The sequence below is a fragment of the Pholis gunnellus genome (genome assembly GCF_910591455.1).
Source record: "Pholis gunnellus genome assembly, chromosome: 6".
Lineage (NCBI taxonomy): Eukaryota > Metazoa > Chordata > Actinopteri > Perciformes > Pholidae > Pholis > Pholis gunnellus.
In genome coordinates this window covers 10,867,904-11,344,245 of record NC_136532.1, presented here as the reverse complement: position 1 = coordinate 11,344,245, position 476,342 = coordinate 10,867,904, and the positions used below count along the sequence as shown (strand labels likewise).

The window sequence follows — 476,342 nt, the reverse complement described above, 5'->3', positions numbered from 1 at the left end:
GTTTTTATAAGCTCGTCATACACTCAAGCAAACAAAATCAGAAAGGCCACGTGCCTGAACAAAAAGTCACGTCGGCCTAAGCCCCTGCAGAGCAAGGAAATTACTTTTACGTTATTATTGAATGATATGACTGAACTTAAGCTTCATTTGAGTTACATAGACAGTACATACAGGTTGTTGCTTAGTCACAGGTGTTTGGCACACTGATAAGGAAGTGGAAATATAAACAGCAAAACAATGGGAGACTATGGCACGCAATGTTTGAGGTGGGGCGTTAAAAGGGTAGATGCTAGAATGTACCAATTAACAGGGTTCACGATGTCTAGGTGGAAACTTTGTTTCATTAAATGGTAGAAATCCCCTCATGAGTTGTCCCAGCTGAGGCCTATGAGCTGTTCTTTTCTGTTGAATACCTCAGTAACAAGAAGACTGAGCTGACAGGCTCATATGTATATTTAGTTTGGCCAGTGTACAACATAGCGCCTTTTCACTTTGCATTAAATAATCTTTACGGGTCTGGTGTTTGTATCCAAATATTATAACTGCAGTGACCAATCTGCATCAATTGCAGAATGCAGCAGAAAGGTGTCTGGAAAACTCTAAACACAGATAGTGTTGGTCCCGGCTGGATTACTTTGGTTTCCTATTTGTTGTAGAATTCAGTTTAGAAATCTTTTAATTCCTTGTAAATATCTCAGATCATTTTACACCTCATTCCTCAACCAAATGTTGTCCCACGTCAGGACACGGCCATATCTGGTTTATTTTTAGATTTTAGCTCCAACGCAATATCATGTCAGCTCAATGGAAGATTCCTTTAAGCAGACAACATTTTAATTAACCTAATCTACAAAGATGATTAATATAGGGCAGTTTGGGAGGAGTGCAGTTCAATTGTGTTTGAATAGTGTTTTAATACATTAGGCAATAACAACTTCCTGGCTTACTTCCCGTCATAACAATTCTAAATCAAAACAGATTTTTTGTCAGCTGCTGGTAATAATACTGGCTGGACAAAGTAAACATATCTCCTGTGACAGAACAACTCCCATTTAATTAAAACAACAAGTAACATAACTTAGTTTCTTTAGTATCTAACCTCTAACTATCTCAAGGAAGTACAGTAACAGTGAGGGATAGACTGTCTGTCGCCGGTCAGACAGCTGATGGGTCTTTTTTAGTAAATAGATTATTTGATTGAGAGTCATAGAGCGAAACAAAGAACGCATGAGGAAATCAAAGATGCCAAACCAGAAAAGCCATAGTAGTTCCCCAGTATTGCCTGGTATTCATCTGCGCTGTTTGGAGCAGATCAATTCAACAAACACTGTCCAATGAGGGTATCATATGACAGAATGTGAAAAATAATTTATTCTACTCCATGTTTTTGGGGAAGAGGGAGAAAAATGGTGCCATGATAATAGTTAATATAAACACTGACTATCCAATTTCAGTGCACTCCAGGATAAAACGCCTGCTTGCAGTCAAGTACATTTAGAGGAGGAGATGAGGCTTTATATGGGGGCCTTACTCCAAACTGTCGTGAAGCACACTGATTTAGTATTTAAGTATAAAAGTTTATTATTGTGATTATAAATCTGGTTTTATGGATAATACATGGAGATGGGTATGGCATTTTATGTTGACGTATTTCATCCTTGTAGGCTGGTATATGATAACATACTTTCTGACCATGACTAGTGTGTGCTGGAATTTTGTTTGCATGTGTGTGTTTGCACACCTGTGGACTCTGTCAGTCAGCAGGTTTGTCACACCTTTGTCATTGTTTTGGCCTCTTTTGTCTGAGGTGTTTTTCTTTCAGGTCCACTAGATGTAACAACAAGACAAGTAATCTAGTTGGTAGTGTTGTTTCCTCATATTCAGTTCTATCTGCCTTCATCTGCAGTAAATACCTGTATCTACAAAGACGTGACAAATAACTGATAACTGACTGTTTGCTTTCTCAAGATTTAAGAATAAGCACGTTCGTAGAATTCATTCACTTAAATGTAGTTTGGTTTGTACATTTGGGACAGCATGGAGCAAATTGTGTGATCAGTGCAGGCAGAGATGGGCAGTATTTCTATTACTTGTATTTGAAATACGTATTTCAATTACTTTTGAGTATTTTGTAATTCGTATTTGTTAGGGCCGATTCAAAATCTAACGTAATTTGTAACAAAATACTTTAGAGTGGAGTAATTTTGTATTTAAAATACTCAAAATACTTTCTCCACAAATCAAAAAACAGTTCACGAGTTCAGTCTTCAGATCTTCAAGTTCAACGGATTGTCTGTCAAGTTAAATATTGTATCTGAGTGTGACAGATGTCAACTAGCTTGATGTATAACTTATGTCTGGGTCTGGCTACATAGCCTATTGTATATACATGGTGATGGTTATAATATCAAGCTAGCGATCGATGCTAACATGCTAATGACGCTAGCATGCTGTCTAGGCTAGTGCATAGCCAGTGTTTAGCAAGTTAGCTTATCAGTCGAGTAGCTAGCTATAGGAAGAGGGAGATTGGGAGCTTGTATGTAATATGTGATGAATATTTTCTTGTTGATACAAAACAAAGTTTATGGGCTGTTAAGTCCCATTAATACAAACATATATATATACATAATCAATCAAGTTGTTGTCTTTTAAGAGCTTTGCTTAGTTACACTGACATTCTGTGACTGTTCTTCCTTTTTGTGGGGTTCACCAGAGCTTTGTGTAGATTATATAAACCTGAATTCTCTGCTATACCACATTGTGAGAAAACGGAAAATCCAGTAAAAAGTATTTCCTATATTTTAAATACAAAATACATGTATTTTGTTACATTTTCTGGCACCAGTATTTTGTATTTTGTATTTTGTTGTAATACATTTATTTGGGGGTATTTTGTATTTTGTATCAGAATACATTTTGATGTATTTTTGCCCATCTCTGAGTGCAGGTTGGTTCTGTTAAAATCCTTCATGTATTATGTAAGTCTGCTAGTGTTTCCTCACGAATTCATGTTTTTCAATATCTTTCAAAACCATTTTTATGTAAGTTCATAATAAAAATGTGCATATGATGTCCTACTGCAAAATACGTACATACATTTGATTAGAAGTAAACATTTGAGGAATTCATTAATTTCAGCTCTGTTTGGTTTGCTCATTTGGTACAGCGTGGATCAGTGCTAAACAGCTTTTCCAGTGCAGGTTGATTCTTTGTATGTAATGGAGATTTTGCATTATCATTAAAATAATTACCTGAAATGACGCAAATAAATTGTCTGTAGCTTGTCGTCATATCGACCTACAGCTCAAACATGAATGATGCAACCATTAGTGATTCTTGAAGAAATGTCACCAGAAGGATGAGAAGAGACTGGAGGCAAAAGTAAAAGAAGCAGAATGAGAGGAGCTGTTTCACAGTGCACGCAGAGGAAGCTCTCACCTCTGGCTCACCGAGAAGGATGTGTATTTATACATAATGGAAACATATATAATAATATATGTATATATATATATATATATATATATATAGCAAAAAGTACAATATGTACCTCTGAGATGTAGTGGAATAAAAAGTACATTATTTACAGATTTTGACATTGATTTGCCTTCATAATAGTGAAGGAAAGGGGGAGAGAGAGTGGAGGACATGCAGCAGAGGGCCACAGACTGGACTCAAACTTTGTACACCCTCTCCACCATTTTAAACAACATTTCTTTGCGGCCTCTTATTAATCCCTTTGGCCACCAGTAAACGGACAGGGGACACAAACAGATGGTGCTGATTGAAACTGATCATTTAAATATCATTGTTGTTTCTTACTTCTATGAGGACAGGTTTTCAGGTTTTTATGCAGAGGAGTCAACTGCAGTATGTCCCAATTGCATACTGCATGCAACAGTACGTACTTTGTACGGGCAGCAGGAGGCAGTATGTACTAACCGGTCCAGTGGATCAGGAAGCTCCGAAGCAGAAGTTGGCGCTGATGCACCCATAGGTTGCGCCTAATACGCTGTTTGCCCACCGCCGAGAAGAAGAACAGCAGCGCGGATGTTATTACCAATGGTTATAATAAAACAGTAGACACAATAATTTGTGCGTCACATCGCTTTGGGCACCTTCGCACCATGTCAGCATCTGGCTTTATCCTGGTGGTCCTCGCGGTGTCTCTGTGGCCCGGTAAGACGGACATGTACTGGTAACGACTTTAATGTCTGCATCACTGTCACCTGACATGTTATTAATTATGATGTCAAAGATCGGGTTGTTATCGTGGGATTTATGCCAACTTACATTTAAAAAGGGCGTTAACTGTATACAGACCAGAGCAAAAGCATTGAACACAATTGTACGTTTTCTGTTTTAAAGGAGACTGCAGGTTCATCATAGACCAGTCTTCACTCATCAAACAGAAATCACTGGTAAGCCTGACTTTAATTCTCTATATTTTCACCATTTTGTTTCAAAGGCCACCATACCAACACTAGATTCATTCTATAAATAATACAACACAAATAGACTTACTGCCCACACTAAAAAAAGATTATTGCAAAGAAATGTTTGTTTCTGAAGGCGAGTCGATAACATCACCTTTAATGAATAACTGTTTTACACACAGATGCTTTTGAGTGAGACGCTCACATTCAAAGTGTGAACCGTCTTTGACAGTTGCTTTATGTTTGAACGAAATGTTCACGGCTAAATAAATAATCTCACTGTGGCTTCTCCTTATTAGACATTAGATGTGTGTTCAGAGTGCAGCCAGGTCATCCAGCTGTCCGCCAACATGATTTCCAGCAGAGATACAAAGGTGAGGATGTTGATGGCTTACTCAGTGTAGTTTCACTTTACTTTCACTTCCTTTTACTGGCCACTCCTGCTGGGTTTCGGGAATTGGTTAATCAGGAAACTGGTAGAAACACCCTGTAATCCCTGAAATGTCTTTAAAAGTTAAACCTTAAAATGAAAGTTTATATTGAGGTAGTCGCCCGTTTTCAGAAAATATTCAATGAAAGAAATGCCGACCTTTTGAATGCCAGGGCGTTGGACTGTGCCATCACTAATGTTTACGTTTGTCAAGCAATTTTGTACATGTTTCCTTGTACTGTTACGTTACACTTTGCCAAGTCGACACTCTGTACTTGTCGACACTTGCCACAACATAGACAATGCACTAACTACTCTGCCTTTGCAGGAGTCTGTATATGAAACCTTGCATGCTCTGTGCCAACGCCTCCCAAGAGAACAGGCCTCAGAGTGTGATTCACAGGTGAAGGTGTATTTGCCAAAAGTCCTGCAGCAGACACCTGGTCACCTGGTAAGTTTATCCGCTATTTAGGCTTCTTCATAGACACATGGAAAAATAATTAACACTTCACCTTTTAAACAAGATAATGTGTTTCTGTAGAAACCAGGAGAAACCTGTATGGTTTTTGGACTTTGTGCTGCCCACAAGGAGGAACTGCTGAAACTCTCCCACCATACCACCAATACAGACGTGTCCGGCTCTAAACTCGGCTCAGCCACCACAACCCACATTAGTGTGAGAAAGCAGAAGTCGATGTTAAAATGAAAGTTGAAATTAAAACTTTTTATTTTCATAATTCAAATATCCCTCTTATCAGAGTATTCTCTCTCTCTAGGGTCAGTTCAACCCAGCTTGCAGCCTGTGTTTGTTTATTATCAACAAACTGGAGACCCTGTTGCCCAAGAATATGACTGAGGTGACTCTTTTATTTCTATCACTTTGTTTTAAATCAGGCACATATCCCTCACCGTACACAACATCATGTAAATATCTTCTCTTCCCTGCAGGATGCTTTGATGAAGATCATGGAAGAGGTCTGTGATCTCCTACCAAAGAGCTATAAGGACGAATGTGATGATTTCGTCGACAAATATGGGACGCAGATAGTCGAATTCCTCTTATCGTCTGCAGCACCTCACACAATATGTGTTCTTTTGCACGTCTGTTTGTTCAAGGAGCAGCCTGTTCCAGGTCAGTCAAATGTTTATAATTAGTACATTAGGCCAGCATTTGCTCATAGGTTTGACGTGAAAATCAACCCTCCACCAACAAGTGTAACGCTCTGCTGATTCCCCAGAGTTGTCCCTCCCCTCGGATTGTGAGTTTTGCCGCACGCTAGCTGTGCTGAGCCGCCTACACCTCGGTCTCAACGCCACCGAACCTCAGACTTCCTCTTTCCTCCAGTCTGTGTGTGTCCTTCACCCAAATGCTATCCCCAAGGTCTGACCCTCAGCTCCCACTTACTCGAAATATCCCTCAGCACTCAAAAAACATTCAAAAATCACTATAACTAAAGAATGTATTGCCATTCCTTGTTTATTCCTTAAATTCAAGTGATTTAGGCAGTTTTAATCAGGTAGACTAAGCAAACATTTCTTTGTCACATAGCATAAAAGTAAGCAACTCTCGTGCTCTTTTCAGTGTGAGGCTTTCATCAAAATCTACGGCTCCAGACTGCAGAAGGTTTTGGGAAACCAGATGGATGCCCAACATGCTTGTGAAGTAAGATTAAACACTTTTAACATGACCTTTCTCACTGGCGGGACAAAGAGGAAACTCTTATATCCACATGTCTTCACACGGTCCTACAGATCCACCAGAGGATTAGTCTGCAGTAAATGGTGGAGCAGTCATGGTCAGCAGGTCTCCACACCTTCACCGGGGCTGAAATTAGCTCACTGACTTGACGGGAATTTTATGAATATTTATCACTTGCAGCAGCGCACTTCTTATGGTGGCTTAAAAAATACACAAATGTTTGTTGATTTACAACTGTATGATACCTCTGGTCCACGCAACACCAATCACACTTGAATACTCATGAACACACATTCTTTTGGCCCATCCGTCCCGCAGAGAGCTGATCTGTGTGTTGCCGTGAAGAAGTTGGAGCCGCTGGGAAAGAATCGTTGCACTTGGGGGCCGAGCTACTGGTGCAAAGACATTCAAACTGCTCAGAAGTGTGGCGTAAGTTAAATTCAAGAAAATTGCAGTGTACAACATGCGTAATGTATTTGCCATTTGTAGCAGTGGCCAACCAAATCATCACACATTGAGAAGGATATTTCCCAACCATCAAACCTGCTTTTCTCACCTGCAGGACTTGAAAATGTAGTTCCATGATGAATAACTAAGTCATACTGTATTTATAGTGATCAGGCAATAAAACTACTCGGGTCTAAAGAGACACCATATAAGCAAACATGGGTCTCTTCCTCCCACTACGCTGACCAGCTGACTACTTGAAACAGTTTAAAGTATTAATTCAATTTGTTTCACATCCTATTTCTGTTTTTATCTGCAGAACCAGGTCTTCTGTGAGAAGTACATGTGGAAGGAGTGAACCAAACTGCCAGCCTGAGAGCACAAAAATAACTACTTTCTTTTTACAAATGTATTGCACTGATCAACTCTTCTTTTTTTCTTTTTGGGGAAATTCATGTAATTTGCTATTTTGTTCAATAAGCGTAAATATTGATCATGAAATGATTTGGTTTGTATGATGTGACTGGGATTCATTCTGAAACATCAGTTTGTAAAGTGATTAACGGTTTCGTGAGCAGTATTAATCTGTAGATTGCTAAATATGTCATTATGAATGTGAAATTGCAAAAACCTTTCATTACATAGGATGAGCCGTCAGTATGTATGAAAGACTATTATTCTATCAGAATATTATCCTATGATCCCTGGCGCAATCAAGCACATACACATGACAAACTCCTGAACCTTCATTAAAAGTCCACAGACAGACACACGTGTCCTGGAGTTTGTTTATTTGGAAACATCCACATGGTAAAAACATAGAACAGTGAAAAAAAATCATTGGAGTCATTTACATTTATTTGCTTTTTCTGGTGCTAAAGAATACTTCTTGATGCTCTTTTACCACTCACTCTATATTCGGTTGTTATCTTTAAATCACTTAAATAGCCAGTTCATTTCCACTTCTGGCCATTCACACTGAGGAAAATGCTGCCTCACTTACACCCCTGTGTGGTTGTTTGTGTCATCGTCTGTCTCTTGTCTCTTCCAGATCTGAGAGAAAGAAAAAACACTCCTTGTTACGTTCAAAGACAATGTTTTACTTTAATGATTTAAAACTGCAATGTGGTATGAAAAAAGGATTCAACTGATACAGGTTTTGGAACGCTATAGTATATTTTTATCTTTTTACGAAAACTCAATAGTTTTTCCTAATATTCATTATTATTAATAATTCATACATGCAAAGAACAAGAATGATTTGATATATTTGTATGCATCGATGATTGCGAAAGATGCATGAAAGGAGTAATATGATCTATTCATGATTTGTGTTCGTATCACTACAGTCACCCAGGATTACAAGTCCATGCGAGTGCCATCAGATGGAAGGTGATGACATTTGTATGTCACTTCATGTTGCATAGAGACATACGGAGCCAAGCTTCTGCCACAATTACACTTCCGACATGCTCAGGATGAGTTGGAAGACTTGCCTGGATGTAGGCCTCCGACAGTGTAATCATCTGGGGCAGAATGTCAGTCACCTGCAGATCCTGCATCTCGTACCACTTCCCGGTTCCCTGATTAAACACAAAAGGAGATTAGTTGAACGTGTAACACAGCACAACACTCCCTTGGTCAGACCGAATTTGATACATTGTTAGGTTGTTTGATACTAATGCTACCAGAGATCATTTCAGAAATATCTGGCTGCAACTTACATGATGCAGAACATGTATTCTGTACGCTCCCTCGGTGGGTTTCCCATCATGCACTACGTTGGCAACGAGGTCATAAGTTGTGTTTTTCTCTGTCAGTTGAGCTTCTTCTGTCAAGTACTCACGGAGGTCTACATTCCTGTCGACGCAAATACAAAGTGACAACATAAACAAGTGCATATTCATACGGAGGACAAAATACACATGTCCATGGCATCTCACGAGAGCTACATTACACAACAATAAAAACAAACATTCATTACTATTATCAACATGCACTTCATGGTTCTTTTAGGCACTTTGATCGATGCACTTCATTTCATCTTACGGTATATGAACAACACTTACGTGATGGGGAAATTGACAATTGTGGGGTTCTTTTCCACAAAGAAGTTGTTCTTGGTGAATCTTTTGATGCAAAAGACGAGGTACGGAGGCAGTTTGGTCAGCTGGAACCGTTTGAGAAAATTCTCTTTGTAGGTTTTGTACTCCTGAATGTAAATGAGACGGGAGAGCATGCACGGGTGCTCAGTAAAAAAACAAACGAAAATGAGAGCGGATGGCACAGACTTAATGTGTGCCACACTGCAAGTTGATGGTCTTTGTGTAAAGCACTGTTGTAGTTATTTGTGGGTAGTTGTCAGAAGTTAGTATTGTTGTTTTTTAAGAAGATAGCAACTGTGGACACCATGAACGATGTGAATTATCTTCTACAGCACCTGGTCAGAGAGCTCAAGCATCTTTCTGAGAGGATTATCAAACATGAAACCAAAAGGACAACATGGTAGCAGAGGACATATAGCTGACAGCATAATGAGCAGTGTAACAGCAAAGTGAGGAGAGCAGGTGTATATGATTGTGATGTACCCAGTCAGATTATCAGCTGTGCTAAACTGTGTGAAGTGTGAAACAGTGCATTACGTTAATCTGTAATTTTCTGGTGTTGCATTTGTCCAAAGTAGTTGTTTTTTTAGCCTAAAAACGCCACCGGGTGCGACGATGTCAAAATGTATTCATCCAGTTTTGGGCCAAAAATATTCAGAGACACCAAAGCGTTCTGTTTAGGTTACTGCTTTGCAACATTGCTTTAAGTCATTTTTCTATTTTCTATTGCACATTATGTTTAACAAAACCAGTACCTTCTCTGTGTTGCCATTGAACTTGCCCAGGATGTTGAAGAGAGGGACCTGTGGGATAATGAGCTGCTCCTTCTCATCCTTGTACAGTGGAGCCGTTGGGAGGTCAAGGGTTAGAAACAGGAAGGTGGACTCGGACATCTGCTCCTGGTACTCCTCTGTCACGAGCAATGCCTGTTTCTCCTCGGGTGTCTGGGAAATAAAAACAACCAAGGAATTAAAATCATGTTTTCACAGGGACTCAACTGAAATAGTACACACAGTCAACCACTAATTGTCTGTTAGCAAAGTTAGATTTAAGGGCATCTAAAAATACAGAATATTCTTTTGCCCGTTGCCTTGTTTCTGACCATCACATCCGCCATGTTAGGCCATTTCTAATCCTCCTCACGTTGCTTTTCATTTGGGATGCTTCAAAGTTTAGGACCAAGTATTTAACATTGCCTCAGAGAACCTACAAGCTTAATCAGAGAAACCTTTAAGTAAAATATGTTTTTTTTAACCTTCATTTGACAAGAAAATCAATGCAGAAGGAAAAGATGCATTTCAAAAAGTATCATTATTATATAACAAAACTGGTTAAATCATTTAATAAACTGTATCATTCATATTCCAGATGTCAATAAATGATTTCCTAACGAGCAGTAAACTCACTAAATCTGGATGTGGAAGTTTCTTCGAGAAGATCCGCATGGAGCCTTGAAATGCTTTTGCAATGATTGCTTTGAGGGCAGAAAGACAAATGTTTTATCAATCAATAATAAATTAAACATTTGACATGCTAAGTCTAACTAAATTAAATTCAACCCAGGAGAAATTTGAAAAATAAAATACCGTTTACATTTGGTATAAAACTTTATCAGTGTTTTTTCTTCATCTCAGAAACATTTACCATTAACATACCAAATATCACATTAAAAAGACTTGAATTGCGTTTATTATGAGCTAACAATTGGGCATGAAGCCATTTAGATTCTCTTCTGACTCACATGTTTTTTTCTTTGTGCCTCCAAGAGCACCATGCAGAGCATTCAAGAACCACGTCATGAAGTCCACAGCATCTCCTGCACAACAGAAAACAATCAATCAGCAGCACAACCTAGTTTCCAGAGAGCAGAATGTGTTAAAAGCCGATATGAGATCTGCAGAAGCGTCGTACAGTACTGCAGTTTCAGTTTATGGCAACTAAAGCATTACCTTGCTTGGTAATTTGGAAGTTCTTCTTGCTGCACAGCACAACAGCCTGCAGCATCTCATGTGGAGACACGTGAGCCTTGAAGTTTCTTGGATTCCACAGTTTGCGCATCAGCTCACCAAACCTCTGCACCAAGAGGAACATGATGTCCCCCGGTGGCCTGCGGATGTCTTTGTAGTTTTCCTCCTCCAGGAAGTAGTTTCGCAACGGTGGAACATTGGAAAAAGCCTTGGTAGAAGAGGCAAACATGAAAACATTGGGATTGATTAAAACCTTTATGACAAAGTCCAGAGGCGGTCCACTGTGGCAGCCATTCATACCTGTAAGACCACGTTGGCGTAGTCATTGGCTTTGATGTTGTTCAGCCCCACAATGCCTGGCAGGTAGGTCGTACCATCGTAGGCTCGGTACAGTTTACCCTGCTTGTCCAGCCCTGCAATGTGCTGCTTGGTGAAAGTTGGTTTCAGCACATACTGTAGAGAAAGTGAGGAAGTGTCAACAGATTGCAAAAGTACAGTACAGTATTTTTGATGCAGCACCTCAATACTGACAATGTGATACTGAGTACGAACCTCTGTGGTTTTAAAACTAATCTATTTTATGCTGTCAGAGCATGATGCTGTCTCATGTAAAGCAGATATGAATATTGTACGACTTGACTGTGGTGCAATCTTTTAAACCAGGATCAGATGACAATTAAGACCCTAATACAAAATATCAACAACTCCAAAATATAGTGTTATAACACAATATCATTACAATAGTGATTATTTACCTCTCAGCTCTACCACAAACAACATTGAGAGTGCTGAGCATAAAAATGAATTAAATGTAGTATGATAACGACATGCCATCGTCTTGTAACACCACGACTTTACTTACGGTGATGTCTTCTAGTGAAGAGTCAATGATCTCGTAGTTGTCCGGCAGACAGTAAAACTTGAGAGTGTGCAGATTGAGGAACACGTGATGGGTAAACTGCACACTGTGCGTGTAGGCATGGGACTTCAAACCTCTACCTACAAGGACGCATACATGTTTAAATCTGGACTTTAAAAAAGGACAACAAAGTGTTTGACCCCTGGTTGAATGTCAGATCTTTCACCTACCTTGAAAGTATTTCCCACATATAAGGCAGGCATAGACATTGATGTGGGAGAGAGAGATGGAGCAGAGTTTCTCAAAGTCAAAGTCCAGCACACTCCTGGTGGATAGACAGAAAAGCCTGGGAATCAGCTGAAGAGCTATAGAGGAGGGCAGGGCTAACTAGCATTTAGCACTGACATTAGCTATGCACATTCAACTGTATCTTGCCTGTTTATGGTGTCAAGGTATGGACAGTGGCGGCTTCTCCGGTCTTCTAATATACGTCCTCGGCCCATTTTGGCTGCTGCTGCGACATGAAGTGAAACAAAACGAACAGAGTCGAACCAGATTGTGTTCAATCGGTTGAACGTAAACTAGCTAAACAGGCTAGCTAACATACCACTCTGTTTGTTGGCAGATGATGGATTTGATATTTACAGTGATATTAGGACGGTTCATTTATTTTAGCCAGTTACATATGTGTACTGTAGTGGTGCTTGTTGGCCTGTGTGACTGAACAGATCCGTGAATAGAATCCAACTAACTTTTATCTGGCTCCTGGTAGCAGTAGTGGGCTACCTGCTAACCAAACGTAGCACAGACGTTACCAGTAAATACACGCAACGTTACCTCTGGCATCGTCATCATCGTCCTCCTCCTCCTCCTCCACTTCAGCCTCTCTCTCTCGCTTCAGAGAAACCATCATGGCAGTTAGCGAGCGAATTAAATGTCAAAAAAGCGGAAAAGGCACACGTTTATTTGGAAGAGATGAATGGGTCGAGCACCGTGCGCGTTGAAACTCGCGGTGGTTGAGCGGCTTTACGTCGAACTACCAAACAGGAGACTAAAAAGTATCCCGGAGTTTAAGGCTAGCTACATCGATCAATGAGCTGCTCGAATGTGATAACTTGCTGATTTATGTAAGCATAGCCTGGTGTTTTAATATTTAATGTGTTCATGTCCTGTCTGGGTCTGTCCAATAAATGTTTTCTCTATTAAAACAATGTGTGTTTTTTTTAAATCTATTATTAATTTGTAAACTCCGGGAGTGTTACATTTGGACAACCATTTACAATTAGCTAGCATGTAACGTTAGCTTTTTGTCAGTGGTGCCTGTGGGTCTGCTTGTTGCAATCATACGCTCACACATACTGTCACCGTGCTGGAACTGTTTGTTAAAATGGATATTTTAGGAGACGATGATCAGGATGAGCTGAAATACAAACGTAGCGGCCGCTTGGATATGAGCCACGGCTTCCTGCACCATATCCGGAGGAACCAGATTGCTAGGTGATTGCCTAAACCACCGTTAACCAAATCTAGTCACGTTAGCTTGCACGCTAGCCAGCTTATATCACCCAGCCTCTGTCTTCAGAGTTGCAACGACTCAATGATGTGTAGAAGTTGATCTGTTGGTGAAGGAAAGGCCAGTGGTGGTAACTTATCCTCTTACGCTCCAAACGTAAAAAGAAATGTCGCATTGGCCCATTAACCAACGTTATCCTTCATATAGCTGTTAACTGCGTATTGCAAAGAAAGGAATCACAATCCAGTTTGTACACGGGTTGAGCCAGTGCTGCATACTGTTACAGGACCCTCATGATTAATGGATAAATAAATAAAAAGTACAAAGCACCTTTTACCTCACATTCTGGTATTTAACACTTTGCCTGATATCTATTCCTTGTATTTGTTATCTCTACTGGTTGGTGATAGTGTAAGATGTTTAAGGGTATGTAATGCATGACCTTAAGAAAGAATAAAACCTTTGCCTTTGCTGCTAACCATTCACACAGCATAGATGTATGCAAAGAAAAAATTGCAATTGGGGAATGCCAAAAATTCGTTTGTTTCTGAAATGCATTTCACTAAAGAAGAAAATATAGAAGAAATCATGAGACATAAAATTGATTCACATTGACGAAAGAATAGAGCTGGAGTGAAGCAACTTCCTGCATGTACCCTTAGACTTATTGATATATTGAATATTTTTTGTTTTTGTTTTCGGGAGACAGAATTGATACTTATAATCCTTATGCAAACTGCAGTAAAACAATAACAGGACCTTATTTCTGTTTGACTAACTAGGTTAGGAGTTCAGAGATATGTTAAACTGCGTGTCTTTGAAAGGCATATGCTATTTTGTACATTTCAAAGCAATACAATTGATTTCTTTGCTTCTCAAGAGATGACTATGATAGACAGGTGAGGCAAGCCAAAGAAGTGAAGCAAGCCAAAGAGCTTCAGCGGCGGAGGAACACCACAACCCCGAGACGACCCCGGCGGCCTGATATCCAAGTGTACCATCCTCGACGCAGACGTAAGTTTGATGCACTTGGTTATTATGCGTTTGCCAACAGTAAATCCAGTAATGAACATGCATGCGTGTGTTCATTTTCCAGATGGATCAGATCCAGGGGCCGGTGCTGAGGCTGAAGAGTCGAATGAGAGTGGGTCAAGCACAGAGACGGAGACCCATGGTACTGAACTCTTCTGGCTCGACTATCAGGCGGACTCTGGTACCCTTACCTCCTTCCTGGTGCACAAGGTTAATGCGGATCCCTTTGACTGATATTTCTGTCTCTTTGATCTATTTGACTTTTGGTCTTAATTACCTCATGCTCTCTCTCTGTTTCTACAGGAGGATAAGCCCGAGAAGGTGGTGGATCGTGTCGCAGAGAAGAACATCCTGGATTCAGCCATGAGGGCGGCTCTAGAGGCTCGAATTCGGAAGGAAATTGACAAAAGACGAGACAAACGTTGAGTGATATTCTCAAACAGTTGACTATGATGACAGAGGGGCAATCGGCAAAGAGGAGCAATACTCCATTTGCAGTTCTGCACCTCAACATAGCATTATCGCTGTTGACAGTGTCGGGGACATACCGAGGACTCTGGGATCATGTACAGTGACTATCAGCAGAGATCCAACTTGATGACCCACAGTGAATCTCTCTTTTGAAGGAGAAGGAACAGCACTTGTCAAAGACAGTATGGTTGGGAGTTGACTGTCAGGTTCATATTTACTACATTTTTCTCACCGTGTATTGTTACCTCACACCCTCATTCATAAGTTTAAGGACACCTTCAAGTTGGACTGGACCTCTGAAATGATATTGTTGCTTTCTAACAGTTAAATCCAGAAAAGGAATATGTACTCTTTGACAGAGAGCACTGATAACATCCCTCCTCTGTTGAACATGTCCTGTGGTTTTTTGTGTTTACAAAGATCTAGCTTTTATAAATGAGATTAATCCTTTTTTTGGTAAAATGCTGTGAACGGAGCATCAGTCTGTCAGTGATTCTATGTTTAGAAATGTGAGAATATAGATTTGTTTCCAGTGTGGCTGTGGCCATGATAATGTGTTCCATTGTTTTGAGTATTCTAATTTATTTTGGATTTTTTAAATACTTTTATTTTTGATACTGAATATTTTTTGAGGACATGAGTCTTTACGTACAAAACAAATGACACACATATATAAAAGCCCTTTATTACTGTCCAATTGTGTCTGGATGTGCACTTGTGGAATTGAACAGCCATAAAATGTGAATGCTTTTTCTTAGTGTCTTGATGTGTTGTAAAAACTCTCAAATGTGTGGGGGGGGGGAATACTTTCTATCCTGAAATACACATATAGTATTGGGGATACAACAAAATACTCTCAAAGCAGTTGACTGAAGTGTGTCACAGCATGTCCTCAGCAGGTGGCAGTATGAATCAGAGTTTCAAATCTGCAGGCCTGTCTGTGTGTCTCGACTTTTGTCTTAATCCTTCATCAAATTAGATTGTTGTCAATAAGTAGTGCATAGTAACAGTGTGTTATAATTATGAGCAGAAAATAGCCAAACTAGTTTTCTATTCACAAGATATTACCAGTTATCGTCAATCATTCTGAAATGTCACATAGGTTCTTCTGTGGGCAAGGACACTTCAGGCACTACTTGTTGAACTTTTTTTTTCTAAAGGTATAAAGAAACTGGAGAGCTAAATCTTGGAAATCTATTTTGCTATCAGCCAATATTTCATTGCTTTTACCTTCCAACCTGGTGGACTAGTTTTTTTGCTGGTAACTTGTTCTCCCTGCTGGAACAAACCCAGCAAGTTAGAACAATCCAGGGGTATAGCCGCCCTCTACTCAAATTCTGAATATGTGAAATTGATGTAAAGGAGAGGGATGTCTAGTTTGGCAATCACAAACTCTGACAGAATGGCCCGGGGACACAGATAACCAAAAAATAGTTCTTAAAAAGGTCAGCATTCCCCTTTCAGACATAGATACCAGCAGTTGTGTACAAGATAAATGCATCGCTGTTTCATCAGACAGATAAATGGCTGACTAATACTTCCCATCCCCATGATGAAACGTTGAAACACAAAGTTCCACTACCCCCACAGGCTCTGGTAAAAAATACTAAGTTGAGTTGACAATAGGACAGACAAGCTGTTGATCCACACCGTACTAGGGGATTAATTCATTGTTTTTCATGAATGGATAAAAATATGCAAACTTCATCCTGTGACCACATGGCCAAGTCCCCAAAGTGTTATGCAAAGCCTAGTCAAGGAGCGGCCTCTGCTGTCCTATTGGTGAAACAGAGACACTCCCCTCTAGGTTGCCTACACCCTTCTCCAGCTCACTTTTCTTCTTCCTGTCAGCATGTGGCTGAGGTTATTATAGGGGAGACACATTCCCATGATGACAGATTATCTCCAGTTTCACCACTTCTCAATTGGCTGAAAATTATCCAATCACAACTCACACCTTCACACCTTCCCCTCTCAGTGCAGATTCATATACGCAATGTTATATAAGGCACAACTGATTATGCAGTTATACACACCCAGGAAACAATAGTGCAATGTTTTGTAAGCCTGAACATTGCAATTTACTGAACCTGAACATGTGCGGTAGCTGTTGTGCAGGCAGGCTGGCAGTTATGTTTGGCGAAATGTGAGTATTGTGTAATATGTTAGATCTTACATAAACTTTTTTTCCAATTAGACATCATGTGCAACGAAACACACATTTGGGAGTTTTTAATGGGATCAACATGTAAACATAGCACAAAAAGTAAGGAAATTTGTGTTTAGTAGATTATTTCTTTGTTGTAACAATGCATCTTGGCAATAAATCTTATACCGTTGGAAAGCCTGTTTATTATTTTTAAATGCATGTTCCTTACAAATGTGGCACCATTTAAAAGGGAAATAAACAGGCTTTCCAACGGTACAAGATTTATTGCCAAGACGCATTGTTACAACAAAGAAATAATCTACCAAACAAATTTCCTTACTTTTTGTGCCATGTTTATAAACACGTTGATTTGGACCGTATTTGTAAGTGGCTTTTAAACTTACTCAGCCAGGTGAAGTAATCTCCAAGAAGGACGTTACGTAACATTGTGTAGACTTTAGTTTGGGCTGGGTTCAATGACAAATTCAGTCTAATGTCATTTAAAAACAATCTAGATCCAATTTTGGAATCTCTCCAGGACTACACAATTGCATGACTGTAGAGTTGACAATGACGAAGATTGATTCTAAGCGTGTAATCCGATGCACCTTTGTAACAGAAGATTGTTATGATACGGTGTTATTTTTCAACACACCCAAATCACATATACAGTGTTAAGAAACTCAGAATGTAGATGGTTATGGTTCATTTTTTATTGGTTATTTGACATTGTTAAAACATGTAGGCTATGCAATAAGGCAGTATGAATGAAAAAGCTATTGCTATAATTAGGACAAGTTGGAAGGAATTTATTCAATTTTTGCATAGGACTATTGTAACTAAATTTCATCATTAGACTATAAAAATAGTCAAATACAGTAAAAGCGAATGTCTAAACTCTTTAGACCCAATGTAAAAAAAACTCTATGAATTGCAAGACAAGCTGTGAAAAAAAACAGTTCAGAGAACATCGTTTGCCTTCTCTTAAGTCTACATTTGCACCGACGTTAACAACTAGGTGAGAAATGGGGTTGTAGTAAAAAAAACTTAAAGAGCAATGTGTGGCTTTAATTTCACTTTCCTGCAAAAGTACAGTAGAGCAACAGCAAACTCGCACAGATATAGCATCAGCTGTCACCCAATCCTTGAAAGAAACTCCACTGACCTCAACTAAGTGCTGACCTGCTTCGGCCCTTTACACCGTGACCACTCTCTACACTGTTGGGCTCCTTAATGTGTGTAAAATCGCTCAGTCTTGAACAGTGCTTGGTCTCACTGCCATGCTGTGTTCATAGTGCTTTGTTTTGGTTTGTTTTGGTCTCAGATGTGAGCAGAGCACAGGTGGTGTCCTCTCAGCTCTTTGTTGTGGGAAGAATTGTATGTCTGGTTTTCTTAAGGAGAAACAAAGATAAACTAGAAATTTGCATCTAACCTGTATGTGCCACAAAAAGGTATACTTGTCAGCCCAAATGACTTATGGTGCAATTGCAAGTTAAAGTTTGATGCCTTGGCAGCACGTGGTCACCTCAGAGAGTGAGTGTAGTGCAATGCTCTTGAGGAACAGTTTCCCAACGTTGTATTACAACCCCCCACCCACCCACCCCATGCATGTCAGCTGCCTCCGTCAGTGCTGGGATACCGGTGCACTCTTGAATGATCGTGCCCATTCAAGGCTGTGGAAGACTAACGTCCACTGACCATTCAGAGTTAAATATAGACGTTTGACTGAGCAAACGTGGTAGGGAAAAGGCACAGCTGCAGTGGTCAAAGTGCAGACAGGACTTGAGGTCTGAATTTAATGACATTACTTGAGCATGAATATATTTGATATACTGTAACTTTACTGATGTACTTATTTCTGAAGCCAGCTTGCATAGATGTATTTTGAGTTTGTAATACAACTGCCAAACACCGAACACAAAAAGTAAAACGGGCAGGCAGATACAGCTACCAGATACAGGCAAACTAAAAATTCTTCTAACACCAAACATCACACCAACACAGAACAGAGTAAAGCAGGTGGTATGAGTAGTGACTGACTAACGAGGGAATTGAGGACAGGTGAGCAGGAGGCGAGACAGTGCAGGACTAATGAGGGACAGGTGAAGCTGATCAGGGCAGACAATCAAAAGTGTTGGAAAAAAAAAAGACAAAGAAAAGTAAAATCAAACATGACACACGAGGAGTGAACTTCAAATACAACAGGAGACTAAACAATAAACCCAAGACCATGACAGCTTATGTATGAAAATAAAACACACAAAGTAAGCATGTTTCATCTGTGTTGTTGGTGTTGCCATGGGAGCTAAACTTACCTGTAAGTATGCAGGTCTCCAAAACACTCATTGATTTACAAAGCTGCAGGATTTATGTGGCACAGTAACAAAGCTAATTCTAGTGAAAAAGCTCACTGGCTTAACTTCCTTGTATGCAGTGCCTTGCGGACATCGCCTTGTGTTGAGTAACAATTAAATGATCTTGTTTTTTCAGCTGAGTAAGACAACATTTTACTCATGTGCATTACTATTGGCTAATATTTTCCAAAATGCCATCTGTCGTTCTTTAAACTCTGCTTAAGCAAACATGTAGCTTCAAGCCCTGTCGGAACAAACCAGACCCGTTCTAAATTACCTAAGATTAGTAGGATTTAGATTTAAGGCCACACATGCATTTGAGAACTGTATCTCGGAGTTAAGAAGGACAGCAGCATGTTCGTTGTTAAAGTTCAAGTAGCAGTCTTTTGAATTAGCTGCTGGGCTTTAAGGGACAGCTTATGCACACCAGAATACCGTGCAGTACCACCTTGTGTTTATTGTATCTGTCAATTTGTTTTTTTAGGAACCATCTCAACTATTGTTAATATTCAATTTAGTCCAGGAATGTGTTGATTGTATAAAAAAAGCCCACTGGCATCTGACATTGTTCATGCTGCCCAGCTGTATACAAGTGTCTGTCATGAATGGAGTGTACCAACAAGCACCAAATATGTATAAATGTATGTGTCTACACTTCCGATGCCATTTAAGTACCCTGCTATGCTGCTGATGGGTTCATCTGTGTGCAAGATTTTGGAAATGGCAGAGATCTTCTGAAAATGCTTTACCGCTACATGTCTGAGGAGACTCCAGCAGTTTGCTGAATGTGTGATGTCATTTCTGCTTTACACTTTCTCTGCTTGAAACCTTTCACCTCGAGAAACTGCTTAATCACACTTTGCCATTTGCTCTATTTCCTGCATCCACATTTTTTGTATTGTTATGTTACATGACTGTATGCTTACACCTCCGAGAGCCCTTTGTACTCATAGGTTACAATATTAAAGTGGCAATGGGCCAAATGTCCTTGATGAAGAACTGTGAACTGCAAATGGCCACAGAGTCGAAGCACGCATTTCTGTCCTGTTGTGTCACATCTCTGTTATCAATACAAGGTTCACCTTTGACACATTTGAATTCCTCTATTAATCTAGATAAAGGTCACTCAAGAATCATGTCCAGTTGTCCATGTTCCTAATTGTTAGCGGCATTCACCTTTTTGAATAACTATTACCATATCTGCTGGCGTCTGACGGTTGGCTTGGTATGCAACGGGCCAATAAAATCTACATGTACCTTGGATTATATGATTCTTTATTGACCGCATATCATTCTGTGAGATGAGTATCTAACTTGTCAGTTAGAGCTTTTTCTTTTTAAAGCCATTTTAAAAATGTGAGAAATTCAAAAATCAGGCATCTAATTAGGCAGCTGTGAATGCTGAATACACAAACCATGTTACTGAAAAACAGTTTATCACTAATGTCACACAGTGTTTGACTTAAGTACTGGGACAAAAAAAAAGATAGAACATGTTTAATCATGTAATCAATGCGTGTTTTGAAAGCTGGCTATTTGGTGTCACATAAAGAGCATAAATGCTGACTCATTATTGGAAGCAGAGACGAGGCCTCGCCTCAAAAGGGGAATGTTGAATCAGAAAGGGCTGTTGGTAAAGAGTGCAACAATAAATGGACTCCTAACACAACACACTCAAACACTCCTAAAGTCTGTCCCAGTCACAGTCTAAGTAACTAATTGCGGTGCTCAATTCATACTGGGAAAAAACAAAAAAAGACCTGGGAGCCATCCTTGAGAGCAACCTCAACTTTCACAACACAATTTGAGAAAACTAATTCAACGGGAAAAGCCTTCTTTGAACACAAAGCCAACTGGCTGTGCTGTTAATCTCCAGGAGCTCGTATACCTATCACACTAAAAGTATACTGACCTTTACATTATAGGGTCAAGCAGCTGCTCAGGAGGGCAAGAAGCTTCCCCGACCTACAACCCTGAACTATTCCCCTCCGGCAAGACAAGACCACGGCCTCAATAATGGCCCGGCTGATTGCAAAAAAACTGTCACATAAAACCCTTTTTGAGAACTGTCAAGGTTTCACCTAACATACCTGAGTGTAGTGCACGCTTTCTGCAAATCCCTCCACCCTATATACTCACGAAGCAGAAAAGCTTCTCAAGACCATCTAGTGGCTGCATGTCGACACGGACAAACATTTTGTATGAATGCCATCGTGGAGAAAAACTGGGCGCTTCCGGTGATTGATCTTATGCGTAACAGTATCCTGGAGGAAATTACACTTCAAAGTCATTTTGTATGGAAATTAATGTTTTAAAATCATGTTGAATATAAATCATGGGACACACTTGAGATTAGGCAACGTGACTTGGGGCTAAAGCACAGCGATCTGCTGCTGAGCCCCTTTAGAGGGCTTTGCTAATAGTCACTTATTTTCATGAAATCTAAAACCTCATTTCAAAGTGGAGACTAGACTGTAAGCCAGCAGCAGTAATAGGTTTCTCGGTTTGAGTAGTACACCGAGCGGGAAGTAGACATCGAGTTGTCTTATTAAATTCAGAACTGAACATTGTAATGTATGTGATTTAACAGACAAAACATGACAAACTCTTTTATGGTGCAATATAGAAAGCATAATGTCCATGTAAGACCATTTGTTACAGCAGGGACAATTTACCAATCACCTCCATCTTCAATATAGGATCATTGAATTCTTGCCTGGTAAAACAGACACGGCATTGCAAGTTGCATACTTTATCTTGTAAATGGATGCAGTAGGACATCCTGGTATTGCATCATTTAAATCTCTAGGTATTGGGATATACCATTATCTTTTTTTCCTGGCATACTAAATAGTAAGGTAGCCTGGGTATTGGAACACTGCTACTGCCTGATAACACCAACTAGAGGCATCTCAAAGCTTTGATAATTTCACACCTACTGTTATGGCTTTGTCCATTAACTATAACATAAAATATTTAAAAAGTAGAAATTTTTGCCTAAACATAAAGGCGTTATGTGGGGAGCATAGACAGTCTGGTTTGAAGAGATACCACCATATTCACAAAATGTATTTCCAGCAGAGGCAGCTTTTCTTATTACAGGTGGGCTATTCGCCTCATCTGCAGTATGCTCAAAGTACAGTAATAAGGCACTTCTGTCTACTCCGTCTCAGGTGTAAAATGGAGACGGGTAATCTTACCTTTTGCCATTTATAGGGCAGGACATTTGCCATTTATGTAGAGATTAATCCAACATACATGGTATTTAAGCTACCAAACAGCCTTATTACTGATAAATATAAAAAGGGAAACTTAATAAAATGCTAATATTCAAGAAAGTACCGTTTTGAGTAGGGTAAGACAAAGTTGCAACAAAGAGCGTTGCGTTGTTTTTTTCTCTGAAAATTAACATTTTTGACCAAAAAAAAAATCAATGACAGATATTTGAAAGGAGTAGTCGTTTATTACAGAGCATAAAGAAACTACCCAGTCTAGACATTAAGCACAATACAGTATGAGCTACTTGTCCCTCTGGAAGTTGAGCGCAATGTTGGTAGGAAGGGAGAAAAGAAAATGGGGAGTAGAGGAAATAGAAAAGGCACTCCTACACTTACGGTAGCCAACGGGGTGACCTCAGAGTGGTAAAGGGGAACAAAACCAAAACTTGAACCTATCCCACAGATGAGATGGCTGCGTAAACAAGGCTGGTTTCTCTGTACAACACCAACCAAATGTAGCCAGTCCATTGAGGATAGGTAAGAGCTAAAGAATTGCACCTGTCAATTTAATGGGATTTCAAAACCAACCCACTTAAAAATATGATCTGTAGTCCAAAAATAATTAAAAAAAAGGTTGTAAAATAGTCCCGAACAGTAGCCAGTGACACTTTCGGATTGAGGCGGCCCAAAGCTTTTCTGTACAACACTCTGGGGCCTCAAGCCAAACACTGAAACGTGATCAAGTCAAAAGGATTTCAAGACCCATTTGTATGTTTAAAGCTGCCTTCTGAAACATCTGCTTCTCTGTATCCACGCAGAGTTTCAGAGAACAAATAAATAGTGTCGAGCTTGGACTTCAAGCAAATAAGACTCTGTGGCAAAGAACACTCCATTAAGGATAAAGAAGACCAGGTTTCTCTGTAGCTACACCTGCCATCCATATACTTAAAAGGAGTCAAAGGGCCGTCAGTCACGTCAAACCATAAAAGCAAGTGAAACTACATTTAAAAACAGGACTCATTTTAAAATTGAATTTCAATGCTTAACAATCCAATTTTGCCATCATTTTCAAGTATAACAAAAACCTCTGCAGACCAGAGCAGTGACATAGCAGCTTCTGACTTTTCTGTAGGACGTCAGAAAACAGCAAAGGTCTGTAAGTGGCGTCTGAGGATTTATAATCCTTCGAGAGTTCGAATAGTTAGGATTTGGTTCTCCCATTAGTCTGAAATGCATAGCATTTTTTTTTTTTTTGTGAAAACAGCAACAACCCTTCATTTTAAATTGTGCCATTCTAGCATCCCCGCAGGAGTAAAGCTAACAGACAGGACAACAGCGACTGGGTCAGGGAATTATTGTACCAGATTGACAAAAGGAGGAATGTTTAGCAAGACACTAAAACCCCCCCCCCTCCCCCCCCAGACTATCAAATGATGCTTCTAAATGGTTTTGAAAAATGTAGATGTTGCGCAGACTCCTTCCATCAGTAGCACCAGTAAATTAAGAGGGGTATAGCTTATAGCCTAATATGCTATCGCCACGACGCCGAGTAAGACTGATATTGATGGGTGTGGAATGCCAAACGGAGAATAACTCGATGCAGCTATTCAGGGTCTGTCACAGCAAGAATCAGAGGAACCTCGAGACGTGGGAGAACATGAAGTACTGTGGTGCATGAGTTCATGGAACCCATCCAATTCTTTAAACATCAAGTTTCTGAGCCATGCCTGCTACGACCCACTACGATACCGCAACCAGCAGAAAAACAGCAAGAAGACAAGGAGGGAGTTTGAGTGAGAAAGGGAGTCATGTGTTAAAGGATACCATTACTATGAGAGAGATAAGGGCATTTCACCCCCAGAACCTTGGAGGCTTCTCTGTAGTATACACCAACAGGCCTGGGGGGGAAAAGCTTAACAGGTTTAGTATTTGAGTTTTTTGGGCACCTCCCATGGGAAGGAGTCTCGGCCAAAGTGGCCATAGGCTGCGGTCCTCTGATACAAGGGCTTCTTCAGATCCAGCTCCCTGGAATACATAATCAACATACTTAGCAGCAGTCACACGCAGCGACCTCAAATGCACACAATCATGCTCACACAGGCATAGCGCTCACATTAGCCGGTTGAAACAGTCTAGTGCCACCAAAAGAATAAAAAAAATATATATTTAACAATTTTACGTGTTATTTGTTAGAGCAGCTGGTTAAGAGGGATTTGTGAAGCTTTGACACTTACCCTGACAACCAAACTCGTCCCTGAGCAGTGTGGTTAATGCAGCTGGAAACCACACTCTACAATTTACAAAAAGGACGTTTATCTAACTATAATAGGGCTTCAGTGTAATGAAGCCCTATTATAGTTAGATAAGCATCATACACATCTACCCCAATATATTAGACTTTTGCTCTCCAATTCCCCCATGTCTAACTTTCTCCACTACACCACATAGTAGAAAGCAATAAGGTAATATCTAAGCTTTGGATCACAAAGGCCACAAAATGCAAGCTGCAGCAAAAGGAAAAAATATACATTAAAATAACTATATCCTGGGAAAGGCAATAAATAAAAAGACAAATCAAAGGCATCAGTACTGGATGGATCTGTTGTTTTTTGAAAACAGGTGGCTTCAGAGGTTTAACATTACCTGACAATGACTCCAGGGCGGAGATCAAAGTTCTTCTTTACGATGTCAAGCAGCTCCCTCTCACTCTTGTTGGAGGTCCCGTAGTGGAAGATAGAAATGGAAAGGGGATGGGCAACTCCAATGGCATAGGCAACCTAATAAAAACACACACGCGTATTATATCAACAATAAAAACAAACACCCAATACTGCAGGTAGGAACCTCTTGTAGCCCCTCTCACTAAAAATGAAGCGTGGGTTCTACCACTCACCTGGACCAACACTCTCCTGCAAAGCTCCGCCTTCACCAGAGACTTGGCCACCCAGCGTGCAGCGTAAGCAGCAGAGCGGTCCACCTTTGTGTAATCCTTCCCAGAGAAGGCACCGCCGCCGTGGGCTCCCCAGCCGCCGTAAGTGTCAACAATAATTTTACGCCCAGTCAGGCCAGCATCCCCCTTTGATGAAGAGCAGAGGTCACACAGGTGAGCGAGTAACTCGCAGGCTAAATATTTTTCTGAAAGCCACACCCTCCGACATTTACCTGTGGGCCTCCAATAACAAATCGGCCGCTGGGCTGCAGGTGGTAAATTGTGTCATCGTCCAAATAGATGCATGGAACAACAGCCTTGACGACTTTCTCCTTCAGGGTGTCTCTCATCTCCTCCAGGCAAACATCCTCGTCATGCTGAACAGAGACGACAACTGTGTGCACACGCACTGGAAGCATGGCACCTCGGTCCTGGCGGTACTGGACAGTAACCTGTGAAATAAGTGAACATATAAACAATAATCCCAACAAAAAAATTGGGTAATTTATGCTAGTTATTAATAGCAAGTCTAACAACATTTACCTGCGTCTTTGAGTCTGGCCGGAGCCATGGGAGCGTGCCATTGCGACGCAACTCAGCCATCTTAGCATTCAGTTTGTGGGCAAGGACGATTGTGAGAGGCATACACTCCTCAGTCTCATCAGTGGCATATCCAAACATCAAGCCCTGCAGAGCAAGAGACATTCACTCTTTAAAAAGCACTAGTTTCATTTAAAGACCGTAAAACAAAAAAACAGTTATCCAACTACAGTACACACACAGCCAACCAAAATGTTGATCGCCACTACTGACCTGGTCCCCTGCTCCAATGTCCTCCTCGTTGCGGTCAATGTGAACTCCCTGAGCAATGTCCGGAGACTGCTGCTCCAAGGCCACAAGAACATTACAGGTCTTATAGTCAAAGCCTGTGCAAGAGACAAGACAGGAGCACATAAACACACCAGTCTTGGATACCAAACAACAAACAAGTAAACACAAGCACAACTCAGAAATAAGACAACATGCCACACCTTTGGAGGAGTCATCGTATCCAATTTGGCGGATGGTGTCTCGAACAACTTTCTGATAATCCACTGTGGCCCTTGATGTCACCTCACCAGCCAACAGGATCATCCCGGTCTTGGCAACAGTCTCTGCATGAGGCAACAGGGTTGCAAGAAAACAGTCAATACACACATCTCATTTGAGCATAATATGTAAATAAATGTCAAAAGAAACATGTTTTGCATACCACATGCAACTTTGGCATCGGGATCCTGCTTCAGATGGGCATCCAAAACGGCATCACTGATCTGATCACAGATCTTGTCTGAAAAACAAGAACAACAATGAAACTAAACACCGCAACTGCAGCAAAACCGGGGCCGAATGTAAACCTTTGCACGTTAGCGCCACCGGTCATTCTCGTGCTCAGTGGGAGTGGGAGTGGTTCAGAGACTCAACAGTCGCCATTTCAGCATGTGCACATGTGGTGGAGAGACAAGGGCGCGCAAGTCCACCAGGGACCGGAAGAAATGCGTGATACAGTACTTAACATTTAACCAACTTTGATTGCCGCCTATAAAACACCAGAGAGAGAAAAACAACCTAGTACCGTTCGCTGTTAAAGCCAACAGATAATGCTAGCAGTCACTGTGCCATATGAATGGCCCTGGACGTTTAGGCAGGTTCAGGAAAACGCTTACCAAATACAACAAAGAATGATATAGTAATTAACAGAGTATTTAAGTAACAGTTGTCAATAACATTGGTTTGTTTGCAGTCAGTGGACCGGACATGCGATAGCATCGCGTATTCAGAAAGGATTAGCTTGCTAACATTAAAGTTAGCTAGCAGCGCGTGCACTCGACACTGGCTTAGCTAACATCGCGTAGCGGCAAAGGCCGTAACGTTCACATTTCAATTATGTAATTACATTGTTTTCTTTCTAAATAAAAGTGAAGCGTGGGAATTTGACGTTACAGTGCGTCGGGTCACATTTAGCTAATTTCACCAGACACTCAGAACAGCGGAGTGTAGGGTGAGGGTCTTACCGGGGTGTCCTTCTCCCACCGACTCCGAGGTGAACAAGAAGCAGTCCTCGTCAATGAGGGAGTTATGAAAGCCATTGATCTGCCCGTTCATTGTCGTTAACGGCTGGTGTGTAAAAATGTTACGGCGTTAAATTTCAAGCTAACGTGTTATCTTTTCTACAAGCAGTGTCTCGGCGTTTTCCCTCCGCTCCAGAATAACAGTCCCAGTACCTCGGTATGTAGATCCTTTAAGCCTGAGCCTCATGGCGCAGGGCACCACTATTTATGCTATGAAGTCTGACGTCACGAGGAGGTGGACCATACCATTGAGCCTATCGAGGGTGTGTGTGCGCGTGCGTGTCTGTCAGACTGAAGTGAGTGATGAGAATGGTGATGTAATAATAGAGTGAATTGCACCCTGTGTTGATTTGTCATTTTACATGAGTAATATAAACCCTACCAGTGAACCCTACTCGAATCACGAAGTTACTGGATCTGACTTTAAAACATTGCAACATTGCTGCATTGGAATTCTGAACTTCTCCACCACCATGCTTCACACCCCCATACACATCCTTATTGTATTTGCTCCTTCCACAGTTTTGATACATGTGACTGTGATGATTTCCTCCATAGATATAAGGATGTCGAATGATGCTTGACACTTGATGCAGCTCAACACTGTCCTTCTCACTTCATGTCCTGTTGTGTTTTAAGCAGGTGAAAGTGGAGCTGGTCGGCTGTCATTGTGCATACAGGAACATTCAGTTTAAAAGCTTTGTTGCTTATATAGGCCTAACAAAAGTTAAAATGTTAGATGGTGTTTGTTTTTTAAATGGACATCCATAGGATGTGATTTTTCTTTTTCATCATGTGTAATATAAAACTGTGTATCAACAAATACGTGTTTTTAGGAAACCATTATTAGAGTTTGCTCTAAACCCACACTGGTATCTAATCTGATAAAATAATTGTATTTACACGAGAACATCTGAACATGTGCTCCTTTGGATAAACAAGCAGATAAACCTGGAAATAATTGCAACAAAGAGAGAACTGGACAGTGGAGAGCAAGCAGAGGCGGTGTATATCGTATCTCAACATAATTGAATTAGACTTTACTCAGAAAGCTTCCATCTCCCTCTTACCCTTCAGGCACTGTTTTTTAATACAATCAAAAGCTCTGATTGTGAACATGTACCTTTGTATGCAACAGATGGGTTTACTTAATGTTGCTACAAGGACAGGTTTACTATGGTTTTAGCTCCAAAGAAGGAAGGAACATTGTATTCATTTGAGAAGAGGAGTGTGACTATAGTTCAGTTCTGGTCACCAATGTTTCATCCAGAAAAGATGTTGAAATTGGGATATTGTGGTTTCAAAGTTTGTGACTCAGACCGCTGCTCCACCAAGAAAATTCACGTACATATTCTGCTTGTCATGGTGACAAGGCCCAGTGTTGTCATTAAGCAGAGTGACCTGATGTTTTATCTGTTCAAGGTGCTCAATCTGAAGTCAATGCCAGTCACCGTGACAGATAGATAACACAACACAAACAGTGGCTGTTAGGTAATAATGTGAGATATAGAATAAAACATCAATACCCAACAGTACTGATAAGAGTTATTTCAGTGGCTCATATCAAAAGAGGTTATAAATGGTCAAATATCAAAGGTTTCCTTCAGCACAAACATACCGCTCTTACAATAGTGTATACCTGGAAATTAGACCTTTCAATTTTGCAATCTTGATGGAAAATGCAACCCAGAATAAATCCTCACACTTATGACATTACAGGGCCATTAGTATTGTCCGCTTGTACCCTTTTAGTCAGTTAATTCAATGAGGTTATTATGGTATATTTTCACTAAACCAAGTAACTCAATCTCTGACCAGTGTTGCATCAGAGCGGTACAGTCATTTGTCACCATGAATTTGCAGGGTGGACACTTTCTTTTCAGAGGGCAAAAGCATGATGCAAGACGCACCTGCTGTTGCCTTCTGCAGGGTGTTTGTTGTGTCTGTTGCATCTGTTACCCACATTTATATAGAAAGTGTAAAATAGCAAGCAACATCCACTGTATCCAATAATAAATCACAAAGAGCCAAATGGCTGTCCAAAGATGAATAATAGTTGACTGAAGGGCCACTCTAATACTGGTAAACATTGAATGAAGTTCAATTCTTTTACATAATTGAAGATAATGCATTTGCTGTACTGTTGTTGTATTAAATACTTTTACATTCATCATGGAACTGCTACTTGCAATTTTTCGTGCAAAGGTTTTAGCAGCGCAGACTGCATTCTCTCAGGGAATTGCATCAGTATGTGTTTAGGCCCTTCGCCCTTATTTACTTTGTACATCCACATTGTCAAACTCAGTCACTGTTACTGTTTCTTTCGCGCTCGCTCACTCTCTTACACCTTTCAGCAAGAACAAAATAAATACTTAACTCTTCAGTCTGTCACGTTTTCACTTATTCTGATATATAAAAATAGAAGAAACAATAGATTATTACACTGTAATCCACGTTTTTTCAGCCAATGACAATAAATATGAAGCGACTCAGGAAACAAACAGACAGCACAATTTGAAGAGGAGTATATTTTTTTCTTTGGACAGTGTTCCACTAGTTTTGAGGTTTGAGAACAAAGCAAGCAACTCCAAAAAAAACCTTATCACCTCACTGATCAGATGGTTTTACAGAATCTCACAATATCTCACAGGCTTGCTATATTTTTTTTAGTCAATTTCATTCACAATTAATCAAAGACCTGTAGACTGAACAATCTACACTTCAGGCAATTAAAGCAACATTTGATCTGGATTTACTAAAATGGAAACTGGAGAAATCAGACTCTCTCTCTTCATAGTTCCTTATAGAACAAGAAAATAATCATCTATATTCTGTAATATCCATTGACATAATGCTCCCTCACTGGCCAGCAGAATTCAGGCTCATTTAACAATTAAATAAGAAAATAAATACATAATTTAAGTAAAATCCTCTTTGTAGCATAGATTGTCTCCTACTTTGTGTTTTCTACCATACTTAATATTTGGCCTTTACATACTTATTTCTTCTATTTTAGCCACATAATTACAAAACAATAACATTCTGGAGACTTTTTTCATTTACATTTCACAATAGATCTGATCTTATAGAACAATAGAACTGGTCATGACAGCAGAACTGACCATACTTATCTAAACTACCTAAAGCAGGACAAAGTCATACAATCTTAATCTTCTTTTAAACACACTCTAAACAAAGGTCCATTAGGTTTTTCATTTCGAAGACAAGACATACAAGAATGCACTATGAAATGTTTTGAATAATTTCAGATTAATGCAAGCATAACTGTCCTGCATTTTCTTCACTTAACACTAACAGTTATATTTGTATACTGTTCTTACCAAGTTTTTCTAACAATTTTCACATCTACTATTATAACAAAGGGGAGTCAAAAACAGCACTTTACGGCACAAAAACCACAGTACCGGAATGTACAGTATGTCCATGCAAACACATTCACTGCCACAGCTAACTACACACACACACACACACACACACACACACACACACACACACACACACACACACACACACACACACACACACACACACACACACACACACACACACACACACACACACACACACACACACACACACACACACACACACACACACACCTTCCACCATCAAAAACACACACGTCCATAAAAACACATACACACAAAAAGTGATGAAAGACATACACACTTACTTACAGCTACAACAGTATACACTGTCCTACGCTAACAGCCCAAAAGTACAACGTGTCTAAAATGGTGCATCTGAGGTCACACGGTAACAATGCAACATGACTACTGTGACTATTGTCAGGGTCAGCTAACCACTAGGATCAGATGGGAAGGATCTGAGCAAAAGAAAACACAAAACAAGTAACAGGAACAGTGAACTTAAAAAAGAAAAGAAAGCAAAAGTAAAAAAAAATGAAACATTAGATAGGACCATTTCATGTATTTGAAATATCACATTGGCATTGTGATATTTCACGACAGTGGAGCTTTGTATCATACAATGCAAAGCCCCATAGTAGCTCTACATAGTAGAGCTCCTGCTCACATTTGTCGGAGATATCCAGATTGATTATCAGCGTTTTACTTGCTTCGGTGTTGAAATCATCACACACACAATTTTATTTTAATACTTATTGAAAATGGAGTAAAAACAAATAAGATGTGATTTTCCTTGTTTTCTGGCTAAATTATTTAAAAAGCTAACTTAAACCCACTGAACCCGTCTCCACCCACTTTGGTTCTGCTCTGTTTTATCACGCACCCTGGAGGGTCTTTATTCTTATCGGTGGATCATTTGAAATGCTCCCTGCGTGTTATGCATCATGCTGCTGTGTAAAGCATGCTGAATTTCCAAAGCAGGGAATATCCACAATAGTAGACGCATATCGCCAAGTCAAATTGCATGGCTATCTCCATTTACAGATTTGCAGAAGCTAAATAAAATAAGTGATTGTTGACAGAGCTGGTGATGTTTATGTAGAATGATTTGGAATAAAATGCTTTTTCCACTATGTCTTGGTCAGAGCGATACATGTTTCACGACTAAAGCAAACAATTTGTGAGAAATGTTTGTGTCAAGTATGTCATACTCAAAAGCGTTTACCGTCGTTGGTATGCAGTCTGCTGACATGACTGCTACGACAGTGCAGAGTATCAAATCACTGTCGGAATATGGGCAAGATGGTTTCTAAAGAGTATTAAGTAACCACTCTTTTACTCTACATGACCATAGCATCCTTGAGTATTTCCTAATGCAAGGTGTCAGCTCCCTGTACTGTCCACACCTGAGAACGGACAAAGGTAGAAGAAACACAGGACAGAGTGAAAGGTTTACAAATAAAAAATATACAATGTGCACAGCTCAATAGAACAACTCAAGGCAAAGTAAGCCCTCTGGACAAACCAGGTGGCTTTTCCTGAAAAGGATGGCATCAGAAACTGTATATTTTCATCACAGAAAACATACCGTGTAATGGATGTATTTGATAAAAGACACAACAGTTGGCTATGTGACCTGTGACAACAGCAGGACTAGATTGTGTATTACACCCCTGAACCCTCTGTGTCTTTTTCTTTCTCCTCAGGAGCGGACACCTGGCCGCTTCTGTCCTCTGCTGGACGTCCCGTGAACTCACTCTCAGCTGTTGTGGCGGTGACGTCGGGCGCTTTCATTTTGGCCTGTGCGGGGCTGCCAGAGCGGCTGCGGGTGTGGCTGCGATGGCTGCGATGGCTGCGGTGCTTGGCTTTGCGTGGACTGGGACTGCGGGACCTCGTCTTCGTGAGGACAACAGTGCCGTCGTCGTCTGAGCTGAAGTCAGAGCTGTCAGAAGAACTGGCATCAAGACCTGAAGTGGGAAGCTGGATCTGAAGACATGAAAAAGGTGATAAGAGTGGGATTTAGGGGATAGAAAGGTTGGTAAAAGTAATGTCCCCCTCTTAAAGCAAATGCGTTTGATTGTTTTAGCCTCAAGAAAGCAGTGCCAGAGTGCCATGATTACCTGAAATGGCTCCGTTACACCCACAATGGTGCTCATGTTGTTGCTATAGTAACCCAAGATAAAGTCCCCTGAGCCTTTGGGCAATTCCTCCTCAGTAAAGGTTACCTGGAAAACAGTTCGTCAGACATCTATTAAATGTCAAAGAAAATGATCTCTGAGGAGAATTCAGCGCGCAACCAGATTACCTGATGGTCTTGTCGAGTAAAGTCAGCCTCCTCTTGCTTGGCCCACACGTATCCCACATAGTCCTTATGGTGCTTGAAACCCACCTAGGGTGGCAAATTGGTCACGCACAGAAATATTTATTATAATGCACCCGATGAGTTGCTGACGTGTATTCTTCAGACTTTAACATTGTATTTGGCCGGTAGAGGTAAGACCTGTTTACCTTGTACAGTGCGATCCAGTCCCAGGAGCTGCGTGGGTAGTTGGGCATCAGTCGGAATTTTGCTATGGCATCAGCAATACTATTCCACTCATCCTCCACTGTGATTGTGACCAGGGGAACGTCCAATTTGTACGGGAACTGAAAAGAACATTTACCATAGACGTTTGTACGGTGCAAAATCACTGTAACGTCCCTAATATAAACCTAAATGATAAAGAGGGTTGACTATCAAATGTCAGTACTAAGTCACAAAATGTGTCCACAGCATCAATGTTTCCTTGATTTAAAGTTGTACAGCAGTTTGAGTTTAAACAACGTTAAACATTGTTGTTTGATTCTCAAAATAAGGTGCTGAAAGTAGAAAGTAGTATTGTTTTTGATTTTGCTTTGGAAACAAAGTATTTTATTATTGTATTAGCACCAGTATTGAATTAAAAGCACGCCAGCCTTAAGTCACCTTTACAAAGTCTCACCTGCAGGGTAAAGATGGAGGAGACTGGTTTGTGGTCACTGACGGTGTATTCCATGTGACTTCGGTAGTAGTGTTGTGTCACTTTGGTCCCACTGGTCAGCCCCGAGTTGGAGCCCCGCTTCCCTGCGCTGAGAGCAGCGGCGGCAGTAGCAGTGGCTCTCAGGCGCCACAGGATCCGGTCGGTCCAAGCTGGTTTACGCTTCTTCCCACTGGGTGGAGGACAGAATGAGAGCGATGGAGCGCGACAAAAACAACAACTTTAAAATCAGCACTTTCATGCTCCCCCGGGCTAGTGAGGACCTTTCAGAAAAGGGAGTAGAAGTCTTATTGAGCTTGGCTCTGAGGTATCAGTGGCCTAATATTCATAACAGCACCCCTGGCACCACCAACCTTGTGTCATATGTATCTGTCCCAACATCAAACTTGTAGGTTGGAGGATATTTCAGCGGCCCCTCTTGGAAACCCTCCAACACTGTCTCACTGTCTTTGGCCATATTGAGCTGCAACAATGAAGAAGAAGATAGTGTGTTTCTCTAGCGCCCTCTAGTGGCATCATCTACACAGTGCATAGTCCACCAGGCATCTATTTTATGACTTAAAAACCTTGTTTCAGCTTGTAAAATGTCCTCAGAGGAAGTCAGATCTAAATGTAAGATTTTATTGGGGAAAATACTTCAATGTATAGAAAGCTCTTGTTCTTTACTAAATCAAAAACTCAATCAAAAGTTAACCTGATGCTATAAATACGGAGGAGCTAAGGGGCAAGTTGCTTTTCAGAAGGACACATGCAGAGGAGTTATATTTCACAGTCTTCTCTCGGTCTTGTAAACAGTACATTAGAGACCCTTTATTGTTTACCTGATCCTTTTCCCACAACATTGGAAACTTGTTGTTATCGATGGCTGATTTCACCACTTGCATATCAAGGTCATCAATGCGGAAATTGAGATCCCCAAACCAGAACACCACACTGTGACAAAAAAGAAAAAGTACTTTCACTAATTCAAACAAGTGCAAGTACATACGTACTTTTCCAATGCTGATTGCGACACCATTTCCATCAGAAAACATGAATATGGGGAAAACAAGTCTGGGATTGTTTTTCACAGATATATCAGAGTGTAAAGGTTGTGCTGACTTACTCATGGTCAAGAACACCAGTGGCAGTCTGGCCCTCAAACTGCTGCTGCTGCAGGATGCTCTCAAAGTCCTCCATGCGCTGCCCAGAGTTTTCCATGTGAGCCGGCAGGTGGCAGTTGAGGAAGCAGATAGTGTGGCCGAACGCTGACATGCGGGCGCTCACGCCACCTTTATTTCCCTGTAACAACGACAAGCACAAGGGAGAACAAATATGTAAGAGAAGGAAAACAACATCCTTTAATTTCTCAAAATTACATTACTACAGTCAGTGATGGAAAAGCGTCTAAAGTCAGTGATTGGTCTGTGAGTGTTTTCACTGTATTGAGTGGTGTGTGTGTCTGTGCCACAGACACACAGGACGTTTACTCATTAAGGACCAGTGAAGACAGTCATCAATATTTAATGAGGTACAGTGAAGTGCACAGTGGGGGGACAGGATGAGTCTGTGGATATCTTCCCACTGTTCTCCCAACTGCTCTGACCCACTAAAGCACAAAAGATGTTTCAGTGTTCATACAGAGAGGGTTTCACTTCAAACTGAGTGCTACATCATTTTTCAGTGAACAGGATCTTCATTCTGTCGAAACTAAATGAGTCCCGCCCACGGAGATGTCGTCCCATGTGCAGCTGAGCTTCCATGTGTGAAATATCCAGAATACAGTGCTGATCCCAGAATGGTGTCAGTAGCTGTCTCACCCAGTAACCCCCCAGGCCAGTGCGGGTGGTCTCAGTCTGGACTCCGCGGAGGAAGGGCAGATGGAAGTACTTGGCAAAGACCAGCAGCAGCAACCCCTGCATCCGCTGGGAGGTCACCTGAGGGACAGACAAGAGGACAAGTACAGACATGAAGAACGAAATAAGATAACATGAACAGGTGAGATATATTAGGAGGCACTTTGCTTAATCCTGAAAAGAGAGCAGCAATACAGTTCAGGGTAACTGTATCATAATCTTTATAACTCACACTAAAATTTCAATAAACAAATTCTCTGAGCTGCGTCCGGCTTTGCTCTGTGTCCATTTATGCTGCTCCGCTTCACTTTCTCTCCCCCTCCTCTTTCTGCCCCCTTGCATTACCATTTCGCCCTGCAGGAGCCGGAGGCCCAGCGCTCTCCCTCTCCTTTACATGAAGCGCTGCACATTAAGGAGGCCATAGCTTGTGGTCTACCGTCGCTGTGGCAACGATCCACTTTGTGGAGGGAACGTGATGTACACACTGTCGGCACTTGATGGCCAGACCTTTCCTTTCTCCGAGCCCTCCACCATCATCTCAAAAGCACTTGCTGCGTGTTCTGCTACATAATGATGTGCAGATTTTGACATTCATTCAAAGGATATACATACATGTTTTTGTACTGTGCAAGACGGGCAGAAATATGATGCATGCGTTGTGGAACAAGATGAGCTGTCTGCATGCTATGTCAAGCCCCTCAACCGATATTTATGTTCATCTCTCTCTCTCTCTCTCTCCCCAGTGGTCCACACATCCCAACCCCCAACTGCAGGCGGAAGAAGCATGATCACACCCCGCCTGAAATGCCCTGTGGCCAGCAATGGAGGCACACATCTTTGCACGTGACTCAAGACCCGCTCGCTTGTATACTAACCAGCTATTTGAACTACTTTGTTGCGTAATGGATTCTACTGAACCGTAAAGTGGACCAACTTTATGTGTGGTACGTGTGTGGACGCAGGCAATGAGTGTGTGTTTCTGTGGGAAAAGTCTGAAAGAGTACACTTTTGCCTGAATGTATTGTGGGTGAAAAGCATTTCTTATCAACATCAGTGAACATTGGGAGAGCTTCTGAAGGGTGCAGCGAGTGCATGTGTGCAGCGGCGTATGATCGACATTGAACAGCACACACGTGACTTAAGAACTGAGCTGTGAAGTGTGAAGTCTGGGAATTTGGTAGGAGTTTAGTGCAAAGCAATGGCTTACTCATTCCACAGAAACATCACCATCTTCCTCCACTGTTCAATACACAACATGTACATTAGACATCATTTGCTGGCTTTCTGAAGAAATCCATTGATTTATTGAAATTGCTTAGCAAATTAATATTCAAATGACACCGTAATTCCTTAGTTTTTTTTAAAAGGTAGGTCCTTGTTATTCCAGTGCCAACAAATCTATGAAATGTGATTTAACCTAAACAGCAATCATGCATGTAATAAATCTATTTACCACAATATAATACAATAAATCCCCACTGCATACAAAAAGTCGTGCTGCAACATATTCCAATTGCGAGTGCCATGTTGCAATTAGAGATAAGGGCCATAAAAATATGTGCATTTAATTGTAGCTTCCTCAAACATAAATTATGGTGACAATCAGCAACCGTGTGGTGAATAGCCAGAAAAGAATGTCTTGTTGGCTCTGTGATTCTGCAGTGAACGGCAGTCATCTTTCTTGTGCTGGCAGCAGTTACAGTTTGAACCTGACAATGAGTCTTGGTGAGCTGACTATCTCAGAGCAGACAGAACCGATGGGGTGTCTCGTTACAGCGTGTCTGTCCACCATGTCGTGACTAGACAGATTCCTACTGACACCTCCGTCTACCTCTACTTCAAATTCAAACACATCTTCAAACACATCCCCTTAATCTGTTCACAGCATTAATATCCACATGAAGTACACAAAAAGGTCACATGGAAATGATTTTAGCGAGGCTTATGCTAACGTAGCAGACCATGACATAACTGGGGGACAGCGTCAGTCTCCCTGTCAGAGGCCCATCAACACTGACATCAACGTGATCCAAAAATAAAACTGCGTCCTGGGAGACATTTGTATCGCTCTTTCAGCTCGACAGCTGATTCACACTCTCTGGCTCACCATGCCAACAGAGCCAAGTATCGTTTCAGATGCAGCCAGACGAATACCAACCTCAGCTGCGGTATGTACCGACACACCAGACAGTTGGTGAGAAAATAAACGGTTTTGATGGTTTCTGTATCAATGTTTCAACTTCCCCGCCTTCCCAGCTTTTAATGTCTGATCTATGCAGTACATATTGGGAAGTATTTGATACATTCTATTCAATGTGTGCATGACATAGTGCATTTCTTAGTGTGCTACCTTCCCACAGTGGGTGTAGGCCACTGTGACACGGTAAGACAGAGAAAAAGGAGCAGGTATGCAGTCATAAAGGCACACAGGAGGGAGCTGACATTACACGCCTGTTGTAAATGATCACCCCATCCGTTGCTCAGGGAACAAAATGAGCCGAAGCAGCAGAGATCTCGTCAGCGATAACGTAATGCGTATGGATGTAAGCTGTTTAGCATTTTAGTTTGAGAGAGTGCATACGTGTTGATAATAAAAGCCATTACTGACCAGCACATAACCAAAGGGGCTGAGTCTCTCCATGCAGACCTCGCTCCACTGGTCTGTGAAGAGGACATCTTTCAGCCTTTTGTTAATCATAGAGTTCACTTCCTGCAGCCTTGAAGAAAAAGGACACACAACAACACACAAGGGTCAACATCCGACAGAGATGTAAGAGGAGCTGATCAGAGAGAACTTTGTGATAATAGCCATAAGGAGAGAGACATCCCTGTGGTTCAGAACTGAGCCTGACTGCTCATTAGTGACAATGTTTAAAGTGTCGACGTGGGACAAGTGGGCATAAATGGACACGTCAGCTTTCATGTGGAAGACACTGGATGCACCACAAAACACTCACCCGATAATGTACATGTCAGTGTTTCCATCCCCCACATTCAGCCCCAGCAAGGCAGTGATGTCATCAGGTGGCGTGGCCGAACCCACGTTCCAAGTGATGACGTGCAGCCTGTTGGAAAAGGGTGTTAGGATGTCAACTCTCATCCCCGACAGACCTCATGATCACAACCTAAAGACTCTGAATGAGACAGCAGAACCCTTGAATTAACTACTAGAATAACCGCCTCACAGTTGTATGCCTCTGCCAACCAGTCAGGTCGCTTCAATATTTTATCATATTAGACATTTATGTGAAATTGTAATAATTAGCATATGGATTCTTGATTTATGGCCAAAAATGTCTTCTTTGTGAGCTTTGACCCCCCAAATCTAAGTAAAAACAACAAGCCTTACAAAGCTGAGTACAAAGACAGTGTTGATTTCCAGCAGCTACTGTTTCCATTAGATAAATCAACACCATTAATTAGTTACCAGACAGTACTGGTGGAAACTAAAGCTTGTATAAGGAATTGTATAAGCACCTCCTATGTTGTTAATTCATGCAATGTAATGTCACCTAAAAAAAAAAAGACTCTGCCAAGCCAACTCGGAGCCAGTCTGAAGACATGCAAGTAAGTGTTTGTCTGTATTAGTGAGGTATGTTGGCCCTCTGACAGACCTGTCCAGAGTCTATCTTGCCTCTCATCCAGTTTGTACACTGGGACAGGCTCCAGCCAACTACAATCCTGATGAGGGCAAGCACTTTGGAAAATAGATAGACTGAAATTCTCTACATCCCAATCCTCCTACTGTGTATGTTACACGTGTTTAAGGATCTATATTTAATGCAGTGTTTAAGCTATTTAATATTTCCCCAAATGAAACGAGTGAATGATCATGGAGCTCTTCTCTGTTCACTGGCCAATGGTAGTGGCACAGGATATACGGAGGACATTTAGGGGCCAATGTCACAGTTCTTCCAGAGTACCAAAGACAATTTAAAAAATGTTCTATAAAAAGCAGTGAGCTCACTATGCCGGCAGTGTTATCATTGAACTTCCACTTCCAGAAGACCCTTCTCACAGCGCCAGCATGCTGACATAACTGCAAACATTTTATTTAGGTTTGTAAGTTTTCTTGTTGATGAACATTGACATTAAATCATTAATTCATTATCATCTTTGTTTTCTGTGAAAAAATGTTGTCGGTAATTTAGCAACCTAATCCATTCCAGAAATCCAGTTTAGTCTGCAGTGATTCCCACCTGTTAACCAGGGAGTGGTTCGAGATACAGCCATAGAAATGAGAGAACATGCAGTGGGAATGAAAGACCTTACAAAGGCCTTTTAAGTCAAAAATATTCACACTTTTGAAGCTAAACATAGAAATGTTATAGTCCCTAAAAGTTGTCATATTATGTAATTTAGAAATACACTAAATGCATCTCATCTATCCTGAAAAAATGGGATATTGATATTATCAAAAGTGAATTATTCTAGACTTTTTGGATGGTGAATTTGTAAAATAAAATAAAAATAAAAAAGTTGAGGAGGTACATTTTTCCTGACACAGAAACAAATAAGAGTGTTGAATAATTATGGTCGTAGTATTAAGCAAAAATCCCCACAATTTACACGTTCACTGTAATCATGTAGCCTTGGAGTGTCAACTGTCAGTGTACAAATACATTCTATGTGTGCCAGGCTTATTTTTCTCAGCCGTCTGGGATCAAAAGCCAATGTTCAGACATGCTTAGACATGAATGTTAGAACAAACACTGATGAGGGAACTTGCCTGAAGTCTTCCACAATCTGGGCCTGGGTGTCAGCTGTACCTGCTACAGAGAGGGCTCTCTGTGCATGAGGGTTCAGGTGAGGATCCACAGGCCTGCTGGCAGGTGGGTGGGGGACTGACGCAGCCCTAACCGGGTGGTGGCCCGGTCCTTTAGGACCAACCTTAGGGCTGGGCCCGGTGAGCTCTCCTAAAGGTTTGAATGTTGCAGGGCGAGAGGGTTTGGGGCGACTTGCCACAGCGCCATCAGGAGTGCACTCCTCCTGGTTCGCCACTGGAGTGGGTTCAACTTTGGGCTCGGCTTTGGGCTCAGCGATGTCTACGGAGCCCTCTACTCTGGCACTTCTCTGCGGCCGTCGAGGTCTGGCATGAGCTGCAGGCTGGTTGGCAGTGGAATGCGTGTCTGGAGCCGCTGTATCTGATGCTGCAGCTGGAGTTATTGTTAAAGCTTCTGCTGCTCCCTTTGGGTTGTCTTCTTGCGTCTGGCTTTGGATCGCAGTATTTTGGTCCATTTCTTAAGATTTCTGAAGCAAAGAAAACAATGGGAATGTTTCCACTTGCAAGATGCACATTATATTAGCATTTTGGGGATTTAACTTATTGAGAACATCAATACACAACTAACCCTGAAGATAACATTCTTGTTTAGCATCACAATCATATGGACGGATTCATCTCTAAGGAACAGGACGAAAGACTCTGTGACTTTCAGCTGATGAGTGCAGGACTGTCATGAGACCTTTTTGACCCAGCAGGGCGACCGAGTGAGTCATTCAAGCTCCAACCATAGCGGCTTTTCAATTACCTGCCTTCTCATGGCCTTGAAAGCGGATGAATGCAGCCGAATATACTGATAGAAGAAGACATCTGAAAGACCAAAATACAAAAAGACAACTAGAGAGGATTGAGAAGAGACAAGGAAGAGACAAGGAAGAGACGTATTCTCCCACTGTCCTAACCTCTTTGAGCTTTAGGTTGGGAGATTTGGAGAGAAGCAAGCCTGGACACAGTTTATCATCCTCTCTACTTGTGCCTAAGCCGCCTGCCAGACCCCCAGTAACCAGGGAGATGCTCAGTCAGTTCATATCAGCTCAGAGCACCTGCCGCACACTAACATGAGGAGCTGCTGCACGGTCCAGAACCGCAAAAACAAAAACAAAAACAAAACAGCATGAAATAAACAACAATACAGGGAGAGGGAGGTGCAGCGAGATCAGACCGACACAGAGAGCAGAGGGGGGCAGAAATAAAGGAGGAATTTAAACCCATTTATTCAAGTAACAATCCATCCAATTATTGCCGGAATAAATGGCTGCATTGCTTTTCTCTACTGCTGATTGATGGGACATAATAGCAAGTTAAGCTTCTGTACAACCAGTTTTACAAAAGCTTTAAAATGTCTGATTTAAATACAAAACACGTGAAGCATTTTACATCACAGGCAACTGCTTCAATGAATTGACGGAATAAATAATAAATAACTGAGTAATTATGATGATATCCAACATGGCTGAAGACATAAGAGTGTCACTTAAAGAAATTCAAACGTCTATGGGAAATTATTTTTAAAAATCATGGAAAATGGAAGGAATATAGATTACAGGGAGACTGTAATCCATTCATTGTTCATCACCAAAGATGAAACAAAAATGAAAAACAAGCAAGGATTGCTCGGATGTTGAATCCCTAAAACACAAAAACTGCCACGTACAGTGGATGGGGACATGTCCTTGTGCTTGTGGACATGTCTGATCCTTAGAAGAGCTGATTTGGGCACAAAACTGAGGCAGCCCGACCCAGATCCATCAGTCCGTGATAATAGAAGTGAAACACGTGAGAAGGGACCATAAAATGTCTTTCATGAGGGTGAGAGGACACCTAATCTTTCGTTATCGGGTGGCGGACAGCCAAATCATGGCAGACCCATTATATTCTCTGCATGGTTGAAATGATGTGCTCTACATCAGGGAAATATTTTCGGTCAATAGAGAGACAGGGTTTTTCTGTTTGGGGACGGAGAAACAACAGAGCCCGCTCATAATTATTCACATGACCTTGAAGAGACGGAGGCCTCTGTACTCCACATGTGCCCAGAAACACGCTGGTCTTTCAGTCCACCAATAACCGGGTGCCTGGCTGGGCATGATGTATTCCTATGGTCCATGTATGGTATTCAGTGGGGGGAGTGTGGAGGAGGGTGGCAGGGCACACGTGGGAGTGGGTGGGTGCAAAACGAGCCGAGGGAAGCGGGAGGGAGAGCCGAGCGAGACAGCCCATTCAGTGACAACACTGTGTCTCTTTGCACAATGTCTCCAAATTGATCCTCTCACACTTCCCTCTGGCACCGTCTATTTTTCCAAGCTTTAATCCCCCCCCCCCCCCCCCCCTCTCTCTCTTATCGTCCCATTTCTCTAATCCTTTCTCTCTCCCCATCTTCTCCCAGACTCTGTTGTTCTATCTTACCCACCTTCACTGCATGGGCATTGAATCTCTCAACCCACCAATTTGGTTTTTCCCCATCCTATATTTTTCCTTTCACATCAAGCCGAGCGCCTGCACTATTCCTGACCTAAAATCGTTTCACTCCTTTCCTCTTCTACTCCCCCCTGTGCTCTGAGGTGACACTTGTGCTCCTCCAGCAACATTCTCTGCATTGTTTCCTTCAGCCGACCACCTCACAGTCACTACCAATGACGGTAAAGTGCTCGGGAACATGGGAAAACCACTGGAGGCTGAGAACATGTTCAAACCATGTACGAGGAAGGATAGCTGGTCCAGTATGAGATTGTGGAGGTCAAAATTACTAAATCGTGAGATACGAACACTGATTAATGTGGAAATAGCACATTCAGAGACACTTCTTTTCCGCATGCCAAAAACTACAATGCAGCTTTCCTTTCGAACACAACATTTTAAACATGTTCTTCCAAATGTGTCATGGTGTTTACATGCGCCCTCCTGAGAGCTGAGAGAGCCAGGAAGGATGCAGTGTAACCCAGACAGCAGGCTCTAGCCAGCCTTTCTTGATGGGATTATTTAACAACACAAAGTTTTGGTTGAGTGAGTCTGTTGAATGGCCACATTTCTTTCTATTTAGAGGTTAATGTAAAGGGAGTCATCTATAGCCTCTACACTGAATGATCTATTATCTTTAATCCTGTGCTCTGCATGGCTGCACTACAGTGATTCTAACCATAACACTGATCACATTTTGTGTTTATATTACAGCCAGGCAGTGTGTTGGTGTTCAGGGCCTCCAGGGCCATATGCCCCTGTGACAGGGACACTAACGATGACCCGGACAGAAATGACTCCGGCAGCAGCTGCCACAGCTGTAAATGGCTCCTCTGGGTCCTAGTGCCACAAAGATTCACTCCCCTGTATCCAGGGGGCCTCATCTTTCTGATCAGGTCACAGCCAGGGCTGTAAGAAGTCAACACTGTTCTGCTTACAGTCCAACACTGAAGACATGTGCTGACAAAATAGAGTTTCATGTCTGCACTGCAAAATTATATTATAAATTGCCATTTCAGATTCAGTCAATTAACAATTATAGAAACCAGCCAAATGGAAACATTCACTTTGGCTTCATTCTGCTTAAAAAGGGCCTCTGTAGAGAAAAATAATCACTATGTTGTTATCTGCGACGCAAAAGCAGCATCTGGTTCACCAAATAATTGTCATGCATACATTGCACAATGTTGAGTAATTGGGGTAAAGATTTCCATTCAGTCCGACATAATCTGTCTGTGAATGATTCTGGCTATGCAATCAAATGCAACGACAAAAACTCACTAGGGACGATAAAAATAAATCCACCGAGCTTGGACTGGCTATAACATCTGCATGTGCATGAAACCAACAACACTGGAAGTCAGTTCATTGCCTGCATGTTCCTTCCTGCCCGGTTTTTAAATAAGAATAAAATACGTGCAAAATGTTGCAACAGCAGCTTCACAGTGCAGTATGATTGCTGTTCCAGTAACTACTGAGAAAACTTGTTCGGTGAGTTATAATCAATGAATTTGGACTAAAATCTAATGGAGCGTTTAAGGAATCCAATGTGGCATACAGATTATTATGACTGCAGCTGAATCCTCCCTCAGTGCATCAATCGCATAACATCACACTGTTGCATGTAACTGAAATCTGAATACTACCAAGCACTGACATGTATGGCACTGTCAGAGAACACCCGCAGAACATAATGAAAAACATGTACAATGAGATTCAGCTTCTGACATAAATGTGTAAATATTCCTGACAACCAAGAGAACGTTTTTTGACAGGATGTGATATTTAGTATACTCTGTTATGTAAACAATAGAACTCAAGTTCTTCATTGCACACTTTCAGGGAGGCGGACATGGTATTTGGCCAATGGCAGGTAGATATACACATTTACATAATGACACAGAAATGACTGATGTCTCGGCTGAAAGAGGACAGCAGCATACGGATAAAGTATCTGGCCTAATTACACTCCTGCTTCAAGGACAATTTTTGTCTGGCTGAAAAAAAAAAGAGGATGAAGGTCATTTTAATTCAGTGTTTTGCCATCAAATATGAACTCAGACACAAGGGTGCCTGTGTGTGCATGCATCTGTGTGTATATGTGCCAGAGGTAGACTAATGTCAGCCTGATTATGATTCATCAGCATGATCTCTAGCATTGAAAATGGGAGAATTGTGATTGGTTTATTCTTAATTACCGTGGTTTTCCGTTGCAAACAAATGCTGTAACATGTATCAATTACCACAGTGTCAATATCCCCTCTCGTGTCCACAGAACGAGGATCCACTGTCAGAGATTTATTTACAAGTGATGTCAGGATGAAACCATAGTAAACAACAATATTTACTGTATGGGTGTTTCTGCTGTCACCACCACTGGTGACCAATATAAGCACGTCCCGTTACATTATAAACATAATAAACACAAAGCATGCTCGCAGCTGATCAATCATCTCCTTTTACCTGTTTGGTTGCCTCTGTGTTGAGGATTTTAACAGCTGATGGATCTTGAGTAAACCGCTTCTACAGAAGTAACGGTCGGTCGGTCTCGGCAGCCTCGGTGGAGGTTGTGAAATTACAGGAATCACAAGAAGAAGAAGAAGTGAATCGTTAACCGAAAACAGGCTGAACTTTCCCTTCCAGTCGCCTCCCAGATGAAACCATCGGCATCCCAGCGCCTTCCCTCCCTCCTTCGTTCCTTCCTTCCTTCCTTCCTAAGCGGGGAGATGACAGGTGGGTTTGAAAAGCGATGCTGGCTTTAACAGGCAGGCTACATCTCAGAAACACAAATGTCCCTCCTGCGTTTAAAGACACAGGCAGCGACAGCACGCGCACGCCTGTTAGTTCTGTCCCTTCCCCGTGCCCTTCAAATTAAACAAATCGTCCGGGACGGCAAAAGAGAGAGAGAGAGAGAGAGAGAGAGAGGGAGAGAGCGAGAGAGAGAGAGGGAGAGAGGGAGAGAGCGGGAGTGCGCGTTTCCGTAAACGAGCAGCTCGTGCCTGCCAACGATTTTCGGTTGATGATTACCGTGAGCGTCGGCTGTGTGAAGCTCAAAGAACTACAGCATGTAGACAGGAAATATCATGGCAATTACGCAAACATGACTTCCGTTTGCGAGCTGAGCGGACAATCCTCTCTCTCCGTTACACGCTCGTGCACCGACTCGACATTAGTTTACATAACACCGACAGGCCGCTAGCCTATGTTTGGGCGCATGCCACATTGCCTTTTAGCTATATACAGTGTGGATTTGAATAGCCGTTCTATGTAGTCAAAGTCTATGATGAAGCCCCACTGTACCCTAGTGGTATGTATGGAGAAGTGCGTGGCTTAATGCCGAGCAGGAGCTTCTAATTAAATTGAAGCACCTGCTTCTTAGCTTCATCTTTAAATTGTCCCTTTGTTTTGGCACTTTATCAGAAACCCTTCAACTGAGAGTATTTTTGTTGGTGGATGTAATTTGTGATGCCCCCCTTAGATCTAAGAGCCTCAGCATCATGTTGGGTCATGGGTAAAGGATAGTGGCTTGATGTTGTTTTAGTAGAGCTTTATACTGCATTCAGGGGAGCCCAATCATTTGCTTTGGGACTTCACTAAGCCCCCACTGAACCCTGTCCTCATCAAATGAAGACATGATTTAAGCCAACACTTTATTAAAACCATATTTTTAAATAGTTATTTCTCTAAACTTGTTACAGATCAGAGTTGTCCTGTCTGTTAAGGCACTCTGTTTGAGCTCTATAGGCTAATGCACCTTCATCCTCTGTAAACTACATGTCATACATGTTATTATTGCAGGACTCACTTTAGCTGATGATGAACTTTAATGATGCAAATTCCCTTAAAAGTAAATGTAATTAATCAAATTACCAAAGTCAATTGACATGCATAATGTTTTTTTCTGTTATTTTACATTCATATTATGTATTTCCATGCTTTTAATGTAAAACATTTGTAACATTACACATGAAACATTTTGTTAGAGATGCACTGATACCAATACTGATATCGCATGTCGGTGCAATACTGACTCAAATAGATCATTTTAATAACATTTTGATAATTAACAATTCAGGACATTTATATCTTTGGATTTGTATAGTTACATTTGGTTTTACAAACGTAGGAAAGTAATCTTTAAGTCAAGCCTGATGTTGCCTTACACATAAAAGAATGATCCCGGGCATACAGCGTATTAATTAAACAATGGTTTAGGATCGGTACTCGGTATTGGCCGATACACAAAGCCCATACCAGTATCGACACTGAAACAGTTTTACAAAGTAATGGAGTCACTATCAGCTTGTAGTTTGGAGCATTTGTTATACTCTGCACTTTCATTCATACGTTGCACCTTCATTTGCACTTTTCACCACCTTCATTTAATTATAATAAATACAGTAAATCAGCAGCTTAGTTTGTTTCACCCTCCATCAGAAAGGTTTAACAGCTGATTATTTACAACCCAAAATATTAGTATATTTACGACACATTAAAGTGTCTAAATAATGATATAATTGCTACGCCTACTTTCATATATAAAACCTTTGTATTCTGACACCATCTGGGAAGCCAAAACACATCTACACTGAGCGAAATATGAGATGTTGCTGTGGCAACACCTGAGGGAACCTCATCAGTCTCCATGACCTCTTAAATGCCTGTGGCCTTTATAAAATTAATGAGTCAAAAGCTGTACATGTGTGTGTGTGTGTGTGTGTGTGTGTGTGTGTGTGTGTGTGTGTGTGTGTGTGTGTGTGTGTGTGTGCTTTGTGCCCTTTAAGGCCAAAGCGTGTTGAGAAAAGCTGTGCAGTACAGTAAATGTGGTGAAGATGGTCGCCTGAAGCTACTGGAGGTACACAGAAGTATAAATGAAATACTGCATAATGTTTTGAAAGCTTACGGCACATGTACCCATTAACCCATATATGTATCCTCATATGGAAAATAACATCTACTCAACAGTGATTAACATTGACCGTATCTATAGTTTATGTTTTTGCTTTTTATTTTGTAATATCTCAAGGTAGTCAGGGATTTATGGGAGATATGTGAGTATACTACATAATAGAGAAGAACATCTTTTGGCCCAGTAACTAGAAGTAAGCTGAACACTAAAATCTTGAGTTATAGAAATCTTTTTGTTTTCCCTTTCACAGGTCTATTTGTGCTGCTTGTGTGTCTTTCTCTTCTGTAATGAATCACACTAAAAAACATCACGTTTTTGTGCAGTATTTAGGTCAGTGTGTGTGTAATAACCTGTAGTCATGGTTATTCTTTGCTGCTTTCCTCATTATTTCCCTTCAGTTTTGCTCTAATTAATGTTTTTTGCAACTCATCAAACCAAATTCACATCTGTAGTTTCCTGAAATGCTTTTGAAATCTTCGACTTATGACGGCTAACATTCTGTCTCATGGAGTAACATTTGGAAAATCTGAAAAATAATAGTTATACTTGTCCACACTGTTCAATAGAATACAACCCAGAAGCCCATCATTAAACACTGCCTCTGTAAATCCTATAATAATGTCATTAGTTCAATTTTGTGGTGATTCATAAGCTTGTGGTTTTGCATTATGCTAAAATGTTGACATTGGTATTCAGTGTTCAACCACTTTGTGTTTGACATAATATTGACATAATATAAATCTGGATCTGATCATGAATGCCTTACCTGAGCAATAGTCAACAATTGCATTGTTGTTAAAGACACACACACAAACATCATCTTTTTGACAAATGTACTTCAACCCAGCTCAGGCCAAACAAATGTGTTAAATTGATCTGCTTCCATATAGCCTTCTATTGATAAAATCACTTAACACGTAAATATCACATTTCACGACAGGTTGTTTATTATCATCACAGGTAACTCTTCCTAAATGTAACGCATGATTCACTTTTTAAAGAGTTCTCTTGAGTCTCTCATTACCCTCAAGATCAGTTTACAACACAAACCCCTATGTGTCGGGGCTGTTTGTATAATATCTTTACTTCAATTTCAGCCCACCTCCCATCCTCAGCTTGCACGGTCTTAAAATAAAGAAAGAAAATAAATTGACAATATTTCAGCTTGTGTATGTTGTTGTTTTTAAGTAATTTCTTACATTTGTGAGGAGTAATCATAGACTGCATATCAAATCTATGGGATTAACTGTATCCTGATGGGGATCTCGCAGATAACCAATGAGCGGGCTCCTCCCCCCCTCCCTCTCTCTCTCTCTTGACGTGGCAAGAGGTCCGGACGTGACACAGCTGCACATCATCTCTCGTCTGAGTTGCGTTACTTACCCACAGACATCTGCAGGTCCTGGTCCTGTAGCAGAGCGAGTCCTGGTCCGCGACCTGAACCAGGAGAAACAATGTGGCTGATCGCGCTGGCCGGTTTGCTTCACTGCGCCTCCGGTTACGATGTGGATCTGAAGAAACTGGACGGGCTGGCGAAAGCGAGAGTGGAGGTACAGTAACACGGTAGCGTTCATGATACCGCTCTTCATACGAGGGTTAAGGTATGTGATTGTTTTTACAGTGACGGTGGGCCGAAGCTGTGAGTTCATCTTCTGAGTTAGATTTGGTTAAATGTGTGATGAGATGCGTTTTATTCCTCAAATGTCCGTGATGGGCGCATGCGTGAGTGATTCTACCGGGGGAATATGACAAGCGGAGCTGTGTAGGTTACAACCCAATTAAGCACACAGCCTTTGTAGACAACACATTGTTTTATGTAATAACGATTGAAATGATACAAATGACTTAGGGTAGTTGTGAGGACAGACTGAGGGCGTGTAGCTGAAGGTCTGAATCCTGCACACAAGTTAGTGTAACTCAACACCTTAGTGTGGGAAACCATGTTGCCCCAGGGTGTCACCAAATCACACACAGCATCACCGGAGCTATTGTTGGGTTAGTCACACCTGCTGCTACTCAATAGCCTACCTGCTACTCAGATTCTTTCTTACAAAAATGGGTGAGGCAGCCATCCCAGAAGCCCATCTGAATCTGGGCCCCTCAAAGCAACGCTGCAATGACACCAGAACATCAGAGACACTTGAACAAGGAAACTAACTCAGATCCAAAGTATGAGAGCTGCTTCTAAGCATTTCCTAAATCTGATGTTCTTTCTCTTTCCAGTCGTGTGGTGGATGACAGCTGAACAGGCTCAGTGAGGTAAGTGTCCCTCTGGCATGTAATCAACAGGTACAGAACAGACACCACCCTGCCTTTAGAGGGTTTGCTCACTGAGAAACATTTTGCGTTTCACATCTAGAGTTTCACCTAATCTCCCACAGATCTGTCACCGAAACCATCTGAGTGAAAAACATTAATCCCCCACCCTCTGTCTGCAGGTCAAAGCCTTTGTGGTCCAGGACATTCCTCTTTAGTATCCTTTGGCTCACGTGCACTGCTGTTACTTGTTCTTGTAGGTCTGTTTATAAATTGCATACTGGAAAAAGTGCAGTCTGTTCTCTCTGTGCCAATCCTTGACCATGACTCGCTCAGCCATAACCTGGTGATGAAGCACATTCCTGGGGCCGACCCTGAGCTTGTCCTCCTGAACCACTATTATGAAGAGCTGGATGTAAGTCTTTGTGTTGCAGCGTATTTATATTTGCGTTGTACTTGTTTGACAATATATTAAAGCCTGTATATGTACACTTTAAATGTGATTAGCATCTTATAATACAATATAATGTGACAATTATGTCAATCAGTCAATGTGTTAGTTTCAGCCCATTCATTCTCTTTGGAAGTGGGGGGATGGGGTCATTCTGCACCAATTGTTATAGTCCATTCTAATATCCTACACACAGGGGCTTTAAGCATACATTTAAAACAGCTTTTCCCCCCCATAAATGTTGCTTTATTTCCCTTTCCAAAAGTAAAATTAAGAATTAAAGGTATAATTTATAGCTGTATTGATCTTTTATTTTTGGCCACTTGGGGGCAGAATTTAGACCAGCCGTAAACCCACAACTGACCTCACCCTTTAAAGCTGTTATGGCAAATTTCCTATCAAACTGTTGCTAAGTAACACATCCAGCAGACACGAAGCCGCATTAACATAAAGGTGAAGTTGTGTGTTGGGGCACCTGATGTCCAGTTACAGGCCACTGCAGCATCGATAGCTACTGACGGAAAAACTACATTTAAACTGGAGCTATAATTTAACATGTGTGCGTCTTCCCTCCACAGCGGATCGCCCTGTCTGACATGAGTCGCTCTGAGATCAACGAGCTGCTGGGCGAGCTGGGCTTCTACAAGAAGACCGAACCGGAGGCCGAGGTGCCGGAGGAGTTCCGCTTCTCTCCTGCCAAAGACAGCCCGTTTAAAGACGAGCCGCCCTACAAATCCCCAATTGCCTCCCTTGCCACAGACAACGCCTCCTCGGAGCCCAAAGCGGAAGCCAAGCATACTGACCTATAACCCGTCAAGAGTGGTGAAAAAGTAAGAATCTCACGTGCCACTAAGCCTCATAGCTGCTCCACGACCAGCTGGTTAATGTAGTTGATGATATAAATAATAAGACCAGCAGATCATGGATTCGCCTTTGAGGGCTCTATCTCAGAATTGGTGAAAGGTCCACAGTCTGAATTTGCACATATTGTTCTCGCTGTTTGTTCTTAATTTAGCAGCAATGATAATCCAACGGGCTGCTTTGTGAGTGCTTTTCTACTCTCAACACAAAGACTGGAAGTGTGTATGTTTTATTTAGTTCTTTGTCCCGTCGTGTGTCAACTGTCTTCAGAGTCTTTGCCTCACTCGAGTTCCCCTTGTGTGTCCGATTGCTTCCTACCTACTGTGAAACTGAATGAAGCCTCAGGCTGAAAACTGTGTGACTGGCCTGAGGTTGATGCTACATGTTCTGGTGGGTTTGACTGATGCACACAAGAGGGTTCAAGCGGAGGAAAATAATAAAATATAAAAAAAAAAATCATCTCATCGCCTGTCCTTGCTGTGTTGAGATAAAGATTTAGCAGATGGCAGTTCCATAGACATGAATGAAAGCATGTTGAACACTCGATAGGAATAATCTTGTGGTTATGAGACAATTAAGAGCAATTATCAAAACAAACTCATTCATTTCTCAAATTGGTTTAATTTCAATTCACATTTAACTGCGGTGCACAGAAACATGAAATTATAATGTGTTTAAGCTCTTATTTACAGCACTCACTGCTCTGTGGAAGGTATTGTTTTTTTCAGTTGGCAGCGTTGGAATAATCCTCAAATAATTTCTCTAAATCTACTTAAACAGAGCTCAACGAAATAAGTTTCATCCAGCTCATTCAGCCCTGAAACCATCAGATTTTCAACATCTTCTCAGAGGAATCTTAATTTTACAAGTGGAATAAAAATCTTAATTTCAAAAGTTTCATTAGCGTCATGTTGTAAAATATACAATTGGCAGTTATGTTCAGTCATGATTACTCACGTATAAACAGAAAGCCGGCTTTCATCAGGCCCTTTAACTTGTCCAAAAAGTGACCATAATTAGTTTCACAAAACAAGGTGATATCTTGAGCTTATTGACACACTTTAAACAAAACCTTTAAAAGCAAAAGGTACACACTGACAAAATAAAAAATATATTTAAAAAAAATATCTACTGGCATAAATGAAGAGCCCTCTAAAAGAGCTCTGTGTTAGTGTGTTGGGCAGGGCATGTCAGTGGTGCTGCTGGATGATGGCAGCACTGCTGTACACACTTTTCTTTTGCACATATGCCGTCAGTCAAGCACTAAGAAGCATCAAGTAATGATACAAGTCAGCTATATGATGTCAGGCTACAACCCACTCTTGTTTTCTTTCTGCCTGAATGAAGAATGTGTTTGACTGCAAGCATTTTCCCTGTTAGAATAGTGTGACGACACAGATACAGGAGGGCTACAACGTTCAAAAACTAATTTAAACATGTTCTTAGCAGCACTGTAGAGTTCAGAAAGGTGAGCTTATTCAAAACAATGAAGAACATCTCTATGATCATGTATTAAATAGTGATATGAAAATTGTTTACATCAACATGAGAATAGTAATAACTTAATTCAAATACTTCAAGCAGACAAAATTTGGTAAAAGTTCAAAAGTACCGAAATGAAAACCAAATACTGCACCATTTGGTTGGGTATACGTTTCCTCTTCTGTGGAATTACCAACAGCAATGACAGCAAATTACAAAAGTGTAGCAGGGAAAATGCAGGTATAAATAAGTTAAAAGGGGAAATACTATAAAAATATTTCTCTTTTCTCTCTTGCAGTGTTTTTTTGGTGCACTAGCGTAGTGACACGACTACTGCATGTTAAATATGACCTTGTACAAAGCTAAATACAAAAACAAGATGTACAATTAAAAAGGTAGTCTTATAAAAACTTTGGCACTCTCGTGCTGGAGAGAGGTGGACTTTGTGTTAATGAAATAATGAATACACATCACCACTGTCAACAAAGATCATAAGCAAAATGACACACACACACACACACACACACACACAATCCCCATCTTGTCCATCAGAGATGAGCAACTCTGTGACGCAGCCTGTCAGAGTGGAGGCGGTCGTCAGGTAAAGATGGAGCTGGGGGGGGTTCAGGGCCTGTGGAGGAAGGGGGAGGGGCCAGGCGACGCCACGTCTATAGGCATCACACTCACTAAGCACAGGTCAGAAGGTCACAGGGCCGACCCATGGACATCTCATATCTGCGCAGGTGGTTGACCAGAGACTGCACGTAGGTGAAGACGCATTTGGAGTCGGGTTTATTACCCATGATCATCATGTCCTCCACTTCCAGTAAAGGCATGCAGTTGGCGTAGGTCCTGAGGAACAGCATACAACAGACGGTACATGTGAGAAAGAGGATGAACAGAAAAGGACGGTAGAGGACCAAAGATGGAGGATATTTTCTTCTGATGTTAATGATTATTCATATTTAATCATCAATCAGGTGCTTTCGTCAAGATCAATAACCAAACACACACACACACACACACACACACACACACACACACACACCTCAGCACTGACAAACTCAGGTCTTTCCTTGTTGTAGTTATGCTCTACTTTTACATTTTTTTTAATCCTTTTTTGTCTCTATTTTCTATCACGAACTGTGTAGAAATCCCTTTATAAGCTCTCTATATATAAACTCCAGTAATGCAGGGTGTTTCAATAAACAGTTTTAGGAACAAAGACCTCACATGTGAGCGATGCAGGGAGCGACCACAGGGTGGCATCATATCTACACGTACTGTGAACCCTCTGAGACGTTGGACACAAACAAAGTGTGGAGTAACGGGAACCGCACGAGGGTAAATCTCCCAGATGAGGAAATAAATGTCAACAACATGAATTTGGTTTCGTTATTTAAGGAACTGTAGACATGGAATCATCCTGTACTGTATTACACTATCTGTAAAAGGCTTTACAAGCACAAACAACAGTCAATTCACACTTGATAAAACGTCAGTGGGCAACCCGGCCTTTCCGTTCTCTGCTTTGTTTCTTAAGTTCTCTGTTTGAAACATTGTGATACAGGAGTTCCTTTTAAAGTGTGGAGCTGCAGATGGTCCTGGCTCTCTGCCTGGGCCGTAGCCTGACTATGCAGAGATGCACACATGGACACACTGAAACACACACGCATACCATGTTTGGTACTTTGGACCTCGGTAGCTGCAGATTAACATGAAGGATCAAATATCCAAAGTGGCCAATAAAGGAGTTTTCTGAAACATCATGTTTGATTTAAATCAGCTGCGTAAAACATCCAGTTATTCACACACAGTCATACACACTCCCTTCATCCCATCTCTCAGAACCAATGCGAGGTTCCTTCGCAGGTTTGCCCCCTCTCTCACCATGGGTTCAGTTTTAGGTGGGGTGCGACTCTAGGAGGAGTTTTTGGTTTTAACCAGGCCCTTCGTCACCAGACCCCTGTAGAACTCCTGCAGGTACGTATACACACACTTCCAATCCGGCTCGCGCATCTTCACCATGTCGTCCACATCCAACAGCTGGGGACAGTCCACTAGTTTCCTGTGCCCGCACCCAGGGGGGGGGGGGGGGGGGGGGGGAGGACAGGAAGGAAAGGCAGACCCAAACAGATAGAAAGAAAGAAGAGGAGGAGAAGGGGGGAATACAGAGAAGAAAGAGAGAGAACAGGACAGAGACAGAGGACAAAGTGTGGGAAAGAGAGGAAGGAGGAGGGAAGAAAAACAGATAAAGCCGTGAGCAGCCAAACAAAAAAGATTCAGGGTGAAAAGACAGAGGGAGAGAGAAATGACACAAAAAGAAACAATAACATTACATTCTCTGTGTAGACAAATATATCCATGAGTTGACATGCTTCATGAACATCATGACACGTACAGTATGTGGCAAACACACACACACACACACATAAGACAAAACAAAACGTCAAATGAGCGTTAGGTGATGCTCATTTAGCCTTTTTGTTTGTTGTTGTTTTTTTCGGTGCAACTTTTGACCATTTCAATACGACTCAGTTCTGTCAGAAACATAAGACACGATGAAAAAAACAACAAGGATTCTGCAAAAAACAACAACATAACATAACATAACAACAGCAAACAACAAACGACACAACCATATGGTGAATCTAAAAACATACCGGTGCACAGGATAAAGTGTGTGTGACAGTGTGTGTGTTGGGATTCCAGATAACAGCAAACTGCTGGAAGTGCCCGGGGGAAGTGAGAGACAAGTGCAACACAAAAGGTGAAAAGACGGGGGCTGTGGTTGGGTGACAGTCCAGTGTTGAGAGCATGAATAATATCAACATCAGCATGGACATGATCCTAGTGGGAGCATGTGAGCACACACACACACACACACATATACATGTGGGTGGGGGGGCATCACAAGTGAGAATGGTGTGATGGGGATGAGAAAGAGAGAGGGAGCGGAGAGAGATTAGGAGTAAAAAGGGGAGAGCTCGTCCGTTTGTTTTTTTCTTAACCTGGTGTTTGTTTGGGGAGGGTTTGCTCATGGGTCTCTGGTTTAGAGCAGACGGAGGGTGTCACAGCAGTTACTCATAGTAGAGGACAGATGGAGAGTGGAGGTTTAGAGGTGGAGTAATTAAAGTAGAAGCCTTGAGGTGGTTCGATACACCTGGGAGAGACAGGGAATGTTAGCACTGGGACATCAGTCGAGGAGCTTCCACGTGTGTTCGGTCCGTCTCTGCACTTCAGGCTCAAGCTGATGTTGGCAAAGAGCAATACTGAATGAAAACTACGGGTGGATTTTTTTTACAGAGAAACGAGAGAAGGATGTGAAAAATCTGTATGATGCAAAGAAAGGGATGTGTGTTGGTTTGGGAAAAGTTGCTTTGATTGTTTGATTTTATGTCTATATCTCTAAGTTGAAGAGGAAAGGTATGCCTGAAGTAGCTTCTTCTGCTGGTTTCTCATAATATTCTTCGCATTTTCTCCAACAAGCTGAACAAAAATGAAGGTTCACTGCAGTTGATATGGTTCCTCCAACGAAGTCGGTTGACTTGCAGTCAAAACTTACCAACAATAACAGCACTGAAGTGGTTAGTGGCATTGTTACTGGGACAAACAGGGTTTTTTGTGTGTACTCACTCTGCAGTGCTGAAGGCCACCTCAAAGTTTTGCCTGCGGTTGCTGGGGCTCATGGAGTCGTAGTCGAAGGATTCAGGGAAAAAATTGTGCACCAGGGCACAAAATGCCATGCCGTTACTCCAGCTGGATGAAAAATTCTGAATATCCACATGCTGAGGTAGAAGACAAACAGAATAGACATGGAGGCATTGATATGTATACGTGATGGAAACATTCCCAAAGTAGGAAAAAATCATCTCAGCCCATCTTGTTTTAATCCTCAGGTTTAGACACTAAAGATGGGCACTAAACACACGATGGGTGATCCGTGGCTGCTTGGCTCACCTCGTACGAGCGGGTCTTGGCACGGCACCAGTCGAGCAGCATCTGCTTGATGGAGTTTGCGTTGGGTACACCAAAGCTGGTGGAACGCTGGACCTTGTTTACCTTGGCGACCGCCTGATTTCCAGGGCTAAAAGAAAAGTCAGGTTTGTGTTAATATTTACATGCTTTGACCGGCTCCTTTTTCTTTCTTTGGTAGTAACACCACTCCGTTTCTCCTTACCCGCCTCCCTCCTTCTCCAGCTTCTCTATCATGGCTTTGCGGGCCTGCATGGCAGAGGTCTTCGGCAGAGTCTGAGCCCTCATCAGCTCCTTGCGCCTCTCCGCCTGCCTTCGCTCCACTGCGGCCAACCCGCCGCTGCCGCCGCGAGACGACGTGTCGTCCTCGCGATCAAACACACTGAGGCGGGGACACGTACAGCGAAGTTAATCTGTGAACGTGCAGGGATTTTAAACGTAGCGCGTTTACGGCACTCGGCTTTCGTGACCCACCTGCCCACTTTTTTGCTTGTGTTGGAGGAGGACGATGATGTGGAAGAGCTGTAGCTGTACGATTTAGACTGGACTGTCCCTCCTGAGATTAAAAAAAACAAACACACAGACGTACGAATGACATTGGTGATATGACTGTAGTAACTATACAGCATTGTAAGAGATCCAGAGAGCAAAATAAAGGAATGACTCACTGTCTGTTTTCTGCACATAACTGGCCTCGACGACAGTGCTGCGTGTTGATTTGCTCCCATCATCTAAAACCACAAACAAACATATTGGACATATCCGTTTCATGACAGTCAGTTTACTTACAACTAGTTTTTCATCGGCTTTTATTGTTTAATTTCCTAGATGTTTTTTTTGCCTTGCAATGGAAAATAAGAATCACTTCTTTGCTGACTTGAGTGGTTAAAAACAGGTTGAAGTGAGGTTCAAAGAAGGTTCAGAAATGCACAGGAAGAAATAAGAACAGACAAAACTACCTGATGAAGCGAAGCGGTCTGTCTTGGTGACTTGGCTGAGGCTGGAGCCATCCGCCGACTTCTCCACCTTCCGCATCACCACCTCTCCTGCTCCGACCCCAGCGCGGCCTTTCTGCGCTCGCTCTTCTCTCTGCTGCCGGAGCTCCTGCAGACGGGTCTCGCGCTCCTTTTCTCTCTGGTCTGGGTTGGCGGAGAGGACAGGAGAGAGGAGAGAGGAGACGGAGAGGTGGAGAGATGATGTCAGTGGAAAAAAAGGAGGAGGAGGAGGAGGACAAAAGGTCCTTAACAAACTGACAGCACCTCATCTGACTGCCACCAAGATGGATTAAAAACAGGGCTTCCAAATGTGTGGTGATCTTTCCACAGTACCGTCAAATTCCTCTGAACACACAAACACCCACAGGTGGGAGGCGAAAGCCAAGCCAAAGCTGTCAGGGAATATGTACTGCACAAACATCACAGAACAAAGAGAGCAAACACAATCTGTTCGTCCCCTTTGGCCGGCCACGTTCAGCAATGTCCAGAGTATTGGTACCTTACCACCTGCAGTGCTTCCTCCAGCTTTTACCAGAGATTGCTTTTAAACATACTATGCAGTGTATTATACATTTATTCTTAAACTCTAAATTTAGTTTGGACTATTTCGATCTTTTTTTGTGCCTTATGTATGCTCAATGCCACTGATTAAGAAATGGTTAACTGTCAGCTCAATGTAACAAGACGAGTGGTGAAAACCATTTGGTGAGTGCTCACTGCAAAACAGAGAATGCTCTAAATGCGGTAGACGTTTCAGTAACAACATTGCAGCACACTGAGGTGAGCGTGAAACCAGGACTCATGCACGTTAACAGAACTGTCGACATATTCGACCATCATCATCCACCACAGGCGTCTGAGTGATCGACTGTTTGTCTGACAACGACAGGGTGGTGCACACAAAGAGACAAAAGCAGGCAAGATCAATTGTCACTGCACACTGCACACCAACCTGCCCTACCTATTTCCTCTTGAGTGCATCCCAGCATCGCCTCTGAGTGCAGAATAGATAGAAATCATACAGAAATTGTAGGTAAAAAAAAAAAATCACCAGGCTTGTGTATAATGAGGTAGTGTGTCAACCTCTGATGATTTGAAAGAAAGCAGCGGTCACGACAAAATAATTGGAGCAAAAACATTGATGTGCTTGAAGTAACAGATGAGAGATTGTGTTGCTTTGTTCTGTTTACCTCTCTTTCTCTTACGAAGGTCTCTCATGGCTGCACGGATCATCTTCCTCTCCTCAAAGTCTTTTGACTCATCGAGCTGTGGAAGAAGAAAAAAAATAAACGGAAACAATGAGGTCATTCCTCTCAAAAAAACAAAGTGGCATGGCTCTATTTATGCATGCAGTTCTAACATAGCGTCGTGCATACACACAACACCGGGCTGTGACTTTTCCAAATTTACCCTCACATAGCTAGCGTGATTTAGTGTTAATACACAAACCTTCGCCGCTGTATTCGTTACAAAGTGGTGCTTTCAACTCTAAATCATCCAGAATTATTACTTGGGTGTTAAGTACCATTTTGTCAAGGAGCTCTTCGTCCTCAATAGCAGCCAGCTGTTCGTCAGTCAGTTTTCCGGAGCGCTCGTCGGGTTTGGCCTGAGTGCTGGAGCCGTTGGGGATAATCGGGATGTGACACGCCACCTGCGCGGACGGTCCAGCTGAAAACACCAGCTCAGAGGCCACGACGGGCTCCGTCTCGATCTGCACATGACACAGAACGCAAACATACACAGGTGAGCAACAGCACATACATACAGACATGCAAAATGATGCACGGTTACATTCATTAGATTCATTGTCTATATTCATTTTAAAAAAGAAAGAAAAACACATAGCTGGATATGTGTTTTGCTATCCGAGAGCTCCTGCAGGAAAAATCCCCTAACCTGGAGGTCAGGCTTTTATGTTGTACACTTTATGTTTTAAAAAAAAAAACATTAAACTGAAGCTTGCTCACATTCAGGACGTAATAAGCCCAAGAGGATTTTGGTTAAACACACTGCAGCCATAATAGGCCTGAGAGTGTAAAGAAGGCTCCCGCTGATAATCTCTTTTTGTAACAAGACTGCCAGCTCACCACATCTCATCATTTCTTCCATCCCCTCCGCCTTCCAGCCATACCAGAGAGGGCGACAGTAAGCACATGAGAGCGAGCGCAACCCTGCCAAGTTACTGTTAACGTGGTTCATGGAGTGTGACTGACACACTGAGTGTCCAAATGATACTGAACTGCTGTGAAGCAAGAGTTTAATGCGATAGGTACAGAACACCATTATGGCTCGAGGATTTGAATGCATTAGCAGATATAAACTCTGAAGAAATGGTATATACACACCACAGAGGGAGCATGCTGGAGAGGAAGTAGAGCACCAAGAGAACAATCAGAACATGATTGGTTGGTGACGTAAACCTGAGTATCTACCAGAATATTTGAAGTGACCATAAATCCTACAGAAAGAAACTCTTTTATGTTACTCCCATGTGGTGCTGAATGCCTGTGGCAGACTATGAGCTTTAGCTGTGGCTTCAATGCTTTTGTTGTAACCGAGTCCAGGTCCAGATATAGCTCAGACAGCTGGCCCCGTCCCTATCCACGGCCGCACGGCCCTCCTCCCTGCGGGCCCCAGCAGGACCAGCTCTCACCAGCGCAGCCACAGCGCTGTGTGATCACCGGTGGACACTGGTTTAGAAGACCTTTCTGGACATGGGACAGACCGGACTGAGAGGCACTTGACCTTTGTGAACACATCACAAACAAGGCTCTGATTCAGGCAATGGGGGAATGTGAGTGGGGTGAGAAAATCCCAGATAACCTTTGTACTAGTTTAATTCAGTTACAGGATACTTTTCAACATCTGATCACTGTGGCATACAAATGCTCTTTTTGTTTTGTTTTCTCTAACGGGAGAACGGCTAAAATCTTTCTGTAAAAAAAACTACTTTTTGATTCATCGCTAAGACCTGCAATACAGTCTTAGCCAGCTGAATTATGAAAAACTGAACTAGTGGATATCGCTCAAATGCACTAGAACAACAGATAAGTTCACCCCTCACTATCCCAATCATCCCGAGTAACATTTAGGAGTCCATCACCTTCACTGGTTGACTGGCAGGCCCATCTGTCTTTGCAGGATTAGACAGGAATATGAACACTGGTCGGTTGTATAACAGAAGATAATGCTGCAAATACTCAATATCCCTCAAAATGTCACCAGTGCACACAAACACACACAGGGATTGTTAAGGGATTTGTATGGGAGTACGTTACGCAAACAAGGCTAAAAATGAGGGTTATCCAGGCAAACTACAGGGCAGGTCCACTGTTACTGTTGAAACGTGGTCATTTCTTTCCTCCATCACAAAGTGCTTGGATACAAACAGAGATCAGAGACAAATGCTGTTGGAGGATTGGAATAACTCCATGACAGTGAAGTCCTCCATATAAACAATCAGCTGAGATGGTCAAGATTTTTGCAGAAGGAAGTGAGGACCTAACGTACGATTAAAACCAACGGAGAGCTAAGAGAGATGGAACAGCAGGTCAACAAGTGTGTGAGCAGGAACACAGAGTGGCACCTAAAAGTACTCATGGCCTGCTGATCCACATGTACCGTCAACACTGGAACAAAAGACATTCTCATTCTTCTTACGCAGCTTATCTGAATTGAAAAAGGGGGCATGATCAGAACCATTTACAGAGAGCAGTACCGTGCTGTTGTCGCAAGAAATGTTTGCCATCACAGAGGGGGCAGAGAGGGAGCGGCAGGTTGCAAAGGTCGGGGGGTGGGGGACAGGTGAAGGCTCCGAATTCTGAGGTGTGCTTGTCTCAGTAGATACAGAGTCTGAGTCCGGGGGGCATGACAGAGGTTCCTGTGGCACGCTTGATGGAGTATCCAGAAGAGTATTAGCTGGAGGTTCCTGGGGTGCACTGGATGGAGAATCTTGGGGACTCGAGGATGAAGTACTGGCCGGAGGATCACTGCATGATGTTGGAAAATCACCGGATGGTGTTTTGTTTTCGCATGGAGCTGTAAGTGAGCTTTCTTTGCCGGGCAGTACATCAGGCAGCCCCATTACCTGGCACAGGGCCTCCACTTGCCTCATCAGCCTTTCTTGCTGAATCCTCAGCCTCATGTTCTCCTCCTGCAGCCTGGCAACAGCCTCGGCCAGAGGAGCCACCTGAGCTCCGGCCTCCTCCAGACGGGCATCCACTCGCTTCCCAAAGACCTGCAGGTCGCAATGGACCTCCCCCACAGCGCACCGTAATGTTAATTCAAAGTTCCTCTTGCAAAACTGCCCCTCTTCATCCTCTGCATCCTCCTGAGCAAGCAGATCCCCTATCACCTCCTCCAGGCCAGACTCGGCACAAACGCTATCTGGACTGCCCAAAGCCTCTGGAGCCTGTGAGGCTGGGAGGAAGTCCAGGTTCACTCCAGGCATGGCCAGACCGGCTGCACTCAATGTCACACTGGTCAAAGTGTGTTAGTTTAACTCTTCTTGTGTCCCAAAAACGTATGTTGGGGTGTAAAATCAGAGACTTCAAAAGGTAGTGGCCACAGATGTGAGGGTAGAAAGTGTCCGATCTGTCCGTCTGTCTACAGAGACCTTTCAAAACAATGCACGTTCTTTATAGCCCGAGCAAATCTCCCCTCTTTGCCGGCCAACACCCTGACAGCGAATGAGCATGAAAGGAATCCCGTTTCCCAGGCAGCAGAAGCCCCACCCCTTAATTTCAGGTGCCATGGACATGTCTATTTATCTCCAGCCCTGCCGTTATTCCACTGAGCCACTGAGTCCTGGGGGAATGGTAGTGGCAACAATTCAGAAAACTCACCCCTCCCTCTGTCAACTTTCCTGTTATTTAGAGCCGTTGTCCTTCACACCTCGATTGACAGGCGAGGCCTGGGCTGAGTGGAGTTACACGTTAGTGGTTCACTCCTCATAAAATTGCCTTCTGAAAATACGCAACGCGCAAAATGCGTCGTGACTAATCAGGTAAATTGTGTTGCATGACTGTGATCTAAGGCAGACCTCCAGGGGGAAGATCAGTCCATGAAGGACAAAGTCTAGTTTAGGGCCATGACACAGCAGACTGGCTGACCAGTGAGGGTGAGCTGGGGGCCAGTTCTCCACGCCTCTGGGCAAGGATATTGGGAAGGACATTACAGCGCTTACAAGATTCCGAGTTAGTCTTACTGACAAAGCAGCAGGGGCCCAGCTGCTGCTCATGTGGATGCTTCAAGTGCTTTTGTGATAAATTAAGAGCTTTCCAAGAGCGCTGAAAGAAGTCTGTGTGTGTATATTGTTCATAGTGTAAGACGCTTAAGCACATCTTTTAAATGCCTACAGACGTTTTATTGGCATAATGCAGACCATGCAGAGAAATCCATTGGTACTGTACATACTGTACCGCTGCAGGCAGTCTGAGGCAACATGTAATAAACCTGTAATCTTTGAGGACATGCCATTACATCACAAGCATTTAACTGATTTAAAAAAGTGCAACCGAGAACAATGAGTCAAACGGCAACAGCGGTCTCTCCTGGGATTTACAGGTAAGCCAAACAGTTCCCAGGAAGAATCTGGCCTTGAGGGAGAGTGGCGAGAAATGTGACTGCCAGCAGGGAAAATGGGTCAAAACCCAAGAAGGACATGGCTATGGCTCTGGTCTTACCATGCATCAAAGCACCTACCCAAAGCAAAGTGGAGTAGAGAGACACAGAGCATGACCTATACAAAGACGAGAAAGTACATGCACTACAATGTTCTGCATGTATATAGGTTTGTGTTTGCAGTAGAAATGTAACTGCTTCTCTGGCTATTATAAAGTAACTAAAATAATTTAGTGCAGCTTCCAACAGAGCTCAAAAACAAAGCAATGCAGAGATTTCAGTCAGAACCAACATAGCAATGAGGGAAACAAATTTAAATCTAAGCGGGCAATAAAACATCATCCAGACATGTAATTCCATCACGTCTTTTTCTCCCCAGTTTTCACTGCAGAGCCGGCTTAAATCTGTGAACTGGTTGTGTAACCAGCATGTGTCATGGATCAGCAGTATGTTAACAATGGGGTCCTTCTCCCTCTGTGTGACAGTGAGACAATCTTTCATTGACTGTGGACCTGTGTGTCCCTGTTCCCGCAGCAGCACCTGACCGGTGAGACTGGCCTGTCATCACCCTGGGAACAAAGCTTACGGCATTATTTATATTTGTTTTCAAGGCCGAGCACCGTGGTCGGAACGGACGGACAGCCGAGATGAGCAGGAACAGCTGCGTTAACTCGGAGCAGGAAACATCAATAACCGGCTGCAGGCCTCACCTGTCTGTAATGGACTCTCATCACTTCACTGCAACACTACGAGCATCTTGACTTTTCCATTAACTTTATGCTTTCGTAATAAATAACAAGGAGCAGCTCTGTCTCTTTTGCTCACATTTGTATTTCCATTGCTTATTTTACCTAAAATGTTTCTCTCTATTAACTCTCGAATGGATTGAAATTTATAGGCAATTCGCTGTAAGAACTACATGTTTAATTGGATATATAAAAACAGAAAATACCACGAAAGAAATAGGAGAGGTTGTGAGTGCTGAAAGTTGGACCACAGAGGAGAAGTCCAGACCACCCAAACAGATCAGAGTCCCAGACAGGAACCACTAAACCACCCAATAAACAACAATCAGCAACACTAAACAGGAAGAACTTATAAAACTGATGTCTGCACACTCTTCTTCTTATAATGAATATATACACTCATTTGTAAAAGGGTACTTCAATATGAATTCTCCCCTGACCCCTCGCACCACCTTCAACCTCAACTAAACCAGGGAAAGTCAGAGAACAGATGGTCTCCGGATCAGTCGGAGGTAACCAAGCCGCGTTCCCCCTGGTTGATGCTAACCAACAGTGTCGGCTGATGTTTTTACAATCTCATTAGCCAAGTCGCTCAGGCTCAGTGTCTGTATGGGAGAGCAGATCCGGCCAAAGCAGGTGAAAAATCAGCTGAGTGACGACAAGAGAGAAAACGTACTTATTGTTATATCCTCGTGGTTCATCATGATGATGTTGTTTGAATAGCCATGTATGTAAATCACTGCTTAGTGGTGCTAGCATGTAGTCAGCAGGAAAGGAACAATAAAAGACTAAACTAATGATTGGCGATTGTCTATAATCCATACTGTGCTGGTGGGTTGCTGTTGAAAACAATGAGAGCTCCTGAGAGGTACATAAACCGGAAGAAAGGAAGATTTTGTAATGCAAATTCTTCAAATATATATATTTCCTTTTAGCATCATTTAAAACCCATCATGTTTAGTAATATCATACACATGTTAGCACACATGCAAAGACGTTACCTGCATGCCGTTATGGTAAAGTTGTAACAGCACTCAGCTCAGACAAGTTTAAACCTCATCTCCTGCAGAATCTTTGTCCTGTTCCTGTGCTGTGGTATCTTAGTTTGTGCCTGTCCCTGAGTTTCAGGGTCTCAACAAGGGTCTAACTGATGGAGACGGTCTCGTTCTAACACCTTAAATTCACCCCGCAGCCTTGTGGAGCCTCCTCCCAACCCTAATTACCCAGCTCCTTGATCCCATAACCAGATTATAGCTGCGCTGGACACAGGGGGGGTGGGATACACAGCCATTAAAGAGTAAACAGGACACCACTTCTCCTCTCCTCGACCTCTCAATCCCTCACACTCCATTCATGAGGACACTTCCTTTCATGGAGCAGCGACGGAGTTAAGGAATGAGGCAAACAGGAGTTTAGCTGTTCTGACCCCAGAGGTCACTGTGAGACGGGAGGGGATTGGTTAGCGTGTGACCACTTTCAGCCTATTAAGTTGAATCTTTAGGTTTTGGCCCCCTAAGAAAAGACGCGGTGAACAACTTGTGTCAACATGTGTTTCAATGCAGCTGGACAGCAATCATTGTGCATGAAGACAGACAGGTGTGATTTAGGAAACATTTCCCAGATAAATCTCAGTGGGCACGGCCGGCCGAGAGAAAAACAAGGAATGCCCCGGAGCACCTCCCTCTCCCTCTCTCTCCTTCACATACCCTACAAGGACAGATGTGACTGGCTACCCACTCCGTGTTTGATAAACATGGTTCTTCCCTCTCCTCCCTCCTTTTCTCACACTCTGTCTGTCTTTCATTGTCCCGGCTCACTTGCTTTTAAGGCCTTAATGGGTGATTGCTGCGACATGGACGAAGCGAAAACACAGTGGAATTCAATTGAGTCAGTTGGGAATGAAATAGTAGATGAAAACAAAGCGTTAATCTTTAATTGGAAAGGAACTGGGAATGTGGCTTTGATGTATGTTTGACAGGTTCTGTCTCCACATACTGCGTAGCCTCAATGTTGTGATCCTTTCCCAGACAATAAATTGCAAAGGCGGACTGTACCTTGATGGAGGATCCGGAGGAGAGGCTGGATGAGGAAATCTTGAATGGTGTAGCTCTGAGGCCAAGGGTCAACTCTGAAACAGACAAATTTACATGGATTTTAAGCACAAAACATCTAAACTCAAGTACATATAGCCGACAGCTATAGGTTGAGTAGGAACAAAAAGGCAGAGAAAGGTCTTGGCGCCCCTATGCATGTGTACAGTTGAGATGTGTGCATGGTCTTCCACTGTGTTGGTGGTAGCCAATAAGCTGCCAAAGTGTTATAAACAGTACTCTCTCATGTCTAATGAGAGACATGAGAGAAAATGGAGTTGACGCCACCTTTAATATAAACAACTCTCTCCATTTGCCTGCAAGAGTACACACATGTATGTCCTTGTGATCCGTTGTCGAACCCCCCAACCCCCATCTCTTCACTCCCCACACACACACACGCGCACACTACAGGATTGATTGCACACCAGTGCAGCACAGTGTACATTTAAGAAGGTGGATACTTTTGAGAGAAACCGGAGACACAATCGCAGCCTGCCTTTGGTGATGGGAAGACAGGCAGGTTCCCAAAAAAGGAGCCCAAAACCATTAAAGCAAATTGAGCTGAAAAACAAAACTGTGTGACCCTCGTGAAGGAGCCCAGTGGGGCTGCCAGAATGTGTCGGGGGTGTTGGTTGTAAGAGGTGTAATCGCAGAGGTCCAGCTTGAGTCTTAAATAAACTGTTTGGGTTGGAGGTCCCGGTTGCTGCAAAGAGCTGAAACTTAAGACGTCTTGTTTGGACAGACAGTAACAGCGGCTGTAGCAGCTCTGCTTCTGAAAGAGAGATTCAAGCTATTCACGTTCTTGTTTCATGCAATTCATGAAACTCTGCTGTTACCGTTTGCACTATGAGCATGTACCGAGTGCTAAGTACATGTACGGGAACATGTACTTGCATTATTTTCTTTTTATCTATTTCAGGTGAGCGACCATGTTTTGATCTGCTGCACAGTGATATTTATATATTTTCTTCTTCCATCAGCCACCACTACTAAAACAGGGTAAAGTTATGTCCACGCCCGAGTAGCTGCCTAGAGGTTAAGGCGCTGACCAAGAACTGCAAACATCCCTGGTTTGCGTTCAGCCCGGGGACATATGTTGCATGTCCTTTCCCATCTCTCTTCTCTCATTTCCTGTCATCTGCTCTACTGTTGACTCACTAATATAAAATGGCCTAAAATGCAGGAACACCTTTTCTTAGAAAGTTGTCAGTAGAGAGATAGCAAACAAAAGAAGGAGAGAACATGCAACAACGGTCTCCAGCCTCATTCAAACGGAGGATCTTGTGGTGTCTAAAACGGCTGGTTAACTGATGACTGTGGAGTTTTATTTTCTCATCTCTCATCAAAAGAAAGTACTGGAATAAAGTGTTATTTTAGATAAAGGGGTGACAGACAACATGTACAGCATGGAACAAACAGAACACTGTACTGTGTCGGCGAGCAAGCTTACTCAACTGCACTGTAACAGTATTACTATTCAGTCTGGCCTGAGAAAGCCAATTACTGTTTTCTTTGTCTGAATGTACTTGCTTCTGTTGACTACTGACCTCACCCCCTCCACACTGGCCCGCTCTTCAACAAATACCCTTCAGTACAATCACGCGGTTTCATATTCAGCACTAACATCTATCCCCGCTCGTCCACGCGTTTTGCTCGTCATCATCCCACTTGTGACCGAGTCCTTGGTGCCGGTCTCCTCCCACACTGACTGGGATTCCACTGTGATGTAAGTGTTGATATTAGCAAGGAAAGACGAACCGTCGCTAACTTAAGATTCATGCTGCCTGAAACACAGTGGGCTGCAGATCTGTATACGCTACAGACTCCATAAAAAGCTTTAAAAAGGTCAATATAATCAAGTTTCAGCTAGACAGCACGGTGCATTAAGTGGTAGAACAAACATGGGTGGTGTTTCGACGTCATTCCAATCCTGAATTAACAATCGGGAGGTACTGCATCATGTTAACAGAGTTATTTTAGCAGTGACTGAGCTAGAGTATGAGCGCTGTCAGGTTGGTGCTCCTACCTGCTCTCTGTCCCAGAGAATTCGTGGTGATGCGTGGGGTCATGTTGGTGATGGGCACGATGTTGCTCCTAGAGGAGGGCGTGGAGGAAGGGGTGGTGCGCCCATCCTTGATCTCGATTGTGAGGAAGGTCTTCATGTCCGGGTCTGCCTCTCCCTGGGTGACCTGATGTCCAGCTTCTCTCCCTGGGGTCTTGTCTTCCTTTGAGTCACTGGAGGCATGCACATCTTTTTCAGCTGGATGCCTCGTCCCACCCATGGAGCTCTGCCATTGGCTAGCTGAAGACAGAGGTTTGTTGGCCACACCTCTTGGCTGAGGTATGTCCTGACTCTGGGATGCGGCAGAGGTGCGAGACGTGGAGTCCACACGTGGCCTTGCTGGCCTGTCTCCAGATGTGCTGAGGGATGCTGCTGTATGTGTAAACAGCTCGGTGGCTCTGGAGAGATTTGTCTGGCCGCTGCTGCCGGAGGTGGTCCCGTTCCTCAGAGGGGCCTTCTTCAAAGCCGGGACATTTGGGCTCTGGCTGGGCTCAGCAAACTTGCGCATGCGATCACGTACAGAGTTGGTGCGGTTGAACTGTTCCACATCTTTCTTCTCAGATGCTGTAAAGACATAATGCAGGAGGGGAGTTAAAATCACAGAAAAACATTCAATTCGGCACAGAGCCTAGAGCCCGGCCACTATTCAGTGTGAATTTAACACACTTATAGTCTCTTGCTCTCATCATCTCCTACTCTACCTCAAAAGCCCTCTATAAATCCCATTCCTCTTTTCCTGCTCTCTCAAGGTTTTGTTCCGGCCCCTTTATTTTGCTTGACTTAACCTCCTCCGTTTCACCGCCTTTCAGTTTCAATTTTTTGGACTTTTCAGGACATGTTTCTTCCACTCATGGATCTTTTTTTTCATTCTCTGATCCTTAATACTGTCAGATAATGTGAGCAAAGCTCATGATTTGGCACAGACTCTCCAATGGAAAAAACAATGATTAGAAGAGAAGATATTAACTGAGGTCATCCTAACAAAAAAAGATGTGCTGCTCAGGAGGAAAACCACCGTTTATAGTACGGTGGACAAAGTAAAGAGCATCGTCTGGTAGAAAGAGAGAAAATATGTATCTTATAACATGCCCTCTTCCCAGCACTCTCCTGTGAGTGGCTCTATGCGGTAACACTAATGGCTGTCATTGTCCTACAAGCGATGAACCATCTGGTGTGACGTTATTACACACTTTTAAATGCAATGTCCATAAACTAAACCAAATAAATCTGGACCTATAGTGATAACAGTATATACGAATTACAACCATTTCCAGTATCAATAAATCAGTTGAGTCATTTTTAAATTAACAAAATTAAATGATGAGAGCCAAGAATATAACAGTACTGACCCCAAACATATTCAATTAACAATGATTCAAAAGAGAGAGATGCAGCAAATCTTCACATTTCAGAAGCTGGAAATGATGAATGTTTGGATTTTTCCTTGATAACAAAAGATTGTGGACTGATGTTCTATTGATTAATCAGTTCAGGACGACGATTTGGACTGAGATCTAAGAGAGGACTAGTTTCTTACCAAAATCCTTTGCTTTGCCATGAGTGAGGGGCAGATCGCTGTTTGTCATCTATAAAAAGGGGGGAAAAAACAAAATAGCGTGACATCACAATCACGAGAGCAAGTAGAGGAGATAAAGGGTTAAAATGCACTGTGGCTGTATTGACAACCACAGAGCTGTTTAACAGGGCAGCGATGCACATTCATGAGGGACTAGAGTCTATAGATGGCTGTGATGAAAACTACACACACACACACACACACACACACACACACACACACACACAAAATCCTAAATACAGAATCAACCGGTGGTGTTTTCATTATGTAACATTTGTGCTTGGAGTGAAGCAGTTGGCCTCTGTTCTTTTTTTGGCAGCGGGGCCATGATGGGCCCCAGAGTGTTTACATTACTCTCAGGAGACTGAGCGTCAGCGTCTTTTGTCGGGAACAATAAAAGAAGTCCGGGGCCAGCCTTGGGTAAACACATTTAGAGGAGCGTCATGGTGACCCGAGCCCCCCCAACATGGGAAATGTTGCTCAACAGCTAACAGTCAGTGCAGAAACAGCAGCTCTCTGTGCGTTTGTGTGCTCTCTGTACTGTGAGGGGCTGAGGAGAGACAGAACCTCTGGTTCGTAACCCCGTCTATCCCTCTCTGACAGCAGGTGAGGAGGACACGCCGCAGAGGTGAAGCAGAGACACTGTGCAGGTGCACAGTTTGTTTGTGTAGCCAAGTAACGAAAGTTAAACAGCGCCTAAAAAGAGCTTGGCGTGCTGTGTTTATGGATGCCGATGTGACCTGGGTGTCACTGAAGAATGGGGTGTCAGGGTTGCTTGTCAGGGATAATGAAATATAAAAGGAAAAAAGGGAGAGCTTGGACGGTTCTGTATGTGTCTATGTGGCTCAACACCTCACTCTAGTGGTGCAGTTAGGATACAGACTGGGTGTCGTTGCTGCTGGCCCTAATATACAAATTAAAGAAAAAAGTCAAATGAAGCGTCTACCTTCGAAAACAGTTGCAAGGCCCCTTAGCATAGACAAGACTCTGTAACTCTACAGAAGGGATGAACACCATTCTTACAAAATATACAGTACCCCCTCATGTGGTGTTTTGACAGCAGTGGTGGAGATGCATTTACGATGCGTTTCTCCTCTCTTTAATTCAGTTTTCCTTTAACTTGTCACCTTTCTGTACATTTAGGACTCAAAGACAACAGCCGTTCATGAGGCAAGGACTGTCCACTCTACCTTCTGCTTCTGGAAGTCGTTTTTTCCCGTGGCGCTGCCGTTGAGCAGGCCATTTGCAGGATCTCTCCTGGATAGAACAGCCCCATCAGGCTGCTCCTGGTCAATGATGCGGTCCTGGACGGACCGAGCATGGGGGCTGGCTGGACCTTGTCTTCCGCTCTCAGTTTCCGAATCTGTGCTGCAAGTTGAACCACTTGTGGCTACCTCCACCTCCTCCACTGGACCCTTTTCCTCAGAGGACATACTCACACTCTGTTCAGATGTCCCTGAGTCAGTCCGTTTCCGTGGCAAAAGACCAAAGCTGTCTGAAGCCCCAGAGCCCAAACGGGGTCTAGCCCCGGAGTCGGAGACATCTGAGCCCAGTCTCTGTCTGACGTACGACAGGGAGCCGACGCTTCGCTCTGATGCCCCAGAATCTAGGCGACCGCGCTGCAAGGGACTCTGGCTCCTGTCTGAAGCTCCAGAGTCCAGCCGAGCTCTGTAGGCAGAGCCCAGACTCTTCTCTGAGGCCACAGAATCCAGATTGGACCTGGAAAGCACAGAGGTCACATCGTGGTCTGAAGCCCAGGAGTCGGACCGTTGACGATGAGACAGGGCCAGGTCGGGCTCTGTGGTCACAGCTTCTCTCTGAGGCTGGATCAGCAGAGGTCCAGGGCCATCGTCCTTCACCAGGTGATCAAGAACCAACACCATGCCTGAGTTGGAGCCTGCAACAGAAGGAAAAAAAACAGATTCTCATATTACTTCTATTCTTTCTCTCACGCCGATCGCAAACCAAAGCGAAGAGGGTGTTACTGTATGCGAGCAAAGGAAGCAGTAGGTGGTGAAGTTTGAGATTGAAGTGATGGAAATGAAATACTTCTGCGGGCACAGGGGCTCCCATGAGAGGCCCGGCTAGAAAATATCACTCGGGATCGCAGAGGAGGCACGTGGAGACATGAGGGGATGTAGGCATTTCCTCCAGACTGGCCTCAGTTCCTGAGCGAGATTTTTGAGATTGTGTCGGTGGATGTGCGTAAAAGAAGAGGAGGGGTTACAGCTAAAGAGTGGGAGCATGTGGCTTAACCATAGGCGGTAAGCAAGTACAAGGAGTCGAGGAGGAAGTGGGGGTGAAATAGAGACGAGGACAAGTACTTCCCCTCCCCTCTGTCAAAGCTCCTGTACTGTTCCTTCTCTCCTCAGGAAACCACACTCCAAACAACACAGCGCTGCCCACATCCTCCCTCTGTGATTGAAGCACCATGGGGTGTTAGACACTAACGATGGAATATCTGAGGTCACGTACGTACCGCAGATAAGGCAAACAGAGAAAACCAACAGTGTATTAGAATCCCACATCCCATGTACACACCAAGGTTTAACAACACTTCAGCATGACCTGTGTTTGCACCAACTCTGCAACCAAATGGGGTTCACCAAGTATGCACGCCTGTGATTTACAAACCAAATTACAGAGTCTGACCGCCAGCCGCAGAAATCTCTTTCAACTCACTGGCAAGACAGGATTGAGACGGACGTTCACAGCTTCATTTAAATCTTTAATGCGTAACACCTCCCCAAAAAAGAGGCTCTCCAAATTGTGCACAATCAATTTACAAATGGCAGCAAGATGATTATTATTAACCAGATGATTATGTAATACGCTCTGAATAGAAGACGTGATTAAGGGACACAATGAGGACAATAAATGGCTGCCATTCTCACATGGTCCACTAGACAGCAGTGTCTATATCTAATGATGCAGCCAAACGCAATTACTGTTCAACTGAAGAGAAAGACAAAACGCACTGCTACAAACTCGCACGTTATTGTTCCATGTTTTTGCCTGTCATGACCATTGTGTAGTGATTTCTGGGAAAATCCCGCTGCTGCTGCTGCTGCTGCTGGGTAATGAGAGGTCTGCTTTTACTTCTAAAATAGCTACAAAAGCAGCTTGAGCACTCTGCTGCCAGTCAATAAATAGAGCACAAACAAAGGACAATCTACGGCTTTTCTTTATCCTTCCCTCACACTGAAGCAATGACCCGAGGAACGCTTGTGTTGGTCATTGTTGTGAACGGGTCAACACAGGTTATTTGACTCCGACTCGCCTGCTGATGACCTGGGTTGAACATCATCACACCTCTGCCTTGGTGTAACATGTAGAAGAGGTTTCTATAGTAAATATACCGTTACTGCATAAAGTCAAGTGTCTCATTCAAGCAGTTTCATTAGCTTTTCACAATGTTAAAATATAAAGAAAAGAAATATACTCCAAGCTGCAAAGAAACTAATGCAGAAACCATGTAATGCCGTTGGGAAAAGGAGAGTCTGTTCGACCATATTTTTAAGTCATATGCCAGTCATTATTTTTGGCTTGTGACCCTTTTAAGTGAAGCAACGCCTGCTCTTGACACTTTGTTACAGGTTGCATACGTCTCTGAGCTGCGAGCAGTTCAAACAACGTTTCCAGATCAGATTGCTTCATTTGAATCACTTTTTAGAGTCTCAAAGTAAAATCCTCCAGATTTTCCAATGAAAAACGCAGATACTTGAGAAATTGTGAGTGTCGTCTTCTTTTTTCCATTCCATCAATCCTCTCAGGTTTACCTCATGACCACCGTGGTGGCTCTTGACCCCTATGCTGGGAACTCAATGACCTGATATACATGCATTACTAGTGGCTTGGTATTAATGGAAATACACATTCAGTCCTTCAAGTTCTTCGCAGCACTTTTGTGTAAAACTGGCATTAGTGTCAACTTGAAGTTTAACGAAGGAAACTTGAGGCACGCAACACATTCCACTGAGCGTCTCTGCTAACATTTCATTTCCTTAATCACAGCCTATTCTTGTAAACAAGTTACAGTCTGCACTAGAATGCAGTACGACTGGACACACGGTAATTGAGGTGAAGCATGTGAACATAAGCTTTCTTTTGTCTGAGAGGTAGAGGTATGTGTGCTGTGTTCAAAGACCAAAAAGAACCCACCGATTATTTTCCAAGTCAATCTTTTATTTTCCGCCACTTTCCCTCTGCTGAAAAGACAACCGCCTCTTCAAGAACCACCGTCCCACTATGGCTACACTGTCCTTCCCCAACCATAAACGTCAGTGTCTTTGTTGATTGGTGTCCACTTTAAAAGGCGCCTTCCTCCTTTGCGTTTCTATGGTGGTCTCTTTTTTGTTCACCCTAGCTTCACCCTGGTTTAAATTGTAAGGTAGGGATACATCAGGAACAGTGGGGAGTTTCTCCACCATAGTCAACTAAGCCATAGTTCTGTTCTGGTATCAGCTTTATTTAGCAGAGGTGTGGCTGTTGGGCTTCCCTACGTTGCTTCCCATAACCCCACCACCAACACCAGGACCATGAGACGGACACTGGGAGCCAAGTTCAGGGCAGGCCGGGCCACACAGAACGACATTATTATAGCTGTTAGCCTCAGGGCCAAGTTTAGGTCAGCCAGGCCTCAAAAACACTTTCATCTCCAGCAAAGGATGATCAATGTCAAATGTGGTATTCTGTATGAAGGGCATTGTACAATTTATAGTTTGTCCTGATGCATTTATATGGGGCAAGCTATAGGTTTAGGGTTTGTAACAACATTTATGACTTGCCAGTAACGCAGTTTTATTGTTTTACAAGCTATTCATAGTCAGCTCTGTGCCTGCAAAGTTCCAAGGATTCAAGTGAACGAAGCACATTCATCCCCTCCTGAAGGCTTGCATTCATACTACTTTATTAAAGGTTGGACTAACAGAGTGGTTAATGAAATTACTTCACACTTAAGAAGCCATTGTCATTAAGCCTCTGGCGGTGAGTGACTCCAAACGGTTAATAAAGTGAGATGAAGGAGCCTGAACTAATATGACCTCCTGACCGCCACCTCAGGAGAATGGCTCCTTCAGCCGACTATTTTAACAGGCAGTGAAGAGGAAATTGCATCAAGACGGATGTATGCAGCCACGTAAACGCAACAGAGTTGGTCACTGTTGGCTTCCAGTTAGAAGTTCTTACTCAAACTTGAGCTTTGGGTAAAAGTTTACAGCATATAAAAGATTTAGTGTTTCAACGATTCCTGAAGTGTCACAAGTCTGTTTGTTACTGAGCGAGTGTTTCTCACCTTTTCTCTGCAGCTCTCTGCTTTGTTGTGTCTGCTGGCCACGTAACTCCAGGATCTGAGATCTGATACGCTCACTGTGACTCTCCCGCTCTGTCTCCTGTAAAAGAACAAGAACAAAGAAACACTCATGCTATGAGCATCTCAATAAAGCTCCAGATGCATCATGCTCTTTAATGTCATCACGTTTCTATTGGGAACAAACGGCCAACCCACTCCTCTGATCAAAACCAGAGTGTAAACATCATCCCTACGATCATCTGTTTGAGGTCAGCTGGTGATCACAACAGTCTTTTGTTGGAGGTTAAGGTCAAATGCTCCAGCCACGAAGAACAACATGTTTGGCCAGCTGGAAAAGTAAAGATCTGTTTTATTTTCCGTTGTATACGTCTGAGAGAGAGAGAGAGAGAGAGAGAGAGAGAGAGAGAGAGAGAGAGAGAGAGAGAGAGAGAGAGACGCCCCCAGTGCCTAAAGAGCCAACATATACAGACAACGTATATCTCTGCTTCACAGCCCGACTTAACTCGGGTAGCTCCCACTCCTTCATGATTACCTGTAATCTGACTGCAGCACAAAATATAGCTCTTTGCGCAGCACTCTGGCCCTAACCTGCACTGATAGAGGAACGTCACAGCAGGTGGAGATCTCGGAGGAGAAGCAGGAGTATTTTGGCACATGGAGAGGAAACAAGAGAGGTGTAGGAGGGGAGGACGGAGGGTGAAAAGATGAAGATGCCGGCACTACTGTTGGGCCTCTGGTGCCTGACCTTGAACTACTCCACAGGAGAATCAGCTGCACAAATAAGGCTCCTTCGAGCACGTGTGAACACACACACACACACGCTCGCTTTAAATCACCCCCACACATATTTGTAATCCACAACACTCAGAGGACTTGGAAAAAAAAACCTCTTGCATGTGGAGCTTCAGGTGGTATGCGTCATTCTGTAGCTCATTTGAAATGATGAACTATATCACGGCACAACATCTCCTTAAAGGTGTTTTACGAGAGCCATCTGGTTTAAGAATAGTCCCACAAAAGGTTTGGGTGGATCCTGAAAAAACATACAGGATGTGACCTTACATACTGAAAATATAATTCCAGATTTTCAGCCTACAATTACCTCAAAAAAAGCTTCATTCACAAGCTCTCAAGCAAGCAAAGAAAGGCCACACAATCACACGCCAAAATCAGTTGTCCATGTGTAAACTATGTTATCCTGCACAAGAGACTGGCACAGATGTCACCAGCAGCTACAGATTGGATCTTATAAGTCACACCTTTGTGGTTTAAAAAAAAAAAAAAGAAGCTTTTAATCAATGCAGCGTGTGATCGGAGAAAAACCGAACACAAAACAAATTCAAACACAAGCGAGAGGCAGGGGTGAGAAAAGACTCGAGGCGTTCTGCTCTGTCGACTGTGACCTTCCCCACCGTGAGCAGATTACAGGGCGGAGCGGCTCAATCACTGAAGAGAAAACTTAATGAGACACTGCCGAGGAGACGTCAGGACGAACGGGAAAGGTGAATCTGGAATGGCACTGTGCAGGTTAAAAACAAAGACACCACATCATTAAATGTAGTGAGATAAGAGTGAATAAAAACGAGTCCAATGAGTGAAGTTTTGTTGGTAAAATCGATCAGGAGAGCGTTTGTGAAAGAAATCTTCCAAAAAAAGCGAGAGAATTGAAATACTACATGTGACATCACAGCAGTGTAAATCTACATAGAAGGTGCTCCCGTGTTATTGTTTCCATGGCTTTCACTTTTTCCCATATGGAGCAAAAAAGTGGCAGCACAAATTCTGGGGGCATAAAAAAAAAAAACCCCGCTAAATGTTGCTCACAGACTGAGGATTTAGTGGAATGCTGATTTAATGAGTCATTACAGTGTCTGATGAGTTTGGAGGACACAAACAACACAAAAGACTTGGAGGCACTACAGCGTAATAATGCCAGAGGTCCCACACAAAGGGCACTCTCCTTCTGAGTGGAGTCACTCAATCAAAGAGTCACAGGGGGAGATAATTTAGTTCGAGCCATAAACACAATTAGAGAGGACAAGCCTTTCCTCACCAGCCCCTCCTCTCCCTCTCCTGCTTCTGCCCGGAGTCAGACAGACAGCCATCATTTCACAGCTCCCACTAAACCACAGGGAACACATTTCTCACAGACAGCGAGGCAGAGGGGAAAAAAAAGGGGAAGATAAAGTGGAACTGGAGACGCAGACCAGAGCTGCGAACCTGCTGCCAGCCACCATGCTGTCATTAGCGGCTTCCCTCTGGCCCCAACCGTGAAGACCTGACAGAGGGGAACCAACACCGTCCCGTGCACGAACCGCTCGTCCCATGTGGCCTCAGGAGCCTGCTTGCTTTGGACTATAATTGCAAAAAGCGCAAACACGTAGACACAAAAACAACTGTCCTCTATTGTGACCACAGCGAGGCGTCGGCCATCTGGATTCCTCTGAACCCTCAACTCCACACAAAATAAGAACAACGAGGCTGAGCTGAGGCACACACCTCCGTCACCTCCCAACTCCGACCGCTAAGATCGGCTACATGTTAACATGCAGGGGTTCAATGCTCCAACTTTCCATGGATGTTAAATCCATCACAACGCTGGTAGGGTCAGACCTTCAGAGGGTCTTCCATGCCTCCACATGGTCGAGAGGAGAAGCCTGGCGGCTCTTTTTCCATTACTGCAGCCGGAGGAGCCGCACACTCGGCTTACCTCCAATAACTGAAATACAGTAGCTGGAATGAAGTAGCAATCATCTCAATATCTCACACAGACACACACACACACACACACACAGTCTGGAGTGAGGGAAACCACACAAAAGAAACTCAGCCCTTAGCCTCATTCCCATTTCTACTTACTGCACATCATCACATGCCAATCTAAGCTTATTTTCTGGTCTTTTGAAAATGGATCGACTTTCTTCCCTGAAGCACAACTCATCTCCAAAGTCTGCTAAAGCCTCTCTATTGCAAACTGTTACAAACTAGTCTTTCCTCAGGTCTCCTCTTGCAACATGTTTATGATGCGATCAGAGAGCAAACAAAACTGTCTGGAGCTGCAACACCCGCCTACCCGACAGCCTACCTGAGCTCTCCCTACACACCTACAGCATGCAAACCTGTAGCCTCAGAGAAACATCTCACAGGATTCATTTACTAAAGTGTTAAATATTCAAGATTTCTCTTTAACTTGAATTCGTATCAAGTTATTTTGCTGCCTTAAATGAACAATTCTGCATGTGTCAATGACTCAGTTTCACGGCGTGCATCATTAAGGTGTCATCTACATCCTAAGAGTTAAACTGTCAATTTATGTGAACAAAATCGGTCTAATTCAGCAATAAAACGTTATGTAAACAAACCTGAAAGGTAAGCAGAGAGGCAGGTACGTCCCATTCTTCAGTCAGACAGAAACAAGCACAGATTGATGAGGAAAAAAAGTTTAAATGGCCTTTCAGAGCATAAAAAAAGCTAAAGACAGTCAGAGAGGAGAATTTGATCTGTGACAGCAGAAAAGAAAAATCTGAATGACATTTACCTTCTCTTCACTGACCCGCCTGCCTCTGCCTCCCTCTCCCTCTCTCTCTCTCTCTCTCTCTCTCTCTCACACACACAGCAGCAAACCTCTTGGAGTCAGGACGTCCTCTAATCTGTCGCTCTACTCCCTCAGCCACATCACACACACTCTCTCACAGTCTCACAGTCACACACACACACACACACACCACCACCAACACCACACATATACATACACACACACATAAAACCAACAAGCCACTCCCTTGACTTCCCCTCCCTCCCATTCTGTCTCCAAAGGGATCTGACCCCCACCACACACACACACACACACACACACACACACACACACACACACACACACACACACACACACACACACACACACACACACACACACACACACACACACACACACACACACACACACACACACACAGGTTAAAGCGTTGCCTGGTTGACACATTAACTTCTGACACACTCCGTCTTAGTTTTGACCTATAATTCCTCCAACTCCTGCAGTGAGACGAGATGAGATGGAAGTGTACACATATAGTGCGTGTATTGTGTGCGTGTTTGGCTGCCGTTGAGGCCTATCTATGACCTCCAGCTGCCACGGGACAATTGCACGCAGCTCAAAGAGATCCGCTGCTATGATGTGAGTGGAAGGAGCCCTGCTGCTGGTGGTTGATGTTGTTTTTGGCCTCGACCCCATTCCAGCGCAGACTAGGCTGCTGAGGCACAGCTGGTGGGCTAACTGCCTGTCTGTCTGTCTGTCCGAACCACCCCCGCCTGTTCTCCTCGTCATCCAGATCTCCAACCCTAACCCCCCCCCCCCCCCCCCCCCCCCCTTGACCCATTACACCGACTAGCCAAGCCGTACGTACAGCTCAGCTATCTTACAGGAAGTGAGGTAAAAAGGCTTGAATGTCAGAGCATCCTGTGACGCCAGCATGCTGTCATTGTGTCCTGTCCACACACACACACACACACACACACACACACACACACACACACACACACACACACACACACACACACACACACACACACACACACACACACACACACACACACACACACACACACACACACACACACAAGTTACAACAGACAATGGGACAAATACTAACAGCCTTTCATTTTTCTCCCTTTACGTCACTGTGGCGGGAAAAACGGCTGCTTTCACACGAACCGACAGAACTCTGATAATGCAACTGATTGTATCAGGTGTTCCTCAAAAAGCTTGAGTCAAAGCAACGGTGACCACATACAGTAAGAAGTAACTTTGCTTTTCCTCCACAGACATCTGATCCTCTGGAAACAGAGCATTCATCGAAAAACTGTGATCAAACACAGCAGATGAGATAACATCTGGCTCCTGGCAGACTCTCTCAAACAGTTAAGCCTCATGTCTTCTCATCATCTTGGCTTCAGAAAACCACAATGTTGATAACAACAACGCTGAAAATGATAAAAGCTTAGTTCAACTCTGAGGACACAGTCCGTTATCATCCACCAGAGGGCTGAGAGAGACGTCTGGGTTTTAGACCTTTCGTCTCCGTCGCTCTAAAATGTCTATGTCAGTGTGCTTTGTTGTCTCACGGTGTTAAACGCTGTACAGATAGATGTGGGCCAAACGACAGCGTCTGCGAGACCGTCCCTGTCAAAAACTATTCACTGCCTTCTGTAAACACCAGGCTCAAAGTCAATTCTATCTTTCTCCTCATAAAGAAATCTGACTGAGGATGTAGAAAACAATAGCACATTCTTTGCTCCGTGGCAGCCAAAGCATGTGTTTCTTGCGTGTAGTGCAGCCACGTTCATGACAGTGTGTGACTCCAGCCACAACTCTTGTTGTTGTTTGCTGCATTCTTCATTGTGGCAGCAGAGAAACCTCAGTGGTCACTGCTGCCATGCAAACGAACTCAGCAACCACAAATGAGTCTGTGCTCGGTTCATTTTTGCAAATGGAAGCTGACAGGAGTGAGGATTAGATTAGAGACAGTTACCCATCAGCTGTTCATGTGGCGTTCAGACGAGATCAGGGTAATGCAGTGACATGAAATCCATCAACATTGCTCCATGAACTCGTCTGTTCTCACCTCAGTTCCCGCGATGCTCTGGGGCTCCACACTCTCAGGCTCAAGGCAGCGACCCGGAGCTTTACCCCGCTCCACAGTCCCTAAAAACACGGTACGACAGTTAGAATAAAGCAGGTGACTCATTATCCCATCTGATGTCAAACATCTGGTCATTTCTGAAATTAGGAGAAGAGAAAACAGATCAGACAAGATTATCTGAGGTGTCCTGACGTGGCCCCATAGGAGGAGGCGGCTTCATCGTGTTTCAGTGACAGGGGCCTCACACAAGCCAGACAGCGCTAAGGAATGACAGGAATCCACTATCTGATCGAGCATCATAGGTACATCTGCCACAGTAACCATGGCGAACACAGACAGCGCGCTATCTCTGCCACTGTATTCATGCATTTACATCAAGACTGAAGCAGACTATCACATCATCATTGTTTTTTTGATTTTGGCTGACAGTGTTCTAATACAAATACAAATAAATACCCCTTAAGGACTGATGGATTAGACAATTGTGGACCTTTAAATTCCCTTTTACCTTCAACTAGATCTTTACAGCACCACCTTCACACTTTAATCTACTCCGTTAAAAGATGTATCTTTCATGTGGCATTATATTTAACAGACACAGCACGACAACATTTTACCAAACAGCCGGACTCACCTTGCTGCTGTTCATCTCGGACTTGTCGGATGGCGGCTCTGATCATCTTCCTCTCCTCGTACTCGCTGGCGGCACGGAGCTTTACACAAAGGCACAAAATCTCAGTTTCGAACAGGACAAGCATGCAGAGTCACCATCATTTGTTTTCTTGCCCGTTAATATACTCACCATTTTCGTGAGCTCATCGATGTCCTGGATTGATTGCAGTTCTCGTGACAGGACGTCCAAGTTGTCGTTGTATTCAGACCTGAGAGAGAGAGAGAGAGACTTAGAATATACAAATACAAAATTGTGGGCTTCACTGACTCTATTCTGAGGCCTCTCAGAAGACAACGCCATGATAACCCACAGTTTTCTTGGCTGAGAGAAAACCCATCAGAGGAAACGCTCCCAAGTCGAGCGTGGAAAAAGTGATACTCTGGCATAACAGATCGGACAGCAATGACACACAGCGCCTATAAAAAGGCTGCTCGCATCCTCCCCTCATCTCAGCCGCATATTTCTCCATTTCACTGCTCACTTTTATGCTGGTTTCTATTACTCATACCCTCCTCCAGTTCTCCCATTATCTGCGCTTTCCTCCAGTCGGTGGTATTAAAAGGATGTGTGGAATATTTCACATTCCACCACTGAGAGGCGCGGGATAATTGCAACTTTCATATGTGTTTTGTGTGTGTGTGTGTGTGTGTGTCTTAACATGTGCGCTACAGTAGGTAATGCTTTCTCTAGCCGCTTCAGTGAGGCTTTATTATTGTAATCTAAGTCTTCTGAGAGCGGCAGTGAGTGGAAATGATTCGGACCGGCCGCCGGTCTTAATAGGATTCAGTGACAGAGAACGACAGCAGAAGGTTGAGCATCCTCTTCACATCCAATAGTGTTACATCTTTTGTTGTGCTCCAGTCCAGACATCACCAGTCATTCATTAACACCTGTTACAAGACTTAGTGCATCCTGACCTGCAGAGCTCATCTCATCCACACGGAGAAAAACGACGTTCAGACCGTTAAAGCTTCAAATTGATTTTTGTGAAGTTTGTCGGGAAAAAAAACTGCATTGATCACTCAAATGACATAAATCACCACTAAAATATTTTAATATCTTTAACATTTTTAATGAAAGTGAGGTTTGATGAAGACTTATAGGCCACAATGTTTACAGTAACAGCAAGATGATCTTCTTCAATATTTAAGCCTGTTTGTCCCGTTTCTCATTCAGTTTGCAAGCAAAAATAGTATTTATTGACAAGATGGCCAAGGTGTCTTTAGAGCGGAGTTCTCAGTTTGTCCACATTCCTCGGCTGAATGACACGAGCTGGGAATGGTGTGTTACTGAAGTGGAGAAACACTCCAGTAAATTAATAAGGACAAACAAATGAGCTGAGGAGAACTACTTCAATTTGACTCTCATGTGGGGTAATGTGACAGAAGGACACATTTTTTTTATGTGAAAGTACTTTGTGAAATGTGCATACACAATGTAAAATGTAAAATGTATTGTGGTTGCAGTTTCTTCTGTCCCCTATGATTTCCTGAATTGACTTTTCCAGCTGTTTCTCTTTTCCCACAGGAGTTGAGGAACGCTCCATCTGGGTTTTGTGAGTGTTTTCTCAGCATTCCCACACACACACACACACACCTGGACTGGTGTAGTTTGTCATTAGGACAGCTCTCTGTGTGCATGTGTGTGCGTGCGTGTGATCTTACCTGTGCTGGTTCTCCTTGTCCTCCTGCTGTTTGAGGCGTGTGGGCCGAAATCTCTTGCTGGCCAGAGCGGCCTCCATGTCCTCGATCTCTCTGCTCCTCAACTCCCGGATGGCTGAACGGATGAGGCGCCTCTCGTCCAGATCCACGGTTCCATCCAGCTGCATGTGCAACATGCAAAGACAAACACAAAGAGGGCATGAAGACAAGTGTGGAACGTGTGCCAACACAGCAGGACGCCAAATATTTGGGTTTGCAAAGATTAGACACTTGTCGCTCTTACATCGCATCTATGAGCGAGTAGCGTACACACCACAGGAGCATGGTCAGGACACGGCCACACAGTTATACAAGGATCCACTGCTTCAGCAGCACAACGCGGGCTTGTTGTTAGAGTAAGTACAGGGCGGCGAATAAGCAGAACTGTAGGGCTCATAGCGTAGAGTCGTAGCTCCAACTTCTGTCCGTCTCTAGGTCTCTGTAATTAACGCTGTCAAACAAGGACAATAACCTATTTGTTTACAAGAGGGAGCCGACAGTGAGCCAGTGAAGCCCTAACACACAGATGTCCAGTCGGAGTACTGTGGTAGCAGCTTGGCTCTAACGGTAGAAATGTTGGTCTGGTGGTTGACTGAAATATAACAACTACTGGACGGATTGCAATGAAATTGCGAGCATGTCAGTGTGCCGATATGAAATTAAAGCTGCTCAGCATGGCTGCACACTATTCGTCTTCGCTATTGACGGCAGCCTAACCAGAGTCACAGGTGACGGGTAACAAACGCACAGTAAGTATCGGTCAGGTGTGGGACATCCAGACAGCATTAGACTAAACGGCCCTGGCTTGGTTTTAAATGTGTGGTAGGGAGTTACAGGGTCAGCGGGGGCCGATGAACGGCTGATCGATTGGTGATGACAAGTGACCCGACTCCACTAATGTGAAAAGACACGAGCCTCGTGAGCGAGCAGCAGCAGACGATGAGAAACAGGCTCGGCAACAGCTGGCGCTCGGCTATGAGAAAGAAGTGCGTTCGGCTCATTGACCAGGTGTCTTCTTCTCAGGCTGTAATTTATCTCGGTTGAACAGTAGCCCGGGCTGCAGGAGGCCCCAGAGTCTCGGATGTTGAAGTGGCTCACTTAAAAACACTCACTGAGCCGTTTCATCGCTCCGAGCGGCTATTAGTTCGAAAAAGGTTTGTTTTTTCAAGCAAAAGAGGAGTAATTAAGGTGGTAAGACACGCCTGCGGACAGACACACCAGTCAGGGCCATTGATGCTTTCATGTCAGCGACAGCCGTGAGCCTGGGAGGGTAGAGGGAGCCCTCTCCTGTCAAATGAGAGACAGATCTCAACAGCGGGATACCTGTCAACACATGCAGAGATGAGCAGCTCCTGCTCCTCTGGCAGCCTTTTCTGATACACGTCACGCACAAACACACACTTTAAGGCTTCCTGCTGCACCAGTTAAAGCCCGCAGAGTAAAGACACAGACCTTTGGATGCCAACTGGCTTCTACTAGAGGGAGCTGGATGTGGTTGTTAAGCTAAGCCTTGCACCCTGGTGGGTTGAGAAGGGGGTTGATGTGTAAATGTGCCTCCCCCCCGCTGCTGGGCCTGGAGGAGGAAGAGGGGCGGGAGGAGGAGGGGGGGGGGGAGAAGAGGGCTGGTGGTTTTGAGGTCTCACTGTGGTTTGACAAAATATGCAGCCCGAGCTGCACTAGCTCAGAGGGGCTCTCCTATGTACTGTAATTTGTGAGAATGTAAAGTGCTGAGCTGACAGAAAGCGATGAGGAAGGAGGAGAAGAATAAGAGGGGAAAGTAAAGCTGCGAACGGGGAGAAAGGACGACAAAGTGATAAAGAGCAAAAAGGAAAGAGAAGCTGGACTCGGCTATGCCTAAAAAAGGGCAGATGCATGCTGGGTGGGAAAGGTCATTCCTCACATTCCTGCTGACTCACAAGGAAAGAGGTGGTAGCGAAACGTGACGATCAGGAACTGGGTTTGTGTCTGAACCAGCGGAGAGATGATACAACAACTCGGAGAGGAAACGAGAACACACTTGCTCATTTCTATCATTGCCCAGTGTCTCTCTCACATGCCACACACACACACACACACACTAAACAAACACTCGAGGGAGCAGTCTGTTACCACACTGTCAAGCTTAGTGCTGAATGAATTTCGTGATGCGATTATACAGCCAGTGCGCAGCCAAGTTTTCTGACTGACTGATTTATTTATTCATTATTGAGCTATAACCAGAACAGGCTCATGCCTTGGCCTCTACTCTAAAACAATAACTTCTGCTTAGCATTTCAAGACAGGCTGCACTTTTGGACTTTGTTCCGTGCATGTCAGTGTAAACATCAAGCAAAACTCACATAACTCCTGAACTCAGAGCATGTGATAGACTGCAGAACTGCCCACATCAGTTACTGTAATCTTGAATTGAAATACAAGCACAGAGCGGGGAATTATAATCATGATGTGACGAAACGGGTCGATGAAAAACAAACCCTACATGTGCACGTCAGCACTTTGACTTTTACCTTTTAAATGGACCAATCAGAGCACAGACGGCTGCATGTCTAGTCAGTTTGGATTGGTTGCAACATTTGTACACTCAATTCCACTGGCACAGATCCAGCAGCTGTAACTGACTTTTCCTTCATGTGTTTGAAAGGTCGACCAATAACTTCCCCGCACAGGAAGGTGATGACTGGGCGTAACCCGAGCAAATAAAACACACCTTAAACCTGGGAGCCTGCCAAAGAAAACAGAGTGACCGTTAAAGTAACAGAGACGGAAACACACACACACACACACACACTCTCGCGTTTGACAAAACCTCCAGTCAGTGGGAGTGGAGAGGCAACAATAACAACAACAACAGTTACACAGTGAAGGCACCTCACACCACTGACCGTTCCCCAAAGGCATTTTTCAAACCAAACCACAGACCAACTGTCACTGTGGCTCAAAACAACCGCGCTGTGACCCAGGGAGCAGCCGTTACACCGAGACAGAAAGCTTTTCTTCGAGACGTCGCCGAGCTGTCTGCACCAAACGTTACAGTCTGGTCTGCTGTACGAACCGAGGACCCATCACTGTGTCAGAGGAAGCTGCAGTCACACCTGTGGGTTTTGGAGGAGTCATCCGATGTACAATGTGGGAGGACAAACAGGAGGGAGGAGGTGAGGAGAGGAGACAACCCTGGAGAAACTGGGGCCGACCTCTTCAAGGCAACGCTTACGGATGAGTCTTCCCAACTCTTTTTTTTACTCACCGATATAAACCAGAAAATGTATTACCTTATTTGGTAAGATATAAGAAATGTTTCAATGTTTCACAAGCAGGCCTGCTAAGGCTTGTGCTGCACCGTTGGTCACTTTGAGTCACTTCCTGCCGAGCAGCAACTTTCTATGGAGTCAAAACCTCAAACCTCCATCCAAAGACCTCCGAGTGACGCAACTCAATCAATCACATCCAATTACAGAGCTCATGGTTTAGCAGTAATCCCGACCAGCTGGCGACACACTCCCGAGGACAGCAACACCCTCTGAACTCATCTGCTACACATGAAAAAGACTCGGATTCAAATAGGATTTTGAAGTTTGTGCGGTCGGTTTAATTTATTGTGCCACACATGGAAACAGCCTCAGAAGTGGTAAAATATGGCAAGAAGTCAAGGTTCCATAGGTAGTTAAAATATACTGTGCTGCTATTCATGGCTCTGCTGTCCATAGCGGAGCTAAATGCACACGTTGTAACAACTACCTGTGGGTGCAGCACTGAAGCGGGATTACATTAAACCTGTGGAAGTGAAAAGACCACTCGGTTAAATTACAGTGCAAATAGAAAGAAAACGCTGTACAAGTTCAGATTTGCCTTAATTACACCCCCTTTCATTTATGAGAACATGTATCCATAGATACTGAAACATGGGATTGTCTCAGGGCTGAATGGTAGCACGTGTTAATTTAAATACTATTTAGGGATGGGTATACTTTTTGTTGAGAGCCTGGTCAGATTTCCTGTTTATTTACTACATACATTTTTGGATTAAAATCATAATTTTACCTTTATTGCTATAATTTCAGACTGTATTTCTTCTGCATGTTGTAGGAAAACATGCAAATATACCTGAAAGAAAGGTGACGAAAAAAGGTATCATTATGGTATAAATACTAAAATTCACTTGCGACGCGAGAATCGCACATTTCAAATAGCCAGCCCAACATGCTATGCGCGTCTCTCCGGTTGTGTTGTGTTTCCAGAGTCAGGTCAAACATCACAGGCTGGTGTGTGGACAACGTCTACCTTCACCCTCCCACACACAACCAGCCCTGTCTGAGAGCACAACGACCCCTCAGGCCGAGACCCGACCTTTTGACTCCCAGTGGGTGTGCATGCGGCTCAAATGCTGTTTTTGTGCTCAACACTTTCTACTTTGTGAACTATGACGTGTCGAGAAAAACTCCCTGACACAAAGGGGCATGTATACTTTCTGCAGGCGTGTGAGAGATCACGTGCATGTGTATGAGAGAGAGGTTAGGGGTTACTGTGTGTTTGTGCATGAAAAATGAGGGCTACAGTAATAATTTCCAGAGCAGCCAGAAGGTTAGAGTGCAGCCAGGCAGCAGATCGGATCAGTGCTTTAAACGTACTTGTGTCAAGCCCACAAGTGGGTTTGCCCTTATAAGGACACGCGGGACACTCCTGGTAGCTGAAGTGGATTGCCAGCTGCCACGGAGGAAGCCAGACTGGTACAAACACTGAGACACAGATAAACAAATCGAGAAAGACCAAGAGTGTGAGAAAGTTCAAAAATATTTTTATCACCCTGGAATCTCCTCATTGAAGCCCAACACAGACTAGATGTCTCGCACTGGACGGAAACACTGAAAATGAGGTGATTGGATTACAAATAGAGATAAAAGTACAAATTTTGCAGAAACATGTCAGTCAACCCTGCCAGTGTTTTACTATTATAAATGGATATTACATATGGATATTGTTTGGATCATTATTTCTGCTGCAGATGTTTTAGTTGGAGCTTATTTTAACTCCTTTATACTCTGTTGTTCAGTTTGGGTAGTTAGGAAGGGTTTGAAAAATTATAATGTGCAAAGTAACTAAAGCTGCGAGACAAATGAAGTGGAGTAAAAAGTACAATATTTCCCTCTGAGATGTAGTGGAGTGGAAGTACAAAGTTGTGGAAATACTCAAGTAAAGCACCTTGAATTTGTACTTATGTACAGTACTTACTGCTCTGTTACTTTATTGTACTGTATATATTGTGCATTTCCATATGTCATATTTTATTTTACTCTGTAAATTGCTGCTGCTACAAACTAATTCCCCCTGGGGATGAATAAAGTTTATATCCACTTCCACCACTTATCCTAATATTTACTCTTACCACTCACAGCTTATCAAAACCAAACAATTTACTGCTTTTTATAAAGAGGTGGAATCCTATAGAGCAGGATTGAGTTCAGTCTATTGGTCCGGCCCTCCACCACAGTCCCTGATTCTCATGTGGCCCCTTGAGAAAAATAATTGCCCAACCCTGCTATAACCGCCTCGAAAACAATGCACGCATACAGTAGGGCGACACACCACACCCACTCAAAAATGGAAATATAAGAAGGACACATGAGAGCCCTGCAAGGCATGAGACTCCTGGAAGAGAGAGTTTCAGTCACCTCTGCTGAAAAATGAACAAAGAACCGAATCAGATTCAAGGTTGAAACTCGTTGTGCTACAGTGCACACTGAGCCTTCATTGTCTCTCAGAAAAAGAGGGAGTACCTGTGAAATATATACAAGCCCGGGAGGAAGAGAGATGACTGCACATGTGGCAATGTGCTCTTTGTGAGTGCAGCTCCACGTGTGGGAAGGCTCAACCTTCATTAATAACCGGATGGTAGGACAGACCTGGGAAAAGTGTCTCCCCTTTACACATGAGGTAGCAGGCATAAAGAACGGACGCATGGAGGAATGCATGTGGGCCAGAGGGGGGGTCCAGGCATCAACTATGTTCTGTACGACTGTAATGAAGCACCGAAGACAGATCTGGACTCACACGTGTTACGGACTCATGCCCATAGTAGAGTCTTACATTAGTGCAGTGGACCCCACGCGCTGATGGATTAATAAGCACACACGCGATCAACTGCAAAATGTTGACCTCTCAAAGTTCTGAGGACTTCAAAGCAATGTCCAAACTTATAGCATTGCTGCTTATCCAACTACTCGATCTGGTAATCGTCCACAGTAGAAGGCATTTCAAATGGGCTCGATCTCTGGTCTCCCTGTTTTGGCTCATGTCAAGCTGTCTGCTCCACACGTACTGAGAATGCGTCTCGCCTCAGAGCTGCAGGTCCGGTCACAGAGAGGGATCCGGGGCAGGACCGGGTCGGGACAACTGTGTCCCACATTTGGGAGCTGTCCTCAGTGAAAGGGTTTCATATCGGCCAACGTAGGCAAAAAAGATGTCTCATTATTCTGATACAAACTGCCAGAACAGTACAATCTGAAACCCTACGCAGTGACCATTCCTGAGCAAAGTTCGTGGGCAATTCACTCTGATCTTGGGTCAAATGTTGAGTTTGTTGGACAGTGTTATGTACGTTTGTTTTTGCAATTGGTGCATTGCTTCTGGTACCAATTTCTCCCCCAAAGCGGGATGGCTCTTTTCTTCACAGCTTCTTTGTTCAACATACTCATCATACCTTGTCATAGGAAACCCACAGAGAGAGGGAGCTGTCCACGGCTTGTTAGTACCTCGTGGTCATAAGCAGAAGATCTGAGACAGTTTGACAGATTTCAGCAGGAAGGAGCCGTCATAAATAGAGAGATAACAGAGACTGCGTTGGATCCTGCACTTCAGCTGGCCTCGTCCTGTGAGCGGACCCAGGTCGCGGCAGGATCTACAGCATGATGAATCTTCCCCAAACATGGGACATCACCGGCTCTTTTGGTTTAATGAGGAAAGAGCCAGGAGAAGAGAGGGATGTCTTACAAGAGGAAACAGAGCGGGCGGTTAGAGCACTTTGGGAGGCTGCAGAACACAAACAGTTTGTTCTAATAGATCCACGAGAGCCCGCCATGCCGACTCTGCACAGTACCTAAAACAACGGGTGTGTGACAAACAGACAAAACCAAACAAAATTGAACAGATCAGCTGTTATTATCGCAAGTATGCCACAACATTAACAACAGTGGTTTGGAAAGCAAAACATCAACATCCGCTGATTCTAGTAGATCTCAGGAAATGGCTCTTTCCTGAGGGAACCAATTTAGAGAAGACAAACTACAGCGTTTCTACAATTTCTCTCCCTTTTCTCTTTCATGTAACAAGTACCAACCTTTCCTAAGCTTGTGAAATGTGATACATGCATCTCTTTTTACTACTTTAATTCAGGATGTGACTTGGCAAAAAAGACCCAAACATTTCTGATCCTGCAGAGAGCCGCTTGCAGTTTCCTGTATGCGTGTTTTTTTTCTCTCTCTATAAAACAGAGCCACAGCTTTATTCCAATGTAAAGCCAACGAGTGCTGAAACTCTACCGTACTCATGGCCCCTTACAAGTGAGACTCTGTGTTTTGGGCAAAGCAAATGGGTGCTGAACATTAAAGGAGTTTTACTAGCATCTCTGTAACTAATTCATCTAAAGTGGACATTAAGCTAGTTTCAGTTTAAAGAGACAAACATTCTGCACACATCAGACACACATATCGTCAGTTTTGATCTTTAAATCCTCTACAGTTTGATGAGTGAGAACGTCTGCTCGTATCGGGACATTATAGATAAAGCATGGAGACCACCGAAACAGCAGCCATCGAGTAGATTGTACACATCTGAAAAGTGTTTCTTCAGAGTCTAAAACACCTGGAAAACAGTCCAAACAGCAGCTTGTGAGACTATTTATCACAAAAACAAAACTCTGGGAGCCTTAAGCATTTAAACTCTAGCCAGAGACACCTGGTGGTGGTGAAGGAGACCACCTTCAATCCCTTATCCAGACCTTTTCCATTTGGCATAATGATGATCCAGACAGATGGAGCTCAGTGATAGAAACCCTCTCTGCTGGATAACTTACTTCCCACACAGACGAAAACACCAGAGCAGCTCTGACAGCAGAGTCCGTCTCATATCTGATGCTTACAAAAATTGCTCCAATTTGTCGAGCTGCGACTCTTTGGCCTCCGTCAGTAACCACAGGTTGGTTCTGCCGTTTGCTCCCTCCGTCAGGCTCAATAATCTCATCACTGACTGCATTTGGACTACTTTAAAAAGGTGCACTATGGAGCAGTGTTTTTACAGATTCACACGCTGGTTTCACGCTATTCCACGGATCGACAGATTGCAAGCTAGCAAAGGTAATCGCTGCATAATTTTGGAGCACATTAAAATGATAGTGAGCGGCCTGTAGGGGGCGCTACCTTTGTAAGTGGTCCTCTTTTTAATGCACAACATCTTTGATTGCCAGAGATTAATTCCCAGAAAACCTCAGAGAATTGGGCATCTCATTGGCCAGAAGGGGTGTTTGCACATTTGTTCAACCAAAATTGGTTATGATATTTTCAATGTGAACTGGTTAATTCATAGACAAGGAGCACAAGCAGTAGCATGCATGGTTTACACCTCGAAACAGTCACGGTCACAAACCACTCACTGTAAGAATGTAAAGCACATTACAGCGCTGACACAGTCCGTATCGACCACTGTGAGGTGTGTTAACTGCCACGTTATTCTTTTATAAAAAGACAAAGTAGTGCCTGTTCATTAATGAAACACTGCTCCTCATATTCAAACGCCAGCTTATGTTTCCAAAGTATCATTCAAATATGACAAAACAACTCAGTATCCTCCTTCATGAGGAAATACGACAGGCTGAACTGTAAACGTGGAGTAACGTCTGAACGTGTGCTCCACTTACTCAGAATTATTGTTCCAGAGCAACAAAGTACTTTAAAGGCCAAAGACCAAGAATAGACTTTCATTTGCACATCAGCACAAAGTCCCCTGCTTGTCTTTTCTCATCTCTTCAGAGCCAAAGCGGACGGCTATTTATAGCAGTATCCAGAAAACAGAAGTTTCCTGCTTTATCAAACAAACAAGTGACTCCTTATCTCCCTGCAGCCTGGCTGTGTATTTGGATATTGACTGTCAGAGGCTGAAGTCTGAAGGCTGGAAGTCTACTGCACTTGTTGTCGCGATAGACAACAATGCAGCAGTGTAGATAACTTGGACTGTGTCGGTTTAGAAGGAAAAGTTTGTCTGCATGGGGAACTGTTCGCAGCTCAATCTTCATTGCCTCCTCGCTGACACCTTTCAAACTTTCAAACAGGCTCAGCAGAAGAAGAAGAAACAAACAGGTGTGCACCGTGATGGCTGTGCTTGTAGTTTTAAATGCTCAGGAGCATAAAAGTCTTCAGACTCTTTTTATTTTCGTGAGGAGCAAAGAACGGGGGAGCTGTTATCAAAGGAAGATCTGTTGCATGCAACAGCTTGTATCTCGGCAGCCTCTTTGAAGACACAAAAAAACCTTTTCATGATAGTTACCGAGACTCAGGTTAAGTCTTGCCCAATCCTGCTTCTACTATTTACATCTCTCTCTTGAAATGTTACGTATAGCCAAGATAATGTATTAAAATGTTTTGTCTGACATACCGTCCAAAACACAAATCTTACCATTTGACAAGTCAGCAAAGATTTGGAATTTTTGACTTCAAAAAAAAAATTTGATTATCATAATAGTTGCCAGTTAAAAAAATGAAGACAGAAGACATTTTCAAACAAATACGGCCCCTGATAACATTTGCCTCAAGTGTAAGTGACAACTTTAAAAAGCTAATATATATTGGAATGTGTCCCAGACAACAGTTCTATAATGCACCATCATTTTTGCGATTTATTTGTTCATGATGATGAGTCTGACATTTTGGACCATGTCCCCGGGGTCCTGAGGGTCCACAAAACAAACCCATTCTTCCTCTCCGACTGTAACCGCTGAGCCCTTGTCAACGCACAAAGGGTCCAGAGAGCCATAAAACGAAGGCCCAGGGGTCCAATGTATCACAGGGGCCGGGCCACAGAGAGAAGCTGCCCTTTTTTTAAACATGTGTGAAAGCCTCTTGCTCACCAGGGAAATAGGACGCTCACAGCGCTGGCAAGACTAGTTACAAATCATATGCGAGACATCCAGCATGTGAAATCAGCCCAGCAGGCGCCACTGACGGGAAAATCTCCTGCGGTCACGTCAATAAAAAAAAAAAAGAAGAAAAAAAGCAGACTTGAGCATTAGAAGGATCACAAACTGTAAAAGACATTTCATGCATATATTGACATTTGAGAGCTTTTCCTGCATTCTTCCAGTGACACGGTGCAGTTAGAAGCGTTTGAGATAATTAGAGGGAACATCATGGTGTGGCTCACAGATGCTTAAAGTCAAACCTTACTCTTTGCTAAGTGGGCAGGTGCACAGGTGCCACAAACAACAGACACCTGCAGGTCTGTCACATGCACACAGGAAACTATTGCCACACACATACAGGGCTGTAACACCTGATAATCACCGCCTACCGAGCTGGTAATCAGCTGATCACATCTATTTTTAAGAGGCAGCGGTTGGAGTGGTTTGGTTGGAAAGAGCTTTTCCTCCGACCGGCCTCAGCAGCTCTTGTCTTTTTGTGTCCACAGATCTTAAGTAGCATTCAGACAGATGACCCGCAGCAAACATCCTCTCCGAAAGAAACTGGGACACCAACTGATTATTTCTGTTGATATTTAAATAATCGTGGCGGCCGAGAGAAAAGAAAAATGCTTTTCCTGGTTGCCATGGAGGGGATTAAATGAGCAATATAAAAAAGGCAGCCGGGGTTTGAATAGAAGTGTAGAGAAGGGATTACTGGAGTTAGAGAGGCCGCCATATGACCTTCTGACTGTTTAGCTCATTAAGTTCAACACAGGCCTGCAGTTTGTGCGCGTTATCCAACTGTTGTTTCATAGAAGCTCCTCCACCCAGCTTTAATTAAGCCTGGGCATCTCTGAGTGTCCGTCATCTTTTACTGGCGTCATGAAAAAAAGCTATTCTTAAATTACAAACTCCTCAACAATGAATGAATATAAAAACACCACAGAATGGGGTTTTAGATTGAATGAAAAAAAACACAAAAGGCTCTATTTATGTCTCCGTGGTGGAGCTGAATTTAAATTCCATCACATCCCCGTATGAACTTCTCCTCCGAGTAGCAAGTTTAATCAGAGTTTGCTTCCTTTGAGTTCGCTGTGGAAAACTCTGACACTCGAGTCACCGCAACCATCATCAGTGAAAATGTGGGATCTCAGTGACCTTGTAGCTGGAGTGTCAGTCACGTGTGAGGGAGGAGAGACGCTCAGCTCCATGACTCCAGAGCTGAGGAGAGATCCAGCTCAGTTATGGGTCGACTGTCAGCGTCACCTGAAGATGAACCCGTCTGCATGTATGCGCGGTTTCTTTTCTGCTGCTGCAGCTTTCTGAGACAATGCCTGTGTTTTTACAACGAGCTCCCGTAGCGCATAAGGCCACACAAGAAGATTCAGACAAAGCTAGATTTATTTCTGGTTATTTCATCTGAAATACAATATGACTGAGATAAAAAGCCGGTTCAGGGAAACCCTCTGAATCACATACACCTAAAGAAAACCTGAAGCTCTACTCGCTTAAATATAAAACTACAACAAACACATATTAGCCAGCTTGAGATGTCCTCATTCTTTCCACTTCCAAAACGTGTAGAGACCATTTTGAGTCCTTTATATTCATTTCAGCTTTCCTGCTTTGCTCCTCTATGAATAAACTCATAAACGTATGATCAAAGCAACCAATACTCTAGTTGAGAGTAAATCATTCTGCTGAAGGACAATATTATTTCCCTCATATACTCCTGTATGTCACTGGGGATAAAAGTCTGGACTTTAAGTGATTTATGAGAAAGAAGCTCTTGGCCAGACTATTTCCAGACTTTGGGGAAATAATGATTGAATAAAACACGACGTTTATACCCCGCCTTGTTCCAAAGTCAACAGCCTTTTCTTGACAGGTTTACTGAACTATCAGAACAGAAATCAAAATGTTTTTCTGAGATGGTCTGTTCTTAAAGTACACAGTCTTGGGAAGAATAACAAGTTAAAATCAGACAGTTGTAATATAATCTTACATATGGTCAACAACACCACTGTATTTCACTTTAATGTCACAAACTTCCTGGTTATTATATATTTGTAGCAGTCATGAATGAAAAACCATACTAAAAGGACACATGTTTCAGCTGTTGCGTATGTGTAACTGTGATTCAGACCAGTGTAACTATGTCTGAACTGACTCATGCGGCCTTGTAAATGTGTCTGTGTTACAGGTGTCATGATAGATATCAGACAGACTGATGTCTCACCTTCCTCTGCCTCAGGAAATAGTTAGGACACGATGACTAATGCGGCTGTGAAGCAGGAAGTCTTTTGCCTTTCTCTTTACCTCATCAATACTGATTTGCTGCTCACACTTACTTGGCAGACTGTCTAGACTAATGCTCAAGACGTAATATATGGTTGTGAATCACCTGCAAGTGACATGAACATGACTTTCTGACACTATTTTGTCATGGAGATACGTCTGATATGTGTCATCCTAAATCAAGGTTTACTGGAGTCAGTTCCGTCTACCACTACTGTTTTCTTCATGGATCAATCTGTCATTAATTTTTAGATTAATCCATAGTCCAGAAACTAGAGATTTTAAATTTAAAATGATGTAGATAAAGAAAGACCGTTAAGGGATTATCATAATTGTTGGCAATTGAACTCATCGATGAATCAAGTTGTGGTTTCACATCAACAAGCAGTAACACACTGAAACTCACCACTCAACTGACTTCTTACAGTCAGACGCACTCAATTACATCTGCAACTGACAATTGTTCTCATTAATCTGCTTATTATTCTAAATGCCTGTTAGAATACCCTAAACCCAAGGTGACCTCATTAAACCAGTTATCACACAACAAAAAGCCCTTTATGTGTGCACACCACCTGTCAGGATTATCATAACTGAACACAATTAAATCAAAAGGAGGGAGATTGACAAATACTATTATGGTTAAACATGTGGGCTTGCCCTCGTGACAACTATCATTATAATAAATCCATGCTCCTTATAAAGGAATAACCAGCCTGACACCACTTCATATGATCTATGCGAAGTATTAGGGTGGATAATGCTTAACGGCGTTACATCCCTGAGTGCTCTATTAATCTCTTAATCTCAGGTAGCAGTGTCCCCACACTGGTCCACTTCCATGAGCAGCAACTTCCCTGCAGAGCATCTCCGCTCATCGACTCACCAAGGCTCGGAGAGAGGACTCATCCAGCGCCGAGTATCTCTCCACGGACATGTTGATCTTCCTGGTCGCGCGCAGGTGAAACGAGACGGTTCTGGATGGCGAGTCTTGATGTGGTCTGTCAACGTGTGCTCTCTACCACCTGCACGACTCGCTGCTGCTTTCTGTTGTCTGGAATGTGTCTCAAACTTCAGCGCAGATAACGATCAGAAATGTCCTTCAACGAAAGTAGACCCGCGTCCCGCTTACGGAGAGCATTAACTCGGTGCTCTGTTCTCGGCTCTTGAGTCGTCGTGAAAGCAGAAACTGGCCCGCACGCACTCACAGGGGGGACGTTGGCATCTTTTTTTTTTTTGAAAAGAGGATTCCCACTGAAAGGTGTAAGCCCGCCCCTCTCTGTCGCCGGCTTCTCCCGGCGCTCATTCAAAGCGCGCCGCTCTCTGTGGGGAGACGCGAAACAGCGACCGTGTATGGGAGGTGATTAGTGCCACTAAAGTCCAACGGGTGGAAACACATGATTTATAATTCTTAACATTTTAATAAAAGTACACACTGTTTGACATTTTTTCCGCAATAGCCATTCAGTGTATTTACATTCCGTAGTTACCTCTCTATATAGTAGTTTTCACTGTTAGTGGCATGTTTTTGTAATACAGCATTTGTTTCAAGGAAATTCCTCTGGAAATGAACCACTGCTTATAAACTAAACACAACTAAGTAACAGTCTGAAAAGGTCTCTAATTTCCCCGATGATTAATACCAGATTCTTTCCAGGAAACGTCAGAGAAAACATTAAGGAAATGTTGAACCTGGTAAACAACGCAATAGCATTTTACTTCCTTATATGACGGTCTAAATTCTGTTTCAAATCCATGAGGCCAGGAATAAACTGCTGACGGAGGAATACTAAATACTGTTTGTTTTATTGTCCTAAAAGTATTCAAAATGATTCCCAAAGACTTACTAACTCAAAGGCAACTGCATTGATGCATGATGTTAATTGTATTTCTATAGTTCCCTTTCTCAGGTAACACCTACTTATTGGCCACAAAAATCCCTTAATAACAATAAATATGTCGGCTATTTTTCACACGCTACCAGAGCTTTAAGACTCAGCTTTCTTCCAATCTTCTTGCAATTCGGTCATTTTAAGTTGTAATAACACAACACACATATGCTTGATCCTAGCATGACTGAAAAAGTGCCCATTTCTACATCTGAAAACAGCATTGTTGTCAAAGCTCCTCCTGCTCATCCGGGGCACCACAATATGAAGTTTATAAAAGATTTTTCAGCCGTTCTTCTATGCAGAGAGTTGGTATCGTGGCCGGTAAACTGAGGTGAGCTTGATGTATAAAAAAGGTATGACACAACACAGACAGAATACAAGCTGGAGCCATGGATCTCCTCATTAAACATTTAATAGCCACACAAGACAAAGAGCATCAAGACAGTTGTTCTGAAACAGGAATAGTCATCCATGCGGCGTGAGAGCCTCAAGTCAGACCAAACACCACAGCAGGCGATTTCACTGATTATTTGCTCCTCAATAGTTGATTATCAGACGTTAATCAGGAAACCGCTCTGACATTGTCTTCGGTTAAAAGCTCTCAACCATCTGTGGCACAGGGTTGCCTATCGTATATGTATTGCTGAAGTGGACCCTATGTTACACACAACATACATCGTATCAATCTTAAATCCTATACGGAGGTGCAGCACACAACATGTTTCATACTACTTCAAAGAAGATTGGACAGGAGACACAGCTTCAAAAGCCACCTCATCTTAACACCACATATATATAGTTCTACAGGTATGATTAAAAAAAAAATCTAAATATTACTGAAGAGTATTAAAGACAGATGTTCAACAGTATAAAAAGACAAATGTTCAATTATACAGGGTTTTTTTTCTTTCTTCGTGGTCAAAGATGCATAAATTGATCAAATCTGTTCCTCAAAGCCCTTTTTTCACAAAATAATCTATCAAAGTGCTTCAGATTACAGAAAGATTCAGAAAGCAACAGGAACACTGAAAGACCCTGAACAGGGTGAAAACAACACGTTCTTGGTTAGTTAGACAAATGCACAGCGACAAAGTCACGTGTCTGATGTTCTCCATGTTCCTAAATGAGCCATGACACCACGTGTACAGTAAAAGAAAAAGAAAAAAAATCAAATTCAACGTAAACAAAATTAATTTTATAATTTATCTTTTAAGGTTGGATGTTACACATACAAAGATTTGGAAGAAAAAAAAAAAAGACTTGAAATAAAGCAGAATATGCATTAATAAACCAAATGACTTACATAGACTATAATAGTAAAACTCATTAAAATATAAACTGAAGATAACTAACTCACAGGCACTTATCAGATAGGTATACGTTTTGTTTTCAAGAGTGTGCAAGGAGATAAATGAAAGCCGAGTGGGAGATTTGGTTTCTGTATTTCTCCACATGCTCTCACTCTTCCTGCTGCTCTTCATTCTGCTTCTTGGGCAACTGCAAACGGAAAAAATACAAAAAGGTGTTGAGTGGCCTTAAAAAGGGGAAAATGCACAATTAAGCAGACTTTACACTGTGATACTTTAAATATTAAAGTATAAATATAGAAAGTATCAATATATAAAGCCTCTACAATGTTACAGAAATGATAACTTTCTCTAATACAAACCCTTAAATGACCCGGCAGCAGCACGTCCACTTACATTACAGTAATATTGTTCCATTTCTCATGTAAATGTATGAATACATTTTACATACCCTTGTGTTTCTTCCACAGTATAAACTACCGTTACAAACGAGGACAAATTAAAGAAAGCAGGAGTCTAGCCTGTATGATGTGTAGTGAAGGTAGCGTCACCTCTACAGAATGTTTTGTTTTTAAGAAACTTGAGGTTTACCTTTGTCAATGAATTTCTTCTGTTCCCTCTGCCGTCTTTATTTTCTGGTAGATGTACTCTGGTGGACAAACACATTCAAATCTGAATATTAATAACATTCTCCACCATATTTACAAAAAAAAGCACAAATCATAGTGGAGCTAAAGTGGTTGAAATGAAAATTTTAAAAAAACGAGTCTCCATCAGCTTGATGATTGCTTTTACCCCTGTAGAGACGTAGAGGCAGACTTGTCAGAGTCACAGAACGATGAATGAGCTCCCTCTGCCTCCATGCTCTGCTGCTGAGGTCGGTTTTTCACAGAAGCATCGCAGTTGGACGTCTTCCTTTGACTTGGTAGTCCAATGTAACCTCTCTGCCAATCCATTTGGTTTAGTCCTGGTGGGGTCTCTCTGTCGCATCCAAAGTTCACATCCGAGAAGTCGACTATATGTGGAACAGGACACACACACACACACACACACACACAATGTGTGTAATCAAACACAAATGTACAGAGTTTGTTTTAAAGGGGACATATCTTCTTTTTTTGTTTTGTTTTTTAAGTGCTTGTGCATCTATATTTGTGTATCTGGAGTGCCTACCAACCGACAAACTGTGAAAAAACACAACCTAGTTAGTTTTGTGTTGTTGGCTGCCTTGATCAGAAAACATGTGATTCAACAAGCCATTCAGGTTTGGCTCCCCTTCTTTTGTCACACGCAGGCTCATTAGAATATACCGAGTACTGAATATCTTAGGCCAAGCAAAGCCTTTCTCAGCAGCCAATCAAAACTTCTGGAGGAGGGCTTAAAGAGACAGGCGCTAAGATGAAGTGTTTCAGACGTTGAATATATTCAGACAAACAGTATGAGAAAAATAATGTCATTTCTTTATAATGTTTTTTTTAACATTAAAGCATGTAAATATGTTTTCTTAAAAACCCCAAAATATAAACATACATTTGTACAAGTTTTTGTAATATTCAAAATAGATTCCATACAATACCTTGGGGATTAATTCTCATTTGAAAATCTGAAGTCATCTGACCAAAGGCATCTTTGGTTGGGCTCAGTGGTTTTTTGACAGATGCTTTTGTTAGATTATTCAGCGGGTGGGCAGCCTGAGGTCGCATATCACACTTGTCCTAGATATAAAGAACACGCATTAAATTGGCCATTAGGCAATTACAGATCTGTCTATTTGTTTGATGTTCAACATTCATGAGCAAGTTAAGAAGTGATTTCTACTTATTGGTTTTTCAGGTCTTAACCTGGAAATCTCTATTGAAGACATACTTGAATTAAGTTTAATTAAAATAGGAGTGTCACATTTTTAAGCATTTCTACAACAGGTCAGAATAATTTCCTTTCCTCAAGGCAAACTAAATAAAGTACTTAACTTGTGACATTCCAATAGTTTTAGAGGCTGTTTGACTTGATTATTGACATACCTGATGGTGAAAGACCACAGCCTCCTCCAGAGCGACGCCACAGAACTCACATGGAATGACCACGTCGCCCTCTAGAGGACTGGCTGGAGGACTGTAGGAGGCCGGGGACATCGACCGGGGGAAAGTGGGGATGTTTGAAGCGAGCGTGTCAGGGATGTTGTGCATCAGCCCTGAAGCGTTCCTGCCCATCCTGTCCTCTTTGGGTGGAGACAAGGGCTGCTTGCTGTAAGATGCAAAGGCGGAGGCCGGGCTGCATCCAGTCTGACACAAAGAGAATGAAAAGATAAGCTGGTAAAATCTCTGAGAAAACCATCATGAGAGAGAGAGAGAGAGAGAGAGAGAGAGAGAGAGAGAGAGAGAGAGAGAGAGAGAGAGAGAGAGAGAGAGAGAGAGAGAGAGCGAGAGAGCGAGAGAGCGAGAGAGAGCGAGAGAGCGAGAGAGAGAGAGAGAGAGAGAGAGAGAGAGAACTGGGAAAGGCGGTACCTGCCCTGTTAAGCGTCTAAAACAAAGATAAAGAACGGTATAACATTGTTTGCATGACTGGATCTGAGACTCGTACACTGATTAGATTTGTGCATACACCGATGTATTTCTCAATCATTTGACAATGCACGATTCTAATTGGAAGTGAGACAGCCTGTGGACAGGCTTTCAGAAGAAAAACATAATGCACCTCGACAGAGTAAGTCACAGCAGGTCTGTCCAACAGTAAGGTCAAATAAAAACTGACGGTGGTGCTGCAATCACAGTGAAGTATTTCCGGCAGAGTGAGCAGAGTCTGTTAGGCTGGTTGTATCTGACAATCAGGTTCCGGTTGTATTTTACCGCTTTTGCTGTGTCATCATGCATGCAGATATGATGCACTGACCTGGAATTACAACACTCTCTGCCCTCCTTTTCTCCAGCGATGTGTAGCAGAGTGCGTCAGCTGTGCAGGTTTTACCTCGAACATTATGTGTGTGTTTTACTTGAATGTGGACATGAATTTTCAAAAGGAGAACTCGCGTTAGATTACGATGTTAGTGCATCATTGATAACAGGATCTATCGGTTACCGGGCTAAAGGAAAAGATAATGTATTTTTGTCTTTCCTTAGGCATATATTGGTAACAATTAGTCAACTAACAGATTCGCTGATTGACTGAAAAATATTCACCAACTATTTTGATAATTAGTGAATCGTTAAGGTAAGAGATTTCCTGCTCTTCTCTGTTTAATGTTGTATTAAACTGAATATGTTGGGTTTTGGACTCACAAAACAAGACATTTAAAGACATCACCGTGGACTTTGATTCATGGAACAAACGATTAATCAGTTACTCTAAAAAAAAATAATCAGCAGATTTATCAATAATGAAAATAACTGTTAGTTGAAGTTAACAGTTTCTGGACTGCCCTCACTACATGAAAACCTTGTTTTCTGACAGCTGGAAGCACAAAAGCCGGTGAGGACATAAAATATGTTTGATTTTGAATCAAATCTCTTACCTGATGCAAAATGAGGTCCTCTTCAGGAAACAGTTCTTCGCAAAACTCACAAGGAAGCATGGTATCTGTAAAAAAATCATTTTCAATCATTAAACTGACAAAAGAAAACCTCAAAGTGTTCCAATCTTCTGCACTTTACCTGCTTGATCGTGTTCCTGGACTGCACTCGTGCTTGTGCCTGTAGAGAAGTTTGGGAAGTTGTTGTTGGGCGGAGAGAGAGGAGAGTTTACAGAGGTGTTGGAAGTCTTCCCAATCTTGTGGTCCCAGATACCGCTCCACAGGTTTCCCTCTACGCCTCCAGCCACCGATTCTACGTCGCTCTGCAGGCTGAGAGCCAGCATGTAGTCCAGGCCCGATGAGTCCTCATTCAGTGTGAGATCACTCTGTGGCCACGCACTGCTGCTGCTGCTGCTGCTGCTATTCGGAAAATCACTCTGCCCCATCACTACAGGAGAAGAAAGAAATTATAGTTATCCCAGATAACAGTTTGAACTACAAATACAAATACAGAAATGGGAGAAAAAGATATTCACAATCAAGGTTAGCAGCATGCAATGTGTTATTTGGCCCCTAAATGGATATTAATACAAGATAATTCACAATACACTCACATTGGCTAAAGGTATTTCTCGGGGCAGTATTCTTCCAGTCTCCTAGGCCTTGAGGTCCCCTTGAAGTGTAATATTCTCTGGGATCAAACGGCCGTGGGAAGGCCTGTTGTTCTGCTGCACTGATGTTATTATTCTTCGGGCCTCTCTCTTGGGCTCTTAGGAGGTTTCGGATGGAGTGAGCCTCAAACCAGGGCCCTGGAGGCTGTGGTTCTACCGGACTGCGACTCGTCCGACTGTTGTTCCTCTCTTGGGGTGGTGTAAGGCTTCCACATAAGACCGGATGCACAGCTTGTTCCCTCAGCATTATGTTGCACTTGCAGTGCACGCAGGGCTCAGTGCGCGTGCCGCAATAATCCTCGTGTTCTTTGGACTGACTGAAAACAATCTCCAGTTCACAGAATTGGCACGGGACCAGCCGCTGAGAACATTCAGAGCTCTGAAAGAAACAACGATGGTGAGGAAACGCGATTTGATGATTTAATAAAGACGGCGGAATATTAGCGTTACAAACGGGGAACAGAAAGGCGTTTCAGAAATACCTGGTGAACAGCAATATGATTCTTCTCGATCTTCAAACCACACTTGCATGTAATCTGAAATGAAAGGGAAAATGTTTTAAAGTTGCAATCCAGTAACACACGATGTTGTATTCTTGAAAGCCGGTATCATTGGAATGAGGATTTCAGGTGGCAGTATTTTCCATAGACACAGAGGCTGCTTTAGCCCGTTTATAGTTAGCGTGTTACAAACAGCATCAGTAACTGATATTGACAATACATGTAGTTTTAGCAAAAAATAAAAATTGCTTGTTCAATACGCAATAAAGCACAATGAGTTCCCTCCACACAGTTTGGTGTTTTCCTGTCCTGCTCCATTACCGCATGGACACAATAACAGGCAAACCTTTTACTCCAGAAATAACAATCAAAAAGCACTTGTTCACTTAGCAGTTAAGTGCTTTCTTGAGTACTGGGTCCTGGCTATGCAGATAACACACATTGTCCATGTTTTGGTGTTGGGCCTGCTCTTTAAAAACAGCGTACATCTTTTGAAGGAATTGTGTTAAAGGGTCCAGTGTGGCTGTTATCTTACCTGAGTGTGCTCCTGCTGTTTGTGCTCCTGGAGGTCTGACCGGGGTACTGGCTCCTGGCATACGTCACACAATGCGATGTTTCTTCGGCAGTGGATCTCGTGGGTCGTAAAATTAGCCTCTGGAATGCCATGTTTGCTAAAACGTTAAAGAAAATGATTTAAAACCTGTTTTCACCGCAATATCAAGTTGACTCATCACTTGCATGCGCAAAGTACCGTATTCATACTTACCAATTGCCGCAGAACTGTGTATTTTCATCTGCCATGACTTAACCGCAGCCTATGGAAAAAGGTTTACCGTTAGTTATTAATGACATGAAACAGCTTGACTGACATGAAAGGAGAACGTGACACTTAACTTAGCTCTATTTTAGTTATCTTTTTGTATATACCTCGTTAATATGCATGTTTGAGCTATAAAATTTGAGATCAATTAACATTAGTTCAACAAGTTGAATTTAGAGTCCAAGCTACTTAAATGAACCTGCACCAACATCTGTTTACTGGACTCATTTAAACATGTCCCTGTGAATAATCAGGACTAACGTAGAGAGGACAGATAGCTACCACCGTTGTTAGCTTCATGAGAGGGTTGACAGCTCACCCAGTGTTTCCAGGCAGGTAGCTAACGTTAGCTAACAACGATCGCCTGGGTTTATAAGTAGATTCTCCGTCAACGCGAACTGTTAGTCAACGAGCATCTCAAACGACCGCAAAAAGTTGGACTATGTTAGCCGTGTTGCCTTTAGCTAGCTACGTAGCTTAACATTAAATACCTGTTTAGCAACTACCACGTAGCATACATGTAGCTAACCTAACTAACGTTAACTTTATACGCTCTTTACCACGTAGCTACCAAGACAAGAAGATAATGTGCCGCCAAGTCCACGCAAAACGAGGACAGTCGTTGTGATGTTACCATTTGTCAATTAATCACCTCTGTAGGAAATGTTACCAAAAATAAACCCGTAGACGAGAGCTAACTATCCGATGGAATCTTGGAAAGCAGATCGTTATTTCCTTCTTCCTCTGGCTGCAAATTGATAACAATAGCCCTGAGTAATGCCTCTCAGGCTGTCTACGTACACATCTATTCCACCTCCTTTGACACCGGCACAATCAAACCAAATCCTATTAAAACGATTTATAATACTGCACATAGTCTAAACGCAATACGATGGTGATTCACGGCATGTAAGGGGCGTCCATATGATAGAGGTTAAGCTTGAAAGCATAGGGTGAAAGCTAACTGTAAGCCCTAACCCAGGGGGAAAACACACATGATCTCTCCAGGCTCAATTTTGATTGGCTGAATGGGACCGTGCGCCTGTGAAAGCGTCTCGGGTGACACTCCTGCTTTTAATTTATATCCCCCATATCTGATATTACAAACACAATCTTCTACAAGTGTGATAAAGATGTCACTGATATATAGGTCATTGACATTGCAGCAACCGTTTCAGCAAGCATGTGTCTTGACTCCGTAACGTTGTGTTTTATCCTCCTGTCTACACCGGAAGTGAAGACGATGTGTCCGTTAACTTCAGCTCCCTGTGATCGCCCTGCGCATGCTTTGTAGCCAACACGTCACCAGTTCTATTATATAATATACAGCGTGGACGGCTGTCAGGGATGAAAGAAGATCGTAGACTTTATTCTACATCAGTATGATAATCTTCGGCCGCCAATGTACATATCGCTAATAAGATCAACTCCCATGCACAGCTCGTATGTGCGTCAACTGGTCACGTGACCAGAGGATGCTGGCATGTGTTGGTATTTGTGCTTTATACTTGTAGCTGTAACAGAAGTCCGCTGAGCAGTCGTTCAAAACGTGCTAATACAACAAATAATTGTTTTAATAATTATATTTCAAATGAAATAGATACTTATATAGATGTATAGAAAAGCAAATTAAGGAATAAAACATAACATTGAATACAATAAAGTATCATAAAACATGACAGGGGGCATTATAAATAAATAGTAAAAATATTAAATTGGGAGCACAGTCTCAGTTTTAATACTCTTTTTTTATTGTCTGAAAAATGTTGTAGCCTGAAAGCATTTAAACTGCACTGCTGAAAATCCTTTTAGTTGAAATGTTTAACTATGGTGTCTGTAGCTGAAAGTATGAGAAAGAAGAAGGCTTTGAAAGTTGAAGAAGTTTAAGAGGATTTGAAGATTTTCTCCATAGATATCCAATTAAAAAAAGATTGCAAAAAGCTGAATAATTCAAAGTTTAAAGCTTACAAATATGAAAAGTCATATCACTCCTCTCCTGAAAGAGCTGAACATTTTAATATTTGAATGGTTTCTGTGGCTTAAAAAATGTCAGCAGTAGCGATATTTGTTGTAGTAGTAGTTGAAGTTGTAGTTGTAGTAGAAGTATTATAAGTAGTAGAAGTATTAGTAGCGTTAGAATAAGTGTGTGTGTGTGTGTGTGTGTGTGTGGGGGGGGGGGGGGTCCTCTAAAAGTATCCAAGACCTGAATGACTGAATGAGAGAGACGCACACAGAGAGATAGAGAGAGAGAGAAGTGTATGTGCACATGTGTCTGTGAGTCTGTGTGTTTATCAACATTGCTGATTACCTTAATCACGAACACCTGTGTGCCAGCAGCCTGTTCATGGAGAACAGACAGGCAGACAGACAGTTACACGGACTGAGTGAGTGTGAGAGAGAGACAGACAGAGACAGACAGACACTCTTATCTCTCTAATCCTTCTCATTTGGAGATTGTCCCGTTTTAACATTTAAAGCTAAAGTAACTATTGTCCTGCTCTGCCAGGTCTTTCCTCGTCTTGCCCACTTGTGTCATGGTGTGTGTACATCTCACTGGAATCAGGAAACTTGTCAGAATACCCATATTTGATTGGCTGAGCAGCATCACGCATATCTCCAAGTCATGTGTGCGTGTGTCTCAGTGCCTCTGTATGTTTATAAACATCACTAATGAGCTCATAGAAACACCTGTCTGCTTGGGTGCATGGTGATTGCAGCACCTGTGTGAGAGATTAGAGTGAACAGCGATTTTCAACAAAACTACCTGTCGAACATATGCCCTTTATACCAAAACCATGAGACTAATCAATAAAATATGGATACCGTGAGAAAGATAAGACTCTGCCGAATGTTTGTGGTGTTAAAAATGTGAGCTCCAGCGCAATATATGAAACTGGTACCGTCTGCTTTCTTTGAGAAATGAGTGGTCAGATTTAATATTGAGCTCTATGGAGCAGAAAGTGGGTTTTTCCTCAATTAAGTGATTTTCTGCAAATGTGTAAATCTGTGGGATTCCACAGTCACTTGTGTACGACAACGACACGATTAGCTACTTCAAGATCAAAAAAATATATATGAAGAGTGAAAATTGTGGAGTCAAAGGCAAAAGACATATTTTTTTCACAAGAATCTGAAGCTGCTCTTCACTCTAGCGGTGACATCACGCACTCTAAGCTGCGCAATACACACCCATTATAAAAGGCAGAAAAGGACTGAAAAACTCAAAAGTTCAAATGGGACAGTTCAAAAAGACATCAAAAAGATTATAACATACAATAATAGCTTAAGAATTTCTCAGTATTTTAAAGTTGAAATGGTGTCTGTAGCTGAAAGTATGACGAAGTTGAAGGATTTGAAAGTTGAAGAATTATTTGAAGTATTTGAAAATATTCTCCATAGAAACCCATTAAAAAAAAAAGTTGCAAAAAGCTTAATAATTCAAAAAGTTTAAAGATTAGAAATATGAAGAGACATAGCAGACATAAGCTGAACATTTTGATATTTCAAAAGTTTCTGTAGCTTAAAAAATGTTGAAGGAGATAAGTGCCAAAATACGTACGGAAGGAATAGTGGAATAAAGAAAAACAGGATAACAATAGTTGGAATGCTTAACAGCATTCCAACAATTACGTAACTCTGTCTGATGTAACTAGCTTCTCCCCAACACAGACTATTAAACACAGTCCAGTTTATCTATGACACAGGCTTGTTATTGTGTAACAAGCGAATAACTGTAAATATCATAATTTAAACACATAGTTGTCTCTACTGCACAAGCCTGCAGACTCAGACATTCAGTAGACAAACACAATCAACACAACTTTGTCCTTTCAGTGTTTATTGAGGTTTTGATCGACCAATACTGTCATATCAGACATTTTCCTTTCTGTAAGGCACAGTTTTGTTCAGATAAAACACTGATGTTATTTACAGCACATGTTCAGACGCAGTACATACATCCTCGCACCTCCTCCCAGTCTCAATGACTGTGATGATTGGACCGTTATTGTAAATATATAAAACTTTAAAATTCATTTCAAAGCCCTTGTTCCTTTTTTGAAAAAGGTACAGTCAACTGCTAATATCACAATGTCATATGAAATGTAACTCCATGCCAAGAGTTGGAAAACAAAATTGTGAGGAAAAAGCAATACATTTCAAAAAAATATGTGGCTGGATTGAAAGAAAGGACTCGTTATATTTTCAAATAAAATCAATGAAATAACTCAGCCTTGTAAAATATATTGATTTTATATCGATGATTAACTTAAATTGAATTTTTTCCACAAGCAGCTTGAGGGCTAAAAAGTGAATAAATCCCAGTTGAAGTGTAAAAACATGAGTTTTGTCACATTGTTGAAAGGCTTTCAACATCTTACAAAGTAGCACATCATAAAATGAACTCTACTGCACCCACTCACATCGGTTGGTTCCTGGTGATGCATTAAGTTATCTAACGGCTCTTAATTGGTTACATGATTGTCTGATTTTAATTTATGTCCAACATGTAGATGGCTATGGACCAATTCACTTGTTCGAAGTTGGTCAAATGGAACGTCATCAGGAATATTAGCTGCGTTAGTTTGTAAAAAGGACGGCGGTACAAACAGCCCTGCTGTCGTAGCCAGAGTCAGCCCAGGGAAGGACTGTGAAGCATGTGAAGACATCTGTGGGAGAACTACATAAACCTCCGCTCACTCATCAGCAATAGTTATTGCTCTATTTTACAATCCAGGGGGGAAATATTTAGGAAAAAAGAAAAGAAAAAAAAAAAGTTAAAAGTACCAGCGTTGAAAGATCAAATATGCGGAGTTCCACAAATAAATCGGCACCACAAAATGAACTGAAATGACAAAAAAATACACATTAAACTATATTTTGTTGTTGACAGGATCATTTCTACTATACAACTCCTTTATGGGGCCATGATTACAAAAGCTTTACGTGGCTATTAATAATAACTAACAAGCAGTTTAAAAGTATCACTGTAACCACCAATTCTTGCATCGTACTATTTTAATGTAGTAAAATAGCTGAAAAATGTGCAAAACACAATATTGCATGACCAAATTGAAATAATGCATTTGATGGTGGTGTTTTTTTTACAGGGCAAGAAAATCGGCATCTAACAATTGTCTATCGCTGCATCTCTCCACATGTAACTGTGTCAAAGAGCTTGTCAATAGGAAGCATGTTAACAAAAGTCAAAAACCAGATACACAACCAGCTTGTGACAGAGAGCTATATATATATATATATATATAGAGCCAAATCCTGGTGCTTTCTTTGCCCGTCTTCATCTTAGACTGAACATACTTTCCACACACTTGTATCGTCATGAGAGTCCACCAGTGTCATGTCACCTCTTTACTTTCCACTGAACACTAAAAAACATTTAAAAAAAGATGGGCTATTTGGTCAGTCACTGTAATAACAATAGCTAAAAGTTAACAAAAACAAATCTGCCTATCCATAACTAAAAAAAAGTGTTTAGACAATGACAACACTGCACACCAACTTCTGAAGGAACCAAGCTGGTTTTCACTTTAACTTCCCAATGTCCTTGGTCCGATATAAAATTCAGTAGGTTGCTCTTACAAAATCATTGACCACAGTCCTGTGAAAAAAATATTCTTATTACACTATTTTATATGATTTAGAGTGGCAACATGGAAGAAAGGGCTCAAAGACAGCATACAAGACAACAGAAGGAATAAAAGGAAAAGTACAGTACGAACATTCATGAAATGAGAAGAAGAAGAAGAAGGCACAGATTTTAAGAGTTGAGACTAGAAGTCGTAGAGGTAGCGGACGTCACAGACGGGGACAAAGGAGAAAAAGAAACTGTTAAAAAAAAAAAAGGGAGATGTGTGATGAAATGTCTATCTGTCCTTGGATCCAAGCTTCTCGATCAAGTCCTGCAGGGGAGCAAGCTCTCGCCTGTCGATGAGGTTGAACTCCTACAAGAAAAACAGTTGATATGACACATCTCTGCTGCTCATACTCAATATGATAAGAGCTGTATAACAAAATAGGACAGAGGTTGTCGTAGCATTGACACATTTAGGGGTCCAATGCAATGCTTAACCCTGTATGTACTTACAATATGTAGTGTAACTGGGCACTTTTTGGATAACATCCTTTATCACACCACACATGCATAAATCCTCCTGCTATGACAACTTTTCATAAACCTCGTTTAGACATATAATCTGTGAAACTGCTGAGTTAATCCGTTTGTTCAAGTCGTGACTTTTTACACAAAGTTGTTGTTATTAATGTATATAAATGTTACTAGTTCCATCCTTTCATGGGTTATATTGAGTATATATTGATGACAGTGCATGTCAAAATGGGGCATTAGACACACAGCAGGGATTACATCCTACATTGTAACGGGATAATCTCACCTGAACAAAGAAAATGAAGTGCTTGAAGGAGGTGTTGAGGTGGGCCTCCTCCTGCAGCTGCATCACAGAGTCAAAATGCTGGTGGTAAATGTGAGCGTAAACCCTGAACAGCCGCTTCAGGATGGTCTTGGCCACAGACATGAAGTTCTTGGGAAAGGGAACTCCTGCGGGACAGAAGGTGGTGGAATATGCCGACGTCAAAAGGAAGAACATTGATAAGGAGAGCAGAAAAATCTCTGCATCCACACAAAGCTACCTACAAATGTTACACGGCCTGCAGAGGGGAGGTACAGCGCCGTTAAGATGCATTAAACACTGTCCTTCAATGTCAGGGAACCAAATTAAACTCGACAAATTGACAAATTTAAAAAAAAAAAGTCTTACAATTTGTAATAGGCCTGTCACGCTAACACATTTTGGTGGATTAAATATAATAACCCAGAAATAATTGAGATAAAAAAGACATTTAGATTTTAAGAAAATTAATAGTACACTCTTTAAAAGAGCAGCGCACTTATAATGCTTAAAGATATTTAGATTTTGGAATTGGAAAAAAACATCAAATCATCCTTAATAAATAATACATAAATAAATGAAAGCAATAATACCGAAGTAATAAATAAAACAGACTCTCTGGCTCTGTTAACAGAGATGTTTGCACAATGCCCAAGTCTTATAACTCTAGCATCATGTTGCTAACATTTTGATGACATCCATATGTAAACAAACACATATTTAAACACAATTAGCAATATCTAGGTCAGCAAAATGATTGAGGTCATATCCATATATTGTATAATACGTTGATAAAGTAGTATTTTGTAGCTAAGCTCTGTCTGAACTCTACAACACAAAGACTTCTTCACTTCATGTTGTGTGTGTGTGTGTGTGTGTGTGTGTGTGTGTGTGTGTGTGTGTGTGTGTGTGTGTGTGTGTGTGTGAGTGTGTGTGTGCGTGTGTGTGGGGGGGGGGGGCTCTGCCTCTTCAGCACGTGAGGCACATGATCAGCTGGAATGAAGTCAGGTGACGGGCTCGGACAGTCCAGAACACACATTATACTGCTTCTACCTTTGGCTGCCTGTCTGCATGTTTAGGATCATTGTGCTGCTGCATTCAACTATGTATAAAAAGGGCTACGAGACACTGTTCAGGAGGTGAACCCCTTCAAATCAGCTCAATAATCACAAAATTATTTTTGCCAAAGAAAAAAATCACTTTACTAACAACCTCTGACTGTATAGTAGGTGCACCGGTCCAAACCTGAAGCAATACCAGACAGGTCTTTTTTCTCGATGAGCCGAACACACATTTTACACAAATACTCAAAGGAAGAGAAACTGTATATGTTCATTAAATAAGAACATCAAATAAATCAAATGACAAACCTATGAGAGTCCAGACTGTTGGACAGGGGAAAAAATGTGACGACAGCATGTTTGGTGTTGGTTTTATTGTACTGTAAGTGAATCTGGGTGAATCAGAGATGTGTAAAACACTTCTTTTTAAAGGTGAAACTGATTTAAAAATCGTTGAGAAAAAGTTTTAGCTGAAAGTTTATTTACAAACTGCTGAAAATGACAATTACTTATAATCAGAACTCACCAATCTTGGAGGGGAAAAGGGTCTCATCATCCAGCTGATCCTGCACCCAGGTCATCAGGTAGTCAATGTACTTGGGCGCGGAGCATTTGATGGGCTTCTTAATGTTGGTGCCATCAGCCCAGTGATACTCATATCTACAGAGAAACAACACAATCAATCGGCACCTGTTGTATTATTTACTTACATACGAGACACGAAAGCTCTACAATCAGTCTGTCGGTCAGGACGTCACATATCTGGTAGAAGATAAGCTAAAAAAAGAAGCAGGAGGGGGCAATGCAAAAGTATCTACAATCCTATTCTTGATGGCGGCTATGTCAACAGGAAGTGAACGGCGGTCTCTTCCTCCTGATTACAGACTGAACACAGACAGTATTGGCCAGCAAGAGAATAGAGGAAGTGCCAAATCTAAATTTGAACTCAACAGCCCTACAGGCACCACACGCAAAGTGTAATTCCTGTTTTCCTCATGTGACATTCAGATGATGCATTTCAATTTCATTCACTTCGACTGTCATAGCCATTCAACGTCTGACTCCATGTTTGGGTTCTTTTATACGATCAGATCAGATCAGTTCACAAGGCTTCATTTCAGTTGTACACGTTGGTTCGGTCTCAGATGCATTGTGACTTTTTTTTCACCACTTGGTAGCATATTACATCCTGATTCACTCATAATTAAAAACAGACTTGTTAAACTTACTTTAACTCTAGTTCATAAATGTCTGTAATCATAAATTAAGTTTTAACCAGAAATACATCCCAGCTCGGGTTCCTGAGGTACAAACAATGTTTAATATGTCTGGAACACTGACACAGGTAAAGAGTGTGTTTTAGAGCCCAAAAACACAGGAACAATCTCTACTTATGGTTAAATGGTTCTCTTCTGTTGTAAAGTAATGCTTAACTGCCTTTAGCAATGTGCTGTTCATAACAATTGTTTTATAAAATCATATTACTGCAGGAGCATTATGAAGCCCCTTATCATGGTGCTGTAGAGCCACGTATCTGTCAGTATTGATTTGCATTGTTATTCATGTTTTGCAATGTTCCTCAAAGATTACACATCCTGTGTCACGGTCAACTCATGTGAAGTTAACATGTTAACATCAGCCTAAATGTTTTCCTTGTGTCAATGGAACTTGCAAAATCACATTTAGTTTACTTTGAGCTGTTTAATTCATCGCAGTAGGGCAAGTTTTAGCAAAGATTATATGTTACGTGTTAAATAACATGCATATGTTTGGGGTCACTGTCTTTCATTTGACCTTTTGATAAAACACAAGCCTGCTTTGTCTTCATTCTGTGTTTTCTGCCTGAAAACTGACAAACCAGTATTTGGACGTTTACGGATACAAGAGTATTTAAGCTAAAGTAAATTGCTAGGCCCTGGTTACACGCGAAGAACAACATTTTATGCATAACACTCTTTTTACGAACATGTTTCTGCTCAATTTTGCCCAAAACAGCACTGAGAGAACTCAGTGGGAGTTGAAGAGGAGTCCTGGAACGCCTTCCCTTACACCACACCCACTCTAGTCAAGTGTCTCAATAAGCCATGACAGTGAGCCAGTGAGCCAGCATGTACAACACCAGGACCCATAAAACATATCAGTCACTGGTAATATTAATCTTTACACCTGTGCTTTTACTACTGGGTCAAGATGTCTCCCTATGAGAAACCCTGTACTCAAAGAGAGGACACTGTTGGCCGTTACCTTGGTCCGGCAGACATCACAGAGCAGCTGGTCTCAGTGCAGAACTCGGTGATGGTGCCGTATAGCATATTGATCTGGTTGAAGAAATCCACCGCTGGAAGAAAGGGTTAATTATATGTCTGTTATATATATAACAATTAATGATCATGCGCATTACAATAATAAACTAAATAGTAAACAGAGGTTTTATCTGGTCCTTTTACACAACGTAGAGCTGAATGAGCTGAATTTTTAGAATAGATTATCTACAGCCATAAGGAATCTAGTGTTTTTCTTTATGGCCTCCTGTAGAATGAATGATGGGAATACAACAAACAAATATGACCACATCTATGCATGTGTTTTTGCTGCATTTTTAACAAACGTTTCAAATAATTCTGCTGCCATTACCGCTGCTTGCTTTGTGGACAATGTAAATCTAGTGACTAATAATTTACCAATACTTTTGTGTGTTTGTTTGACTGCGCGTCTCTTCATTTACCACTCGGGGGATGATCAACCTCTCTACAAAGGCCATTCGTGTTTAGAAATGGTAGTTTGTGGACGGAGTGATGTTCTCTCTAAATAGGTTAATTGCATTCATGTCAACTCACTGTTGACAGCAATCCACTCGTTGAGATCCTCTCCCTCGGGCAGCATGACAGCCTGCCTCAAGTTCCCACTGCCCAGTGTCGCCTCGGCGTGTTTCAGCAGCTCATACTGGTGGGAGCCCTCTGGGATGTTCTTCTTCGGCTTGAAGGTCTTGGATGAGCGACTGCCACTAGCAAAGAAACAAAACGTGCAGCTGAGCTGAACTTGTCTGTAAGCTAGCAGGACAGTGAGGGAGTAGATGCTCCTCTTGGGCCTCCACATGTGGAGATCCTTCCTGTCTAGTTGATGCAAACAACATATATTCAACTAAGACGTTTGTCAACTTGTTTGGCTCGTTTTTTAGTGTGACAGATGTATGACTGTACAATCTGAGTCATGTCAATGAAGTTAAGGCGACGACAGGAAACGTGACAGGCTGTAAACAACCGGACAGTTGATCACGTTGCTCAATGTTTAGCAATCTCTCCCAACGAGGTCAAGACAGCAACGGTGTGAATGAGGACTACTGTCAACATGGCTCGTCTTAGTTATAGAATTATTACAATTAATAATATAAGTGACCATATCCGCTAAGTAGGCTAACCAACCGTCAGCTAGTAACCATCATGCTAGCCTAGTTAGAACGTAACTAGTGTTAGTTTAAAGTAAATGAACGTTATAATTGGCGAATGCATTGTGACCCTATAAATGCATACAGCTCACTTATAATGCTACGACAATGATAAGCCTACACACACAAAGGCGTTGTACGTGTAACCTTAACTAATGAGGCTTCCTACGCGATTAGCTGACTCGTTATCTGTAACGGTGTCTTTCACTTTGACGACAGTTTACTTCCCTCGATGTTAACTTCGCAGCAGCGTTAGCTTAACCGCAAGCTCCGTCTGTAACTTAGCAAGAGACTGCTAACGTTGACTTTACTTACAACAGGAAGCTCATCTTGAAGAAGCAGTCGTCGGAGAGCCTCGGTTACAACTCGCAGCTCTGGTTTTAATAAACACAACTTTGTTCTGTCGGTCGGACACAAGGAGCCACTTGTCGGCGATGCCTGCTAACAGTAACGTTGACGTTCTCTCGGCTAACATGAACTGCACCCAAAGTGTCTCTTCCTCTATCGGCTCTCTGCGACAGTCCGACAGGCACACTGTCGCCCCCTGCCGGCTGCACGACGCTACTACACCTCTCCACATCGACTTACAGTACAGTGCAGCCAGTCAAACTAAACGAATAACTTTATGTCTACTAATACGTTTACTTAAATCAGTATTTAGGAATTAGCTTAGTGGTAGCCTATATCTAATCTAATATAGGGACATTCAGACACAGAAGCACACATTTTTCATACTGAAACCACTTTTATCTGGTGCCCAACTTTTGTAAACCAATATTTTATTTTGTATTAAAAGGTATTCATTATTTATTTATTCATGAAAGAATATTTTTTAGATAAGTGCACCTGACAAAATGTATATTCATAGACTGTAAGCAACTAAGCAAAAATGAGTTAGTTAATGGTGGATTGGTTGGATTGACATTTGGGAAAAGTGTGTTGGGCCTCAGTCAACCAGGGGCTCCATGAAACCCAGGTTCAATGTGCCAATTAGTTTTTGCTAATTTAAATAACTCATATTTGTTGTGAAATTTGCACAGAGTACATCAACTGATGTAGCTTCTGCACCTACTTTTAAAGAATATACTGTCCTCACACAGCATAGATTCCTAAATAAAGTCTTGTTTAATCAAATTACCAGAAACTAGCTGACAAATATTGAACCAGGGGTTGTGTATAGTCTGCTGTGTGCACTGTACATGATTGACAGGATGCATACACAATAAGGGCTGGAGGCCCAACAGCAATTGTTGTCCTGGGGGCCCTCAACAGGTTAACCCGTCCATGTTGGAAAGTAACAGGAACACATGATTTACTCAATTGCTCAGTTGAAGTACAGTTCTGAGGTAGATGCACTTTACTTGAGTAAATTGAGTATTTCATTTATCACGTCACTTCTACTCCACTACGCCTCAGAGGGAAATATTGTTCTTTTTACTCTACCATATGTATTTGACAGATTGTTGCTACTTACTTTGTAAATATGTGCTGTTTTTTTCAAAACCTATGGAGAGCATAATTAATCCAAAGTATTGTAAAGTACAATAAACTTCTCAACAGTAGCTTATATATAAAGTAGCTAGAATTAGCTCCACCTCAACCAATAAATGCTGTTTCTACATTAATTTATCATTAATAATAATCCAATAACATATAACAATATAACTGTCCTTAAACTTTCAAGTATTAAAGAATAAGTACTTAAATATGGAGCGCTTCTACTTTTGATGCTTCAAGTATATTTTGCTTACAATATTTCAGTAGGTTCTCTTTCATTTTAAATATAATACCTAATGGAGTATTTTTGTATGCATTATTACTACTTTTGCTAAAGTAAATGTGTATGTGAATACTTCTTAGTAAAGTACATACATGCACTCAAGTGAGTACAATTCCGAGTTACTTGTACTTCACTCTACCTAATACTTCCACGAGACTGCAAATTCATTTCAGTTTGAAACATTACACGTTTTGACTCTGGTACACCTCTCTGCAGCTGTGGGGCGGTTCGTGATATTGGAAACGTACAGTGTTATCAATGCATAGGAGGTGTGGCATCAGATAACAGTGACGCATGCACCATCCCTTGTAGGGGGGAAGGGCTATAAAAGCCCTACTGGCCCTCGTCTTCCGCCTCCAACAGACGTCGCTCTGTCAGCCCGGGTGGTGGTGTGTTACGTAACCGGCCGCCGTGTCTCTTCTCCTCTCAGCCGGTCAGAATGGCAACAATCAGGGCTCTCAGGAAACTGTGCCAACACTCCCAGCATCAAGTCTGTACGCTGCACACGACCGCCTCGAGGTGAGTGAGTCCACCAGCTCTGAAATCTGAAGTCCTACTTTAACGGCATGTTCGGCGCCTTCCTCTCCAACATGAGACGATATGTTTATTAATATATATATGTATATATATTGTTATATTTGTGAATGTGCCGGTCTCCTGTGATGTTGTGTTCGAGCGGATGGGATACCTTGCGTTTTATTATGCAGGGTCTGCTTGATTTTATTGTACTAAATGTCCGCAGCTGGTCACATTGTGGTGCGCCCTTAGCGGTATGCCGGTAACATTGCAGCGCTCGTTCGGCTGATGAAATCGGTCTCAGGGCTTGCACCCGGAGCTTCAGGACCCAGGTTTCAGCTGGAGACCGAGGTGTTGGGCTGCACACAAGGAAAACACATGCACATTCGTGCTGGTTGTGAAAGACATGCGATCATTAGAAAAAGCAGAAATAATGCACACATTGGACATGATATCTATATATCTATATATCTATATATATATATATATATATATATATATATATATATATATATATATATATATATATATATATATATATATATATATATATATATATATATATATATATATATATATAGATATATCTATATATTTGCAGTTCAGCATGACTTGGATAAATGTAATGGTATAATGTTGCACACTCGCCTTACAAACCCTGTGTGACCCTTTCACATGACCTGCAGCTCCAAAGGCACAAGGTATATAATTTAAAACCTATGACAAGTCATGCATGAGTCATTACCATGTATCACAACATAGATACAACTTTAAAGCATTGACTCACTTTCATTACACATAAACTCAACAGACTTTGCCTTGAAATACACACAGCAACAGGTAACATGTACAGAAGAATACTAAAAAGATAAAATAACAAAAAAAATGCACAAAACCCCAACTCTCCTCTGAGGTTGGCCTCAATCAACTGTCTGTTTAACGTGGCTATGCATGGCCATACATGTGAATCGAGGCGTTTCCTCTTCATTAAACCGTCTTCGTGTTTGAATTTGTATGAGGCTAGAGAGCAGCCAAGTCATTTCGACACATTTCCTCTGGAACCTGTTCCACTCACTGGCATGGCCTCACCCATTTTACCCAAAGATGCGAGAGGTGTCATTAGTTTTGGCAGAATAAAAGAGTGGTTGCATAACTGTTTGCTCATTACTCTGTAGTTATTAGCCACTGCTTTCTCGTTGTTACGCAACCATTTTGGCGCTTTTGAAATTTGGACAAAGCATGCCGGACAGGTCAACACAGTTTGTATACTCGTACAGTGAACTATAGATCAGTTTGAACCACCGTTGCCTTCTCTTGCTGGGATCTAACAGATGGTAGTGTAACTCTACAGTAAAAGTGCTCGTGAAGCATGTGAGTCTGTCAGGTGGAGACGTGCTGTGTCTAATTTTAGAGGCTAGAGTGTGTTCTTACCCCAGCTGGGTGGTTGAGATTGATTACAGGTATCTGGTGTCTGTGGCAACCAAGTTTGTTTGGATAGAGTAAAACTGATTCAGATATTCAAGTTGAAAGAATGTTAAATGATTAGCGTCGTTGTTTGAACAGTTTAATTACCTCTACAGTACTACGTGTTCTGTGGCTGGTGATCATATTGAGTCAATACAACCTTTAGCTCTGTACACTGGGCTCAGTACAGTGTACTAAACAAGTAAATACATTGAAAAAATAATGAATAGTGAGTATAATAGTTGCAGTATTAGAATGAGCATGACAAATTGAACCCTTATTTCTATGCCTGACTAACGACAGAGACACAACTTGTTAAAAAATTAAGTTACAAACTGTTTGTCCTCTGACTCTAGTCTTTTTTTTTTTCTGCCCAACTCTCAGACAGGAGGCGGTGGTCATCTCAGGAAGGAAACTAGCACGACAGGTTCGAGAGGAGGCCCGGGCCGACGTGGATAAATGGGTTTCAGCCGGCCACAGGAGACCCCATCTGAGTGTGGTTCTGGTGGGAGAAAACCCAGCCAGTCACTCCTACGTCCTGAATAAGACACGAGCTGCAGCCGATGTCGGTGAGAATAAAAACTCCACAGTTCTCATGCGTGTGTGTAAACCCCACTTTTCTACAATATAAGAACAATTGGCTGTGTTTTGAGTTGCTTTCTCACTTCAACCTCCCACAGGAATCTCTAGTGAGACGATTCTCAAGCATTCAGACATCAGTGAGGAGGAGTTATTGGACCTGATCTACAAACTCAACACAGACCATCGTGTGGACGGCCTGCTGGTCCAGCTGCCTCTGCCAGGTACAGAGAAAGTGGAACACTAGGGCAGAGAGATGGAACAATGAGTATTGTTAGTCGTGCATCTGTAGAGTTATATGTGCTGTTGTTGTTGTTATCGGGCAAGACAGACATCGCATTGACTGAAACTGTCAGTGTCTGCAAGTATCAGTCAATATGTGTCGGCAGCACGTGTTAGAGCGCTAAAATCTCAAATCTTTATAGTTGAAGGTAAAACACTTTGCAATTGTGAACTTTTACAAAATCACTCTTCCTGAACTAAACCCTGGAGATCTAGTCGTCCTGAATGTAGCGCGTCTTTGTTTTCTGACAGATCACATTGATGAGCGTGCAATCTGCAATGCAGTTTCCCCAACCAAGGACGTGGACGGCTTCCACGTCGTAAATGTGGGTCGCATGTGCCTGGATCAGTCCACCATGCTCCCTGCCACTCCCTGGGGAGTCTGGGAAATTATCAATCGCACAGGTAACAACAGGAGTGATCGCTTGCTTTGTCTTCAGGTTGAAATGCCGCTGGACGAACTATCTAAACTAATTATTTGGATTCTCGTCCTCCAGGTATTCCTACTATCGGGAAGAATGTTGTAGTTGCAGGACGCTCCAAGAATGTGGGCATGCCCATCGCCATGTTACTGCATACGGACGGCCGTCATGAGAGGCCCGGAGGTTGGTTACTGTTCATATTTGTTTATCTGTACATTTAAAGATGGAGGGTTAAAATACACAGTACTAATCCTAAATGTCGTTCTTGTTGCAGGCGATGCCACGGTCACTATCTCTCACCGTTACACTCCAAAGGAGCAACTTCGCCAACACACTAAAATCGCTGATATCGTTGTGGCAGCTGCAGGTTTGTGTAACTGTTCTGACAATCTCTAAATAGTTTAAAGCGCATTTTTCGGAAGCACATTTGTCGTCCAATTCTAACGTGTGTTTGCTGATCTATCAGGGATTCCAAACCTCATTACCGCGGACATGATCAAAGAGGGAGCAGCGGTGATCGACGTTGGAATAAACAGAGTGCATGACCCGGTTACCGGGAAAAGCCGACTGGTTGGAGATGTGGATTTTGAAAGTGAGGCTGGCCAGCGAACGTGATCGTATTTCTTGCATGGACTTGCTTGGCGTCTCGGGTGTCTGTAACTACATATCTTTTCTGTCTATATTCAGGCGTGAGACAGAAGGCGGGCTTCATCACCCCTGTGCCCGGAGGTGTGGGACCCATGACCGTGGCAATGCTAATGAAAAACACTATCAAAGCAGCTAAGAACGTTCTGTTATTTCCCCAAGAGAGGATCCGCATGGCGGCTGCGTCCTAATGGGCCGAAGAAAATCCAAGCGACTGCGACACATTCCACCCCCTCATTTGTTACTTGGAGCAACCTGACGAGCTCTCCTTGCATATGGACTGGAAAGATGATAGCTTCAAGGCTCTCTTCCTGCTGACATCTTCAACCTGTCCTCAGGTCAAGTCCAGCCATGTTCAGACTGTTACATTCACTCATGCAGCTGCAACTTTTACGTTTCAGTATTTATGATGCAATGTTTTGCTTTGGACTTTTAAGGAATCATGAACTTATTTTATTTATTACTACATTGACATACTATTTAAGCATGGACGGATGCAGCATTTAACACTAAGCTGGTAAACATTTTAAACCGAGCATTTGAGGCCTGTCTGTTGTGCTTTTTTCCGTTAGTTTAGCCTTATGTACCAAGAGTGACAAGGGCTAACACCATCAGGAACACATGTTTGTCAATAAATAAGCTTTAAAGATTCACAATTGCCTTTGTAAAAACTTTGAAATAAATATTGGAAATATGTTTTCACATTGATGCTTTCTGTGTGTACCAATTGCCTCTTCACTTACATTAGCAAACTGTGATGTTGTACTCATACACTCTTTACAGTATCAGATTTAAATTTATGCCCTCATTCCAAATGTAACTCACTTCTCAGGCACTATCATTAAAAGTAAGTGTGTCTTAGTACCAGTATTGAATAACCACACTACTTTTGATCCAACTTTCCATATTTGGCATCATTACATCACAGCTACATGAGTCACTGGTCTCTACTAGATTAGATCACCTTTGATACCAGATGTTTTATTCTACACTAAAGCCCTCTCATTAAATCATATACTGATTTATAAACTGACTCTTTGGGTATCTGTAAAAAAATATTTCCCACAATTATATTCCTTTTACGCATTGACCCATTTTAAAGTAACTGGGACGAAAATACTCACTGATTAGTGTGAGAAAAATATCTGATACACAGAACTATTGTCTCACTTTTTCATCTGTTATAAGATGTGATGGCTTTTTTTTTTTTTTAGGTCATCTCGTTAACCTTGTTAAATCTGATTAGCAGTTGAGCTGACGCCCTTCTCTATTTTTCCTTTTAATTCTCTTTCGGTGCTGTGGGAGGTACCACAGGCATATAGGGAGGACCCATCTGGTGTGGTTTGAGGGGTTCATTGAGGTCGAAGTTTTTTTTTTTTATCTCTGCATGTGAGATTTAGGATGAACCTGTCTAATCTGCTCCACTTGGCCTTTTGTCATTGCATAAATTAAGATATTAAAAGCAGAAGGAAGACTCAGCAGTAGACATATTTATATATATTTGATACTTATTTTGCCTACCAAATGGGCTGGTAAGGGAATATTGCTCTTCCTTTCATAACAAAACTAATTTCCATGCAAGCTAAATTCAAAGTAAGACAATCAGATTTATGTAAAAACTTGTTTCTATCTTGGGAGTCCTTATTACTGCATTAACTTCAGTGTATAAAATGTACGAAATAACAATAACATAGCACTCAGAAAGAGGCCATTCTGCATAATGATTACGTTAACTGTTCATACTTTGACGACACTGATAGCTCTTTTGTTTTACTTTGTATTTCAAATATTGGTAACTAAGTACATACACACAATGTAGTTGAAGTATAGTTGTAGGATAGGTTCTGAGTGGTTACCATAGACTGTATATGGTGGTTCCTCATAACTGAGCATATTTAATCTATGTTCATGTGTTGGGTTAACTGACATAGGAACTAGGAACCTTAAAATTGTATTTCCAGACGCTGACGGAAGACAATTGAAGACGCACAAACTTCCGCAAACTAGAGCCGCTTTCTACTGAGCCAGGCTGCCCGTGTGGATTTATGTTGGGTTAGTTGTCTCGATGATGGATCGCAGCAGATCACCCGACAGAGCTGGCAGAGAGAAGAAACACGAGAAGAAGAAGAAACGAAGACGATCCTCCTCTTCTTCGTCTTCATCATCGTCTTCTTCATCCAGCAGCAGGAGTCGAAGCAGGTCGTCAAAGAAAACATCACACAAAAGTCAAGGTTGGGACTTAAAAAAAGAAATTAAAAAAAGTAGGAAGCGTTGACAGCAACACAAGTGGTATTATCACTTAACTCTGTTAAACTTCCTCCTGTTTCCCTCAGATGTGAAGACACAGAAGAAGAAGCGAAGAAGAAGTTCCTCTTCTTCGTCGTCCACCTCTTCTTCCTCCTCGTCGTCTTCGTCGTCGAGTGACGAAAAGGCAAAGAAGAAGAAAAGTAAAGCCAAGAAAAAGAAGTCGAAGAAGAAAAAGGCGAAGCTGAAGAAACAGAAGAAACGGGAGAAAAGGGAGAGGAAGAAGCTGAAGAAGGAGGAGAAGAAGAAGAAAGCAGAGGTGGTGGTGTTGCCCAGTCCTCCGGAAGAGAAGCCCCCATCTTACCTGGAGGTGTGGCAGAGTGATGAGGGGGCAGTGGAGCTCGGACCTGGTGGGACATCACGTTACTTCACACTGAGCTTTTTGTATAGAAATTGTTGCAGATTTATCCTCAGGTTTTAAGACATAGTGATGGTTTCTTTCACTTTTTCTGTCAGTTTATAGTCTAAATGATAAATGGCAACAGCTGAGACGGCTGACAAATAAATATTGTCTCACACAGTATTTATCATAATATTATCGTCACATGTAGTGTGTTATATTCGGTTTCCTCTGCAGTGATGACTGACGAGCAGAAGGCCCGACTCGCCACCAAGAGGCCCATCACCAAAGAGGAGTACGAGGCCAGGCAGAGTGTGATCCGCAGGGTGGTGGACCCAGAAACTGGACTCACCAGGTCAGCCAGCGAACAAATGTGAACAAATGTTCTTGTAATAAAGTTCTACAGCTCAGCTTTTTTTTTTCTTTCTTCCAGATTGGTTCGAGGAGAAGGAGAGATCATAGAGGAGATGGTCAGCCGAGAAAAACACAAAGACATCAGCAAGGTACGAGAGAGAGTTTCAATTCTAACTTTGTGAAATAAACAGACTTCCCTTTTTATATCTAACGGTGAACGTCCATGCATCCCATAGCCACCAAGGGAGACGGGAAAGAATTCCAGAGGAAAGTGAACCGGTAGAAGACGACGTGATCTCCTTCAGGAGTGCAGCCTCAACAAGCTGAACGTTGAAGCATCATCTCAAACGGTTGCCTGTGATTTTGATAGTGACAGTACACAAGTAAAGGGACATCTTGATGTTTTTAATGCAGATAAAAGACGATATCTCGTACTGATTTGCCTTATTAAATCTATGCTGGAGTTAGTGAGCGACTTCTGTTTTGTGTCGACTGAACTCTGCAGAAGGAAGATGTCCAAAATAGTTTTAATATTCAATGATGAATGTTTTTATTTGTCTATGTTTTTTAAAAGTATTTCAGTGATTTATATTTAAGGTTCAATCCTGAATAGATTGCTTGTGAGGTTGTCTGTTTTCTGTACCTGCTACTCAGATGATGTGACTGAGAACAGACTGACAGTCAAATGTTTTCTTTTTAAATAAACTGATTCGTGTTGAACATTACGAAGCTGGTTTGAGCGTGGACTCTCTTTTGGCTACGTACTCGACGCCCACTCGTAGAGGTCTACTCACCTTCACATCTCACTTATTTTTTTTCCTCTTTGGTTCTCTGAACAAATCTGCATTTGAGTGAACTGATTCTGGTTCACTGCAGTGAATGTTCCTATATTTGAATAATCCGTGCTCTCTGAAGACACTTGCTATGGAGCTGAACCATATTATTCTATTTGATAATTTTGCCGTTTTGAGTGTGAAAAAAGGCCAAAATGACTTAGTAGTTATTTATATGTTCTTTATACACTGTACATAAAAACACAAGGGAATGAATAAAATGAAGTTATCCAAAACCTACAAGATACACACCCTGTACAAGGAAAGTATTTACCAAGGTATGTTGCATATACATATATATATACAGCCAATGAACGCTAACTGTTGATGTAACAGTGGTGGCGTTGCATTAACCTGGGGACAGAGCTTGAGACAGCGACGGGTTGCCTAATGTTGGTGAAATATTTCAAATAGATTTCTCCTTTTATACATTTCCTTTCAAGTGAAAACAAGCCGAAGCAAATATGGCCCTTTCTCTATTCCCACAAAGTAAACGGTCTGTCCTTTTCCATGAAGTGAATTCAGGAGTGAGCAGCGTTCATTCTAGGCCTCGCAACACAGCGGTAATGTAAGGCAGCAAAAGGAAATGTAAGGCCTCTGGAAATATGTGTGTCAGTAGCAGAATCATAGCGACTGTCTGCCCAGAGAATCCAAACTTCACAGATGACCGCACCGCTTCTTCTTTACATTTTTGGGGGATTTTAATATCCAGGCAATCTGGGGGAAGGACATCTGGTTCAGTAGTTGCCAACTTTAGACGAGTGCATGTTTTACGGCATTGCATTTCCCTTTTTTCTAATTACTATTGATTTACAAACAGCCGTTCTTTAATCAGCAGCCTCCGAAAGAGTTTTATTTATATGGCTTCAAGCCAGATTCTCTGAAATGGTCAGGATGCAGAGGGACTGCAGTACAGTTTGTAATGGCGCCTTTCTTCACCGGGGTAGCTATAAACAGCCCTGATTAGGGAAGTCATAGGAACCTTTACATTAGGATGCACACTCAGTTATCTAGCATTAGGTCTCCCCTCATTGATATAAAAGGGCTGGACAAAATATTAGAAACACCTTTCAGTATAGCACAATACAATTCAACAGCGTCACAAACTACAGCCTCCAAAATCACCATTAAGTTGATCCTCTTTTAAAAAAACCCGATAACCTTCAAACCCGTTAACCTTCATGGTACGACTCTCTTTTAGACAGGTGTACCTAATAAACTGACAACTGAGTGTCGGTCAGTTAAGACTGATCGGTTTTCTGTGAGAGATCCCTACTTTTTCTTGTAATGGTCTTTAAAAATGTTGCTCGTGTCCCTGTGCGGTTGTTGAGCAATAAGATGTATTCGGATTCCCTCTGTGATTTGACGTCTGTAGAATTTGTGCCCGTTGAGCTGATTGTCAATGCGCTGTAACATTTCATCAACAGTTTGATCTCGTGGTGCGGTTGAGTAACATTGCACGTTTCCCTTTCATTTGAGCCCATATTGGTCCATTGCAGTCAGCTCTCTAAAGCCTATCAGAGGGCCAAATCATTTGAATGAATAAATCACACATCTGCACCCAGTTGAGTGATAACTGGTGAACAGCATTAAGTAAGTCTGAGCTCTGTGTTCCTACTTCTGACAGCAATTTGTACAGAATTAACAATTAGCAGATTGTTCTTCCTCTAAAGGCGCAGCAGAACAGAGAAACCTTAACCGGAGCAGGATTATCTATGAGCACATTCAACGCCTCATTTACAGCTTAGGGATAACCAGAGAGAAGCCATATCCCAAATTTCCAAAATAGATAATAAACATACAATATATGATACAAGATAGCAGTTCTGTTGATACAATTCTGGAGATCTGTAAGTTAACATAAGAGAAATACAATACTGTGCCAGGCAAAGACCTCTTTGAGTTTTGGCTGCTGCAACTAAAGTTTAAAGAAAAATTAAAACCAACATAGCTTATTAAGTAATCTTAAAACACACTTTGTTCACAAAATCAATACATTTTAAAATATCTATAATCTTAAATAAGAATAGTCATCATCAATCATTAAAGTGTATCCTGAATGAGGTGGTGTTTACCCCCAGAGTAAAGAAGACACTTGAAACTGGTCTTCAGTGGACCAGATACCAGATCTGCACTGTAAAATAACAATTATATACAAGCCTCGTTAAGCCACTCAACTACATACTTACACAATCTATTCCATTTTTACACAGGAGACCGTAATCATTTCCTTTCTGTTCATGTACAGCATATCACTCTGTACTGTTTACTTTGGCACATTAACCGCACAGTAGCAGGAGTTTCCCCAATAGCTGAGTTGTACACGGCTGATTCGGGAAGGTTCAGCAGCGCAGTACGGTGAGATGTGGTCAAATGCTAAAAAATCCCAGGAACAGTTTCAGCTGCAACCGTAGTTAAAGGGTAGTTTCTCTGTTTGCTGCATGTGATATCTGGATGGTTCTTTGTTCTGATTGGCGACTAGAAAACAAGCAAAACTGGAGTGTATGGTTTGGTGACATTAGCCAGTCATATTTAGTCTTATATGAAACAAGTAGGTGATCTTAATCAAATCATTTATTGTTAGCTTACACAAAAAACATTAGTTTTTTTAAAATCCTGATAAATAATGTTTTCCTAAAAAAAATCTTCAGAATATACGTCTCCGCTGTCTGTTGGGTCACACTGGGAAAAGAAACACATCCAATCCAGTTTTACCTGATTTTTAGCTCGAGAACACATCTTATTATCACATAAAAAAGACATAACTTTAAAACTATTATACTCAACGTTGATCTCTATAGTAATTGCTGTGCTTGCAGTGGCAGTAGTCAGTTACAGAGCAGTATCAGAAACTTGGACCTGATACAGGCGGTCTGTAACCACTTTGTGTTGTTTTGCGTAAGTGTACAGCATCGGGGTGCTTGTATGTGTAACCATCACCAATCTAAAAGTCTGCTTTAGGAAAAGAACTGACCTTGTATTCAAGACTGATAAATATGTATTAAACAGTAGAAACAGTCTGGATCCCTACAGGGTAAGCTATGTCTATCTGTGTGCAAGGTTCCTGTTTAAGGAAGATGCTCTTTGAAATGCCTGTTTTGTGTGTGTGTTGTACAATAAATATAGCCATAGCCTCTGTTCATAAATATCTATGTTGAGTGTGACTGGCATTAGTTTATAAAGAGTGGTTTTGTAGCACCTAGTGCAAGCCAGCTGTTTTGAACTCTTTGCACTTCTCTTCGTCATGGGTCTCTTCCTCAGCCCTGTATATTTTTAAGTCACTCTCACATTGTCTCCCTCGTCTCATTTGGGGCTGAGAATGCCCGGTTCCAGCTTGGTGCTGCTGCTGCGGCCCCAGCAGCTGGCTGTGATGCTCATGCTGCGCTGCGCTGCTCCCTGGCTGTAGCTGTGAGCGCAATCCAGCCGCTCCCGCTCCAGCCGCTCCAGCCGCTCGCCGTCTGACTGGCTCTGTGTGCGTTCCGGTCTGTTGTGGATGCTGCCTGTCGGGGAGCTGGGGGTCGGTTGGGAGGAGATGGTGCGCAGCAGGTGGTTCCTCTTCCTTAGGAAGTCACTGTTGGCGCCCAAGCCGAAGCTGCCTTTGCGCAGCACCATGCGTGCACTGCTGGACTTAGCTGGCCGAGAGCGGTGGCTGTACTCCAGCTGGGACAAATGAGCCGCATATCCCTCTGTGATGAACTGTTGAGAGGAGACATGCTGTCAAATATAATGAATCTGAGAAGATTTACTTTCTGGTTAATTGATATGTATTTATTCAGTTTAATATGTTATTAATTGGTTGTAAGAGTGGCAGTATTAGACCTTACCAGGGTCCAATGTTAAATACTTTTCATTGGGGTTTAGGTATTTACTTGAGCATCCTTGAAATAAGTAAATGGAATATTTATTTGAAAAGCAAGATCAATTCCCCAAGTTATGCATAAAATAATCAAATGGTACCTGGCACTGGTGCTGCATCTTCTTGGAGGGTCTACCGACAATGTATATTTGGGAGGGAGGGAGGCCAATGGAGTTGTAGACTGAGATGTCTTTGGTTGATCCGTAGCCGGCGAAAATCTTCAAGTGAAGCTGGAATCAAACAAATGAACGACTGAGTTAATATTTCTCTCATAGTAATACCATGTCAGCATTGTTGTTTTCATCTCTAAAAGTATTAATTCCTCATTCATTCCACAAAAATCAAGACTACACATGCACAAACTAAAGTACTAGTGCACATAGACCCCCCCCGTCCTCCCACAAAAATCAAGACTACACATGCACAAACTAAAGTACTAGTGCACATAGACCCCCCCGTCCTCCCTTCCTCCCAGTCTAACCTCTGTCAGGGACTTGAGGAAGTTGGCCTTGTGTCTGAGTGGGTCATGGACCAAGCCGTCGCAGAAGGAGACGATGCCATGAGGGAAGTTGTGCTGAGATAACCAAGCCACTACCCGCTGCTTCTGCATGTCTGGTCGTCCTGTCGCATAGATGATCAAATAGCCTAAATCCTGCCAGTGCCTGCAATGAGGAGGTTCAGGAGAATAGAATTAAGACGTAAATAGCAAAGAGACTCTTGTGAAAACCCAAGAAAACTGGGGAGGAAAAAGAGCAGCTCGGTACCTGACAACATCCACGGCTCCTGCCCGCACTTTGGGATCACTGCCCATGATTGACACACTGGCAGCAAATGACCCGTCAATGCTGAAAACCACAAACTCTGTGCCACGTGGAATAACTGTCAGGTAGCTGTCTGCAAATGTGTGGTCGCCTCTGAGAAGTGAAAGAACAACAGAGAGTGAGAAAAAGTGCTCAAATTTCCTTTGAGCACACTGAAACACAACAACAAACGGAGCTAAAACCAAAATATAAATTCAGTAAAGTGTGACATGCCATCAGCGTTTGGGAAAGACCCTTTTCAGGTAAAAATAATACAATTAAAGATGTCTGAAACCTCTAATGGTACATTTTTACTTAGTATATATTTCTACTTACTCACTGTTACACTGTGATGGTCAAGCAGAACAGTGACCTGGTTATTGTTATTAGCGCCTGTGTGAAAATGGCTAACTGAAAAGGTCAAAGTAATCTCACCTGACAACCATTTTGATAGGGTAGACCCCGATGCCCAGACGTTTGTCCTCTGGGATGACAAAAGACACACGGCCACTACTGTTGGTCACTTCTGTGTTGAAGAACATCCATTCTCCTGATGGAGGCTTGGTCATGATGTGGAGGTCAACCTGTACAGGATTTTAAAAAAAACATGAGCACAAATTACACAGACATTATTGAAATTACTGAAATGATTCTGTGTGCGCTGTTGTGGTGACAAAAGAGAGATCACCTTCTCCCCGGCCATGGTGACCATGTCCAGAGGGCCGTACATGAAGCGGCCTGTCACGACCTGCTGGGAGTCTTCCGTGAACACTGCGTCATTTAAACGGTGATTAGCGGTCACGTTCTGTGAAAAGAGGGAAAGAAAAGTACGTGCTGAAATGTAATTTTCTCCACGACACTTCACAAAAAACAAGTTATTGATGATGACTCTCAGAACACATTTCTTCCCTTCTTTGATGAGATTTGATGGATGAGAGAAAGGTCAGAGAAAAGGAAGGAATTCAGGATTTTGTGAGGCACTACAGTCCCCTGACACTGCCTTTTGTATATCTGATGCTCACCCTGATCTTCACATGAGTCCTCTTGCGGAGCCACTTCTCTCGAGGTTTTGAGGGGGTGAATTCAGTCACTTCTTTTCCATCGAGCTCCAGGATGCTCGAGTTTTCATGCCTCATGACCTACAGGACACATTTCAATGACTCATCCTCAGCATCTCTTAAGGGGACCTGCTAGGTCACTTATTAACAGGCCATGAAGAGTGGCAGGTATTCTGATGTTGACTCACCTGTCTCAGGAGAAAAGACACCACATCAGTGGACTCCCAGTATGATGCGTGGAAGAGGTGCGGTAAAGCCACCGTGGGGAAAGCGGTCAGAGCGTCGGGGCAGTACAGGGCAAAGTCCAGCCGCTTTGTGCCCCACCAACGAGCCGCAACTGCGATGGGAATGGAGTGAATAGGGTGCAGACACGTAAGGTGAAACTGTAAGATTCAGTGAGAGGTATGCGATGCCACGCAAAGGTGCAAACACCCCTGATTTCAATTATGAACCACAATCATCAAAGATCCCAGCAGTTTTCCAGCTAAAAAGAAGAACATCTGTAATCAACAGGAAAATCAAGCGCAGAAGGAAAAGAAAGATAGTTAGAACTGAAACATGATTATATGAGCAACTGAAGATTGTTATTCATGTTAGTATGGACGTGAAAAAAGATTATGGATTTGGAGAAGTGTGGATTTATTCCTCGGAAATAGAAATGACTCCCTTAAATCCTTATGAGTTACATTTTGAAAGAATACAAGGGGGGAAAAAAAGCGTTGACTTTTTGGCTTGTGACACAGTATAGAACAGTGAACAGAAAAGAACTGCAGCCTCACATTGCTCTTAAATGTCCCCTCCCTTAGAAAAATACCTTGGTCCACTTCAGCCTGGGAGTCCAGTGAGACCAGATCAGATATAGCACAGTCCAGCCCTGCTGACAGGCAGTTGTCGTACTGGCCAATGGGACTTAGACTTCCACTAGCCTCACTGTCCAGCTCTGCCACTACATCTGCATCAGGAGATCCTTCGGCCGGGTCAGCCCCTGCTTTCTTACGGGACTTAGGAGGACTTTTCAGGAAGAATTTGTTTTGTGATGAAAGGGCGAGTTGGGACAAAAGGCTGAACTTTTTGGACTGGTTATTTTCGCATGACTCGACTATGGGGAGAAAACAAAGACAAAGAAATCGAATGAAAAATGGATTCATGTTGGTAAGAGACAGTTTAAACTGTTTGAAGAGCGTCTGGTTTCAGTAAGCTGCCTGAAAAAGAACTGTGGGCGTCAAAGGTAAGAAATGATTGTTAGTACAGTAACAATAAAGGCAGTTGAAAATCTTCTGATGCTCTGGTAACACATGAACAAAAATTGGTTGTAATTAGTTTATATTCATCTACAGAGTTTATCTGTAGGTGCGAAAACAGCAAAGTGCAGAACAGTAATGTGAGGTACAAATAAATGCTCTGGTAACAATGTGAAATAGTGAGGAACGGGAGGACATTGGTGGACAATCTCACATAAAACACAACAGAATAGTGGTCATCTCCGCAAACACTTGACTTGGGAGTGGACAATACAGGAATGGCTGAGGGACCCAGGTGTCCACATTAGATAAATGCAGCACTCATTCATTGCATTAACATTTAGACAGTGGATAAGTAGGACAGACAGTGAAAAGTGGCGCTAAACTTGCTCTTCTTCAGGACTTTGCTTGCTCATAGTGGAACTTTGAAGTTTAACAATGAGGGGAAAACTCTGCTAAGCAGCAGTAGAAAAAAGATTTCTCTGGGCTGACTAGACCGCTCCAGCTGGAGTGCAGGGTGTGTGTAGAGTCAGAGTAACGGGGTTTAGAGAGAGAGAGAGAGAGAGAGAGAGAGAGAGACAGAGAGAGAGACAGAGAGAGAGAGAGAGAGAGAGAGAGAGAGAGAGACAGAGAGAGAGACAGAGACAGAGACAGAGACAGCGAGGGAGAGAGAGAGACAGAGAGAGAGACAGAGAGAGAGACAGAGAGAGGATGAGGGAGGAAAGTCGGAAAGATAAACAAGACAGAGATAGAGAGAAGATTTAGACTGAAAGAAGAGAGAAAGAGGGGGAATAACTAGACAACTGTTTGTGTGAGTGGAAGGAAGAGAGAGAGAGAGACAGGCTCGTTGGCATTGAGAACACTTACTGTTGGCTATGTTGGTGGTAGTGTAACTGTCTGCCATTCCTGAGACCTGGCTGGCCATGCTGACCTCACTGGCCCTCCGCTGGCCCCGGGAAAGGGGGCCCGTTATGGGGGATGAGGGGTACGAACTGTCCATGAAGACACCACCATGAGACTGAACAACATCCGCTATTGAGTCGAAACAAGGAGATCCCATTAGACAGAGACACAGGTAAGGGGAACTCACAGTGATGGGGGGGGGGGTGTTAGGGTGGCAGCAGAGGACATGTGAAACCAAAAGGTCAGATATGTGGAACCGGCCAGAGTAAACACGGGAGCATGAGAACATAAAACACTTAAAATGTGTTACAGTTACACCCATGTGTTAGTATCTCTTATGAAGGTGCTTTTTTTTATCTAATAGCCAAGTACCATCATGTTTAAGTCTTTGTCTTTGTAGACAAAATGGAATAGGTCTGGAGATGTGTATCAATCAGATGACCTCTGACCATTATCACAACAAGAAACACAGGAACCGTATGTTCATGATTTATAGTTAGAGCTCCACGTACAGTACACTAAACAAACACAATATCACAAGCAGCACAATTTTCACATCAAAATGTCTCTGAAATTTGGACGATAGTATAAATACCTTCTGCCGACATCAATAATCACATTTTATAGAAGTGATGCAGACACACTGAAACCCATCTTAAAAACCACAGCACGAACACAAATGCTTGAAAACAACGTGACATGAATATGTGATGGCAACAATTAAATGCAACACCACATGAGATGCTTATTAGATTTTCCAAAGTATTTCCATGATAAGTTGTAAATATTTTGTACTATTTCTATGTCTAACTAGAAAATACTTAAGCCAAGAATTTAACCAGTACTGATTATCTTACACAAAGTAATTTAGATACAAAGCTAGATGTTGCAAGGAAAGGTATAGCAGTATATATAATGGTCGATCAGGGTATTGGATTCATCAGAAACATGACTGCAGCTCTCGACTCTTGAAACAACGTAGATGGAAATACTCAGAAAATACACGATAGGTATAAATCTGAGCATCTTGGACGTGACAGCAAGAAAGGTTGTAACAAATAGACAAAAGAGACACGGTGAATAGGGGTGAGGACAGATGCGGGTGAATGGGAGAGGCTACACACACTCCATAGTGGCGGGTGTGGCTTTGAGGGAGCCCTCCTGCCTGTTTAGCACAGGCACAGGGATGCAGGTCTCGCTGATGGTCTCCTGACAGCGAAGGGACAGAGGAGGCCCGCTGTCAAGTAGCAGCTGAGCGTTGCTCTGGACTGTCTCCACTACAGAGGGAGGTGGAGGGGCAGAAGGGACAGGGGTCGGGCAGGGGTTTGGAGGTAGCGAGCCACGTACGCAGATATGGGGACAGGAGGCCGAGAGAGGAAGAGGGAAAGAAGACAAGGAAGACACAAAGAAAATATGAAGCAAGAAGAACTGAACATGAGACAAGAAAGCAGAGTCAAGCTCTTAGTCGAGCCCATTTCTTTTAAATCGCAACTGCTAGTCGGTCATATAGTGTGATATAACACTGCTGTAATAATGTAAATGCCCTGGAATCTGCTGGTCATAAAACCGCTTGAACACACTGAACTCAAAAAAAAAAAAATTATTACCGTAATCTGTTCTGAAAACATTTTGCACTTTTATACAAGGCAGAGCTGAGGATATTAGGATTAATTAGATATTAACCCTCATGTGGCTCTTTTATAAGCCCTGGTTCTATGATGGAAGGTATGTATTTTAACCTTAAAGGAAAATCCTCTGCTCAGTAGTTACCATAAGAATTTCTGTGGCCTTTCATTAGACATATATTTGATTAAAAAGGGAAGGGGATAGCTGTACGGGTTACTCCACAATAATGAGTGTCCAAACAGAAACCACCAGCAGGACTATGACCACATTTAAATGAATAAACTGCTTCGCAAAAGATGTTGAAGAACAAACAGTAGAAACATGTTTAATTATGTGTGTGAAGGAACTCGTAGTGTGCTATGAAGGTATCTTTAAGGCACATGTTGTCTATGACAAGCAGCCCTGGGAAACGGGACAGTGTCTCACGTGTCAGCTGATCTTAAATCAAAAGGAGAAATTAAACAGCCATTTTATAAAAAGGGAATTTTGCATTTGCTTCTCCGTGTGTGAAGCCTGAACTGCATTAATTAACTGTAAATGCATGACTGGATATTTACTGAATTGATATCACTGAGGCTTTTATTCATCATCGGTGGCTCACCCAGCAGGGCGGAGTTTCCATCTCCCAGTGGGAAGCGTTGGTAGCGGGGAACGTTGAAGGGAGGTAGGAGGTGAAATTTCCTCTCCAGTAGAGGCTCCAGGCGGGAGGCTGAGGGATCAGCTGGGTGGAACAGGTTATAGACCTGTTGACAGGCAGGTCGCAGCAGGGCCACTAGGGGGAGAAATCAAACCAAAGATTATGAGAGGAGAGCGGAGGAATCTCTGGACCCCTTCCCACAGACTTTCTTCAGATATCTTACTAGCTTTTAAATATTGGTAATGACAACTGGACATACAATTAACACTTTGTAGGTATGCCCTCTACAGATCACTATGCCAATTCTTGCATCTGCACCTTGTAGACAGAAAGGCTATTTTTTTTACTCTTGCATACTGTGTCATAAACAATGTTTGCTATCACTGATTAAATCACAACATCTGTCCAAATCAGCTTACCATCCAGCACAGGAATGACAGTCTTTCTCAGGGCGAGTACCAAGCCCAGTGGAGAGCCAAACATGAAAAAGTCAGACACTTCAAAGTCAAACTTCCATCCTCCATCCAGCATAGTGCTGCTGCTGGACCTGCGTGACACTGTGTCGTTCCGCAAAACACTGGAATGTAAGCTGGAAGGACAGCAAAAAGTAATGTCCATAACACAAGAAATGAGAGGTTATTTCCCAGATAAGGATTTGTGTCATCTCACGCTCAACACACCTGGTCAGAAAGGCCTGGTGTTGTTTTATTGTGTCCAGTTCGTAGGTGGAGGAGTCACTTCTCTTGCGTGGCAGTTGTCGCTTGGTGTCGTCAGCTGTGCTCGCGCGAGGGATGTCGATGTTACTGCGACTGAGGTGGCGGCTGCCCTCCAGGGTCGGAGAGGCAGACCCCTGCCCGCTGTTGACAATAATGCCAGGAGAGAGGAGATCCTGGTCCTGCAGAGGTGATTCAGGAAGATTTGTTATGAAATCTTAAAACACAATCCATACATCTTATATGATGGATAAAAAGGCTGTAGAGCATTTTCAGAGGGAACGTCGTATTGAATTTCTGATGCAATCATATTTATGTTTGATGCATTTGTCGCAACAATGTCAAGTCTAAAAAGTAGTAAACCATATGTGGGTTAAAACATATTTTTGACATATGTATGAACTGAATGTTTTGTCTCTTACCTGTCCACTGACAACGCTGCCCCTGCGACTGCTGTTCTGGCTTTCATTAACTGTCTGATTGCTACTGCACAGTGCATCAAACCCCATGATTCCTCCAACACAGTCCCCAATGAGGCACACCTAAAGAGGTCAATGGTCAGACATAAAGTTAATAAAATGTATATTTTTGACATACATCCTTAAGGTTTAGGTTTGCCTAAAATATCTATACAGCTGCTCTAACACAGTTCAATAACACAAACAAAGTGTTAAAATGCTCATAAAAGTAGGAAGTAAAAATAATAGGATGTTAAGGCATTTGTGGTTTTTGGGTGCATACCATGATGTGGTTTTAATAGTTAGATATAAAAGGTTTATAAGAGTTTTATAAACGTTTTCATACAAAAGGCTCAGCTGTGATACTAGGATATTATGTACATATAGCTTTGAAACGGCATATTACACTTCAGTAACTAACCTGGCCAGAGAACGCTTCCCCGTCCAGAGACTTTATGAAGTCTGTGTACACCTGGTTGGCTCTGATGACGACGGTGGCCATGGCATCCTGGTACTGTGGAGCAGAGGTTGCAAGGAGGGGGAGCGCTGCCAGGGGGATGTGGTCCTGGCTGCTAGACAGACAACCCTCATCGTAGCTGTACGGGCTCAGGCTGCCGCAAAAGAACAAAATGAAATTGTGAAGTTATTTTCAGATCGAGGCAGAGGAGTGTGAAGAAACAAACACAGGAGGAGGTAGTGCTTGTCAAGAGCTGCACCTGGATCTTTTCCATAAAAAACAAACAGCAATCAGTCAATAAACAGAAAACGTCAATCAGTATCCACAATACTTGCAGCATGCGGAAAAAATGTTAGCATGTGTGTCCTCTTACTTGGACACCAGGGAGAAGGCCTCGGCACAGATGGCAGGGCAGGGTACCAAGCGGATGGCGATGCGTCCCAGCGCCGCGGGGTAGTGAACACGCATGACTGTGTCGAAAGCCGTACTAATGGTGTTGACGTCGGCCTGCTTGCTGTTCTGGTCCCCTCCGCCTGTATCCAGGATGTTCCCCCCGTGCAGAACCAAGATCAGCACATGGATCTTGGAAGGCTGCAGACACTGCTGGGACGAGTTCTCCTGAGAACAGAAACAAAAAAACAAGGGTGACGGATGGGGATGACGGGGAAAAGAATGTTCAATAAATTATATATTTACTTCTGAAGACATCCCTTTTATCCGCATGACTAAAGACAACATGCTTACAGAGTGGGGAGCATCACAGATAAACAATAATGCCTGAGCTATTGTGTATGGAACTATTTGTGTTTTGTCAGATTTGTGAGTCACATGGACAGCACAATAACAAACAAACTTCTTTCCACAACCAGAGAGGGGTAAGGAACCATGAAGGGAAACAGAACAGAGCCGACCAACACTCCACCTGGACAACTGTTCAACTGACAGCAAACGACGACAAGGCTTCCCGAGGACCAGTCACATTAAAGACAACATAATGTGCAGTTTTGTCTTTTAAGTCTGACACAAAACTTTTCAAAGAAGCACTAAATGTACACTCAACGCCACAGCTGCAAGTACACAGAAGTTGAACAGAGGTTGAGGAGTACACATGGATTTGGGTTTTGGCAACGGTGGGAAAAAAAGAGCAGGGGCAGTAAGTACTGGGTTTGTTCAGGGGGATCGGGGGTCTCTGTGGAGCTACTGTAGCCCACAGTGCACTAGGGCCAAAATGTGTACTTACTGACTGGTGCCTTGTTACCGTGATGGTGGGAATGGGAGAGCTATCGGTTTGGCCGCTAACAGAGCCACGCATCTGAACACAAGAGGACAGAGAGGCTCAGGGACAAACAGCCCTTCTCTTATCCTCCAAACTGTAAAACCTGATGCAAATGATTGTGCTTATTATCATGAAACCATGTTTAACTGAAGCTTTTGGGTCCTGAAGTGCATTTTCCGTGGATGGTTCTTCAGGAATATTTATTTCAGACATGATTCTGCTGGTTAAGGATTGTTTTGTAAATACACATTCACAGTCAAACACACGTACCTCATCTAGTCTTTCCTCACTGGTTGCTCTTTCATAATCCACTGTCATTTCCTTTAACAGCTCACCTGCAAACAAACACATTCTTAACATCAACTAGTAAGGCAGAATGACTTTCCACGATGACGTGCTCGTACTCTTCGTCATACCAGGAGTTTCCTCTGTGTCTGCAGCATCAATCTTGTCTATGAGTTCATTGGAGTTCCACTTAGCGATTTCCTTTTGGAAGACTTCCTCGCCGTCTGAGAGATCCTCTGCAGGGGCGACACAAGATGAACCGTGATCAACTGAAGTATATGTACCACTTAGGGTTCACAAAATTGTCGCAGCACCAACAGTATAAACAATTTATCATGATTGACAGGGTCATAGGAGTAACATTTGCTTCTTCAGTTATATAATGTTGACCAACATGAAGGTACCTTGTCAAGCGTTGCCGAAAGACACTGTCATATAAACCACTAATTAAATATTTATAAGTACTTGATGGTGGCCATTAAATATATTTATGTATTTTCATGTTTAAAGTATAATCTTTGTACCGGTAAGCTGGAGGAGAGTGGCCAATAAGTAGTGTAGTTATATTACCACTGAACAACTATCTAGTGAGAAGAGGCTTGAACTAGTATGTGTCTTTTTAATTTACATAAATAAATTGATGGGCTGTGTTATCCATCCACTGCCATAAATCTGTGCTCTAAGAGAGATATCCATTTTTATCCCATAATTTCTCTCCTGTTAAACTGCCAGTAGCTTATTTTCTAAGAAACGGGCTGCCGCCTCCTGTTCACTTTAGTTTGTTTTAACAAATTTATAGTCAAATCTAAAATTGTATGTACAAACGTCACGTAATGTAATTTTATTTACTTCCACTGCAGTTACAATACAAATAAATAACTGTGCATACAGGAAGTTCCAGCCAGTCTCTCAGAAACACAAGCTCCAGAGTAAGACTTCTGTCATTCATTTGATCGGTTTCAAAGCGATTGTGCGTCCTGTACACAGTTCAGTCATTTTCTTAGTTGCCTCCCTTCATTTATAAACATGTATAACAATCCAGTGTTAACTGGATAAACAATAAGGTGTGAGGGTAAAGAGATATTTATATGATCAATAGGCTTTACCTTAATCAATAAATAACATTTTATTCCAGCGTCAATTGCAGGTTGTATAGTAGTGAGATTATAGAAATGTGTAATTGTAGCAGATATATTCGTTTGATCTGTTTTGAAGAATAAGTATTGCAACACCAGACACACTGAATGTGGCATCTATGAGGAGTTCTCCTCCTACAGCTTTGCTTTATTCGTTGGCACTAAAAACAGCAAAAGGCGAACATGACAGTCAAAAATAAAACTTGCTTCTCAAGAGTTTGTAATGGAGGATTACTGCAAGAGGAACTGGACCACAGACAAACTTTAAAAGGTAAAAAGACAATCTGAGCTAAGTGAGTCTCTTATTGTACCTCCATCATGTGATTCCTCCAGGCACCAAAGCACACACACACTCATGTTCATATACACTGTATCTTCATTCTGATACACCAACCTCATTTATTTACCACAATGAAATAACTGCCAACTTCATAAAGTCGCCTCTGCAGTGTCGGAAGATCTTTTTCTATTTAATTTTCTTGAGGGTGACATATTTAATACGAATGTAGGACAGGCATATATAAGCATTATGCTTCTGCCTATGCCTTTTCAGTAATATTGTATACTAGATGGTGTATAGTTTTATTCATTGTATTGTGTGTGATGGCTGAATAAAACACTACTACTTAATCAAATATAACCTGAGATGGGCACTAGAGTAATATCATAATAATATAGTAATATAATATAGTATAATATAGTAATAATATAGTATAATATAGTAATAGAGTAATATATTTAGTAGAGTAGTATCAGTAATAACTGTATTAACTGTCACTGAGACAAAGTGTTATGTACACTAATTAATGACAGAGTACTCATGCATTTAATCCATTCATTTGATAACATGCAATGTCACGCAATAATTAGTCCATACAATCATGAATATTGCAGCGCAATAAATTACCGGATGTCAACACTATTCAGTGTAATGATATCATACCAGTTTGTCACAATGACACGAGCAGACATTCATTGAACTGGAAACAGGTGGAAACAAACAAATACAGCCAAATCAGTATCAATATAATAATTTCATCATCATGTTTATCACTAAATGAAACTATTTCACCCCATTTATTGCTTGGACGCATCATGAACTGTAAAGGATCGTGTATGTGTGCGTCAACAATGATGGGGACTGATGGACAGAGACAACTGTGAATTCTGTACTGGACGACAGGATGATACACCTGGCCCGTGTCCTCGGCCATTCTCATCCAGCAGAGAGCATGGATGTCGTACCACACCCACCTATTTCAACTGCAGCCCCAAAGCATGCTGGGTATCTGGGAAGCTTAAGAACTGATCTGTGGTTAAAGAGATGCATGCAGAGTCAGGGGAGAGGAGAACAAGCAGGTTCTTGGAAAACTCAACACAAACGCAACAGTATTGATCCAACTATTGACTCCAATTGAAAATCAAAACTGGGGTTACCATAAGCGTCGAAGAACTCCTCGTCAGAGCTGTCTTCAGAGTCTCGAGCTATGCTCTGCATCCTCCACTCTGAGATGCTGTGACGGGATGGGCTCACTGAAAAAACGCACACGAAACAAAAAGATTCACTGTTATTTTGGGACATGTGTTTCAGCCTCTCTCTCTCTCCTTTGTTAACACTCACTCTCTCTCACACACACTCTACGACAAAGAAACATTGCACAATCTCCCCCGGCCCACACACACACACAGTGTTATATAAACATGCAACAGTCTCTGTGGTGCATCACAGATGGACTGCTTGGTGGTCAGGGGGGGGGGTTCTGTGAAAAGTGAGGCCCAATGTTACACAGATAAGCTACAAGCACCCCGACTATCAAATGCCAGACGGGGAAAATGGAAATACTAAAAGCGGGCCATGTCTGTCACATGTCTTTTTGTCTATGCCTCATATATATATTTATAATTGGTGTGGAGGAGAGAGGGGGTGTTGCTCTAAGGGGCAGGCTGGTGAGAGGGGGGCACAGCTGTAGCTGTCAGCACACAGGAGGAAACTGCAGCGGTGGAGAGGAGGGGAGGCTCAATGCGAAGAGCGACAGCCTCCTCTGGTCTGTGACGTCAGCACTGCTGCTAAAAATAGCCCAGGAGAGAACCACAGGGGGGAGTTACAGGGGTGAGACAAGGCACGCTGGATGAGAGCCATGGATCCAACTGGCAGCTACGGGGAGCACTGCCTTGAGGTAGGGGCGACACTGGAGATGGGTGTGTTCGGACATGTGGTTTGTGATGTCAAAGCCGCTGCTAAAAATAACCCAGGTGGGATACACAGAGTTGTAGGGGTGAGCAGAGGTGAGCAGGATAGTACAGCAAATGTGGAGGCGTGAGTGCAATCAAGTAGAGTAAAAACATTCCAAATAATCAGGCGTCTGACAGAAAAGCAATTTGAGCTTGGAGCTCTTCAGTAGACTTTGATTAATTCAGCTTTCAGTGTATACACCTGTGTACAACTGAACCACAACTAATGTTGTCTATTTGCTCTCGTTGGATAGACTTTTCGGTTGGCTTGGCATTTTTGATTTTTTGCTTCTTCACTTTGAAGTGAGCTATTACGATACTTCCTGTTGAGCTACAGAGTTTTGAGGCAATCTTGATTTCTAATAGTTCATTGTAACATCGCCAGGAAACCAGTAACTTTTAACAGCCACCTTTCAAGCTTACGAGGGGGGGGGGGGGGGGGGGGGGGGGGGTTTACTTGTGTTGTTTACAACAAAGAAACAACACACACATAAATCATACAAACAGAAAAAGCATTGAGCTACTTTGGCTATGCACAAGCTTGACGCTTGTTGAATTCTTCACATACAGTATAAGCTTTCATGTGGACAAGTGTCAAATATCACAACTGGCTGTGTTTACATATGGAACAGTTTAATGTTGGTCTACCTCAACCTTTAAGGTGGACAGGATTCTGATGACAGACTGAACAATTCAGGCTTAAAAAGGTGTAAAGAGTGTAATACTAGATGAGATAATATGTGAAGGAAGGAGTACGGCTCAGGACAGTGCAGTTTCTCACCCAAACCATCATCCACAGAGGAGACAGATGAGTAGGTGAAGAAGGCATGCTCCTCACCTCCTCTCTTGGATGAGCGGGAGGATCGGGATGAAGTGGACCACTGCTTGGTGAGTACACCTCGAGGCTGGAGAGTCTCTCCGCCTGAGCTTACAACCACCTCCTCAGCTTCAATGGAGCTGATCGCCTCTTTAACCTCCTGGTCTTTGTCCGGAGACGGAGCCTCTCCGTTAGCCTCTGTGGCCTCCTCTGCCTGACTGAACTGGGCCATCTTCGTGGCCAGAGCCAGCTGGGTTTCCAGTTCCAGCTGCCGGATGTCCTCCATAGTCAGACCGTACCACTCATCCTGCCAGCACCAGGCCTGCCGGTGGGCACGCACCATCACCTTTCTCAGTCCTAGGGAGAAACAATGGAACAATTACACACCTACTTCAATAAATCATAGGGTTTCTACATTTAGATTATTCTTAGAATATTAGATAGAATTATTAGATAACGTTCCTGTTAAAATATGCGTTTAGTAAAACCAACAAACTACTACATTAGATAAAACACTGTAACATCTGTGACAGCCTACTCACCAACATCATGGATGAAGCGCTCAATCTTAGACTGCATGCCCCAGTAACGAAACTCCACCTTGCAGAGTTTATAGGCACACATGATGGGGGTCTTCCCAGGGTCATTATTGTACTCTTCTATCCAGTCTTCCTGCAGAGGACCCCTCTGGGTCTTGGCTGACTTGAAGAGCCGTGTGTCCTCCTCTGCTTTGTACTCGTGCGGGGACATGGGATCTGTCACTATGTCGATTGGATCTGCCAAAGGTAGTTCAAATACAGACAACAATGATTAATGGAGCCAGGTATTCTAAATGTATTGCATGCATGATGCTAATACTCTATGTCTTTAATATCATACATAACTTCAAAAGTACATAAGGGGGCGGGGTAGTAGAATCTTTAAGGCCTTGTGCTCAAAGGTGTGAAATTCTTTTATTAACTGAATTTCAGGGTTACATACACATACAAGAATAAGTCATTCATTAAAATTATTACAATCAATGTTGTAACTGGGTCACTGCATGCCCTAAAACCATTCATTTCTGAGCAGCTTCATATTCAACGGGCTTGCTACCAAACATGCGGTTCCACTATATCGCCACAAGTGGGCCTCGTCTGCTCCTTATGTTTGAGACGCAAGAGGACAGATATAAAGACATCAGAATAAACCTATTACTAGCCTGTTTCCTTGAATAACTATTAAAAGAAATATCATGAATTGTTGGTTCTCTAATATATGTACACAGTGTGTATGTTGTGCTGGCTAAATGTGTTGGACTTTGAAAGTTAAAGCAGCCTGATATCTGACTTTATGTTGTCTTTATGGTTCAGAGTCAAATTGTCTCACCAATAGTCCTCTGCCTCTTCTCTACTGCAGACATGTTGAAGACATCTGCTTGGTTGCCTGAATCGGGTTTGTAGTAGGTCTCAATGTCAATGGAGAACTTCTCAACAAAGGGGCAGGTGTATCTGAAGGAGAAGAGGCAACAAAATCAAGTAAAACAGAACAAATGTCCCAATAAACATTGCACTATGGTTTACATCTGCTTTCAATAAGAGACTTCTCACCCCAATGGCTTAAGATAAGTGCTATATTATAAGGAGTGACAATAGCCTCTCACTGCTGAGGATAGCAAACGTGTGAGCCATGCCCATCTGTTGCATCTGAGGCGTCCGCAGCAAAGCTGTCACTGGTTGAATAGATGTGTCAACAGGCACTTGCAGTCTATCAATATCCTGACGGTATAGTCGAGGGCACCTCTCTGTTCAGCACCTTCACGTCTCTGTGTTCGTCAGGCACCACACAGACGAACACACTGGCACCCTGAGAGTGAGGGCCCGTCTAAATCTAACAGCCTGTAAGCGACGCTGGCCACACGCCGATCTCATGGTCTGCTCGGCAATATTCTGACAACTTGCTCTGAGGTCATTTTGTTTCTCTTGGCTTTTACTGAGGCACAACAGCGAGAGCGGGATTTCAGAATGGGCATCATCAGATTTGTGGCTTTTCATATTGAATATTGAATTTAAATGATTACCAGCTGCAGTAGTTAGACACCTATGCACAGAACATTTATATTACTAAAAATAACACATTTAGAGTTTACTGCAACTCTTGGCAGGGTTTAATAAACTCCCACTCCTGCTCTGAAGGGGTGTGGAGGTGTCCTTCCTGCAAACCTCACCTGGTGCGGGTGTAAGGGTAGGCGTTCCAGGACTCCTCTTCAACCCTCAGTGCTGCTTTGGGCAAGATGGAGCGGAACCAGCTGGGAATGTGCATGCCAATATGGTAAACCTTGTGGGTGTACTGGCCCGTCCCACCTGGTCCATCTGTGTATGGCTTATTCTCTAGAATCTCCACCCCGCTTCCCTCACCACAGCTCTCATCTCTGCTCTTTCTCTGTTGGAAGAATGAATACATGAGGTTGAAGGGAGTTAGTGAGGTGTTCACGTTTGCATACAAGTAGTGTAGTGTAAAGGGAGTGCTACATTTAAAAACAAGAATATAAATGTACCCTTGATTTGAAACAAACAAGTATATCTTGTATTCCTTCTGCATACAAGAATCTGACAAGATTACACATGCACCTAAATGAATAGCTTCCTGAAAGCTCTGCCAGCTCTGAATTGCAAATGAGGAAGCCCAAAACCAGCTCTTGGAGCCACACCTTTCCCATATTTACATTACAGGTGCACACACAGGAAGAGAGGCTGGGTGCAGCCTGCAGGTTCAGTTGAGGAGATTTACAGCTAGGTGACTCAAAGCTTCAAAAACAGGAATGTGTGGCATGGAAAGACTTGGGATTGTTATGAAATCAGTGAAAAGGGGAAACGTGGACCGCAGAGCATAGTCCAAGTGCTGACTATATTAAAAACACGGGGGGAGCAAAGAGCAAGGACCATAAATGTCAGAGATTACTGATGTGTCATATTTCCTATCGCTCTTCTATCTTTTCACATATGCGATGTAACGCACACAAAAAGTATGAACACAGTATTTAGTGCAGCGCTGAGATAGCAGGGAGACAAGATTTTCCCAGTTAGGATGGAGGCGAGGCAGTGAGTCAGCGGAGTAGGGAGGAGGAAGCCATGAGGCGTCCAGTGCTCCGGACCTCATTACCTCTGACAGGTCATTCATTAGCCACCCGCTCTGCTCTCAACAGCCCCGAAGACACAGCACAGACGCCACAACACCATCTACCCGGCCGTACGTCCAGCCAGGACACGAGACATGAACCAAATGTTGAAACATAGTTCATGTAAATGTACGGCGAACTGTACGCATACAAACGCTGTCAAATTATGTCTGGATGTAAAGTCAGCAGTCCAGGTAAAAGGAAAATAATTATTTGTGATCTACTGTGGACTGTCCCTTTAAATTAGATTGCCGACAGGTGACAGCAACCTGCCAAATGTGACGAATGATTTTCTCCAGTTGAACGGGAGAAAGATTACAGAACATAGGCCAGGGCTCAGCTGTTCCCTCAGGGGGAATAGATAACATGCTTTAAGTTAAATGAACACTACATGTCATTTGAGATTCTTAATGAAAACACTGTCCTTTGTTCACTTGTGTACAGGTACAAACTGTACCGGTGGAGGAACATTGATGAAGAAATAGTTTTTAAGAGTCTCTGGAGGCATCTTGACTGTCTCCAAAGGGGGGGGGGGGGGGGCTCTCCTCTACAACGTTCTACTGTAAAATCATTTCTGGCTGAGCACACAAAGACCAAGTGTCCCAGTGTTGCAACTTCCAACCTCTCTTTAAACAACCATCAAACCTTAACAAATGAACCTATCGCCACGAAAGCCTGCCGTACGCGTTTACATCCGACAGGATGGGAGTCACATCCTGGTTTTTTGTTCCTCTTGCCAACAAGTTAGAGAGGACTGTTTCCTGTTTGAGATGCTTCTCTGCACTTCACTCCACAGAAACAGTTGCTGAGTCAGAACACGATGGATGTGTGCGGATGAATGAGACACAGCGAGATCTTCTCCTATTTAATTTCTCACACATTCAGCATTTGCTTCGGGCATTACTGCAAATCCCCGTGTGGTGATAATGAATTTAGAGTTATGTCTCAGATAAGAAGGCGGCGTTGTAAGGGCAAAGGAAAGGAAGTGGGAGGAGAGATTGGGGCGGGGCACTGCCAGATGAGGTGCGGATATGTCCGGGCTGTCCTCAGACCCGACTTCATCTATGAGGAAGAATCTCAGGCAGGAAGGCCGACATGCAGCAGTTTCCCTGGTAACATACAGCGATGAAGCTCAGAATACAGCAACTCTCTCGTTTACTTCAACCCCCTCTGTCATTTCTTCCCCTCCCTCCTTTGCAACCTCTCTTTTTATCCTCCATTTCCTCTCTTCATTCACTCCCTCGCTCGAAACAAAACCTGACCACCGGCACGCTGCTGATGTCATGGTCGCCATAGTGACAGAAGCCTCACAGGCGGTGCAGAGAGGGTGAGGTCACTAAAGAAGAGGTAACTACGGGTCACTTATGCAAGAATTCCTCTTCCTATCATTTGGACATATCAACTACTTCTTTCAAGAGTCTGTGTGAAGCTGCTTGCAGATGTGTGATGTCCTCTTTGCACAATGTCCTGTGTGATAAGATCTGACAGAAGATCTAATGCAGAAGTTCTGAGAATGAAGTTATTCCAGTTATGTGGTTCACACACTTAAATAACTCTCTACAGTACCCTGTTCAATACAGCTAATGTGAGTGTGTGGAAGTGTGGCGCAGTGACTAGTTTGTGCTGTCTTTAGAGAACATGAGTGCTGAGTCATGTTCCCTACCATCTCCAGCTCATCTGGGTTACCTGTCTGTTTGCTGGTTGGGGGGGGGGGGGCTACAACTCGCTAATCTTCCAACGATTTGTAATAAAAAGTTTTCATAGTACGTAGGGAACCGAAGGGAGAGGCCATCTGAGCAAATACTGGTGGACAAAGCCGTCGTTCGTAGTATTGTTATACCAGTGGGTGAATATTTATTTAAGACAACTTTGTCAACATGAACACTAATTAATTTGTGTTTTAAGATTAACAGTTGTAGGCGAGGCCTTGGTCAAAAGCTCAAAAGAAGACACATTCTCGGGTTTCGGGGCTAAATGTTTAACTTCTCCAATGAAGCTGCAGTGCTGTGCAGCTCCCATGTATGATCACCTACCTCACATAAATGAGTATGAACTACGTAACACTTAGATAAAGATATCTCAGGGTCTATATATTGCCTTGTGTTGGCTGTAAAGGGAGGTTCATACACCATAAATGTACCAGATTTAGCTCCTGATTTCATTTGACACTGCACTATGAATATTTCACACACTTCTTATAACTATTATTTCCAGATTAAAGCACTTAATAAAGCACAGTATAAGATCACCGAAGAAGCAATGCACTCTTTACTTTGCAAAAGGCCTCCACCTGATAACTTCAACCTACTCTTCTTGTGATACACATGACAGAACCATGCAGCTCAATTACCAGCACAACTGCTGAATGTTAATTGCCAAGCATTTGCCTGACCATAACAATTTTAATAGAAAAATGCACCTAAATGCCCAAATGTTTTAAAAACATGTCTAAATAATATTACCTAACTAATGCTGTTTTTTTCCCCCACAGTCCAAGTTATCGTGGTTGCTCTCCATGCCTCACGTGGGTAATACAGCTGGTAGGACCACAGGATTAAATAAATTCTCCTTCATGTACACATGTCATATGAAGAGAAAATATGTTGCCACGCAGGATAACCAAAGCTGTATAAAATAAGTCGTAAACCCTAAAGCTCTTACACAGACCCCACGGACTCCAGCTAAGGGCCTGGTTAGACAAATGACACTGTCTGACGAAGACAAAGCAGTATGTCCATCTCCATCGCGTCCGTATGTGTGTGTGCATCACGTTTGCAGTGGCAGCAGGGTGCCCCCACCCTCCTGAAGAAAGCTGGAAACAGCCAGCTTCAGAGAGTTTAAATTGGCTAATCTATCAGCAAACAAGCTCTCTTTGTTCCATGACTCCACTGACGTCAGACCGTGTGACCAATCACTTCATAATTGGGCACGCTGCAATTGCACTCTGTGATATTTTTTCTCCTCTCTTACTGCTTGTTTTTTTTAATCCTGGTTTCTGCACCACTGGCTGTTTTTAGGTGCATGTGAGTGAGAGCTTTGGGGGGGAGGAATATGGCGTTGTGACCTCACCTGGATCATATAGAGCTGGGCGATGCGGTACTCCTCCACACTCATGGGCATGGGGATGCGGTACTCCTTGATAAGCATGGTGAATATTGGCGGAGGGGGGAAAGGGGGATCGGGGAGAAGATTGACAAGGGAAGGGGGGAGGGAGGGAGAGAGGGAAGGGAGGGGGGAGAGGGGACAGGAAACACTCGAGGCTGCTCCTATATGTGACTTGTCAAATCACCAGCTGAAGTCCACATTGACGGTTCCTGTGGGGGGGAAGAACAAAATAAAAAGCATTAGGTATGTAAAGCTGTGAATACAATTAAAAGTAAATACCTACAGGCATCCAGCCAGTGGTGTTTGTGAGAGTCAAGACATGCTGTTAACCCTGATCTGAATTCTGGATCTCCAAAAAATAACTTAATGGTTCTTCAAACAGGTCTTCATCAACACACATCACGCAAAAGCAGAAACCAGCTTCAATCAGCAACAAAGAAAGACTTCACCATGAGCAAATTATTGCAGAACGCAGAGAGATTTCAGAAGCTGCAACATTCCTCTACACATAACCGAGGACAAAGATTCCTTCTCGCTCACACGCAGATGAAGAGGAGAGGAGAGCCGGAGTATCATTCAGGGAATATGCTCAATGTAGTGACTGTAGGTCTAGTCCAAACCCCGGCACCGAGGATGAGCATCAGCGCTGTGTCTCCATCCAGCGTCCCAGTTCCAAGTAAGGAATTTTCCAGGATAAACTTCTCTTCTTATACACAAGCAGCAGCTCAGTGTGAGTGTGCGTGTGTGTGTGCGTGGTGGGGTCAGGTGGCTGGAGTCTACGGATAGCACCCGTGCCTTGCCGACGGTCCAATACATAATATGTGTGAATATGTGGCTATACATAACCAACGTGTGGGTGGCGTAAGTTGCAGAAGTCTACTTTTGACCGCTAAGAGAAGAACAACTCCGGAGCCGAGCAACTACAAAACAAGATCCAGACTGCACACACTGTCAGCTGAGGTGGAACATTCACTGAAGAGGAGGCGATAAGGAGAGATATGAGAGATCTCTTCAGTCACAATGAGAAAAGAAAGACCGGTCACACCATTGAGCAGAAAACGATTAAGAATAAGTTTAAGAAAAGATTTCAAAGTGTAGTTAATAAAGGGATAGCTCAGTCTGTGTTTAGAACGGCTGGTGAAAGCAGTGGACAGGATGTCGGTCTCCACGTGCTGAGACTGAATTGTACTGTGTGTACACCCGCCGCCCTGGCCCGGCCTGCGTTTGGTTGTCCAAATGTGACTACACCGCATTGCATAACCCAAATATGCACTCTTTTCTAACCTACGGCAGCAACCAGACCTTGCTCTGGCACCCGGTTATTCGGTCTAATCACATTAATATTCCCCCTGCGTCACTGATCCCGTGAACAAAGGCCAGCTTTGGTGAGGCTCCTGGTGTCGGCGAAGGCTCTGGTCCACCACCTATTGACTGCCCACTGAAGACACATTCACCAAATGAGCTCGCTGACACACTGACAAATACGCAGCCTGTAGAACGTTTCAACCAGGAGGAGGGAGGTGATCTGATTAAGAGAGCACATCGTCTTCTATACATCTTTCATATGATATTGTTGCTCGACAAAAACAACACATCGACAAAATTGGAGCAGAAAGACACATTTTGCTGAAAATAACTGCACTCTTGGGAAAGACTGGGATAGAACTAGGTTAGCCTGGAGAGGCCCAGAGAAAAGCCTGCAGCTCAGCCGAGGGAGGCCTCGAGGTGTTAGTGCCCGGCTTTAGAGGAGAAGGTCACGGTGCTCACCCTGCGTGACGGTGTAGATGACAAACAAGCTTCACAATCTACTTGGAGCACAGTCCAACAATGTGGCAACAGTTTCAATGTGGGTTGCAACTGATGCTGCAACAAACTTCTGAGAATTGACTCTTGGCAAACGATTCTGTGTGCGACAGCTGTTTCGATTTTGGAAGTCATTCAGTGCGACGCGGGAGGACAGATTCATTTTGCTGTGCGGTTGTCTGTCGAAGAACGACCACTGTGTGAATCAAAGTCCAGCCGGCTGCCACCCGCATTACAAGAAGGTGGCACCAGGTATGTAGAGAGAAACAGAGAGAGAGAGAGAGAGAGAGAGCGAGAGAGAGAGAGGAAGAGGAAGAGCAACAGGCAGCATGACAGAGGGATGCCGTTCATTCACAACATCCCTGAATCCAGCAGGATGAATTAGCAGCCTGGGGTGGTGAGGAGGATCTGCAGTGATGCGTGTGAATTATGTGCCCAATTGCCAAGCAGGATTATGACAGTATGCCTATTTGTTAGAGCTGCAACAAACCATTATCTTCACCATGAATTCATCCGTTGATTTTCCAATAAAAATTAAAAATAAATACAAATCACAGAAATGAGTTAAAAAGGCCAATCACAGCTTCCCAGAGCGCATGTTGACTTTTCCTTTACAACGACTCAGAATAATTGATCCATTGCTCAACCAATTGTTGCAGTAGTACAATTATTAGTTTAGGGAATATTTGTTGTCAAATATTTATTCAAAAATATTGCTTTGCTTAGTTTTCAGACAAAAGTGTTTTATGCTTTTAATGTGTGAGGAATGTTGTGTGTTCTATGTTTTTAGTGTATAGATTTTTATGATGATTTTAATGTTTGTAAAGTGTCTGAGTATCTTGAAAAGCACTCTATGAATAAAATGTATTATTATTATTAAGTCCCTTTTATTTTGTTTCAGGATAAACAGAAATATGTAACATGCAGCTAGCCAGGACAAAAACGCTTCAATATTTATTGTCTTTACATACTCGTTAGGCAGAGAGTCCATGTTCATTTTAGCGTCAGCCTATAACACTCCTCCCCACAATCTGTCGTCTCTGCAGTATTTAAATAAACCGTTTATCATGTTTCAGTGTTGCTTTTAGTAGCTGCGTCTTTCCTATTGTGGCTCATGGGAGCAACAGCCAAAGGCGGACACACCCAAACGTGCTCCCACAAAAATGAGGTTGTTACATATCCTGTTTGTGTTCATTAGTGTCAACTGGTGATATGGATACTTAAACGGCACACACATATGTATGCATGTTGGCTGCAGCAATATCTCCTCCTTTAAATGATAAACTACGGATTAATTAGCTGATTTCTGCTCCACAAAGACAACCAACGTGTCTCCTTTACAGCAGCATTGCAGACACGGACATAAAAATGCCCTGATCGGTTAAAGCCGTCTTTCTGACTCTTCCCTTTGTGAGCGGTGCAGATGTTGTTCACAGCATAGGAGCTGTAACGCATGATCCACCAGCAGCCTCGAGTGTGGCACCATGCTTGACCCAGAAAAAAAAAAAAGCACTCTCTCTCTCTCTCTCCCTCACACACACACAGAGCTTAAAAATAGCCCGGTCATAATAATCCTCGCATACGCAAGCAGAGCGCTTGACGTTGCTTGTTCAGAGAATATGCCCATTCCCTTCTAAAAATACCGTCTCTGCCCCCCTCTAGGCAGTGACGCAATAGCAGCACAAGCCACTGCACTGCGCTCATCACAGAGCAGCCTCCAATGTTCCTGCTCCTGTTTGGACAAAACTGAAGCCAACAATAGCTACAACGCACTTCCAGGAGGACTGTGTTTTGTACCTCTACCCACACCACCGCATTTTTCGGGCCTGTTACACGTGTGGCCACCTGTGGCAGGACCGTGACACCCTGAGATGTAGAATGCTGCTACTGCCTCATCTGCGACGCAGAGGGTGGGATGAACCATCAGAGGCACTGAATCCTCCAGGAGACGGTATTTAATTACATTTTCTATTTGTTCCGTTCATGATAAATAAAACTAAAAAAGTGATTCACGATCAAAACACAACTCTATTTACACGTTCCCTGACCTGAAAGGAGGAAGAAGAAAAATCTTATTTTTCTCTAATCAAAACATAAATAAACAATAGAATAAGATGGTCTGTCACATACAGTTACTTACACAAAACACTTACAGGAAAATGAGAAAAAGAAGAATCAAGACCCATACAGAATAATTCAGCATCAACGAAGGAAGCAGCTTGCCTGACACTTCATATTGTCTTTTGTTTTCTTCACACAAACACAACTCGATGGGGAGGCTGGAGCTCAGTGGATAGAACGGATGGCCCTTTAACCACGCGGTTCGGGGGTTGATCCCCGGCTCCTACTGTCTGCATGTCAAAGGGTTAATATTATATTATATGTTAAAATTATAGTGTCCTGGAGTGAGACACTGAACCCCTAAGTTGCTCCCCGGGGTGCTTTTTTTAGCAACCCACTGCTCCTAATGCTTCGGATCGGTTAAATGCAGAGGTCAAATTTCATCTATGTACCAGTGTGTATATGAGGAATGTAATAAAGTTTTATTTTTTGTTTTCAGATGACGTGATGCTCAACACCAGAGGCAACAGAAGGACAGTGCCTTGTAAACACAGTTACATAGTTGTGACTCCTAAAGCTGAAATAAACAAACAGATGTGCACATCTGTGCACCTCTAAACAGGTATAAGTGTCTGACCCAAACAGATGAAACCGGTCTATACCCCAAAGACTGGATTACATCCACCGCAGAGCAGAGGCTCCCACTTTACCCGAAACAAGATCCATTTTCCTCGCCACCCCAGGCTGACCTGCATCCCAATAATGGACGGTGGCATTGCTAAATCTGTCTGAAGGTGCAAACATGTATTTTAGGATTGAAAGCTATAAGTACAGAAGACAGGTTGACCACAGGAAAGAGAGCAACAGCTGGGCCTTGCTGTGGACACAAAGCACAATACTGGGAGGGAGGTGTCGACTCACAGGAGGTGTTTTGGTCGTGCTCCTTTAAATTTAGCCCCGTGTTAGAGAGCGCCACTTTGAGGCAGAGCAACAGGGGAGGTGGTGGGTCTCAGAGGAGCTGGAGGAGGGGGTTCCTTCATGACTGACCCCGAGGCAAGACCCCTTTGAAACACAAGTGGAAAATGTTAGCCCCTGGACTGCCTAAAATACCGTAGATCAGTTTCGCAGAGACAACTTTAGCTATGACAACCGCTGCAAACACGGCCTCGGGCCTGTGACGAGAACCCTTGATCGAGTTGATGGGCTTATCCACCAATCCAGTTAAAATGTCAAAAGGCTTTAAGACACAGCCGTTTGTTCTGGGCCGTGTACGCTCAGAGGCCGGAGCGATGGGAGTTTACCATCCACCTGCAATAACCAAAGAGCCTCCGAAGCATGTTTCAAACGAGCCCGCTGTACAAAAGATCTCTCTGTCCAAAAGAGTATCTATTAACGGCATAAAATGAAGCATCATTTATCAGGGGTATAACTGGGGTAAACATGTGGCACAGATTACTGAATACACAATCAGTTTACGCCTTACAAAACCTGCCCGCTTCGGGTTTAATGAAGAATGAGATATGCATTCTTCCCCCCAGATGGACTCCTTTTGTCCTCATGTATAAATCTGTCTGTATTACGGTGTTAAATGTTAACTTGGAGAGCTTCAACTTTTATCTTGATCACGTTTGTGAATGTGCAGGGTGTTAATCATACATTTTACCCTTGATACAGATCTCTATAGCCCATAGGACAGCGACTAGGATATTTATATAGTATACAGGTGTTGTTTGGTTGTAGGCTTTCTGCTTTGTTTGTTGTTTGACTTCAATAAACCAACGAGGGGGTGAGCAAACATTTATCCTCTCTCCATATTCAAAAAGTGGTCAGGGTGGTTTGTATGTTATACTACACAGTGCTCAAAGAGGGGAGGAGCAAACGTGGGGAAAACATTTGGAGTGGTCCCTCAATTAGACTCAATTTGAACCGAGGCAGAGCAAAAAAATGATGCAACATAATGTGATCTCCTAAGAGCAGATCTTTTAGTGTCAGAGATGAAGGCACCACAGAAAAACGCTTCAACAAAGCGAGTGACTAGCGTCACTAGCAGTGCCATTAGCCAGCAGAGCGGTACGATCATGTAAATGCAGGGGATGAAAACCAAAGTCACAATAAACAGTGGTGCATCATCTTTTAGCCACAAACTCTACAGTAAGCTTCCATGATGTGCTCTGAGAACGAGGCCATCACTCCTCCCTCAGGCCCACCTCCTGCACAGGCTTTAAGGAGGTAGGATGCACAACCTGTCCTTATACTTTACTCATCATCACCATCCAAGGGGAAGGCTAAAAATACACCCAGTGAGCATCTCATCCATTGTGGTCCTCCTCGTCAAATAAAGCAATACATGATTACATCATAAGGTAACGCATGAGCTGTTGCTGCTGTTTTTTTGTTCTTTCTAAATAACCTCAAACATAACATTGGTTGTATATTGAACTCACTCCAAGGCGGATCAGTGAACCTCACTACATCTTAAGTGTAGATTAGATAAAGCATGTAATTAAAACTCTACATAGATCTGGTGCCCAGCGACTGCTGAGAACTTTAAGCTGTGTTAATACGTGGAGGCATTGTTTTCTCTGGCCTCAGTGGTGCTCATCAGCCCACAGCTTTCCAAAACGGGCCCGTTACATACCAGCTCGAGCTCTAATCAACGCCACGCTTCACTCCAATCCAAAATTAGGTGACCTTATATGCAAATTAAACTTGGATTAATCAGTTATGTTCCAAGGTTAAACGAGGATCCCCCCTTGCTGTCGTTCTCTCCGAGCGTTCAGCCTGAATCCACTGCGCAGAGAGCAGTCTTACGTAACTCAGACAGAAGAGGGAAGCATCGCTACCCGAGAATTTTGTCCATCCCATTAACTAATTCATGTAGATACAGACCACAGGGCACAATATGCTTTTGTGGAATTAGATTATCTCTCTCAAACATCTCCGTCAGCTCCTTTATGAGCATTCGGTAGCAACAAGATGTTGATTCAAATCAAGGCCCTGTGATGTGGAGCCTGTTGTCGAGTACTTGCTCACCACTGACGAATAACAACTAATGGATTTCCAGCATCATTGCCAGCAGCAATCTCTCACAATAGTGCAAAGTGGCTTTGACTACATGAAATAATACAGAGATGTGACTGAAACTACATACATATATATACACATATATACATATATATATATATATATATATATATATATATATGTATATATATATATATATATATATATATATATATATATATATATGTATATATATATATATATATATATATATATATATATGTATATATATATATATATATATATATATATATATATACATATATATATATATATATATATATATACATATATATATATATATATATATACATATATATATATATACATATATATATATATACATATATATATATACATATATATATATATACATATATATATATATATATATATATATATATATACATAGTCTATGGCAGAATGCAACCAGCTTTACATGCATCAGATATTCAGTGTGATCTGAAAATCCAGTTTGTGTGAAAGTTTAGTGAAGGGATTTGAGATGAAAAGCTTAAAAGAACTGATTCCGACATTGTTAAAAAGCTAAAGCCTTACACCAAGAGATAGATAAAGGCATGTGATTTTACGTTTTATAAAATAGTGGCAGTTTTGTGGCCATTGGAGAAATATAGTTGAAGCATATCAAAATACATTTGACGTCATTAGCACATTAGCATTAACTGGCAATGCAACTTTTTTGAATAACTGTGTCTAAGAAGAGAAATGAAATGCATTCCCTCTCCTGCCCCTTTATCCTCTCCATCATTGCTTGAAAGAGGGGGGGGTGTTACCATGGAGACACAGGGCTCTTTCCTTATTGGTTGCCAAGATGAAGTCGAGTGACGAGAAAGGTAGAGAGCAGACGCTGCCGGGGCCGATACTTCTTTCTCCCGTTTCTCCTGTCTCCACTTTCACTTCTGTTCTTCCACGGCTCTCTGGTTTCTTCTGGCTCCAGCATCAGCCGGCTATTCTCATTGATCCCAATGCATCGTCAAACTAAATATATACGTTACTGTGATATACTGTAATGAGGTGAAAACCGTCTATATAACAGAATGCAGAATTAGAAATACAGTGGTGGGTGTGATACACAGGTTGAAATACAGCAGGCTACATGTGGACACGCTGGTTTGACAGGACTCTGTGTTTAACTGCTAATACTGCACTTAAATTAAAAATAATAATGTCAATACAAGTCCGCAACTACCACTTCGAGGGTTAAAAAAGCCCAAAGCAATTATAGTACAAGCTCTGTTAATATAGTTAAAATTAACCCAGTAGACCACTAATGACTCCCCTTTCAACAATCCTCGCACTGAGTGAGAGAAATATGGAGACACACACGAGAACACAAATACTGAATTGATTAAATCCTTGGGATGAAAATTGCCCTAATTTGTCACGCAATCCGGATATGAAAACTTGGTGTGAATTGAGGACCGAGGAACAGAAAAATATGCAAGCATCAGCCAATTAATGTATTAGAGGAACAGGGAGAGGCAAGGACAGGAAAGTTTAAATGGTGCTTAATCCAAATTTGAATGGACTGAATAACTCTTAACTTGTTTTTAAATGTTTTAGCAAATCAGCTTTCATCCAGAAAAGGTACAGTCATATAAAACTGACCAATGAATTCATAAAAGTAAGGACAGAACACAACTCTGACCGTAACACAACAATCTCCGTCTGCCTCTTTATACCTTAGTGGGGCGACTGTGGCTCAGAAGGCAAGACGCTTCACTCCTGATGGGCAGGCGACACCGTGCATGGTAGCCCCCTGTCATCCGTGTATGAGTGGGTGTGAATGGGTGAATGACAGGTAGTGTAGGAGCACTTTGAGTGGTCGGTAGACTAGAAAGGCGCTGTTTACCATTCTATCAGTCTTGGGTTTCTGGTTTAAAGAAATTTGAATCAGAGTCATCAGGTCAGTGTCATCAAGGCAAAGAAAGCTGCTCATGAAAAGCTGAAGTTGGCTGCTGCCCTGTGGTGAAAGACCCTCAAACCCTTTTGTGCAGCACAAATAAAAAACCCTGAGGCCGTCTCTCATACTGACCATAAAAGGCCATTTTCAAAGATACTCACGGTCCTGCGACTTTGTCCAACATTTCAATGGGCTCTGAGGTCAGGTTGCAGCTCTGTGGAGAACCAGGCTTTATCACCTTGGGATTTTCTTATCAGAGCAATAAAAACCAGAAACTCTTTTTTTCAGTCTTTTACCATAAAAGATTCCGACGTCTCTCACGCGGAGACACACCACTCTGGACGGAGACGCGGAAGCTTTGTCTGGCACATGGAGGCAAACAATGGGCATAACGCAGAGAGACTTCCCAAAGGAAGCCTGTACAGCGGGAGGAAAAAAGGGATAGAAGTGAGGGGGCATGGAGGAGGGGGAGGTAAGGTCTGAAGGAGTCTATTTTTAGCCTCAGAGAAAAATCAGGTGTCTGCGGCCCATGAAGAAGAAAAGGAGCGTGTGGGTAAAGTGACATCAAGCAGCGCTGTCGCTTTCAATTTACATGATCCATGTGAGTCAGAGAGCGCTGCGAGGGTTGGGGGGGGGGATGCAATAAAACACAAACAAAATATAAAATGGTATATATGGTCCATACTGACATGAAACACAAGAGACATTAATGCAATGTTAAATATGGACACATGGAAAAAGCCAGCAGGAAGAAGTACACATAGCAGCACTTCATTTCCAATTCACAGCGGACTATAGATTAGATCAGCTAATACATCATCTACTGGGACTTTGCCTCACAGAAGCAGATATTACTGCATCTTTCTGCTTAAGATGTGTCTCCATCTCAGGCCTGATGAATATCACCACCAAACAACACCCCAGGATGCACATAACAAGACTTCATTCCTCTTCCATAACATGAAACTCAAGTAAGGACACAGGAAGGTGGTCCACTGCTATAAAAAGACCTCAGCTCTTCCAATCCGCCCACACCGTTAGCAAAAACGGGTGTCCAAAGGGACGGGGACATGGCACAGCCTGCACAAAGCGTTTCGTCTTTGTCTCATTTCCCAGACAACCACACTGCAGGAGCATTAGCAGTGAAGTGTCATTCATCAGCCGGCTCATCAGGGATTGGTGGGGACAGGTTGTATACCCCCGTTGTCCCGGTTAACGGCTCAACACCGACATTAGCATCGCCAGCTTTGTTTAAGGGAGTCGAGGCGGGAGGGTTGGAGGAGGAGGAGGACAGTCTGTGGAGCTCAAGGTGCAGAGAAAACACAATGTTCCAGTCGGTGCTTGGCCGGCACATAGATGCATGATGGGAGGCTCATCTGAAATACTGTTATGATGCCCGATCATCTACTCAAGACCTTCAGATAACCAGCCAGCTGGAAATGCGTCCCTATACTCCCCGAAGAGTTCACCCTGAATTGTAATAGATGTTATGTCAGATTGCTTCGAACACCTATGGGTGCCCTAACGTTAGAAAAGGCACCCACACTCATCTTTGGGCTCCACAAATATGTTACTGAATAGAGAAATTGTTTCACCTTCCTTTGGGAAGCTCTGAGACATCTTTTTCACATTAAATAGGGCTGTAAAAACCAATCAGCCAATGATCAACATTGGTTAATATTCACTCAAAATACCATTTTATTTAACAGTTCCCAAAAGACTCCTAGAACTGTGTTGTGCAGTATAATCCTTAGCGTGTGTGTGTGCAGTGCAGGAAGTAACGTTCCTCATCTATCCATCATCACAATCCAATTCCAAAGCAGACGTCGAGCTGATCATGACAATGTTTCAGCCGAGTACAGTTCATTGAATGGAAATTTCCAGCCTAAAAGCAGACACGTCTTATCACCATCCCTCATTGTTCAAATCATATTTGTATTTCAGGACAAAACATTGAAGCTTATCTTTAAAACCACCGTCACATGATGTTAACAGTTAAGAGAATTCCTCTTCTGTCACAGCTAACAGAATAAGTTCATCTCATGTCCTCTGGCAGACAAAATTGAAAGACCAATGGATATTTTATAAAGCTCCCTTGTTGATAATTAAACCATTCATTTCACTGCGGTGTTGAAAGTTCTCAACATGAAATGCACTCATAACATGAAATCCCCTGTGGTGCTGTCAGTGCCCATAATTATCAGTCTTTATTGACTGTCAAAGAAATGACACGATGAGCGTTTGTACCCAGGAGTTACCAGCTGTGGGCAAAACAAGTCCCAGATAACATGATAGGCTTGTTGTCAATCCTGTTTAATACCTTCAGTATCCGTTTGAAAGCTCGTCTAACAAACGGACATTATATGCCAAGAGTAGAGATCCGAACAAAGCAATCACAGGAAACTTGCTAATACAACCATATGAACAGTTCACCTATACAGTGAGAAATGAGACCAGGTGAGATTATGAGATACAAACTAATGTGTCTTCTTCTTCTTCACTGTTCAACAGCTGCTCAATCTCTGTCACTATCCACTGCATCATATCACTCCCACCTTGTCTTGGGTGACAGTGGTTGTGGGTGTATGGTGTGTGTATGGTGTGTGTGTGGGTGTATGATGGGTGTATGGTGTGTGTATGTGTGTGTGTGTGTGTATGGTGGGTGGGTACGAGACACAGGAGATCAACGTGCAATAGACTCCCAAAACAGTCCGTAGTCTGGTCTAAGTAAAGAACCAAGACTACAGCTCTCCTTCTGCTTTAACAGCCAAACAAACGTTCAAACACTGTATCAAATGTTTTGTAGGAATTAAAAGGCAGCAGACAGCAGCACCAATATTACACAACCGTTCAACGGGTTTTTACAACATCAATGGAGCTGGCGCAACGTGAAGAAAATGTCAAACCACCACACAAACAGGAAAATGAAGTTATGATTATATCTTATAGTGTTACCGCACCACAACATGTTCGCTCTCCTCAAAAAGCCTCATATAGTTCACTTCACCGTGTTTGTACCTGGCGCTTCTCTGCTCTTCCTGTGACAGCAATCTCATCTGTTAAGCAGCTCAAATAGTACATGCATGGAACTAAAAGATGTGGTGAGCAGCTGCATACGTCATTCAAACCCTCACTGACAGGAAGTGAGTCTTTCTTGTTTCCTTGACTAAAATGGCTGCGTACTCATTTGTCACCTGTATTCTTCATAGACTTATGAATGATGTAATCATAAGAAAACGGAGGGTTGTAGTAGGAGAACAGACGACTTGTAACATGTAAGAATAAATAAAACTCACAAAGATTCCGCTCAGTGCTATGAATACTCAAACACATGCTCACAAGCCACAGGCACCTCGGTACAGCAATGTTCCACTCCACACAGTCACTCAGACATACAGCATTTATTTACATATTCTCACAGGCTTTTCCTCCTGACCATCATGAGGTTGTCAGGCACTCCTGTGACTGTGTAACATTAGTGGAGTGGTGGGTAATATTAGTCTCTGAGTGCAGCTAGAAATTATTATCCTCATTTATCCATAAGGTCATTGCAGGGCCTCCACTTTGCTTTTTGAGGTGGAAAAAAAAAATAAACGGCATAGCAACTGTTTTAATTCAACAAATACAAGCGGTGAACATTGAACAAAATAACCTGCACTCCTTCTCCCTCTGTGATACTGTGTTTGTTTGGTGGGTCAGATTCAAGAGACATTCCTGAGAGTTAAATGTTACATTTCAACCTCTTAACTACAGTCTTCCTGTAAGATTTCTTGGTTTACTGTAGATGCATTAAAACATAAAAATGTTGTTACTACATTATGTCTCCTCAGCTTAGAAATGCTCTGCAGCAGGATAATAAAACTACAATAATACCAGGTTACCAGGTCAAAGATGTAAAAGTCTGTGTATGGTTATCCTTGAAATTAAGTCAGACAACTTCTGGACTGTGTCAAACTTTAATAGGAACAAGGCTGCGATTACATTTGCAATTTGCCCAGGAAAAAACTCGTAGAATATTTATACTGAATCAATATTGGAAATCTGTTGAAATTTTAAAAAAAGTCTTCCAGTGAGCAGTTTTCTGAGGGAGGGATATTAACATACACACCTACTTTTAATTAATTAAAGTTATTAACTGATAATAACAATAATATAGGCAACATATTGCTGTCAAAGACTTACAAATATAACATTATCTACGAGTGTAAAATCAGTGCGGGCTTGTTGTCTCTCAAAGACTTTTTGAGCCCTAAAGAATTACCCACAATTCACTGTGTTCTAATGGTTAGAACAGACAATGGAAAAGGAAATGATTATGTTTTTAAACATTCAAAGTGTATATCGCAGCAAGAAGTCTGTGTTATTCTTTGCTTTGGGAATTCATACCGGTTATGCTGTTTTAATCTGACCAAAAACCATACAGTACGAAATAACACGGTATCAATATAAAGGCCAGTATAGTCAGAAACTGAGCAGTTAACATCGAATACAAATATACGGCTTGCATTTTGTTGGCCGTGTGTGATTAGACGGAACTGTCCGCTGCCTCATTAAACATGCAATTAGGCCGGACATTGGGAATGAGCCTGAATCAGACCGATCTGCAAAACACTGTGAAAGGGACCTCACGTCTTTGCTTTTACTCAGCTGCAATTTTGATTGTAGGAATAAAATCATTCTAAAGCTTTTGCAATTTGCATTGTCAACAAAGCCCTGCCCGTGTACCATGGTGTCTGAGTGTGTTTTGTTAGGTGGAGGGAAGGAAAGCCCCAACCAGAAAACTGGTTCGGCAGATATTTTTCTGGAGCTGCCGTGTTTACAGACACTTCGCACTTATATTAAAGGTCACAACAGGTACAACTGGTAGAGAGGGCCGTGTGCAGACACGAGAGGAGCTCTCAGTGATGCCGATATCAACGGCCTTCCCTTCAAGCTGTCTGCCCTTAATCATCAGACCAGCTCTTCAATGAACAGAAGAACAGCCGGCAACATCAGCACATTGTGCGTAAATACCCTGCTGGTCACTGACAGCTTTAGTGTGTGGTAATCGTTACAACTAAAGCAGCTGTGCATGTTTCAGATCAAAAAGGAGAAACATAAGCAATGAGTCAGTCTAAAAGTCAAAAACAAAAAGTGACTCAGAAGATAACAATCTGTGTAAACATAAAGCACAGATTGCTGATAATTCAGCTCAGGAAAGAGTGCACAACACGTTTTTTCCAAACTGCACTTGCTGTGAACTTCAGTAATCCAATTTCCTCTTTTAGGTTATTCAAAATGACGAAATCAATTTAATCTTAAAGATCCCAGAGCAGCTGATGCAGAGTGCATTACATAACCCTCACAACCGTCATGGTCTCAAGGAGGCAGGTTTTAACATGTTTGCACCCTGTGTACAGAATAGTTAAAACATCTTCAGGCTCCGACACAACACAACCCATCTTGGTATGCGTCTCCTCACTTTGCTTATCTTGCTTTTAAAAAGGCTGAGGCTCAGATCAGCAGCACAGAAAAATCTCAACACTCGTCTCAGATTGCAATCCTAATTCAAAGACATACTGCATGCCATGTTGGAAAAAAACCGGTGGAATGGCCTGGCAGAGGTTCAGACGCCTCAGAGTCAGAGTCAGCACTGCCTCAGTGACTCACACGGGCCTTGCTGAGTCAAGTTGAGTGACTCTTGACGTTGAAACTCATTAAGTCTTATTGAAATAGAAATGGGCATAGAGTATACAAAAACAAGCTTGTGGCATGCAGGTTTGTAGTTCACTGAAAAACAAGTTAAACCTGGGCTCTCTTTCCTTTATTTACAAGTGGACCTTGTGCAGCAGGGGGTCGTGAATACACTCTCACACCCCGGTATCACTGCAAAGTGTATAAAAGAAAAAGGCAAAGAGCATGGAGCCTGAGAGATCCCCCACAATAATTCCAGAAACATATCTGAACATGTCACGATAGAGAGGAACATTTCAGGAGTTTTAACAAGCATGCCTGTGTGACAGCAACAGGGCCGTGGCGCGAGAGCAGACAAATATGCTGCACTTCTTCAGGGCCTAACAGATGTAACGGCGAGCTATGACAGCACATGGTGTCAACAACCTTGTAAAAAGAATAACTTAACATGGCGTTGCGTCTCTGGAAGGGGATGATCAAATGTGAACTGGAGTAAACCCACCAGTCAGTTAGTTACCTAGCAACATGGCAGCACGGTAATGACACATTGATGGCTCGCGATGCTCATCACATACCTGGACCTGATGCTCCTCTGATGCGCCTCCGCACTCCAGCACTCAAGACAATCAAAGTTCACCTGTGTCCTTCTTCTTCTTCTGCGTCCCACTGCTTTCACTGTGTTACACGGCTCGCTTTCAACAAGAAACAGCCGCCGGTGAGGTGAACGCATCGAAACTCAGCAACTGGTTTCCTTTATGTCGCCGTGTGTCTGGCCCTTCAGCGGAGGAAAGGGGTGCGGGTACGACCTGTAGGGACGAAACATCATCAGGCTCCAATGTGGGGTCACGTGACATCAACCGCCGTTTCGACCTGTGTTTACAAAATCTGTCCACATCATTGCGCTCGGAGAAACCACACGCTGGATTTCCTCAAAGGACAGAAAATAGGCCAAAGTAGCTATGGTAACGTCAAAAAATGTCCGTGAAATATCCAAATATCGCACGAGTTTGGTGGTTGAGCTCGTCTTGGCCGGCAGTTAGTTCAGTCCAGCTGCGGTCGCCACCGTGCACAGAACCGGGAAGAACGAACAGCAAACGGGTGAAGACCAACCGCCATCGTTAAGTTGTCACTCCCCAAGTCTGAGCCGCTGCAAGACTTCACAGTCCCCCTTACAGGCACGACACTAAATACTGTCAAGTTAACCCGATTAAACGACGTTTCCGGTACAATTTATAAAATAAAAGTCGACAATGCATCCATTTATCTATCTATGTGTGTATATATAGAGAGCTATAACGTCTTATTCGAAAAGTCATAATAAAGTATCGGATTAAACAAATGTAATCCGATACTTGTTGTTGTTAAGAATCAGCAGCACAAATGCATTTAATATTTTATTCTGAGGGATTAGTCACTTAACTTCCGGTGTTGGTCTTTCCTTCTGCAGCTTTGATGAACTTCAGACTCACAAGTTCAGAAGAACAGTTTCGATCGTGGGGCGCCCCCTGTTGGCACCGGAGTGTATGTTTCTGAACAAGTATCACAAGTGGTTACGTATTCCTGCAGGCAGAGGCATTATTATTGGATGTCAAATTGCAAAGGTACATTTAAAGCAGTCGTCATGCTAACAATCAGTTATAGTCTGATGATAGAGAAACTAGTTGTATTCAGTTCACCCAAAGTACTATTTTTCTTCATTTATTTAGGCACATCTGCTTTGATACTGTACATTTATTGTCGTCATTTCGGTTAGTAAAGTGGGAAAATGAAAGAAAAACCAAAATACAGGTTTAGTAAGGCGGTGAGAGACGCTAAACGACAGTACTCTGAGAAACTGCAACACCAGCTCTCAGCAAGTGACTCTGCTTCTGTCTGGAGAGGCCTCAGACAGATAACAAACTACAAGCCTAAAGCCCCCCACTCCATGAATGACCTCCGCCTGGCAGACAAGCTGAACAAGTACTGTCGCTTTGAAAGACAATGGGACAGTCCTGACCCCACCCCCCACGGCTCCATCAACCAGCCCCAGACCACCAGGTCCCCCTCCCCCAGCTCAGCAGGGGCCCATGCCTCTGTACCACCTATCCCAAATGACACCACACTCATTGGACTCATCCCCACCACTCCTGTAGTGGGAGCTTAACATCAGCTCCATCACCAAGAGTGCTCAGCAGAGGATGTACTTCCTGAGGCAGCTGAAGAAGTTCAACCTGCCAAAGACAATGATGGTGCACTTCTACACAGCCATCAAGTCCATCCTCTGCTCTTCCATCAGCGTCTGGTACACATCACTCGCTTCGCTGAGAGGGTGATTGGCTGCAATCTGCAGTCCATTCAAAACTTGTTCGCTTCCAGGACCTTGAAGTGAGCCAGAAGGATTGTAGCTGACCTCTCACAGCCTGGACATAAACTGTTCAAGCCCCTTCCATCTGGCAGGAGGCTGCGGTCCATCAGGAACAAGACCTCATGCCAAAAGAACAGTTTCTTCCCATCTTCAGTTGGACTCATTAACAAAGCCCGGGACCCCCACTGACTCCTTTCCCTATTAATGTACGCTTGACATTTAACGATATACTTGTTTTAATATTCTTGTTTGTTTACCATCTTTTTATATTTTATTGTAAATTTCAAAATGTTTCTAATTTTAAATCATGTCTTGTATTTTTCACTGTTATGCATCATCCACCATGTCAAATTCCTTGTATGTGCAACTTTGGTAAATAAACGGTTTGATTCTGATTCCTTAACAAACTTAAAGTTTTGCATACACTAGAGATTGGAGTTACTTTTTATTACACAACCATTTTGTGGTGGACCACAGATTGTGAAGATATCTATTTACATTTCTAAAAAAATACTGCAGGTTGCACTGTATTGGAAAGGGGAGTCTTTTGCAAGATCTACAAAAATGACATTCGTTATATTGTACCAAAATGAGAGTCAGTTTTAATGTGAACACTAAAGATAACGTTCAAGTGAATAGAAATGCACCTCGCACCCGCAATATTAAAGCGATGTGATCACAGGTCAGAGAGATTGTCCTTTCCTGGTGACCTACATCCTTTCCTGATTTACTAATTATAGTCATTGTCAAGAGAACTATAGTCATTGTCAAGAGAGAGAGAGCAGGAAGCATTACATCACAGTCCATTTGTTCTGGCCATATTCAACTATTTTGCGATAAATGTATTATATTAAATGTCTATCATTATTACATTAATTGGACCTTTTCAGGAATCCTTCAGAAACTACAAGGCCGTTCTCCTTCCACACGTGTTTGACACTGCTCGCAGTGATGGATGTCAAATAATGGGAATAATAAAGCTTAAATTTAGGCTACAGCATTAGATTCAACATCAATGTCTTGTGCAGTGTAAAACAATACAAAAATAATGTTACATATTGTGTGGGGTGAATGAAAAATTAATTATTAAAAACAGCTAGTGTCAGGTAAAGTGGTAATTAATTAATAACAACTATTGGAATAGAAGGGAGCCGTCATCAATGTTTGACAAGTCAAAATGTCTGCTTTGAAAAAGGCAGATCAACATTTTAGAGATGTACAAACAACCATCATCCATATCTTATATAGGCTGTTGTAAACACTAGTCAGCATCTGTTACGTCCCCTTTTGTAGTCTAGAGAAAACGTTGACCCGATTACACTACAAGCAAAGAATAATAAAGAGTCAAGAGTAGAAGGAACAATTAAAGATTTATTTTAAAATCAGGTATGTGCAAACAAAAGATTTTCAAACAATGTGGGAGAGGATGGGACAAAGTGGCCGTGCCATACAGATAGAATTCAATACAACAAAACTAGGCCTGGCTAACTCCTACCTCTGAAAACAAAACAAACAAAATGTCTTTACATGTTTATCTAAAAATAGCTTCACCAAAACAAATACAGGGGTGGCACTGGCCAATAATCTTTAGGTATTTAGACAAAGTTAAACTATGTGGTGGTACAAATGTAAAGGGTACACAAACTCACCTGTCCTCAACCTCCCACCACAAACCAAACAATTTAACAACAACAGTGTCACAGCTCAAACAGGCAGAGAACAAAAACAGGCTCAGCCTTCCTCCCTTTATTCTGGGACACACTGATTGGCCAGCTTGAAATCTGTGGGAACCAAGGAGCAGCATGACTGGCCTGCACAGGTGGAAACCAAACACCTTGATGACACCTGGAGAGAAAAAAAGGGAGGGAGAGAGACATTTTACACACTTAGGGTTGTATGTGATTAAATAACTTGAGTGAATGTGAATACACAAGTCACATATACTAAAGAAAGAGAGCAAGCATTATGTTAGTTAATTATCCTTCACGCCAATCAGCAATGAACGTACAAACCATTGAACAGGAGGACTTAGTCACTGTAGACATGGCCCTGTTAACTTTCATATCTATCACCCACAAATAACCACCATTCAGTCATGCTTTTCAAATTCGTACCAGAGAGAGCTCAAACCTTAAAACTCGACTGTCAGCATTTAAAACGTTTACAGTTTCCTACCTGCTGGGGGTTTGTTCAGCGGACCGACACACGGTGGCGGTAGAGGGTCAACACGGACCTTATTTAATGGCCACGAAGAAAAAAACGACGACTGCCGATTGGATGACTGTTGACGGAAACGAAGAAGAAGAGAAGCCTGAACAAAATCAGACATGAACACACGTTGACGTGACCGTGAAACAGTCGGGAAAATGTGAAATGTAATAGCCTACAGTAAGTCGTAACTCCTGCGTGGACGGCAGGTTTTGGTGAAATCATAGATATTCAATGCTCGGTAGCACACGTGTTGTGTCTCACTTTGTTTTCTTATTTAAATAGATGTCGCGGTTTTTCCCGTCCATCAGCTGTGTGTACAGTGTGTCCAGTCGGGTCGTATGTGGAGGTTCTCGCAGTGTTCCTCTCCTGTTAAGGCCGCTCCCGCCCGGACTGAGTGTTTTGGCAGCCGGTAAAAAGGACCTGATAGACTTCCCTGTCCTGAACGAGGACGAGCTTGAAGAGCAGTTTGTGAGAGGATCTGGACCCGGAGGACAGGCCACCAACAAAACCAGCAACTGTGTGGTGCTCAAGCACATCCCCAGTGGGACTGTTGTGAAGGTTAGTCCTGTTTATAAACAGTCAACATATTGACACATATAATAGATATTTGGTGAATAAATGACAGCGTTATGATGATGAATTTCTTAACCTTGGAAAATCAGTCTCACCTCAGTGTTCATAGCTGTTCTGATGCTTTTAATCACATTACATGATCTTCAGCCAAAGATGCCCAGTTGTCATCGAAATGTAGAAGTTGAAATGAAAGGACTTCTTGTCCAAGTTGGCTTAGAAGTTCAGATTCACGGTGAAGTTGTTTAAGTTTTGTTATTTACTAACCATGTTAATGTAATTTATTGTACCATTTCCCCCCGCAGTGCCATCAAACCAGATCTGTGGATATAAATCGAAAGCGTGCTCGGGATATCATGCGAGAGAAACTTGATGTTGTTTATAAAGGAGAACTCAGTGAAGTTATTGTAAAGAAGAAAGAGTCTGAGCTGAGGAAACAAGAGAAGAGGAAGAAGGCAAATGAGAATCTAGAGAGAAAAAGACTCTTTAGAGAAGCTCTGGCTGCAGACTCCAAACCTGGAAATGACACTGTTTAAAATGTTAGAAGGGAATATATACTGAGTACATTAATACCTGAGAGCTTCTGTATGTTCGTATGCCTACACAGACTGGATAACTAAACCTGGAAGGGTGTACTGTCAACAGTTGTATATCCAATAATCCTTGTATTTGTATGGTGTCTTTCATGCAAAGTTACAGTACATAAAATGAGAAAAGAAATATAAAATAGAGTGGTGTTTGAGATAGTGTGTGGTTCATCTTTCAATGCTTGAAGAGGTGTTTTCAAGAAAACAACATTCATTCAGAAATACAGTATACTTTAGATAAAAGTTGCAGAATACTTGTACCTGTCTGTGTTATTTGTCTTGGGTGCATATTTCTTTAATGTTATCATTTGATGACATAACTTCCCATCACTCACTATAAGTTGTTAGTGTTTGTAGTCTCAGTTTCAATTCTGAATGTGTCCACACACTAGAGCCAAACACATTAAAGCTGCAGCACTGATGTTTTTAACTGAATAATTTCGTAGCATAACATGCTCCATGTCTAAGTACGGTTGAAACTATGCTGTAAATTGATTTAGTTTATTTCTCTTTAATCATCACACGTGCTTGAAATTTTAACATTTTTCAGATAGTATTGTAAATACCCAAAACACATTCATTATAATTGAATAACAGTAGTTATAGACTTTAATTAATTAATCCGACTGAGATCAAGATATTTTTGCAACGTAAACATGACTACAGCCGAGTTTTGGTGGGACCATAGACTGTATGGGTGGGACACATGCATCATGTCAGACTTTGTTGACCGGCCGTGTGACGGTCAGAGCTGCAGCCAATGAGAGAGCTACCTTCACACTCGTGCCCCTCCCTCCTGGACAGATGAGCCAATGAGAGGTGCAGAACGGTTTTTAAATGCTCCACACTCTCAGGCTCTACTTTGCGTCGTAGAGGTCTGATTTTCGTCGTTGCAGAAGCAGAGACTTAAGCAAAGTGAGGAGCCCGTGGACACAGGGCAAAATAAATAGACTCCACGACCTCTAATTTTATTTTTGGGACCTGACATGGCAAAAGGTAAACTTTCCTCATGTGTTGTCGTTTTCGCAACTTGTTGCATGTCACACAAGCCACAGTAACGGTAGTTAATGTGTAGCTAACGCCAGCTAGCCTAAATAGAGTACATACTTTTAAAATGCATTTAACTGGTCTTTACTAAAAGTAGTTTTAATCATGCTCGCCGGTAATAGTCGCCGTTTGTATAATGTCACGACAGCGGTGTTTACATTTATTTATTTCCGTGTTCATAAAGGGAAGAAAGGTGTGCTGAGAACCGACAAAAAGCCCGAGGACACGGTCGAACATAAAGTCGCCTCGCGGAAGGAGACAAAGGAAAACAAACCAGCAAATAACAAGGTGTGTTTTGTTTTTTGTTTTTACGCTTTTGTGTTTGAACAATACAGAGAGAAACTTCTATTTTCTTTTTGTGCTACATTCTGCACTAACCCACAAGCCGAGAGGTAACGACACTGCTGCTGGGGTCCTTGCCTCCGTTCGTCGTCGTTGCAATAGTTTTAAACTTAACCCAGAATTTAGCCTTTCAGGCAAAATCTACCACAAACTGTGCACTGCCCCAACAACCAATCAGAGGGTAAGGTGTCGGTGTAGAAAGAAAGTGCACCATATGTACACATTGTCACTAGAGGGACCTTGTACAAGGTTGATTTCCAATGAGCAATCCAAAATCCACACTATAAATGTATTTACATCTGGCACTGGTTGGGTACCTGAACACCCTCGTTTATTAATAAACTATCATTTAATCCTAATGCATACGCCACCAATCAGACATGGTGCTGTTACCGTTGTAATGTTTACCACTCCCGGTTGTTGTTGGCAGGCAGAGTGGTGAAGTGTTCATCTATTTCTAATTGTTCCACTCGGGTAAATAATATTTATATTTTGCAGGATTGCGTAGGTGCTGCGCAGTCAATTTTACAAAGTCTACGGAGTCCACGCAAACCTCGATCCCCTCTGAGCGACAATTCCAGCATGCTGATTCAGGAGGGAAATGAATCCGATGCAACTAATGCATTCACGACAAAATTAAAAAAAGGTCAGTACCTAATTAACGTTTAAAATGGTTCAAATCGACTAATGGGAAATGTGGTTGTTTGGTCATTTCTATTTCATGTGATTTATCTATCTGCTGTTAACCACCCCATGATACAGTGTAGTCAGCGGATCCACGTGTACCACAGAAACATTTCCTGTGCATGTGAGTGGTAGCAGTGTTCACTGACCCACTGTCTTATGACACAACTTAACTGAAGGAACTTCTCTGTGTTGACTAAGGCAAAGTGTTTCAGACAGCTGTCCATTTCAGTCTCTGTTTCTTCCTCTAGACATACCTAATGAAATAAAATCTGAGAGTTGTGAGTCCAAGGAGCAGAAGCCTGAAATGACTTGTTCCAGTCATGGGATCAGAAAACAATCCACGGACCAACTTGAGCAAAAAGAGTCGACCACGCACACAAGTGCAAAGTCTGCAGCTGACGGCAAAGTTTCAGACAAACCTCGGAGTAGAACTGGTCGCAAACGCCGAGCAAAAAAGTAAGCACAGAAAAACAAGAAGTCATGGGTGCTTTCACAGATAGTTGAACAAATCAAAATGTAATTTCTTTCATTTTCTTTTCAGGACGGAGAATACAGCTCCCCAAAACAGAAAGGTCACAGACTATTTTCCCATCAGACGGAGTAACAGGAAAACAAAGACAGAGTTAAAGGTCTGTATGAAAAATGTTTATTATTATGAGTTATTATTTCTGACTTTTTTTTTAAGTTTCTGTTATGCAACTCTATATCGCTACCCAAAACAAAAAGTTTGACTTTGACCCAATTACTGTTATTGTCAACAGAGTGAGGAGCACAGACACATTGATGACCTGCTAAAGAATGACATTGAAGAAGGACTGCAGGTAACACTTAATGGTTTCAATGTACTGTGCCCATTTCAGTCCAAATGTGTTCCGTACAGTTCACTGTGAATAGTTTAGTAACAACACAATTGGTTGTCTTTAATGGCAGAGTTATATATATTTTACTAGTGTGGTGTGCATTTGCAGTATTATACATAGTCAGTCATTTTTGTGACAAATGTTATTTAACCAGTCATTGGTTGATGCTTTGTTTGGGCAAAAGAATCCCTAACCACAACGTTAGAAGTTTAATGTTTTTGAAAGTCGTAGTAAAGCAGCCCCTGCACCACGGCCTGTTGTATTTCACACGTCGCTGCTTTTGAATGTCAACAGATCAAACACATAGAAGGAAAAGGAAGAGGGATATTTGCTGCCAAGATCTTCAAAAAAGGAGAGTTTGTCGTGGAGTACCATGGAGACCTGCTGGAACTAGCTGAGGCTAAAATAAGAGAGGCCCAGTACACTCAGGATCCCCAGAAAGGCTGTTACATGTACTACTTCCAGTATCAATCCAAAACGTACTGGTAAGTCCAAACGTCACCACCGTGAAATAGGATTTGTTGTTATGCCAATTCTATAAACTTAAGTTTTGTTGCATGTCATACCATCTCTCTCCACATGTTTATCGTCTGTCTTTGCTGGCTTTCTAATGAAGCAGGGTTCTTACAGTCGGGAAAAACCTGGAAAAGTGATTTCCATGCCTGGAGAAGTTTTTGAAAAATAAATAAACCCAGAAAGCTTTGGAAAAGTCATGGAAATTAGCTTCAGAATCCCCTGTTTAATAAAGTATATATTTGGTACAGTTAGGATCGACTGAGGAAATCTATATTGGTTAAACAATACATTGATGTTTGGGCAGGTCCGTTACATCACTACACACAGCTAAGTTCTCTGTTTGGGGTAAAGTCAGACTCGGACCGTGTTGTGCTTATTTTTCATGTATACACAGATGTTTCAGAGAATGTATGGTAAGGATATTGATATTATCCTCAAGAATTGGGTTGTCTAAGGAAATACGTTCTTCTAATAAGCAGTCTCCTAGTAAAATACTTTTCATAGGTGTCATTACGATTGCAAAAGACTTTAACTAAATAAAACAAATCCTATTTCCTTGCCTCCTAGTTTGGATACCCGTCTTGTGCTTTAGTGACAGTTTAATCTTGAATTGTTTACGCTTCACAGTGTGGACGCTACAGAGGAAACGAGCCGTCTTGGAAGACTGATCAACCACAGTAAAGCCGGAAACTGTCAGACTCGGCTTCACGCCATCGATGGAACGCCTCATCTCATCCTGGTGGCGTCCAGAGACATCGTCGCAGAGGAAGAGCTGCTGTATGACTACGGCGATCGAAGTAAAGCCTCCGTGTCGGCTCACCCGTGGCTCAAATACTGAATCCACGACCACAGGGGTTCATATTTCAGATGAGTTGGTGCTCGTTCTGTTCAGCTTAATGTAATGGAAGCTAAAGATGAACGGTCCTCAACAGGCTTTTTTTATCGGGTATAAAAATGTTATCGTTTTAAACGAGGGCGATCAACTCGTGAGTGTATTTTTGCAAGTTTTTTTTTTTATCATGATTTTATTTTTATTAAATAGCAGCAGATTGAAGCTTGAAAAGGTATTTCCTGGATAAGTAGTGTTTCACATTGTCTATGGTGTTTCCTTTTGTAGTGATTATAATTGAGAATTCAATTTCACTATTGTAAATTATTACTTGTGCCGTAAATTAAGGAATAAAACACAGAGTTTTCATTCCAGCTGTGACATGGTTGATGTTGAAGACTATCTGAGACATATTTATGAAATATGGTGTTCTAAGATGACACGCTCCTCCACTCATTTTGGGCATTTTTACTGTAATTTGATACTTGACAGTGTGGAAATGTATGGATTGGGGGTGGGGTGGGGTATATAACAGGCTAGAAGGGAGCAGAAAATGTTGTGGTTATGTGGTACAAACCTTCACCTGCAGGCTACCAAGTCTCCTAAATGTCATATTTAGAGCCATCTCACGGCGCAGTTGAAGATGAATCTACTACGGCGTTGAGACTAAAAGACGGCACAATAAATAGATGTCAAAATATTGTGACTGTTGCCTTTCAGCTGCATTTCTATTGTACAGACACACAGTGGCTTGTAGAACAGTAATGTTGACGGTACCTTTTAGATATGTGCAACAAAGTTGAGTGGACTCTGACTTTACTGAATTAACAATACAAACTTATTTGTCCACTTTGACATGAGATGAGAACTTGTATCTGTGTGAAACACATTAAATATTTTAAAAATAATCAATTTTCATGCCTATAAATTACTTCATTTCGAGTGAATGCATTCAACAAAATCTCCAACACTTGTGAGATAATACTTTCCAGTTTCATTTCATATCTTCACTAAACTTTCAACATAATATATATTTCTACTACAACCACTATGGTAAACGATTTTAGGTTCAAATCACCAGTACACAATACAGTGCTTGTTAGATTAGACAATAGACATGGTAAAAAATAATCAATATAAAAGTGTCTGTCTGACAAATCCCATTTGTCTTCTACGTGGTCAGTTCTTCTGAGAGATTGTTCTTATTTTCGCCTGAATGAAAACCTATAAACAGAAAAGGTCCAGAGTTATTTTAAGGCGTTTTACAAACCAGTAAAACTGCCCAATGCGAGAAAGAATCATTGAGACATGACAACATGTAATTACTGATGGCTGTCAGCAGTTTGGCAGACACACTGCCGATTTACAACATCTCCCTTTCTCTCGTTCAGCGCTCACGAAAACATCCTTCGCATCAGCAAGAATTCATTTGGTCACAAGTACATCATTAGGAGACTGGAGACGGCTGTGAGAACAATCTCCCTGTTAGCTTACTTCAACGTCATGTGCTTGCTGATTACATTTGACTTGAAACCTTTCCATCTGTAGTTTACGGGTAAAAGTAAATGTTACTTTGCGCTACTCCTTCCAAATGACTTCTTTGTTGTCTGCATATATATTAATATTCCTGTATTCTGTGTTTTTTCTTCTTCTTGGCTAACATTAAGGGACTACGACTGCAGCATTTCGTTGTGCAGCGACGGTGTCATATGAACCATGTTTGGTCTACTCACAGCCTGCTTATGGTTGTCTTCTCCTCTTTTGCATCATTTATGATGGCTGGACTGTGATGTGGCGTCTGTGTCCCCAGATCCACCTCCACCATCGCTGCTTCAGCCTGTGGCAGAATCCCACTGCAGAACAAAGAATTTGACTGGTCACTTAGAATATAAACAGCTGTAAAACAAAATCCACACTATCAAGTTGAAGCTATCAATGAGATCGATCTCTTCCCCTTCTAAACTAGAATCAGTGTTGTTTTTAAAAAGTAACAATGGATACTAATTTCAGCGTTATAACATCAGTACAGATCATTTCTACTGCTGATGTCTACACAATACTGCGGTGCTGATATATATTATTATATTACAAGTCTTTATGATTATAAGTCTGTCTTTACACAGTCTCTGTATTAGTAATGGCAGATATGGATGGGATAATACAGGATAATCGTGTCCATTTAGAAAAATATCAGTATCACTAGTGTTTAAGAGTGTTAGATGTGTATTCATATTAATATTGTCTGTATGCCAACAGATCTGGTCTTAAAAGTACATTTTATCATTCTAAAACCAGAATAAGTGGTACAATTCAGATTTCACATTAGAGTTTCCACTGAAAACAACGTTATGAAAAATCTAATGTAGTACAATACAACAGCCCTGCAATAAATCTGGTCCTTGCTAAACTTAGAATGTTCAGTTTTGTTGTCATTGTGAGAGAGGTTTTGATTTAGCTATAGATCGTTTATAACGCTGTAGTTAGTGGTGGTGTTGTGATGTGTTTCTAATGCTCTGTCCTGTATGTAAATGCAGGTGGACACATTATGAATAATGCACTTTTATGAAAGAGGTGACATGATATAAGTTTAATTAATAAAAAAAACAATAACAACACGTTAGACCCCATCATAGAGTGGACTCCACCTCTTGTACAGCTGGAGCTCCTCCTGAGCCACCATGAACTGAGCTTTGAGCTGGTTCCTCTCCTGCAGAACCTCCTTCAGCTCCTGCATGGTGAAGCGCGGTCTGTTGGGGTCTGTGAGGTCCACCAGCAGCTGGTTTGGACCCGCTGTTTGCTTCAATGGCAGACAGGAAAACAAAGCATCTCTACACGTCCGCTTCACGTGTGACAATGACTGTAAGTGAACCGTACATGACGGACTGTAACACTCACCGTGCCCGGTCCAGAGGAGCTCTCCTGGAGGATCCGGTCCAGCTCACTCCTCAAGTTGTCCCGCTCCATTTTCAGCTCCTCCAGAGACAAGTTGTACTTATTTACCAGAGTCTCGAACATTTCCAACACGCGGACTATTCTGAACTGTAAGTCCGACACTTCTTCGCCTGTGCTGCTTATTTTCAACAGATCTCGTCCGATCACATAGGAAATGTCATACACATCCTCCACGGTGAGCTCAAACGCGTCCTTCTCGAAAGCCAGAGCAGGCGACGACTCTTCTCCAAACTCCATGACGGAGCGATACGACTCCTAAAGAAAACAACGCCGGAATAAAGTCAACTTTCCTCCGCTGGCTACTTTTTTTACAACGCTGTAAAATATCGCTCTCTTTCTTTTTGTCTCGAGCTCAACACATTTACTGGCAGAAGGTAAAACTTCCAGAGCAGCGGCACTTCCTCCCCATCAGTCATCCGCCAATGGCGTGACTCGCTGGGCAGCAGAGGAGGGCAAAGTATCCTAGCGACAGGTGAGTACAAAGATCGTACATGTGTCAAGATGACTTACTCAACATCGTCAATACGTGAACACGGTTACTTTGCTCATGTTACAGAAACGCAGGTAGTGAAGGGAGTTTGAGTTAGAGCTCTTAGTTTTTCTTCTCTCAGCATCAGGTGGGAAAGCACGTGATTTAATGTTTTTATTTTTTTTAATTTACTCACGCGCACTGCTCTCCCTCCCTCTCTCTCTTGTGGACTGTTTATATACTTTATGTTGTTATATACCATATATAATTTTAAATGTTCTATTAATACCTTATACTGTTTTATTACATTACGTACTATATATGTCCATAGTAATACGTACAACCACGAAGTATCATTCATTATCATATTTACAGTATTAATCTGGTGTACACTGTGCTGGTGTTGCTGCTACTTATCACACCATTATGTTGGAACTTTGAGTTCTATTTCTATTGCAGTTTCCATTTTTATTTCTATTCTATTTAATTTTATATTCCTCTAATAATTGTTTCTCAATTTATCCGTACTTATTTCTGTTATTGTGCTGCTGCAACACCTGCATTTATCCTCCAGGATTCAAGACAGTATTATTTTAGCTCTCTTCTATTTTTATTTATTTATTAAAATTAAATGACCAAGGAAAGGTTCTTGCCTACACAAAAGGCCATAAAAACCTACATCTAGCACATGTATTTTAGCCATATTCATATTTGATTGTAACACAATAACAACATGAAAAAGATGAAAAATAAAACTTTATTACTTTATTCTGGAGAAGCATTATTTTACAGATGCAACGCAGCACGTATTGGCTGTTAGGGCATGTTTTTACAGTACTCATTATTGAGCTATTGTTGGAATAGGTTTACTGGTCCTACTGGTGTTTTACCAGTATGATTGCACTGGTGTAAACCATAGAAGGTGGTGCCACAATGTAGTGCTGCAGGTATACAGTAACATCCTCTTTTCATCAATTCAGGGGACGAAGCACAATAATAAAATAAATAGAGGCACATGATCCTCCAGCTCATTTGCTGCACATGGAAAAATGACTCTCTCACACTTGACACTAATTTGTTATATAATCAGATACATCTTAACACCACTTAAACATAAATGACACAAGATGTTCCATTTATCGGTCTTATAGCAGCTAGACCAATCGCTGACATTTGATGTCATTATTCAGAGACTGATAAGAAACTTGAAATTCAATCCATCTTCTGTGAAACGCAGTGACAGAAGTTCTGTATTTTGATCAAGCAATGTAGTGGGAAACCTGGGTGCTAAAATACTTGACATTACAGCAGCATGTGCATCATTACACGTTATGATTTTTGATGATGCCACTTCGAGGTCATAAACACACATTAAAGGGTCCAGATATGGCCAAAATGTTTTATAAAAGTTGACACTGTGTAAACACCATACAGATTTAGTTAAGTTAAGCAACTTAATCAATTATTGTAAATATGTCTATTGACAACCTTTGTTGAGAGAAACAAACTGGTGTAGACAACAGAGTGGAAAAAAGAAGACCAATCGTATAATTCATACAAAGAAAAGTCTTCTGATTGGCAGCAATGTAGGGTCGTCTGCAATCAAACCGGCAGCCACCATCGGCATTATGGCAGTGAAGATCCTGTGCAGAGATGACAATGGAAATAGTGACACAACGAGATGGAGAGAGAGAAAAGTATGAGAAGAGTTGTTGTGATCTCTAATCACTGTTATATGTGAACCACAGTGACACCTCACATGATTCAAAAAACAAGCGCTATTTGTTTTACAGATTCCTGTACAATCAGTTAAGAGTGTTTCTCTGATGGCATTTGTAAAAGTTGGTGAATGAAGAAAAGTCAACTCATTACTTACAAGCGTCTAATTCCTGATTCGGCCTGATCAGTGGAACTGGAGCATGGTGGAGGAGATGGCGGACAAACCATGAAGCTGATGTCATCCTCAAACTCCTCACTGAGAGATACGTAACAGGTCATTGTAAACTTTTGCATCAGTGTTGCGTGTAGTTGAGATTAGTAACATCTTCATTCATGGAAAAAAAACAGACCTTTTGTAATGCAATAGCTCTTCCTGTAGCAAGAACACTTGGGCCTTGAGCTCATTCTTCTCCTGCAGGACGTCCCGCAGCTCCTGCAGGGTGAAGCGAGGTTTGTCTGAGTCCTGCTCCAGGCTGTCTGTCTCTGTCTCTTGCTCTGGATCATCCGTCACCTTCTGCAATCAAAACATATGTTCAGCATTTCTCTGGAGCAGAAGGGTTAAACTGATACATATTTCTGCCAACTGCAGAGTGGTGGTGGTAATTCATATCTACAGTTGTCTATGAAAGAATTAAGCAATGCGAAAAAAAAATGTTCTAATGTTTCATGGGATGGGAAATGTATCCAATATGCTTGTAAGGCCTTAAGGACACACCAGCATGCCAGTATGATCATGCTCCATGTTTTATGTAAATAGTGTGGGCATCTACTATAACCACAGTCAGACTGCGTACAGGTGGGAGTTAAACAGGTTTTTACCAGTAACGATGTTGTCGTGTCCTCGTCTCTGTCACCCTCTTCCTCATTATTTTCTCTTTTTGATGAGCTTGGGAGAAGTGAAGGACTCATGTCATGCTCAAAGCAGTTTGCCAGGAAGCCAGGGTCCCCTCCACACTCCACCCACACTGAATTGGGTTTGATGGAGTTAGATGGCGAGGACTGGATTGGTAACAAAAAAGATCCACTTAAAACCTGCCAGACTTAATGAACTATGGCCAAACCTAATTTCAAATACATTTTGCGCATGGTTTCCAGCCTGCTGAAGATAAGCCCTTTTTCTTCTTCTTACCGTCATCTGTGGTGATTTAGGCGGTGACATCCCAGATCTGGTAAAAGAGGTTTCTTCTATATCAGTGACCTCTTTCTCCAGTTCGCAGCCCAGGAGGTCCTTTCTCAGCCTTGTGACCTGGAGCTGCAGAGCGACCAGCTCCTGCTGCCGTGCCTGTGCTGCAGCTTCCAGCTCGGCCCTCTGCTGGATCAGGGCCTTGCCCTGCGCCTCCATCACTCCTATCCTGTGACGAAGATCCTGGTTGATTCTAATCAGCCGGTGCTGCTGCATCTGGAGCTATAGTTGAGGAAATTTATATTGTGACTTAGGAGGTAAATTGTAAACTAATGTGAACAGTTTGTCAGGTGCCAGTATAGGTGCTGTATATGGTCTAAATCCTCACCGCCTCAACATCCTCGTTTTTTAGTGTCAGCTCGTGGTCTGTAGCCCGGATCTCATCCCTCTGCTTATCTACCAAGTCTTTCAGCTTCTTCATCACCTGCCTTTCCTTCTCCGACATTCCTGTGGGTATCATAAACAAAACGCATAACAAGAATCACAAATGCAATCTAACAGGAGGATTCATTCATTTCATTTCTCAACCATTTATTTCTTATCATCCACTTAGCCATAGGGCTTCATATTGTGTCAAACGGCAACACTCTTAATAAATTAAATGACTAAATTCAGCAAAGTGCATTTGACGAGAAAGATTCAAATCGCTACACGTTTGACAAGCGACTCTAAAATCTAAATATAAACATAACATTAAAAAGAGTTTCAGAATAGACACTTCTTGCAATTGTATTACCCCATGACAATGGAGATCTAATTTAATGTAATTTTTCTAGTCAAAACCTCACTGGGATGGATTGCTTTATCTCAAACACATTCCAGGCGTCTGTTGATTGTCACACTGAACCAAAACAAAGTAAAACTAATGGTTGAGTAGAATGGTAGGAAATCAATATATTAAAGCATATACTACCCCTTTAATGTATTTCTAGACAAATAATAACAAGCAAAGTGATCATATGACGCAGTACCCATTCATTTGGATGACCATGTTTATAAGCACTTTGTGCACTGTGGCCCTGACAGTAAGTATAGCCGCAGCCACCATGAAAGTCTCACACAGGAGCATTATATTCTGGTCTGCTTTAAAAATAGTCTCCTTTACAAGCTCCTGACTGCCTCTCTTCACAGCCCCCCGTTTTTCATGTCAACGTGCAAGCACGCAGCATAAACTGTGGAATCACATGTGACAACATCAGGGTGAGTATGTGTGACGTACAGCAGGCGGTTAATCAGCGCGACACAAATCTGCAGTGAGCACACATCTGGAACATGAATCGGATCTGTGCTGGAACTCTCAGCCAAGACCAAACTAATTTAGTCCTCACAAGATACTGTACCACACGACACGCATGGCAAGACTTCAAACAGCAACAGAGCTCTGTGTTGTGATTATTAGTAGTTATTGTACTAGACACTTAGTACATGTTCTTAACATTTGTATATTTTACATAGCCATACTATTTTTCACAATAGATTTGTTTATAGGCATTAGTGAATTGCAATGAACCAATGCCCTTTGGGACAATAATTAAGCTGATCAAACTATTTCTCTCCTGATACTGATTCTGATAGCTGAACTTAACTTTCTATCTCAACTCTGTACAACTCATGCATATAACTCATCCAGGTGAGTTGGCAGCCTACCGTCACTGAAAGAATGTAACTGATATTGGGAACACTTGATTCTTAAAAATTCTTTAAAAAAAACGGTGGAAAAAAAAGTGTCATGGCTGATCAATGTGTCTAATTTAAGCACAGGATAAGGGTTAGGGTTAGGGTTAGATGATTGTAAGGTCCTAGAGCCTTGAGAGTGGGCTCCCGAGTGTCTAGGAACTTGGGAAAAGGTGGATCTCATTAATGATCTCACTTCAAATCACATTCATGAGACAATTTGTCTAATTTCAAATGAGATTTTAGAGAAAATGGTGCATTGTTACAACATAATTTACGACAGGCTAATAGCAGACCACCTCAAGGTCTCACTCTGAAATAACCAGGACATTCTGATGTAGGACTCCAAAATTAAAGCCCTTCAAAATCTCATTCATGAGACAATTTGTCTAATTTAAGCACAGGATAAGGGTTAGGGTTAGATGATTGGAAGGTCCTAGAGCTTTGAGAGTGGGCTCCCGAGTGTCTAGGAACTTGGGAAAAGGTGGATCTCATTAATGATGATAATATTGCATTTACACCTGGAAAGATGAAGAAACTGGCATAATAATAAGTATTTTTTTTAAAACCCATTTTTTTCTTATCCCATATCTGATCTAAGTTGAAACCTCCCAAAACCCATCAGTGAAACCCTGGTGGGCAGTCGACAGCGCAGACAACCCACCCTCCTGTTTCTGCAGGTCCTCCTGTGTGACGGGGAACTCTTTGAGCGAGAGGCTCACCAACAGCCTCTTGTTCTCAGCGTGAAGCTGCGTGATCTGAGAGAGCAGGTTCTGGACTTCTCCTCGCCACGCATCCTCCACCAGCTCCAACTCCTGAGCAGAAGTGTACCACAAATTAATTAATTGCTCCCTAATCATTATGATAGCATATGATAGCATGGTAATTAAGTTTGTGTAGGAACGTTTGCTACATTGGTATTACAACTACACTAATCTGATGCAATAATATAATCATATAGTAATATAATATCTGTGACTATCACAAATACTGCTACATTTATTAACAGATTTATCAGGTTTGACTGCCGGAAAAAAAAATATCTCTAAAAGTTAATTGTTCAGCAATTTAAAGATTACAAATCAAACACTTTTTGGGAGATTTGCAGCTTTTCTTCACCATTGTAGATGGTGCTTGAAAGGTCAAAATACAAATGCCAACACAAAGCACACAGAATGGTAGACAGACAAGTATACACACACACACACACACACACACACACACACACACACACACACACACACACACACACACACACACAAACCAATAAACGGGTACACACAGACCTTCTGGTGCTTCTTCTCCTGCCCGGATCTGTCGCTCCGCTCCTGCCTCAGCCTCTCCAGCTCCCTCCGCAGCTCTTCGGCCTCCTTTTCGGCGGCTCCGCTGCTCACCAGGGCCTCCAGCAGCTCCAGGACCCGCACCACTTTGGGCACCACCTCGACCAGAGACTCGCACCCAAACCTGTCGATGATCCGCTCAAACTCCCGTCCGAGCACCGCCGCTATGTCGTACACATCCATGACCGTCAGCTCCGCAGCGGGTCTGTCCAGCGCGGACATAACGCAGGTTTCCATGTCTGACCTCTGCTTTATTTACACCTCCAACATTCAACATATCCGTCTCCAAGGAGACTCACATTTGCTTTAAAAAACAACTAATGTACCCAAGCTAGCCGCAGCGTGTTTGAACATGGAGAGGACTTGTTTCAGTTTGTTGACAGTTAAACACTTTTCCAGCGTCGGAGCGTTACTTGTGATGCTGCATTCAATGTCCCCACGAAAACTCGTATATGTCACTACTTAGCGTACATTCAAGTCAGTGTTCAAGTAATGAAGCTCCATCTGGGTCGCTGGTGCCTAGTGTTTCTTTTTTTTTTTACACCTGTGCTACAATTAACAATATAGTGCAAGACAATACGCAGAACTGGCATAAAAGCGATAGAGCTAGAAGCTGTCAGTTGAAACACCAGTGTTTAATATTGCCGTATACTGACCAATAATAATATACAATATTTATAATACATTATTTTGACTATCATTGTATATCCCTGTTTGCGTGTTATCCCCATATTAGCATAATTTCACCGTCGTGTTTGAGGAAATATCATATTTACAACCGCTCCTGAAGGCAGCAGCCGTACCTCCACGTTGACTCAAAGTCCTTGTGCGCATGCTTTGGCCTTCTATGCACATCAGTCAGCTTTTAAAATATCCCACCACTGCTTAGCACTTGAGGTACAGGAAGCCAGTAATAAGCAATGAATAAAACATTACATTTTAGACAAAAACTATTAAATATTTATACGTGTAATTTTTCTATTAACAAAAAAAGGTAAGTAAGTTTCTTGTTAGGAATATGAGAAGAAGGTATGTATGGAATATTCACTCAATTCATTTTTAGCAACCAACCTTGCCAATATCTAATATTTATACCGTATTTTAATTTGTATTGTATTTTAGTCTTCTTGAATGTGCTTTTTGTGATGTCGTTGTTGATCAAAGTTGTTGAACAAATAAGACCTACAAAAAAAGCTTAATAAGAGACAAAGTAACACAATGGGACACTAAATTAAACATTTATTGTTCATCTGTTTACATTTACACTTCTTACAAGGTGAAACTACTATTATCTTTACTAAAATATATTAATAGATCTGAGTGTATAAAGACATTTCGTACAGAGGAAAGGAAAGAAAAGAACATTTAAATAAATGCATTTTTAAGACCCTGTATGAAAGGCTACAAGAGGCAAAGAGAGCTTGACCGTGAACCTTCATATTGTACAATAACTAACCCTAAATCTTCATTCAGCCAAAAAGAAGAATTTGACATTTAAAGACACCTACATCCGATATTTGTGTGCAAGCATTAAGTCATATATATGTATATACACACACACACGCTTCAACATAATATCCAGGTTCTCCTATAATAAAAGGGACATTCAAGAGATGAGTGTAGATATAAATTATACTTAGTGCGAGTGGCACAGTCCTATACAGACTGTATGTCTTTACAGGTATGATTCAATGCATTAATATAGTACATTCCAAGGCCTCTGAGACAATCTTGTACCTTTGAGAAAGAAAGCTGTTTTGCACATAAAAGGAAAACTCTCTATCATGAAGGCAAAGCCAGAGGTATGTAAAACGTTTGCAGCAACATGTCACACATGATGTGATTAGCAGGTTTCCATTACCTCCCACCACAACATAAATAGCATAGAGTGTACATAAAGAAAAATGTGATGTGCTCTGTGATGAACATTCAAAATAGTGTGCAAAAAGGTTGTCCAAAGCATGATGAAAACTAACATACAAACTACAAGATATGCTGTTTTGTAGTTATTATCAAGGTTTATATTCTAAAAGCAGCAGTAGTACTTAATCATCTAAAACGGTTGTGATGCAAAAACAGAAATACTTTTACACAGCCTAAAATTAAAATATTATCCTTTTTATTTGTATGCCAAATACTAAAATAAAAAGGGTTCTGCCTGGACAGCATGTGCATGTGTCCTTTTTAAAAAAGGGGGTAAAGACAGCATAATCCTAACGGGCATCAAGGGTCAAAAATCAGGCTTCTGGTCCATTTTGGCAAAAAACAAAAACAAAAAAAGAAAGAAAGAAAAAAAGGGAAAACAGTGAAATGCAGAATGAGGCAGAGGATTGTCAGCATGCAACTTAAAAGGAACCATATATTCACAACATGGTGAATCTGGTCAATCCAACCATCCATTAGTGGAGAGTTTTCCTCATCTTCTCAGGCATTACTTAAACTGTAACATACAGAAGAAAAGAGACAAACATATATTGGATTTATCAACAAGTCCATCATATTTTATCACATGCAACACGCTGCCTTTTCTTCACATCCCTTACCGTGGTTTTGGCTGGTACGTTGGGTTTCTGGGCCAAAGCGGGTTTCTTGAAGAGAGTAGGCTTGCTGAGTTTTGGTGACATGGTGACAGGAAGGTCCAGCAAGTTGGTTTCACCGTTCCCCTCAGAAACCTGCTCTGAAGGAATTCCGACCACCGCATAATGCTTCTTCCTCAGCTCGCCCAAACGCAGACGCTCATTCTCCAACTGACTTTCTAATTCCAGCACCTTCACCTGAGGGGCGGGAAATAACCAGGGAGTTATCTATGTTTAAAAAAAGTTTCTGCTATATTTAGTTCAAATTAGGTTCGTTTAATGACTTCCATGTAAAATCAGTTGCATGTCAGGCTCATTTATGTGAAATGGGAAAGTAACCCAGGTCATTATAGTATTATATCCTGTGCTTGCATTTAATCTGTCAGTGTTGTGTTTTCTTTGAGTTTATGTATGGCTGAATATATTAATTGTAATTGGTCCAGTTTTCAATAAGATTGCAGAGCTTTTAAATCACAACTGATAAGGAAAGATCAAAGAAATATGATATGACCTGTGTTTTAGATGATACATTTAGACATACATTTAAAATCAATTGAACTGTAAAGAAATAAGAGTGGATGTTTTTAGTAGCTAACAAATATCAAAAGTAAGGGACATGCACTTCCAGCCTTTAGCAATCACTCTTTAAAACCCCTCGTAGTTCCGTGACCATGTCTTACCTGTGACTCCATTTCTTCTTTTCTCAGCTTGATGACTGACAACCCAGAGAAGTCCATGGTTTCTGCATGTGAAAAGTGTTTAAGAATTATTAGACAAATGCTCATCAGAGTCCACAATGATCTAGTGCACAGATCAAATTGTACTCACCTTTCTCCTCCAGGTGCTCCTTTCCCGTCCTCGTTGAGGCCACCACATTAGCTGCCATTTCATTCACATGGCGAGAAGCCTGCTGGAGAACTGTAAGCCTCTTACTGTTGCGTTCCGCTTTAACCTGAGTGCAGAGGAGAGCGCTTGAGTGAGACCAGATCACACAATTTAGACACTAATCCAACAAACTCATTAGCATAATAGTAGTTTATTTCTACAATAATACAGCATCTCAGAGTATTATCATTGTATTTCTCTTAGAAATCATCAGACTATTACCTTTGAGGCAGCAACCAGCTGTGCTGTGCTGGCAGCGATTTCATGTGAGCAGACAATCAACTCCTCGTATTTGCCTGTGTGCAGCACCACCTTATCAGCAGACTCCCTGTGAGGGATCAGGTAAATATGTTTACTGTGTCTGAGGTGCAACACAACATTTCCAGCAATGTGCCTTGAAAAACTAGCTCTGGCAGCTGCAATAATCTTTTTCTTATAATGGCACATGCACTTTGCAAACGAAGACGCAATGTCCTGTAAGACTTACACCATCTCTGTGGCTCCCCATCCCACAGCCTTGGCAGCAGAGATTAGCCCCTCAGTCCAGCGAGAGTTTCTGGCGTAGAACTCCTTAATGCTTGCTGCACCCTGAACAAGCCAAACAATAATACCGTTAGTCCCCGTTTGTTGTTTTTCTGAATGGAACAGAGCAGCTCCCGGTTTGAAACAAAAGCTGTTTAATTCAAACAAAACCGAGCTGCAAGTTATGGATTCAAAATTAGAACAGTGTGACTCACCCTCCCACTCTCGACAATCTCCTTCTGCAAGTCCGTAGACGATATGATCAGCAAGCGGATGGCCTACGAAGAGTGGATGATAACAAAGAAGAACCAGGAAATTAGGATGATAATTAAAAACGGGACATATGCAGGGTAGAATATGGCAGTACAGAACATACAGTATATTAGTTGAAATACATCAAACTACAGTACCTTCATCAGGTCTGTGCAGCTGTTGAGGATTCTGTAATAAAGAGTGAAATACTGAGTGTACATAGTGATTCATAGTTTTTTCTTCAGTTAACAACATTCATTGAAGAATGACAAAAGGTTAACAAGGGCAACAAACACAAAGGATGCTTTTGGGTATTGTGCTCAGCAAACTATTATTAGTCTGATGAGAGATTTTAAAATCTGACAGACTATAACTGTACCCACCAGTTTGATATTAATTAGATTTAAACAGATGATCAATCTTGTTACAAGTTGCCGTTTGAAGTCTCAAAAATAAACAAACCTTTCATTGACCTCCAGTTTTACTCCTGATGTGTCCTTTCGTGCCTGATCCATCATTTCCTAAATACAAAACCATTCATGACATTTATTAGTTACAATAGATACACTGCACAATACAACAGGTAAATTCCTTACAGATAATATTAGCACATCTTAAAGTAAGTTTAATATTACTTACATCAATCCTGCGGACAGCCTCCTCAATAGCTGCCGATGTTGCAGCCATTTCCTTATCGACCAGATCTCCGAGCTCATCCTGACGAACGTCCATGCCTTTTGGTCGCAGCTCCTACATATAACAAGAGAAACATGATTAGTAATGATAAAGAAAAATACAAGTGAGCACTATTAGAAAGGACTTAAAACTGGGGAAAATGTCTTGATGCAGAAATAATCATAAAATATGTGTATGTAATATAACAAATGTAAGAAAGACAACAAATTGTATATCCACCTCCAAACACTGCATTAGAACACACTGATGCATTTACAGTGTTCATAATGCAGGAAGTAGTTGGAGATGCTTCCTATGAATTTCGTATTTTTGTAGACGGAATCTAAAATAGTTAATGTATCAGTAATACAAACACCCGCTGACATTGAGTCAAAAGCCAGAATCCAGCGTTTTATTTTCTCAATGAAAGCAAAGAATAAAGTGGTTAAATTGAGAGTGCATCTCCACTTTAAATCAATGAGACCAACTTTTCAGCTGTGGGAGTTGTGTTTACCTCACTGTCCCAGAAACAAGTGGTGGTAGGAATGCTTAATAAATGCTAAATAAGCAGCATGATGTCTCTTTGTTTGCAGGGACATTAATCATTTGCAAGCGGCAAACTGTGTCAGAGAAGTGTACTCATTTAAAGAACATACTTATTTACAGAACTGTTATTCATATCTCATTTTGTGAAACTGGGTCTCCATATTGCAACGACAGCAAAGGCACCGGCAATTACAGGTAGTAATATTTAATAAAAAATGAATACAGATATTCTGTGTTAGCGTTTCTCACCTGGCCCAAGTGAAGGATCTTTTGAACAATCACTCGAATGGCGGCCGGGTCTGCCCTTTGGAGGGTGGTCTTGGACTTCAGGTCCTTGAAGAACAGCAGACTCTGAGTGGCACAGCCTCTGCAGTTCTCGGTCAGTCCTGTTAGGTGTAAAAGGGCCGTGATCAGCTATTCAACATAATGCTGTGTTCTTTCTACACTGACACTTAAACTCACTCTTCAAATTCATCTTGAAGCACAAAAGCTGAGGATTGGAAATATCAATATTTATGACGGAGATTTACCTTAACATTGGAATGAATGGTGTGGGTAATAAATACTAATACAACTAATGTAATGCCAATGATGTAATTCAGATATTCCTTACGGTCTGCATGGTCTGTGGGTGCCATGTGTGCAGTGGCGCTGCCATTAATGATTGTATCCCCAGCCAAGTGGGAGAACTGGGTCAGGGCCCTCAGCAGCCCTCCAGCATCTGTTACAAGAGCAAACAGTAAGAGAGCAGTACGCCACATCAACAAACCAGCCACAAACTCTCATGAGGTCAGCAGGATCACGTTGAATCAGAAGCAGAGAAAACTCACCCCCCATGTTACTCAGATAATCTGCATGGCCCTTTTTCACTTTGTCAACGGAGCCCAGTGCAGCCTCCGCCCGACTTACAAGGTAATCTGTGTTTGAAGGACAAACAGAGGATTGGAAAAAAAAAAAAACATACGATTTGTTAAAGTCACTTTGCTGTTAATCTTTTCAGTTTATGTCTGTTGAAATAACAGAACAGGGGTCTGACCTGGAGAGCTGGTGCAGCGTAGATGAAGGGGATCATCCAGTTTTGCAACAGCATCTTGGATGATGTTCTCAGCCTCTGTGATGGTACCCTGCAGCAGAGAAAACTGCTCCTCCAGAAGCCTCTGTTTAAGCTGCTCCTCCAGACTCGACTACATGTACACGGACACACACAATTACACAATCAAAAGATCATGCATACGTGTATGGTTTAATACATGTTGAGAACAGAAATATACTGACAACAAGATTTACTGTTACTGTAGAGTACTAAAATGACCAAATGAAGCCTGTGTCCTTATTGCCCTTATTTAGGTGCAGTGAGTAGGCTAAAGTAGAGTGCAGGGAGTCCAGATAGAGCATTTGCACATTTCTCCCTGTAAATGCATCCATGTACACACACATTCTGCTTTATGTTTTGAAATTCTAATCATTCAAAAAAATGTATTCTTCCAAAATTGTTGTTCGTTTGTTGTATTTCTTAGATTATATCTTAAAAGCCCTTGCTTTCTGTTGAATACATTTACATTGACGGCTCGACCGTCCTGACTGACCTTCTCCTGCAGTTTGCCCTGCAGCTCTCCCAGCTCCCTGCTGCTCCTCTCTTGCTCCGTCTGAAGTGACGACTGCTGCACCTGCGCAGTCTGCCGCAGAGACGACACCTCCGCCTCCTTCTCACTCACAGACCGCATCAGACGCTCCTTCTCCGCCTGCAGAGCCGTCAGTGAGCTGTTCACTTGCGCCGACGTCTGGCAAAGGGAGAGAGCGATGAGGGAAGCCAGAAGAGGCAGATGGCCTTGAGTGTCGGAAGGAAAGCCCATCCGAAAAATGTGTGACATGTCTCAAGCCTCTAAACACAGAACAACTCCAAATACTAAATGGTGGTGAATTAGCTAAACATCATCGAGGTGGTGGCTGTTTTTTAACGTTACAGGTGAACACTCACCATCTCGCTGTTCTGCAGAGTCCCCTTGATGCGCATCACTTCTGCCATCTTCTCCTCCAGCTCTCTCTTCAGCTTCTCCATTTCAAACTTCTGCTCTTCCAGCTACAGTGATAATAAAACAGCATTATTTAAACCCATCGACATGAGCACTGCTCTGAAAATGTCCATGTTCTTGTAAAGAAAAAACACCAACCTTCATGTCAGCTTCCTGTTTTATTCGATCAACCTCAAACGACAGCTCCTGTTTGGTCCTCTCCACCTCCTCCTGGGTCTGCTGGGTTGCTGATAGCATCCTCACAGTGTCTGCACTCTGTCGACACATTAACACATTTAGCGTTACCACACACAGCCAGGCGCTGACATCTAATTAAAAACAAACATCCGCGGCCTGGTCTGCAGTCTTTCTGTACCTTACGAAGTAGTTCGGCATGGCTGGACACCAGCTCTGTGTGCTTCTCCCTCAGCTTATTGTACCGCTGCTCAGTGGCCTGCGCTCTGTCTGCACAGCAAAGACAGATGACAGCATTATCAGATGCACTTGACCACATTTTGCCCGTGTATATGAGAGATAGTATTCACTATGTTTTACTTTCTGCTTCAATGAAGACGGCCTGTGTGCCCTCATGTTCTGCGTTTCGGCGACGCGTAGCCTCCAGCTCCATGCGCAGTTGTTCATTTTCCACAAGAGCACGTTGCTTCTGTGCACGCTGTTCTTCCAGTTCTGCCTCCAAACTGTTGATTTGGGATTTCAGCTGTGTGATGTAACGCTGAGCCTTCAGGAGGGGAAAAGAGAGATCTGCATTTTAGGAAAAAACTACTGGTATCAGTACAAATTCAAATCTTGTTCAATATTCAACATTTTCATCTCACAAGATGCATTTATAACACCACCAGCTCGTCTGCACAGGTGTAATGTATCAAACATATCACGGTCCCATTCTATTTAGTGTGTCACAGCCATTCCAGTGAGCCAGCTTGCACCAAACCACGGCCCTGGCTCACCTAAAAGGAACAGGGCCATAATTAATGTTATGACCACACCAATGTTTACCCTGCAATGACATGTGAAAATGGCTGCTGTGAAAAGGGCCTATAGAAAAAAAAAAACATGATACACAGTGGAGAGAAAAGGGATGACGTGGAGAGAAAAGGGATGACGTGCCAAAAAAATGGCAAAAGAGCAAGCTGGAATCCGTGACGTCAAAAATCTCAACTGGACACCCCTGTCTCGTTCAGAGGCTACTTGCCACATTCCACATGACAGGAGCAGCATTTGCATCCACCCAACACATGACCCAGATTCCTTTGCACGTAGATAATAATGCCTTCTACAACCACACCTCTTCTATGCACATAAAAGAAGCCTGAAACAGGTGATTCAGTACAAACAGTCCTTACCTCTGCTTTGACTTTCTCCAGCTCTGCTCTCAACAACTCAATGTCTTGCTTCTGTCTCTCAAGCTGGAGCTCCCTGCCAGACAGAAAACACACAATCATAATGTGCCGGCACAGACTGCATACTAAAACCAAATAGTCTGATTGACAATCACAGGCTACAGTTAAAAACACCCTGGCTCACCGTTCATCGAAGCCTCCATTTGGAGGTCCAAACGTCTGATCAAATATATCCAATTGCTGAGAAAAAGTGAAATAGTGATAAATAAGAAGTGAAAAAAGCAAATACAGCGTCACCTTACTATTGTATGAGTGCAAGTGACTGTATGCATAAGTGATCTATGTGCCATACCTGTGGCTGTGCCTGCATGATGGGTGTTGAGACGTCGCTGACCTCGATGAGCGGCTCGGGATCATCGTCGTCGTCCTCTTGTTGCTCTGGTTCGTATTCATCAGGGATGACCACCACTGGCTTTACGTGCTTAGCCAGTGAGGCTGCATGCAGGAAGTTAGGTGGGGACTGACAAGGAGACAGATAAAAGGTATGTTACCATTGTATTTATGGTCGTCTATGAGAAAACCTTCATAGCAAGCTTCAACAAATCACAGCCGTGTACGTAAATAATAAGCAAATTTCCCGAGTTTGTAGCTAGCAGTAGCAGTAGTGAGGTCATTGACATCCAAGATGGAGGCTGTGACTCAGCACTGAAGTCATCCCACCTCTCCCTATCCCTCTGAACTCTTACATCAGGCAGCTTGGGGATCTGGATCAGCCTCTTGAAGTACAGCATGTCTCTGGTTTTATTGAAGAAGGTCTTAAGGCTGTGGAACAAAGGACAACAAGTTAATAGAATACAGTTTTTCAGACTTATTAGATGGCTTTCATGTGTGATACAAAGGGTTGTAAACACAGATGGCGGGTATGGCAAACTGTGCCATCCTCTCTGAACTCAGCAGCAAAACATATATAGGCGTCTGTGACCGTGACACTATCTGACACACCACAAAGGGCGGGAGATGGGAAGCAGTGCATGTGCAGCAGTGCCTATACAGCAGTGCCTATACATTTGCATAGGCACTGCTGGGTGAGGCAGGATTATGTTGCACACTTCCTTTGGTAAAAGAATGACTGCAGCCACTCTCATTCACTCGTAGCCTGATGCCGTGGATGTCCTACCTGTGGAACTGGTCATGGAAACGGTCACGGTGTCCTTGTAAGGTGTCAGCGGGGAGACCTGAAATCCACATTGTTCTTATGCTTTAAAACACGTACATAATTTCAAGGCAATAGCTTGAATTACAGCCATAATTGACTTGCTTTATTTTGTTGATCGAAAACATTTAACACATTTTTCCATTGATTTATAGGCTAAGAGGGAGTAATAATCGTTCTTACAGGCGTGCAGCTTGAACAGCAGCTTGACGGTGAAGTGGTAGAGGTGACTACAGTCCTGGATAACTTGAATGAGTGGAGAAAGCCGACACTGGCCTGATGTGAGAGTGGAGATGGCGATGGATGTGTTGAGCTGTCGGATCACTGGGAAACAGATAACAGACAAGAGCATACAGTGAATGTTAAGAATTACTTTTGACTGTCACACCAAACATTTTGTTGTGTGCTTTTCCTTTTTTGAATATCTGTGCTGCACAACGCTTTAGATGCTGGCCCCTAAATGATGCCCACGTCTAAGCCTCATTGGATAATTGATAAAGGCCTCTTGTGTTGCAAACATAGGCTGTACTTTTACCCATTCTGTAAATCATCCTGATGAAATAAAGTGCAGACTCTTCCATTGAATCAGCTACTGTTGCAGAGTTAGTTTTAAAAAGTGTATTCTCTTGTTGTTAATTTTAGTGTCTTGCTAAGAGTACAAGTACACTTCTCTCACAGCTGCAAAATTTGTTTACGGTGTTCAAGACATGATCCTGGGCCCCCACCCTGCAGGCATGGGAGGAGCATATCATTGCAGTTGCACTGAAGGAAATCAACTTAATGTTCTCTAATTGAAGGCATTTCCTTGAACATTAGTTAAAACTGCACCAAGGGATTGAAATCACTTTCTAAAAAAAAATGGACGACAGTCTATGTGAAAACAGGCAGGACAAGAGTTGCTCACAATAAGCTATTCTTCAAAGGGCTCTTGGCTTTTGAACATAAATAGATAATGTCAGCAGGCTGCAGCCCTCTACTGTAGCTCAAGTTTCTCTTCCTTGGAAGAATAGGATGGGGGAAAGGTGGGAGGTTGTTTTTTTTTCACCTGTCTCGGCCAGCCTCAGCTCCGCGTCCAAGTAATCAAACACCTCCACTGTGAGCTGGAACCTGCAGGAGAGAAGTTGATACCTCCGTAAGACAGAAAAGAAACAATGATGTGACCCTGTGGCAGTAAACGAGCAGCAGGGCTTGTCCATTTTTGTCGTTTTTTTGCTAGTTTGGCAGGCAGCAGCTGTGCTCATGACTGCAGGTTTAAGGCCAAACAGATAATTAAAGAAAGTCACTTCCTGCAGTATTTGGAAACTCACACATTATTAACGTCGGTTCCTGCAGTGCGCTCCAGGACTTCATCGGTGACTTCCAGGTTCGCTGGGATTTCCGAATGCTGCAGAGGTGCATTGATGGAGGTTTAGCGTCTATTCCCATTCACTGTGTGAATTCATATCATTTTGCTGAGTCATCCATTAGGTGTATCATACGACGGAGGATGCTCTTACCTTCACATGAAACTCCATTTTTGTGCAGAGCAGCTTGGTATACAGAACCACCAACTGTCCATATTTGTCATGGAGGTTGCTCTGGAAACGTAGGTGGGCAAGAATAAAGCACAAATAATATTTTTAAATATATTCTATCGATCTTGTCGAGTTGAAGCCTTTTGTCTACCTGGAGGGAAATTATTTCAGGCTTTACAGGAAATCCAGTTAAACACAAATGTATATTTCTCGCATTGCATTCTTTTGAAATAATTTCAGGAAAATATGTAATAAAGAAGATGCAAGGACTCACCCATATTTTCCCAATTTCAACCAGAGAGCTGTGATGCCTCATGCAGTCTTGTAAAACCTGTGAAGGTGACAGCTTGAATGAACAACTCTTGTCATTACGTTAAAATTAATGTTAGGCATTTGCCTTTAGGACAAAGCCTTAATTTACACTTTAAAAGTGAACCATTTCAGAGGTTATTACCAGACATAATAGAACAAGGAAGAAAGTCAATATTTAAAACATATATATATATATATAGATATAGACACAGAAGTTAAAATGATGTAGGTTTTTTTTCTACATTTCATCATACTAACAAATGCTTTATGTTTAATTATTTTTCCAGGCTTAATGTTTAACTCATGATGCTGCAACAGTCTTTGATCATTCAACAAATCTGCTCTTTTAACATCTCCCTGGTGTCCCAGATAGTAAGAAGCAGTAGGAGAGGGGTAACTTGCTGCCGTACATTGCGGTGTCCATCCCGTAGGATTTTGTGCAGTACATGGCAGAACTTCCAGCTGAGGATGGAGCTGCTGGCCAGAGGGAAGCCCAGAGCGTAGGACCAGAAGGTGTAGGCTCCCTTCTCCCTGTGAGTCCCCAGGATGATTCCTGTTGGCATGTTAAGGAAGCACGTACAACATGTACCATTCCCACACAATCTCGCAACGAAAAGAAAATATTCCCGGTAGCTAGGTTTCCATGATATACACCTTTTTAGGAAAAATCTTAGGTGACCATTTGTATTTCTCTATCTATGTCCCATTACTTTATCCTCTTTGGATATACATATTCTTAATGGTAACCCCTTTGTGTGCCATCACAGATTTGAGCAGCCCCATCCCTCCGACCAACACATACAATACAATTGCCTTTTTCTGCCTGTAGTGTCTTATTGGTTTACACCTCTAAATTGTGCCTTCTGTTCGATCCCATCGTAATATTCCGTTCAAACAGGAAATACATCAAATTACTGAATAAACGTTCTCCCAAAATGCTGTTTCGTGATGACTAAATAATGTTAACTGTGCCGACACATTTCCCTCAATGAAGGTTAATAATGACAACTCTGTCCAAAAAGAGACACTAATAGGATGTGAATGTCTTACAAATAAATGACCTGACAAGTTGTGTTGTGAAGGCAGTGCCACACACACTACTGATATAAACAGAACAGTAAAACTCTCTTGGTGTTAATTTGAAACGAGATTTCATTTTTCTTTTTAAGGATACGTCGTGCATGTTTCTCCTTCACAGGCATCTCAGAGGAGTTGATGGCCTTGCCGATGCTGCTCAGCTGAAAGGAGAGGAGAGGAGTTAATCTTGGATCTTGTACAGCTTGCTTCTCCACCCACACAACCATCAAATGTAGGGCTTACAATAGACATAACGACAAATACATAAGTCATGAGAAGTTAAATAAAGACTTGGAGGCAAACAAACGATAACGGGCTGCGCTGCAGTGACAGGAATGAATCAGAGAAACAATGACTGCACTGTGTACACACAGAAGGACTTTTGACTCTCACCTTCTGGTTAGCCTGATTTTAACTGACCAAAAACTCAGTTAGCAATTCAGGATGAACTAGCAGCTAGATTGATGCTACGCTTAGACTTACTTAAAGTAAAATGATGGCCACAGAAAAGAAGTCATGCAGATTCCATTTGTTTCATTACTGGTGCTATGTCACGGACATCTTGATTAAGATATTAATCAAACCTTTTTTTTCCATATCTAGTGCTGCTAACCTACCTGCAATGTCAACTAAATGAATGTGTGTGATGAAACCATGCATCTAAAAGATAACATCACATACTATCCGCCTGATAATGAGAGCCTGAGTGTCACCAGTACCACAGAGCACAAAAGCTGCTCTGCAACCCGTCCAGCAGGTAAAACAAGTATAGCAGAAAAGGAGCAGGATAGGGCGAGACAAAAAAAAGCGCACACACACACACGCACGCACGGACGCACGCACGCACGCACGCACGCACGCACGCACGCACGCACGCACGCAGTCTGGATCTCCGCACTGTTGAATATGTGTCCCCATAGACATTTACTTATTTCAATGAACCTCAGATACAAAGGAAATATGATAAGTTCCTGGTGTGGTCAGGTTACACCAGGGTGCTCCTCATGGTCATCCCCCTTTCGTGCCAATGGAATTATAGCTTAGAGAGTAAACATATTTTTAACGATCTTTGTTTAATCGTTTTAGAAACGATCTAATCTGCAAATTTGATAGCCATAAATCCCTCTTGAGCAAAAGTATACATGTTATTCTTTCATGGACTACTTTCAATGCCAAATGATTTACAAGGTTTTTCCAATTATAGGACACAAAGAAAAAACTGAATAGAAAAAAAAAAGACATTTGCACAGTTTCTGTATCTTCTTTCTTCCTTCCTTGATGCACACGCATCATTTCTTGCTTTGCTGCACAAGTCTGAAAACAAAGACTGTCCTGCTCAGAGTAATAATGCATTTCTTCACAGTATCTTGATGCTGTAATAACCATGAAACCGATAATGGCTTACAGCAGCTGTGCTTAGGGCTGTGATTTGCAAAGAGAAAGCATGAACAAGATGTAGTAAAAAGATGGAGAAAGTCCTAGACAGTGGGCTGTACGATGTGCAGGGAGATTCACAGTTAGAACTGCATTTCCATGAAGACCTTTGAAAAGTATTTTAAAACAAGTTATTTCATGGTTGGGGGGAAATGTATCAATGAGGTATGTTAATATTTATCTCTCGTCATCCTTCCTGGCTTTTCAATTAAATTTGGATTATCTAGTCAAATTTATTTCAATTTGAGCCCAACTGCACAGCAGATGTAGAACATGTAGAACCACTATCTCTTATAAAATCAAACACTCCTGACTATGATGTTGCCTTTTGGGATCCTACAAGAGAGATTTGAAACATTGACATACTTACGCATAACAATTACATAAGCATCTATGCTGCTAAACACCATTAATATTTACCCTGGTCTACAGTGACAACACCCAAAGCTAAATCAGGCTTAAAAACTGTGTGGCGGTCCCCGCCTTAAGTCACAATTCATTGCTGTGTTTTGTTTAAAGAGAACATCTACACTGAGGTGTTGCAATCAACCAGAACTGATAGTCTTCGTGCAGGGAAACAACTGGGAAAATACACATTCTCTCCCCAACCCGCTTAGCTGTGATAATTTTATTTATGGACCAAAACAATTTGCACCAAAATAGGAAAAACGTAGTCAGAAATGTAATACAAATTCACATCTACTTGTCTATGTGGACTGTGTCCTTTTAACACATCCATTGAGACTCATATAATCTCCATGATGCTGGCAAGCCAGCTTCACCATCACAGTATTACATAAGAGACTAATCCAAAATATAGTTCAAGCATTAAAGCAGAAGCATCTTCAATCTCAGCCTCTCTTCCCAAAGTATATCTTCCCGCATAAAACCACAACTGAAACATGTGTGTAACCAGAGCATGTAGTAGAAGTTGCACATAGCAGTACATGACAGCATAAGACTCTGGTTCTTTGCTCTTACCCTCAAACAGAGGCTGAGAAATCCATGTCACATCTTTGTTTGAAACATAACATATCAGTGGCAGACATCCCTAATCCCACCAACCATATAAAAGCCTCTTTAGTACATTACAAAACCATGGGAGTCGACGCCCCCCCCCCCCCCCCCAATCCACACACACACACAGAACCACCAAAACATACATGGTCACATAACAAAGCACAGAGGGGCTACTGTGGCGTTCAGAGTGAGAGAGGGGTGGACTGCTTCTGACGCAAATGAACTGCCGCCTCATCGTTTACACAGGGCAAGTGCAGTGGGCTAGCGTGGAGGCCCGTGTGACAATGAGGGGTTTGTTGGGGGAGGAAGGCCGACAGCTGGGGCAGAAGATTGGGTTGGATGGGGGCCGCGCTCTGGCACACAGGGCCTGGCACTGAGGTCTCAACAGATGGCCGCTGAGCAGGGAGGCTGCAGGGAGACTCCGATAGTACATTCAGAATTGCTGTCAGTCAGAGAGCAGCGAGAGAGCGAGGGAAGGGACGGTAGGGCTGGGTGACAGGGCCAAAATCTACCATGATACAGGTCATTTCATATCTCGACTACGATACATATCACCATATAGCATGTTTCCTGGTAATTAAATAAATAGTTGTTATGAGTATTTCCTAAATAAATTAAGAACTTTAGAGCAAAAATAATTATGGTTTCTGATAAATTTGAGTTAGTATGTACTTGTTATTCAATTTAGACAATCATATCACACTGAATCAATTGACACGGAACGCAGGACAAGAGATGGAGGGGGACCAAATACTACATACAGTTAACTGTCATAATTAGCACAAGACCACCAGGTAGTGGACTGTATTGCAGCTTTTTTGGGGGAAAACAAATATACAGAATTCAGTGTCACTCGTTGGAGCACTGCAGTGTACATACCCTTACCTTCCCTTGCTCAAGGCTACTGGGGAAGTAATAGGCACTGGTTCAAAACTACAAACTACAGTAGCAGCCCTTCAATTACTAGAAGGGCTGCAATTAATGATTACTGATAATCGATTAATCTGCATGTTATTTTCTTGATTAACCCTTTGGTCTATGGAACATCATAATTTCTTGGAGATCAAGGTGACTTCATCAAATGTTTTATCCGATCGATAAATCAACTTACCGTTAATGTTATTACTAGTCACCTTTGTTTAATTGCCTACAAATGCAACTACTTCTTATTTTACTGTATTTTTTCATTATAACTGAGAAAAGCTCTGCAACTACACATAATACAAGTCTCACTATCAAGCCTTTGGTCAACCTACACCCAGGTCACACACTTACACAAACACAGACACCATTTCCTGAATGCCACGGTCAAATGTAAGTCAGATGAAATCCAAACTTTTTACTAAACGGAGCAATTTGGTCCAAACGCACCAGACATGCTGTCGACTGGCCAACGAGTTAGTGCTGCATGTGGTTCAAGCGTCAGTAAATCCTCCGACCAGCAGAGAGGAGAAGTGAGAGGGAGGGAAAGCCTGGACTAATCCCTGAGGCCTGCCATGAGGTCTATTGGCAGCTAGCATTACTGTAGCCGCTACGGTCACTCCACAGTCTCCTCGCTGCACGAATACCTCCAACCTTGAGGAGTCTCTGCCTTACCTTGTCATCTTTGCCTTTCAGCAGTGTATCCATGTGCTTGGACATCCTGGTGTGGCCGAGTGTACGAAGTTAATGAAGTCAAAGCATCAGCGCTACACCTGAGCTGCTTCTCACTGGACATAATGCCCCGAAGCGAGAGCACTTATTGGAGGTCCTTATCAGCTTAATTCAACAGACTGCTGCTGGGGCTCTGGCGGACAAGGTCACAAACAGTCTTTAGCACAGTTCACACCTAATGACTAGATGAAGCACTAACAGGAATGCTAACAATTCACCTGACCGGTTCATCAAATCAGTGTAAGCCGTGAATCACAGACTCAATAAAGCAAACGCAAAATGAAGTACATCCTTGACACAATTTTCAGTTTGCTTTTAAACAGCTTTGTCAATTTAATATTATTTCTCAGATCAAATGGTTTTAAAAAGGTTACTTTCGCATTTTATTCCTGTCTTATTGTGTTGCTCGGCTCCTACAACTTCTTTGTCCCTTTTCTAATTACAGTATACCAGCCTCTCCCACATCAACACAGGCAATAATCATAACAAAGAAACCCACATGGACATCCAGTTTTGTTCTCCTTCTAACTGCTAATCCGTCCCTAAACAGATATATAAAAAGGCACTCTTCCAGCCCCAAAACCACACGTAGTGTTCAACTCATGTGCTGCAAATTGTAATCCCTCAGGTTTACTGTCTACTCTTGTTGCTATAATTTAACAACAAATTGTGTTCATACATCATATCCATTACTAAGCTCAATGGATTAAAAAGGACCCACTTGGCGATTTAGCAAATAGCTACTCCAGACAAACATGGCAACAGCTATAATACAAACACTCATGCAAAATAAGATACATATTTTGTCAAAAAAGACTGTTCAAATACAATCAAACTCGCACTGAAGAGAATTCACTTTAATTTGAATAACTATGTTAACAAAAGCAGCATGGATGGAGGAACTTAAGAAAGTTCCAATAATTAAGATAACTATTGAATGACTGCACAGATAGAGTCGTGTCCCATTATTAAGTTCTGTCTTAATTAATATAAGTTCATTATTTACACTCCATCCACGAAAATATTCAACAAAAGACAAATGGTTCTTTAGCAACCAGACAGTTTTTTGGCCAGTTGTCAGGGCTGGTTAATTAGATAATGATTCACATGATGTTCATGATTAGGAGTTTGCTGTATAACATGATGGGAGCCAGGGCACAAAACATCGATATATATTATATCATAGAGACAGTCTTATAATTACATTGTTTAGGACTTTTATCTTAGTCTTTTTTAGACAAAATTTAAAAAAATTTGGGCAAAGTCTTCACTTAACACATCAGCCTTTTATTTTGTTTTAATAAAAGGGTGAAACAATCCTGACCAACATGCTTTTAATTCTCTCTCTACTCCAACTCAGTAGCTGCGTTTCTGCCCTCTGGTTCTCCCATCCCCCTTCCCTCTCTCACGGGCGCTCACTCAGGCAACAAGAGTGAGGGAAAGCAAACACTACACACAAACACACAGGACGCTGTGTGAGACATTTCACCTTGGTACCGAGGTCAACATGAAGAGGAGAGAACGCAGGAGAGGAGTGACAGTGAGGTTTCAGTAAGAGCACTTGATGAATCAGCAATACTGAGAAACTCTATGACAAGGGGAAATATATATATGATAGAGGATTATAGGGGCTCCCACCTACACACAGCAGCCTTTTGAACATATCAAGGTTAAATAGTTTCACAACTTGACATTTCAAAACTGCTTAGTCAGTACATTTTGGAAGTAGTTCCCCAGTTGAGTCTCCACCTCCACCAAAACTACCTGTAGTAAAATGCTAATTAGGAGGTGGTAAAGAGCCGTACAATAATCAGGGATCAGATTCTGCCTCATACTGCCTACTTTATTAGCATATTGCCCAGTGGATTCATTCAGCTGAGCAGTGGCACCCGACAGTCATTCATACAAACAAGTTCAAGTTCAAAGCTACAAATGGAACTAGTTCCACTCAGTTCTGAATAAGCTGTGGATTTTAAACACTTGTCCTTTACACAACATACCCTGTTGAACATTTTTTGCAGCATGAAACTTAGTAGGGCAACAATGTCTAGATATCAAAACTGGGCCTGCTTGATGCCATTTGCTGATCTTATCAACAAATCTGCTGCAACATTTAACAAGTGAATTCGGGCAACAAACATGCAGTTGGGAGGTGACTGGGGAAAACACACACATACACACACACAGACATACACACATACATGATTATGATTTACCGGTTACATATGATCTATTCTGGCTATTTAGTGAGGAAGAAGGTGTGTAGATGAAAGACAAGCAGGGGGCCAAGCACCTCGGCTCCACCTCTCTACACGTGCTTCATAAGCAAATAAAACACTGACAGAGGAATATAAGCCGAGCGGAGGAAAGGCACAGCCCAGTTTAGATAGCATAATACTGAACTCCTAGGCAGCTGTTCAACAGTTTGTGTAGTTACTAAACCTTGTCTGAATCTCACATTTCCATGTGAGGGGGGGGGGGAGCCCCATGACTTTAACAGATTAAAGTGCTTAGTCAACAATACTGTCTACATTAATGTATCTCGATGGTAAAGAGCATACATGAGTTTACTTGGCAAAGGACTGCAGTGAGGTAACTGCCAGAAACCACAAAGCACCCTTCGTTGCATGACAAATGTGACAAACCTCATTCCGTCAGTGCACACACAGAAAGGAAACTGAATCAGACTCACTGAAGTACTCCACAAGGGTAATATAGCTCAAAGTTAAAGCGCTATTTAAGTGCTAAATCCAACAACAAGGCTGTTAAAGACTGAGAAACAAATGTCTGTATGGGAGGAAGGGTTGTCAAACAGGAAAGACTAGATCAGCATGATGGCAGTTTACAGACTTCAGGGAGGACTGAATGCTGTGACAATACAGAGCCCAGTATGGACACGATCGGCTTTCAGTCCCAAGTCTACTTTTTGTCAAGTAGACAGATGCCTTCAAGACATTTGAAGGAAAAATTCACCACAAATTACAAAATAGTACACATTTTCCCTCTTACCTGTAGTGCTATTTATCAATCTAGAGTGTACAAAACATGAAATTGTACAAAACCAGGTCTGTGGGGTATTTAAGAACCCAGATCAGGATTTCTGGACAGAGACATTGGTGTGGAGTTTCTCAAACTCATACATTTCAAATGTATTTTTTTGCCACTTTAAGCACCACGAGCAGAGTGCCACATCATTATTGGAGAAAAGGCAGACTCCTCTACTGCCGATATCTCCAACACTCGGCAACTCACTCAAAAACAATCTACATTAATAAATGGCACTACAGGTAAGAGGAACAAATATGAATTTCGCCTTTTGGGGTAAACTTCCCCTTTAATTCACATTTTAAACATTCAATTCTCAAGTCAAGGTGTTAATTGGAAATGTGGCCTATGCGGTAGCCTTCATTGTGAGCACCACGCACACACACACACACACGCACAAACGCACAAATCGCCAAGTGAAACCACAGCGGGATTGTATAAAGCGCAAGTGAGCATTAACGAGTCTCGCTGTCTCCGCCTGTATTTGTTACCTGCTGCTTGTCAAAATGATCCCTCTCCGCTCCGAGATTGGTCTCAGTTCGTCTGGATTTCCCATGCCTAATGCTGTTCATCCTCTGGTTTTTACAATGACGGTTTTAGAAAGGAAACTAAATAAATTAAGACACAAAAAAACGTCCAGGGCTCGCGGAAATATCAGCGGTGCGTTCTTCTATCTAGACCCCATAGTCTCTATGGGACATCTCCAGGCTGCGGCTTCATTGCTGGTGCTGCATCGCGGCTGAAGGAGGAAGAGCAATGAGCGCGTTACGTAGATAGATCCTCCCCCTAGGTAGAGGAAATCATCATCATCATCATCATCATGTCTTCTACCGCCGACATCATCGCAGATAAGCGTTTTGAATCAGCATTTCCCTTGTTATATTGTGCTTTGTATTTCGGTTATTTATTTTGACGAGGCACGCTCATCTGTCCGTCTCTCTCAGCTGCATGCAGTGACGTCACCTCAATGAAATCGAAACACATGAGGATTATAATTGTTTTTTATAATCCCGAGATTGCATCTGCTTGTACAATAACAGTCAAGTAGTTGTGAAATAATAAACCAGGAAATGATGCTCCGATTAGACTGCTGTGACACGTGGAAACATGCGCCAGCCCATAAGCATCGTACTATTCGCCATATCTATTACAAGTAATGTTATGTCATTAAAGCAAACTCAATAATAGTATGGATGAATTGGGACTGTATGTAGCACAGCAGCTCATATGGTTGTAGGTATTTGTGCCCCCAAGATGGATAGGAAAAGAATGCAAACAATGGTGAAGTCCTCTAAAATAAAATGAACACTGTTTAAAATGTCTTTCGTATTTCAGGATAATTCAGTGACAGAAACAAGAGAAAAAAAGCTGATGAAAGTAGATAAATGTGGGATATTTATGATATTATTTACGATAAATTAATTCAGCGAAATGTACCTCACATTGAGGTGCAGCTGTTTTATTAGGCTCACAACTTTAAAACGTCAACAATAGATCAGACACTCTAATTCATCTGCTTCTGGTTATTTAAATGTCCTCTGCTGATTGGCTTTAATAAAGGACATCAACAAATGAAAATATATGTTCCTCTCACACTCCCTTGTATCCTTCTTTAATAGATTTAGGTCAACAAGGTGACTCTTGCTTTGTCCATCTTTACTCGACTTGCCTAACAAGACCTGATGTATGTGGAATAACTTGTTTTGTTTGTCTGCTTCCTTCATCTTTTAGCATTTCACAGTTTCAGCCCAAACCTTCAGAAATAAATCCATTCAAAGAATAAAAGATACAAAGCAAATGGTCATACATTCAAAAAATGGACAACATGCATCTCATGTGCTGTTGTTTGACACTGGAATAAGAAAACTAACACTTCAGTTGTTTCTTTCGTACATTATAGGCTCTGACATTTCAGACCTCTTCAATGTTGTAGGACTGGAATTTGCCGTTTGTTGCGCCGGGTGGAGTTGTGACCATGATGTTTTGTTCCCAAGTATGCAGGTGATGGGACAGAGAAGGGAACAAAAGGAAGTGTTTGCCCTGCAGGCTAAACTGGCTCTTTCACATTTTTGTGAACTGGCAAGGCCCAACTCACATCCATTGAAAAATTACTGAGTGGGAGCCCTGACATGTGACAGGATAGCGACTGATAAGTCATGTGAGAATAGTTCAGTGCACACTTGCGTGGGTTTATGGATAGCAATCCAAAAGCACAGAGAAAAAGTTTTCTCCCACAGTTGAGGAAACATGCTTCTCGTCTCCTAAACATATGGCAAAGGCAGCATTTTCAAATGTTATCCACTAGACAGCAGTAGAGGTTTATAAACGGAGTGTGTGAGCGACAAACTGAGCTCCCCATAACCCATTTCAGCCTTCTGTTGTTTATGAAAGAACCAATTCATTCTCCACATAATTCATTCAACATGACTAATTGACACTGTTGATAACTAAAATAATCTACATAAAGCATTACATTTACCACAGAAAATAATGCACTGCTATGTTGTTTTCAGAGCCTCCTTTATTATTGTTTCTAAAGCATTCTCCAAATACAGTATTAGATTCAAATATCATGTTAAAACTACTCCTCTTCTCTTTTTGTGATTATTTAATTAATAACAATGTTAAAGGATGAATTCCCATGATTTACATGCACAACAGTTCAGTTGATACATTCAGACGACATCCCATAAAAGCCAGTCTGTAAAAATGTGTTTTAAGAAGTGATTTAAAAGAGATTACTGATTCTACGAGCTTTATACTTAGGCAGGTTGTTCCAAAGCCGAGGGGCCCTGATGGCAAAAGCACGGTCACCTTTTGTTTTCACTTGGTGCTTTTAAAGTGAACAGTAAATTGTTAAAATCAATTCTAAAACGAACAGGGAGCCAGTGAAGAGAAGCCAGGATTGGGGTGATGTGATGCCGTCTGTTAAAACCAGTGAGAAGCCGAGCTGCTGCGTTCTGAACTAGTTGGAGGCGAGAGAGAAGGGAGTTAGAGTAATCGAGTCTTGATAAGATGAATCCATAAATGACTTTTTCCAGGTCAGGGTGAGAGAGAATTGGTTTGATTTTGGAATTTGTTCTAGTTTGAAGAAAACAGGACCGGACAACTTTTGTGACTTGTGGTTTGAAGCTTAAATTTGAATCAAAAACTTCTCCTAAGTTGGACTTTATGTTAACAGACAGGGGGCCAAGGGCACTTATAATGGGAGTGATTGGGTTTGGGAGACTAAATATTATGATTTCTGATTTTGAGTTATTGAGTTGAAGAAAGTTTGTGCCTTCCAACAGTTGATATCATTAAAACAGCTAGGCTTCTGGGGTCATCAGGTCTCAAGGGAAGGTATATCTGTGTGTCGTCTGCGTTAGCAATGAAAAGAGACATTATGACGTTGAATGATTTGACCAAGTGGGAGCATGTTTATGGAAAATAAAATGAAACCTTGCGGTACACCACAGGTAATGTGAGGTGTAGAGGATGAGTAATTACCTGCTATGGTGACCGAGTGGGTTCTATCTGAAAGCTGGGTTGAAACCACTTTTTCTAAAACCTTTGATAAAAACAGAAGTTTAAAAATGGGTTTAAAATTGCTAAGAACAGAGGGATCAAGATTATGTTTCTTTAAAAGAGGTTGGACCACAGCATGTTTAAGAGTTGATGGAACAGTTCCTGTTGCCAGTGAGCTATTAATAATCAACAAAACACTGGGACCAACTGTATCAATAACCTCTTCAAGACATTTAGTTTGTATAAAATCAAGACTGCACGTAGTTGATTTTGTACGGGAAATGATTTCAGCTAAAAAGGACAGCGAAGCAGGTATAAAATTGCTGAAATAACTAGGAATATCCCTACTGACATGTAAAACACGGTCTGGGGAGGGAGGGGGGGGGGGGGGGGGGGGGGATGTCCTTGACTCTATTTTTAAAAAACATTTAAAAACTGCTCACACATCTTTTGTGAGGCCTCAGTAAAATGACATGGGTGGGGTTCTCTTAAATAGAATTCTCGGATTTACTAAAATTAAGTTGGAGAAGAAGATTCTTGCTTCTTTAACTTCTGTTTAATAAGTTCTCATTGCACAATGAAAGCTGATCTACCCACAGGAAGTCACACAAACCCACTTATCTTCCTCTTTGGAAGGCTGTGAAAAGCATAATTCAGTAAAATATTCATTTAACTCAAACAAACACAAAAGCATTAACATTTCGGCTTACTTCACATGGCTGCCGCACATATGTTGCTGTCTGAAAGACTCATTTGTGCTGAATGTGAATTTATTTTACTTTAATTTGCCGGTTAATTCAATTCAAAGATTCTATTTGAATCGTCTGTTCACCTATCTGTACAAATGATGTCAGACTTTCCAGATTCCTTCACTTAAAAACCCAAAAATCTGGTTTCATTATAGACTTGAATCTTGTTTAAAACCAACAGCATCAAAGCAATAAACAGAGACTGAGACATTTAATTGATGTGTTCAGACCATTTATTCAGTGCTTTGTAGGCTGGACAGAGCCCATCACTGAACTGGTACCCTCAGGTGTGAGTTTGGACATGGACAGTTTGGCAGCGACATTAATGGACTTGTCCCACAAACACGCCAAGCCGTTGTGTTTTGATGGGCTTTGACCTTCATCCCAGTCTGAAGTCATGTTCACTTTAGTTGTTGTCCAACACCTGTTCGCTTGGTTCATTGTCCTCTCAATCCTGAGCAGTCTCTCAGTCTTTTTCTTTATGCTGGGCTGCATCATAATGCTGCCACTGACTTCACTGTAGGTTGCGATGATGAGTCGTGCCTGGTTTTTCACAGTTATAGCTCTTGGCATGCAACAATGAGTTGAGGTTTTTATCTGATCCGGCCACAATTTATTTTCTCAGCAGAGTAACACCAGTCCCGTGTGACTTAGTTGCTGCACTTTGTCACATATTGCATGCAATGTAAAGCTGTTGGGTTGGTTATCTTAGCAACACCCTTCTTTGAATACTGACTTTTGTAAAAAGTAAAATGCATGTTTTTGCTTTGTTGTTACTATGGGTATTATACAAAGATTTAAAATGTATTATATAACAGCAAAATGTGGCAAAAGTGAAGGGGCTAAAATTCATAACCAACAATTCACTTATTTCCAGTTCCTAAATTAAAGCAACCAAGAAAAAGAGTTTCTCAGGACAACTTAATAATAGTTGTAATTGAAACAAGATGAGCAGTCAATGACACATGCAGTAACAGGGATGTTAACTAGGCAAGTTAGACCATTTAGCTCTGGAATCACAAGCAAAGTTTTTGCAAAGAGGTGTATTAACTTTTAGGGAAGGGTCCTGCACATGGAGGGTTACAGACTTTATTCAAGTGGATTGATTTTAATTGAAGATTGACGCAATGAAATAAAGATTTTTATGCAAGACTTAAGGTAAATACTGTATGTTTCCACATGCAAGGGTATTGTGAAGTTATACTATTCCTTACTTGCTGTTCCTCAGCAGTAATTAGTCAACCCCTTTGTAGCTTTCTGGAGAAATATATAATCTTTGGGGATATATAAAGAACTTTTGTGTATTAACAGTTTTTGAAAAGCAGAACCGTCAGCATCAGACTTCCTGTAAATGCAAAAAAAACCTCACACTTTTTTTCTGTTTAGAAGTTTCCCTTTAAAGAATACAGACACTTGTCAAAGGGTTATTTCTCAGATCTGCAGCCAGTGAGGCAACACGTACGTCAACATGCGGTGCTACTTTAACGGAACACTGCTGGCCAAGGTGCTGCCGCCAGTGTTGGGGACAGAGTTTGTGTTTGGAGTCCTGGGAAATGGTTTGGCTCTCTGGGTCTTCTGCTTCCACATGAGGCCATGGAAGAGCAGCACGGTGTTACTCTTCAACCTGGCAATGGCAGATTTTTTCCTCAACATGGCTTTGCCTTTCCGTGCCTTCTACTACTACTCGAACATCAAGTGGAAGTTTGGACACGCGATGTGCAACATCTGCCTCTTCATGTTGGCACTGAACCGCAGTGGAAGTACCCTCTTCTTGATGGCTATCGCTGTGGACAGGTACATGCGTGTGGTGCATCCCCATCATCCCATCAACTCTTTGAGTCTCCCCAAAGCCATGTGTGGAGCAGTTGGAATGTGGTTGCTCACCATCTCATTGACAGTTCATGTCTTCCATCTGAAACACGTCAACACAACCCGCTGTGAGAGCTTCATGGTTGATACTGAAATGCACCATAATCTGAACTGGCACAAGTTTGAGTTTCTCCTTGTGTTTTATATTCCTCTGCTTGTGGTTCTCTACTGCACATTCCACATTATCGACCACCTGAGAAGGAGAAAGTTGGCCCAGCAGGCAAAGATTAGGAAGGCTCTTTGGTTCATCATTGTGGTTGCGGTGCTCTTCGTCGTTTGCTACCTCCCAAGCAACATCGCACAGCTGCTGATTTGGATCCAGACCAAACAATTAGCCATCAAACTCTCCGATTCTGAAGTCTGCTCTGCTCTGGAAGACCTGACCATTGTGTTTTACATCACCATTAGCCTGACCTATCTCAACAGCGTGTTGGATCCTGTTGTTTACTACTTCTCCAGCCCTGTCTTCAAGAACATCTGCAGGAGAGTATTTCATCTATCCCAGGCAGACACTGGTGAAAGTACAGAGAACAAAACTCGAGAAACCTCCCAGTCGCTCAGCCAGCTCTGATCACACAATCAAGGAAACCAATAAGACGGCTGCAGCTCCGTAGTTAAAATTTGTAGTAAAAGTGACATATCTCTTTCAAAATTGTCATGTACGTGCTAGAGCCAACAATGTTATTTTTGTACTTCTCATATACAGTAGTTATCCAGTACATATTGAATGCGAAAAATGTATTGCCTTTGGAAAACATGCCATAGCAACATTGTAAAGTTGTTATTTTTTCTTTGCTATATATTGACTGCACATTTCTGAATATTTCTTTTGTAAAACGTATGCTACTGTAAAGCTTTTAAATAATATATGTACTTAATATTTTGTCCGACTTATAGACAATTGTCTAAACTCACAATGAATTCAGTTTTGTTGTTGTGTTCATGAAGTTCATTAAATTAACCAGACATTGTTGTACTAATATCAGCTTATGAATAAAATATCATCTTTTAAGCCTGTGAAAACTGCGTCATAATTATGGAAACACACATATCACCTGCGATGATAAAAATATCTCATACCAGACAATATATGATCATTATGATACCAAGTCATATTAATGATATATATATATATATATATATATATAACTCCTTTTAAATAAAATCCTGCTTGACAGGAATGCTTTGACACTGTAATGCATTATAACACAAGCAAATATGCCGTAGTCTGGTCAAAATGGCAGAGTATTTTACACATTCAGTACAAAAAACCATGAGATGTTGAGAATTTATTTTCTGAAATTTAGATTTTTGTTTGTTGTTGGTGGCCTTAGTTTGTTCATTCCCTATAGATAGAGGACATCCACTTGGTTATTAATACAAAAGCAAATTCTTCAATGCAAGGTGAAAAATAAGAAATTCTTACCAACTTGATTCACATGCAACTGTGTTTTGTTTAAGAGTATAACTTCAGCACCTGCTGACTTGTGGCATCCGATGACATTTGATAGTTAAAAGATCTCAATATAGATGTGGTTCATGTGGTTTATAAATGTGGTGAATACACGACATAGAAACACAACACCTAAAACAATAAACACCTCCTCTATGTTTAGATGGCTCCCCGAAAACTATGCGGACAGCTAACTAGTTTTTGAAAACGTGACTCTTTACATTTATAGAAGCCACCTTGCCAGGTAATGAATACTTTTTCACTAATGAACCTCAGGCCTTACAATGCAGAACAAAAATGCAATTTATTTATATTTTTGAAAGACATTCACAGTATAACCAATTTCTAATTTGAAAGCAAACACATCAAACATTATTTTAGACTTTGATTTGTTAATTATGTCATTTCAACCTAACAATTCTCATTTAAAACTGGAAGCATCCTCTCAAAAGAACAGTGCATGTGATTCACTAACTACCGCATCAACTCCCTGAACCCGCACTCACTTATCAATATTTACCAAGTACAAGCTGAACCTTGACTAAGTGGGAGTTTTATCCACAATGACAAAATGCAGAGCTGTATATCCTTACATTCTTTGGGCTAATAGTCAAGAGGACCTGATCTGTAAAGATTGGTGCAAAGGTTCCTCAGTGTGGTTGCCTGCTTCCAGATTGAAATGAGAATTGCTTCCTCACCGAAATATCTATAATATCTATAAGTGGGTAACTTGCATCACTAAAGGGGAAGTCTTCTATTACGAATGATAAGGATCTCAAAAAAGTACCCCTCAAATGTTTATTCATAATTATAGACTCGGACAGGATGTTTCACAAAGGTGACAGGAACACATTAAAACAAAACAAAAAAGAGATACTAAACGAATACAAATTAAGGTTTAATATATAAAGGAACACAGCCTGCAACACATTTACGTACTTCAATTAATTTGTGTTTATGCAACAGCAATCTAACTTTTTTTTAAAAATATAAATAATACAAGTTTGACATTTCATCTCTCAGATGGGAATTCATTTCTTCTTACACTCTGAAAATTATTGTGATTTATTTTCAGCTGCAAATTGTTGTCATATAAATGTTCCTTCTACCGCACGTTAGCCAGCAGTTATAACATGAATATACACTTAAACAAGCCAGTAGATAATACAATAAAATCAGATTAATAGCCTTTGATTTTTGATATTGATCTTTTTTCAAGAATTCCACTACACAATCAATAATGAAAAGCATTTATTCCAAATATTACATGCACAGTGGAAATATAGATAGAAGTGCAAATATTGCATCTCAGCCCAAGAGAGACAAAGTAAAAATATATAAATACAGCTGCAGAAATGTCTGTTCATCCTGACACTCCATTTTGCATGTTGAGAAACTCCTGAAAAAACAAATTAAAGTAGAATTACAGATCGGTTATGTTTCTGTTACAGATCAATAATCAAACTGGTAATGGGGAAATACAAAAGCTACAATAGTCCCAGACTAAACTGGGTCCAGGATATCAACTTCAGTTACCTTCAGGCAGCTGGGTGAAGGTGAGCCGTTTGTCAGCGTTTTCCCTCTTTGATGCTCTCTGTGTTTCATGTACTCACGAGCGAGTGAGTCAGCATCGTCCTGACTGAAGAGCAGATAAAAAGAATATGACGAGAAGAACTCAAATCTTACATTTGAAAAGGTCAAACGCATATGGTGGGCTTTTGTTTTGGTCTTTATCGGTCAAAAGTCTTGAGACACCAGGTGGCGGTCGGCTATTACACAAACCCGAAGGAGCAATTTGTCAACTCAACACACTCAGACTGTGCCTTCACAGGATACGTCTGATATAAAGCTGACAAACAATGAGCTGAGCCCACATGGTCCAACTTCCAGAGCGTGTACACAAAGCCACATGCATCATTAAATGTGATGTAGACTACACAGATAGAGGAAGCTGTGCATCTCACAGCTAAATGTCAGATAAATCAAAAGCATCACTTCTCCCTTTCAATGGATGAATACACTGGCAGTAAAAACGCTGAACATAAATGTTTTCATAACATTAAACATGATGTTGTTTTTGCTGTATTTATGGTTGTGGACAACAGTTTATTAGTCTAATCCTGTCTCGATCATATTCTAGATATGCTGTTTGCATGTAACATACAGAAACCTGTTCTTTATGTCGACGTTTATGTTGATTCCCTCACAAAAACAAAAACTTACCAGTTCTGACTGATCAGGTAGTCCACCAACTCTTTCACCTGATTCGGTCGGCCACTCGACACAATGAGCTGCTTCAGATGCTTGAAGTGTTTGGTCTTCAGCAGTTTCTGGTGCTGTCCATTCTGGCTGATGAAGGTTAATACAGTCTCCCTAATCTGAGGAATCATAGAGGCAATAATGACATGTCAGAATATAATACAGGTCAATATAGTTGAAACAAAAAGTAATGGCAAAAAAAGTTGCACAAAAGAAAACATATTTCAATGCACCAGACATCACTTTTGTCTACATTTTTGTTATATTTCAAAACAAGACCTTGCAACATATTTGCATCATTACACAGTATCCTAACTAGTTTCCTGTTTCACAAGTTTACTGATGCTATGGCTGATAGTGTGTGTACACTATATATGTAGTTACAGGATCTATTGTGAACAACAGTTGTGAACGTTATATAGGAACTAGAAAATATTTAATTTTCAAAAGAATATGTATGTAAGTGTTTACGTCCAGTGTGCGTTAAAACATTTGAAATAGCTGAAAAACTGAGATAGTTGCAGTCGAAATACAAACACATAAGTTGAAATAGCTGTTAAAATAAAAGCACTGAAAGAGCTTCATGTTTCAGTTTAAGTGTAAGAATTGAATTAGGCTGAAGTGTCAGTTTAAGTATAAGATTGAAAGCAGTTGAATTGTCATTGTTTGAAGAGTTAAAGATGAAAGCAACTGAAATGTTGCGTCTCTTGGAAGTGGTATAACCTAAACTAACATCTAACCTGTGAGGGAACTCCAGCTAATTCCCCCGTGTTCATGAGCTCTTCCACCTGCTCAAGGACAGCGACTGGGTTACACACAGACAGAAAGCCCTGGAAACAAAATCACAGTAATGTTACAACACTGTGATTGTGATAAAGGCCTTAAAGATACAGTTCTTCCAAACGATTCCTTCTGACATGTTGTATTGACACGAAGGTACTAACCTGGATCTGCTGAGCCTTTTTATTGGCACAGGGGATGAGAAGGAGCGTTCCCAGGGCAAAGGCTGGCAGATTGAACTGTGCAAAGCGATTGGCAATTCCTATCAGGTCCAGATTCAACAGGAAAGGGCACCTTGGGGAGAAATAAACATGAAGAGAATAGGACACATTATTCAGGTCACCACTGCTTTTTTTTTTTGTAAACAATTTCCAACATTCAGTTAATCAAACCTGTGCACATGAAAAAGACGGAAGTGTCACAGAATGATATGGTTTTCAAAGCTTTAACACCCATGCAGTTAAATCTAGCAATGCATGTGTTGCATGTTCATATTCTAACACTTGGCAGTCCATGAAAGCAGAACAGTTGGTTGGTAAATGGTTGAATACGAGTACGACATACTTGAGGAGGAGAACAAAAGTCCTGTAGAGTGTTGCCTGTTGATCTGGACTCAGAGGAACAGAGGCTGTGAAGAAGGAAACAGATCAGACCGTAAGGAGCAACCTTCTAGCCCAGGGGTGGCCAACCCGCGGCTCGCGAGCCGCATGCGGCTCTTTGCCCGGTTTCATGCGGCTCTTACGTTCATATCGAAGTTTGTATTTGTGTTTTTTTAATGTTCGTGTTCGCTTCGCTTGAGTTAAATACGGTATTTTCGTCAAACGCGCATGTGCGGCCACAGATTACGTTCCTCGTCGACCCATTTAACGCCGAGACGGACTGTTTGAAAGCCCCGCTAGTCACAGATGAGGATGCGGCTGAGTTGGAGATGATCGATCTTTGTGAGGAGGACCAACTCAAACCTGCTTTAAGGGACGGGACCATTGAGTTCTGGAAAAGTGTGCCAATGAAAAAATACCCCAATGTCAAACGGGCTGCGCTTAAGATACTGTCAATGTTTGGGTCAACATACGTCTGCGAGTCTGTGTTTTCTACCCTGAAACACGTGAAATCAAAGCATCGATCTGTTCTGACTGACACCCATGTGAAAGAATTGCTGGCAACAACGGAATACAAGCCAGATTTGAAGAGGATTGTTCAAGGCAAGGAATGCCAGAAGTCCCACTAAGTAACATGCATAGTAAAAGAAAAACACTATTGTAAATTATTATATTTTTGTTTGTGGACTTGGTTGAACTGAGAGTTTGTCTGTGTGACACAGTGTACACAATGTTCATTGTTGAACATGACTGGCCTGTGGTCTTAGGAGTCAATTTCTGTCATTATCATATTGGTGTGTGACATTTACAATAAATCTGGCTGAGCAAAGATATGTGTGTGTGTATCTGGCTGAGCAAAGGTATGTGTGTGTGAGGAAGGGATAGGGTGATGTTCATGTGTGCCCATGTGTATGATGTGGCTCTTTGCGGTAACACAGTAAAAAATGTGGCTCTTGGTCTCTGACTGGTTGGCCACCCCTGTTCTAGCCGATCCACATCAATTATTCTACCAAAACACTGTATAATAAAAGGTCAGTCAGCCTCAGGACAATGGAAGTGAATTCACTATTATAAACTGAGTACCTGAAACAAAAGGTGCCAGTATCATACTCATCCAGGTCCTGGAGAAACTGGAGATCTGGGAAGAAAATATAGTAAATAAAATTACCTTTGCAACTTTTTCTCTATTATCACTTGTCATATTGTAGCAGTGATGGTTGGAGGTGTTTTTTTATTTTTCCACATCTGGGATGTCTGGTGCGCTAGTGGTTAAGTCACTAACCATTTATCTGCACATTTCCTGTCTATATCTCGACTGTCACAATTGAATGCAGGTTGCATTTCAACTGTTTCTCTTCTGATATTTTGAATCTGTCGGCATTTCTCATACATTTCTCATGGGACCAAATGTTACTTTACTTTCAAAGTGACATCTCTGAAGTAACAGGAAATACCAACATTATTTGCCTTTCTTAAAATAAAAGCGATAAAGTCTGAGATTACCTCCCACAGAGCAGGCACAGCCACTACCGCCTCCAGCACCTTCTGGAGGTGGCTGATCTGAGAGGGGAAAAACATTCACGTAGGTTTTATTCAGTGCAAAACCGAGCCGTCTTTATTCAAAGTCCCCTCGACAATTTTTACAAATACTGGAGAAAAACTAAAAAGACAGACATCATGTGTGAGTGAGATACTGCGTTCAATTATGTTTTTAGAGAAATTGACTTCTTGAAACGAAGACTAATTGTGTGAATCAAAATATTTTTCTGGTCCACGGCCTCTCACCAAGTTGAAGCCCAGCAGCTTCTGAAGCAGACTGTTCCACAGCTGAAGGTCGTACACCTGATACTCCAGGCACAGGTCTGCCACCAACCGCACCGCCTGAAAGGACAAAGGGTGCTTCAGTATTCCTACGTGCAGTTCGAGTGCAACCTTTCATAGTGAAACTAAAATGAAGTAACTAGCTGGAATAGTTTTAATGTTTTAAGTTAGAGCGTACCTGCGGCTCGTGACTGTGGTTCTTCCACAGCCCTTTAACCAAGCCCTCTTTGGGGCTACTGAGGAAGGACTGCACCGTGTAAGGGATGTTTAATGCCTCCAGTTGAGAGACAAAGATGTGGCACTTAAGGTAATATCTGCATGAGAGTATAAAAATACAGAAACATTAACACATCTTACAGACCCCTTACATTAACTTTGCAATTAAGTATTCCATCAGTACAATCAAAGTGATTTCCTATTACTGAATTTTGGTCTTGGGGATCTGCAACTGAGCCTCCAGAGTGGCCGAATCAGCGAGACGGACGAGACAAAGCAGAGCTCGAGTCCGATGGCAGAAGGTCAGACGAGGCCCAGAGGTGCTGAGAGGCTACGGGAGGAAATGATTCATTCGTCACTTTCTCTGGACACTTTGTTTAATTTTGACTCACTGTAATATATTCCTCACCCAGGTTTTGGCAGTCAGGATAGGGTTCAGAAGACGGACAGCATCCTCCATGGGGCAAGACTGCAGCATGTACACCACCCTGAGAGCATCAAGTAAACACAATAAACAGAGAAGCCAACACATGTTGCTGATACAACTCGTGGCCAAATCATCGTGGCTGTCAAATAAAAACAGGGAAAGAGAAACTGTTAGTTTTAAACTGTACGTGCTTTACTGTACATTATAAGTACTCTACAAATAGATGATACAAACTTACTTTAATATAATTATTTTCAACACAAATTCTTTGATCTCAGTGATCCCTCTCCATTACATTTAAGCACGGATTCAAAGGGTTAAAAGAAAACAGAGTGCTTTCTTTTTGATTGAATTTTCATTTAAAAAACCATAACTGATGAAACGCTGCAAAAAAAAAAGAAACGGCAATGTCTGTACCTCATTAGGTCTGGATCCTCCTCGATGTTGCTGACACATTCATGATTACCAATATCCTTTATCAGAGAAAAACACATTTTTATCAAATTTCTACACAACGGACTCAGTGATAAAACATGATGTAAGCAGATCAACAGGAGGCGAACAGAAACAGCGATTGGCTAATAAGAATAGGTAAGCTCAGTGAGACAGACCTTGGTGACAGCAGGGCCTGTTTTGCAGATCCATTTCTCCAACATCATGTTACGGATTTTCAGGAGATCCACGCTGTTGATGGTGGCTATTTCCTTCACCACTGCATGTATATCTGCTCAGAGGTTAAATGCTCAAATTAGGATTCAACACAGCTGATGACTTTCTCCCACTTACAACATATCAAACATTTGTGGCTCACACCATAAAGCAAGATCGTGTAGTGTTAATAAGTAGAAAATCATTTATAGCGGATAGTAAAACAATTCAATGTCATAAAAAGCAGCGCAAAGCAAAATGGACGATATGACACACTTTAATCCAGTAGCCACCTTAAGCACAGGAAGCTGGCCTTATATGCTTTACTTGAGCTTCTCCAGCAGACTGATGTGTCAAAGCATGCTCACCAGGATGAATTTGACTTCCTGAGTCTCTGTAGCGCTGCTCCACACCACTGTGCTCATACAGGGCCACTATGAGCCGGGCTGGCAGCCCAGTCAGCTTCAGATGCTCTGGGCTGTTCAGCTGGCTGCTTAGCAAGGTATTCTCAGTAGCCGAGCGCTGGAACTGCAGTTTCAGCTTGGACAGAAATGTCTCCCCTCTGGCCCGCGCCGCCTCCTGCTCAGAATTAGAGAGGAGGAGATCGAAACCAACCAGTTGATGAAAAACTAACCAGATAAAGATGTGACGTTTATACTGTATAATTTTAAGTACTGACCTCAAGGTTTGGATCCTTCAGCCAGGCTTCTCCAAGATTCAAACAGAACCTAAGAGACTGTGTCTTCTCATGGCCTGTAGAGAACAGGAAATCCTTCAGTCCATAAATACAAAAACACAAGTAGTGAAGTGTCAGCGTCTAATCTGCAGGTCAGACCTGGTGGCAGCTCCTGGGTGATCTTGTGGGCTGTGGCAGCTGCCCACTCCGGGCTCTGGATGCAGTGGATGTACTTCATCATGGTCTTGGCCACCTTGAAAGTCTCACTATTGTAGCCATGACCCTGACCCTTTTTCCTCTGCTCCAAGAGTAAAGGCTTCATCTTCTTCTCAAACACATGGTTTACTGTCGACATGTATAACTTGTCAAGGCTCACCTGGAATGAGACAGCGTTAGGATCAGTTTGGAAGAATCTATAATTGTCGTCATTATACTAGCTACTTTTTAGACTATTGTGCTTTACCTTCATCAGTTTGCTAATCAAAAGAAGTGTCGGGAAGGTCTCCTCACTGAGCTCGGGAGCTAAACACAGATAAACATTTTAGTTTCCTCAGTCTTAACATATCTCAGTAACTCTTAATATTGATAAATCTGAACTGAAGTAACACAAAGATGTCAAACACAGTAACAAGTCTTCGAAGATTCCATCTTTCACCCACTCGTGGTAAAATATTTGAAATGTTAGGACCTCAAACGAGTTAAGAATAATTCCTTCCTTTAAGATTACACCACATTAGATCTAATGCAATCTGAGCATTTTGAGTTTGTCAGCTATAATATTGAAGAATGAAAATAAGACAAGTGACAGTGGCCAACTCACAGATAATCTTCCAGAAATGTTTGCTCTGCATAAGCAGGTGGAAGGGCAGTCTGCTGTTGGACAGCAGGTTTGGCAGCTGGCCGTTTTCCAGAAGATAGGTGTTCTCCACGTCCGAGGCAGGAGAGACGCGCTCGTAGGACTTCAGGTGTTGAAGGAGGCCCATTGCCTGTGTGATTAAGATACACTGGTTGCTAGTCTGCACAAAACATCTTGAAGACAAGGAACCGTTTGATTCTAGAAGTGTGTGTTCTTTTTACCTGACTAACAGAAAAGGTCATCACATTCTCATCTGCAGCCTCTATGATCTTCAGCACTACTTCGATCCTCTCATAGTTGTAAGGGCTGAGCTGTACAAGAAACGCATTTTACAAGTTAGGTGAATAGCTTGAATTTAGTTTGGGATAGAAACAATTAAATAATCAACTACGACAGTAAAGTCCTTTCAGTGTTGTAGTTCAGAAAATTCAAGTAATTGGTTTGGAAACTGTGAGAAAATAAAAGGGCTGTTGTCATTTAAAAGCAGCACTATAAAAAGCATGTGCATACAGCTTTTTCATGTTTAACTATTACCATTAACTAAGCGCTCTTGTGTTGTACGTTTTTTCTCTTGAATCAGTTGTCTTCGATGAGCCTCTGGGTGAAATCTAAACAACTTCAATCTATCAGAAATGTTGCTTACGTAAAAAGGGGCAGAAAAAACATTAACACAGAAAAGGCTCTGAAGTTCTCCCTCTTCTAGTTTGTCGCGTCGCGTCGCCCCCCCTCCATGCACAAACCTTGAACATGGCAGCACAGAGACTGTCGGTGAGCTCGCTGGTGTTGTGTAACATTGGGATAATCTGCAGCACTCGCTCCAGTGCGTCTGCATGACACAGCGGCTGCATCTCTTCCTGCCCTGTGCCTGGGTCACCTGCAGCTTCCTCGTCGTCTTGGAGCAGCAGTAAAGTGGTAATGTACTGGTTGATCACACTGTCACGGTCTAGACCAAAGGTGCTGCAGACGGGAGCAGAGGGTGAGCACAGGAAAGGAAAAGAACACGAGACCTGCCCGACCGTCAGGGACACTTCTGGACCATAAATTAAATGCATTGATATAGATTGAAGAATTTGACTTTGAAGAGTGAGCAGCGGACCTGCAGTACTGGAGGATGATGTCTGGAGTGATTCTGCGGTTTTTCACCAAGTCAGGGATCAGACTACTCTTCATCTCAGGCCGCTGACGGAACACTGGCTGGATGGATATCTGTTGGCGAGCAGGAGCAAGCATGGCGAACGTCAAGTCACGTTAAATGTCACGTCAAGAGTGACAATAACTTGTGAAGTATAACTTGAATAGAAGTGGTTTTCATCCACACACCTCCAGTTTGCCAAGCTTGATGCCCCATTTAGCATCAGTGATGACAGAGAGAAACTTCTCTTGTTCCTCTGCCTCACCGTACAAGCAGCAGAGATCAGCCCCGATCCTGGCCACGGCCTAAAGCGGACAACGACAATTTTCACTATCGAAACCAAATATTTAAAAAAAGGTTTGACGCTAAAGTACAGAAGAACATATTGCCTACCAAGATTTTGTCATAGTTTTTCCAGGTGTTGTCAATAACCTTCCACAGAATTTTGAAGACTTCTGCTTTGGAGAGGAGTGTACAGAGACCAATGGCCAAATCACAATCAACCACCCTCCAGTTGAACACCTGCAGCCGATATAAATAGAGATACAGGGATTTTAAAAACATACTAAAACGCAGTATATCGGCTACTACCATCTTATGACATCAGTCTCAGCAGACTCACCTTGTTCAAGAGAGCCACAGCAACGGCATTCAGAGACGAAGTGGTTGTCTTTCGAAGATCCTTTAAGCATAAATTGTAATTCCTAAGCTCTTGGGGATCATGAAGCTGAAAGAAGAGTTAACAGTTTACTGTGACATTATCACTATACACATTACAACATATTTTTTGCTCGGCCTGACCGGCAAGTAGTTATAATAACGGTACAATTGATCCAGAAACACATGGCGGTGGCACCGATAGCACCACTGGATATGTCGCAGCCATACCTGTAGACTAAGCTTTACGTCCATAACATTAGAGGTGACGTGCTGCAGGCAGCTGCCGTATGAGTTGACCAGCACTCTGAGGGCCAGCTCCAGCTGACTGCACTCCTGTAACATCTGTAACATGTTGGACAGGGGACCCAGGAGGCACCGCAGGTAGTTTGAACCTGTAAGTGGGCCACGCAAGACACAAGGTCAACTTTCAAAAATGACAGATTCAAGGAAAAACAATGAAATATAAAGTGTTAGTACAGACCGTCTTCGAATGAGCAGTGTGCCAGACAGGAACAGTCCAGTGGGTACAGTTTGGTATCTGCAAGATTGGTTATAAACTGGTGAGACCAGTCAGCTGTAGACTATCTGAGGTGATGAAATCCTAAATAGACATTGAATAGATGATTCGTTTGAGCATCTTACCCAGAGAAACAGGTAGCAGGCAGTTGGTAATTTCATATTGGACTGGAAGCGCAGACACTGGGTCCAGAACAATGCAGTCTTCACTAAAAACATCCTGAAAACTCCACTGAGAATGTGGATCCTTTTCTGTCTCCAAAATCGAATCCTGTGACATCAAACAATTCAAATACAAACATTTATTGTATGCATTTAGCAAATTTAAAGAAGAGACGTTCATCAATTTTAACTATCAACAAAACAAGAAGTATTTTACTGTAATTGAACAACTTCCTGCTTTAAAATGACATTAAGTAATAAACTATTATCATCTAAATCCTCTAAGAGATTTCACCAGGTCGATTCACAGTTACTAACTTGCAAAATACAATGTCTGATTTAAATACATCGTATAACATATCACATATCAAGCATAAACCAGAGCAAAATAAAGAAAACACAGTTTCATTCTATGGAGAAAGATACAATACTGACCTTGGCTATAAAGCCATAGTTGTCTGATAACTGACACTGATGATAGACATCCATAGCTATCCGTGTGCACTTACAAAGCTCCAGACAGTCCAGGAGCAGATCTGCAACAGTTATTAGAATATTAACTTACGTGATTTTACTTGACACAAAAGAGTTCAGAGAACAGTCGTCACACAGAACATAGTTTTCTCATTGAACTATTTAGTCTGGATGTTCTTTCAGATTTGCATCTTCAGCAAGACCAGATAAAGTATTGCGAATATATTAGAAATAATCATTTTTTCTTGTTCTACAGCTGTGCTGTTTGTGTATCATCTGTGTGATTAGTAATGTTTTTCTTGGTTTTTACTGGGTTTAAAAGGAATACTTCACCCTTGAATTCTTAAAGAAAACGTTGTTATTCTCGCTCGCCTCCACATTGAGTAAAGAATCAAAAACTATATCAAAACATCTGTATTCAAACTCGGTACAAGTCTAATTTATCCAGTCGTATGCTCACTACTTCCCAAACAAATGCATTTTCGCTAAAACCATACTTCTGAAAATGATTTGGATTTGCACAGACGAGGAGCGCGTCTACTCGTGAGAGCCGAATCTGTCGATGCAAAAGGGTTTTGAATACTAGGGTTTTAGCAAAAACACATTAGTTTGGGAAGTAGTGAGCATACGACTCTATAAATGAGACTCAGATTATATTGCATGCGTTGTGTGAGTTTGTGAACAGATCTTTTGATATAGAGTTGCTGTTAAACGCTGTTGCTAAACTTCAATTCATCGAGACATTTCTCAGATTTTTTATTATTGGTTCACAGTGGAGGCATGCGAGAAAAACTAACTTTTCTTCAAACATTGAAGGTAATACAGGGAGAGTAAACTGATATACAATTGGTCATTTTGTGGATGAAGTATTCCTTTAAGATGAGACTGAACATACATTTTCGAAAGAAACTGTGTCAAATCTAATAGTTGAGTTGCGAATCCAGCAATGATTTGCAGAACAGCTATTGATTGACCAACGTAAAATTAAGTTGAACATCATTGATTTCGCAACATCGTTCTTTACCTGAGTGGCACGCAGCGATAGCCTGGCAGGCAAGATCATGGATGACTGCTGGCAGGTCCATGTCTTCAGGAAGCACCATTGGAACATCTGCCTCCAGCATCTGGCATAACGTCTTGGCAGCAGTGAACAAAACCTTGCCTGTGCAGGTGTTATAGTGGTGTTCATACAGCTCACTGAAGATATGGAGGAAGAGGACAAAGAAAACATAGGAGATTTAAACAATTTCTCTATATTTACACTAAGAACTCAAGGGTGAAATAAACAAAACCCCTGCATTCATGCACACGGCACAGCATCCACACACCTGAGGATCTTGAGGGCCTTGTCCACCTTGCCCACACCTAGAGCTCGCAGGGCTAAGTCAGACCACAGCTCCTGTTCGGTGCGCTGCAGCTGCCTTCCTAGACGACGTAAGCCAGCTTCTGTGGAGATGGTCTTGGTCTTGCCATCGGGGTCGTTAGACACAACTGGAGTTGTCGTGGCCTTCCCCTTAGATGAACGGCGGCCATGTGTGTTTTCGTAGGCTGTGATGTGATGCTCCTGGATCTGCTTCCTGATGTTTGGATCCTCATAGTTTGAGGGGGTGAAGAAAACATCAAAGTCCTCCTGAACAAACAAATAAAGAGGTTGCAAGTAAAAAACATTATGAAAGAACAGATGGAATAATAACACTTAAAACATTCCTGAAATGAAACTTACCTGTAGGTGGGCGATCGCCTTGAACATGATGAGGTTGTTCTCACACTCCATGCTTTTAAGAGCATCATCTACAGAGGACATGAAACTTGGTGTGACACTTGGATGTTCAGGCAAATGTTTATTTATGTTTATGTGTTTAACATTGATTTTCCAAACCTTTATCTGTAATCTGTGTTTAGACAACCACTGGATAACCCTTGGATGATATTGCATGTGTTCAGCTACTGAATGACTTACATGCTGCACTTAGATGCTTTTTGATTTTCCTGTAACGCCACTACTGACGCTCTGGAAAATCCTGTTTACTTTGTTTAGATATATTTAACTGAACCTCGATTTCAATATCACTGAAGTTCTTCTTCCAGCCCTTTTTCAGTAGCATCTCTCCAATTTCTTGGGCTTGTGCACACAACCTGCCCTCATATAGTGTTTAGGTTTATATAGTGTTGGATGTTTTACTTTCATAAAACATCCAACACGTGGAGGTCAGAGCCTTGAGTCAGCTTTAGAGCTGGAACTGAGAAGAATACATTGAGCTACTCAAGAAAACATCAGAAGGATGGGTATTTGCTGACAGAGACTGTGGACACATACTCACCCTACTGTTCATGTTTCAGGATTGCACTTACGTTTTTGGATTATATGAAGGTATTTTAGAGCCTCCACCATCACCTGAGCTATGACCATCTGGTGTTTCTTGTGCTGCGGAAGACAGAGACAGAGTTGAGATATACAAAATGTCAGAATGAATGTATGCTGACCATAATGCTGTTTTATTATGTTCTGATCTTGAGGCTGCGATTGGTAAATGTATGGTCTACTACCAGGAATATTTGCCTATAGCTGCGTAAGCGTAATCTAAACTGCGATCACAGGCGCTGAGGAAAAGGCTCCCAGGCAGGGAAACTCCTGGTATATCATATAATCTCTCAGTTGCAGCAGAGGCGTAATGTTAACAACATCTAAAGCTAAGCAAAATCAAAGCACTAACTCTTAAAACCATCTTAAAATGCGACGAAATATGATTTCAGAGGTCTGGAAATTGAATCCTGAAAATTGAGCAGGAAATACAAGCACGTAAAATGCTAATTTTACGTGCTTGGAAAATTCTCTCTCCTCACCTCATCAGATATGTGGGCTTTGTCCTCCAGCTGCAGCCGAGCCCAGGATGTGAGACGTTTGATCACACACTCTGCCTCTGCAGAGGACAGCCTCTTCAGGACAGTCATGCTTTCCTCCGTCTGGAAGTAGCATAAAAGACTTCCGTATGCCATGGAAACATAAAAAGAAACATTTAATCTATGTGATTTCGTATTTCCATATGGATGAGCATACCTTGCCTTGGCCAATCAGCTGGATGAGATACAAGAAATTGATCTGCGAGGTTGGAAGCTTGTAAGCTTCAGCTAATGTCAGGGAGTCTTCTAAAGACATTGGAAAGTCTTGCTTCAGGATGTATCTAATCAGCGTCTGATAAGAGATATAAAGTATGTGAAAGTTCATAGGAAAGCACACGGGAAGTCAAATGTCACATAATAAATGAGATCAGAATTACCATAATTTGAGTGCTGTTAGAGAGGTTGAAGTTGCGGATCCCATAGGCCCTGAGAAGTTTCCTGATTTCCATTAGACGGTAACTCTCCTTTAAAAGCTCTTGTCTGGGGAATACATCAGTAAATAGAAAATGATAATATTACCAAATTTTATAGTATGAAAAAGATCAAGGTCAGGACAATGTAAACATACTTTGGTCCATCCATCTCCAGGTACTGTTGAACCAGTTTTTCTACCACATTACTCCAGGGCACTACAGCGTTCTGCATGATCTCCAGCACAGCATCCACCATCAGCTGGAAGGAAATACAATAATGTGATGGTACACACTTTATTGATTTCTACTATCTCAGTGATTCTTGTTCATCTGCTGCTGTTATGGCTGTTTTTCACTCAAGTATTTTCACTCACAAAACGTTAAACATGTCGTGAACTGTAGGTGTAGTGGTGTTACAGAAACTTACGTCAGTATCAGTCATGCAAGCTAGCACAGCCACTGCTTTGGCTTCCCATTCTGTGAAAAGTGTTGTAGTCTGAGAACTACAGCGCTCCAGCAGATCCTAGTGAAGATGAGCAGAGAAACATTTATCTCCAGGTATTTGGGAAAATGAAAGGTCTGTTCCCGGTGGGCTCGGCAGTGATGGAAATTGTACCTTGATGTACTGGAGAAGTAGCTCATTTAAAGGAATTTCATGCTCTTCAGTATACGGCAGAATCCTGCTTTCCACTGTGGCGGCAATCAGCTCTGGAGCCGGCACTTTGTCCAGCATGAAGAATGCAACACTACGAACACTTCCCTTTCAAAGTCACAAGGAAGAAAAGTGATAAGGACAGGAACAACCACGCAAAACCCACTGAACATGTCTCATAAATGCACCACAACGTACATAAAAGTACGATTTTCTTTATCATTATGAAATCAATGGAAAACTGCAGGTTAATAAAATATATGTTTCCTGCTGAAGATATCAGTAGCTTGTTTGAAAGATATAGTTGGAATATGTCATGAAATAAGAGAGAAACCTTCTCAAAGACTGAAAGTGAAAGACTGTAGTTGTATTTCTGGTGGAGGTCCAGGAGCTGACGGAGGTTGGACACCAGGGACTTGAGGTTCTCCACCTCCTCAGCACCGTAATTATCATCCTTTAAAAAAAGAAAGAATAAACCATCGACCACATTATGTCACGATAATTCAGTTACAAATAGCTCTCACGGGTAAACCATGATTGTGAAGCCACAAAAATGTATAGCGGAAAGAGAACAATGTGTCTAACTTACAGATTTCATCCATGTCCACAGAGAAGGCAGTCCAACCACAGCCAAGTCCAACCCGTTCTGGGGCCAGGCACCCTGGAACAACATATTACATTTATAACCATTGGTTCAACTATTGTGACTGATATGTACTTATTATACAAAGTTTTATACAACTAATTGAGTGATGGGCGGTGCTATTGACTATACATGATAGTTATTTTAGCCTGGTTTTACTTAACTTAAATGTTTCAGGTCAAAATTGTTTTTGTTCTTTTATTTACCTTTTCTGTTAACTCCAAATTCCTTGCCCTCTGCTCCAGCCATCTCGCCAAGATTTTCTATGGGCACATAAAACGTTTACTCCTGAAAACATAGCACCAGACTTTGAAATGAGTAATGATTCCTACCTGTCCTGTTGGAAGCACTCTCCTCACAAAAGGAACAAAAACGGCCCTAAACCAAGAACAGAGGTCTTGGGATGGCAGATCCTCTGGGATGGCACTGAGCACGGCTTCAAGCTTGCTCTCGTCAAACTCTGCTGCAATCTGTCCCTGTTACAAAACCCAAGAGTAAACGTCACAACTGGGCCCCGACACCAAGCGTTTTCTCCCAGCGCTGTTTCATCAAGTGCATGAAGCCGTTCTTTACCTCATATCTGAGCCAAATGAGTTGTGCACCCTTCATGTCTCCCTCTCTTAGGTGGGTCAGAATTTCTCCTAAATTGTCAGTGCAGTTCAAAAACTCAATCCAGGCGATGCCACTGTGGATGACAGAATAACACATAAGCGTACATTATGAACAAACCACATGATTGAAAATGTACGGTACAACAGAAGAGACTTCGATTTACTTGAAGTTATCTGGGCCGTGCAGGCTGCAGAATGTTGCCAGCCTGGCCAAGGCCTCCTGGATCTGTAAGGAGGAGTATCGTGTGGCGGCATGGTTTAGCATCTTCTCTGTCGTCTCAAAGGTCGGCCACGGAGCCTTGAGGCAGTATTCCACCACATACTGCTCATCCTAGGCAATGCAACAAAAAAAATAACCTCTGTTGGTGAAGAGGTTGAGGTGATCAACATGTTGGAGCTGTAAAATGAGATTAGACTAAATAACTGACTTTGATCTTCATCAGGTTGGTTTTGGCCTCCTCCACAAGTTCAGACCACACATCCTGTCCGTAGCCACCAACCGATGCAGAGGCCAGCTGCTCCAGCACAAAGTCAAGCTTCACCTTGTACACGAGCTGAACACAAATAGGATTGTTAGTTGTGTATAGCCACAGTTAAGGGAGTAATTTACCACCAGCTAATACAAATTCTATTGTACTTTTCTGCTCTAAAATCCTACCTCTCTTGTCAAATATCTATCATATTCCAATAAATTGTACTCTTCACTTACCTCTACATCCAGCTCAAATGTGATGGCAAACTTTTCAGCTTCCTCAAACATGTGTTTGTGAAGAAGTCTGCTGAGTCTGGGGATAGAGCAAAATCAAGTAAGTCAAATTATACTGACATCACATGTCAGTACACAAACCGCAATTAATGTGGAAATGTATCCAATGAAAATGAGGTACCTGTTCTCAGGCAAAGCCTCTGTGAAGCATCTGACAACGACAGCAGATATGGGCTCTCCACGACTGCTTGATAAAGAACAGGGGAGAAAAAAAAAAGGCTGCTTCATATTTTTAAACATTCACCATATCGTTCAAGTACTGGCTGAACAGCCAAACATGTCCTACCTTTCTGGGTTCTCACAAATCCCCTCAACTAAATAAATGGTATCCTGAAAGCAGAGGATAAAACAACCGAGTTAAATGTGCCAACATATTATCATCCGGAAATAGCACATGTCCATATATATATCCGTCCATATAACACGTTTTAAGCGTTGATTGTTTACCATGTTTATTTTTGTCTGGACGAGACAGGAGACTGAGGAGACGTCAAGAGAGTAGCAAACAGTCATGGAGGGCAGAAATCGTATTTGCAGAGAGTTGATCTGAAAAATTAAAAACAGCACATCAAGTTCAGAAGAGGACGCGAGATGATCATCTTTTACGGTTTCTTCAAAGGGAGTTGCACTGCTACCTGACTCTTGTCTTGCTTTGTTAGAGTAATCATCTTCATGCTGCCCTTGTCTTGGCTGCAACACATACAGATCAGTTTTCAACATTATTTAACTGAGGCACATTCCTCTGTAGATATTTACAGCTACTGTATGTGATACAACATAGATACATACGCCACCATGGAGGCAGAGCCACATTCTGTAGTGAGTTCAAAGTCATGAATGGCAAGATCCTGCCAACAGTGAATCATGACCAGGAAATGTAGGTCCCAAAGACTCAGGGCATCCTGCAGTCGAAGACAAACACAAGCAATCCATATTGTATGCAATTAAACCTCAAAATACTTTTGATAGAAACCTCATGCAATGGTACATCTAACAGCTACAGGTGATGGCACTGAACTCACCTCAGTGTCAAGAATATACAAGTGATTTTCCACCACCACCATCTTCCTCACACCTTTGAAATAAATATATAAGGAGAATGTATTTAACAACCCTCACACATTCTAGTCTTAGAGGCATTATAACTTTGTACTTGTTTTGCAACTGTATGCTATTGTGTTTCTATTTCTTATCTTTTCCTCAATACTTTGTGATTCACGATATATATTTAGATTATTTCACCCACTATGAAGATGGTAATACATGTTTAGTATCTTGCAAAAGGCACATTAAGCAAGTGTAACTATGTACTGAACACGAGGCAAGGCCGTACCTGGAATTAAGCTGTTGTTGATAGAGTGAGCAAGGCACATCTTGCCCTGATGAGGGTCCATCATCCAGTGAGTCACAATACTTTCTTTATCCCCCTGAGGAGATAATGTTGTGACAAATGATAATACATGCTGTTTTACTGTTTTATATCAGAAGCAACTATTATTCCTAGAAAGGTTTGATTTACTCTATTTTTAAGCTTAGTTCAAAGTGTGTCTTAATATCGTGGTAAACATTGGTTTCATTTTCAGCTTGAAAACACACTTCATTAGCTTGTTCATAAAAATGAGACATGCAACAGCATTGCATAAAAAAGGGAGGGACTGAAGAAAACAAGCGACAAATATTTGAAGTACCATCGCCCATTATGCTGTCATTCACAAATACCCAACGTATCATAGCTGCAGGTGGTGAATAAATAAATAAAACACTGACCCCGATCATTAAGTGGATTTCAGAGCCCAGATTGAACATCACCGCTGTGCTGCAGCCCTCGTCATGGTACTCACTGGTGGAGCAGAAGTCTATCTTCATGAGCGACTGGAGCTGAGTTGAGGAAAAGTGTGATTATAGTTCTGCTAAAAAGAAGAAGAAGTTTGTGATCGCATGGAAAGATGATTGCCTGAACTTACCTCTTTCAAAGCTCCCAGGTCCATTTTTTCAAAGGCTGTGTTGACAAAAGAAGAATAAATGATTAGTTTGGTCAATACAGTGGCTCCAATAACACTTTCTGTCTACAGCACGTGCTCTTTGGATACCTGTCTCGATCTTTGCCAATGCAAGGTTTGTAATGTGGAAAAATCCATCCTTTATGAGAAGGAACATGTGGTACACCCCTGTCAACAAAAAACATCGGAGTAAATGGCAAAACACCATTCATTAAAGATTCAGATAAAAACATCATTAGAAATTCATTCAGCTTTCCATTGCACACATACACCTTTATTTCTCATAACATTTCTCATATTCACAAAGAATTCTTACCTAAGGATGCCTTGTTTTCTCCTATGACGAGATAGCGGTACGTTTTCTTATCTTCACTGGATGGTTTCTCTACCAACGCCTACAAACCCAGATAATAACACGACATGTTAATGTCCATAAGTGAAACATGTTGAGCAACTCAAACTCATTAAAAAAAAAGAAAGACACAAAGTTTTCAGGACTATTACAGCTGGTCGTCTAAATCTTGAATATTTGTCTTCAAATGTTGTAGATGAAATCTGACATTACACTATAACAAGTCAAGGCCAGACACAGAGCGATCACATCGCATGCATTCCAACACTATTAGGGCTCACAGATATCAAACAACACTCATACCCTGGTGAGGAGGATTCTCTTGGTCGGCACGTAGATCAAATGAAAGTTTCCATTTCTTTCACAGACCACCAAAAACTGTCCTTCCAGGCATACATCAATGGCATCCACGTCAGTTTCTGAAAAACAAGTTGAGCTATTAACATACAGAAAGTTACCCAGAAACGTTAAACTGCATCGATAAGAAAGGGATGATGACTGAACCTTTACAATATCTTCAAATCGATTTAGTTTGAATTATACAAGCAGGCCTGACACAGAGAAAGCAGTGCCCGTAAGTCATCGTGACTACTGGACCCACTGATTTGAGTGCAGCCACATGACGTCTGACGAATAACCTACCAAAATGAAGAAGCAGCAGGATGGTCTGATAGTTCTGGTCAAACAGGATAACTGTCTTGTCAGCAACAACAATGTTCCAGTTTGACCCACTGGAGGAGGAGAGACGGGGATCTGTCTGCACCTGCAAGAACCAGCATTTCCATGTAATCACTGATCAGTGCTGTCACGAGTAGGGTGCTAAACTGTACCCAAAGGCCCTACTACTAATCATTGTGGTACTTTATATGGAGCGACAGGGATACACTACAAGAGCATATTCGAGTTATTGTAACGTTAATGTAGGTATTGACATCCATTACCTCACTTCCTGTGGAGATCTTCACCAGTGTGTCCACCTGATACAAGCCGCTTCCATTCTCCTCCTTGGACACACTGCCGAAGCGGACAGTGTTCGTGTCCTCGTTGGTCAGAAGCTCAACGTCGCTCCACGTCGCCATGTCGACGAGCTAAAAGGTACATGGAGGAAATGTGACACATGCGATACATTAGCAACGCTAGTTGACAATGTCCACACAATCTAGTAATTCAGTTGCACCGTAACGTTATGATAACGCTAATGTTCGTAAGCTAATTCAGCGGAGACTTACAACAACAGCAACAACAGTTAGACAACCTGCTGACGAGCGATAGCGAATTAGCCGACAGTCGACTACAATGTAGCTAACGTTACAGTTGATAGTAACTCACCACTCCGTTGAAGTGACCAGACAGCTAACGTTACAACACAGGTTAGACGTAAATCAACAGTAGGAGTTTTAGAATTTGGCGGGTTGCTGTAGCGCAAAATGGGGTGATTTTCTCCTGAGTTTTGTCTAACAGTTACAACTTCCATTCCTGGCTAATTATAAACCATGCTTCCTTGTTTAAAATGACCTAAATTAAATCACAGCCACATGCTATATTTTAATATTATCCATTTGTAATCCAAAAGTAAGCTTTTAATTGACGAAGCTTGTTTGGGCTGTACACAGTCTGAGAGAAAGTGCCGCCTGACAGGCTGAATTTCGGGAAAATCTAAGTGTTTTAAACAGAGGGGCGGGGCATTTCAGGAACATCCGGAGAGCTTTGTGGCGTTGCCAGGTTGGATAATTTTCGGTCTATTAAGCGAAGTGATGTGACTTTACTGCTACATTTTCAGTGATTACAAAATGAGATCATTCATCAGTGACTTATATGTATTTTTAGTTTTAAAAGGAAAATAATGCCAGCACTATTTCTCAGTTTATCAGCCCTCAAAACCCACTCACAATGGTAAACACTGAATATCTCCCAATTGTTATTTAATTGCACATCATTGAATTCACTTAGTTAAAATTGAATTACCTAATATATTTCTAGATATTTGCTGCGCCCCATTTTGTTCTTTGGTCCACTTAAACTCGATGTGGGATACCCAACTCTGTTAGCATTTGCCTGAATGTGTGGGATAGAACAGGTCAAACCTGGCAACCTGGGTCAAATTGTCAGAGCAAGACAACGGCAGCGTAGCAGCAAAGTACCTCTCTGTGTTCGTATTCACGGTCAACAAAACAGTGTTACATATAACTCACAGTGCGCTCCAGGATTATGTCGGTAAGTACCATTACACAACGGTAATCAAGACCCACATACATGCAGGAAGATCTAAGTAACGTTAGTATAGGTTTACGATTACATCTAGAAATACGCTTTCTTTAAGATGGCGGTTAGCGTTAGTTAGCTTAGCGACCCAGCTAACGCTAAGTCTGCTCTCTGACTGATGCATGAATGGCGAACGTAGTGGGATTTAGCTAATGCAGATAGCATGTTGGCTGACTGGCTTGTTTTTGTTTGAATGCACCGAAAAAGCAATGTCATGACACTCAAATCAAGTGGATGTCGTATTTTTAGCCAAGAAAACGGTTTCATTACATCACCAGTAACGTCAGCTAGCAGCTTTTTAGCATAATGTATCGCTAACGTTATTATTTATTTAGTTGACCACGGTAACGGTCGTGCTATTGATGGCACATTTGAAAGCGCTGTTTATATTAGTATGTATGGTAACGTTAACTTCCGGGACACTTTAACCTGACTAAATTATATTATTCCCATCTGACTGGGCATCTTTTGATTTAAGTTAAACAAGTACCATTAATCAAGGATGTTACATGTACACCACGGGTAAAGTGTACTTAAGAAGACGGGGAATATAGTACTTGAACCCATTCTTACGAAAACTTTTGAAATTGGTATGTATGTTAACTAACTATCACAATTGTCATTGTGAGTGTGTTTTATTTGCAATTGTAAGAATGAGCAAAATGATACAAGGATTATAAAATGTATGCAGGGACATTAAAACACATATCCTATATGGCCCTGTGCAACACAATTTGTTTTGGTTTAAACTTTAAAGTTATCTCATACACTGCTGTTGTTGTAAATGTAGTTGTGTTTCAAGGTTTTCTAATGGGCTAATGTCAACCTTTGGGAGTGTATACAATAGCTTTGTTAAAAATATCAAAGTATTGATATATAACGATACTGAATATTTGTAACAGTTTAACATTTTCAGTATTGATACATACATATTAGTACCATCTGCACTTTCTGCTCTCTCTTCTCTCTGACAGCGAGTTGATACAAATACTGCCATTTATATATATTTTTAAATCCAAAATGTTATGCCCTCAATCTTGTCCATTTTCCCCCATGGAATCGTATATCAATATTTTTCAAGTTATTGTATCAAGTCAGAAATTCCAGTAACGGGACATCACTAGTACACAACAAGGACATCATTACTTGAGCATAAAGACGGAGTGCTTTTAGGTCCTGCACAAATCGGGGGGGGGGGGGGGGGGGGGTTTACCAACATAACGCTGAATGTGTTTACCTTGTATCCATTTCTTCCAGGGAAGCGACAGTGACTCAGTCGATATGACCAGAACAGGCTCCCCAGTTCATCACAGAAAAAAACACAGCATGGAGTCATCCAGATCTCCCAGGAGCGCCAAACACCACCATTCACGGTCACGGTCACGCTCCAAAGACCGAAAACGTTAGTATTCAGTAACAGTACCCAGGCAGTGCTGAAAATGCCAGAATAATTGGGGCCATGGTCGGAAATTTGTTCTCAGTATACTCATGAGATCCATCTGTAGAATTTGTCAGACGAAAACAGCTGACCACAGAATTAGCAGCAACAAAAATAGAAAGTAAATTCCCCAACAGGAACTACTGCATAATCTTGTCTACTAACTGTATAAAGTACTATATGCAGTAGCTTTACTGTGTGTTTGTCCAAATGTGCTCTTCTCAACCTCGTTTTGTTTTACAAGTCTTATTTGTCAGCACGCTGCTCTCTGCTGTTTCCAGGTGACAGAAAATACAGACGGAGTCGCAGCAGGAGTAAAGAGGTAATTGATGAATTCATTTCTATGACTAGAAACGCATTTTATGTTATTTTGAACGCTTAAATTGTATTCCTCGTTAATTTTAGGTTGAGGTGAGTATGTTTTATAAGGTTTAATTTGTTACAGTAACCAAATTTAAGAACAAAATAAATAGATTGAGATGGGCTCACTCACATGGAAAGGGTCCTTTTTTTTTACCTTCCCCATGTTGACATGTCTCAAAGGACGTTTTTATCCTTGGATATCTATCATTGTTTGTTACCATATTAAATGGTGAAGAGTAGATTTTTTTTTTTTGTTAAATACTGTGTGTAGATCACATGATAACATTTCTATAATAAATCATACTCAGCGTGCTAATGCACGAAGAGACTGAACAGAAGACCCTGCTGACATAGCAAAATAATATGTCTACTACTGGGACAGGTAACTATCTGCCATTCAAACTCCTATTTGTCTCACACTATTTATAGAACAAATTGAATTAACTCTTGCATCTCTTTCAGCTAGGGATGGGCATAATTAAACAAATTGTTCCTTTCATTTATCCAAATGGCGTTTATTCAATTTCTGTGTAATTATGTCAGACTAATTAGTCTGGAAAAAGAGTAACAACGTCGGCCTCCCTCTTTAGTGGTATGCCACATACTATACCGTTCCAAACTATGTTCACATGAGATACAGTTGGTGCAACTCTGTTATGAAGAGAATTTGACATAAAATGGTACATAGTGCATCAATTCTGACAAAAAAAAGGCATTGTAGAAATGCATAATTTTTTATTTAGGAAGTGTTTTCTCCTGTTTTGTATGCCGTAAGTAAAGAAGCTGTAAGAAGTAAGTCGGATGCCCATCCCTACTTTCGCCTTTCAGTGATTTAATATTCAAAGCATTTTGGTAACATTGAATTGTCGTTGCTGAACTGACAAACCACAATTTTTTTCTCCAGAGAATCCGATCGTACGGTTTGCATGCACACTATTACAAGATGAGAGACGGTCCAAACATTCTAGTTTGATTAATTACATTATTATCTTACATTTACATCCAAAGTGACAATGCATTGTGGGTACAAAAAGTGCAAGAATCATGCAGGTACATCAACATCAAGTATGCTGATGTGCTTCCAGTGCTACATTTGGGCCACGGTGCAGTCTGAACAGAGTTTTCAATTCCATTGAAATTAGTGTATTGAAATTAGTCCATCATGCTCACAGAATTTGTATGGAAGTGGATTTTAAATGACGAGGTTTTTTTGACAACTTGTCAAAATTGATTACATACCGTCTGCCATAAGCCATGGTACTAACTCTTTTTGTTGCACTATTTTCCTGAAAGAGACAACTTCTTCTTAAAACAGGCACGAAAGAGGGACTCTGAGAAGCCATCAAAATCACACAGAAAAACAGACGAGCAGCAAGAGCCAGAGAGACTTTCATCAGAGAACGGAGAGGAGCGATCCAGACGCAAAGACAGGAGACCCTCAAAGGGCCGGAGCTTGTCCAGGTCACACTCCCGAGAGAGGTTAGTCTGGTCAATAAACTGCATAAAGACACATGTTCAGCGGATTCAACTTGTTTAATAACTCAGAAGGAAATTCATTGGTATGTTATAGTTTCTGGATTAATCTTTGGGATTATTGAAAGCCCAAAAATTCTCATCATTTCTGTTGTAGAAGTCCTGGTCTCGTTAAATACCGCTCAACATTTTTGATACACAGTAGATCATCTGTTCTTAACAGTAATCAAGGATACATGTATGGCAGCACTATGAGTCATGCCAGTAATTTCTCTGATTTGAGTTGATGGCTCTTATTGCTTTCAGACGGCCTCACAGCAAAAGTAAGGACAAACGGCGATCGCGCAGCCGGGACAGGAAGAAGAAAGCTCGGTCTCGCTCGGGTTCAAGGACCAAACACCGTCATCATAGCAGAAGTCGCAGTAAGAGCAGGTGAGCTTAAACTAATTATCGTTATATCTTGTGGGGATTAAGTATTTTTGAACTCTTGTCCTGCATGCTTATCATTCTACTTGTTATTAACAGTATGTTCATTGATTTTATTTCATTTTTTTTGGTTGTTCCATCAGGGAGCGAAAGAAAAGGAGTGAGAAAGTGCGCAGAAAGAGTCGAAGCAGGTCTGTTAATCCACCTGCCTTCCGGGGCCGAAACGCAGCTATGGATGCACAAGAGGCCCTGGCCAGAAGGCAAGGCAACAGTTTATAGGGCATTTACAATATAGATGGTTGGTCGTTATGCTCTGGCCAAATCCAAGAAATGGTAGAGGTGCTTCTTGCATCTGTGTAATAGCAGCTACAAAGCTTAAAAAAAAAGAATGAATTAATCATACAGACGCTGAAAACGTTTACTGCCCTACTAATGCCTGACAGTTTAAGAATATGATATAGCTAGCAGGCAAAGCACAGATTAGGTAGCATTAATGGAACCGGTAATCTGACTTCTCATCCATGTTGCACTTGCCAGAGAGCATTGTTGTTCATTAAACCACGTTGGTAGGAAAACAAAGAATCATAAAATATTGATAGGTGGGGGTGTCCTGGTGGTCTGGGTCTCTTCAGACACTGCTCATGTCATTTTAATGTCTGGCCGGGGACCTTTGTTGCATGTAACCCCTCCTTTCTCTACCATCATTTCCTTTCGAATCTCTACTGTCCCCTTTTTACATAAAAGCAAAAATGCTCAAAAAAAGACAAATACAAAGTCTGGCTGATGTCTCCAACATGTGGATGCTATGGTTTTTATGCTCACACGTAATATTATCACTTTTAGGTAAACAGCAGTGGGAACAATAGGCTTTTAAACCATATGAGTAACGTCATCTTCTCTTTTTCCAGGCTGGAGAGAGCGAAGAAACTACAAGAGCAGAAGGAGAAGGAACTGTTGGAGAAACAGCAACAGGAGGAGATTGTTGCAGGTGAGAAGGGCTTATTTAAAACCTTGATCATTTGAGTCCAGATTCAGTTACTTACCATTTTGGTCTGTGTGTGTGTTTTGTTTCCAGTGACTGCCCCTGTCGCGGCAGTCGCAGCTGCAGCTGCAGTGGCCACCTCAAGCCCTGCCCTAAATGTGGCAGCCCTCCTGGCCTCTGGGACCCAGGTCACGCCTCAGATAGCCATGGCAGCGCAGATGGCAGCCCTTCAAGCAAAAACACTGGCAGAGACGGGTATCGCTGTACCCAGCTACTACAACCCGTCCGCTGTAAACCCCATGAAGTTCGCAGAGCAGGAGAAGAAGAGGAAAATGCTTTGGCAGGGAAAGAAGGAGGGGGTAAGATTGAATGTAGCTGTTATTTCTTATTTATCTAGCAGTTTTATGCATGCCCAGCGTTTCCTTCTCACGTTGTTTAAAAATATATATTTCTATTTGTATAGATTTATTATTACATGACGCTTATTTCCATTTTTAAGGACAAGTCGCAGACAGCTGAGTTGTGGGAGAAGCTGAACTTTGGAAACAAGAACCAAAATGTTAAATTCCGCAAACTAATGGGTATTAAGGCAAGTATAATTGTAATTTTATTTAACCGATGGGTATTTACTACTGCCAACCACTTACAGCTTTCTAATCTGAACGTCTTGGAGTTAATTGAATTTGTTTTTTTTTTACAGGGAGAGGATGAAGTTGAAGTTGCCAAACCACTTAATGAGGAGGGCTTGAAGACTCTTCAAAAGCAGGAGGAGATGTTTAGGAACCTTGACGTTCAGTACGAGATGGCTCGGTCTCAGACACACACCCAGAGGGGGATGGGCCTGGGTTTCACCACCTCATTCTCACGTGGAATGGATTCCATCTAGTGCCAAACATTGGCCGTCTTTGCTACTCATCTGATCGTATAGGACCACCAATTCATCGCTAGCCCTCAAGCTTGCACGGATGTTGCTCTGAATCTGTAATTTATTTATAGACAAACATCTCACATAGTGGAACATTATAATGTAAATAGCCAGATGCTGAGTTTGTCTCAGTATTTATGAATCTGTACTGTAATCTTTTCAAAAGGACGCATCAGTTTGACTGGTTGATACTGGTTAAAATTAGATATTTGTTTTGAATAATGTGTTAGCTTTTTTTTAAAACCCGAATATATATTGATATGTGATTGTTTCAACATAAACTGAATATAATGTGGTTCAAGTGCACACTGTTTACATTCATGCATCGGAAGTCAATTTAGCATTATCATAATTCCACAGATTCATTTCACCTGGGGAAAAAACAAAACTGTGGGTTATAATACATGTTGTCTTCTGGATTGCTGTGGATGAAGATGTGCTTGACAAGAGAAATCACATTCTTCAAATGTTCTTGAAATAAATTAGTTTTGTGTTGAATAATATTTTTCGTACATCACCTCCCATTATTTGTATTTATGTGATATCTGTATATTACATTTCTGGTCAAATGAACTTTAATGTTACCAGGGCTGGGTGTTAATGAGAAAATTATAAATTCATATCAAATTTAAAAATGAATGTCCAAATTCCATTCATAAAGCAATATAACTAAGGCTAAATCATATGGAATGAAATTGATGTAAAGTTATATGAACTGTGTTTAGGAAAAATAACTCAATCTAAACAAAGTGTCACTTGTCAAACAATCTGCTTGCAATTGATAACTTTGCTAAAAACATGAAATTATGTTATGGCAATATGATTTCACCGAAAGTCTAACAATCTTGAATTGTCACCTAGCCCTAGTTTTTACCAAAGCTGATAGAAATCCAGTCCAAAGCAAAAAAAGACAAGTTCACATACATACATTTTTATTATAATACTGGAAATTGATCAATTTCAGGGCTTTGTGTCGACACCTAATTGGAAACCCACTTCTATTTACATATGAGGCTGGAGTACAGCACATGAGCCACACCAGTGATGAGGTTGTGGTTGGCAAACTCGAGGATAAGGAGCAGGATTGGGTACTCGCTGTGTCTCTTCTCCACAGTGGACTCATCACTTAGGCCCATCCAGTGAAGCAGCAGTGTTTGCATGGCTTCTGGGAAAAGCTCTGCGGCTAGCTCTTCTGCAGGTGGCAAGTCACTAATTCGTTCAATATGCTGCACTTTAAAGCCCTCCACCTTCTGGCTGATGCCGCTGTTGGCTGCATGAAACTGTTGCCCTAGCCATCGTCCGATACCACAAAGCAACGAACTTGAATACGCACAGCCCCAGTCTTTGGCCTTCAGCAGGGCTAACACAGTTTCTGTTACATCCTTTTCTTCTACATTCCCAGTTATGTACCGATCAATGTTCTCCAAAAGCATCAAGATGGTCTCCAGCTGTTCTGTGTTGCTTTGAGTCTTAGCGGAGAGTTTGTCATCCAAGCGGTGCAATTTCTGTCTCACTGTGGAGAGAACGTGTTGGCTTTGCTCAGCCTGCAAGCTCTGTTTGCGAATAGAACAATAATCGTGATCTTCTGATGTATCGCCTGTGTCACTGCAATGCACATCCACTGACTCCATGCCAACATGGCGATGCTGAGGTTGTGGCATTTCAAGCTGCACATTGAGGCTGTAACTCATTTTCAGGGGGCTTTCATTTATCTGCGATTTCCAAACATCCTACAAAAGGAAAGACAGTAAAACATCCAAAAAGATATATTAGGGTATATTTAAAACAAAGCAGATGTATAATATAAAGACGTGCATAATGTTGACTGTACTGCACCTGGAAGTTCTCTAACACAGCGAGCTGCTCTTGCTTACTGTACATCTCAAAGGCTACTCTGAAAAGTCCTTGAACGCTGTAGAACCAGAGGCTGTTATTTGCAGTATGTACCTTCAACCCATGGAACCTGAATGCTGCAACAGGAAACTTTGTTAACTTTTAGTGTGTGTGTGTGTGTGTGTGTGTGTGTGTGTGTGTGTGTGTGTGTGTGTGTGTGTGTAAGTGAAATCATTGTTAAGGCTTGTGGTACTATTTTCTCTTGCATATTTTTACCTGAGGCAAAATTTATTTTTGTTGCGAATCCTTTCTTGGCAAACTTTGCGTGGTATCTGGGATGGTTCTCTGTGCGGATATCCGTGTTGGAGAAGACATCAGCTCCTAAATAAAGAGGAACCACTGGACTCTGAAAAAGAAACAGAGATGATACATGCTGTGATATACTGGTATTGATATTACACTTTTCAAATATTGATATGTTTGTATATAGGGCCTAGAATATTGTGTAAATAATCCAACAACTCATATGCAATCACGCATTTATAGTTATGGTTACAGACTTTCTCCATCCCCTACTCATTTTGGGTGTAAGTAATTTGCCATAAAAGAGATGAAACGCACAATACACAAGTTAATGATGGATTTGACTGATATTAGGCTCCTTTAAGATGAGACAGTCCTGCTCAGAATCGCCCCCCCCCCCCCAGATAACTGTAATGATCTGTAAAATCATATCTCATATCTATGAACTTCTGTATTGCCTTTGTGCAAACCCTGTAAAGATACAAAGTCAAGTCTCGCATACATTATAAAGAAACAAAGGTTGAATATCTTGTAAACAATTTGAGGCTGCAAAATATTTACTCAAATATAGATTTATAAGACCCCCTTCTTTTCAAAGCATTTAAAAGCGAATTGCCCTTTTTTGTTTAATCCTTAGAAAATGTAAATAGTATGTTTTTATCCGTTTTAACTATTTGTGATTGTCACGTGATCTCGCACTCGCTTCACTACGGATTATTAACAGATTAATAAAAGATGACGATGACCGCTGTAGCACCCTTTAGCTGCTAGAGGGTGCTATGTCGATCATCATCATCTGACACCAGGTGCTATGGGAAATATCATTACAGAAACAAGTCTACCGTTGTCGTTGATGGAATATCTTTCAGCCTCACTCACCTCGTTAGAACACTCCGTCAGACTGAACGAGGTCAGGTTCACCAAGTAAATATAGCGGATCCTCCGTGAACCCCCGTCCCACTGCGGTAAAGTTAAGTGGATAGTTGGGCAACTTGACATTGCTGGATGCAAATGAACCTTCTCACTCGGTCACAATTGTTCAGTAGTAATCCGAATCTTTCACAAGAATACTTTAAACGAAAGTAAATAAGTCAATCGGCTGCAAATAAAGAAAAGAAAATGACTCAACAAACCAAAATGTCAAAAGAGTTTTTACCCCTCAGCGATGTTTTAAGGACAAAGCAAGCCGCTATAAAAAAAAGGGGATCCTCTATGAACTGTGTTGTCGTGGTTTATTTGCAATTTATAGATTTAGCTATACATATTTCATAAAAGATTGGGCATTTTGTCCTATCGCTTGTTTCATTTTTTGTAATCTGAGATCTCAACCTGTAATTCAACGTTGTGGGCAAATAAAAACCTCCTGTATACGTGTACCTAACACGTGACACAAGGAGGGCCAATGAAGACGAAGAATAGTTGCTTTCACCTCTGAACTCCATTCCTGTAACACAAAGCTGGGTAAAAATGGCTGAAGTGGATTTCGGGGATAGTGAGCTCTTTCAGCAGCTCGATGACTCCGCACCTCCCGGCCCGACGCATATTCGCTTCACAAGCGATGAAGAAGACCAGGAGGAGACGAGCCAGCACCGGGGCAGACTGGAGGAGTATGATGACTCCGTTCAGAGGCTCACTGAAGAGAATATCCTTGCGTCAGTTGCGCTAAGTGTGTGCTAGCACTGTTGATGTTGCGCTAGCTTACGTCGGCTAGCACCTGCGACCAAAACAGAAAATGCACAACCGCGACGTGTATGTTAATGGTGCTTGTGTATGTCTTCTGTGTATTACCTTAACTCGTAGATTACATAAAGGTTTGAGAAGAAAACTGAACATCCTGACACGACCAAGGTAACGTTACTGTTAGCTGACACCGAGTAATGCGCACACGAATGAATCGAAACTGATCACTCAGTGACGTTAACAAGCGACACGTTTCCCTCTGACTTTATAACAGCATCGCAATGGAAGATGTCAACATGGACGGGCCAGCTCTTCATATCCTTTATATCAACAACATCATTTCAAAGTAAGGAGTCAAATAAATATTTGCTTTGCACAGTACAATTAGTCACGGCTGTCTAAGTTGATGTAGTGTTGGAACATGTTTTAACCGTGTTGGTAGTAAAACATTTTGCCAGCACTTGTTATAGTTTTTCCATTATGACTAATACGATGAAAGTGCAGCATATTAATTACCTTGCTGTGCATGTGCGCCTCATCTCTAAATTGATATAAAAAAAACTACAATTAATGTCTCCCTTTAGGTTGTGTCGTCAAGAAATTGAAGATTGCGTCTGCAGTGTGATTTTGAAGCACCAGAAACCGAGCAATGAAAAGAAAAACTCCACCTTTCAAATGAAACCTCAGGTGTCTGTCCATAATGTATCTTATTGTGATTGATAATAATACAGCTTTTAATTTGCTAAAAATATATATAAATGTTTTATCCCTTATGAAGAATTCAGCTTTTGATATGGATGAAGATCTGCTGAAGTCCTCTTCCAGTAACGTCAGAACAACAACTGAAGCATTTAAAGTGAGGATTTACTTTTATTTTCAGTGACTTGCATGTTCCACAATCTCTTGCCACATGGAAAAGAAAATGTCTTCAAATAGTCTACATGTACTGTTACTCTCATTCATTATTTTCTTATCTTCCTGCCTTAGGTGGTTGGAAGTGTCCTATACTTCACTACATTCAGTGTTGATAAACTTGGACAGCCTCTGGTGAATGAAAACCCCCAGCTGACAGATGGTTGGGACATTCCAACGTATCTTTAAAATGGATAAATTGACACATCATCAAAAATCGACAGTCTTGTTTGTTAGCTCATCTGATGTGAACATGTGTTGCGCATTTGAGAAGTATTTTGCCCTGGGATAATAATCTTCCTTTTAAAATAAACATGTCCTGATTTGAAATATGACAATTTATTATAAAATATCCAGCATATAAGTGGCACTTGTGTTGAAATAGACAAGATAAAGAGTTTGTTGCTTTGTTTTGCACAAACATGATACAATTTCCTGAATTGTTGCAAAGCTATCACCAGGTTTTCAACCAAGTCATTGGCACAGATGGACAGGACATAGAGATGAAAGACAAAAGGTATGTCGGGTTATTAATGAAGCTGTATTCAGTTTCCATCTTCGGTTCATGACTTGGTTTCTTTGTGGCATATATCTGCATAATGAGACCATTGCTGATCTGTTCATTTTAGACCCAAATCAATGTGTTTCAACTGTGGTTTGAGTGGTCATCAGCTGAGAGACTGTCCCAAGGTAAGAACAAGTAAACATTATTATGGAATGAGCCTAAGTTAAATATAAGAAGAGTCTTGATTTACTACATTTATACATGTTTACCTTCCCTAGCCCAAAGACATGGCTGTAATAAATGAGAGAAGAAAGGAGTTTAATCAGAGCAGCAACCAGACCATGCAGAGTAACCAGCGGTACCATGCTGATGAAGTGGAGGAGCGCTTTGCTAAATACAAGCCGGGAGTCATGAGGTAGGATTGTTGTAAACAGACACAAACATAATTTAATCACATCCAATATCTGTTGTACCAAGTAAAAATAAATCTTGATCATTTCATGTTTTACATTGTGTTATGAACAGTGAGGAGCTGTTGACAGCCCTGGGACTTGATGGGAACACCCTCCCTCCTCTGATTTATCGCATGAGGCAGCTAGGCTACCCTCCAGGTTGGCTTAAAGAGGCAGAGATGGAAAACTCTGGCTTAGCCATGTATGATGGAAATGGTACGTTCGAAATGAAACTTGTGTGGTTGCACTGATTTTCTGTAGAGTAAACTACTGCAAAACATAATTTTATAGACGCGTACCACGGCTGAAATCCTGTTTTTTTTTTGTTTTTTTGTTTTTTTTCTGTTTTCTAGTTCCAATTGATGCTAGTTTAACAGACAACACCAATTCACAAAACATCTCCTATGATGTTTCCAAGCTGGTTGAATTCCCAGGCTTCAATGTACCTGCATCACACCAAATGAAAGATGTAAGTCCTAAAATATCAACCTTTCTTGAATATATCACAAGTTATGTGCGAGTCCGGGTATCTGAATTATATTCACATTTCAGTTGTATTCATATTTGTTTTATTTATTTCTTCAGTTTTTCTAAAATCAGATAGAGGAAAATCTGTGATATTTCATCAGCATTTGTGCTAAAATACTTGAATTTGAACCATAGTATAACTACAATTTTCTGTTACATATTTGAGATAATTGATTTATTCAAATACAGTACATGGAGTAACTTTAAGGTACATAATTGTATTTTGTCCATCATAAGGAAACGGCATCCTAACGGCCGCACACTGTTATTTGAGTCATTATTTGTATTGCCAGGGCATCTTCACAACAGTTGCAGATCTCATAGTTTTTCTTTCTATTTTTCTGACCACCAGGACTTCATGCAGTACGGTTCAATTCCAATGCAGACCAACCACTTCAAGCAAAACTATGCCGCCTACCTGTCCAAAAACTTCCCCAAGGTAATTATCTTAAAGTCCCTGAAGTGATTGGGTTTTTCCTCACACCTGCTTCTTAGCTTCCATCTGAGAGCCCTGCATTGCTCCAACCAAACTTTGTGGATATTACATGTCAAAACACCATTGGTACTATTTGTCAGACCTGTTCTCATTCTCCATGATACCACTGTAGTTACTATACTGTTACATAAGAATTGTTGAAGGATTATTTATACCCTAAATCTTGGTACTTGAACATGAGAGTATAGGCAGATGTATTACATTTTCATAAGGTGATCAAATAATAAATTCACGGGGGTTTCAGTGTTTGTATCCTTATCATCCAACAAAAATCAGAGGACATAGAATGGATGTACCTATAGGACAGATTACAAACGCCAACAATTATAAAAGAACTATGCCAAAAAAATACATTTCAAATGTGAATTCTTCAGATAACTTGAAGGATTTGAGAGAGAAAACAATTATTATTATTATTTTTTTCAACCCTGTGTTCCCCACTGACCGGGTTTAGCGCACTACCCACATTTAAATGAATGGGAGAACTGGCAATTTTGCTGCAACATCTGGTTTGGTGTGAATGCAGCCTCAGCCCACCATTTGGCTCTATACAACAGGCCATGCTTTTCACATTCTTCATAATCCCACTTAGACAGCCATTCATACTAACCCAGTGCACAGTCCTCTATCATTCCAGCCTCTGGATTTTTTAAGTTAACACTGTTTATCAATTTACAGGCACTGATAAAGACAAGATGTGTAATGACTCAGCATTTGGGCAAAGCCCTTAAATATTTTTGTCTTTCTTTCTTGCCAACAGCCTGGTGCCTCCTGCAACAAGAGACGCCATGAATCTGAGTCCTCTCCACATCAAAGGAAGAAGACGAGGTCCAGTCCTGATAGGAACTCCGATAGGAGCTCGGACATGGATGTTGAATCAGGTAACTGTTCGTCTCAGTTTCATTTTTCAGCAGGCTCATCGTGTCTTTCACAAGTTACTTGATCACAAAGGCTGAAGCAGTAATCTGTCATTTTCTTAATCTTGATATCCACTCTGTTGCTTCATGACATGATACAAAAAAACTGCTTTTACAATGTTGCCATGTTTTAAAAAGCAGCTCCTCCAGTTGTTATTCGTAGCTCAAATGCAGAATAATTCATCGTAACACTCACTTTCTATTTTGTGGTGTCACTCCTCAGACCCAGGAACACCGTATTGTGAGGGCCGGGGTGATTTCCAGTTCCAACCTCCGCTACCCCCTGGCTCCCCTTGCTTCAGCTCACCGCCTCCTTTACCCCGGGGCACTCCTCCTGCTACACCCACTCCCCCACCTCTCCCTAAAGGGACACCTCCTCCCACACCCACTAACGGCTCTCCAGCTCTGCGGGGGCAAAAATATATAATCGTTGATGACACCGTGGACGAAACGGAGGATGAATTGACATTGGAGGAACTAGAGGAGCAGCAGAGGCTGATTTGGGCAGCTCTAGAAAATGCTGACACTTCCACTAATAGCGACTGTGAGACACCTGCAGCGGGAACACCTGTACCCAGTTCACCAAGTGTGTCCGCACCTGCTTCTGCCTGTACCCAAACGGAGGTAGTTGAAGAAGCGATGGACATGACGAGGCCTGCAGAAACCTGCCACAGCAGTAAAAATCAAAGGGAACCGAGGGTTGAAGATGTCAGCCCTCAGAGGCCTGATCCAGTCAAAGCCCAAGATGTCAGCCCTCAGAGGCCTGATCCAGTCAAAGCCCAAGATGTCAGCCCTCAGAGTCCTGGTCCAGTCAAAGCCCAAGATGTCAGCCCTCAGAGTCCTGGTCCTGTCAAAACCCAAGATGTCAGCCCTCAGAGTCCTGGTCCAGTCAAAGCCCGATATGTCAGTCCTCAGTGTCCTGGTCCAGTCAAAGCCCGATATGTCAGTCCTCAGAGTCCTGGTCCAGTCAAATGCGAAGAAAACAACCCACAGAGCCCTGGTGTAGATTTCTCTAATGACGAGAGGATAACCGCTGTTCCTCATCGGAGCCGGTTTGCAGCTGGCATTGTTCCATTTGAAGATACACCAGAGTTCACTGAGGTTGCTGAAGCCACAGGAACATATCTTAGGATCAGAGACGTGCTTAAAAGTTCCCCTCGCAGTTTGGCGAAGAAAAAATAAGATGTGTACCGTGTTTGGAGACATGGACATTTTTTAAACAAAAACCTATTTTTTCATTTTCATGACCATCCTATCAAGCATGATTTTAGCCGTTTATCATTTTGTACCAAGTTGAATGTCTATGCTTTGTATATACACATTGTATCTGTGAACATACCACCAAGGATAGCCATTTAGGGATGCTGCAACATCAATAGTTTGTCGGTTTTGATCAATTAGTCTCTTTTTTTTTCTTTCTAGCAGTTGTGTTACTCATGCTGTTAATTTTATTGTAAAACTTGTAAAATGGTAATTTCCTGACCTGTATAAATGGCTTTTTCTATTTTTGTCTCACTCAAAATGCTCTGAGTAAAAATGCTTTCTCTTGCTTCAGTGAATTATTTCGTCTGGCAGCCATGGATCGATGTGGATTTCATTTATTTTTGCTATATGTTGACAGCACAGATGGCACAGTATGTGAGCTAACAGTGTATAGTTGATTGTTAGCCATCTTTATCAGAGCTTAGTGAACAAGTTGACTCATTGTTACATTACGCTTGGTCTACATTTTGTCTTTATTCATCAAATAGATTCATATCACAGCTGAAATTAAGTTATTTCGCCCCCTTTCAAACTGATCTGCCAGCAAAAAAGCATCATAAAATGTTCAAATACAGATTTAACATAACTTTAAAGAACCAATATGTAAGGCAATAGAGACTGTTGCGACCCCTCCCCTCCACTAGGGGTCTGTGTGCCGTTAGCTCGTTCTCTTCTGTCTTTCAGGATGTTGCTCGTCAGCTGATGAGGTGTGGTTCCAGACTTAAAGTCTCTCCTCCTGAACATTGACAGCTTCAGTCCTTGGCTCACACGGCTGCTGTTTAGTTTAGTTTGTTCCAGACATTTTTACACATGACATTACTGATTACTGATTACCTTAGTTACTTTTAACTCGTCTGTTCTCCCATTTATGTTGCAGCCTTGGAGCTGGTTTGTAACAAGATGCAAATGAGTGTTGGTCAGTCATGATGTCTTTTTAATAAAATGGTTGACTGGTGGGTTTTCTTCAGCGGAAAATAGGATAACAATATACTTATACTTCCAATAGGAATTTTAAAATGAACTGATTTTGGAGCATGCAAAATTGTAATACTAATAATTTATTTTTAGAAAAACATTGCATGCCGTTTCAAAGTTGCGGTAATTTCCCAACATCGTCAATGTTATGTCAATTGTGTGTCTCTATGACTGTTCAATTAATATTCCAAAAAGTTACATAAAGTACACACCAAAACTTGTATGCGCAGTATTTGCACTTAGACTTGTAAATGACTTGCACATAGTTGCATATTAAATACTCACATACTCCTACCTACAGTACATACTAATGCAAATATGCGTGCATACAGAAGCCCATGTGTGTGGATGTGCTAACAGTTATTTCACCCCTTGCAAAGAGAAATAGCCTCTTTATAAGAAGGTTGAGTCTCATACCTATTGTGATAAACCTATTAATCGCCGACATAAATTCATGAGTTGAAACTCAACTTGTATATTCTTGCTTTGTATTGAAAAGTCAGAAATTGAAGTTAAAATCTTGGAATTTAGACTCGGATATTTCTTTCTGAATCTTAAAATTCTGGTATGATCATAAATCTGAAGAGTGAGATAATTAAACCTGGTTTCACTTGGTCCATTGGACTGACTTCCTTAACGTTACTTGCACGCTGTATTGAATAATAAAACATTCTTTGTTTCACAATAGTACAACATTTGAACCGCCCAATAGTAAAAAAAAAGAACAATACAAGCAAAATATGAACACATTTTAGCTTTATGTGACTCCCTTTATCTTCCTAATTGTCACAGTAAAGTTCGTGTGTCTGGAGATAGTTTTGCTCTCTCAGAAGTGAGGGAGTGTTCATCTCACTGAACATTTCATCTCTGATTGACACTGGTCGTTGACGTTTCTCTCTCGGCCGTTGGACAGACAGCTCGTGCACTGGGCTGAGCCTGATCCGTCTGAATCCGAGCAATCACTCGTCGTGGTTCTCCACATAGCTTGCTAGCTGTGTATTTCCTCCTGAGAAGACGTAGGCTGTGTACAGAAACATATCAGGTCAGTACTAGCTAGCTCACGTCAAGGTATTGTATTTCCGTAAACTTGCTTGTCCTTTTGCTGCAGATAGTTCAGGAAACTAACCGCAAGGCTAAAGTTGTCCAGGTAGTGTAGACGTTACTTGAGGTGTTAGTTTAGCTAACCTAGCTAGCTACCTTCTCTTGGTCCCGACCACGGTTCGGGCCTCACTGCTAACGTTACTTAGCAACTAACGTTAATCGGATATATTATTATCGTGAACACAGGCTGGGATTTAGCCGGAGAGGTGACAGTACAGTCATCGGACTGCTTATAACAACAACATATCTTTACAGGTGACCTATGCTAATCTGTCACAATTTGTTAGGCTGACTCTCAACTTGTAGCAGCAGTGTGCCCTACTGGAGACACATAGGGAGACTTTTGGACTTGTGGAATTCGCTTCAGTCGCCCTGTTTACCACAGTGGTCAGTCACTGGGGAATTCGGATGTTTAAACATGTGCCTGTTACCAGTATAAGTCACCTTAAATAGAATATTGTCTCACCAGAGACGTGGATTTAATTAGTAAGGTAAGTTAGCTGCAGTGGTGTGTTTTTAACAGGCTCTTACCAGATGTGCCACCTCACCGACAGCTCTCACTCCGTTAGCTAACGTTACTGAAGAAGGTTTCAAGGCGAGGCACGTCAAAAGACCATAACCTCAGGAGACCTTACTTAACAGGTACTCTGTGCAATGTGTCAGTGCAGCAACATGCAAGTTCAATAGTAGAGTGTCTGCATTTGAGAGTTTAAAGATTTAAAGGTGCGACTTCGGCAGTAATAGTTAACATTAAGCCTTTCATACCAAAAGCAGTTAAACTTGTTTGGGCTGTTCGACACGAATAATGCTTTGATGGTTTGCAGTCTTAGGAATTGCAAAGGCAATATCACTAGACATTTTGAAGTTCCTGTATTTCTAGTAGTCTTTGTACTTCTCCATATGGAGTTCGGATATATGAGAGAATGCTAACATTGGTGGGGAGTCAGATAAAACAATCTAAATTGGTAACTTTACAGAAATATCTTTTTTACTTGTTAGTTGATTTCAGCACTCTGAAGTGGAAACCTTTTATATGATTTACAACGTAATACAAACACCCTGACTGTTTTAGTTAAAGAGGCTCTATTGGTTCCTGAAATTCTGGATTTTACATTAGGTCAACATTGGAAATGTTGACTACTAAACCATGTGTTTATTATTTCAGATTTCAGTTATGCCTGGGCACAACTGTAAGTGTCAGGATCTGTGTAGGACATATATATATATATATATATACACACACATACACTAGCTGTAATAGGTTTTATGTCTGCCTGTTGACAATGAGGGTTGTTAACTTGAAGACAGGTGGGTCCGTATTCCCAGACAACACCGGTGCAGAATGCTTCTGCTTCTTATTTTGTGCTCATGTCCTGTTAGTGCTTTTTTACACCTTCCTTTGTCAGTGCTAGCAGGGTCCTACACAATCATCCTGGCAGATGTTTCCTCAAAAGGGAAGAACCAGAGCTCGATTTGGCCTCGTGATGACAAAAGCAAGAGTGTAGGCGTGAGGGTTACATCTGTGAATACACTCCTCTGAAGACGTAAAGATGTACTAAGCAGCTAGGGTTGTAGCTTTAAACCAATCAGCAACAGCTGGACTTGCTATCAAAACATTTCCAAGGAAATCTGTTTGTACTGGGTTCAAACATCTTGATGTCAATGACTAATATTAACCTACGGAAATAGCCTTGTTGAATGAAAACCCACTGAATTGTGTAATCAGTGACACCCTCCCATCAGTTAACAAACACTTGGGCGGCTTAAGGGATGCAGATTTTCTGCTGTTATTACAAAACATGAAAGCAGATCAGCTAACGTCTGTATCATAAGTGGTTTTGCACTCCTGTAGTCAGCAAGAAATACTTCGCTGAAGTATTATGAAGATACTCATCTGCAGATGGATTTTGTTTTATCATCTAGGAAGTTTTTTCCAACGTGCTTTTGGTAATTAATTCCAGTAAAATCCTCACAAAGTGTGTCTATTCTGTTCATATCCATTGCTCAAACAGTCTCTGAGCACATGAACTTCTGTCATCACCACCATGGAAATCGATTGTCCATGCAGTCATTTTGAGAAGTCTCAGTTCTGTTTTAGAGGCTACCATCTACCCATTTCTTTCATTTGTGTATTTATATCACAAAACATTAATCCAAACTACATGGAATTTGGAGGTAGTTTAGTTAGGCGTAAATTTAATCTTTTTCTTCATTTGGCTTTTTAATACATTATTATAATGATTCCCTTTAAACTTTTGCAAAACATTGGTATTTGGCTTTCTTCCTAGCTGCAGATTAAAGTGACCGTCGGTGGCAAAAGATTAACATTACTGTAGTGGGAACTTCTCCAGACTAAGTGGATCATTTTCAGCTGACTGCTTCAGTTCACCAATCAGAGCTGAAACATCCTCAGTTAATGCTCACACAAGTCGCAGTAAAGCCGGTTGACGTTCAACTGAGGCTTCATAATGCAGTTTGGTTTTTAGACGCACTAGTCCTATTCCACAGGCTTATGGCTCATTCATACATATTCATCAAAGTTGTGACATTTTTTAATGTTTCCCTTTTAGATTTGTATCGTCAAACGATCAATTCGTGCAGTCTTCAGCGTTTGAAAAGCTTTCTGTCTCAGACCTCCTCTTGACCCGAGGGAACCAATCAGTATCATTCAAAGGCACAGTGGGAGAAAACTGGAGCGCTGCATTTGAACTAGGTCACTGCATTCTGACGGCCAGTCTTTAATTTCCAATGAGAAATGTCTAGGAGGTTGTGTTGCAGCGTGTCTTCTCGATCCTTGTGGTGAACCTACATGCTGTAGCTCTTAGGCCCGTTCAGGAATGAAAGGGATGTTTGTATGACGCTGTTGAACAAGTTCTATATTCGATTTCTACCCTGTGAGGTCGAGCGTCTTTGCTGACTTCAAACGGACTCACAACAGTTTGACTTTGCAAGAGAGGTGATAAGGCACTGGAGGTGTTGATTTACAATTTTCTAGGCTTATTTCAGGGTAAAGAATATTTTTTAAGGATTTTTAATTACCTTAACTTACAATCAAGAATGTTAATCAAAATACGCTCTCTGTTCTCACCCGTAAGGTGCTAAAGCAAATTCCAAGTCCATGAATCCCGATATATACATCTATCCAAAAGAGACGCTGTTCTCTAACTGGTATGGGAATTGCATATGGAATCCAATAAAAAAAAGTGTGGAAACCCCCTTGGTAAAAATGTGTATTTCTTTGCTAATCACACTTTTTTCATCATAGAGGCCTGCTTGTACACATACACAGTGCAGTAATTGTTAGGTCACATTGTTGACAAAGCAGCTCATCCTTGCTTTAGGTTGCTTGTGTGTAGTTTGCTTTTAAAGATCCTAGTAGCTCAATCAAGCATCAGGATTGGTGTCCTATACTTCCTGTACACCTGCAGAGATCCTGTTGGGGATGCTACAGATCTGACAGTAGATTGGCCTGAAACTCAAAGCGTGACAGTATTTTGACAGTAGTTTTTCTGTTTTCATTGAATGAATCCAGGCAATAGCAGTATAAAATCCACACTGAGTCAAACTACTAACAACAGGGGGACCGTGTTTAAATAGTACATTCAGCCAATCAATTCTGTGGTCTGACAATCGGCCTAATCTGCTGGTGATTGTGGTCTTGTTTCCAGTAATCCTGTTTTAGGAAAAGCTGCCAAACAGATTTCAGCGATTTTATGCGCCAGAATTCTAGATTGAGTGAGAGAGTGTTTGGGGTGCTGCTTGTATTGTGGTCAAGGTCACAGATGTTGAGCTCTTCAGAAGTTCATGATGTCAGTAACATAGACTGCATATCGACTGGCCTTTGACGAGGTATTTTTAGGTCTTAACTGTGACGTGGTGTGTGCGGAGGACCTTGTTGTCATAACAGAAACAAAATGCCTCCGTTAACAGAGCACCACAAACAGTCAATGAACATGCCTTATCTGTAGCTATTTATTAGTTTACTTATATTAAATGTTTGCTGTCAGAAACAGCAAATGGTACATTTGCCAAAATAACAAATTGATTTTGTTAAATAGTTTCTTGTTAATTAGCCAGCAGTGGTTCTCTGAGTGCTCAGTAAAAAATACGATTTATTTCAGTAATATATCTTTTTTTTCTTCCTTCCAAACAGGGTCCCTTTTTGTGAGCAGCACTTTTTCTCCCTCCTCCCTTTCCTAGTTTCTCTTTTTGTTCAACATATTTTGTTTCTTTTTTTTATTTCATATTTTTTGTCAAATACATTTTGGTGAGGAGAGAAAAACTTCACCATCACAGAGCTGCCACTTGTTGTTTTGATGGTCTGGGGTCAGTCTGTACCCTACAACGGAACGCCTTGTGGGTCTAACAGATCACAGGAGGAAACATGAGCACAGCCAAGTCCAGTGGGATCAAAGGGCCCAGCAAGATAGGAAGGCCCACTGGAACAGCGGCTCCCAAGACCAGCACAGGTAAGAACCTCCCCTTGTGCAGCTTCTTCAAGCTGTGGCATTGCAGTGTTTGCCCTTGAGTATTCCCTAGCCAGGGGTTGTTTGGTTCATGAGTGAATGTGATATTATGTCAAATGTTGTGTCACACTCTTGTTGGCAGACCTGTTCTACATTGTGCTTGGTCCTAGTTTATGTCATTATACACCTTAGCTTGTAGTGCCTTGTAGCTTTTTTACAGTTTTATTTTCATGGGTTGATACGTCTCTCTTTTTGCGAGGAGCTTCAGCCCGAACAGCTGTACAAGGCTGTTTAATTTTATTGGATGAATAGAACTGATAAATGACATACACTCACCAGCTGTTTTATCTCAAATCCCAAGGACCACACAACAGCAGACCCACCTTGAGATCTGCTGAACACACGTTTGTTTAGGTTGCATTAAATCACAGCATGAGAGCATAGTAACACATCCTAATAAACAGTAAGGTTGGGATCCTCAGATGTTCTATATGCCAAGCTACACATGTAACTGTTCGGATGAAAAAAAGTCCAATGGAGACTGTGGTGGATCTAACAAAGAAAGGTTAATTGTCTGGGCTTTTGGCATTCACAACACTTGCTTAAATCATTAGTCTACTTTTGCCAAAAGAAATTACATGCCAATTACGACCTAAATTATGTGATCATGTGTGATGTATAACAAAGGAACGTAATGGAAAGGTGATAAACAATAATATTGAATAGTCACCTAACCTTAAATAAGGGCAAACATTGTGCTGTGTACCATGTAAACCACTCTACATATCTCCAGCTCAGTCCTAGTTGGCTTAGGTTTGCAGTAAGGGGCTCACAGTCTTATACGCGAGGCAGGTGACTATTTTGTGCAGTGTATGGGGATGGCATTAAGGAGATGTAGGCATCCCAGCCTTTAGTCCAACATCTTGCCAAAACAAAAGTAATAATTTGTATGAGGATAGTTTTGCTCTTGATACATTTAGCCTAGACCTCATTTGCCTCAGACAATTGGAAGTCCCGTAGAAATGTTGGTTTACGATACCTTTTTAAGTTGGTAAGGAAACACATTCAAACAGAGGAAAGATTAAACATGCATAGTTTATTCTGTACATCAAATCACATGATATTTAAATGTTTTGCACTGCATTGTGACATTTGTCTTTCTCAGACAATGGAGTTTTAAGACCCCTGTTCTCTTTCCTTATTTGTCAGCGGGAGCTAAAGTTAATGCGGCCGACAAATCAGACACAAGTGCCATTGGAGGAGATGCCGAGAGTGCCGGGGAGAGCTTCCAGATAGGGGAGCGTGTGTGGGTGAATGGGAATAAAGCAGGCCACATACAGTTTTTGGGAGAGGCACAGTTTGCCCCAGGACAGTGGGCCGGGATTGTTCTAGATGAGCCAATTGGGAAGAATGACGGGTCAGTTGCAGGGGTTCGCTATTTCCAGTGTGAAGCCCTGCGAGGAATATTTACCCGCCCGTCCAAGTTGTCTCTCACAGAAGGGGAGGCTAATGGAACGGAGACGGCACCCCCCTCCCGTGCTGCATCACCCACTCCTTCAGTTGGCAGCGTAGCCTCGCATTCACCTGCCACAAAAACAGCATTACCCTCAACTACAACAGCAACCAAGAAGGCCTCCTCCACCACGCCAGCTGCACCATCCTCCAACCTCGCACGAACAAACAGTGAATCTATCTCCAACCTCTCTGACACTGGATCAGTCAAAAAGGGGGAAAGGGAGTTGAAGATGGGCGACCGAGTATTGGTAAAGTTTGTTACATTATCCAACAGAAAAAATTATTTCTTCTCTTGATATTCCACCATATGACTAACTGAACTCTCCTCTTCTTAGTAGTCTCAGAGAAATTAACGGTCGGAGTTAAAGGAAGTACTGGTACTAACACTGCTGTGTGCAGTCCTGTACATTTCGTTGCATTTAGATCATTTGGTTTTACATGGTGACCATATGTTGACCATAGTTTGGCCTCATTCTGTTCAAAGCCGGTACATGTTTGTTTCTGTTGCTTTGATGGAATTATCTTACTCAGGGTTTACTACCAGGCAAAGCTGATTACTCTCTAGGCCTCTCTTATCTGTTGAGGAGATTAAATGTTGGCTAATATTTTGTGTTTTCTTCTCAGGTCGGTGGTACAAAGGCAGGAGTGGTACGTTTCCTCGGAGAAACGGATTTTGCTAAAGGCGAGTGGTGTGGTGTGGAGTTGGATGAGCCCTTAGGAAAGAATGACGGGGCAGTGGCAGGCACAAGGTACAACAGCCACTGGATCTGTAAATAACTAAAAGTTACCGACATGTATACTATGATTTACATTATCATATTTCTGTTCCGTTATGTGTCCCCAGATATTTTCAGTGCCAGCCCAAGTATGGTTTATTTGCTCCGGTGCACAAAGTCACACGCATTGGCTTCCCTTCCACCACGCCAGCCAAAGCAAAAACAACGGTTCGCAAAGTAGTGGCCACACCAACAGGGCTGAAGCGAAGCCCGAGTGCCTCTTCCATCAGCACCATGAGCTCCGTGGCCTCCTCGGTCAGCGCCAAGCCCAGCCGTACAGGCCTGGTGAGACGTGGACACACTCGGTTTCACCTATTCTTTTTTTTAAATTTATGCTGTGCTTACTCCCCCGTCTCACCTTGCTTGTATTCTGTCCCTCCATAGCTAACGGAGACGTCATCGCGGTATAATCGCAAGATTTCAGGCACCACTGCCCTGCAGGAGGCGCTGAAGGAGAAGCAGCAGCACATCGAGCAGCTCATGGCTGAGCGGGACACGGAGAGGGCTGAAGTTGCAAAGGCTACTGGCCATGTTGGAGAGATGGCGCAAGAGATTGGCCTGCTCAGGGAGGAACAGGAGCAGGTCAGCTCTCCCAGTGGTTCAGTAATAACACTCCTGTTGGTCCTAAAGTACTCTGAGAATTAGAGCTGCCTGGTCATCTACATTGATATATATATTTTTTTTGATCTACCTTTTCGTTGAAGATGGAGACCAAGATGGATCAGTTACGTGCCTTGGTAGAAGCTGCAGACAAAGACAAAGTGGAGCTGCTGAACCAGCTGGAGGAGGAGCGTAGGTAAGGATTCCCAGACAGTCACCCAGGACAGTATGTCAGCATCTATTGTTTCCATTTTATTGGGTTTATTGAAAGAAAAAATGAGAAAAGTGCATGACAAGTAAATAAATACATACTGATAACCATGTGGTCTTATATATTTATAGTTGTATATTATATAAAGTGTCTGCTATATAAAGTCCTGAGGAAAGATATGTGCATTGGCTTAACCTTGCTCTTCATCTTTGTTTACATCTATGTTATAGGTTGTTAGTTCTCCTGTTATGTCTAAACAACAACCTGTTTCTGTTGAACAGGAAGGTGGAGGACCTTCAGTTCCGCGTAGAGGAAGCTTGCATTACCAAAGGAGACCTGGAGGTAAACGCACAACACAAATCCACACCATTGCAACTAACACTTTTTTTAAAATTCCTGTTTGAAAACGAAACATTGATCAATTCAATAATATTAAATCAGACATTTCTTTTTTTTATTGAATACAAAAGTGGATGTTTTGTCCCACTGATCTTTTGTTTCTAAGTCCGAGGCAGCAGGTGCTCCATTCACCCTGCACCGTGGTTCCATTTTAGGATCTCAGTTCACATATACCTTCCTCTATTTCCATGACAGTAAATGGATTTACATATTTCTTAACTGCACATCAGTGTGTCTCCTTGTGTGCAGGTCCAATGCGATTTAAGGTTGCAAGGGGTTAACTGGTATCCCTTGTCACTGAGCTACAGTTGCGTCCAGAGAGAGCATTTCCATTATCTCTTGTTTATGTTAGCAATGGAGTCTCAATAAGCGTGTTTGCACGGACAGTTTGATACAATAGATGATGTGCTGTCAAATGCACCCAGTGGTGCAGGAAGGCTCTGGCTTTGATGACGAGGCAGAAATGAATACATACTGATATCCAAGTGGTCACTGAACAAAAGGCATATTGATAGGTAGTAGGGTTAACCGGGTGAAATACTTAATGTAGAGTCCAATTATATGGTATATATTATATTTTGGAAATATATTGTCCAAGTTAATTATCAAAGCTAGGGGGATTGTTTTTTGCTTTTTCCGACACATGTGATGGAGATAATGTTAAAATGTATAATGTCAAGGATTTGTTATTTATTCCACAGTGCTACACAGGGGACCATCTCAATTACCCTGAAGGCAACCAAGCTCAAACTAGATGTTTAAATTGAGGGCTACAGGGTTAGACTATCCCTTTTATCTTCTTTTTAAACTTGTACACTAACAGTTTATTACTTACTCACAGCTGTGGATATATTAAAAACTTGCATGCAACTTGAAAGACACCAAAACTTCTAATCGGCCAAACTCAAAACTGCTTTGTTGACTTCAAGCTGTTGACGGTGTAATTACTAATGTTGTGCTATAACCCTCGGTGCCTCCCTGTTCAGTGATGTGATGTTATTGCTTCTTCTTCCTTCTCTTCCTCGTCTTATATGTTGGTCCAGTGCTCAGCATGGAACCACTGGAGATGCTCCCTTGTCATCCCACTGTCCAGTCACAGACCTGTATTCAGTTGGCACACTGCAGTTTAATGGGAAAAACACTCAACTTCAAAATCCTAATGTAAATTTTATACAAAGTAAAGTAAAAATATAGTTTGTACCTACTCCACACCCACGGACAATGAACAATGGGTGCATATAAGTAAACTTGCATTCAAAGTACCCAGAAAATGTACAGTGAGCCCGAAAATATATTTCTGATAGATTGATAGTTTCATAATGACATTCTTCTTGTCTTATTCATAACCTTTGTGTATGTTACGTCAGCCATGACAGTTGATTTTGTCAGTTTGTGTCCATCAAGCTGTTGGCATAATATTTTAAATTGGTGCTATTTCCCTTTTCTTTTTTTTAAATGTAACTTTAAGTCAATATATGTTGGGTAACATGCAAGACCATTATCACAAACTTGTGCCATGAAATGCTCCAATAAGTTGCCATAAAACCATTAGTCATAGCACACAATAACGAGAAGTCAAATGGGAACCCTTTCTGTTTCTTGAGCCCAACAGCTTAAGCTTTTGCGTTATTGATTGATTTCTCTTAAGTTGGTCACAAATCCTGCACATGGTGTCTGATAACGGGTGGTTTCTATTGCAATACTTACTCTACTGTGGACGATGGCCTTATCATTAAAGAGAGAAAGCAGTGTGGTTATTGATAATGCCACAGGCTTAATGATTTTACCAATATATAATCAAGACATAATGTTGGTTTAGTTTTAAGTACGAGCAATGCAGCCATATGTCTTTAGAACTTTGTGTTGTTAAATCAAAATGACAATCCTAGAACATCAGATATCTTCTGTGTGATCTAATCCATTAAAAAGTATAGGGCTCCGGAAACGGCCATCGCTGCTTTCTCTCCATGATGTGAAGTCGTTTTTACGTAATATACTTGCTGGCTTGACACATCAGATTTTCAGTGTATCATAACAATCAATGTGCTTTGTTCACCAGGTGTCAACTTTGCATGGTTACTTATAAACTGCCTCCATCAACATACTCATCCTGCATATTCATAACACATGGCCCCCTCTTTGGTCGCTTGTTTTGTATTTCCCGCCATTCTTTCACAAATTCCCCGTGTGCAGCTGTTTATGGCACAGCCTGAAAGTTCTGCATGGGGTGTCTTCCCATTGTCATCATTCACTTCCCACCCCCACCCAATACCCTTTCCCCAATCTCCCAAATACACACACACACACACACACACACACACACACACACACACACACACACACACACACACACACACACACACACACACACACACACACACACACACACACACACACACACACACACACACACACACACACACACACACACACACACACACACACACACACACACACACACACACACACACACACACACACACACCATCACCATTATCCTTGTCCAAACCCCTCCATCCTCTCTCCTGTTTCACTCCCTCTCTGTCTGCATTGGGCTGGCATGTGATGGTGGCACTGGTGTGTTCTCTTCCTCTCCCCCTTGTTTACTAACAGACGCAGACCAGACTGGAGCATGTCCACATTAAGGAGCTTGAACAGAGCCTACTCTTTGAAAAGACCAAAGCTGAGAAACTCCAAAGAGAGTTAGAAGACACTAGGGTAATGAATTCCGCTCTGTAGTGTGCTGCGTTGGAAAAGAGGGCCTGTGTCGGGGATAGTGGCCAAAACATTTCCTCGGGGTACAGAAAGGTGCTGGGCAGTAACTGGAACTTTGCTTTGTATGAGCTTGCATTTGTCGGGCTTCACACAAGAAAAATAATACTCCTGATTTATAACATATGATTTTATGTTTGTTTAAATGCTCAAATCAGTCCATCTAGTGTAGTGTAAGATTAGCAAATTTAGCATTACAAATTGTGGCTACAGATTAAATTTGTAACCATTTCTGACGTATCATCTTCCCTCATCTTTAAATTGATTCACTCAAAGTTATTTTAGGTTAAAATTATTGCTGTAAAAACTAATCATACGCATCTTTCAGCTGTCTTAAGTAACAGCTCTTTAATTTGTACTATTTTCCGATAAGTTACCCAACCTGAACTCACTCTTGCTTTACTGGTATCACTGCTTAACCAGACAGACAAACTTCTCCTGTGTCCCCGTCCTCGGTTCTACTTCCCTGGTCCCTCCCAGCATCCATTTGTCCTGCTTATTTGGTGTCCTTGCATTTGGCTGGTCCAATACCTGCCCCACCTCCCAGACTAAGCATCCTTGTGTTCCCCTACGGTATTATAGTCATAAAGGGCATCAGGGGAAATATATTTCTTTAATTTCAGGCCATCGTTTCTCCAGGTTCTCTTTCAACAATTATTTGATCAAGAAAATGTTGATTTTTGATTAAATTAACCAAGCTATTAAATATTAGGTTAAAGCAGTCAAAGGAGATGTTTGAGAACATTAGAATAAACACTGGATTTGGAAGATAGCTGGACTAACATAAAAATAGTGGGACATGTCAATTCTCCCAAAGGGTTTTCTTACTTCATACCTCTCCTAAATCATGTGGTTAGTATTACCATGAATTCAGATTGAGAGTGTAATGAATGGTGGAAAATGTCTTACACACTATTATAGCTCCATACATGCTTTCAGTGTTCACTTCCATTATTTGGACCATACCGTTTATAGCCACAAGAGGTCAGTATAACACCTTGTTTTGAGATCAATGTTTTTCATACCCTCCTCATTATGCAAGCAAATTGGACAGTTTCTCTGTCAGAAATATTTTAATTTTGCTGTTACCAAATGTGTTGTTTAACAATCCCTTTTTTTCATTTGTTCAGTAACAGTAAAGTATTATCAAGTCTTTAACACACTTGTTAGTACACATTGCTTCAGCATGTCAGACGCATCATTGAATATAAGATTTCTGCTCTTAAAGGTTGCTACTGTGTCAGAAAAGTCCCGCATTATGGACCTTGAGAAGGATCTTTCTCTGCGTACAAGAGAGGTAGCTGACCTGCAGCTGCATCTTGGGACCCAACAAGGCTCTGAGGACTCAAACTCAACTCTTTCTCCCCTTCTGGAAGAGATAAAGTCTCTGAGGGATCAGTTGGCTTCCCAAGAAGTTAAGCAGAAAGAAGAGCTCACAAAGTACAAGGAGAAGCTGGACGCTCAAGGAAAGACCCACAGTGAGGCAGCTGCCCATCTCCAGGCTACATCTGTAAGGCTCTCTGGGGACAACGAACAGTTGCAGATGCGCGTAAGCCAGGCTGAGAAGGAGAATGCTGACGTTATTGAACTGTGGCGTTCGAAGTTGGAATCTGTCATTGCCTCTCACCAGCAAGCCATGGAGGAGCTGAAGGTGTCCTTCAGCAAAGGCGCAGGTGACCAGACAAAAGAACTTATCGAAACCAAAAGTGCACTAGAGAGTCTGAAAATAGAGCACAATTTGGCTCTAGAGGAGGCTAGAGCCAATCACGTGGCTGATGCTGCAGCTTTAACTCGGGAGACGCAGGCACTGAAGGATCAGCGGTTTTCTTTGATTGAGGACAAGGAACGACTGGAGGAGTCACTACGGTCCAGCGTTGAAAAAACAGAGGAGCAGCACCTTGTGGAGATGGAGGAAGTTCTTGGAAAACTCCATAATGCTGAAGTTAAGGTGAAGGAGCTTGAGGAGAAAGAAGCAATGTTGGCACAACAGGCCCAAGACAAGGACCGAGCAACCAAAGAGCAGATTTCAGAAATGGTGGCTCTGCGCAGCCAAGTAGCACAAGGTAACCAGGAGCTCGTGACCCTGAAGAGTCAATTGGAGGTGGTTCAGAGCCAAGGGAACAACCAGGGTGCCAAGGTGGGTTCACCTCCTCACCATATTCATATTTCATTTTCAGTGCGTCTCATGTTTGAGCAAAGTTGTCATTTTTTCTTCTGTTAAGAATGTCATTTCCAGACGATGCTTCTTCTCTTTTGTCCGCTGTAATTTTTACTTGATGTGTGCTATAGGTCAGTGACTTGAGCTCACAGTTGGAGGGCCGACAGCAGGAAGTCCTCTCTTTACAGCAGAGTCTGACCACTGCACAGCAGGAGAAGGATGCCCTGGAACAGCAGCTTGGAGGCCTGGTGCGACTTATAACCACATTTTGGATGTGGATACAGTACCTTTTGGTGTTGGGATTGAAGTCATTGTATTTTTCATGTTCAGTGCCCTTCGATGAAAAAACTACCTGAATCATGTCTGGCTTTTCTCTACTGCAATTTCTTGTTACTTATCGACCAACATGTACAAAGATACCGATACCTGCAATGAGCTAATATCAGCTAAAGTATCTGTTCATCTGACTGCATCAGCTGGTCTAATGAATAAACAACTATTCAAATGCTGTACAAACCGTGACAATCTGAATCAACACTCAGGAAATCTATTGCAGAAATTCACACAATTTTATGCAAAAATATTTTTCTCCACAGAAACAAAAGTTGTCTGAAAGCACAGAGGAGCAGACTATATCATCAAACACTATGCAAGGTAAATGACAAGCAAGTCAAATTTCAGTTTGTGTATAACGCCTTCTAGGATCTAAAATGTAACCGTTCTTGTTTTGCAGAAACACTCGAGAAGCTCAGTAAGAAGGAAGAGCAGTGCACATCTCTGACCACAGAATCAGAGTCTCTAAGAAGTCAACTTGCAGGTGAGAACAGTAGAACTGCATTCATCTTGAATGTTTTGTATGTAGTATGCTTTTTTCTCGTTGAACCTTAGAACCTATGAACGAAGTTGTCTTGTCTTAACTCAGGGCTCGAGAGGAAACTGAAGGCTGCCGATGAAAAGCTTGAGCAGCTCTCAAAGGACAAATGCAAGCTAGAAAATGATATTTCGGACATGATGAAGACATCTGGCGATAGTTCAGTACAGCTGACCAAAATGAATGATGATCTCATACAGAAAGAAAGGTGCCACACTACATTTTGCCCTGCTCCTATATTACATGACTCCACAAAACATAGTATTCCAATCATGTCAGAATTGGATACTCATTTCCCTATGACGTATTAAGAAAAGAATCTTGCCTATGTTTGATTCCATGCTGTAGTCAATGTTTTTGTCAGTTATCTAACCTGTCACTGAACATCCTCCTCAGATGTCCTCTTTTTTGTTGTCACTCAGGAGGCTTGAGGAGTTACAGAGTCAACTATCAGAGGAGAAGGAGAAGGTGGCGCACTCGAGTGAACAACTCCAGCAAGAACAATCCCGCAAAGAGCAGGAGCTGATAGAGACCAGAGATGCACATCAGTCTCAGATCAGTGGCCTCCAGGAGAAGATTGCTAACCTGGTAAGTATTGTTGGGCAGTCGCATAAATGTGTTCGAGAATTTAACTGCAGATACTTCAAGTTTTGTGGACATTAAAATGTGTAATACTAAGCATTGAAACATCTTAAGTGTATCCCTGAGTCACGGGCTGCTTCGAAACAAGTAGGTAATAATGATTGTCTTTCTAATCTTCTGTTTTCTAGGAGAGGACTGTTAAACAGGGTGAGACCCTGGTTGAGGAGCTCAAGGCCTCACAAGAGAAATCCGTCTCTCAGGTTTCAGAGCTTCATGTGAAGGAACTTGAGGTTCTGCAGAATCAGGTTGACAAGTTAAAGCAGGAGCTCTCCTCCAACAAGGACAAACACCTGGAGCTTGAGAAGTTGGTGTCTGAGCTGCAGCCGTACAAGGAACAGGCTCAGGTAAGCACAAACCCTCAAAGATACACAGATATTAGTTTGATCAACGGGTTTTACATTTCCTGCCGGGAACTTGTTTCATGTAAAAAGGTTATTTTATGTATTGCTGACTTTACTAATGTTCGATCATTGAAAATCATCCTTTATGTAATTGAAAATTTACATAAAGGATTTTTGTCTATATTTAACATCAGTAATTAATGTATATTATCAACAACATTTTCCCGCTTAATTACCATCATATATATATTCAGACATACATTTGTGATGAGTTCCTCATTTTTGCCCCAACATAGCCTCCTTCACATTCATTGGATGGCACTACTGGCCATATGCTTGCAGGGGTACACCTGACTAGAATTATGTTTTTAATGTATTTTAAGACCAGTTATGATTATTAGCCAAGCCAAACAAATGCTTAAGATACTTAACGAGTTGTGTTGTGGCTGCTAAATGGATATCTATGCACTGGGCAGGGTTCAAGTTTAATCAGTAGCATTCACATTCTGTATGTAAATGTGGGACAGCTATTGATTTAAATGTTCTACTAATTTAGCTATGTACCCCTGCTTGCATTGTTTATTAGCCTGATATTTCATTTATGTGGAACATTTTCACTTTCTAGCAAAATGGCTAGTTTTTTAAGATTCCAAAATATAATGTAAATAGTTTATTTGTATACAATTTAAAAGATTGGCCCCTTCGTCACCGATCAAGCTGATTGAGTTAGTATTGATATCGGTATAGGTGCCTCCCTAGCCATCAGCCACTCTTTGTTTATATGCCAGTCAAATTTGTTGGCATCATTTTAATTAATACATGTATTAAAAATAAGTAAGTGCTGAAGTGAAAATGTTCCACCTTTTCATATTTCTGAAAACCATTGTGGTGTTAGCTGTGGTGTGGTCTTTTGCCATTTTGATGCTCCTGCAGCTTAACCTTTCCAATTGCATATTACTTGGTTGGACATATCTGCTTGGTTTAGTTTTGGATTCATCTTACTTTTCCCTGTGCATATATACATATATTTCCCTCCTTTTTTTTTTCTTTCAACTTTATTTTCCCAGTGTCTTTCTGCTGAGCTTGACTCCAACAAGCATGATGTTGAACATTTTACCAAAAAACTGGAAAAGCAAAGTCTAGATCTGGAAAACGCATGTAAAGAAAGTGAAGATGTTAAGGCTCAGAAGGGCAAACTGGAGAAACAGCTTTCAGATATGCAGACTAAGCTCTCTGCCCTTGACATTAGTCACCAGGAGCTTTCAGTCCAGAATAAAGAACTGCTAATAACTAGAGATACGCTTTCAAAGAATCTAGAGCAACTACTTGCCAACAACAAGTGCTCGGATGAAGAAAGGATTTCATTGAACAAGGAGCTGGAGAAGCTCAAAGATCTTCTTCAGGAAGTACAGACTGAAAACAAAAACCTGAAGCATGCCAAAGGTGAACACCAGGCACAGATTGAGGAGCTTCAAAGACAAAATGCAGAAAAGAGTGACTTGCTCCTTAAGTATCAGCAGGACATCCAGCAAACTGAGACTACAAAGAAGCAACTACATGAGGATTATGAAAATGTCTGCAAAGAGAAGAACCGGCTTGAAGATAACTTCAATGAAAGCATGTCAAAGCTCACATGTGAGAAGGAAAATCTAATTTCAGAGAGAGATTCTACTAGAAATGCCAAAAAATCGCTTGATGCTAAGAATGCCGAGTTGCAGGCGAAATTTAGATCCTTAAACTTAGAAAAAGAAGATCTTACGATGAGGAACACCCAGCTGCAGACCCTCACAGAAACACTGACAAAAGAAAAGGTGGGGATGTCTTCTGAAATCAGTGCTGCTTTGTTGGATAAAAAGAGCCTTGAGACGGTGAAGGAGGAGCTCCAGAATAAACTCAGTGCTGCCAAGAAAGATTTGGAGAGCTGTGTCCGTGAATGTGAAGAACTTAAAGCCTCCAAAATGAGCCTGGCCCAGATGCTTGAAGAGTTCAAGACCAGCAGTCAGGTGACCGATTCTGAGAGGCTTCACCTTCTGCAGGAGAAAGAAGACTTACTTGCACTCCAAAGAAAAGTCTGTAATGAGAAGGAAAAGCTCTTAAGAGAGATGGAAGAAATAAAGGAGAAGTTTCAAGTCTCAACAGAACAACTGTCAAAGTCCAACAGGAAATTTAAAGAGGCATTATCATCTTTTGAGCAAGAGAAAGAAGCATTTCGCCTTCAGAATTCTGAAATTGAGATGGCTTTACACGTATTACGAAAAGAAAAGATGAGCCTGGATTCAGCACTAGAGCAGCAGAAAATGGATTATGAGCGTTTGGCAGGAGAGATGGGAGAATTAGAAGAGAAGCACACAAAAAGCGTATCTGAGAATAATGCGCTTTCTCTTGAGCGCGATAAGCTAGTTAGTGATATTCGAACAAATAAAGACCAGTTGGATAGTTCCTCAAGAGCTAGTGACATCTTTATTCAAGAGAAGTCTGATTTAACAGCAAAGCTAGAGGAAACCAAACGCCAAAAAGACGAAGTGGAAGCAGAGAAGATCTCTTTGAAACGAGAGAAGGCTGACCTACAAAATGAGCTGCAGAAGCACACCGTTGATATTGAAATTCTTAAAAAGGGCAACGCTGAACTTGTTCAGGAGCACCGTAAACTAAACATGGATTTTGAGAAGGCTAATTCAGAATTTGTGCAGCAGGTCGATAACCTGATTAAAGAGTGTCAGCGGCTGCAGTCGTTGCAGACTGCAGCTGACAACAAAGTCCAATCCTTGCAGAAAGAGAACCACAGTCTGCTTCAGGAGATCCAGGAGTTAAAATGTCAGACTGAATCGATGTCGGGGGCCAAGAACGTTCTGGAAACCCAGTTACAGACTGAGTCCAGTGAACGAAATAAAGCTATATCTGACAAGGATGGTCTATCCAAACAAATCGAGGAGCTGCAGAGAACGTTGTCCAAAGTTACGCAAGAAAATAAAGAGACGTCTTCTAATCTTCAGAATGCTGACGAGCAAAAGAAGGCTTTTATGACGGATATGGAGGATTTGAAGACTCAACTGAAGCAGCGAGAGCAAGAAACTAGTCAGATGACGGAAGATAAAGGGCAGCTATTATCTAAGCTAGAAGAAATTGGTAAACAAATGACCTTCCTGACCACACAGAAAGAAGACCTTTTAGCTGAACAGTGTAAATTGGAGCAGAACATTTCTTCTCTTCACACCAGCCAAGAAAAGTGGCTCGTAGAACGGTCAAGCCTCCTTGGAGAGATAGAAAACTTGCACGCTACCCAGAAAACACTAGAGGTCGATGTCAAGGGCCTACAAACGGAAAGAGAACTGTTGGAAATACAACGCAAGAACGCTGTCGCGGAGGTTTCGGCTTCTGCCGTTGTGAAAGAAGAGATTTCCTCCTGCGTCTCAAATCTCACCGCTGAGAAAGGCGCCCTGCAGGTGGAGAGAGATGAAGCCGCCCAGAAAGTCAGGCAGCTGGAGTCCCAACTAAAAAATGCAATTTCTAAGCAGCTTGAGGTATTCCTCCTCCAGTAGTAATCACTGACTCACATACCTTAGAGTGGCTGGGGCTATGTCACCTTCTCACTGCATGCTTGCTGGTTTGTCTCCCTTTCCTCTGTCCTTGTGGTTTTCGTGTCTAACTTTCATCTTCCATTTACTAACCGCTGTAAATTACCCTGAGCTCCCAGCCTTCGCCTGTGGGCTTATAACGTGATCGAATGTGAGGCAAATTCTTTCGGCTTACATAACTATGTAGGTCTAAAGTGATCTTTATCACACTCACCATCTGATGGGATTTCATATTTCATTTGATTTGACATCCATTTTTCTGAAATTATAGCCCCAATAATCTGCTTTACAAATGTCATTCAGTCCAATTTTTAAAGGTTTTCTTGCAAAATCTCTCCGGTCCAATACACTTACAAAAATAGTAAGAAATAATGAGAGATGTTGATATAAAGCAGCTTTCAGGGGGGGCGGTATCCGTTCTGAGGCCACAGGAGTATTTTAGAGTATATATACTAATTATTTTCCTGCTTAGTGTAATTTTTATGTTGTTAATTCTCAACCAGAATTTGAACTTGAAAATGTAAATGAACTGACATTTGAATACCTGATTCTAAATCAGAAATGAATGCAGAAAACTCATTAAGCATGCAATTAATTTATTAAATAATGTTAAAAATAATTGGTTGAGGTCAAACAGTGCATTATGAATAGATTCGTCAAATTTCTTATTTGGGTTGGTAGAGGTCAAAAGGTGTTTTATCTCAACCAACCATTTGCTGCTCTCAATTTGAAACCATTCTTAGCAAATGTCCTGCTCGTGCACCATTCAGGCCACAGACGCCTCTGGCAAGACTGCTGAGACCCTTGAACAGCTGACAATGGAGAAGGCCAGTTTGATGCAGGAGAAGAACAAAGCCCAATCTTCATTGGAGGAACTCCTGAGCTCCAAGCAGAAGATGGAGGCACAGGTAAGATATGCTTGCTTACTTGTAGGTGTAAGCTCTCAGAGGTGTTTTGTGTAACAGCTAATAAATGTGTATCATTATTGTTTTAGCTGAAAACATTGAAGAACAATATTTCCAAATACGAAGAAGACATGAATGTTTGCAAAGAGCAGCTTTGCATAGAAACTCAGAAGACTGAGAGTCTATGCCATGAAGTGTGAGTATATATCCTTTGTTTGGCTGCTTGTAAAAAGGAAATCTGTCAGATTTACATTTCAGTCGAATGATATCATTGATAGGTTATGTTAAATCAAGAGAGATGAAAGAAGTTTCTACAAACCAATATCAGTTGTTAGAATTTGTTCGGTGATTTTAACATTTGTGTTTATTCAGTGAGGAGCTTAAAGTAGCAGCTTCTGTAAAGACGCAGTCCCTGCAGATGCTTCAAGATGAGAACAACAAGCTGACGCTGGACACTGATAACAATCACAAAGCCATGAGTGATCTTGTGAAGGTGCAACACTTCAACAATCTTACATAAACTTGCGAGCATCAGAACATTTTGTGTGTTGGCTATTGATCTGCTAACCATGACTGTATTTGAACGATGTATCTTTTTCTCTTAGCTCAAGGATGAGCACTCAAAACTCAAAAAACAGTTGAAGCAAAGGTAAGAGAATGCATCATTTTGGGATTTGGGCAGTTTCTCAGATCTCTGCAAAATTCACCAATATTTTGAAAGCTTTTTGTCTAAATACCCACAAATGCTTTCACCTGTGTGACACATGCTAATATTCAGTGCATGTGTAATAAAGCAAATGGTATGTCATGCTGTTCTTTTCCTTTTAAAGCCTGCCAAATAATGCCTTCAGGTACTTCACGCCTTTATTACTACGTGATGTTGGTCATCATCATGTAATAGTACAAATCTAGTAACCACATATGTGTAGGCAGATAATTAGGAACATGCAAGGCAGAAAAAGAGGATGTGATGTTTCTGATGCAGCTAACGAGTAATATGTTTGGGCAAAGCTTTACTCTGACCTGAGAATCTGCTGGGCTCGACTGGAGATTGTGCCGAAATGGGAAACGCTGAATGAATGGGAAGCAGAGCAAATATTTGTAGTGTAATGTGACCATTCCTAAGGGCAAAGTACAATACATCTTAAGTCATTATACACAGATTGTAATTTAACCTACAGCCCTATCTCATCTACTTGATATTGTCATATGTGCTTGGCCTACTGATTTTGCATGTTTTTTTTCATTGTCGTCCTACTTGATTTCAATTTTCTGTACTATAAGTTATTTTGATCTTTATCTTTATTTGCAGTCATACCATTTTGACAAGTGTACTAAATATTTTGACTAAACAAAAATGGCACTTAATGTTTCAAATTTGTCAAGTGAAAAACTCAGAAAATAGTTTGAGTTCCAAAGTCTGCCTGGAGAGATTGTTTACTGTACCTCTGAGATTGAATTGTTTTCATGTATTTGATAGTGAGAGCACCTTGAAGGAGCAGTTTGACAAGGAGAAGGCTGTCCTCCAACAGTCCATCCATAAAAACAGTGCCTTAATATCAGAGAAGGACCAGCAGGTGGAAAACCTGAGGAGTGAGGTGAGAATATAATGCATGATGGTACTCTTATTGTCAGCAGGTATGACAGCATATTGACAGCTGTTGCGCTTCTACAAAATGAATTCAAGCAAGTCGAGGTAAGATACCATGTGAGTGTGTACAGAACGAGTTGGAAGCAGAAACTTTGATTTCTTCATTTTTCGCTCCCTCAAGTCAAAATCTTTAGCTGTAGATTCTGAGGTCTAGAAGATACAAGAGGTTGCTTGCCTACAGCCCTTGACTTAACTTTTAGGATAATTAGCTTTTGACAGTTGGTAAATAAAGCTAAAATAAAATAACCGCTGTACTTTTCTTCCATTCACTTCTAGGTCAAAAATATTGCCCTGCTTTCATTTTTAATGTGCGTGCTACAACATTGCTAACCTGAAAGGGCAACTTTGAAAATTGTGAGCAAGAAAGCCCTGGTGGCAGTGCAAACCTAGTGACGCATTTCTTATTGCAGGTTCAAAACGTCGGTTATGCTGTCACTCTCTTGAATCCTGTTTTTAACTTAAAAAACGAGGACTCTGTACTCTCAGGTCTTGACTTGTAGATGAAATGCTCAAATTGGACGTATGCTTTTATTTCTGTTTTGACTAAACTCACTTAGTTGGGGACTTCACTTGTTCACATAACATAATGCTTTAGAGCAATGGGTAAAATCTCTTCAATACTGAATAGCCGTGGTTGTTTTCCTCTCAGCTGGTTGGACTGCGTGGGGAAAGTGACTCGGTTAAGACACTGCAGGGTACAATTCAGACCTTGGAGCGGGACAAGGCTAATCTACAGGACCGTGTTCAGAGACTGGAGAAGGACCTGGCTGCAGGGCCCGACACCTTCAACAAGTCCTCAGGTAAGAGTGAGCTTAACTCATGACCATAGCTAATATTTGTGATGTCACTAAGGTCTATGCTCTGTAAGGCGACCTCCAAAGGAAAACAAGATAACCTCGTCTACTCCTGCTTTTAATTGGATCTTGTACCTGTTGTTTCCAGGTGATCCAGTTTTGGACAAACTAAGGGAGGTTACAGAGGCTTCTGAGAGTCAGGTGTGTAAACCTTTTCTCTCATTCTATACAATATTTGTCTCATGCCTGGATAGATTGAAGGTTTTTGCCATTCATACATTCAGTGTTAAGATGCTTCCCTACCCTGGCCCATAGAACTTTCTGGTTTGACAATTACTCATTTTACATTTTCATCATGCTTGGGGCAGTCGTACGGAAACAGTCTTACTGAATGCCGTTTGTGAAATGACTGTTCTGCTTACTCAGACATTTACTAACAAATGCAACCTCTGATGTAGCAGTAGACTCTGAATTTTACAGTTTGTTTACTCATGTAGCAGTTACAGTATAATGTTTTAAAGAGATGAAATGCGTCTAAATGTTCCGATATCATCTCAGCGCTTACAGCGGTGATAGACATGGCTCATGGATTGGTATCACAGTTGTATTGTATATTGCTCCAACAGTGGTGGGATGATGGTAATCGGTCTCAAAACCGTGACTTATTTTTCATTTTGTGCCTCCGTTTACTCTAAAATGTTATACTGTATCATCTGTGTCGTTGATGACTTGAATGTGTTGTCTGGCAGTAGGTGGGTCCTAATTTGAATCTCATATTTTTATTTTTTATTCTTCTCTCGTTCTCTTTCTTAAACTCCAACTCCTCTGTCTCTGATGTTGGCAATGCTACACCACCATCAGGCAGCGGTTTGTTAATGTTTTTCATCAGCTTCACTTGTGCATGTTTGTCTGTCACTGTGGCTTGTATTGTTTGGATCACATTAAGTTTGTGTCACAACTACAAACTGTCTTCCAAAGACAAATCAAGCTTGATTTCTCAATACCTTTAGCGTTAAATACGCCCTCTGCTGAAACGATCGTAGATGCTTAGATTAAATCTTTTAAAGGTCGACGTTTGCTCAGTAAGACGCTCATCATAAGTGAGTATTTTACTGACTCTTCTTGTGACTTATTCCAAGCTTGGAATTTTCTTTGGCGGACAACTCGCAATGACGATTCACCGTCATAGTTGAGATTAGATTCATAATTCGGGGGATGTGGGGGCGTATAGTTTCTATTATCTATAATCATGTCATAGGGTTAAGGCAAAGTCCTTTGCACATAATACAATAAATAAATGTCACAGGGAGACCCTATATCATTTTTGAAAAAAAAGATATTGTTTGTATTATAGATGATCAATGATGCTACTGTTATGTATCGTCTTTACAGATTGAGTTCCTGAATTCAGTCATCATTGACCTCCAGAGGAAAAATGAGGAACTCAAGGATAAATTGGAGAAAATGGCAGCTGCTGCTCTCAATGGGAATAATCCAAGTGAGCTGGATAACTATGGGTAAGTCCCATTCATAGCAGACGTTCTCACACTTACAACATTATGGCAGTACAACTCGATCTTTTAGTTACACACGGAGCTGCTTTCTCTTTCTCTGCAGCCATGACAAGGAACCCCCGAAGAAGAAGCTTCCCCCAAGGCTGTTCTGTGACATCTGCGACTGCTTCGACCTCCATGATACAGAGGACTGTCCCACACAAATGCAGATGCCCGACTCCCCCCCACACACCACCTACCACGGCAGTAAGGCTGACGAACGGCCCTACTGCAGCATCTGTGAGGTCTTTGACCACTGGACCGAGTCCTGTACTGATGACCAGACCTTTTAAGCCTTTTTCCACCCTTGTTCGCACAATCAGTATATTTGCACATCATGTTAGATTACGCTGGGGTTTTGGGATTTTGGTTTGTACGTGTGCATTTCGTGTGCTTGTTTTTGCCAAGCATCTTCATTGTCCATACCAGTCCTTAAGCGCTCTTATGGGAGAATGGTCTCAGAATATCTTCAGAGAAAAGACCAATGACATACAGAAAAATAATATACAGCAGTTAACAATTTATCATAAATTACTTTGGATATGCTGGGTTTGTGTGAGTGAGGAGATGCTGTAGGTGGATGTATCATTGTGGGAGAAGCTATGATCGTCAGATCATTTAATTTATCAATATCCTGACATTGTTTGCACAGGTTGTTGGGGAGTTACAAAGATAATATAGTATCATGAAAAATGTTTATTTGAAACTGTAAATTACTTGATTGAAAAAAAAAAATATCAGTTGCCGCAAAACTTGGTGAGCTATAGTTTATTTTTTTATGCCTGGAGATACTATATACGCTTTAAAGGTTTGATAGTATGTGTGTTATTTTGTGAATGGTAATCACAGGGGAGAGATTTTCTCACTCTAGTCTGGAGTGGAGCAGTAAGACCCACTGCTGTTTGGCTTTAATAGGAACTTTTTTTATGGTCTTCATGAAGGAACGGATGGATGATTGTTAAAGAAGAGGCAGTGCAACCTAAAGCACTTCCTCTTACTGTAACCCCTCAGTTCCAGTGAAACGGCCTTTCCAAAAAGTTTCTTTACAATTGAAAGATCATTTCTGTATGAAGCAAATAAATATAGGTATTTCTTTAAAAATGTTTTGAATATCTGTATTAAAATAAATAAAATGTATGTATTAATTAAAAAGCAAACCTCTCTGTATTGACTGTTCAATTGAAAGTGCATTGCAGTCTCTGTTTATGACTGCACGTAGTCATCAGTTGGACTATGCTACTAGATTTGTACAGGTGACACAATAGCCTCCATGTAGCGGAAACACAAAATATTCATCTACGATATACTCTCCAGTAATGAGGGAATGCAGGGAGGAACTTGAGGAAAAATTGTGTATTTTATTTTTCTGGTGAGTAGATTGTAACACTTGTTAGACTTGAGATGAAGCTACACCAATAAACCAGCCTGGCCAGGACTATTTGGAGGAATATGGTTCCTGGTCTATAGTGGGTCAATCTGAAAAAGGAAGTAAACCTGGTGTAGCTGCTAATCTGTCTTTAAGACAAAACAGGCTGTTTGCTCAAGGAGTTATGGTGTGGGAGCAGAAGTTCATGAGCTTCAGATGCAGACTGCCATTTCTCCAGCTCCACATTCAACTCCACAGTCACCGGTTCCAGTTGGACGGACGTGGAGTTGTCTGTGTGGACGTCCATCTCGCATTCCTGCCCTCCCTTTCCTTTGCCTACATAAGACGAGATTAAGTAGGGTTCATGATTTTAAGCAGACTGAAACGAAGAGTTTACTGACTGACAAATCAAAGCACACCCCATTTAATGTTTCCTTTGGATGCTAAATACTTCTTTAAAAAAAACACACTTCCTAAAGTAATATTCCCCATGAGACATAAACCACATATACTTCACTGAACAAAAATATTAATGGAACACTTATTTTTTATTTTTTTCATTCGCTGAAATAAAAGATATTACTTTTTTAATGCACACAAATGTATTTCTCACACATTTTGTGCTCAATTTTGGTTAAATTCAATACTCACTAATTCTCTGAAATGATATTGGAGATGGCTTGTGGTAGAGAAATAAACATTTAATTCACAACAACTCGTTGCAGTTGGACATTCCTTCTATCAGCATGCCAATGGCTTGCAACAGCTGTGGAATTGTGTTGAATTTTTGAGTGACCTTTTATTGTGACCAGGCCTCGGCACACCTGTATAATTATGACAGTTTAATCAGCATCTTGATATGCCACACCTGTCAGGTGGATGGATTTTCTTGACAAAGGAGTAGAGCTCACTAAGGTATAGATTTAAACAAAATTGTACACAACATTTCAGCGATAAGTCTATTATGTGCATAGGAAAGGTTTAGTTTTATTTCATCCAATAACAAATGGGAGCAAAAACAAAAGTGTATGTATATTTTGGTTCAGTGTAGATACATTTACTCCACCCTAAAAATAACACTATTTTAAACGTATTTCCTCAGTTCTCATTATGTCAAAACCAATCTAAAAATATGCCCTGTACTCCGCTGAACAGTTGGAACATGTGTTGTTCAGATGATGAACCTTTTGAAGCTGCTGTATTCTTCTGTGTAGTGCTGCTGCTGCCTCCTCCCTGCTTTGATTCCTCGTCCTTCTTCTTGTCCTCTTTCATCTTCTTTCCCAGATCCTAAAGATGAGTGAAAAACATATCTCACATATAAGTCCCGATTTCAATTCAACTTTTTTCCTGTTGCAACAATAATTCCTGTGAAATCGACAAGCTTATGATTGTACTACTAACACCTGTTGAGCATGCAATCTCGCCTTTTCAAGTGTTTGTGTAGCTTCCACCTCAGACTCCGTTTGCAGAGCCCGAACGTTACAGAGGACCTTTTGTCCTCCTGTCACCAGGCTGTGCAGGGGGATGTGGACAGAGCCTAGTATTCTTCTGATGGGGGCGTCCTGGAACAGCTCTACAGATTTTTTCTTTTTGTCTTTAGACTTGTCTTTAGTGGATCCAGATTTGATTCGAGACTGAGGAAGATACCACAGACATGAAATGATCATGTTGAGATGCAGTCTAATTTTATCTGTCAAAATAGACTTACACAGAGCTGATGTGACAAGCTCTCATTCCTTGTGTGTTTCTGTGTTACCCTTTCCTTGTGTTTATTGTTTGGTCCCCTGTTTGTCTTTTCTCTGTTTGTGTGTGTCTGTCTGGGTGTGGCACTCAGTCTCTCTCCTGCTGCCAATCACCATGCACACCTGAGACCCACCCACTGGTCAAGCTCCTGCTGTATTTCTACCCCGGCTCTACACTCCAGTCTTCGCCAGATGGTTCCGTTTGCCACCATTGTACAAATGCTGCTGCCTGTTTTGTAGTTTGTCTCGAACTAATACTTGAGTTTACCTGAGTACTGTTTATCCTGTAAACACATTGATTCAAATAAAGTTGCTTGTGAACCTTTTTCAAACCTGTGTCCGAGTTCTGCTCTTTGGTCCTAAATCCACTCAACTTGATAAATAGATATATTAAAACACTGACTAATACAAGGGGTGTCCTTCTACAGTTTGTGATTCAGTAGGAATTAAATGATGAGCTCACTTCTTTACTGCTTTTCTTCTCTTTTGCAAGTCGGCTGGGTTTGGCCAACGGGACGTCTTCAGAGGCTGCAGGCCATGACAGGACCTAAAATGTCAAATGCCAGAATATGAGTCCTAACGCATTTTGCATCTGAACGTTTATCCACTCAAACCATATATTTTTTTTTTACCTTTTCCTCCTCTATTGTAAGATAAAGTCCTTGATTGAAGAATCTCTTTAAGCCTCCCAGATCACTAACGATGTACGTTTGTGTGTGACTGAAGTCCATGCGCTCTGACCAGGTCAGCTTTGATGTGCTGTGTCCTGACACTGTAGACAAATCAGAACAATACACAAGTGAAAGTTTGGCACAAAGATATGGCTGCAGAAAACACATAAACATAAGATAAATAAAAAATAAGTCAGGCTTTTGGTGAGTCAGAGACACATAAGTGAAACCTCAAAATGAGTGTCAAATTAAGAAAAGTGTTTCAGGGTGTGTACAACTTTCCTCTGACTGTATGTTTCTCTGAAGGCAGCTGTGTAAATTCTACAGAAACTGATAAGAAAAAACATCACACTGACATCATGCTTTGAATGTCATGCAATTACAACATTGTTTTTTTTAAATCCTTCTGTTTCAACAACTGTGTCGGCTCTATCAGGGTTTGTGATTTAATAGATTTTCCTGGAGGCGTGAAAACTTTGCAGTTCGAAAGAATTATTACCATATGCAACATCATGGCAGGTTTCCTCAGTATACACCATTAAGTGTTGTGTGTCTGGTTTGCACGATTCTTTTTCACAATTTCTGTTTGATTGTAGGTCAGCATCATCTTCTGTTACATTTGCTGCGTCAGATTTAGACTCCCTGTCGAAGTTCTGGTAACAGCAAAAGAGAAGAAAGAAAAACTGCTGATTTAAGAGAGTTTCTGGACACGATTACACAACAGCTCAACTCCATTTTTCCCATTCAACAGTGTTTTATCTTTGTTTTAAGATAAGATAACTAACAAAACAAAGCACATGTAAAACTGATGTGAATTAAAGGCACATATGTGCATTGAACAAATATAGATTCCTAACTCTTTTTTGTTGTTATGGTACTTACTGTGTACAATGACGATAAAGTGGAATCTAATCTAATTGTACAACAAAGAGGGAATTTCATTCTTAATGAACTGTAACTGTGGAAGACAACCAATGACTCTTGCAATGCACATATGGGCATGTGAGTAAAAAAAAAAGAATTTAGTTTTCACATGTGACATTCTGAGCAGTGTAAGACATGTAAAGAGAGTGAAAATTGTCGGAAGGATACGTCACCAGGTTAACAGTTTGATGACTGAGGAACTCGTATGTGATAAAATAGCCGTAGTTGACAACAGGGAAGTCTGGAGCGTTTTCTTCCACTCTCATCAATGGGTCTGGGATTCCCCTCACCCTGCCCACACTCACTGTGGCTGATGCGCGGTCCACTATCAGATCTGTACATATGGAGAAAATGACAAAGCTGCTGACTTAGGAAATTAAAAAGAAACAAGAGCCCACGTTTATAGGACTCAATTCTATTAATTGACAGCACATGTCAGTCCACAGTCTCACCACTGTTCTTGGCCAAGCCCCTAAAACACTGTCTTTCCTCAGCGGAGATCCATGAGGTGTCCAGGCAAGAGAGCTGTGGGAGACTGTCCACAGTGAAGCCTGGGTAGGAGGGAGTAAGAGTGAATGGGTTTCCCTCCAGCACCAGCGTCCTGAGGCAGGTGAGCGTGCTCAGGGCGCTCAGCAGGGCCTGCTGGTCCTTAAACTCACAGTCACTCAGGTCCAGACACACCAGCTGTGGCCTGAGGTCAGAGACAGTCATTGTTTTTAGAGAAGAGCGACGTGTCGTACAGCAAGACTGACAACTTTGAAAAACAGTAAAAATGATTTATTCTTAAATAAAACATTGCCAAATGTACCAAGTCCAAGCAGCCCCTCCTCCCCTAACTTTAATTTGGGTATTTTCCTATTTTTAATATTGTTTTGTAATTTTTTTTATTAATTTAAAAACAGCTGTTTGTCCCAGAGTTTCTGTACATGTTCTAAACTGTGCTGTCTAAGGGTCTTCTCTACTCCACCAGAAATTAACTCTGATGGCCGAGATAATCCTGATGACATCACCAGGTTCCTTTTTTCAAACTTATACATTTTTATTCTTATACAGTTTTCATAAGATGTGAAATACTCCTTGTGATGAATGAACTGATCATGTGTTTTTAGACATTTACATTGTTTAATTGATGATAAAGAAGGAAGGCTTGAGAAATAATTTCCCCTATGGCTCACTAATATGATAATAATTTTAGATTTAATGAGCTATGTGTTTCAGAGTATATCAATGTAATTGCCTTCTGAAATTCATCAGGAAACACAAGTGATTTAGCCCTCACTAGAAATTAATGCCATTTTGTGATCACCCTTTGAAGTCCAAAGCTGCCTCCCAGCTACACCACTTCACTTTGATATTAGCTTCCAAAGTGGGTGTAACTTTGTAAAAGTGTGAACTCCCTGCTCCTACTGAAACAATATTTAGAAATTGTGATTAAGGTGACATCAAAAGATTTTCTACCCAACAGCATCAACTGCTGTCATCACTATGTCACCACTTTTTCAGTGTTTCCTCAGTAGTTGTCACCACTGCCATCACGTCAGTACATGTGTTGTTCAACCCACTTCCTGTGTGTTTGTTTGTGTGTGTGTGTGTGTGTGTGTGTGTGTGTGTGTGTGTGTGTGTGTGTGTGTGTGTGTGAACTAACCAGTGTCTTCCTGTAAGATGACAGCTGTCTTCATGTGAACCCAGATTGTTTGAGCCGAGGCTGAGGTATTCCAGGCGGGGAGGGAGGCAGTTGGTGAGACTGTTTAGAGCAGACAACCTGTTGGCACGTAGCTCCAAAATCTTTGAAAAAAATACATTTACATTCAAAGTTTCATTCATGCCCACATCACAACACATGCTAAACTTTGATCTATGAGTCAGTTCTGTTACACTGTGACGGCACAGCAAGTGTTTTGCCTTTGCTTTGATGTGAATCATCCTTTCATGACAAACTTTTGCAGAGCAAACTCACCTTCAAAGTGCTGGGAAGGTTTTCTGCAGGGATTTCTGAGATTCTATTGTTACTTAGCACCAATTCCTCCAGCTTTGAGAACTTTAGCAGGCCGTCGTCGATGACTGATACCTGAACACAACACAGACAAAACAACAAAGTACAACTTTTCACAATTGTGTAAAAGCATCAGCATTTACTGACATTGTTCTTTGTGTTTTATACAAGGCCAGGAGGAGAGTTGTCACAAGGTGTTACAATTGAAGTGGTTACTCAAAGCCTCTCAGCCATTAGAGGAACCAGAAACTAGTTGTACATACTGTGAAACCAGAAGATGTGATTTATTTTTGGAAGCCTCTGTTTATTTCATGTCCATTTTTGGGATTTAGGGGATCCAATAACAAACTTTGACATTTGGGGATTACTCTAACTGACGTCAGGATAATAACAATTATCAATTTTTTGGACGTCTATATCACGATAAAATGGATTTAGGGACACTAAAACAAGTTTTGTGATTTAAACAAATATTATTCATATTCAGACATATTCTAGTGTCCAGGGAGGGTGGTTGTATAGTGGAAAGCCTCCCAGCATGCACCAGGGCAACAGGTTTATGGACCCCAGCCTCTGTTTATGCATGCTTCTGTAAGATTACAAACATTATGGTGTTATACACCTAAAGATAAGAGGAAAGGTAGTCTGTTGCTGTACTGATGCTCAGAGAAGCTAATAAAGCACCCTTTTGAGCTGGAAAACTCACACCCTTGTCCACAATGCGAAGTGTAGTAAAGTAATTGTAAATGAAGTCTGTGTGCAGGCGTCCAGGAGTGAGCACAGCCAGCTGTCTCAGGGCTGGAGCCTGAGGGCTCCATGATTTGTCATGCCACCATGGAGAGTGACGGCAACTCAGCAGATCCAGGAGGTCGTCTGTGTCCTCTGTTTCTGCTCCCTCTGTACTGCCTTCGGTCTTTCTCTGAGAACATAATCACTCAGTTTATCAATATCTATATCTAAGCTACTGTATGCAGTGATGGGAGTGCTTTAAACCACTCCATAGACATGATGATTTTTCAAGATAATCTGGAAAACACTGCAAACAATAAAAAAATGTAAAACTCACCCAGGTGCCGTTTCCACAGGGAAAGTCATTCAGACAAAGGCGTTGAATCTGCTTCTCTAACACAGCAGAAAGCTTAATTGAGCTCATGTCAACATTTGTTACTGTATGGCAAGTTACAGAGATGTGTTAAGAGAAACACAAGCTACAGTATGCAATGATAAGTCAGTTTTTCTTTGGTCAGTCTTTCCGGGAAAAGGCCTCTGGTGTTTATTTACAAATGGTTGTCAGTTGCTTGGCAACAGCTGGGGCTCACTCCAGAAACCCTGCATGGAGTCATGACTTCAGTGTGAGGGATTCAATGAAGCCTACTGAATCGAAATGAATTGTTAGTGTAAGTGGAGCAAATAAAACAGGAACTGTTTTAGACAAACACCCTGACTCACCATGAAATGTTTAACTGCGTTGACAAATGACAAATTTATCAAATTCAACAACCTGACTGGGGGGCTTAATGGTACTGAGCCATCGTGAACGTTATTAGTAACATCTGTGTTGTTCCTGCTATGGCACTATGAAAAACCTCAAATTAAATCTATCCAACTGCACTAACTGGCACTCACTGGCACCCTCTAATAGTTTACACACATAGTCTTAAAAAGATCTCCCTGCTGAGTTACATCATTTCATATTTTCTATATATAAATAGATATTTTCTTCCTACATTGTAATGTTACAATCCATTGACCCTTATAGACATTCTTTCTTGAAACAAATGTAGGCATAAAAAATATATTTCATTGGAGTTTGTAAATCCCAGGGGATCAAGATGTTTTTATCTCTTTTGTGGCTGGAGCCTACAATGCCAATGTGCTGATGTCTAGCAGGTATAATGTATACGATGTTTATCATCTTTGTTTAGCATGTTAGCATGCTAATATTTCTTAATTAGCACAAACATAAAAAACCATGAATATCAACGTCATGGTGGTGCTAGAGGAAAGGTCAGGGAATGATTGATCCTCTGTTGACTATGAATGTCTGCAGAAAAATGTATGACAATTCATCTAATAGTTGAGATATTTCAGTCTGGACCAAAGTGTTGGACCGACAGGCCAACACTGCCATCCCTCAAACCATCCGTCAACATGTTGAGAAACCATTGGTTTAGATCAAACACTTTTAGGGTTTGATGGCATCATAGCAACATTCAACTGATAAACATCAGATGTCTAGATAACTTTGTGACTGTTTGCATTGCCTTCCTACGTTAAACCACTGTGGCGCACAGTAACCTATATGCAAAATCGAAACATTTAAAACAAGATTATTTGGATGATAATACCACAAAGGCGTCATCCACTGACTGATGGCATGCAACAAAAAAAATCCCATTTTCCGACATATAAGCACATTGTGTGCCAGTCAAGGAGCATTAACTCAACAACACAAGGACAACATTCAAACCATGTCTTTTGGAAAAGGTAAGCTGTTCTTAAATGAAAGTTAATTCATCAAGGATTTCTGTTTCCACAAAAGAGTAAGACAATGTTAAACTCAGTGTAACAACGCTTTAGAGTTACTTTTATGATCATGTTGTGATTTCAGGAGTATTGATTGATTGATTGAAAAATAAGCAATATTTTCTTACAGCATATTATTCGCTCAGTATAATCAGTTTTTAAACTGAGATCTTGATTGGAATTAAATTTGAGCAAGCTACCGGCTGACTTGCTATGCAGATGTTTTTTGTGTGTCTAACATATTTGTGTGTCTAACCTCCTGCAGAGCTCCTGCTTTCCTGCATTGCGATTGGGATCTTGTTTGTGGACTCCCAATTATTTGAATTGGAGATGATTCGGGAAAACCTGAAAAACCTGGAACCCTTTGCCTTCTGTGATCTACAAATAGCGGAGCAATATTATGTAAGTAAATGCATCATACTTTAAGTTTATATCATATATAGTGCATTAACATTGACAGAAGTTTTCCTATTTTTAGAATTATATTTCATAGGAGATGTATTCAGTGGTAAAAGCCAATTAATGTAATAGAACATGCAGATACTACAAAATGAAGTTGCCTCCTAACCAGGAATGTAACTAAGTACTGTACTTAAGTACAAATTCAAGGGTTCTGCTTTATTTGATTATTTCTATTTTATGCAAGTGTACTTCTTGTTAGTTACTTTTCAGATTACAATTTTCCATACCCTTCCTGTTTAGTCCAAACCCTGTACCAGGTGATTTTTAATTAGAATTCTTCTGATAAACTGAAGGATGACGTTTTCGTTTTCAGTGTTGGGAGAATGATCCTATATAAATAAACTATTTTAAAACCAGGTTGTTTCATGAAAAGTTGACTTTTTAGAGATAAGTGGTTCTTACAGGATTGACACCACAAACATCTGATGATCTTATAGAATATGATGCATTGCTGTAGATTAAACTACCCAACATAAAGGATTTAAAAACATCTACAGCAGTAAAATGCAACATACACATTAATGCAGCAGTACATTGATCCAGAAGTATAATATATAATAGTAAAATACTGACAAGGAACATTTTACAGCACAATGAGTACTTTTACTTTTCATACTTTGAAACATTTTTGCTGTTTTTTAATTAAGTACATTTTGAATGCAGGACTTGCACTTCCACTTGAAGTGGAGTATTTTTAGTGTGGTATTGACACTTTTAATTAAGTAAAGGATTTCTTCGACTACAGCTCCTGTTGATAGAGGGACCTTTTGAACCCAAAAGTTATGATAACTCACAGCTTCTGAGATCTCCATCATTGATTTTGTCATATTGATTCTCACTTCCCCTCCAGGTCAAGCATTTGTTTCAAAAAGAGGGACCAAATACATTGAAGCTCATTGAGGGTATAACTTTAGGAAACACCACAGAAGAAATCAATGCCTCCAGCTGTGCCATCAACGACTACCTCGACAACCACCTGCAGACAATCTTTGAGAATGACTTAATTTACATAAAGCACAAGAACTTCATCCTCAAGCAGACTCAAACGTTTCTTAATCAGTTCAATAAAGCTGTTGGTCAAAATGGAACCCTCGCCTTGAAACAATGCCACAGAACTGTTACAATGTTAGACCGTTACACTATGAGAGTAAGAGGCCTTAAAATCATTAACTCTACCAGGCGATGGGTGGAGACTATCGCAGTCACAAATACCTCCTGTATGAAAAGATTTGACTAAAACACTCAATGACAACATTGATATTTATTTATCTTTGTATTTAGTCATTATATGTTGGTGTGTTATTTAAGGTTAATTTATAATATTGATGTTATTTATGTTGAATGATGTCTTCCAAATTGCCTGTATGATTAGAAATAGTTGGCAATAATAAAATAATTGAATCAAACCACTTTTATAATAAGATTTTTTTCATCCTTGATTTCACTGCCAGAAGAGACACACACACACACACACACACACACACACACACACACACACACACACACACACACACACACACACACACACACACACACACACACACAAACAAACACACAGGAAGTGGGTTGAACAACACATGTACTGACGTGATGGCAGTGGTGACAACTACTGAGGAAACACTGAAAAAGTGGTGACATAGTGATGACAGCAGTTGATGCTGTTGGGTAGAAAATCTTTTGATGTCACCTTAACACACACACACACACACACACACACACACACACACACACACACACACACACACACACACACACACACACACACACACACACACACACACACTTTTGTCTTTAACATTTACACGTTGATCTTTAAGGGAGGCCTGCCAAGGAGAGTCAAATAGGAAATTGAGCGAGATTTGAATAATCTGATGCATTCATATAGCGTAGTGTAGTAGTGTTTCATTCAACCATCACACACACAATACAATAAATAAAGCCTATACAATCTAGTATACAATATCACTGAAAAGGCACAGACAGAAGAATAATGCTTATGCCTATCCTAAATTCTTATCAATTAAGTTACCCTCAAGACAATGTAATATAAAAATAAGAAAAAGAAAAGAAAAAAATATATTTCATTCACACTTGTAAACCTCAAAATTAGCTTTATAAACAGTCCTTTTGAAAACCAAAAATGAGTTACACATTCTTACATTTATGTTAGCATTATTCCATAATTTTACCCCAACAATAGAGATACATCTTCTTTTAATCCCTTTTTTTAGCTTTTTTGTAACATAAACTTACAAACATCTCTTAAATAAAGTTCTAATGTAAGTTCAGTCAGTTCTTTTTCTAACGTCAATCTGTGTTTCATTATGGGAGATATAGACCACTCCCTCAAATATAATTTAGCTGGGTAATGACTATTACAGGGACTCTGGCGCGTTTGCCTCTAGCACAGCATGTGCCAAGGATGGCCCGAGACATTGAGCCTGTAAAACCTTACAAAAGTGTGCGGCGTAGCCCAACTTGCTGCAGCACAAACATCCTGCACTGAAACACCCTTGAACAGGGCCCATAAAGTGGCCATACACTTTGTGGAATGAGCCCTCAAAAACCCTGGATACATGCAGTGCTCGCACCGGGCATAAAGTGTTTAGCCTTTGCTCCTCTGAGCAGGAGAATGGAGGTGGGTGAAAAGCTCCACCGTGGGACATCTGTAGGCTGACTCCACCCCCTTAGGCACAAAGGCCGGTTTGGGCAGCAGACACAACTTTGCTGTGGTTAAAGCTAAGAGCAACACTGTTTTAAGTGACATGGTGGGTGACTGTGGAGTAAAGGGAGAGCAGGGCCGTCCTTCAAAAAGAGGGTCGGCGGTTCGATCCCCGGCTCCGGCTCCGCTAATCGCATGTTGATGTGTCCTTGAGCAAGACACTTAACCCAAATGCTACCGTAGCTGTGCCTACGGTGTATGAATGTGATAGAATCTGAAGCGTCTGCGTAATGACTGTAATGTAAAAATGAACTTTATCCTCACCGCCTCGATAGGCTCATAAGCTTTGTTCTCTCACCCTGGCTAGAGTCAGGAAGTTCAGGCTGAGAGCATAGAGCAGCACGGTTGGCCTGAAGTGGGCCAGCGCTTCCACCTGCAGAGGTGCTTTTACATCTGACAGGGAGAAAAACAGCAGATGTTTTCTCGCGAGGCAAAGAGATTTACGTCTGCCTGGCCACATTCCTGTCAAACTTGCTTCACCACCTGTGGGTGGAGAGTCCACTCTCCGTACACCCCTGCACCCCTTTTCAAAACGCCCGGGACATGTGTTGCTCGTAGGGACAGGAGCCTGGTGCTGCTCTGCACGATTATCCTCCGAGCCAACCTGTGCAACTGCAGTGAGCGAGTGCCGCCTTGGCAGTTGATGTACGCTACCACAGTAGTGTTGTCTGTTTTCACCAGGACGTGGCGTCCTTGGAGAAATTTCAGTAAATGCTTCAGTGCATAAAACACTGTCCAGAGCTCCAAGAGGTTTATGTGAGTCTGAGCCAGCCTCGGGTCCCAGGTGCCATTCACTGCTCAGCCCGACATGGTTGCTACCCACCCTGATAGGGAGGCATCCATTGTCAAGGTTAACCTGGATGACACCGCCCCCAGCGCGACACCTGACAAGAGAGCCATCGAGTCCCCCACCACGCACGCTGGTGATATTTTCCCTCTGTGGCCCAAGTGACGGCGTGGGCAGAGGTCAAAGGCTTCTCCTTCTTGTTTCATGAGGGTGCTTGTCTCTCTCATTTTTTCAAGAGCTGGACTTTTGGCTGGGTCATATGCCGCATCCATAACCTCTGCCTTCTGAGCATCACTGAGGCCTGAGAGATTTAGCCACAGGGCCCTGTCACCTGAGACTGCAAGGCCCATTACACGACCGCTGCCTTGCACTGCACCACGTGAGGAGTATAGGATGAGATCGTTAATCACACAAATCTCACCCCATAGGGCCGGGTTAGGTGCCCCTGAGTCCAGCTGCCCGCCCATCTCCTCTAGGATTTCCGCCTGGTACGCAGATAGCAGAGTCATCGCATTTAGAGAGCACACAAACTGTGCTTCGTATTCATACATTCTCTGGAAAACAGAGGCGATGATGCATTGCATTTTACGAGGCAGAGACATGTTTGAGGAAACTGCGAGAGAGCGGTGGAGGTGATAAGCCACTGAAGGCTCCACTGCTGAGGGTTCAGCCAGGCCCAGTTCCCTCATCCCGTTGATTTCCAGCTTTGAGCTTACTCTTAAACAGACTGGACCAGTACCTGCTCATTTCTCTGATATAGGTCGGCACTGCTGGCAGAAGTTGTTTTGATGACGGCTGGGCTGGTGGGAGCTTCTTACTGTCATACAGGTCTCTCCACCCCCCCTGTAGCATCCTGGGCTGTTGTACGGACCAATTGTGTGGGTCCGTCGGTTGATTATCTCTGTAGAGGATCCTGTTAGCAAAAAGGTTGAGTCAGAGATGGAGACAGATGGGTAGGAAGAAGCTTGCTGTGGTCGCTGGAGGTAAACGGCGGTGGGCACTGGCATCCGCTGCCAGGTGCCCCAGCTAGGGCAACTTGCTGTGGTTGCTGGAAGTATTCGGTGGGGGGCACAGAGTCTGTTGTTAATTTGTGTTTTTTCCATTTTAACAGATCAATGTTAAAGTCACCACAAACAATAAGTGTTTTCTTATCATATACTTTACCAAAGATATTAACAATGGTATTCATAAATTGGTGAATGCAGGAACCAGACGTTCTATAAATGCAACTCAAGAATATTCTCTTAAATTTAGTAGAATGAATTTCAATTGTCAAACTCTCCATAATACCATCACTGTGCTATCGATTACCTTACATTGAAAATGTTTCTATGCATAAAATGCTACACCACCACCACCTCTCTAACTTATCTGATTTTCTTTGAACATATCATAGCATTGTAGAACAAAGTCAACACCCTTGTAATTTCATAACCAAGTCTCTCTTATAGCAATAACTTGAAATTTATGTTTTAATGACTTTAAATAGTCTTTGATCAAAATGTGTTTCTGCTATTAAAATGTATGATTGAGGAACCCTCTAAATTTAGATTATTAAACTGATATTCAGTATATTATTCAGAATTTGATTTATAATCATATACAGATTTGCCTCAGTATCAATGTTATTGTCAAAACTAAATGATTTATGTTCAGTCAAATTAAAAAAACTTAGATTTGACTCCAGCAATTCTCAACTAAGGTTTTTTTCATTTTCAGAAAGATAATTTCACTCAGTTTCTGCAGTTGATAAATAACAATCTTCCGCTGTCATTTTATGAAAAACTAAAAGTAATTTAGAAATAAGATTTGCAGAAATTTTACTTATATTGATCCCGTTCTCCCACATTCAGTACCACAACCACCTTGTCTTGCTCTGGTGGTCCATTTAACCGTATGAACACTTTTCCATTTCTTGTCCATGTTGCTTGAATTCGACCATTTCTGGCTATTTCAGCATTTTTCTTTGTCAGGTGCTTATTACACCCCATACACCCCAGTTCCCTTACGTTTTTTGGACTGCCTCAACACTTCAACCAACCTTATGCGTTCAATTTGCAACAATCGTGGTTTAAAAAAAAAATCCTTTTGTGGTAGTGTGACAGGCTGATTTTTGTCGTGTCTATAGGTGAATGTTCTTACTTCTCAGAAATTATGATGTTTAACCTTGAGTGAAGGCACCTTTATAAATATTTGTAATGTGTGTAATTTAAAAAATGGCATTAACTATGTTTGTCCGTCATTTCTAGGATTTGCGGACTTTCAGGGCCTGGACCTTTGTAGGGGGGTCTGGGTCATCCTCCCCAGGAATGCTTTTTGATAAACAAGCTCTATTTTGATGCTCTTATATGTACATGTCTTAATTATTGATGAAATTAAGTGTGTACCACAAAAAAACGGTTGTCTATTTTCCAGATTAATTATGAATTGTAATACAAATATTAATAGTTGTTGGTAATTAATATTATATTGAGTGCAAACAATATATTTCACAACTGAGTTGGAGAAAGAGTTAAATCTATTTATGCTATAGGCACATTATGGTACGTGTAGGCTTTTCCAGACAGATTCTTAAAGAGGGAACCCCCAGAAAGTCAATTTGAATCCTGAGCTTGTATGACTCTTTATGAGACATCCAACACGCAAGGGAAAATGTTAAGATGTTGATCTTTATCTAAGGAGTCCCAATAAAAGTGATCATCGATGGAAGGATGGATCAGACAAAGTGTCACATCAGAGACTCTGCTGCCGACTAAAGCCTACTGCTGTCATGAATTGCTGTGCTGGTAAGCATATTGAAGTGTGACAATATTTTAAACCAGGTAGTCCTACAATTTAAACTTTGGCGTTGCACAACACGGAAACTCTCTAGTAGTGACTGCACGCTTCTGTGTATGTGTGTGTGTGTATTCTAATCTAATTCATCTCTAATTTGTGTTCTTTCATGTCACTGCTGCAGTCATCACCTTCCTGTGCCTGCTCAGTGCAGAAGCAGCCTGCGAACCTGTTACAAAGGGGACAAATACCGGGGCCTTCAGAGGAAACGTTTGGCTGATGCAGAATGAGACAAAGACCGCTCTGGACCACCTTTTAGTAAGCTTTTTGATGCTTTATTTAATCTGTTTAACCTACAAATAAAAGTAGCTCTAATCGATATTGACATGCAGGAGTGTTAAGTTGCGAAATCTCTACTGTCATTACTGAAACGTTTTTGATGCATGAGAGCATCACTTGTGAAAACGTAGCCCACTGGGGTTACTCTACATCCCTGGGTGTTACTCACTGATGTGGACACTTATACTGAACTGACCAAGTCTGTCTCCTGCAGAAGGAACCTGGACAGCTTCCCAACATCTCCTGCCTCTCCCTGAACACTACTGGGCTGGCCGTGCCGGAGCAGCAGCTCTTCACTGCTCACCATCTCTTCTCCTTCCGCTGTTACATGCTGAAAATGTCCAACCTGACCCCGAAGCTGTCAAACAACCTGCGGAAGATAAGCCAGTACATTCACAGTCTGGAGCAGCGGAGGGGCAGACCGGCAGTCTGCAACCGGTCCCCCTTAGAGCCGAACATGGACTATTATGTTCATGTCAAATGTATGCTGGAGCTTTTTTACAAACAGCTCAGCAAAGCAAAGTTTTGATTTCACTGCTTAGTATGAATGTTGCATTTATTTAAGTTACACAGCTTTAAATTATTAAAACATACATTTGTATAATCCAGTTTTATGTGGACGAGAATGTAAACTTGTTCCGGATTTTACTGCATAGTTCTTATTATTATTATCAGTATCTGATAACCAAGTAATGATTTTTTTTTTTAAAGTGATATTTATTGAAAATAAACCAAGTCAAGATTTTCATTTTTGTTGCTTTTATTGTGTGTTAAAATCATTTAAGGCAGAACTTTGGAAGTGAACAAAAAAACACTCTTTACTTCTTAAAACAAATGAAATAAAACTCTAAATTTAATGAGAACCATCATGGGCAGATCCAATCTGCAATGATATACTGTACATTATCAGGTACAAACGCCCTCTCACTGAAAAAGCAAAAAGTTGGAAATCCAACCTGGTATTACAACATTTTGAAATCAGAGGATGAGAAAAAAACAAAAAAAAAATAAAATTACCACACAAATGCCAAGCTGCAGTGGAACATTGGGGATTTCTGTCATAATTCATAAGGCCTTTTTGATTTGCATTACCGTAACGTGTTGATGACTGCCTTACTGTAAATTGAGCACTCTTTACATCAACAGGTAAATTATTTCTATCTTGTAAAAAAGTGAAATCGACTATTACAAACAATATGCAATTCAAAATAAAACACTCAAATTCTGTGGTGCCATTTGCTACCGTAAAACTCATAGTAAACTGAGTTGTTGGGCAGAAAAGAAAGTAAAAACACAAGTCACAAAATCAATGTCTGCCTGAGGAGTGCTGAACCACAAATAATAAAAAAAAGACAAGACTAATTAGCCTGCAGAGATCACTTGACTTTAAGGCCGTACATCAGACATGCAGACTAAATCTGCACATTGTCTAACTCTCAAGCAGTCAACAGAGCACACTGTCAAACATGATTTCAGTAACACAAACAGTTAACTGAATGGACGGGTAGACGACTCTTTCATATGGCCTTTGCTCTGTTTCTATGTGCTGCATCTTTTCACGCGGCATACTGATTGTTTTCTGCTGTTGTCATTAGCACACCTTATAAATTAGTGTAATAAAGAGGGGGAAAAAACAACAGGAAAATCAAACCATGTGATGTAACCTGTACCCTTATACGGACATGTTTCCTGATGTAAAGGACCCTGACTCGATTTGTTCATAGCTGAATGGAAAACAATTACGCTAACCAGCGCATCCCTGAGTGATCAACAAAGAACAGGAAGACGCCTACAACTACTGTGCATTCAGTTAAGATCTGGAAACACTGTACATGTGAATATACGGAAGTATATAAATAATCTGTACTGCTATTTCCGTTATGCTCCCTGTGAGGGCTTTAAGTAATATCTCTCCATTATGCTGTGAGCCGCCCAGTAGAAACCCATGTATTTAACATACTGTATTTAAGATGACTGCTTTCTTGTACAATTTGCAGTTGAACTTAGTGGAAATGGCCAAAGCAAGCAAAGTAGGAAGTAAGATGTTCAGCATGGGTGAGATCTCACCAAGAAACCCCTATTGTTAACAGTCTAAACAGCATTCACCTGAGTAAATGAGGGGTGAAAAAGACAATTACGGTCTCAGCTTTCTTGTGATAATCAAGCACCGGCCCACAAGCGACTATGTTTCAGACAATCCGATGTGAAACCTTTCCGGGAGGTTTCAGAGCTTTCAAAACACACAAACTATACTGCAGCTAGTCCTAAAAAATCCCACATTCATCTCATGAAAAGCATCCTATCCATACACTTTGTACAACTGAGTGAGTACATAAAATGAACAGTCACGCAATACTTCCCTTTTTAACACAATGTTGTGTTTTTACATTATAAAAGTGATTCAAATTCAAATATATATTGTTCAAAAAGCAAACAACCAGTACCACCTTTCACTAAAGTATTTAGTAACTCCTTAAGTTTAGTATTAGCTGCTGTCATTCAAATAAAATATCAGAAAAGCCACAATTGTTATAAATGTAATGTCAAAGATCGGCCTCCCTGTGTGCATCATTCCCAAGAATCTCCAGTAGGATCTGGCTCAAATTGTGGCAGCGGCAGCTAGCACTGGCACTTCCTGCGGCAAGCTCAGCTGCCACGACTTTCCGCGGCAGTTGCCGGTTTTAAGGTTTAATTTTTCATAATTTGACAATATGTGACAATACATTAAGGTCCCTGAGAGTAGCCTATATTAGCTAGATTTAATCATAACAATTAGCCATAATATTACAATTCGGCATTTTTTAACTAAACCAATTACTACTACCAACAGTCATATCCTCAAGGACCTTAATGTGTTGTCACATATTCTCAAAATACGAAAAATAAAGGCTTAAAACCAGCAACTGCCACGGCAACTCTCCCAAACTGCGGCAACTGCCGCGGCAGCTGAGCCTGCCACAGGAAGTGCCGCTGCTGATTTGACATTGCTCTTTCTCAGAATCAATATCAACATGACCATCGTACATACAGAGTAAAAGTAAGCCAGACCTGGCTTACTTTTATCATTTTATTTTAAGTCGTGCATCTGTGGAAGAAGTGATGACCTTGCTGAATGTCTGTACGGTAAACTAGTGATATGTCATTTTTGATGATTGCTATCAAAAGGTTCAGGTGGCTTCTGGGTCACCTCATCACCTCTGAGAGCAAGGCCACCCATCTGTATGAGTGACGGCCCGGGTGGCTTCTTCAGGCAGCAGAGACGGATCATTAAGTATGGACGTGGTTGTGCTCAGCTGGCGGAGGGTACTCAGCACCACTGAAAAACAAGAAACCACATTTTAATGACCACAACCTGACTGTATAAAACAGCATTTTGAAGCTATGCTATGTATCCTTAAAGAGTGCTACACAGTAGGTATGTAATAGATTCACAATTTTCAAAACAGATTGTGATTTGGCAGCTCGATACCTCAACTACTTGTAATAAGTGAGTGGGAGGAAACAGTCTCGGTCTATTGAAAAAAAAAAAATCTTTCTGTAAGATTTTAACAAATTGCTATATCTAATGTTTTCCAGGAAACTGTGGGCAATTTGTCATATATCTGGACTTTTCCATAACTGCGGCTTTAAACAGTATGCATAAGAACCCTGTGTGTCATGCTACGGACAGTAACTCAGGGGAATTCTAAAGATTTTCTTACGACCAATGATTTGACTGCAGGTCACTCATTGTATCATTCGATCTAAGGGGACCACCCTGCTAAACATGGAGTAAAAAGCTGGAGCGTTAACCTTCTCAAGTCTTAAGTTGACTGTAGCCCAGCCTCCAATGAGCAGCAAAAACTGTGACTTCAATGATGGAAATCTTTTGACGTCACCTTCGTTATCAGATCCACTAAGTGTCATTGCTAAAGTCAGACTGAGTCAGGAACAAAGACGTAACATTTTGACCAAGTGGGAGGTTAAAAAAAACAGATTGGAAAGTGTGATAATCACCGTTTCTGAGATTGAAAATAGAGTGGTAATGAATCATTAAAAAATGAGGGGCACTGTTGAATTTTTCATATCATGGTTGCTTGATAACAGCTTGAACCAAACAGAGATAGTGACAGGTAGGAAGTATAAAACCTTGAGTAATTTAACTGCACATAGTGGTGATCTAATACTTTGACGCTGGAAGGAAGTCTCCGCTGAGCGGCAAATGATCCAAAACTACTGATAAGACTGTGTTGGTTTATGCTGGATGTCTACAAGATATAGTAATTTACTCACTGGGTCTGAGAGCTGGAAGGGAGCAGTGACGATCGAGCCATTGCAATGTGGTCTGACAGAGCTCTGCCCTGCTTGTAGTTGACACCATCCCATTGAAAGACTCAAAGAGAGGCTTGATAATGATGCTGAACTAGAATGGATGATGGTCAAGGATCAGTTATACTGGAGAGTGAGACGAATGCAACTCTGTCTGACCAACTGTTTGAGTCCCAGAAGTCGAACATGCACATCTTTAGCTTTCACCACTTCATGCTTCAATCTGCGGTTTGCTTAACCTAAAAAGTATGCAACGAACAAAATCAGAGATTGGTTTTAAAAAAAGAGCAGCACTGCATATTGTACATAGGGACAAAACATTACGTGATCTGTCAAGAGATCCTTAATGCCCCTGACATCAACAACAACAACATGGCCACTGCATTTGGTAGATAGCAACAAAGCAATTCCCCTTATAAAAGACAGCGTCACTGGTAAAACATTTTTGGTCATTTGTAATCATATTTTGAACCCTCCTGGCACTGTGGTCACTGAATAAAGTTTGAAAGAAGTCTGTCTATATAACCTTGAATAACAGTAGCTTGGTTTTCCTTAGTGTTTCAAAGTGTTTCGGTTGTGTAACATTTACTTTCTATTAAGTCTTCCGACTGTGACATTGGATATATATTCCTTCCGTCATGTATCAGTCTGATCTGAACAAAATGTCTGCACAAGCCAAATGCTTACGCTATACTCTGTTATTAATATGCAGCAAACAGTGTCAGGGCTCCTTTATTGAAGGATACAATCCAGAACTTCCAGTTCTGCAGAGTGCGGTTCTTTACATATTCATTGAACTTCTCCTGCATGTGGTCGAAGCGATTTCGCCTGATAGGGACCCCTGTTGCAGGCAGCTGTTCCTGACACGAGCTGTGGTTAAGTAGTGACAAGAGACAGAAACAGTTGAGAATTAATGTGTTGAGTGCAAATTTTGTATATCAGAAGAGGGGTGACGCATATACAATGTTTTAACATACCTAATGGAGGTGTTGATCTCCTCTATCTCCTCTCGTAGCCTCTTGACCTCTTCCAGCATCTGCTGCCTCTCCTGTTGGAGCTTCCAAATGTGATCCACAGTCTTCTGCAATGTGACTGCATTACTGATCTAAATGCACAACGTAAATGAGGGAAAGAGCAAATCAAATACTTTACAAAAACTGTGCACAAACATGGCCAAAAATAGTGATGTCCTGAATCTATTATGGATGTTTTATGAGACACTCAGACTTACATTTGATTGTGCCTTTAGATTGGGGACCAGGTTGCAGAGTGTTTTAAAGCCAATGTTTATGTTTGATCGTCTCTTTTGCTCAGCAGATATGTATGTTGACCTCCGGCTCTGTCACACAACAGTAGTGGAAATATTACAGGTTACAAGCGTACTGTGTCTTAATTCATTTTTTACATAATGTATCGAACACACTAGCAAACCATTTATGTTGAGAAACATAAACACACAAACCTGATTTTGTTCATTCTTTTCCAATGGGGAAGTGCTGCTGCTGATCAGTGACTGGGGACTAGGAACTTGATCTAACCCATGCGGGGATCCGTGACCTGATCCAGGCTGACTGTGACCTGGAAAAAAAACACACTTGTAACAAGTTGTGGGCTTTGAAGTTATGATGTACCTTCTGGGTAGAGTGAAGTCTCACCGACACAAGAGGAGGCTTTCTGACTTTTGCGGCTGGAAGACTTTCCTTTGGGCACAATTGGCTGGGGAGACTTCTGTGTCTGAGACAAAACGTGAAATCCAGGCGTCTGAGATACATGAAGAGAACAAATGGACAAGAAATTAAAAATCACCGAAGTTTTAAGACAAGTAAAGTTTTAATTTCACACTTATGAATTATGCACACCACAGAAAAACAAACAATAAAATGTAAATGTTGCAGTTTTGTAATTTTCTATTGGCAACTCAATAATGTGAGGACCCACTGTTATGTAAGATCTGAAACATACCCCTCCAATTTGAGAAGGAGCGATGACCACTCCAGCATTACGGACCACATCTGCTTTCAGAGGCGATGGCGTAACAATTACAGCATTGGCATGACCTGGGAAAGGGGCTGAGAGGATGAACATTGACAGTAAGTCAGTTTTATGTGCTTTCATACGTGAACATCCATGAATGAGTTTTTACAACTAGATTTCCTCTGCCTTTTTCATCTTTCATCTGTTTGAACAAGTTTTAATTTAATATCTTGAGATTTAATTTTACAAAGATAAGCTGTTCTATTAAAACAAAAGCAAAGGGCACCCTAATGGTTAAGTGGTTTGCGTTAAGAAAGGCTTGAGCGCTATCTTGTGGTGATTAGGTTAAAGTAACAAAGCTCCACTTACAGATCAACAATGTTAAATGCACAATTGCAGAACCCAAATCTTGATCTTGAGACCAGAAACAACAGACCTGTGAGGATGAGGTGGGAGGGGGTGTTAGCAGGAGCAATCCTTTGCACAGGGCGGTTTTTGTTGGCACTAGATGACTGAAAGGGCCGAGGCAGGGCGAAAGTCTGAGGGTGTTGGACGCGTGTGGCAGTTAATGGAGCCAAGGGCTGAAGTTGAGAAGGAGGAGGTTGTGTGGATATGGCGCTATAGTCTGAGGCGTGGCTGAAGGTGGCTGCTGCATCGCTGGGTTTAACAGTAGAGGAGGTCTTGTGTGTAATCACAGATGGTTGTACAGTCTCATCCAGCGCTGAGGCGTTGTCCAAGGATGATGGAACCATGGGTGCTGCTGAGGCCATGTCCTGACTTGGAAGGCACTGTGCCAGAGGATCATGGGATAATGGCTGAGAGACTGAGGAAACTGCTACTTGATCACTGGGCGCCAAATGCCCAGGAAACAGAGGCAGGTAGTTTCGACTGGCCATGGGAGAGGGGATGGGCAGGGGGCCAGGAGGGGAGATGTTGTTGCTTGTGAGCATGGAGGACATTAACTGGGCCTGGCAAGGGATGAAGGAAAGGGAAGAAACGCACTTAAGTCTCTTTCCTCTAGTGCAAAATTAAACATTAGAGACCCCGTTCTATGCAAGTTCATATTAGCTAGCATTGTATTTTGTGCTGGTTAAGATTATGAAAAAAAAAGTAAAGTAACATTTTCACAACTCCAACCAAAGAACTAAAGAAAACACAACTTTTCTTCATGTCACTTTTTATTGATTTGGGAGGCTAGAGACAAGAGACTGACAGAATTGCGGCCAAATCTGTTAAACTATCAGCATTTATATCAGTCTTTCTATTCACTCAGTTCAGGCTAATGCAAAATGCATATCTGTTAAGCCAATGTTTCATTCTATTCTTTCCTTTTTACTTATATATACGTTAAATATAATATATGTCCATGAACATGCACTTAACTACACTAACAACTGCTGCAAAAATATATCTTTGGTACGGCTCCCAGATACAGTTACAATGGTCTTTTTGTTCCTTAAAGTAATTTACTATTATTGTTTTATTTATGAGCCCTGAATATTTAGTGTTGAGGAAATGAGGAAGCAAATGTCAAGGTCTGTAAGACTGTATGTTCCTTCAATGTAAAAATAGAAAAGCTATAATATAATGTTAAAAGTCAGACAAGTAACTACAGTGAAGCTGCATTTATGGACCCAGCAGAAAATACGTCAAAAGCTTCAAGGAAGACTACAGCATGAAAGAAAAGAAAAATGTTTTGCCAACATTTGAGTGAGTATTTGATTCTCAAAAATGAAGCAGTTTGAGGAGCAGGTCATGTATGAAAAGTGCTATGTAAATAAAGTTTAGTAATATTATTATGTTTTTTTGTGTAACTACATTAAGACAGAAAAATGGTAGAAGATGTGGAGAAAATACTCAAAAAACAACAACAGAAAGTCTTGCATCAAGGAAAAATAACACGGCCCTTGAACAAACTCATCGTGGTGGTGTGTGTTAGGAGCGGTGCCTTGGGTTTGTGTTTACCTGCGACTGTGAGCTGCTGCTGGGGTGAAGGGTAACAGATGGTGCAGTGGGTGAAACAGAGGGGAAGGCGGGCTGACGGAGGCTGTGAAATAAGTCTGGAGAAGAGTCTCTATGTTAGCTAGAGGTTAGTAAAACCACACTACTTTTTGTGTTAGGCTAAGCCGACTACCGAGTTACAAGAACATGTGCGCTTGATTCCTATAAAGTGTGCACTATTAGTGTGTGTGCAACACTACTGCAGCTATGGTTGGTGCCTTACTCCTACCTTGCAGTGGATCAAAAGAGTCCATGAAGTCTAGGTTGGGTTGTAAAGGGATGAGTCCTGGTTGGATCATGTCTGCGTTCCCTGCATGTGCTGCGGGAGGCAAAGAGGCAGAGGTAGAGAGAAGACATGCCAGTGGTGGCCACAGTGAACAAAAGACAACAGTAACAAATCAATTGTTAAATCACCTATCGATCTCATAAAATAGACTCACCAATCTCCCGTGGATTAGGCCAGGCTATGGGCTGGTGCGAGGCCAATGTAGAGAACAACGTGTCTGAAAACTCAGACATCAGGACATCCATGTCAAAGAGGGGGTCCATCTCCATAGGGTCAGGTGTTTCATTATGCCTACGAGGCAGGCGGCGCACAGCAGTGTCTTCATCCTGATAAAAGGAGACACGGAGCATGTCTGGAGAGACTTCCCCAAACAGCGATAACTGCTCTTCTGGTCCCTTTGAGTGTTAAAAATGCAACCACCAAGCCAGTTAATGACACACAAGCGTGCAGTGTTGAGTACAGCCAACATGGACACTAAACTGGCACTAAACTAATGAACAACATTTTGTCTCCACACTTCATGCACTAGTCTTAAAAAATGAATCACCGTATCTATATATGGACATACATCTGAGTCTGTCACTAAGTTACAAGCTAAATGATGTGAAATTAGTTAAAATAATTTAGTTTGCATAGTCAAAGATGATATATTACAAAAGTATGTAAGTATGTAACGGTGACCAGTTTAGCATGAGTTAATTCCATTCATATTAACATCTGGTTGATATTGATAGGAATGTTCATCTTGGTACGAACAGCACTTTGGTGGGTTGGGCATGATGCAGTTTAGCGTACCTTAAGCAAGCTTGAGAGGTCATCATCCTTGTGCTTCTGTAACTATAAAAGAGAACGCGGGTACCACATTAGATAAATATGAATGTTTTATGACCAATCAAACAAACAAAACACATATGCAAAATACATATTATATATACACACGATACCCTTTTTTTAAAGTATGTTCTCCACTTGTGGTATTCTCTGATGACGATTTCAATTCGCCTTTTCCAGTCTATCCCATCTGGGGCACTGCCCTGCAAAAGAAAGAGGAGATGATCCATAACAAACACACCCGACAAAGAAAGGAAGTGACAAAGGAAACATAAAACTCAATGACAAGTGCTTAAGAGAGTGAACATACAATCATATCCATGGAAGGTTTTTGGTGATAAGAAACAAGGCTGTTTGATCACATTTCTCTGTCTTTACCTCTGCAGGACGACGGACGTACAAGTCCATGCTTCCATCCAGGGGAGTTGCAAAGTGACAAACAGGATTCTCCCTTTTCTCCACATCTAGGGGTAGAAAAACATCCTTCAAGTCACCCTCAATTGAATTTTTTTTTTTACTGGTACAATACAATAAAACATAAATGAACACATGTTGCAGCGCTTATTGCTTATAGTGCACCAAAGAATGCTCATAGCTCAGCTTGTAACTCAAGAAAAGCTTGACCCAGTTTGTGTTTATTTTAGGGATATGAACAAGATATGCTATCAGTCACTGTCACAAAACTGCTCATGGTATGTAAACAAACCAATATTACTGCAGCAAGTTGCAAAGACGGCACCAATATTTATCTTGAAGTCATGGAAAAAAAAAGAGACCCAGTTCCATACTGTGAAAGTTTATGAATTTACAGATAATGCTGCTGGAGTACTGTGAAGTGCAGATTCTAATAAACATACACACGAGAACCAAGAAAAATAAAGCCTGGTGAAATCAGAGATCCTGAAAAGGGCAATATGGGAACAAATGTAGATGAATCAATATAAAGAATCTGATTTACGAAAGAGTCTCTCCACTATTTCTGATTACATATTCTTGAACCAGATCCTGACGTCTCCACACTTGCTACAGCTTGATTAAAGAAGTGTACAAATTCAAGTCACTTAGATACTATAAGAATAACAACACCCTCTACACTCTATGCATACCAAATGATAGAGGAACTCTTACACTGCATATACCAGGCCCTCCATATGGCGTTGTTGAGGCGGATCTTGTCTCTCCAAAGCAGTTTTAGACCTCTGAAGTTCTTCCATTTGGGAGATACCAAATTACCACTGAAAAGACAAGAAAGTTTACAGTGAAATAATCTCACAAGACATTCTATGAAACACAAACAACGGCTTAACTTGTACAAGTAGATAAATATCTCAACTGTAACTAAAACCCTCGCGGTGATCTCCTTCGTGTTATTAGCAGAAGAAACCTTGATAATCTTGCTTGTAGAAGATTAAAACAATGCTTCCTGTCTCTTCTACCCCACAATAACACAACTAACTGGGATTTTTACAAGTTTGTTTTATCATAAATTTATTTTGCTCAACTTAAAATAACTTGACACCAGCATGAAGAATGTTGTCCCTGTCAGATTCTTTTAAAATGTCACTTTACAAACCTGATTCTGACATCACTACAGATGCTTGACAATAACCAAAAGCCTTAATAAAGGGGATGCTTCCTCGCCGTAACACTGAACCAGCGCTCGTCACTCAGTCAACAGTAAGAGAGTTACATGTCTGATCACTCACGCACCGGCCTAAATGTGGCTCCTAATGCCGATACACAAGGCTCTTAAACAACTTGTCTACTTTACAAATGACAACAAAATTTACATTTTAAAAGAAATTTGACAAAAACAAAGCTGAACTCTACCCTGAGAATGCGAGAATAATTTGAATAGAAAAAGTTTCAGGTCACCCTGAGTAACTCTGGCTGTGTGCTGGAAATACTTAAAGAGATAAGACAAAACAAACAAGCAGGAACCTGACAAGATCAAGCTCAAGTCACAATGATAGTTACAAGTTTGATGGAAGACAAGGAATCAAATACACAGACAGGAAACACACACTGTCAACAACATTGTACATTTTTGTTTTAATTCCATAAACAGCAATATTGCCCTCTCAGCGCTCAGATTCAATCTGCAATGTTAAAGACCACGGACCAGTCCAGAAATGTTGGTGTAGTCGTGCACCCAAGCCTGAATTTCAACAGCCAAGTCAGCCATCTTTCGCCTGAAGAATATATCAAGGATTAAAGGACTTGTGTCTCACTGGACCACGCGTTCATCTTCCGTAGAGTCGACTACCATATTGGTGTGTTTACAGGTCACCCTAAAATAATCGATTCGACAGCTGCAGCTGATTCAGAACGCTGCTGCTCGAGTCCTCAATGAGACCAAGAAAGTGGATCACATCCATCCAGTTCTGAGGTCTTTACACTGGCTTCCTGTCTGTCAAACAAATTATTTACAAATACATGGAAAACTGCAGGTCTGCTGCAACTCTCAGTTCTTTTAAATCAAGGCTGAAGACTTTTATTAAATCAAATAATGATATAGTTCTTACACTGCACTGCGTCTGAGTGTTTACTTCTGCATGAAAATGGTAATATGCATCAAATTTTTAAAATGTTTGTCAAATGACATGACTTAAGTTTATGTTTCACTTTAACAGGACAGGAGAGAATGACGTTCAAGAACATCAATCTGCTTTGATAAGGAAATGCTCATTCCTATCCAAACGGGTTAGCTCACAGTTTCCCTCTTTTCATCCTTCCTCTCCTGTAACTCTCTGTCCTTCCTGTCCAGCCTTTGACGAGTACTGTGTTAGTCATTGGAAGAAGAAAATGTAGTTTCAACAAGTAGGTACTTGGTCCAACTCTTGGTGCAATGACTAGAGAAGAGCCAGCATTATGGGGAAAACGTTGTTCTTGTTCTCAGTAAAGCCTCTCTCGTGTACATGAAGTCTTTGCTTTTTCGTTTGGAATGACACAGCAGAACAGTAACTGCTAGTAGTGCTTTCCAGGCCTAAAGATAGTCCTCCCGATGAATCCAAGTAGGTGCCATGAGCAAAGTCAGAGGGAATCCTCTGAGCAGCTGGCTTTCCACCAACGCTACAGAAACACAACAGCTGTAAACAGAACCATGGGTAACGTGAGCCCAGCATTTGATTTTACAACTCATCTCTAAAAGGCAGGGTTGGTAATCTTGTACTTGTATTCAGCCGAAAACCAAGTCCAGTGCTGCCAACTCTTTTCCCAATGAGATAACCGAGCAGTACTAGCTCCGTTAAGTTGCTAAATCCAGCAAAAAAGTCGTCAAGTCGGCAAAACAAACCCTCCAAAGCCACTCCCACAAAATGATCATAATTGGACGGGCTTATTACAGCCATGCGAAAGCCGCAGATACAGGATTTTTTGTTTGTTGTAAGAGTATTTGATTCATTGATGGCTGTCAGGCTGTACTGATAATTTGAATAAAAATAATTAAGATGACCAATCCTGCCTTTAAATATCTTAGTAGCATCAACGTTCTCTTTTAGTTTGTATCTTAAAAACATTGCCTGAAGCCTATAAACTCATCAACGTTTACCGTACAGGTTTTTGTCTTCGTTTGTCTTTTCACGCGGCTGCATTATGAGTGACGTCTTTTAATTCACTCTCAGTTTACACAATTATCGACGAAATACTCATTCATGCTGTTTGTCAGACTACCTAAAATATTTGTGGGCATTTATTTGAGAACAGTCAGTTTTCAGTATTTGTCACATTTTAGAGACAAAATTAAATTGACTGATATGTGAAACAAATCTTTTCAGAGGACCCGGCACAGCTAACAGTGTGACTGCACACCAGTATTTCAGCACTATCAAAACAAAAATAAATCTGTCACGACAGAAGGCCTTATTTCAGATCCGTCTGATAACTGATAGCACGCTTAAATTCTCCTGGCAGCTAAGATTACTGTTGTTCCTTATTGTTTATTTAAATCCTGTCACCCTGAATCAGAACAAAGATCTCTCTTTCAAGAGCACTGAGAGTGTAATCTGAGTTCATCGGGCTCCGTCTTCAGTGCTCATAAAGTCTGAGTAGAATCCCACAAACCAGTACATTGACAAAAAAATTTACATTTTAAAATAAATTTGACAAAAACAAAGCTGAACTGAAGAATGTGAGAATAATTTGAATAGAAAAGGTTTCAGGTCACCTTGAGTAACTCTGGCTGTGTACTGAAAATACAAGTACTGAATTGAAGTACAAGTTTGAGTTTTAAATATAAATACAAGATAAGCTTGTACAATACAATGCATTGTTTAGGATTAAACTAGTGTTTTACAACATTTTGGGCTTGGGACCCCTTACAAAAAAGCAGGATCAAATTCTCAGAAGGCTTAAACAAATATCCCATTAATCATTTCATGAACCCCCAAATGTATATTATTTTATTGTATATATGTTAAACCAGATCTTAGTTTTTTCATTATGATTGTAATACATCTGTAGTATAAGTATAATGATGCGAGTGAGTGCAGGACTTTTACTTGTGATGGAGTGTTTTTACTATGCGAGTAGGCCTTCTTCCTTCACCACAATCATGAGTGGTCAAGCAGGAAGTTACACGAGGAAAAGACTCGTGACAGCAATTTCACTCTAGTGTGTCCCATGCCTGCCTTTTTTTTTTTTATATCTGCACATGATTGAAGTCAGCTCAGCCGGGTGAATAAATGAAACAGTGAATACGGGGTGACGAGGTGCGTTGTAACAACATACCTGTACGCGAGAGTCATGCACTCAAAGAGTTTGGTCAGTGACGCGTCTATGGAGAGATGTGACATCCTCGCATTGCCAAAGTGGTAGGTCTGACAGGTCTGTTTGTTGACAGTATCGAAGTCGTAGCCTTTCTTCGGAGGGTGCTCGATATGGAGCGATGACACCATGAAGTGTCCGCTGTGGATGATCTGAGACTCCAGCCCGTCTAACCTCTTCAGGCCCAGCAGGTGGGTCTCCGAGTCCGAGTCGTCATCCTGCTCCTGCTTTATGCTCGATGGCGGGCGACGATACGTGTACCGTGAAGACATCTCTCTGGTAGCCATGTAGGTAGCCCTCCTCACCAGACAAATAGCTAATGTTAGCCAGCAAGCTAGGACAATAAACCTCTCGCTTTCATCGGGCTCGCCAAGAAGACGCGGTTGCGGACGACTTCTCGGTTAAAGTTTGTCAACTTCGCGCCGTTGAGTCCGAGTTCTCGGTTCACTCATTCTTCGAAGCTGTCTGTCATTAATGGCTCAAGTGAAGTTGTTGTTGTTTTGTTAGCCGAGACTCGCAGCGACCAGCTGACAAAAAAAATACAGCTTGCAGACTGTTTTCTGTCCGGAGCAGGAAGTTGGTGTCTGTAAGCGCTTCTGATTGGTCGGAGTCAGAGCCCCACCCACCGAAGAACTCAAAATAAACCTCAAAGCAAGGCTTTAAATATGTGAAGAGACTTTATAGAGCTGGTACTGAACAAAACAACGAATCTACAAATGTGACAACATCATTGATTCATGTATTATTATAATAATGAATAAAAGTGTTATATATTTAAATATATTAATTTTACTTCTGAAGGGAAATAAAAAATAATGGATTCACAGAGATCACCTCTTGATTTGAAATGTGCCTTTCAGCTTCTCCCTGTCAAAATGTGTCAGCAACTCTATGGAGCTAAATCCAGGTCAAAAGTTTTGTTCATTTCAGGTAACGTGGGCAACGCGAGAATTATGATTCACTAGTGACAAAGTTCTGTTTAGCAAGCTGTTTTAGCCTCTACTTGGCACGAATCACAGTAAAAGAGCAATAAACTATGCCATATTGGGCCGTTCAACAACCACACTTTAATATCTGACGTTTCGCACTTCCACACACCACTGTGAACGCAGCGTAATATCCTTGCGATGGCGTCCGCGAGAAAGGCTCAAAATGTGTCAGCGGCAGCTAGTAGAGGCACTTCCTGCTGCTAGCTCAGCTGCCGTGTGTGTGAGAGGAGCCGCGGCAGTTTAGCCTTTATTTTGTCGTTATTTGACAATATGTAACAATACATTAAGGTTCTTGAAGGTATGACTGTTGGTAGTTGTAATTGGTTTAGTAAAAAAATGCCAAATTGTAATAGTATGGCTACTCGTTTTTATTAAACTAAGCTAGGCTAACATCTTGGCACTTGTTGCCATGGCAACTACACCAGCAGACCAAACCGGGGTGAATGAACGGCTATGCTAACAAATTTCATTGCACAATGGATTTATAAATTCAGAAAAATATATTTTCAAAAAGAAACAGAGGAAAATATCTCTCTACCTGTGGTGATAAATAAAACATGTATGTTTCCTGCATTAGTTTACTGCTGACAGAAGCGCTCATTAAAGGTAAACTCCCTCTTGTGGCCAAATGGGTCAATGACGCTGCTCTTCAATATGTACTATCTCTGGGTGCAGAAAGTGCATAGTTTAAGGATGTTAGCAGTAGTCAACGTTGTACTCCCTGGAAGTAGCATTTCCATCATGTGATTTTTCAAGGACCTTAATGTATTGTTACATATTGTCAAATAACGACAAATAAAGGCTAAACTGCCGCGGCTCCTCTCACACACACGGAAGATGAGCTAGCAGCAGGAAGTGCCTCTACTAGCTGCCTCGGCCTTCTTCGTTATGCTGTCACTCATGATGACACGCCCCTCTCAGTTGATACCACGCCCCCCACGCAAAGATTTGAAACCAAAAAAAACGAAAAAAAAAGATGTGAATCTGAAAAAAAAAGATTTGAATCTGAAAACATAACAACACAAATATGTGAAAGTGAAAAACGAAAAAAAAAAATGTATTCAAAATAATTCTAGAACGGAATCAAAATTATATTCAACCCAAAAAAAAATTTCATTCACTTATTTTTAATTTGAATACATTGCTGTATTTTTCAATGTTCAAGACCACAACTTGAACTTTCAGGTTCAGATTTTTTTTTCAAATGAACAAAACTTTTGACCTGGATTTAGCTCCATACAACTCTTCTTATGAAATTGAGTTTATAAAAATGTATGGACGCAACTAATCTTCTCTGTTTTTGTGTGTGTAAAGTAATGTATTAGGGTGGAAGAAGTACTCCAATCCTTTACTTAAACTATACCACAACATACTGCATAATACTGTTCAATCTTACAAATAATATTTCATTTAAAATGCCTGACACGATGATCCAAGTTAATATTGATATTTATTCTTCAAATTTGGAATAACAATACATACAAATTCCAGCATTTCTGTTAGGGCCTGTTATGTAACGCAATCTTAAAAAAGAGCAGTAGAGAGTGTGAGGCTCGTCATCAAGACAGCTTCTCTTAGACTAACTCCTTGCTTTCATCACTCTGGAGGGGACGACCTGCCACTCCGCTCAGCTGAGCACGCACAGCCCAAGATGTAACCTGTAAATGTCTCCATGGATATCTCATCTGGGATCGCACACGCCAGGGAATATTTTGAATTTCCACCTGGACACACACACACACACACATCAAAAGAGGATGCTATTTTTCAGCTGTTGTGTGAATTCTTAAGTTATGGTTTGTGAGTGAGTTGTCTTTTACGTACTGTCAGGTTCATGACTGTCATGGTCAGATTGTTCCCCTCCCTGTCCTGCTTCTCCTTCTTTCTCCTCCTCACTGATGCATAACAGTGTAGTGAAACACTCTGCCACCTCTTCCTCTGTCATGTGTTCTCCTGTCAAAAGATGTCAAAGAAACATGAGCATCGCGTGTAGAGTCTGGAACAGAGGATCAATATTTTCTCAGTAATTGACAGCAGTGCAGCCAAAAACAGAGAGAGAAATCCTCTTCTGACTGAATAGCATGCACATACCTCGAGTCTGTAGAAGTTCTAGCAGTTCATGTTTTTGCAAAACAGCCTGTCCTGTATCATCACGGTCACCAAGGAGGTGAAAAGCTTGAAGAAGCTCACTGCTAGAGAGGCCTAAAGCTGGCCGGTGGTTGACATACAGCTTGATAAACTCCTCCAGGTCGATGTCGGTCACATATTTTCCTGTTTCTGCGTACTTGCTGAACTTGACCTCGTTGTGTATATCTTCTATCTGGTAAGATGTAATAAAGCAATTTGTTACCACAGGTCTGAGGTATACAAAGACTTTTTTGTAATGATTTTACTGTCAGATAAAATGACATTCACGGTTGCTTCATACACACACTGTACCTCTTGCTCAGTAGGGAAGTGGGCCAACGCTCTCATTAGAGAGGCAACCTCTGACAGAGGGATTTTGGTAGACACTTGTCGTTCCTCCATTGAGTCAGTGCCTTGATGATGGACTTGGCAGTAATAGAAAAAGTTTTCCATCTCCTAAAAATATAAAGCTCAGAAAACTGAGAATCTGTGGTTCAAAAGGTATCAGAAATGTCTAAAACTCATAAGGAATGCAAGTAAAAGCCAGCATCTTATTGTTGTGGACTTTTATAATCCAAATACAATACATGTGTAAGTATGAGCAATGCTGCCCAAAAGCAAGTAGACAAAATGTGTATGTTGAATGCATGTGTCAGAGTTGAACCAATCATCTTCACCATCAAACAATGAGATGTAAAAGGGAAATAAATAAAACAATAAGAGAAGATCCAGTTATACAACATAAAGATATTTTACAATACTTCTACAAATGCTAAATAAAACTCACTGTTTAGAGAAATTATGTTTCACCAGCACACTGAAACACTAACATACATTATGAAAAATGACTTCTTAGAGCTAGGTAAATCAAAATAGTGTATTTAACCTGGATGCCACTACCTATTAGAGAATAGGACACATTGCGTCTTCCTTCAAGTTAATGGAACAATCTGTGGCTGTTCACTTAACACTCAGTAGTTTTAGGAAACAAGGAAAACGTTTAACTGACCCTGTAGAATTTGCCATCTCTGCCTCCCTCTAAAAGAGTGTAAAAGGGCATCATGCCCCTCCCTCCCAAGGCAGCTGCCGCCTCCAATGCACTGCACTCACAACAAGAGATACGATTAACTCCAGAAAAAATGGGTACACTCATGCATTTCCCCTGCTTCTCAGGTTGGTACTATTTAACCTCACTTTATGCTTATCTCCCACGACAGGACAGTCCAGTCAGATGTTCCTGCGGTGAAAACAAATCGTCCGTCGTAGGAGCAGGCAAAAGTGGACACCCCTGTTGGATGGCAGATCACAGCATTGGACTTGTAGGGGTTCCCATCCAGAGGCATCATCTGGAGACCCACCTGGAGGTACAACACACTCTTAATATCATATTAACTATATATATATATATATATATATATATTCAAGATCTACCACTATTCTTATATCCAATTTGCCTACGTTACTTTCAAATGAACACTGTAACAACAAGCAACAGAGTAAAACATTGTGAGAAATTAAAAGAGAAAGAGTTTTGCACACAGGTTGTTCTGCAAGGCTGGAGGTGTTGGCAACTGCAGGATGATCAGCAATTAATCATGGCGCGTCAACGGTGCCCAGGAGGGGAGGTAGCACCCCTCAATCTACCAGTCCACATTCCATGCTTGCTCTCTGCTGGGACTTGCTCACCGGTTCCCACAAACTGAGCTACTGCCGGTATAAAGCCTCTTACGCAATGAAATACTAGAAACAACTTCCAGCACTGACCTTGTCCTCTGTGAGGTATGCCAAGCAATATGAGTTTGTTTCAGGCTCTTTACACATGGGAAGGACCACTGTCTTCTCAATGGGAGAGCCGTATGTTGGTCCAAGGAGAGTCTTTCTGTAAAACACATGTAATAATGTTTTCAAGTATCTGTGTGACAAAAGTCGGAGAAATAGATTTCACAAATAATCTTGTTACAGTAGCTCACAGACCTGCACATCTTAGTAGTGCTGTTAAAAAGCTTCATCTTGTATTGGTCTGAGGCAACGAGGAGAAATTGCTCTGTAGTAAGAGGAGGATACCAAGTCATGCTCATTGGCACAGCGCTTTGCTCAATGCGCTCCGAGCTTAGGATGAGAAGCTTATTCAAGTCACTGTTTTCCAGGTCATACTCCACCTATTATTCACAGAGAGATGTGTGGCAATGCAATTAGTACCACAAAACACTAAACTAGTCCACAGTCCTATAATTTGGACAAAGCAGACTAACCAGTAGGCGGTCCAGACCCAGAGAGAGCAGTCTGGGTTGTGTGCTGTCCAGATGAACCCCGAAAAGAAGGTCTTTGATGGGCTTGTAGTGGGAGTGGTGTCTGCCCATATATGCCCAACGAGGCAGAGAGCCTCCATTACTCTGCAAGCGGAGTACTGTCACTGCTTTTCCGGCATCCTAAGAGTGAACAAGGAAATTAAGCTATACCATGTCTCACTTGAGGTTATAAGAATGCAATAGAAGTATAGATTTGCAGGACATTATCATAGCCACAAACCTATTTAATTTCTCAATCACAGCTTTAAATAAAAAGGTCAACATGACTTCACAAACTCTAGTCAATGTTGCCAATAACAAAGTTCAAACATATTACACTGATAGTAAAACAGGACTTGCTCACCGCAGTGGCAAGATACTTTGAGTCTGAGGAGAAAGTGATGTGGTGGATGCTGTCTTTGGTGTAATGAAAACATTCCTCTGGATCACTTTGTAAAGTGCTGGCATTCAATATGTGAACCGTTCCACTGTCAAAGCCAACTGCCAGGTATTCTCCTGTTCAGAGACAACAAGGTGGCTCTGTACATTGCAAATTCATGCAGCAGCTGGGTGATGCTGGCTTGTAGGGAGCATTTGTTTGTTGACAGTCAACAGCAAGAATGTTGGCTCACCTTGAGGGTCGAAAGTGACACACTGAATCTGCTCCCCTGTCTCGAAGACCCTGCTGCAGAGGACGGCTTTGTTGTCATAGTTCCACACTTTTACAACACCCCTTTGATTGCCCATGGCCACAACTGGCTGTTTGGGGTGGCAGGCCACTGCAAGAATAGGCTCACTTTCCTTCTGTAACAGGATCTGATGGATGCCTTTCTGTGTATCCACATGTACCACTATGGAACTGGCTGTGGACACAACAAAGTTCCTGCAGAAAAACAGAGGTCAGCTCGGCTAAAACGTACGTAACAGTGTAGACTGGCAACATAATAGATTGTATTTCTTCTACCTGATGAGTAATGGTTTTGCCTCCAGAGTGTAGCTCTCCACGTATCCCTCTGCGCACTCTTTGGAGAAAGAAATGTAAACTATAGCATCCAGGTTGAACTTATTGTACCAAATGAGAAGCATGAAGTTTTCATCATAGAACTTGATGTGGCCTTGAGTGTCCCCCGTCACAATACAGCTGTGATGTCAAACAGATGGAGAAATCAAAATCGATAAATGCATGACCATTTTATTAAAAAACACCAACATGAATAGTTCTCTCTCTCTCTCTCTCTCTCTCTCTCTCTTGCTACCTGTCAGTCACGTTGAGAGCAGTGATCGGATCGTTCTGAAGGTGAATGAGATTGACTCTGCGTCTGGAGTGGATTTGGTTTGCAGCTAAGTCTTCCGTCACATCCCACACAACGAGGCAGCCGGCCGCAGTTGCTGTTAGGATGTGATGCTCTCTCAAGTGAAACACAGACGGTGACCTGCCAGTCATGTGGACCGTTTGAGAAGTGCCTGGATAATACTGAGCAAATACAGAAGAATCAAATCCACGGGTAGCGGAATCACAGAACTTCAACGTTGAACAGTTGAAACATCGTAATATATATTAAAAGTATAATTGACGGAAATGACAGAAACATCTATTTTTCAGCATCTTCTACAACATTTAGATGATTATTTTTACCTTCTCAATCTTCAGGGCAAAGCATTGCAGAGTTCCTTCGGCCTTAAAAAAGATCAGATAATTATTGCAATAAACATACACGTAACAGCTGTTTTATCTATTTAGAGAAAAAGGACCAGCAGGACTTACCCAGCTGTAAAACAGCACCTGGCTTTTATTATTGCTGAGCAACTGAGTGCTATCATTTGGATTAAAAATGATGTAATCCTGAAAAACATTTCAACATTTGAATGTTTGATCTGCTGAATGACATATCTACAAAGTAAGGTGACATAAAAACAAATGTTAGAAGAATACAAAAGTTACTTACTTGGAAACCATGGCTGGGGTTGAGTTCAGTAAACCACAAAGGCTCATCTGTTTCTTTTGTCCAATCCCAAATACACACACGCTGTGCAAAGATCATCAAAGGGTTAATTGTGAATAGATTCATTTAGTCAAATCCAGTGTTAAATATGAACCATATAAGCTGTTTTTGTGAACTTGGTGTTGCAGTTTTTGAGATATTTACAATTTCTTATAGTTTTTTCATTTGTAAATTGTACTTAATCCCTGATGCTAATCCTAAAAAAGACAATAAAATCATGACATAATGTTTAAAGATCCTACATATATGGATAAATACACTACCATGCCATCAATAGAAGGTCAAATGACAGAAAGTCACAGTGTTTGGTGGTGTCAAACTCTTGACCTTCTATTCTCTATTCATCATGAATGAAGACCATAAGGTGCTACTTAACAAAACAACAGATCCCTGGATTATGCATTTCACAATCTAGAGTATCCAACACTGTTTACCTGATTTAAAAAACACTCACTTGAACTTCCTCAGCCCCGAGGGTTACCAGATGTTTCGTGTCACTTGAAAATGCCATCGCAGTGATACCTCTCTCTGAGTGGCAATCGAACAACGTATGCACTGGAATGCTGAAATATGCATCATTTATGTTGTCACCATCAAGAGCAAAGGTTAATACATAAAAAAAAGCCTACACATAGAATGAAGAGCTACCCAGAGTAGGAGTCCCATATCATCACTGTGCTTTTGTCTGCTGATGCAATCCAGCGTCTGTCCTCACTGACACACATACGTGAGATGTTGCAGCAGTGACCCTGAGAAGATTGAGTGTAGACGTTAGGCCTTTTTAAAATCAACGCTGCAACCTGAAACCTGCTGATGTTTGTACCTGAAGTATGTGCTGGGAGTTTGTTGTGTGATTGTAGATGACCCCAACATTAGCTCCTGAATAGAGCACCACCAGCTGATCGTAGTCTTGCAGACTGAAGACAGGAATAGCAGGAGTCCTCCCAAATACCCATGCTAGAGACTGAATAAAGAGCACATTTGCAGTATTGTTATGAGTGACAGTTCTTTACCCTTTGATCCAAAAAACTTGGTTTGAAGTAAACATTTTTCTTGAAACTTTCTCGACTGCAAGTGCAGAGGGTCAATATACAAAGAATACTCCTTTTGTACAAATATACACTTTCAACAAATACATGCTTACCAATGCATGTGCTCTAGTGTGAGTACTCTTCTTTGGGACGAGTGTGTCTCTGGTTGCAGTGTAGACTTGAGACTGCCCTGTTTCCTCTCTCCTAACTCCTGAACTCTTCCCCAACTCCTCCCTAGCTTCAGCATCTGACATGATGTCTGACCACTCCACGTCTTGGACGGTTAATCTCTCTTTGCAGTTGCTTCATAGAGCTTTAAATTACCTTTATTCTTTCGACGTCTCTGCTTACGGCACAGTTAGCTAGTTAACAGTTAGGCTAAATTAGCCAAAGAGTAACGTTCGGCTACAAAACATATATATATATATGGCAATTAAATTAACTGATAACACATAACCACAATATCAGCTCTTGTAAAATCCTTTCTTAACTGCTCAATTGCATTAAAAAACACAATCTCTGTAATTTAGCTCCTGCGAAGCGTCTCGTTGCCTAGTTACTGTGGAGAGAGTGGATGACAAGTGAAGCTTGTTAAAATAAAACACAGATGTTCCGATTATTCCTTTCAAATTAAAAGCACCTTTAATAATATACCTAATCATTTGGCTGCAGTATTGCGTTGCAAAAAGAGATTTTATATGCAAGCATGTAAATATCCCATAAAATATGATGCATCGGTTCAGTTTAGTATAATTCTATATAATCTCAGTTCTATATAATTTGTGTGTAATTGTAGAGTGTAAACACCTCCTCAGGTCATTAAAACCAGTCATACACTGTTGAATAGTCTGTTTTAATTGAACATAACTTTGGTCAGAGTGCTTCTCCATTTTGAACGTTTATTTTGGGTGTTTAATGCCTGTGGAGTAAGCTTTGCCTTGTATTTATACAGGTAACATAAACGTGATGACTATATATTTGTTCTTACTGCTTCAGGTTGGTCACTGTATTCTGAAAGTATTTTACCGGAAAAGCGAGCGTGACGACGCTTGACGAATCTAAAGTTAATCTTGCAGTTCCCCGATGTGACCACAGGAGGGCGGTAAAACAACTTGACTCTGACCTACTAAAAACGTTAAACTAGGTTTTAGCTTTCCACAGTTGATCGCTTGGATTTTGGGGAAGAGACGGACATATCTGTCAGGACTACATTCATTTTGTTAATTTGGACTATATTTAATTATATGCAGCCAAATACACACCATTCAACACAATGATTGTAATGTAATATGAATATTTTAAGTGAATGAGAGGCAAGCTATAAGGCATGTGTTTTTTTTTCAGAGACTTCAGGTAAAGACAGAGATAGTTGAGAGGTTACTCTAATAGAATAACTCTAATGGTAGAATAACTAGAGGTACAAGTTGAGATTACTTTAACAGATGATGAGAGATGGAAGAAATGGAAGAAGGCGAGAACAGTAAGAAGGAAATTAAAAGGCGTCATAGAACATCTAAAATTATGTATACAACATAAATACTATACACGTGGGCCTTAAGTGTAGCCTTAAGTGAGCTGTAAAATACACCTCTCCAATAGTTTTTCATTTGTTTTCAAAATAACAAATATTAAGTTAAAACAACAAAACAGCAGTTTGATAGCAAAGTACACATTATTGATTCAGACAGCTATTACTAAAAGAGAAACGATATAATATTAAAAGTCTCTATCACTATCTTTATTTTCCTACTTAAATTGTGAAGATTGTCAACACCTCAGATCGTTATCATTCATATTAGATCGTGATCGTTTCAGTTTGGTCACATGTATTTTGAAAGTATCTACCGGAAGTCTTGTTATGTTTTATTAACGCTGACCTGACGAATTCAATGTGTTGTAGTTCTCCACTGTGACCACAGGGGGGCAGCAAACACATGTTATTCTAAATACCGTCAAGACATGAAACCTAAATGTTTACACCGCAGGGCAGGGGTCATTGTGACAGACTACTTTTTGAAAACGGAGGCTTGATACTTTTTGTTAACGTTACTCAACAGTATAACATAATTTATAACATAAAAAGGTAAAACCTACGTCACAGACTATGATGTGGTTACGCACTGTGACCACTAGAGGGCCAGGAATTCCCTCATGACGACCATCATCTCCACGAGCGTCAAAACATAACAGCAAATGAACACTTCCGGTAGAGACATTCAGTATAGAAAATGTATTCAATACAGAAACCGGTATTCAAAATGTGCTGAATCACGGGGTTTGTTATGTTATGGTCGAGGGAGACTTCTATGTGTTGGACGTGTGACTCTGGATAGTTAAAGCGGGTAATAAGTACATCTTTCCACCATACTTTTACTTTGAAAGGTCGACTACTGTGTTGATCACTACTTCCAGCGTCACAGTTAGTTTCCTCAATACTTTCCGGTTGCACAGGTTTGAAAGCAGCTGATTTTCTGTCTACGTGTTTAGTTAGTGCAACGTGAATGTTCGCTAGCTGACTGCTGTTTCATTCTTCTCTAACTACAAATAATCGACCGAGATCTGGGGGATTGTTGTTCTCACTGTACGTTACACGTTATGAGGAGCTCGTGAAGAGGGGAAAAAAAACAACCGACAAGGAAGCAGCTCACGTCATGATTCCACCAGCTGACAGGTGAGGAGGAGGTTCAACAACTGCGACCACCAGTTGAATTAGTTTATACTTCTACACGAGGTCGTTGAATAGTTGTCAGCTTCAGGTAAAGTCTAACATGAGCCGCTCTTATCTCCAACAATCCCCTCAGCTGACTGTCATCTGACGAGCTAACAACGTTAGCTCACTCTCATGAACTGCAGCTGAGCTTTTAATCTTAGGCTCTAAAGTTAACTCTAGTACACTATAGGGGATGTGGTATTACATGTTGTGGAACAAGTTTCAAAATGTAATAGAAAGGCAGATGGAAGAGTCGTTAGATGTAAAAGCAAAGTGTGAGAAAGAAAAACTTCCTGTAAAAGTTTTATTTAGGAAAACGGTGATAAATTGTAGGACAATTCCTTAAACTGGTTAACAAGATAAGACACTAGTTGGTATATTTACATGGCAATCTACCCACGTTCAAGTATTAATATACACAACATTGTGTTTGATTCTTGCTTCCTGCTGTAGTTTTATCTGTAGTTTTTATTGAAGCAGAATCTCAAATTAAATCACTTTTAGCAAAACAACAATTTTCGTCGCCTTCATGGCAACATATTTAGAAATCATAAAGTTTTAAGCATTGCACAGTAGTGCTCGTGGACTTTAATATATTTAATTACAGCGTTGTGTGTCCCAGTTGGATGCATCATTCTTGAACAGGAGGTTATGTGCCAAGTTAAGCACAACCAGGCCTCAGCAAACACTAAAGCGTGTGACGTTAAGGTTTCAAAGGCATTATACTAGAACTGCAGAGTATGTTGAAATATGTTCTATGTTCCGTCCAACAGGCGAGGGTAGTACATGGACGAGCTCTACAATGTGGACAGATAAACAACGAGGAATCCGAGTGTCTCAGAAGGAGCTGCTCTGCAAGAACAGCTGTGGCTATTATGGAAACCCAGCGTGGCAGGGCTTCTGCTCCAAGTGCTGGAGAGAGAAAGCACGACCAGCGGCAGCCTCGAGGCAAGACGAGAGGTAAGACGCGCTCATTCAGGCTCACAGGAGCATTTAGAGCCTGCTGTATGTTATCAACATGATGGTAAAGGTTTGTAGGTGGAGTCACATCTTAATATCGTCACACCCTTGATGAGCCCCTGAATAGATGCTATGCATCCTCATTTTACACATGTGTGTTGTAACTATCCACTAATACTGTCGTCTAACTATCGGCTTGAGGCTGCTGAAGTGCTCTCGGCTTAAACTGGGTTCAGATTTGAGTGCCTAATGTCGTCGTCCTCTGTAGGCCGAGCGGTGATGGAACTCCTCTCACCTTCTCCAAATTCGAGGAGAAGAAAAGCACTGAGAAAGGTCGTCGAATCAACACAATGAGGAGACTCTTCTGGGGCAGCCCATCGACTCCTAAACCTCAAGGTAGTTCTGTTTGCGTTGTGTACTTTGATGCAGTGTTCAAGTCAGACCTCCTCATCACATGGTTTCTAAGGTGCAGTCATGTAATGACAAGAAAATCCACAACAAAGTGCAGGTGTTGTCCTTCATTGCCTCATGGACCGATGGGGTCCCATGTGTTCATGTCTGGGTAGTGTAGTGCTTTTATTCCTACGGGTTCAGTAGGGATGCACCCTTCTCCTCCTGTGTGCCCCATTGATTTACTATCTTACCAAATTCAGTGACCTATCCGCCAGTGTTTCATTTGTCATGTGTACTTATTAATCTGGAATAACATCCACCCTTTGTCCCTTTTTAGAGTCCTCTGAAAGGCATGCGAATGTGTTGAAACCTTATCAGAGCCTGGAGCCCGGGGACTTCACCGGTTTCCTAAAGATACTAAAGAGCCCTTCCTCCCAGCGCCTGCAGTCCCGATGTACAGCTTTCCTCAACACAATGGAGGCTTACCACGTAATCATCTGTTGAAGTATTTGACACTACACTTGTTATAACTGCTTATTGACTCTTTGATCAAAGCGCATCATCTTCTTTACAGGATCTGCCGGTACAGAAGCAGTCGGATCTTGTGCAGGATTTCTTCCAGTCCTTTGCTGAATATTTTAGCTGTGAGTACAGATCGGTTCAACACCTCTGGGGCCGGTTATCCTGACAGAATGAGAATTTGTATGACTTTTTAAATTGCTGTTTTTTTTTTTTTTTTTTAAACTATATATTTTATTTTATTTTCAGGTTTTCCTGAGGCTCAGGTCACTCAGATAATGGAGCACGTAGAGAAGTTAATAATGACACGGTTGCACAAATGGGTTTTCTGCCATGACAGCTGTGATGATGAGCAGAAGGACCTTGCTCTCCAGAGGAGGATACGGTAATCCTTAAATACAAGTGCATATATAAACCCTGTTGTGTTTGATCAAAACCTTAAAGTTAAAGCCCCGTTTCACACGGATGTCTTTACTTTGCAGATCTTTGAACTGGATCACTCCGCAGATGCTGAGCGTACCTTTCCCTGATAAAAAGACTGCAGTCACCGGCGACCCCTTCCTGTCTGCCATAACAGGTGATTCACAGCTTCAGGACTGAAAGGAATCATTCATCGTTTTGGGAAATATGCTTTATTTGCTTTCTAATTAGAAGAGCAATTTTACACTCGCCGTTAAATATAAGCCCACATAGTTCACCGTAAAAACAAATGCAATACAACGTGTTAATGAGGATGTTCTTACCTTTGGACTTATATTTTATGGACAGACATGAGAGTGGTATTGATCTTCTCATCTAACTCACTGCCAGAAAGTATATTTCCCAAAATGTTGAACTATTCCTTTAAGAGTTCGCCATACGCTGTAAGCATCATGAAAAGGTGCTGGTCTTTAACCTTTTGTTCTGCCCTCTGTTTTTTTACAGCTATAATTGAAATGGATGCCAAACGAGCGCCTCAGGACAAACTTGCATGCGTGTCCAAATGCAGTCAGCATGTCTTTGAAGCGCTCTCCACCTCGAACAGTGAGCCCGCTAATGCCGATGACTTCCTGTCAGCTTTGGTTTATGTGGTGCTGAAGGCCAATCCACCTCGCCTGCACTCCAACATGCAATACGTGATTCGTTTTGGTCTCCCTCACAGTCTGATGGCAGGAGAGAGCGGCTACTATTTCACAAATTTGGTAAGTTTATTGCAAAGTAGCTCATCCGCCGTACACCACCGGGGGTGCTGCGTGACAGGGTCAGTTGGTCACTCATGCCCCCTTGTCCTCTGTTTTAGTCTTGTGCAGTGGCCTTCATTGAGAAGCTGGATGGACCAGCACTCAACCTCAGTCCAGCGGAGTTTGACGGCTACATGCTGCGTCAGCGGGCTCCCTCTGAAGGAAAGAGGCAGCAGGTGGCCGGCGACGCACAACATCTGTTAGTCGAGCTAAAAGGCAGACAGGAGAAGCTGGACCAAGGGATGGATGCTCTCAGCGTGCAGCTCCAAAATTGGGTCAAAGCTGTTCATTCACAGCTGGATGAGGCAGCAGCCCAGTTTGCTGTGGTGCAGAAGGAGGTAGCAGCTCAGGGCGAGCTCTCACAGGTTTTTTCATCGTCATCTCATAATGCATCACCACAAGAGGACGACAAAGACGAGTCCGTGCTGGTGCTCACGGATCAACCTGCAGGAACACAAGATACAGACTGTTAGCTATGTTAACACTAACGCCTGTTCTGGTACTGGACCTTTTTTTTAACATCATCAGCACTGATTTATGTAGGCTGTAAAACAAAACAGATTTATATTCCACGGTCACACTTGCACACATTGCGGCCGCATGAAGCTGGGATTTGTAGGCCAGTTGAACATGAAGGAAAACTTCTTGAAGGAAAACTTTTTGCATTCATTATCTCAGAGCGAGCACAGAGGGTTTTTAGTTACTTTGATAAAGATTTGCACTTGTATCCTGTTTGAGGATGAAGGCCATTCGAAATACATTCCAATATATAATAACAGATATTCCTATTTAAGCACTTGTAACACTTCAGCAGTGCTTATTTAATATTCACTAATAGTTTATACCAATGTGCCTCTATGTCGACTGCTGTGAAATAAATAATATGCTACAGGAGAAAATGTTAAATGGACATTATAGACCACTACAAGTCAGGGGGTGTATCGAGTTAAAACATGTTTCAGAGCTGTGGCGCTGTTCTCAACATGCTGCCATGAAGATGAATTAACTGGTGCAAAACTATTTGAAACACATTTTGTCATCTGCATTAGTGTACTGAAGGTATTTGTTGTTTACAACTGTTAAAAAGTTTATGAAGAAATTATAGGGTTTAATGTTATGATCAATTGTTGTACCCAATATTATAATAAAATTGAATTATTTGATTTAATGTGTTTTTGTGTTTTTTATTTATTAAATGTTTGAGAAAACAAACATTTGGTCTACAGTTAATTTTTTGTTGCGTGTTTGCAAACAGGAATCAAATATTAAAATACTTGGTTAAATCATACTTGACTGAGTTTGATGTGTTCTTGAATAATAAATATTGAGTATAAATTAGTATTTATTTAATGATTTGAACGGTGCTTTGCTGTGGGAAGTGGAACAGAGTTCATGTTTGGTGTTGGTGACCTTTTTTTCATCGACCAGCTGGGGGCAGTAGAGTGCGTACACTGACGTAAACCTTCCACAAAGAAGACGACGAAGAAGAAGACCACCTATGACGCTTTAGGTTAAATCCCGGATGTAGGTGCAACCATGAAGATGACGGCGGAAAACAGTGCTGGAAAGTCTGAAATAACAATGGATGATGTTAAAGACCTCGTTAAAAAGAAAGATGATATTGAAGAACAGATAAAGGCTTATTACGATGTTTTGGAAGACGTAAGTCTGTTAGTGAGACGCACACGCAGCTCAAAGCTAACCCACGGATACAGCCATTAACTTACAATGTTCATGTACTAAACATGGTTTTCTCTAACGTTCACCTTACTTCATGTTTACAGCAAGGGGTCGGAGTAGAAGGTGTGTTGGTGGACGCAGAGGGCTTCCCCCGAGCAGATGTTAATGTCTACCAGATCAGGACAGCGAGACACAGTATTTCATGTAAGCAGCGGCGTGGTGGTTGTTTCTGGTGTTTTCTCTGGTAGTAGAGTAACTGTCTGTTATTCAACATCCAGTTACCCACATGTTCACCCTCTACGGCATTACTTTTTATTTTTTGGGGGTAAAACATACTTCACCCCATTTTGGAAATGGACACAAGAACATATTATGAGCGAGACGAACATGATCAGGCGGTTAGGGTCGTTTGAGACAATGAGGAGGTCAGGGGTCAGTCAGCAGAGTTGTGTGTGTGTCTGTGTCTGTGTCAGTGTGTGTGTGTGTGTGTGTGTGTGTCTGTCACACATCTGGAAAGACCCTGATGTTCTGGGTAAGCATTGTAGGGTGCTCTCCACCTCTGCCACTTCTTCATCTTCCTCTTCATCCACTGACTCAGTGTCATTCAACAGACACACATTCTCCTATAAGAAAGCAGGAAGCACACATGTCATTTACCCTCTTCATCTACTGACATACATGCAAACAAACAAACACACACACGTTACTCTGCTGACTGACCCCTGACCTCCTAATTGTCTGTCAAACGATCCTGCCTGATCATTGCTCTCATATTATGTTGCTGTGTCCATTTCTGTAATTATCAATAGATAGTAAAGTAAAAACAATGACTATTGTCATAATTATCTCCACACTATAGCAGGGTATTGCCTGAACATAAGTGGTCTAGCTGCACAATGTTGAGCAAGAACAAAATAAGTCTCTAGACAATCAAACATACTTCTTTACAAACTAATCTGCATGCATACATTTTTTTAAATAAAGATATTTCAATTTAAACATGTTAAAACGCCAGAGTGAACTTACCAATTCGTGGCGCTGTGTCCTGTGCAGCTTTGCTTCCTGGAAAGAGTGCTTCACTCCCAAACAGAAGGTCACACCCACTTCATCCCCTCATTTCATTGGACACAGACATGTCTGTGATAGTATATATACTGTTTTCAAGTTAAAAACAATTAAAAGGGAGGTCGTTTCTTTATCTAAATGTAAATATTTATCAAGACACACTGTCACAAGAATACATCATATGATGCCAGTACAACAACTAATTAATTTAAGTTTGCACTGATGCTGATATCACTTTTTAAGATGATACCATCTTATATTCACAGTATGAAATATAGTACGTCATTACATCAACTTAAGACTGTCTTCTGCTAATGATTATTATTAAGTTCGAGGTACTGCTTTGTCTTTCAGGCCTGCAGAACGATCACAAGTCCATCATGGAGGAGATAGAAGAAGCCCTACACAAGCTGCATGCTCGGGAGAAGGCCAAGCGGGAACAGGATGGAGCTGGAGACCAGGAGGAGGCGATGATGGAGGAGGCGACGGAGCAACAGGTCGCTCTTCCCCCTCCCTTTGCACGGGTGGATGCTGTGACACAAGGCTCACCGGCCTGTGGAGCTGTGAGTGATGTGTGGAATACGCTTTTTTACCTGATAGGTGTTTCAGATAAACCATCAGAATTAATTGAAACGTACTTGTTTTTGTTCCAGAGATAATAGTAAATGTGTTGTTTCTTTCATAAGGGTGTCCGGGTTGGTGATGAAGTCATCGAGTTTGGTTCTGTGAACACGGAGAACTTTCAGAACCTCCAGAATATTGCTTCTGTGGTTCAGCACAGTGAAGGTGTAAGTTCCTGACATCATCTTTTCATACCTATCAGACCTTTTGTTAGAATTAGAAGAAATATTTTGGTAATCACCTTTTATATCCATTTTTTTTCACATTGCCCAGCCGTAGGTTACCTTTTGTAACACAAACTTAATACCTGTGGCCTAAACTGCAATATCATGTCTTTTTTTACAGAAGCCATTACGTGTCACAGTCATCCGGGACGGCCAGAAAGCTCAGATGAGCCTGACTCCACAGCGATGGTCAGGCAGAGGTCTGCTGGGGTGAGTGCTACAGACACTACAGTCATGTATATGGATTGGCACACACGAGTCTAGTTGATACGCTGATATTTAGAAACAAAGAAAGCTGTGAAGCCCACAGGAGCAAAGCTGCTGAAAAGCTCCTAGTGAGCTGGGCAGATCTGTTTCTCTTGAATTTCTATTTACTTTGACAGTCGGCAGTGATTTTGATAAGTGCCCCACATCAGATGCATGATTGGCAGGTGTTAAGTGGTTCACATCAGTCACTAGTCTGTTCTTGTTTTTTTTCTTCAGATGCAACATCGTTCCAATCCAGCAATGATCAAGATGACATTATGCAGAATTTCAATTGTGAACCCCTTCCTCAGCTTGTGTTACCCCTGGATGCTTTCAAACTGACTTTGTACACACTGCAGACATTTCCACCCGTTTAATTTCTCTATATTTTAAACTGGTACTATTTCCTTTATAGAAGGGCAGACTTCAGAATGGTGTAGGTGAAAATAAAGTGTCACAGTACTTCTATTGAAGAGGCCATGCTGAGTTTATTGAATAGTAGCCGAATACGCAATGCTACATTAAACTACACTGATTGAAGTCTTGTATGTTCTAACAATTAAATGTTGGCATTAAGAGTTAACGCCTCTTTCTCTCAGGAGCATTCTTTCACTCAGCGAATGTTATTGCAATTAGTCCATTTCATTCATCTTTATCTAGTGTGTGAGTGGGTATTTTGGTGTGAGAGATACAAAGGCTTAATTTAGGATATCCATCACAAAGTGGACAGACACTGAAAATCAATGATTGGAGACTTTGTAAAATAAGAAGGTTGCCACAATCATCAATAAAGTCTTATTTTCAACTCTTGGATAAAACATCTTATGTTATGCAAGAGCAGCAAATCTGGAAATCTTGGTAAGATGATGGATCATTACACCAAAATAATTACAGCTTTAATTCACATATACTTCTACTTGCATGTTATTTTGTTTTGAGTGAACTTGAAAACATTCTTGGTTTAACAGTGTTTCACTGAACTCATTCAGTAAAATGTTTCCACCTCAATACATAATTAATTTAGCTAAAAGACTGAATCTGCACAGCTGTCTATGTTAAAAAGTCCACACTATGGTGACAAAGGCAAACAAAAGGTGTGTGACAAACATTTATAAGAACATGTTTTATTTTTTTATAAAAGCAATTTAAAAAAAGCAATAACTCCATTTACATCAGGCTGAGTGAATTATCTTTACTAAACATAAACAGCTAAACTTCTGGGCCGGTTGTTTCTATCAATATGAACAAAACAATAACACACAAATTTAGACTCATGAGAAAATGTTGAATACATACGTGTTGTTGCATACGTTACATATCGGCATGTACACTTATTGACTAAACAGTTTGTTTCTACAAAGGAGAAATATTTGACAGGTAGAGATGAACTTGAATCTCTTGACATGAGACAGGAATTATTATTTTGAGAACAGTAAAGTAATCAGCCTACGTATATGAAGTTTGTTACAAATATATATATACCAAACAAAATGGTATAATCTGCTCATCAAAAAAAAGAAAAACTAAATTCACTACATTAGTGTTCTAACAAAAATCATGACGGTTGCTTGAGTTTCTTCTTTTTTGGCTTGACCATCTGTGGGAGTTGGATTTTGAAGGCAGTCCTAAAATGAAAAATATTTTCCATCATGTTAGTGCAGAGAAAGTGAAGATTAAATCAAACTGTGTAATTCCAGATGTACAGTATATAAACAGTGTTCAGAAGAAAGAGGTTTTTTATATATATATTATTTCAAAGACTTACTCGCAAGTTGTGCAGATGGGGCTGAAGTTGCAGAATACTTGAATGAGAGAAGACAGGACAAAGCATCACCACAAAGACCTACTGTAGCTGCAGCTTTTGCCAGTAATACAAAGATTGAGGTTATGCATTTCTTTCTTCTTAACTGGGAATCAAGCTTACTTGACAGACAAACTGAGCACACATAACCAATCTCAATGAGGTTACGGTGGCAGAAACATGCAGCTCTGTAGTCCACGTGTGCAGGCGGTGGCAGCACCAGCTGTGAACGCTGATCAGAGTCCGGCAGGAACACCCACTGTCCAACAAAACACCATCATCAACACACAGCAGCCGATGAGCTGTAAGATGCTCTCAGAAATGTGAACATCTGTATTGCACTCTCACCAAAAGGTATTGTGCCAGGGCAACTTTCTGTGGTATCTTGAGGTACAATCCTCCAGTTATATCGCAGGCCTACAAAACAAACATCTAAAAAGGTAAAAAAATACAACCTGGGTTCAGGTTGTAGAATGAAACTACATTATTGTCCATGTCCTAACAAAGTCATACAAATATACCTGCTGAAGGAGACCCGAGTCTGAGTCCAACACACAGGCATCGATCAGGATGTTCTGTTTTAAAATACAAAACAAATTGATTTAGAATTTTTTTTAAAATATACCAGAAAACACGAGCAGGATCAGTGACTGTACCTGCTTTTGGGCAGCAAAAATGACATTCATGAAGTTCATGTACTGGCGGGGGCAGTCCTCGGCTGCTTTTATAACCTAACAGATAAAACACAGAGGCTGTGTTCAAAGTCACGCAATAAAACAAAAGCACTCATGAAATTAGACCATTCAGAGCTTACCAATATTCTTGATTTTATCTCCTGTCCAGCTAAAAAAAAAGAAAAGGCAACATTAATAAGTATTGAAGGGACCCATAAAGAGCATCATTAAGCTTATTAAAGACATTTTACTACCTTCAAACTCCTTTGAGACCCTGTTAACATCTGAATATTAAAGGATTAAGGAATTTGCAAACGTGTACAGAATGTCATAACTGATAAAACTGTAAATAGTGTTGTCATTTAAAGGATACAGCAGAGAGCTTTGGCAAGGGTTCCAGCCAACAAAGTATCAGTTGAATTTCCCCTCACTTCAGCTGTAATCACATAAGACGCATTGTACATTTTAAAAGGAGTCACCAATACTCTACAGCTTCATTAAACACCTGAAAATAAAGTTAGAAATACAACACTTTAACTGCAAAGACAGCTACCAAACGTTTGGGTATGTTGAGAAAGCCGATGTACTTAAATCTACTGTACTGTATATATTTGATGTACATTTTACTCACACAGAAAAAGACTTACTTTTAGACATTAACTTCCTGATCTCTTCAGCAATAAGGTTATTAGCGACTGCCAGGAGTTCATACTTTCCATCCCCACTGGAGTATGCATCATCCCCACCGCTGTCCCCCGCTCTCCAGCTCTTACCGGGATACAGAAAGTGACTGAAACAAAGTAAGTTAGAGAGATGTGTGCATAACATATAAGTGACAGGAGTATTACGTTCATCAAGACAGTCAGCCCTTCAATCCTAGAAAGAGACAGTGGCGGAAGAAGTACTCCTACCGTAGTAAGTAAAAGTACCAATACAGCGATGTAGAAATACTTCACTATGTAAGAAAGAGTAAATAAGTAAAAGTGCTGCTTCTGCAGATAAATGGCCCATGAGTGATATGATTATAAATGACAGTCTTTGATTGTTAATGCATTCATTCGTCAGCAGTAGTTAACTGTTGTAGCCGGTCGAGGTGGCGCTAGTTTTAACCGTGTTAAACACTGTTGGGTAGTGCAGACCTTAGTGGTCGAGCATAAGGGCCACAACATCAATCTGTGAGGCTGCGAGGTGATTTTTGGTGTAGGAAATAATAATTATAATAATAATTCTGCTGCACAAGTGTGTTCATTTATGGACTTTGGCCTGAATATTTCTTTTTTGTGAAATACTGAATACAAATTATAATCGACATGAGAAGTTTAAAGATGAACTCTTTGGTGTGTGTTGCTAACAACTCGAGACATCTGAAATGTGACAATGTGACCCCAACTAGACACTGTCCTCCCCCCCCCCCCCCCCATCACCTCAGTAACTGTAATAGGTTTTCACAGGACACTGCTCTATACGGTTACCTGTCCTCACAGTGGCTGGCGATCACGGCCAGTTTGTTCGTCCTGCCCATGGCCATGTGGGAGTTGCCCAACACCATCACCGCATCCAGACACTTCGACAAGCTGAGCTGAGCGGACACAAGAGGACAGTGGACGGTGTTGTTTAGCCGCAGCCACAGTTAAAAACAACCTACAATCTGAAAAGCACCCACAGAAAGACTTCTTAGTACTACCTCTGTCTCACGTTGAGCTTGCTGCCCCCACCACACCGGGTTTACATCCACAACGATGACCAGCAAATTGATTTCTTCCTCTGAGGAAATGTTGGAAACAATTTAACTGTAACGTTACAAAACTGCGAAATAACTTTATCATCTGCATCAGTCGGACTAAAGCGAGACATACCTGATGCCATCACGGCACAAGATGCTTGAAACCAAGAGAGACTGTTGTTGTCCTGGAGCTTTATCTTCTGTTAGCTTCCATCTTTGATTCGAAAGTTTAAACACTATCCAAACACGATGCACACTTCAAGCTCTGGATAATCTGGCAACATATAATTCAGTAAACACTGACACTAGTGAAAAAATAAAGCCAGTTTCGTTGATTGTGACCCACAACAGTAGCACGCTGCTGCTATGTTGTTCTTCTTCTACTTTTCATATTGGTATCACGTGGTGCACTGCTGCCACCTAGCGGCCGCTGTGCTGTGGCGTAAATTCACATCCACGGTACACACAAGTATTCAGATATCTTATGTTAATACTTTATACAAAAATACTCAACTACAGGTAAAACGCATTCTGCATTCAAAATCTAAGGTAAGTAAATTAACAGAAGTATTATCAGCAAAATGTACTTTAAGTATGAAAAGTTAAGTATTTGTGATGCAGACAAACAACCACTGTGATTGTGATATTCATCATTGATTGTAGTTACCAAAACAATGTGGAAGTAGCATTTTACTGTTGTAGTTGGTCAAGTTTGAGGTAATTTGGACTACTATGTATTGTCCTTCATATTTTACAAGCTGATCTAATGTTTTCGTTGTAAAATCAGCAACGTAATTATCTATAATTTTACACTTTTGATGAACTGTGTTCAGAAGAACTTAGCTGTGTATATAATGACAAATGACACAATGGCATCATAATAAGTCTTATATAATTGATCGTGACAATGGAACATAAAAAGAATCATCCTTTTTGTCTACCAAAAATAAACAGTTTATTTGAACCATTTAATAATTAGAAACAACAATATTCTGTAGCAGACGAAGTTCAGTGTAAAAAAAACTAATTCTAAAAGACATTTCTAAATCATACCTACTTATTTGTTCAGTGTCTTCAGTTATGTTTTCTGATCTTGCTAAAACAAACAGTAAACAGCACAAAACTCTAAGGATGTCCAATTGAAGCGCTGAAATCAGCACTGAAATGACACACACCCTGCAACTGCATATATATCTTACTACAGGGATTCATACAATATACGTCATAGATTGACTCATATAAACCTTACAGGCTTATTGGCTCACACACTTGGTCACAGTTTTTTGATAATTATTATTGTGACAAACGGATTCTGAAGGGGTTTGATATGCTTTCCAATGAAACACAACAAAACTTCTCACATTGTCCTTCAAGCATTTCAGTATTTGTGATTGAGTAATCAATCATCTGAGAGTCTGGTTATTTCTTGGCCATGGGTTTTGGCTGGGTCTTGAGTAAGCCTGTCCTGTATCTCTCAGTCTGATAGACGTCTGACTCTATGGCCTCACTAGAGTCGTTCAGTGTTGCGTATACATTCCCGTTGACCTCGGTGAGCTTGTGAATCCTCTGTTTGACACCCTTGGAGCGCCAGTGTGTTCTTAGGGGTTTGGCTGTAGGATCATCCACAGCTTGGTAAAGCCCTTCCCCTTCTGCTAGTGTGATCTTGTACTTGTGCCACGGACACACGATGCACAGCCGCCCATTAAACTCCTGATGTTGGCACAGCATGAAGGTGATTAGAGAGATAAGAATGAAGCAGCTATAGAGGAAGTCTTATGAGAAAACGTTTAAAATATATTTGTTATACACTGGAAAGATTGAACAAGGGCATTGCAACAAACTGAAAAAAAATAAAATATTATAAGCATTAAATGGCTACTTTACTGCAATAAAAACAAAAACAAAAAAAAACTTACCTCAATGTCTCCATACTGTAATTCACCACCTGAATCTGTCAGTGGAAAAACAAGTGTCCTTATAGGCCTCAGTGTGATGAGCCATTGCAGAAAGTAAATTCCACACTTAAAAATACAATACGACAATAAATGTCATCTTTCTAAATGTTTCAACAGGACAACAACTAAAGGCGAGGACAGGCTGTACAATTATAGCTTCCTACATATGTCAACACCAACACACACAGAGCTTACGGTAGCAGCGTGTGTCCATTGCATGAAGCTGCCCCTGGTGGTGCAGAACCAGTATCTCTCTGCATCCATTGACCATCTTGGTCACGCGCCCGGCCTTGACAATGTCCTCCTTCTTCCCGATGAAGTGGGAGGAGGAAGAGGGAGGGGGAGTGGAGGAAGAAGAGAAATTCTGAGAAGTCTCTTCCTCAGAAGACATGTTGATTACTTCTTACTGCAGGTTTCCTGGTATGAATAAGAATATAATAAAAAAATATTTTTAGTTGTGAGGACATGATTAATAGCTAAATAGATAGTAATGAATGTTGTTTACATGCAACCCTATTAGACTTAATTCACATGAAAAGAACAAGGCACAGGTTTTGTGTTTGTCCAAATAATATCTCTGTCACTGAACCGGGTTAAGATGCTGACCTGTGAATCACAATCAGTTATACACTGATGAACAGAAAACACAAAATGTTGCTGAAAGGAGGAGGATAAGGAGGAGGAGAGAAACACATTGGCAGGTTTTAGGTGCACCAATAGATTTCTTAAAAGGTAGGAATTTACAAACACTTAATTTATCAGAAAGAAATGTGAGTTAGTGATTGAGATACAAAAAAAAGAGTCAGTCAGTGTCACAGAGGGAGAGAGGGGGAAGAAAGATAAATACCAAGAAACGTTTTATCCATCAGAATTTGTTTCATGTTGCGGTCCACGAACTTTTTCACTATAGCGATATTCCAGATTATCTGGAGAGCACTCTGTGTTTTCTCCTGGGATGGACTGGTTTAAAGCTCCTGCAACCTGCCATCTCCGTCTTCCTCCCCAGTCTAAATGTTTCGAAGAATTCGGAAAGTAAGCAATAAGCAATACACGATTAGTTTCCTCTTTAATGCGTCTTCTTCCGAGTTAATAATTAAGTACCCATTCATGTCCTAGTGCTGTACCTGCATTCAATATAACATGTTTATTTGGACATGTATCAAGTAAAACAAATGCAAACCAATAAACGTCGTCTGCGTTTCAAGTGAGCCATGTGTCAAAACAGAGGCAGAGCAGTCTGGTTTGAGGAAGAGCCAATGTTGTGTGTTGCGTCCAATGTTGTCCCCAGTGAAACAAGGTCTGATGAACGAGAGTCCATGGCGTCCTTCCCCTTTATGACTCGACATTGTTTAACTAAATTGCCATCTGAGAGTTTGCCAAGAATGCACAAGGTATGCATGAATGCATTTGCTGGTGAGGTATAGGCTGTAATAAATAGTTAAAGTAGGCCTATAAAGTTGACCAATATGCTATATAGGGTTATCGCAGAGACTTGGGACCCATGAGGGTAAATTATGAAGATAATACAACACATTAAAAAATACTTCTACATCTAGTTTAATAGTACTATCTATCTATTTACGTGACATCTATCTATCTATGCAGATTGTTTTTATCTTTATTTTTTTTAGGGTAAACCAAATTGTTAGCTTCAAATTTATTTTATTTTAATGTACAGACCATGGGTGTAGCATGTTGTCTATAGTATATCGTCCTCTATATGCAATACATTGGCTAAAGAATCGCTAAATAAATAACAATAATAATCCATGTGTTTTATCATTAATGAGCATATAAAATATATGTATATAAGTAGTGCATTACTCTCCATACAGTCTGTTGTAAAGCCAGTGGGGCAAATATACGAATGGTTTAGTCTGAGAAGGCTTTTTGTCTTAGCAGGGTTGTTGGTGGGCATTAAGCCCTCTCAGGGATTATCTCTCTTTCATGCTGAAGTGAGCGTAATTTAACCGGCTGTCCTTCTGAAACTAGATATCATATCGTATCCTAACTTCTGCCACCCGTGGGTCTGCCAATCAAGACTTGTCTGTGCAGGAGTTGTGCTCTTAACCCACAGCTTGAAAAGAAAGCGCCGTCCTCACGCCGTTCTCGTCGCTATGGAGACCTACTTTGTGTACGGAAATAGTGATACTACTCACGCTACTAACTTTGTGAAAAATGAATGCATGTTGATCAGTTCCTGCTTGTTCAGATAAACCGTCGTGTTCACTCATTTGTCAAAAGTTGCTTCAGAGTCTGGAGTGATTAAGGTACGTTTTCTATTTTTTCTTGGCATTTGGAGAAATTCATCAGCTTTACAGTCATTTCATACATAAAACTATTTGTGAAGCACAAGCACTTCATTATCTAATGATGTAGGATGTTAATTTTTATTCGACAATAATTTAAAAACCACAACAACTTTTCATTTATTTTGAGGTGTGGGTTTGTTGTTGTAATAACAGACCATCTCTGCTATGGACAGAGATCAACAACCCACTACCCCTTTACTTCATACTCTATGGCTAAGCTGGTCTTAAGTGTAAATGAATACCGCTCTGCGGGTTGTCTTCTTGTAATTTAATTTGCAGAATGAACAGTTGCTGACACTCAAATCCCAACAGGTGTTTGCTGTAAGGACTGTGGCACACCCCGGAGTAAATGTAGACCTCAGGGAGGGGGATGATTTGGCGCAGTGTACTGTTTCATAATATGCATGCAAATGAAGAAGGCCTCATTCAAGTGACATAGGGCAGGACTGCTGCCAGCCAATCGACTGCAGAAGTCTAGGAAGCAACAGTTGCATGTCTGTGTCTGCTATATTTACCATATTTGCTAAGACACATAAATGTGTCACATGGTTGCACTGTGCTGCCATGGCTCCATCCAGACAAAGTGTCAAATGTCAGCATCATACCAGTGTTGTGCGCGTTGCTTGACACAACAACTGTGCGGCGTGGTAGTAATGCCACTGTGACTGACCAGACCATTGGCCTTCAGTCTGACAGGAATCACTGAGGAAGAGAAAACAGCAAGGCACCCTGTCTTTGAAAAAGCAGTGTATGGTGCTTGTGTAGCTGCGATTCAAGTTTGTAGTTGTGAGTTTATTTCTTTTTGTTTAAACTGTCATATAATTACTCTAGTTGTAGCCTGCAGTCATTTCTTGCACGCCTTTGCTTTGTGTGATTAACCGACGAAGATACTAAAGCAACATGTCTGCCACTGCCAGGGTATAAGCGGAGAGAAGTAAAAGAAAAAGAGAGAGAAAAGGAAGTTGAGGAAATGCCACTTTGCCTTCATGAGTGTCTGAGGGCTGTCGGGCTACAGAGTCACTATGCCAGGTAAGCTCACTCACATCACATCCAAACTCACAATTGTCCCGTGCCCTCTTCAGACCATCTTTCTTCCTCTGTTTCCTGTCCTTCAGGTTTACTTCTTTCGGTGTTCATCGTGCAGCCCACCTTTCGGTGCTGACCATGGAGGACTATCCCATCCTGGGAATCCGCTCTATGGAGGACAGGACTCGGCTCTTCCATCTGGTCAAAATGGTGAAAACTCTTGACCTTGAATATGAGGATGAGGATGCAGATTACGATGCTGATGGTGGTGATGAAGGCTACCCTGGAGCAGATAGTAGCTTTACTTATGATGGTTGTGTAGATCCTGACGACAATGTATGTGATGATGACGATGAGAAGGGTGATGCTGTGAGTAAGCTAAATGCAACACGTTTTTCCAAACCGTCACACGTTCGCAGGCGGCTTGATTTCAGTTGTGAAACCATGGATCATCTGAAGCTATTTTCTTGTCCAGAAGATACTGTTCATGTCTGCACAAGTCATAATAGAAATAATGTGCCAGGCCAGGGCAAAGGATCAGCCATACCTGTGCAGCTTGACACTGGAAGTGGCTGCAAAGAGAAGAACAACCACAGGCCGGATTTCCATAGTAGGTTTAACAACAAACTAGTTGGGCACAAAGTGAGAAAAGGATTCTCTTGGAAGGAAAAACTCTACACAGAAATAAGCAGTAACATGGCTACTGAACACACGGTTAAGCCAACACCTGTTTATGAATCAAAGAGAACAGCTGGCTACAACTACGGACTACCACTGAGTTCTCCGCCTGCTCCAAACAAAAAGTAAGTGGCAGTAGTTTGTGTTGTCTTCACGGGTAACTCCCTACTTGCAAATTTGCATCTTAGTGAAGACAGCCACAGTATGTTAAATACATTTATTGAATACATGAAAGACATACAGAAAGTAATATAAAGTATCCAAATGGCTACAACACTTAAGTAAAGGTTTCCTATGCCTGCACAATGTCTTTGTGCAGGCATAGGAAATTCCATTCTTTATGTGGTTGTGTCTCTTCTTTTGCATATGAACATTGTTTCCTTTGCACATGATCATCCTGACTTTAATTGTCTGTAATTGGGGTGTGTGTGTGTGTTGCAGGCAACTAGGGGGGCAACGGATCAGTGTGTGTCTGAGGAAAAGACCTCTGACACACAAAGAGTGCAGGAGAGGAGAGGCAGATGTTGTAACAACTCCGAGTGGAGAGTGTGTGATTGTCCATGAAAATAAAGAGGCTGTGGATCTCTCACAGTACAAACTACAGGTAGATATAACGTCTAGAGAGGAGACAATGACAGATCAATGTTTTTTCTGAAACGGTGTTGTATCAATACGGTTGGTACAACTAAAGATAGACGTGTCTCCAAATAAACACACATTATCATTAAACTATGATGATGTGAGAATGGCAATCCTTAAGATTTCCATCCTGGTTAACTTAGAATTTCCGTTTGAGTCAAAACAAGGGATTTGTGCTCAGTTTAGCAGTATGGAGTTTTTTTGTTGATACATGATGTTTTCAGAATTGTGTGCATATTTCGATTTTTTGTCTGAGTTTGCCACTTTAAGTAATGTTTTTCACAATTAAATACTGGAATTGTGTTTGAGGTTACCTAGTCAGATCATCATGCTGTTGTTTTGTTTATTTATTGCCTTGCCCCTTGCTCTTTTGTCCCTGCAGCACAAGTTCTACTTTGACCAGGTTTTTGGGACGGAGAGCTCCAACGAGGATGTGTATCGAAGAACAGCATATCCTCTGGTAGTGCACATGCTCAATGGGTAGGTTAGCATTGCCCTTCCATCCTTTCTCTTCAAATGCACGTCCAAATGAGTCAATTTTGGGGCTTAATGTACATGCATTGTGTTTCTACAAATCTGTGCTCTCTAGCTATCTTTATTTGTTCTGTGTGTTTTTCCATAGAGGTAAGGCCACCTGCTTTGCATATGGCCAGACAGGTGCAGGGAAGACTCACACCATGTTGGGTTCTCCTGTGAGACCAGGGTTGTATGCACTGGCAGTCCGGGACATCTTTGCTTACCTCTCCACCGCTCATATTCACTCACCCTTGCTGGTGTATGTCAGTTTCTTTGAAATCTACTGTGGTCAGCTGTATGACCTGTTGGATCACAGAAAAAGGTGTGTGTTTGTGTTAAAAGAGTTTAAGAATGTTTGAGGTGGAGTTGCTTTTAAAAATAGATGACAAGATAACCGGATAGCAATTGATCAAAAACAGATGTGTCAGTTTTCCCATAGACATGATACATTTTTGGTAACATTATCATCAAAGTAAACCTCTTCTTATTACTTGGATGTATGAGAAACCTTGATTTTCTTCTTTTTTGATTTCTTCTCTCTCTCTCTCTCTCTCTCTCTCTCTCTCTCTCTCTCTCTCTCTCTCTCTCTCTCTCTCTCTCTCTCTCTCTCTCTCTCTCTCTCTCTCTCGTTATTTCTTCCTTCATTAGGTTGTTTGCCAGGGAGGATGGACAAAAGGTGGTTCACATTGTTGGGCTGCGTGATGTCAGAGTGGACTCAGTCAGCTCACTGTTGGAGGTTTCCCCCTTTCTTTACAAATATCCTCATGTCAATGCTAGGTAGTTAAGAGCTGGATTATTAAATGTAATATAATATGCATACCTATGTTTTCATTAGTGTATAATCACCTGAGACTAACAATCGTTGTATTTTTGTTAGCTTAGACTGAGCCCTTCATATATAGGGAAAGGACCTCTTCCCGGAGTCCGCCATGTTGCACTGCCATGTTACTGCAGTAGCCCAGAATAGACAAACAACACTGGCTGGAGAGATGCTTTCGTGTTTTTACATTACCTGAAGGCCACCATAGTTCTTGTGACATGCTTGTAAAAACAGCAGTAACATGAGTCGCAGAGTGCAAAACAGTGGTACTTCTAGCTGCCCTCTAACTTCCGTTGCAGGTGTTATAATTGTAAGGATGGCCTCTGAGCGAGTCTAACGACTTTGGAAGATTTTGCGCTCGGTGGCTCATATCACCGCAGTCTTGGAAAGAAGGGAGTGAGCAGAGGGGTATTCACTTGGTTGCATTCTGCAACCACGCTGCTAGATGCCAACAAATCCCACACACTGTGCCTTTAAATCTATATTTGTTGTCACAAGAAACACTTGATTGCATACTTTTAGGTACTTAGAAGTTTTCTTCTGTTGTATTTCACTAAATATTTCTATGATTTCTTCATTGAACGGTCTCTCTTTTTCCCATGTCTCCCTTCCACATTCTTCATTGCTCTTATAAAGGTGATTTCACAGGGCACAGAAGAGCGCACACAAGGAATGAGTGGCGTGAATCCCGACTCCTCTCGTTCCCATGCCTTGCTTCAGATTCAGCTAAGAGATACAAACCAGCAGATTGCTGGTAGGTGAGTGACAACATGTGTTTTATTCTATTGTTGGCTTATTATGGTGTACAAACTTTCTGACGGGTTTTCTTTTCTACTCAAAGCACTACTATGGCTATTGTATAGTAGATCAGGTAAGCCCAGTAGTATTAGTGTGAAATGAATGAACTAAGAAAGGTGTTTGTGCTTGTAGAATGTGGTTTGTGGACCTAGCAGGAAGTGAGAGGGCATCAGATACCAAAGAACCAGACAGGCAGAGTCGTATGGAGGGAGCTGAGATCAACCAGAGTCTGTTGGCTGTAAGCTACACACACACACACACGTACAGACACTCAGCGATCACACATAAAGTCAAAGATATTGAAGAAGGTATTGAAGGATTTTACATATTTCCTCATTTGTAAGTTTGTTTTTTCTCAGCTCAAAGAATGTATCCGGTCCCTTGATCAAGAACAGTCCCACACACCTTTCAGACAAAGCAAACTTACTCAGGTACTAAGACTTTTGCCACTGTTTTCAGTGGTTCTGTTGTGAGTGCGTGTTAGTGATTCAATGTGTATTAATATCATGCTTGATGTTTTTGCCCAGTTTGATCAATAAACTCTCCTGTGTTTTGGACGACATTGCCTCCTTTCTAGGTTTTGAAAGACTCGTTTGTTGGAGACTCAATGACATGCATGATTGCCAACATTTCACCTGGTCACTTGGCAACTGAGCACACACTAAATACACTGAGATACGCCGACCGGTAAGTGTATACAATTAGTGTGCATGGGATATTTGTTGCTGGAAAATCTTTGTTGTTTTTCTTACAGCCCTAATGGATTTCATTTATCATACTTTAAATCGTGGAAACTTAAAATAGTATAATATTTTAAATACAAAGTTTCTGTTTTCATCTTGGTGCCATTGTTTACAACTTATCCAGTAATAATAATAATTTTGATAGTGTCAGGGACTGAAGAGACAATCATCGGTGACTGCTATTTGAGATTTTGTACTTAACTTTTCATAGGGTGAAGGAGTTGAGGGGAGAAATGGGCCTGAGAAGAGGAAGAAGGGGCAAGACAATAAACTCCCCCAAATGTAACCTGTCCAACAGCAGCAGCAGCAGTGGAGGCAACATTGTTAGCACCAGAGGGAAAAGTCCCCCTAAAAAGCCAAAGTTAGGGCGACAAAGAGAGAATTTTGGCCTCACCACACCTACCACGAGATTGATCGCGGGGGGTTCAATTCTCTGCTCCACACCCAAAAACAGCAGGTGGGGAGAGGAAACAAGTCCAAGCACAAGAAAGGGGATTGGACTTGAACACATTACACCAGTCAGAGGTTTGCTAGGAATAGGTGATACTAGGAAGAGAGCAGGTGGGAGGGAAGGTAGAAGAAGAGAAAGGTATGAAGTAACTGGCTGTGTAGGCCACTCAGATGGTGAAAAACAGGTCATGGCAGGGCTGGTCTTGGGACAAGCAACAGACGAGCAGATTGTCTTGAGGAAGGTACAGAAGGAATCTGGATTCAGCCACAGAGAAAAAGATAATCAGCAAAGCACTTTGAAAGGGGAAAGAAAGGAGGAAAGAAGACGGATAGAACAGGGAAGACAAGTGGAAAGTAGAGACACATGTAGTGAAGTAGAAAGGCCAAGAGAAAGAGGTATACAAAAAGGTAATGAAAGGAATAAGGAGAGGGAGAGGCATCTGAGACAGTATCACCAGCAACTGCAGCAGTTTATGCCCTCATCAGCTTCTTCATCTGTCCATCTCTTCTCACCCTCTACTTTGTCTTCTTCTAATCAGGCCTCTCTATCTTCTTCTGTCTCTCCATCTTCCTGTTCTTCTCTCCAACAGTCTTCCCGCTTCTCAGTTTCTGACCGAATGTATCAGGGTTTGGAAGACGTTTTAGATGCATACAGAGCTAGGGTTGAGGTTAGGGCCGATTGTAACAATAAAAAGTCTTCTTTCTTCCCCAGTGGAGAGATTTTCTTACAAACTGAAACATCCCCAAGCTACAGTAAAAATAAGGATGAGGTTGGCCACGTTGGCTCAGGTGGTATTGATGAAAAGTGGAGGGTATCTAGGGAAGGAACTGAGGCAATATTTGGACAAGACAGAGGTAAACACGAGAAGAGGTCACAGAAGGAAACAGGTGAAGGAGAGGTAAGAGTAAGAAGGGAAGAGTGGAGGCCAGCTGGGATGGAAGGAAGAAGAGAGAGGAGGTGGGCTACAACATTAGAGACAGGGCGGGCAAACAGGATAACAGGTGCAATGCCAGCTGATGTAGAGGCCTTAGTGGTGTACAACTGTGACTCAGAAGAGAGGAGAGAAGTGGGTGGGGAAGAAACAGATTTCTTAGCTGTCCCAGCTGATGGAGTGTGGAGTACTGAGGAGCGAGAAGGAGCGGATGGCTACGGTTTACCGTCCACCCACAGCAGCATTGACAGCAACAGCCTCTTTAACCACCTTCCAGCTGAGTCATCCCATCAACGAGCTCCAGCAGAACGACCCCTCTCCCCAGCCTGTGAACATACCAACTCACTCCTGACCCCCAATAAACTCAGTGATCTCTCTCTTAAATGTAATCATATCCGATGCCCCTCAAACATCGCACCTCTCCCATTGCAACATGCTCAACATGGAGTGCCATCAAGCAGCTATAGAGAGAAGCAACCATGTTTTGCAGCTCACGCCAATAGAACAGACTTTTCAAATTCTCAATCGGCCACATTACCTCTCACTTCTCCCATCACACAGAGTTGTTGTAAAATATCTACTGAGTCCCTTAACATATTATCTGAAAGTCCAGCTTACACAATGGTACACAACCATCCAGAGGTCAGAGCCAAATGCTCTGTTTTACCTCAAGAAGTGACAGCAGATTCTCTCAGTTACATCATTGACCCCATTAGCATCTCAGTGCTTCAAGTGGACCAACAGACCACAGCCTCCTTCCTCCAAGGGGAACATAAAAACACCTCACTGTGTTCGCTTGAGATTGAAAGGGGAGAAGATAACAGGAGGGAAGTGGAAAAAGAACGTCTCACATATGAGGAGATGGCGGGGAAAAATGTAGTGGATGAGGACGTGGAATTTCGCTTGTCTTTTTTGGAGCTGCCAAAGGAAAAGTCTGTCTGCCCTCTCATCTCTGACACCATGACAGCTACAAGTCACACTGAGCAAATAAAAGGCATGTGTTGTGCCACATATGACCATTGTGGAATAGGTAAATATAAGTTCTGTGTGTGTTTGTGTGTGGACTAACTAGTGCTTAAGAACTAGTATGTGAACTTTTTTTCAAAATCTTGTCCAGGTATGATGAAGCCTCCTATCCCTGAGGTTATGCTGGTCTCTCTCCAGGACAAAGAGAACAATCAGAAACCCCAAACTATGCCAACTATTGACGTCCTGGGCTACATACCTCCTGCATCCCCACTTAAAACCTCTAAATGTGGTTCTACGCAAACTTCTGTCATGCAGTCCATCTCATCCTCTGTCCAGCAGTCTGGAAACACGAGTTCACCCGGTTCACACAATCTAATGACATATGGTGACACCGATGTGCCACCAGAATATGCTCGCTATATGCTCAGCAAACTTGCTTTTTCCATTTCAACACCACAGTCAGACAGTGTTTTGGGCCAGTTGAACACAGTGCCAAAGCAGTGTCACACAGTACATTCAAATCATCCCAGCAACTCAAACATCTCACTCCAACAAAACGGTCCTATAGAATCAAATAGTCAAGAGAGCACCAGCAATCAGAAAATGACACCCATAATCGATCTGTCTACACTGGAAGATTTGGATCAAGGGCAGTAAGTACCAGGAATGTCACAATGTTGTTTCCATAATCATCCTAAAGGAGCGTTTGAGAAGCCAGTGCACATTATATTGAGACACTAGTAATAATCCAACTACAAATAATGATAATACCCAACTGTTTCAGTGATATTGAAATCTGATCACATGATAACCCTGCAGACATGATACAGAAATCATACTGAACTCTATGGTGATACATTTAGAAAACCTGTGGTGTATTTCACGATAATTGGAGTAATCACAACCTAGAGCTTATTAGCTTCAATGAAATATTTTGTTTTTCTAATCCAATCCAACTTTAGGTGGTGTGTTGTCCAGGCCCATTGGGAGCAGCTAGAAGAGATGGAATCTTTATGTCGTAAAGAGGGGACTCTTCTGTGCAAGCAACCTGATATGGTCAGAATGAATCAAAGCCACATTTGTTAGCTCCTTCCTTTTTGTAAACTACATTTTAATATTAATTTAAACTGTCCCCACTCTTTTTCTCGCTGTCTCTCAACAGGCATTTGGGGAGTATGTCCACAAACTGGTGGATATCATGGAGAGAAAGGCTCGCTGTGTCCAGAGCATGATAGCTCAGCTGCAGCCATACCTTAAGCCGAGTCATTCTAACCAGCTACACGGCAGGGAAGAAGATAATTACTTGAATTCATTAAGTTGATTACTTAGTATTTTAAATTAGTATTTTTAAGTGTAGCCTACACATTCAAGAATATCAGGTAAAGCTGTGTTGTTTATAAGGGCACAATATATTTTTCACTGACAACACTATTCAATATGCGTCAATATTAGTATTGCTTTTATTTTCTAAATGTTCAATTGACTTAAGCTTTAAGAGTTCACCGCTGGACAAATATCACTTGATGTGTGTGACATTAAGATATGTGTTACACAAGGGCTCTTGTGGGAAGAGATGTTTTCCCATGGAGACAATAATATAGGATATATATTAGAATCAGATTTGAAACATATGTCCATTTGTAGATGTGTGTGTGTGTGTGTGTGTGTGTGTGTGTGTGTGTGTGTGTGTGTTTCTTATGTGCAGGTATGAGGTTGTTATTTTTCCTCTTCGATCCTCAGTGCTGTTAATCTTAAAAATTAATCTTAAAATGGAGGTGTATTATATGCTGCTGTTTATGTAGTATACTGTATTTTTTCATTTAATCTAATCCACCAGAGTTATTCTTTTGCAAACCCAGTCTTGGCCCAATCTTAGGAGTTTCTACTTGTATCAGAATGAAAATAATTGATCAGCTTTGGTCTTTCTTATTCTTGGTCTTACACAACTACTGATCTTAAGGTTTTTTTTCTCAGCACCTGATAATTTAAGACATTCTGTTATGGCCTTTACTAAAATTATGACTCTGGAATGATGATACGCAACTAATATTTTGCTACCTTACTTCAATCTTGAGCTCAGGTTGTCTACTAAGCTGTTTACTTGGCATGTGACAAGTGTAGTGCTATTTTGTTTGATGTGAATAAATCATACGTTTTTTGCTTTCTAAAGCAATATTTGGTGTATTTTTGATTTTCAGCTGAGTCATTGAGGGTATTTGTTTTTCTAAACAAAGTTCTAAGGGTTTAAGAAAAAATAAAATGTGCCTGGTGTTCAGATTATGTGTTTTGTGATGTGAAATATGTAGGTAGTGGGGATTTGATGATTATTTCCTGAGTGCTGCAGTGCAGATACGTTGTTTTTAGTCTATTTGCCTATTCAAATTACCTTTTATTATGAAACTGTATATATGCCAAAGAGAGCATTGCTGAGACTGAAGGGGTGAATTAAAATGTAATATGAGATGCCAGCCTATAAAGACATTGCGAATTTCGTGTGTCACATCTAGTCTTACACCACCATCGAAGAAACCTACTCGACCTGTTTTGGCTCAAGAAAAAGAAACGGTGTTACTCTAGGAACAACGAACTTAAATCATAACCCATCCCATGTAGGCTATATGTGATCTCACATCAGCATACGTATACATATGCGGGGAATTTGTTACATATATGGAAAATGTACCACATAATTTGTAAGGAAAGTTTTCACCCGTCCTCAGGCTGAAAACGTTACAGCGAAGCGCGCTCCCAGACAGGAACGCGCACGTAAGGGCACGGTGTTGAACCACCTGACCCGCTCGGTGGATTTTGGTTGGCAGTGTTGGCTTCAGAACGTTGAACAACGGCGCGGTGGGTCACGTGACAGCATCTGCTGCTGCTGGCTGAGCGAAGCGTGTTAGCAGGTAAAAGAAATAATAAGATGTGTTGTGCTAATGTTTTCGATTCAAACGCACTTTGAACGACCCAAGTCGTATATTATAACTTTTACGTTCATTTAAGGAAAACCGATCGGTCTATTCAGAGAAACCGTTCGTCCTCCTCGATGGTTAGCTATCTAGCTAGCTAAGTAACCAACCAGCGTTGTATTCGTACGTTACTGTAGTGCTGCATTCATTGTATGTAGACAGGCCGTTCACATGCCGGGCAGTCGGCCTGCTGCTGATATCTGTCGTAGCTCAACATGAACGGGCCACGCGTTTTTTCCGACAACTTTTCTTCCCCACACCGTATTGCATTCCTAGCACATAGCTTTGGACATTGTGCATGTTAACGTTGATTGAACACGCGGTGTTTGTCACTTTCATTTTATCTTCGCCTGCTGCTAACTTATACTACATTTACATCCGATTTAGCTTTTCTCTTGGTTAACACAAAGGGTACATCGTCGCACTTTGTTTATTTTTTGTTCCCGAGTCGTTAGGTCTATCCGAAGAGCGATCTAATTGGCTTACGGGTTAGCTAATTGTGTGTGTCAAACTGCTAATATAGCTCCATTAGAACGTGACGGTTTGAAGGTGTGAGTGTGTATCGCACAAGGAACAAAGACGAGCGGTAGCTGTAGCTAGCGCGAGCTAACGTTAGTTGATCTAGCTAACGCTGATGTGAACGTTAGCGGCTCATGTTTCCACCGAGATTCTTGAAATCTTCACCTAAATAAGGTTACGGTTCAGTCATAAGTTACGTTAGATAAGGATTATCTGTGATGATAAATACTGATAAATTGCTAACGTTACGTCATAGAGCTGACCTTAACCGTCTGTCAGCCAACACACGATTATCACACATGATCACAGCCGATAGATCTAATTTGTTTTGTTCCCATGCCGTCAAGTTGTCAGTTAGTATTATTATTAGCTAAAACCAAAAGCTATAAGTAATATAATCTAACCCACAGTAATTATGCGTTAAACGGACAAAATAAAATAGTGCTTTCGATTTCCATAGACACAGTTTTGCCTGGCATAAAGCCTTTGTTGTTAGGTTAGTTATTACTTTTACTCAAATGTCGAATAATTGTCGCTACCCTGACTTTGTCAATGGGAAAAATTGTTATAATTTATAATACCCATAGCATATGCTGGTGCATACTGGCTGTGTTTTTGTGTGGGAGACTGAGGGAAGGTTGTAAGTTGACACCAGGACAGTCCCCTCTTGGCTGGCTAAATTTAACTGGGGTGGTGGGGGGCGACAGATGGGATTATAGTCTTACATGGTATACTTGACAACAGTGCGTCTGAGTCTGCTCCACACATTCAGTTCATTGTATTGGCATTCAACATTTATTCAGTATTGTATTTGACTAGGAATTGTGATTCAATGTAACCATCGCACGTCATTTAACTTTGCCTCTGTCCCCCCTCTCCTAGATTTTTCTATTTTGTACATACATTGTTTTGTATATACTGTATATGATGACTTCAGTGGTCAGCAACCAAGCCCGGGGGGCTCGGGACGGAACACTGTCCACGACCACACAAACGCAGTCGCAGAAACCGATACAGGTGGGTTGTCACCATTGTACAGAGTTGCAGCCAGGCCTGTTTGTCTTACTCAATTTGGATATAGTCTGTCTTTTTTATTTTTTAGCACAATAAAAGGTTGATTCCCCTAGTTTTCAATGTTATACTGATAATTGAAAGTACATTTTTGTAATGAATGTAAAATGTAATTTCACACTTTTAAAGGTTAGGTGGATACATTGTATACCTTTGCCCAGATTGTAGCATCTTTCGTTGAAATACGTAAATAAAACGTGTAAGATGTTCTTAACATGTTAGGGACAGCAGACTGTGCATCGTAGTCTCTTCAGCTCTATGTAAGAGTTGATTCAGCAGTCTAAGCAGAATTGAGACGAGTCATCTCTGAAAGTAGAGATGATAACCAAGCATATGTTGGCGTCAACTTCAAAGCTGAAGAGCCAGTGAATCTGTGGTGAGAATCAGTGCAAAAAAATTGAAAGAGAATGGATGAACAAGCGAACGATGCTGGATTCATTTTTTAGGGATCTGTGATGAACGTGACAACAGCTGAACTTCTGGTATTTTGTGTACCAGGAATTGAGGGTGGACATGTTAACTGATCACACCTAAGATTCAAATTCTGTTTCAAGTATCAATTAAAACACAGACTACAGTTACAAATTAATTTTGCTTGGTTATTGTCATAAAGATGTTGTTCTTTTGTTACATTTAAATTATGCAGACGTACTGCATAGTATCTTAATTACTCAAAATATAAGGTGATTCAAAATGGTGGCCATATTTGCAACCAAAAGCTGCCTGGTAGCCAGTGTGGCAACCCCTATTCAGACCTGCTGATTTATTGTTTGAATAGGAAAAGACCCCAGGTTCCTGTTGTATTATTTCTAACTGAACTGTTTGTTTACCAGGCCACAGCAGAACAGATTCGTTTAGCCCAAGTGATCTATGACAAAAATGATGCTGACTTTGAAGACAAAGTCAAACAGGTAATGTGTTTGTTCATGTACACACTTTCAGACAAATACATTTTTTTGGATCGCCGGCATACTTTGTTGGACATTGGGACCCTTAATTGAATCCGATTGTGATGTAACTCGATGCTGTATTTTTGTTTTGCACAAACACAGCTGATTGAGGTAACTGGGAAAACTCAAGATGAGTGCGTGGTAGCCCTCCATGACTGCAACGAAGATGTAAACAGAGCCATCAATTTTCTGCTGGAGAGCACTGCTGACATAGTAAGAGTCTATGTACACATGCCCAAACCATATTCTTATATACATTTAATGCTTGTGTTCACATCTTATGGCAATTCCTCTGGGTTTTTGCAGAAACACCATGCAACATTTTTGTCACAGTATAGCTAGATTTCATTTATGTATTTATTTAGTCAACCTCATTCTCTGGTTTACCTCTGTCAGACCTCCTGGGAGACTGTGGGGAAGAAGCGTAGCCTTGGGAAAGAAGGAGGACCCTCAGAGATAAAGGAGAGCCGGGAGAAGAAAGGAGAGAGGGAGGCAAGTCGCGGACGTGGGGCGTCCAACAGGAGGGGCAGAGGCATCAGCAGAGGGCGCGAAGGTAAGAAAGATGTTTATACTGTCTGAATTGTGCAGGTTCCATGTCCTTTTGAAATGGTGTTCTCTGTATTTGAAGCATCTTTGACAAATCCATGTAATACTAAAAATAAAATATCATTCAACTTTCTCATTTGTTTAACTTTGATATCCCAGTGGGTTTATTTAAAAAGGCTCAACGGTCTTTCTCACAGTTCAGTGTTAATAATATGAGTTTGTACCTCTGTTTCTTGTTGGATTCCAGGTCGGTTAGAGGAGAATGGGTTTGAGGTTGCTCCTGGAGAGAGAGGGGGAGACCGTGGACGCAGAGGTCGGGGCAGAGGTGAGCAATACAGAAAATTACACCTTTTAGTTTATTGAATACTTTGCACATTTGGTCTTTTCGCTAACAAAATGACAAAGTTGGACTATACAAAGATTATTGAAAAAGGGTATTTATAGCTACCAGTTTTGATGTCGTCTTTAGGCAACCCAGTAGTCCACCATTTGCACATATCCATGAATTTAAGCAAATTGTAGTATCGTCTGGTTTTTGTTCACTGTGTTAGATAGGGCATTGTCTCAGATGTTGTTCTGCATGTTTTGGTGATGTAGCTGGGAACATATCTATTTGTATCTACAGGCATTTAGAGTATTGCAGCACTTAACATGTGTGGAATGCGCTGAGTCCCTGCAGCTGCTTGCATGCATGTTTAGTGGGGCGAGGGATGTCGTTGATAGAAGAAATTGGAGAGGGTGAAAGGGCATAGAATCTGCCTCGATTTGTGGGCTTTTTTTGTAACGACAAGTGATCTAACGAAGGATGAGGTCATTCAAGGCCTGGTTCAGGAGAAATTGTGTCTGATGGCTGGTTATGTTCTAACACTGGAGATTATTCTAGTGGCTTCTTGTCTTAATGTATGGCTGTTGAATGTCTAAAGTTAAAATCTTGAATTCAAGATATTCTTTTAAGACAGCCTGTCTAAACGTTACCTCAATGGCCAACGTTTGTGTGTTTTTGACAGCACAGATATCACAATGTGATATCATTCTGATGTGGTCAACTACTATGACATTGCACTGTATTAGTAGTTTACTTATTGAACGCAATCCTAAAGCAATGCCACATTTTAGAAACAAAATGGGTATAAAAACATAATAGAAAATAAATTTAGACACATGTACGGGCCTGTTTTCAAAAGAATGAAGGGAAAAGATGTTATCTAATGCTTGGCAAAGTTAAATGACCAAAAAATAACTTTTTTCAGTAAACTTGCCGAAAAAATGCGTAATGAAGAGTTGCGGCTGAAATTGACCAGTCAGTAGAGGTCATCTGGTTGTTTTGTGTGTGTCCTCAGGGGCAGGGGTTCGTGGTAGAGGAAGGGCAGCTGATGGCAACAGGTTCTCTTCCCAGGGAATGGGGTAAGAATGTGTTTAGTGTAAATCTTAAGCCTGAAGTAGGATCAGGAGGTAGTGATGCTGATTACAAGCACATATCTTAAACAAATCTAATGTGTGGATAAATTAAGTTTCTGAATCTCCTCATTCCGTAGTAACAATAGACCAGATGGTATTCGCTTCAATTTTGCTTAAGTTTTCCAACCTGTCCCCTCTTTCCTGGTGTTGTCTTTCCACTCTACTACTTTCAGCATCTTCAATCCTGCTGATTACGGCGCCAACTCCAGAGCTCGCCAGGATGCATGGGACGGCAATGAAACTGCTGAGGGAGCTGGTAAGGAAAATAACAGATGTCACATTTTGATGCAATTTCCTATGTTTGCTGTAGAATGGCTTAAAAGTATTTGCCTAGTCTAGTTCATTTGCCCCAAATCAGTGAGAAATTCCAAATGTCTGCCACTAGGTGCAGAATAAAATAACAATTCAAGCAGAATAAGGAAATTACTCTGTTGAATTCAAGTGCTTTTATTTTGAGGGTGTTTTATATTAAAGCATGTAGGGTGCTATATTTTGTTTCAGTGCTTTGAGTGGTTAGTGGTTGCTGAGAACATACGAGTGTGTGAACATGGCAACACTAACTTGGCTGCTGTTGTGTTTTTAGGAACATGGGAAGGCAATGTGGAAGACTGGGCTGCAGAGGACTGGAATGAGGACGTAAGGCAGCACTTTTCAATGATCTGAAAGGGATTTGCGTTGCTGTAGATTGAGGGGTTACACAATTTGTATCACTTAGATTGCTTTAAATCTGCACTGGCCTGCCTAACTTGTAGAGACATTGACTGACTAAATACTATCGGTTAAGAGTCAGTGGTCCTATCAATGTGGTTCTTCATGGTTGTTGATATACAGCACATATGCCAATATAAATCTGATGGATGCCCGTGTTTGCACTTCCTGTCCTTTTCCACAGTTATCTGAGACCAAAGTATTCACTGCCTCCTCTCCTCCAGCAAAACACATCACACCTAGACCCAAGTAAGCAATCCTGCCCAAAGTCCAGTCAACTCAAAACACTACAGAGAACGGGCTTTATTTTGGAGAGTAACTTTTCATTTGATCTGTGTGGTTATCTTCGCCTTATTGACTCTCCTCCTCAAACTCCTTTTCTTCCACTCTTCACTCCCCCCACTCTTCCTGCTCTCTTGTGTTCTGCTTCCCCTCAGTGGGGACATGGCTAGCCTACTGCCGAAGACTGGAGTGGCTGCGGGGGGTTCTATGGAAGCTGACTTGGGAGCGATAGTCGATGGCCCCTCAGCCGAGCATTTGGGCCAAAGCCTGGTGTTTACCAATTCCCACCACAATGGACGCACTGCAACACACAGCTACGCACACGCCACAGCCAACAGCTACGCCCATGCCGCCTCTGCTAGTACCACCTATGCACATGCTGCACTGGTACATACACACACACACACACACATGTGCAAGCACCAGCAAACACATAACGATGTTTATGTGCCTACACACTGATAATGGTGTATTCAGTTCTTGTTTTGCTTCTCTCATCCTCCCAGTCCTCAGTCCTCGGTTCTGGTTTTGGGTCCCTGAATGCGCCTAAGCCAACGCCTGTCTCTGACATCAGGACATCGGAGCAGCTCAACGGCCCTCGGCTTGGTCAGAGGGCTGGTCAGATGTTGGCCAACGCCAGCAACATTAGTGTTTCCAAAGATGCAGGGCCACCTCCAATACAGAACCCTGTTCCAGCGTGCTCTCCCTCTCTAGAAGTCAAGGCTCAGAGAGTGGAGAATGGCCCTGTTATTGCCCAACACAGTAAGTTTAAGTTTCTCAAAGTAAATAAGAAATCCATGACTATTAAACCTTAACTAATTGTTCTTGATGACAAATGTACAGTGCACAGTGGTACGTTGGGTATATGACTACATAATTATCCCCATTCTCTCCAGTGGAGATGAAACTTCAACCTGAGCCGTCAGCGGTGCTCAGCCAGCTGTCTCAGAGGCACCAACAGTCCTCCATCCTTCCCACCACAGATCCTCTGGGCCTGTCGCATGCTCCACAGGTCCCCACACCACCAGGTAGGGCTGCAGGACAGAACTATGCCAATAAAGTAGAGATGAACAGATTGATCGGCTGCGGGAACTTACTAACACTAAAGTTGTAAGTTGGACAAGTTATAATACATTATTTAATACTACTGATGAGCTTTATTTAATCAAAGTAAGTATTCAAATACAAATGTATAGATGACAACAGCGAAGTTGAGGATATCATACAGAATTTTTGCCAGTTTACACTGACTTCGGGATATTTAAAATATTTTCAATAGTTCCAGGACAGTGGGGAAAAAAGTTATTGGAGCTTTGCTGTTAATTGTAGTTCAGAACCAAAATTGGAATCGGCAAGGCAGACTTTTAAGATATAGGAATCAGCCAAGAAAATTGCAGTTGGTGCATCTTTACATTAACGGTGGGATAGTTTGCTTAGAATTCCACTTGCCAGTAGAGCTGCAACTCAACTATTTATTGTCATTTTTGAATATTGATATTTGGCAGATTAATTAGATAAGAATACCAGCAGCAGTAGATTGTTCTTCATGACCCCTAAGCTGTTCAATAACCACAATTGCTGAAATGAGACCAAGCACTTAAATGTTCCCTCTGCCTTGTTTGTTGACTGCAATAACATGGAAAAAACGATGGGAAATATTTAGCTAAAAGTGAAATTTGAGATGATTGCTACAGCGCTGATATCACAGACTAATATTAAGGGAACACAACATGGTTCGGGCGGTGCATTTTTCTGCTGTAGAAATGAGAATTGGGAACACTTATCTGTAGCTAATCAGTATCTGTGCTGTAAGATCATGACAATATTTCCATTGTCATTGTGTCTTGCTCTGACCATTATTTTGATCCTCCTGTAATGTCCTACAGGTCATGAGTCCTCCATCCCTTCTTTAAGAGATGGAGCTCCTCCAGGAGGGAAGTTGACATGCATGGAGCATTCTGTCACAGAACCTCCTCAGCGGCAGCTAAAGACACAGAGACGCAGAGTACCTCCTTCCTCAAAGGTAAGCTCTTCTGATATCTGAACCCTTTCATCAGACAAAACAAGTGTGGTAACCTCCATGCAAAAAGAACAATGTTACTTGCAAGATACGGTAGGAGCTGAGAGTCTTCCACAATGTATCTGTTGTCACATACTTGACAGGAAAACCAGCTGATTGGCAATGTGTAGGACCCGGTGATTTCAGTGATGTGAAAAACACGGATAGAAAAGCAGAATTTTAAATGGAATCGATTATAAAACGTGGCCCAAATATGCTGCTATGTTTTGATCTAATTTACAGGCACGCTGCGTCTGTCCTTGACTTTGCGTACACACACATGTTTGCTCAGCGCTTGTAACTCTGTGCTTGGGCAATATGTGTGAGCCGGTAGTCTCCTCGATGCATAGCAGTTTATTTTAGTCTGTTATAGCATTAGGGCCCGAGATGTGGTAGGAACCGACTAAATACAATAGTTTGCTCATTCTGTAAACTCCACTCATGACTTCACCTTTCATAATCGGCGATAATATAAAACACAGGAGTAGTATTCAGTATATCCATCTCATGTGTTTGGACTAAACACAGCCACTAGCCGGTGATCATCAACATTCATTTTTGACTGAAAATAACGTTGCACACATTTTAACAACTTGATGTCCATACTTTAAACATGTCATACATAGTACAAAACAAATTTGAACGTAATTCAAAATAATCAAATTGGTAAATTTATAGGCCTACTTCTACTTAATTCCTTCTTTTTCTCAGATCCCGTCGTCAGCAGTGGAGATGCCGGGCTCAGCAGATATAGCTGGCCTGAATGTTCAGTTTGGTGCTCTTGACTTTGGGTCTGAGGCTGGTGGTGGAACGGTAGAAATGGCACAGACGGAGCCGGCCAGGGAACGAGCCCTGACTCGGGGCCCAGCTCCAGTAACCATGCCTGTTTCTACACAGCAGCCACAGAGCAGCCTGTTCTCCAAGCCAGGATCTGTGAGGTGTGTGTGAGCGCATGGAGGAGTTGTTTTGATATAAGGTGTAACGCATAGTTTTGTCTTTTTACCAGGAATTTGTGCATCAATTTTTTGCATGAAGTCTTTTCAGCATTGAAATCACAGACCATCTATGGGCAGACTATTATTGATAAGATGAAAGGGTTTGGAGGATGATGTCTGTCTTTCAGCTGAGCTACAGCTAGAAACAGCTTGTTTGTTTTAAATCTAGCCAGTAATAATACATCCCGACTCTACTTCTAAAACATTCTCTGTATGTCCGTCTTTCCCCATCTTCCTTTCTCTCTGTCCTGTGAACAGCGAACACATGAGCAGCTTGCCCACCTTACCATTAGCTGTATCAGATCCCAGCTTCCCCTCACCATCCTTGGGCTTACCCAGTGCCACGCTTTCCCCCTCCATGGGTCTTCCCAGTGCAGCCGCACCACCCTCTTCTACAGCTTCTTCCGCAGCCAGCCGTGTGGACAGCAGTGGCCAAAGGTCCATGCCACCGCATCTGGGCTTCTCTCAGACCAAAGATGTCTCCTCAGCTGCTGCTCTCACGGTGAGGATACATCTTTTATCTGTGTATGCATAAGTGACCCAAATGAAAAGAGGATGTTACCCCCTGCTGATTTCACTGTTATCCCTCGAAAGCTCAATCTCTGCTTAATAATACCTGACAAAAAAAGGAATACTAAGACCTTGTTCATTTCCTCCCCTCATAGAACGGCTACAGTGGCATGAAGACACAGAGCACACAGGACAGTAAGTACACTCAGCAGATGGTGTGGCCAATCAAGTCCAATATGAAGAATACTGTTCGCTAAATGCATCAGATAGAAAGTGGAAAGAATCCTTTCAGAGAAAGTTGATTAGGTTTGATAAAGACCAGGACACACTCAAATCATCCATCTTGTCTAACTTAGTTTCATTTTATTTCATTCTTTTTTTTCCTCTAACCGTTTGTAACATCAACACAAAAAGATTTACACCAAATTCATTTCTTATTTTTCTTTTAAAACAGCTACGTCTAGAACAGTCAAAACTGAGTCTCCCGTTATGACGAGTGACCCTGGCCACCACATCCCCTCCCCTGCAGTTACACCTTCCCACTCAACATCCATCCCCTCGCTCAGCAGGTAAGGGATGCTGCACATTGATTCATTTTTCTTTTTTATGTGTCCTCTTTGTCTGGAGATAATGATGGTTACAAGCACATATCCTAAACCTTTTTATGTGGAAATATATATTCACTGAATCTCCCAGTCTTTTTCTCATGTTTCCTTGATAAATAACTTTTTGTTACTTTATCAGATTTAAGCAGACTGACCGAATCATTTTACTCTCTCTAGTCATGTGACCAGTACTCACTCAACGGGATCTGTTCTTGCCACAAGCTCCTCCCACACGGTAAGTCTGTACATGCTTTCATACAGACACAAGTTTAATATCACATCCCTCTGCAGTTGTGGCAATAAAAGGATATGACATATTTGCTAAAAAATGTAGACACTTATTATTGTGCAGTTGGGTTGTTTGAGTGCAGGACTTTCTTTTCTGCTAATCTGTGATGCTTTGAGAAAAACATACCTACGAAATATTTGCTGCTTTTTTTTTTTCTCACACACCCTTTCTTCTCTTGTTCTGTTAGCACCAGATAAGTAATGTGGAGAACAATAGTGGCAACCTCCATGCCTATTCATCGTCGTCCAGCCACGCTGTCGATTCAAGTCCCCTGGCTGTTAACAGCTCAATCGCCAATGGTCTGCACCCATCTGGAGCACCTGGACTAACTCCTAATGGCACAAACGCCACACTCTCAGCTGCAGGCAGCCGCACGGCACCCCTGCTCACCACCACCTCTGGTAGGCTCATAGATCGACATAGGAATCACATCACCGTAACACAGGAACTCATTTACAGAAGAGTCTGCCAGCTCTGACCAGGGTCCGACAACTATACGACTCTGCTCCATAGACTCATCATCAGAACGTTTTTTTTTTACATTAAAACCTGTGGAGCTAACGAAAGCAGAGTATGTTAGCGCAGCATTAACTAGCGTTAGCACTTCAGTGCTATGCAAGCTACTGAAGGTATACTGAATGTATACATGTGCTGCTTTTGGTTTTTAATGATTGTAAAAGTGAATAATGGCCTACCTGGCTTTACAAGAACAGTGTTATTCTTTAATCTCAGTCTTTTATCTCAATTGCCAGGTGATGTGGTAGTTTGGTTTTTCCAAAAGTTAGATAACATGTATGCAGGTAGTGCAGTAAGTAACAGTTTGACAGAGTTGCATCGAGGGGCGGGGCATAGTGAAGGTCAATTCCTCTAGTAATCAAGCTATTTTGACACTCACCTAAGACAATACATATTTATACAAAATTACATACAAATGTAAATCACAAAATAACTTAATTAATTTCCATATATTATGTCAAGTTAAAAATGTTTGTCCTCTTTACCAGGTAAAGCTCCTCCCAACTTGGCCCAAGGAGTGCCACCTCTCCTGGCCAACCAGTACATCATGGGCCCTGGTGGCTTGCTCCCTGCTTACCCGGTAATTCAAAAAATATTTACAAAAAATACAATTTAGCCAATATTATTTCATTGTTTGTATATTGATTAGTCCCCTGGGTTTTTTAAAGGGAACGAGTTTTATCAAGACCACAATTTTCGCTAACTTAGGGGCGAACTCAGCAGATGGCAAGCAAGACTCGGGAACTTTGCTTGGGTCTTGAGGAGCTGTAGCATTGATTCATTGACAAATAGCTTAATCTGTACATGCACTGTTTTGTTTACAGCTGCAATGTTACCGCTAACTTCATACTCATCGTCACACACGTGGCTGACGCTCAAGCTTGCAGCTATTTCAATTTTATTTATACTATTCAGTGGCAGAGTATGCCAGGCAGCCCACCTGCTGACAAACTCGCAGATAAACTAATTGATGCGAGACTTACTGTGAAAGTGGCTGCATCTTGATGACAATCCGCACAGCATTGTTAGGCACTTCAACCACAGCAACCCTGTATGCAAGGCACTACGCTTGTCGTTTCGCGGTTAACGAGGGTCGGCTATTGGTCAGAAAAAAATTCAAAATTATCATCACCGATTTTTAAGATTTCATATGTATAAAAAAGAGCCCTGTATTTACCATTAGTGGATACATTGAATTGAACAATTATGGCAGTGAGTTCACTCATTCTATGGAGATTCTCAGTCTTGACGATGACTGTGTTTTAGTAGGTTCTGACCAAACATGACATCTATGAAACGCACACACTGACTGAAGCTGAGTAGAAGCTTCAAATTGGTGAAGCATATAACTTAAGTTGAGTTTGTGGGCAACAGTGACTTCAAAGTGGTACTTAATTATCACCGATTCTTCTCTCCATTATTATTTCCACAGCAGATCTACGGATACGAGGACTTGCAAATGCTGCAGTCTCGCCTTCCTATGGTGAGTCTTATTCTGCCCTATACCCTGCTTCATATTACTGTGATTCTAGTATTTTGGTAAATCAGTGAGGGGCTTTCAAATGTGTTTCCCTTTTTGTTACATTCCTGCTACCTTTTTAGTTAAGTAGCCACTCATAATACGCATCGTCTCTGGCAATGGCACACAATTCCAAAAGTACCCGTCTAAGATGTATGGAAAAGGCAACGAAATGTGGAGGGTTACGTTTGGCATTCGATTTTTAATTTTCCTCTTTCTACACAGGATTATTATGGTATAACATTCCCTGGTACTACAGCTGCTATGCCTGGAAGAGAGAGCCTTGCTAATAATCCATATTCTGGTAAGTGAAATCTTATGTTAGTTGATATGTCTGCTACATTATGTGTCGAGACAGTCTGTTAGTTCACACTGACACTGAGCAAATTACACAATTACTTTGTTTCATGAAACTACACATCTGTCTGTTCATACCACTTTTTATTTATGGCTGTCATTTTTGTACTTCAGCATATTATGTTAAGCATAACTGATTAGATCAACGTGGAGATCCTGCTAATGGATCACGTTAGCTGTGGAATAGAGAGGCAAAATAGTTTTAGATGCATTTTCTTCAGCTACAGTTTTGTCTTCTCTGCTGTCATTTTCTATCCAGGTGAAGCGACAAAGTTTGGCAGGAATGATTCGTCATCTCCAGCTCCCCCAACCAGCATGTCTACAGCCGGGGTGCAGTCACAGCCCCAGCAGGCACCACAGGCAGGAACACAGGGTCAGGGTCAGGGTCAGCAAGCACAGAACCAGGCCTTCCTCAATCCCCCTCTGCCCCCTGGCTATGGATATACTGGTAAGCAGAAGTAAAATTAAAGTTTAATGATGGGGATGTTGTCCAGTTATTTCCAGGCAACTCATCCACGCACTTGACATTTACTCTAAATGCAAATTCCAGGCTACCATCTTCTGTCTTGTTATTTTGTTCTTGTTTAAATGTTTCTAGGTCTGTTGTAATATGTAAAGACTACTTGAGCTAAAAAAAGAAGATAATTCTTAAAATGTACAAATTTATAAAAGAACAGTCCATGGCTTCACTATTATTTTAAGATCAAACAAAAGTGATAAGTGTTTTTTACATAACTGTTGATGCAGACACAAAGTCAATTTGTATTAATGTAACCGTGCCTGCTCTGCACAGATGAGCCCTTCTCATCATTTTTGCTTAAATACAGTTGCCTAGCGATCTGCTTTCTTTGTATTGGATTCTTTTTTTAACATCCAATTTTACAGGTCTGCCGTACTACGCTGGTTTGCCGGGGGTTCCCTCGGCTTTCCAGTATGGCCCCACCGTCTTTGTGCCTCCTGCTTCGGCCAAGCAACCAACAATGGGCCTAGCCAACCCTTCCAATCAGTATCACCAACAGCATCAGCCCAGTTACGGACAGCATGCATATGGCACAGGTAAGACCAGGGCAAAACAAGAAGGCTGTCAATGCTCTGACTGATGTTTTCAAACAAATGATAAAAGGTTTCCATGTGGAGATTATATTCATTCATTTTAATTCGGTTTTTGAGTTGATATTATGACAACACTGGTCTATCTTAAATTCTGAATACTGCCAAACTATCACGGTACTACAAACTGTCACAGCAACTTCCCACGAAAAGTAGCTGAGAAGGTTACTTGAACGACTTCAACAGTTTGACTAGTTATGGGGACATTGGTGGGTTATCTGGCCAGTCGGTACTTTCTGATGTGTTAGATGCTCCAAAGTACACAAGCCAGCTGTCTTGTAGAAGGTGTGGAGTTCAGCAGGAATGACTTTATAATTCATAATGGTAACAGTTTTTTAAGAGTACAAGTATTGGGATATAGAGAGGTGCGTGTAGAGAGACCTCGGCATAAATAAGGTGTGTAGAGGGGAGGCAAAAGAGAATTAGATTTCCTACACTTTAGACATGTACACCAAATGCTGCATGTGCGTGTGGAATCAGGCCTGTGTGATTTTTGCTTGTGCTGCATGCATAGCTCAAACCCCCTGCTGAAGTTGGACACGGCTCAATATAGACACAGCTGCCGTTTTAGTCAGGTTACCTTACTGCCTCTCTCCCCTGCCCCCCTCTCTTTTCTCCTCCCATCCTCGTCCTTTTCTTCTCTTCACGTCACCCGTTTCCTGTCTTTCTCTTCCTACCCCACCTCTCTTCCTCCTTTGCTCGCTGTGCCTCCTCTTTTTCTGTACTCCTCCTCCTTCAGCCTTTGATGACCTGTCTCAAGCCCACGGTGGGGAGTACAGTAAGGGAGGGTACGGAGGCTCTGCCCAGTCACAGGCCAAGTCAGCGGGCAGCGGCCCAGGGAAAGGTACACACACAACACATGTGCGCACCCTCTAACAACACACAGTCAAAGTCAGCGGGCATTTCCCTGTGGGAAAAACAGATGTACTCACAATTGCAGATGATTCTACAGTCAAGAGTGTTCTGGAGAAAGGTGTGTATTTGCACATGTGTGATTGCACTTTGATGTGCACCTAAAACAAAGGAATACTTGCAAAAGGGTGACAAAAAGTGAGAAAACTGCACCTCCTCACTTAATATGCTTCCTCCTACTGGCTGGCCCCCCTCCTACTAACATTGGAAATGAACATTCAGTGCTTGATATTCAATCATCAGTGAAGTGATGCAGTTGTGCTTCTTCTCCCTCCCTTAACTCTTTTGCTTTTCCTTCTCTGTTGTTTTCTTCTTCCTTTTTTTCTTTCCTTCCTTCCCTCTTACATTTCGATCTTTCTTTTTTTTTACCTCTTTCCTATTCCCTCCTTTTCCTTCTCGTCTCAGCACCAGGACTGTCGGGGTCAGGTACCGGTGGAGGAGTACCTGACATGGGAGGCTCAATCTACAGCAAAACTCAAGTGAGTGACTTGAAGTCCTGTATTCCTGTGTTTGGTTATGGCTCAATGCCTCTGCTTAGATAATAATAGTCTTAAGATAACACAAGTGACCTTTTCTGCAAATATTTCTCTTAATCGAAACTAGAACATGTCTACACATCAACAGCATATCAACCTTGAGTAGGCCATTAAATGAAGTTGTAAATTTGATTTGGATACAGAAACATGTTTGCATTGGTAAAATATTTATTGAAAGCTATATTAAATGTATTTATTAAATGTATTTATTTCTGAACCTGTTTTACATGTACGTAATCAAGTTGGCTTGTATTCACAATTTTAAGCTGTTGTGTCTTCTCTCGGTTATCCCCAGTCATTTGATAAGCAGGGCTTCCACACGGGGACACCACCTCCCTTCAGCCTGCCTTCAGCGCTGGGGGGAACAGGGCCCCTGAACCCTGGGGGTGCTCCTGGCTATGCCCCGGCTCCCTTCATGCACATCCTGCCACCGCACCAACAGCCCCACTCTCAGCTGCTGCACCATCACCTCACACAGGATGGACAGGTAAGATTAGCATACATCACATTCTGCCCACATAAGTTTGCATCATTGAAGTGTTAATCTGTCGCTTTGTCTATTTCATTTGACACCCATGTTTTCTGAATAGCTGTGACCTCATTAGCTGACGTAGGTGGGCAAACAAACGGGACTGCTCCTGTGCATTAACTTGCTGCCTGTAATGTTCAGCAACTTCATAGGCCTTTTTTAATAGTTCCAGGATCGTTTTGCCCCAAGAACCAAAAAGTCGGGCACTTAAAAGGCTTTTCTTACCAGGCACTAGAAGTCAACACTGCAAGCTTCACCCTGATGGTTTTTAAACCTGTTGGGTAGATACGTTATTTTAAACATTGGTGACTCACTGGACATTTTTTTTTCTCTGCAGGTTGGTCCTGGTCAGCGCAATCAGTCCAGCAGCATGCAGCAGAAGACCCAAGGCAGCAAGTCCAGCTATGGCAACTCCCCCTACTGGGCCAATTGAGGAATGCTTCCCAATCCTCACTCCCCCAAAAGGCTGTGTGCGTGCGAGTGTAAAGTTAAAACAAAAAAGAAAGACACACTACCCTCACAATGAGCAACCTTGGGCCTCCTCGCCCTGCTCCCCCACCTCCACTAGTCCTCATCCTCAAGTCTTTTGGGTTCTCTCTTCCCCCCCTTTTCAAAATTGGTTGTACATGTAAGATATTTATGTATGTATTTATATATATATATACTGTATATGTAATAGTAGAACTGAAATGTGGTTGCTGCATTTTATTTTTGAAGGACTTTTTGTTTACTTTTTTCAAAACTGCAGGAAAAGATGTTACATTAAGACGGAATGAGATAATGGCGAGAGAGCGAGTGAAGAATAGAAATGATCTAAAACCTCCTGTAAGAAACCAGAAAAGGAAAAGGAGAGAGCTATAGCACTGATTGTGAATGAGGACATTTCAGATGGGGGTGGGGTTTATAATAACTAATTGCATCTGTTTTTTCTTTCTTTTCTTTTTTATACATAACTTCCTGAATGACCAGGCTCATCCCCCAAACTTCATTTTGTAGCTTCCTGTTTTTCCCCCTCTTGACTCGCTTCCTCCCTTCTTCTGGAGGGCTGCCGACTCTCCTTGTGTCAACCCCTTACCTTTGAAGACATCTAAATTTTATATTTTAATTTTATTTTAACCCTGATTTCCCTCGAAATAAAAGTTCTGAGCAGTTGGAAATTTGACTTGACTGAAGTTTTTTTTTTTTTGTTGTTGTGTTCATTGTGAGTTTTCTTAGACTGTTTTCTGATTTAATTATCCAATGTCAGAGAAGGCAAATAATTATACAGAAACTTGGAGCAGATACTTACAATCATAGGTAGACCCCTGCCCAATGTTTTCACATTCACCCATCCAGTACAGTTTGAAACGAAAAAAGGTGACCTGAAGAAAGATGGAAATCATATTTATCCAAAATACTGTATTGCATGTGGTTACCTCGAAACCATCACTATGGGTGCCTATAATCATGTAAAACTGATAAAACTATATATTGTCATCTTTGCCAAAATATCTTCATTGGTTATTACTGAAATTAAATCAAAATTAGATCATGAATATCTAAGCACAATTGGATATGACAAAACGCCTGAAAGTTATTTCCCCCCAAAAATGTATACTGCACTCGACCCAATTTGTAACTAATTTTTCTGTTGCTGCCAAACATCACATTCTCAAATACTTATACCTTGAGAATCTGCGATTAATAAATGAGTAATTACCAGCACAAACTTATGGTTGACATGTTGCAGAAGATGGGCTCTTCCTTGGGTTTGATAATGCAATAACGATGAAATAAAAACAGAAATTCCAAGTGGGTGTATAATGAGATGAATTTGCATTGATTGCCCCATTCCCTCTGGTCTGTTGTCTTAAAGTAGATCTATATTTTGTTTAATTGCACTTGCAGTTTTGACCTTACGATTATCTGATAGTTGTGGGTATGTACTTTTGACCTGTTGGCTATTTTGTAGGATATGATACGTGCAAGCAAATGGCATGATAATTAAGAAATTTGTTTTAATTTGTGCCACTACAGCTCATTAATTGAATAATGCAATCCTTTTATTTAAAATTGTTAATTTGTGTGAGGCGGTTGCTGTAACTTTTTCCAAAGAAGTAGTTCTCTGAAACTGAATAGAGCATTGTCTGTAATCTGATTGCCAAGACTGTTCTCTGTAATAGTCTTTTAAGCCAGTTGGCCATATGGTGAACCAGCTTGAGTGAGATGCAGGTGGCTCCATCATAAGACACCACCTTTTCCCATAAAATGCATATTCTATGATGCTATAAATAAAAAAACTGACAGGGAAAGGAAGATTAAACAGTTTATTTTTCAAATTAATTCATTTTTCAAATTAATTATTTTCTTTGCCCATGACTCAGCACAGCAAAACCTTTGCTTAAATATCAAAAGCAAAAACAGGACAGTTGCAGAATGTGATTGTGTTGAATTCAGTAATTCAACCCAATCACTAAGATGGGACAAGTATGCAGAATAAAGGTCAATAGATGTGGATTTGTCTGCACCTCATCCCTTTGGCAATATGATCATTTACATTTAGAAATGTAGCTTTATAATCTGACCCTGCTCATGTGAAGATTGATGTTCACCATTTTATTCAAGATCGTTTCACCAGGATAGTTGAGTAGTTATTTTTTGTTCATTGCAATTTATTGTTGTAATTTTATTTGTTTTATTAAATAATTCAATACCATATAATCTATTGAACAGTGAAGAAAGAATGCTTGAATGATGACTCCCTTCCTATTCAAATGTACTTTTTAGACCCTTATTTGTGAACATAACATGCATTCACAATGATACCAAGGTTTTACACATGTTCTTTGGATAGTATTTGTTTTAGCTCAAGGATATTTGAAGGTTCATATAGGGGAGAAACACGAATCTGTCAGTCCCAATGAAAATATATATGAGCATATAGATACAATGTTAAAACTCACAATGAATTAGTTGAGTTGATGTTTTTTTAGCCGCTCACTTACACAAACCGCGTGGATCGTTTTCAACACCGTTTCAGTGCTTCGCTTCAGTGCTTCCTTTCAGTGTGATCTAGGCAGGAAGCTGTTTCAGGAGCTTACCTGGTCGTCACCCTCCAGGTAAACACTGTTAGCTCTGTCAGCACTGTTGACATTGTTTGCACTGTTAACGTGTTAGCACCGTTAGCTGCGAGCAAATTTTGCGCTTTTAAAATGTTTTACCTTCTCTAATCGTTGTATGGTCAGGAACATATTGTGCAGAAAGAAGAACAGATAAATAGCAATTCTTCTCCACCTGTAAAAGTGTAAATGGATATTAATTAAATGATTAAAGATTGAACTGCAATCTTCATCATGTAATCTTCTCAGTCACCACAAGATGGCAATGTATAGCTATTTCGTATGAAGTCAATTGCTTGGTCAGTACTGCACACAGGACAGCACTTTTTTGACACGAGGCCACACCAGGTGGGTCACAGCTCACAGGTACATAGTAAAGGAATCTTCTTATTTATAAGGCTTAAAATTGAACTGGACACTGATTAAATGCCCGTTGTGAGTCATATTCAGGGCATAAGGAGGTTTAACAAACCTAGTAAACAGGCAATTAACTCATCAATTTAAAAAATGTCATGTAAACCAGTCAAACAATTATCTGTTGACAATGCCTAAACTTGAGATAATCAAATTACACATTATTTGACTTGTTTTGAACATTGTGTTTTAATTGATAAACCACTACCATACTGTTTGAGCACCATAGAGATTCAAATTCACATTTCCCGCAGATGCAGGAGACCAAACTTTACTTAGCTATACCACTCTCCCAGTCTCCCCCTTCTTCCATCTCTCTCCACAGAATGTATAGTGTGTGTGCCCCCCGAATAGTCTGTATAACACTGGTATGTGGCTGACAAAGGAGAGGGTGAAGAGAAGAAGGGACGGGTGGTGATTGGAGGGCGAGATGTCGAGCAGGGAAGATGGAAAGTCGGTGAGTGGCAGGTGCTATTGTAACCTAAGTGCAGTAGCCTACAGCTACAAGGTCAAAGGTCAAAGTGAAGTTGAAAGGTCAACCTTTACTCGCAGGAAACCCACCCAGTGAGAGATACAGATAAGTGGGTCAGAGAGAGCGATGAGCCCTAGGATAAAAATTGAAGGAACAGAAAGGTATGAAGGAAAGAGAAGAGTAATGTCAGGCTGCAGCGTAGGTTAAATGAATTAAAAAAAACTTGACCCCAAGACAGGCTCTAAAGAAAAGAACAGAACCAGATAGATTCATTATATGAAAGAAGATGCAGGCAAAAAAGAGAACATCTGGAGAGGAAAGCAAAGCAAATGATTGAACGCAAAGGCCCTCGTGGGTAAGCAGTGGTGGATGGGTAATCATAAGATGCACTTGAATTCACGAGGGGCACACATGTTTGATAACGCCCCTGTCTTGATGGGACGAGAAAATCATGTGGGCGCTTCTCTCCTAGAATTGTATACTTGTATACTTGATACTGAATGAACAAATTAGCTGTGTCCTTAGTGAAAAAAAAGCTAGTTGGCTGCAGTCTCTTATTGGAGCCTTCTATTGTGTTGTATCATGGGGGTTGTGTGTAGTTTGAAAAAAAAGTTGTGTTTGGCCTAAACACGGGATGCATCCTGTTATTTTATTGAAGAGGCACAGGAATGCACACAGGAATGCCCCTCAGACTGTTTGTTGACGCTCCTGACCGATCCGCTCTCAGATGTTGACAAAGACGTTTTGTTGGGGTTCACTCGGTTCACTCCCTGGAGAAACTCGGGGAGCTGTGAGGCTGACACACAGGGGGCCCTGGTTCTCAAGGTGGCCTCGTGACCTGGGTACTTGATTTGGATACTCAAATCAATTTCTGCTGTGTTTTGTCTCCTCTCCTTTTTTCTTTAAATTACAAGCCCCTCAAATTGGCTAAATGGAGAACGATCACTGTTTTTTTTTTTTTTTATATAAATCTTTACTCCCTTTCATCTCCATCTGGGGGACCATGAGATGTTCTTGTCCCCCCGCTTGTTGTGAGATGTGACAGCGGGGTCCATTCAGCGAGAAATTGGCTGCAATTAGTGCAATTATGCTGATTTTCACTTGTGTCCCATGCAGAACAGAGTTTTTGCTGTGCACAGAGACATCCCCGGGAAACTGCTGCAAAACAAAAACCCATCAATCAACAAAGACCTTGAATGAAAGACTCAACTGCAGATAATACCAGGCACATTCCATAATGACAGCGTTTAGTCAGCTGTGACCTGTGTTGCGACGAGGGGCATGACATCTAGAGCTTCACTGATTAAGGGGGAATATGCAATAAAGTTGCTATAAAGGGCAGAAGGCCTGCATGGCAGTGGTGGATGTATAACCCAGGCAAACAGTGAGGATGTCTGTGAGGCTGGTTACTATATGACAGTGTTAAACACACTTGAGTTCAGCTCATCTCCAAGATTTTAAGCAATACACACTCTGAACCATAAATCATGACTGTCACAACAATGAAAATAATCAATAATTGAATGCAGTTGAAAGAGGGTTCAGTGTTTTATGGGAGAAAATAATATTTTAATTTTTCTTTTTAATATTTAATAGTTTGTTTCCCATTGGATGATTACTGAGGTGGAGGTCATGGTTTACCTTTACATTGGTATGTCTATGTCAATATTGCCCAGGAGACTGACAAGGCTTGCATTCAACAGCAGATTTCAAGGTGTGGGACGGAGGAGCAGTATCCAAAATGTAATGCATCCACTTGTTAACTTGTGGACTGATTACAAATATATTTTAGGGGGCAAAACACCACTGCTACTCATGTGCTGCATGTTTGTATCGGCTATTAAAACTTGGCACACTAGCAAACGTATAAACAACTCAGTCACTCACTGAAAGCGTGCATAGTTGTTGATGGTTAGAACCCAGCTCTGCTGTCAGTAAAAAAAAGGATCATTCTGTAAGATACGAACACACTCTTGGAAGCAAGACATAGACCCATTCTCACTGGTATCATTTCATTGTCTACAAACAAACCCCCAAAATGTGAATGAATTATTTGAAAACATCCACACAAATTGAGATTTTTTCATAGCAAACCACACATTCTTAAAAATGAATACAGGTTTCATGATGTCAAACCAAATGTGAAATCATCTCAGAATTTTTTCTTCTTTTACACAGTGCTTTGGCAGTATTATTTCTGATTTATAGTGAGGCCATAAAAGATGGAATCTATTTGAACCCTTAGACCCAGGTTAAATAGGGTAGGAGCAGGGTCAGGGTTAAACACTGCAGGGTCAGGGTTACGATGAAGATACAGAATCTACAGATTCAACCATAATTGTAACTTGATGTCATTTGTGTTGCAATGCCTCCTTGCTATGGCAGTAGCCACGTAGACATGACCATGTTAACTGTACAAATTGTTTCAGATTGTTTCTTCTTTTGTAAGTTCAATTGGGCGTTGTGACAAACAAAATTAAGAACCATTCTTTAACATAGGCTAACTAGGCTAACTTCCAGACAGTTTGTTTTGAAGTAAATTATTCTTCATTTTATCCAGGGGCCCTCCTGGAGTAAGCCCTTGAAGCTGCCCCCAAGTGGCTCCATGGCCCCCAGTTTGACCCCCAGTCTGTGTCTGGTGGACGGGCGGTCAGCGGCGGATCCGAGTAGAGTGTCTTTAAGACCCAGCGGAGCTCGGCAGGGAAACCCCGCGGCTTCAGTTGTTTCTACTCTCCAGAGTGTCAGCTAGTTATTTGTGGGGAGGCGCTGTAGCCATTTCGCCACATGAAAGCCCGATGCGCTGAACGACCAACATCCGAGTTGTTCGTGGAGAAGAGAAATCAGCTTTGAGGAGCTCCGCGCGCACACGAACTCGCGCGCAAAGACGCACGGCGCACATACACGTACACTTCCTCCTCCTCCACTGTGGAAAAACAGAGAGAGGAACTCGGAACGCAAACTTCAACTCTCCCATGTGGAAGGCAGGGGTTTGAGGATAAGGTCTATTTTTTTTCCTCTCCCGGGCTCCGTTCCTTCCCCCTCTCTCCCTCTCACTTTAACTGTTTTTGGCCGGATAGTTGCGTTTCTATGAGAGTCTTGCTCGGCGAGAAGAGAAGTTTGGTTGTTTGCCTGGTCGGCTGAGGAGGAGGAGAAGAGTCGGGTTCAAAGTGGGGGAAGATGGTCCGCAACGCCGCTTGGAGAAGAAGCTTGCTGTGCGTCCTGGCGCTCTGTCTCAGCTTTGCGTCCCCGCCGTGCAATGCTCGGATTTACACCAACCACTGGGCAGTCAGGATAGCCGGTGGACCCGATGTAGCCGAGCGGATAGCGGATAAATATGGCTATAGGAACATGGGACAGGTAGGTCGCTTATTGCTCCATCAGAGGTTGCTTCTTTTTGTGTGCCTTTTTTTTTGTCGTTTCTTGTTTTTGACAACTCTTACAAAAGTACCGCATGGCATGATGGTTATTATTCCTTTTACCAGTAGACAAACGATACGAAGTCAAACGTAAAGGGTCTGAAGTCCAAACCTGAGCCGCGAACCTTCTTTGTGATTCTCTAACTCAGTCCTTCTTTCTGTGGCTCTCTGTATGTCACACAAGGAGAGAGAAGCTGCAGAAAACATATAAAGAAGATCAAGAGCAGGATGGCACAACAGGTGCCTCCTCAATGTGTTTCCGCGGATCATGTTCACTTTGCGAGCTGGAGCTATGGGGAGCTCACTACCCGGCCTCACAGCCACAGCAGTCTCATGTGCGTGATCTTTTTGACACACACGTGAGACAGCTCGTGCTGTTGGGTTTGTGGTCTTGGAATTGACATCAAAAGATCTCCAGTCAAACAGATTGTCATGTTGGGCTTTTTTTAAATACTGTACAATTGTTGTGCAAAACCTCCCCTGACTGGTCATGCTTGACTTGGCAACATTAACTTACACTTAGGGCAAATTCTTGAGTCGATGCTCTCATACATTTTGTCAGTATTCACAAATTGACAGAATGAATTGTGTTTCTTCTGGGTTTCTTGAGTAAGATGAGGCTCCACTACAAGATAACCGGTTGAAATAGGCACGTCATTACTAGAAAGATCAATATTCAAAGTTTGCATTTTCTTACAGCTCACTATTTAAAGCGTGCATTTTTCTAAATCACCAATGCACAATTCTACAATGTAAGAGGTAATTTCCATTAGATCTGGTATTTGTGGCCAAATGTAGGGACCAATACTACAGTAATTCCCTACCACCGCTGTAAATAAAAAAAAACGAACATATACAGAGAATGCAAAACACTTGTCTGTCTCTCTTCATATGATGTCATTTTATCAATAAACAGAAGTCTGCACAGGTCCAGGAGGAGGGTTTTTAATTGGTCACTTAAAATGTGTTTTGACAATGTTTAAAGCAAAATCCTCTGTCCTTTGTGGGTTAAAGAAATAGGCCACACAAACATGGACCCCACACATACTTCAGAGTATTGTGACCGAAATGCGTGGATAGTTCAAGCCTGCACTTGCCAGCGCTCGACGTGAAGACAGCGTGGAACAGAGGGGGGCATTCTGACAGGTTGTTGTGGGGTAGCCTAGTCAACAGCTATTGAACCCCCCCTTCCTCCTCGCCTTATCCAGCCCGCCCACCCACTATACTCCCCAGAGAGCAGACCTTAATGGCCTCGTTTATCCCCTCTCTTTGACGGGAACTAATGTGTGGAGTCCCCCCCCCCCCCCTTCCATACCAACCCCCCATAGGAATTCCCCTGTGGAGTGCAGTGTCGCCTCCGACCCCCACCATTCGCCCTAATTTCCATGTCAATATGGAGCGTTCATTGGACTTTGACACCTCATAGACAAGAGTTTTACTTCACTTCCTGGTTTTGGGGTCAGCTGAAAGCCGCTCCCATGGGAGAGATAACAGCACAATCTGGTTTCCTAATGTGAACTTTGACATCCCCATCATCAACCCCCTTCCTCTTATATCAGTGCCGCACTGATGTATATGGTGAATACAATCAAACATAAGTGGGAGGACTTATTGCAAGTTTTTCTTCAGTTTGATGCTACTGTAGATTGCAAAGAGATACAATACAAGTATTTTTCAATTCAAGGGAACTCGCTTGGATGTGCTCGCTTGTGATAAATGATTTGAGGATGTGACTGCTAAAAGAGAAGAGGTTTCATCTTTTGAAGGGAAGCAAAGTAGTTGGAGAGAGGAAAAGGGGGATGGGTATGGAAAACATGTGACAGAGGGACAATATAGTCTTCTTGACAGGGGTGGAAAGAGGAGAACAGACAAAGATAACACACACTGGGAGATGGAGGGAGGAGGGAGCGAAATAAGGGACGATAGATGGACGGATGGATGAAAAGAGTTGGCATGGAGTGAGAGAGCACCTCGTTGGGGAATTCTGGGTAATCCTCTTAACCATGGAGCCCCCTTCCCAGACTAAGACAGTGGCCCAAATTGGGTCTAAATCAGCTGACAAGACCCTAGATGTGGATATCTGTTCAAACTGGTGTTTTGAAGAGATTTGAGAGGAGTTGGAGCCATTGAGAGGGAGGGGGATGATGTAGCCAGACTTGGACAGGCGGCAGTTACATCAATAACAAGTTATGAGATTATTTCAGCAGGTCGGACTGAAAAATCGGTGCCTAAAGGCTTCAGGCCAACAGGGTGTTGTTTTTGGAAAATACCATCCATGCTGATCATTTTTATCCAAGCTAGTCATCCAGTGTCTGTGAAAAACATTCAGTATTCTATTTATTATACTTTTTTAGTTTGTAGAATAAGCTTGAGTTTAAAGTTGAGGTAAAGGTTATATAAATACAAGTGAAGTGAAATAAATATTGTGTTATTATCCTTGCTCTTACTTTAACAATGTAGCTGTAAAGGAACTGCAGCATCTGCACCATGTAGCAAGACGTTACAAAAGATCTATATTGTTATTCCATTTACACTTCCGCAGACAGATTTCTTTTGCAATTGCAGGATCTTGAAGTGCATTTGAGCTCTCATCTTCTTGTTTGATGCCCACCGTCACAGCATGCACGTATCTGAACCACACTTATTCAGGCAAAACTTGACCTTGAAGTTTGGTAGTCTGACCCAGCTATCAGAATTATTTCCATGAGAAAAAAGTTGTATCACCTTTTTAGTGATTCCTGGCAGGACTTTGTATCAAGTGACATGGAAGTGTATCAAGAGACATCATGAATCACTGAAGTGCAGGTGGTTTCAGCTCGCAAATTTGTTACGACATCATTTCCAGTAACCAAAGTTTCTGCTGAACATGTGATTCACTATGTGGGTTATTGCATCATAATGAAAATCAAATGGACTATATAACCTGATGAACGTGTTTCAGATCACATCTTGTCATAGCAGTCACAACTCAAGCCAATAGTTTAAGAAACTGCACATTGAATGTGTGATGTAGTAACCTGAAGAGGTGTTGAAGCTATCGTAAAGGTTGTTCATTTCCAAATGTCACTTTAATTGGAATAAATGGGCGATCAGAATGTAGAGGGCTTTAAAAAGAGCAGTGCAGTTTAGACCTGGGATTAAGTTTAAAAAAAAAAATGTATTCGATATGTAGAGCTTTTCCAGCAGCTTCCATTTGCAGACACTCCTAGAAGGGTGGCCTGCTAATGGCAGTGCAGATGTTGGGTAGATTAAATAGGCAGTGGAAGCACGATATGTTGAGACCTGTTTACACTATGAGAAGCATCCAAAGAGGTAGCCGCCTATTATGGAAGCACATTTTGTTTCTATTTATGTAGAATCCATTTAAATCTGACTACCCACGACATCTGACTTTTGCTGTGTGTTACACTGATGTTTGCTGTTTGCTGAAAGGTGATCCAGCAAGGCCTTTTGGCACTTTCTTGTTTCTCACTTTGTCAGTCTGGAAGTTGGAGGATGTATGTTCGTGCATGAGCATTGAGCTGAAAGCTGATCTAATGGGTTCTGTGGTGGTGGAGCTCAGCCGTGGATCAGTGACGCACCACAGGACCCTTGGCAGCCATGACAGGGTACATCTGAGGGATTGTATGGTCTTTATCAATTATTAAAACTAATCACCGTCAAGCAGCTTGCCGTCTGCCTATCATTGTCTGTCTGCGGATCCTCTGTCCTCATGTCTCTGTCACTCAGTGTCTTTGTCTGTTTGTACATTTGTGTGACATTCAAGACTTCCCTTTCTGTGGTTTTGTGTCTCCTTGTCTGTTTTTCTGTCTCACCTTTTAGTCCCTATTCCTTTCTTTTTCTCTCACAGTTTTTAAGAACTCAACAAAACTTTATGTATAATATACAGTATATAGAAAAAACAGGGGTTTAACATGACAACATAGAAAACTGTACCTTTACTACTTAAAAAAAGGAACTTCTCTAACAGTACTTTTAAAGTACTCGGTCACTTTCAACAGGAGTTTACCGTATTCATTGACTACTGTGATAAACTCTTGTTGTGTGTATGTATGATGCGTTTACAGTTATGTGTATCTATTTCATCTGTGAAATGCAAACTACAAGATCTCATAACTCATGATCCTTTAATATATCAATATAGCAATATATCGATATTATATTGATTTTGTGATATGAGACTAGACTTAGATTTTGGACATCGCAATATTGTAATATATCATACAAAATGTCGGGATTTTTAAGGCGGCATTCCGGTAAAGTGATTTAGTTTTCTTAACTTACGAGACTGTTTTAGCTGTTCTGTCGTTTGACTTGACCCACTTAGTCATTATATCCACATTGCTAATAATTATTTATTAAAAATCATATTGTGTAAATATTTTGCGAAAGCACGAATGGTCAATATTGTTGTAATATCGGTATTAAAGTATTTGGTAAAAGATAATGTGATATTTGATTTTGTCCAGCACTACGTTGAGGTAGAAAGGCTTACGGAATGAATAGATATGTTTCTTAAGTCTCTATATGTGTTTTGCAGATTGGGGACCTCAAAGACCACTATCACTTCTTCCATAGCCGGACCATCAAGAGGTCGACTTTGTCAAGCCTTGGTCGCCATAGTTTTATTTCCATGGAGCCCAAGGTAAGCATGATGTACTTTTTTGTGATAGACAGGTTAAAAATCAAGAGTATTTAACACAGTGTGTGTTTCTTCTAAATTTAAATGGTACTGAAGATAGTTTGACAAAATGATCACAACTCAAAGTCCACACACTAGCTTTTTCCCAGTTTGACTCTGTTCTCATCATGTGACCTAAGTATGTAACATCTTCTGATGAATACCATGATGTGCGATATAAAGCCCTGGTAGAAGTGAGGAAATGGACCTTTAGTTACGCTTATTTTGTCAAACTACTATCTCCTTACTGGAAACTAATGTCCCCAGATGTCTAAAACAAATACTTTTCTTAGACTGCTAATTTCTTCATGTGTGTTCATTTGTTTAGTAATGGTTTATTTAGTCATGGTTTACTATGACTATAATCACACTATAATAATAATATACACATTGCAAGTAATTTCATCACCTCATTATGAGATCCTTGCTGTATTTGATGCACAGGCCTGAAGAATGTGTGAAATACACTTAACACACCAACAGAGTTTACTCTTGTTTTCTCAGACAAGACTTGCACACAAATGGGTTATTGCAGGGACAAAGTGTTCATGAGAACAGGGACTATTACATTGCAGGGAAATTCCAGTATTCTTGACAGGTGAATTGTGATAAATGAGACCTATTCTTCTGCTTTTCTATTCCACAAACCCATCAACGTAAGGGTTTAGTGATAGGTTTAGAGGTGGGAGATTAAACATAATATGAATATAATTGTTCTTCAAATAAAAAGGCAATAGCCAACAGCTTCCTAATGCGGATACTTCCCTTTTGTTAAAGAGTTGTAAAAATCAAACGACATACTGCTGGCTGTGCCATTTTTTTTGTTTTTCTGGGTTTGTGCTGACACCATGCTCACAGACTTAAAAAAAACAACCTTATAGATTGCAACACATTCAGCTTCTTTTGTAACCATCATGTTGTTGTGAAATGTGTCCAGAAAGCCAGTTAATTGGATATGTTAAATACAAATTCAGGGAAATCCTATATTTTCCACTCTAAGTACCTGGCTCCTGTTCCAGAAACTACTGGGCAGAACTACGACTGCAAGTAAGAGAGATATAAAAAATAATAATTTATTAAATTTACTTTATGGTTTCTACTCCACCAAGGTTAGGATTGCCTTATTAACAATATAATATAGGCTTGCAAAGCATCTTCGTCAACTGAACAATATGTGTTTTTGTGCGACGTGGGTGAACTAGTCCTTCAAACAAAAGTTTGACCAAAGGTAAACCCTTACGCTTGTCCTGTCAATGCTCCACTCATCACTGCACCAGGTCATCACTCCCTGGCTGCATTATTAATGAAGTCTGAACCTCACACCACTCTGAGGCTTCATCCACACTACTATGTTTTCGTTAATCGCTAATCGCTCCAATAACGGCTGCTTCCTCCGCATGTCGGCGGTAGTAGAATTATAAAATGCAGAATTTACCTACACAACAGCTGCTATTATAGACAACAAGGTTAGCCACGCCTGTAATCCGTTATCCATGTTGAATTAATCTGGTAGTCGATCGATACTCGAGGCTCACATGGGGTCACGTGATAGGGGGCGTGACGAATCAGGGAAGGGCACGTCGTGACTGCTAAGACCCAACTATGTAGCGAACGCGGGTGTCTACGTCATTGTTTTAAAACGTATGCGGTTACACCCCTCCACACTAGGAGGTAACCCCAGAGTTTTAAAACTTACCCGGCTTCGGTAGTATTTCTAAACTCCTTCTTTTTCGGTGCTCTGAAACTCCGACCTAGTGTGGATGCTCAGTGTAAACGTAGCAGTGTTGATGTAGCCCGAACTTCATCAAGATACACAGGAGGAGTTGCTAATTTGAACTTGGTGGAGTGTACAAAAGGAGCATGTGGTGCTGCCATTTTCCTTTACCGATGTCTTGTTTAGATTTATGTGTATAGAGTGCTGAATTAGATAGATTTATATGGGATTCAGTGGCACCGCAGTTTGTGCAGATGTCCCATTCTTGACATGTGAAAACCTCCTACCACTAGAATATTTTTTGTCATATTTGTGTCTGACAGAAAACTTTACTTGTTGATGTCTGCATGTTTGATGAAGTGGGTAACTTTATCAAGCAGGCTGGGGCTTGATCCTGAGAAAACAAGATGAAACTCCTCAGATCCATTACAGTGAAGCTTAAAATATCCCATTTATGTCAATTTTGAAAAAATATTGACTTTTTGGTGCTTCAGGGATTTCATCCAGCAGCAATGGCTTTGTGTGTGTGCGAGTGTGTGTGTGTGTTTGTGTGTTTTGAACAATGGATTCAAGGGCATGCAAGTTTGTTTGTTTCCGTGCATGCACAAGAATGCATGCTGACTGCTGAGGAATGATAATGATGTATCAGTGGGATTTTTAAAAAGGAGTAAATAGAGAGTGAAACAGAAAGAAAAGATAAGACGGTACCTGTCACTCTCTGTTATCCACGTATCTGTTGTCCTCTATCTCCTTGTTTCTTTTCAATTATCTTTCCTTTCTCTACTTTTTCTTTTTTGGTCCAATCAGCTTGTTTTGTCCACCTGCTGTCCTTACTTGTCATCTCTTTTCTTTTCTCTTCCTCTCGTACCGTCAGTTATCACTGTTGCTTTCAGCAAACTTGTCTCCCTCCCTCCATCGCTGGTTCTCTTGCTCCCTCGGCCCCTGACACTCTGCCACAATGGAGGAAGGTTTGTGTCCTTATGCCAGCTGGCTGAGAGACTGAGATTTTAGAGGACTTGATCAGAGAGGAGAGGTTAAAGGAGAGAAAAAGGAGCTATTACAACAGAAGGAGAGTGAAGAGGAGCTGAAGAGAGAAGGAAAGAGTATTTTCCCCTGACTCGTTATGCTTTCAGCATAATCTGTGACCTGTCTGTGGGTTTGGGATCAATGTGACGGCTACTTTGGCACCAGCGCAGCCTGGCATACTGCTAATGATGTTTTGTAATAATGACAGCGTGTGTGTTTGTGTGCGAGTGAGTCAGATGGGTGTAGCGGTGCCATGAAAGGCGCACCCTGCCATCCACAGTACTCATTGGCACGCATGTTACCATGGTGATGTAGCACAGCACAGATTACCGCTTTATGGCATCCGCCTAACTGCAGTGTCACTTGCCTCTCAGGTCAAAGAGCATTTTCCAGGCTGGTGAATGACTCTGTCAAGGCCATTGGCCTGGAGAGAGAGAGAGAAATGGTTTTCATTCCGATGCACATCTCTGACATTTCCTTTTGTTCCTTTTTAAGTTTTTTCTAAGATTAGATGCAAGGTTTTAACCTGTTGCAGGTTTATTTGAGATGTTTATCAGTGTTTCTGGAAGTCACTGAATACCGAACAAACTTTATGATCTCAGAAATAATTACATTTAGTTTTAATTTCAAATTTTTAAATGAAAAAAACTTATATTAGTATATTCTAACAAGAAATTATACAATGTTTCTACTCTTTAAATTTTGTAGTGTTACAAAATACACTACAAACATATACAGTTACATCTTAAATGTCCTTTTGAAGTTTGTGTTTAGTTTTCCCTTTGTGTATCACAAGCCCTGTAAAGCAAATTGAGAATAAATATGCTGCAGCGCCAATTAAAATGAGGTACAAAACTGTTAATGATGAGATCTTCTCTTTGTAACTTAAGCAGCACTCAGCTTGCACGGCTATGCTGACGTATGTTCATGTCTCATTCATACTGGAAGTTCCAAGAGAATTTGGAGGGCCACAAACCTTTTTTTAATCTTGTAGCGCCTCACAGTTATTAGTTTTTGGTATGAAATGAGTTCAAATATATGTGGCCTGCTTTGTTTGAAATGTATTTCCATCTATTTCAAGCTTGTTGTAAACAGCAATTAGAGTCCTATGGTGGTTGTTTCTCTTTTCTATAATGTTCTTTTGAAGTCTGCGCAGACAGAAACAACAGCTGAATGCTGCTGTCTGTCCACAGCGTTCTGTTGCAGGAGCATGGCGCTTGCAGAGAGTTTCATTTTGCAAGACAGACTCTTGTTCATTTGAAGTCATTTATCCAGACATGTGCAAGAAAACTGAGGGCCAGGTGTGTTTTGCAGCTGAATCCTCGCCGGGATACACTGAAATGCAGAATGGCTATGACGCCAAAATACAATTTCAGTGTCACATAACCCTCTGTGTTAGGGTTTGCAGGTGGCTTTTGCTGGCGCAAAAATATTTTACCACATTCACTACTTGAATGAGCTCAAATCAAAATTATATATTTAGCCACTATTGCTGGTAGAGTTCTTTCATTATGCAGCGGCTTTTGGAGATCACTGTATTCATGAACATGTGTGGAGGACTAGGACACTCACAGCATCAGAGAGACAACACTGACTGAGCTTATGAACCTGTCAGGACCTTCGGGGTAATTTGCATTCGCACAGGTACCATGAGACTCTATACAGTCCCAGGTACATATTTCCATAGAGCCAGGATTCTTGTGGGACTTTCTACCCTAGAGTCCTGAATCTGTTTTTGCCTTTAATTTGTTTAACAGATGAACTATTAAGAAGTTGACGCCCTGTGAGAAGCACCTACAGCTGGCCAGCACAGCACCACTTGGCTCAAAGTCTGTGAAAAGTTGTGGGACTGTGTGCTGTGTTTAGGCTGAGGCTCTGAGTTTCACTTAAGAGAGCAGAAGAACTGGCTTCTCGTGTTAGTCCAAAGGTAGTTGTGGGTGTTCTGCTACACCAGCCTTTGACCTTTTCTTTTTTAAAACTCACAGCTTTCAGTTCTTTTGCCTCCAACTCAAACAGCGTCTCAAAAACAGCAGTGAAAGTGGATCAATTTGTTCCCATTTGTTCTATTGAAGTGAACTCTTCCCCAGTTTCCCCTGGTTACTGACCCAGCCAGCAAAAGCCACCTGCAAACCCTTACACAGAGAGCGAATGAGAGAGAGGAGGGAGGAAGGGGGTTGGAATGGGAACGAGAGAGACAGACAGCCAATCTCAAAGAAAAATGGGCATCTGCGGGGAAGAAGACCTAAAATGCAACGGAGAGACGGCGAGAAAGCAGGAGACAAGTGAGAGAGATGAGAAAAGTAAAAGAGTGACGTAGAAGAGGGAGTGGAAGAAAAGAAAAAAAGCAGGGTGACTGAGATGTACAGGTGCTAGAAGATCATTCCTTTGCTTCACCAAGCTGGAGATAAAATATGGAGCAGATCCAATCGTCATGCCTCAGAGCCTGCCAGCAAATTGGCACAGAAACAAAGGCAGTAATACTCGCAAGTTTTCTAGGCAATAATAGAGGGCAATATTGTTTGGATAAGGATTGGCAAATGTGACACATTTGATGCAGATAACCGCAGGCTGTTACTATTGAGTGATTTGTAGAAGGGATAACAAAGGATGGCATTCCTCTTGATTGCTTTTATCATTTAACTGCCTTAGGTCATCCTGCGACTAGAGGACGAAAGTGTATTTAAAAAAAAAAGAAATGCAAATAGTTAGAAGTAGCAGTGTGAGTAGGGAACCACTTTAAATGGAAAGAACACATTTTTTTAAACGTATATAAGCAGAGTCTTTTATTTAACATCCCAAAGGGCAAAGAACAGTAACACACATGCACATTTTATGAGCTGTATTTTTAGTGGACACACTCGTCCTCCGTTTGTCTTTCCTCTGTAATCATCAGACTGCTCTTTTTGAAGATATATGTTGCTGGAAAAAAATCAATGCATGTAAATTATCAGCCCTTCTGGCAGTTGGGGCTTATTGTCATGGCTTCTCCCACATTCCCATTGAAACCTCTGGGCTTATTTATTTTTTTGCCTCCGTAGTGAAATTGATGTTGTTGGTAACAATTTGCTTGCATGATTTACCTCTTCCTGTGCCTCTGAAACAGAAAATGCCGGTCGCGAGGAAGAGAGGCGTTAAAATGACGACATTGATGATCAATAGGAGATTTTTACAGCATACACAGCTGCAGAACGGCTGAATCTATTTCAAACTAGTTTAGATGTAGGCTGACAACATATTTATGCTTTACAAATGTTATATCCAAACTTAAAAAAATAAAGAAATCTATCTTCTCTTTTTTTGTAATGACAATGTCTTTTCAGCCCATAGACCTTTTGGAAGTAATCAGGTGAAAAACCTGAAAATTGTAATTTTTTTGGTTGAACAGTTTAATTTTCAGGAAGTGTCACTAAAGCTGAGGAAAGCTCAGAGAGTAAACAAATATCATCTGGACTAACCGGCAGGCATAGGTAGATGAACATTGTAGTGTTTCTGTTCCTGCTGATAAATCTAGAAGTGATTAGAAGTGCTTTATGACCCTTTTTTATTCACTGCATTAAGTCAGTATGAAGTATATAGCAATAATAATGCCTGATACTTAAATGATACTAAATCGCTTTACATACCACCTCCTTTGGGAGGATGGAGGTCATCATCCACTACCGAGCAGCACCTGACTGAGGTGGTAGGGATTGGGTGTCTTGCTCAAGGACACTTCAGTAGAGTGGATACTTCCCAAAACGCAGATGCATTAAACTTCAGGTTCCACTGTTGATGCTCTCGTTCTTTAGGCAACGTCATCAAAGTCTTCTTTAATTCTTAAAGTTATCAGAGAAATCAGAGGTGAACTACCCACTAATTGGGACCCTTTTTTTTTCACCATCTGTTAAATCTTTGCTCTGTCTAGTCAGTCTCCAGAAGAATCGATCGGCGTTTGAGTATTTGTGGTGAGATGAGAGGCAGTGATGCCTTCATTGTCAGACCTTTCTTGAATAACCAAGTGACGCACAAGAGCAGTTGAGAGTGACACTGCTGATCAAAGATTGAGGTTGATGCTATGCTAATGTTTGCTAATTGTAACGATACACCAGTGCTTTTGCATTGACACACACATGCACAATTCCGGCTGACGGTGTTGTTTTGGGGATAATGGCGTGTGTAAATGGTTATTTTGAAGCTCACGGTCTTGAAGTGAGCTGAGACTTTGGCAGACGGAGGAACACAAAGCTAGAACAAAATATCTCGCTGTGTTTTCTTCTTTGTCTCTGTCTCTTCCCTGATTTGCCATTTATTTTTCTTCCATATTTCATATACTCTCTTAAAATGGAGATCTGCTTGAGTTATTATATTTTGTCATTGACAGAATCATTTTCCTGCTCTCCCTCCATCACAATCTCTAAAGAGCTGCATACTTGAGTTATTGAATCAATGTTATTTATAAAATCAATCATCCATCCTTTTGCTCTCACTTGCTATTTGTTTTCACTTCCCTCCTCTTCCAAGCTCTTGTCTTTTTTTTTATTGACTCTCCTGGGACTTGTTTTCTTCAGCTCTTTATCAACTCTCCTTCTCCGGTCTATCTTGTCTCGTTGCCTCCCTCTCCAACTCTCCAGAGAGCCAGGCAGATCATTTCAGTGCATGAGACCAGATAATCACTCTGCAGTCATTATGTCTGCTTTTCTCTCCTCTCTGTCTGCTGGAGCTGTATTGATGTGGAGAAACGTTTTTGTCTTTGCACTCAAATAGTGTTCACATAGGCCTCCTAGATCTGCCAAACTGAGCAACAAACCACTTTTTTCGTGTGAGAATTTGATGAATCTGTTGGATTTTCTTTGTACATTATGGGGAGACACTTTATGTTCACAGTAGATGGTGTGTTGATTGTTTCAGGAGGAGTGCACATTATTAACTACATAAATAAGCATGAGCTAAACAACATCTCAGCTCAACATGGTGTTTTCCTGAAGTACATTGAAAGGATCATACTTTAGTCTGTGTAAGCTGGCACACAATCATGGTCATGTGCAAACTTCAGTCTGAAGAATCCAAAAATTATTTATTACAGTAATATTTACATCTTCGGATGCTTTCATACAGCTTGACACGTGCCAGTTTTATGCCTGCTAATATTTCAATGTTTGTGTTGTCATCATAGCTGGTACATGTAAACTTCTCAGTCCTTTTAGACAGATGAAGTCTGCAGGACTTCAACTAGACTAAACACAAGATTTTAGGGTTTTAAAAAGAGATGACCAGGGCCAAGCAAGCGGGTCCAGCCCTCCTGCTCAGATCCAGCAATGCTGATTTTGAAATCGGAAAATTCCGTCTGCGTGATACCTGCCAAGGAATGCCGTGCGCCTTGAAGCGAGCCCATAACATTTGAGAGATTGATGTTACCTGAGAGACATTTATGTCCTCAGTGCATATGTGTGTGTGTTAGTCTGTCCATTTTGCAGACTAGGAGAAATAAACTGATGGAGAGAAAAAATGTACTCCACTGCAAAACTCTTGTAGGATAACACTGGAATGAATAGAGTTTAATGTCTAGATCGCTAAAAGGATAATATATCAAGATTCTTATGAACAAAGGCTTTCTTGTGTACTTAATGTGCAATCATCTTTTTGTATTTTATTTTGTAGTCTTAACTTGCTCACCTAAGCCACAATTAAATACGGAGACTTCAAGTAAAATGGGCTGAAGTTATTTTCAGATGATTCATATTCACAAAATTACTTTTCAGCTGAGTGTTGTCACCTTTGAAAATGTTATTTCTCTAAAATGAAAACACCATTACAAGTGAAAGACCGCATTTCACTTCAGCAATGTTTGCGCCTACAGTTAACAATGTCATCTGCCCTCATCGCTCACCCATAACAAAAATTCAATTCCCTTCTGCTGCTTTCTAATGTTTTGTCCGTGCTGGTCAGGCGCCACAGTATACTAGCCATATCTATTCTCTGGAGATGGTCATAAAAGTCAAAGAAGAGATAATAAAGCCACTGTATTTTCAATTTTTTATTGAAGATGCAGCACCCATGTTTAAGAAGACCCAACTTTCCCAGAACCATATATTTTCAAGATTGTATTCAACCATGAACACAATCATTTAAAATGAAGTTTGATGAAATTTCACCTGTTGACTGATTGTAATATGCGTAAAGCAATTCTACTACTGTTTGGTATTCCTTGATTCCTACTTAGTTTTTGTTATTTCTATCTGTGTGTTTCAGGTGGAGTGGATTCAGCAGCAGGTGGTGAAGAGGAGGATCAAGAGGGATTACAAGCCAGACCCACCCCCTTCCCTGACTAGCCCCGCCCACAGCTACCCGGCCCAGAACAACATATTCTATAATGACGCCAAGTGGAGCAGCATGTGGTACATTGTGAGTACACTGTATACTGGGACCAGAGAAGTTCTTTCTCTCTCTTTGCACTACAGCACCAAAACAAGAATATCACAACTTCAGAGGCAAATGGAGCCCAACATATTTTGGAGTCATCACTGCTGTTTGTATCTATTCTTCTTTGTGGGTCAAAGGTCAGCCGAGGTCATAGCATGATACTGATTACTGCAGGGTCAGTGGCGATGAGGGATTTGTGTGTGTGTGTGTGTGTGTGTTTTAGTGAAAGAAATAACAGAAGCCATAGTGATGACATTTTTGCATTTCCTCAATTTGAAAAGAGACAACTTAAGGTCAAGCTGAAACATTCTGTTTGTCACAGGAAAGTCCACAGCGGTTGAAATATTGATGTCTCTGGGTTCCTGATTTCTCAGAGATTGTTCACGTGCACACACACACACACACACACACACACACACACACACACACACACACACACACACACACACACACACACACACACACACACACACACACACACACACACACACACACACACACACTCATACAAGACATTCAAATTCATATTGCAGAGATTTGCAGGCTTATCACAAGTGTTTGCATACACCCTCAGATCATTGCTCTTTTAGTTAGTGTGTGTGTGTGTGTGTGCGCTTCGGTGTCCTCTGCTCTGTCAATTGTTTACTCAGTAGAGATAACGCCTAATACTTTGACCAGAGGTTTTAAACGTATTTTGTTATCTGTAGGACAGAACGGTTTGAACTTGTGTGTTTTCAGGTTTACTAAGAAATGTACTTCCTCTAGTCATTTCTAAGTACCTGGTATAGCATACGGTTGACACAATTGTGCTAGTAACATTAATCAGTTTTTGTCCATATGTGTCTATTTTAAGATAAATCAAGAGACACATGAGATTAGCCAGTATCAGCGACTTAGACATGAGTTTGAATCACATTGAAGCTGCATGCAAATTGCAGTGTTATTCTCTAGTAAAGATACTTTCTATGCTGTTACAAAGTATGTGCTGTTGCATGCAGTGAGACTTAATACGTTGTCAATTACATTGAGCCTTTAGCTTAAACCGTATTGCTAATATAGCCGTGTGTGATATGTGTGAATGAGCTGTCATCAAGCTGTCATCTGCCTGCGCTCTCTCTGCGGCTCAGTCGATGTTTTGTATCTTTTGCTGTGCAGTGGATTTTGGGACAGAATAGCCAAAAAATCATACTAGCTTGCATACTGCAAAATAAGACCGGATGCAGAAGGACATCCTGGTATTTTTGACATACTTCATTTGATATATTATGTATTGGGACATACTAAATCTTTTCTGGCATGCTAAATAGTAGAGTAGTGTATGGGTGTTGGAACGCACCATCTGACTATTTCAAACACTTTGAGACTTGCTTCAAACTTAATTGGACTGACTTATGACTGTGGCTCTGTATGAAAAATGTTAATGTTCACACTTGCTGTAGGTTAAATGGAAAATGTATTAATATGGGCAGACTCATAAAGTTTATGTTGTGCATCTGGTAGATGCTGATTTGTTTTTTTGTTTGTTTTGCCCCTCCTCTCTCCTTTATCATCTTCTCTCACTTCACCTCCTGCCACCGTCTCTCTCCAGCACTGTAACGACGACGTCCATAACTGTCAGTCGGATATGAACATAATGGGGGCGTGGAAGAGGGGCTACACGGGTAAAGACGTGGTGGTGACCATACTAGATGACGGCATCGAGAGGAACCACCCAGACCTCTTTCAGAACTACGTGAGTGTGTATGTATGCAGGTGTAGGGCGGCTGTGTGTGTGTGTGTGTGTGTGTGTGTGTGTGTGTGCACGTTGAGTCTTGAGTAGTTAGTACAATTTTATTAAAAAGGGTTAATCTTGGTATACGTTTGTGTGTGAGCTTTGGGGGGTTATGTAAGTGTTAAAGTAGCCTTATGATTAAGATTAGAAATCTATCAACAGTGATGATATTTTTTAGATTGTGAAACAAATAAGAGATTCTGATTATAGAATCAATTACATAGAAATTGGATTATGTGAGTAGGAATGAATTGTCCTTCTCAACAATCAATTTAACCATGTTACAGAAAGAAAGAAATTCACATTACAGAAGTCAAATAATCAACTAGATTGCAATACTGGTGGTGATTTGGATTAGATATTCACTTGTTATGGATTACTTATTAAAGAAAAACTTCCTCAAACCTGTGGGCGTGCAGGTATGCTGTGTGTACATGTTTATTTGTCTGTGATTACATACTTTATTTTGAGGTATTTCTACCTCTGACCATGGCCAGATATTTAGAGCAACTTCTTGGCCTGAGGCAGCAAGTAAGGCCATCAATCAACCGTGCAGATAAAATGTTTCACACCCTGTTTGACAGTGCCTGCGCTGCTGTTATTAGCTACTCTTAATGCCTGGATTTGTTTATGCCGAAGGGTGAGCAGCGCAGCAGATTGAGTTTGCTCTGATTGCATTCGATTTACAAAACTGTTGTGAGTGATGCTAATGTGAACTGTTTGATTGGGTTCGAGAAGCTTCATTTACGCACAGGCAGGCAGACAGACAGGCAGACGGACAGACAGACAGACAGACAGACGGGTAGTGTTGGACCTACCTTTCTGTTTTCTCTCTTCAGATCATTATTGCAACTTTCATTTTGGTGTTTGATGTACTAGTTTTGACCTCTGTGTCTCCTCCAGGACCCTCACGCCAGCTTTGATGTCAACGGTAACGATATGGATCCCATGCCTCGATATGACGCAACCAATGAGAACAAGTAAGAAAAACAATCTATAGCAGATCTAATGACAGAGAGAGGAATTTGATTTGAACTGTTAAAATATGGTTCAGGCAAAATTTAGGATGTGGCTTTAGTGTTTTGGGGTTAGAGTCATCCAAATGTTTTTTGTGATCGATTTTTACCAGAAGCTCTTTGCCTCACTATGTTTGTATTTGCTGAGCCCTGACCTTGTTGTGGGTGAGATGAGTTACATTAATGTATTTGATTGTGACATTTGTGGGTGGGTTGTGGTTTTTCTATTTGGAGGAATTGTTTTCTTTCTGTAAGCAAGGGTGAGAGAGAGAGAGAGAGAGAGAGAGAGAGAGAGAGAGAGAGAGAGAGAGAGAGAGAGAGAGAGAGAGAGAGAGAGAGAGAGAGAGAGAGAGAGAGAGAGAGAGAGAGAGAGAGAGAGAGAGAGAGAGAGAGAGAGAGAGAGAGAGAGAGAGAGAGGCATTTGTCTTGTGACAGTTTGGCTTACTGAGTGATTTTTTTTGTGTATGTGTGTGTTTGGCTACAGTGGCTCAGTCCTGCTGGTAATGCATTGTCTAAAAGACACATGAGGCCTACAGATGCAGCTGAGTTGCTTTTCTTTTAAAAGCTGAATTCATTGTTGCCTATGTTCTTGCTCTTTGACTTTTCATATTACTATTCTGTATCCAACAAATTATCTAATGGGATGGTAATTTTAGTTCAATCAAAACATAGAGGTCACATCTCCACTGGGAATAGAGAGTCTAAATGAAATAGATTTCAAAGGTTGGTGTGTGGTGGCCTGCAAGAAAAAACTGGTCATCATGCCCGAAAGGCTGAAGAAACACAGTCTGTTAAGCTTTGTTTATACAAGCGCTTGGCACCATAGTGCGAGCCTCCGCAGACGGCGTGCGAGCTCCGAGCATGTACGGAGGCGTTTCTACTCGATGCGCTGTTCGTTGCATTATTCTCCAAAAACGCCAGAGGGCATGCAAAGAAAATGAACTGTGAAGAATAAAAAAAGACAACGATTGAAACCCATAGACTGTAGGTGTAATATAAAATCTATGAGTGTAACCAGCCAAAGGCCATAAACCAACCTCCACAATGCAGAGGAGGGATTGCAATTATCTGTAAACTCATATCTCATGTTCATGGACAACTTTATTGCCTTTGTACAAGCCCTGTTATCACGCGCGCCACATGCTCCAAGTTACAAAAATTCCGAGGGGCATGACCAAGCATCGCAACCCCTACGCGCACAATGTGCCGGCTGTGATTACGCCTTTTTACGCTCACTTTAGCTTCATCTGAAACTGTGTATTGTTGTCAAACTATGTGTTGTACAAGAATGATGTAACTCTTGTGGATTTTAACCTGATTTTGTGTGTGTGTGTGTGTGTGTGTGTGTGTGTGTGTGTGTGTGTGTGTGTGTGTGTGTGTGTCCTATAAAACTAGGAGAAAAACATTAACAAAGCTGTTTATCTTTAGATTTTCAATTGGAAAACTATAAAGAAAAGAATACATTATAGTTTTGTTATTATCGTAATCTGATTCACAAAGAATCAACAAAAATGAGATTTTTACATAACACACTACACACAGCTATAACATGGATGTGTACCACAGAGAGTTAAATGTGAGTTTAAGTGGCTGTATCCTCAGAACGTTAAAAAGTGTGTTTGCATTTGTATAATTATTCTGTGTGAGTGTAAGTTGTTCTGACTGACTATTATCCATTGCACACACATTTATATAGTTCTGGTTGAAATCCAGAGAGATCCATGAGTGACTGTGACACAGAGCAAACACCAAGAATGGAGTGACAGACAAACAGATAATTTTATGGATTAGTGGAGGAAATGAACTGAGTGAAGACTTTTGAAGTGTTTTGAAAGAGGGAGCCAGCAGTTTGGCTCATTAACTGTGACAAAGGAGCCATCTAATATGCTATACTTCAACCCACACAGCTAACTTTTCTGTAAACTTGTGAGGTCAATCGTACTCTACTAATGATACAATAATGGTTTACACATTCATACAAATGCTGTTACATCTAATATCGGAAGGATATGGATATGATATTGTCATTGTTATGGATTCTCAGTTGTAAATGTAGGAATGGTACTCTGATATCTGTGAAGTGAGGAATGCCCAAATCCTGTATCACTTTGACAAGTGATCAGAGGTGTTGTTAACTTAATAGTTTGTTATTTTAGGAACTACATATCATTAATGTTGTTATTTATTTTCCTACTGAGTAGATTACAATATTGTTACCACTCTGTTAATCATGAAGCTACCACCGCCAGCCAATTGGCTTAGTATAATGACTGGCAAAAGGGAATCTAAAACTCAAGTATTAACAAATAATATTTGTAGAAAGAGCCGGGCTAGCAGTTTCCCCCTTCATCCAGTCTTTGTGCTAAGCTAAGATATCCGACCTCTGGCAGTGTCTTATATATATTTACTGTTGCCTACAGACCAAGTGATATCACTCTAACTCGTGGCAAGAAAGTAAATAAGCATATTTCCCTCAATGACAAAGTATTCCTTAACATTTGTTTGTACTCTTTAAATTTTCAATAGTTTGTGGATACAGAAATTCTTTCCGCACTGTGTTCAAGACTGTGTAGGCAGTGAGGTTGAAAGCTAGGTTAACGTCATTTTGTTAGGTGGGAAGAAAGGTTGAAAAACACATCAATAAATTAGTGATAAGTTAAAGGAAAATGCTCAAAACCTGGAGGAGTACGTTGTACATTTTACTGTGCTTTTGTGTTGTATTGCACCAGTGTAGACGACAGTAAAGGACTGTATTGCATGTAATTCTGGGACAGATTGTGGGTGAAGAAAAGTGACAGATATATAATTCCTACTTCTGAGCGTTTTTGATGAAGTTGCCAAGCATGTATGTTGCTGTTGACACCGTAGGTAAGTGTGGACAGCGATGATTTTCAGTGATATATTTTAAACCTTTGATCATGTTGCTAAATATGTGTTTACCTGAAGTCATCAAGTTGCTGTGAAACAGATTGTCCTCAGTCTGAGTGCTTCCCTGGACTTTGAAACGTCCCTGTGTATTCCCCGGGGGGGTTGGACAGCTAGATGCTGGGTTTCCATGGCAGCGGTCAGAGCTGTTTCCGGGGGGTGTTGTGATGCAGATGTTCTCTGCAGGTGGTGTGTGCATGCGTGTAAGTGTGTTCGTGCCGATCCAGAAAGTGGTGTTTCTGAGGAGGCTGCAAACGCAAACATCTTTATGTTTGTTTACGCTTGTTGCTGACCCAGGCCGATTGTCACCACTGCAGTTAGTGTGTGTGTGTGTGTGTGTGTGTGTGTGTGTGTGTGTGTGTGTGTGTTTGTTTATGCGTTTAGTCGTATTTAACGCAGTACGAGTGGTCTAACTTATCACTGTTGTTGGCCATTGTTTCAGCTGTTATTGTTTCATTGTGTCTATGTCTGTTTGTGCGTGGATGCTGTACTCCAAGAAAATGTCAAAAAAGGTCCAAACTGTTCTTCTGATCCTGTGTATTTGCTCGTTGGGGACCATTGGCATTGAAGAATGTTGAACTACCTCTTTTTCTGTTCTCTTTTAGGCCTGTGAGGAAAAAGCTAGAATTATAGAAATATTTATAGTGTTTGCTACATTTGTAACACTTATTACTCTCAAACAATTGTGTGAAGGATTGCATCAACAGGAATGTGCACATCTATCTGTGAAAATGTGTACATGCTTTCCACTTCAAAAGCTGCATGTTTATCCGGTAGTGTTTCTGTGCTCTCATGCTTGTGTATGTTCTAGATTTGTATAGTAAGCTGTTCATTCTTGATCTTTCCTCAGACACGGGACACGGTGTGCAGGCGAAGTTGCTGCAGCCGCAAACAACTCCCACTGCATTGTGGGGATTGCCTACAATGCTAGAATAGGAGGTGAGTGATATTTTATCTTGTTATTATTCCACCAACAGGGTTTAAATATAATGAACGCTGTGTTTATAGTTTGTATTTGTTTCACTGATTGATCATGTGCTTATGACCTACACACCATTGCGATGTCGTCATGGTGATGCCTGACTGCTTCTGCACACTTGCATTCTTATGAACGCAACAACAAAAAATCAATATGTGATAAGAACTTGAATTAGAACATAGATTAAAGTAGCTTGTGCATTTATGATTTATCTTTTGTGTGTGTGTGTGTGTGTGTGTGTGTGTGTGTGTGTGTGTGTATATATAAGGTGTGCGAATGCTGGATGGCGATGTAACAGATATGGTGGAGGCAAAGTCTCTGAGCCTCCAGCCGCAGCACATTGACATCTACAGCGCCAGCTGGGGACCTGATGATGATGGAAAGACTGTGGATGGACCAGCATCTCTGGCCAGGCAGGCCTTTGAGAATGGCATCCGCATGGTAGGAGCATGCACGCATGCATACACATTTACATACAGATCAATGTACAAATGAACATGTACTTCACTGCTCAGCCAAGACTTTGGCATTGGTATTCATATGGTTAGAAAAGATATAAACACACTCTCCAAGCGTGTGTGTGTGTTTCACGCTCATGGACTCGTATCCCAAAGTCCTGCCTGGCTGTCTACTTGTTAAGCTCTTCCGGACATTAGAGAGCAGCCCCGGTCTGTTAGCATATATTCATCTACATATTCATAGCGTATTTTGCATAACGACAAGCTGCCGCTGTGTTGTTGGCTGGGTGGAGTGGAAAAGCTATAACAGAGGTTAAGAGGGGTGAAGTCATTTACTGGTCATGTCTCTCTCTCTCTCACTCACTCACTCACTCACTCACTCACTCACTCACTCACTCACTCACTCACGCACACGCACACGCACACGCACACGCACACGCACACGCACACGCACACGCACACACTCGCACTCGCACTACATCTACATGTTTATAGAGTTTGCTGCTCCTGGCTTTCTGCCATTTGGTTAAACAGATGTAGCCCTTTGATGAGGTGAGACAGAAAGACAGAAACTGAATACTTTGACTTGAAGGCTGACTGCCTTTGGCATGTTGCAAAAAAGAGAAAAGCGAAAGGAACAAAGGTACGGACAGGCAGGGAGTGTGAGTAGAATAGAGTCCCTGCGCTCCTGACAGGCTGGCCTTTTAAGTTGACAGAGGTGAGGGAGATATCTGTCCAACTGGTACAAGTTGGGCATGTGTATGTGCTTGCGTGCCCTCCCGCTATTGTGTGTTTGTGTGCGTATCTGAGTGTGTGTTTGTCTGTGTGTGTTTGTGAAGCTGAGGGGATATGACATGCTTGTAAGTGTATCATGTACCTATGTGACTCTCTGAAGAGTTTATCACAGAGAGCCGAGGTGTTCGAAATACCACTGACACAGAGTGCTGTACTCGACTTCTGCCGTTGATTAATCTGTAGACTAAACAAACAGTTGATAAAAACAAACTAAAAACAAAACACCATAATCACAATTGTACAATTTCCCAGAGCCCAAGATGACAGTTGCAATTTTTGCATTTCTGTGCAAAACCTGAGGATTTTCAATTCACAAATATATGATTTTAGACAAAAAGACAAAAGTAGAGAAATGCTAAAAATGTGAATGTTTGTCATTTTTCACTGAAGCTAATGATGATTTTTCTGACAACTGACAAATGTATTAATTGGCAATTCTTGTCACCAATGAATTGTTCATTCTTTAGTCTCTGCTCTCCTTCGATCTGTTGATGACGATTGGATTGCTGTGCATCAGTTTCACATTGTGTTTCTCCACTCTCCCCTCCTTCATCGTCCTCTGTCCTTCTTCCTCTCTCTACTCACTGTTTCCTCTCCCTCCCACTCTTTGTCCCTTCCTTTCTTTCAAAGCACTCTCCATCGCTCTCATCTGTCAGCGTTTGCTCCTGTCTGATCCCCCTCTCACTCAGAGGGGCTCCACTTCCTTATCACTGCCTGACAGAAGCACCCTTTTGAAGAACCCCGTTCCACCTTTATTATCTCTCTGTGTGTGTGTGTGTGTGTGTGTGTGTGTGTGTGTGTGTGTGTGTGTGTGTGTGTCTTTTTAACAAACGGTTTGAATCGCAGTGTCAAGTTTGTCAGATACCTTTTTTGCTGACTCCTGGCTGAACTTTGCCTTGACGCCTCAGTCGGACATCACCAGCACTGTAACTAGCTCAGTGTGTCTCCACCAGGTCTGGGTTTAGGTCATTTTCAACTCTGACAATTTTAGAAGTACAATGTCTAAAGTAAACGGCGTTTGGCTTGAGGAGGTTTGAGAAATAGTTAAGACTGAATACTCTTATTAGTAAATTAGTTGGCGTCTTTATTCACAGTTCTAGTCAATGTGAAGCTCACTCTGAGCTGGCCCGGGTCTCAGGGATCATTTATTTTTATTTTAGATATACTGTGTAACCTCTTCTGGAAACCTGGATTTGAATATTTAACAGCTGCCTGGCTGCTCATATAATGTTCCTCAGTTATAACAAATGTCCATATGTGTGCAATGTTCAGCCAAAGTTTGGTGAAATGCAAAACATGCACAATGAATCATTGAAAAACTCTGCCTTTGTTGTGCAAAACAAACCGGTCTTTTCATGAATATTTTGTGGCTTTATTGATTTGCTTCCTTTCATAGTTGTGTACAATTCAGTTACATTATTTTGTGGGCTGTTGATGCATTCTTAAAGCACAGGTAATGACTTTGCACAGGTAATAGTTTAAAAAATGTACAAGCTTAAAAAAGATTGAGTGAAACAGACATATGTACTGAACTCACAAAAATGATTAAACAAAAATAGAACTGGGTAAACACAAGGTCCAAACTGCTAGGATGCAAAAAACAAAGAGAAAGTTTTGGATAAACAAAACACAGAAGTCTGATGGAGAGCAATTATAGCACAACATGATATGATGATAAACGAATACATAGGAGTCAAAGATTAGAAAAGGACCTTATGGTGATCCTACGTTTAGGAGATTTATAAGAAGCTGCAGCTATTGCCTTCAAGAATAAAAAATAAGTATAACACATATAGATATAATTGTATTCTTTTCAACCCATATTGATATACAAATCTTACTGCTGAAAGCAATGTGGAAAATAAAAAGCTAAATCAGACAAGATGCAATAATGTGTACTATTTACAAAAAAAACATCTTTTTAAGCAATGTTCTGTATCTAATTTATTACTAGTTAATATAACATTATTCTAGTAATACATTATGTACATGATATCAGTCAGTACATTAACTCGTAACTTTTGCTGCTGTGGCACTGATATCAGGAGAGATGGAAATACACCTCAGTCCGAGATCGGATAAAATCTCACTAACGCAGCAGATATGTCAACTTTTCAAAGGAAAGAAAACACAACTTTATTCTGCCCAGTTGAAACATTATGATTACTGAACTAGGATCAAATCACAGTTACCAGACATTCACAGGCTGCCGAGGCTTTGGTGCCTACTGATCTTTGCTGCCTCTCTGACTGTTGCTGATCATTTCTTCGTCATACAGTGGTTTTGCACACTGAACACATAACTTGTTACTCAGACAGACCTTAAAAGAACATTTTCAAATATCAAGCCAAAACAAAGCCTGATGAAGAGTAAGTACCTCTTAGTGCTAAAACAAATCTGCAGCCTCTTACTGTATCCTCTCTGCTTCTTTTCCTGTTAGGGGAGGAAGGGTCGTGGCTCTATTTTCGTGTGGGCTTCAGGAAACGGCGGGCGCAGCAGAGACCATTGCTCCTGCGACGGCTACACCAACTCCATCTACACCATCTCGATCTCCAGCACAGCTGAGAGCGGACGCAAGCCATGGTACCTGGAGGAATGCTCGTCCACACTGACCACCACCTACAGCAGCGGGGAGAACTACGACCGAAAGATTGTAAGGAAATTGTGTGCATGGTTTTAAAAACTGCTGAATGCATACACATTCTTTAAATGTTCTTTAAATGAGCACGAGTTCCCATGGCCTGACTTTACTGCAGGGCCAGAACGCGTATTCCTTCTTCACTGATGTCCGATGTTCTAGCACAGTGTTTTGTGCTTGATTGAGATTTCGACAAGATTTCTATTTTCCATCTTTAAATGTGTGACATGAACCAAAGAGACTTGCTAAGGCACGTCTCCCTGTCCTAGATAATTTACATGAAATACTGACCATGTTTTGATTTGGAGCTTAAAAATGAGTGTAAATAATATAATTTCAGTTAAGAATACAGCATGATGCTATTTGGCATTAACTTCACCTTGTTTGTGTGTGTGCTTTGTGGTCCAGTGGTGTGACCTGGTTTCACCCACATTGACCAACTCACTCCCATGCTCCACTTGGATGGACAGTGACAGTTGTCCACTGTGAGCTAGCTTGTCTGGCAGTGTTTTGCTACATTCCTCATTCTGATGCTACAGACGGACGGACACACACACACACGCACACACACACACACGCACACACACACTCTCTACAGTGTCCCTCTGGCTTAGTACAGTCGAACCTCATATATCTGAATGTCAGTCTAATCTACTTGAGCACACACTCTCCTGTCTACTTAATGCTGTTGGACCACTTTCACTTCTTACTTAACCATTTCAGATTCTGTGTGTGTATATTCAGATAATCCCTCAAACTTTTTGGTGCAGGAGAGGCCCTTTGATGAGGGCTCATACTGGAAATTAGACACGCTTTTCTTGGCTGACTGACTGTCGAGCTGTCTTGAGTTGTTGGCTGCTAAAAGTCCAAACAATCAAGCGAACATACAGCGCTTTTACAACATGCTTTACTAGTCCTTCTTCCCTCTTACTCGTTGTCCTTGGATTCTCCTTGGGGATTGAATTCATTCCTTTAATTCTTGGGGAAGTGTGTGTGTGTGTGTGTGTGTGTGTGTGTGTGTGTGTGTGTGTGTGTGTGTGTGTGTGTGTGTGTGTGTGTGTGTGTGTGTGTGTCTGTGTGTGTGTGTGTCTGTGTGTGTGTGTGTGTGTGTGTGTGTTATCTGCAGTGAGGCAGTTTATCAAGGCTGGAATGTGAGTTTCAGGTGTGTCTAAATCCTTCTGATCATCATGACTTCAATCTCTCTCTCTCTCTCTCTCTGTCTCTCTGCCTGTTTCTTTCTCACTCTCATCTTTCCAATAAGTCACTCTTCTCTCTTCTCTTCCTCTTCTTCAACTTTTTTCTTTTGGGTTGTTTCTTGTCTCTTCCCTGCCCCTTTCTCTGTCTTCATTCCTGTATTTCCTCTTCATCTCTCTTCCCTCCCTTGTCTAACTCAGTCTTCACTCTCACTCTCTTCTCCTCTGTTTGCAGATCACAACAGACCTGAGACATCGATGTACAGACAGTCACACAGGGACGTCGGCCTCGGCTCCCATGGCTGCTGCCATTGTTGCTCTGGCACTGGAGGCAAAGTAAGAGCCACTTAACCTCATCCCTTTGCTTTATCCCTTTGCCCCTTGCTTACCTTCTAATGCCCTCTTGTCCTCTGGCATCATTGATCTATATGGGGAACTTCTGAAGCATTGTCTCACAAGCATATCGTGCTGAGCAGTTAAACAAATGTAAATGTTCTTCTGGATGGTGAGAGTGTAATGTAAAGAGTACAGTGGTTTAGAGTTTCAGCTTTTGCAATTAACTTGCCTCTGTATAGTGATGTATTCACATTTACTGATTACATCTGCAACTGGCAGGGGTGCTCTGTGGTGCTGAATAAAAGGGGTCATCTGCTGTTAATATGTAACTGTTATTTTGGATGCCAGGCCAACATCAATAGTGGACAGTTTGTTGATGTGACAGACAAACCATCATTTTTCCAGGTATATAAACTTTGTTTGATTAATCCTTTCCTCCAGTGCACCTTCTGAGAGGGTTTAATGTGAGTTTGGGTATAGACATGCACTATGCTGATACCTTTTTCAGTAAACTATAGATAAAGTGTATGTGCAGTCTTCTTCGGTATACAGTACTTGTGTGTTTTTCAGGTACTTGCCTGCTTGTGGATTGTCATCTCAGTCAGTGGTGAACTGTGCTTGAACGTTAACTGAATAAAGCACTCCATTGAGTGGTGCCAGCTATATACAGCTGAAGTGTGTACATACTGTAGCCTGTTTTACCTGAGCTGGGACATATACTTTGATAAACAATATATTACAGTACCCGCTCCTCTGTAATATCACAATGTTATCTTGGGATCCTGAGACTGAGGTGTTTGCATCCTTTACTGCAGACATTTGAATCTGAACTGTTCTGCTTTCTGCAAATATATGGCTGTTCCAATGAGGGCACATGACACGAACAGTGTTTCATCTCCGCTGTCTTTACAATATCATGACATTATAAATATAGAATATGACTGATTACTATATGTCAGATAGTTGTCTTGAGATAGTGATGTTGTCATTATTGTGGGCAAAATATTGGGATTATTGATTCTAAGCTAAATCTTTTCCCTTTTTTATGTTTTCAAACTTAAATAATTTAGATCTTGGTTTCAAGATATCCTTTTGGCAGAATTTCACCCCGTCTGTAACAAGCAGGGCTACCCACAGACATTTGTGGCCAGGTGCTAACATGCCAAACACTTCTGCTACAGGGTTCTGGAGTGATTTCAATGTTGGCATTTTCAGAGATGGGAAAAGAGACAGATTTTAAAGGCATTTTATTTTCAATGGCTTCCCCTTATGCCTTCTAGATGCCCTGGTAGCTTCTTGTGTGAAACACTGCAGATGCCTGCCCTGCCTGCTCCTCTTTGGAACCTGTTGATGTGCTTTATTTGTGGGAAATTCATTAATTGGAGTGAGTGCAGTGCAGGTGCAGAGACTGTGAATTGGTCTTCACCCCATCATCACATGTTGAGCGGCTCGGTAAGCTGAGGTCACTTCATTTAACCTGGATAATCCAATCCAAATCCTCCCAGTAGAAAATATTCTCGGTTTCCAGGCAGTGCTGGGCACATAAGCCTGTTTCCTCAACAAGATTATCACACACTGCTTCTTACCTGCCTGCTTTCTTCTCTTCTACTAGCTCTCACTTCCTCTGTTGTGCGTGCTGAGCCTACACCACTGTCATGATGGTCTTTTTCTTTTTTCTTTTTTTCTCCTCCAAGGCAAACACTCTTAACTTCCTTCCATCCTTTTGTTCACTATCTCACATGGATAAACCTGCACGCATGCACATGCAAGCAAAGAGGAGAGGATGAAAGTTTAGACAAACTGTGCAATACTGATCGTATCTGCTCTTATCTGGTGAATGAAAGCGAGCAAACTCTGTGTGATAAACATGTCAAGACGCCATTACGCTAGACTTCTTTTTACAATCTACTGTGAGGTCTTTTCCCTTGGTATGAGAGTGGATTGGAACATGTTGCTCCGGAAAGCTGTCTCATGCTCCGTTCGCTGTACATTTTGCCAAGTTTAAGATGTTTTAAGTCGGCACATGATTTATCTCTTTATGAGTCTGGCACAGCAAGGTTTAAGAGCTTCAGAAACTTATATTTCTATCCCCCTTTCCTTTTCTCCTTGGGAGTGAAGACATGGTAAAGTGAGGGAACATGGAGACAGGACTCTTCAGTGAGGAAATTAGGAGGGATAAACAAGAAATGAGCAAGGATGTCATCTGCTAGGTTACATTTGTCTGCTTTCAAATTCAAGCTAGAGAAGCAGATAAAGTTTAAAGTACCAGAAATGCTGATTATAGTTCAGTGGGTAATCTACCGTCACTGGACTGAACCAAGGTGAGATGGAGAGGGCCTATTGACATTTTTGACTCTTCATTTTCCTTCTTGCTTTCTCCCTGCAGATTACCCATGTGTGTTTTCATCCATAATTACACTTAAAAGAAGCACCAAGAAACCCATATTAGACGACCTCGTTTGCTGCTGGTTTTCCCCAGTACGCAAGCTACTCCATTAATTAGTATTGGCTTGTTTATAGGAAGGGTGTCGTGGCCTAGATAACGATGCCAAAGTCACTTTTAATTAATGACCATAAAACATGTATGGAACCATAATTATACAGTGGCAGCTAAGCCTATTAATAATGATCTGTACATTAATTATGCTGACTTGTACATCACTTTACTGTGCTACCATCCTGTAATTGTTTTTTACTTGATATTTTATTTTCAACTTTTTAAGAAGTATATGTCTTTCAGTTAGTCCATTTAGGCCATTAGGGAACAAAGTGTAACACAATATCTTTTGTCTTAGCTACTGTTGTTTTATGGGTATTAAAGGGGTGTGATATTTGAAGTTCACTGCAGGAATGGAAAAAGAAGACATTTTATTTCCATCTTCCAATATTTCCTTGTTTAGTCTAATCCTGATCTTATTCCTAACATCAGAAAGCATTCTTGAATAGAACCCTGCAACCTGCAAAAGGCTGACCTAACACTCCATTAAGTAAATTTGAATACTGTTCTTTAAACCAACGAGTGATGGATAGCTAATGTGAAAAGTATAGCGGTTTTCTAGTGCTGCGAGAGATAGATGGCCAGCTTTCAGCATTACTGAATCGTTCTGCTCTTAATGTATGTAAAAACGAGGAAGGAAATGGTTGAAATTATAAAGACCTAACGGTCGGAGACCTCAGGATTTTATGACATGTTTGACTAACTAATTTGAATGTGATCACCACACTCAGCATCAACCTGGGAATGTTCCAAAAGGGATAGATCTGACTCAAAAAATGTAAACCACATTGCTTTCATTAAAAGTAAAAGAAATGTGGTTTACATTAAATCTATAAAATATATAATGCAATATATGCATAGAACAATATAATAAAGAAAAGATAAAAATACAATAAAACAAACATTGATTAACCCTATCCCCAGCCCAGTAGTGCTACTCCTCCATACAGATAAAACTGCCAGAAGATTCTTCTGACTATAATCTATGAAAATCAGCAGCTAAATGTGTGATGCTGAGATGTTAAGGATTTTAAGCTTTCACATCATACCAGCGTATCTTCTTAAATTTTTAAATCTGAATGTTGGGTTGCCAACGTTTAATATTAGTTTTAGGTCAACTGATTCAGAGCAGTGCAGATTCTGGAGGTCTTAGATGGAGAGGGAGTGACACGAGGGGAAGGAATGGAGCATCTGGCCGGCATATGAGATGGAAGGGAATCCCAGGAAACTTGGTGACCCACTTCTTCCTGGTTTTTCCCTTTTTAATGTAGCATTTGTACATCAAAGCACTTGAGGCAAATGGCTGCCATCTCGTAATGGATCTCGCGTGAGATCTGAGAAACTAGGGATGGATGAACGGGTATCTATGCTCTTCATCTATGCTTCTCTGTCATTTTCTCTCTCAGTAATCTTCCACCTACTGTATATTACTATGTTTTATTTACCTTGTTTTACATTTCATCTGCTTTATTCTTTCTTGCACTTAGTTTTTTAACCTCCTTCCCCTTTTATCCCAAACGTTTTATGTTTCTCTTTCACCCACATATCTTCCACCATGCTCTTGTCTGAATTTATTCAGAATGAACAGTGAGATATCTTTTCTGTCTTACTATTCATTCATTGTCTCCCTTTTAGTCATTTGTTTTTTCTCTTCATGTTCTGCTTTGCCTTTCACAACATAATGAATTATTCAAAACGTTTTTCTCATCATTATTCCTGTATTTAAATCTGTAGTGCAGCTTGACCGGGTCTTTTATGTATGTGCATTTGTGTAGATTTTAATATTTGTTATTTAAAATGTATGCGTATGTCTGTTTGAGTATGTGCATAGCAAAGCAGGTATTTACATCATTTAGTTATTCATTTATTCACTTAGTTCTTGCTCAGTTTTGCCCTGGGAGTTTTTTTACATTACAATAAATATATTAATGTACGTGTGTGTTTTTTCCACTAGTCCTCTTCTAACATGGAGAGATGTTCAGCACATAATTGTAAAGACCTCAAGAGCCGGACATCTCAGCGCCCCGGACTGGAAGACCAATGCTGCTGGTTACAATGGTACACACACACGTACACACACACACACGTACACACACACGTACACACACACGTACACACACACACACACACACGTGTTATAAAGAATACTAGAAAAATGGTTGCGGAGAAATCAATATGCAGTATTTTGACACCTGAATTTGTTTTCTCCAATCACAAAAGGGATGATGAGCAGTTTCCAAAAATGTTTCTTGCTTAACTACTGCGCCACCAGCTGCCATCTGTCAGGGTCCATGTCGGGTTGCTTTTTGTAACTTTGTGTGTGTGTGTGTACGAGGGAGAGAAACCAACACAGTGAGAACTAGGGGTCAGCCAGGCTACAGGCCCAGTGTGCCTGGAGATTTTCCAAGTGTTTTTTCAAAGAGGAACTAAAGAGAAACAGAACAGGGAATGAGGGGTGGGAGAAGTATGGAAGGAATTCATATTTGAGCTGTTGTACTCATAAGTTAAGTAGTTTTTAAACTTTATTTTTCATTTTTAGACAACTACCTTATATGTCCACAGTATTTTCATTTCAGTTAGTAGAGAACATCAAATTTAGAGAATACGGAATCTTTTTTTGAGACAGATTTTGACTCTGTAATAACCTAGATAACAGTCTTTACTAGAAATATAAAAACAGTACAATACTAGGTACCTTTTAAGGAGGGCTACACACTTGTCCAGAGGTTTTGTCACTGATTTATTCTGACCCCCTCTTTCAGATTTTTTTTCAGGGTGCGTGATTTCAAGATTGGGAAAATAATGGAAAAATCTTCTTGAGAAATGTTGAACTATTAACACTCATTTTTGAGTAAACCATCATTACTATGAGAAACAGTAGAGTCGGCATTGGAGTGGTCTGATCAACTGTGACTTTTCACTGTTTCCTACAGTCAGCCACCTTTACGGCTTTGGTCTGATGGACGCTGAGGCGATGGTGAAGGAGGCGGAGAGATGGAAGCAAGTCCCTATTCAGCACGTCTGTGTGGAGAGCGCAGACCGACAAATAAGGTAGAATTAACCAACACACACACACACACACACACACACACACACACACACACACACACACACACACACACACACACACACACACACACACACACACATATCCTGACATACTAGCTTGCAGGACACGTGTTATATTTCCAGTGCTGATAAGCTGCCCTTCCAAGTGGTCAGACAACTTGTTGAGCACAATTTCATTAACCTGAAATCATATTGAACCATGAGTCTCCTTTAGCATTTCAATGTATACTAACTGTCCAAAAGTATATTAGATATTATATCAATATGTCATTGTTAAACCTCTCTGTGCAGGCAAGTAAAGTTCTTCCACACCAAACTTGGAAAATCATTTCCTCATGGTCCTCACTTTGTTCAACTTGACAAACTGTTGTCATTATTTGCTGGAGCATTAGGATTTCCCTTAATTGGACCTAAAAGGTCCAAACCAACAGCATGTGGACTGGGGTGTCTACATAAATTAATTCTTGGACTCTACTGCTGTGCCTCAATAATGGATGGCTATTCTATAGTTAAACAGGTATATTAACTGTAGTAGACTCTCTGAGTTTGAAGTGAAATGCCAGATAACTGAGTCAACTCTAAGACCAACATATGTGACACAACTTCTTTCTCAGTTTTTCTCGCATTTTTTTCTTTCCCTGGTGTTTTATGCACCAGCATGTGTTTGAGAGTGCGGTTGTGCAAGCTGTACCTTGATAGGGGCCAAGCATTAGTTCTGGCAGGGTGGTTTTCACATAAGACCTTTACTACGCACACACACACACACACACACACACACACACACACACACACACACACACACACACACACACACACACACACACACACACACACACACACACACACACACACACACACACACACACACACACACACACACACACACACACACACACACACGGAGAGAGCCAGGGCTTCACAGCTTGTTATTCTTGATGCAGCTGGAAGCCAGAGCACTGTTCTGTGTTAGGCTGGCTGGCTGAACTCGGGCCCTGGTTTGCTTTCAGTCGAAGGCTCGGGCGGCCAGCGACTGCAGCATTACCAGTGTCATTCTGTCTGTTCTGCTTCAGTGCACAAGTCAGTCCACATGAGGCTTATGCAGTCCAGCTTGTGTCAGAGGCAGTTGTGCTAAGCCCTCTGTACTCATGGATTGTGTGTTGGCTCATGGAGAGATTACCACTGTTGTTGTGTAAAAGAAATAAAACAACCATGTCATTTTAGCCTCCTTTTTCCATGTATAGTATGTAAGTAGTATTTATGAGTAGCCTTAGAGATGTGTGAAATGGTCAGTCAAACATTTGTCCAGTTACTGGTTGCTTAAGCCTTTTTCAGAAACAAAATGACCCTTCTTCCATCCAGCCAAATGTAGGCAATAACTAGGAAACCTAAGGCTTTATTTTGTTTGGTTTTGGAACAAAGTCATGACATTTTATTGTGTAACACATTACAAAACTGACCTAAAAAGTATGAGACATTCTTTTCCCTTAACTAACCACTTTATTGAGTAAAAACGTGTGATTGTGCCTATGTTTCTTTTCATAGATTGTGGTATTGTGTTTTGGAGGCAGGTCTATATGCGTCTCTTTTTCTTTGTTGGTGTACATCTACAGATTTGCGTGTTCTGTGCTTCTGACTTGCTGCATGAGTGCAGCCATCACCTCACTGCTGTATGTTCCCACAAACCCTCTGGCTGGCCTCTCTGACTGCGTTTGGTAATGTCTGTCTGCTATCGCTCGCCTCACTCCACTTGGAGCACACACCAGGAAAACTGCCTGATCCGTGTGCAGTCAGGATGGTGTTAATCGGCTGTGCATCTGCTCTGCTCGGTCCCATGCGTATGGTTCAGTTATCTGTGTTGTGTCATGGAGAAGCCAGAGCTGTGATATCAGCCCTAGACTCCCCAGCCATTACTGCTGTCCGCTTTCCAAACAGTCATTAACTACTTACGAAAGAGACAATCAGTGTTATTCATTCCATCATGTCTGCCTGAGCTCATGCCATTTCCTTGTGTATTTCTCAGTTTTCAATTGTAAGTCCATACTATCACCTACTTATAATTTCAGATGGTTACATTCACACTTAGTTTTTAAAAAACCCATTAGCAGAATGCAGGTATTTGACTGTAATTGAAATATTTGTGGGTCTGAATGGCAAAAGAAAAAACGTTTAAGAATCAAATACATTGTGTTGCTCTTTGTCTCAGTTCATTCTTGAGCCAGGTTTGAATAATATGTTGTTCCAAGAGAAAAGCGTCATCTTCATTGCACATCTTAAGGCAATCTTTACCAGCTGCTAATTGTCTTGGGGTAATTTTCCTCTTAATGATAAACATCTGCGCTGTATCACTTAGGCCCTAAAAATGTCATCACTGTCATTGTAACCCTGACAACCGGGGGGGATAAAACTGGTTCCAATACAGGGTCAAACCACACCAGTCCCTGCCATTAATTGTCTTTCAAATAATAATTATACTAATCCTTTTTATGTTGTTTTGCGAGCAAGTGTCATTCACCAGCTCTACTTTAGTTTCCAGCCAATAACTGCTGCATGTAATCCAGTGAGTTGACATGTTGAGCTGGCGCAACTGCTTCATGTGTTCCCCGTTGTGCAGCAGCAGCGTATGACCCTTTTTTTACTTGCTCTAGCAAGATGGTGTCCATTGTCCCCTGTATTGGACCTGGACCTGTCCATGTTTTCATGTTTTTGTCATTCTACTGCTATTACATTAGATCATAGCACAGATGTTATTCAAGGAGTCATTATATGTTTGTGTTCGGTGATCATTCTGCGGAGCTGTGCTTAGCAGGCAGAACAAAAAAACGCTCTTTGTCTTTTAATCATGCTCATGGTTCTTTGTTTCTTTGGCAGGTTGAGGTTTCTGAAATGGAAAACTTTTGTGTATGATCTTTTGAGGTTAAATCAAAGTACATGTGATTGCTTTGAGGGGAGCCTTAGTGAAATGAAACTTGATATTGAGTGTTATGTCATTCACTAACATATAGCCGACTGAACAGAATGTGTCAGTGTCGGGAGACAGCCACAGTCCCCACCCTCCCCGAAACAGCAAACGGACTACAAGTACATTATTGCTGAGAGCACACAGAGTTAACTTCAGCAGCTAAATCCTGTGTTTTGAAGATCATGTCCAGATGAATTTAACTCAAACCAAATGTGTGGTTAATAAATAAGGGTATCTGATACTAAATAGGCCCCATTGTCCCAATACCTGATCCAGCTATTTGTGTCTGTATGAGACCAATATCAGTATCGGCACATCTCTAATTAGTAGCTCTAAACAAGTTCACTTTAAAATTTGTATCACAGCTCTGTAAAGAAGAAAGATATCTCATTTTGAAAGACAAGTACATTTTCTGAAGCTGCTGTAATCAGAGCCCACGTTTTATCTTAAGCGATTTCAAGTTTATCTATGTAACACACTTTTAATCTGATTGGCCATCTGCTGCACTCTGATATCCTATTTCTGTTTGCTTTTTTGTTGTTGAGGTTTGATGATTGTTCGAAAATCACTGTTTCAACGAAATGTACTGGTACACCCAGCAAATCAATTAATACCACAATGTCCACAAATTTGTTTTATGGCTTTCCCACTTTCTGTCAGTAGAGCTGGTTAAATGTGGTGAAATGTATGAAATAACTATAAAATTGATGCCCTTTCATCCTAATATAACAATTTTGTCATGTCTTGTTGCCATTTTGTCTTTATGTATCGTACGCTATCTGTGTCTTGATATCCTCTTCTGTTGATGCGAAGAGTTTTCTACTGTGTAATATATTTTTTAGTTTTATTTTATGTATGCAATTAATGTTTACTCAACGTTTAACTTTGCTGCCTTCTTGGCATCGCAAAAGAGATTATATCTCAATGGATTTCGTCTGGTTAAATATAAATCAAAATACATTTGTAACTGTTAATGTCCCAAGAAATAACAAACTGGATATTTCGTTTTTTGTTTGTGTTTTCTTCTCATGTCTACCTTTTTTGATTAGTTCCCATCTTGTGTTGCAGAACTATTCGTCCAGAGCATGTGGTCCGGTCGGTGTACAAGGCAACAGGATGCACCGACAACCCCAACCACCATGTGATCTACCTGGAGCACGTGGTCGTACGTATTACAATCACACACCCTCGCCGTGGGGACCTGTCAATCAATCTGACCTCACCCTCAGGGACCAAGTCTCAGCTGCTAGCCAACAGGTAAAAAAGCAAGTTGTGTTATGCTATCTGCAATGTAATACTACATAAACTGCAAGACGTCAGAATGTGATCTTCAAATTTAATAACCCACATTGAGATGTGATTTTTTGCAAATTATGTCAAAAAACAGAAAGGGGATTAAAAATTCAGCTTTTTTGTTCTGACTTAAAGAAAGGCAAAGTGCTTCTAAATTACAAATGTTGTGACCCATGGAGTTAAATACTTACTTAAGCTAAATGAGGTGTTTCTGTCAATTTAAATGAATTTGCACGATTCTCCAAAAATGTCACTTGTTTATGCTTGCTTCGTTAACAAGAAAACATTTTAATCTGGGCTGAAACACCATAAGCGCTGTATGTACCTCGTTCATGTTCACCTCGAATACACCACAGTCATGTAAAATGTTTGTCCACGGTTCATTTGAGACTGGGATTGTACTCGGTTGAGTGGTTGAGATTGTTTGTACTGGTATTTGCAGTACTTGAGTTGTTTCCTCATCTATGATTTTGTGTGTTTGTATGGGTGTGTGTGTGTGTGTGCGCCTGGATGTGTTGTTGATGTGCAGGTTGTTTGATCACTCCATGGAGGGTTTTAAGAACTGGGAGTTTATGACCACCCACTGCTGGGGAGAGAAGGCAGCAGGCGACTGGGTCCTAGAGATCTATGATTCACCTTCGCAACTCCGCAGCCAGAAAGTACCCGGTATGACAGTGTTGCTAATTTCTTTAATTAAAAAAAGAGTCATCAGTCTACTTACCCATTTATTTAATTACAGAGACAGTAGAAATAGAAGGAACAGGAAGAAGTACAGCAGGAGCACACATGGTGCTCTGCAGGCAATGAACTTAACTGCTCAAATGACCCACTAATTTAACAACATAATAAAGTCTCAAAGGGAGACCAGCAGTCGCTAAAAAGCTGTTCCAGCAGTCACTATAGTCCCATGTAACGTGTGCCTAGTTTTCTCATGTGTGTTATTAAGAGAAAATAATGTAATATAATCTACTTATGGTAGCTGAAAATACCCTGAAATATAGAGCAATGTAGAAGGGTGGTGAAAGATTGTTGAACTGAGTTATCATCTCACAACTGAACAGCAAAAAAGAAGATCCTGCCTTTACACATCTATTAATCTTTTTTTTTTGTGCAATATAATGACAATCATATCGCTGTCAAAGGATATTCAGCTGGTCGCCATCAGGACAGGCTGAAGTGTGTTATACTTTTACAATGCTTCTGTTTCCTCAGGCAAGCTTAAAGAGTGGTCCCTGGTGCTGTATGGCACCTCTGTGCACCCGTACTCATCTCTGCGCAGCGATAAGCCCCGCTCCACAGACATGCTGACGCCCACCGAAGAGGAGTTCAACGGTAAGTGATTAGTCCAGAGCCGCACAGAGACAGGTTTGCCATAGAAGCAGCATTGCAAAGTAACATCATTCTTTAGTGTCCTGTCACAATGATAGTAAGCTGTACATAAACTCCGTTAATAGTGACAAAGTAATGAGACCATGAAACCTATTCATACGGTCATCATCTCTTTACGATGTTACTTCTGTGTGTCTCCAGGCCCCTGTGACTCTGAATGCAATGAGAACGGCTGTGAAGGTCCTGGACCCAATCACTGCATCAACTGCCTCCACTACTTCCTCAAGTTCAAGAACAACACCAGGTCAGACTGCTTAAAGCTCCCTAATTTTGTATCTGTTTATTATAAAGCAGGCATAAATGCAATATACATTTTGTGAGTTATCGGAATTCGTAAAAAGTCACTCCGGAGTGTTATTCACAGCACCACCCTCTTGGAGCGGCAGAGCGTACTCGGGGCATTATCTCTGAGGAGACGGAGCAGCAGAGCGCCAAGTGCATTGAATTTGGAAATGTTACTTGTTTACCATACTATTGAATAAAACGTTTAGCTAACCTACATTTACGCCAACTCCTAACGTTAACTATAGACCCAAGCTGTTGCCTAGCAACGCAATTTTGTTGCACTTTAGACGGAGTGTATTTAGACAGACAGTATGGACAGCAAAACTTAGATTTCATTTTTAAATATTGGGAACATAATTCCTCTCAGTCTCACTGACTATAGATTCTCACAGTATTCATGAAGATTTAAACGTAATTGCTGTGTGGACTTCTCCAGACCCAACTCAGGTTTTTCTTTTTTCCCCCCTTCATTAAAGAAGTGCACTTGAGCTACAAAGCTACAGAGAGAAGATGCTTTTGTCTCATATGTGATTTCAACAACATCTGATTGTGTTTTAAGAGTGTGAAGTCCTCTGGGAGTTAAGAGACTGCCAGATAAAGAGCGGGGTCAATACTAGCTGAAGGTCTCCATCAGAAAGGTGAAGTGAATGTCGGTGTATACCTATTCACTGAGAACTTTTATTTGATTTAATTAGTTCAAGGCTATATTCTGATCGTGTTCTCAAGCATCAAATTTGATGTAATTTACTGTGCATGTTTTTTTGCTCTGTAAATGGAACAACCAAATTTCTGGTGATGGCTTGACATGTCAATAAAGTTAAATCTTGGGTGTGGGGATTTATTTGGTTAAAGTTGGATCTTTGAAGAGTAGGAAACACAGTCCAGGGTGGAGAGAGGCAACAAGTAGTTCATCTTTCTGAGGCTGTTTAAAATGTCTTTCTTAATACATAGTCAACATCTTTGTTATGACCTCTACCTCATATTTTGTTTTAAGAAGCATGCATGAACACTGACATTGACATAATTGGCTAACTATGGTTAAAGTATGCTAGGTGTGCTGTGATATTGGCAGTATGTTTCTTACATGACGGTGGCAAAGGCTCAAAATGATTTACAATAAATACTGGAGCACCTTTCTAGATCAGACGTCGCAACAGAAGGCAAAAACATGACATACTGTTGAGAAGCGATATGTAAACAGGTGGGTCCTGAGCTGCTCTTTAAAGGGTTTCACAGATGGAGCCACTACTTCAAATGCATTCTGTTATGATTTTCTTTCAGTATCACAACTACATGACATAATCTCTAGCTTGTTGTAATATTCTGACTCTTCGTCATGTCTTGGTCTGAATTTCTGTCACATTTGGATTTTCACATTTTGATGTTATCTCTTTGATGTGCTCATCAGTGCTTACTTATTCTGGATCATTTGGAGTTTCCATTTTTTCACCTTTTAAGGTCACAGCTCAATGCTGCCCTGGTATTTGTTGAGCTTAGTGTGAATAAGCTTTAACCTTGTCAATGTGATAGCAGAGATGCTGTTTCCTGTCGTTCATATCACATTCAGTCTCTCCCTTCCCCCTTTTAAAAGTATATTTACGTTTGTGTGTGTGTGTGCGCATTTGTGTGTGCCCTTAGGATCCCATTAGGATCAAAGTCTGTTCTAATTGCCTTTGTGTCGGCGGGTCTCTGCACTAATAAAAGGCAACCCGATGCAGGTGCATGAGAATGTGCGAGCTTAGGCGCTGCCTTATCATTAGCCCACTTTAGAGGTGTGCTGCCCTTTTTGTGCCACCACAGGGAGCAATTGATGAATGAAGATTGGGGGAGTGGTGGGAGGAAGGAGGAGGAATGGTGGTGGTGTTTAATGTTCAGATAATTACATCCCTATATATGTGTTTGATGATCTAGAGTCTAGACCAACCAAAAGGTGTGTGGGTCTTTGAAACTTTGTAGGGGTTTTGCACTTCTATGCGTATGTGTGCATTGTATTGTACACAGGCTCGTCGGCAGCATTTTGGAAATATCTAATAGTCTGTCAAAGAGTTTCTCTACATGATAACGGATGTTTTCAAGAGTGTTACTTCACCGGGACTACATTGAGTTGGGAAATTTAGTTCTTGTATTTATTCATTAATGTAATTGATCATTTTTCGTAAAATTTAAAACATTCTAAAAACTCACCACGTATAACTATAAATTATGAAATGTAATTGGCATGATGCAAGAAACACATACTGAGGACATGACCCTCTTTGTCCTCAGTGGTAGCCACAGTCCTGATCTGTTCTGATCAAAAGCACTGTAATTACGTATGAATCAGTTTCATGCAATTGTCAATTAGCTGAATTTCAAAATATAGTAATTTCCTTTATCGGCATGAAAGGTAACCAACATTTTGGGTGTGCCCACGTTTGGTTTCACCTCCACCAATAGTGATTTTTCAACCCATGTGTTTCTTGCCCTGTTTAAGCAAATGTTGCTACGTCCTCAAGTCTTCGTGATGCCTTTGGTGACTGAAACATAATCATAACTGATGGGAATGGTGGACAAAAATAACCTTGACATTTTCTTTTCAATTTCTTTTACCACATTTTCCTGTCTATACAATTTCAAGAACTCACTCAGATCTGACATTGTGGTCAGGAAAATTGCAGTTTAAAGTGTTTCTCACATTTAGTGGTATCCTTGGTGTAGACGGTTCATTATAGTGTTTTTACACTCTTTATCGGTTAAAAAACCATTTCATTGAAGCTGGAGGACAAACACATGGCAGTGTATACGTGCACTGGTGGATTATGTGTTTCACACATGCAATGTGTGTTTCTTGGCAGAAAACTCTGCAGTGTGTGTGATGAAGGCTTAAGGAGAGCGTGTGTGTGTGTGTGTGTGTGTGTGTGTGTGTGTGTGTGTGTGTGTGTGTGTGTGTGTGTGTGTGTGTGTGTGTGTGTGTGTGTGTGTGTGTGTGTGTGTGTGTGTGTGTGTGTGTGTGTGTGTGTGTGTGTGCGTTTTGTGCTTTTGAGGATTTTGGAGATCTTTTTCACCTTAGTAAGGGAGCCTCAGGGTGAAATGAGGGGGTGACGGAGGGCTGTGAAGTTATTCAACAGATGTTCCACCTGTTCACCATATAGCACCCACACGCACACACTTGGTCCCTCTACAGTTTGTCCAAACTCTATTTGTACATGAAAAAGAAGTTTACGAAAAAATATTCTGCTTTACTCCTTTTTAAAACTATATTTTTCTCAACTTATATTTATAATTGCATATTATATATATATTTCCCATAATAACCCTACATAAGAGGCATGTTTTCTGTCAGACATATGTTTTACATTTCGAGCCTGTTAAACATTATACTGATGCTGTGTGATAAAGGTTGTTAATCAAGGAACAATGACGTCAATTTGGACTCATTATCTCATTGTAAAGTCAGCATAAACTACATACAACCAGAATATGCCTGCAAGAAATACAAACTGTCCCTTCTTTTTGTTCCACTTTTGCCTTTTGTGACGCTCTCTTTCACCCTGCCTTCCTCCTTTCTCTCCCTTAAATCACCTCTCTCCAGGATGTGTGTGTCGGAGTGCCCCAGTGGCTTTTTCCGTGATGATAGGAAGCGCTGCAAGAAGTGCTCCTCGTTGTGTGAGACCTGCGTTGGTAGCCGTAGCGACCAGTGCACCACATGCAGGACTGGTTTCCACCTCAATGAGGGCTCCAACACGTGTGGCGCCAACTGTGGCGACGGCTTCTACCTCGACCATGGTACGTTTCGCCGGTGGCCAAACTGACTCTGCAATGTACAAACTGTAAACTAATGAGTGCACACATGATGGCACACCCTGCAGTCAGGGACGTGTTTCAGAACTCTTTCATTGTTCCTTGGTCCCACCATGGGGATTTGCAATCGGACTTAAATATTGTTTTCTCCTTTTGAATCTGTTTTCTTATAGTTCAACAAATAACATTAAACTTTCATCAGTTCTGGGGATGTCACACCAAAATCCCATCAACGCAAAATCGGATATTTTTATTTTTAGTTGCCAGCTATGGACAAAGTGGTGCAAGCCACACCACAAGATGTACGTTATGTGTGTTCAATCAAGTGGGATATTTGACTATTGTGTCAGTTTCTTACAATCAACTAATTAGCAACTAATGGTTATTTATTTTATTTCTGGATTACATTTCAATGTATACAATGTTAAAGAAATATTAAAATGCCAATTACAATTTGTCAGAGCCAAAAGTGGTGTCTTCAAATGTGCTTGTTTTGTGTAACTGACAGCAGAACATATTCACAGTTGAGAAGCTAGAACTAACACATTTTTTGCATTTCTTAAATAACAAATGATTGATCATCTACATAGTTGATTCATTTTCTTTTGATTGACTAATTAATAAACTAACTAATAATTGAAGCACTTATATTAATGGAAATCTGTGTGACCTGTCCATATACCTCCTCCACCCTTTAATGATTTTCAGATTCCTGAAAATCTCACCAACAATCCTCACTTACTCTGTCTCCTCCCCTCAGCTCTGATCATATGACTTTCCAAACAAAACCATAATGGCTGTGTACATGAGCAAGGTTTATTGGAAATGTAGAAATATCAGTTTTCATTAATAGTCATGGTCTACTCTGTGGTCTCCCAGGAATAATAAAACATGTTATTCATGAATGTTTCTCTCAATCCTCGTTGCTGTTGATAGCAGAATGGCTCATGTGCATTGTGATAAAGTGTGTCATTGCCTTTAGTCTTGCTTTTGAAATATTCATCTACATTCCTATCCTCCCTCACCAACACAACAATCTTCTTTTTCATCCCACCAGCTTTAGCCTTTTGACATTTCCGCTCTTCCCCCTGCTGTCTGTCCTCCTGTTTTGTTCATCTTCACCTTCTTCTACTTATTCTCTCTCCCGTTCTCACTGGTCTTCATCATTCACTTCACCCATTATCTTCCTCTTCATTATAGTCTTCTTCCTCTGCTCCCTTTCTTCATTTTAAATGTAGCCAGACTTCTGGTTCCTGTTAGCCTTGGTGTGACTGGCTCACCTGGTGTCTTTCAGATTCCAACATTTGCCGGAGATGTCCAGAGAACTGTAAGAAGTGCACCACCTCCAACATCTGCACAGAATGTAAACCTGGGATGAGGTAAACTGGGAGTCATGCAGTGCAATGCCTGAGTTATTGATTAGAGTTTAAAGCATTGATCATTTAGCAGGAAGTGATTTCCGTCTTGCTTTGTCTGTTGCTGCAGAACATGTGATTATACACCTTATAACGTGCAGTGTTTCGATTGTAATGGTATAGTTAGAAATGCTGCAAACACAACAAAATGATTGCTTTTCCTCTTAACTGCCGCAGAAACAGATTGAAGGATGTGTTTCACATTTCACCACTCCCTATGACGGCAGGCTTTTCAGCCCACCTTCAAGCAATTACAAAATGCTTTTATCCAAAACACTCACAATTTGTTTCTCATGATGGCAGCGAGTTAACATGCAAGGTGCTGGCCTAACAATGGGGAGCAACTTGGGATTCAGTGTCTTGCCCCAGGATGGCATGTGGACACAAGGAGCTGGGGATCGAACTCCGTGAGCCACAGCTGCCCTCAATGTTCCCCACAAGTATGAACAGTATGGTTTCAGTTGCAGCTCACCTAAACACATTTTTAGTAAATTACATAAAAAGATATTTGCAACATGGTGACTATGGGGCTCTGTGCTTGGAAAAGCCTTGATCAATCAATATAATTGTGATCTGGCTGCTATGAAGGCTGCTGGTATTAATCACAGCTTGTCCATATGTAGATCTACCATTACAGTCAGTCCTCTGTTGTACTAGTACAAATAGCTCAGGTTTTGTCTTTTTGCATTAATTTGGCTTCAATCTCAGCATTGTGGTTTCAAGATAAAAATCTTTTGTGTTCATCCACTCCGATGCTGCAGGAATACAGTACAGTGTAGCTAATTTAGACCAGCACATTGTGTTTCGCTGTGGTTTGAGTTCGCAGCATGAACCAATGAAATCGGGGCTTCCCAACTGTTCTCCTCTTGGGACACAAACTTGAGTAAACAGAGTTTCATCCTGTGACCGAAGCTTATTAAAGCCCACATACACTCATATAATGCGGAGACCCACAAGAAGTGGAGCCGTTGTCCATTTTGGGTTGTGGTCCTCACTCTGATCTAAGCTATTTAGTTATTCATGCAGACATGTTGCAGTTCATTTTCTGGCCACTTCCACAGCTTCAAACAACCCCAACTACGCTTGACCTGACAAAGCATTGGGCGTTTCAAAGTGCTCGAATTCCTGATAGGTCATGAATGAAACACTTGTGAAGCACTTAAAACATATTGCAGTCTTGAACCCAGCTTTAAGTGTTCAGTGTAGCCAGAGGTGGAGGTGGGGACACTAGTAAGCCATAATTTCCTCTGAATGCCAGCGAGACCACAGTAAGACACATGCTCACACACGCACACACACTCCAACAGTCTCCCATTCAGTACACCATTCATGGTCGGTTAGGAGACGAGGAGAAAGAGAGGACCAGACGAGATCGTTTCTGGGAAACGTTAACACAGACCAGCTGTTTTTCAGTTTACTGCAGCAAGCTCACCAACCTGTCCTCACTGTGACTTCACAGAACTGACTTTATAACCTGCAAACCTACTTCCTAACTGACTTCTACGCCTGTATCTGGCATCTGGCAAAATGTCTTGTATGACATTTATTCAAAACAACAAGTTCCCATTGATTACAGTTGAATCTAGAAAATGTAATATTCCTGTTCATCTGTGAAACAATGGACTGGGCCAGCAGCTAATGTGTACACGCACATGGCATCACCGGTGCTGGAGTTTTTTTTACTTCTCATTCTTCCTAAATATTTGCCCAGTAAGAAACCTTTAAAGAAAATTGCTCTATAACAGATGGCTTTTAACGGGCATACTTTAACTAATTTTCAGCAAACAGTTTGGATACGAGAGTGCTTTCACACATTTTACTTTTCGGAAACTCACTACCACCTGAATGGATTTTACGTTTGTTATTATTTTCCTGGTATTTCCTATAAAGGTATGAGTGTGTGTTTTTTTTTGTTTCTCTTTCTAGTCTTCAAGGAAACAAGTGTCAGATGACCTGTGACCCAGGGACTTATTACAATGGCCACAGACGGAATTGTGAGCCCTGTCATCGGGCATGCGCCACCTGCGCAGGTAGGAAGTCATACGATTGATTAGAATGACTTGTATTATGTGTGTCAGCGTGTTCTTCAGCTGTTGAAGCAGACGCAATCCTAATGCTAACATTTGATCTATAATGTCCTAACAATACACCTGAAATGTGTGTCTGTGTTTTTCAGGCACAGGTATAGAGGCTTGCACAAAGTGTGCAGATGGCTACTTACTTGAGGACTGGCGGTGTGTGTTAACATGCAGCACTGGCTACTACCTGTCAGAGCAGACCTCAGACAACGGGCAGGTGCAGAGGTCCTGTAAGAAGTGAGTCAGCACACCTGCCAACACCTCTTCACCACTGTGAACTTGTTGATCTCCAGTCTACAAAGACAAGAAAAAAAGAAAAAAAAGAAAGAAAATGAAGCGCTTTAGCCAGCGAAGTGCAAAGTGCCTAACTTTTTCTAGCACTACTTGTACTCTCTGCAGTGCCATGCTCAGGGACATATATTAAAACATGTATTAACATGTTTAATAAATAACTGACTGATTTAGTTTACGTTCTGTTTAAATCTGAATCCTGTGTGGAAATCATGCTACAGTAGGATCCATATAATCTGCTGCTGACTAATTTAAAGTGAAGAAATATTCTGTTTTTGGTTATTTCCTGCACCATTAATTAGCCATTGCCAACTATGTTCAGCAGCTCCACTCAATTTTTTGCCTACGTGAAGGCACGCAGTCAGAAATCAGAAAGCCATATAAATGTTTTACCTTAGAATTTACTATGTTTTTCTTTCTTGAACCACAACAGAACAGAATGTATCCATAAGCACTTAGACAGAAAGTGTTCAATTTCATTTCATCAGACATTATTTAAAAAAGTAAATCAACAAAAATCAACCAAGCATTGTTTTTGTCTCACCCTGTCCCCCCATAAATGCTGTTAGCCAGTTCCCAGTGCTATTTAGCAGCCTAACTACCTCAACAAGCGGTTAAGGTAACACTTCAACAGCTACCCGCCAACAATGTAGCTTGGCCGTTTTGTTGCTTTTGTTGCTCGTAGTGTGAACACAGTTTCACTGTTGCAACTTAAATGTTTTAATGATATATTTGCTGACTGTTTGCCTTCTATCAGACCCACGGTCAAACTCAGATATCTTGTCTGCTTTTTTATCGTTCCTTGAGGTTAACTTGCCTCCTTGATTTGTCTTTCTCCCACCTTGACTTTTTACCTTACTTGATTTCCTAATTCTCTGTCATCTCCTAGTCAGATGATTTCCTAATAAATGTTGCCCCATGTTCACACTAAATGTGATAACTGTGTTTTCTTGTTGCCTAATTTTGACCCTCTGCTCCTAAAGGATTTTTTCCGATATTTTTCCATCAAGTTTCTGTTCACTTGTTTAGACCATCCAATTATTTGCAAACACTGCTCACCAACACACACTGAAAGGGCCAAAGCAATGAACTACAGCTTATAAATGACGAGCATACATTTGTTTAAGCAGATGGTATTCAATGTTGTGTTAAAGTTGATTACATAAGTGCAAATACATACATAAAAACGTTCCCTGTCCTGTGGATTTCTTTTTTGGTAGGTCTGCTCTTTTGTCTCTGGTTGTGTTTACACATTTCTACGGTTTATGATGCACAACATGACATAATATATGCAGGAAAAATCATACATGTTTTAATGTCTACTGACCGACACAAATGGTTTTCTCTCTTTGCAGTTATTTACGCAAGATCTGATATAACTGTATGTGATGCTAGCTCACACGTCTAAACGTCTAACACTGCTACAAGATGTTTTGATTTGATTTTCGGCTTTGTTATTGGATTCTGCATCACTCAGATTTGTTGTAGTTCAGGGGTTTGAGTGTATATTAGAGAGCAGCAAATTGGAAATAAATCACTATATGGGCGAAAACTAGTGAAAGATAGATATGACATGTGAGCGTGTATAGTGCTGCATAGACTGGTATCTAAATCTTTATGCACCCATCGACAGGTGTGACCATAGCTGCTACGAGTGCTCGGGGCCCGGTGAACGGAACTGCAGCAGCTGTGTCAGTGGTTACAATCTGGAGGCAGGAGCCTGTGTGGTCAGCACCATCTGCAAAGATGGTGAGTTTGACAGCTTTCTTATCTACAAGATGGCCTCAATGTGTTTATTTCATACTTCTTGCGTTGCCTCTCACAGGCAGCGCTTAGTCATGATGCATACTAGTATGGTCCAGAGTGAAATCTCTGAAAAGGCTTAAACCAGCAAGAGCATTGATTTGGACAGAATCACAGCAGAACAAATACTTTACAGTGCAATTGGCTTCACAACAGTGTTTTGCAGAATAATTGCATAAGTACATATATTGTGGTCTTAACAATCCCAGCCAATCAAAGAGCCAAAGGCCTCAGAGGTTCACATTTACATCTCAACTCTCCCTGAGATTGCATTCCAAGATGAATTAAATGAGTATATCCCACAGGATATGAGAAATTATTGCCGAAATTAACTCTATTAAGTAAAAGCTAAGGATTTACCAATGACCTTATTTATAATTTGTTTGCTTGGTACTAACTTCTTGAATCAGACTGCCTGAAAGCAGGAGGGCTTGCTTTTGCCTTTTGTGCTTTATCTAAAGGTCTCATTCATGTTTTACATATTACTAATATAAAATCTCTCTGGGACTACAAGCTCGCTCACTCACTTTTGTTTTTTTAATGTAAACTCACTCTGTTCTTGGTTGTCTGTACTTTGTGACACTGCTTTGTCTGAAAGGTTTCTTGAACCATCTACATACACCCTAACCCTTTGTGTTCCATATAATCTGCGCATCTACAATCATTTTCTGATTTTGACTTGCTCTTTGCTTGCATTTTCTTCATTTCATTGCTGTACTTTATGGTCTAGTCTTTCCTTTATGGTATTTTCTTTTCCTTTTGGCTTACGATTCTTGCAGTGTAAATATTCCCGTTTCTCACTAACTGGCTGAGGTGATGGTCTGATTATGAGGCTTCGACAGCAGTGTGTGAGTTGCTGGTCTAGACATGATCTTTTAGTTAAAATGAACCCATGGCCAAAAAGTCTTCCAGCCTTTGATGAGATAAAGCTCTGAGGATAATGTGTTTACTGTGAGACCTTTCTGTTGATGATGAGTACTTTACTTAAAGTGCACACTCAGTCTGTTTCAAACCTTCCTATACCAAAGCTTAAAAGTGGCTGGTATGTTTAAATGCTGTTGATCAAATGAAATAATTGGCTTACAGTTTTTGCAGACTGGTGGTCCACTTTACTTTTTTTTTTTTTTTGATACACCAAGTTGTGAATTTCAAAAATCTTCAAATTGCTAATTGTGTGACGTTTGTTTTCTCTCTCTCTCTCTCTCTCTCTCTCTCTCTCTCTCTGTTTTTATTTTATTTTTTATTTCCTTCTCTCCCGACGTGGATCCAATCTCTTCACTGGACAACAATCATTTTCCACCTTGATGAACATCACCTGTGATTGGATCAAAAAAACTCTTCCTGTCACCTGAACCCTCTCCTGACCAATCACAATGCTCTACCTGCCATTCAATCATTTTTAATGGTTCTGCCCTGTGTGTGTGTTTGTGTGTGTTTCCACATGCATTTATATGTGTATGTGCATGTTCCCCCCCCCCTCCCCTCCTTCCAAACTCCCCTTACATCTCTTCTTCCTGGTCTGTGGAAAGCAAATGAAGAATCTTGGGCGGAAGGCAGTTTCTGCGTGCTCGTTAAAAAGAACAATCTTTGCCAGAGGAAAGTGCTGCAGCAACTGTGCTGCAGAACGTGCTCGCAAAAGGGTTGACGGGACGTACTCAATGGGCGTAAAGGGAGTGCGGGGGGGATGTGGGGGCACAGGGGGCACCCCTCCTTCTCAACCCCCCCTGCCCACTCATTCACAGTCACATAATTTATAAGAGAATCTGTGCCTCTTAAAGGGACTGCATCGGAGGTGCGATGACAGGACTACAACAAACCTACCTTTTTTTCTGTACTGGGACACACACATGTGGTCAGGGTGTAAAATGACTGGGACTTATTTCAAGAACAAACAAGCAAATGAAAACAAAAGTGAAAACAAACAAAAGAATAAAAGTGTCGGTATTTTGTGACCAAAGCATCGATGCCAAAATAATTGAACCTTCTTTTTTTTTGCCAGTGTAGGAAGCATAGTTTAAAACAGGAGCCACTCAGCCTGTGAATCTATGAATACGTCTGTGTGCATTTTTATTTTGGCTCCTCTTCCTCCTCTCTTTCCAGTGTTAACGATAAACAGATGGAAAGTGAATATACAGTAGGAAAGGCCCTGGTTTTTCTGCCTGTAAATATACGTCAAAAAAAAAAGAAGCTCACTCAGTAATGTGAAAATAATGTCTGTCTGGGCTGGCTTTGGCTGTGTAGAGGAGGGAAGACAAATGCACACACTCAGTCATATACACACAAAGAAACATATGTACCACACACATGGGCCAATAAACATGAACTCAGACACATAAATCAGCCACCACTTAAAGTTAGATACTATAGTGCCACCGTATTTCAAGACTGATGCACGTTACTAACCAAAATTACCTAATTTCATTTATTGAAAAACATAAACATGCCCTGAATAGTGTGTGTGTTTGTCTTTATTGGTGTGCGTAAGAGAATGCCATTAATTCTTAATGTAAGCCCAGACAGCATTGATTCATTCCAGAGGTACGAGAAGACAAGTCGATAGTCATTCCTTCCGGAGCTTTCTGCAGGGAAGGAAACGCTGCAGTGAGGTATAATGAATTTCTGGTACTAGGGATGCACCAATGCCCATTTTTCACTCATGATGCAGATTCTGGATTCTAAACCTTTGCCCAAAACTGACTATTGATTCCATCCATTACTGTGACAGAACAATTAAATATTTGTTGTCACTACATAAAATATAAAAAATATAACTCATATTTGTGACAGGGAACTTCAATTCTTCTGTGTTTGTTGGTTTCCACATGCCATATGTCACCCTGAAAAAAAGGGAATTTTCTCCAATATTTTTTTTTTTATCTGTATCGGTGCATCCCTACATGTTACTGTTCTCAAATAAAGTTTTAGAATTTCTACTCTTCGGTATTCCATTATCCATTCCATTATTGATGGAAATGCATATCGGCTGAAGTATTGCTCTACACTTTCAACACAGAAGGTCAATGGTTGGCACAGACGATATTCTGTCGTTATCATGTAAATGGTAAAGGTAAAGGTCTCCGACAGCCAGGTGGACAACAAGAGCTGTGGAGGTTTCACGTTCAGTTATTTCAGAGAAGGGATTTGGTTCAAAATGTAGATATTGAAATACATTTGGGAGCAGAGCGTTATGTTCATTCAACCCAAGAAAAATCAGAAAACAAACAAGTCAATCAATTGTTCTTATTTACATGATATCTGTCTGAACTCAAAGTGAACTGACAGCATCACTGCAGAACCAGGAATGTGTCCGAAATGTTAAATCATATTGAGCCACAACTGTACTCGTGTTCAAGCCAACTGACATCAGATGTCTGGTTTCTCCTCCTGTCTGTCTGTGAACCTTACCTGATGAAACTAGAAGGTTATTCTGGTGGTGCTGGTTTCTGATAAATATAATGTTTAAGATTCTTATTCTAATTGTGTGGGTTTTCACACCTGCACCATGAGCATTTACAGTGTTAGATGAATTGTTGTACTGTCAACTGGTTATGGTTCCTGATGATTTGTAATAAAGATTGATGACTCCCCTGTTTTGGTTAACAAAAACTTATTTTTGGTCATTGTTTAAGATGACTTGAATTGACTTTAGTTTGTGTGGTGGTAGATGCACACACACGCACACACACACCCCTCATATAAAAGCTGTTTTTATTGTTTACCTGTGACATATCTGTGACAATGCATTATTAATGTTACTCAAAGTCCTAGTTTTGAAAATCTTTTTTACTTAAGTGTTCTTATTAAAATGTTTAATCTGTTCATGTTTTTGTTTTCTTTTCAGTTTTCATTGATTATGTTGACAGTGTATTAATCAGAAATATTTCAACCATGAGCATGTTTCTCACTTCCTTTCCAGAACATTAGGTTTCTTCTTTTCACTCTATTTTTTTTATTTCATTTTATAAAGTATTGAAAGGGAAAACATCATTGAAATTCAGATCATTGCTTTCAGACACTTTCAGTTTTTCAGCGCTCGATCAGATTGATTAAAAGAAAGTTGCACATGCCTGAGGCAGGGCACTTAAAGGCAGACGTGCACTGACAATTAGGTGGAAGTTAAAATCAGGTCAGCGATGCAAGGTTTTGCTGCTCTATTATAGGTGCAACGCTTGAATGTAGAACTTAATTTACACGTTTTCTTTTATTGCCATACAGCAGCTATTTATATTGTAGCAGTAGATATGAACAACTCCAAGGCTATAATTCAAATAATGTAAACATGTACTACCACAGAATCTGTTCTGTTTTAGGAGGAAACCGATCCAATTATGCTTATTATGGGTAGTTGCATTTTAACCCATTAGACACAGTATATAGTGATGATGGTAGTACAAGTAATGATATAGAACATTCATCAACCTTCACAGAAATACGTCAATGCTAGTATTCAGTCATTCTAGATACTCAAATAGGTGTTTTATAAGTAAGAACTCCCTCTCACCCCCATACATACAACTGTCTTTTGTTCTATTGCTGTACATGCTGTAGAACTGGTATATTATGTATAACATTGGCAAATATGTAACCGCAGGATCTTTTTTAGATATTAGACCGGAGAGGGGAGACATGGGACGAGATGCAGCAAAGGGCTGCGGCGTGCCCTAACATTTGAGTAAATGTATTCTGCTAGAATTCTTTTCTATAGACCTCATTGATGCTGTCAAGGTTACGCTGTCGTATTCATTTCTTGCACCCTGAAGAAGTGTAAGTGATTTAACTGCGTTATTCGCAGGGTATACACAGGTGTCGCGTGCCAGTGCCAACTGTGACCAGTAAGTGCTGTTATTGATACACAAACTCTGCATGATAGGGTTTGTGTGAGGGGGAAACGTTCTGGACTTGCATGTTTTTCTACAGTCATTATGCTCATTAATTACAAATGTAAAAAGAAATGCTGGTTTCAGTCCTCACCCAATTCCAAACAATTGTTTCTGTTGCACCTCTTGTCATGGCTTTAGCTTTCTCCAGTGCTGATTGTAACCATAGTTAACATTATGACGCCATTTTTTTTCTTAAATCATATGGGGGGGGGCCATGTGAAATCAAATCTTAGTTTATCCCACTGTAGCTCATGGGCAAGCAGCACTGTGGCTCAGTGGTTATCAGTATGGGCTTTTTGTCTTTACTGTAGGTACTTCCCACTCCAAAAGACATCATTTGGTGATAATGCCCTTGAACAAGGCATTGGCTTACAAATTGTTTGGATGGTTGAAATACTGAGGACACATTTCCCCACAGGTCAAGCACAAGAAACACCTACCTGTGTTAATGTATACACAATATTAGATAAGCAATGTGGTTTATATTCTCTTGACTACTTGCGGGATGTATTGAATATATAATAATAATAATAAGTATGTGCAGGTATCAGGAGGTGGAAGGGCCAGGGAATTGTTATTCAGGACCAGGTGTGGTGGATGTCAGTGTGATATCTGCCAACAGAGCTCTCTCTCTCCTGACAGAGTAGACTGTCAATGTCCTCACAAGGTCAGCTAAGTCCATAAAAGAGGAAAGGTTGTACTCCCCTGAGTGACAGGCTCTCTTTCTTCTCCGCTCCATTCTTCTCCCGTCTGGCAGTGGGAGTCCACAGTGTCTGCTTTTGCTGAGTGGAGTTGTGCGGCTTTCCGTCCCTTGAGAACTTGGCTCCCTGTTTGTTTGTGTGCGTGAGTGAGGGGGAGACAAACAGAAAGACAGGGAGACAATTTGTGTGTGTGTGTGTGTGTGTGTGTGTGTGTGTGTGTGTGTGTGTGTGTGTGTGTGTGTGTGTGTGTGTGTGTGTGTGTGTGTGTGTGTGTGTGTGTGTGTGTGTGTGTGTGTGTGTGTGTGAGGGAGAGAGAGTGACGGCGTTTATTTGGGGGCTGTTTGAATGTTTTCAGCAGAGCTTTACTGAATGGGAAGCCACCGCCTGTTGTGTTTGTACACAAAGAAGCTCTTTTGTTTTGAAAGGAACAATTGCGCTTTTCACAGAGAGCCAGAGAGCACAGACAATCTCGCCACTTCCTTGAAGGATGCTCACACACACACACACACACAAACCACACAGCTCCATCCTTATGCCTGAGCCTGTGTCTGTCACCTTTGTCTAATACAAAGGTGGGATAGTAGACAATGTTTATGCTTCTTTTGTTATGGCTCTTTTCAATGTTGCTAAGTGTGAGGCTGAAGGTTGATGGGTTTTTTGGAACTTCTCTCTCAATCCTTTTGCAACTTTGTGCACAATAGCGTATATACATATTATGTGTGCCTGGGGTGAATGTGAGCAAAGTTTACGTATTCATGCAGCTTAAGATAAGATTATTTAGTAAACATGGCTAGTTTATGACGTTACAAGTCCAATAAGTATGAATTCTACTTCTGCATATTGTGGAATGATAATTATATATCTAGTGTAATAATGCTTTCAATCAATGTCAGTGACTCAACAATTGCTTTGCCAGGTGTTAAGATTTCTGGCGCCCAAAACTCCATTTCCAGCGTGGACTCCATTTTGCAACAGAAACTTTCCAACCTCCCAAAACCTACACACATTTTCAGCATTTTCAACAGTGGAGGATGTGTCCATAGGGCTGTAGGAAGACAGTTTATTCTTGAGTGAACAACAACATGCTACATGTTTCTGTTATCTGTAGAGTAGAAGTTTTGTAACGTCATGCTCGTGATGAAAATCAGTCATAATTCGTGTTTGTTTAAGTCTTGAGTTATTTTGGGAATCTTCACCTTGTCTTTAAGCTCATAAGAGACCAAAAAAAAACAATCTCATATCCAAATCATATCTGTCTACTCTAAAAGCACTCAGCAATTAGAAAGTATGCCTGACCGACATTTTCAAACTTGACGTTTTCAAAGACGTTTTCAAACCTGTGAAAAGCATTTGCACATAACATAAAAACAAGATAAAGAGGAAATGATAATAAACGAGATATAACTGTTATTGTGCGGGATATGCCAGAAGCCAGAGGATAATGAGCTGGACCTTCAAGGAAATGAAAACAATAACAACTGACTGTTGGATATAATTGGCGCAACTAGGACACAAGTCACTCAAGCAAAAAGAAAGAAGTGGGCATACACAAGCAGGTAAAGAATTAGAAATAAAGCGCTTTATGATGAAATGTATTGTTCACTATCGCTCCCCGTCTGTAGGAGAGTACATGAGTCGTCATGGAAATTGCCACCTTTGTGACGTTACCTGTCTACAGTGCATGGGTCCAGAGAGAGAGGACTGCACCAGCTGCCCTAAAGCACGGTGAGAACCACTGACATCCCCCCCCCCCCCCCCCCCCCAGGGGTCATTTCTTAATCTTTTCCTATTTTCTATTTACAAGCTATGATTCCTTTGGGTAATAATCTGTAGGTATAATATTCATTTCCGTTGTTATGCTGATGACGTGCAACTTTATGTTCCGCTAACTATAGCGATAGACACATTTTCTCCTGTTTTGGATTGTTTCTATAATATCAAATGCTGGATATCATAGAACTTTGTCTACAATTTAACTCCATTTTTGTCAAGTTCCTCAATCATTTTACCATTATTTGTGACTTTGATGAAACATGTGGGGCAAACTAAGATAACTAATTGCTTAGTGTTACATTATCATAAGTAATTTGTCCCAGCTCAATCTTAACATGCAATTCAACATCCATTGATGCTAATAATGTAGTGATGTTCATACAAGGTAACCATTGACCAGTGTCATAACATAGGAATAAAGCTCGTCTTGGTTTGTTGCCTGCTGTAGTTTTTTCATGTGTCTTTTACGATGACGTGCGTACAGTACATGGATGTACTGATGTACTGTTTATCAGACCACAATTGAGACAAAAATTAGCGGTAGCTAGGTAGCACATCCCTCCACCTCACTCCCCCACCACCGGCAGACTACTTCACCAGGAGGAGAGCAGATGGGAGCTCAGAAGAAATGGTCTGCCGGTGGCGGGGAGTGAACGGCATTGACACAGTAGAGAAGAAGTTGAAGTGGGCATTCTTGTACTGTATCTTGACTGTGTATACAATTGTATCTTGTTCTGTAAAGTACATTTACTAGTAGTATCATTCACTTTTAGATAGTTCAAACAACCTTATAAACTAATATAGAAAGCAGCTTATTACAAGAAGTGACTTATACTAGTCTCTTTAGCTTCTGGTCAGTTTGCACTGCTTCTTATTTTAGATGAAAACATTTGCACTGCTGAGGCTTAGTGTGCCTGTTCATTGTTAACCACATCCCTACCTGCAGGTTCTTTGATGAAGGACACTGTGAAATCCGCTGCCAGACGGGGCGTTATGCCATGGGGAGGCAGTGCCATCTCTGTCACCACACCTGCCATGAGTGTACTGATGAGGGACCTGACAACTGCACCAGCTGTGACAGAGGTACACTAACCTGGATCAAGATGAAAACCACTATTCCTTTTAACCTTTCATCAATAATGACACACAACAACAAAAAATCCTAATAAGTAAATCACAATTGCGTGACTTTAACTGACAGGACCAGTTATTGCAGATAAAACGATCTTACATATTTGAACAATTCATTTTTTTCTTTCCCGTCATACCAAACCTGCACGCTCTTAGCCTTTGAAGCAACACAGGTAGCATTTTGCAAAGGTGCACCTGGTGTTCATTTAAAAACCCATCGATCTAGCTGTGACTGGAATGTAAGTGAAGTCGTGCTTTTTTGTGACATCACATGGATCAAGCCAAGGCTCATTTGTGCCAGCCTCCACTATCAATCCTCTAAAGGTAAATTAATCTAATTAAGGCAGTAATTCAGCCAAGGCTTGCTGATGTGCTAAAAGAAGGAATCAGTCATTTGTTTGTATCCTCATGCAAAGGTCACTGCAAATCTCTCAGGGTTTAGCTCAGTGAAAGGACAAGCTGTGTCTCCGTTTGATGAGTAATTTGTCTTACTTAAATGTTTCTTTTACTTCTTTCATGTTATTAGGATCTTGTGAAGCCAATACAAAAAAACAAACCTTATTCATTAGTGTGAAAACAATTGGTATGATAAAACCGAACATCATCAGAGGCTCACAGCCGAAGAAATATCAACTTGAAGGTGGTCGTAATAACTGTGTTTATCACAGTGTCACAGACGGTATTATGTATTTACACTGGGAAGATTATGTTACGCACACACCCACCTACACACCCACTTTAAGATACCAGACAGCCAAGGAGAAGATTAACACCAGATTTCCGCTTCACGCACTCTCTCTCACCCTCACGTGTGCACACACACTCAATTAGCCGGCAAGTTTGTCAGACTGTTTGCAAATGTGGTTCCATTTAATTGCAGGTCTGTCTGAGACTCACTGAGACATAACAATAATAACATGAAGAAACCCTCCATCTGTCTCTCCCTGTGTCATTTCTCTGTCAAAACAACCTCTCTTATCATGGCCAGTAACACACACACACACACACACACACACACACACACACACACACACACACACACACACACACACTAGTACATACTGAGCAGACAATTATTGATACTGACCTTTGATTGTAATGTCGAGTCTTCCCCCCCTGCTGTCTCTAGAGGGGGGAAAGAATAAAAGAGCTACAAAAAGAAGCATTAAAAGAACAAGGAAGAGGTGAAGAAAAATGATAGCTTGTCAGATAAATCAAAAGTGTCCATTTCAAAATACTGGAACCACACAAGCCAAGACATGCCTGAAAATACAGTCACACAGAAGTATAGACGTTTCTTCCATTTTTATGGAAGCAAAGACGGGCTTTCAATTTTAGCTGAAGGATTTTAATCTTAAAAGCAATTGAATACATATTAAACAAGTCCTGAATAGTTCAAGGTAAAAGTGAAATACCATTTAATTCATATCATTGAAATATTTTACTTTGAAAACATGTATCTTAATTTATGTTGTGTTTATGTTAAGTCTCATTACAAATGCCAGTGGGTGGTTTCAATATTTGCAATATGAAACTTTTTAGGGCTCACAAAAGCGTTTGATATTCAAAAAAGTGTATTCAAGTGGCTCAAACTACTTTTTTATTTTTTCATTTAATTGTAATTAATTAAATTAACTAAATTCAAGTCACGTAGCTTAAATTGGATCGGTGAAATCCAAACTCAAGAATGAAACTCGACCATCTTGGCTTCTACGGATCAAGTCTGGATCAAGCCTGAATTAAATGAATCTTCTCTGGCCCAAAAATCAGCCCAAAAATATGGAAAACATTTTTTTTTACATTGCCTCACTTTGAATACCTGCATTCTATACGCATGTATGAACATATGTACTGTATGTATAATTGTATCCATGAATGTTTGTGACAAAAAAACATCCGTATAGACACTTTCAAAAATCTTCTCAGAACTTCAGTAAAAAAGTTCTGTGTGCTGTAACTGTGTGACCATTCAATGTTCATATAATGAGTTAGGGACAGTCTATAGGCTGTTTCTGTGTTTGTGTACATGCGTATGATTCACTGTCTTGAATACAGCTGCATATCTGTTTTGTCCCTCACTTCTCCTGTACATATTCTTGTCTTTCTCCATCTAGATAAGTTTGAGGTGGCCAGGTACCTCTTTCAGAGTCAGTGTCGGGATGTCTGTCCAGAGGGGTTCTTCCACTCTTCAAGAAGACGGTGTGAACCCTGTCCTGCAGACTGCATCATCTGTTCATCGGCAGATCACTGCCTCCACTGCAGCACAGGACACAAGCTCAGAAGTGGCCAGTGTGTCCCGTTGGAGTGCAGTGCAGGTGAGAGATGCTGGTTGAACCTCATAAGACTTGAGACATGCTTATTTACTAATGTCACTATGATAAATATATATATATATATATAAATATATATATATATATTGTAGATTCCACAAGCTATACACATATAAGGTGTATACAAATTTAATAGAATGAAATGAAATAAAACGTGTCCATGGGGTGATTCAGGTATTTTAGGGTATTCTTAATTATAGAAATGAAGGAATACTGTATGAAACTCAACATTTTTCTTTAAGAAAACAATGAAAATGCTCGAACAGACAAATACAGTGAGTGCTGATGTGTTCTTGCTTCTACCTCCTGTTCAACTAAAGAACATTTGCTGAATTTATTTAATGCCCTCAGGAAGATTGTAAAGATGAACACATCACACTTTATCACATCATATCAAATGTAAATGCCAGCCAAAGGAGGATTGAGAAAGAGCTGATATGCTTTGAATGAGATGCTTTTTGAGATATTTCAGATAAGGAGGATAAGTGGAGGTGGGTAATTTCAACTTGAATGTGAGACGTAGGTGAAGGGTAATGATGGAAAGTTTGTAAGTGAGGATATAAGATGTGAGCGGGCGGATGAGAGGAAGTTCTTATCATATAGCAGGCAGGTCTTAACAGGCCCCATAGACTGCTTGAACTCCGGAGTAGGTGAAACATATCTATAGCTATTAATTTGGCAGGTCTCGTCCTTACAGGCAGAGCAATGAAACCACATTGATTGATGTAGATAATATAGCTGAACATATAAACATTACAAAATGAAGCTAAAATGTAAAAGATGGCAAAGTGTGTAATTCTAAAATAAGACAAGCGCCATTAAACTGGCATCATCTTATTGATTGATGACAAAAAAATAACATTACAATGGTTATTTATGAGACAGGTAGTAATTTGATTGTCGTGACTGTAAGATATACTGCACTCCACTTAAAACAGCTGAGAATCATTTGTTCTGACAAACAAAGAAACGTACCGACTTGACTTGTTTTTCTCAACTACAAAACCGTATTTTCATTAAACAACATCCAGTATTGAGCAATTAAAATGAACTCAGTACTTTTTACAAAATGGACATGTTTCAACATTGTGTTGTGTTACTGTATGCATTTTGATATCTGTTGTTTTCATCAGGTGAGGTTGCAGACGCAGAGAAAGAGGACTGTGTCCCCTGTGACGAGGGCTGCAAGCAATGTGAACGCAGTAAGTACACCACATCGTCTTCTCACTCCTCACATTCTCTCTTCCTACCTCTTTCACCTGCATCGATCAAAGCGTAGAAATATATATAAAATCAAGCGCACTATAGCTTCAGCAGCAGTTATAGGCTGCAGCTATATGGCATACCACAATATCTTATACCTTGTAGTCAAACTGACTGTAGATGAGAAAACGTTCATCATTTCAGTCCTCAGGAGTGAGATACAGTGACATATCAGAAAAGCTTGTAATCAAAACATAACTCGTAATAAAGTAGGATTTACTGCACTGAATGCGTTGATTGTGTAGTCGTGAGGTGGGGTGGCTACATACGATGCTGCCATTGGTTGTTGATGCACCTCACTCTTTACTGTAGGCTCTCTTTCACTGCAAATACATCGTCATTGAAATGAAGATTGTATATATTCCAATAAGCCTCATTCATTAGGGAAGTCGTTTGGACAAACCAAAGACAATACCTTAACTTAGCTGTAAGGTTTCCTTAATTATCAGACACCAATAGAAGATGCCACAGGTGCAGAAGATCTCATATTGTTTCACTTTTTGCTGGACTGATGTTAATCTTCTCCATAAGGAACACTACCTGAAATCTAATTTCCGTCAGCGGCAGACACCTATTCCGCAAAGGGTTCAAATATTTTCCACTCCAGACTAAATGCCTCCGGTGATTATTTGTATTTCCACTGCCGGTACCGTCAGAAATCAACATACCTTTGTATATAGCAAAACAGTATGCTATAGGCTCTTTATCGAATGGTGCTTTGAATGAGATTAGTCTTTAGTGAACTGTGAAACACTGTGAAATGTGAAAACGTATAGAGTAAACCATACAGTATAAAATCAGTATAAATCTCCTTGCTTGTGCTCATACACCTCACCATGTCGGTACAAGCCACATGAAGACGAGAGCACCTCTTCTCACAGAAATGGTTATCGACATACCATAGAAAGTTGTTGTTGTGCTGAACTAGTCTGAGGTGGAGACGGGGGTTATTATGTCATTATGCATTCTGGGTGGAATATCTTTCACCACTCTCACCCGCACTACAGCCTCCCTCCCACCCACTTGCTCCTAGTAATCACAATTCTGCCAGCTAAACAAGTCAGTCATCTGATTAGATATTTGAGATGATTGGCCCTGTGTGATGCGACGCTACGGGCTAAAGCGAAGATGAAACAGAACGTGTAGTGTCTGGCAATTAATATGTGTGTGTGCATGCTTACACTTTGTCCTTATTTAGCTTTTCTAAGCTTTTGATACATTTTAGACATTTACAGGAAGACATGTTCTTTTCCTTATCCGATCAAGGGTCCAGGGACAGTGGATGTTATGTGCTGCACAGATTGTAATACACTTTTCTTTCATTTCATTGATGAGGCTTGCCTTTATCAATGTTCAAGACAAGATGACTCACACATGCTGTGCATTGCACCATGATTTGTTTACTTTGTTTCAATATCAACTACGATTGATCTTTACTGGTCATATTAGGCTTGAGGCAAGAAGTATTCCTCTAGCTCCTTTACTGTGGAGCTGCACTCAACGCTCATCTCACCTCCAGTTTTCTGCTGTTGCGATATCTGCACACGTCACTTTCTTAAACTGCAGTGATAATTTGAGGTGATGGTAAAACTGAGTTCATCTATCTTCACTCTTGACTCTGTATCACCTCTTATTACTGAGACTGAGTGCCAATCACTTTAATGTGTGATTGTTTGGACGTGTGAATGTAAAATGTAGCTTGTGAGTGCATGTAGACTGTAAATGTGTGTGTATGAGTGCTTGCACATTCCACAAGTGCATACTTGGGATGTGTATGCCAGTTTAAATTCTGTTGAAATCTCCCCTCCCCTGGCTTTCACAGTTAATATTCATGCAGGAGCTATTTTCTCTCTTCACATAGACACAGCCTGAAGGCATGATTTCCAGCTCCTCTGTCCCTCCCACCTTTCCTTTGTCCCAGTCTCTCTCTGTATGAGTAATAGCTTTCACAGGTAGTGGCTTGTCGACTGCATTGAAGTGCAAACCAGTGCAGTGTTAAGTTGTGGGTGCTGGGAGAAGGCTGAGAGGAATGGGGTGTGGGGGTCGATGGAGCCTTTTCTGAAGAGGATGAATGTCTCTGGGGAAAGTCTGCAGAAGGAGCTTTTATTTTAATATTTAGTTCCATCTCTTTCTCTTCCTCCTATCTCTCTTTGACTCTCTGTCTTTCTGCTTCCTGTCTGAACCTTTCCTTCTCCTTCTTCCTTCTCACTCCTTCTGTCCTTGGAGATATTTTGACATCGTTGGGCTAAGGGATGACAGGGTGGCTCTTCCTCAGTTACCGGTTGGATGGTTTTGATTGACAGCAGGAGTGAATTAGTTTGGAGGGAAAATGAACTTTCTCCTTTTTGTGTACAAAAGCAGCCTCTCACACACACACCTGAATTAAATATTAATATCCCCTGCCTAGGTTCCCCGGTCTCCAATAATAAAACACCCACTAACAGCAAATATGCAACTGTTTTACGCAACCTGTCACTCACATTTGAGTGTTTGTTTTTGTGTTGTTCAGCAAAAGTACACCTTCAGCGCAAGCTACACAGACACCACTTACTGCAAAGCACAACAGGGCAGCAGCATGTGACTTCTGTCTTCTTGAAGATGAGACGTTAGAGATGAACTGAAATGCCTGTAGAAACTCTTTGACTTTTACATTTGTGAGGGCTTCTGGGTTAAATTTGTTTGCCAGTTCTACATTAATCACATTCAGCTGAAGATTGATCTGTGAGTGCCAATACATTCTACAGCATCTGAACACGTTTATTGTGTGTTGTCAGAGTGCCTCCTGCTGGAGTTAAAGGAAACTGGGTTTAGAAAAAAATGACGGCACTGGCCGCAGTAGAGATCCCACATTTTTCCATGAACACTTACTACCAAAGTAATATTGTATTAATATTTCATTTTTACTGTTTTCAGTATGGTGAGATAGTTTTGTCTGTGCAAAAAGTGTAAAACTGCTACATCATATTTAAATGTGATTTGAACAGAAGCTACAATAACAAGACTGATCAAATATGCTAAATGTTTTATGTTGCCTTGAGATTGCATTCCAGAAATGACAATATGCCTGATTGTCTGGTAGTGATTTGTTTAATTTCTGCTCTTCACCACAGAGGATTCAGGAGATCAGGCGCAGGAAACAGTTTGTCTCAAATGTGAAGATGGTTACTACCAGTAAGTCTCTTCGGTTTAACTTTAGTTTCATTGAATTGCACCCCTATATTCGTATGTCTTCATATTGATGCTCTCTGTCTGTCTATCAGGTTAGGCACAGACTGTCATCAGTCCTGTCCAGATCGGACCCACAGTGTGACCGACACCATGGTGTGTGCTCCATGTGAAGAAAAACAATGTGCAATCTGCGACGAGTCCCAGTGCTACTGGTGTGAAGAGGGATTCTATGTCTCTGGTAAACATTTGAACCATTTATCACTTTGGGTTGTGGTGTGAATGTCAACTATAGACATTTCTGCCGAAACTGTGATCGGCATTCGGTTTGAATATATATTTTTTAAGAACTGTACACGTTACAGTAAAATTCCCCATCTATTGGCGTCTATCACAAACATCCAAGTTGGAAAAAGTGTTATTGAAAGAAAAGTAAAAATGTGTATTTGTGTATCCAGATGACAAGTGTGTGGATCACTGTGAGGAAGGTTTCTTTGTGGATGAGGAGAGCCGGGACTGTGAGCTTTGTCACCGCACCTGTCGTACCTGCGGAGGGCCACAATATGACGACTGTGACTCCTGCGAGGACGGAGTCATACTGAAGAACGGGGAGTGTGTAAAGGACAGACAACTTGCTTTCTGCCCTGAGACACACTTCAGAAACAGTATGGAGAAGTACTAAATGTTGTCAACATTACCTACTTGTCTCTACTTGTAAAATGTGATGCTGACTTACGACAACTTTCCTCACTTAAACATCAAACCCAAATGGTGAAACATGCAGTGAGATTTGTATTTTCTATCTTTCATTAGGCACTCAGCAACACATGCTTTAGTCTATTTTTCATCCCCTCATTTCCTCCTCTCTTCCATGTCATTCATGTCTGCATATTTTATGCTGGTTTCCTTTTTGCTGTTCACCGTCAGGTCAGGGCGAATGTGAGCTGTGCCACTCCACCTGTAAGACTTGCTCTGCTGCAGGGAAGGAGGACTGCAACAGCTGCTATTCTGGTAAGCGTTTGCTGCTTCTATGCTTCTTTGCTCCTGAATCTACAAAAGGTTTGGTGGGCTTGTCTTAAATGTTTTAGACAAACTTGCCATCAAAGTACATGTTTTTCTTTAGATGGTGATGTGAGACAGGATGATTAATAATCTGCCTTAAATTTAAATAAGCTTTCGACCACTGATGATCTTTGTGCCCATTTGTTTTCTTTTGTCAGTGCTGCGATTTGTCTTTCTTTGTCTTCAGGTCGGTTTTTGACTGCCCATCAGACCTGCTTGTACCGTTGTCCATCTGGTACTTTTGCCAACAAGACGTCCAGCCAGTGTGAAGACTGCTCAAAAGGGTGTGTCACGTGCCAGGATGCTCAGCAGTGCCAGCGCTGTCGCAGTGGGCTTTACCTCCACAATGGAGTGTGTGTGGTGGATTGTCAGAGGTGCTTGTTCTGTTTTCACATTTCTTGACTCGCACATGAACACACACCATCATGATATATCAATGGTACCTCATTCTCGCCTCTCTTTCCCAGAGGGTTTCCTCAAGGTGGTGTATGCCAGCTGTGTGCCCCAGGGTGTGCATCCTGCCAGGGAAATTCCTCTCACTGTCTGAGCTGTGAGAAACAGTACTTGCTGCTGGACCACTCCTGCAGGTCTCACTGTCCAGAGGGCTATTACGCCACCGAGACAGAATGCCCTCGCTGTCCAGCTCACTGTGGAGAGTGCAATCAAGATGGCCTGTGTAAGAGTAAGTACGCTGGGTGTAGCAGTGGAGTGGAGGGTAGATAAATGGAAGACTTGGAGAGGAGGATTAAAGAGGGGCGTTTTTGAAAGGTGACTTAGTTTAGCGATGAAGTAGCTGAACAGAGGAGAAGGAAGATGAGGAGGAAATGCAGAATGATTGTTCTCTACTCACTGGACTGCAAATAGTTATGCCATGAAGCTTACGTGTAAGATTGGAAGGTATAGGAAGTGAGGACCAGAGGAAAATCAGATGAGAAGAAGGATGGAGGAATACAGAAGACATTGGAGAGAAGACGTTGAAGAGTTGGGGAAAGATAAAACCAACGTTTGTCAGGGTCAGAGTATCATTAGTAGTAGTACCTATAATGACATGACAATGTTTTTTCTAAATATATATGTTCTTTTGATTATGTATGTAGTGTTAGCATCGTTGTTAAACACAAACAAGCGTTTTATTTATGACTGCTTTTTGTTGTAGAAGTAAAAAGTGGATAAGAAGAACAAGCCAGTATAAGGATTATAGGGCTGCCTGAGGGGATGAAGAGATTAAAATGTTCTTCTCTCTCCCAGAGTGTGCTCAGTACTACTTCCTCCATGAGGGTAAGTGTGTGGACGATTGTCCCGATGGCTACTATGCCAGCGAGGAGCAACAGGAGTGTGTGCGTTGCCATGCTGATTGTGCCTCTTGTGACGGACCGAGCTTTGATGACTGTGATGTGTGTCGCAACCCGAAAGCTGTCCGTTACAATGGAGAGTGTCTGGCTAAGTGTCCCAACAGCACTTACTATGACGCGACTACCAATGAATGCAGAGGTAGGGCAGGTGGAAGTTTATATTAATCATTCAACATAAACTAAGGCTCTACTCCATCACTACTAGAGTTCTTCGTCTGTGTCTCATTGCTTTTCATTTTCCTAGATTGTGACAGGTCATGTCTGACCTGCTCAGGCCACGAGCCCTCATCGTGCCTCAGCTGCGATACCAACAGGCGTAAAGATGCCAGCGGACACTGTGTGTGGTTCATTCAGTGCTCTTTGCGCTCATACATGGACCATAATGGGCAGTGCCAACAGTGTCACAAACTCTGTCATCGCTGTTCTGGACCGGGCAAAGACCACTGCCTCAGCTGCAACGAGCCACACTACCTACTGAGTAAATTATAGCAATAGTAAATGATATGCTTCTTATACAGCCAATGTAAACTTCTCGTTTTTTTTTAAATGAAACTTTGTGTCCATTAGACAACACATGTGTGCAGGAGTGTCCTGTGGGTTACTATGCAGAGGACAAAGACGAACGTGTGTGTGAGCGCTGTCACTTCAGCTGTAAATCATGTGTTGGTCGTCACAGTTTGCAGTGTGTCAACTGTAAATCTGGATTCTTCAGGCAGGGAAGCAGCTGCGTCGAAACCTGTTCAGAGAGGTTAAAAGAACATACAGACACACAAAATGAAATCTTCTTTTTCCTCAAAGTACATCACAAACTAAACTGATATCCTCTCTCCTTGTCAGTCACTTTGGCAACACCAGCACCATGGTTTGTGACCGATGTGACCCCTCTTGTAGCCAGTGTTGGGGTCGTGGTAACAGAAACTGTCTGAGCTGTCGGGAGGACTACGTCTACCTGAGGCAGTGGGGACAGTGCCTGCCGAGCTGCCCTCCAAGCTTCTACCAACGCAGCCGGTCCAATACCTGCCACAAGTGTCACCCCACCTGCAAAACCTGCAGTGGTAAAGGAAGCCTGTCATGGCTTATATCTGCCATGTGTTGTTGTTTTGGCGGGGGACTGTGTTTTGGAGTGACTTCCTATAATTGAACATGAACAATGTCACAGTTTCCAAGACCTCTAGACTACTATTTTCATAGTCACCACCCAGTTCAGCCATGTGATGACATTTGACCGTATTTCTCTCCTTCCAGATGGGGGCGCTCTGGCCTGTCAGTCCTGTTATGACGGCTACAAGTTTATGGGAGGCATCTGTCAATCCCAATGTCTTGTAGGCTATTATGCTGATTCAAAGGTGAGAAATCGTGTGTGTTGCTGAATTTACAAAGTGTGTTTTTGTTTATAATCAAACTCGCATTACTCTCTGGAAAAATGAACAATATATTAGCCCTATAGCCGCAGTTATAGGCTGCTTTGTAAGTCCTGGAGCAGTTGAAGATAAAATGTGGCATTCAGTGTGCAGTGTAACAAATTCTTCTGTTGCTTTAGGGCTCTGAGTCCGAAAGTGATAAGCCAAACTGCAAGGCATGTGACCCGTCCTGCATTGACTGCCGGGGTCCCAGCATGTGGAGCTGCACAGTGTGCCCCGCACTCCAGATCTTGTCTGACGGCCGCTGCTTGTCCTGCTGTGGAAATGAGACACGCAATGATGACCAACCAATACCCAGGGAGTGCTGTGACTGCAAGGTCTCACGAGGTAAACCAGAACCCACACTGGAACCGTCTTTTAATAAAACACGCACTTGCTCCTTGAAAATAGTGGTTTACTTGTGTGTGAGTCATCTGTTTCAGGGCATATCATTTGCTATGGTTACCACACTGTGTAATTGATCTAATTGATAGCCATCCCACTACATAGACATGAGTTTCATTTTCCTGCCAAACATAGTTTCCAGTACGGAAATAATTTCACATTGATTTCACAAAGAATGTTCCAAGCTTTCATGGCCTTTGGCCATCACAGACAAGACAGCGTTCAACTAAAACAAAAGTCTTGTATAAAACACTCATGCCAGACAAACCCAGTATACAGATTACATTTCTTATTTTAAGTAACCTAATGGTGTGCTCCATCTCCTTCTTCTCAGAGGAGTGCAACCTGGGTGTCAACTTTGTGATGAAAGAAGCTGAGGTCTCAGAGGCTGAAGGTAGATCTGCCAAACTCTTTGTCACTGCCTGTGTTCTGATCATCCTCTCTGTGGGCGGTGGGATCTTCCTCTTCCTCAATGCTCGATCTAAATCCCTTGCCATCGTACCCAAAACCAAAGCGGGAGGCTATGAGAAACTGTGCACCAATGTAGGCATTGCCTCACAACCCACCACCTCTTCGTTTGGGGAATACAGCGACCGAACGGTTGCATGTGAGGATAATGACGAAGATGATGAGGACGAAGATATTGTGTACATGGGACAAGATGGGACAGTGTATCGGAAGTTCAAGTACGGACTCTTGGATGAGGACGAGATTGAACTGGAGTACGATGACGAGAGCTACTCATACGGTTGAAGAGAAAGCCCTGAGTGGAGAGAAGTAGCTCTGCCTTACGTATCATTGGAGACTAAACATGTTGTCAAAGTTGTTTCTCACAATTCCTCAGATACGTAATGTTCATTTCATTCTTTTTTTAAAAGTTGGATCTCTTCAGATCATGTTGGCACAATCAGCAGGTGGAGCAGTCATTGGTCAAGGAGGCTGACAATTTCTCAGCAATGTTTTTCAATGATATTACATTTCAAAGACATTGTAGTCATACCAGCCAGTTACCAATCAATATGCTAATATGTTATGATATTTATGATGGCTGCAACTGAAATTTTAGAGAAGTCATTGTGCCCATTGTCTGAAACGTCAAACAAAATATGACTGCTGGGTCAAATAGGATGTAGACTTACTAGTGGTCTAGCCTCAACATCGATACGTTTGTTGGATTATGCAACCTATTCCTTTGTTTGGGATTAAGAGTTTGATTTCTTCTTTTAGTCACACACCTCTGGGGAAGTTGTATATGTGCTGACAATCATATTCATTCTCATGTGTTTGTTTACATTTTCTAGAATAATTTGTATCATAAAATGATATGGTAGTCATTGTCCACTTATATTGCCTCGGAAAAAATCTTAATAAAGTATACATTCATGTTAGTTAAAATTTGCAGAGTTAGATTTTTATCCTTGATTTTTCAACACAGTGACACATAACTCCACATTTGGACAGATTGCTAATGTAATATACTTTCTCTGTTTCTGCATCATCTGGTATAAAGCTCAAATGAATCAGTTGTAACATTTCTCTCAGTAGTTTCTGTGTTTAAACTGGACTTTGTATCGCACTGCAGGAGTGCAGGAACTCAAAGCAAACTTTACACTGAAGTACAATCTGTACATTGTGGGGTACTGTTTGGGTCTGTTTGGGTTAGTTTACACAGAGAAAGATATTTTCTCACTGGTTTAGTCTGGTTTAAGCCACAGTGAAATGCTGGCATCTGCATGTCTGTGCGTGTGTCCAGAATACTACTCAAAACATGGCAGAAAGTTGCAGGAGAGGTCATTTTGCAGGAAATTGTTCTTTTAGATTTCCTCCGGTTAGGTTTTTGTATTTGCCTTTTATTGCTGTCTCACTGGGACAATAAGAGGTCTGCGTAAATAATTAAGATCAGTCTCTGTACTTGGTTGGGGTGAAATTTGCTGTAAATCATTTTCATAATAAAGTTGGAGTGTGCACTTTTGATGAACATTTGTGTTCTGAACCTGCTGATGCAAAGAGGTGAGTTGAGGTGAGTGATAATTGCTAACACCTGGAGAGACAAGAAGACAGACACATTGCAGTGACGAGTGGTATGACTTACACATGAACCAAATCTACAATACCAGCCAAGCAAGCTTAATAAATTCATTTTCATTCTCGTCTTTTTAAAAGACGGGTTTGTTTCTCTCTTACCTTTTGGCCCCTGTGATATTTGATTGGAACTGCTCGTTGCTCCGCTCTCCCTACATCAAGAACAAACTGTCTCATATTTACCCCTCTGTTGGACATTAACTTTCCTCTCTGTCTCTTCAACACACACACACTTCACACACAAACCCTGAACATACATCTTCAGTAACTCCTTTTGGGACATTTGGACTATTGACAAAGAGTATCTGATAATTGTGGACTATGTCAGAATGAGTAATGGGACATTGTAATTCTTTGTTTTGATGAAATGGGTTTCTTTTGAAATGTGAATGATCTAAAGTGTGCATGGAAACTATTTGTTAAAAAATTTGATTGATTTCTTTTGGCCCTGAATTTTGGATGAAATGTTTTTGAAAGAGATTGAAATAAGATCTGCTCAAAACTACTTTTGGTTATCTTTCTTATGAGGTTATTAAATCCAGCTACAACTTAACAAATAGACAAAACATTGACTCAAGGGCATCTGATCCTGTCCTTCACATGGTGTGCTTGACATTGACGTTGGCTTTTTCTTCCTGAGCCTTAACAATACTCACTTCTTGCTATGAGACGTATCTACAGTCACATAGCCAATGGGACTGTTTACTTTTAATTTCAAAAGTGTGTTTGTGTGCGTGTATGATGACACAGTAGTCTTAACGGGAAACAGGAAAGAATTTCAGTTCTGAGATTTTTGTTTTAACTACATAATTTTAAAGAAACTATTAAAAAATAACTACTATTATCTGTGCATATTTGCTGACCCTGATATTAGGACAATAACAATATTCACACAGGTATCAGCCAATGATGTCAGAATCCCAAAGAGATCCCTCGGAAATCTAAAAAGGCCAGCCATGTGAAGATCGCTCAATATTTGATTCTGTTTCATGCTCTACGAATGTAGAACACCTTATATTTCCATTAGGCTACATCTTGCACGAAATTGTGTAAACAACAAAATGGACAAAGAAATGTATTTTGATCAAACAATTTATTTGATTAAATTGTAGATAGCGAAAAGAATGAAAACATAAGAGGTGCAGTAACTCTGGTCCCTGTGTAAACTAGAACACATAATTGCGACACATTTTCGACCCTGCAGCGGCATCCTAAGGGTTGGTGTTATGAAAACGTTCCTCTTAAAATCGTCAACAGGTTTGAAGAAGCAAGACATCACAATTCAAAGATACATTCAATTTTATTTTGTACATTAAGTGCTTTAGAGGATGAATATAATGGATATTGTAGCATTCAGCATGAAAGGAAGTCTTTTTACAGCAGTGAATTTGTCAACTTGATTACAGTGAAGTACTACTACGTGTGTTATATTCTTTCATTCATTTCCCTGTAAGTTAAAAACCAAACTGCGTAAAAAGGAAACCTACAAAAACTACCAGACTGAGAATAGAACGGTACCTGGAAAAACTTCTTTGGAGATGAAAATAGCTACTGTTGCATGAATGCAGTCATATCTTTTACTCCCTTAACACTTAACTTAAAATACAGACTTAAAATCCAAAATCACATAGCTAAACTCATCTTTTCATTTATTAAAAACAATTATTTACAGGGGTTCAAAGAATTTAACATACTTGTATGTTAGGTGTAATTTTCTTTGTCAAACCGAGAGGTGCAGGCACACACGCAAACACACAGAACTGTAAAGCACGAGCATGTTTTGAGTTCAAATGTTGAAAGACCCCAAGAACGTAAAAGGAAGCTAATGAATAAAGATAAAGCATTTAATGCAAATTGTAAATGAATCTACATGAACCACCTTTCAAATATTTACGGTGGAAATCAGAGCTCATACACTTCAAAGACAGCTGCCTTTCCTAAATATCAGCTCAGGGTACAGAGCTGTACTTCATCACATACCAATGTTTTACTATCTGCAGCAAACCCACAGAGACTAATGGACTGTAGGTCTGAGCATCAGGCAAGCTGCAGCAAAAAAAAAAAAAAAAAAAAGACAACGTAACCGACGTGCATAAGAACAGGCTTGCTTATCCAGCCTGCATTCCTTGACTCATCTATAGTTGTTTTTATCTGCTGATAATGGAAACATATTCAGTGTCAAGAGAGGACCACTCAAACCCAGAGGGCAAATACATTGAAAATATTTTAAAAGTCTCTAGAAAAATAATCATTCAATAAATAACCATTCTGTAATGGTTAATACTTCCTGTAAGATTTTTTTATTTCAGCATACGCATCCAAAACCCTAAATCAAATCTCTAATCCAATTTAATAAAGTCATCCATCTTAGGGCAGTGATAAACAGTAGAGGGCTTGTGTCTCACTAGAAGGGAAAGACATTTTCATGAGGAAAATGAGACGACAAAGCCAGGATACTTTAACACCGTTACATTTACATAAATAATTTAATCTCCCCGTCATCACACACACACACACGCCTTGCATTTAGCTACATTGTTGCATATTCATCTAACAGTGCGATCAGTGTTTTTGCTACAGATAACAATGCCCAGACTCTCTAACCATCTGACACAGAAACAGATGTCAACAGTAAAAGACATAAGTGTCTTTTACTTTCAACCTTGGCTAAAGAGTGTTCAGAGTTGAGTTTATGGACCATTTGTGTTTTCCGTTATATACAGAGTCAATCTGCTGTGGGTATATACAAATGAACATCTATTAAGTGAATGAATGTCTGAAGCAAAGCAATACAGGAAGTTACACAGTTGAGACAAATAAAGGAAGTAAAAGAAAAAGGATTGGTTGTTTTAGATTACGTCCATAACGACAGCCAAGAGATCTCAGAATGAAGCTGTGCATTTTAATGAACGCATACACCTGTGTGTGTGTGTGTGTCTGTGTGTGTATAGAAACCTCTGTGTTGTTCTGGTGTGTGTGTGTGTGTGAACAAAGTGCTGCTGTCACAGCCAGCTGTCAGTGGCCATTCATAATAGTCTGTGATGTGGATGCGCTGGTGGGGGGCAGGGCTGAGGACGGGCTGCGAGCGCTGGTGAAGAAGTTGTCGTCTCTCAGTTTGAGATGCTCTGGCACCTCCAGCTTGGCCGTGGCCTCCTCAATATCGTTGTTTATGGCTGCAATGAGCGCTTCTGTTGGGAACGGAAATGGGAGAGAGTTGAAAACATGCAGAAAAAAGAAGAAGTCAGGTGCAAAGAGAAGAATAACAAGTGAAGAGGAAGAACATCGGCGCTTGTGTGTATGAGAGAGAAAGGGAATTGTCAACATTCAATATTCGTACAGTGCCTTGGCAATGCTGTATTTTGTTATGGTCATGCCAATACAGTGGAGAGAGAGAGAGAGGGAGGGGTGTCTTACCAAGTGAGCTGTAGCTTCTCTCTGGACGGATGTAGCCCACCATGACAACACTGAGAATCTCCCCATAAAAGTCCTCTTTGAATGTGTGAATCACATGGGTCTCCTGAAATAAAATAAAGATATGGATCTTTACAAGAGTACTGCAACTGTCAAATGTAATAGTCAACATGCAACTTGTGTTGTCAAACCAGAATGTAATAGAAGGTTAGTCAAATTAGGTAGTTTCAAAATGAATGCTGAAAAAGAAAAAAGTATAGAGTGTGTATAACCATGTTGTAAAAAAATCTTTGAGCCAAATACTTATTTAAAAACCAATTCACATTCACAACAAGTGCTTTCACTTCAACATTGTTGCTTAAAAGAAACATGTCTCTAAATGTGTTACATTGCAGACTTTAGCCACTATTCTCTGTGGTATTCGATTCATTTTATTGATCAGTTATTTTGTTCGCTTTCTTTCTGACTAACACACCAAGCAGTTTGTAGTGAATGTTCTTGTACTGACCATGGACTTCTTGGTATTTTTGTAGTACGGGTTCCAGCCAATGCTCATCACCATCTTGTAGACATCACCATTACCCATGCAGGCCCAGCCATAGTAGATCCCTGTGCCGATATCAGCTGGAAGATTGTCCACCACAGAGTCAGGAAAGTTGGCTGGAGATGGGGGAGAGAAAGGGAGGCAGAGTCAGAAGAAGAAGAAGAAAAAGGTTTGCATGTACGGGGAACCGCTCCTCCTGAGAGCTAGTGTCTTGCTCAATGTCACCTCAAAGTAGACAAAACATTTTTCTCTACAAAGAGAAACATTGTAACTGCTAGTTAGGTTCTCCAAGGCTAGAAATTAATACACAAAATTATTTTTTTCCACATTTTTAGAAATTAATTGTGGGTAACACACTAGGTACTTAAGGCAACGTCCTCACTGTGTGGAAGCCCTGCATGGTTAGACACAAACCTCTTCTGTAAAAGCAAACGTCTACCGCTGTCCCCCCAAAACAAGGTGCGCGTTCGTTGCGTAAAACGGTTTCGTCTTTAAATAAAGCTGTCCATAACTAGCGATAACGTCTCGGCAACGATTATGAATGATCAATGGTTACGTACCTGCAGAGAAAGCCGGGCGGACATTTAAGTCAAAAATCACAGACTGCCGATGTTAATTGTGTAACGTTACTCTTGTTATCTGTGAAGTTACTCTGGATTCAGACTGACCTATCGTTACCTACGAGAGCTAACGTTACGTAGTAGGTTAGCTAACGTTACTCAACCGCTCATACATATCAATGGCAGACAATAGACTCACCTGTGGGAATTCCCAGTTCCTTGCTTCCTCTCCCGAATCCTCGAATGACCTCTCCCCGGCAGAAATACGGAAGGCTCTTCATGACTTGCGCTAGCTTCCCAATAACAGCTGGCTCGATAGCCACGGCACAGAATGACCTCGAACGATGCAAGGAAGTCGGACCGACCAATCAGCTCAACCGGGTAGCAACTCTTTGACAGTTAGCTGAACTACAATCTTACCCGTGTAGAGTTCAAATCCCTCCTTGTATTTTGGCTATAGCTTCACCTGACTGGTTAGCTCGCTCGAGTGGGATAAAGTTGAACGTCACTCACAAAGCAGCGATGGTTTAAAGTTCACCAGCTATGCTAGCTAAGATAGCTACCGGTAGCTTCTCTAGAGGCACCCTGATCCTAAAACGATGTCGTCCAAAGGTTTTGATCGTAATGGCCTCAGAAGATGACTGACCCGGTTCCACTTAAGTTACGTCCACTCGCAGTGTGATGGTGAGAATGAAGCTCTCACGGGCGGTGATTATAACATGTGTGGGCACATCGGTTTCAGTAACGCTTCTGCTGACGTCATTGACCGCGTGACCAAAGCAGGCCGGGGGTTACGTGTCGCGTTCAAATGTTGTGGGAAAATATAGTACGTACAAACGAAGCTTCAATGACGTATCTAGGTAAATAGACCGCACATTTTCTTTTGCATGCTTTTTTTTACCCGTAACCCGAAGTGTTTCCCTTGGGCGACGGGAACGCACCGCCAGTTCTAGAAAAGGCGAAGTTTACTATCGTTACTTAATACTGCTTAGCGTTTTAGAAACATTAACTTATCGTGATTGTGCACTTTATTTTATATTTTATTGTACATTTTGTATATGTTTATACTTTTTGCACTGCGTTGACTGTTTAATGTTATGCACCATCCACCGCATACAATTCCTTGTATGTGCAACATACTCAGGCAAAATAAACGGTTCTGATTCGGATTGTGGTAGCCTACCTGTGGAGGATATACCAAGCAAGCCGGAAGCTGCCTTTGGTGTTTGAATGAAACCACAAGAGGGCAACATGAGGACTATCTTTTCCCAAGATCCCAAACCATGGCCCAAACGGACTGTTTACCCGTCCTTACCTACATAATAGTTGTGATCTATAATTATATAAAAATATTAATAAATGTATCCCTTTTCTACTTTTTCTTCTTCTTAATAATACAGATTGAAGTGATGTACTGTTAGTCAATTAAAATAAAACGTGGAATGAAGTTTTGTATAAATGCGTCCACATAGGAGCAGCAATAAATGGTCAAATAAGTGTGTGTGGGGGGGGGGGGGGGGCAGAGGGAGAGCACAAACACAACACGACACGTAACAACACCCAAAGCAGTATAAGATACAGCAAGCCTCACAGCTAACAATTCCACAATCATTCTGAGTAGAATTACAGGTCATCTAACACTGTTGTAACTAACTCATTTCATGAGAATGCTTTTCTATGCTTCTTTTAATCACCTTGGCAACAGCATTCTTTATCTTTAATTCATCATAAACACTGACCTGAACTAGAAACCTAGTAAATCCAAACTACCTTAAATATACCTTAATTAAACCCTTACCCTTAATATTGGTCAAGACTGAGACATGAATGATGCAAACGAGCACAAACAGACAGGTGATATCAGTCATCAACTATTATTAGGATCATTAGATTGTTGAAGATTACAATTGTGCATCACAGATTGTTACACTGAAATACATCTTTATTTCACTCTTTTGTTGAACAAAGTCTGACAATCATTACCAGGCTTAGAAGCATAATTAACAGGTTTACTTTGAAAAATTCTGACGGGACGGGGAAACCGGAAGAGCAAAAGTGCTAACTCATTTCTAGGTTTTAGGACTCATTCCTGCAAACTTTCCTGTTGTTGAAATCGTCTACACTGTTTTTTAAAGTTATTTGAACTTGAGGTATTTGAATTTAAATTTAGGCGACATACCTTATGATGCACAACCATGGAGTAAGCCAGAGGGAAGTCCTCTTCTTCCCTGCTTAATGGGAATGTAGCAAAATTGCTAGCACCACTATAAACAGATGTAGTGTGTTCAGGTTTTTGTTGTGTGCTCATTTAGTTGCTTGGGGTTGGACTTGTGTTTTTTAAAATGGTTTTCTTAAGAGCTTTTAGCCGGGCTTCTGTCCGTTATGTGGGTATACTACTAATAGTAATATTACATTGTATTTGTATAGCACTATAAAAGGTACTCAAAGACACTTTTCATGCTAAAAAACAGAAACAATAGAAGCAATTACAATATAAACAAAATAGATGACACAACAATAGGGAACAGCACACAAAACATACATAACTAATTTTACAGGTTAAAAGAGGTATGCAGGATTAATAAATTGCTACATGTTTAACATGTTCTCACCCGGTGTTTGCGCAACTGGCTCGGTACCGGGGGCACTCAGATTCAAGATGCAATGAACAATGTGTTTATTGAGGCGTATGGTGTATTTGAAAAGACTGTTGAGGAGGAACACGTCTTTAATGAAGTAAAACATTTGACATACTTTACAACAATATCTTGCAAGCCACAAATATAAGAATATATATATTCAAATATAAGAAAAACAAATAACACACTTCAACCAAGGCCACCTCTATACTGTACCTCTCTAACCATCAGTCAACATTTCGATTTTCTTCCTCACCCCCCCAACAATCACACACACACACACACACTAACAATCACACACGCGCACATGCACACACACGCACACATGCACACACACACACACACACACACACAAACACACACAACTAAGATAAACTATGACTAAAATTGGTACACAATTCTGCTTTTGGGTGAGTAATCAGATCAGACTAATCTCAAACTAGCAACTGAAAGCATGCAACACATTACTGCAGCTACTGATAACTACGGTGGCCCTGAGAGCTCAACACATGTAAACACTGAAAATGAAAATGTGCTGACATTTGCAGCTTGTTTCCAATTTGTTTGTATTTTCTGTATTTGCAGTGAGTTTCTGTATTTGCTTGTGTTTTCTGTGTATGCAGCACGTGTTGTAAAATTGAAATTTTCTTAATTAGCTTGTGTTTTGTCTATTTGCATGTGTTTTCTTACAGTAAGTTGCAGTGAGCTGAGCTCTCAGGGTCATCATAAAGAACTGCTATTTTGCTACCTTCATGATATGTTGCAAGTCTTTTCACAGTGACATACAGTGTTAATATAACAGCCAAATGACAGCCTTTTAAAGATTGTATGAGTTGTTGACACACAATGACATGAGCCACCGACACCATCGGAAAAACTATTAAAAAAACAGTTTGCCGATTCTTTTACATGCTATTATAAACGTGGACAGTAGAAAGCATTTTTTTGTGTGTGGATCATGTTTGTAAACCTTGACTACCTAAAGTTACAGTCTAACTAGGGTACCCCTTAACATTGCAATCTATTGACAGTGCAGTAACACACATCTTTATTTGTGAGCAAATGGGCTGTAATACAACTTGTTTGCATGTGGTTGGTTATTAGGTGAAAGAGTCATGAGCCACACTTATGATTACGATTGGTTACAAAAGGTACACATGGCAACTGACAGATAATACATGAATGTAATAACACCAGTTAGTAATTCCTCCGAAGTGAATTACATAAGAATCAAAGTATTGTTCAAATGAAAGATTGAGTAAAAGAAAACAAAAGTAACAGAATTGGGAACATAATCAAATGCTGTGTAATGTACAGTAATACATGGTAAAGCATCTAACCTTCCGCACAGTGGCAGTCTCTGCACAGTAAATACAGTATTATATTCAGGTTTGTACTTTCCTCAATGAACAAGCAACGTCCTGATGTTTTGTACCACAGCATCTTCCTTTCTAAACCATTGCTAGTTGTTGGTGTAACAACTATGAGCCGTACACATCATGCTGCAGCCTGGCTTATATTCAGATATTCTGCGGTAGAGTACAACATAATGCGGGGAGAGGATAGGCAGCAGCCAGGTATCTTGTTACTGTCAAACAAAGGAGTTCTTCCTCTTGTCGGCTCTGAGTGAGAGAAAAGATGAGAGAGAAATAATTGTTCCACAATTTTTGACATCAAGGCATTAGAATTAAACAGTTAAAGCAGAGGGGTTGCGAATGGAAATGATACAATATGTGAGAAATAAAAGCAGTAGTCAGATCATAAACTGCATGCCTCTGCAAAAGCTAAACTAAGCCTTTTGCAGATGCACATATTCTATAACCATGCTCAAAATAAGACATGAGTTATGTCTATCTATACTGTTAACTGCAACACTGCAAAATCAGTATTTATTCAGCGGCTACCAGGCCTGCTCTTAGATGTATGGGTTTATTCACTGTAGTATCTTTAAAAATGGTTCACACTGAAATAATAAAATTCAGTGATGAGTTTGATCTGCAGCAAGTTGGAGATATGCTTATCCCTTGATTCTACTGTCTTTATCAATTATCTTTCATTCCTTATTCATAAAAAACATTCATTCCAGCAGGCACCATGGCTTTGTAATAGAAGTGGTGATTTCAGAAACCAGTCAAGCGTTCTCTTACTACCACAGCCTTTGTTAGTCTTGAAAGACATTGCCACTGTTTTTAATGAAACGCTAGCATGAACATGTTTAGAAACCCCTGTTAGGCATGCAGACCAGCATGAGAGAATTCAGTGAGGCTCAACATTGTTTTGTTCCCTTGCCGGGAAATTAGCCTGAGAAAATCTAAAGTTGTATCTGTTCAATGTCAATGTAATGAGATGTATACAGTAAATCAGTACTTTATCACTGACGTCTGAGCAGGTTTAGAAGCAGTTAGTTCAGTAGAAAAGATATTAGGCCAGTCAGGTTATTCTGTGATGGAAAGATGCAGGGCTAAAGAGAGGTACACAATTTACAAGGGCTTTTACCTTTCACATCACCACTGGACAAACTACTGAAGAAATATCGCAGAGCAGTTATGTGCAAACTGAAATGTCTGAATGCTGCTTGTTTGGGTCAATACCTCTTTCAACCTGGGTATTTTCTTTTCCTGTCCATTGAATATTGGGGCAATATTGAGGAATCATTTTTTCCTTTGTCTATGTTCACATTACTCGCTCGAACAATGGCTCACTACTTACTGAACTGAAGTGTCTTGCAATTCTGTATCCAATCTGGTGTAGCATTGTGTTAGAGGGCAGAGAGCAAAGGTTAGTGAGGGAGGTAAACAAGCGAAAGAGGGCGACCATATTGTCAGTACACATGCAGTTGCTGGGGATTAGTAGCCTGTGTCCACACTGCCATAGGAGGATGTATGGAAGGAAAGGGAAACAAGCATCAGTGCTCTAGAGGGAGAGTGTTCAGGGTCAAAGGAGTGAGCCACAGATGCTCTGCAACAATTAACCAGTCAAAAGAGGCAACATTTTAACCGTAAAAACTAAAACAGTGAGCACAGTGTCAAGGTCTCTAGTTTTCAGACTCAATTCATGGCCCCTTAGATAATGGATAGGGTTAAAGTTGGAATTAGATAGCTTTAACTTTTCCATGGTGTCATCTCCACCAAAGTATCAGCAAGTGTTGTGTTTGCGAGTGAAACCTGTGAACTGCAAACGGACTCTTTTCTCTATTTAGGTTGTAGATCTAACGATAAATGGCTGAAAGTAATCATAAAATCATAAAACATAAAATCTTTTTTTATTATATTTCTATTTTCCACAGAGACTGTCCTCGCCAGAAAAAACAACAGCATTGGTCATTTGTTCAAATGTTCACATTTTCCCGACGAGTGACCTGTAGTCATGTACATGACTCCTTAACCTTCACCGACTCATTTTAGTTTTCTAAAACTTGGCCATACCTTAAAACCACGAATCCTATTTTTAACTATGGTAGAATCTGGTGGTGGTATCAATAAAGCCATAGACAACAATGTACACTGCTATTGGTATGGTTTTGGTTTAATATGGGTGTTTACTTGGCACTGCTTTTTGCAAAAATCCTTCATGCTCATATTGTAATTTATCTCACTTGAAGCTATAATTAGCCGACTGCTGTTAAAATACTGTACCCCATATTCTTTTACACTGCGGTAATATTTTTCTGCCTATTATGAGAAAGTCCTGTCTGTGAAGTCCAATGAAACTCTGGACCCTTTGCAACCTTTCATACTGAAAGTGAAATTGGTGTTTTCCAGTGTGCATTGTACTTAAATCACATTACAAACCTGCCTAGCTAATGTACATTTGTTCATTAGATTTCTACAAAAATGTCACAGATTAGAAGTGAAATCAACCAATTCACAGGGGAAGCCACATCACAAACTGAGAGAAGTAAAAAATGTTACGTTGGATAAGAAGACAGCCAAAAGTCAGTCAACAGTTAATCCCAGCATGAGAAAATTATTGAAGGATTTTCAGGGAGATTAATACAGGCAGGTTAGGTGATTTACCTCATGCATGCAAATTTGTGTATACCCCTCTCCTCGTCATACCTTGGGGCAGAGTGAGAGATTTTTTAGTCCACAAACAGCTGTTGGCTACAAGCTATTCTATATATTTGACAAGCAGGTTTTAGTCTAGTTCACTTTGAACAGGCAAAACTGGAGTGGAGGAGGGGAGCATAAAAAAGACAAGACAGAGTGCCAATAAGTGTTATCTTAAGATAAATACCAACAAACAAATCTGTTATTATTTTAACATTGTGTGGAAGCCAAAAGTGGCATATACTGTATATGTATATTCACGTGTTACACATTGAAACAGGCTGACTCACTTTACAATGCTGGGTGGAATGTGGACAAATTCCATCGGGATGATTTCACCAAGCTCCTGCAGACTGTTCACATACTTGATCTTACTGCTGAACTTGGAGCTGTAGAAAACAGAAATCACAAAGTTTTGTCTCAGTGATGTGCACTGTCATGTGCGCTTTAACCGACTCCTGAATTTCCAGTGTAATCAAATAGTCCTCATGGAATTAGTTAGGGCTGTAAAGGGTGTTATATTTTAATCAGTGGTGGTGTCAAGTGCAAATAGATCACAAAGTATGCCCATAGATGGGGATAGTGAAATAGTGTATCTGGGAAACTGTTGTGTTGTGAGAATTTCTTTCCCATGCGTACTGGTGGCATGCATGGATATAGTTATTCTTAGCGTTGAGTGCAATGTTTGCATTTTCTGAAATTAAAACCTGTCATGTACATCCCGCCCTGTGTGATGTGTGTGTCCTCTAAATATTACAGTAAGTACAACAATGAGACCTTATGAAGGGTCTGGTGATTCCTAGCAACGTCCGTATGAACCAGGAGGGATGGACAATGATGAACATCTTAAGGTTTTTCTTCAATCTGTTGAACAAGACGAGAGGCAGAAGTGGTGTAAAAAGATTGGTAAAAGCTTCCTTCACAACTATTACTTATTCACTAATTAAGAGAATTAACCATTCCTTCTGGCAGATATAAAGTAGACTTTAGAATAGGAGTAGAAAGACAGTGATAGGCAGAGCACCTGGTTTTTCACAGAGAAGTTGTTCAGCTTTAGAAGATAAAAACAGCATGAGTAGTAGTTTAAAAGAGAATGGCCACTTACTGAGCTGTTAAGATTTTGTTGTATCACTGACTGACTTTTTATTTGAGTGTGAAATGTTTACATTAATAATGTAATTACATCAAATATTACCACTGTGGAGTGAGAAGAGTATTGATTATTGTATTTACACTACTTTCTGTTAGCAATTGCACAATACAATGTGTTGAACTTTCTATGTCTGCCAAAATCATCATCAGTGATGACTCAAAATAATGACTCATGAGTGACAGAAATCTCAATTTACTAACCATGGAGTGAACTGTCTATCATATAGGGCGTGGATGAGTGAACGAGGGAGTGATTTCTGACACAGCTTATAGTGTCATCATCACTGTCACATTTGTTGTTGAGCATTACAAATAAAAGGTTTATGCTTATCCAAATCAGATAGATGGCAACGTATGATAGGTATGCCCCCTACTGGCCTATCTATGAAACTCTATAGATGAGAAGTGATGGTACTTCTGTCGAAATTAGAAAAACAATCATCAAACATTGACTAAGTTATGGTTATTTCTTGCATTACAGTGAAAACCTACTCATACAAGCAAATCAGCAAGTTAAAGTTTATTCATTAATGTAATTGGCTGAGCATGCATGAATTTATTCATATAAACTCCTTTATTTATATGAATAAATCTTTCTAAAGTACTTTTTTTTCTAAGCAGCACTTTAATAAAAGATGATGCAAAGGGGAAGATGATTTATTATTCATTTTCCCATTCAAGGTTGCTTTCTTTCTTTTTAATCAAACTAATGTATTTTAAATGCGTCATTACTGTTTGATTTAGACATTCTGCATAATGTGTAATGTAATGTCATTTAAACTTAGTAACTATGTAATATGTAAGCAAAACCATGGCCCCATGTTATAAGATCCCAGTCAGAGAAAAAACATCATTAATATCATTATTAGAGACAAATAGGGTCCACGGGTTTTTACTAGGGGAAAGAAAATGTATAAGCCAATTGTGTGGTTATTGGGTGTGTTAAACACAACAATATTATACATTGCCGTTTCTGTGCACTTGTTTGTGTGAATATTACCTTCTGTCTATCATTTGGTAGCATTTTTTCATCCAGGTAAAGCCGGGCATCTTCCTACGAGGTGTGGCGCCATTCAGGTAAACAATCATGTAATCTTCTGCCACCATTAGTTCCAGCGTACTTATTACATACCTACACAGATGGTGAAAAAAACAACAACTATGTAGCAATAGTTTGGCGAAGGCCATTTCAGTTGTCAACAGCACAATGCTTGCATTCACGAATAAGGTCTGTAATGAAATGTTTTTCATTGTTTGGTGTGGAGGAACTTGACTGACTCAACTTTAACCCCATCTGACACGTTTGGGATGAATTGGAACACAGACAGCCAGCCAGGCCTTATTCAGGCCAATATCAGTGGCTGACCCCACCAGTGCCCATGTAGCCGTGAGAATGGGAGCAAAAGCCTTGCCAGAAGAAGTAAGGGTTGCTATTGCAGCATATGAATGAATGCCTATGGTCCTGACTTATTTACATGTCCACTGATAATGTATTGTAGCTTTACTCACAGAAAAAGGTTTTCCATTACATAATTGTAATTGTCACAGTCGCTGTCCGGTAAGAAGCATGCTGCAAACACGATGATGGCATTCTGTTCAGCGTAATAACCTGAAAACAAAAAAAAAGACAGTGTGTCCCACTTCCACTGCATATGCACCAACCTGTGCTTTTGTCCTGTACGATACAGATTTCCAAAAAAACATTTGAAATTGCTAACAACTTAAAATCCACCGTTACTGCAAAAAGGGATTATATGGGGAAGTGCAGGGCAGAGCTTCAGTTTCCAAACAAAAACATTGTGAGATAAAACACTGAACAGCTCATCGTAGTAGTTTCTAACATTGAGCTGGATTTGACTTACTGTTAATTCAATGTTTTATTTCAAACAAAACAAAAACAGCAATATACAAATGAAGAGGGACTATTAGGAGGGAGGGCATTAGCAGAGAACACAAATGATCAAACGCTATGAAACATACAGCAGAAAAAGGTAGGTATGGATTTTAAGCATTTGTATTTGCATACCTCCATGAGAAATGACCCTTTTGTATGACTCAATGCACTTCATATCAATGCGATGCTCCTGCTCTCCAATCACCACACTTCTCCACAGCCTGTTTTCCCTGCTCTCCTCAGCTGCTCTGTGTCCTGCGATAGCATCACCTGATGCTGCTTCTGCACCCAGATTAGACTTTTCTGACTCCGCTGTTTGTGCCATAAAGACAAGTTTTACAAAACAACATAACAACAAATTTATATCGTTATTGTACATTTTCTTCGAAAATATGCAATGTGAGTGTATGTGGGTCTGTTTGTGTGTTTGTGTGTCTGACCGTGTTCGTTGAACTCCAGTAAATCGGCCTCATCAGGTGAATCCAGCTCATCTACGTTGACATCCAGGTCATCACCAGTATCCAACGCCTCGTCCTCTGTGTCCAGGTCATCTTCTGAGAGGAGAGACCCCTCACTGCGGTCCAGTGACACATTCATTGGTGGAGCTGCCAACTTTCTCCTTTGGTTGGACCCGCCTGACAGATCCGCAGAGGAGGGTGGATCTGGTCAAAGGGAGACGGTTTCATTGTTTTCTTAGTTTTTTAGTTTTTCAGAGAAAAGTTGTCGATCCACCGTATTATCTTTTAAGAAACATTTGTCTTATTTCCATAGATTAAGGTACATCTACAGTGTTTTCCTTTTTTCCAATCTAAAAACAAGGGCAAGTCTGGAAAGAATAATGATGAAATAAGGTCATTCATGTAAAGGGTGTTAAAAGTTAACATTTCCATAGATTATCATCTCACGTGATTTTCTGGCAACAGAAGACAAAACTCAGAAGAGAGTTCTCATATAAAAAAGGGGAGCACATTTCTACTTGGTTTAAACATCTGTCAATACATACAAGTAAGTCACCTAAATCATGAGAATTAATTCCATAATTCTCTGCTAAAATCTTTCTTATACAAATAACATTGAATATTGTCTTGCTTTGTTTGTATTTACCTTCTTTGTTATCCATCTCCTCAGCAGCTTCCTCACTGGAGGGCATCTTCATCATCATCCCTGCTGCACCGTCTCCCTGTTGTGAGTGTCTGCTCAGAGGCACAGAAACACAATAATGAGCCACAACATAAATTATAATTGCTATTGCCACTGCCACCATAGGCACAGCTACGCATAGTATTGGGCCAAACAAGCCAAAGACAACCATCTACAACGAAAATGAATCTAACTTTTCCCATGACATTGAAAAAGGAAGAGTTTCAAATCTGTTCATATGACTTTGGACATAAAAGATTACGGAGACGGACAGAAAGCGACTCACTGCTTCACTCCCAGGCTGCACGTGTGGGCTGAGGAAACAATACTGAGCAGTGTTGCTACCTCCCCCCAACCAAAGCCCCTCTAACCGACTCTGATTAACATAAGGCCTGCTAACAATAGAGGGAAGCAGTACAGAGAAACCAGTACACATGATTACAAAAACAAAGACACACACATGCTTTTTTTCTTTCTTTAAAACAAATCTCTGTCTGAGGACACCTACCTTACCCTCACTCTGTCTTCTCCCAGCAGACAGACTGAACCACTCTTCCCACAATCAAGTCACATGACCACTTGATTATGAAAAGGTCTGCTGTGTATGCACGCAAACACACAGAGTAAAAGACAGGGGAGGGCCGTGCATCCCAAAGAGGGGGCAGGTCATCAGAATTACAAAGTGGGGCAAAACAAGTATGCCTACACTGTAGTATATACACACACACACACACACACACACACACACTGAAGAACGATAGCAAGACATGTCTTTGACTTTTGATTGAGACAAAAATACACATCTTGGATGAGAGATAATGTGAAAAATAGAAGCAGCAGCAGAAGCTGAGATATTCTGACTGACAAACACCCCCATGATACTGTAATTGTATTATGTCGGTCTAATAGTCTGTACATGCGACATCTATTGCACGTCTGTCCATCCAGGGAGAGGGATCAGTTGCTCTTCCTGAAGTTTCTTACATATTTTCCCCTCGTTAAAGGGATTTTTTGGGGGACGTTTTCCTCATCCAATCGAGGTTCTAAAGACAGAGGGTGTCGTATGCTGCACAGATTGTGAAGCCCCTTTGGGAAAAATTGTGATTTGTGATACTAGGATATAGACACTTTAGAACTTCACACCTGCAAATTAGAGTGGATTATTTTTGCATGGTACCAGGGCTGTGGATTTTGTCCTCCATCTCTTCTATTGGAATGTATGCTTATAAGGGATCTTTAATGACCAGTGTGGACTTCTGTACAATAAATAGTCTCATTCCTGCTTCTGTAATCCTTTTTTGAATCCACATACAGTATATATTCTGTAACACCATGCACTGACAAATAAGTGGATGTAACAAATTACATTTACTCTCGTTACAATTAAGTAGTTTTTTTGTGTAGGCTATTTGTACTTTTGAAGTCTTTTTTAAAATTTGTAATTTTACCTTAGTTATCTATTTATAACAATTAGGCCTATTGTAACCTCCATCGCTACATTTCAAGTCACATCCGTTATGAAGTAAAAACAAAAGTCACATGAAAAGGTCCTGATAAACGGTGTGAGAATGGAACAGGATAAATTAGATTAATCAGCAGCTGCAGAAGTGAAGAAGTGGCAGGTGTTTCTGGGGCCGCAGGAGGGCAGAGCTCCAGAGAGCAGAAACTCTGCACTCCGGAAATGATACAAATCAGTGCCCTCGAAAGAGAAATGTTTGCAATCATGGGCCGAGTTCACGTGCCAAGGCTAGCACTTCAAGCACAATGAAATTAAGTATTATATACATGGTGTGGTTATAATTAGCACTATTTTACCTTGGAATAGTTTAAAAAACACATTGTATCTATCTTAATTAATGTCTGATTTAATTCACCTGACTTGTACAGTAGGGGCTCGCTGGGTCTGCTAACATGCTAAATGCTAACATGCTGATGGATTATTCAACTCAACTCAACTCAACTCAAAACGCTTTGAATTTGAGGAGCGCAGTGGGACCAGAGAGGCCCAGTGGACTGGTTATACTGAAACAAAGAGGCTAAGTGGACTGGTTATACTGAAACAAAGAGGCTAAGTGGACTGGTTATACTGAAACAAAGAGGCTAAGTGGACTGGTTATACTGGAACAAACAGGCTATAGATTGGTTACGAGAACAAAGAGGCTAAGTCGACTGGTTATACTGGACCAAAGAGGCTAAGTGGACTGGTTATACTGGGCCAAAGAGGCTAAGTGGACTTTTTATACTAGGACAAAGAGGCAGAGAGGACTGGTCATATTTTGCTTTGAGAATGAAAAAGTCGGGAAATTGAACCAGAAGTAGATTGTGGAGGTTGCTTGCGCGCGCTGCATGGTGTGTACAAATTGTGCAGTCTTAACTTTGCTGTGATATGAGTGTTAATGGCGGCAGCCGCTGTGGAGTTTATATTGTTGTGTCCACACATTGTCTGATTTGGTGATGTTTCATAATACCATTGATTCTAAAAGAAGTTTAAAGCACTGTTGTGTCCATAGCTCGTTTTATTTATTATCTATCTCTGTTGTTTAATTGTCTGAGTTATGTCTCTTGTCTGGTTATTTCATGTGAAGCTTCACTGAGGAAGGCAGTTGTTTATTTATATAATTGATAATCAGTTGTTTGCACCGACTGCATAGTGCCCGTCTGTTGGCTTGGACAGAAGCGGTCATGTTGCTTATGTTGTTTCACTTGTGTATAAGTTGACATTCCTTGCAATCAATTTTGTAGCCTAAAGATGCTCTTTTATTTAACAGTAGTATGTATCATATATCATACCCCTTTTTTATTATGAAACAAAGTAATGATTACTCAGCGTACATTTTAACTCACCTACTTTTTACATCTACTTAAGTACCTTTACTTGAGGAAAATGTATTTAATGAAACAGTACTTTTGGTTGAGTACAATATTCTAGGAAACTCTTTCCACCTCTGCAAATACTTTTAGGCTCATTTAGGGTTGTCACATCAATCCTTGGCTGATATGGTACAAAGAAAACAAATGTAAGATATCTGAAGGCTTGATCACAGTTTTACAACGATCTGTGCTTCCCCTTTGTGGTAAAAGACAGTAGTGCAGCTCTTAGCCTGTGGAAAAGCTGAAACTAGATTGTGTGGCCGAGACTAGCTTGCAAAGGGGCATTTGGCTGATACCAGTAGGACATATTATTAGATCCCAGAGAGCATTAAGAACTCAAGTTTTGCACAGTGCAGGACCTGTTGAACTTACTGAAGGGCAAAATTGAGTCTGTATGAGTAAAAGCTCACCTGGAGAGAAGAAAGTGAACATATCCCTCTGGCACATACTCTTCCCTCTCAGGGTGGACATGTGATTGGTGTAATGGCTGTCTGTCAAACTGGTAATGAGCGTGGTCTGACTCATACTGGTTCTGGCCATCAGCTTGATACTCAGAGCACTGGAGTTCAGAGGCACACATGGAGTTTGTGTCATCTCCAAACTGGCTTTCAGCTATATATTGAAACTTAGAACCTTGATCATCCAAGCTGTACTCTGCATTACCTCCAGGTTCATAATAGCGCTCAGCCTGCTCAGAGCCGTACTGTATAGCTGTGGCATCAGTTGTAAACTCAGCATAGATATCTGTGGTGCTTTGCTGGCTGTTGGCTTTAGTATGTACACAGGCTGGGTGGGCGCTCTGGTTTTCAGTTCTTTGGTCAATGTGGTGGTAGTTGTAGCCATATTGGGTTTGACCCTGAGTTACATTCTCACTTCCTGTCCACTGGTATGCAGCGTTCTTGTTGGTTGGCTGGGATGAAAGCTGTGAGGTCACATCTTGGTGTCTTCTTTTAGGGGAATATGGATTGGAGATCAGTGCAGAAAGAAGGAGAAATTCAGAAAGAATTGTAAATAGAAAGGGTACGCAGTGAACTTTATCCATCTGTATCTGGTATTTTGTATGGTTTATGTATTTTTTAGATGTACACATTTTGTGGGTGTTACTTAATATATGTTAAATAATATTTATAATGTGCATAATATATTAATCACAGATTCAAACTGCCCAGTATACTCTCATCAGGACAATTCAGTGGCTTGCAAGATCAAATTCTTATTGGGCAGTTTCTGTTCTTCAGCTAGTTCAATAGACCAGTGAGTTTAAATCCTAATCTTAGGTTCATATTAAAGGTGCCCTGTGGTGTTTCAGACAAATAGCAGCACTATGAAGCAATGTTTTTAGTGGGTCTCAAAAGTTACAAAGTCTTGCTTTGCAAATGTTTTCTGAGGAAGGAAATGTATTCAACACATTTGTTAGGCCTCAAGCACACGCACAACATGTTTTGGTGAGTAACACTGAATGTAAACAGAAAGTTTGTTGACAAGAAAACTCAACGGGGTACTTTTAACAATCCACAAAAAACTGTATGAAATAAGATTCTGCTTTACAACTTAACATCAAATGCCATCCATTCATAAAACAAAACAAAAACAAGAAGAAGTAAACAGTCTGCTTCACATACAGAATATTTAAAACATAACACAATACCAAACAAACAACAGAGACTTAGATATGTGTTAAATATATAATTATGTACTTTTTGCTAATGTAAAGTTGAAGCTACATGGAAAACTTTTATTGTCTGATACATTGGATATTACCTATGCACACACTCACACACAGGCTTGCACGCATACATGCACACCCACACCTTGTAAGAGAGCTAGGGGAGCTGTTTCCATTAGCTGTGGTGGGGCTCCAGCTGTAATGAGGCAGGTAATGCATATTTAATGAGGCGTAAACAGATTCATAAACCTAAACACACAGAGCCGCAGATCAAAGCTTGCTGTTGAACACATGAAATACACCCACGTACAAATGATTTTTTTTCTCACATACACACACAATTATGGACACACAATATTTTTCTGTCACACCACTAATATTCATCCTCACATCCTCTTTGTCAGTCTCAGCCTGTCACTCACCCAACAACGTGAACACACACACACACACACATACACACACACGCACACACACACACACACACACACACACACACACACACACACACACACACACACACACACACACACACACACACACACACACACACACACACACACACACACACACACACACACACACACAGCTCATCAGACTCAATTCCTTAGGAGGGCCTAGTGCGATTTCGACAATCTGTTCAGCGATGCTAATATTCCTCTGACATACAGACCATTGGGAAGCTGCAAAGATCCCAAAACTGATATTTAAGGGAGTGTGGGGGAGGGTGGTCGGCACATGTGTATGTATGCATGTCAGAGGAGGTTGGACCATAGGTCCATAGAGGCAGAGGAGGTTGCTCCTCCTCTGTTTTTGAGAGGCAAGAGGAAGACCAAAATAAAAAAATTGGTTGAAATAAATAAACCATTACCAAATGTCAGTGTTATTTATATTTTTCTCTCTTCTTTGAAAAAAAAATCCATGATTGATAGATGGATGAATGGATTAGCATATTAGAAAATAAATTCTAACGTTTGAAAAACAAAGAAATTCTATTCTATTTAGGATATTTTTAACAAAGTTTAAATTTCCTTTATTCAGATTTACAGTATGTTTCCCTGTTTTATCATGCAGTTAGCAGTTAGCTGCTGGTGTTAGCAAACGCACCACTTAGCTCGTTGTAGCAGCCCTGAAGGACTTTATGCTAATGGGAGAATGGATTTTGACTGCGGAGTGCGGCAGCAGTGGTATGCAGCCAGAGAAGGGAGAGTGTGTTCGTGTGTTTGTGTGTGTATGTGCAGGACAAACACGTGTGCATAGGCATCCTCAGCAGCCTGGGAATAAAAAGTCCAACATGAACAAGAACGAGAATGCTGGAAAGACATACAGTACATCTTTCACTGGTAACCTATCGGAACGAAATTCCATTCACTTACACTGTATTAGTGTGGAGGTAGAAATCTCAGCGATAGATACCTCAAAACAATGGAAAATCAAACCATAACCATCTGCATGGCCAGATATACAGTAGATGTTCATGACAAAACTATGTTTTATGTATTTCAATTTAGGTTAACCAACCTTTTAAGATGAGTATATTGTCTAATAACTTTGATTTGTCTTTTATGAAAAGTTTTTCATTTTACATAATTGTAGAAAGTATAATTACGCAGAACTTAAGAGAGATGATTTGAGTTGTATTGCTTACCTGAACAAAGGTGAATAGCTATCTTGTGAAGATTCATGGTCTCCAATCTGTTGTTCAGTCGACCACTTATCACGATTAACAGTTCTTACAGGTTGTCCATAATAGTAGTCCACTGTATTCTGTAAGTATTTATCCCTCTTTGGCTCAAGTGTTTGTAAATCTGTTTGTTGAAATGAAGAATCTTCAATCAGCTGCTCAGTGAAACTTAGCAGATCAGAAGATCCTAACTGTTGCCTTCCTTCGCTCTCACTTTGTACTTCTGAAGTCCATTTTTCCCGGGAAGTTCCCTCTTCCTGCTCTTCCTCATCATTCTCCTCTTCCATCAGATCTCCAGAAAATGGTAATCCAAGTCCTCTGTCAGCAGAAATACCCGATTCACTTAATGGGGTGCCAATAAAGGAGCTAGTGTGGGAGACTGAGCTGTTGGTAAGTACAGGTGATTGTGGTTCAGATGTTTGCGGCACGTTCTGTCTTGTTAACTGACCCCCCCAGACTTGAAAGTCGCCCAAAGAAGTAGGGCATGGTGGAGGTGCAGATGGTGACTGCCCACCCTCATCTGAATCTTCCATTGAGATCTGTGAATGGACATAAACTTCCTCTCTGGTTTTCAGGAAGTGATCTGACGGATATCTTAAGGATGGAGACACACTTCTGGCCACTGTGTTTGATTTATCATCATAGTTTCCTTCCTCTACCTGTGTTTGACTGCAACCCGTTGGTCTTGAATCCGACTGATGAAAAGATTCAGAGTTATTTTTTGATTGGCTGGGACTGATCAATTCTGGCACAATGTGACGCTTGATGTCATTATCAAGAAGTGCTTGGTAATGAGTGCATGAGGCAGCTTGACTTTGCTCTGTAACTTTGCCAAGTGTACTGTCAGAACAGCTGATGATTTGGTTTTGCTGACTTTGTTCTGTGTTTCCCTGGCGCTCTTTTTTTTCAGCTTTGGCCTGGCTTTGCAGTACTGTGGCAGCATAGGAAAGCATGCTAAAAGTCTCCATGGACTTTCTTGTACCTTTTGATTGCCTGTCAGCCTGTTTAGGCCTATCGTGCCACTCTCTCTCAGCTTCTTTTACTGTGCCAGACACAATGATGTAATCCATTTCTAGGCCTGATGATGAATCTCCATCAGAATTGGATCTGAGTTCGTCTCGACTACCTGGATGAAGGCTGTCGGGGCTATACTTCAGTGTTTCTCTATCCCCCCCGGAGCTGGAGCTGAGAGACATGGTTTCTGATGCTTTACCCAACACATTTCCAGTTCTCTCATTGTCAGGACCACCTTGGCTTTCAGGGGCAGGCCCATCTTCATTTTGGTCCATTGTGAACGACAGAACAGGATCGCCCCACTCAACGAGGCTTGGGGATAAAGATTGGTCAGCCTGAATTTGAGTCTCAGCAGCTTTTCCTAGACTTGAATGATGATTGGCTGAAGTGGTCTGAGTTACAGTGGAGCAGTCCACCAGAACAAATGGTGAATGATCACTGGGTTGCTCTATCCAATCAGCTTCCTCTGATCTTTCTCCACCTTTGTTGTTGTAATTACTCTCAATTGAACTTACCCCACTGCTGATCATGTGACTCACCTCATTAGTTCCCTCAAATAGGAACACCTGGTTGGTTGGCTGCTCTTTGTCTAAAATTACCTCTCTGTATTCAGTCTTTCCCAGAGGATCAGCCTTCTGGTATTGATTGTGACCCTCATCTATCTGAATAGGTTTTGTCACAGCAACAAAAGGGCTAGACTGCTCCTCTAGCTGTATCATGTCTGCTACAGGGCTAGCATAGGTCTCAAGGGAGGATGTCAGGCTCCAAGTGCCAGCTCCTACATTATCATATTCTGAAGTAGAGGCGACCATGCCAGGGACAGGTAGGTCCCACATTTCAGTGCCTTTGTAGGTGGAGGTCTCATCTTCTGAATGTTCAGATGCCAAGTTCTGCAAGACAGACTGTTGGCTCGGAAAACTGTTATCGTCACCTGTTTCTTCATCATGTGTTCTACCCTCTGCCGCCTCTATAACTATTTTTACATTGTGTTCATAACCTCTCCACCCTGCTTCTTCAGGTGTCTGCTTAAGTACTTTATTTTTACCTCTCTCCTTCTCTATAGCACCTTCTTCCTCTACCTGTTTGCTTGCTTGTGTCTCAGGAGAATCATTGCCTTCCAATGATCCCATTTGACTAAGGTCCTTTCCATTTTCAGGTCCTTCGGGGCTTGTTATTGTGGAAGAGCTGTCTTCCTGTATGGTGGTGTTCCACATCCCCATTCCACCATCAAAGAATTCTTGTGGACTTTCCACAGATGCGCCAGCCTCAACATTGGGGTTCACTCCACAGAAAGAACCTGAGTTTCCAGACAAGTTGACAGGGGTTGTGAGTGGCGATACACTGTCATCTCGGATTGTCATATTCCACAAATCTAGTGATTCAGGGTAAGATGTGGTGGTTCCGCTATCCGATTTGAGAAATCCCCTCTGAGCTGAGTATGTCCAAAAATCTAGGAGCTCCATTTGTCCGTCAACTTTTTTCCCGTGTACTCCTTCGTCCTCTTCTTTCGATGTGTCTGGCGTTAAAGTGTTTAGGATTGCTTTCTTTCTCGACAATGAGGTTGTTTTTTCTTTCACTCCCATGATGCCAGCCTTGCATTTTCCAGTTACTTCCTCCTCTGGTGGTGTCAATTGCAGATAATTTAAAGTAGCGGGGTTCCATGGATCCTTACATACTGAATCTGGGTTCCAGGTGTCTTCTGATTTTGTTTTCTCAATGTTTAGACTAAGCTGGGGCTCAAGGCTCTTTCCCCTATGGTGGGCATTCTCTGACTTTAAGAGCTCTTCCCTGCTTTCTTGTTCTATCACATCATACAATGACTCTTTCCCTCTAACTTCCTCCACAATATTCTGCGGGCTCTCAGATTCCTTGGTCCTATTCCAGGCATTATTATCACTTGAGGACAATGCTCCTTGTGTGTCAAAGCCAAGTTCATCCCACGTCTCTGACAACGATGATGACACACTGTCCTTGTGCTGCAGGCCATTGATCCTTTCAACCACATCTTCTGGAAAGAACCTGACCCCGCAACTGCTGGGTGGGCGGCTACCTACCACACTGTTGACTGGGGTTGGAGGAACCACAGTTTCAATCATGTCATTCCCATGGTTTTGACCATGGTGGTCAATTGAAGAATTTCTGCTGTCAAGCCCGCCCAGTGAATTAGGAGTAGAGAAATCTAGCAAGCTTAGCTCTTCAAGTTCTGATAAGCTAGAGCTTCCTGCTCTTCTTTCTTCTTCACCTCCTCCTACTCCAGAATTGACCGATTCCCCTCTTGTTGGCATAGAGTGATCACTGCTATGTAGGGGGTCAAAACTAAAAAGATCAAAGTTTTCACTCTTATTTCTACCAGAACGGTTCGTCCTCCTCTCCGGTGGAACAGGAGGGGAGAGGGATGACAATCCCAGAGGAGAGGGGTTTCTCAAGAAGGGTCCAACTGGCCCTGCTGCTGGCCCTCCTCCTGCTACAACTTCACCAACTGGGCTGTCATCACTGAGAAACACTGAACTCTCCTTGGAAGAGCGGCTGCTGCGGATGGTGGTCATACCACTATCAGGGCTCACAAGCTCCCCACAAGTACCAACTCCTGCACCACCTGTGTCTTCTTCACCATCTGCCATCACCCTATATACAGAGATAAAACCGCACTGTCACTGTATTGTATCAATTTTTGCCTAAAGTCCATGAACAGGCCTAAATAATATTAAATCTCAGTTTTCCTATTTTGATGACTTTCACTGGTACTGTTGAAACTGAATTAAAGGGATGTATTTAATTACCTTGCTATGGGCACCGCATCTCCACTGCCTCCCTCAGCTCTCTCTATGTCGGAGCAATCCATGTCATTGATACCAGATGATCCCTGGGAGAACTCCACGCTGCCTGCCACACCCTCTGTGGAAGAGGTCCTACTGCTGGGGTGGCAGGTTAATACAGAGCTCCGCCGATCAACAAAGTCCTTGAGGAGGAGCTGTATTTCTTCTATCAGCGGAGGTGGAGTACCAAACGTTAAGCTGGTGTTTATAGGAATGTGGTAGACCTGGATATTCTCCCTGGCCTCCAGTTCACCAGAAAAAGACCAGCTGGAAGACTCTTCCAACTCACAGCAGATCTGCAATGAAAGCCACCATGTTGTGATATTTTACATTTTATATTTTTACTTTTTAAAGCAATAGTTTGACAATTTGGTAAATGTGCTTATTTGGTTGCTGGTCGATACCACTCTGTCTATCCAGTATATGATCTTCTCATGCAACTCTCATCAAGAAAGCAAATAAGCGCATTTCAATAAAGTGTTAAACTATTTTATTTTACTTTTATTTTATGGGAAGTACGACTGACGGAAGGACTTATTATAAAACCTGTCAAGTTGCTGTCCTCTATAATCTAAAAAAGGTAAAATCATATCTAGGGATTCAGGAAAATTGACAAATGAATAAGAGACATCACAATGGCTATTTCTAGTTTCCAGAGTTATTCATAGAGTTGTGTTTATCAAAAAGGCACTTGTGTCTAACTCTTGACATGCTATAGCTGTATTTATGGTCTTGCATTTACCTGGTTTAGGAGATCTGTGTTGCTTGAGTAGACAGCCACCTGCTGGCGGGGATGATGAACTGTGTCATTGATGGACAGCAGAACTACCAGACCATCATAGCCATGGCGATGGCTGAATGATTTCAGCTCGTCCACATAACCATGCCAGTCCTTGGAGAGAGTTTAAAAAAAGACAAATAAGCAGAGCGACAGAAACAAAAAGAGAAAAGGGGGAAGGAATCAAGATCTGAAATGTGTAATGCAAACTACTGATGCAACTTTATTATATTATATTATGAACTAATTATGAAAAAAACAATTCTAACATTTATTGTAATAATCTCAAAATGATTAGTACACATTTTGGTTACAGTTGCATAGAAAACTTTGTTCGACCCTTGCCTTTATTGCACATATGATTTTGTAAAAAGAAGAAAGCTTTCATCTGTAGCAATGAGAGACGAAGCTGTCAAGACGCACAGAGGGGCAGAGAGACACTTTGTGATTTATTGTTTGGAAATTAACTGTTTGCTCTTAAAACAGCCACCATGCACAGATTATGTTAATTCAGTGCCACACACAATGATGGATGGATGAAAAGTTGCATTAATTAATTGTTTTGCTTGTCAAGGCAACTTGCTTTTCTTTCTTTCTGAAATGATTAACAACAATGTTATGGCAACCATAATTTGCAACCCAGTGTTACACATAAAGTGATACTTTTGAAAACATATTTACTTGATTAATCTAGATTTGCAGTGCAACTGTTTGCTTTGTGAAGTTGTCAAAATTGTTGTTGTGCTTATTTAAGTAGAACTTTTAAACAAAAGCGATATTGTCGTTTTAGTAAAACTAATAGGAGTTTGACTTGAATATGTGTGTCTGGTTTTCTTGAAAATATGCGTTTGTTCATGTTGCCTGACTTGTCTAAATAGCATTTGATTCTGTCTGACTTTGAAAGTTTGCATTTTTTTCTGTGTGCTGTGTCTTACAGTGTGTGTGGTCCTTCTCTCTGCTTGAGCCATTGTCTGTGTGTGTGAGTGTATTTGTATGGGTCCACTGAAAGTGATGGATGAGCGCTGCAGGCACTGTATCTGCCCAGGCTGTGTCAATATTAACCTGTGAGGATGAGGAGGCTACAATACTCCTCCCTCTGTTCCTCCCTCCATCCTCCATCCTTCTCTCTCTTCACAATATGGCTGCTGTCAGACTCAGGCCCATCAATCCTAACACACACACACACACAACTGTCACTTCACTGACACTGCAATTTTTCAAACACTGATATCCTGATGAGTGCAATGAAGCCTCCCAAGATTCGTTAAAACACACATATTCACTCACATAAGTACAAACACACTCGTAAATGCACATGTAACCCTGACACATGCAGATACACGCATAAATTCGCCTGCAGTCGTCTCAGTGTATGAACAAACATGTACCAGTATGTACACATACGAGCTCTGGTAAAGCAATAAAGTCGTCATGATTTACAGTACAATATCAAAGAAATGCTCAAATGATGCTGATACTCTAAAGCTACTACCCAACTGCGTGCATGTGCACACACAACTGCACACACACACACTCAATCACACAGGCAGGGAAATATAGTCTGAAAACGAGCAGAGTGCAAATCTCCGAGATAACACGCAGGGCGACAGTCTGTCTGCCATTTGGCTCTTGACTGAGTAAATTACTACTCATATTGCCCGCCCCTCCTCTTTCTCCCTCTTTCTGCCACCCCCAGATACACAGATTGCCTTTTCTTATAAATTACCAACATGTTAGCGATAAAAATCCACTTGCTAACTGTTTCCAAGAACCTTAGGATCCGGGCAAAGAAACCTGTTTCTCATTTGTTGAGCTGAGATATCACAAACATAGGTTCCTGTTAAACTCTTCACTGTATTTACTTTTTATTGACTTTCATTTTTATTTAGTGTAAGAGCAGAGACTCACTGGCAACAGTTCTGCTACTGCAAATATTTAAAATATTAACACTTTAATGCTTTTAAACTACATCAGAGAATAGCACGCTGTTAACAACAGGCAGTTTTGTCATTATCATAGCTACAGATGAGCTACAGCTGTAATTTGATGTTTGCATTCAAAAAGATACACTTTGGAACAAAAGCAATTCATAGAAGAAGTTATAGAAGTGTTCATAGTTTTCAACATAAATGAAAGTAAATGGAAAAAGCAACAAAAACAAAATGAAATATTAAGATGATAACACAAACGAAAAGGAGCAACACAGCACAAAGATAGTAATACAAGTACGGAGAAGAACACTGAAAACCTTTAGCAGCATATTAAGGTTTAAACCCACGATGGAAGTAAAAATAATCTCTATACTGCTTGTGATGGTGATAGTGTCAACATAAATCTGACCTGGCTTTGTTTTTTAGTGTTTTTGGGGGGGGTTTCGATTCAGGAACCTTGTTCATCCTGAGCTGTAGTTATGACAATAGCTTTTAACTTTAAATGACAGAAAAATCCAACATTTGACTTTGTGGAATTACAGTTGCTGACCGAGATCTTTGAGGTCCAGGTATTTAGGGATGCGCCGATAGCGTGATGACTCAAATAGCTCCTTGCTATCTATTTTATTCTATGTTTGTATATTATACACATTATATACTGGAATTTTAATTCAGGTTTAAGATTTTAACAATTTGTTGCTGCATTACACTTAAATTGTAATTCCTGTTTATCTTGAAGATTTTTTTTACCAAGTTGCTAGTGTACAACACATTATTTTAATAATAAATAACATCATTACACATTATATCATTTAATTATATACATGAATTTATTCGTTACATTCTGTTTTACAAAGTTAGGAAAGCAATATTTAAGTCAATGATGTTTTCTTACACATAAAAGAATGATCCCAGTCACTTCCACACAGTGAGGCGTGCAGCAAGTAGCCGATACCCAAAGCCCAGGTATGCTAACGGGACTGAAACAGTTGGATCGGTGCATCCCTAGTACTTAACAGTGGCTGACGGTGTGATTAAAAGAAAGAAGAAATTATGCATCAAATAGGAATTATTCTCTCTTTAATATAATGTGTGTACATTTTGTTATTTTTATAGAGGCATTCTTTCCTTTATATGTTTCTTTTACTCAAACCGTCTCCGTTTATCTCACCTTTCCCTCCCTCACCTGTGTCTCTTGTTTCCCTTTCACACTTTGGCTCTTCATCTCTTGCACTCACACACTTTGCAGCTTCATCTTTCTCTCACATGAGGCCCCAATCCACAGAGACACACTCTAACACACACTCCCTCCCTCTCTCCCCCCTCTCTCTCTTTCCCTCTCTCTCTCCTTCTCTCTCTCTCTCTCTCTCTCTCTCTCTCTCTCTCTCTCTCTCTCTCTCTCTCTCTCTCTCTCTCTTTGGTTGTCTTTGCTCCACAGGTAGCAAGTCTTTAGCGGCTGCTTGCAGTTCTCCCAACCTGCCATCATTATGCACAATAGCCTTAGGTACAAAACTCAGGCCTCATAACTCACGCCCCGCGTGCGTAAATTCCCGTGCAAACACAGTCAAAGCAAAAACACATTTCCTGCTGTCGCCAACATCTTCGGCAAAGAATTAATCAAGCGTTCATCCATTTAGGCTCTTTGCATACCCTTTCCGTCAGAACACAGAACGCTAAGAGAGTTGCGAGTTCTTCTCAGGCGATCGTTTCGCCACCCTGATGAATCCATCAAGCAAGGTTTGATTTATACATCTGTCTGTGATCACAGCGGTACAGCTACAGCAAATGGGGTGGCAAGGAGCGAGCTGACACCACCCTGCTCAAATACACACATGCAAATGCACGCACACATGCGGCAACATACACCACTTGCCACACACACATGCACAGCCAAACTCACACATGCGTGTGCTCACAAACCAGCAGTCACGCGCTCTCGCTCACACTCGTGCGCACACACAAGAGTATTACTGCTTATGAAGTTTTTGGAGAGACAGAGGGAAAAGGGGAGGGGGTAAAAGTTTGCAGAGAGAGAAATGTCTTTCTGTCTGTCTTTCTCATATGGGCCTTCTCCGCATGCTTCATTCGCTCCGCTCTAAGTGCAGGGATTTGGGGGCCAAGATGCGAGCACTGAGTCTATAAATGTTTTGTTTTGTTTATTTGTTTGCCCTCAAAGCCCAAGGAAGCCACAGGGGGAGAATGAAAAAGATGGAAGAAAAAGAATGAGAGTTTCAGAAGAGATGATGACTTGTCTTGTGTGGCGGCTTTCCAAACTTGGGAAAATAAGTAGACTATATGAAACAATTCCTATTATATTGCGTGTTACAGCCAAACAAATTTACAGCAAAATATTTTCACACGGAAGATGGAAATTATGTTTTCTTTGTGTACATCACTTTCTTTGTGCTACAATGCAAAGACTCTAAACGTGTGCATTTGTGCTTTAACGTCCTGATTGGAATAAGCAAATCTCAGGCTACTATTATTAGGATGTTTATGCAAGTAGCTTTAGAATCAGAAGACTCTGAAGTGGCTTCAGCATTATGTACTTAATGGATATTCTCACCAAGTAAATCACTGAGGAGCAGGAAAGAAAGAACCAGGAAGTCATAGAGGAATAGAAAGATAGAGTGATGGAGGGGCGGGGCACCCTGACTTCCTGGTCTTCAATCTTAGTCCCTGGGAGGCCCACCCTGCACCTGCTGTCTCCTAGTGCCTCTCATCAGAAAGGCATTTACCGAGTGCCGTGGCTGCGGGCCCCTTCATTAGCAAGCATAATTATTTGTGCAAGTGGCGTAGGGCAAAACTGGCCCTGCATAAACAAACAGAAGGGCCGGAGGACTGTGAACAAACAACACATTAGAGACGATCAACGTTGCCGAAATGAAATCTAAAGCGCACCTCAGAAAGAATAAAACAAACAAATCTAGAACTAAAAACATTAGAGCAAGGAAAATGGAAAAATAGTCATCAACATCCAAAATAATGTTGTTGTATGCAGATGCATTATCCCATAACCAGACTCACACTCACACAGAACAAAAGATGATTGATTTTGTTTACCACACAGAGGAAAGAAACAACATTAAAATTATTCGGATATCCTGGTGGAACAATGGATCGTATTTTCATATCACAGTTCAAACTTTTATTACTCTCCCACGACTCCCCTCTCTAAAGTCGCAATAGTGGAAATAGCTTTCAAAAGACAGAAAACAAAGAACTCTAAAACATATTGTAATACTTAGATGTCCATGTTAACACATGCTAAAAGCACATTATTCACATATTCATGACTGTGTGTGTGTGTGTGTGTGTGTGTGTGTGTGTGTGTGTGTGTGTGTGTGCGTGTGTGTGTGTGTGTGTTTGGCTGTGGGCTCCTGTCCTTCTCACAGTTCATCAACTCCACAGCACGACAACTCTTTATCCGACCAATGTTTCATCTCCCAGTGCTAATTACTGAGCCATGAAAACATACACAAACACACACTCACTGGCATGAATATGTGAATAATGTGTTAAATAATTTGAGCTTCATGTAAGTGTTACACAAAACATTTCATACAAGCAAGTAAAGCTTCCAATTTCTCGGTTACCTTGGACCAATTTAGGTACTAGCTGTCATGTATGTCACATCTACAGGTGATGCTGCACAATGACTGTGTGCCCTTTAGCAAGGATCGTGACCCCTATTGGCTCCTGTGGTGTCTCTTCTGTGGTCTTACACAGTCCTGCTACCAGCCTGTAGCGCGCTCTGTACAAACTGGTGATGTTTTAAAAAAAAAAACGTTCAAGTTGGCTTGACCACATGAAAGTAAATACCACACATGTGGGCTGAATATTTTGTCTTTTCTGCAGTGAGATACCGAGAAACGACAGCAAATATAGAAAATGTTATGATACATATGATGTATCATAAGATGTGTGTCTGCCATAACATTAAAAACGGCCTCACAAAATACATGTAAACAATAAATAATAACAAAAAAATAGTATTAAGGCTAATTTAAAATATAATTAATTTTTATGACTTTTATTTTATTTTTATCATCATTGTGTTTTAGTTTTGTAGAAAAACTTTAAACTTTAAACTTCAAAATCCTTGCCCAAAGAAATCCATGCAAACATCTAACGTATTAGATGTTGATTTAAAATTAGTATGAATTTAACTTCCTTCTTCCCTAGAGTTTGAATTTATATAGACTACACAAACTTCAATGGGCACATGTCCACACAACAATAAAATGACAGTTATGTTTTGTGCACAGACTGCAGCAATAAGGCAACACGCTCAGTATAGTTGCAGTTGTCGCATGAGGAATTATGTAAACAATAGAAAAATATCACAAACCTAAGGTACGTGCAGTTTAAACAGCAAACAAGCAAAGCCTCATTCTTGTGTTACAGACTGGCATACTGAATACAACAATATTTACAATATGCAATAAAACTAAACTGACAAGGTTGCATTGCAAATATGTAACTTATTACTTTCACAGCTTTATCTACACTGTACCAATTATATGCAACGTGGCACCTTCAATATGCTGCATTATAAACAAGCATCATAGCCTAACAAAGAAATTCATACAACTATTGCTCATGTGTAGCATTGTGGGAAACTTTTCACATGATGCGGTATTTTGTGCCATTGTAGCCAAACACGGAACTGATAAAGATATTTGTCTTTACTGTTTCAAATGTAGCGCACATTGATGAGCAGATACAAATGACACACAGAAACATCCCGACAGGCGCTGTGATTTTGAAGGAATGAAACTCCATTCATTTCCACTTTTCTCTTCCGTAATAAAGGAGCACAGAGACTGACTAATGTATGTTTGTACAGTATAAAAAAAATACATTAGTCAGTCTATATGATGTGTCCATATCGTTACACCAAACCCACTCTGAAGCTTTTTCTTCTGCTAACTAGGCAATCACAGCCAGATTTTTTTTTTTACCTCAAAATCTAACTCTGTCCTCTTTAACTGATGTCAAACACACACACACTGACAAAAAACACACTTTGACAAACACATAACACATAAACCATTAAAGACTAATTGAATCTAATTTATTTAGTTTTCTTGGAAATAATCATTTAAGGCAGAACTTCCCTAAGCCCCTCCAATAAATGACACTCTCATACCGTTTTACTCTCTTTTCAAACACAATTAAAAAATAATATATAAATATATACACACTGCAAATGACATGCATATAAGTAGTTCATTTTGGAGCTCGATCTCAGGTCATTAGTAACCCACCATGACGCTGTGGAGTTGGAGGGTCCGCTGGCGACACACAGGCCCCTGGCCATTTATTCTATATTAAGTCTCTAATGGGCCCTCTCTCTCTCTCTCTCTCTCTCTCTCTCTCTCGCTCTCTATTTCTCTCTCTCTCTCTCTCCCTTTCTCTCACTCCTGACACACAGCATGTAGGCACAGCGATGGTAAAATATGCACAGAAAGTCCGGTGCGCACACACAGACAAAGCCATTCAAATGAATGGTTATTTATTCGCTAAACGAGGATCTGGGTGTTTAATGTTCCTTGGACGTTAGGTAGTTTTCTGGGGGAGGCAGAGCCATACCCCTACGGCTACAGACATCATTTATTTTACACATAGCCTAATACCGCACGCTAGGCAGCCGCTGAGAAAAATGGGCTTTGGAAGTGAAAAGGAGATATAAAAGAAATAATGAATGATTTTTTTTGGAGGCGGGGTAGTGGTGGTGATGGGAGGGGGGTGAATGCATTAGAAGTTGCAGCAGGGGGAAAAACAAGGGGGTAAGCTTTAAGGCTTAAAGCACCTTCTGTGTGTGTGTGTGTGTGTGTGAAGAGGAAGAACGAGAGAGCGCCACAGATAGAATGATAGAAAAGTCAACACAAACATTCCGCAATTGTGTATGTTTCAGTGTGTGTGTGTGTGTGTGTGTGTGTGTGTGTTGGATTTCAGGATAACAGTGGGCGGCAGGTGATACCTGGGTGTGTGTGAGGCTCTCAGGCCTCCATCTGCATCTCATCCAAATGCAGAACATCACAACATCAGAGGGGCTCCTCTACTTGCATAACAACACTTCCACAAAATGACACGGTACCGATGTAATATATCCAAAACAAAGGCCATCAAAAGTAACTTTTTGAAAAAAAATGAAATGTTTTATTCATTTATACATTTTTGTCAAAAATGTCGACATTTTTGCCTCCCTCTCTCTTTTGAAACACTATACAAGTTATCATGAGCTTCTTTGAAAACATCTGACAAAGGGAACTGGACGGTATTGAATCTGAATATAATTATATTATTATAGTAAGTAATAAGTGTATTAATTGGTCAATATTTCTATGTCAGCACCCAAGCTTTAAGAATGCACACGTTTTAATTGTTTTCAAGTCAGAAATATCTCATGAAATACATACTTTGAAGAGTTTCCATTTCATCGTTGCATGGAATGGACACATTTAAAATGTATTTAATAGAGTTGTAAATTAGTTACAAATGTTATTGACATAGAAATTGACTATTGAATCTGGAACTTTCCCAGTTAACATGATTCGTCGTTTATTGGGTTTTCTGCCTTGCTTAGCTGGGTTAAACGCACCCATAATTGAAGAAGGCCAGTATTTAACGATCCTCCAAATTCAGATCTTGTCACGTTTCAAAAGAAATAAAAAATCCCTGAATGTCATTGATAAGTTGATTTATATTTATGTTTTAATTGACTGAACAGTTTGCCATTTTAAGTTTTTTTGAATGCTAAAAACTTACCTCCTTATATGTGGTGACTGAAGTGAGTGCTACTGTCATCTCTCCACCAGAAAACTCCTTCAGCTCCAGAGTCAGCAGCTGCTCCAAGTCTACATCCAGTCAGCACACACAAACAGACTAACAGTTATATAAAACACACACAAAATAATACAAAACAATTTCACAACAGACAGAAAGAAAACACAAGCATGAATACACTTTCCAGAAGTGAGAGGTAATTGAAAGGATGTTGTGATACAGGAATTATACAGAACTTTTAACAATCATGTGACCTGACTTGTGTGAGCAGTAGAGCACGGAGAGAGCTACGTACTGCACAGCCACAGAGCGATGGCAAAATAACATAGTTGATTGTTTTGGATTTGACAACTACAGATGTTTCCTGGCAACTAGTTTTCACATCATCAAAGTAGAATTTTCTCAAGTTTTAATGGTGCAACCCATTTGAGCAACTTACTAGTTTGAAAGTAGCTTGTAGTTGAACTTGGGTTTACAACGGCTTACAAATAGCTGGTGCAACTCAATTGCTACTTGCTACTGGGACACTTAAACGCAATGGGGCACCATTATTTTAATTATTTACACTCTATGACAACTCGAAATTTCTGCCATAAAAAGGTGTTTTATAGTTGATTCTTCTCCTGTTGCTGTAATCTGTTATAAGATGAGAGTATGATGAGGATGATAGAGAACTGTATCTTTATCTTCGTTATCAAGTTGCATGAAGGAACACAATGGTCTATATCACAGGTCAAGACACATTCCATATAATCCCAGAGAGAAGGGTTGCATGTCACCCCATCTCTCTGTCTTCTTTGTATAAACTCTCCGGTGTTCAATTAAAGCCCAACTACTCTGCCTGTTTTTATATGCACCTTGTCGCCTCGTCGCATCACGTTGACCAGCAGTGACATCACTGCATTGCTCCAAGGATCTCATGAGCTCCTCCAGTTGTGCTGGCTGTCGGCCATGTTTGACCAGCAAAGCTTCACTTTGCAGCCGCAAGGCCTCTGTAGACACACAAGCACACAAATACATATGGGTGTGTCCAGGATACACACTCTGGCTCTTGTTCATAGTTCATATACGTTCATATACGTCTTTCCCTTGAGAACCTAATCTTGTCTTAACTTCCATTGTAATGCAAGTAATCAGCACAGCACAGTTTGGTCGTTAGCCAGATATTTTTCTTGAGTCTCTGCTTTATTTAGTTAGTAAGATCATGTGAGCTACTTGTTGTTTGTCCTCCACCAAATATTTCCCATTGGTCTCATTATAGTCAAGACAAATGTACAGTACAACTATACATAGCACATTGCAATAAAACAATTGCACTTATCCTTTGGTAACATTTTTCGTCAGACAGAATTTACGAGGATCAGGGTTTGAGCTAAGCTACTGGCCTCTTTGGGAATCAATGAACCTGATAATGCACTGTCTGAAGAGCTCTCGCAAAGAAATACGAGAACTGGACTATACGTCACTCTCCTGCTCTAATAATGTCTCACTCCATCCATCTAGGCCTATTCTCTGTCTGTCCGTCTTTCTGTAAATCACTGTGAGAGACAGAAAAGAAGAAAAGCAGCAGAGCGTTATTGAACAGAGATCTGGCATGTCTCCTGCCCAACCTTTACACAGCTGCTTAACATCTTGAGTGACAACTTGAGTACCTGTTTCTAGCTGACTTAACAACACGCACACACACACACACAGAGTTTTGTTCTCTGCCACTATCTACCTTTTACTGTTTTCTCTGTTATCGGCTTGCCTTCTATTCATGTAAAATATTTACTGATATCTCTTTGATTTCTTGTAACAACTTTTCTTACTTTAGTGGAAAAAATACGACTACCTGATAAAACAAAAACAACATAACGGACTAAACTAACTTACATAAAGAAGAGTCATATCACGGGACTCTGTGTGTCTTTCAGCACTCGTCCTTACTCGCACTCACCACCCCTCATCTCTCTCTTTCTCCATCTCTCCTGGTGGGTGTTAAGCGAGTCATGTCAGGGGATTTGTGTGTGTCCTCCTTCATCGCCCCATTACTCCCCCTGGGGGGCACCTGCGCCTCCCTCACCTCCAAGAGTCTCCCCCAGCGCTGCTCCGATGTGCTCCGCTGCCTCTTGAAGAATCTCCCCGGCGACTGTTGTCACCGCAGACGATGCCCCATCATCCCCTGCGTCCTGCTGCATGTCTTGATGGACCACTCGCAGGATGCTGGACTCCAAGGTGTGGTACTCAGAGCTAGGAGAGTGAGAAGATGGTGGTGAAGGAGATATAGATGGCTGCAGGGGAAGGAGCGCCGATTGTGAGGCATTTACATAAATGCAACTCCCAATGGGTCATGAGTGATGAAATACAAACCCAAACATACTCTCAATCTCCTTTTTGCCTCCATAAATACAGACGTCTGAGCGAGAAGCCTACTGTGTCTGGATATATTAGTGGTCTTCGTGTGTGCTTCAGTGTGTACACACATTAATCAGTGTTGACTCATTGAAACATAAAACTTTCTAAATTCACTGAACCCTCTTTCAGGTTCAAGATTTGTATTTCTTTACTGCTGTCGGTGTCCATAAAACAGTTAAGATGAGCTGAAGTTATCTACACACTGACCTGGTTTTGTACCTTGTTATGGTGTGAGCGCATATGTGAATGTTTACCTATCTAGCAGTCCATCTCTCAGTAGTGTGAGTGAGAATTTTCCGGTGTGATGAAGCTTCACGAGGTCTACATCCTCTCTCCACAGCAGCGAGCTCTCACAAATGTTCACCCTCTGCAGATACCTCATCGTCTCCCCGGGCAACACAGCGTCACATTGCCGGCGGCTCAGCACAGGCACACACACTCCACCTGACGTTTCCTTCTGGAGCACACAATGAATCAAACCACACGTTTAAAACGGAACAAAAAACAGACTTTGAATCAATAGGCCTACGTTTTATTTGATTAAACAAAAATATATGCAGTATGTTATGGGATTGTTGCAACGGTGCACCAAACATCATTTTATAACATGAAGTAAATCATGCTTTGATGATCATATCTTAATGAGTAAAGGTATACTATGCAGCAACTCTCGCTTACTGGTTCTAAACACAACTTTCAAACTCCACCGTGGCCTCTTTGCTCTGCTTGTGTTTGCCCCCCCCCCCCCCCCCCCCCCCCCCTCGATAAAAAAGCTAAGTCAGTATTTGAACTAACCGCCCGGTGCTCCCTGGTAACCGTAGCGGGGCTAACCGTAGACCAAAAAGACAAGCCTATAGGCAGGCAGGAGGAGACCCTTCAGCTGTTGTCAGCGCACACTCTACACTTTAGTGTTGGCAGCGTTGTTCTGTGTCGGGAGTGTCGCCGACACATGTCCAGCATTAATTCTCGAATGTGGACATCATTTCTGCTTGTACCAAATAGTTCTAAGCTTCATTCATAACGTTGACATTACAAAGATTATTATTAAAAATGTACAGAAAAATTGCAGACAAAAGTCCACTGTCCAATTCCCCCCCCCTTCTCTCTCTCAATATCTGTAATTATATCAGTCTTTAATCCAAAAGACAGAATTATTAACAATAGATAGATGTTTACATTTCAAACATGTATTTATCTTACAAAATATTCTGCTTCGATTTGTTGGCGTTTAGCCTTCACTGCTGTTTACTCTCTCGCGCTCATCTGTAGTAATGGGGCAGCCTAGCAGCAATCTAACTGCACCATAAATTACCTTTATATTACCACAATAACACATAGTAACATATTGTTACTTTTTTTTGATACGCTAACACTACAGCATAGAGAAAGCCAGAGAAAAGGCTAAATTCATAACAGGCATTGCATAATTGAATATCGTTCTGTTATTGTGGCCAACCAATATTGTGCTTGACCGATAAATTTGTCATATCGCCCAAACCTAATTGAGAGGGATTACTTTTGTATGAGTCTAAAGCTTGTTTTTCAGCGGAACGCTGCATAGTATACCTTTAGGAATCCTGAGAATACTTAAACTATGTGTTACCACTATCTTGAAAATATCTTAACGTTTACAGTGAAACAAAAGGAGAGTGGATCAAACTTGTGATAAGAATGGATAAGTAGAGTTGGCTCAACTTTCAGGTGCCTATGTGGCCTTTAAACTTAAATATTTTAACTTAACCCATCAGGAAAATGTTTGGTTTTCACATGTTTTTAGGTATAAAAGATATCCACACAAACAGACAGAATTCATATTACCTGGCTGAGGTGTAGTGCTATGCACAGTGTTGCGGCCACAGTGTCAACATCTGGCTCCGGTCCGCCTAAAACAGCGTGGATGGGATCCTCTAATGCTTCTGCCTGTAAACAAACACACACACACACACACACACATACAAAGGTTTTGTGGGCTTCTTCATTACTAAATATGCCTGACACGACATCATTCAGTGATACTTTATCTATTTATTTTACTACATCAAAAGGAAGCAGGAAAACAGCACTGTACACCATTATTTGATTTGATAGCTGATGTACCGTAACTGTATCACTTGAAACTCCTTGAGCCAGCATGACTGTGGTAGATGACTGCAGCATTTTGTAACCAACAATATGCATTAATAATGAAATGGTGCTGTAAAGGTTTAGCTCATGCTTCAAAAAGGATAATACTTAATGTGCACTAGACTAGAGGCAAAGTCAGTTTTAACAGCGAGGCAACGGTCTAAATTAGCAAGAGAAACATTTTCACTGCTAACTCACAGTAACACACTGTATCAGAGAAGTGATGACTTCCATTAATTTCACTAAACAATGCAGACAAACACTCCTCATTTAGGTTAAGTGGACATTAATGACAGATCCATTACAGAGATTAAGCATTCATCTCCGGGTGAAAAGGCATGAAATTAAGTTTCTCCCCTCATTTATTGACTGGGACTCTTGGTATTACATTTTAATATGGCATTAGTGCATTGGTTGTTAGGTATTTACAGAGTTACATACATGGGGGCAACATCCAAAAGTCAGGTCTCTGGACATTCAACATTTTACTGTGTGAAAAAAATAAATCCAAACACCCTAATATAAACTATAAGGCTTCCTCTTAAATGACATGCATCCTCATTCATTACACCTACTGAAAGTGAAAGAAAACAGTGCAATCATTTGTGGTAATTGGGATCGAAATCACACTGAGCCATCCCCATTATGCACTTGCACTGGGTGTTCTGTGACAATCTGTAATGTTTTATCTTAAACAGATAAGCTGACTCATCACTAGTACAAGCCTGCCCTGCAGCCTGCACCATTAATCAAGAAGCAAAATGTGGATACAATGAAAATCCTGTCTATCTGGAACTCATCTTAATGGGCTTGTATGCTCTGATGGGAGAGGGGGTTGGAGCAGTAGAGGGGCAATTTTCCCAAAACAAAGACCGGCAGGAAGCCTTGATTATTCGTGTTTCCTGACTCGATTTTTGCACAAACTGGCAACCTTATGGTTACAAGTTCAGTTGTGTATCCTCTGAGCATCTTCCAACCTTGGCTAACAGATACACTGGCTTAGTGGCCTTGACAAAATAGCTAGAAGTCCATCAGGACTGTCTGAGTGGGTATTTGAAGTGGCATCTCTATACACAGTTTTGATATACCCTGTTAACATGATTCAGCAAAGTTATTTAGGAACGGTCCAGTATGCTGCTATCACTTCCCTGAACTATACAAGTTGTACACGTGGTTTGTCGGTGACTAAACAGCTTTCCCTTGTGGAAAATCTGCAGCTGGCTATAGACGTTATCGAACGACAATGCATTGTGAGTTAGTTACAAGCCAATTCCTTGAGATGCTTTGGATCTAAAAACAAAGACGACTAAACAATGTTTAAAATATTAATGAAAGTGAATGGCTGCCAGTCTACAAAATGCATGGTGTGCTTTGGAAAATGGTCAACTGTAATGTAAATGTGTAAAATATTCAAAGCATTGGTCTTTTGAGCCCCATTGACTGCAACTTTTAATTAATTTAGTAATCCCGCTTTCCTAGCTCTTGCTTTGTTGACATGGCAAATATATAATGGAGATGATTTAAGGGAGCTTAATGCTGGAGACAGAACATAACGCTCAGCTAATAATGCATACGGAATGCAGTTGGTGTCTTGTTTCTGTTTATTAGGACTCACCAGATTCAAAGGGCCAGATGGATAAATGAAATGAGGGGAGAAGAAATGAGAGACCAAAGCACAGAGAGGGAAGGGAAGTTAGAGAGGTCAGAGACTGCTGATTAGACTCCGGTCCAATTCCTATCCGGCCCCTACACCGCCCCAATCCGTGACAGAGTGAACTCTGTCAGCCGTGCTCACAGCTGAATGAAGCGCTCTTCTTTAAGGTGTAAGATATAAATACAGTGGCAAGCTTCAGGATGAACTTAAAATAAATATCAGAATCATAATGCCTTATTGATCCTCGGAGGTATATTGGGTTACTGCTCCCATTCTAGAATAGAAAGATATAAGAGAAATTATAAGAAAACATAAATAAGTATGTAAAAATATGTGCATTATACTACAACATAACGACACGCATATGAAAAATATATATAAGAAATATATGAATTATATAATACAATGTATAACAAATAATAATGCTGAAAATGACATTTATGATCAAATGAGTAAAAATGTAAGAATAATCAATCTCAATGTTTAGTTTAGGACTAAATATTTGTCCAGGTGATCCCGCGGAACCATTTCTAAGGAGCATGTTCCAGGATGAACACAAAACAGCGTTACACGTGGTCAGTAAGGGCGGTTGGTTAAGCCGGCACCAAATACAGACTCGCTGTAAAAGGGTTTTATAACCCATTACCACTTCCGTCTAATTGGTTTTAGACAGCACTTGAAAAAGGGGAATGACATATAGGGACTATGTGCAGCAGACCGGTAAGTCAGACATGTAAAGGTGGTGGGGCAACAAGGAACAGGAAGAAATGGTGGATAGACAGGTGAAAAATGTGATAGGCAGAAGAAAGAAGGAGGAATAAATTAGATAACAGTCGGTGAAGATGAGAGGCAAAGAAGTGGAATGGGAGAGAGAAAATACTGTGAAGAGGAAAGAGGAGAAGGGGTGTGAGAGGGAGAGAAAAGGAGAGGGGGGAGGACTGCAGCCAGTCCCTTCATAGGAGAGAGAGAGCGAGAAGGAGAATAAATCAATACTAGATAGCCAGAGAAAGGAAGCCATGCATTAGCAGGAGAAAGGCCACTCAGTGTCTGTTCTACTGCAGTGCGAGGACATAGGTGTGTGTGTGTGTGTGTGTATGTGTGTGTGTGTGTGTGTGTGTGTGTGTATGTGTGCACGAGCAGAGCATGCGTCGACCATCTGATATCCTTCAATCTGAGTGCTCTCCCTCTGAGCTCTATCCCCCTGTCCCAACACATTCAAGTCCTCTCCTCTCCCCTCTTCTCCTCTCCTCTTCCCTCTTCCCTCTTCTCTCCTCTCCTCTCCTCTCCTCTCCTCTCCCCTCTCCTCTCCTCTCCTCTCCTCTCCTCTCCTCTCCTCTCCTCTCCTCTCCTCTCGGTAGGCCAGGTTTGGAATATATTATGAATCTCCTTTAGATGCCCTCCCGCCTCAATTTGTATTTTAACCCAAATATTAGTCGAAGATGATGCAATTTATTCACTTACAGTAATTGCTCCATGCATTAAATCTGTGGGGCATTTAAATACAACCTTTGACTACATTCAGGAACAGTAAGCGTTTACATGGAGTTTGCAACCGGAGCCTTACCAAGCACATTAGATTGAAGTCAAGGAAACACTGAGAACAAGTCACCAGTCCATCATACACAGACATCTCGATCATATCATATACATATAATCATATCTATTGGAGTCTCGTTTTCATCTGAACTGAAGTGAAGCAGAAACCCTGTTAACCCAGGCAGAATACAGAAACACACAGAAAGGGCCTGAGAATGACAAGTTCTTCTTGCTGTGTCAGCCACAGAGTCACAATGCCACTATTAACATCATATACGTACATACACACATCGGGCTCTCACGATATTAGATTTTCACTACACAATTATCATCAAATTCATATTTAACTTTGATCATTGTGCGTTTTGTCTTCTTTTTTGGCAAATAAATTACACTCAAAATACGAGTCTGGAGGCGTAGAGAGTCTGTAACCATAAAATGATATAGGACGCGCTGAATTTGCTGAAACACATTCTCACTGCCAACTGTCATTAACGTGATATAAATATTTCATTTTAAAATATCACGGTTATCGTCACTACCAGTAAATTGTGACACGCTTATTCACATATTTACATTCTTTGTGAATTTCTCATTACAGCTAATGTGTGCCTTGCAGTATAATTTACACTATTTTTATTAAATATTATATATGAATAAACTATTATTTGTTGTTTTAGGAAGCATTTATTGTGATAAACACGGTTTGAAAATTAGCTATTCTTTCTAATGATAACATTTTGGTAATGAAATGAAAGCTAAGCCATAATCAAAGTGGTTCTAAAATATATTTTCAGGTGTGTGCGTGTGTGTGTGTGGGTGTATTAATGTGCAGACTGAGAAGGGCAGATGGTGGAAGTCCACTCAGCACATGCCAATGCCAAATGATGGGAGGGTGAAGGAGGGAGAGCTGTGGAGCAATACGGAGAAAAACTGAGTGAGAAAGAAAGATAGGTTCAGTAGCATTAAGAGCCAAGCCAATTAGTGGTATGGATGTTCTGGACGGTGGCCACACAGAGAGTAGAGAGAGAGAGGGAGGATGATAGACAGTGGTCAGCAAAATAGCGAATTATCAAAGTTTATATTGGAGAGCTGAAAGACAGATAAAGTGTGTCTGTGTGCACAAGTGTGTGTGTGTGCGTGAATGAGAGAGAAATGTTTGATAATCATGGCATGTGTTACACTTTATCTGCAACCTCCATGACACTCATCAGTTGCCCTCCTCATCACTCAATTGCCCTGCTGTGCTCTGATCTGCGGATTTGCTTCTTTGATCTTCTCTTTAGATTTCCCCTAAGTTTGTGTAAAGTACATCCCAGATAAAAGCTCTTATCCTCTTTAAATTTAATTTGGCTGTGCCGACAGACACCTGTTTAGATGAATAAACTGCATATTCTCAATACTGTAGCATGGCTGAAAATATAATTAATTTAAAGAGTTCATTATTAATTAATTAATTATCGCTATTCGTGTGTATGAAATGTGGTAACAGCATATTGATGTACATAAACATATTTTCTCCCGTATCCCTTTAACTAAAAAACATATTTTTCATGTTCATTATAAGAATTTCCCAACTTCATAAGCATGTTTTACTATCATTTATTGCTAAATCAGCTTTTGAACACATGAACACCATCACGGATATGTTATCACCAATGGCCAGGAAGTGTATAGTTTGGACTTTAACATGCTTAGGCAATATATGTAACACCCTGTGTTACATACACAATCGTTATCTGCTGATGAAAATCGTGTGATATGATCGAAACCTCCTAGACTGTTTTGTCAACTGTTGTTTGAAATGTCAAGAATGAATGCTATGATCAAAAGCTCCAGAACAGCTGCTACATGGACCGCAAAGGTTCTCTAAACGATATTCAAAGCATGATGTAGCAGCAAATAACTGTTATCTATGTAGAGATATAGTGGAGAAATGTCTAATTGAGCAGAGAGTGAAGTTACTCTCCCTCTGTGTGTGTTGTAATCCGAGCGTCTTCATGCTTTGTTGACATATCCGGGGCTTTTCAGTGCATGCGGCTGTCACTCTGCACTGCGCTCATACGACCCAGCCCAAGCCGTCGCCGAGGAAGCTTAGCACCCGGCTTCTTGTTCCCCCCTCAGGTAAACACTGTTAGCTCTGTCTGCACTGTTTGTGCTATTAGCGCTGTTAGCTTCTAGCCACCGCCTCAGCCGTCGCCATGTTGAGAGCCATGCGGAGGGAACTAGATATGCTCTGAATTTCATATTGAGCACCTTAAAGTTGAGATTGTTTTGTCAACCATGTGCAGCAGGTTGGGATTTTAACTTTGAAAAAAAGGAACAATCTTATGAAATCATCAGTAAATCACGTAAACCTTTAAAAGCATCAAAACATTGGTGTATGTGTATTTGAGCTTTCCTATCCCCTTTGGAATACATGAAAACAACACCAAATTGACTGAATAACCAAAACAGCAACATTATTACTATTAATAAGTCACTATACAATAGTGTGTGTCCTCTTAAGAGGCTGTCAGGAATTCTGGTGGCTGGACAGTAAATGTATTTAACTCAGCCAATATAATATAAATGCCTAAAGTGCAGCAGTGCCAATATCAACTGGGCACTGAGTCTTCGGAGTAGTTAAGAATAAATATATTCACAGCTCAAAACCTTTGAAAAATACCACCATGGACATGCACTGCAACTGATAATATGGTCATGTCTTTTAAACAAGTATATAGAGAGAACACTTTCACAGCAGTATGGCCTCAAGGCATGTACATCATCCATGAAAGGATCCCTGATGGGAACGCCTGTGCAAGTGTTGCAGGGCTCCCCTGACTGAGTTTAAATGTACACTAGCCAAGACTGTGTAGCAAATGTAAAA

At 41.2% G+C, this 476,342-nt stretch overlaps 35 protein-coding genes across 57 annotated transcripts; 17 read left to right on the top strand and 18 right to left on the bottom strand.

The window, feature by feature from the left end:
* The first annotated feature begins 4,041 nt into the window (after positions 1 to 4,041).
* sftpbb (surfactant protein Bb) lies at positions 4,042 to 7,779 on the top strand. Its single transcript, XM_079161148.1, has 11 exons — positions 4,042 to 4,176; positions 4,366 to 4,418; positions 4,733 to 4,807; positions 5,192 to 5,314; positions 5,405 to 5,539; positions 5,640 to 5,720; positions 5,812 to 5,995; positions 6,102 to 6,244; positions 6,446 to 6,526; positions 6,881 to 6,991; positions 7,329 to 7,779. The coding sequence occupies exons 1-11, from the start codon at positions 4,125 to 4,127 to the stop codon at positions 7,365 to 7,367; spliced, it is 1,077 nt and encodes a 358-aa protein (XP_079017274.1). The 5' UTR covers positions 4,042 to 4,124; the 3' UTR covers positions 7,368 to 7,779.
* Positions 7,780 to 7,797: 18 nt separating this feature from the next.
* Positions 7,798 to 12,959, bottom strand: usp39 (ubiquitin specific peptidase 39). 2 transcript variants are annotated; one of them, XM_079161147.1, is made up of 13 exons: positions 12,778 to 12,959; positions 12,376 to 12,451; positions 12,171 to 12,265; positions 11,944 to 12,080; positions 11,382 to 11,534; positions 11,064 to 11,289; positions 10,856 to 10,930; positions 10,521 to 10,588; positions 9,870 to 10,058; positions 9,079 to 9,221; positions 8,734 to 8,869; positions 8,506 to 8,592; positions 7,798 to 8,062 (listed from the first exon to the last, which is right to left on the bottom strand). In XM_079161147.1, exons 1-13 carry the CDS (start codon positions 12,851 to 12,853, stop codon positions 8,009 to 8,011), a joined length of 1,515 nt encoding a protein of 504 aa, XP_079017273.1. In that variant the 5' UTR covers positions 12,854 to 12,959; the 3' UTR covers positions 7,798 to 8,008. The 2 variants fall into 2 exon arrangements, with proteins under 2 accessions (XP_079017273.1, XP_079017272.1); XM_079161146.1 differs by having other exon boundaries at positions 7,902 to 8,062; positions 12,376 to 12,454.
* A 309-nt stretch (positions 12,960 to 13,268) lies between these two features.
* On the top strand, positions 13,269 to 15,699 carry cUnh2orf68 (chromosome Un C2orf68 homolog). Its single transcript, XM_079162127.1, has 4 exons — positions 13,269 to 13,437; positions 14,334 to 14,467; positions 14,550 to 14,695; positions 14,789 to 15,699. Exons 1-4 carry the CDS (start codon positions 13,328 to 13,330, stop codon positions 14,909 to 14,911), a joined length of 513 nt encoding a protein of 170 aa, XP_079018253.1. The 5' UTR covers positions 13,269 to 13,327; the 3' UTR covers positions 14,912 to 15,699.
* Positions 15,700 to 24,101: 8,402 nt separating this feature from the next.
* mat2ab (methionine adenosyltransferase 2Ab) lies at positions 24,102 to 27,883 on the bottom strand. 2 transcript variants are annotated; one of them, XM_079160986.1, is made up of 9 exons: positions 27,661 to 27,883; positions 26,859 to 26,936; positions 26,638 to 26,760; positions 26,420 to 26,532; positions 26,150 to 26,293; positions 25,840 to 26,058; positions 25,571 to 25,753; positions 25,321 to 25,454; positions 24,102 to 24,702 (listed from the first exon to the last, which is right to left on the bottom strand). In XM_079160986.1, exons 1-9 carry the CDS (start codon positions 27,749 to 27,751, stop codon positions 24,600 to 24,602), a joined length of 1,188 nt encoding a protein of 395 aa, XP_079017112.1. In that variant the 5' UTR covers positions 27,752 to 27,883; the 3' UTR covers positions 24,102 to 24,599. The 2 variants fall into 2 exon arrangements, with proteins under 2 accessions (XP_079017112.1, XP_079017113.1); XM_079160987.1 differs by having other exon boundaries at positions 24,102 to 25,454.
* Positions 27,884 to 32,593: 4,710 nt separating this feature from the next.
* On the bottom strand, positions 32,594 to 45,823 carry inpp5jb (inositol polyphosphate-5-phosphatase Jb). The gene is made up of 13 exons (XM_079161464.1): positions 45,662 to 45,823; positions 40,688 to 41,208; positions 38,916 to 39,023; positions 38,567 to 38,675; positions 35,923 to 36,039; positions 35,229 to 35,404; positions 34,945 to 35,056; positions 34,477 to 34,586; positions 34,088 to 34,295; positions 33,615 to 33,752; positions 33,412 to 33,495; positions 33,227 to 33,331; positions 32,594 to 33,092 (listed from the first exon to the last, which is right to left on the bottom strand). Exons 2-13 carry the CDS (start codon positions 41,194 to 41,196, stop codon positions 32,772 to 32,774), a joined length of 2,097 nt encoding a protein of 698 aa, XP_079017590.1. The 5' UTR covers positions 41,197 to 41,208; positions 45,662 to 45,823; the 3' UTR covers positions 32,594 to 32,771.
* Positions 45,824 to 49,450: 3,627 nt separating this feature from the next.
* selenom (selenoprotein M) lies at positions 49,451 to 52,134 on the top strand. Its single transcript, XM_079160492.1, has 5 exons — positions 49,451 to 49,657; positions 50,331 to 50,366; positions 50,546 to 50,580; positions 50,700 to 50,778; positions 51,393 to 52,134. Exons 1-5 carry the CDS (start codon positions 49,562 to 49,564, stop codon positions 51,621 to 51,623), a joined length of 477 nt encoding a protein of 158 aa, XP_079016618.1. The 5' UTR covers positions 49,451 to 49,561; the 3' UTR covers positions 51,624 to 52,134.
* A 149-nt stretch (positions 52,135 to 52,283) lies between these two features.
* smtnb (smoothelin b) lies at positions 52,284 to 97,224 on the bottom strand. Of its 4 annotated transcripts, XM_079161015.1 has the most exons (21): positions 96,896 to 97,224; positions 83,514 to 83,671; positions 81,979 to 82,057; positions 81,811 to 81,889; positions 81,159 to 81,238; positions 75,520 to 75,616; positions 71,417 to 72,123; positions 70,188 to 70,236; positions 68,615 to 69,214; positions 66,550 to 66,623; positions 59,653 to 59,838; positions 59,318 to 59,393; positions 59,089 to 59,121; positions 58,092 to 58,271; positions 57,801 to 57,863; positions 57,607 to 57,688; positions 57,338 to 57,514; positions 57,118 to 57,244; positions 56,794 to 56,945; positions 55,048 to 55,225; positions 53,870 to 54,009 (listed from the first exon to the last, which is right to left on the bottom strand). In XM_079161015.1, the coding sequence occupies exons 1-20, from the start codon at positions 96,944 to 96,946 to the stop codon at positions 55,078 to 55,080; spliced, it is 3,198 nt and encodes a 1,065-aa protein (XP_079017141.1). In that variant the 5' UTR covers positions 96,947 to 97,224; the 3' UTR covers positions 53,870 to 54,009; positions 55,048 to 55,077. The 4 variants fall into 4 exon arrangements, with proteins under 4 accessions (XP_079017140.1, XP_079017142.1, XP_079017141.1 ...); XM_079161014.1 differs by lacking the exon at positions 55,048 to 55,225 and having other exon boundaries at positions 52,284 to 54,009; XM_079161017.1 differs by lacking the exon at positions 59,089 to 59,121.
* Positions 97,225 to 98,295: 1,071 nt separating this feature from the next.
* On the bottom strand, positions 98,296 to 105,580 carry trafd1 (TRAF-type zinc finger domain containing 1). 3 transcript variants are annotated; one of them, XM_079161691.1, is made up of 12 exons: positions 105,024 to 105,580; positions 104,651 to 104,699; positions 104,420 to 104,555; positions 103,867 to 103,920; positions 103,328 to 103,763; positions 102,856 to 103,161; positions 102,717 to 102,781; positions 101,230 to 101,490; positions 100,785 to 100,923; positions 100,004 to 100,223; positions 99,800 to 99,857; positions 98,296 to 99,398 (listed from the first exon to the last, which is right to left on the bottom strand). In XM_079161691.1, the coding sequence occupies exons 2-12, from the start codon at positions 104,683 to 104,685 to the stop codon at positions 99,360 to 99,362; spliced, it is 1,749 nt and encodes a 582-aa protein (XP_079017817.1). In that variant the 5' UTR covers positions 104,686 to 104,699; positions 105,024 to 105,580; the 3' UTR covers positions 98,296 to 99,359. The 3 variants fall into 3 exon arrangements, with proteins under 3 accessions (XP_079017817.1, XP_079017818.1, XP_079017819.1); XM_079161692.1 differs by having other exon boundaries at positions 105,357 to 105,580; XM_079161693.1 differs by having other exon boundaries at positions 105,339 to 105,352.
* Positions 105,581 to 108,533: 2,953 nt separating this feature from the next.
* mob1a (MOB kinase activator 1A) lies at positions 108,534 to 116,115 on the bottom strand. The gene is made up of 6 exons (XM_079160459.1): positions 115,951 to 116,115; positions 115,028 to 115,194; positions 114,435 to 114,528; positions 112,717 to 112,850; positions 111,115 to 111,278; positions 108,534 to 110,664 (listed from the first exon to the last, which is right to left on the bottom strand). Exons 1-6 carry the CDS (start codon positions 115,962 to 115,964, stop codon positions 110,587 to 110,589), a joined length of 651 nt encoding a protein of 216 aa, XP_079016585.1. The 5' UTR covers positions 115,965 to 116,115; the 3' UTR covers positions 108,534 to 110,586.
* A 1,665-nt stretch (positions 116,116 to 117,780) lies between these two features.
* Positions 117,781 to 122,025, top strand: mthfd2 (methylenetetrahydrofolate dehydrogenase (NADP+ dependent) 2, methenyltetrahydrofolate cyclohydrolase). Its single transcript, XM_079160714.1, has 8 exons — positions 117,781 to 117,934; positions 119,780 to 119,964; positions 120,076 to 120,198; positions 120,509 to 120,661; positions 120,754 to 120,861; positions 120,953 to 121,045; positions 121,145 to 121,270; positions 121,366 to 122,025. Exons 1-8 carry the CDS (start codon positions 117,855 to 117,857, stop codon positions 121,512 to 121,514), a joined length of 1,017 nt encoding a protein of 338 aa, XP_079016840.1. The 5' UTR covers positions 117,781 to 117,854; the 3' UTR covers positions 121,515 to 122,025.
* Positions 122,026 to 123,317: 1,292 nt separating this feature from the next.
* arl6ip4 (ADP-ribosylation factor-like 6 interacting protein 4) lies at positions 123,318 to 125,046 on the top strand. Its single transcript, XM_079160813.1, has 5 exons — positions 123,318 to 123,554; positions 123,657 to 123,977; positions 124,205 to 124,322; positions 124,401 to 124,470; positions 124,558 to 125,046. The coding sequence occupies exons 1-5, from the start codon at positions 123,389 to 123,391 to the stop codon at positions 124,594 to 124,596; spliced, it is 714 nt and encodes a 237-aa protein (XP_079016939.1). The 5' UTR covers positions 123,318 to 123,388; the 3' UTR covers positions 124,597 to 125,046.
* A 1,880-nt stretch (positions 125,047 to 126,926) lies between these two features.
* Positions 126,927 to 164,562, bottom strand: LOC306696899 (membrane-associated phosphatidylinositol transfer protein 2-like). 5 transcript variants are annotated; one of them, XM_079160623.1, is made up of 27 exons: positions 164,011 to 164,562; positions 148,876 to 149,120; positions 144,856 to 145,070; positions 144,018 to 144,139; positions 143,192 to 143,425; positions 142,671 to 143,006; positions 141,038 to 141,133; positions 138,596 to 138,700; positions 138,450 to 138,514; positions 138,144 to 138,215; positions 137,277 to 137,521; positions 136,868 to 137,057; positions 136,411 to 136,530; positions 135,956 to 136,170; positions 135,695 to 135,864; positions 135,240 to 135,410; positions 134,137 to 134,289; positions 132,977 to 133,141; positions 131,683 to 131,967; positions 131,057 to 131,205; positions 130,833 to 130,949; positions 130,499 to 130,615; positions 130,246 to 130,394; positions 129,775 to 129,924; positions 129,492 to 129,672; positions 129,112 to 129,240; positions 126,927 to 128,850 (listed from the first exon to the last, which is right to left on the bottom strand). In XM_079160623.1, the coding sequence occupies exons 2-27, from the start codon at positions 148,951 to 148,953 to the stop codon at positions 128,458 to 128,460; spliced, it is 4,422 nt and encodes a 1,473-aa protein (XP_079016749.1). In that variant the 5' UTR covers positions 148,954 to 149,120; positions 164,011 to 164,562; the 3' UTR covers positions 126,927 to 128,457. The 5 variants fall into 5 exon arrangements, with proteins under 5 accessions (XP_079016749.1, XP_079016746.1, XP_079016747.1 ...); XM_079160620.1 differs by lacking the exons at positions 134,137 to 134,289; positions 138,144 to 138,215 and having other exon boundaries at positions 142,614 to 143,006; XM_079160621.1 differs by lacking the exons at positions 134,137 to 134,289; positions 138,144 to 138,215.
* A 3,523-nt stretch (positions 164,563 to 168,085) lies between these two features.
* Positions 168,086 to 169,395, top strand: mtrfr (mitochondrial translation release factor in rescue). Its single transcript, XM_079160494.1, has 3 exons — positions 168,086 to 168,167; positions 168,273 to 168,548; positions 168,866 to 169,395. The coding sequence occupies exons 2-3, from the start codon at positions 168,273 to 168,275 to the stop codon at positions 169,094 to 169,096; spliced, it is 507 nt and encodes a 168-aa protein (XP_079016620.1). The 5' UTR covers positions 168,086 to 168,167; the 3' UTR covers positions 169,097 to 169,395.
* A 620-nt stretch (positions 169,396 to 170,015) lies between these two features.
* Positions 170,016 to 174,607, top strand: kmt5ab (lysine methyltransferase 5Ab). The gene is made up of 8 exons (XM_079161977.1): positions 170,016 to 170,143; positions 170,379 to 170,482; positions 171,035 to 171,182; positions 171,472 to 171,679; positions 171,765 to 171,852; positions 171,985 to 172,044; positions 172,378 to 172,568; positions 173,227 to 174,607. Exons 1-8 carry the CDS (start codon positions 170,134 to 170,136, stop codon positions 173,435 to 173,437), a joined length of 1,020 nt encoding a protein of 339 aa, XP_079018103.1. The 5' UTR covers positions 170,016 to 170,133; the 3' UTR covers positions 173,438 to 174,607.
* On the bottom strand, positions 173,557 to 176,761 carry rilpl2 (Rab interacting lysosomal protein-like 2). The gene is made up of 4 exons (XM_079161978.1): positions 176,324 to 176,761; positions 176,074 to 176,225; positions 175,162 to 175,281; positions 173,557 to 174,652 (listed from the first exon to the last, which is right to left on the bottom strand). Exons 1-4 carry the CDS (start codon positions 176,615 to 176,617, stop codon positions 174,631 to 174,633), a joined length of 588 nt encoding a protein of 195 aa, XP_079018104.1. The 5' UTR covers positions 176,618 to 176,761; the 3' UTR covers positions 173,557 to 174,630.
* An 827-nt stretch (positions 176,762 to 177,588) lies between these two features.
* Positions 177,589 to 183,148, bottom strand: LOC306697985 (RILP-like protein 1). The gene is made up of 8 exons (XM_079162111.1): positions 182,712 to 183,148; positions 182,090 to 182,240; positions 180,080 to 180,198; positions 179,698 to 179,973; positions 179,388 to 179,567; positions 178,919 to 179,082; positions 178,726 to 178,824; positions 177,589 to 178,492 (listed from the first exon to the last, which is right to left on the bottom strand). The coding sequence occupies exons 1-8, from the start codon at positions 183,000 to 183,002 to the stop codon at positions 178,402 to 178,404; spliced, it is 1,371 nt and encodes a 456-aa protein (XP_079018237.1). The 5' UTR covers positions 183,003 to 183,148; the 3' UTR covers positions 177,589 to 178,401.
* An 838-nt stretch (positions 183,149 to 183,986) lies between these two features.
* On the bottom strand, positions 183,987 to 203,589 carry hip1rb (huntingtin interacting protein 1 related b). The gene is made up of 32 exons (XM_079161704.1): positions 203,354 to 203,589; positions 195,808 to 195,871; positions 195,044 to 195,186; positions 194,596 to 194,652; positions 194,304 to 194,384; positions 194,115 to 194,191; positions 193,853 to 193,914; positions 192,991 to 193,131; positions 192,772 to 192,829; positions 192,341 to 192,416; positions 191,947 to 192,114; positions 191,779 to 191,834; positions 191,598 to 191,670; positions 190,789 to 190,972; positions 190,610 to 190,698; positions 190,393 to 190,509; positions 190,200 to 190,301; positions 189,808 to 190,002; positions 189,258 to 189,405; positions 189,052 to 189,138; positions 188,835 to 188,942; positions 188,471 to 188,607; positions 187,640 to 187,750; positions 187,463 to 187,521; positions 187,159 to 187,189; positions 186,964 to 187,026; positions 186,714 to 186,814; positions 186,449 to 186,554; positions 186,170 to 186,293; positions 186,022 to 186,083; positions 185,309 to 185,539; positions 183,987 to 185,205 (listed from the first exon to the last, which is right to left on the bottom strand). Exons 1-32 carry the CDS (start codon positions 203,432 to 203,434, stop codon positions 185,197 to 185,199), a joined length of 3,201 nt encoding a protein of 1,066 aa, XP_079017830.1. The 5' UTR covers positions 203,435 to 203,589; the 3' UTR covers positions 183,987 to 185,196.
* Positions 203,590 to 208,586: 4,997 nt separating this feature from the next.
* On the top strand, positions 208,587 to 209,987 carry LOC306697752 (hydroxycarboxylic acid receptor 3-like; the record flags this gene model as incomplete). The annotated part of the gene is made up of 1 exon (XM_079161784.1): positions 208,587 to 209,987. The coding sequence occupies one exon, from the start codon at positions 208,587 to 208,589 to the stop codon at positions 209,556 to 209,558; it is 972 nt and encodes a 323-aa protein (XP_079017910.1). The 3' UTR covers positions 209,559 to 209,987.
* Positions 209,988 to 210,883: 896 nt separating this feature from the next.
* Positions 210,884 to 231,468, bottom strand: kntc1 (kinetochore associated 1). The gene is made up of 62 exons (XM_079162006.1): positions 231,334 to 231,468; positions 230,946 to 231,092; positions 230,647 to 230,767; positions 230,308 to 230,423; positions 229,969 to 230,047; positions 229,743 to 229,820; positions 229,617 to 229,651; positions 229,420 to 229,530; positions 228,986 to 229,079; positions 228,675 to 228,727; positions 228,442 to 228,554; positions 228,288 to 228,342; positions 228,100 to 228,198; positions 227,939 to 227,982; positions 227,774 to 227,836; positions 227,596 to 227,671; positions 227,315 to 227,440; positions 227,051 to 227,217; positions 226,849 to 226,960; positions 226,608 to 226,751; positions 226,482 to 226,538; positions 226,222 to 226,293; positions 225,967 to 226,086; positions 225,597 to 225,740; positions 225,408 to 225,503; positions 225,136 to 225,239; positions 224,945 to 225,047; positions 224,725 to 224,859; positions 224,511 to 224,630; positions 224,019 to 224,091; positions 223,390 to 223,457; positions 222,995 to 223,296; positions 222,691 to 222,863; positions 221,628 to 221,728; positions 221,157 to 221,301; positions 220,996 to 221,052; positions 220,743 to 220,906; positions 220,477 to 220,581; positions 220,248 to 220,376; positions 220,043 to 220,159; positions 219,819 to 219,928; positions 219,463 to 219,679; positions 218,944 to 219,033; positions 218,687 to 218,852; positions 218,330 to 218,388; positions 218,026 to 218,242; positions 217,870 to 217,943; positions 217,559 to 217,769; positions 217,154 to 217,266; positions 216,960 to 217,015; positions 216,525 to 216,603; positions 216,322 to 216,446; positions 216,078 to 216,213; positions 215,864 to 215,959; positions 215,582 to 215,638; positions 215,162 to 215,216; positions 214,044 to 214,107; positions 213,644 to 213,773; positions 213,440 to 213,529; positions 212,664 to 212,818; positions 211,977 to 212,079; positions 210,884 to 211,839 (listed from the first exon to the last, which is right to left on the bottom strand). The coding sequence occupies exons 2-62, from the start codon at positions 231,081 to 231,083 to the stop codon at positions 211,804 to 211,806; spliced, it is 6,648 nt and encodes a 2,215-aa protein (XP_079018132.1). The 5' UTR covers positions 231,084 to 231,092; positions 231,334 to 231,468; the 3' UTR covers positions 210,884 to 211,803.
* Positions 231,469 to 232,105: 637 nt separating this feature from the next.
* Positions 232,106 to 238,376, top strand: rsrc2 (arginine/serine-rich coiled-coil 2). Of its 3 annotated transcripts, none has more exons than XM_079160466.1 (10): positions 232,106 to 232,218; positions 233,524 to 233,668; positions 233,986 to 234,026; positions 235,383 to 235,546; positions 235,847 to 235,972; positions 236,110 to 236,157; positions 236,875 to 236,954; positions 237,042 to 237,307; positions 237,448 to 237,537; positions 237,649 to 238,376. In XM_079160466.1, the coding sequence occupies exons 1-10, from the start codon at positions 232,213 to 232,215 to the stop codon at positions 237,832 to 237,834; spliced, it is 1,152 nt and encodes a 383-aa protein (XP_079016592.1). In that variant the 5' UTR covers positions 232,106 to 232,212; the 3' UTR covers positions 237,835 to 238,376. The 3 variants fall into 3 exon arrangements, with proteins under 3 accessions (XP_079016592.1, XP_079016590.1, XP_079016591.1); XM_079160464.1 differs by having other exon boundaries at positions 236,110 to 236,226; XM_079160465.1 differs by having other exon boundaries at positions 236,110 to 236,226; positions 237,448 to 237,541; positions 237,653 to 238,376.
* Positions 238,377 to 238,853: 477 nt separating this feature from the next.
* Positions 238,854 to 241,323, bottom strand: LOC306696865 (uncharacterized protein). Its single transcript, XM_079160584.1, has 5 exons — positions 241,166 to 241,323; positions 240,889 to 241,079; positions 239,983 to 240,112; positions 239,710 to 239,843; positions 238,854 to 239,603 (listed from the first exon to the last, which is right to left on the bottom strand). The coding sequence occupies exons 2-5, from the start codon at positions 241,006 to 241,008 to the stop codon at positions 238,872 to 238,874; spliced, it is 1,116 nt and encodes a 371-aa protein (XP_079016710.1). The 5' UTR covers positions 241,009 to 241,079; positions 241,166 to 241,323; the 3' UTR covers positions 238,854 to 238,871.
* Positions 241,324 to 241,467: 144 nt separating this feature from the next.
* On the top strand, positions 241,468 to 247,048 carry zcchc8 (zinc finger, CCHC domain containing 8). Its single transcript, XM_079161694.1, has 14 exons — positions 241,468 to 241,654; positions 241,818 to 241,857; positions 241,964 to 242,035; positions 242,274 to 242,376; positions 242,468 to 242,545; positions 242,677 to 242,780; positions 243,053 to 243,118; positions 243,231 to 243,291; positions 243,385 to 243,521; positions 243,632 to 243,774; positions 243,912 to 244,027; positions 244,439 to 244,525; positions 245,343 to 245,463; positions 245,723 to 247,048. The coding sequence occupies exons 1-14, from the start codon at positions 241,477 to 241,479 to the stop codon at positions 246,679 to 246,681; spliced, it is 2,265 nt and encodes a 754-aa protein (XP_079017820.1). The 5' UTR covers positions 241,468 to 241,476; the 3' UTR covers positions 246,682 to 247,048.
* Positions 247,049 to 248,644: 1,596 nt separating this feature from the next.
* Positions 248,645 to 273,224, top strand: clip1a (CAP-GLY domain containing linker protein 1a). Of its 4 annotated transcripts, none has more exons than XM_079161304.1 (25): positions 248,645 to 248,779; positions 252,992 to 253,307; positions 254,514 to 255,067; positions 255,444 to 255,568; positions 255,664 to 255,880; positions 255,980 to 256,177; positions 256,300 to 256,391; positions 256,688 to 256,748; positions 260,806 to 261,714; positions 261,867 to 261,983; positions 262,332 to 262,389; positions 262,469 to 262,552; positions 262,658 to 262,814; positions 263,029 to 263,194; positions 263,377 to 263,592; positions 264,657 to 267,110; positions 267,935 to 268,072; positions 268,159 to 268,265; positions 268,442 to 268,562; positions 268,675 to 268,718; positions 269,550 to 269,667; positions 270,370 to 270,520; positions 270,663 to 270,715; positions 271,907 to 272,031; positions 272,132 to 273,224. In XM_079161304.1, exons 2-25 carry the CDS (start codon positions 253,223 to 253,225, stop codon positions 272,358 to 272,360), a joined length of 6,579 nt encoding a protein of 2,192 aa, XP_079017430.1. In that variant the 5' UTR covers positions 248,645 to 248,779; positions 252,992 to 253,222; the 3' UTR covers positions 272,361 to 273,224. The 4 variants fall into 4 exon arrangements, with proteins under 4 accessions (XP_079017430.1, XP_079017433.1, XP_079017432.1 ...); XM_079161305.1 differs by lacking the exon at positions 248,645 to 248,779 and adding an exon at positions 249,296 to 249,329; XM_079161307.1 differs by lacking the exon at positions 264,657 to 267,110.
* LOC306696971 (leucine-rich repeat-containing protein 43-like) lies at positions 273,217 to 279,916 on the bottom strand (the record flags this gene model as incomplete). Its single annotated transcript, XM_079160707.1, has 11 exons — positions 273,217 to 273,769; positions 274,618 to 274,720; positions 274,858 to 275,067; positions 275,639 to 275,722; positions 275,808 to 275,947; positions 276,880 to 277,104; positions 277,223 to 277,461; positions 278,416 to 278,555; positions 278,728 to 278,838; positions 279,470 to 279,682; positions 279,830 to 279,916. The coding sequence occupies 11 exons, from the start codon at positions 279,914 to 279,916 to the stop codon at positions 273,585 to 273,587; spliced, it is 1,737 nt and encodes a 578-aa protein (XP_079016833.1). The 3' UTR covers positions 273,217 to 273,584.
* Positions 279,917 to 289,116: 9,200 nt separating this feature from the next.
* mlxip (MLX interacting protein) lies at positions 289,117 to 303,041 on the bottom strand. Of its 2 annotated transcripts, none has more exons than XM_079162062.1 (17): positions 302,503 to 303,041; positions 298,903 to 299,009; positions 298,153 to 298,238; positions 297,888 to 297,977; positions 297,739 to 297,780; positions 297,098 to 297,338; positions 296,887 to 296,976; positions 296,622 to 296,716; positions 295,093 to 295,624; positions 294,645 to 294,751; positions 294,338 to 294,443; positions 294,145 to 294,260; positions 293,914 to 294,021; positions 293,660 to 293,787; positions 293,429 to 293,552; positions 292,647 to 292,776; positions 289,117 to 291,690 (listed from the first exon to the last, which is right to left on the bottom strand). In XM_079162062.1, exons 1-17 carry the CDS (start codon positions 302,823 to 302,825, stop codon positions 291,566 to 291,568), a joined length of 2,550 nt encoding a protein of 849 aa, XP_079018188.1. In that variant the 5' UTR covers positions 302,826 to 303,041; the 3' UTR covers positions 289,117 to 291,565. The 2 variants fall into 2 exon arrangements, with proteins under 2 accessions (XP_079018188.1, XP_079018189.1); XM_079162063.1 differs by having other exon boundaries at positions 297,098 to 297,269.
* Positions 303,042 to 305,101: 2,060 nt separating this feature from the next.
* cfap251 (cilia and flagella associated protein 251) lies at positions 305,102 to 311,230 on the bottom strand (the record flags this gene model as incomplete). The annotated part of the gene is given in 21 exon segments (XM_079160706.1): positions 305,102 to 305,147; positions 305,149 to 305,251; positions 305,352 to 305,480; positions 305,619 to 305,847; positions 305,967 to 306,110; positions 306,664 to 306,754; positions 306,849 to 307,012; positions 307,419 to 307,533; positions 307,629 to 307,813; positions 307,907 to 308,083; positions 308,307 to 308,458; positions 308,575 to 308,825; positions 308,907 to 309,083; positions 309,199 to 309,416; positions 309,579 to 309,620; positions 309,708 to 309,785; positions 309,889 to 309,969; positions 310,400 to 310,508; positions 310,594 to 310,694; positions 310,769 to 310,909; positions 311,090 to 311,230. Coding segments are annotated over 21 exon segments (2,874 nt in total).
* Positions 311,231 to 313,430: 2,200 nt separating this feature from the next.
* Positions 313,431 to 317,917, top strand: LOC306697744 (rab5 GDP/GTP exchange factor-like). The gene is made up of 9 exons (XM_079161775.1): positions 313,431 to 313,647; positions 314,460 to 314,646; positions 314,915 to 315,042; positions 315,377 to 315,528; positions 315,614 to 315,683; positions 315,808 to 315,943; positions 316,041 to 316,135; positions 316,483 to 316,739; positions 316,838 to 317,917. The coding sequence occupies exons 2-9, from the start codon at positions 314,489 to 314,491 to the stop codon at positions 317,249 to 317,251; spliced, it is 1,410 nt and encodes a 469-aa protein (XP_079017901.1). The 5' UTR covers positions 313,431 to 313,647; positions 314,460 to 314,488; the 3' UTR covers positions 317,252 to 317,917.
* A 369-nt stretch (positions 317,918 to 318,286) lies between these two features.
* Positions 318,287 to 321,082, top strand: psmd9 (proteasome 26S subunit, non-ATPase 9). Its single transcript, XM_079160842.1, has 6 exons — positions 318,287 to 318,440; positions 318,563 to 318,662; positions 319,878 to 320,086; positions 320,210 to 320,311; positions 320,490 to 320,578; positions 320,852 to 321,082. Exons 1-6 carry the CDS (start codon positions 318,315 to 318,317, stop codon positions 320,877 to 320,879), a joined length of 654 nt encoding a protein of 217 aa, XP_079016968.1. The 5' UTR covers positions 318,287 to 318,314; the 3' UTR covers positions 320,880 to 321,082.
* A 713-nt stretch (positions 321,083 to 321,795) lies between these two features.
* gtf2h3 (general transcription factor IIH, polypeptide 3) lies at positions 321,796 to 325,162 on the bottom strand. The gene is made up of 13 exons (XM_079161417.1): positions 324,946 to 325,162; positions 324,774 to 324,853; positions 324,562 to 324,668; positions 323,737 to 323,879; positions 323,463 to 323,525; positions 323,344 to 323,373; positions 323,230 to 323,258; positions 323,072 to 323,146; positions 322,937 to 322,990; positions 322,764 to 322,832; positions 322,539 to 322,674; positions 322,380 to 322,416; positions 321,796 to 322,239 (listed from the first exon to the last, which is right to left on the bottom strand). The coding sequence occupies exons 1-13, from the start codon at positions 324,953 to 324,955 to the stop codon at positions 322,170 to 322,172; spliced, it is 903 nt and encodes a 300-aa protein (XP_079017543.1). The 5' UTR covers positions 324,956 to 325,162; the 3' UTR covers positions 321,796 to 322,169.
* A 586-nt stretch (positions 325,163 to 325,748) lies between these two features.
* Positions 325,749 to 328,030, bottom strand: LOC306697211 (Rieske domain-containing protein-like). Of its 2 annotated transcripts, none has more exons than XM_079160989.1 (4): positions 327,948 to 328,030; positions 326,963 to 327,184; positions 326,729 to 326,763; positions 325,749 to 326,522 (listed from the first exon to the last, which is right to left on the bottom strand). In XM_079160989.1, exons 2-4 carry the CDS (start codon positions 327,156 to 327,158, stop codon positions 326,232 to 326,234), a joined length of 522 nt encoding a protein of 173 aa, XP_079017115.1. In that variant the 5' UTR covers positions 327,159 to 327,184; positions 327,948 to 328,030; the 3' UTR covers positions 325,749 to 326,231. The 2 variants fall into 2 exon arrangements, with proteins under 2 accessions (XP_079017115.1, XP_079017114.1); XM_079160988.1 differs by lacking the exon at positions 327,948 to 328,030 and adding an exon at positions 327,615 to 327,938.
* Positions 328,031 to 330,101: 2,071 nt separating this feature from the next.
* On the top strand, positions 330,102 to 336,823 carry LOC306696968 (kinesin-like protein KIF24; the record flags this gene model as incomplete). Its single annotated transcript, XM_079160704.1, has 12 exons — positions 330,102 to 330,108; positions 330,224 to 330,400; positions 331,284 to 331,387; positions 331,805 to 331,902; positions 332,045 to 332,260; positions 332,587 to 332,704; positions 333,395 to 333,516; positions 333,689 to 333,794; positions 333,916 to 333,987; positions 334,134 to 334,243; positions 334,511 to 334,756; positions 336,799 to 336,823. The coding sequence occupies 12 exons, from the start codon at positions 330,102 to 330,104 to the stop codon at positions 336,821 to 336,823; spliced, it is 1,401 nt and encodes a 466-aa protein (XP_079016830.1).
* Positions 336,824 to 339,469: 2,646 nt separating this feature from the next.
* Positions 339,470 to 356,249, top strand: LOC306697681 (ubiquitin-associated protein 2-like). Of its 4 annotated transcripts, none has more exons than XM_079161701.1 (30): positions 339,470 to 339,553; positions 341,018 to 341,152; positions 342,040 to 342,117; positions 342,259 to 342,369; positions 342,553 to 342,709; positions 342,950 to 343,027; positions 344,043 to 344,106; positions 344,334 to 344,416; positions 344,744 to 344,796; positions 345,053 to 345,117; positions 345,306 to 345,537; positions 345,657 to 345,912; positions 346,047 to 346,178; positions 347,037 to 347,173; positions 347,921 to 348,147; positions 348,463 to 348,706; positions 348,870 to 348,909; positions 349,169 to 349,283; positions 349,497 to 349,554; positions 349,796 to 350,009; positions 350,613 to 350,704; positions 351,560 to 351,607; positions 351,869 to 351,947; positions 352,260 to 352,448; positions 352,886 to 353,056; positions 353,850 to 353,954; positions 354,051 to 354,083; positions 354,428 to 354,501; positions 354,854 to 355,045; positions 355,425 to 356,249. In XM_079161701.1, exons 2-30 carry the CDS (start codon positions 341,060 to 341,062, stop codon positions 355,518 to 355,520), a joined length of 3,516 nt encoding a protein of 1,171 aa, XP_079017827.1. In that variant the 5' UTR covers positions 339,470 to 339,553; positions 341,018 to 341,059; the 3' UTR covers positions 355,521 to 356,249. The 4 variants fall into 4 exon arrangements, with proteins under 4 accessions (XP_079017827.1, XP_079017826.1, XP_079017828.1 ...); XM_079161700.1 differs by having other exon boundaries at positions 351,557 to 351,607; XM_079161702.1 differs by lacking the exon at positions 354,051 to 354,083 and having other exon boundaries at positions 351,557 to 351,607.
* A 5,896-nt stretch (positions 356,250 to 362,145) lies between these two features.
* pcsk5b (proprotein convertase subtilisin/kexin type 5b) lies at positions 362,146 to 413,096 on the top strand. 2 transcript variants are annotated; one of them, XM_079161011.1, is made up of 21 exons: positions 362,146 to 362,428; positions 367,028 to 367,132; positions 376,137 to 376,289; positions 377,896 to 378,039; positions 378,982 to 379,058; positions 382,870 to 382,958; positions 383,267 to 383,439; positions 386,692 to 386,904; positions 388,318 to 388,418; positions 392,870 to 392,973; positions 393,849 to 393,966; positions 398,012 to 398,200; positions 398,766 to 398,902; positions 399,449 to 399,568; positions 399,767 to 399,869; positions 403,482 to 403,675; positions 404,985 to 405,069; positions 407,032 to 407,135; positions 407,282 to 407,420; positions 409,108 to 409,223; positions 410,816 to 413,096. In XM_079161011.1, exons 1-21 carry the CDS (start codon positions 362,249 to 362,251, stop codon positions 410,920 to 410,922), a joined length of 2,751 nt encoding a protein of 916 aa, XP_079017137.1. In that variant the 5' UTR covers positions 362,146 to 362,248; the 3' UTR covers positions 410,923 to 413,096. The 2 variants fall into 2 exon arrangements, with proteins under 2 accessions (XP_079017137.1, XP_079017136.1); XM_079161010.1 differs by having other exon boundaries at positions 410,807 to 413,096.
* An 11,076-nt stretch (positions 413,097 to 424,172) lies between these two features.
* On the top strand, positions 424,173 to 430,711 carry LOC306696965 (proprotein convertase subtilisin/kexin type 5-like; the record flags this gene model as incomplete). Its single annotated transcript, XM_079160697.1, has 14 exons — positions 424,173 to 424,230; positions 424,466 to 424,526; positions 424,616 to 424,761; positions 424,979 to 425,185; positions 425,448 to 425,531; positions 425,770 to 425,956; positions 426,050 to 426,264; positions 426,831 to 427,073; positions 427,179 to 427,412; positions 427,502 to 427,682; positions 427,772 to 427,989; positions 428,180 to 428,280; positions 428,475 to 428,682; positions 429,074 to 430,711. 14 exons carry the CDS (start codon positions 424,173 to 424,175, stop codon positions 429,490 to 429,492), a joined length of 2,562 nt encoding a protein of 853 aa, XP_079016823.1. The 3' UTR covers positions 429,493 to 430,711.
* A 1,217-nt stretch (positions 430,712 to 431,928) lies between these two features.
* On the bottom strand, positions 431,929 to 436,031 carry rfk (riboflavin kinase). Its single transcript, XM_079161465.1, has 4 exons — positions 435,536 to 436,031; positions 434,741 to 434,892; positions 434,236 to 434,338; positions 431,929 to 434,009 (listed from the first exon to the last, which is right to left on the bottom strand). The coding sequence occupies exons 1-4, from the start codon at positions 435,615 to 435,617 to the stop codon at positions 433,837 to 433,839; spliced, it is 510 nt and encodes a 169-aa protein (XP_079017591.1). The 5' UTR covers positions 435,618 to 436,031; the 3' UTR covers positions 431,929 to 433,836.
* Positions 436,032 to 476,342: the final 40,311 nt, after the last annotated feature.

Coding starts and splice junctions, on each gene's coding strand:
- rsrc2 (XM_079160464.1), top strand. Junction 235,547..235,846: donor AGGTCACACTCCCGAGAGAG/GTTAGTCTGGTC, acceptor TATTGCTTTCAG/ACGGCCTCACAGCAAAAGTA. Junction 237,308..237,447: donor GGCAGGGAAAGAAGGAGGGG/GTAAGATTGAAT, acceptor TCCATTTTTAAG/GACAAGTCGCAGACAGCTGA.
- rfk (XM_079161465.1), bottom strand. CDS start 435,617: ATGAAGAGCCTTCCGTATTTCTGCCGGGGAGAGGTCATTCGAGGATTC. Junction 434,893..435,535: donor GGAACTGGGAATTCCCACAG/GTGAGTCTATTG, acceptor CCCCATCTCCAG/CCAACTTTCCTGACTCTGTG. Junction 434,339..434,740: donor AAAATACCAAGAAGTCCATG/GTCAGTACAAGA, acceptor ATTTTATTTCAG/GAGACCCATGTGATTCACAC.
- sftpbb (XM_079161148.1), top strand. CDS start 4,125: ATGTCAGCATCTGGCTTTATCCTGGTGGTCCTCGCGGTGTCTCTGTGG. Junction 4,419..4,732: donor TCATCAAACAGAAATCACTG/GTAAGCCTGACT, acceptor TCTCCTTATTAG/ACATTAGATGTGTGTTCAGA. Junction 6,245..6,445: donor ACCCAAATGCTATCCCCAAG/GTCTGACCCTCA, acceptor TGCTCTTTTCAG/TGTGAGGCTTTCATCAAAAT.
- LOC306696899 (XM_079160623.1), bottom strand. CDS start 148,953: ATGCTTATCAAGGAGTACCGCATCCCCATGCCCATGAGTGTGGAGGAG. Junction 136,531..136,867: donor GGGAAGCGTTCTCTGGCCAG/GTTAGTTACTGA, acceptor TGACCTCTTTAG/GTGTGCCTCATTGGGGACTG. Junction 131,206..131,682: donor CCAGGCTGAAGTGGACCAAG/GTATTTTTCTAA, acceptor TTCCCATCGCAG/TTGCGGCTCGTTGGTGGGGC.
- mthfd2 (XM_079160714.1), top strand. CDS start 117,855: ATGGCAACAATCAGGGCTCTCAGGAAACTGTGCCAACACTCCCAGCAT. Junction 120,199..120,508: donor GGTCCAGCTGCCTCTGCCAG/GTACAGAGAAAG, acceptor GTTTTCTGACAG/ATCACATTGATGAGCGTGCA. Junction 121,046..121,144: donor TATCGTTGTGGCAGCTGCAG/GTTTGTGTAACT, acceptor CTGATCTATCAG/GGATTCCAAACCTCATTACC.
- kmt5ab (XM_079161977.1), top strand. Junction 171,183..171,471: donor CACGACAAAATTAAAAAAAG/GTCAGTACCTAA, acceptor TTCTTCCTCTAG/ACATACCTAATGAAATAAAA. Junction 172,045..172,377: donor ACATTGAAGAAGGACTGCAG/GTAACACTTAAT, acceptor GAATGTCAACAG/ATCAAACACATAGAAGGAAA.
- rilpl2 (XM_079161978.1), bottom strand. CDS start 176,617: ATGGAGTTTGGAGAAGAGTCGTCGCCTGCTCTGGCTTTCGAGAAGGAC. Junction 176,226..176,323: donor GCTCCTCTGGACCGGGCACG/GTGAGTGTTACA, acceptor CTGCCATTGAAG/CAAACAGCGGGTCCAAACCA. Junction 174,653..175,161: donor AAGACAACCATAAGCAGGCT/GTGAGTAGACCA, acceptor TTCTGTTTATAG/GTTTTCATTCAGGCGAAAAT.
- mlxip (XM_079162062.1), bottom strand. CDS start 302,825: ATGGCTACCAGAGAGATGTCTTCACGGTACACGTATCGTCGCCCGCCA. Junction 296,717..296,886: donor CTCTTTTGATCCACTGCAAG/GTAGGAGTAAGG, acceptor ACTCTTCTCCAG/ACTTATTTCACAGCCTCCGT. Junction 294,022..294,144: donor AAAAGAATGAACAAAATCAG/GTTTGTGTGTTT, acceptor GTTGTGTGACAG/AGCCGGAGGTCAACATACAT.
- psmd9 (XM_079160842.1), top strand. CDS start 318,315: ATGAAGATGACGGCGGAAAACAGTGCTGGAAAGTCTGAAATAACAATG. Junction 318,441..318,562: donor ATTACGATGTTTTGGAAGAC/GTAAGTCTGTTA, acceptor TCATGTTTACAG/CAAGGGGTCGGAGTAGAAGG. Junction 320,579..320,851: donor TCAGGCAGAGGTCTGCTGGG/GTGAGTGCTACA, acceptor TTTTTTCTTCAG/ATGCAACATCGTTCCAATCC.
- clip1a (XM_079161304.1), top strand. CDS start 253,223: ATGAGCACAGCCAAGTCCAGTGGGATCAAAGGGCCCAGCAAGATAGGA. Junction 255,569..255,663: donor GGGGCAGTGGCAGGCACAAG/GTACAACAGCCA, acceptor ATGTGTCCCCAG/ATATTTTCAGTGCCAGCCCA. Junction 256,178..256,299: donor TCAGGGAGGAACAGGAGCAG/GTCAGCTCTCCC, acceptor TTTTCGTTGAAG/ATGGAGACCAAGATGGATCA.
- smtnb (XM_079161014.1), bottom strand. CDS start 96,946: ATGTCCGTGGAGAGATACTCGGCGCTGGATGAGTCCTCTCTCCGAGCC. Junction 81,239..81,810: donor CCGAGATGAACAGCAGCAAG/GTGAGTCCGGCT, acceptor CCGTGTTTTTAG/GGACTGTGGAGCGGGGTAAA. Junction 54,010..56,793: donor GTGGCCTTCAGCACTGCAGA/GTGAGTACACAC, acceptor GCTGTTCCTCAG/GACCTACGCCAACTGCATGC.
- zcchc8 (XM_079161694.1), top strand. CDS start 241,477: ATGGCTGAAGTGGATTTCGGGGATAGTGAGCTCTTTCAGCAGCTCGAT. Junction 242,036..242,273: donor ATCAACAACATCATTTCAAA/GTAAGGAGTCAA, acceptor GTCTCCCTTTAG/GTTGTGTCGTCAAGAAATTG. Junction 244,028..244,438: donor CATCACACCAAATGAAAGAT/GTAAGTCCTAAA, acceptor TCTGACCACCAG/GACTTCATGCAGTACGGTTC.
- usp39 (XM_079161146.1), bottom strand. CDS start 12,853: ATGATGGTTTCTCTGAAGCGAGAGAGAGAGGCTGAAGTGGAGGAGGAG. Junction 9,222..9,869: donor TCAATGGCAACACAGAGAAG/GTACTGGTTTTG, acceptor ATTTACATTCAG/GAGTACAAAACCTACAAAGA. Junction 8,593..8,733: donor GAATACATGTTCTGCATCAT/GTAAGTTGCAGC, acceptor GTGTTTAATCAG/GGAACCGGGAAGTGGTACGA.
- gtf2h3 (XM_079161417.1), bottom strand. Junction 323,374..323,462: donor CCTTGCCAAAGCTCTCTGCT/GTATCCTTTAAA, acceptor TTTAATATTCAG/ATGTTAACAGGGTCTCAAAG. Junction 323,147..323,229: donor AGATAAAATCAAGAATATTG/GTAAGCTCTGAA, acceptor TTTATCTGTTAG/GTTATAAAAGCAGCCGAGGA.
- arl6ip4 (XM_079160813.1), top strand. CDS start 123,389: ATGATGGATCGCAGCAGATCACCCGACAGAGCTGGCAGAGAGAAGAAA. Junction 123,555..123,656: donor AACATCACACAAAAGTCAAG/GTTGGGACTTAA, acceptor TGTTTCCCTCAG/ATGTGAAGACACAGAAGAAG. Junction 124,323..124,400: donor CCAGAAACTGGACTCACCAG/GTCAGCCAGCGA, acceptor TCTTTCTTCCAG/ATTGGTTCGAGGAGAAGGAG.
- mat2ab (XM_079160986.1), bottom strand. CDS start 27,751: ATGAACGGGCAGATCAATGGCTTTCATAACTCCCTCATTGACGAGGAC. Junction 26,533..26,637: donor ATACGATGACTCCTCCAAAG/GTGTGGCATGTT, acceptor TCTCTTGCACAG/GCTTTGACTATAAGACCTGT. Junction 26,059..26,149: donor GGCCAGACTCAAAGACGCAG/GTAAATGTTGTT, acceptor CTTATTTCACAG/GTTACTGTCCAGTACCGCCA.
- LOC306697744 (XM_079161775.1), top strand. CDS start 314,489: ATGTGGACAGATAAACAACGAGGAATCCGAGTGTCTCAGAAGGAGCTG. Junction 315,529..315,613: donor ACACAATGGAGGCTTACCAC/GTAATCATCTGT, acceptor TCTTCTTTACAG/GATCTGCCGGTACAGAAGCA. Junction 315,944..316,040: donor GCTCTCCAGAGGAGGATACG/GTAATCCTTAAA, acceptor TTTACTTTGCAG/ATCTTTGAACTGGATCACTC.
- mob1a (XM_079160459.1), bottom strand. Junction 112,851..114,434: donor GTGATGTCTGCCGGACCAAG/GTAACGGCCAAC, acceptor GTTTCTCTGTAG/ATATGAGTATCACTGGGCTG. Junction 110,665..111,114: donor ACTTCATTTTCTTTGTTCAG/GTGAGATTATCC, acceptor TTTTTCTTGTAG/GAGTTCAACCTCATCGACAG.
- hip1rb (XM_079161704.1), bottom strand. CDS start 203,434: ATGAACAGCATTAGGCATGGGAAATCCAGACGAACTGAGACCAATCTC. Junction 194,653..195,043: donor TACGGGATGGACACCGCAAT/GTACGGCAGCAA, acceptor TCACCTTCACAG/GTTTTACAAGACTGCATGAG. Junction 185,540..186,021: donor AAGAAGAAATGGAGTCACAG/GTAAGACATGGT, acceptor CCCGCCCCTCAG/GTGAAGGTGCTGGAATTAGA.
- kntc1 (XM_079162006.1), bottom strand. CDS start 231,083: ATGGCGACGTGGAGCGACGTTGAGCTTCTGACCAACGAGGACACGAAC. Junction 224,092..224,510: donor AAGCCCACATATCTGATGAG/GTGAGGAGAGAG, acceptor TGTCTTCCGCAG/CACAAGAAACACCAGATGGT. Junction 220,582..220,742: donor ACGTAAAGCTTAGTCTACAG/GTATGGCTGCGA, acceptor CTCTTCTTTCAG/CTTCATGATCCCCAAGAGCT.
- LOC306697985 (XM_079162111.1), bottom strand. CDS start 183,002: ATGGAAACCTGCGTTATGTCCGCGCTGGACAGACCCGCTGCGGAGCTG. Junction 179,568..179,697: donor CTAAATCACCACAGATGACG/GTAAGAAGAAGA, acceptor TTACCAATCCAG/TCCTCGCCATCTAACTCCAT. Junction 178,493..178,725: donor GAATCAGGAATTAGACGCTT/GTAAGTAATGAG, acceptor ATCTCTGCACAG/GATCTTCACTGCCATAATGC.
- LOC306697681 (XM_079161700.1), top strand. CDS start 341,060: ATGATGACTTCAGTGGTCAGCAACCAAGCCCGGGGGGCTCGGGACGGA. Junction 354,084..354,427: donor CAAGAGTGTTCTGGAGAAAG/GTGTGTATTTGC, acceptor TTCTCGTCTCAG/CACCAGGACTGTCGGGGTCA. Junction 355,046..355,424: donor ACCTCACACAGGATGGACAG/GTAAGATTAGCA, acceptor TTTTCTCTGCAG/GTTGGTCCTGGTCAGCGCAA.
- mtrfr (XM_079160494.1), top strand. CDS start 168,273: ATGTCGCGGTTTTTCCCGTCCATCAGCTGTGTGTACAGTGTGTCCAGT. Junction 168,549..168,865: donor CCAGTGGGACTGTTGTGAAG/GTTAGTCCTGTT, acceptor TTCCCCCCGCAG/TGCCATCAAACCAGATCTGT.
- LOC306697211 (XM_079160989.1), bottom strand. CDS start 327,158: ATGTCTTCTGAGGAAGAGACTTCTCAGAATTTCTCTTCTTCCTCCACT. Junction 326,764..326,962: donor AATGGACACACGCTGCTACC/GTAAGCTCTGTG, acceptor TTCCACTGACAG/ATTCAGGTGGTGAATTACAG. Junction 326,523..326,728: donor TACAGTATGGAGACATTGAG/GTAAGTTTTTTT, acceptor TGCCAACATCAG/GAGTTTAATGGGCGGCTGTG.
- cUnh2orf68 (XM_079162127.1), top strand. CDS start 13,328: ATGGATATTTTAGGAGACGATGATCAGGATGAGCTGAAATACAAACGT. Junction 13,438..14,333: donor CGGAGGAACCAGATTGCTAG/GTGATTGCCTAA, acceptor TTGCTTCTCAAG/AGATGACTATGATAGACAGG. Junction 14,468..14,549: donor GTACCATCCTCGACGCAGAC/GTAAGTTTGATG, acceptor TTCATTTTCCAG/ATGGATCAGATCCAGGGGCC.
- pcsk5b (XM_079161010.1), top strand. CDS start 362,249: ATGGTCCGCAACGCCGCTTGGAGAAGAAGCTTGCTGTGCGTCCTGGCG. Junction 362,429..367,027: donor GCTATAGGAACATGGGACAG/GTAGGTCGCTTA, acceptor TGTGTTTTGCAG/ATTGGGGACCTCAAAGACCA. Junction 399,870..403,481: donor AAGTTCAAGAACAACACCAG/GTCAGACTGCTT, acceptor ACCTCTCTCCAG/GATGTGTGTGTCGGAGTGCC.
- inpp5jb (XM_079161464.1), bottom strand. CDS start 41,196: ATGGACCAAAATACTGCGATCCAAAGCCAGACGCAAGAAGACAACCCA. Junction 34,296..34,476: donor ACAGATACATATGACACAAG/GTTGGTGGTGCC, acceptor TCCTCCACCCAG/TGGGAAGAAGCGTAAACCAG. Junction 33,332..33,411: donor TTACTCGACAAGACCATCAG/GTAATCTGGTTG, acceptor ACTGTTTTCCAG/GTAACCTTTACTGAGGAGGA.
- LOC306696865 (XM_079160584.1), bottom strand. CDS start 241,008: ATGTCAAGTTGCCCAACTATCCACTTAACTTTACCGCAGTGGGACGGG. Junction 239,844..239,982: donor AAAAATAAATTTTGCCTCAG/GTAAAAATATGC, acceptor TTCCTGTTGCAG/CATTCAGGTTCCATGGGTTG. Junction 239,604..239,709: donor CTGTGTTAGAGAACTTCCAG/GTGCAGTACAGT, acceptor TTCCTTTTGTAG/GATGTTTGGAAATCGCAGAT.
- trafd1 (XM_079161691.1), bottom strand. CDS start 104,685: ATGGCAGATGAAAATACACAGTTCTGCGGCAATTG. Junction 104,556..104,650: donor ACACAGTTCTGCGGCAATTG/GTAAGTATGAAT, acceptor TTAACGTTTTAG/CAAACATGGCATTCCAGAGG. Junction 99,858..100,003: donor GCCTCTACGTCTCTACAGGG/GTAAAAGCAATC, acceptor TTTGTCCACCAG/AGTACATCTACCAGAAAATA.